Source organism: Macaca fascicularis, chromosome 6 (genome assembly GCF_037993035.2).
Source record: "Macaca fascicularis isolate 582-1 chromosome 6, T2T-MFA8v1.1".
Classification (NCBI taxonomy): Eukaryota; Metazoa; Chordata; class Mammalia; order Primates; family Cercopithecidae; genus Macaca; species Macaca fascicularis.
This window is the reverse complement of record NC_088380.1, coordinates 30,429,440-31,006,155: the sequence shown is the minus strand read 5'-3', so window position 1 is coordinate 31,006,155 and position 576,716 is coordinate 30,429,440. Positions and strand designations below refer to the sequence as shown.

Below are 576,716 nucleotides of genomic sequence, written 5' to 3'. Positions count from 1 at the left end.
GATACCTGTCTGCCTCTTTCCACAAGCTAAAACAACTACCACTAAGACATACCTGTTCAAAAGGCAAACTGAAGGGGTGGCCTGCCCCTCCACACCTGTGGGTGTTTCTCGTAAGGTGGAACGAGAGACTTGAGAAAAGAAATAAGACACAGAGACAAAGTATAGAGAAAGAAAAGCGGGGGCCCAGGGGACCGGCGCTCAGCTTACAGAGGACCCACGCCGGCCCCAGTCTCTGAGTTCCCTTAGTATTTATTGATAATTATCTTTACCATCTTAAAGACAGGGGAGTGGCAGGACAATATAAACAAAGAAAAAAGAGGAAATCGGCAGTAAGACATACGAACAAAAACCTCTGTGACATGAATAAGTTCAAAGGACAAAACTGTGCCTTGAGATGCATATGCAAACATCTCCATAAACCTTTTGGCAGCATAGTTTCAGTCTATCACATGGGGAGAAACCTTAGACAATACCTAGCTTTCCTAGGCAGAGGTCCCTGCGACCTTTGGCCGTGTACGTGTCTCTGGGTAGTTGAAATTAAGAGAATGGTGATAACTTTTAACCAGCAAGCTACCTTCAGGCATTTTGTTTAACAAAGACACATCCTGCATAGCCCAAAATCCATTAAACCTTGAGTCACCGCAACACATGTCTCTTGCAAAGGACAAGGTTGGGGGTAGGGTCACAGATTAACAGCATCACAAATACAGAACAAAATGGAGTCTCTTATGTCTACTTCTTTCTATATAGACACAGTAACAGGCTGATCTTTCTTTTCCCCACAGCAAACATTTTCCCCAAGAGTTTTACCTCTCATGGCACTTCAGTCTAATTTCTCTAGGGTTGGTTTGGGAAAGATGCCAACATTTTTTGCTAGATCAGCATAATGATAGAAACTGGTTGTTCTAAAATTTCTACATAAAGAGATTCATTGAAGTTTACTTTCAGTCAATTTTTATGACTATTTTATGTCATCTAAAACTATTTACTAGGTGTCATCCGAGTTTAAAGAGTGATATGTTTACTAGAACAATGCATTATATTATTCAAAAACTTTATTATCTCTGTTATCTGAACTCAAAGTAGTTAAGTTTTCCTACTGTAGACTTTACTGAGTCTCCCTTGCACTTCCTTGATTTTTGCTTTATATTTTCATATTTTGTTTTAATTTGGTAAAAAAAAAAATTATAGTGCTTGTATCCTTTGTGGCTTTATCTCTTTTGTTATCTTTTAAATGTCAATTTCTGAATTCATATTTGTCTAATATATTGTGATTCAAACTAAGTTATAAACTTAATAACTGTCTTGGTTTTTAAATTATTTCTGATATCTATGTTTTTGTGTGGTTAATTGTTTACTTGCTTTATCTGTGTTTAATTTCTTGCCTTTGTGTTCATTTGAATAAATTATACTATGATTTTCGTAGAGTGGGTTAGACTTATATTTTTAATTTACTTAAAATTTATTGTTTATCAACTTTAAAAGTGAAACAAGTGTTCTAGATTTTCTAGTACAATAGCATCAAATGAAATTATAATATATCAATATATCTTCCTAAAATTCAAAAATCAAATCAAGAGAAAATAAAACCACCTGTAGACCATGATTTTATGTTAGTAGGAGACAAGGACTTTCATTTTATTTATGTAACTTTTATTTACATATAAGTGGGAAAAACATATCTGAGACTTACAAAAATGTGTACAGAGCCTACGTTATGCCCCCATGAATGTTAAAGGCAATAGGGAAGAGAGCATAGTATATTAAGGTCCTCGAGGTGAAAATGAGTATCTCACCAATGCCGTTTTATTCCCAGAAGAAGACTTTTCCATGAATGGAAATACTACAAGCAGGTCTGAATTGTAATGAATCAAAGTGTTAGCTACTGGTGATTAGAAATTTGGAGAGTCTGTGAGACCACAAATGGCAGTCTTAGAAAGATGCCATTTCATGACGACAATCGCATTTTGGAGAGGAGAAATGTTTCCTTGTAGGCTTAGTGCTAAAATAGAAAAGCCAATGTTGAATGACCATAATAAAACAATATAGAATAAACGAAGCAGAAGGTGAGATGCAAAAAAGAAAAGCACTATACATTGAAGAAATGGTGCTTTGTTGTAGCAACAGAACTGTCTGCTCTTAAACTAAAAAAGCTTTCCTAAGCTCCCCTGCTACTGCTAGTTTAAAAATCTTAAAAATGAATATAAACACCACCAGAAAATTCATTAACAGCACAGTTGTTAAAAGAAAAATGATGCTACTGCTAGTTTAAAAATCTTAAAAATGAATATAAACACCACCAGAAAATTCATTGACAGCACAGTTGTTAAAAGAAAAATGAAAATAAGAATAAAAAAATCATTAGCAGAAAATACACAAGCATGCACATATGCACATACATACAATATAAACCCATGAAGCAAATTATAATATCAAAACAAGCAAATTTACGTATGAAAGCAAATGTAGATACAGGGTAATTTAAACCAAGCCAAGTAAATTTTAGGAAAGATACTTAAGAATAAGAAAAAGAAATCATTTCAGAAAATAAGAACAAATTGCGAAGTATGAATGCATATGCTGAGAATTCAATAAGAAAAACAAAGAATTGCATAAAAAGATTCAAGAAAATGACACAGGAAAAGAAGGATTTAAAAAATAGAAATAAAGTGATAGATGTTGAAGGCAGAAATGATTCAAAGTAAATATGATTGGACGTTCCGAAAAATAGAAATAATCACAATGTAAAAAGAACTAATTTTTATCTTTTTATTTTTATGAATACATAATAGATGTATATATTTATGGGGCACATGAGATATTTTGATACACACATGCAATATGTGATGTTCACAACAGGGTAAATGCAGTGTCCATCACCTCAAGCATTTATAATTCCTTTGTGTTATGAACATTCTGATTATATTCTTTTAGTTATTTTTAAAGGTACAATAAATTATTTTTGGCTATAGTCACCCTGTTATGCTATGAAATACTAGATCTTACTCATTCTAAGTATATTTTTGTACCCATTAACCCCCTCCACCCACTACCCTTCCCAGCCTCTGGTACCCATCATTCTACTCTTTATTTCCATGAATTCAATTATTTTAACTTTTAGCTCCCACAAATGAGTGACAACATGAAAATTTGTCTTTCAGTGCCTGGCTTATTTCACTTAACATAATGGTCTCTAGTTCCATCCTGGATATTGAAAATGACAGGATCTCCTTTTTATGGCTTTGTAGTACTCCATTGTGTATATGTACCATATTTTGTTTATTCATTCATCTGTTGATGGGCACTTAGATTGCTTCCACATATTGGCTACTGTGAATAGTGCTGCAATAAACATAGAAACGCAGAAATTTCTTCAATATACTGATTTACCTTCTTTGGGGTAGATACCTAGCAGTGGGATTGCTGGATCATATGGCAGCTCTAGTTTCAGATTTTGAGGGACCAGTCTACTGTTCTCGATAGTGGCATTATTAATTTACACTCCCACCAACAGCGTAAAAGGATTCCCTTTTCTGCACACTTTTGTCAGAATTCATTATTGCCTGCTTCTCGGATAAAAGTCATTTTTACTGGAGTAAGATGATATTTCATTGTAGTTTTGATTTGCATTTCTCTGATCATCAATGATGTTGAGCATCTTTTTTATAAACCTGTTTCCCATTAGTATGTTTTCATCTAAGATATGTCTGTTCAGATCTTTTGCCCATCTTTAAATCAGATTATTAATTTTTTCCTATTGAGTTATTTGAGTTGCTCACATGTTCCGGTTATTAATACGTTGTTAGATTAATAGTTTGCAAATATTTTCTTCCATTCTGTAGGTTGTTTCTTTACTTTGTTATTTTCTTCTTTATGCAGAAACTTTTTTTTTTTTAACATGGAGTCTCGCTCTGTCGCCCAGGCTAGAGTGCAGTGGCGCGATCTTGGCTCACTGCAAGCTCCGCCTCCCAGGTTCACACCATTCTCCTGCCTCAGCCAGCCTCCCGAGTAGCTGGGACTACAGGCGCCCGCCACCACGCTCGGCTAGTTTTTTTTGTATTTTCAATAGAGACAGGGTTTCACCATGTTAGCCAGGATGGTCTCGATCTCCTGACCTCGTGATCCGCCTGCCTCGGCCTCCCAAAGTGCTGGGATTACAGGCGTGAGCCATCGCACCCAGTCCAGAAACTTTTTAACTTGATGTGCTCCCATTTGTTGATGTTTGCTTTGGTTGCCCATGCTGTGGGGTATTACCCAATAAATTTTTGCCCAAACCAATGTCCTGGAGAGTTTCCTCAGTGTTTTCTTTCAATAGTCATAGGCTGAGATCTTAGATTTAAGCCTTTAATTCATTGTGATTTGATTTTTGTATATGGTGAATGATAAGGGCCTAGTTTTATTCTTCTGCATATGGATATCCAGTTTTCCAGAACCATTTACTGGAAAGATTGTCCTTTTCCCAATGTATGTTCTTGGCACCTTTGCCAAAAATGAGTTCACTACAGATGTATGAATTTATTTTTGGGTTCTCTACTCTGTTCCATTGGTCTATGTGTCTGATTTTATGCTGTGCTGTTTGCTTCCTATAGCTATATAGTATAACTGGAGTCAGGTAATGTGATTCCTCTAGTTTTGTTCTTTTTTTCTCAGGATGACTTTGGCTATTCTGAATCTTTTGTAGTTCCATATAAATATTCTATTTTTTCTTTTTTTTTTTGGCCGGACATAGTGGCTCATGTCTGTAATCCCAGCACTTTGGGAGGCCGAGGTGGGAGATCATCTGAGGTTGGAAGTTCGAGACCAGCCGGACCAACATGGAGAAATCTCATCTCTCCAGAAAATACAAAAAATTAGCCGAGCTTGGTGGTGCATTCCTATAATCCCAGCTACTTGGGAGGCTGAGGCAGGAGAATCACTTGAACCTGGGATGTGGAGGTTGCGGTGAGCTAAGATTATGCCATTGCACTCCAGTCTGGGCAACAAGAGAGAAACTCCATGTCAAAAAAAAAAAAAAGTAAAAGATTTTTTTTTTTTCTATTTCCATAAAGAATGTCATTTCAATTTTTTTTTTTTTTTTTTTTTTTTTTTTTTTGGTGTCCTCTTCAATTTCTTTCATTTGTGTTTTACAGTTGTCAGTATAGAGATCTTTCACTTCTTTGGTTATGTTAATTCCCACACATTTTATTTTATTTGTGGCCATTATAAATTTCATTACTTTTTAAGTTTCTTTTTCAGATTGCTCATTGTTGGCATACAGAAATGCTACACACTTTTGTATGTTGATTTTATATTCTGCAAATTTACTGAATTTGTTTATCGGTGCTAATAGTGTTTTTGGTGGAGTCTTTAGGATTTTCCAAATATGAAATTATATCATCTGCAAATAAGGATAATTTAACTTTATCCTTTCCAGTGTGGCTGTTCTTCATTTCATTTTTTTCTCTTGTTAATTTGCTCCAATTAAGACTTCCAGTACTATGTTGAGCAATGAAAGTGGGCATCCTTGTATCATTTCAGGGCTTAGAGGAAAGGCTTTCTGTTTTCCCCCAATCAGTATGATACTAGGTGTGTATGTGTTGTACCTGGCTTTTATTGTGTTAAGGTATGTACCTTCTGTACCCAGTTTTGTGAAGTTTTTTAATCATAAAGGAATGCTTAATTTTTATCAAATACTTCTATAGCATCAATTGAAATGATCACATGATTTTTGTCCTTCGTTCCATTGATATGATATATCATGTTGATGGATTTGTGTAAAACCATCCTTCCATTCCTGCGATAAATCCCACTTTGTCATGAGAAATCATCTTTTTAATGTGTTGTTGAATTCAGTTTGCTAGTATTTTCTTGAGGACTTTTGCATCAATTACATCAGGGATATTGGCCTGTAGTTTTCTTTTTTATAATGTGTCTTTGTCTGATTTTGGCATCAGGGTAATACTGGACTTGTAGAATGAATCTGGAAGTATTCCCTCTATTTTTTAGCGTAGTTTTAGTAGAATTGGTATCTTCTCTAAATGTTTGGTGGAATTCAGCACTGAAGCCGTCAAGTTTCTTTGTTGATTTTCCCTTTGGATGATATGTTCAGTGCTGAAAGTGGGGTGTGGAATCTCCAGCTAATAGTGTGGCTCTAATACTGTTTGCTTTTATGTCTGTTTCTATGTTATATGTGTATATATTTACAATTATTATATATTGCATATTACATTACAAATATTATATTCTCCTGCTGAATTGACTCCTTTATCATTACATAATGACCTTTTTTTCTCTGTTTATAGTTTTTGTCTTAAAATCTATTTTGTCTGATATAAGTATAGCTATTCCTGCTGTATTTTGGTTTCCATTTGCATGGAATACCTTTTTCCATCCCTTTATTTTCAGTGTATGTAAGTCTTTATAGTTGAAGTGTGTTTCTTGTAGGCAACAGACTGTTGGGTTTTGTGTTTGATTCATTCAGTCACTGTATGTCTTCTGACTGGAGAATTTAGTCCGTTTGCATTCAATATTATTATTAATAAGTGAGGACTTACTCCTGCCATTTTGTTATTTATTTTCTTGTTGTTTTGTGTTTTTCTCTTCCTCCATTCTTTCCTTCCTGTCTTCCTTATTTTTTATTTATTTATTTATTTATTTTTGATATGGAGTCTTGTTCTTTTGCCCAAGCTGGAGTGCAGTGGTGTCATCTCGGCTCACTGCAACCTCTGCCTCCCAGGTTCAAGCAATTCTCCTGCCTCAGCTTCCCAAGTAGCTGGGATTACTGGAGCATGTCAGCATGAATGGCTTATTTTTGTATTTTTAGTAGAGATGGGGTTTCACCATGTTGGCCAGGCTGGTCTTGAACTCCTGACCTCAAGTGATCCACCCACTTTGACACCCCAAGTGCTGGGGTTACAGGCATGAGTCACCACACCTGACCCTGTCTTCCTTTAAATGAAAGTAATTTTCTCTGGTGCTATGTTTTATTTTAATTAAATCTGCTTAGTGTCCTGTAACCTTCTTGTAGTTGAATATTGATATCTTTTTCTAGGTTTGGTACATTCTATTCTCTGTTATCATCCCTTTGAATAACTTTCTACCCTAATATCTCTTTTCCTCCTCTTTAAGGCAAATAACTCTTACATTTACCCTTTTGAGGTCAATTTTGCAGGCATTCTTTATTCTTTTTTATTCTTCTTTCTTTTGTCTTCTATAACTGTATTTTCAAATAGCCAAATTTCAAGTTTACTAATTCTTTCTTCTTCTTGACCAATTCTGCTGTTGAGACTCTGATGCATTCTTTAGTCAATTGAATTTTTCAGCTCCAGAATTTCTGCGTAATTTTAAAAAATTACTTCAATCTCTTTGTTAAGTTTATCTGATAGGATTCTAAATTCCTTCTCTGTGTTATCTTGAATTTTGTTAAGCTTCCTCAAAACAGCTATTTTGAATTATCAGCCTAAAAGATCACACATCTCTGTCACTCTGGGATTGGTCAGTGGTTTCTTATTTAGTTTGTTTGGTGAGATCATGTTTTCATGGATGCTTTTGATGCTTGTGGATATTTGTAGATGTCTGGACATTGAAGAGTTGGTATTTATTGCAGTGTTTGCAGTCTGGGCTTGTTTGTCCCTATCCTTCTTGGGAAGACTTTCCAAGTATTTAAAGGGTATTATGTGTTGTGATCTAAATCTTTGGTTACTGGAGCCATATCTGTATCAAGGAGCACCCCAAGCCCAGTAATGATATGGCTCTTGCAGGCTCATGGGGGTACCACTTTGGTGGTCTTGGGTAAGATCCAGAAGAATTACCAGAATTACCAGGCAGAGACTCTTGTTTTCTTCCCTTCCCTTAAACGGATTACTCTCTTTCCATGATGAGATACCTGGAGGTGGGTTAGGGATGATACAGGCACCCTTGGGGTCACCATCACTGAAAATGCAGTGGGTCAGACTCAAAGACAGCATAGCACTGGGTCTCATCCAAGGAACATGGTGACCACTGCCTGGTCACTGTCAGTGTTCATTCAAGACCCAAGGACTCTTCAGTCAGCAGATGGTAAAGCCAGCCAGGCTTGTGTCTTTCCCTTGGGAGTGGCGAGCTCCCCCTGGTCCAGGGCAGATCTAGAAATGCTGTCCAGGAGCCAAGACCCACAGTTGGAGATCTTAGGAATCTACTTGGTGCTCTATTCTATTCCAAGTGACTTTGTCACTCTTCCCTCTTCCTTCTTCAAGCAGAAGGAATCTCTCCCTGTGGCCACCACTGCCCCAGACCTGTAGTGAGCACTGTCTGGCTACCACCAGTGTTCTTCAATGTCCAAGGCTCCTCAGTCAGCTTTTGGTGAATGCTCTTAGGCCTGGGTTATCCCTTCAGGGAAGTTGGCTCCCTTCTGGCCCAGGGCAGATCTAGAAATGTCACCCAGGAGCCAAGCCCTGGAATTAGGGACCCCAGGAGCCTGCTTCATGCACTACCCTACTGTAGGCAAGCTGGTGCCCAAGTTGGAAGACAAAGTTCTCTTTTCTCTTCCTTCTTCTTTCCTCAACAAGGAATCTTTCCCTGTATGCACACACTGCTGGGAGTATGCTCTGTCACACCAAAAGCCAGCACAGCCTTGTATCTCACCCAAGGCCTGCACTGAGTGCTGCCTGGCTACTATTGCAGATTATTCATGGTCCTAGTGCTCTTTAGTCAGCAGGTGATGAATTCTGCCAGGACTGGATCCTTCCGTTCAGGCAGTGGGTTTCCTTGTAACCCAGGTTGTGTCTAGAAATGTCATCAAGAAGCTAGAGGCTGGAATGAGGGCCTCAACACCTTTCCTGGTGCCTTAAGTTTCAGTCACTGGGATGGATCATTCACCTCTGTCTAGGTCTGGTCTAAAGACTTTCTCTGTGGGCACAAGCTGAGTTCTTCCTCATATTACTTTTGGCTGTGAGAGGGCAGTACTGAGTTCCAATGCAGTCTCACAAGCTCTCTCTCCCAAAACACACATATTATCTCCCTGCTGTGGAAGGATGGTGAAGGATGGCATTGGGAATTCAAGACAGTCTTTCCCCTCCCTCTTCAGTTTCTCTTTCCTTGTAACGATGTTAAAACCAGGTACTGTGATTACTCACTTGATTTTTGGTTGTTATCAAGGTGCTTTCTTGTGTAGATGCTTGTTCAATTTTGTGTTCCTATGGTGGGGAGAGGAGATGTTTGGAGGGTTCTCTTTGTCCATCTTGCTCCACCTATCAATAGTACTAATATTTAATGTTAAATGAATTTCTAACTACGTTTCAGAAATAAAAAAAATAAGAAACTTCATTTTGAATGGAGCTAGTTATTCCTTTTTTTCTTTCTTTTATTTTATTATTATTTTTTTTGACAGTCTCACTGTGATGCCCAGGCTAGATACAGTGGCATGGCCTCAGCTTACTACAACCTCTGCCTCCTGGGTTCAAGAGATTCTCCTGCCTCAACCACTTGAGCAGCTGAGATTACATGTGTGCACCACCCATCTTGCTTATTTTTGTATTTTCAGTAAAGGCATGGTTTCACCATGTTAGCCAGGCTGGAATTAATGGAAGTAGTACTTAACTAGAAAATTTAGCTAGAAAGATCAATTCTGAAAAATAATTTTTCTATCGTTTAACTTTGACATGAGGAAAAACGTCCTTTTGGGTGTTCATGCAAAACATCCAAGAAAAGAAAAAATCAAAAGAAACAAAAAATAAAGCCAAACAGGTTTAGTATAAAATGTCTTAATGATATCCTTTATAATTTATAACTTTAGAGTAACTTTTTTTTTAAAATTCATGATGAACATTTTAAGAATCAAGAATATAGAAAACTAGTTTCAACATGCAATAATTTGGTGGATATTATACTTATGAACTGTTCAGGTAAAATTTATTGTAGATGATTTATTATAGAAGAGAATTTCTTTTAACCAAAGAATAACTGGGAAAATAATTCTAAAGGATTGGTGGTGAGAAATTCTTTTCACAGGCATACACATGTTAATTCTATGATTATAACAAAGATTGAAATGAAGGTGAAAGAGTAATCTGTAAAAATTCTATAATTTGAAAAAGTAAACATTACGATATGTTTTTAACTAGGGAAAGATGCTATTAAAAAGAGAAATTTAATGTTGTAATTTCACTAAAACAATCTGTCACAACTTTTATGTAATAAACTTTCGAGTTATTTTTTAGTTGCTATGAACCCCCAGGTTGAAGGTCACATGAACTGAGCATGTCCATATGAACCAAGCACATAACCACTTAGGTGAAACCCAAGTGCTCCAAACCAAGGAGTGGGGACTGAATTAAGAGCTGGATACTGCATGGCAGGTTCTAATATTCAATCAGATCAAGTCCTTTCTTGTATTGCCCTAGGGAATGATCCAGTTAGATTATGTCTCCTGGCATCACCTTATTGCAAGATCCAATCAGCTCACATCTCATAACCTTGCTTATATATCCCAATTCATCCTTCAACTTGGGAGACAGATTTGAGAGTTTCCTCTTGTCTACCTGCCAGTCAACTTGCAATGAAGCTTCTCTGTTCTCAAAATCTAGTGCCATGGTATTTGCTTCTATATGCAAATATTGATTGGTAACAATATTGCTTGGTAACAATATTAGCCTATTGATACTATTTAGATACTATCAATACAATATTAGCGTATTGATAATATTTGGATACTAAGTAGGAATACAATAAGAATAAATAGGAATAAAATATTAATTAATATGTCAAACCAAATATTATAAGTCTAAAAATTGAAAACAAAGCGACTAAAGACATGAAAGATCATATACAAACTGGTTATTAAAAGTGTGTATAGATTTAACTCAACTAAAGCTGAGACTCAGTAATTTATAAAGAAAAGAGGTTTAATTGGCTCACAGTTCTGCAGGATGTACAGGAGGCATGGCTGGGGAGGCCTCAGGGAAATTACAGTTATGGCAAACGGAAAGGGGAGGCTGCCACATGTTCAAATGGCAAAGCAAGAAAGAGAGAGAGCAAAAGGGGAAGTGCTACACAGTTTCAAACAACCAGATATCATGAGAACTCCATCATGAGACAGAACTAGGAGGATGTGCTAAACCATTAGAAACCATCTCATGATCCAGTCACTTCCTACCGGGCTACACCTCCAACACTCAGGATCAGGATCACAATTCAACATGAGATTTGAGTGGTGACACAAACCAAACCATATTCTGCTCCTGGCCCCTCTCAAATCTCATGTCCCTCTGACATTTCAAAACATGATCATGCCTTCCCAAGAGTCCCCCAGAGTATTAACTCATTCTAGAATTAACTCAAAAGTCCAAGTCCAAAGCCTCATCGGAGACAAAGCAAGTCCCTTTCATCTATGAGCCTGTTAAAAGAAAAAAAAAAAAAAAGGTACCTCCAAGATACAATGGGAGTACAGGCATGGGTAAATTCTTCCATTCCAAGAGGGAGAAATTGGCCACCCCCATGATCCAATCACCTTCCACCAGGCTCTACCTCCAACACTCAGAATCACAATTCAGTGTGAGATGTGAGTCAGGACACAGAGCCAAACCATATCAATGATCTTAGAGGAATATTTATATGTTATCAGAGAATTGTCAGCAATTATGGAAAGATGCACACAGGATTGTATTTTCAGATTTTAGAAAGGAAGATCAATTGCTTCTAAGTCTCTAAATGGGAAAGTGTTAGAGCAGTATGAGTAGGTTTTGAAAAAAATAATTCTGAATGCATAATTATGAATGACTCATTGAGGAAGAATTTTGGAATGTATTGAAATATAATCACCTTAAATGTTTTGTGGGGAAAAGCAAGGCATAAATCATAAATATGTAAAGAGGCTGATCTTATTTTACAAAAAAAAAAAAAAAAAAAAAAACAAAAAACCTCTGGGTTAAGCTCAGATGGAATTTTTTTGCATAAAACCTGAAAAAGATATTATCAAGAATCAGTCACATCCCAAATGATAAACTGACATTTATAGGAAAAGATGAAAACTAATCAAGAATTTAAAAAGGTGATTTTAGCAATACTAAGAGAAAGAAGAGCCAAAAAGCTGTCAGCCAACTCCTTGAGAAAATATTACTAATGACACTGAGGAAAGAAATATTATTTCACTAATGTTGTGCCCTCTCTTTTTGTTGTTAAAGAAAATATTTTACACTAGAATGGAAAATGTAGCACTGGCTATTAGTAAGAGGAATTCGAGTCAAAAATAAAGAAATTGTGAGAATGACAAAATTGTTTTTCATATTCTGCACTGGACGAATTAAATTTTGAGTCACTAAAAGATATGGCAATTAAAATGTGGAATTTTTACTACTAACACTTAGTCGAGTAGCATAGGAGAAATTAGACTGCCAAAGGCATTTGCAAGTTTTGAGCCCCAAAACAAGGCATATTCTGCAAACCAGAGATCTTGATGCCAGTTTGAATAATTTCCCAGAGTCTATTAATAAAAGAACAGTGTTAGAACACCTATAAAGGAGAGTGGTGATGATGAGGAACTAATATAAGCCATTAAACAAGTCACACTAAGCTAGTTCAATTGTCTTTTTTGATATGATTATGAGACTCTAAGCTCAGGGAAGTGCTGCAGAGAAAATGAAAATGGTGTTCAGAAAGCTGCTTGACAAACCTTCACATGATACACTGTTGAGTAATATGGAGAAATGTATACAGTATGGCAAATTGGGCAAATGAGTATAACCAAAGACTCATCAACAGGGTTCAAGTTCAACTCATTTTGACATGTTCTGTGATTTTCCCCTGACTCTCTTCTTTGCCATATCTCTATGAATTGGATGCAAACTTTGATAAGATCCTTACTAAACTTGTGCAGGCATGGAGTTGGAAATAATAATAGATATTATGGATAACAAATAAAGCATTCGGAAGGCTCTTAGCAAGCTACAAAGATAGGTCAAATGTAAAAGTTTGAAATAAAAAAATGGATAGTGATGGGTAGACAAAAGCAGCAGAGATAAAAGTAGAAGGAGGAGGAGGAAAGAAATGAGGATATTAAAGGCCAAGAAAAAAACAAATTTCAATAACATAATGTTGGAAAAATAAACATTTTAGTTAGGGGATAGATTAGCCTAAACTAAAACTATACTCTAGATATGCCAACTAAAGCAAAACTATTTTTTAAGTACATTTACCCAAAGATGGATACCCAATGAACCATAACTCCCAGTACTTATATAAATCTCTTCCATATGAATTTGGGCTGGCTCTATGACTCATTTGTAACTGATAAAATGTAGTCAATGTAACATTGGGATGACAACTGGGGCTAGTCAGAAAAAGTCTTGCAGGTTCTCATTGCTCTCTTGGAATGCTCACTCTGGAAGAAGCAAGCTGCCATAGAAGTCAGCCTGCCCTGGGACCACTATGCAGTGAGGGGTGTACACCAGCCACATTGAGAGAGAGATGAGTAGACAGGCCTGCCATGAGGCATGTAAATGGAGAAGCCTCCAGCTGACTCCAGCCTCAGCTGCCACCTGGTTACAACATATCTGATACCCCAAGCAATAACTGTTCAGTTGAGTCTGTCAATCTTTAGAACCAGAACACATCATAATAAATTGTTGTAAATTGTTGTATTTAGGCACTCAACATTGGAGTAGTTTCTACACAGAAAAAGATAATTGGAATGATCCAAAACTTGATTTGGACTTAGGCCACATTACTATAATTATGTTCTCATTTAGAGCAAAGATGGCAGGGAAGGGAGCTGTTTCCCATTCTTCTTACTTCAGGTGACACAACACTCAGTGTGTTGCTTCATTTTGATGATTCTGCTTTAACAAGTTTACTCACAAACTGGATTTCACCAGAAGAAAAGAAAAGGATGCTGAAATGAGCTATTTTGTATAAGAATTGCCAAGCCACTAAGAGTGTTTAGCTTGGAGAAAGAACAAACACAGATGAGGTAAAAACGAATCCCCCTCTTTACCTGGGTCTATTGCCTCAATTCCTCTTTTATTTATCATTGAATCAATTCTTCATTGCATTAAAATAAACCCTGATGAACTAATTTTTCTCATTTTGTACTTCTGGTTTCTATCATGGTCTCTTTTGGTAGTGTATGAGACCTCTGCATTAAACAGAATTCTCACTGTGGTTTAATTTGAACAATAATCAGAAATAACTTGAATCTTTTCTCAGCCTTTTCTACATATAACATAACCAACATCTTCCTTTCCAAAACATAGCATGTTACACTAACAAAACTAAATGCTTTTGGACACAGGTACCTAAGAAAAGCTAAGTCATTTGGACTCAGACTGTGATCAGAGAAATGCTAAATGTGCACTGATCCTGCCAGCAGTGAAGTTGAGGTCTGGGAGGTCAGTTATTAGGTTGCAGTCAGCAGTATCATTTGAAAACAAAATAAACTACAGGTTACAGCTACCCAAGATGTGCATGAGAAATAGAAGATGAGCAACCCTATTAAGTAATGAATATAGGGAGATAAATTTGAATGTCCTTGATTTTTTTTTCATAGATTGTATTGAACATTATGGTTTGATATGTGCAGCATCAAATGTTGTCATTACATATCATACTGTAAAGCATGACTTTCCACTTAGATCAAATGCCAGGTTTTCCAAATTACTCTTGCTCTGTTTTTATTCCAAATTGTCTTGCACATGTAAAAAGAAATGAAAATGAAATTAGTATGTTGACTCTGTTAGAAGAAGTTCATGAATTCTTCATTGACACCAGTGACATCAGATTCTTCAAAACTAATTCCAGTAATGGTTTGATTTTTTATCATCCAATTCATTGAATAGAGATTTTAGAGGTTAATTCTGTCAATGATAAAATATCCAATATTATTGTGAATTCTATTATAAATTTATTTAAGATATTAAGTATTGAAGCTACATTTTTTTCTGACAATAATAAAAATAGAAAATTTGGAGTACTATTATGATTGCAACTATGATCTTAGAATAAACAAACAAAGAAAACCAAGAAGACTAAAACCCCAAAACTTTGAGACAGACATGTATTTGAAGCTGGTTGAATGCTCACATATTTCTTATTGTATCCAGAAATTTCAATATTCTGGAAATAGAGACTCTGATTTCAGCTCTAACATATAAAGAGCTTAGCAATTGTTATCTCTATCCTTACAACAAGAAGATAGTTAAGCAAACTGAAAATCAGCTTCCTTTAAACTCATCAGATAACTGAGGTGACAGGACAAATTGTCCCACTGAACGCTGGAGAAACTGATGTTTTTGTCTATTTGAGCTAATGTAGCAAAATATCATAAGCAGGTGGCTTATAAGAAACAAAAATTATTTCTCACAGTTTTGGAGACAGGAAAGTCTAAGATCCAGACAAAGGAAGATTTGGTGTCCAGTGAGGGCCCACTTCCTGGTTCATAGAAGGCTGTCTTCTCTCTGTGTCCTCACACAGTATAAGCGAGAAGGGAGATCTCTTTTATTAGGACATGAATATCATTCATGAGAATTATACTCTCATGACCTAATCACCCCCCTAGGACCCCACCATCAAATAACATCATATTGGGAATTTAGTTTCAACATATGACTTTTGGATGAATACATTCAGTCTGTATAATCTGGCTAATAAAGTCAGAGTCAGAATCTACTTACCTGGAGTAGAAGATGCTGGAGCCATAAACTGGTAAGAACATATAATAAAAATGTTGAACAATTTTCTGGAGTAGCATGGACTAGCATGAGAAACCAATGAGGAATGTGTTCTTAGATGGTCTCCACACGTTTGTGAGTTTTACATTCAATAACCTAACAGGTCCTTATGCTGTGGAGTCAAGAAAAATCCTTCATGGCTCTACCAGAAGGATGGGAGAGTAACAATTTTAGCATAAGGTTAGAATATTCCAGACAAAACAAACCTACTCTAAAGGGGAAATATTTTGCCAGAATCTTATTCCACCTTCAGGAAGGGCAGATACAATACTTCTACACCCCTCTAGAATTCTTGTCTCACCTAAGGGAATGAGAATAAGAAACTCTTGTGAAGATCACAGTCCAGCAGGGACACAGACTAAAAGACTGAGACTAAATCAAACGATAATGGAGCACATTTTCTTCCAAACATCTCACAACCACATCAAGAGAACTACAATATAACAACACTGAATAATAGTAAAAACAGCTACAAGGTATAGTATCTATAGAAGAGGGATGCTTAGTGAAGCCGAAAGTCTAGAGGAGAGATACAAATACATTGGAGGTAGTTGAAGCCTTAGGCATTTATACTTACAGCAGACTTCAACAAAGCCCAACTCCTACTCATGTTAACATAAAATTCTAACTAAAGACCTATTTACCACAGTTTCTATTACTTGATAAAACATCCCTGGATATCAATAACAATTTACAAGGCTAGCTAAAAGACAAGACAAAACAGTCTGGAAAAAACAAAGCTAAGATTAGAACCAGATTCAGGTATGACTTACATTTTGGAATTATCAGGCAGGAATTTAATATAACTATAATTGATATGTTAAGAAGCCTAATGAAAAAAGTAAACAACAAGCAAAAGAGACTTGTGATATAAGCCAAAAGATGGAAACCCTAAGAAAACCAAAAAGAAATGCTAGACATAAAAACAACAGCAGAAATGAAGAATGCCTTTCATCAACTCACCATCAGATAGGATATGGCTATGGAAAGAGTTAATAAGCTTAAAGATATGTCCATGAAAACTTCCAAAACCAAAATAGAAAAGGAAAAAGAAAAGAATTAAGAGATAAACAGAAGAAAATATTGAAGAACCATGGGACAATCCCAAAAAGTGTAGCCTATGAACAATTGCAAAATTGAGATCCAAGAAAAAAAAATAGAAATGAACACAGCTAAAAATATATGTATATTTGAAGTGATAATGGCAGAGTAATTTTAAAAATTAAGGACACACAACAACATCAAGCAAGATAAATACCAAAAAATCTACACCAGAAATATTATTGACAACACAGAAAACCAAAGAGAAAGAAAACATGTTGAAAGGAACCAGGGTGAAGGAAAGATGCCTTATAGAGGAACAAGATAATAATTTTTGTCTAAAACTATGCAAGCAAGAAAAGAATGAAGTAAAATATTTACCATGTTAAAAAAGAAGCTCACCAAACTTGAATTCTATATCCAGCAGAAATAGCTTTTAAATGTGAAGTAGATTTTCTCAGAAAACAAACACTGAAAGAATTTGTTACCAGCAGACCTGCCCTATAAGATATTTCCAAATATGCTTCTCATAGAGGAGGCAAATGATATAGGTCAGATAGTCAAATCCCTATAGAGAAAGAAAAAGTGCTGGAGAAAAATAAATGAAGTCAAAATAAAATGTTTTATTATTCTTATTTTTAATTGACCTAAAAAAATCAACTGTTTAATAACAGTAATAATGTATTAACTGATTATAGCATATGAATTGGTTAGATGAATAAACTAAACTTATGAGGCACAGGAAGTAGGATTTGAACTACTCTCTCATAAGGTACTTCCACTGGATATGAAGCATCATGGTGTTATTGGAAGGTGGACTTAGATTAGTTATAAATGAATATTGCAAACTCTAGAGAAACCAGTGTTTTTTTTTTTTAAGTTAGGAGATAAAATGGAAATATGAAATGGTCAATTAAAACCACAAAACAGAAAAAAAGAGTGGGGGTATGGACAAAAACAAATTCAACAAATAGAAAACGTCCTAAACTTTATAAATATTATAATAGTTAATTTCGTATGTCAACTTGACTGGGTCATCGAGTTTCTAGATATTAAATTAAACATTCTCAGTGTTTCTGTGATGATGATTTTGGTAAAATGAACAAAATTGGCATTGAAATCAGTAGACTGAGTAAAGCTGATTGTCAGTCCTCTTATGGGTGGGCCCAATTCCTTCAGTTGAAGGCCTGAATAGATCCAAAAGTCTAACCCTCCCTTGAGTAAGAGGGAATTCTTTCGTGCCTTACTGCCTTTGAATTGAGATATCAACTTTTCCCCTGACTTTGTTCCAGAGCTGGAACTTCAGCTCCTTGTGGGTCTCAAGCCTGCCAGTCATCAGATGGAAGCTACAGAATCAGCTTTCCTAGGCCTCAGGCCTTTGGACTCTGACTAGAACTCCACAATCAGCTCTCCTGGGTCTTTGCCTTGCCAGTTCACTCTGTGGTTATTGATACTTGTCAGTCTTCATAATCACTTGAACCAAACCTTATAATAAATATTTTTGTGTATGTTTGTGTGTGTATGTGTGTGTATCTTATTGGTTCTATTCTCTGGTGATAGAAATGTAATGAAGTTATATCAGTAATCACTTTAAATTTGAATTATCTAAATGTGCCAATTAAAAGAGAGATTATCAGAATATATTAAAGAAAAAGCTATATTAATTTCAGACAAACTGGACTTTGGAACAGGAAGATTATCAGTGATAAAGATGGGCATTATCTAATGATAAAGGAATAAATTTTTTAAGGAGATATAACAATTCTCAGCGTAAATGTTTCTAACAAGAGATCCTCAAATGTGAGACAAAAACTGACAGAACTGAAAGGAGAAATAGACAAATCCAGTGTTACAGCTGGAAATGCCAAAACCTCTGATTTAGTAACTGATAGATCAAGCAGGCAGAAAATTTGTAAGGATATATATAGTTGACATGAACAGCAAAATCAATCAACTTGATTTAACTGACATTTATAGAATATTCCTCCAACCACAAAATACATATTCTTCTAAATATAATATGAAACATTCACCAAGAAAAACCAAAGTTTGGTTCATAAAAACACTTTAACAAATTTTAAAGAATAGATACCATAGAAAGTATATTCTCAGGTCACAATGGAATTAACCTAAAAATCAATAACGGAAACATAACTGGATATTATAAATATTTGATAACTTAAAATATAATTCTAATGAGCAAAATGATCAAAAAGAGTGCTCAAGAGAAGTTAAAAAATTTTATTCTAAATAAAAGTAAAATGCAACTTATCAAAACACGTGGTATGCAGTAAAAACAGTCAGTAGAGAGGGACATTTCTAGTGTTTAATTAACATATTAGAAAATATCTAAAATCAACACCTCAAGATTTTAGGTTTATGAACCTAGAGTAAGAAGAACAATGTAAGCCTAAATTGAGCATAAGGAAGAAATGACAATTAGAGGTGAAATCAATGAAATTGAAAACAGAAAATAGCACAGAAGTAAATGAAGCTAAATGCTGATTTTTTGAAAAGATTAGTAAAGCTGATAAACTTCAATCAAGAATAACCAAGACAAAAGACACAAAATGCCATACCAGGAATAAAAGAGGGGCTATCAAAACTGATTCCATAGACATTAAAAGGATGATAAAGGAAGACTTTGAATAACTCTGTGCCCCTAAATTTAATAATGTAGATGAAAGGGACCAATTCTTGGAAAGATACAAGCAACTCAAACTCATACAATGGGAAAAGGATAATTTTAATTGTCCTATATGTATTGACTAAATAAATTAAAAATTAATAATCTTCAAACAAAAACAAAAACAAATCCTCAGGCCCAATGGTGAATTCTAACAAACATTTAAGGAAGAAATGATACACATTTTCCACAATCTATTTCAGAACATAGGATGAGAGGGAACACTTCCTAAACTCATTATATAAGACCATCATTATCTAAATATCAAAATTAGGTATAAGAATTACAAGAAAGGAAAAGTTTGGGTCAATATTTCTTTTGAATATAGATGTGAAAAATCTCAACAAAATATTAGCAAATAAAATCCAACAATATATGGAAAGAATTATACACCATGACAAAGTACAATTTGTTCAGAATACACAAGGCTAATTTGATATTTGAAAATGAATTGGTATTTTGCACCAAACCAAAAAGCAAAAGAAGAAAATTTATCTATCATATCAATACAGAAGAAGTATTGAACAAAATCCAAAACACGTACATGTTAAAAATCTTAGCAAACTAGAAATAGAAATCTTTCTAAATTTGATAAAGAATATCTACAAAAAATCTTAAAGCTAACACCATACTTGATCCTGAGGAACTGGATGCCATGATCGAGAATAAGGCAGGATGTCTTATCTCACCACTCCTATTCAGTATCATATTGGAAGTCCTTACTAGTGCAACAAGACAACAAATAAATGATATATAAATAGATGAAGAAGAAAGAAGTAAAACTTTGTTCACAAATGATATGATTACTGAAGTAAAAAATTTCAAATAGGCATGTCTTATAAGCTTGTAGGATACAAGGTGATATAGAGAAGTCAATGCTTCTTTATATACAAGCAATGTGCAATTAAAATATAAAATTAAGATATTATATTATTTGCCATAGCATTCAATAGAATAAAATACCTAGGAAAAAAATTAACAAAATATGTAGAAAGCCCAGATGTAGAAAACTGTTGCGGGAAGCCAGGGCAGAAGAACATAAATTGTGAAGATTTCATGGACATTTATTAGTTCTCCAAATTAATACTTTTGTAATTTCTTGTGCCTGTCTTTACTGCAATCTCTGAACATAAATTGTGAAGATTTCATGGACACTTATCACTTCCCCAATCAATAGCCTTGTGATTTCCTATGCTTGTCTTTAATCTCTTAATCCCGTCATCTTCGTAAGCTGAGGAGGATGTATGTCAGCTCAGGATCCTGTGATGATTGTGTCAACTGCACACAATATTTGTTTGTAGAGTATGTGTGTTTGAACAACATGAAATCTGGGCACCTTGAAAAAAGAACAGGATAACAGCAATCTTCAGGGAAGAAGGGAGATAACCTTAAACTCTGACTTCCAGTGAGCCGGGTGGAACAGAGCCATATTTACCTTCTTTCAAAAGCAAATAGGAGAACTATCACTGAATTCTTTTTCTCAGCAAGGAACATCCCTGAGAAAGAGAATGTGCCACTGAGGGTAGGCCCCTCAAAGGGCTGCTTTAGGGGCAGCTGTCTTTTACGGTTGAAGACAAAGGGATGAAATAAGCCCTGGTCTCCTGTAGTGTTCCCAGGCTTATTAGGATGAGGAAATTCCTGCCTAATAAATTTTGGTCAGACCGGTTGTCTGCTCTCAAACCCTGTCTCCTGATAAGATGTTATTAATGACAATGTGTGCCTGAAACTTCATTAGCAATTTTAATTTCGCCCCGTCCTGTGGTCCTGTGATCTCACCCTGCCTCCATTTGCTTTGTGATATTTTATTACCTGTGAAGCATGTGATCTCTGTGACCCACACTCTGTTCATACACTCCCTCTCCTTTTGAAAATTGCCAATAAAAACTTGCTGGTTTTATGGCTCAGGGAGCATCATGGAACCTGCCGACATGCGATGTCTCCCCGGGACACCCAGCTTTAAAATTTCTCTCTTTCGTACTCTTTCCCTTTATTTCTCAGACCAGCCAATGCTTAGGGAAATAGAAAAGAACCCATGTTGAATATCAGGGGTGGGGTTTCCCCTGATAGAAAACTATGAAAACCTTGTCAAAGACATCAAAGGAGACTGAAATAAATGGACACCAAGAATTGGAAGACCCAATTTTGTAAAGATGTTAATTCTTACCAAGTTGAGCTATAGATTCAATGCAGTCTCAGTTAGAATCCCAGGATGCTATTTTGTAGATAGTGTCAAACTTATTATAAGGGTTATATGGAAAGACAAACAACCTAGAAAAGCCTAGACAATAGTAAAAAAAGAACCAAGTTGGAGGGCTCACATTACCTATCTATATTTACCATAAAGCTACAGTATTTATACTGTGTTTATACTTAATATAAAGCTACAGTAATCAAGATAGCAAGGCATTGACAAAATAACAGACATATCGATTAGAGTGACAGAATAGAGAGCACATAAATAGGTGACCATAATGGTAGGTAACTGATTTTTTGACAGAGGAGCAAAATCTTTTGAACAAATAGTGCTGGAAAAATTGAACACCTGTAGGTGGGAGTGTGGGAGGGAGGGGATAGGGAGGGATGTATCTTTCTATCTATCTATCTATCTATCTATCTATCTATCTATCTATCTATCTATCCTTTCTCAAAAATTAACTAAAAATGTATTATAGTTCTAAGTACAAAACCCAAAACTATAAAACTTCTTGAAGAAAGCATGTAAACACAAAACTAAGTGACCTTGAATTTAGCAGTGAGTTTCCTCCCCAGAAACACATAACTCCAGAGTAATCATAAGAAAAACATCAGACAAATCAAAACTGAGTAGCATTCTACAAAATACCTGACTAGCACTCAAAATCGTCAAAGTCATCAATCAAAAAAAGAAGGACGGTCTGAGAAAATGTCATAGGCAGAAGGAGCCTGAGGAAATATGACAACTAAATTCAATGTGGCATCCTGAATAAGATCCTGGAACAGAAAAAGAACAGCAGGATAAAACTGAGGAAATAGAAAAAAGTAGGGAATTTAGTTAATTATAATGTATCAATATTTGTTTATTATTTGTACCAAATGTACCATACTAATGTAAGATGATAGTAATAGGGGAAATTAGGTTAGGCCCACATGAGACCTCTCTGTATTTTGTTCCTCGCATTTCTTTAAATCTAAAACTGCTCTAAAAATATCACTTTTTAAAACTATAAAAATATAGAAGCTTTCATTGTGAACATATATAAATGACTACGTGAATATTAATAAGCTGCAACATTTGTCAAAATGCTGATGTAGAACACACAAAAAAAATTGTGACAGCAGTTTGTATGTTTTTTCCATTATTAATCAGAGCTTTACAATTTTGAAACCTATTTTCTGAATGAATCTGAGGATCCTACAAAGTATTAAACATCACTGTGAGCTCTTGAAATTTGGTTATAATTTCTTCAAAATCAGTTGAGAATTTTTAATTATGGAAGTCAAATACTATCATCCCAAAGATTTGTGTTTTGAAGCTTTTTGAGAATTACAATTGTTTTGAAAGCAAACCTTGAAATAAAAAAGACTTTCAAATATATCTCTACAAAACCAATAAAATAATTAAATAAATTAAAGAATGAAAACTGAAGGGCAACACAATTAATTCTGGATATGTGTAATCGAACTAGGAGGATACCATTTGATAAATAAAATTTATGCTTCATATTGCACTGGAATGAAATTGAGAAGATCTATAATTGTGCCCCATTTACTTTTGGTAAAATATTTAAAAGAATCATAAATAGATATAGTAATGTCTTTGATTAGTTTTGTCTTATGAAAGTATTTTTGAAATCATTATTTTACATATAGACAAAAGATGCCATCTGTGAAAAATATATGAATTATTCTGTGATTTAACTTATGTGTAATGAATGATTAATTGTACTATATGCTCCATGGGGGTCATAACAACCGACTTGAGATAAGTGAAATATTATGAAGTGTTTAGAATTAACTATTTGTGGCCAAAAGATGATTAATAATGTTTTTAAACAGTGACATATACATCAGGAAGATATACATTGCATTTGATGTCTTTCATAAAAATAATATTACAGCTATCACAAAATGGGTTGATGAACAAATACCTTTAATATCTTCTTTAAATCTAAGTTCTATAATTTTATGAAAACAATTATTGTGAAAAGATCAATACACTGTGGTTCCAAGTGGGTGTACATATTGGGTATGTGGAGGTAGAACTCAGACTTTTCTTATGAATAGATTTTATTTTTTATTACTGTCTCTGGATGTTTAACAGTTGGAATGATTTATGATGAGATTACTAAAATTCTCAATTCTAGCGGTGTTCACAGCAAGAAAGCTAGCCAGGATTATAGTTACATATGCTTACAAAATATACAGCCCACATAAATCTCCATAAGCAAGATTCTGATATCAATTGAGTGAGAAAAATAACAGTCTCTATTCTGAACAGTGGGGAAATTTTCTCTGGCAGTGTCCATATAAAGCCTACAAAATTACTACTGTACAATACAGTAACAGATCTATTTAGGCACAAATGTGACTTGACATTTGCTTGACTTTTAATAAGTTAAGTATTTCTCTAAATGAGTTAAAATGACAAATCCAATTAAATTATTCAAACACTATTTTTTTCTACATTCCTTAAGATCTGTTTCTCTTTGAGTGACCTTGTGAAGACAGGTTCTGTAAAAATTGGCTGCAACTTTTTTCACTAAGATGGTGGAATTTGATGACACATAAGATGAGTCTAACTGGAGTAGAAAAAGAGGGAAAATTCAATGGAGGACTTGTCTTTGTTACCACTAGTTTACTGAACCTAGTCTTATAGAAACAAACGAAATACAACAAATGTAAAAAGAGACAAAGATGACAAATAAAAAGGAAAGAATACAAAAAAATAGATGCAGTATTTCAAAGTAGAGAGATTGTTATATCATTGTGTTAATGGAAAACACTATTTTAAAAAAGAAATATAAGCTAACTGAATATTGAAAATTGTATAGAATTAAAAAACTGATTAGAATAAATTATTGAAGTAATGAATAGTTGGAAAAGAGTATGAGAGTAAAAAGTAGGATTTATGTGTAAATAATGGAAAACATTTAATATATAGAAACATTCTAGTAATTCCACATTAAGAAACAGAAGGAAAAATCAGTGTTCATTTGAGGGTAGGTCTTGAGGCAACCATAGCAGAGAAAATAAAAATGTAGGACCACACATATAACTGTTAGCTAATGAGGATCATCACCAAATAAGATTATAAAAAAATACTTCTGGGAATTTTTAAAAATGTTAATAAATAATATAAATTATTTAAAGAGAAATGGCATATCTTTCTAAAATTTGAATTCCCTTTATTACAATAAAACCATTTGGATACTTCATGCAGTGATAAACTTTTTCAGTGTTTGTTTAAAATTATGCATTAAAAATTTTGCTTTAATATTTTTTGTTTAAATAAAAACAATTAGGTGTTCACTTTCTACCAGGAAAAGTTAATTGATTTAGTGACAATAACTAAAAGTTAACAAAAGTGACAGTAACAAAAAATGCACAGATACATATAAAAATCATATAAATTGACTACATACAATGTTAAATTTGCTTTTACACACATCTCTTTTTAACCTCAAATGTGTAAGAAATATATCACAGAAATATCCTGTATATAAAAAACATATATTTACATTTTTCTTTCTCTTATGTTGCTTTTCTATTAATAAAAACATATATACACAATGGATATTACAGTGTTCACATTGTCATAATATAAATGGAGAATAGAAATTTCATTTAGTGACCAATTAAAAATATTATGAAATGCAGTTTTCAAATCCACAAGTCTCTTGCACAGAGTACCCACATAGAGGTCACTTGTGTACCAACTTTGTTGCCTAGTTTGTATCTTTCCAAACTCTGGCCACTGAATCCCTCATTACACATTATTGTTGAGCCTCGGACATTAGAGTTGATGTGACTGGCTATTCCCCAGGCTGACTCCCTGTTCTATCCTAGTTCTATCTTACTCAGAGCCTATCCAATTTTCTGTTGGTGTTCAAAGAATAATGCTGGCCTATTGCTCAGAAGTGTCCTGTCATGATTTTATATAAATAGTGGATGCACAGAAATGATTTAGACTATTATAAAATATTTTATAAATTACAGCTATTTATAGTGCCTTTAATTATAAAGGACAAATATAAACTATTGTTTTTAAATTTTTTCTGATCAGCAATGTTGAAGAGGTGTAACCCTGCTTATTTTGTCAAATCAAGTAAATTTGAATCAAGTAAATTCTATGATTGGTAAACTACTTTTTTCTCCATATCTGAATCCTATGCTTGTCTTTCTTGCATCCTCAGAAACTGGCAGTTTTGTGTTTTGTTTTACTTTCCTTTTTTTCTCTTATTCACCCAAAGCTTTGGTGATTGCCTCTAATTCAATCTTGGAACACCACACTGCAACTCTTTCAGAATGAGAATCTAATGCTAACCAGTCTACATTGGCTGTTTGAAAGCACACTGAAAATCAAGCCACCTGTAAATAGATCAGTGTAGAATAGACCTGTTGATCTGTGGAATGAATATATGAGTAAAGGAAAGACAAGGTGAGGAAAGTTAAAACGGTGTGGAAGCAGGAAGGATTTCTATGAATACAAAAGTGATAATGAATTTTCCCCCTTTCAAAACTAGGACTTAATTATTTAAGAGTGGGAAACCATAATCAAATAAAGTGATTTTTAAATTTTTCCTATATCATTTTTAAGCACAAACTTTTTTATCTTAGAAAAGTTTTAGATATAGGGAATTATTGCAAAGATAGCGCTGACAGATCCCATATACTCCACACTTGCTTTCTTATTCATAATTACATTAGTATGGTGCGTCTGACATCATGAATAAATAGATACTGATTCATTGGGATTAAAAGTTCACACTTCCTCAGATTTCCTCATTTTTTTCTTCCTAATGGCCTTTTTCTGTTCCAGAATCCAATCCAGGATGTCACACTACATTTAGTTGTCACTTCTGCTTAGGTTCCTCTTGGCTGTGACAATTTTTCAGTCATTCCTTTTTTTGGATGACATTGGCAGTTTTGAGGGGTGTTGGTCAGGTATTTTGTAAAACATTCCTCAACTGGCATTTATTTGGTGGTTTTGTTATACATAGGCTGGAAGAAAGACCACAGAGATAAAGCGTTATTCTCATTACATTATATCCTAAATATGATTTATCATAGTGGATACTAATCTTGATCACTTAGGTTGATGTTAGTCCCCTCAACTGAAAAGTTACTACTTTTCTTCTCCCTTTCCATACTCTACTCTTTGGAAGACCTCTACCAAAAATCCACAAGTCTACCAAAGAATAGAAGTCTTCCAAAGACTAGAGTATGGAAAGGGAGAAGAAGTAGTCATTGTGTGAAGCCCACATTTAAGGAGTGGGAATTTATACCCATCATTCTATGAGAGAAAAACTTACAGAAGTTAGAATTCTTCGGCACAGGGAAATTTTCTATTTCTTCCCCATTGATTTCTTTAGTCATCATTTATTTTTATTGGTATACAATCACAGTTATTTATTTTCTATTTTCTATTAAAATCCTATACAATGTCATTTATTTTGTTGCTCAACTTGTTACAGCTTTGGCCATTGGGTATGCTTTCAGTTGGCTCCTGTATGTCTTTAGCAAACCCTCATCATTGAAGGGATTTTTTTGATATTGTTGTTGGGGGAAGGGGGAGACTTTTCTAATTTTTGAAGCTAGATGTTGTTCCAGGCTCATTGTGTAAATTTCTTGCATCAGGCCTAGAATCACCTATTTCTCCAAAGAACCCTTGTTACTTTTACTGTGGAATGGTATTAGAAACCAAGATTTGTGTACTAGGTGTGCTTGAGACTTCTGGAGTGTGCTTGTTGTTATGCTCTCAAGGGGACATATGTGTGTAACCTAATCCATGTAGACATACGTTTCTATAAATATTTCTGTATATAACCATTTGTTTTTCGTACTTACCCTGCTTAATGTTCTCTCCACTTCTTGAATCTGTGGTTTGGAATTTGTCATGAATTTCTGAAAGCTTTCTGTCATTATTACTTCAAATATTTCTTCTGCTGTGTTCTCTTACATTTCCTTCTGGGATCCCAACTTTGTTTGTGCTATACTTTTTCAGATTGTCCTGCAGTTATTTGATGTTTTCTTCTACTTATTTTTTTCATTCTTTTTTTCTCTTTGTATTTCAGTTTGAGAAGTTTCTATTGACATATCTTTACCTACTCGTCAGTGATGTTCATTTTATTGGTGAGTTGATTGAAAGCATTCATCACTTCTGTTATAATAGTTTTGATTTCTAGCATTTCCTTTTGATTATTTCTTAGATTTTCCATCTCTTTGCTTATATTATCAATCTGTTGTCTCCTTTTTCCATTAAGGCCCTTAACATATTAGTCATATTTTAAATTCCTGCCTGATAATCCCAGAATGTGAGTCTTATGAGTCTAGTTCTAATACCTGCACTTTCTCTTCAGACTGTTTTATTTTGCCTTTTAGATTGCCTTGTAACTTGTTCTTGACATGCAGGCAAGGGGATCTAAGGTTAACAGACCTTTAGTTGAAAATGTACTTTCATATTGGTAGGAGCTTTGTTGAATGTTTGCTGTGGGTATATCTAGAGGCTTCAACCACCTCTAGTGACCTTGTATTTGTCTTTCTTTTTATCTGTGCCTTGCAACTCTTTCAGCTATTTTCCATGATTATTATACTGGAGCCTTGATAATATTGAGCTAGGTGTTGTGGAGGGTGAGTTTTACATATTTGTTTCAGTTGAATCTCAGTCTTTTATTTGTCTGTTGTGTGTTACTTTCACCAGTGTTTCTAGTTTGATGAGAAAGAAAGCTTAGGGACTAGTGGAGGGAGAGAATGCTCTTCCTTCATCTGACTGGGTCAAGTCTCTGGCAGCCTTTTTCTCTGGAGAGTAGGACTTTTAAATGCAAAAGGCTCTGGGTGCACTTCCCAAGGATTGCTCTTCCTTTCCTCCTACTCCAAGCACAAAGGACTATTTCCTGGATCTTCCTTACAAAAACCTGGTATATTTCCTGAAGGTAAAAACTCATAAAAGTGTGAGGACTCTGCTTCACCTGCACCTTTCAGGATTTTTCATTTATACACCAGTTCCTACTTAGCATCCAGAAATCTGGCCAATTCACCACTTATGTATTATTACCAGTCTATGTCTCCAACAGCTTCTCTTTCAGATAATCAGATTTTGAGTGTGACTTTTCTGGATTCACTTGTCTTTCCAGATTTCGTTGTGGTAATTTGCCCTGCAAACTCATTTCTCTGTGTCCAACAACAACAACAAAATCACTGGTTTTCAGTTTGCTTGCTTTTTTTCATGTCGTAAGAGTGAAAGCGAGAACTTCTAACCTTGTTACATGTTGGACTAAAATGGCAAGTTCCAACTAGCTTTAAAATTCTTTTTTGTTTTCTTCATTTTCTATGAGATTGCTCAGTTGATAGTGGCCTCTAGTGGAAATTACTATTTCCTCTTCCCTCTACTTATGCTTTATCTTCGTCTTCCTTTTGAAAGTTCTTACATGCTTACTTGAATTTTTAAAAATATTGCTTTAGTTTTATTTTATAGTTGGCATTTGTACTCCCTTCTTTCTCCTGTTTTGCTGTTGAAAATCTCTGAATTGCCTAATGGCAACTTCCCGATTCAAGTGTCCTTTCTTCCGCCTATAATATGGTAGCTGGGCACTGATTTAAAATAGAAAATTTTAACTCAGGTCTTTGAGTAAAATTAATTCTGTTGATTATTTCTAGGCTTTCTTTGAGTGAAGTTCTTGAAATATTCTAATTATGAGGTTTAGGTGTATTTACTTATTTATGCTTGTTTGCTTTCTTTTCATTCCTTATCACCATATTTCCATGTGTATAAATCACATGAATGGAAAAATTGCTAACACAAATCCTTTCTTGAAATCTTCTTTGATACTTCAGCTTAACATTTTTCAAAATTATGCTTATAAGAAAGCACAAAGTAATTTTTAAAAGACATAAAGTTCCGATATTTTGTTTCTTTGTGGTCACACTCATATATTTATATTCTATTCCATCAATTAAAAAAAACTATAGAAAAAGAGCCATTTGAAAATTTTTTATAAACTCTGATAAGATTTATGCATGTTTTTGAAAGGGATAATGGATATAAAAGTGAATTGTTGCAAAACTTTGAAAAAGAGCCACATTTCTATGGGGCTAAAATTCTTTAGATACTGAAAAAAGAGAAGATTCTAGGCTTGTCATGTCATATGTTGTATGGCATCTGCAGTATGCTTTGTTAGTTAGCTTGTGAGTAAAACATGTGTTTTTTTTAATCCTCTGGGTAGTACTTCATTACCGTAGTAATTATTACAATGAATCTGTGGTGGCCTGAAAGGGGAGGTACATAGTCTATATTATCTCTGAAAGCAACATATACAGAATATGTAAATTAATTTAGTTTGGTGGAGATTCTGGGTAAATTCCAAATGTGGATTAGTGAAACAATTAATTTATCTTAAAAAAATGTTTAAAAATATACAATACAAACGTATCATTTCAGGTTACTAGTACTTTAAAACTAAATGAAAATATTGCAATATAATGATATTTCAATAAAAAAGTCTATTTGCAAACTAATGTAGTAGAAAACATACATCCTTATTCTACTTTGTATATGACCTGTAAGAAGGTAAATCACAAAGTACAAGGGATTAATTATATTCAAATTACCTGATACATTGATCTAGGCAATTACTTTTAAAATCTTTGCAAGAAAGCCCTCAAAATGCAAATAATTTATATTCAGCTATGGTTTTTAAAAATGAGAACACTTAAAAAGTATATTTTAAGACTTGAGATATTTATATTCTGATATTTGACACATAATTATCTCTGTTGTTGGTAGATTTCACTAAATTTGGTATTGAAATGGAAAAATAAAGCAAATACAAAACTGTGCATAACACTAAGAAGAAATCAGGAAAAGAAAAATAATATTTTCCAAGTCCATATGTTTTAAATATATTATGTCTTATATAGCAAATATAATGTTAGTGTTTAAAACCTGAGATAAAATTTTCTTAGAGATGTAGTAATATTTTTATAACATACAGATATGAACATAAAATACCACATTCTAAAGAAAAACTCAAAGTTAAGAAGTTAAATTTTTTTTAAAATAAAAAATGCCAGAGAAGTGTAATATAGTTCTCAGTGAAACACATCAAATCTAGGATAGAAAAATCATTTTAAAATTTTTAAAACTTGGAAAATTAATTAAAATGAAATTTCTTTAAAAAGAAAAACTCAGATATTGACAATCAGGCTAGGTTTAGTTTCTAGATTAATATATTAAATGTTTATGGCAAGTATTATTTTCACTGGAAAATTTTCATTCAATTTTTTTCATATGTGTTTAGTGAATTATAAAAATAATGTAATTATCTATTCAAACTACAACTGGGCCAGCCAAAATCAATCATAGCAGTAGGAGAGAAAAATGACAATAAATAGGAATTAACTCACACTAAGACTTAATTGAGCTGACTCCAGGGGTTAGATATATATCTCTACATGTAATACATTAATTTTATATTGCAGTAGCATTGTCAGGGATGAAAGTCTTGGACCCAATATTGACTTTGAAAACAAAACCTTTTGTTTTCTAAATTATAATAGTAATAAGTGACAAAATATTTATAGTCAATTGGGGAAAATTTACAGTAATAAAATAAAGTTTTCTCATATTTTAAATACTGTTCCTTCTAGGAATGCTAGAATAATTTTAGCTCATTTCAACTGGGTTATTCTAAGATTTAGAAACGGGAAATATATAGGTCCTTTACAAAGAGCATGTAAATTAATCTTTTAGGTATTTCATGGAGTTATTTGTGTATGTACCAATCATCCAAGGCATGATTATGTGTGTGTGTGTGTGCACATGTGCATGTGCATGCATGCATGAGAGAGATATTATCCTAGCCTTGGAAAAAAATAATAAATTAGAATTCTAAGTGACACTCAATTTTCCTTGATTGTTTTTTCATTTAATTACCCAATCAAGGAAAATTGAGTAATACTTAGAATTTTATTTTATTTACTTATTGTTTTGAGACAAGGTCCCACTCTGTCACCCATGCTGGAGTGCAGTGGCCTGAACGTGGCTCACTGCATCCTTGACCTCCCAGGCTCAAGAGATTCTCCCGCCTCAGACTCCTGAGTAAACGGGACTTCAGGAGTGCATGATCACATCAGGTTAATTTTTTAGTTTTTGTAGAGGAGTCTTACCATGTTGCCCAGGCTGGTTTCGAACGCCTGAGCTCAAGCAATCTCCCGTCTCAACCTCCCGAAAGGCTGGGATGATAAGTGTGAGCCACTGCATCTGGCCCAATACTTAGAATTTTAGATTCATCATCTCACTTTGGCAAAGCCAGGGTGAGGCTGTTTTCAGCTGCTAATCCTGTTACTGCACTTTATTCTGAAGTTTCGCTAAAATAGAGAAGCATGCTTATACATTCTATAGCCAAGAATGCTACATCCATCATATACCTGCATTCCTTCTAATAGAGAACGCATAAAGACCTTTGAATCATTTTAACATTTTTCTGTCTTTTTTTCTGTTTCTTCCTTCAGATCTGAAAATCAAGGATGTTGTAAAGTTAGAATCCCATCTTACTGGGTGAAGTAACAAAACTTTTGGGATGATTAGCTGAAGAGATGGCCATAAACACCTTTGACCTCAGTGATGCATTTTTTTTTTTTTTTTTTTTTTTTTTACTGGAAAATATTTGTGCAAAGTCAGAAAATCTGAACCTACTGCGTTGAATGCCATACCTACAGAAACATACATTTTGGTAAGAAAAAAGTTATCCCTAAACAAAAAATGTTTTTTTTTTTTCTTCTAAAATACTGACTAGGTCACAACATCCATTGTAGACAATGTAAAGATATTTGGGACAATTCTTCGCTGATGATCATTTTTCTTAAATGACCTAAATATCTAAAACCTGTGCTATTAAGCTTTAATTTACAATAGACAGTTGTGACCAATGCAGAATAATTTGCAGAAAGTCAAGCTAGTACATATACAGAACTCAAGAATACACAAAGAAATAATTTGTGTACTGACCGATGCATTTACAGAATCTTGTGTTGGCTTTCTGAAATGTTCTAGCATAATCATATTTATCATTTGGAATGAAAATAGGAAATTATTGTATATAACATTCTACTCAATGTGAAATCCTCACATGAATACTATATATAACAGATTTTATTCTTTAAGTTTTATATGGCAAACAACTAAAAGATTCAAAATGGTATGATTGAAATAAAATGCTATAAGTAATCAATTGCATAAGTTTAATTAACATTGGCACATATTTACCATATATATAATCCACATCCTTCTAGCATAAACTCATTCATACTTTCAGATGTTATTCATGCCCCACCTTTTCTAGAGGTCATTCTTTTCTATCTCTATCTGATTTTAACTCCTTCTCTATCATCTCCAAATATGCATAGGCCCAACCTTATTTTAGCTATGCCTTTCTGATTTGCAATTCTTTTTTCTTTCACTCCTCAGATAATAGATCATCTTTATTTCTGCAACATTTTTTTAATCTATCACATTTTAATAACCTATAAATCTGGATTTAATTTTACATGTCACTCTTCACTTATTTGGTTCATTTCAAAATTTATAGAATTTCCTATTGTATTTGAAAATTATCACAACTTCTCTAATAATAGAAATTTTATACTCTTATTTTTATTACTCTGCACAATAGTTCCTCTTCTATTCATTGAACTAATTATTTTATTATGATTTACCCAAAGTCTTTATCCATGGTCCTATGACTCCTCAACCTCCACTATTAGACAAAATGCATACCTGTCTTCCCTGATATTCTCTAATCTCCACAGCTGAGTACTGTTCATCTTGTATACAGATCTAGTCCTCTTGATCTATTAGCTCAGTGCAGCTTGTGGTGAAGATGAATATGTGAAATTGACTTCATTCATTCATTTATTAATCTACTTATTTTTTCAATGAGTAAATATTTATTGGATGTTTTTTATGAGACAAATAGTTTGTGCTAGGAGGTTAGGTTTCAACAATGAACAAGACAAGCACATTTTCTATCCCTATAGATGTTTACACACTCTAGGAAAAGGGCCATTTTCCCTGAAAGGCAAATGTGAAACTTTACTCAAAAAGAAAAATTCAGAGTGAAGTACCCCAGGAGCCAAACTTACTAAGAAATCTGAGTTAGCTTAGGCTTCCATAAGAAGATAGCTTATACTGGGTTGTTAAAACAATGAAAATTTATTTTTGCACAGTTCTGAAGGCTATAAATTCCAAGATCAAGGTATCAATCCATTGGTTCCTGGTGAGGGCTCCCTTCATGGCTTGCAAACTGCTGCCTTCTCCTACATCCTCATGAGGACTTTTCACAGTGCGTGTGTGTAGGGGGTGACTAATTAAGGTCTCTATTGTCTCTTCTTAGACTAACACTAATCCTTAGTGACCTCACTGAACCTTAGTTACTTCCGAAGACTCTGTCTCCAAATACCATCACATTGGGGATTAGGGGTTGAATCTAAAAGTTCTGAGGGGACACAAGCCTTCATTTATAATGCTCCCTATCAACAAGCACATTCTTTATGATATTAGAAAGTAAATAAGTGAATAGAGGTGACAATGTGGAGGCAGAGGGAAATGCTTTCATGTAGGCTTTGAATCAGGACAAACACAGGACATTTGATTAACTAAAATAAGCTCAATCATGTCAAAGCCTGGTAGACAAGACCAAGGGGGTAGAACAACATAGAGATGCAAAAGAGGCAGAGTCAGATCATCAAGGGCATATTAAAGCCAGCTTTTTAACTTTAGGCTTAATGCTAAGGGCAAAAATAATAGTGATGGAGTTTAAGCTGGGGGAAACATAATCCTCTTTGCATTTTTCAAATAAATTAGTGTAAAGTAAGTCTGAAGGCCTATGAGGAGATTATTATAGGACATCTAAGAAATAATTGTGGTTTGTACTAGAACGATGGCAATAAAGATGAAGGCAAGTGAGTCCACTTGAGACATATTCAGGGCTGGGCAATCATTGGGCCTGTGGTCAGGTAGGGTGTGAAAATAAATGTTGCTCTTTGTGTAACATCCGTATTTCTGGGTTCAGCATCCCCTGGTGTGTTATTACCAAACAATAAGACAGGGAACATTTGGGAGGGCATGAAGACAAAGTCCATTTCTGAATATTTTCCTGGTTTTAGTAAGAATGTTTCTATCTTTATATTGGGCTATATCACTGGATAGTACTGGAAACTAGCTCCCCAGATTTTGTCAGGATTGAACTTCTGATTTGTCATTTTTGACCACTTTTGAAAGGAACTGCTAGAGTTCTGTCCCTGACTCCCAGTTCTGAAACTTATTCCTTGCTTTTGCCTATGTGGGAGTTCAGTCATTGATCCAGAAGGATAAAAATAGAGTAGGTTATTGAGTATAGATCACATTTTGTAGTTATTGCAGATTTACAATAAATCCACAAAAATATTTACAGAAAGATGTAAAGTTAAATTATTTTACCCAGCCCCCAGCCTTCAATATCAGATTATTGCCTTTTCATAACCTTTCTCTCCCTGGAACATTTTATACTCCCTGGGTTATTCCTGTCGTTACTTGATTTAGGCCTCCTAAATCACTGTCACACCCTCCGATACTCCTCTAGCATTAATTTTTTAAAATGTTGGTATTTAATACCTTCAGTGCTTTTTTCCTAATTTGTTCTTCTTCAGTGATCTTATCCCCAAACCCAGTTCAACCACTACCTACCAAACTCAAGTAACTACCATCACCATAATATAAAGTTTGTTATCAATAAATGCAACCCTGCCATAATCCCAAGTTCATGTGTGTGATGCTTAGTTTTTGGCATCAACTTGACTATGCTCTAGTGCCCAGTTATTTAATCAAACACTAATCTAGGTGTTGCCAAGAAGGTATTTTGTAAACGTAGTTAATATCTATCATCAGTTTACTCTATGTAAAGGATAGTACCTTGATAATATGGGTGGACTTCATCGAATCAGTTGAAAAGTCTTAGGAGAAATAATGAGGTATTTCTAAGGAAGAAAAAATTTTCCCTTAAATCTTCAGCATCAGTTCTTGCCTGAGAGCATTTCCATTCTGCAAGCCTGCCCTGAGAATTACAGATTCCAGGCTTGCCAGAGGCGGCAATCACATAAGCCAATTTCTTGTAGTAAATTTATCTCTCTCTCTCTCCCTCTCTCTCTGTATGTGTGTATGTATATGTGTATATTTGTGTGTGTGTATGTATATCCATATGTATGGATACTATAGCCATATGTTATGTATGTATGTATGTATACACACAGCCCTTTGAGTCATATGAGTCATATATACACACATATATACACACACACACATACACACACATATGTACATACATACATATGGCTATAGTATATATGTGAGTTTATATATATGTATACTGTTTCTTCTCAAATATCAACCACCTCCTTTTTCATCCTTTTTCATTTAATGACCTTGCTTCCTACTTCACAGAGAAAACTGAAATAATCAGATAATTCTGAAAGCATAGCAGTTGGCGCCACTTCCTGGACTGATGCTTCCAATCTCAAGCTGCTGAGCATTGGCTGCTAATTGTTTATCACTCATACACTTCCCCAGAGACTTATCTTTAGCCACAGAAATCATCTTTTCTGGAAGTGCTTGGGAAGTTATACTAACCCTCTCATACCACTGGCAAATGGTTGCTAGCCAATGTCTCACTGATACAAAAGAATGGATGCAAAGTTGCTTTTCTAACCTTCTGGTAGGTTTAGCTTCCGAGAACAACTGCTAGATTAGTCACTTGCATGGGAATCCCCATTTTAGGCTTGCTTCTAGGGAATTTGAGGTCAAGCACATAGATTACTACCACCATGTACCAACATCTGTACTCATATATTCTGGTTTTCATCTTGTTACTACAGAAAAACTAATCATATTCTTATCTGAAGATATTTCTAATAATTTTTGCAGTGAATTCCATTCTATTGCACAGACTTGGGTCACGTTTTCAATTCTCACCTGTTTCTCTTGCATTATCATGTTTGTCTCTGTATGTTACTTTCATTAACATTCTGCAGTTTCTCCTCTTTTAAAAATTCTTTCTCTTATCCCATTTCCCCAGCTGCTATTGCTGTTTATCTTCTTCCCTTTTCAGAGCCTCTCAGAACTGTTGTCTGCATCTGATGTCTCCAACATTTCTTTTCCAATTTTCTCTTAAATCCTGTCCAAACATGCGTTTGTCTCCACTCTTCCTCCACAACTGGACAAGCTCACCAGTGATCTTCAGGTTGCTAAATCCTGTGGTCAGTTGTCAATTCCACATGACCAATATGCAGCATTTGATATAGCTGAGGGTTTCCTTCTCTTTGACACTCATTTTTTATTAAACTTCCAGGTTACCATACTTTTTTTGGTTTCCTGTTTACCTGTTTGTTTGCAACATTTTAATTTCTGTTGCTGCTTCCTCTTTTTCTTTCAGATCTCTCTTTATGTATTTATTTATTAATTTATTTATTATACTTTAAATTCTAGGGTACATGTGGACAACATGCAGGTTTGTTACATATGTATACATGTGCCACGTTTGTGGTGCTGCACCCATTAACTCGTCATTTACATTAGGTATATCTCCTAATGCTATCCTTCCCCACTCCTCCCACCCCATGACAGGCCCCAGTGTATGATGTTCCCCTTCCTGTGTCCAAGTGTTCTCATTGTTCAATTCCCACCTATGAGTGAGAACATGTGGTGTTTGTTTTTTTGTTCTTGCAATAGTTTGCTGAGAATGATGGTTTCCAGCTTCATCCAGGTCCCTACAAAGGACATGAACTCATCCTTTTCTGTGGCTGCATAGTATTCCATGGTGTATACATGCCACATTTTCTTCATCCAGTCTGTCACTGATGGACATTTGGGTTGGTTCCAAGTCTTTACTATTGTGAATAGTGCTGCAATAAACATATGTGTACATGTGTCTTTATAGCAGCATGATTTATAATCCTTTGGGTATATACCCAATAATGGGATGGCTGGGTCAAATGGCATTTCTAGTTCTAGATCCTTGAGGAATTGCCACACTGTCTTCCACAATGATTGAAAGGATTCCCTATTTAATAAATGGTGCTGGGAATACTGGCTAGCCATATGTAGAAAGCTGAAACTGGATCCCTTCCTTACACCTTATACAAAAGTTAATTCAAGATGGATTAAAGACTTAAATGTTAGACCTAAAACCATAAAAACCCTAGAAGAAAACCGAGGCAATACCATTGAGGACATAGGCATGGGCAAGGACTTCATGTCTAAAACACCAAAAGCAACGGCAACAAAAGCCAAAATAGACATGGTATCTAATTACACTAAAGACCTTCTGCACAGCAAAAGATACTACCATCAGAGCGAACAGACAACTTACAGAATGGAATAAAATTTTTGCAATCTACCCATCTGACAAAGGACTAATATCCAGAATCTACAAAGAAATGAAACAAATTTACAAGAAAAAAACAACCCCATCAAAAAGTGGGTGAAGGATATGAACAGACACTTCTCAAAAGAAGACATTTATGCAGCCAACAGACACATGAAAAAATGCTCATCATCACTCGCCATCAGAGAAATGCAAATCAAAACCACAAGGAGATACCATCACACACCAGTTAGAATGGTGATCATTAAAAAGTCAGGAAAAGACAGATGCTGGAGAGGATGTGGAGAAATAGGAACACTTTTACACTGTTGGTGGGACTGTAAACTAGTTCTTTCAGATCTCTTAATTTTGCGGGTCCCAGACCTCCGTCTTCCGATTTCTTGTCTTGTTCTCTACACTTATTCCATTGGATAACACCATCTGTGTTACTGACCATCGAAGTTATATCTCCTACCTATATATCTCCCCTGAAATTCAGACTCATTTATTTTTTATCTCATCTCATTTATCTGTTTCTTCTACATTTAATTATTTTACCAGTTATCAAAAGGTAAGATATGCTGCAAGTGAAAACAACCCCAAAAGTAATTTGACTTATTTTCACTTATTCTACACATCGATTGTGTACCAGCTATGCCAATGCTTCACATGATCTTCACACCACATGGAAGCCAATGGAACGGCCTATATGTAGACTACCGCAGTTCTTGTGGCAGAGGAAACTATGCAAGAAGAAATGAGTGCTGCCTGTTTAATCTTCTGCTAACTAGCTTGAAAGCCTCTGCTTGCTCTTCATTGGGCACATTATGTCACCTGACCAATAAAAAAACAAAGACGAATTTATTAAAATATAGGGAAATAGATAAAACATTCTGTGAGAGATTTTTAACATAGCACTTATGTCCTATGACAGAGTACAAAAAGAACATGATGGATTTTTAACAATATAATTAACAAGACTAAATTTTACATGAGAAAGTGTTTAGACATAACAATCCAAACTTTTAACTAGAAATTGATTATAAAATTAATTGCAAATAACACTTTAATATATTGCAAAACATTTTATGTGCTACTTGTCACACTACTTAAACAAATACAATTGGAAAGAAATGATATAAGATTTTAAGATTTTATGGCTTAGTATTTAAGAAGTAATTCAGTAAATTTGGATTTTATCTAATAAGTTGAAAAAAGAAATACTGTATATAGCATGCATAAATGATATAATGTAATACAATAACAGAATATAAGAAATTTAGATAGTGATAAGAAAAAAATTTATTAAAATTATAGAGATTTGGCCAAACATGCTTAGAGGAATAATTATAATTGTTAGCATTGGTAATACTTTTTAAATGTTCATGAAAATGCCTGCCAAAAATAAAGATATAAAATAAGGAAACAAACCAAGTAAGTATCCAAAATAAGATTTTACAATAGGTGTCAGCTCTATGGATTTTATAAATGAAGAGTTTATAAACAATAACAAAAAATATGTTAGAAAATAGAACAAAAAGATACACCACAATCATCAAACAATACAAAGAACTGCTACTCATCTGCTTCTCTACACTTTCATAATCTGAATCATTGATGTTCTAGATTATTCTTTATTCTTTTTTTTTTTTTGCTTTTTTCAGTATCTTCAATAATTTGAAAACAATAACACAGAAAAAGAAATGCCAAGAACTCTAAAATCCATATTCCAGGCCCGATATGTATATATTTTTTCCAAGTCCTAGAGAGAAATGATTGAACACAAAATGTAAGGATAACATCTTCACCAGTCAGGAGTGTGTTTACCCATAAACAAGAGAAAACCCCTTCATGTAACAATTGCTCTGGCTGTGGATGCTGCTTCTGTGATCCAGACAGGAGGAAGAGATGCAGGGCGCAGGACTGCAGAGCCAGGCCACTCGAATATGACCATTTGTAAAAGACTTTTTCCAGAAGTCTCCATCAGTATTCTTAAATAAATATTATGGCCTAGAGTTGAGTTACTTGACCACTCTTGCTGCAAGAAAATCTAGGACGTTTATAATTTTTAACAATACTAAAAAGAACATATTTTGTTGTAACTTTAGTTACAGTGTTTGTTTGTTTGTTTGTTTTTTGCTTTTTTGAGACAGGGTCTCACTCTGTTGCCCAGGCTGGAGTACAGTGGCACAATCTCGGCTCACTGCAACCTCCGTCTCCCAGGTTCAAGCGATTCCCCTGCCTCAATCTCCCAAGTAGCTGGGATTACAGGTGTGCACCACCACACCTGGCTAATTTTTGTATTTTTAATAGAGACGGGGTTTCACCATGTTGGCCAGGCTGATTTTGAAATCCTGTTCTCAAGTGATCCACCCACCTCAGCCTCGCCAAGTGCTGGGATTACAGGCATGAGCCACCGCGCTCGGCCTAGTGTTAGTCTTTTATAAAGAAAAATAGAAAATGAATGTTAAGTGGCAACCAACAGTTTCATTATAATTACTTCAAGAATTTTATGTAATGATTTTGTAGTACCCTGTAAACCATAATTACTATAGGGTAAACCATTAAAATGAAATTATTATTTTGCGGAAAATAACAGCATAAAAAATTAACAATTTATTATAATTACTTAAGCTATTTATAAGCTTGTCAGACATGTAGTAATAAATTGTACATCAATAAAAGTTTTCAAATATTAGCACACCCTTGTAGGAATCCTAAAGATAATAGAAATTCTATTCTTAAAAATAAAAATAGAATAATTTAAGGATAAAACTATAACATAAAAAGAGCATTCTTAAATATCTAAAATCATGCTTGAGTACATTTATAATTTATTAATTTCTAGCTAAATACAAGTGAGATTAAAATTCAAATGCTCTGTTATTGTTGGGGGAAAGAAATAGAAAATACTTAAAAACAAAGTTGTTTTAAAAGAATCTGGGATAAAATATGAAACAATAGAAAATAACATGCCAAAAATATATGTAACAAGTACCAGCTCTTACAATGGATTATAAAATCAGAATAGACAAAGGAAATAAATCAAGTTAACATAATACATTTGGAGTGAATGGAAAGAAAAAAACTAATATTCATCAAGTAAATATTAGATTTGAATAAAAAATGTTTTATTTTTAACACGTTCTTTTAATAAAAGTGAAGGCTAAGGGTCTCCAATTAAAAAATGTATCTGTAGACTAGATAATTTACATAATTTACATAGAGTTTTTTTTTTTAAAACATCTATCTGTAAGTTTATTTTTTGGCCAAGGGCTGCCTTAATCCATAGCACCTGTAAATTGATGTAATCCCTATTATTGTAATGCCTAAATGGAACAATGGAGGTGGAAACTTCAGTATTTTTACAGAAGGAGAAAACTCTTGTAAGAAGTAATCTAAGAAGGGTTTGCATATAAACGTATATAAAATTGATTTCAAAAACACAATTGCCTATATTTAAATAAATGTAGGACAAAGTGGGGAAGGAGTGCTCAAGTCTTTCCTTCCCAACCTAACTCTAGATACTGTCACTACTAATTGAAACTAATTTACGTCTGATCCCAGGGACAGAATTTCTGAATTCCAGAAGAATTCAGAAGATTATTGACAACCCAACATGACCTTTCTTTCTACCTGTGTTATGGCTCTCTGCCGCCCTCAGCTGGTAACACTGGTGCTTCGTCTACAGCTGATGAGATTTATCCTTGGAGAAGAAACGAATACCATGCTTTTTGAACGTTTTCGTAACTGTCTCACATCAGCACATGCTAAAGTTTCAAAAATGACTTGAAAGAGTAGATTTATTTTTTACATTAGTCCTTTCAAAGAAAATATTTACAGGTAATGAACGTGACAAAGTGACACCAGAGCAGAGTTCTTGTCTTGTGAACAGTAACACTGAAACCATGACTACCAGCAGAGTGGCAGAAAACAATCTCAACTTAACGGTGTTTTCTCTTGTGATATGAAAAAGTGGAGACATTGCAGAGACATCAGCAACAGTTAGAATGAAGAACTTTCAGAATTCTGTGTTCAAATTCGTGGTTCAGATATTTCATATCACTTTGTCATGTCTCCTAAAACCACTTACTCCCTTTGAGAAAGTGAAAGCTCAGAGACTAAAATGTAGAAATATTTATAGCTACAGATCTCATAGACCTTACTATCTTAAATATCATTGAAATAAAGATCGGGAGACAACACATTATGCTATGTTTGGATTCTTAGTGGATACTCATGGTTATGTTTGAGGTGCAGTTTATCCTTAAAAATTGTCTTTTGGTTTATAATATCAAAAAGCAGCCAATTAGTTGTCATCAAGTTCTTTAATATTTTCATTTAAATACTTTACTAAGGGCTGAAAAAATTTTAGCCGTGCTCAACTTTAATATGTTATTTGCAGTAGCACTTGAGAATGTATTTATTTCTTCAGCTTTAGCTTTAATAATATCACATGGTTTCCATCAAAATATTTTGCATAGGATTAAAAAATTTTTAGAGTTTCTACAAAGCAATGAACTGTAACATGTATCTCATAATTTGTCCCAATCTCCTGAGAATGACCATTCTTCAGGTACTCACAAACAATAGAAAAAACAACCAAATCATAGTTGTCCTAATGAGGAATGCAAAGTGTTAAAGTAGGCCAGGTGCATTGGCCAATGTTATAATCCCTGCACTTTGGGAGGGTGAGGCAGGAGAGTAGCTTTAGACTGAGAGTTCAAGTCCAGCTGGGGCAACATAGTGAGACTCTGTCTCTAAGATTTTTTTTTAAAATTTTGCCAGGCATGGTGGCACATGCCTGTAGTCTCAGTTACCTGGGAGACTGAGGGAGGTGGATCCCTTGAGCCCGTGCTGTCAAGGCTGTAGTAAATCATGATTGCACCACTGCATCTAGCCTGGGTGGCAAAAGGAGACCCTGTCTCAAAAAATGAAAAACAGAAGTTCTAAGGTAAGAAGAATGGTGGCAATGGCAGCAAATTGAGAGAAGTATAGCAAAAATGTACCAAGGTTTTTAAGTGTGGGAGAGATGAAAGTCAGGGATATGAAAGCAGCAAAAATATCTGGATTGAAAGGTGGGCAGAGAAAAATAACCAGATGATGAAGTCCCTCTAATCCCAGAAAAGACTTATAATGAAGCTGCAGTATCCAGTAAAGGAAACTAGTGAGCCAAAGGCTGAGATTGAAAGCAGGAGACAGTATCTGAAATGAACTAGGAAGTAATACCAAGAAGACTCATGCAACTCAAGAGAAAGGCGAATCCCAGGGGCTGGGAACTGGAGGAGAATTCTGGAGAAGATTGCAGTAGCTCAAGCTAAACCTTTTCATATGGGCTGTTGACCAGGCACTATAAGATGAAAGGCAAAGTAAAGATGAGTTTGAAATTTCTGTCTCGGGTTGTTGCCAGTCCTAATCCCCCTGCTTTTAAAGCAGCCTCACCAAAGCTGACTAGGGAGCAACGTATGTTTTAATAACTTTTGGAGGGTTGCTGCAGACATCATATGGCCAGAAATGTCTAAAATATTTACTGTCTGAGGCTTACAAAAAATGTACTCTCCTCTAGTCTAGACGAGATGGTTTTCAAGAGTCTGTCTTAGGTCTTTCTGAGGTCTTAACAAAGGCTTTACAATCACCCCCATGATATGAGCTTTACCTTGAGGTTTTGTTTCCATGGTAGTATTCTGGATATTCACTTTACCATTATGTTATTTCCTACTTTGAAGAAACTTTTGCTAAATGGGATTGTAGTGAAAAACATTTTTATTTTCTAGCCCAGAAAATACTGGCTTCTTTATATTTTGGCTTAAAGTAAAATATTTCTGCTCAAAGTAAAATATTTCAAGTTTTACTCTATATTTCTCTCTCTCTATTCCCACCTATCATATACAGTTGAAATAAACCAGTTGACACTTTTGATATTCTGCTTAGAAATACCCCAAGTTAGAGTCCCAGATCTAAGATTGCTTTTTATTTTTCATGCTTTTGCAGGGCACAGTTTTGCTAAATAACTTTCTGTCACATATGTGATCTTTATTCCAGGTTCTTATAAATATTTTCTTAGTGCCTTTTGTTTTCCTACTAACAGTCTTTTTGATATCTTTCTAGCTTCTATTCATAGCCTAGTCAAAAAGCTATTGTCCTACCTATGAATCCATGGATTTAACTAGATCTGGTACTTGTTTGGGTAAGTTTTTTGTTTGTTTATTTTTAAAAAAATAAATCCTTCCTGTTTTTACATCAATATTTTTACGTATTTTGAGAGAATTTCAAGAATCCATGCTTATAAAAATGTACTGACTTCATCTAGGTTTTAAAATGTTGTGATATATCATTATGCATTCTTTTTCTGTGATTCTTATATTTTATAGTATAATAGAAAAAATTTCTTAAAATCTCATATAACAGTTATGTCAATTAACAATATAATCCTTTAGATTGATTTGTCAAATTTGGTGTATGAGTGAGTCAATTCAAATATTTTAGCTTTTAACTTTATTAATTTCCTTTTGCTATATATTATGGCTTATGTCATGTTTTGCCTGGTGCACTGATTTAAATGGTGAATTTACTTATTTTGATTTTTTTCTAAAATGTAACTGCTTAAATTTTATTCCACTGCTTAATTTGGCATTATGAAACAAGAGTTTTAAGTCATGCTGAAGAACTTTTTAAGAAAATTATTGCTTTGTTTTTCCAGAAAACTAAATATTAAGGTTTATGTCAATATATATCTCCTTGTACATTATGCATTTTGAGGCATTCCTGAAATCTGTATTTCATTATTTGATTGATGATGCTTAAGACAGATTCACTAGGCATGGTTTGGATAGTGCTTTGATTTTATTGACTGTCATGTTATCATTGATTGACTTAGCATTAAAACAATGCTATTTATTCCTGTTGAAATTAACATGGTTTCAAGTTGTTATAATTTTCTGTAATTTAAGATGGTTTCTAAATGTCAAAAATGAAAATTGTGTCTATTAGAATCTTAAAAATCAACATCTTTATTGTTCATTATGAGAGAACACATAGTTAACTTCTGCATTTGTAAACAAATTAAGTATAATTTTAAGAGGAATTTCAATTAACTGAAAATTTGTGATATTAATTACAAAATTAAAAATATAATGCAATGCAACTTAAAATGATATACTCATTTTACTCTGACCATGAGAACTCATATCACTATTTCTATGTTTTGAAAGATATGAACTTTCTGCATACATCAGAGTTGTTGGTATGATTTATATCTATGTGTACACATTATGATTTCCCACTAACATTAAGATGTTCAATAACACACACATCATTTATGTTAATCTTGGTTTTTCAAGCATAAACATTGTATTGGTCGGTCCACTTGATCAGTCAGGACTCTACTGATTCTACTGAACAGTCCATATGTGTGATAAGGATCCTTGAGAGAACAAAACTTCAACATTTTCCAGAATTGGTGTTTTCTACTCTAACCTCTTGTCTGAATTCTATTCCCATGAATGCGTAATGCCTACTTCCTATGTGACTGTCACTATTCTCAAACTTATGAGTAAAACATAGAATGGGGAAAAATACACAACAAGCAGATAAAATCCTTGTGTGTTATTATGAAAAGGGCCAACCAGCAACTGCATAAATCTCTAATATTTAGCCAAGGGCAAACCTATGAAGAAAATGGAAGCAGGAAGAGAGATCTGCTTCCGGCAATGGTAGAAAACATCTTTCTAACCAACCTTCCTACTGAGGTTAACAAGTAGAGCAGAGAAAATACTTTCAAAAAATCTTTGTGAAATAGCAAGGGAGCAAGGATTGTGATAAATCAATTCCAGAGAGAATAGAAGTCAAGTAATCCCAAAATTCAATATGACTTTTCTCATCAAGGCACTTGATGATTTAAAATCAGAGACTAGAAATCCAAAAGAGTGATTATAGCTTTTGGCTAATTCATGGTGATGGAAAACAAAAAATGGTGTTCACTATTAATTAAAGATGATGGGCCCTACTGAAGACCTCAGCAGACACCTCTTCAAAGAAAATATACAGATGGTAAACAAACATATGAAAAGATGCTCCACATCATACGTCATTAGGGGAATGCAAATTAAAACAACTGTGGGATCCCACTACAAATCTATTAGAATGGCCAAAATCCGGAACACTGACAACAACAAATGCTATTGAGAAGGTGGCACAATAAACAGTCTCACTCACTGCTAGTGGGACGCAAATTGACACAGCCACTTCAGAAGACAGTTTGGTGGTTTCTGACAAAACGTGGTCTTACCTTATGATTCAGCAATCAAATTCCTTGGTATCTAACCAAAAATATTAAAAATTTATGTCTACACTAAAACCCGGATGTGGATATTTATAGTAGCTTTATTCATAATGACCAAAACTTGGGTGTTACCAAGATGCCCCTCCACAGGTAAATGACCAAATAAACTATGATATATCCATACAATGGAATATTATTCAAAGCTAAAAAGAAATGAGCTATTCAGATATAGAAAGATATGGGATAACCTTATGGATACTACTAAGTGAAAGAAGTCAATCTAGGCCGGGCGCGGTGGCTCACGCCTGTAATCCCAGCACTTTGGGAGGCCGAGGCGGGCGGATCACAAGGTCAGGAGATCGAGACCACGGTGAAACCCCGTCTCTACTAAAAATACAAAAAAAATTAGCCGGGCGCGGTGGCGGGCGCCTGTAGTCCCAGCTACTCAGGAGGCTGAGGCAGGAGAATGGCGTAAACCCAGGAGGCGGAGCTTGCAGTGAGCCGAGATCGCGCCACTGCACTCCAGCCTGGGCGACAGAGCGAGACTCCGTCTCTAAAAGGGCTCCATACTGTCGGTTTCCAATTATATCACTTTCTGGAAAAGGCAAAAACTAAGCAGAGAGTGAGAAGATCAGGAATCTCCAGAGTTTGAGGTGCAGGAAAAGAGGGTGAATAGGCAGAGCACAGAGGATTTTTAAGGCCATCAAAATACTTTGTATGATAGCATAAAGGTGTATACCTGTCATTCATTATACATTTGCCCAATCCCATAGAATGTAAAATGTCAGTATGGAGCCCTAATGTGAACTAGGAACTTTAAATAATTATGATGTGTATTAGTCCATTCTCGCACTGCTATAAAGAACTACTTGAGACTGGGTAATTTATAAACAAAATAGGTTTGATTGGCTCATGGTTCGGCTGGCTTTATAGGCTTTTGCTGTTTGAGAGGCCTCAGGAAACTTATAATCACGATGGAAGGTGAAGGGGAAGCAAGCATGATCCTCACATGGTAGAACCAGAGAGAGAGAGAGAGAGAGAGAGTGGAAAGGGGTTACACACTCTCAAGCAACCAGACCTCATGAGAACTCACTGTCATGAGAACAGCAAGGGGGAAATCTGCCACCACAGTCTAGTCATCTCCCACTAGGTCCCTCCACCAACATTGGGAATTACAGTTCAAAATGAGATTTAGTTGGGGATACAGAGGCAAAGCATATCAATGTGTCAATGTGGGTTCATCAGGTATAACAAATGTATCACTCTGAGGGGGGATGCTGATAATGGGAGAGGCTATGCAAGTGTGGGGATAAGGAGTATTCAGGACATCTCTGTATCTTCCTCTCAATTTCCTCTGATTGTAAAATTAGTCTTTAAAAAAATATGATGGTCTTTGATAATCACTGCCAGGCTTTCAGGTGGTACCATAAAGTTCTAAAGGTGATTGAAGAATTGACCAGTCCCAAAAGACATTGAGAATAGGTTCCAATGATCTCAATCTTTATTTGGAATATAATTGGATATCCATATCCGATGCTTTATTGAAGAAAAAAATATGTTCTCTTTGAGTATCTTGGAATTCTTTTATCGATGCTATCTAAAGAAATAAACAAATTCCATAAGACAAGAATTGACCAAAAATCATGTTTGATAACTGACAAAACAAATCCATACTATATCTAGATAGGGCAGAACTTTAAAATAAATGTAATTAAATTTTCTAGTAAATAAATGACATTGTTAGATATTTTGGAAAATAATTCAAAAGTATTAAAAATGGCTAATGGAAAATTTAGAAATGAAGCAACACTAATTGACTATAAATCTTATTCAGATGATACAGTATTAGTGCATCAGAAGATATGTAAGTAGAAAATATGTTCACTGAAGTAAAGAAAGACAAAATGAGAGAAATATATAAGAGAGTGTAAGATAAATTTGGACCTAGGAGAAAAGTATTAGCATGTATACAATCAGAGTCCAGAAGGAGAAGAGAGTGAGGATGGGTTAAAAGCACATATTAAAAAAAATAGGTGAGAGTTTTTCTGAATTTTCTTGAGCAACTGTAAATAAATGCAAAAATCCTAAGCACATTACAGCAAGTGTGCTGAAAACCAAAGGCAAAAAATTCATGCAAGTAGTCAAGGAATAAAGACTTATTGTCTTCCAAGGAGAAAAACTAAGATAAACAACTAATTTATTAACAAAAACAAGGAATGATGTTGTAAAGTATTGAAAGCAAATTACTGCCAAATTAGATTCTTTGTTCATGAGAATATTTATTTTGGGGTAGGTAGAACATAATCTGATATCTCATATCAGAGTTATAAGAACAAATGACGAATGATGAGATGATACACATATGTGTAAATCTAAATACACACCACTTGCATAAAACAAAACAATAGCATTTATGACATTTTAAACATACAAAATTGAAATGTATGATAATAATTGTACAAAATGCAAAAAGAAATGAAATTATATAGTGCCCTAGGATCCATTATTACCTGAGTAGTTATTAAAATAGACTAATAAAATGAATAGCTAAAAAAATCAAATAGAGAAGAAAAAGAAAACACTTAATAAAGCTTAAATATATTAATAAAACCAATGAATCCAAAAGAAGAAGAAGAAGAAAAAAGAGCAAAGAATAAGTGTTAAATCAAACAAAGCCAAAGGTCAATTTCGACCTAACTACTAATTCATCAGTAATAAAGAATAAAGAAACAGTTAAAAGACCCAGTATGTAAAACTGGGGAATGTTAAATTACATACTACTTACAGTAGTCACACAACAAATATAAGAATATGTAAAGGGAGGCAATAAAGAATAAATAATAAAAAAGATTCCATGCAAACAGTAACAAAAAGAAAGAGTGAGTTATACTAAATATCATACAAAATGCAAAAAACATTATTTTAAATGGAGACATTGGAAATAACAAAAGTGTCAATTCACAAGGAAGATGTGATTTTCTACATATCTAATACCGTGTTACATGTATACAGCAGAAATCTATCGACTAAAAAAAATTAACAATTCTGAAATCAGTAAGATATTTTAAGCTCTCAGTAAAAAAGAGCAGAAGAAAAATCTGCAACAATGTAGAGGATTTGAAAGCATAATAAACTAAATTGTTTGAATGCCATATATAGAATAATTAAACTCAAAAATTGCAAAATACATATTGTTTTTAAGAATTCATGAAACACTGATGAAAATAACTTGTACTGAGATATAAAGCAGGTTTCAAACACATTTCAAACACATTTCAAAGCACTGACAACATACATTATGCTCTCTGACCATAGTTAAATTAAGGTAAAAACTAACACAGAAAAGTCAACCGAAAATCCTTATATATTTGGAAATTAACAGATACACTTTTAAAGTCTGTGGTAAAAAAAAAAAACACCTCACAATGGAAATGATTTAATATTTGTAATAAGTGGATAATAAAATGCTACTTATCAAAATTGGAAAAATGTCACTGAAACAGACCTTAAGCATAAATGTAGAGCTGAAATATACATTTTATAGATAAACAAAGGCTGAAATCAAAGTTCTAAGCAACCGTTTTAATGAGTTAGCAAAGCATCTGCAAATTATTCCTGTAAGGAGACGGGAGGAAATAATAAACATAACAATTACTAAAATAGAAAACAAATTAATAATAGAAACAGCTAACAAATAACAAATACTAAAGTTGATGTTTTGAAAAGATCAATGCAATTCTCAACCTGTAGAAAGAATGCTTCTAAAAAAAATGAGAAACAAACAAATACGGGTATCAGGAATCAATCAGGGACATTGTTACATCATAAAAGCCTGCCAATATTCTTCAAATATACTCTATTCTGGTTATATTAACTTCTATAATCCCAATTAACATTCCCCGTTGATTACAGTGTAAGTTAAAGTGTAAGGGCTTCAGATTTTTTGACACTTATTCCATTAAGCTGTAGGAATTTTGGTCCTTTCTCCTTGAATTTCACTGAGCTTGTGAAGACTTTGATCTATAGAGTAGGGTAGGACTGATGCCATGTTACTTCTAAGAGCAAGTCATAGAGAGCTCAGCAGCTTCCTATTGTTTACTGGGAATCGTTATGCCAGGAATTTGAACTCACCACGTAAGCAGTTTGCCTAGAAGCCAATCCCTGTGTGCAAAGGACATGTGCACGTTCAGTTGCTTTGGCCACAAGCCAGCCGTGCTCACCTTCAAGTCACCCTAGACCAGGTGTTGGTGCAAAAGCCTCCACATGACTTCAGCTCTGAGCTCAGGGAGTCACTCGCAGTTATTCTAGTCTTCTCAGCTGAGGCCCAGATATTCTAGAGCAAAGCTTTATTTCCTGCGTCTCTGTGTGAATTTAGGAGCTTAACAAAATGGTTGTTGTTTTATCCCTCTAAGTTTGGAGGCGTTTTGTGATGAAGCAATTGATAACTGAAAGATCTAGAATCAGAGCATAGCCACTTAAATCATCTCCTGCATCCATTCTGCCATTGCATCACTTATAAAATGGAAATCCGAATTAAATTTTTAAATGGCAAGTCTGATCGTATTTCACCCTTTTACAATCTTTAATTGGACTTTCAATGCTCTAAGCAAAATACAGACAAATCTTCACTGTGGCTTACAGAACTTTCTCTGGTTTCTACACTTGCTTACCCTGTATATACAGATCAGGTGAGGCTACTCTGCTATATGCTCTTACAAAATATATATTTTTACTCATTATTCATACTAATTATAATTTTACATGCATTTGTGAGAATACGTGACTAATTCTTATTCAGCTCTAAATCTTTGAGGGCAAGGACTATTTCAGGTTCTGGTCATGATTTTATTTCAGGCACCCAGCCCACTGCCTAGACTAAAGTACGTGGTCAATGAATACTGCTTAATGCAGATATTTCTGAAAAATAGTAACCCAGAGAAAATCTGAAGTGGCATTTAAAAGGACCTGTTTGAGCTCAAAAAAGGAAGGTTTAAGATGCTAGAAAGAGGAAAGAAAAAAGGAAATAGAGAAAAAATCTTAAAAGGGCTGTTTTAAGTAAATACTTCTTTAAGTAAATACTTGTTTGCAATTTTTTGTGAGAGTTTATGTGAGAAGATCGAGGCAGGGTTAGATAAATTGATCATTGAGCAAATATAATTCCGGGAATCCTAAATGAATAGTAGAGGAAAACACAATTTGCCAAAATTTGTGCAGGAGAGGAGTTAAGATGGAATTCATAATTTTTAGAGAAGGGAGATTTTGACAGTTGCTTCAAACTAACAAGACTCCCAAACAAGAACAATTTTGATACTGTCATTTATATGCCTATCACAATTACAACCATATAAAAAGATGCATATCTATGGCATAATAAAATACTTAAACTTGCCAAATGGAATGAGGCAGGAGTGTCAATCAAAGCACTCACTGTATTATGTAATTTTTTTCTTGTATTAACGACGCTTGATTTTGGATTTAAAAAAAGGAATGTATGTGACTAAACAGATTTTTAAAATTAAGCTGGGTGCACTTTTTCTGAAGTACTAATTCTAATAAGGAAATAGAAAAATTGGAGTTTTGAATATAGGGCACTTTGCAGTTAAGGTATACCACCTGATGCCACTGAGAACAACAATATAGGAATTTTAAAGATTCATAGACGTGACAATATAGTTAAGACAATTTAACGTGACTAGTTAAAGACAAACGTGTCCATAAAACATTGTATGTATCATATCAATTGGATGTTTCTTTGATGGAATCTATCTTGAAACAGTAACGAATTAAAAGTTAAAGAAAATATGAAATCAAGGTGAAGCGTGTCACAAATGTCTTTGTGATTATTTCCTGTCTACGCTTACATCACCTAACTTATTGAACGGTTTGTCAAGTAACTAAAAGTATGAAACTACTCTACCAGCTGGTTTATTTCTACTTATTTGGAAAAAAAGGAAAGACTCTTCTGTGGAATGAGCTGTGGTTGTGGGAATAGAAGGGAAATCCTGCCTAGACAGTGAGTGAAGGAAAAAGAAAATGAAAATAGTTGCCAGGAATACAGGAAAATAAATTAAATTAAATGATGGGTGCTCTAAATTGGAAAAGTGTGGTGTTGGAATGCTTTTATTTGTGGAAGAAAATAAGTATAATTTCTCCTTTCACCTCATCCTCATACTAGCACAATGACATTATTGTTATTGTTGGTATTATTCCCCTCGCAATAATGGTAATTATAGCAGCAGCAGTAGTACTAGCATTAATAACAATAATTGTAGTAGTAACAGCAGTAGTAGTTTTTATAACAACACAAGTAGTTTTCTAGTACTGGTGGTGGTGGTGGTAGAGGTGGTAATTTTTATTATTGTTATAGAGTTCAAATTCATAGCAGGGATCAAATGATACACTTAAAAAGCTTGATTGAAGACAGTTTGGTGAAGGATTATCCATAGTTTCATGGACTGAATAAATGGAACCAACAACAGACAACGAAGAGACTAGCAACATTAAAAGCGGTCTTAAGCCTTGTCCTCAGGAGGAATGTGAACTGAGTGAGAGTTAGCATCATAGATGAGCCACCTATAGGCCTGTGACTCAAGATAACTGATGTTAGCTACTTGATGGAGACAACTGAGGTGTAGGGGTGATAAATACCTCGAATACTCTCTCCTCCTGCTATCTGATGTCCTGGAATGCCTCCCAAGGGCAGCCAACAGAAAGCCAGGGACAAGGTTGCTTAAACATTACGTTCCAAGGACAGCAACCTCCCAGGGCATGAAATAGTACAGAGAAGAGTAGAAAAGGAATTTGGAGGAGCAATGGGACAATGAAGAACAACAATAGACTGCATTTAGTTTGCAGTTACTGCATATCACATGCTGTTCAAGGTCATTTACATGCATTATCTGACCCATAATCAACATTGTTATTAACCCTGATTTACAAATAGTAACAATCTCATAAAATGAGTTGACAATACCCCCATTTCATGTACAGGCCAGATGTAGATTACTTTGTTTAAAAGTTTCAACATTACCCTCTGTAAGAATTCAAGCCTCAAATTATGAAGTTCTTCATTTTCAAAGAATTGCTTCACTTTGTGTGAGTTAAAGATAATAAAAAAATGGAGATAGAATTGTCAAATATTTAGTTGGCTAAAGGAAGCTGCAAAATAAATTAGGGGGAGCAGTAGTACTAAATTGAAAGTGTTACTGGGCGTCCTTGCTCCCAGAGCTCCCAAGATGGTGGCGGGCCACTTCCAAGATGGTGGCAAGTCTCGTGTTCTATGACCTGGGGTTTTTTGCCTCACGGATTCCAAGGAATGGAATCTTGTGCCATGCAGTGAGTGTTAGAGCTCTATTAGAAGTGGTGGGTCACGGAAGAGAACCGTGGAACCCAGTGACTAGTGTTCAGCTTGATCAGGACGAACTCAGGCACTTAGCCGTGTAGGAACAATGGCAAGCTTTAGCCCAGTGGGGAGTGGTAATGGGCGCCTCCTTGGATCAGGAGCACAGCAGACACCCTGCTGGATCCGGAGGGATGGAAGTCAGTGGCGGGTCTGTGACAGTGGCAAACAGCAGTGGCAGACAGGGAGCAAAATCTCCGCTGGAGCTGTAACAAACACGGACCAGAAGAGTGCAGTTGCAAGATTTAGTAAAATGAAATAGAGTGGAAACAGAGCTCCCATACAAAGGGAGGGAGGGTACCCAAAGAGGGTAGCCATTGCCGGCTTGAATGCCTGGGTTTATATCCTGATCCTTGTCCCTCCCGCTGTGCTCTCAGGCAATAGATGATTGGCTATTTCTTTACCTCCTGTTTTTGCCTAATTAGCATTTTAGTGAGCTCTCTCATTGGTCAGGTGTGAGCTAAGTTGCAAGCCCCGTGTTTAAACGTGGATGCGGTGACCTTCCCAGCTAGTCTTAGGGATTCTTAGCCGAGGAAATCCAGCTAGTCCTGTCTCTCAAAAGGGGAAAGTAAAGCTTCATATACGCAAGTTCAGACACAGCTGATGAGTTTCTTAGAGATTCAAGGTTCTTTACTTTTCTATATAGAAGAGAAGAGCACACACACCACGTTGTTTCTCCATATAACACCAAAGTGCTCTAAAAGCTCAGTAATCTAAAAATAAAACAGAAGATCAGAACACAAAGTCATGATAGCAATATTAGATCCAGGCACACAATTTTAGAAGAAAAATAGTCATATCAGCAGCACAGACTGCTTATTTTTTTCTGGAGCTATATGCATTAATGGTGTCTATAGCCCTGAGAAACGCGTGGCCCTCTGCACTTTCCTTTGAACTCAAGGGTTTATTTTTTTTCTTCATTTTCTTTATCCTATTTCCCTTTGGTTTGAGGTGCTAGGGAAATGAACTCTAATGATCTGCGATGGTAACCTTAAGCGGTACTTGTCAAATATGATTTGGTAGGTGAGAAAGCAAGAACAAAAGCAGCAAAATTTAGTAGAAACCGCAGTGAACTGAAGAGCAGGTGACCCAGACACCAGATATAACCAGTAACTAGCTGTGGGATTTAAGAATTGTTTTTACTCTCACACTGCTGTAAGAATTGTACCTCCAGGCTGTCTCCATCCTCAGAATAACTTGTAGTCCAAAAGTTCATTTTGTCAGTGTGCTTTCAAGAGCACAAAACACATTTTCCCATAGCAACACTCTTCCTGGGGAAGCCCACAGTGTCTTACTGATGTATGCCTTTTCTTGTAGCCACCTGATTGTATTTTGTGTGTTTTCAGAAGTGTCTTTTATTGTGTTATGTATGGTAATGGCAAGCCCGTATTAAGCTAGCAAAAATGTAATCAACTTCAGCATGTATGAGCATACACACACATTCATACTCACACAGGATGCACTGTTTTTAACCAAATTTAGATAAAAAAGACTCAGAATTTCATGAGTGATTCAATGACACACTCTTGGGGACATTACCAAGTGCCTTTAGTTAGCATAATATAGAACCAACATAACGTTTCTATTGGAACTGCCTGAAGGGTTCCTGGTGCCTGCTGTGTAAAGAAAGACCATGGTATTGTAGTAGAGAAAGGGTTTAAAAGCCAGAAGGCTGGCCACACCACAGGGAAGGTAGAGTTCTTAGTCAAAACTTCTCTAAAGCTTCTAGGGTAGGGGTTTTTCAAAGGCCGTTTATGGGAAGGTGTGGGAAGGGCCAGGTAACAGGTGTCTGCTGCTGGATTGGTTAGGGTGGAGATGAAATTACAGGGGGTTGAAGCTGTCCTCCTGCAGGCTGAATCACTTCTGGGTGGGGTCACAAGAGTGGGGTTAGCAGTCCAGGTGGAACCATCTGCTCCAAGTGGAACTATGGGTATCAGATATGCAAAAAGCTTGGAAAGATATCTCAAAAGGTCAGTGTACAATAGTGGTGTTATTTGCAGGAGTAATTGGGGAAGTTGCATATCTTATAACTTCTGGAATAATAGCTGACAGTCCTTTATGTCTGCACCATAACAGGACTCAGGTGCCCCTCCTCCCCACCAGCCTGATGGCCTCCCATAGCTTTACAAGAGAGGTTGAGTTTTGGGCAAGGTCTGTCATCATTTAAATTAATGCCTAAATGTCTTCCAAAGTTAGCTTGGCCCAGTAGCCCAGGAATAATTAAAAGAAGGCAAGATGGGGGCAAGGGGGTGGGTTAGTTCATTTCACTGTTGTAATTTTTCTCACTGATATAATTTTTTGCAAAGGCAGTTTCACTATAACCAAAGTAATGTGAAATAATAAAGATTATGTCTTTTGAGGATAGCAAAGAGAGAAGCTTATGAAAGCATAAATGCTGGTTTTTATTTTTTTTCCAAGACCTAAATACAAAGAGAAATATCTGAAGTATTTTTGTACAGTGATGTCGATAGCCAGGTGATTTAGTACATTTTTATAGACACTCAGGAAGTCAGAAAATATAGAGCCAGCTTAGTATAAGCCATGAATCCTTTCTACTTCCTTTCCCATGAGATTCCCCATCTGTGTACTAGCTTTGATCTGGAGTCACAAACAAAGGCTATCTGTTTATTCAAGAGATCAAATGCTACTTTTGGTGTAGACCCTGGGGAAACTCAGAAGAAGGACATAAGCTTTGGGACTACATTGATTTTCAAAGTGTTGATCTGAATAATCCATGACATATTTAGTTTCTTTGGCTGATAGAAGATGTACACAGAGGTGATGAACTCAGAGGGCTTTGTTCTCTCAGCATAAATCCCTTCTTTTCGTTTTGCTGTAGTCTTCTTTATATTAACAGAAAATAATCTAAATGGAAAAGCTCCAGTTACACATCTTGCCAATAATATGGCAACCATACCTAGTGTTTCTCTGATTTCCCTGTTTTCGATGATTGTTTTAAAACTAGATACATATTCCTGAGGTGGTTGCTGATTCTAGTATGTCATACTTTGAACTAATTTTCTCCAAAAATTCTTAATAAAATGCACATATTTTAAAATAGATTTTTAGAGCAGTTTCTACTTTGTAAAAAAAATTAAGCAGAAAGTAAAATTCCCATAATCCATCTCTCCCCACAAACAAAATTTTCATGCTTATTAACATTTTGCATTGGTATGATATATTTATTACAATTGATGAACTGATATTGATACATTATTATTAACTAAGGTCCATAGTTTTTATTAGGGTTCACGCTGTGTTATACAGTTTTATGAGTTTTGTCAAATGTAAAATGGCATGTATTCAACATTACAATATCATATAGCATAGTTTTACAGTCCTAAAAATTATCTGCGTTTCACCTATCCATACTTCCCTTTCTCCACTCATACTCTTGGTAGCCAATGGTGTTTTTACTGTCTCTACAGTTTTGTCTTTTCCAGAATGGCATATGATTGGAATCATATAGTATGTAGCATTTTCAGACTGGCTTCTTTCGCATACTAATTTAAGGTAAAAAGTTGAGCATTTAAGATTACTCTATGTCTTTTTATAGCTTCATAGCTCATTTCTTTTAAGCTCTGAATAATATTCCATTGTCTAGAAGGACCACAGTTTACTCTTCTACTCACCTGTTGAAGGACATCTTGGTAACATCCAAGTGTTGGCAATCATACCTGTATGCAGATTTTTGTGTGGACATAAGTTTACAAGTAATTTGTGCAAATACCTAGGAGGACAGTTGCAAAATCAGGTGTTAAGATAATGGTTATCTTTGGAAAAAATTGCCAATCTGTTTTTCCAAATAGCTGTACCATTTTGTATCCCAAACAGCAAGGAGAGAGAGTTCATATAAATCCACATTTTTGCTGGCATTTGGGACAGTAATTGTTTTAGATTTCATCAAATATATATTTTCAGAACTTTTTCTGCCAGTCTGTGATTTGGGTTTTTATTTTCTTAATAATACCATTTTCAAGAAAGAGTAATTCATGTTAATAATGTCCAATTTACCTTTCTCCATGAATCATGCCTTTCTTATGTTTCTTAAAAATCACAACCAAATACAAGTTACCTAGATTTTTTTTTCTTATCTTTCAGGAGTTTCACAGTTTTGCATATGCATCAGGTATATGACTTATTTTAAGTTAAATTTAATGTAACAGCTGAGTCTAGGCTCATTATTTTGCATGAGGATATGCAGTTGTTTCAGCACTATTTGTTGAAAAGACTGTCTTTTCTGTATTGAATCGCCTTTATTCTATTGCCAAAAATCAGTTGACTATATTTGTGTGCTTCTGCTTTTGGCCTCCTTATTTTGTTCTATTCAACTATTTGCCTATTCTTTTACAAATAAAAAAGTATTGATAATTTTAGTTTTATAATAAGTTTTGAAGTTGGACAGCATCAGTCCTTCAAACTTGTTCTTCTCCAATATTCTTTTGGCTTTTCTGGATCTTTTGCCCCTTTACATAAACTTTTGAAATAGCTTGTCAATATCTACACAATAACTTGCTGGGATTTTGACTGGGATTTGGTTGACTCTGTGTCAACTTGTGAAAAATGACATCTTAATATTGAGTCTTTTTATTCATGAACATAGGATATCTCTTCATATATTAAGATCCTTGATTTCTTTAATGTGCATCTTGTTTTCCTGACATGCAACAGGCACATATTTTGTTAGATTTATGCCTAAGTAGTTCTTTTTTAAAAAAGTGCTAATGAAATACACATACATTTTATTAGCACTTTCATCTTTATAAGCTATACATAGATTTAGTCATAGTAGTCTAAAGATTTTTAAATGTTTTTCTTGTTTGCCTGTTTGTTTTCTTTACTCAAAATGAGTCTCTACTGGCTTATTTCCTTTCATATTTTGAACTCACATTGTTATCAGTCCTGCATCTATTGAAATCCTTGTATTTACAATAATCTCTGCATGAAAAGCCATATCTGCTTAAGTTTATACACAAAATCCACTACAACTCAGTTCTTGGGACAGTATAGGATATTAAAGATAAAATTTTTAATAAATTACTATCTCTTGGTGAAGTTGTAGACTTTTTTTTGAGACAGAGTCACCCGGGTTGGAGTGCAGTGGTGCGATCTCGGCTCATTGCAACCTCTGACACCCGGGTTCAAGCAATCCTCCAGCCTCAGCCTAATTTTTGTATTTTTAGTAGAGACGGGTTTTCACCATGTTGGCCAGGCTGGTCTCTAACTCCTGACCTCTGGTGATCTGCCTGTCTTGACCTCCCAAAGTGCTGGGATTATAGGCGTGAGCCACCGCGCCTGGACTGAAGTTGCAAACATTTTTATAAAAATTTACCCGAATTGTGATCTGTGCCATTATTTGAGATGAGAAATAATATGTTTATCAAAATGTCTATATTGATAGATTCATATATAAAACTAAATTATTATAGAGATAAAGAAAATCTTAAAAATGATTGGTATTTAGGTAACTACAACTGAAACCTAAAAATGTGAGGTAATTTTTGGACAATCACAAAGAAAGTTATTCTGAAGAATGTAGTGGAAATCCCTTCTCTTTGCAGCTAAATCAATTCTTTTTTCACTACACAATAGTACCCTCAAACCTTTCATGCTGTCTTGACTCTACGCTTTGGAAATAACTTAGTAGCATTCTATGCCACTGGCAAAAATGTCCCTGGAAAATAATCACCACATTTTTCTATCTAAATTTTGGTGTCCTTTTCCATCCCTCAGTGACCTTATCCCAGAGAGGTTTTGATTTACAGCTGAATATATTGTTTAAATATTCAAAGATATAAATTTGATCTAAAGGAAGTAGTAAGTAGACATTGTAATTATACACTCTTCATTTTAATATCTTTTGAGGTCAAAAATGGTTGCTCTTTTTTATATATCTGACAACAATTCATGAAAACACTGACATCTATTAAACTTGACTTGGAGGGCTTGTATTCGTTCTTACATTTGCTCAAACTAAATTAATTCATGGGAGCAATTGGTGAGATAAAAAGACTCAGAACACGTATTTAAATCAAAATAATGAAGTCTTAGAATCTTTCTCAGGGAATAAAGAAGTCCCTAACATTTTCATTCAAAAGAGGTCCTGGTTAATTCTAGAGAATCGACACATTGGAATATGCTGTGGATGTCTGTAATACTACTCCATTAGATCTATTGTTAGAAAATTGCACTTTACATATCTAACTCCACACACATTGCATAAATCGCCAGGTTTTGAGATGACCTCTATTTGTCTTTGTGGGGTTTCATAAAGCTGTGCTAATGTAATACGTTGCTTTGTCAACCCAGCTCTGTGTTTAAAGGTTTATTTGATCAGATTCTGGATGAAATGCCTTGTGTAACATCATTTGTGTGTTTCCTAAGTAAAGTGCTTGAATTTGTACTTGCATATTTCTTATCCATTTCCTTTTTGTATGACATTGGCATACTTCAGAGAAAAGACAGTTTATAGTGTATTTGATTACACAGTTAGACATAACAGTTTAGCACAATATGCTGTAATCAGGACTACTCAGAAAAGCAATTTAGTCCCGATCTTGTCAAATTAAGTGTGTATTGAATGTATAACTCACCCTCACCATAAAGAGCTATGTTGAGGCAGTAGTGAGCAAAAGAAAATTATTATTTGTTGTCATTATTTTCTTTTAAGGAGTAGATTGGTAGAATCAGTTGAACTGTCATGAGACTAATCTTTCAATAATTTTTTTTGTAAGACTGTGTGGGTATGGTGGGTGATATGGATAATAATATTAAAGATGAAATAAGCTTGGAATGAACACAAGAAGAAAAAAGAGATGATATATAAATAAATGGATGTTTGTGTGTGAAGCAGAAAGAAACACTAAAGGAATGTTAGAATAAAGAAAGGCAGAGGAGTCATAAAGAGTAATGCACTCTTATTCTTTGTCGACCAGGTGCATACTATTGACGACCATCCCAAAATCTGACCATACAATATCTGTGCTCTAAAAAGTTTAACTTGTCTCTTTTGAGTTTTATAATGATTGAACTAACAATATAACTCTGCAAACTCTGTCTCCCCGTATAATCATCTGGCTGTGATCACAGGTGGCTTTTGATATTTGTGGGATATGTTGTCTGTGTGGATTTCAGCTGGGTTCTAGAAATTATCTCTTCTTTTCTTCTACCACCTTTTCGGTGCATATCACTTATTAATAAACATAAAAGATTTTGAAAAGTGTTTATTTAGCAGTATGTTACTTTGATCATGCCAGAAATTTCTTAGGGAAGAATCAAATAATTATATACTCAACAAGGTTTCCTATTCCAACTATATTAATTTTTGTGATTATCAATATTATCAACGGTGTGGGAAGCAGGAATGCTTACATAATGGTAAAAGATGTGTAAAAGATGTCGAGTTTATTGCAGGCAGTTTGTTGATATCCACCCAAACTGGAAAAGGTACCTCTCCTTGATAAAACATGTAAAATTGAATTTACTTACAAAATATACTCATTAATATTTGCTAAGTATATGTGCAAGAATGCTCATTAATACTGCTTTAATATAAAACAAAACTAATTAATTGGTTTCAAGAAAACTATCAAGTGTGTATTGGTTAAGTAAAGTATAGCACATCTTTATTCTGCTTCTGTCAGAATAAATGAAGTAGATCTGTAACAGCTGTTAGGGAAAAATATCTAAGATATATTATTCAGTACGAAACACAGGCACAACTCAGTGTGAAGAGTTTAGCCATTTGTGTGTAATTATGTGGCACCACTTTAGGAATTCTTGATACTACCCAAATCTGAGTTTACATGTTTCAACTGTCTGTTGTAGCTTACCAGAAAGAAGTAAAATTTAACATGCTAGGTTTAATATCTGTTTTATATCCATAAATAAATGAACAAACAAAATAAATAAAATGTCATTAACATAACTGAGGAGGGAAATCCTAAGCTATGTAGAGTCTTCAAATTGTTTGACTTATCCTCCGTTAATACAGACATAGTTGTAGGAACTGGGAAGTATAATTAGTCTTGATCTATTTCAAGCCCTGTCATAAGGTACATGCCACATTCCAATTTAAGACATTTAATTTATCATAACCAGTGGTGAAATCTCCCACAAGACTTTTTTCCCTTATTTAACTAAAGAGCTTTCCTCATTATTAGAAACCAAAATAGTCTTTTTTTTTTTTTTTTTTTTTGGAATGAAATCTATGTTATTTTGAAGGAGCAGGCTAAAAGAGTGGGATAACCCACGTAAGCCCAACAGATACGCTCTACCTCTAGAGAACAATGTAACAATAACATTTATCATGTTGTTCTCAAATATATTTATAAGTGCTTTCTCTTCTCCTCTAGAGAGGAAGATTCTCTAGGGCAGAATGTGTCTCTCGGTCCTTTGAGGTTCTTACACAGAAGTGAACACGATTGACTTCCTATTTGGGAGAAAGATTTTGATTATTGAAAACAATGCCTTGTGCAATTAAAGGGCAAATAGACTTAGAATAATCTGCTGCAAATTTCTGTTTTAGAAATACCTCCCTGATAGAAGTATGCAAAAAATCCATTTTGTTCAACTATTTACAATTGTGTTTCTTATATGTTTAAAGATTCTCAACTTATTCTATATACTTTTTACCCTCATTACAGGGGCCTCTTCCCAAATTTTGAAGACTGTGCTGAATTTAAGAATTTTCCATTTTCTTCATTTTTCTGAAACCCTCTGTTGCCCCATGTCTAGTGGTATACAAGTCATTGTATAGCCTCGGGGAACCTCCATATGATTTCTGTCCCTAGTTCTATGCATACACCTGCACATCCTGTTTTCATGGAAGAGAGCCAAGTAAATGACAGTCTGCTTTCTTTGGCAGAGATGTATATTCACCTTTTGCTTTGAGATCTCCATGAATTCACTGATGAACCAAGCTGCCACCTAGAGCAGAAAACATACTCACTGGCAAATAATATTGTTCTATTAATTGTGCTATTTTTTTTTTCTCACAGACAGCCTCTCACTGAGAAATGATTGAGAGCAAGTTGAACCATATCAGAAGCTGTATAAACTATTTTAGGTGATAAAGGCACCATTTGGTGCACTGAAGTAATATTTTACTCGTGGCCTAAGAGATCTAATGAAGTTTTCAAAGGCATATGACAGCCTTGAAAGGATCACGTACCAAAAAATTATTTTAACATAAATGAAAACATCAACTAAAAAAGACATATGATCTGTTCTGAGGAAGCAATCTATAAAAAAAATTTAATGGGTAAGAAGAGATTTGGGAAGAAATGAAAACACAGAAAACAGATTTGGAAAGAAATGCAGAAATTTTTCTACATATATACATATATATACACATTATATACACATAAATTCATTGGCATATGTGAGGGAATGTGTGGCATAAATCGTTTACATTTAATATAAGGCTTTAATTAAATTTATATTACAAATTTCAGAAACCATCATGAAAACTGTCATTTTTTTTATACTGGATAGACAAGTTATAACTATGTAGTACAGAGCTAAATTATGGCATATAGAATTACATTTTGAACAAGATATTTTTCCTAAAGAAATTGATTCATTTAGTCAGTAGTCAAGTTAATATTATTTGAAAGTTGTCAAAATGCATTAAAAAGTGGCATGCTGTATAGAAACACTGTTTCCAATTTATTACAAAAATTATGCACTGTTTAAGTTTAAAGGGAGCGTTTTTCTAGGAATCAAGATTTCTCTCCAGCAGTGGGGAAATATGAAGGATTCTGCCCTTTGCCAATCTAGATCAGCTTCTTCATTCTTTTCCCTGGTCTGCTCATGAAAGCGGGATCTCCATGGATGAAATGCACAAGGTCTTTTCTTTGTTTGGCTAATGGAAGCACTACCCAGAAAACAGAGGAAAGGAAGCCAAGTCAAGGTATTTAATCTTGCTTCTCTCTCCCTGCATGGTTAGTTATTTGCATGAAGGTGACCCTCTCTAGATTTAGGGGACTTTTTCCATACTAGGGGACCTCTCCACTGAGGTCGCCCTCTCCACACAGGGTGCCTACTTCCCAAAAGGGTCTCTCTCCCCACAACCCCCTCTCTGCTTTGGTTCTGGTAAACACGTGGCCCCTTGCCTCACCTATTCAGAGCAAAAGCAGTAGCAACTTTCATCAGACCCAAGGCACAGCATTCTTTCTTGTGATATCTTATAATTTGCTTGTACTTTTAGAAATATTTTGTGTATTAATTTTTCCTTAAATAATACCAACCTTAATGTGCTTTACTTACTGCCACAGTGCTAATTCAAGTTATGTTTCTATTTAACCTCAGTGATGAGAGAATTTACAGTGGAGGTAATTGAGATCTGATAGAGCAAATAGCCAGAAAAAGCAAGAGTAATCAATGAAAGCCTTAATAGACTTCAGATTTGATTCACTAAGCATCACACTGAAAGGAATATCAGTGAATTCCCACTAAAGGTCTTCAATGAGAAACACTAGGTCTTACACTATTTTGCATTTACAGTCTTGATATGCAGACACTTACCTGTGGTCCCGTCTCATTTTATCACAGCTCCCACTGCATTTATCCCAGTATTTACCATTTTGTTTCTGTTCCTACAGAAAACCTAGGCAGACTTTTACTTGTTTGGATGGTTGGGTTTTAGCTTTCTGCATCTCTGAAAATAGTGAATCCTGCCTTTCTCTCTTCTACATTCATCGCTCCAATCCACCTGTAGTTGGAATGGTCTGCTTCTCTTAACAGTAGTCTCATCTCCCTTCTTCCTCACAGATACCAAAGGAGAAACATTCTAAGATATGCTCTTCCTTTATTATTTCTCAGCTTCTTTTTATATCCAATCGTAATGTAACAGTATTCCCCCCAAAACACATAAAGATAATACACATGTTGATTTTTAATACAATTTATGTAGATTCCAAAAAGTTATGTGAAATGAGTTTACAAATATTTACATTTTTCATAAGGACAACCTGAATTTTGGATGTGATGTGCTTAATAATAACTCTGAGAAAGGATTGGAATTAAAAATGAATATCTGATATTCATGAAATATTACTGATATTCCCATTAAAACTGTGAAACAATAAAGGCTGATTTTTATTAGCTGAAATTGTTCCAAAAGTTCATAAGTGCAATTACATAAGAATCAGAAATAAGAGATATAAATATGAGTCTTAGAATGTAAAACATATAAAAGATATCTACTGTTTTATCCAGTGTTGTCTTTTCTATTTTAATTCCTTTTTACTCTTCTACTACTTTCTTTTGGGTTAAATACACATTTTTAAAATCTCATTTTAAAATATATAGTGTTTGCAGTATAACTCTGCATTATTTCTTTAGGGATTGCTCTAAAGATTGCAATGTACAATTTAACCTCCACAATTTACATGCCATTACTATTAAACCAGTTCACAGAAAATTTAAGAACATTTCAACTAAAAGGTTCATTTATCCGCCTCTTTCCTTACTTTATGCTGTAGTTGTCATATGCATTACATTTACATACACAACTGCACAAAACTATGTTGCGAGTTGTTATTGTTATTCCTTTTGTATTAAACAGTTGTATGTACTTCAAAGAAACTATAAAGAAAATAGTCTATTTTTGTATTTATTCATAGATTTATCATATATGGTGCTCATTTTTACTTCTAAAGATTTGAGTTTTCATCTGGTGTCATTTCTTTTCAGTCTAAATAGTCTTTTTTGGTTGTTTCTTTTAGTGTATCTCTTATGGAAACACATTTTGTTAGTTTTATTTTATCAAAAAATATCTTCATTTGACTTTCATTATTGCTGGATGTTTTCGCTATACAGAGAATTCTCAGTGATACTGTTTCTCACTGTTTCTACAGATAAGACAAATGTAACTTGCATCCTGGACCTTCTGAATATGATATGCTGCTTTCTCTGTCTTTCAAGATTTTCTCTTTATTTTTGATTTCCATCAATTTGACTATGATTTTGCTAGATGACATTTTCTCTGTATTTATCGGCTTAGACTTTTATGATTTTCTGGAATCTTTAAAGTATTCCCCTAAGTTTAGAAGACTTATGTCCATCTGTCTTCAAATATTTTTTTAACCCCTTATCTTTTAGTTCTGGTACTTTACTCCAATTATGCTGTTATTAAACCTTTTGATGTTGACTTAAAAGTTATTGACGCTGTTAACTTTTTTCATTTTGTTTCTGTTCTACATACATAATGATGTTTGTTGATCGATTTTCAAATTTAATGACCTGTCTTCTGTTAGGTTCAATCTGTATATAAATCTATTGATTTACTTTACAGAAGATATTGTGTTCTATAATTTTCATTTGATTATTTTTATGTCTCTGCTGAGACTTCCTTTATAGTCATTAATTATGACAATGTGTATAATAGCCTCTTTAAAATAATTGTTTGCTAATTCTACATCTGAATCGTCTCATAATCAATTTACATTCAGAACATTTTTCTGTTAATAGGGACCAAATTCTCTTTTGTTTACATGTCTATTAAATTTGACTTGCATTCCCAATTTTGTAAATGATATTAAGCAGTGATCCTTGATTTTCCTTCATTCCTCTGAAAAGTATCTATTTATTTTCTTTTGTAGAAAGTTACCTTGACTGGACTTGAACTGTAAACTCTGTATCCCTCAGATGGGCAGGAGGTGGAATGTCTCTTCAATTATTTTATTCTCAGCTAGGCTGTTCATTGTCTGCTCAATGCATGCATAGCTTAGGGGTTAGCTATAATTTACACAGAATTTATATCCAGATGGTACACCTCTGTGGCAAAACAAAATAACCTATGTGTTTTAGTTGGTTAGTTAGTTAGTTAGTTAGTTTATAGGGGCTGCCAACATTCCTTCACTGTGGTTTCCTTTCTCCATCTTCAAAGCCAGTGCTGCTGCCCCTTCTAGATCCTCTCCTATACTTCTATAGTTACATCTGTCTCTGATCTTAGTTAGGAAAGGCATTTCACCTTTAAGAACACACGTGATTAGTTTGGGTTTACCTGGATAATTCAGGATAACCTCCCATCTTAAGGAACTTAGCCTTAATCACATCTGCAAAGTCCTTTTGCTATAGAACGTTACTTATTCACAGGTTCCAGGGCTCCAGGGATTGGCACATTTCATGGGGGTATATTTTTCTACCTACCACACACCACCACCCTACATATGCTTTTTACAAGGTGATGCAGAAACTCGCTCATCAACAGGCAGCGGTCTATATTCCCTCCCCTTAAATCTGGGCAGGCTTGTGACTCATGTGGAAGTGATGCTGTATAACTTTTGAAAGTAGGTGGTAAAAAGTAATACAGTGTCCATGTGCTATTTCTTAGAATGCTTCTTATTGGCACAAACCACATGCTCTGAGACTGTCTTCTGGAAAGCGGCCCCAGTTGAGATCTCAATCAACAGTTAACATCAAGTTCCATGAGTGACAGTCTTTGAGATGACATTAGCTCCAGCTACCAGTTAGTGGCAACCCCATGAGAGACCCTTAGTGAAAGTTGCCTAGTAATGCCCGGGCAACTCCCAGAACTGTGAAGGAAGAATTATGATTGTTGCTCTTTTTAAGCAAGTTTTGGCTTTATTTTTTATTTAACAATAGATAACGTTAATACCTCACTGGCTTCCTTCTTTCTGTGTTTTCCCTCTTACACTCCAGCCTCTCTGTTTACCCCAAATTCTGCCCTCTGGTTTCTCAAGCCACTAAAACTGTAGGTTTGTATTGTTCTCCATGGTGCCAGCTGTGGCCTGCTTTCAGGCCAAAGGCCAGGACTCATGAAGTGTCATTCCTTTCTTTCAAGTGCAGAATCTCCACTAGATTCTGTGCGTTGTTCATTTTCTAGTAGCTTCAGGTGATTGTTTGGGTTTCTCATTTTATTCAGAATTTATAGCTGTTGTCCATACAGAAGGTTTGGTCTCATAGAAGCATCTATGTCACTGTCAGAAGCGGAACAATTGATAGGAATAGATTGTGAAACATGCTCACTAATTTGTCAAGTTTCTATTTTAGAGTATTTCAAAAATAAAGAGATATACATATGTTCTAGTGTATCTTGTATGTGTATCACATGCATTTTATTTCATCAAGTCTTAATAGGGTTCTTAAGTCCAAATCATTTTGTTGTATTTGCCTTCTTTGACTATACTTGCATTTCTAACATAAATTTTATATGGTACATTTAGAAATATAGTGTTAGATTAAAGCTGTTAGCAATCTATTGGGGGAATTTTCATTAATATTTATAAGTGGGGAAAGCTTTTCATTTTACCTGAGTATGTGTGTAACTAATTGGAATGTTACAGAACAGATGGTAGATTCAAAACTGAATTAAATGATTTCCATTTTTTCTCTGAAAAAATATCTCTTTACAAAGGTTCAAATAAATATTAATTATTTTTTTCTGAAAGATTTAATAAACATGATTTCAAATCCTTGGCTAGATGTGACTTTTGTTGGTGCATTTAATTTCCACTTCAATATTTTTCTATCCATTTTTGTGTGCAACTTTTTGCTTGAAATGGGGATATCTTGTCTGAGAATTATTTTGCAACTGTTTTGTTTAGTTGGTAAGCATTATCAGATAATGATCTATTTATTTTTCCACTTTGGTCAGGGATTATCTCTACCAACTTTTAAAACTTTTTTTTTTTTTTAATGGCGTCTAGCATGTTGTTTAGCATGATGATTTTCCTATGTATCCTAGACAGATTGTATATTCTCTTAATTTAGGAGGAGTGGTCTATCCATAATGTGAAGCTGCTTGATAGTGTTTTTCAATTTTTGTACATCCATATTGATTTGTTGTGCAATTTCTATACCAATTAATGAGATAGGAATGTTGACATCTTCAACTACAAATGTAGATGTGCCCTTTTCTCCTTCCTTTTATTTCTCTGTATTTTTCCTTCTATATATTTAGAAGCTCAGTTACTGGAGGTACCCATATGTAAAATTATTATAGTTGCTGGTTGAATTGACGCTTTTATCAATATAAAATGCCTCTCTTTGTTCCTGATAACATTTCTTCTTGTGAAGTCTACTTTGAATTATATTACACAATCACTTCAGATTTTTTCTAATTAGTGTGTGTGTGTTATTTCGTTACTTATTTTTAACCTATCTTTAGTTTCATATTAAACATTGTTTTCTAATAAGCAGCATATAATTAGTTCTTTTTAATGCAATAAGGCAATGAATACTATTTAATGAGAATTTTCAGGCAATTTCTATTTAATACAATTAATAATACTTTGTTTGAAATCTACTCTTCCCATCATTTGTTTTCTATTTACCCTTTCTCCCTTTTCTGTTTCTTATTTTTCTACCTTATATTAGATTAAATATTTTGCATTATCTGAGTATGTTTTGATCAATGAGTATTTCAAATATTTTATCTCCACTAAAGGCTTTGTAGCTACAATATTTTAATCACAGTTGTTTTGTTTGTTTGTTTGTTTAGTGATTACTTGGAACTTTAAAATATACTTTTTAAACTTGTCAATATATTTCTTCAACTAACATTGTACCATTATATATCTAATTTGATAATTTTAATTATTATATTTCAATTTTTTCCTTCCTTTGTGCTATTTATTTAATATTTTAGTACTACATATGTCTTGTCTCCTATAATACATTATTTTTAAGTTTATTTACAATTTATTCTCTTTTACAAATGGAAAATTGGCGTAATTTTTTAATTTATTTGTCTACATATTTACCATTTTTGGCATTCTATTTCTTTGTGCACATTCATGTTTTCTTCTGTTATTCTTTTCTTTCTCTTGTACTTTAATTTTTTTTGTAGTAAAAGTCTCCAGTTAGAAAATTATATTTCAGCTTATTATTTGAAAAGTTTTTTTATTCCTTATTTTAACATATCCTTTCAATGGATAAAGCCCAAATTTTATGTCTATACAATAAAAAGATATAGTTACTTGACAATATTTTTTTCTTTCACAGTAAAGATAGTATTTTCATGTCTTCCTAAGTACATAGTTTCTCACCAGAAGCAGGTATTAAATTTTATCTTTGTCCTTTTTTTGCTTGGGGATTGATTTTCTTCCATGTAGGGTTTTTGAAGTTTTGATTATTCATCAAATTTAGAAAATGTTTGATCTTCCTACACTGTCCTTCTTGAACTTTAATTACACATCAAACTCATGCTATCATCTCTCAGATTACTAAAGTTTTCATTCTTTTTTTCTGTATTTTTTCTGTTTATGCTGAATTTTGAATAATTACCATTGTGTTGTCTTCAAGTTTACTAATAATTTATTATTCAAGGTCTGAAAATGCAATCAATCTATCCAGTGGATTTTAATTTTATATACTAAGGATTTTTAAAACATCTTTCATTTTTATGTTCACTAGCTTCATGTATTTTTTTGAAATCTTGATAAACTTTTAATATCTGTTTTACTGTATTTACTTATTCTACCATCTCTATTATTTCCAGGTTTCTTTCTATTCTTTCACTCTCTTGGTTGTTTTTCGTACTTTCCTAGTTCTTAGCATGTCTAATACTTTTTTATTATTGTTGTTGAATACACAGTTTTGTATACTTTAAAAAAGGGTTTTATTTTTTTCCTTTTTGGTAAACTGTTCATTTACTTTCAGTTCTATATTATCATTAGGAGGTTTATTTTAGTGTTTTATTAGGATTATCCAAAACAGCATTTACGCTCTGGGTAATTTATCATCATTACTTAGGCATTACCCTTCTGGGATTTCTAGTACATGTTGCATTTGATTACTGAGGACTCTCTGATCTGGTAGAAACAGAAATAATTCCCAGCCTTTTGTGAACCCTGGAAACCAATCAGCTCCTAGCTTGTCATTTTCATGACCTTGTGGAGCTTTATCCTATACACAATATCTTAGTATTCAATAAATTTCAAAGAAATGCAGATTTTGAGTCTTTTTCTTGACTATTTCCCTCTCTTCAGAACTCTATCCCACAACTTCCAGCTGTATACGTGAACTCTGATCTTTGTCTTCTCAGCTTAGTAAGACTGTCATAGTCTGTTGATCTTATTTTCCCCCTGTCCTGTGGTTCAGAATGTGCCTCGTGGCATGAAGCCTGGACAATCTTAGGATTCACTTCATACTTTTCCTTCTCTCAGGACTCACAGCCATGTGTCCTCTGTTGTTAAACACTTGAGCAAATAATTATTAAATATGTTTTGTCCTGTTTCCTAGATGTTTAAGACATGAAGTCAGATCGTATCCCTTTTAGTCCATTATTGCCAAGATAATAAAAAAAAGGTTAAATATGTTTTTAAAATAATTTTAATGAAATTGTGAAAAAAGGAGAAGTAAACAAACATTTTCAGTTTACTAACATAATTTGGAAATATGAATTTCTTTTTATAATTTCAAGAGGTAAAATCCATGCCTATAATCTGTGCTCATGATAAATTTCAGAAAATAAATTAATGCTGTGTTTTCTTGAGATCAATCACCCATTTTAAAATTAAGAGATTTCTGCATCTGGGTTTTTCATGTACTAGACACAAGCAAACATATCAATGCAAACATATACTTGTGGAAACCACGGCTTATTTTGTTTTCTAAATATGCAAGTCAACCTCAGGTTAGTTAGACAAAAATAAAACAAAACAAACAAACAAACAAAATTCCCTCAAATAATTTTAGAGAATTACATACATTAACTGATAATTTTTAAATATTGTGTAGACAATTCAATTAGAACAAAAATGAAGCAAAGGTAAACAAAATGTATTTCCTTAAAAGCTTTAATCGGGAATTCAACAACTCCAAAATTTCATCTGTCAAATAAGATACAGCATGTCATGCTCTTTAGGAAACTCATGTACCTATAAAATAATTAAGCATGAAGTTTAAAACAATATTGACCACATAAAGTTAATTTGCCAATTAATACACAAGTGCAATTACTTTTATCTCTGTCCTATGACAGCGCGTTTCTTACCCATCTAAATTGCACCGTGGCCACTGAATAATAAAGATAGGCTAATTTAGATAGGTTAATTTTTCTTCATTAATACTTAATTGTAACAATTAAACAGGAGAAAAAGCTAAAATCTTAAGAGTGAATGATCTTTGAATTACGTAAAATGAAGCTAAACTTTGTTAAAGAACTGCCAAATGTTTTGTGAGGACTTTTCTGATGTGAATTGAAGTTAACATATAATTCTGACATACATATGATCACTGAAAAAAACACACTTTTAGAACCTATTTTATTAAACCATATAATCATTTTTATTATTTCAGAAACAAACTATGAGCGTAGGACTTTTCCTCGTCCTTCCGTTTTCATTCCTCCGGACTTCTTCCGAGGAATCTATGATTCCCCGCACACCACTCATTCCTTTAACCATGTGGTACTGTTTCCTTGTGCACTGCCCCTTCTGCTAAGAAGTACACCCTATTGTTTAATCACATTTGAACCTTATTGTGGATATTTCAGTTATTTCAATTAGGAAACATTATCTTTTTTAATTTTTAATGTATTATTATTATTATTATTTTTGAGATGGAGTCTCGCTCTGCCGCCCAGGCTGGAGAGTGCAGTGGCGTGATCTCGGCTCATTGCAAGCTCCGCCTCCCGGATTCACGCCATTCTCCTGCCTCTGCCTCCCGAGTAGGTGGGACTACAAGCACCAGCCACCACGCCGGGCTAATTTTTTGTATTTTTAGTAGAGATGAGGTTTCACAGTGTTAGCCAGGATGGTCTCGATTTCCTGACCTCGTGATCCGCCCACCTCGGCCTCCCAAAGTACTGGGATTACAGGCATGAGCCACCGCACCCGGCCAGGAAGCATTCTTTTAAAAACAGTCAACTTCAACTCTGGTTTGAACAACACTTTTGTTTTTTGATTAGCATAGGCATCAGTGGTTCATAGGCAGGCAGATATTAGGGCTGATTGAGCAGAGCTTCTGCCTGCATCATCACTTGCTTACTTTTTCTCCAGATTGATGAAAGATGGCTACAGCATTTGCAGGTGTATGTAAACATACAATGTCTTTATCTTTCTTGAGAAGATGAAAACCTTTTCTAGAAGCACACAGGAAACACCTGTAATCTGTGTCAAGCCTTGGTTTACAAGTCCATGTTCACCTAATTTTTGTCAGCCGAATTTGATCCACTGGAGATAAAACATATAACGTGATCCAATAATTAGCGATGAAACAGATACTGTGTATTCAGTCACTGGAGGTGAAATGGCTACTGTGGAATCAATCATTGAAAGTGATTGGATATTGCGATGATTTCCATGGCTACCACTCCACTCATCATTATTAGGTGAAGGGGCATGGGAAATGAAAATGTGAAGGCCCAGAGGCTGGGAGGATTTAAATCATGCATGAAGAGACTACTGGGGGGCGGCAGGGAGAGAGAGAGAGAGAGAGAGAGAGAGAGAGACAGAGAGAGAGAGAGAGAGAGAGAGAAATTCCAATTGTAGTTTGGCTGACTTGACTGGAGTATTTTGGGAATTGCAAAGGGGAAGACTATTACTAGGCAGCATGGTGTAGAATACTCTAAGAAGTTTGGCTGTGGTTTGTATTTGGCTTGGTTTATAGTTGGAAAAAATATTTTTGGGTGCCCTAGAGAGACTTGAAAAATCATATTAAAATTTTGTTAAACAATTATTTTGTTGAGTTGAATCTCTGTAAAATATCCCTTTCATTTGATTGTCAGCAAAAGTTGTTTTTTACTTGTTTCAAAATACTAACAGTCAGTTAAGAAAATAAATACATAATTGGTAGGTAAGTTATCCCATATGCATAAGTTTTGTACTTCGAATTAAAGGCAAACCTTTGAAATATCTAATTTGCTGGAATTTATACTCCTGAGTTTGTGAATTAAAATGATATAGAATAAAGTCTAGAAAGAGTCTTGGGAAGTACAAAAATTCGCTAACGGTTGTGTCACCAATCTGTGACAAAGTTAGAAAATGAAATACTCAGAGTCTTAACCCAATGTCTTCAATTTAAAATGAAAGTAGTAAGCTAGGAGATTTCCGAAAGCTTTCCTAGAACACGGATATTTACTTCTACTTGTTCATTCATTCTATAAATACCTATTTAATACTGTCAACATGCAAATAACTATCACGAATTTTCTATATGGTTCTAAGAAGACATTTCTTAGATTGTTTCTCTTTCACAAATATAAAAACTACATATATAAACTAATGTTCACAGAATAGAGAATGAACAATTAACATCATGGAAAAGTTATACAATAATTTAAACTCCTACAAATTACATATGTTTCATTTAAATATTTCATTGAAGCATAAATGTGCAAAAAGCACACGAATTATAATATCACGAATGACAAAATATCACAAAGGAAATACAACAACTAATCAAACATAAACTAAGGAATATACTTTGTAAACACATATGCTCATTTTCTTTAACTATATATCTAGAAGCAGAATTCCTGGATCAGAGAGTAGGAATATGTTCAAGTTATTAGAAACTGACAAACAGTTTTTCAAAGTTGTCAAACAAATTTAATTTTTCATCAGCAATGTACGAGTTTCAGTTGTTCTGCATTCTCACCAACCCTTGATGCTACCAACTTTTAAACTTTTTGCCAGACTAGCTGACCCCTTGATTTTAGCTGCGTGAGACCCTAACAGAGAGCCAGACAAAAGAACTTGGCTGTCTGAGCTCCTGAAATATGAGATAATTAATGAGTGTTGTTTGAAGCTGCTAAGTTGGTGGCAATATTTTTATAGTAGCACAATTCAAAATGAATGCAACCTGAAGCAGAACTGCGTTACAGTGAATACTTAATGTAGGTCTTCAAGTTGGAATCATATCTGATGTGAACCTGAGTTTACAGAATTAAAGAGCTCTGGAAATGGGAAATATGTGGGAAATATAGAAAATTATTTTCTTAAGCTTTTAACTTTTTAAAATAATAAACTACCGTTTCAATAAAAATGATAAGTTGTGTGTGAGGATTATAAAGAATATAGATGACATAAATAAAGATAAGAATAAATATGACATAAGTAGCACTTAGGATGGAATGGGATATGTTATACTGTTGTAATAGGGTTCCATCTTGTTTTTTTTTTTTCTTCTTTGTTATATTTGCAGGATGGTATCCTTTTGTACATTTAATATTGATTTTTTTCTTTTCTGTTTATCTTTAATGATTGGCAGTTTTGTTATATTGTTCTTTGGTGTGGCTTTGTTTTTTTTTTACGGACCTTGGAGTTGGTAGAATTTATTAAAGTCAAAGATTGCTGTTTTTCATCATGTTTAGAAAACTGTTAGCCATTATCTTAATATATTACATGTCCTCATTTTCTTTCTCTTCCTTTTCTGAGATTACAATTGCATACAAATGTTACAAATAATCTCCTTTCCAATATTATTTGTGTATGAAATCTGCTTTGCTCTTCATTCTTTTTTCTCTTCATGTTTAAATCTGGATCTTTTCCTCTAGTCTATACTCCAGATTATTAAGTTCTTTCTTTTGTCAGTAGTGTTGATGCCAGTTATTAAATGTTTGATGTATGTTTTCAGCTTATGTATTTTATGTTTTTTTACTTTATATTTTCCAGGTTTTTACCTTTTCCTTCAATTTTCTAAGGGTGATTTTTTAATGTCTGTCCAAGTATTGCCATTATCTGGAGACCCAGAAAGTCATTCTTAAAAATGTTTTTATTCTATTGTCTTAATTTTTAGTGACATTGTTTGTATACTGATTTCTGTGTGTGTTTATCTTATTACCTGAAAATTTACCTAAAAGCTTGTGGCTTTGATGGTATTTTCCTCCAGAAAGGATTCACTTGTTTTCTTGCTGACAGCTTGGCTAGAGGTGCAAGCAGCCCTTTGTCACCATAAACTAATCAAATATTTACATAACTGGAAGTTGGGATTCAGTTGCTGACTTCAAGTTTTACCCAAACTCTTGGTACTTGCCAGGAACCTTCCTTGTTGTTGGGGCATGAACCTTAATATTTGTCCTAATGGTCTGGCGAGTGTCCTGTAAAGTTTGCTTATTTCTGCCTGTGAGTCATGCCATGGAATTTAGAAGATACCCATGGAGGAAACTGCCCCACATTCTCTACCTGGTTCTCTCCATCACTCTTACAGACTGTGGCAATTTTCTCATGCCCTTGAACACATATACTTTTTATACTTAATGCCAACTATTTTAGATATTCTCAGTGGAAGAGATGGCCTTAAGCCATCTAGTCCACCATTTTGAGAATGAACAATTGATTTTTACATATGCTAATATTCACTAAATATTACCATAGACAAATATTCACTCCTGAAGATGTGAGATCACACACATTAAATGTTTCTAGTAGTTTTGGGAACATCATAACACATTCTTAGAAAGAAAATAGAAATAGAACTTACTCTTAAAATGAACAATCTGACCTACAATATTGCAAAAATGTGACCTAAATTGGTAAACGGGTTTTGATCACTAATTTTCACATAATCAACCTACTGACATTACTTATGTTTTTATAATTCTCTTTATGGATGCATGGGTGACATTATATGTAGAATTAAATCATTTTTGGTAAATTTTATTTTTGTGAAAAGCAATAACCAATGTAAACCATCTTGATCTTTAACTAAGTTTTTCGGATTATATCAGTATATAAAAACTAATTTGCTATGAAATAAATATACCATGTAAAAATAGCTTGATACATTACCATACTTATAAGCCTGATTTCTACTTTATTGGAATATCATATTGTAAATCTTTGCCTTAGTATTTGTAGTGCTGGTTTCATAGCACATGCAAACATGCAAGTTCCAGAACAAGATAAGCCACTGGAAGACCCTTGTCGAAGAAGTTGAGAGCAATGAGGACCTTGTCTGTTCCAATAAGTGCTTTGTACCATGAACAATAGAATTAAGACAATTTGCAAAATGATTATATATACTTTCCTTTCACTGACAAGACAAAAGGAAAAAACTTGAGCATAAAGATATATGGAACTTCAGGCCTGGCGCAGTGGCCTGTAATCCCGGCACTTTGGGAGGCTGAGGAGGGTGGATCACGAGGTTAGGAGATGGAGACCGTCCTGGCTAACATGGTGAAACCTCATCTCTACTAAAAATACAAAAAGTTAGCTGAGCTTGGTGGTGGGCGCTTGCAGTCCCAGCTACTCAAGAGGCTGAGGCAGGAGAATTGCTTGAACCTGGGAGGCGGGTTGCAGTGAGTGGAGGTCGTGCCACTGAACTCTAGCCTGAGCGACAGAGAGAGACCCTGTCTCAAAAAAACAAAAACAAAAACAAAAAACAGATATATGGAACTTCAAATTTTATCTATAAAAATGTATAATAGGTTGTAGTTGATGTAGAACAAGCAATATTAAGAACAATTTAACATTTTCAATTCATAATGTGTTACTAAACACACGGTAACAACTTTTACAAGTATTCTGATTTTAAAATGAGCAAAGGACATGAATAGACACTTCTCAAAAGAAGACATAAAAATGACCAGCAAGTAAAAAAAAAAAAAAAAAAAAAAAAAAAACAGAAACATGACCAGCAAGTATATAAAAAGGATGTTCCACATTACCAGTCATCAGGGAAATGTAAATCAAAACCACAATGAGACATCATCTTACTCCATTTAGGATTGCTATTATCAAAGAGGCAAAACCTAACAAATGCTAGCAAGGATGCAGAGACAGGGAAATGCTCATACATTGCTAGTGGGAATATTAAGTAGTACAGCCATTATGTAAAACAGTATAGAAATTCCTCATAAAGCTAAATACAGAATTACTATATAATCCAACAATCCCACTGTTGGGTATATATACAAAAGGAAGAAACTCAACATATCAAAGAAATGTCTAAATGGCTATGTTTTTGGCAGCACTATTCACAATAGCCAAGTTATGGAATCAACCTAAGTGTCCATCAACAGATGAATGGATAAAGAAAATGTGTCATATGTAAACAATGAAATATTTTTCAGCCATAAAAAAAGAATGAAATCTTGTCATTTGCAGCAACACGAGTGGAACTGAAGGTCATAATCTTAAATGAAATAACCCAGGCACAGAAAGGCAAACTTCATATGTTCTCACTCATGTATGGGAGTTAAAAAAAGTGGGTCTCATGGAGGTAGAGAGTAGAATGGTGATTATTAGAGGCAGAGAAGGAAAGAGGGTGTGAGAGACAAAGGGAAGTAGGTTAATGAGTCATATGGTTTGGCTCTGTGTGCCCACACAGCTGTCATGAGTTGTGATTCTCAGTGTTTGTGGGGGGGCCTGCTGGACGGTGAGAGAATTATGGCGGCAGACATCCCCCTTGCTGTTCTTGTGATAGTGAGTGAGTTCTCATGAGATCTGGTTGTTTAAAAGTGTGTAGCACTTTCCCCTTCTCTTTCTCTTTCTGCAGGCCATCTGAAGATGTACTTGGTTCCCCTTTCTCCAAGATTGTAAGTTTCCCGAGGCCTCCCCAGCAGCAGAAGCCTGTATAGCCTTCAGAATTGTGGGCCAATTAAACCTGTTTTCTTTAAAAATTGCCCAGCCTCAGATATGTCTTTATAGCAGTGTGAGAACAGACTGATACAATGGGTATAAAAATATAGGTAGGTGGAAGTAATTAATTCTAACATTTAATAGTACAGTGAGGAAGTTGCAGTTAACAATTATTTATTGTATATTTCAAAATAGAAGATAATTGTAATGTTCACAATACAAAGACAAGACCAAAGTTTGAGATGATGGATATCCCAATTACCCTGACTTAATCATTACTTATTGTATGCATGCATGAAAATATCACTCGTACTACCCTACATATGTACACCTATGATAAACTAATAAAAAACTCAGAACATTTAAATAGATCTTTTCTTTTATGTCATAATATTGTTTTATTTTGAGAATCCAGTTTCTCATTTTCTTTTTCCTTCCTTCTTTTCTTCCTTCCTTCCTTCCTTCCTTCCTTCCTTCCTTCCTTCCTTCTCTCTCTCTCTCTTTCTCTCTCTCTCTCTCTGGGACTAAAGGTGCCCACTACCCCACCCAGATCATTTTTGTATTTTTTGTGGAGACAGGGTTTCACCATGTTGGCCAGGCTGGTCTCGAACTCCTGACCGCAGGTGATTGGCCCGCTTCAACCTCCCAAAGTGCTGGAATTACAGGCGTGCACCACTGCCTCCAGTCTAGTTTCTTATTTTCATATAGTTAAATATATCAATCTTCATTTGTGGCTTTATCCATTCCCTGTTGAAGATTACAAAAACACTAATCTGTATTTTAATGCTCTAATAATTATACAGTCAACATTATCATTTACGCACTAATAGATTAATTGTTTAGACAACTGTTAATGTGTATTGAAATGATTTTTAACTAAAATACATTCTACCACAAAGATGATAGTTCTAAGTCATACATCAGAAAAGCCAAAATACCTGTTTCCAACAATGTTCATTCACACTGTGGCAACAGTAAGCAGCAATGAAGTATAAGCACTTTTTTCATTTTCACGACATTCTTGTTGATTAAGTGCAGAATACTTCATGCCTTTTTCAGAAAGAATGTTTTTATTTAACAATATTTATGTGGATCATGTGAGAGTGGACACGCTCTGGTTATAAGGGAGAAATAAGTTATTTCGTGAATATGTGCCATTTGGTTAAAAAACCACCATAGTCATAAGGATGTAAATTATTCAAAATGTAATAATTTAATATCACACAGAAAAGGAAACAGTCTAGGGAATTTTTAATTCATATAACTGAAAACACATCTTGTAAAAAATGTTAATTGTAAGCTAGAGTAATATTGTTTGTATACAGTTAACATTTACAGTTAAAAATATCTATTGATGCCAGCTTCATCCTAGTGATTACTTCTTATGTAAGTACCCATTTGGTGTGTATTTACTGCAGCCTCTGGTTAGGGACCAGTGTTTGCAGATATCTGATGGTGAGAACAATGATAGCAAATCATTTCTGCACACTCAATGCAAGCAAGATGCCAAGAAAAGAACTCTTGCATATGCAGTTCTACTCGGATTCAAAGGATTTAAATCTATTTACTTTTTCAGCTGTGATCTAAATGATAAATTCCAAGCAAATTTCTCAACTGTGATTTAACTGAATGATGAAAACTTTTCTTGGGAGGAATCCATGATTTATAGAGCTTAGCACCAAATAAAATTTCTTCGAAGTGTGAATTAATCATTTTTGGTAGGATTTTTTGGTATGAAAATATAACCTCCTTTATTTTCATACTTCCCCAAGGCAACCTCTCATTGCTATCCATTACTCACCACTGTGTGCAGGTGCCTCTTGGCTTAAGCACCTTTCACAGCATTGGCCGTAGAAATGGCAAACATTCTATGACTTTTGACTGAGTGTGATTGTGAAAAAGCTGACTGGAGTTAATATTATAGGGGCGAAATATATTATATCTTCCTGATCACTGGTGTATATCATGTCATGCTACTTTCTATTCTGAGGGACAACTGTCTGTGGTGGAATAATCCTTTGAATTTTTTTTTTTTTTTTTTTTTAGTCCAAAGGGAAGGAATTATGTCCTAGAACACACAAGCATTCTGCCATTTCTAGCTAACGTAATGAATCAAATAACTAAAGCCATTAGATTTAATAGATTTTTCCTGTTATGAAGATTTGGTATTTTTCAATAGATGTCATCTTTAACATGGAATAACTCATGTATGCCTGTAAACTTTGGGTAACCAGCGGAGTAGGTGGCTCATTAAATACTTTGAATTGTGGATTGTCAGGAGAGCTCCATGGTCAAAATTCTTTACTGTCATACTTACTGTTAGGCTTAGCATATTAAAGGCAAACAATAAAACTTAATTATACATAGAAATCTTTTACCCCAGTGCTGTCATATTACAGATTAAGAAATTGTACATATTAGAGTGTTAGTAGCTAGCAGAATTTGAACTGAAGCCAAATTCCCCCAGTCCCTGTTAAGACCACTTTCTCTCAATTTTGACAACTTCTTAGATTTGTTTTGGACCACTCAGTTCATTTACTAGTACATTTTTTCCATTAATTGAATAATATTAGCTAGCATTTACATTCATAAACCCAACATCATTGAGAAATTTAGGGGATCATAATGGTACTACATTATAATTGATGTGCTATGATGAAATAGCCTAACAGGTAGTTTTTCGGAATACAACCACGTGAGAGCAAGTTTTTTTGGGAGATTAGTTTGATTCTGGAACGTGTGGTTAGTACTGAGTGTTGAGCAGTTTGGCTCGTTAGGTTCTGCCTCAAAGAGCCAGGCTGAGATAGTAGTCTATATTCAAAGGGAAAATGGGGTCCTCAGTTAGTACTTAGGAAAGAGAAAAACTCAAAGACAATGAAAGACTAAATGTAGCTCTGCAAATTGGAATCAACGTGGTTAGTGTTTTTAAACACTGTTCAGTGCAATGTTATTTTATGGAAATGTTTTTAAGAAAATGGAGTTATTCTTATAATAAAATAGAAACTCTTATAATAAAATGAGTTATGCAGCTGGAAACCATCATTTTCAGCAAACTGTCGCCAGAACAGAAAACCAAACACCACATGTTCTCACTCATAGGTGGAAATTGAACAACGAGATCACTTGGACACAGGAAGGGGAACATCACACACCGGGGCCTATTGTGGGGTTGGGGGAGGGAGGAGGGATAGTATTAGAAGATATACCTAATGTAAATGATGAGTTAATGGGTGCAGCACACCAACATGGCACATGTATACATATGTAACAAACCTGCACATTGTGCACATGTACCCTAGAACTTAAAGTATAATTTAAAAAATGAGTTAATGACAATGCCATTCAAGAAATACTTTGCTTTGTTATGAAATAAGTATGTTAGAGAAAACAAAATGTTACATATTTAAAGGAGTCAGAAAAAATGGAGTATGTCGCAGCTCTGTTATAATCTTACAGGATCATTTTTGTATATAATGTTAATTGTTGACCAAAATGCTGTTTGTGGTGTATTACTGTATTTGTATTTTTTTCCTGAGGACACAAGGGATACATCACAGTGCAAATAGGAACTCATGCTTATATCATACAAAGATTACACTAGCTGCAATTTGCAGACTGTATCAGAAGGGGGCCAATACAGGATGAGGAAAAGCTGTGTAGCTATCATTGAAACCAGATGTCGGCCTAACAAGATATGGCGGTAGGATGGAACTATGTGGTTGAATTTAAGACATATTAAAGTAGGGAAATGCACAGAGATCAGTGCCTGATTAGGAAGAGAGAATGAGGGAGACAGAGTGGAATTACAAATGACTCCCATGTCTTTCATATTTCTGGCTTGAATAGAGGAACAAGGAGCAGAGTTCAGCTGGGGATGAGATAATGTGTCCACTCTGGGATATGTTGGTTTGCAGCCATCATTGGGCCATCTATGTAGAGATGATACGAAAACATTGAATATGATTTGGAGCTCTGAGGACATATCTAGTTTTGTAGGCTTGTATTCATCAGGTTTTTTTGTTGTTGTTGTTGTAATTAAAGACACATGCATTGCATTTTTATGTGGAATAACAAATTAACAAAAGTTTGGCAGCTTAAGAGAACACTCATTTATTATCTCATAGTTCTACAGATCAGAAGTCTGTGCAGGGCCTAACTGAGTTTTCTATCAGGGTTTCACCAGGCTAACATTAAGGTGTTGGCCAGGATTACAATTTCCTTTGAGTCTCAGAGATCTCTTCCAATTTCACTTTTTGGTAGAATTTAGTTCATTGAGGTTTTGGAATTGAAATACCCACTATCTTGCTGGTTGTCAACTGGGCCTGTTCTCTGTTCCCAGAGATCATTCACCGTTTTGTAGTACATGACCCGCTCTACACCAGAAAAGTTTGTTTCTTCAAAGCCGGCAGTAGGGACTTTTTTTTATTTTGATAAACTCAAAGTCAACTAATGAGTAATCTTAAATATATCTTCAAAATCCCTTTGTCTACATAATATAATCATGTGAGAATGACATCTCATTATTTCAATGCTCTGGCCCACACTCAAGGGAAAGGGTACACCAGGAAACTGGAATCTTTGGGGTTATTTTAGATTCTGCCTCTATAGTATGGATGTAGGCTACTCCCCTAAAAGGCAGAAAGCATCATCAATAAAGGGCAGTGTTAAGGAAGAAATCTGAGAAGAATAACATTTAAGGAAGCTTGACAGGAAAGAGTCTGCAAAAGAATTGTCGACAGAGAAAGCAATATGGCAAAGTCAGATGTATGATTAGATCCACTGTCTCTACATTCTTAAGTCTATTCATCACTTACTATTACTGCCATGACTTCTTGCCTCCTTTTACAAGTTCGTTAAAATACCCCTGGTCTTGTCATTAAATCATGACTAATATATGGTTTTTCAAAATAATAATTAGACTGGTTATAAATTATAAGTTAACTTTTTAAACCCCAAAGATTATTGTTATACCAAACAATAACTTCAACCTCTTTAGACCTTGAAAAACCTGGGTATTTTGACAATTTGTGTAAAAGAAATTTTTTAAGGGGGAGATATTTGACTGCCTGTTGAAAATTTACTTAAGGAATTCAGCAATGCACTCAAACTACTAGGTATAAAAAACTATACTTATCTCTGTTTTTTTGTGTGTGTGTGCATCTGTTCTGATGGGTAACATATATTGTTCTCCTATGTCATGTGGCCTTTCATATTTTATATTTTTTAACATATTTAATCTCAACTATTAGACCAAAGTCCTAGAGGGCACATTTCATTTTTGATTCATTTTTTCCCATACCTGGCACAATGTTAAGAAACTATTAAATATTAAATACTTGTTTTTTTTTTTTTTTTTTATTTATTTATTTATTTATTTATTTATTATTATTATACTTTAAGTTGTAGGGTACATGTGCATAACGTGCAGGTTTGTTACATATGTATACTTGTGCCATGTTGCTGTGCTGCACCCATCAACTCGTCATTTACATCAGGTATAACTCCCAATGCAATCCCTCCCCCCTCCCCCCTCCCCATGATAGGCCCCGGTGTGTGATGTTCCCCTTCCTGAGTCCGAGTGATCTCATTGTTCAGTTCCCACCTATGAGTGAGAACATGCGGTGTTTGGTTTTCTGTTCTTGTGATAGTTTGCTAAGAATGATGGATTCCAGCTGCATCCAAGTCCCTACAAAGGACTCAAACTCATCCTTTTTTATGGCTGCATAGTATTCCATGGTGTATATGTGCCACATTTTCTTAATCCAATCTGTCACTGATGGACATTTGGGTTGATTCCAAGTCTTTGCTATTGTGAATAGTGCTGCAATAAACATACGTGTGTATGTGTCTTTATAGCAGCATAATTTATAATCCTTTGGGTATATACCCAGTAATGGGATGGCTGGGTCATATGGTACATCTAGTTCTAGATCCTTGAGGAATCGCCATACTGTTTTCCATAATGGTTGAACTAGTTTACAATCCCACCAACAGTGTAAAAGTGTTCCTATTTCTCCACATCCTCTCCAGCACCTGTTGTTTCCTGACTTTTTAATGATTGCCATTCTAACTGGTGTGAGATGGTATCTCATTGTGGTTTTGATTTGCATTTCTCTGATGGCCAGTGATGATGAGCATTTTTTCATGTGTCTGTTGGCTGTATGAATGTCTTCTTTTGAGAAATGTCTGTTCATGTCCTTTGCCCACTTTTTGATGGGGTTGTTTGTTTTTTTCTTGTAAATTTGTTTGAGTTCTTTGTAGGTTCTGGATATTAGCCCTTTGTCAGATGAGTAGATTGCAAAAATTTTCTCCCATTCTGTAGGTTGCCTGTTCACTCTGATGGTAGTGTCTTTTGCTGTGCAGAAGCTCTTTAGTTTAATGAGATCCCATTTGTCAATTTTGGCTTTTGCTGCCGTTGCTTTTGGTGTTTTAGACATGAAATCTTTGCCCATGCCTATGTCCTGAATGGTACTACCTAGGTTTTCCTCTAGGATTTTTATGGTATTAGGTCTAACATTTAAGTCTCTAATCCATCTTGAATTAATTTTCGTATAAGGAGTAAGGAAAGGATCCAGTTTCAGCTTTCTACTTATGGCTAGCCAATTTTCCCAGCACCATTTATTAAATAGGGAATCCTTTCCCCATTTCTTGTTTCTCTCAGGTTTGTCAAAGATCAAATGGCTGTAGATGTGTGGTATTATTTCTGAGGACTCTGTTCTGTTCCATTGGTCTATATCTCTGTTTTGGTACCAATACCATGCTGTTTTGGTTACTGTAGCCTTGTAGTAGAGTTTGAAGTCAGGTAGCGTGATGCCTCCAGCTTTGTTCTTTTGACTTAGGATTGTCTTGGAGATGCGGGCTCTTTTTTGGTTCCATATGAACTTTAAAGCAGTTTTTTCCAATTCTGTGAAGAAACTCATTGGTAGCTTGATGGGGATGGCATTGAATCTATAAATTACCTTGGGCAGTATGGCCATTTTCACAATATTGATTCTTCCTATCCATGAGCATGGTATGTTCTTCCATTTGTTTGTGTCCTCTTTGATTTCACTGAGCAGTGGTTTGTAGTTCTCCTTGAAGAGGTCCTTTTCATCCCTTGTAAGTTGGATTCCTAGGTATTTGATTCTCTTTGAAGCAATTGTGAATGGAAGTTCATTCCTGATTTGGCTCTCTGTTTGTCTGTTACTGGTGTATAAGAATGCTTGTGATTTTTGCACATTAATTTTGTATCCTGAGACTTTGCTGAAGTTGCTTATCAGCTTAAGGAGATTTTGGGCTGAGACGATGGGGTTTTCTAAATATACAATCATGTCATCTGCAAAGAGGGACAATTTGACTTCTTCTTTTCCTATCTGAATACCCTTGATTTCTTTCTCTTGCCTGATTGCCCTAGCCAGAACTTCCAACACTATGTTGTATAGGAGTGGTGAGAGAGGGCATCCCTGTCTTGTGCCAGTTTTCAAAGGGAATTTTTCCAGTTTTTGCCCATTCAGTATGATATTGGCTGTGGGTTTGTCATAAATAGCTCTTATTATTTTGAGGTACGTTCCATCAATACCGAATTTATTGAGCGTTTTTAGCATGAAGGGCTGTTGAATTTTGTCAAAAGCCTTTTCTGCATCAGTTGAGATAATCATGTGGTTCTTGTCTTTGGTTCTGTTTATATGCTGGATTATGTTTATTGATTTGCGAATGTTGAACCAGCCTTGCATCCCAGGGATGAAGCCCACTTGATCATGGTGGATAAGCTTTTTGATGTGTTGCTGAATCCGGTTTGCCAGTATTTTATTGAGGATTTTTGCATCGATGTTCATCAGGGATATTGGTCTAAAATTCTCTTTTTTTGTTGTGTCTCTGCCAGGCTTTGGTATCAGGATGATGTTGGCCTCATAAAATGAGTTAGGGAGGATTCCCTCTTTTTCTATTGATTGGAATAGTTTCAGAAGGAATGGTACCAACTCCTCTTTGTACCTCTGGTAGAATTCAGCTGTGAATCCATCTGGTCCTGGACTTTTTTTCGTTGGTAGGCTATTAATTGTTGCCTCAATTTCAGAGCCTGCTATTGGTCTATTCAGGGATTCAACTTCTTCCTGGTTTAGTCTTGGAAGAGTGTAAGTGTCCAGGAAATTATCCATTTCTTCTAGATTTTCCAGTTTATTTGCGTAGAGGTGTTTATAGTATTCTCTGATGGTAGTTTGTATTTCTGTGGGGTCGGTGGTGATATCCCCTTTATCATTTTTAATTGCGTCGATTTGATTCTTCTCTCTTTTCTTCTTTATTAGTCTGGCTAGTGGTCTGTCAATTTTGTTGATCTTTTCAAAAAACCAACTCCTGGATTCATTGATTTTTTGGAGGGTTTTTTGTGCCTCTATCTCCTTCAGTTCTGCTCTGATCTTAGTTATTTCTAGCCTTCTGCTAGCTTTCGAATGTGTTTGCTCTTGCTTCTCTAGTTCTTTTAATTGCGATGTTAGAGTGTCAATTTTACATCTTTCCTGCTTTCTCTTGTGGGCATTTAGTGCTATAAATTTCCCTCTACACACTGCTTTAAATGTGTCCCAGAGATTCTGGTATGTTGTATCTTTGTTCTCATTGGTTTCAAAGAACATCTTTATTTCTGCCTTCATTTCGTTATGTACCCAGTAGTCATTCAGGAGCAGGTTGTTCAGTTTCCATGTAGTTGAGCGGTTTTGAGTGAGTTTCTTAGTCCTGAGTTCTAGTTTGATTGCACTGTGGTCTGAGAGACAGTTTGTTATAATTTCTGTTCTTGTACATTTGCTGAGGAGTGCTTTACTTCCAATTACGTGGTCAATTTTGGAGTAAGTATGATGTGGTGCTGAGAAGAATGTATATTCTGTTGATTTGGGGTGGAGAGTTCTATAGATGTCTATTAGGTCTGCTTGCTGCAGAGATGAGTTTAATTCCTGGATATCCTTGTTAACTTTCTGTCTCGTTGATCTGTCTAATGTTGACAGTGGAGTGTTGAAGTCTCCCATTATTATTGTATGGGAGTCTAAGTCTCTTTGTAAGTCTCTAAGGACTTGCTTTATGAATCTGGGTGCTCCTGTATTGGGTGCATATATATTTAGGATAGTTAGCTCTTCCTGTTGAATTGATCCCTTTACCATTATGTAATGGCCTTCTTTGTCTCTTTTGATCTTTGATGGTTTAAAGTCTGTTTTATCAGAGACTAGTATTGCAACCCCCGCTTTTTTTTGTTCTCCATTTGCTTGGTAAATCTTCCTCCATCCCTTTATTTTGAGCCTATGTATGTCTCTGCGTGTGAGATGGGTCTCCTGAATACAGCAGACTGATGGGTCTTGACTCTTTATCCAGTTTGCCAGTCTGTGTCTTTTAATTGGAGCATTTAGTCCATTTACATTTAAGGTTAATATTGTTATGTGTGAACTTGATCCTGCCATTATGATATTAACTGGTTATTTTGCTCATTAGTTGATGCAGTTTCTTCCTAGCCTCAATGGTCTTTACATTTTGGCATGTTTTTGCAATGGCTGGTACCGGTTGTTCCTTTCCATGTTTAGTGCTTCCTTCAGGATCTCTTGTAAGGCAGGCCTAGTGGTGACAAAATCTCTAAGCATTTGCTTATCTGTAAAGGATTTTATTTCTCCTTCACTTATGAAACTTAGTTTGGCTGGATATGAAATTCTGGGATTAAAATTCTTTTCTTTAAGAATGTTGAATATTGGCCCCCACTCTCTTCTGGCTTGTAGAGTTTCTGCTGAGAGATCTGCTGTTAGTCTGATGGGCTTCCCTTTGTGGGTAACCCGACCTTTCTCTCTGGCTGCCCTTAAGATTTTTTCCTTCATTTCAACTTTGGTGAATCTGGCAATTATGTGTCTTGGAGTTGCTCTTCTCGAGGAGTATCTTTGTGGCGTTCTCTGTATTTCCTGGATTTGAATGTTGGCCTGCCCTACTAGGTTGGGGAAGTTCTCCTGGATGATATCCTGAAGAGTGTTTTCCAACTTGGTTCCATTTTCCCCCTCACTTTCAGGCACCCCAATCAGACGTAGATTTGGTCTTTTTACATAATCCCATACTTCTTGCAGGCTTTGTTCATTCCTTTTTCTTCTTTTTTCTTTTGGTTTCTCTTCTCGCTTCATTTCATTCATTTGATCCTCAATCGCTGATACTCTTTCTTCCAGTTGATCAAGTCGGTTACTGAAGCTTGTGCATTTGTCACGTATTTCTCGTGTCATGGTTTTCATCTCTTTCATTTCGTTTAGGACCTTCTCTGCATTAATTACTCTAGCCATCAATTCTTCCACTTTTTTTTCAAGATTTTTAGTTTCTTTGCGCTGGGTACGTAATTCCTCCTTTAGCTCTGAGAAATTTGATGGACTGAAGCCTTCTTCTCTCATCTCATCAAAGTCATTCTCTGTCCAGCTTTGATCCGTTGCTGGCGATGAGCTGCGCTCCTTTGCCGGGGGAGATGCGCTCTTATTTTTGGAATTTCCAGCTTTTCTGCCCTGCTTTTTCCCCATCTTTGTGGTTTTATCTGCCTCTGGTCTTTGATGATGGTGATGTACTGATGGGGTTTTGGTGTAGGTGTCCTTCCTGTTTGATAGTTTTCCTTCTAACAGTCAGGACCCTCAGCTGTAGGTCTGTTGGAGATTGCTTGAGGTCCACTCCAGACCCTGTTTGCCTGGGTATCAGCAGCAGAGGCTGCAGAAGATAGAATATTTCTGAACAGCGAGTGTACCTGTCTGATTCTTGCTTTGGAAGCTTCCTCTCAGGGGTGTACTCCACCCTGTGAGGTGTGGGGTGTCAGACTGCCCCTAGTGGGGGATGTCTCCCAGTTAGGCTACTCAGGGGTCAGGGACCCACTTGAGCAGGGAGTCTGTCCCTTCTCAGATCTCAACCTCCGTGTTGGGAGATCCCCTGCTCTCTTCAAAGCTGTCAGACAGAGTCGTTTGCGTCTGTGCAGAGGTGTCTGTGTGTCTTAGTTTACTGTGCCCTGTCCCCAGAGGTGGAGTCTACAGAGACAGGCAGGTTTCCTTGAGCTGCTGTGAGCTCCACCCAGTTCGAGCTTCCCAGCAGCTTTGTTTACCTACTTAAGCCTCAGCAATGGCGGGCGCCCCTCCCCCAGCCTCGCTGCTGCCTTGCCGGTAGATCACAGACTGCTGCGCTAGCAACGAGGGAGGCTCCGTGGGTGTGGGACCCTCCCGGCCAGGTGTGGGATATGATCTCCTGGTGTGCCTGTTTCCTAAAGCGCAGTATTGGGGTGGGAGTTACCCGATTTTCCAGGTGTTGTGTGTCTCAGTTCCCCTGGCTAGGAAAAGGGACTCCCTTCCCCCTTGCGCTTCCCAGGTGAGGCGATGCCTCGCCCTGCTTCAGCTCTCGCTGGTCGGGCTGCAGCAGCTGACCAGCTCCGATCGTCCGGCACTCCCCAGTGAGATGAACCCAGTACCTCAGTTGAAAATGCAGAAATCACCGGTCTTCTGTGTCGCTCGCGCTGGGAGTTGGAGACTGGAGCTGCTCCTATTCGGCCATCTTGCTCCGCCTCCAATACTTGTTGAATAAACAAATGAAGAGAAGAAATGGTTGTTTCAGTTGATAATATTACCTCTAATATATTACTTGTTTTATGTATTTTATTTGATAAATCAACTTCATATTTATTTAATTTTGGATAAAGGAACACAGTGATATAAAAGTGAACTATTTTCCTGGTAGAATACAGCCAATGGCAATATATTTCTTTAAGACATAAAATAAATTTTGAGGACATTTAATAGAGGGGTCCATGAGCAAAGACTGACATGAAAAAGTGTCGATATAATAAGCCAGTGTCTGCTTAGTGAAATTTTACCTGGAAAAGAAAAGGTGATTTCAAACTGACAGAAATGGAAGCAGTAACTCAAATTAGTAAAATAAGGCCAACTTCGAATCAGGATACAAAAAGTGTATAAATATATATTAATTTAATATATATGTATAAAAATATATATATATAACTAGGGTCTCTCTCTCTCTATATATATATACATATATATATATAGTGAATTTCAGAAGTGAGAATGAAGAACAAAGAGAAGTGTAACCAATAGAAGGCCGAATACAATTAGATGTACATCTAAAGCTTCACAAGAAGCCAGGAACAGAAATTTTATGATGTCTCTAGAAAATACAAAATATCAGACACAGTGCAAAGGAACTTAACTGGTAGATGTTTGTGCAAGATCTACAACTCAAATCAAAGAAACTAACATATCACATTTGTAATAAAATAATTTTTTGAAAAGGTTGTACAGGCCTGTGCAAAATATAATTAAAGTATATTTGCTATTTAAAGAGCACTTAGCAGATAACTGAAAGCACTAAAGCTTGATGCTGAAAACCATATTATTAATTATGATGTACAATTATTAATTATTCTAAAAGCATATTATTTTCTAAGAAAAATAATGATGAAACCAGCAAAAATGATGTTATACCTTCTGCTTCATATGTCCTTGCCCTACATGTATTTCAATATATAAAGAATTTCAGTATACTAAATACAACAGAGTTATGATTGAACTAGCACAATGAACTGCTTCTAAAATTTTGGGGCAAATTTATACTGGGTGAGATCTCTGATTGTTCTGAGTTTTACTTGACAGTTCTATCTTTTCCTATCTCGGTATCAGAGTCAATCAAATTAATGTTTACCACATCAGACTAGTGGCCTTTATTTTATTTAGTAATGCATTTATTTATTTTTATTTATTCTTATTACTACAATAATTTAGCACAAGTACCACGTCAAAATTCCTACTTCATCTCCATTGGTTCTCTCAGCTTTCTATTATACATACCGCTTAAAAGAACAATTGTTTTCCAATCTGTTCTCTAACACAGAAAAATATGTGGGCGGTGGGGGAGAGAAAAGAAAAAAAAGTGATTTGTAATTTCTCAGTGAAGTATTTCTTATTTCCGAAGAATGATATTTAAAATAAAAGTTACAAATTCTTGTATAGATAACTGAATCTTGAGGGGAAACATGTTTTCTTGGTTAAAAACAAATGTGATAATGTGCATTCATTTTTTTAGAAAAAAATTGTAGTTACTTATTTATCAGTGATTATCAATATACAGTTGAAGGAAGAAAGTTGTTCAACACTATGTACTAAATATAGCTATGTCTTATGCTCTATTAATGATAATAGAACACTTTACATAAAGTTTGGAGTGCTTTAATTTTCTTCAAGAATTGTGAAAAAGAATAACTGATTGCTTATGATTCGGGAAGTTTCTCACTTTCCCAGTAGTCAAGAAAATCTTTGACTTCAAAGATTAGTTCTAAGGTCAGGTCTTCACCTGAGTCAATCCTTGCAATGCTCCAGTAGATTTTACAATGCAACATAATCTATATAACCAATAGATTTGCATTTAATAATAGAAAAACATCTATGGTTCAATCCATATGGGTATATATTATGTCTACATATAATGTGCATATAAACATTAATTGGCTTTTCATAAGCAACATCTCTATTCTCCCTAAGATTCAGTCAATTCATAAAAGCAATTATGATTATGCCAGGGAATCAATATAAATTTTTCATTTTAAGGCTATGAACTATGTTGCTTTGTTATGTTCTACTATTTTATACTGACACATCCTGCATTATAATATAAGCTTTATGTATGTCTTTAAAGGAATAAAAATATTTTATTCAATTTTAAGTAATTTCAAAAAATTATGACATTTTATGTTTCTTCAAGTGTATTTTTATAAACATTTCCCTCTCCATAATATTTCAGAAATTCATGTGATTGCAAACCTATTTATAGTAATTAAAACAGTGATGATACTTTATATTTGAAGTTTACTTTTCTATAATCATATGTATCATAAATTTTATCTAGGAACACATTAGCATTTAGTTTTCCAGATTTTTCTCATACTTTATGCTCAATTTATTATAATAAATAGCACTGATTAATTAATACTACAGATAGATGACTTTTATTGTTTGTATCTTATAAAATATGATCTTAAACAGCTATCTCCAGGTTAAAAGGCTGCAATTTGATGAAAAACTTCTTTCAGATAAGAACTTTTGGATTATGTATTCTGACTACGTTGACATAGCTGTATGTTAATAAAACTTCATGAATAGTAGAAAAATAAACCTCTATAAATTCAATGTAAGAAATAATCATAACAATCATATAACATAAAATATATTTATACTAGAAGTTCAACCATTTTAGGTATAGTAATATTTAACCATATAAAATGTTACTATAGATATTACATTTTAAAAGAGAATTGCACATTAGAATTTAGATTCATTTGAACTTTCTGAAGTCAGGAGCTCTTCTATTGCATTTATCATGCAATGGAAAGAAATTTGCTGTTTTACAATTTTCACCTACAAGTTTTCTGTTAATACTATCATTCTATACTTTGTACGGACTGTAGTCTGTACAAATGTATTTACAAAGACTTTAAAGGTAAATTCCACAAGAAATTCAGATGTCTTATAACAGAATATTTATAATTACCCCTTTTCTGCCCATTGTGATTTTATTCAACTTTTACATGTACTGTAAACAATAAATATTATTACTATTATTTCTTTTAACAAAGTTCTTTTAGATCAATTTTTTAAAATAATGCAGTTCACATCCCCCACATAATATTCTTTCTTTATGTAGTACAGTATAATCTTTCAATGCTCTACCTGGTAATTCCATTTAAAAATTTACCATTCCCAGAAAACAGTCATGATTATAAAATGAGAATGTTGGATAATATTCTGTACCTTTTCACTTAAACTTTCCTTCAAAGTATTTGTCGTAAGCGAGCCAAAACCTTTCAGTATAGATACTCTATACTTGCAGAGCTCTTCACTGTGTCTTTAACTACTAGAGAGTAACAAGCGTGCTTTAATGATTGTCTCATCGTTTAATTTCTGTCTTACTGATTCTACAGTCTATAGTTAAGGTATTTTTCCTGCCCTATCACTATTTCTTAAGATAAAGGTTAGGAGTTGACTAATTCAATGCTCTCTGCTGATTCCAAACAATCATGATCAGCCCTTTTAATATTTCACCGCCTTTTTGTTTAAAGTTTACACCAACCACATCTATAGCAATGTTTAGAACTAGATTGATATTATCTACTCATCTCCTTCTATTGTTCAATTATTCCATTATTACTACCACCTGGATGAAAAGTTCCCTTTTCACTCTGCCAATATTTTAGGAATTTTAATTACTATCATTGATGTTATTTAAATATTTTAATTACTATGTTGATGATTTTCTCAATTCTTTAACCTCAGGCCTTTGTACACCTGAATTATAGCATCTTTAATCTTTATGGTGCTGGAAATATAATCCTTATAGTTAGACCTATCTTTAGATTTCAGCATTGTGTAAAATTACTCTAGCTTTAAGAATTATAACTCTGAAGTTATAACTACAATCTTCTAGCTTATAATTCTCCTCTCTCTCATCCACTCTTCCTTGTTTACCCTTATCACATTTCATAGATTCTCGGCATCTGTTTCATCTTAATTGTCTTTCAGAGGACTTTTATTTCTGTGGGGTTATTTGTTTTCGGTAAAATCCTACTGATGTATTTCATTTATGTCTTAGGTAACTAGACATTGAGGGGAGGAAAAGTAAAGCCTCCCAAGATTCAATAACAAGTGTATTTTGGCAATATTTGGACTCTTGTTACCTCTCAAAAAAACCTTTCTTAAACTCAGAATTATGGCTAGCATCCCCCAAAACAGTTGCTTCATAACTCTTGCACTGTCCTCAAATGTAAAAATCTACCTGCCTTTATAATTCTATGTAAAAAATAATTATTGCATCTTGCTTTCCAGAGAATAATGAGTCAATTTGGTGAAGTTCTCTCAAACACATACTTTTAGTACCTACCTTACCAATTCTAGAACTTCCAACTTTTGTCTGTCTCATTAGATTGCTCCTTGGAAAAATAGTGGTTAAATTGTCTTCCACATAAACCACAGCAATGATTTCCTATTACTATTCCCAACCAAATTGACATTTTACAATTATGCTTTTCCTTCCTTCTTTACTAGATTATCCATGTCATTCCCTTTAAGTGGGAAGTTCTTCCCTGTCTAATTATACAAATTGTATTCATCTTAATATTCCTTACTAATACCATTTCTTCCATGAAGCTTTCTATGATACTTCTAGTTGAAAGATACCTCTTTACTCTCTGAACATGGTTTGAATATTTTTGGTTTTCACTCATGATTTTTACATTTTAGGATTTATGTAATCTACATCTTATGATATTTGCTAGATTTTCAGTCTCCTCAAGCCTGACTCTATACCTGATTTTTATTATCTACCTTTCATTAGCTGATGCTACTGTACTTTCTCTTTAGCATGCTCAATACTGTTATTAAGAAAAATTTAAAGATTATTATTGTGGAATATTATTTCTAGGTTACTCTTTATATCTAAAAATAACTTAAGTATTTGCAGTTATGTAGACAAAATAATAGCTTGCAAGTGCCACATGCAGGAACTGTGGCTTCAAATCCTACATGTACAATACAATCACTCCAAGTAAAATGAAAAATATGAATATAAGTCGGACGGATAATTAGTCTTCCATTGAGCAATGTTTAATAACTTATTTTGTGAATGACATAAATCACCTACTGATTTGTTTTTCAACTTAGCAAAAAAGATCCATGACAGTAATTCCTTATCTTTAGTGAAATTGTGTTTGGAGTTAGTTGCAGAGATTTATACAAGAGCCAAAGATCAATGTTTCAGTTCAAAATATCGCTTGCTCACAATCCTTTAGTATGTAGGGAGGCACCTGAAATGCTGCTGGATTTTCTCTGTTCTGCCGTGAATGAGAATAGAAACCAACAGATGTGTTTGCCTATACCTTATTTGCCAAAAGTGAGGGCAATTTTACAGGTACAATTAAAGTAAATAGTTTTATGCCAAGGAGTGGGTGTGCCCTCTGCTTAGCTTATAATGTGGGATATGAGGAGAGTTAATCTAATTAAGTGTTAGTCTGGGTTTGAGATTTATGGTTGATATGGTTAAGCTAACTTCACCACAACCTTGAAGTTCTTTATTAACACTGTATTTAAGGTAGAGGCTGGTTTGTCAGATTGTTTATCTTTATTTATTTTTATTTTCCTTCAATTTCTCTTGTATCCTCTCAGTTTTAAGCTCCCCTTTGTGCTGTGCCTCTGAGAGTCTGCTTTTTTATTTTAGTTGCTATTCCATCAGTTGCTAGCCTGGCCTAGTGGTGGGTGATTGGACATGTTCTCTGGCCTAGGAGTAGGTGATGAAGAATGTTCCCTTCTCTTCTTTTTTTTTTTTTTTTTTTTTGAGACGGAGTCTCGCTCTGTCGCCCAGGCTGGAGTGCAGTGGCCGGATCTCAGCTCACTGCAAGCTCCGCCTCCCGGGTTCACGCCATTCTCCTGCCTCAGCCTCCCGAGTAGCTGGGACTACAGGCGCCCGCCACCTCGCCCGGCTAGTTTTTTGTATTTTTTAGTAGAGACGGGGTTTCACCGTGTTAGCCAGGATAGTCTCGATCTCCTGACCTCGTGATCCACCCGTCTCGGCCTCCCAAAGTGCTGGGATTACAGGCTTGAGCCACCGCGCCCGGCCCGCTTCTCTTCTGATTTATCCTTAGTCATGGATAACTGGTTATGGCCTTGTCTGAGGTGATGGGGGCTATTCAGTGCCCTTACCCTTCCTCTTGTATAGTTCAGGGTCAAGTACTTTTGCCTGCTCCATCCCCAGGAATAGAGTATTTTTCATTCCCCTTTTTGGGGGCAATTGGTTTTCATCAGTGCCTTAAGGATGACAGTGTTGTCACTCTTCCCTCAACAATTTAAGGCTATCAATTTGCCTATGTTTAATAAATTGTTAATGTAAGCTCCACAAGGAAAAATGGATGAGTAACCATGATCCTGCCACTCAGACAGTGATAAAACAGCTTCAAGTCATACGGATCAGAGGAATTTTCTATCCTGATGTGATTTATTTGTCATTTCTCATAACCAGCTTTTATGCTGAAAGGAATGCTTTACTTATGCTTTGCCTGACATCCTATTTTTACTCTTACACATTACTATAAGAAATGCCATCTCCTTAAATGCCTCTCTCTCTAATAGGGCATATCTTTATTCTAAATCCAGATATGCCATGAAAGTCAGCATTGAGCTGTCCACATATACCTGATCTTGATAAATTATCTTCACATTGTTACTAGCTCTTATCTGAGAAACCTTCCATGTTTAAAGGAAAGACCTGATAGGTTTTTCTTTCGAAATCTTTCTATCCTTACTTCAATCTTAAATGCATAATGGAAATAACACATTATCCTGAGATTTTTGTTCTTTGAATTTTAGGACAATGAAAATGCCTCTCAGGGGTACTGCAACCTACAGCAATGAATCCCATCATGCGTTGCTGCTAAGGTTTTATGCTGGAGGTGCTGTCATTGACACACCATGGGATAAGATGAATATCACCAGAAAATTAGTGTTGGCTTTTGAAACAGTAGAAGATTGGCAATAATGTCACACTGGTAATTGATTTTTCTCTTTCCATCAAGAAACAGAAGTAAAGGAAAGGACTTGCATTTTAATGTTGCATTAGCTCAACGTTGGGGCATCTTTTTAAACTCTCTACTTGGTTGAGGAATGTACTGTAGTTATACTTTAGTAAAAACTGGCATTAAAATGTACTGATATGTATTTAGTATGTTGCAGTATCGTGGTTCAAGCTTCTGGCTCAGGTGATGGTTCCCATAAAAGTGAGTAAGCTTCTGATACTGTTTGTTCAGTGGTTGTTGACCTAGGTAGTTCTTTATAACAATCAGTCACTTGGAAATTATGCCTAGGGAGGGGATAGAGACATTGGATAGAACTATCCACTATATCAAGTAGCTTACAATGTGACTGCTTGTCATATTACCCTTGACAACTGAGTTATTTGTAAAACATGTTGTCAGGTTTATCTTTTTCCTCATTTCATTCCTGCATAAATAATATTATAATTCTTATCATAACTTTCCTTTAATGTATGTTCCTAATAGTAGGAATGGGGTGAGGTCAAAAAGAAATTGGGATGAGGGCATAAATATTGATGTTAACATTTCGTTTATTTAAATACAATTTTCTTTTCAAATTGTCTTGTACATAGTGAAAAGCAGACATCTACCTTTGATATTCCTCATAGTTATTACTAGATTGAATTTCCATATTCATGTACATCACTCGTTATAAATTTGAAAAGCTTAAGAAGACTATTTTGAAAGAAGATGTTGGTCTCATATTTCTATAAATTAAATTTAAATGTTTGTCAACTCTTATTTATCTTTGGAATAAATTGGTTAAACAAGGTTATTCAATTTTCTCCATTTTATTATCTTTCCAATATCTTACAAGTTTTTCTTTTTTATCTAAGATTATTGTCACCTTAATGGTTCAGTAAGTGGTTGGCACCTTATTGGGAATTGCAATAAGGACAGTAAGGGAACACCTAGACTCACTTGAAACCATAACTACATTCATCTCAGAGTAATAGCCAATCCATCATAGAGGCTTGTCCTACCTGACCTGAAATATGTTTTGTTTTGGGAAATCCAGATTGGCCTTATAGTTAATCTGAGTCACCTGTCATTCTTAGGCAAAGGTATGAGAACTATTGAAGCTATTCTTAAATCAAGATTTACGTTACTTAAACTAATCTTTACATAATTTTGATGACCCTTCTTATGTTACAATTTAGAGTTGAATACTGTGACAAAGAATAGAAATATCTATCAGGGTTGAAAGAAAAAAGTGAAATAAAGTTCAAACAACTAAGTTGAACCTAAACTATATTTTGTTTCTAGGTTAGTTACCAGATCACTAAATTTAATCAAATTATAATTTTCTTCAAGTAGACTTACATGTGTAGCTAGCTTCAGTATGCAGCTTGAATAATTATCAAGGTTAAATACATAGAAAAGTGCTGTGACATAAAACAGTGTCAAGTGTCTAAATTATTTGGTGTGACCATATCTACTGACTACCAAGTTATCTTCTTTGCATAAATGGTTAGGCAGAATGCCATCAAAACTATACAGTGCTAAATGAAGCGAGCTTTTAGTTTCCTTTTTGGCAAATGCAATTTAAACCAGATGATTTAGTAGTGAACAAAGAAAAGCAAAAGACAAAGACATTAACAATAATAATGCTTCAGTGCTTAAGTCAGTGTTTGTGGTGGTTCCATTGATCATATTGTGGTTAAAACTATCTATCAGAATATCACTTCATTTTGTGTCTTGAGAATTGAGGCTAATTTCCTTTAAACAAAACAGCAATTAGAGCAGCATGCCATATCTAATCTCTGCTTCAGGATAACTGGAAGAGACTTAGAAGCAATAGGAAGAAACCCCACTAGATAATAAATAAAATGCAGTTTGAGTTCAACTTAGTTGTTTAAGTAATTTTTATTTGTTTTGTAAAGGGGGAAAATTCAAGCAATATATTCGATGTAGTGAAAAAAGTGAGTTCAGTCTTTTCATAAACTAAAAGCTGATAATGAATATGAAGGTGACATCATAAAATAGTACTGTAGATACACCACTTTTCTCTTTGTTCACTTATTCAAAAAGATTTGTTAAGCTTCCGAGCATTCAAGGCATTGGCCTGGTTACTACCAACACTTTAATGTGGCTACTCTTATCTAGTCCCTATGAACACTTTATGAAGTGGGTCTTTTTATTCTCCTACTTTGAAGATAAGGAATTTGCAGTGCACACAGATTAAATAATTTCCTTGATCTCATTATTTGGAATCCTGAACTTAATCACTTTTTCATGCAAAATGATTTAAAGCAATTGTCAATTAGAGAGTATGGCATACGACATTACTCCAATACAAAAACCAGACAAGAACACAGCAAAAGAAGAAACATACTAGGCAATATCTCTGACGAATATAGATGTAAAAATCTTCAACAAAATCCTAGCAAACCAAATCCAGCAGCACATCAAAAAGATAATACACCACAATCTAGTGGGATTTATACCACCATCAACTAAATGAAGAATAAAAATCATATGATCCTCCAAAAACACTCAGAGAAGGCATTTGATAGAATTCAATATCCTTTCACGATAAAAACTCAACAAATTAGAAATATAAGAAACATGCCTCAAAATAATAAAGGCCTTTTATGACAAACCCACAGCTAACGTTATACTAAATGGGGAAAAGCGGAAACTCTTTTTTTCTACGAAGTGGAACAACTCAAGGATACTCATTTTAACCACTGCTACTCAACACAATACTGGAATTCCTAGCCAGAGCAATCAGGCAAGAGAAAGAAGTAAAAGGCATTCAAATTGGAAAAGAGGAAGTGAAATTGTCTCACTTTACTGATGATATGATTTTATATCTAGAAAAAGCTAAGGACTCCACCAAAAATCTCTCCAATTTGATAAATGAATTAAGTTGTGGGATACAAAAGCAACGTAAAAAATTAGTAGTATTTCTATGTACCAATAATGATCTAGATGAGAAAGAAATCAAGAAGGCAATTGCATTTACAGTAGCTAAACATAAACAAAATAACAAGAAATACATTTAACCAAAGAGGTAAATAATCTTGGCCAGGCACTGTGGCTCATGCCTGTAATCCCAGCACTTTAAGAGGACCATGAGGGCAGATCACCTGAGGTCAGGAGTTTGAGACCAGCCTGGCCAACACAGTGAAACCCTGTCTCTACTAAAAACATAAAAAAAATTACAGTGAGGTGTGGTGGCTTCTGCCTGTAATCCCAGCTATTCAGGAGGCAGAGGCAGGAGAATCACTTGAACCCTGCAGGCTGAGGTTGCAGTGAGCTGAGATCTCATCTCTGCACTCCAGCCTGGATGATGGTGCAAGACTCCATCTCAAGAACAAACAACCAACAACAGCAACAAAAGATCTACAAGGAAGGCTACAAAACACTGACGAAATAAATTAAATATGACATGAACGAATAAAAAGAAATCCATGCTCATGTATCAGAACAATTAAAATTATTAAAATGATCATACTACCCAAAGGAATTCCAGATTCAATTGAATTCCATTAAAAATACCAACATCATGGCCAGGCACGGTGGCTCTGGCCTGTAATCTCAGCACTTTGGGAGGCCAAAGTGGGTGGATCATTTGAGTTCAGTAGTTCAATAACAGTCTGGCCAACATGGTGAGACCCCATCTCTATTAAAAATACAAAAAATAGCGCGTGCAATAGTGCATGCCTGTAATCCCAACTACTCAGGGGGCTGAGGCAGGAGAATCACTTGAACTTGGGAGGTGGAGTTGAAGTGAACCGAGATCACACCACTCTACTCCAGCCTGGGTGATAGAGCAAGACTCTTCTCAAAAACAAACAAACAAACACACAAAATAAACAAACAAAATACCAACATCATTCTTCACAGAACAAAGCTTGAGGCATCACATTACCTGACTTGTGGTCTTTACTAGAAGCCTACAGTGAACAAAACAGCATGGTATTGGTATGGTAAAAGACGAAAGGAATAGAATGGAGAACCAAAAAATAAACCCATCTATTTATAGTCAACTGGTTTTTTTGTCAAAACTGACCAGAACTTTAACTAGGGAGAGGACACCTTCAATAAATGATGTTAGGAAAATTGGATAGTCACATGTAGAAGAATATCTGGACCCTATCATTGACTATATACAATAGTCAACTCAAAATATATCAAAGACTTAAACAAAATGTCTGAAACACTAGAAATACAGGAAAAAAGTATTTAGTGTACTTTATAAATATATACACCAACTATGTGCTCACAAGAATTAAAAATAAAAAATTTTAAAAATCCATAAAAAAGCAAAAAAAAAAAAAAAAAAAAAAAAAAAACAACAAATGGCCAAGCACAGAAAAAATGCTCAAAATCACTAAGCATCAGAGAAATGCAAATTAAAACCACAATAAAATATCATCTTATCCCAGTCAGAATGGCTTAAAAAGACAATAAATAAATAAATAAATAAAAATAACAAATGTAGGGATGGATGCTGGGATTGGGAACTCTTAGGCACATTTGGTTGGAATGTAAACTAATACAGCCACTGTGGAAAATGGTATAGAGATTTCTCAAAATGTTAAAAATAGAATTGCCATTCAATCCAGCAATCCCACTCCTGAGTATTTACTCAAAGGAATATACAGCAATACATCGAAATGATACCTGCACTCACATGTTTATTGCAGCACTAATCACAATAGCAAAGATATGAAATTAACCAAAGTGCTCATCAATGAATGAATGGCCAAGGAAAATCTGGTATATATACATAATGCAATACTACTCAGCCATGAGAAAAAAATAGTATTATTTGCAGCAACATGAATGGAACTGGAGGTTATTACCTTAAGTGAAATAAGCCAGGGACAGAAAGACAAATATTGCATGTTCTCAATTTTATGTGGGAGCTAAAATATTTGATCACAAGAACATAGCAGAAGAATAAATAACAGGCTGGGAAGGATAATTGCAGGAGGGTGGTGGATGAAAGGAAGTGGGCTAAAGGTTACAAACATATAGTTAGAGGGAAGGAATAAAAGTTTGATAGCAGAGTAGAGTACTTATAGTTTAAAAATATATATTGCACTTAGGTGATGGACAGCCTAAATACTCTGACTTGATCACTACACATTATATTGATGTAACACAATTTTACACAAATTCCATAAATTTGTACACATTTTTTAAAAAAGAAAAGTGAATATTAAAAAAATAGCATAATGGAAAAATGGCATATGATTTATCTTAGGCATTTTGAATCTCTACAAATGTCGTAGTAGGTCATTTAGTGACTTTCAGGATCAACTATGTAGCGATTGGGGATTCTGAGGGGACCGTGTTAGGATGTCGTGTGGACTCTATTCAGAAGGAGTATGAGGGAACTATGTTTCTTCAGCTAGCAGAATCATTTAGGATTAAGTCTTTTAGGGTCTCCAGCAGGAGAGAGTCATCCCACTCTAGCACAGCAAAGCAAACACATTCAAATGTAAGTTCAGAGACTGAGGAATAGAAGCTGAGATACAATAATAAAAATTCTGGATAACTTACCAAGGTTCAATCATAAGTGTTAAAACCTTAAAAAATAATCAAATAAAAGTCCTGGTTGCCATCTCATGCAGAAGAGACTATATACGAAGAATGCAAAAATATTTTAACCAAACATATATAGGACACACTTAGTGTCTTCACAAACATAGGTAAGACTCTGTCTTAGAATGTAAATAAAAACACATTTGATTATCTGAAGTGATACTTCATAGTGGTCAGGAAGTTTGTAATTTCTGGAAATATTTTAGAAAGTTGTATAAATAATCAGTTTTAATACTGAGTTCAAGAAGATACTACAATTGCACGAAGTTTTTATGAATGCATACAAATAAATTTTAGTTAACAAATCCAAATTCGATCATCGAATGTTTTAATTGTGTTATCTTCAATGCATGATTTCACTAGAAATGCCATTGTGGATATAGCACATGTGTGTAACAATTTTATTTCAATATCATATTAACAGCTGCCAAACCATATGGAATATATTTTCTATCTGAATTTTTTATTTGAAAAGTTTTGGTTTCCTAAGTCAGAAGAGGTCAAAAATAACTATGTATGTAAGATTCAGCTGAATGTTATTTGCTCTTTCTTTATTCCCAAGGGTCACACTCATGACATAACAGTGAATTTGTGTTAAAATGTTGTTCTGAGAGGAATGTTGACATAAGATAATGTGATTTATGCTTCCCATCCATCATATTGATGGATTTTAGACAGATGTCGCTATTTGTCAAACATCGTACAAAACAAGGCAAAATCCCATGAAATCATAAAAACTATTTGCCTTTATCACCATCTCATTCATCTTTCATTCCTATAAAAATTTTAGTGTTAGAAATAATGATTGATTCAGTAGGAAATTTCAAAATATGTTTTTATTAAACAACTTTCCCCTAAAGACACTTAGCACTTGTCACTCAGTTGTCATTCCAATAAAATGTGGTATTTTAATTTCAGACAAATGTATAAAATGTATTACATATGAACAGTACTAACATGCTTTGAGTGATTTTGTTTTAAATAAGTAAAACAAAATAAATACCAGGGAAATAATGTCAGATGAGTCATTTTCCTTTCAGCAAAACTTAAAATGTGTGACAAAAAGCCCTTCCAATTTGTTAAAATTCTTTTCAATGTGTTCAGACTGTGTTTTGTGCACATGAGGTGAAACTTTCTGTTTGATATATACAGATGTGCATTAATGAATCACTAAATGCACAGTATCAAGCTTCTGAGGCAGGTAGAAGAACATTTGAAACCATCATCTAAGAATAGCAAATAGCTGGGTGCGGTGGCTCATGCCTGTAATCTCAGCACTTTCGGAGGCTGAGGTGGGCAGATCACCTGAGGTCAGGAGTTCAAGACCAGCCTGGCCAACATGGAGAAACCCTGTCTCTACTAAAAATAGAAAAATTAGCCAGGCATGGTGGTGTGTGCCTGTAATCCCAGCTACTTGGGAGGCTGAGGCAGGAGAATAGCTTGAACTCAGGAGGCAGTGGTTGCAGTGAGCCGAGGTCATACCACTGTACTCCAGCCTGGACGATAGAGCAAGACCCTGTCTCAAAACAAACAAACAAACAAAAATAGCAAATAACTGTATTATTTATTTTGCAAGATAACATCATCAAAGTCACCCACAGAATAATTATTAGAAGCCATCTGTTTTTCTACCTACACAATTCCAACCTACACAATTTTTGCTTTCTATTTGTCTGTTTTTACATACTTGATATTAACTTCACATCTGTAGAGTACATGCATAAACCCTTAAATATTATATGTATTGTTTGCTGCAGGTTTTAGACTAGGATATTCAACCTGGAGAAGTTGTATTATACCCACTGTGTGTTCAGAAATGTATCAGATAAGAATCTTGGGAAGAGAGCAGCTTCCCATTCTCTAGCCAGCTAGCAATTTTGAAAACATTTATCAAGTACAACTTTCATGTAATTCTTTGTATGAGTTGTATTTTACTGGTCTTTACAAATAATACAAAAACAGCTTGAAATTTTAGCCTAGCATTCCAGAAGCTTACATTTTAGTTTAAAAAATGTAAAAGATGTACTCATGCAAAGCTTTTAAATAACCAGTCAAGTTGGTGTATTATCAGATGCTTAATGTATAAAATTATCATATTAAGGTATTTCTTCCAAGTATGATCCATGCAGAGCTCCATCAGTTTTACCCAAGATGATTATTAAATTTGAGATTTCTTATAAACAGAACCAAATAACCCCGTGACTGTTTGAAAATCACTGATTAAGAGTTAAAGAAAGAAAAAAAAATAAAGCCTATTATGACTTAGTATTTTGTTTTCCGTGAATAGAAAATTAGAGGCATCAGATTCTGAGGTTTATCCTCAAAGGTTTTCTGTAGCTTACGGAAGTGTTACCCCAGCCACAAATCTTAATCTCTAAAACCATTCCAGGCGCCTTAGTGCAAAAGTGCCAGGACAAGACTGAAAAATATTGAAGTAAAACACAGAGAAATGTTCGACAGTAAATGGTATCTCAATAACTGCGAGAAGGCACAGAGAGCTATATTCTGAACACAGATATGTGGTTAATTACCTTAATTTATAGGAGCTAATGTGGGTGTGCTCCCATATGGAATGTGCTGGAAAACGTAATATGGAATATGCTGGGAAACATAGGAACCTGTCTAAAGATGCACAGCAAATTATCATGGATGTAGAATTTAGTTCATGGCAGACATGGCAGACATCAAGCAGATGGTGAGGTTGCCTTCTATTTTTCCAGAAGGATAAGCTTCTCTTTGTAAGTTCATCATTATGGAGCCCACCCAAATGATGTCTCTTCCACTGTTTTTTCTTCTATAGATAACGCCCTGTAACCCAAATCTTGCCTTGCTCATGGCTCCTAGGGGGCAAAATGTTGCTCCTCAGTTCTTATTTTCTTTTTTTAAAAAATATATTTATTATGGGATTTATTACAAAAATGTACAGCATATATTGAGTGCTTATTTTATACCAAACACATTTAACCTGTGTGATCTCAGTTACTTATCACAGCAACCTCATGAAACAGATATTCCCATCATTACCATTCTGTAACTAACAAAAAATAACTTGAGTAAGCGAACACACTAAAAATTAAAAATGTAGTATTGCTGAATGTATTAGTCAGGATTCTCTAGCAGGACAGAGCTAATAGGATAGATGTCTATATAAAGGGGAGTTTATTAAGTTTATTAAGGAATATTGACTCACATGATCACAAGGTGAGGTCACACAGTATACCATCTGCAAGCTGAGGGGCAAGGATATCAGTCCAAGTCCCAAAGCTGAAGAAAACTTGGAGTCCCATGTTCGAGGGCAGGAAGCATTCAGCTTGGGAGAAAGATGTAGGCAAGAAGAGTAAACCAGTTTAATCTTTTCACGTTCTTCTGGCAGCTTTTATTCTGGCCCTGCTGGCAGCTGATTAGATTGTGGCCGCCCAGATTGAGGGTAGATCTGCCTTTCCCAGTCCACTGACTCAAATTTTAATCTCCTTTGCCGACACCTTCACAGACTCACCCAGGAACAATATTTTGTATCCTTCAGACCAATCAAGTTGACACCACACTGAAGGTAAGTTGTTGATTTCAGTTTTGGTTCTTAACCTCAACCAGCTGTTTCCCACCAAAATATACATTTTAAAAATATATCTGGTATATGAAGGACAGAATCTGTTTGAACACTACTCAGAACACAGCTAGGTCTTAAATACATTAGGCTCATCAGAGTATTCTTGACTGGTGGCGACCTATAGACCACTATCTACAATCTATTCATTTGTCTCCTGGAGAGCAGGTTCACATGACACACAGCATGGTTTCCCATTTGTAAAACTCACCTTCATAAAGTTTTCGGTATAACACATTCATGGAAAATATCAGATGACACCTTCATTAGGCCTATAATAGTTTAGACATTAGAGAAAATTCTATCACTTATAACTCAATCAAACAGATAATTACCATGTATATTTTAGCTACTTTATTCTAATATTTTCACATGTATATCATTGATTTTATATTACATAGTTGAAACTTTAGTGTGCATTCAAACATTTTATTTTAATCATCTAGAAAACATAATTTTAATGACAGAATAATACTCTAATAATGAAAGCCTTATAGAAGCACGATGTTATATATTTATACAGTGTATGAGCATAATTTTTATATTAAATGAATCATAATATTTGTCATTGTAAAAATATTGAATATAATTTTACTTGAGCATAACTTAATACAAATAAAGCTGAATAACAATTTTGGTAAATATCCAGGGATGGTTTTATTTAAAAGTTTCTCAACAATATTGAAATAATATGTAAAGTATTTAAAATATGATTAAAATATTATAGCAACAGTGAAACCAAGGGGAAAATATTTTTTGCTTCAGAAACCAAAAACAAATATACATATATATCTTAGCCTTGTTGAGAGGGCTTCAACCTGATTCAGACTTTCATACAACACATTCTTCCATGTTCAGAAGTTTTAATTTTGTATTGCTACATCTATATGTTCTTTTCATTATGATTTATGTCTTGGGGGCCTATTTTAAAAATCATTCTCCATAACCCAAGTTTCTAAGTATATTCTCAAATTTTTTTTCTAATAATTTTAAAGTTTTGTTTTCACATTTGGGTCTTTAATCCTTTCAAAATATTATCTGTACATGGTATCATTTTTAGCATGTTTTTGTTTCTTTAATGTCAGAAAGGTTTTTAAATATATTTGAAGGTTTTTTTCATTTTTATGTTTATTAGTAACCCAGTGTTGTCTGCAATGAGTCTTGTATGCTTCTCTTCTATATTTATCTGTTATTCTTATACTTTCTGTTTATTCTGTATGTATTTTCATTAGGCCTAATTAGCACTTATTTAACTGTATTTTCATATCATTTATTTTACTTATTAATTTTAAGTATTCAATTATCTCTATGTTTATAACTTTTACTTCCTTTTCCATTTATTCCTTCAGCTTATTTTTTCATCATCTTGGCCTGATAGCATTTTCCTCTCTATTTTGAAACTTCTCATTTCTTCTTGTACATGTATCTTTGGCATTGCATAATTAAGAGTTTATGTTATTTGAAATGTATTTCAAGATATTAATAGCTGATTACAAAAGTCATATTTTTCTTAAACTGCTTTTTGATTTTTATTTTTTGGTTCCTTTTCTATTTAAGCTTCTTTTTATATTTTGTCTGTTATTCCGATTAGGACCACTGTGGGATTCTTTCTAATCTTCCTTTGAAAATGACTTTTCACATTATTTTCTAAATAATTATAGCACGTGTGTGTGTGTGTGTGTGTGTGTGTGTGTGTGTGTCTGTGTGTGTGTGTTCCTGTCTGGTGAGGGAATACAGGGTTCAGAGTCTGGGCTATGTCAACCTGCCTCCCGACTTGGATTTTCCCCCAGCTTTCACATTCATGTCTATATGGCTCACAGCACAACTTTCTGTCTCCTTTTCCTCTGTCTCTTTAATGGCCGAGTTACTCCTGTGCTGGTAAGTTAGGTTATAGGGACCTGTGTTTCTTCAGTTGTGGCCCTGAACCAGCCGTATCTTCATTAACTAGAAACTTCTTAAAAATGCACATTTGTGAATCGCACCTTGCACCTACTAAATCAGCAATGTTGTGTTTGGGGCTCAGAAATCTGTGTTTCTATAGATTCTACAGGTATGAGCATAATTTGATGCATGTTCAAATTTGAGAACCACAGATAATAAATATTAGAATTGTGCTGTGTGTCTCTGTTTCCCTCCTCTCTAATTCTACCTCTGCTCTAGAGTGTCTAACTTGTCTCCTCCTCTTAAACTAATTCTCCTTCATGTGCCTAATTAGTGCTTCTAAATTGTATTATTTTATTCAAAGATTGATGGTTATGTCTTTCTCAGTAAAACTTACTTTGGAGGAAATATATAGCATGCTCCACGTTTAAAGTGGAATGTGTTTAGCCTTCAAATAGCATTCTTACCAAGGTCCAGATTCTCTTACAGGGTTTGAAAACTGTAACATTTCTATTGTTTCATGTATGATGAAAGGTTTCTTTTGTTTGTTTTATTTGGTTTCCTTCTCTATTTCTTATTTCCCTTCAACTCTCACATTGGTTATTCTAAAAACCATTGGAGAAAATATACAATGAAAACCAACAAAATAAAAACATAAACTTTAATGTTTTGCCATTTATTCAAAGGTACAAATAAACGAAAAGTGCCAAGAAATATTTCATAATTTTTGCTCACAAATTTTAAATATATGAAACTATATTTTAATCTTAATGTAAACATTAGAAAGAGGCATTCATAAATTTTTATAGGTATACAATACATGCAACAGTTTAACTTGTTTGTAAGATATACATTTAATTGCCAAGAATAATAATTTTAAGCATGTTTAAAATTAAACATATCTATAATATGTAAGTATCCATCCTATGAGGTAGTGTGTCACAATAGTTAAAGCTAATAGTTCTTCTCACATGAATCCATAATGTCATAGAATGATCTTTGCTTCAGGACAAATGAAATTTCAATGGGTAACTTCTTCATGCCTAAAAACAATGATCATCAAACAGGTGTCGTTCCCGGAATAAAATTTTCTAAGCAAAGACAAGAGATAAGTTTTATATTGACTAATACAGTCAATGAATATTGGCAAATGGAAAGCCTAGGAGTTGTCTTGAATATTTGTGGAATTTGCATATATATATATATTAACTAGAAGGTTAATAGTTTTTAAAAATTGACCAAAGACTTGATATTTATGGTAATGAAGTAAATTTGATGTTAAAATGCTTTGCTTAAAAGCAACCTTTCACAATATTATAAGTACTCTTTAATAAATAATAGTCATCATAAACTTCTTAACAGTTTATCCTTTAAAGCTAATGTTTTCTGGTAACAGAAATCTTCATAGTCCCATAGCAGTTGATTAATTTCAATAATGAGTAGCGACTTTGATAGTTAATCCTCAAAGCATGCATTTCTGATTCTTTTAAGCAGAAAATTAACAAATTTTGTAATCCAAGGGGAAACTAAATTTATAATTATTTGGCAAACAAAATGTCTTTCCAGTAAAATAGCCATAAATTTATCTCAAAATAACCACAGATTTATCTCTAAGCCAAGATCTTTTGTTGGCCATTTATCATTACTGGCTAATCACTGGCTTACTAACTTTTATTTTGGTCTCCATGTTCTCTTTCTCTCTATATATGTCTCTCTCCTTCTCTCCTTCTCCCTCATCCCCAATTTTCTTCTTGTATTTATGCTAATTAATACTGTTTAGCCAGTTAGTTTTATATGGGACCCTGCTCAAATTTTGGAAAACATAAGCTATATTTATGTAGGCAAAGGACATTTCTTCATTATTGCCCATCTCAAAAATAAAAAAAAAACCTCTTTCTATATCCTTCATAATGATGGACTACCTTTCACTGATTGTGTATTATGTATTAACCTCTGTACTAAAGACTTATTATCTCATTGAGTTTTACAACTTTTTAAGCAATACATTATTTCTTTTATCCATTTTACCGTGAGAAAATTTATAGTAATTACATCATATAGCAATATCTTAGAGGTAGTAAATGTCATATAGGGAATTTGAATGGTGTTGTATCTCAAGAGCCATCACAAAAATAAAGATAATTAGTTTTCATAAAGTCTTTTATTTTTTCTAATGATAGAAACAGTTCCAAGTCAGCTACTTTTCCCATTTCTGACACGAATATTTGTTTTGCCTTTCAGGCAGTTCCCTTTTTAAAAGTTTTATTTTTATAGATTTTGGGGTACAAGAGCAGCTGTGTTACATGGATATATTATAGTGTTGATGTCTGGACTTTTAGTGTACCCAACATCCAAATAGAGTGCATTGCACCCAACAGGTAGTATTTCATCCTTTACCCCCCTCCAATCTTCTCACCTTTTGGAGTCTCCCATGTCTATTATTCTACTCTGTGTATACCCATTGTTTAGCTCCCACTTATAAGTGATAACACATATTTTTTGACTTTGTCATTTCTGAGTCATTTCATTTAAGATGATGGCCTCCATTTCTATCCATGTTGCTGCAAAAGATGTTTCTTTCTTATGGCTGAGTAGTATTCCATGGTCTATATATACCACATTTTTTAGAACCAATCATCCATCGACGGACACTTAAGTTGATTTCATGACTTTCCTATTGTGAATAGTGCTGTGAAGAACATATGAGTACAGACGTCTTTTTGAAAAAATGTTTGTTTTTTTCTTGTATACATACCCAGTAGTGGAATTGCTGAATCGCAAGGCAATTCTATTTAGTTGTTTGAGAAATATCTGTACATTTTTCCATAGAAGTCATATTAATTTACATTCCTGCCAACAGTGTTTAAACATTCTCCTCTATCCTCATCCTCATTGACATCTTTTTTTTTTTGGCTTTTTAATAATTGCCATTCTGACTGATGTGAGATAGTATCTCTGTGTGTTTTTAATTTGCATTTGTCTGATGATTAGTGATGCTGAGCCTTCTTTCCATGTATCAGTTGGCCATTTGTACATCTTCTTTTGGGAAATATTTATTCATGTATTTTGCCACTTTTAGTGGAATTATTTGTTTTGTTTTGTTTTCTGATTAGTTGTTTTAGTTCCTTGCATATTCTGGATATTGATTCCCTCTTGGATGAATAGTTTGAAAATATTTTCTCTTATTCCATAGGTTTTCTATTTACTCTGTTGATTCTTTGGCTGCATATAATCTTTTTCATTTAATTGTCTCATTTGTTTATTTTTGTTTTTGTTGCATTTCCTTTTGAGGACTTAGTCAATTTAATCATAAACTTAGTCATAATATTTTTGGCTAGGCCAACATCTAGGAGAGCTTTTCCTACATTTACTTGTAGGTTTTTCCTACATTTACTTGTAGTTTCAGCTCCCACATTTAAGTCTTTAATCCATCTTGAGTTAATCTGCATGTATGGTGAGAGATAGGGATCTGATTTCATTCTTCAGCACATGGCTCTCCAATCTTCCCAACACCATTTATTGAATAGGATGTCCATTCCCAGTGTGTATTTTTGTCAACTTTGTCAAAGATGTATTTGATTTAGGTATATAGCTTTATTTCTGAGTTCTTCATTTTGTTCCATTGTTCTATGTGGTTTTTTTAAAGCCGGTACCATTCTATTTTGGTTATTGCAGCTTTGTAGTATAATTTGAAGTCAGGTAATGTGATACCACCAGCTTTGTTCATTTTGCTCAGGATCGCTTTGGGTATTTGGGCTCTTTTTTATTCCATACGAATTTTAGAATGGTTTCTTCGGTTTTTGTAAAAAAATAGCATTGGTATTTTGATAGGAATTGCATTGAATTTGTGATTGCTTTGGGATGTATGGTCATTTTAACAATAGTAATTCTGATCCATGAGCATTGGGTGTTTTTTTCATTTGTTTGTTTCATCTATGATTTCTTTAATCATTGTTTTGCAGTTCTCCTTGTAGAGATATTGCAGTTTCTGGGTTAAATGTACTTTTAGGTATTTAAAATAAAATTTTTGCCAGACACAGTGGCTCACGCCTGTAATCCCAGCACTTTGGGAGGCCAAGGTGGGCAGATTGTCTGAGGTCAGGAGTTCAAGACCAGTCTGGCCAACATGGTGAAATCCCATCTCTCCTGAAAATACAAAATTTAACCAGGCATGGTGGCATGTGCCTGTAATCCCAGATACTCAGGAGGCAGAGGCAGGGGAATTGCTTGAACCCGGGAGATGGAGGTTGCAGTGAGCTGAGATCACGCCACTGCACTCCAGAGGGGTGACTGAGTGAGACTTCTTCTTGAAAAAAAAAAAAAAGAAAAATGTTTTTTTTTGTTTTGTTTTGTTTTTGAGATGGAGTCTCCCAGGCTGGAGTGCAGTGAGGCAATCTCGGCTCACTGTAAGCTCCGCCTCCTGGGTTCCAGCCATTCTCCTGCCTCAGCTTCCCGAGTAGCTGGGACTACAGGCGCCTGCCACCACGCCCGGCTAATCTTTTGTATTTTTGGTAGAGACAGGGGTTTCACCATGTTAGCCAGGATGGTCTCGATCTCCTGACCTCGTGATCTGCCCGCCTCGGCCTCCCAAAGTGCTGGGATTACAGGTATGAGCCTCCGCACCCGGCCAAAGATTTGTTGACCTTTGCAAATGGGTTTGCATTCTTGATTTGATTTTTTCCGCTTGATTGTTATTGCTTTATAGAAATACTACTGATTGTTGTATGTTGATTTTGTATCTTGAAAGTTTACTGAAGTCATTTAGCAAATCTGAAAATCTTTTGGAGGAGTCTTGCGGTTTTCTAGATATAAGATTATATCATCAGTGAACAGAGATACTTTAACTTCCTCTTTTTCAATTTGAATGTGAGGCAATTTCTTGATGTATCCTATGCTGTCTGAAAGAAAGCAAATTCTTGTTTAAAGCTCTCTGGCTTTCATTATATTCCTAATCAGGGATCTGAACTGTGAGACAATTTTGATAAGAATATATTGCTTTGTATTAGAAAAGCTGAATTAAATTAAAACTGTCTTACACTACTCTAGGAATTCTTGCATGTTTCCTAACAATAAAAATTTTTAAATAACAAAGGATACTTCAGATTAAAAACATTAAACTGTTATTCATTCAAAAATGTGTAGAGCTCTCTTGGATTGAAATGAGACTTAATTGAATTTCAGCTAAAATAAGTCTGTTATGTCTTTTTCTACTTTACTAGTTAAAAATTAAATTCAGTAATAAAAAAGCCAAAGTAGCTACAACTTCATTTACACTGGACAAATAATTATCTCTCTTCTGTGAATAGTGCAAAATCTACATCTTTCGTGATATACTATTATTGCTATTTTCCATTCCACTTACTTCCATTCACTGGAACAAAGTATATTTTTAGCCCTTCTTGTGGCTAGGCTATATGTGTTAACAGTGGTTCACAATTTGAATAATTAAGGAAACATTAACCAAGTGAGTGGAAGTAGAGAGGACAAGAAAATGAAATAGAAAAGGAAGATGTCGATATAATGTAATGGAGGTGCAGGAGGGTGAATGCACAGACCAGTTTGGAAGAGATACACAATATGTTGATGACAAGCCATGTTCCCTCAATATTGGCTGACCTTGTTGTGGAAAGCTCTGACTTGGTTTGGTTTTAAATTGGGGGCAAAGATCTTTCTCATCTTCAGAAGATTCAAGGGGTAAAACAATCTATTCTTCCCATCAGTTGTCTATATTAACTTCCTCTATGCTCTACTTGTCAGTTCGATGCAGCGTATTATTCACTAGATCAACTTCTGATTAGACAGGGACTTTGCTATTAACCTTACATGCTCTGCAGGTGATAGATAGATAGATAGATAGATAGATAGATAGATAGATAGATGGAAATAAGAATAAGTGTTTATTACTAATTCCTTTCTTAATATTAAAAAAATTAAAGAAGATCCAATCATATCTAACAAAATAAGGCGTCTATAAATTAGATGAAAAGCAGTTTTAATGCAAATACTAAATCATGTTTTTCCTGATATAAGAAGATATTTTTGATACATATCTGCCTCAGAATCCCCCACAATAAGGTTTTATTCAACTTGCTTTACTATCCAATTGTGCATAGTTGCATTTAAGAAGATACTTGGAGCTGACCATCAGATATTTTAGACAGAATTTTTGTTGGAAATTTCAGACTATTTGCAATAAAAAATGAACTGAGGCCCCCAAATATTTGGTTAAGTTTTAGGGACTGTAGTTGTTGCTAATATTTCACATCATTAACACTTTTGCAAAAATGATGTGACCAATAAGTCTTAGAAATCCACAAGGAGCTACTCTTATTGTTCAGTTCAATGCGAATGTAGAAATGACTGTAATTGAGGAAGGATTTCCAGTGGTTCTGCAGGGGTTTCTAATTGAAACCAACATTCTTTCATTCATTTCAGATTCCTCAAAGGAGATTTAGTATAAGAAAGCGTTCATAGTCATTTATATTTCCACCTGTATTACCCAATGGGTAACAATATTAAATTATACATTATTACAATTATTATACTTCAGAGTTTATTTCAGAATACACTGCATTCTTGATATTCATGTATAAAAGAAATATGGAATCTAAATAAATGGACCTAGTGAGGGGGCATTTAATTAAAAAAAATGTGGGGCCTCTGAATAAAAATCATTCGTAACTAGAAGTCTGGGCAGAAAAGAAAACATTGCTTAGAAGGCATGACTAAAGACAGTGAAAGATCATGTTTAGTTTATAAAGATTAAGCCTAATTGAAGAATGACTGAACATCAGCAGTGATCAGGGCACTGTGAAAAATGATCTCTTAGGCGACAGAAACCGAAACACCAATGAAGATTGTTAGCATTGACTGAATGTTTATTATGTGTCATATTGCCAGTGCTATTTATTTTAATAATATTTGTAATCCTTTGTAATAGGTATATTTTCTTCATTTAATAGGTAAAAAATAGAAGCTTAGGAAAGTCCAGTAACTTGCTTAGTTTATTAAGCTTGTTGCTAGGAAATGACAGCATTACTGTTCCAATTGCTATGGGGCCTGCCTTCCTCTCAGTCACTATGAGGCCTCCTTTAAAAATATAAAAATTATATCCAGAAAGAGACTTGGGAGGAAGACAGTACATTGGTGGGAGATAAAGTCCATGGTAATTCTTATTGAGTATATTATTACCAATGATGTGGTTCATGCTTCTGAGCAGTTTACATAACACACATTGTTGTTTTTAAAAAGTTATGCTAATACTACTTCTTACATTTAATGTTATCACAGACACATTATTTTATTGAACATGGGATCCAAGAAGTCAAATATATTAGCGATTACTATTGGCAGAAAAACAACTCTTCCACTTGATGTGATGTAATAGAATGACCCCATTGATCACTGGTTTTCCACAGGAAAGAGCTAAAGAATCAAAGTGGAAGGATAAAAAAAATTGTGGCAAAAATATGGTAGCTCTGTTTGTATCCACTCCACTCCTCAGGGACAAAGAGATATGGCATTATTTACTAACACTGATAAAATGTGTATTATTCAAAATGTGCTTGGAATCTGAATGACCATTTGACTTTCAAGCAAATTTTACATTCCCTTTTCCTCTGTTTGGAAATTGAAACATTTATGTTATTACATTATTCAATTATGATGTATTTGTTGCCTGACTGAAAAAAAAAGAATATTCTTGCTCAACTGAAAACAAATCTACCCAACTTATAATTTCTTTAATTTGAAATAATTTTACTATACAAAGTGTGAAGTCATTTATTATGATTGATTCATCATATCAATTTTTCCTTAAATTGTTTCAGATATAATTTGCATTGCAAGAATAACTTTTGCTGTATGTGTCAAGTTTTCAAGAAAATAGACAACAACACATGCACATTATTTAGCTGTGAGCAAACATCTGAAATCATTTAAGCAGAGGGAATTTCTATATTCATACATGAAAAAATAAAGTAGAATATTAGTAGGAAAATGAAACAGAAGAAATATGAATCAATTAGGGATATGGTAGATAGAGAATTCGGAAATTCTCCTAATTACCCTCTTTCTAGTTAATTCTAAATTCCTTTCAAATGCTGGAAGGAAAGTAAGTCACACTTAGAATGACTAATTTGCTTTGACTAGTCTTCTTAGACTGGACATAGTTGTGGCCCAGGAGAAAATTACTGAGGTGGAGAATTATAAAGCTTTCCTTATCTCAGGAAATACACATTGTCTAATTCTGAATGGAGCATATGAACAGAAAAACTGAAATGTTTCTCTAGAGACTACTTATATTTAAAATGCATTTAGCTAGATTCAATTAATATTTTAATAAATATGTGATTTTATGACATGAGCTAAGTAACAGAATACAACTATATTAACAAATACTGAATAATCTTGTTTAATTTACATCATTAAATTAGAGAAAAAAAGAATATATAAGTGCAATCTTCCTGGACCTTCTATAAATTATTTCCCTGTTATCCTAGGAGGATTAGCACTGTATCACACTAAGAGAATGGTGTCTACATTGCAGCCACACTGTCTTTCTTCTAATTCTTTCTTCTAACCAACTGCACCGTCTCTGAGGAGTTCTTGATTTCTCTTGTATAAAATGGACATAATAATGGTTCAATTTTTTAGGGCTTTGGAGAGGAAGGAAAATGAGTTTTAGAAAACATCTTATACAAATTAAGCATCCAAGAGGTATTAGATATCATCAGTAATTTTGCCTGTTGCTGTAGATTGAATGTTTGTTCTTGTCTTAAATTCATGTGTTGAAATCCTATTCCCCAATGTGAAGGCACTAGGAAATGGGGCCTTTGGGATTGGCTTAGGTCATGAGGGTGGAGAAGGAGAGTCAGTGCCCTTGTAAAAGACACCGGAGAGCTGACTACTCCCTTCTGCCATGTGAAGTTACAGTGAGAAGTTGGCAGTCTGAGACCCCAAAAAGTTCTTGCCAGAAACTGACCACTCTGAAACTCTGATCTCATATTTCGAGAATCCAGAACTGTGAGAAATAACTTTTTGTTGGTTATAAGCTATCCAGTTTATGATTTTTTTATGGAAGCCCAAATTGATTAAAACACCTATATTTTGTGAAAAATGAAAAATTGGAACATTTCAATCTCTAAACACAGTAAAATAAATTGCATTTTTCAAAACCGATTGTAACATAGTTTAGCTTAATTACTGAAACTCTTTCTAATATTATGTATTTATCTAAATTGTATGGAGTGTTGTTACTAGGTAGAGATCCAGACTTAGGTTGAATCTCTGAGAGTTTCTATACAGAGTTTAGACAATGAGCTTTCCCCATCTTACACCTGAAAAATCTCCAAGATATCTTACTACCTATACAAGCACATGATTCTATGATTCTAAGCAGAGTTATCACGGCATTAAAATGTATAATGGTTTTGATGTCAATGCAAGTGGGCTACTACTGTCTAAATATGGAGAAGATAAATCCTTCTAACTAAGCTTCTTTTGTTCTAAAAAGGAGAAGTAAAAATGAGACAAACCTTAGAACAACAGCTAACCTTAAGGAATATATACAGGAGAGGAAAATGTAAAGAATGAATATACTATTGAACATATTTTTTAAATTTCCTAGGATATTTTATATTTGATTTAAACTAAAAATGAATCAGTGGGACAAGTGCACTCTTCTTTGATTATAAAAGAATGGAAATTTTCAAGAATTGAGACAACTACAGTATATAACTAAAGGAATATATTTTAGAAAAATTAAGTAGAAGATATATTGAGATCCTGAGCAGGGTAAGATGTGACAGGCCCCAATACAGAGGCCCATTCATGTAAGTCAGTCTTGACATTTTTTCAAAGAGTAAAATTTCTTTTTTGAGTTAAAAATTTGTTGTGAAAGAACAATGAAAGATTTTCTTCAACTATGTAATTGATTGAAATGCAAAATAAGTTTTAAATAGTCTTCAATAGAGAACTATATAATTATATTATTTTCAGCTTTAAAAATATTAGTCAGTTTTTGGTTTTGTGAAATTATCAGTATGATCTCTTTCTGACAGAAAAATTAACATTCATTAATTTTTGCTTAGGAATTCACTCAGAGACATGCATGCCGATGAATAAATACTATAAAGCATCTTCTTTTACACAGAGATAGAAAGCTAAATGTTTAAAAAAATTCCTTTATATTGTTGTACTGTTTTCATTTGATTAAATAAAAAAGAATTATTTTGTACAGGGTCTCCAAAAGTCTGAAGGGTGACTAATTTTCCTACCCTCTTCAAACTTTTGTTTTACCCAACACAGAAAAGAAAACTGTAGGAATTAAAAAATGAATTAGTGCTGTATTTTATCAAGTAAGAGATAGTAAGAGATAGTCATACACTTTTTTGTTCTGTTATTTTGTTTTCTATTTCGATTACTAGTGAATATCTAATTTATTTGTACACAAAACAAACTACTTTTTTTCCTCTGAGTATTTGCAATTGAATTAATATTTTTTATTGAATGCTGTGTCCATTTTTGCCTACTTTTTAATGTTATACCGTTCATATGTAACTCAGTTGTTATTTATTCAGGAACCAGTTTCTGCATTATTTCACAATTCCCTACTTGAGGCAGAATCTAATCCTGTGGGCGACTTGAGTTTGGTATGCGCACATATCCATAAGTTCAACTCTCCTCCTCATTCTTATTCATCACATCCTCTGTTTGGGCTCGTCTCATCATTTTTTTTTTTTTAATTTAGAAGAAAAAAAATCTTATGTAACTCTGTTTAAAGGCCCTCAGATTTTGAAGTTTTTTGCACTGCTTTTATCATAGTAGCCATTTAAAAATATTTTTAAGATCTGGAAATAGTAACTGCCCATTGATTTAAGCACTTATGATCTGTAACAAAATTTTATATTTTATCCATACATGTCTTACACATGCAAATAAATTCATTTCAATATAGTCAACATTTTGATATCCAAATGAGATAGTTCTATTTAATTTTAAGTTATCTATTGTAGATGCATGGAAATACTCTATTATTTAAATTAATTTTATTCCTAGATGCCTTACTGAACTTATATGGTATAGTTCTTAAAGGAAAAGACTAGGCAAATACACTATTTGTGTCCAAACTCCGGATTTCTCACTTTCTAGCTAAATGATGTTGGACAAACTGTGCCTCTATTTATTCATCTATAAAATTGAGCTAAAAAGCATAACTGCTTTATAATATTACTTTTTTAACCAAATGATAATTCATATAAACCATCTGACACATAAATATTATTAATTTTAGATAAATTTAGACCTTTACATTTCTAGAGTGAGAGCATAAATGAATAAAAATAATCTGTCTCTTTCACATAATAAATATTGTTCATTCTTTCTTACATTATTACATAGGTTTTTTGGAAGGGTGTAAGAAGTGAATGTATCCTTCCTTCCTTCCTTCCTTCCTTTCCTTCCCTCCTTCCTTCCTTCCATCCCTCCCTGCCTCCTTCCTCCCTCCCTCCCTTCCCTCCCTCCCTCCCTCCCTCCCTCCCTCCCTTCCTTCCTTCCTTCCTTCCTTCCTTCCTTCCTTCCTTCCTTCCTTCCTTCTTTCCTTCCTCCCTCCCTCCATCCCTGCCTCCTTCCCTTCTTCCTTCCTTCCTTCTTTCCTTCCTTGCGGTAAGAACATTAAGCATATTATATACCCTCTTAATCACCTCTTAATCAAGTTTTAAGTGCACAGTATTGTTAACCAGAGGAAAACTGTTGTGCAACAGATCTCTATAACTTATTTATTTTGCATAACTGAAACTTAATACCTATTAAACAGCAACTCCCCATTGCCCACTCCTCACATCCCCTGGCAAACACCATTCTAGTCTGGTTTTATAAATTTGATTACTTTTGATACCCAATATAAATGGAAAAACACAGCATTTGTCTTTCGGTGACTGGCTTATTTCCTTAGCATAACGTTCTACAGGTTCATCCATGTTGTCATATTTGACAGTATTTTCCTCTTTCTTAAGACTGAATAATATTCCATTGTATGTGTGTACCACATGTTCTTTATTCATTTATTTGTCAGTGGGCATCTAGGTTGTTTCCACGTTTGCTATTGTGAATAATGCTGCAAAGCACATATGTGTGCAGATACGTTTTCCAGTTCCTGGTTACAATTTTATGAAACTACAAAATATCCTGAATAAACAAAGCAATCTTGAGAAAGAAGAACAAAGCTGGACACATCACACTTCCTAACTTCAAAACGTACTGTAAATCTACACTAATTGAAATAGCATGATACTGGCATTCATAGAGACATATGGACCAATGAAACAGAATACAGCACCCAGCACCTACATATGTATCATCAATTGATATTTATGTGCAAGCATTCATTACAACATACACAAAAATGAATTCAAAATGGATTAAAAACTTAAAGATACAAAATACTGGAAACTGTAAAACTCCTAGAAGAAAACATAAAGGAAAAGTTTTATGACATTGGTCTTGGCAATGATTTCTTGAATATGGACTGAAAGCACAAGCAACAAGAGCAAAAATAGGCAAGTGGGACTACATAAAACTAAAATCTTTTGCATAGCAAAGGAAACAATGAACAGAGTGAAAAGGTTACTTACAAAATGAGAGAAAATATTTGCAAATTATATATGTGATAATGAGTTCATAAACAAAATATATAAGTAGCTCCAACAATTCAAGAGTAAAAAACAAAAGCAAACAACATAAAGCAAAACACACATAATAAACTGATTAAAAATGGGTGAAGTGTTTGAACCAACATTTCTATAGAAAAGACATACAAATGACCAACAGGAATATGAAAAAATGTCTCACATTGCTTATCATCTGGGAAATACAAATCCCAAAAGCCACAATGAGATAGCATCTCACATCTGTTAGGATGACTATTATTTAAAAAAAAAGAGGATAGCTAATGTTGGTAAGGATGTGAAGAAATTGGAATGCTTGTACACTTTTAGTGGGAATGCAAAGTGGTGCAACCTCTGTGGAAGTCAATGTTGAGTTTCCTCCAATTACTAACAATGGAAGCATCATATGATCTAGCTATCCCACTTATGAGCATTTATATATTTTTAAAAAGTATGTATCCTACATACCCCAAACTCCAATTTCTATCAAAATACCAACATCATTTTTCACAGAATTAGGAAAGCAATCCTGGCCAGGCACTGTGGCTCACACCTGTAATCCTAGCAATTTGGGAGGCAGAAGTGAGAGGATTTCTTGTTCGTAGGTGTTCAAGACTAGCTTGGCCAACGTGGCAAATCCCAGTCCCTATAAAATATTCCAGAATTTGCCAGGTGTCATGGCACGCACTTGTAGTCTCAACTACAAAGTAGACTGAGGTGGGAGGATCACTTGAGCCTAGAAGGTCCAGGATACAGTGAGTTGAGATTGCACTGCTGCACTCCAGCCTGGGGCAGCAGTGAACAGAGTGAGACACTGTCTAAAAAAAAAAAAAAAAAAAAAAAGACTGATATAAATGAAAGTAGACACGAACAAATCGAACAGCCGAGAGAACCCAGAAATATAGCTAAATACATAAAACCAACTGATTTTCAACAAAGTATTCAAAAACATAAATTGGGGAAGGACATCCTACTTCATAAATGATCCTGGGAAAACTGGCTAAACACAGGTAGGTCACCTTAAACAAAAATCAACTCAAGATTGATCAAACATTTAGGTCTAAGGCCTGAAACCATGAAAATTTTAGATGATAACCTAGGAATTACTGTTCTGAACGTTGATTTGGCCTTGGCAAAGAATTCATGACGAAGACCTCGAAAGCAAATGCAACTAAAACATTTGGGACAAAAAATAAATGCGACCTAGTTAAATGAAAAAGCTTCTGCTCAGCAAAAGAATCATCAGAGTAAACAGACCACAGACTGGGAGAAAATGTTTGCAAACTATGTGTCTGACAAAGGACCAATATCAAGAATCTACAAGAAACTCAAATCAGAAAGAAAAAAACTAAATAGGCTCATCAAGAAGTGGGCAAACAACACAAGTAGACATTTCTCAAGAGAAGATACATAAATGGCCAACCAATATCATTGAAAAATGCTCAGGATCCCTAATGATCAGGGAAATGCAAATTAAAACCAAAATGAAATACCACCCTACCACTGCAAGAATGGCTGTTATTAAAAAGAAGAAGAAAAAAAGCAGATGTTGGCATGGATGTGGTTAAAAGGGAGTGCTTATACATTGCTGGTGTGGATGTAAATAGGTACAACCTCTGTGGATAACAGTATGCCAGTTTCTTAAAGAACTAAAAGTAGTTCTACCATTTGACCCAGTAGTCACGCTACTGGGTATCTATCTAAAAGAAAAGAAGTCATTATATCAAACAGTATCTGCATGTCTTTTGCCTAAAGTGGGAATCAACTAGGTCATGCCCCTTAGCTTCATTTTCCAGTCTTGGATATGCAGAAGAAACATGCTGTATGTGAATACACAAATATACAAATAATTGTATATTATAATCAACCATAAATTTTTAGAAATCCACAGTTAGTTTTGCTTCTATAGTTCATTGTCTCTAAAAGGCACACAGATTTTGCTTTCTAGCAATTTGGAGATTAAAATGTATCTAACCAATAGCATCTTGGATTGAAAAACTACACTATATATCTTAGAATTTTCACCTTTCAGAAATTTTAATAAAAACTCCAATAATGTAACTTTATTCTACTTGCTTTTACCCAAAGAAGATCACAAGGGATAAAGTGGACTTTGTAACCGATATAACCAGGCCTGATATTTAAATCTTTTTCAGTTTGATTTTAGGAACCTTTACCCCTTTTTCTCTTGGGGTTCTTAAATGGGAGCAGATTATCTGTTTTTTCCAGAGGTCACAGAACAGCTATTATAATTCCCTTATTTTTGATATACTGGTTCTCATGCTTTGCTGCAGCACAACCTGATAATTCCAGAATGGATATATGACAAGCTATGTTTAACTGAACTAAGATAATTGTCTACTCTGGCAAGCATGTTTAAGTCTTTTAATTTGCTGCCCACCTAGGTTTAGATTTCTAGCATCTTGCTATGCAAATTTTATTTGTCTTTCAGAATGTCTTTTTGGATATTTAATTTTTAGAAGAAAATCAGATGCTGATTTATAGTGTTAATGAAAACCACACTCAATTACAATAAGTAAACTGCTGGATATTCACACATGTTAAATAGTTCACATAGGAAGGTTCTGTGGAGGGTCATCTGGCAGGATATATCTGTTTTTTCCTCTTAGGTCTATGATGTTATTGGTGTCATCAAATTTTGTGTGATTTTTCCTGACGTGCATTGTATTATACACAGAGAGCTGTCAATTATCGTCATAGATACCTGTACATTTTTATATACAATGAGTGGTCAGTGAGACTGCATTTTCTTTCTATCAATGAGCCTGAGGACCTTAAGACTCTATGAGCTGATTATGTTGGCTGAAAATATTAGAGTAATGCAATAATGACATGATCCTAGTTGTTATTGATATATATTCACTGGAAAGTTGAAGCCTTAGGTTAGGTGAGTTTTTCTAACTTTCCATATATGGAGCAGGGTCTTTTAATACTTCTATAAAGAAATAACCCAGAGAAGACAACTGCTTACCCTAGTGGTGATCTATAGAAACCAGGTAAGTTATGTATTCAACATAGTCCTTATTTTTTAGGTCTCATCAGACATCTTGGTTAAGCAGCTTGTTATTAAAGGTTTATTCGAATTTTGGGACATGCTTTGAACAACAAAGACAAGATTATCATAATTACAGCAGCTGTAGAGATACCACTGTTTGGTGGAGCTGTGATTGAGTTGATCAAAGGGTATTTAGCTCCTTGACTCCCTCTTTGGTAAAGACCTTTTTTTTAATATACATGTGCATTGTTGGTGGTTGTGGGGTGCCTAGTTGTCCATTCAATTGGCAAGCAAGGCTTAAGTTTCCTCCATACAATTAGGACATGTCTAGACCAAACTTAGGCTCTGTAATATCACAGGCATTATATAATGATATACCTGGTCTAGGTAATCTTGGACCAGATTTTAACCAAAATGGTGCTTCTTTTGCTCATCGTTTCTAAGACAACTAAAGATCATTTCCAGGTGGACTAGACTTATATTATTATCAGTTTGGACAGTGGCATTTAAGTGTGAACTGCTTATGATTCTCACATCAATAGTATAATGACACCAACGAACTTGACAGAAGATGAATTGAAACTCTTCGTGTACTTGCTTACTTCGCAACCTGCCCCACCGGTCAACTGGTGATTTCAAGTAAAGCGCATGTCAACCAAACTCTTTTCTTGTTACGAGGTAGACAAAAGACACAAACGTAATACTCCCATGTTTGACAACTGTTGTCAGTGGACCATGGAGTACAGAAGGCATTGTTGATTGTGTTAGATTCTTTTATTCTTTTGTTTTTGTTTTCCCAACATATCTGATTATTGAAACTGTGACCTTTCTTAATCGTCAAAAATTGGGCTATTGCCTTACAGAGTGAAGCTATGCACACAAGGTTTGAATATTCATTCTCAGCATTCTTTGCACAATAATGAACAAGTTTTCCAGCAACCAGTCAGCACTTTGGTATCAGTTAGATAACTAGAGAAGAAATACATATTGAATTTTAGCCTATGCTCCTTTACTAATATATAACATATAATATCTGTTTTTTCAAACCCTTGCTAGATTTTTATTTTATTTTTTAAATCTTTGGCTTCCAGATGGTTAATCTGAGGTTGTATTAATATCCTTCATGTGAACAAGGGAGTTCTTGAGCTAAATAAATACAATTTAATACAATGTATGCTGATTATTTTATAACCATAGTTCAATTTTACCTAATACAGTATATGCCCATAGTGGATTTTCAAAAATACATATTGAATTAATCACAGTATTACTAACAAAGGGCGTCCAATAATTTGGATGGAAGAATTATATAGATCGTTACTCTTTTAAAATCCTGTGCTTCATTTTTATCTTTTCCAATCTATATTTTTTTTTCTCAGTGAGTCTTAATTGTTTATCTCACCTTTGAACTTGAGTTTTTAGAAAAATGAGCGTTTTAATTCTCTCTAGTTAGCATTTCATTGAGGTTGTTTATCATAGGAACGCTCCCAAATGCTTTAGGGTTTAGAAAACCTATTGATTAGACATAATTTCTGTTTCTTTTATTCACAACTCATTCCTGTCCAATCATAGATTGGCTATGGAAGAGGGACTTACCATGAAGAAGGTATTTCAGCTACCATGGTAAAGTTTCTGCTTTTGTAAAGACTTGAATAGTGTCTGAAAAGAATCATTTTAGTGTTCATTATTCCAAGGAATTAGGTTTAGTCAAAGATCAGATTTTTTATTTCTTACTCCTTAGTGGGCACATTTAGTGGCATCCTTTTCTGTTATGTGGGTCCCTTGATCAGATGTCACTGAGTCAACCATCGTGTGTTTATGACCTAATTATTGTTTTAAAAGCCTGGTGAAGAATTCTAGAAACTACAGCTTGACTCAGGCAGCATTTTCAGCATTATATCATGAGTGAAGGTAGATATATACATAAATATAAATAAATAAGTGGATTCTAACCTCAGAAAGGACAAATAACCAATTATTCTGAGATCTCACTGTAATATTGGCAAACTTTTAGAAATATAGAGGGGCCACAGAAATTCCTTCTATTTCTTGTATACAATTTATGTCCATAGATATAGAAAATGTTTTTCTTCCAATATTATTTACTATTCGTAAACATATTTAGATGTATCCCTTTTCCATCTCAAGTAAAGAGACAGTCACAAAGGCAATTTAAAGAATACTTCTATAAATGACTCAACCACCTATGTGATGAACTGGTTCCACTATGGATATGAGAGCCCCTGTCCATCCCTTATTCATATTTGATGGCTGAGTAAAGGTCACAAATGGATACAAAATTCAGTCATGTAGCGTGGAGGAACTACTCTGTAGGAGTTCACAGGTCAAAGAGAAGTGGCCAGATGAGATGCCCTCAGGCACAGAGTGCCTTCTGTTGTCCTTGCTGACTCTGGAATCTAGCTCAGTCAAGAAAATAATTTGCCAGATGTAGGACCTCAGGACAGAGCACAGATCTAATTATCAGCACTATCAAAGATAATGCTAATGTCACTCAAGCGGGAACAGTTCCAACACTCATTTTTACTAAAGGGTGAATTTGTTTACTGGCCCATTTTGAGAAAAAAATTCTAGATTTTTCAACTTTTTTTTTTCAATAATGCTTTTAGTATTCAATAGCACTTTTTCAACTATTTGGCATCTATTTTAGTTATGTGTCAGTAGTGACTGATATAATCCAATAGAGTATAAAGAGCTGATGCTAATAGTGTGAAATAGTAGAACAGGGATGTATGAGGTGCTTAATAAATATAGAGCCCTGTAAAATCTGAATATTTTTCTCTTAGTCTTTTTTTTTATAGAAGTAGTTGTGTTAGAGATGAAAAGTGAAGCAAACACCAAAATGTCCAGGTAGAAATTGCAAAACTGCAGTTTGATCAAAATGTGAACAAAAAGGGGGAACATTCTAGGACACAAACCTATGTATTAGGGGCTAAGGTAAAATTAGAAGCCAGTGTCTCCTATTGGCCCTGATACTTTTGTAATATGTTATTATTCTTTGTGAAGTGTCTAATATTCTAGGTATTGTAAAGACCGAAACTTGTACAAATTTGGAGATCTTCTTTAAGAAAATAATATAGAACTATAAAACAAAGGTTAGTCTGTTAATAAAAACTAATAATTTTATTTATTTATTTATTTATTGAGACGGAGTTTTACTCTTGTTGCCCAGGGTGGAGTGCAATGGCGTGATCTTGGCTCACTGAAACCTCTGCTTCCCAGGTTCAAGTGATTCTCCTGCCTCCGCCTCCTGAGTAGCTGGGATTACAGGAAGCCGCCACCATACCCAGCTAATTTTTATATTTTTAATAGAAATGGGGTTTCACCATGTTGGCTAGGCTGGTCTCAAAGTCCTGATTTTAAGTGATCCACCCACCTTGGCCTTCCAAAGTGCTGGGATTACAGGCATGACCCACCGTGCCCAGCCAAATTAATAACTTTAAATGCAGCCATATAACATTAACATTAAAATACATAGAAAAATTACATAATATTTATTTTCTTTTTTTAAAAAATACACCTCTATAATATTTATTTTCCTCTCACATCTCTGGATAGTTACTCTGCTTGCTTCTGCAAAGAACAATGATTTTGATTTTATTTTATTATTTTTTATCAAAATAATATAGAGATAATTACATCTCTACCACTGGCTGAAAGACAATTGCATTTTATTTAATATTTGGAATTTGTAAAACATGTTGCTTTACACATATACTTTCTGTAGTTAATAAATTCAATTTGGGGGCACTTTCTATCAAATATAAAAAAATAATATATAAAGCAAATTATATGAAGTGGCATTTTTCATTTATCAGGTACTTTTTTTAACAAGAGAAAACGTCCATTGTGACCAAGTATTGATAAGAACTGAACCTCCCACTAGTTATTTTCCACAGACAAGCTGCTGGCTCTGTGAATTCAAGCTCCTTGACTCTACACACCAGCACCCTTGTGTTGTGTTGCTGTTAGAGTAAGTAGACAGGCAGATCTGAGAAGGGCAAGATAGGGCCTCAAAGAATGTCTGGTGACGGTCAGGTGAGTATTAAGCAAATGTAAGGATGTTGGTGATGGGAAGGGGGAAATTTCCTAACAATAGGAGACATCTTGAGCTTGTGGACAAAAATTTCCTGATAAGAACTTAAAATGGCAGAGTTTGACCACCGTCTGAGGACATATCCAGGCATGTGAAGTAAGGGGCAAAATGGCAGAATTTGACTTTCCTCTGGGCTCTTGTCCAGGCAGGCACAGTAAGGGACAAAATGGTGGAGTTTGACTCATATGTGACCTTCCTCTGGGGTGCTACACCAGTAAGGGGAAATTGCCCTAATAGGGCGTGTGTATAACTTCAGCAACCAAACGGCACATGTGACCTCTCCCAGATACTGGCAAGTCAAGGCTCATGCAGAGATTAGCCAAGAGTCCATTTGAGGGAAAGGACAGGGGAAAGGAACCAGGAATAATTAGGAAATAGTAACTGTATAAGAGCCTGAGCCAATGATCAGGTGGGATTCAATCTTTTGAGTTGGCTGCTTGATTCTTTCCAAGTGTGCTTTTCTTCTCTTCAATAAACTCTTGTTTCTGTCTTAAATCTACTTCTGTCTCTTGGCTGAATTCTTTCTCCTAAGAAGACAAGAATTGAGGACTGTGGAGCCTGCCCAGACTCACCTTCAGTAAAAGAGGTATGTAATTGGGCACAGTGATGCTATAAAGAGTTCTGAAAGAAACTCTGGTGACAAGACAGTTAGCAGTTAATGATATATGAAAGTGACTGTGTACTCTAATCCCAAACTAAATATACCTCTAACCAACATCCCTTTAAGCCTGATCCCTGAAGTATCCTAAAGCCGCTCAAACACAAACTAAGGCAAAGCGTGAAAAGTTGGGAGGTCAAAGCAGAAAGAAATAGTAGTCTTAATCTACAGCACTTTTTAAATGAGAATAATGTATATTTGAAAATTTTGCAAAAGCAGAGGGACATGTGAACACATTGCAAAGTCTTATTCAACACCTTATGAAGGATTTGTAAAAGTAATGGTTGCTGAAGCTTATATCTTATCAGTTTCGTGGTAAATGTACCTTTAAGTTACACTGTATTAACAAGACTGAATTATGGAAGAATTGTAAAATATTGCGATGAAAACAGGCTTTCTTTTCTTTTTCCCTCTCATCTTTTATAACATAAATTTGTCAGAATATCTTTTTATAGCAAGGCAGGAGGTGGTCTATGTTCTAGATTTCAGGATGCTAACAACACCATCTTGATAATATAAAAAATACTCTTAATTTTCTATGACCCATACTGGTTGTTGACCTATAGGAAACTGATCTTTAACTCCATCTGTGATCTCCTTGAGGATCTAGATGATATAATCTCATTTCCAAATTATTATTCTATGACTTTGCTTACTATAGTTTCATTGAAGTGATGAAGACCATTCAGAGATATACAATATCAAATTTTAATTAACACAGGCCTTCCACTTGGGGCATGAGGGGGCCCACAATTGACAGAGATTTTTAGTAAAAGCAAAAGTTTCACTTTTAAAAAGGAATGGCTGACCCTACATTGCTATATTCTAGTTATTGGTGAAACATTTTATTATACTTTTAAAAGATTATGCATCAGAATGATATATTTTAAGCTTATTGCAGGAAATGGCTCACCCTCATATTTAAGGTAAGAGAAGGTGAACATATGGAAACTGAATTCTTTTGAGCTTAAATTTTCTAATTAAACTCTAAAATCGAGACTTCTGTGAGTATCACGAAATAAATTATTTTCTTATTCTACAATAGGATCCCACATTGACAAAAATAAGTCAAACTTTTCAAATCTCTAATCAGACATTGTAATGTATTACTAGTACCTGCTATACATATAAGTTTCAGATTCTGGGAACCTTACTGCTATAATAATAAAATTTTTAAAAAACTGATTTGAAAAGAAAAAGGATAACAACAAAAAAAACTAATTTGGAGAAGTTGTTTTAGACATATGTTACCTAAAAAAATATCATTGATGTCCCATGAATGATGTTGGGTTATTTTACTTATTTTCCCCATTAAACCATTGCTTCTAACCAGCAAGTTCTTTTTTTCAGTCATCTGTCAGAAGAGCTGCTCCATTTCACCTTGCCTAGAGACTTTGAATTGATTTTCTGTCAATGCTTATCCATGGGATATTCAATGCATATGATCTGCTTGACACGATTTTTCTCCAGTTTTACCACCATTCCCATATGTGTATTACATACTTTTTAATCTTGCTGAGGTCCAGGGGAAAACACTAATAATGAAAAAAAATTAAAGAAAACCTAGTCTAGGACTCTAGTAGTGCTATATATGAAAACCTGAAAGGACTGGGAATGTCAAAATATCTTCAGTTTGGTTTAAGTGCATCTTGGATTGAATAAAAGTGAAATAAGAGAGCAAGATGAAAAGAAAAAAAAAACCCTGGAGAAGTCGGTAAATTCGTATTTTTGAACAAAAACAAACAAATAAACATGGAAGCCAACTGGTTCTATATAATTTGACTCCTGCTTACCTCTAAACTCTGTATTAGTTTCCTGGGGCTCTCATTTAAAAAGTGCGACAGGCTGGGTTAAAACAGCAGAAGCTACATATTATTTATAGTTCTAGAGTGTAGAAGTTTGAAATCATCGTGTTGGCAGGACCAACCATTTCAACTATTAATTGAAATTCTATCTTTAGACTTCAAGCTCTAAAATGGCAGGAAATACTTTACTCATTACTTTGTCTCCAGAACCCTGTTTGCACTTAGTAAATGTGCAATAAATTCATCAAATCGTTACAGTAGAGTGTGTGGATGCTCTGATAAGGGCATTAAGAACAAACATACAAGCAACAAATAGAAGCGGTCAGGGCACAATGGCAAGGGAGAAAATGTCAGAGGCAGCAGCATTATAGCAGTGTCTTACAAGATAAATAGGAGTTTTCTCCATGTAAGAAAAAAGAATGTATTTTATTGACAAGTAAGTGTAAAAAAAAGCATTAGGGATACATTATTTGGGGAAAAAATAAAAGATGGTAGAGAGATATTCAATTTATAAGCACCATTATGGAGAACTGGTCACAAGTGTGGGTTATGAAGAAGTTTTACTAAGTTGCAAAACAAGTTCCTTTACTTGATAGTTCTGTGGCTTTGGTTAAAAAAAGTTCCCTGTTTTTTCATCCACAAAGTAGAAATCAAATTAAAGCTAACTTCTGAGCTCTTCTTAGGATTACGTTTGTTAATATGTGTAAAATAATGAGAATGGAGGCTTTATATTCACTCGAAACTTGTAATCTACTATTATTTTAGCCAGGTAGAAGATACTCTCAGTGTTGAGTTCTGCTTTTTATAATAGCAGAGTAACATTTATCACATTAATCCTGCTGCAAACAACTGTTGTAAACTCCAGACAAATTACAATGAATAACAGATTGAAAGCCTTTCAGAGACTTTTTATTAGAATGAATAGCAGATTAAAAGCAGAAAAAAATGAAATTGGATCCTTGACAGAAAGGAATCACACCAGGTGAGATTTATGTTTATAAAGTTTTTGCTCTGGGAGAACTTTACAACTTTTGTAGCACAAAGTAGAAAGTAGTTAGAAATCAAGGAGAAATTTGGTCTTTTTGGCATAAGAAGTCAAAAGATGGAGTTTGGGAGTGCTAATTTAGAGACAAATTGTGGACAGATAATCCTGAAATGAGGGAACCAGAAAATGAGAATCCCTATCAGACATATGTAAATCTCCCTGAAATGTATGGCAGATCCCAGAATTGTGCATGCATGAGCAATTCTTCAAGGAGTCAAGGGGAAAGGGACTACTATAAGGTTTAAGTAATTTCCCAGAAATTTTATTCCTGCCCATTGCTGGAATTGTATTTTTCAAGTGCTGCAGAATTTAGGAAAATGTGACAGTCCCTTATTCAACGTGTTTACCATGTGTTGGGTCGTAAAACAGATTTAATACATTTGAAAAAAATGTACAGTATATCTTTTCTGTAAACAGTGGAATTAAAATAGAAATAGAGGCCAGGCACGGTGGCTCAAGCCTGTAACTCCAGCACTTTGGGAGGCCAAGGTGAGTGGATCACTTGAGGTTGGGAGTTCGAGACCAGCCTGGCTAACATGGTAAAACCCCATCTCTACTAAACACACACACACACACACACACACACACACACACACACACACACACACACACAGAGAGACACACACAAAATTATCTGGGCATGGTGGCTCATGTCTGTAATCCCACCTACTCAGGAGACAGACACAGGAGAATCACTTGAACCTAGGAGGTGGAGGTTTCAGCGAGCCAAGATCATACCACTGCACTACAGCCTGGGTAACAGAGCGAGAATCTGTCTAAAAAATAATAATAATAAAAGACATTTCAAAATAATTAAGTATTAGAAAATTAAGACAAACATCTCTAAATAAACCATGAGTATAAAAAGAAACCACAAAGATAAAAAGAAAATATTTTAACTGCATATAAATGAACACATAACATCTAAATTTGTGGAATGTCACTAAAGCAGTTCTTAGAGACCATGTCTTCAAATACTTTATTAGGACAGACAGATGTTTAAAAATTAGTTTTCTCAGAGTATACTGAAGGAAGTTAGTGTTACCAGAGACTGAGGTAGTTAAGAGGAATGGTGGGTTGGGCGGAGATGGGGAGAAGTTGGTTAAAAGATCCATAAATATAGTTAGATAGGTGGAATAAATTCTAGACATTTATTGTACAGCAGGATGACTATAGTTAATGATGATATATTGTATTCTTAAAACATGAGAGGAGCCAACAAATGTAACTGTGTGAAGTAATGCATTTGTTAATTAGCTAAACATTTCACAGCATATGTTGTTAAATCAGGTTTAACGTAAAGCTTCCTTTTTAAATATTTTAAGTTTGACCTAAAGGTTTCTTTGTAGATTATGAAATATAACAAGTGGAGACATAGATTGTAGCCCACATCTGTGCCAATCACTGAGTTTTGGCCATTGAATGTAGCTGACTGAACCATGTTCAAATAAAGCAAACACTGAACTGTAACCAATCCAGCTGTTTCTGTACCTCACTTTCATTTTCTGTACATCACTTTCTTTTTTCTGTCCATAAATCTTCTTCCACCACATGGCTATGCGGGAGTCTCTGAGTTTATTCTGGCTCAGGAAACTGCCCAATTCTCGAATCCTTCATTCCTCAATTATGCTCCTTTACATTTAATTTAGCTGAAGTTTTTCTTTTATCATTGTGTATCTTAAAATATCAGGTTGTTCATGAGAGATACTTACCATATTATCTTCAACTTAAAAATAAATAAGTATAAAGATTAGAAAATAAAAGAAAGTAAACCCAACAAATATGGAAAAAATACTGTTTAAAAAAGAACAGAAGTCAGTTAAGTTGAAAAACACAAATCGTATTTTGGATAAACAAAGAAGTAAAAATATAGGTCTCTGAAAAGATAAGGTAAAAAAAGTAAAAATATAGGCCTTTAAAAATCAAGAAAACAGAAAATCTTTAATTTTGCTAACCAATCAAAAAAGATAATATAAGTGATCAATATTAGGGATTATACAGGGACATCAATTTGCAACTTGAGGTCATTGGCATCATAATCAGGGAATATTATGTAAAACTTAATGACAATGAATTCAATAACTTAGATAATATAACCTAATTCCTTAAAAGATACAACTTTAAAAAGCTAGGGCTAATTTAATTAGGATATTTAAATAGCCATATAATTACTAAAGAAATTGGATGTATTATCAAGAACCTTCTGCCTACAGTGGAATTAAAATAGAAAGGATATCTCAAAATAATAAAGTATTAGGAAATTAAGCAAAAATACTCAAAGCAAAGTTTATTTCATTGGTTAATTCAACCAAACATTTAATTTAAAAATGCCAATTTAGCAGGAACTCTTTTAGAATATTTTTAAAAAGACAATTTTCAGATTATTTTATGAAGCAAACATAAAACTAATATCAAAATCTCACAAAGATGTTACAAGAAAAGGACATTAAAGACTAATATTCGACATTAACCTTGATGCAAAAATCTCCGTAAAATAGTAGCAGTTTAAATGCAGAAATGTCCACTCATGATTTGTAGTGAACATTGCACTAGAGACCCTAGTCAATGACTATTTCTAGAAAACAAGTCATAATAATTGTAAAGGAGGAAGTAAAACCGTTTATTTATGAAAGATATTAACATACTATATTAATCCAATGCAAAAAAAAAAAAAAAACTTTTTAAAAGCTACTAAAAGAAACAAGTGAATTATGAACCACAACAATCTGAAACAAATAGTAATATTGGGAATTTATGTTAATCTGATTTTAAAGCTTACTCTAAAGCTATAGTAACCAAAGCCATGTGGAGATTGCATTTATAGAGGGATCAAAGTAACTCAATGGGTAAATGACAGCTTTTTAAAGCATATTATGCTGAAACATTGGAAATCCATATCAAAAGTGAAGAAATCATGAACTCTTCCACATACCACAGAGAAAAAATAATTTGTAATAGAGCCTAAGACCTGCATGTAATAGTTAAAGTTGTAAAACAATTTAGAAGAACAAAAAATGAGTTAATCTTTGAGACTTTAGGGTAGGCAAAGAAAGAACAAACAAAATACCTTAAAAAGATAGGCAACAAAATAAATATAAAAAAGATAAGCCACAGAGCCACAGATTGAGAGAAAATATCATAATATATCTAACCAAAAAGACCAAAACCCTTTTTTCCAGAATTATAAAAAAATTCACCTTAATAATAATACTGTATTAATCTGTTCACACATTGCTATAAAGAAATATCTGAGACTGGGTAATTTATAAAGAAAAAAGGTATAATTGGCTCTCAGTTCTGCAGGCTGTACAGGAAACATGATTCTGGCATCTGCCCTGCTTCTGGGGAAGCCTCAGGAAACTTTCAATCGTGATGGAAGGGGATGCCTTCCATCACGAAGCCAAGGGGATGCAGGCATGTCTTATGTGATTGGAGCAGAACCAAGTGGGGAAGGTGCCACATGCTTTCAAACAAACATATTTCTTGTGAAGAAACAACACCAAAGGGGAAAGTTGCTGCCATGATGGGATCCAATCACCTCCCACCAGGCTTCACCTCCAACATTGGGGATTATAATTTGACATGAGGTTTAGGTATGGACACAGATTTAAACTATATCATGCCACCCTTGGCCTTCCCAAATCTCATGTTCTTCTCACAGTGCAAAATAAAATTATGACTTCCCAACAGTCTTCCAAAGTCTTAACTCATTCCAGCATTAACTCAGAAGTCCAAAGTCCAACGTCACATCGGACACAAGACTAGTCTTAGTCTCTTCTCCCTGTGAGCCTGTAAAATGAAAAACAAGTTAGTTACTCCCAGGGAAAAATGGAGTTATAGGCATTGGGCAAAGTTCCCCTTACAAAAGGGAGAAATCAGCCAAAAGAAAGGGACTACAGGCCCTATGCAATTCCAGAACCCAGCTGGGCAATCATTAAATCTTAAAGTTCTAAAATAATCTCCTTTGACTCCACGTCTGACATTAAGGGCACTGATGCAAGGGGTGGGCTCCCAAAGCATCGGGTAGCTCCACCCCTGTGATTTTGCAGGGTTCAGCCCCTCAGCTTCTCTCATGGGCTGGCATTGAGTGCCCGTGGCTTTTCCAGGCACAGGGTGCAAGCTACTGGTAGATCTACCCATTCCAGTGTCTGGAGGATGGCAGCCCTCTTCTCACAGCTCCACTAGACAGTTTCGCAGTGGGAACTCTTGTGTGAGGGCTCCAACCTCACATTTCCCCTCCACACCATCCTACTAGAACTTCTCCATGAGGGCTACTCCTCTGTAGCAGGCTTCTGCCTGGAGATTCAGGTTTTTCCACACATCCTCTGAAATATAGGTGGAGGCTCCCAAACCTCAATTCCTGCATTCTGTGCCCCTGTAAGCTTAATATCTCATGGAAACTGTCAAGGCTTATGGCTAACACCCTCTGAAGAAGCACCCCAAGCTATGTCTGGCCCCCTTTAAGCCGTGGCTGGAACTGGAGTGCTGGGATATAAAGAGCAGTGTCCTGAGGCTCTTCAGGGCAGTGGGGCCCTGGTCCCAGCCCATGAAACCATTCTTCCCTTGTAGGCCTCCTGGTCTCTGAAGGGAGGGACTGCTATGGAGGTTTCTGGAATGACTTTGAGGCCTTTTCCCTCTAGTCTTTGCTACCAGCATTTGCCTTCCTTTAACTTATGCAATTTCTGCAGCTGGCTTGAATTACTCCCCTGCAAATGGAATTTTCTTTTCTACCACATGGCCAGGCTGCAAATTTTCATACATATTAGCATAGGTTGTTAGAAGGAGTCAGGTCACTTCTTGAGTGCTTTGTTACTTACAAATTTCTTCTACCAGGTACCCTAAATCATCTCTCTCAAGTTCAAAGTTCCACAGATCACTAGGGCAGGGGCACAATCCCACCAAGCTCTTTGCTAAAGCATAACAAAAGTGACCTTTGCTCCAGTTCTCAATAAGTTCCTCATCCCCATCGAAGACCTCCTCAGCCTGGACTTCACTCTCCATATTATCACCAGAATTTGGTTACAACCATTTCATCAATCTCTAGGAAGTTCTAAACTTTCTCTCATCTTCCTGTCTTCTTCTAAGCCCTTTAAACTCCTCTACCCTCTGTCTGTTATCCAGCTCCAAAGTTGCTTCCACATTTTTCAGGTCTCTTTATAACAATGCCCTACTACTCAGCACAAATTTTCTGTATTAGTCTGCTCTTGCATTGCTGTAAAGAAATAACTGATATGGGGAAATTTACAAAGAACAGAGGTTTAATTCATTCACAGTTCCACAGGCTATACTGGAAACATGATGCTGGAATCTACTCAGCTTCTAGGGAAGCCTCAGGGTACTTTCAGTTATGGGTGCAAAGGGAAGGAAAAACAGGTACATCTTACATGGCCAAAGCAGGACCAAGAGCTGGGGGGAGTGGGAGGTGCCACACACTTTAAGTCAACCAGATCTTGTGAGAATTCTTTCATGAGAACAACACAAAAGGGAGAAATTCACCTCCATGATTCAATCACCTCCCATTAGTCCCACCTCCAACATTAGGGATTATAATTTGATATGAGACTTAGGCAGGGACACAGATCCAAACCATATCAAATACCAAAAAATAAAATCTTCACAAAAGCAGAGTTCAAATGGATCGTAAGCACATAAAATGATGCTTAATGTCATTAAGTTCGTGGGAGTTCTAAGTGATACAATTGCTTTGGGAAACAATTTGGAAGCTTTTAATAAAATCACATACACTTACCATTTGATCCAGAAATTCTCCTCCTACATGTTTACCCAAGTAGAAGAAAAATATGTCTACACAAAGGCTTCTGTATTAATTTCAGAGCAGCTATTGTTGTAATAGCCAAAATTGGGGAGAAAAAAAATGTTCAATGTGTGAATGAGTGGAAAATTGTGGTATTCCATTAAGCAATGAAACAGAATCAACTAACGCTATGTGCAAAGTATAACTTAATCTCAAGTCATTATGTTGAGCAAAAGAAATCAGACACAATGAAGTACACACTCTTTAGGATCACAGTAATATGAAGTTCTATGACAAATAAAAATTATTTATTTGTGTTGGTAGCAATCAGAATAGTGACTACCTGTGTTGAGGTGTGGCCGACACAAAAACAAGAGTATGAGAGAAATTGTCAGGGTAAAGGCAAAATAATAGTTTTTACTGGGGTCCTGGATGCATTGATTTATATATATATGTCAAATCTCATCAAACTACATATTAACAATCTGCACACTCTACTGTATTTGAATTTGTATTTAAACATTTTAAAAAGAATTGTTATTTCCATCTTACCAGAAAAGGATGGAAATTCATGCAAAGAGAAGCATTAGACCAGCCTGGCCAACATGGTCAAACCTCGTCTCTACTAAAATATCAAAAATAGCTGGACATGGTGGCAAGCACCTGTAACCCCAGCTACTCGGGAGGCTAAAGCAGGAGAATTGCTTGAACCCAGGAGGAGGAGATTGCATTGAGCCGAGACCGTGCCACTGCACTCCAACCTGGGTGACAGAGCAAGACTCCATCTGGCGAGGGGGGAGAAACGTGGAGCATGGATGATTATAGAGGAAGTTCAAGTCTACGTGTTTACATGAAGAAGAAATAACTATTATAAATGGTAATATTATTGTGAAATATGTGGCATTAATTATACTTTATCAGAAAAACATTTCAGAGAAGTAAAGACCAGTGTTCGTGTTGGTTTTAAAAAACTTGGATTTATAGTTTTTTTTCCCAAACCAAGAATAATTGTTGATGTTACCAGATGATCCTTAGTTATATCTGTGTTTTGAAATTTACTCATATTTGTGATATGATAATGTATTTTTTGAATATTAATTTACCAATTTTTGTAAGAGTTTGATATTATTTTTGAATTATTTGTTAGGTGGTTAGCATATTTTTTAAAGTTTGCCTAAGCTTTTGAATATGGAATGTTCTGGAGAAAAAAAGAATTTTGTCCAACAGCTGCATTATTAAAAGGAAAGTAATCAATTTGTGCCATAAGTTAACCATTCCTTCTTCAAAATAGAATCAACTTTCCACAAAATACAATCTATGAATCTTTGTGAAGTTTCAGTGAAAACATTTGGAAAGGTACCCAACAGTACGCCTATAAAAATGTATGAAAGACATATTTGATTGGAAGAATGACTGTTTGAACTTGGAATCCAAAAGTCAATAAACATTACAAGTATTCTTCTTTTCTTCACAGAATTTCATGGCCAGCACAGTGTCCTGGGTGACTGAGAAAGCTGTGAGAAATTAAGACCAAACAATAGCTTTGGAGATTGAATCCTATCATATATCTTTCCCATCTCTTACTCTCACAGAGGTGAATACGAGTCCCAGAAGTACTTATTCCTGTTCACCAGGTGGAAATCACAAGCCTTAATAGCCCACAGTCTAGCATGTATTCTCAACTGCAGAAATGAGCTCTCGGACAATAACTACCAAATCATTGAGGTGTGTGCTAGACCATCTGAGGCAATAAATTATTAGGCTCAAGGAAAAATGAATATTTAAAATAAATTCAATGGATTTGTTCAGAGATTAGGGTGTTACACTTACAAAGAAAATAATTGGCAATTAAAAGAAGAATTTAATGGAGAGTTGGGAAATAAAATATATAATTACTAAAAATTAAAAAAAGTATATGGATTGGGTAGTAGAATGCATACAACTGAACAAATATTAATTAAATTAGAGAGATAAATTTTCCTAACATACAAGACATCAGAATAAAATTGAAAGTAAATAAAAAAAAAGAGGAGAGGAATAGAGAGGCACTAACCTTTCTCTGGCAGTGTTTCAGCAGTACAGAATAAAGAATAAGATAGTGATACAATTACTGAAGACATGAAAGCTGAGAATTTTCCTAATGAAAGGAAGATACAATACTCAGATTAAAGGACTTCAATAAGCACCAATCAAGCCGAAGATAAAACCCTACAAATTATAAAATATTATGATTTTTTTTTCAAGAGAAAAGGAAAATCCTAAAGTTGATAGAGTCGAGACACAAAATACCTACACAGCAATAAAATTCATACAATTCATACTGACTTCAGAATTACTGTCATCAGTACTTGGATCAAGAAAACAATGAGCATCTTCTACAAAGAAATAAAGAAAAAGAAACTTGCATTTAATACATTTATCTTCGGACAATTTGCTTTGCATCCCACAATGTGAATAATGAATAAAATGGTCAAGAAGGTATTTAGTAAATTTATCTTTAACAGACTATCCCTGAAGGACTCTGGATAATGTCCTCGATGGAAGATGAATGGATGAATTCAGAAGAAAGAAAATAGATAGCAAAAACAATGGTAAGCAAATAGAATAATGAGCTTCGTTCTCTACAGATAAGAATGTAAAATAATACATTTTTTTGTATTAATCTAAAAGGAAAATTAAAAAAAATAGAACACGTAGAAAGAAGTGAGTTTGTGATGAGGTTCCTATCTTGTGAGGTTAAAGTTTGTATGTTCTCAGAAGTGTGTCACAATGATTAGATTTGATTGTGGATGATCAAATCAAAATGCCAATGGTTTAAATAAGGAAGATATTTATTTATCTCACATGATAAGTCCACAGTACTGTTGTGATGTGTCTTATACAGGGTCCTCCAGAGAAACAGAACCTAAACAGAGAAATAGGATATATAAATAGATATGTAAAAAGATTAATTAAAAGAAAATGGCCCACTTAATTATGGAAGCTGAGAAGTCCCATGAGCTGCTGTCTGCAAGCTGGATGCCGAGGGTGCAGCTCCAATCCAAAGCTATAGGCCTAAGAACCAGGCATGCCAATGATGTAAATCCCAGTCCAAGTCTGAGCCCTGAGAAGCAGGGACACGAACGTTTGACAGTAGGAGAAGATAAATATCTCATCAACAGCAAAGAAAGAAAAATCTCTGATTTTTGTTTCTGTTTAGGCCTTCAATGGATTGGATGATGCCCACCGGCATTGGTGACGGTAATTATTAATATCATTACTCAGTCTATCACTTCAAATACTAATCTTTCCAAAGCATCCTCACAGCCACACTCAGGAATAAAATTTTGGCAGCTATCTGGGCATCCCTTAGCTCAGTCAAGTTAACATATAAGATTAACCATCACACGATGATTCTTCTCTCTTACTTCTCTAGAGATTTAATCTTCTTCTCTTTTGTCCTATCCCATGTCTAGCATTGTAAATTCCTCTCCTGACTTAAAGCATTGACTTTAGTTCCAAATATATACCTATAGTGCACCCATTAGGAACCAGGAAAGAAAAAAATAGACTAGAGGAGCATAGGCCACTAGCCATTTGTCTTATAATAAATTGGACACAGGATACTTTGGCTTAAATCTACCTCTCAAGATTTTAGTCACATGGCTCAGGAACATTGACTTACACTGTGGTATAGGTGACTATTTATCAATCTAAAAATTAGAGGGTATATCACTATACCCTCCAAGAGAAAAAGAACGGTTATTGGAGAACTAACACCTCTCCCCACCACAGCATAAATGCCAAAAAAGATAAGGAATCAATAGAATAGAGAAAATATTTAATCCAGTGAGAGACTGGAAGTCAGGGATGGGGACAAAGAGAAGGCATGATAAGTAAAAAACAAAGGACAGTGCAAATTACCTCTATGGACATGACTTATGCTTTAATATTAGTTGTTTCTCCTGCAGCATTTAGCACTGCTTATTTTCCATTATTTATTTCCCATGAATACTGGGATTATATTTTTAATTCACCCATTAAACTATAGTCGGCTTGAAATCGGCATTACAATTTTATTCTTGTCATATCATTAACTTAGAATGCACTAAATAAATGTTTGTTTAATAACTGTTAGAACAGGCAAGTGTCCAAGACTTTGGGCTTAAGAAGGACAGCTCTTGCTGATTTCGTAGAAATCAGCAGAGTCAAAATCATTCCATTCAAGCCTCTTCAGCATCAATAGTGCTCATTCTTCAAAGAATGAATTAAAATGGTTTTGTAGCCTGGTGGCTAAACAGATTATTTGATTTAGGTTTTAAAGTAGGTTCTGGATAGCAGATAAAGACAAAGTCTGTTGTGTTTTTTGTTTTCAGGAATATAGATAGGTCATTTATTTTTTTCTAATACACCCAAATCCTGCAGGCAACTTTCCTCATTAGGTACTGCAGAAAAGATTTAATCTTTTTTGGAGGGGAGTAAACATTTTTACAAAGAAAATCAAGTGTGATTTTTTTTGAAAAAATGTGATTTCTAGTGGATGAAATAAAAATAATGAATGATGAAATGGCTTCATATATTTTTACAATATATCTTAATAATATACATCTGTGTGTGTGAGTGTTAGTGTGCACATTCCCACACACATATAATCTCTTCTCCAGAGAAATAATATATCCCAGAATTTTGTGAAGGCTTACCAATCCTAAATTCTGGAGGTTAGAAATCAAATAGTTATAATAAACATATACTATGTTCTTAGGCAAGATTGTTGAAGGCAATCCAACTGCTGGTTCCAATTAGGAAAGATACTGAGGAAGGGTTTCAAAGAAGCCTTATATTATCAGGGGTAGATAGAAACCCTGAAAGTCCAAAATAGAGTGGGTTCTAGGCAAAGTTGTAGTAATAGAAATTTGGAGTAGTTATTGCATACAGGAAACCGAAGGAAAAGGAAAGGCACAGAGTTTGCAGTGGAGATTCTGAGTTTGTCATGATTATTGGTCTTTGGAGAATAACCATAGCAAATGTTAAATGAGATGCGACCTACAGAGAGTAGAGTTGATTCACTGCTGAATAGGATTTTCAATAATTGTGGCAGTGATTTCAAGGATGAATATATCTGTCAAACCCAATGAATTGAACAATTTAAATGAGTGCAGTTTATTGTCCTTTAATTATTCCTCAATAAAATTTATAAGGTGGTAATAATTGGGTGAGGTCAGGGTACTGCTGCTGATGGTGGTAGCAGGAGGAATCCAGCACTTCACTTGCATAGTCGTGGAGGGATTTCAATCTGGCATTAGCCAGGCCACTTTTTCTATTTTCTACAGCAAGAATAGTAAATATTCTACTTATACATGTTGCTGTCATCTCAATGAAGTTCATTTCTTTTAAAAAATATAAACGTTCAAGCATTTGTTCCCTCTATTTCTTCTCTTCTTTCTGTTTCTTTCCTATTCTTCCTCTTATATGTCCTACATTTTGCTTTCATTATAGTCAAGAAGGTGGAGGCAGCCTGCTTACACTCAAAGTTGCAAGAAGCTTGGGGTTTGAAGAAGCAAAACGGAAGTATAGGATAAAGGAAAAAAAGATGTTGGGAGATTGGTTGTATGCAACAAACAAGAACATTGAGCAAATAAGTAAATATTTTGGAGGCAACAGGGGTATTGATACAAACTCACTTTTTATAGCATACATTAACAGATTTAGAAATAATGATTGCATGTGTGAAAATGTGTAACATACATATATTTCATGGTTATGTCGGCTAAGAAGGCCTAGATACAAAGAGTATACTGAATATCCAAAACTTAGTTGCTACTCACCATCCTTCATTAAAATCAACAATGAATTATTGCAGAAATGTCTAATTCCAGGACTGGAATAGGGGATGAATCAGGAATATCTTATTATGCCAGAAAATAAGGAAGTGTTCAAAGAACAATCAAGACTTGTGAAATCACCAGAGAAGCCTCTTTAAAAAGTGTCTCCGTGGCTAAATCTGGTATGATTTAAACATCAGTGTAAATAATTACAGTAATGGATAAAATTCCATGAATAAAATAAGAATCTATGATTCCAGACTGAAATAAATAGCCCTAGCTAGGGCTGCTATAATAAAGTACCACAAACTGTGTGACTTCAACAACAGAAATTTATTTTCTCAGCACTCTGGAGCCTAGAAGTTCAAATCGAGGTGTCAGCCACTTGGTTCTTCCTGAGGCCTCTCATCTTGGCTTCCAGATGGAAGTCTTTCTCGTGTCTTCACATTGTCTGTTCTCTGTGTAATAATTGTGCACTAATTTCCTCTTCTAATAAAACCATAAATCATACTAGACAAGGGTCTACCATAATGACTTCATGTTAAATCAATTACCTCTTTAAAAATCTTATTTTCAAATGTAGTCACCTTCAGAGGTACTAAGGGTTTAGATTTCAACGTATGCATTTTTGAAAAACACAATTTGGCCTGTAACAAATCAGAAGAGAGGCCCTTTAATATCACTGGGTGCCAATTTATAGTGTAGAAACAACGATAGAAATACAATGCCTCTGTTTGTCAGTTATCATAGTAATTGATTTAGATGGTAGTCATGAGTGGAGGCTGCTGGCTGATGTCAATGGGTACAGGTTTGATGAGAAAAGGAGGAGCAGAATATTGGTTTAATTGTAAAATATCTCCAAAATAATTATATTCAATTTCAAAAGGAGAAATGGTGATCTTTTTTGTGAAAAAACCTGTAGGACACCAACATGTCCAGGTGACCAAGTTTAATACCACCTCTGATGTAACAGGTCAGTGCCCACAGATGAGATACGCTGAGAAGAACATAGCATCACTTTGGTGGTACATTGTACAGAAAGCATGGCTTGGCCAGGACTCTGGTCATGAGGAAACACTGAATAGAGTTAGGTTGATAGAATTAATATATCATGTAAAACTGTAAAACAATGAAAAACAGGAAAATGGGGGAAAACTGAGGAGCATGAAATAAGACAACTAAATGCGAACTGTGCTTGTGGATGAAGTCTTGAATCGGAAGAAAAAGTGCCTTGTTGGCAGCAGTGAAAAGTAACCAATGAGGGGATCTGAGGATTGGCTGGTAATATGTATCATTATTTATTTCCTCAATTGGAAGATTATATGAAGGTTATATAGGAGAAGGTCTTTTGTCTTGAGGAAAAACACGGAAGTATTAGCAACTTGCTCTCAAATATTTCCGAAAAGGCTAATCTTTGATAGAGTGGGTGTTCAAGCATGTGTACATGTGTGTATGTGAAATGTCATGAAATATAAAAGTTGGGGAATATCAGTGAATAAGAAATTCACAGAGAAATTCTCTGTATTTCAATTGCACCTGGATTGTATATATTTTACAGCCTTAAAAATAAAACTTGATCTGTGTTCTTTTCTTACTGCCTTTGTTACCGTAATTAATCAGAGGAAAATTTGTTTTAATCTATTTTTCTTAGATTAATTAGGGCAATTTAGTAATTTCAAAATTACGTCCAGCTATTCTTAGACTAATTGTACCAACGAAGTTAAAAAATTTCATAAATTCTTAATTAAAATGTGGTAATAATTACATAATCTCCCAAACTGATAAATTATTGTTTATAGAGCTTGGCTTAGAAATGAAGTAAAAAAAATCATGATTTTAAATAAGTGAAACAAATTTATTAGAAAAAGTACCAGAAATCCTGACTGTGGTTATAATGGGATCACGTCCATTCTTGGAAATTAACAAGAGTTGTTTAGTTCCAGCTACTGAACTAATTATGCTGTATACATTTAGTTAATTCATATCCACCAAGGGTTTATTTTGACAAGTTAAGACAAATATTTTTGACATCTTGCTTATGAACACTTAAAATTATTAAATAGAGGACTGTAGTTCTTTGGGAGAAATTTCTTTGTAGTTTTATTGTTATATTGACCAGTACTGTAAAGCCCTAGTATTTTATCTTCCTCATGTGTGTTCAGAGGATAGACTTTAACAGCTTACAGTGAGAAATACAAATTTCACCTAATGCTCAAATCAAGATTTTAAGCCAGTCTGATACTGTAAAAATATTAGGTTAATGCCTATTTATAAAAGTAATGTAGAGGACTACGTGCTCACAAACAGGGTGTTGCCCGTAAGTCCTGCTCTCGCAAACGAAGCAGGCCGTTCCCGACAAGTCCTGCTCTTGCAAACGAAGCAGGGCGTTCCCAATAAGTCCTGCTCTTGCAAACGAAGCAGGGCGTTGGGGGCCTGTTTATATGTAAACATCTTGAAAATCCAGAAAGTCAGGGAAAGGTCAGAAAAACAACGATGTGTCTTGTGACTTGGCAACATTCCACGAACGACTGTATAAAATAAAGCGGAGCGCGCCATTCGCGGCAGCCACCATGTTTGTCTTGTCTTGTGTTGTCTTGTGTGTTCATTCCTTTGTTTAGGAAACATGCGGACCCCAACATCTGGCGCAGCGAGCAGGGTCCGTGGCTCCACGAGAGCAAGGAACCGGAGGGGGAACACCCCGGGCAGGTAAATAAAGAAAGGGGGACCCACGGGAAAATTATGGGGAATTCCACCTCTCTGGCCTCTGAATATTTGTGGTTACTGCAGGGACTGTTGATGTCTATAGGAGTAGAAGTTAGTTAAGGAACATAAGACTTTGAAGTGATTGTTTGCCCATGTTGAACAACATTGTTATTGGTTTCAATATCAAACCAAAGTGCAGTTAAATTGAAAGGAATGGTTACAAGTGGTTAAAGTCCTGCGTCGAGCTCATCAGCGGGGGCAAACGATGCCTCTGACTTTGTGGACTTTGTGTGTAGTTCCATTACTCAGGCATTAGAGTTACTTGAAACTGACTCGGAGCATGGCGATACTGCCACAGGAGGTGAGGCATCTGAAGGTTTAGAGAGGAATGATCTTAGAGAGGAACATGTTTATGCCCCGGTTGTTGAGGACAAAGAATTGGAAAAAGAGCTAATGCCTCCTTCATCTGAAGGAAATTCTGATTTGCAGCACATTTTAGAGATGTTACAACAGTTGTTAAAATTGCAAGATACCGCTGCTCCTGTTTCTCCTATCTCTCCGCCATGAGCCTTCCCTGTTACCTTCCTTTATGCTAAAAGGATTTCCCTTTGCCTCCACCTCCAACCTCTTTGTCTATGTCAGGTCAGGTTTTCTCTGTGCCTCTTCCTCCTGTAGGAGAAAAGAAGGAATAGAAGGAAAAGGGTGATTTCGAGGAATTAGATTTATTCCCAATAACACGGGCTGCTTTCGACCCCAATGCTCAGTTCCCAAACGGTGGCCAGAATGTGACTTCTACAGCCCTACAATTTAAATTTTTGAAAGAAATGAAAGCTGCAATTTCTAATTATGAACCTCAATCACCGTTTGTCCTTGGCCTTCTCGATTCCTTCTCTTCAGAACATATGATGATTCGTATTGACTGGGAAACGTTGGGACAGGCTGTCCTTGATCGTTCACAATGGCTTCAATTAAAAAGTTGGTGGTGGGAGGAAGCAAGAGTACAAGCTAGAAAAAATGCTACGCGAAATCCCCCAGGACCTACTGAAGAGCAGCTTACGGGTTCAGGACAATACGCCACTCTTAATGCTCAGGCAGGCCTAGATGATATTGCTCTCACTCAGATTAAAGCCTTGTTTTTAAAAGCGTGGACTAAGGTTGAAATAGCGGGTAAAACTTCTTTATCTTTTGTAAAGATCCTACAAGGATCCACAGAGCCATATCCAGATTTTGTAGCCCGTCTTCAAGATGCTGTATTAAAGACTGTAGGTTCAGGCCTTGCTGCTAAAATTCTTTTGGATACTCTGGCTTTTGAGAGTGCTAATCCTGAGTGCCAAAAATTACTGCGTCCTCTAAAAGCTAGCGGAGCTGATTTAGCTGAATACATTCGGGCTTGTGCAGGTGTTGGAGGAGCTATTTACAATGCTCAATTGTTTGCTGGGGCACTTTCTAAGGCTTTAAAAGGCAATTCTAAACAAGTTATATGTTATCAATGTGGGAAACCTGGTCATTTTAAAAAGGAATGCTGGAAAAAATTAGGCTTTTCTGCTCTAAAAGAAAAAAGGTTACCATCTAATATGTGTAAACGATGTGGCAAGGGTTGACATTGGACCAATGAATGCTGTTCAAAAACTGATAAAAGTGGGAATGTACTGTCACCCCTCTTGGGAAACGGAAGCCGGGGCCCGCAGGCTTGGGGCCCCAACAACTACAATGCAGGCCTACCCTAGTACCCAGTGAGCAGTGGCTTACAACATCAAGGAATGACCTCGAGTCCTCCTTAAAGAGATCTTACCCTACCCCAGTTTCTCAGCTTTATGCTGCCACTAAGCAGAGTGACACTGCTGATCTAGCTATTGTCCAACCTTATACTTTATCTCCTAATAGAGGAATATATAAGCTGGCTACCGGAGTGTGTGGTCCTTTGCCAAAGGGACATGTAGGACTTTTACTAGGTTAAAGCAGCAATGCTATGCGGGGGTTAATGGTGGTCCCAGGAATTATTGATCCTGATTTTACTGATGAAATCCTTATTATGGTACAAGTCTCACAACTTATGCGCCTAGAGGCAGGGGAATGTATTGCATAATTGCTTTTATTGCCTTTTTTTCCTTTCTTATCTAGAGATGTGTCTCGTCAAGGAGGTTTCGGTAGTACTGGGAAAACTGTTTTCTAGGAAACTTTAGTTTCTGATCAAAAATCTTTATGTTCATTGCAAATTAATGGGATACTTTTTGAGGGCTTAGTCGACACAGGAGCGGATGTATATAATAATGTTTGGCTCAATGGCCTGATCATTGGAAAAAGAAACAAGTATCGGTTACTCTATCCGGTCCAGGTACTGCTTCTATAGTCTACCAAACTGTCAAGCCCCTGAGCTGTGTAGGACCTGAAGGACAACAAGGAAAAGTGTTCTTTATATTGTATTTGGGGCCGCGATCTTTTACAATTTGGTGCCTTTTTAAGCATTCCTCATATTTCTTCAGCTGCCAAAAATATAATGTTCAAAATGGGCTACAATCCTTTAAACTCTTAGCCACTGTCCACAAGCCTCAAGCTTTACAATTGAAGTGGAAAATTACAACTCCTGTTCGGGTGGAACAGTGGCCATTATCTAAAGAAAGACTTAAGGCTTTAAAGAATTTAGTTAAGGAACAATTGGCCAAGGGGCATATTGAACCAAGTACTTCTGCATGGAATTCCCCTGTGTTTGTCTTGTCAAAAAAAAAAAAAAAAAAAAAAAAAAAAAAAAAAAAAAAGGAAAATGGCACTTATTAACTGATCTTAGAGCTGTAAATACTTGTATTCAACCTATGGGGACTTTATCCCCAGTAGCAGAAGAAGAATTGTCATTTGTAGAAAATAGAATTAATGAAGCTCACCTTGATTATATTGTACCCAATCTTCCACTTTCGTTGTGTCTTTTTCATACTCTCCATTCGCCAAGGGCCGTTTTACACCAAGATGATAATATTCTGGAGTGGCTGTTTTTGGCTAATAAAGCCATTAAGAAAATTCACCCATATATTGATAAATTGGCTGAATTAATTATTAAAGGACGACATCGAGCTCGTCAGTTGCTTGGTGCTGACCTGTAAAAATTATTACCCGATTATCTAATCAATACATTGAATCTCTGCTGGAAACTCATGAGGGTTGGCAAGTGGCTTGCGCTGAGTATACTGGTTCTTTTTCTCAGCATTATCCTAGTAATAAATTGTTTGCTTTTCTGCAACAATATTCGTTACTGCCATATAATCCTATCTCTTACACTCCAGTTAAAGGTCCCACCTTTTTTACTGATGCTTCAAGCAATGGAAAGGCTGGATACTGGACTTCAGACAATTCAAAAATTTCTCACTATCCATTTGAATCAGTACAACAAGGAGAACTTTTTGCCATTCTTATGGTTCTACAAGACTGGCCTCAAACCCCTTGTAATATAGTTAGTGATTCCCAATATGCTGTATATGTAACTAAATATATTTCTCAGACTTCTTTACCATTATTTCCTCAAACTCTTTTACAAAAATTATTTTCTTTATTATTTGTAACTCTTACTTCCCGCACTGCCCCCCTTTTTATCACTCATATTCGTTCTCATTCAGCTTTGCCAGGACCTTTATCTTTTGGCAGTAGTCAGATTGATTCTTTACTTATTGGCAGTGTCCAACGGGCTCAGGATGAGCACCAACTACATCATACTAATAGTTTAGGATTACAACGGCGATTTTCTATAACACGCCGTCAAGCCGAGCTATTGTCAGAGCCTGCCCATCTTGTGCTCCTATTATTGCACCTTTTTAAAGTCCAGGTATTAATCCTCGAGGCATTCAACAAAATCACATTTGGCAAATGGATGTAACTTATGTTCCTTCCTTTGGTCATTTAAAATATGTTCATCATACTATTGATACGTGGTCACATTTCCAGTGGGCTACGCCATTACCCTCTGAAAAGGCTGACTCTGTTATTACTCATTTACTTACTTGCTTTGCAGTTATGGGAGTCCCTGCTGAATTAAAAACTGATAATGCCCCTGCTTATTGCTCTCGCACATTGGCTGCCTTCCTCTCTTTATACCATATTCATCATTCCACTAGTATTCCATTTAACAGTCAAGGTCAAGCAATTATTGAAAGAGCCAATGCTACCTTAAAATTACAACTTTTAAAGCAAAAAGGGGGAGATGGGCGAGATTCCCCAAAACATCAAATTCTGAAAGCCTTTTTTACTTTAAATTTTCTCAACCATTGGCGCCAATTACAGCAGTCTGCAGCGGTGAAACATTTTCAACAGCCTTTAGAAAAGCCACAAAACAGTAATCTGTGCGTGTATTATCCTTCATTACAAGGGAAATATTTAAAAGGAAATGTTTTACAATGGGCCCGAGGCTATGCTCTTGTCCGTACAGGTGCCGGAAACGAGTGGTTTCCATCTCGACGGTTGAAACAGTGCCATGGCGAAGAGGAGCCAATCCAAACAGTTCCTGAAGGAATTCCAGGAGCTAAATCTGAGTGCTCAGAGAACATTCACCTTTGGAACTTGTGCGGAGCCCCCAACATGGGGACAACTGAAACAGTTAAGAAGCTAAAGGGGTTGTTCAACAAGCTAGGCAGCCCAAAACCCCACTGACTTTATTCCTGGCTATGCTGGCCGTAGTAAATTGTCAGGTAACAGCTGGAGAATTTACATACTGGGCTTATATTCCTTTTGCACCCTTATATCAAGGTGTGGCCTGGGGAGACAGAGAAATCCCAGTATTTACTAATGATACTGCTTGGATGCCATCACCTTTTTAAAACCAGGATCCTGAATTAGACACTGGCACAGTAAATAGTTCATATCAATTTGGGGTTGAAGGGTTACCTATATGTCTTGGGGGTAGTCCGCATTGTCTGCATCTTTCTCATGAGGCTTGGGCTGTTCGCTATAACCATAGTCATATCTCTGCCTTTACTATGACTGTTGTGGCTCAAAGTTTCAAGTATAATCATACTGCAGTACTTGATGAAACTCTGCCAAGTACATTGTCTTTATGCCCTATCCCTGATGTGTCCGGAGGTGTTTCCCAACTAGAGTGGACTAGATGTAGAAGTAGTGGGCCACGATTGTTGTTAGAAGTAAAAGGGAAGAGTCGTAAATACTTTGTTACAGATTGGAGTGTACATGATTTTCAGACTAAATTCAACCATGTCAACCTGCATTGACATATAGGTAATCACAACATCGCTGCAGATGGCAATGAAACTATTATTTGGCATGATGGTGGTCTATCACCCCCTTGCCACATTTGGCTAATACCTCACAAATACAAGGTCATATTTGGAAGTTGCTAGCTGCTGGTAAACCAATGTTCACTTTCACGGGAAACATGTCCTTAAATCTTACTAATATTGCTAACCCTTTCCATATATCTTTGCATCGAAATAGTTCTAGATATGTTATTGCATGTGTAAGAAAGCCTTACTTGTTGTTGACGGGAATTTTTAAATGGGATAATAATACAGGGGTAGTTAACTGTACAAACAATTGTACATTCTTAAGTTGTATAAATATTACTTGGTGGAATAATAATTGGAATGAGTCTCATTCTGATTTATATATACTAAGAGCCAGAAAGAAACCTGGCTACCTGTAAACTTAACACGTACTTGGAGTGAATCTACTGGGGTTACTCAAATTTATAAGGTTATGCAAGATCTTGTCCACCGCAGTCGGAGAATGGTTGGAATCGTCGTGACCGTGGTGATAGGACTTGTAGCAATTGCTTCCACTGCCGCTGTTGCTGGATTAGCTCTACACCAGAATATACAAAATGCAGAATTTGTGCGACAATGGCATGAACAATCACATTTATTGTGGCAGCAGCAACGAGACATAGATGCTCATTTGACTGAACGAGTAGATAATCTGGAACAAGTGGTTTCTTGGTTGGGAGATCAGCTAACAGTGTTGAATACCCGAGCTTTGTTGAAATGTGATTGGAACACTACCCAATTTTGTATTACTCCTGTTCCTTTTGACAGAACTGTACATAATTGGACTGAGATAAAGAGACTTTTAATTGGTCATAATAATCTTTCCCTAGAAATACAAGAATTAACACAGAACATTTCTGAAACATTTTGCAATCAGTTACCGTTGCTGACTGGTGCAGATTTGATGACTGGTATTGCACAAAGTTTGACGTCTTTGAACCCTATGAGTCCTGTAAAAAGTTTGCTGACCTCTGTTTCTAGTAATGTATTGATTGTTGTTCTTGCCTTTGTCATTTTTCACAGTCTGCTGGAGACGGTGCCAAAGGGCAAACACCGAATCCCAGCGAGTCCAACATGTAATGATGGTTTTAAAAGAAATTCAAACTTGTAAATAAGGAAAGGGGAAATGTAGAGGACTACGTGCTCACAAACAGGGTGTTCCCCGTAAGTCCTGCTCTCGCAAACGAAACAGGGTGTTCCCGACAAGTCCTGCTCTTGCAAACGAAGCAGGGCGTTCCCAATAAGTCCTGCTCTTGCAAACGAAGCAGGGCGTTGGGGGCCTGTTTATATGTAAACATCTTGAAAATCCAGAAAGTCAGGGAAAGGTCAGAAAAACAACGATGTGTCTTGTGACTTGGCAACATTCCACGAACGACTGTATAAAATAAAGTGGAGCGCGCCATTCGCGGCGGCCGCCATGTTTGTCTTGTCTTGTGTTGTCTTGTGTGTTCATTCCTTTGTTTAGGAAACACGCGGACCCCAACAAAGTAAAGTCATGATTATTAAAATTGCATCTTATGTATTTGTTGATGGTGTTATTTCATTAACAGAAAGAAAAGACTTTCAGAAATTAAAAAGAATTAGAATTGTATAAAAATAAGACCAAAAATCAGTGATAGTTACTTTGGTTTTTCTGCATCCACATTGTCTTCATGTCCTCAAATTCTGTGAGATGAAACCAATCAAGCTACTGCTTGAGAGAAATTTTGATTTGAGATATCTCTTTATAGACTGTTCCTTATAAAATTAACATAGTTATACTCACAGTACTAACATTTGGATGGAGAATTCACAACTAAAAATAAATGCTCCAATTATTTCTCATCTATTTGACACACACAGTGAGGGTGGCTGTCTGCTGTGCTTTGTTTTTGTTTTTTAATGGATTATTTTATTGAGTTGCCACAATGACAGAATGAGATATTTATTACTATTTTTGCTAGTTTTAAAAATGAAGAAACAGGTTGAGATAGATTATACAATATTCTGAAAGTCACACAGCTAGAAAGTGAAGAAGCCATGATAAACTTTACAGAACAACATATTAGTTTAACAACTTTAATTAATTCTATCACTTTTTTAATGTTTAATAGCCTTTACTAATTGAACGGATAAACATTTTATTGATTAATTTGATTAGTTTACTCAAAATTCTTCATATATCTTTAAAAGTAGAACTAGAGAAATCTTTGACAGTCATCCATTTTCATTTTGGGAAATAATCTTATTAATATTGAACATGTTCTAAATACTCAAAGTTAAATACTTTTAGATCATTTATTCCCTATCATTAATGTTCAGTTTCAGAATAAATAAGGGAAAAATAGCATATGAGAATTATCATAAAATGTGGCACATATGGATTTTCTGTGAGAATTAATTGACTCTTCTTCAAATGATATTGATTAATCCATATTTACTGAAGCATTAATTATTTTTCTTTTTTGGAAGTATAGCATATAGGAAGAAACACAGATCATGAGAATACAAATTATGAGTGAGAACTAAAAGCCTCTTCTTAATTCTCTAAATCTAAATCACTATTTGTCTCTTTCTCTCCAAAGTTAGTTATCACACTTGAACTTTTTAGTATCTTACTTAGTTTTGCCTGTTTTTGAAATATATGTAAATGTAATGATACATTTTATAGTCTACTTAGCCTGGTTTATTTCACTTAGAATAATTTTTAGGAGATTTTTCAGTTTTAAATGTCAATCAATGCAATTCAACACATTAATAACATAAAGGGGAAATAGATGATTCTCTCAACAAATTCAACAAAGATTTGTTCAAGCCTCTGGTGGCTGTAGGCATTCTTTGGCTTGTGGCTGCCTGTCTCCAGTCTCTGACACTAACTTCCCACATTCTTCTCCTGTTTTGTCTGTTAGAAACTGTGTGTTCTCTTGTAAGAACGCTTGTCATTGAATTTAGGGCTCAATGTGTAATCCAGATGATCTCTCCATCTGAAGATCTTTAACTTAAACATCCTTTTTTCCAAATAATTTAACATTCACAGGTTCCAGGAATTAGATTGCAAAGATCCTTTTTCCAAGCGATTTAACATTCACAGGTTCCAGGAATTAGATTGTCAACATATCTATTTTGGGGACAGTGTTCAGCCCATCAAGGAAGTAAAGAAGAAGAGGATAATCTTGTTCAGTTATAGAGTTTCCTATGGGAAGCTAGTGATTTCAGATTGAATAACTTTTGAAACATGACTGCTCTTTCTGAAAATCCTAATGGCTTGTTTCTTCGGGGTAGAAATTTGATAGAGATTGCTGTGCATTCTCTTCCCTTATGGTGACTGGACCAAGAGCATTTCCAAATAGTTGTCAGAAAGTCAGTAGTAAGTGCCCCTATTTAGGAAACTTGCAGAAAGAGTCAAGACTGAGTATTGAAATAATCAATACTCAGTCTTATAGCTCTAACTTATACCCCCAATTTGGAATTATTCCCTGGTTGGAGTCACCAATCACAGGTTGGCAAAACACAACTTACAGCCCAAATCCAATGTGCCACCTGTTTTTTGTGCATACAACACATGAACAAAGGGTATTTTCACATTTTTAAATGGTTAAAAATAATCAAAAGAAGCCTTCCTTCCTTCCTTCCTTCCTTCCTTCCTTTTTCTTTCTTTCTCTTCTCTTTCTTTCTTTCTTTCTTTCTTTCTTTCTTTCTTTCTTTCTTTCTTTATCTCTCTCTCTCTTTTTTTTTTTTTTTTTTTCAGGACATAGTCTCACTCCATTGTTCAGGCTAGAGTTCTGTGGCGTGATCACAGCTCACTGTGGCCTCAAAGTCCTGGGCTCAGGTGATCCTCCCACCTAGCCTCCCCGGTAGCTGGGACTGCTACAGGGTTGTACTCCTGTTACCCAGGCTGGAGTGCAGTAGCGCAATCTCGGCTCACTGCAACCTCCGCTTCCCGGGCTCAAGTGAGTGATCCTCCCACTTCAGCCTCTCAGATTCTCATCACGTTACTCAGACTTTTGGTGCAAGAGACCCCCTGAGGCGGAGAGCTCATGTGATATCGGATCAGTGTCCTTCTTGCCCAAGGCCCCTGGACTGTTTTCCTGGGAGAACAGTATGAGGACTTCAAATGCAGCAGAGACCTAAGCTGTACAATTTGAATTTCTTGCTGCCCTCTCTGCAAGGGATTCTTCCTACTGGTGTGGTCTCCAGACAACAGCATCAGCATCACGTGAGAGCTTGTTGGAAATGCAGAAGCTCAGGCCTCACCTCGGACCTACTGCATCAGACTCACTTTAACAAGATCCCAGGTACTATGGAAATTTTCCTGGGTCTGAACTTCCTTAAAAGGATGAAAACGAGTACGATTTCTGATGTGATGAAGTCTGTTACAACGGAAAGCAACACTCTGATCCACTAGATTCCAAACGGTTTAAACAGTAAAAATTGACTGAGTAAATGCAAATATTTTTTTTCACTTGAACACTCAAAAAAAAAAAAAAAAATCAAAAGAAGAAAATCCAAATATCATGGCCATAAAGAAAGTTTTATTCAAATACTCCCAAACATTCTTTCTTGTATTTTCTATGTGGCTATTTCAAGTGTTAATAGAAGGGCTAAATAGTGGCAATGAGGTATTTTCTAAAAATTTATTCTATATTTCAGTATAGACAGGGTTTTGCTGTGTTGCCCAGGCTTTCAAACTCTTGGACTCAAGCAGTCCTTCTACCTGGGCTTCCTGAGTAGCTGGGACTACAGGCATGTGCCACAATACTCATCTCAGAGATCTGTACATCTTCAGCTTTGCCACTTGGGCTGGAAAGCCTAAAGCATTTAGTATCTGGCCATTTGTTTGCTAAAAAGATTGGCTGATTTGTGTCCTAGATACTGAATTATTAACATTATTCTGTGGCAGAATGTAAAGTTTTAAAATTCGTTTTAATACGTTCATGTGCATTTCATTATAATTAATAAAATAGAATCATCTTTTCTAAAATATCAAGATATTATAGATAGTGAGGTTACAACTTTTGACTTAATATAAAAGTTCTGACACTTCCTTTGGAAAAATTCTGGCTATCTTGCGACAGATTTTAAAAATGCTGTCACACCAACCGTCCAGAATTTAAAAACAAACTACATTTTTATTTCAACATTTATGCCAGGTATTCATTTCTAAATTTGAAATGCCAATGACTGGGGTATTAATTTCAGGAATTCAAAATTACTTCAATAAAGATTATGACTCTGTGTGTGTGTATGTGTGTGTGTGTGTGTATGTGTGTGTGTCTGTGTGTGTGTTTCAGTTTCTTTGAGCCTCAATCTCGTTCTGAACATTTTTTTGGTTTCTTTCTTTTTGTGGGCAGTGGTTTTCTGACTATATTTTAAGTGGCCTGAGCCTATATACTTAAATATTTTTTCTTAAGCTCAAGTGAAAATCAAGATAATGTAAAAAGTAAAGTTTCTTACATTGATAATATATTTAGACATATAAAAGACAAATGCTGTGTTTTAAATGTAATATCTTAATTTATAATATTTAGTATGCTTTTCTATCGAAGTTTAATTTTAATAATTGCATACATACAGTTAACAACTATACACATTTCATCTACTGTATACATTTCGAAGACAAGCAAACAAAATAATATGAAAATTGTTCTTTGATACATTTTGTAAGTAAAATTAAGTAGTAAAATCATATTAAAATTGTACCTTTTCTGAATAACAATGAGACTACTAGAAAAAGTTAAAGAATGGGTTTTTAATTAATATGTACAAACTAAATATATGTATATATATTCTCTATATAAAATATGCATAAAAGTATATACATTCTACATATATAAGTGTATATATATTTTTTCCATATATCTACACGCATTTTTAAATTTAAAGACTAGTGCAAGTCAGAAAAAGCAAGCCAAAGGTGAAAGAAGCACTGTGGACCTATTAGAATTTGAGATGTGACTTACTTTTTCAGGTAAGACACCACATATGATCGAAAAACTCATTTGGACATCATCTGGCCAAAAAATAAATTGTTGAGTGCTCCTACTCTACGGTTTTCATAATACTTTTTATTTTTAGTTCACATGTAAAACGTAAATTGTATGTGTCTGTATACAAACAAAGCTAATAAAGGTATTTGTTACTGTCTTGTTTTAAAAAGCAAAGCTTTTGAAAAACAAAAACTGTCCATCAATAGAGAAATGAATAATAACTGATGATACATTCATACAATAAAAATAATAATTAAAGTAGCATGAAATAAAGCCAGTATTGACAATTTTTGGGGGGCGGGAAGTGAGGAGTAAATGATTAGGTAAAAAAATATTTTATGTTTTGTGATCCAAGCCACAAAATCAAGTATGTTATTCAGATCCTTATTTAAAACAGATAACACAAATTTCTACAATTTTTATGAACACAATTCAAAATGGACTAATAATAATAATTCTATGCAATTCTGTAATACTGCTGTGCTGGAGTGGGTAGGAAGCAGAGGGCAGGCAGCAGAGATATGGCCGGTAGAATCTTGAAACAGAGACGACTCTTTGGGAGATGAGACAAAGCAAAGAGAAGAAAACAGAGAGCAGCTTCAACGAGGACTCCATTTCCTAGGGAATTTTCATTCTAGAATATTTTGAGTTAATAGGTGTGGAGTAAGGCGAGTCTAGTAAAGAATTAAAACATTTGCATTAAGAGGTTGAGTTTAAGGCACATGAAAATATGCTCCATCCTCTTCTACAACTATTCAACTCTGCCATTAGAGCATGAAAGTAGCCACAGACAATACATAAATAAATGAGTCTGGCTGGTTTCAATAAAACTTAACTATGGATATTGACATTTGAACTTCATGTAATTTTCATGTGTTATAAGATGACATTCTTTTTTTTTTTTTTTTAGTTTTCAACAATTTAAAAGTGTGAAAATCAGGTTGTACAAAAACTTGCGAAGATCAGATTGGTGTGTGGGCTTTAGTTTGCCAACCCCTGAACTAAAGCTAAACTAAGGGCGTAAACATAGATGCACTCTAAAAACATTATCTTAAGGGAAAAAAAATCAAGTTTAGAAATCTCTCCTACTAAACGAATTTGTATATTTATCAATTTTACTCTTATTTACAAATTAAAAAAATTATATCATGTTAAAAAAAGAAATAATCTTACTGATCCATTGTTAAGACCTCTTTAATGCTGTGTAGGTTAGCTTAAAACTTACCAAAATTAAGTTTTCTAAATAGAAAGGTCTCCGATAGCTTTATCTTAACCTCTATTCCAAGATTGGTTTACAATTTCTAATAGTTGACATAAAAAATTAATAGGAATTATTGTTGTGATTAGTATAGGATATTTCACCACTTTTAATTTGTATTCTGTCTCCGTACAATTCTATACACCATGCCATTTCTCTTAACTGGACATAAAGAGAGCAGGAGAGCGAGGGTGGACTTTTTCAAATTACCTTGAAATGTATGTAAATAAAATAGCAATGTCCTTCATATGCTGAGGATGCATTTCTTTTCTAATAGACAATTTAAAATTAATGATAAAAACTTGAAGGTTATTATCAGCGATACTCTCCACTGAATATTTAAAATATGCAGTGCATTTTGCCATCATTTTTCAATGCAGTGTATTCTCCAAAGTTCCTTGAAAAAACTGATTATGTTTTTCAAGATCTTGGAAGATTACTCATTCTGTAACTTTGTCTGGAAATGGCAATTTGTGGCACTCTCTTCCCCCAACAGCATCTTGAAAAGAGGATGTTTATGTGAATGGGGTTGGGGGAGAAACGTAGCACCATCATACAGGGCCAGGTTTCTTTCAATTTCATATCAACCATTATACTTCCAAATCTTAAAGCTTTTGTAATGATTTCAAAACTAGTGGGTAATAAAAGACTTTCTTTTATCTGCTATCAACAGGAATATATGATCCTCTACCCTGAATTCACCATTCAGGGAAAATATCATATTTCTCTTTAGAAGAAGTGGCCTTTTAGGAAAATCCCATCCATATGCTCACATCATGACCTGTGGAAGCCTGGACTCCAGTCCCACTTCCCAACATTTCACTCATGCCTACCATTCTATACTGTTGACGAAAAGAGTCAAACTCTGTAAAATGTTTGAAGAGATTTATTTTGACCAGATATGACTGACCATGTCCTGTGACACAGCCCTCAGAAGATTCTGAGAACATGTGCCCAAGGTGGTGGGGATACAACTTGGTTTTATATATTTTAGGAGGGCATGAAACAAAAATCAAATACGTTAAAGAAATACATTAGTTTGGTTCAGAAAGGTGGAACAACTTAAAGTGGGGGCTTCCAGACTATAGGTAAATTTAAATATTTTCTGGTTGACGGTTGCACTTATCTGAAGATGCAGGATTAATGTAAAGAAATATTTAGATTAGGATAAAAGTTTGTGGAGACAAAGTTTTATCATGCAGAGGAAGCTCTCAGATAGCAGACTTCAGAGAGAGCAGGTTGCAAAATGTTTCTTATTGGACCTAAAAGGGTGCCTGGCTCTTAGTTGATTATCTTCTGGATCTAGAAAGGAAGGAAGAAAAACAAAGGCCAAAGGGCATTCTCTATAGAATGTGGATTTTTCCCACAAGAGACTTTGCAGGGCAAATTCAAGGTATGGCAAGGAAATGTATATCGGGGTTAAATAGTTTGATTTTTTTCTGATAATATCATGCCAGAGTGAGATTGGAAAGTAAACCACGATATGTAGGGTCAAATAAAATCCAACTGATGAGAACCTATGGTTTGTAGAGCATGACTCCCTAGATCTAAGGGTCTACTCTTAGATAGGAATTTGAGCAAGATAAAAAATTCAGAGCTTAGTGCTCAATACCTTATGCTAGTCGGAAGCAATTCCATATTAGCCTATGTGCAGCTTGGGTTTTAGTCTTTGCATTTGCTCAGATTCTCTTTTTCATCATTGTGCACGACTTAGCATAGGAATTGGCATATTAAAATCACGCTGTAAGTATTGAGAAATAAATGTATGGATAACTCTGCCTAAATTTCCTACTCTCTTCCCAAACTCAGTGATGAGAAAAATATTCAGTTCATGATTACAAACCTTTCGTTTCCCTATAACAAAGCCTTATTTGAAAACTGAAACTTATGGAATGATTCGGATATCATGTAATCTTAAGATTGTTACTGGTTTCTGAATCACTTTATAAATAAATCATCTTAAGATTTGGAGAGCTTAAATTATTTTAAAAGCATCAATCAATAAACCCAACAAAATGTTTAAAAGAACTGTCTTCTGAAACAATATTTAGAAAAAATGGTAAAATTTTTGAAAGTCATCATTTCTAGTTTTCTAGTTTTCAACTTTTTAGGAATGCCCCCAGATAATGCAAAGTGCTCTTCATAACATTCCAGATAATTCCCACCTCTTACACAAGTGTAGCACCAATCAATGGAAATATTTTAGTTTACTTTTCAAGTTCTTAAGAGAAAACTAAGACATAATTACCCACGAAAATTATAGACTAAAGGTGAAAATTTGCCCTGCATCTAAAAACATTAACTTCCCGAGATCTGGAGAAAATTAGTTTTAAAAAAAACAATGTTTCTAAAGCCATCAAAAGACTAGATTCTCAAGTAAGAACTTCAGCAAGAAAGGCAACTAAGAGACTGATCACATTTACATAGAAGTTATATCTCATATTTTGATATTTTAAAAATGATTTAAAATTTGAATTTGGCCTAGTTCTAAGCCATCATTGTGCAACAAATTGAAGTTAAACTATAAACATATATTAAAAGTAATAAGTGAATTTACCAGTGTCTCTGGATGCCAGAGCAATATAACAAATCACTTAAACTTCCAGACAGTATAAATATGTACAATAAAATTAGATTTATAACACATTTTAAGTGGTATTTAAACTTCATATATCTAGAAAAATGTAGAAAAGATGTGTAAAATTTTTACACTAAAATTTTGAAAATGTTACTAAAAAAATTAATGATTTCCTAAATAAGGAAGATATATTCATATTTATGTTTAGGTTAATTCATTTTTAAGATGACAGTATCTCCAAGTTGATTATTATATTCAATACAATACAGATTAAATTCCAGAAGTTTGTTTGCATGTGAAAAATTGGCAAGCTGATTGTAAAAGTTATCTAGAATGATTTAAAAAGACTCATAAAAACAAAGGAAGTCTTTAAAAAGTACAACACTGGGAAATTTACATTACTAGATTTTAAGACTTAGCATAAAGCTACACACAACATGCACAAGGCAAGGTACTTTTGGAGCAAAACAAAAAACAATACAGAAGTAATTTAAAGAAAAAAATCCGGCTGGGTGCGGTTGCTCAAGCCTGTAATCCCAGACTTTGGGAGGCCGAGACGGGTGGATCACGAGGTCAGGAGATCGAGACCATCCTGGCTAACACGGTGAAACCCCGTCTCTACTAAAAAAAATACAAAAAACTAGCCAGGGGAGGTGGCGGGCGCCTGTAGCCCCAGCTACTCGGGAGGCTGAGGCAGGAGAATGGCGTAAACCCGGGAGGCGGAGCTTGCAGTGAGCTGAGATCCAGCCACTGCACTCCAGCCTGGGCGACAGAGAGAGACTCCATCTCAAAAAAAAAAAAAAGAAAGAAAAAAATCCTAATCCTGGTATATAGCACAGATAAGTCACTTGCCTTATGACAAAGGCTTGTGTTTTTAATAAATTTTTCTGGGAAAATTGGAGATCTATGTAGAAAAAATAAAAATATTTTAAAAAGAAAAAAACAGAGAATAGTGAGTTGAGAAAGCAATGATCTATAGCAATAATGATAACCAAAAATTACAACTACTCTTGGTGGTACGGCAATAAATGCTGTCTGTTTTTAGACAATAGAAAAAAAATTCTTGACTCTCTCGAGTGCGATGCCAGAATTATAGAGAACCTTGGAGAAACTATTAAGTGAAATCAGGGCTGAGTGTGGTGGCTCAAGCCTGTAAACCCAGCCCTTTGGGAGGCTGAAGTGGGTGGATCACCTGAGGCCAGGAGTTCAAGACCAACCTGACCAATATGGCAAAACTCCATCTCTAATAAAAATACAAAAGTTAGCTGGGCATGGTGGCATGTGCCTGAAGTCCTACCTACTCAGGGAGGCTGAAACAGTAGAATTGCTTGAGCCCGGGGGGTGGAGGTTGCAGTGAGCTGAGAATGTGCCACTGCAATCCAGCCTGGGAGTCAGAGCATGACTCCATCTCAAAAAAAAAAAAAAAAAAAAAAAAAAAAGAGAGAGAGAAATAAAAAAAGAAAACCTTTACATGTGTAAGTGAAAAAATTTGTCCATCAGTAAAAATAATTAATGTTACTGGATCAATACCATGCAAAGGAAATCTTAGCAAATTGTCTAATTTAATTCTTAAAAAATCTTGTGAGATAGGTACCAATATTATAGTTACTAGTCCTCTTTCAGAATAATCCATGATTATCAAAGAATAATTTTCTGTGAGGTCATACTACAAATTTTTATTACTTCTCAATCCAGTCAGAGTCCCATAGTAGACCACTATTTATTCACTTTAGAGGTCAGAGGTATCTCTTCAAAAACCACTATTACAACCCTGTTTGTCAGGATGTTTTTCCCCAACTTCCCACTTCAGGTTTTATCTTTTGTAATTCTTCATTTGATTTTTTTTTATTTTTAGTTCCAAAATTGTGTGCTAGGATTCTCTTTTTCTTTCTAGGGCCTTCAATTCAAATATTTGGGGTTCCGTGGCCTAGTGTTTAATGTTATCTCTACGTAGACACAATCTCTATAATCAATCACAACCACCGTCACCACAATGTGTCAAAGTCCAAACTCAACCTTAATGCAGATTGCGACAATCCCCTTTTTTCCTAAGGATTTGTAAAAGGGATTAAGCATTGTACACTCTGGTAATTGGCCTCCTGTTTACAAGACACGTTAATAAAATAACATAGTTCTGTTTTCCTGCAAAATGACACAATAACATTTCAATTTTGAAAAGCATAATCTGATCATCAAAGCAGAGGAAATATTAAACCTTGGAAAATTTGCTTATACAATTTAAAGACAAAATTGTGAAAAACAAAGCAAATAGTTCTAACATTAACTTTTTAAAAATAAATTTTATTTTGAGACAACTTTGGATTCACATATAGTTGTAGAGGTAATACAGGTCCTGCAGATAGTTTTCCCCAAAGATAACACCTTGCAAAACTATAGTACACTATCACAGGCAGGCAATTGGCAGGTAAAAGCCTAAGTTCTTCAGAAAGCCTTTATTGACACTCTCTGAGTCCTTATTACTGTTAGGCAGAGGTAGCAATTCTGGATCCCCAGTATGCCTTCACCAATAACTCCTAGGCAGGGTAGGGTAGGAGTGCACTATTTCTGCTCCCCATGGGACACACATGGAGAGGGGCACTTCTCATTAACAGTGAGTATTGGTTAAAACCTTAGTCTTCAGCTGCCTCTGAAACTATCCTTCTAATAAGGGTCGGGTGTCTCTTTACTGCAAGGTGGAGGGGGAGTCCAGTTCCCCATGCAATCTCTCCTGGCATACTGTGTCAAGGTAACTTTGTTATGCCACTTAGGGATAAAAAGCTTCACTTCCTGACTGGCCTTCTCTGACATGATCAGGGAAGAGGTTGAGGTTGGAGGGTTGGAGCATCTCTTTAGAGCTGGCCAGGACAGTAGTCAAGACTCCCCACTCAGAGTTTGCTGCAGTGGCTGTGGGTGCAAACACAGGTTTTCTGTGGTATTTGAAGTAGTCAGTGCCAAATGTTCTCTGTCTTGCTTTGTGAGCATTTTCTGGTTCTTTATCTAAATAGTAAATGCTTTTCGTGGATCTTTTATTATCTACATTGATTGGCATGTCCAGATTGTTGGCCTCTTCAGCTCCAAGTCTGGGATGTATGAGACAAAAGATAAAAACCTCAACTAACCATGTCTTTCTCTGTGCCCTGAGGTTCCTAGCCAGTCTGCCTTCTTACCTGGCATTCCAAGGCAATTTGATGTTGGATTTATATCTAATAGTCATGGTTTTTACTTGTACCCAGCAGGAGGGTTAGGCCAAAGAACATCTATTTCATCTTCCCTGAATGGAAGTTCCTAATTATTGAGTTTTTCTGTTGTGTATGAAAGATTTTTTCAAACATAAAGACATTTTAATTTAATTAAAATTTAAGATTTGTTTTTCTACTTAATTTGGCATAGAATTCAAATATTATTTTGACATTTTATCAATGTGCTTCTCTTCTTGACAATTGAAATTAATCTGCAGTTTACGTATTGTGTTAAGAAATGCCTTTGTTTCCAAGATGGCAGACTAAAGACTTTTCCAGGGCTTCTAATTAACTTACAAGCAAATTAGAGCTGTAGACAATCACACTTTAAATACTTACCAAAGAAAAAGAAAAGACAAAGAAGTCCAAAAGAAATAAATGAAAAGGAAATTCAGAATCTGAAGCAAAAACGTGGGCTGCCCACGTATCCAGAACTGACTGAAAACTGCTTGTGAATCTGCAATATGAATGAGAAAAGTTGAATGAGTGTCACTCTGACATTCACTCCTCACCAGAGAAGTGTGCAATCCAAGGCATGAAAGAGTACCTTAACCCTCCCACGGCATGACTCTAACTTGGAGATAGGCCAGGAGAGAGTGAAAAGGAACTGCTAGAGGAAGTGTCCCATGCACTCCCCCATAACTAGGTGCCTAAAGTAGAATTCTATTCATAATCAAAGCTCTTGTTAAGGTGTATGGAGTCCTGGCAGCTAGCAGCAGCAATAGTTTTGGGTGCTAGAGAGACTGGGGTCAGGGTGTGAAAAACTGGGACTCAAGTAAGGGTGGGATTCCTGTAGCCAGAATTGAGATATGAGTGTAATGTGGGTTCCAGCTGCTGACACTTGAATCAGGCACTTTCCCCCCACCTCAGGGACTGGAGCAGGAGAAGAATTGGCAGGGAGGTGCGGCATTGACCATTTCAGATTAGAGGCAAATTGCACTGAATAACTGAATAACCTTCACTACCTTTCATAATTAGGATGAGAGAGTGAGCTCTGCTGGACCTGGGTTATGCACACAAGGGAGTTTTCACTTATTCTGGCCAAGGCATGGTGCTCAGACCATCCCTTTCTTCTTGCTCTGAGACCTCAGTGCAGAAGCAGTCACCCTTCTTCTGTGCAGCTTGCTTAGACGTCTGAGGACTTCCCTGTCCCCTTTATGAGAATTGGTTCTTGAACTCACCATTGGGAGGACTGAATGCAGGCTTCCTTGGTCTTCCTCTGCCAGCTTCACCTGCCTTCAATGATGGAAGCAGAACCCAGGCCTGCGGGATTTCATGGCCCAATCCACCACCAGGGACACTGGATAACTCCTCTTGATTAACAGATGTTGGACATTAAACTTACTGCTACCACTACAGCTGGCTTTTACCTGTAAGCACAACCTACTGGCCTAGAATTTTGCCTGCAAAGTCTGTTACAACAATTAATGACACAAAAGCATACTGCTTGGGAACAAAAGCTTCTCACAACTACGGCTAACACCATTGGCCTCACCACCCCAGCTACTCAACATATCATGAGCCTGCTCACCTGCCTCATACATTGATACTATAACTAACATTAGAGAGAGATCACACCAAGGGTATTTATAGCCAAAGAAATCATGCAGAATCTTTCCCACTGCACACACAGAACAGAAAAGCTATATGACTATACCCAACACATATCATATTCACGTCTTCAAGAAAAAATTTCCCACATGAAAAAGTAATTCAAAAGTAAGAAGTGGGCTGGGCGCGGTGGCTCAAGCCTGTAATCCCAGCACTTTGGGAGGCGGAGGCGGGCGGATCACAAGGTCAGGAGATTGAGACCACAGTGAAACCCCGTCTCTACTAAAAATACAAAAAATTAGCCGGGCGCGGTAGCGGGCGCCTGTAGTCCCAGCTACTCAGGAGGCTGAGGCAGGAGAATGGCGTGAACCCAGGAGGCGGAGCTTGCAGTGAGCCGAGATCACGCCACTGCACTCCAGCCTGGGCAACAGCATGAGACTCCGTCTCAAAAAAAAAAAAAAAAAAAAAGTAAGAAGTGACTGTTACTTCAGATGCACAGAAATCAGTGTGAAGATACAGAAAGCATTAAAAACAAGTTATTATGACATCTTCAAAAGATCATAATCATTATCCAGCAATAGATCCTAATAAAAACTAAATCTTCAAAATCCCAGATAAAGTATTCAAAATATTGATTTTAAAGAAGCTTAATGAGATGCAAGAGAAATCTGAAAACAAATACAAAGAAATCAGGAAGTCAATTTAAGATATGAATGAGAGATTTATTAAGCAAATAGATAACTTAAAAACAAAAAACAAAGCAAGCAGAAATCCTGGAACTGACAAATTCATTGAAGGAATGACAAATTACATTTGAAAACTTCAGCAATAGACTATACCAAGTAAAAGAAAAAAAAAAAATCTCAGAACGTGAAGACAGGTATTTTGAAGCAATATAGTCAGGAAAAAAAAAATAAAGAAAAAACAACATATAAGAATAAGAAAGGCCTTAAAGATGTATGGGACTACATAGAGCAATCAATCTTATAAATTATAAATATAGATGACTGGGAAGAAAATTCAAAAATTTAGAAAATTTAGAAAACCTCTTTAAGGAAATAACTGATGAAAGTATTCCTCTAGTCATGTCTAACAACCGATTTAGACATCCAGCACAGGAGGCTCATTGATCTCCAGAAAAAAAATGCATTGAAAACAGAGATTCACCATAATGTATTGTCATCAGACTATTTGAAGTCAAAGTTAAGGAGAGAATTTTAAAATCAAAAAGAGAAAAGCATCTAGTCATCTATAAAGGAAGCCCCATCAAACTAATGTGGACCTCTTAGTAGAAACCTTACATGCAAGAAAAAAATGGGATGAGATTTTCAAAATGCTGAAATTAAAAACAAAAAACAAAAAACAAAAAACTTTCAACCACAAATTTTACTTTCAGCTATATTTTATTCTTTCTTAAATGAAAGAGAAATAAAATCTTTCTTAGATAAGGAAACACTGAGGGAATTCATCACCTCTTGACCAAAGCTATAAGAAATGCTTAAAGGACTTCTAAACATGGAAATGAAAAGTTGAGATTTACCAAAATAGGCCACGCGCTGTGGCTCAAGCCTGTAATCCCAGCACTTTGGGAGGCCGAGACGGGCGGATCACAAGGTCAGGAGATCGAGACCATCCTGGCTAACACGGTGAAACCCCGTCTCTACTAAAAAAATACAAAAACCTAGCCGGGCGAGGTGGCGGGCGTCTGTAGTCCCAGCTACTCGGGAGGCTGAGGCAGGAGAATGGCGTGAACCCGGGAGGCGGAGCTTGCAGTGAGCTGAGATGCGGCCACTGCACTCCAGTCTGGGCGATAAAGCGAGACTCTGTCTCAACAAAAAAAAAAAAAAAAAAAGAGATTTACCAAAATAAAAATACATGAAAGTATAAAACTCTCAAGTCTTAAAAAAAAATCACACAATTGCAGAAGGAAAAGGAATCAAAATGCAACAAGACAGAATTCTACCAAATTTCAAATATAAACAGAAAGAGAAAAAAAATAAAGAATTGATAAAACAACTAGAAAGTATTTTTCATTATGACAGGATAAAACCTCAAACATCAACATTAACCTTGAATACAAGTCGATGAAATCCTCTATTTAAAAGACAGACTAGCAGAATGAATAAAAATAATAACCCAAGTAGGAGAAGCTGTACATTTATCAGATAAAGTAGGCTGTAAATAAAAAAAAAAACCTAAAAAAGGAAGATTATTCTATATATGATATTATATATATAATACGAATTGATAAAGAGATCAATGAAACCAGAGAATATAACAATTGTAAATTCAACATTGAAGCACCCAGATTCATAATACAAATATTACTGTACCTAAAGAAAGAGATAGCAGTACAAAAATAGTAAGGGATTTCAACATCCCACTCACAGCACTAGACAGATGATCAAGACATAGAATCAATAAACAAACATTGGACTTAAATTGTATTTAGACCAAATACATCTAACAAATCTTCACAGAATGTTCTTCCCAACAACTGCAAAATATACATTCTTCTCATCAGCACATGAAACATTCTTCAAGATAGACAATATATTAGGCCACAAAACAGGTATAAATACATTTAAAAAAAAATCAAAATCATATCCAGTATCTTCATAGGCCACCATGGATAAAAACTAGAAATCAATACGAAGGCAAACTATTTGTACAGTTCTGAAACTTATAAATTATAAATATTGCTGAGCAGGAAGAAAACTCAAAAAGCTTAGAAAACCTCTTTAAAGAACTCATGAAAGTATCAGTACAGTTCTGAAACTGTACAAATACATGGAAATTAAATAATGCTCCTTGACAATCTTTGCATCAACAAAGGAATTAAAATAAAAATTTCCAAAACTTTTAAAATGAATTAATATTGAAACACCATTCCAAAACTTTTTGGGATACAGGAAAAGTAATGCTAAGAAGTAATTTATATCATTAGATATCTATATCAAAAAAGTAGAAAGATCATAAATCAACAACTTAACTTCACACTTCAAGGAACTAAAAAAACAAGAACAAACCAAACCCAAAGTTATCAGAAAAAAAAAAAAAAGATCAAGACAGAATTAAATATAAGAAATGTAGGAGACCAAGATAAACAATGCAAAGGTTCAATAAAACTATAAATTGATTCTTCAAAAAGACAAACAAAATTGATTAGACACTAGCTAGACTAACCAAGAACAAAAGAGAAAAGATTCAAATAAACAAAATCAGAACTGAAAAAAGAAACATTGAAATTGATGCCACAGAAATACAAAAGATCATCAGAGACTATTATGAGTAACTCTATGCTTACACAGTGGAAAGCCTGGAAGAAATTGGTGAATTCCCGGAAACATAAAATCTCCCAAGCCTGAACCAGGAAGAAACAGAAAACCTGCACAGGCCAATAATGAGTACTGAGATGGAATCAGTAATAATAAATCTCCCACTATAAAAAAGCCCAGGACCAGATGGATCCACAGATGAATTCCACTTTGTGCTAACTCTTTTAGTACAAAAAAGAAAAAAAAAAAAAAAAAAGAAAAACTAATAACTAACACCAATCCTCCTGAAACTCTTCCAAAAATTCAAGGAAGATGGATATTCCCTAATTGATTCTACGTGTCTAGTATCACCGGGGTACCAAAACTAGTCAAGGACACAACAAAAAAGAGAACTACAGGCCAATATCCCTGATGAACATAACAAACTGAATCCAACAGCACATCAAAGAGATAATATACCACGATCAAGTGGGCTTTATACCAGTGATGTGAGGATAGTTCAACATATGCGTATTAATAAATATAATACATCACATAATGAGAATAAAAGACCAAAACCACATGATTATCTCAATAGATGCAGAGAAAGCATTTGATAAAATTCAACATCCCTTCATAATTAAAACTCACAAATTTGGTGTAAAAGGAAGGTAAATATTGCAAGCCCACAGCCAACGTTATACTGAACAGGGAAAAATTGAAATCTTTCTCTCTAAGAACTGGAACAAGATAAGGATGCCCATGTTCCCAACTGCTACCTAACATAGTACAGAAAGTCCTACATAAAAAAAAAAAAAAAAAAAAAAAAAAAAAAAAAAAAAAAAAATTGGAATGTGTTCACATTCCAAGAGTTTCAATTGTAAGTTTTCAGCTAAAAACAATAGATAATCTTCTCACAAACTTAAAATTTTATAAACTTGGGGTTTATCATGTTTCTGAAGATTTCTGGATACTTATTAGGAAAAGCATAGGTAGATATAGATAGATAGATAGATAGATAGATAGATAGATAGATAGATAGACAGACAGACAGATAGATGAGAGAGAGAGAGCAGAATCATTTTTGAATCACAGAAGCAATATCAAGGAGCACATGACTGTCCAATATCTTCTGGTTTTATGGATATAAAAATTTTTGGTGCAAGTTGTGCTGTGAAACATAAATTTGCCTAGAGTTTTAGGAATAAAAAATTAATACCATGCCAAAAATGTTCTTTAGAATATATTCCCAATTAATTGTGTTTTTCATAAAATTGTTCATTATAAAAATAAAATATGTAATGTACATTTAAGATTACCAAATATTTCTTGGAAGTTAATTCAATAACCAAAATAATAAAATTGTAAAAGTAATTTTTAATGAGATAGAGGAATGCATGTATGCATAATCCAATGATAAGTTTATAAATCGAATATACATTTCTCATTAATGACTAGAAAATAATGGATAGCAAAATGCCTCCAATTACTGTTGTATGCTACACTGATTATCAAAGTTTTCATAATTGCTGTTGTGTACATGACTGTGTCTCCATTACGTCAGTTGGCTTTTTGCAAAATAGGGCTTTCACTAATCAGCCATTTTTTTCATTATTTACTAGTGAATTTGAGTATGTAATTACCATAATTACCACTCATTTGGCCATCATGCTCTTCTATTTTGTCTTGCTTTGTTTTGTTTTGTTTTTGTAGAGATGGGGTTTCACCGTGTCACCCAAGCTGGTCTCTAACTCCTGGGCTGCAGCCATTCATCCACCTCAGAGTCCCAAAGTGCTAGGATTACAGAGGTAAACCATTGCTTTCCACCTACACTATCATTTTTTAAATATCAGTAATAAAAATAAAATAAACATCTAAGTGGTTTACTTTTGTTTCCACTGAGAAGTTCTGACCTTTGATGGTATCTCTTGGGGAACATAGGTGCTGTGAACTACATAATGAACTGTAACTTATCCAAAAACAACATCATTCTGCTTTGAAGAATGTATTTTTTATTTTTGTACATTTCCTAAATGCATTCTGCCTTGATAAATAGATGCATAACAGGCAACATGATCCATATGTAATATAGAGTAATTATTTTTAGAAAACAAAAATGAACATAACACTTATTTCAAGATGAGTATGTCGAAAGACTGTATTGGGAAACATGAAGTTTCTAAAACAATGAATTGGAGAAAGTACATTAAGTTTATTTACAAATTAATGACAAAGTTTAGATTAAAACACTGCATATTTTCATATACAAAGGAGCTTGCAGAAACTTAGATAAAAAATAAGATTCAACATAATGTTAAATATGACAGCTTATCACCTTGACTAAAGACAACCTGATCAAGAGTAATTCTACAGTATAGTTAGTTACCTCATCATATCGGATTTTAATTAAAATTCACAAATTATTGTATAGGGGACTTTAGGATCAAGGACCATAGGAATACATAGAATTTCAAAATACTTCATAAACCTGTAATAAAACAGAGAAATAATTATGCTACAATTATATAAACAAATATTTTTTTCCATAAAAGTTAACAACATGCTACCTACTATTAGCATATCACAAATTTTAGCTATAGTTGTGAATATTTAAAAGTGAATATTTGAATGTAACACATGACATTACTGTTGAATCTTGTATAAAACCATTCACTGTTAAGTTCGCCTCATTACAAATAAATTCTGTCTATATTTTCGAAGAAAAACAATGCATAGAAAAATATAGTCCTGGTCGGGCGCGGTGGCTCAAGCCTGTAATCCCAACACTTTCGGAGGCCGAGACGGGTGGATCACGAGGTCAGGAGATGGAGACCATCCTGGCGAACACGGTGAAACCCCGTCTCTACTAAAAAATACAAAAAACCAGCCAGGCGAGGTGGCGGGCGCCTGTAGTCCCAGCTACTAGGGAGGCTGAGGCAGGAGAATGGCGTGAACCCGGGAGGCGGAGCTTGCAGTGAGCTGAGATCCGGCCACTGCACTCCAGCCTGGGTGACAGAGGGAGACTCCGTCTGGGAAAAAAAAAAAAAAAAAAGAAAAAGAAAAAAGAAGAAGAAAAACATAGACCTGAATTTCAATGAAAGGACTTTTTACTGAGTAGAAAAACGTCCTTCCAAAATTCATGTTCATTTGGAACCTCAAAATGAACGTAGCTGGATATAGGGTCTTGGCAGATATACTTAGTTAAAATGAGGTCAGACTGCATTAGTGTGTGACTGGTGTCCTTAGAAGAAGGCCATGTGAAGACATGGAGAAATACACAAGGAGAACATATGTAAGCAGAATCAGAATTGGAGTGATGCATCTACAAGCCAGGAGATGACAAGATTTGCCAAAACAACAACAACAACAATAAAACCAAACCACCAAAAGCTAGAAAGACGCAAAAAGAAACCTTCCCTAGAGTCTTCAGAGAAAGCATGGACATGCTAATACCTTGATTTCAGACTTCTAAATTTCTGTTGTAATCCATGCAGTTTATAGTAATTTGTTATAGGAGCCCTAGAAAAATAATCTACTCTTTAACTAATATTAAGAAACTATAAATGGTCTCTTAAATAAATTGTATTAAAATGGTAATTAAATGATATCAGCTTCACAACTTTGAAAAATATAGCAATATAACGTAATTACGGTATTGATTCAACTTAGAAATTCATTATTTAACAACATAACATGTGATACTGGTTTCAAAAATGATTCACTGAAATATTTTGGATATCTGTGTGCATTTTAATGGACTAAGGATGCTTTCCTTCTATTTTAAGGTTGCTAATTTTTATGATAAACTATTTTTTTAAATTTTGTCTTTTTTTCTGATTTTGTTGAGATTATAAATCAAACCTTGGAAATTAAACAATATGATCCTGAATTACAAGTGGTCAATGAAGAAATTAAGAAGAAAATTGGAAAATGCCTTGAAACAAATGGTAATAGAAACACAATACACCAGAACATATGGGATACAACAAATGCAATATTCAGAGAGAAGTTTATAGCTATCAGTGCCTACATCATAAAAAGAGGAAAAACTTCAAATTAGCAATCTAGCAATGCACTTTTAGGAACTAGAAAAGTTAGCTTAAACCAAACCAAAATTAGTAGAATGAAAGAAATAATAAAGATCAGAGCAGAAAGGAATGAAATTGAAATAAGGAAAACAATACAAAAGATCAATAAAACATTAAGTTGTTTTTTTGAAAAGAAACAAAATTGACAAACCTTTATCCAGACTATGCAAAAAAATGATCCAAATAAATAAAATTAAAAATGAAAAAACAAGACTTTATAACAGATACTGCAAAAATTCAAAGAATCATTAGTGGTCACTATGAGCAACAATATGCCAATGAATTGGAAAATCTAGGAGAAAGAAACAAATCCCAAGATAAACAAAACCTGCCAAGATTAAATCAGAAAAAAAAAAAAATCCCAAACCTGAAAAAAAAAATAATAAGTAATGAAATTGAAGCTGTAATTAAAGTCTTTCAGTAAAGAAAAGCCTGGAACACAATGGCTTCACTGCTGAATTCTACCAAACATTTAAAGAACTAATACAAATCTTACTCAAACTATTACGAAAAATAGAGAAGAAGGGAATACTACCAAACTCATTCTATGAGACCAATATTACTCTGATACCAAAACCAGACAAAGACACACTAAAAAAAAGAAAACAACAGGTCATTATAGCTGAAGAATATTGATGCAAAAATCCTCAACAAAATATTAGCAAACCAAATTCAACAATACACTATAAAGATTATTCATCATGATCAAGTGGGATTTATCTCTGGGATGCAAGGATGGTTCAACATACACAAATCAATCAACATGATATATAATATCATCAGAATGACAAATGAAAACCATATGATCACATGAATTGATGCTGAAAAAGTGTTTGATAAAACTTAATGGCACTTTATTATGAAAATCCTTAAAAACTGGATATAGACAGAACAGATCCCAACATAATAAAAATCATATTTGACAGATTCACAGCTAATGTATTTATTGGGGAAAAAAAAGCCTTTTACCTAATATTGGGAACACAAAAAGGATGCCCACTGTCAACACTGTTATTCAACGTAGTATTGGAAGTCTTAGCTTTTTCAATAAGATGAGAGAAAGATACAAAGGGTATCCAAATTGGAAAGGAAGAAGTCAAATTACCTTATTTGCTGATGATATGATCTTATGATTCAAAAAACCTAAAGACTTCAGAAGAAAACTATTAATACTGATACACAAATTCAGTAAAGTTGAATTTGGATAAAATTCAACATACAAAATAAACATACAAAAATCAGTAACTTTTCTATATGCCAACAGTGCAGAGTGTGAACAGGAAATAAAAAGTAATCCCATTTACAACAACCACACATAAAATGAAAGACCTAAAAATTAACTGAAGAAGTGAAAGATCTCCATAATAAAAACTATAAAACACTGATGCAGGAAATTGAAGAAGACATCAAAAAATGGAACAATATTCTATGTTCAAGGTTTGAAAGAATCAATGTTGTTAAAATGTCCATCCTCCCCAAAGCAATCTACAGATTCACTTGAACCTGGGAGGCAGAGGATGCACTGACCCAAGATATCACGCCACTGCACTCCAGCCTGCGTGACAGAATGAGATCCTGCCAAAAAAAAAAAAAAAAAGGCTTCAATGAGATATTATCTCGCCACAGTTAAAAAGGCTTGTATCGAATACACAAGCAATAATAAATGTTGGCAAGGATGTAGAGAGAAGGAAGTTTTTACACTGTTGGCAGGAATGTAAATTAGTACAACCACTGTGGAGAACAGTTTGGAGGTTCCTCAAAATCCTAAAAATTAAGCTATGGTATGATCCAGCAATCCTACTGCTGGGTAGATATGCAAAAGAAAGGAAGTCAGTATATCAAAGTGATATCTGCACTCCCATGTTTGGTGCAGCACTGTTTACAGTAGCCATGATAGGGAGCAACCTAAGTGTCCATCCACAGATGCCTGAATAAAGAAAATGTGGTACATATACACAATGGAGTACTATTCAGCCATACAAAATAATGAGACCCAATCATTTGCAACAACAAGGATGGAACTGAAGATCACTATCTTAATTGAAATAATCCAGGCACAGAAAGGCAAATATTGCATATGTGCACTTATTTGTGTGATCTAAAAATCAAATCAATTGAACTCATGGATTTAGAGAGTTGAAGGGTGGTTACTAGAGTCTGGAAGAGTAGTGGGGGGCTAAGGGGTAGGTGGGGATCGTTAATGGGCACACACACACACAAAAAAAAACAATGCAAATAAGACCTACCGTTTGATAGCACAATAGGGTGACTATAGGCAATAAGAAATTGTATACTTCAAAATAATTTGAAGACTGTAATTGGATTATTTGTATCTCAAAGAATAAATGCTTAAGGGGATGGATACCCCATTCTCCATGATGTGCTTATTTCACATTGCATGCCTGTATCAAAACATTTCGTGTATTCAGTAAATATATACACATTCCATGTACCTTCAAAAATTTAAAAAACTAGGAAAAAAAAAAGACCGACAAGTATTTGTCAAGTGTTGATATATATTTACCTTATTTAAGGAAGCTTTACTAGATATATTGGGTTTGAATGAAGAGACATTTTTACTTCTCAATTGGTACACTGTATGTTCCTTCTACCAGAAAACCAACATAGCACACCAGAGTGCTTGGGGTTCACAGGCCTGGATTATTAAACTACATTCTTATGTGGGTATCTGAACCCGAGATTCTGCAACTGTGAAGTGCTCTACCAGAATGTTGGATATGCAGACTATGTTATACAGAACTGCCTGGAAGATAAACTATGTCGACAGGATGTTGAACACTTGAATTAGGAATCTATGACCATTTCTGTGGAGGGAATGTTATCTCTGTTGAAGAAGCAAAAGAAACCCCAAATGGCCAACACTGAGTTGTCAGAATTTTTGAGGAAATAATAATTTGAAAAGTGTTTCAAAATACATTTAATTGGTAGGTGTCATGTTTGTCTAAGCAGTAGTTAGAAAATTCCAACCAGTAATTAGTTCCATGGTTTTGGAATGATCTATTATTTCTGAATTTTCCCTTTCTTCTATGAATTACATGAAGCACGAGATAAATAAATGCTTTATATCATTCTTTATTCTATAGGAAAAATGTAACTCTAAATAATTTCAAACTATAATATCTGTAACCAATTCATATTTAACATGCTTGAAAAACGTATTTTTCTCAACTTTATTCAATTTAATTCAACAGTAATTTAGAGGAAAAAGGGCAGACTGAAAAACAGAGTCAAAATCCACTGACATTTACATAATTATGCTGATAACAACAACAACAACAAAAGCTTAGTTCTCTAAACCTGTATCAGAAAGAGTAGTAAAATATGTTCATTTCTAAATGTTTTATTTTTCTGAAAGCAGGGAGGATGCACTTGCATTGAATAGGAAGATAAATAATTTTCTGCTAGAGAAGGTCAGGTATACCACTGCTAACAGTTGTATTTGACATATGTCTCTTCTTTAGAATTAGAAGTACTTATGCAACACTTCCCATGTGCCAGGAACTCCAAGGTGTGATGAAGAGAACAAAAATATTTTTCTTCAATATTTCTATTTTTATGGACTCATCAACTACAAGTTGAATTGTAAAAAAAAAACCCTATTTTGAAGGTCAACAATAATCAAATATGAGCAATTCCACTGGTTCACAGATACATATTTATTATTCAAACATACGAATGCACACATACATATGCAGAACTCCAGTGAGGCATTAGTTAATTCCCAATTAATTCTTGGACAACAAAGTGTAATTTCAGGACCAAAATTATGTACTAAAAATTGTAACTCCTTCTTTTTTTTTTCATTATAATTTAAGTTCTGGGGTACATGTGCAGAACGTGCAGGTTTTTTACATAGGTAGACACGTGCCATGGTGGTTTGCTGCACCCATCAACCCGTCATCTACATTAGGTATTTCTCCTAATGCTATCCCTCCTCTACCCACATCCCCACCTACAGGCCCCAGTGTGTGACGGGTGTTCCTCTCCCTGTGTCCATATGTTCTCATTGTTCAGCTCCCACTTATGAGTGAGAACATGCGGTGTTTGGTTTTCTGTTCTTGTGGCTCTATACCTCTGAATAACATATGTCTTTTGGCTCATTTCAGGTGACAGTGTGCTGAGAATTAGGGAGGACTGAGAAGACACATTCATCAGATTATTAGGTTGATGCCAAAGTAACTGTGGTTTTTGCCATTACTTTAGCACCAACCTAATACCATCACCTGATGGTCTTTCAACAGTGGCCAGGTAAGAATTCTAGCCAAGCAAAGAGACACTGGACAGCCTCTAGACATCTGTGATATTTGATTCTTGCAAAATTATACTTTCTGAATGTCTTTAGTTTGTGTAAATTGCTTACTCAACATCTTATTTTGATAAATAACCTAAAGCCCCTGTACCCCACAGCTTTCAGCTTTCATTGCCTCCTTCATCATGTTAGAATTCCTGTCATCATTTGCCACAGACATACTACTGACTACCCTCTCTTCATAGAAACAATCTCTATCCCAGAAAGTTATAGGAATTAGGCAAACATACTTCATTCATTGGTGTGGAGAGCCACACATTTTTTACCTAGAAGGCAGGGCAGGGAGGTGATAGAAGAAGGAAAGTTTAAACTTTCATGTAAACTGATGTAAAAACATCAGATTTTGATGTATTAAAAATTTTAGGTCTATAATTTATATACCACTTTCTGTTTATAATGTCTAAAGTCCACACCTTCTTTCTTAACTCAGAGCCAGTTGTTTCAGTAGCAGGCCCTGGGATTTTACTATTCCCTTTTGTAAGTCATACTTTCTTCAGTATTGATTTTCTGAAAGCAATATTACCTACATCAACCTTTTAATATATAAAGAAGATCCTACTGTTACAACAGTATAACATATGGGTCTATGGATATAAATACTAAAAAATTTAGATCTTCATGTTCTACTTCCTTTTTGTATCCCATGGAATATTAGCCATCTACTCTCTAATGAAGGAGAGTCATTTAGAATCTTTGGGTCTACTTTATAATTTCTATAAACCATAAAACTGCCAGTCAAACTATCAACCATTTATTTATGGATCAATACAGTTGTGCAGTGCAATAATTTTAAAGTTGCTGGCAAATGAGGAAATGGTGATGAGCTTAGTATTGATTGACTCATGTCACAAGCTGTCATAGAAGAAAAGTATGCTAAAATTATGTGAAAATAGAAGAGTCCCAAGGAAAAGAAATCATAATCTTATTTTTTTCTGAGCTATTTTCCAATAACACTCTGAGAAATAATCAATGTCCTGGCTACAAGGACAAACTTACTCAGGTGAAGGCAGGATGGTGATGAGAGTGTGGATAAGTATTTGTAAAACACTGTAAACTGTAAATAGAGTGTTATACATGGACATGCAAGGAAGAAATAGGAAATATATAGAACAAACTATAGCAGTTCTTAAACTCTACTTAACTAATGATTAAAAATAACAAATGTAAAAAGAAAGTTTCCTATTTATTTCCATCAAGTCACAAGACTTATTTAAAAATTTGTCTTGTTTAAGCTGAGGAAATATCGACATTAGTAGCTGGTCATTGAGTTTCCATGATGTAATCTGGCTTCAAGGAGACACTGCAGGAAGGACTTGATAGATTTATAATCCATCTTGGTTAGTTTCATAGATCCAGAAAACCTCAATATTACTTTCTTGGTAATGTTTAACCCTCCTTTTTCTCCTAGAATGTCTAGATAAATTATAAAGTGATGTGTCTATTTCCCCCAGAATCACCTCATTACTGATCCCTCCTATTCCGAGTGAACCTGCATGAAGATAAAACACTATGGACCTATAAAAAAAATCATGCTACCTGTAATTAAAAACAGAAAAACAAAATTGGCTCTCACTACTGTTCCATGCTCATTAGTAAGTATTGCTTTTCCATATAGAGATGGCTAATTTTGTTTTTTCCACCTTTATAATGATTCACTTATACCAATACAACCTCTAACTCTTAATTAAAGGTAAAATTTCCCTATGGCTCAGTCAAGGTGGTGGATCTTAAAGTTCCTGGAAGACAATTTTCTGGATTTGCTCTCTGCCGCAGTAATGTGCAGAGCATAGATACCGCATTTCTAGCATACAAACGGTGATTTCACTAATTTTTTAAATCTAACCTCCAGCTGGCATACACGAGAATGCTCTGGAGATTCTCCTCTGAGTTATTATTTCCAAATCATGCCAGATAAAATTTGAAATGTCTCCATCCATTCGAATTCAAATAAAAGATACCACTTTCTTTCCATGATAAGTATATTTTTATCACATTAGTATTTAAATGTGGATTTGGTCTCTTAGCAAGATGAAATGTGGGATAAAATAGAGAGAAAAGCAAGTTCTAGGAAGGATTTTTAGTTCCCTGAAGGAAACAATTTCAAGCTCGTAGCTGGAAGCAGAGAAAAGAAGTGCAAATGGACTATGAGTACTTCCGAACTGCTGAAATGTCTAAATGGCAATTTTAAGAACATTTTTAATAGATATATACTAGAAACTATTTTGAAGCTTTCAATATTCTTTTTTTTTTTTTTTTTTTTTTTTTTTTGAGACGGAGTCTTGCTCTGTAGCCCAGGCTGGAGTGCAGTGGCCGGATCTCAGCTCACTGCAAGCTCTGCCTCCCGGGTTTACGCCATTCTCCTGCCTCAGCCTCCCGAGTAGCTGGGCGCCCGCCACCGCGCCCGGCTAGTTTTTTGTATTTTTTAGTAGAGACGGGGTTCCACCATGTTAGCCAGGATGGTCTAGATCTCCTGACCTCGTGATCCTCCCGTCTCGGCCTCCCAAAGTGCTGGGATTACAGGCTTGAGCCACCGCGCCCGGCCGAAGCTTTCAATATTCTGATAAAAATCTTTCAACATCAGACTTTTTGTTTAATGCTCATTTGACAAATTCAAAAAGATTGTATTTACTGTATGCTAATTTTAACTGTTTCTTATAAATATGTTTAGTTACACTTGTATTTATTGCATGCAGGTGGTAATGTTGCTCTTTCTTGAGTTTAAGGATGTAACTGTACATAGAGGGGTCAAAAATAAATATTCTGGCAACTTGCTGCTATATGGAAAACACAGGAGTTTTCAGAACAGATACATAATTTTATTCTCAGTGAATGTGGGTGGTGTTTGTGTGTGTATACATTCATTGTTTCAAAGTAACTCAATTCATTCATTAGCACATATACATCAATGGCGTGGTATTAAGTTCCTACATGTTTGCCTAATCCTATACTTTTTGGAAGCCCATATAACCTCTAGTAATAATGTCAAAGATTAACATCAGGAGATATAATAGTACATCTATTTTTGTTGTTGTTGTTGTATTGGATACATTTTGTTCTCTGACCCAGCATTCACCTTCCTGATTTGCCTAATTTCTCCCTCATTTTTCCCATATTCTGACAACTGCTCTCTTTCAAGCTCTAACCATATGAGTCCTGGACATCTTCTCTCTCTTACATAATCCCGATACAGGCTATGACAGATTAGATCATTGTTTTCTTGATATTTTGCTATATAGCAGACAAAAGTTTTAAAATATAAACTATTGAACTTGGAAACCTTATCACTCCGTGAAGAGAAAGCTTCTCTGTTGGCTGATAGAATATTACATGTGTATTCTGAGGTCATGATGGTATCTAAGGCCCAATGTTTAGTTAATGTTGAGGCCCAGCAGCAACACCACCCTCCCTGCAGTTGTTTTTGACTCCTATGTCAATTCTAATGCAGTATTGTTACTTGGGGAACAATTGGTCTGAATTGGATTTTAATCACTTACAAACCACCATGCTTTTTCAGGTGCTAGATGCTAAATAAAATGTGTTCAGCACACGAGGACCAGTATTCTGTCTGCAGCAAAGAGTGAGCATTTTATTTTTTTGTCTTTGGACCTTATAAGAACAACAACAAAAAATTATTTAGAAAAGTCAAGCTACTCTAGAGAATTACTCAAGTAGTTTAATTTTAGTTAATATAAACTGAAAAAAAAAGCAACAAAAATATGACTTCAGTGACATCATTTTCTCCTGGACTTCGTTTTATCACACTTTCTCAATTTCCTTGCTCATTTTCTCTTTTCTCATTTTCTCCTGGAATTCTTTCACATCACACTTTCTCAATTTCCTTGCTGCCTCCTCTTTTCCTACTTCTCCCTTAAAAAATAATTTCCTCAATGTCCTAATTTCTCTTCCCTTCCATCTTCCAGCAGGGAATCTTGCTATCCAAAGCATGGTCTGTGGACTATTTAACAGGTGCTGCCCAAGAAAGCAGGGCTGCTCTTTAGAAGACCTGCTCTTTAGAATTTCAGTGACCAAATGTGTGTTCTGACCTCCAAATGAATTCCTGGATACCAGATCTGTCTACCAGGCTCCTCTGGATTGTCTGCTTAGAGAAGTCCACAGTCTGACTCCTCTTTTCCCAAATATGCTCCTCCTCCTTTGGGCAACTAACAAAAGATGGGCCCTCTTCAGAACCTTTTACTGTAGAGCTGTTATTTAACCATATACTCCTGAGTTAAAAATGGTTGCTTTGGGGCAAGTCAGGGCTAATAATCAGCTGGTGGACACTGATCTCACTGACCCATTGTTCCAGTGCCCCCTCCTTGGAGTTCTCAGTGCTATCAGCCTCTCGTTATATCTTTTGAATATTATCCATCAAGTCTCTCTCTCTTTTGTTTGTTTGTTTGTTTTTTGAGATGGGTCTCTCTCTGTCAGCAGGCTGGAGTGCAGTGGCGCCACCTCGGCTCACTGCAACATCTGCCTCCTGGGTTCAAGCGATCCTCCTGCCTCAGCCTCCCGAGTAGTTGGGACTACAGGCGGGCATCACCACACCCAGCTAATTTTTTTGTATTTTTACTAGAGATGAGATTTCATCACGTTGGTCAGGATGGTCTTGATTTCTTGACCTCATGGTCTGCCGGCCCCAGCCTCCCAAACTGCTGGGATTACAGGCTTGAGTCAGTGCTCCCGACCCAAGTCACTTGTGTTGAGTACCTCTTCTAACTTTTTCTCCTCCATACTAAGTTTAAAAATGTACAAACAAATCATTGTATTTGTTAATAACACATTACAAATACAAATGGCTAATAGATATTTGTAAAAATCTGTCAGAGTAAAATGTTGGTAAAATAGAAAAACAGGGTTAATTCAGCTAGAAGGTGTGCCCCCTTTGCTAAGAGATAACATTTAAAATAGAACCTGTCCCTGTCTCCACTGGGATAATTGAGTAGTAAGACAGAACTAGCCACCATCTCAATCCTGTATTGCTTACTCATAACATTTTAAAAGCCCATTTTTATTTCTTAACATATGCATTTATTTGCTTTTTGTTTTGTTTTGATTCTATGATGTCACAATTAATCCTAGCAAGTGTTCAGGAAAGCTGTCTGTGAGGAGAAACAATTTAAGCTAAGACCCAAACATGAAGAAGGAACCACCCTTATGAAGAATTATGCTGTTTTTGTTTTACACATCAAGTATTTACTATATGGAAGAGGGACTATCGGGAGATGGAATTACAGAGGGAGGTGAAGGCAAAGCAGGTCAAAGTTAGACATTTGGATTTTATTCTTCCTCAGCCAGGTGGCTTATGAACAACCAAAATTAATTTCTCACAATTTTAGTGGCTGGGAAGTCCAATATCGAGGTACTGGCAGATTCAGTATCTATTAAGGGCCTGTTTTCTCATAGATGACCCCTTCTTGTTGTGTTCCTAGATGGTGGCAAAGCTAATGAGCTCCCTTGGGTCTTGTTTTTTGTTTGTTTGTTTGTTTGTTTGAGATGGGGTCTCACTGCGACTTCCAGGCTGGAGTCCAATGGTGCGATCTTGGCTCACTGCAACGTCTGCTTCCCAGGTTCAAACCATTCTCCTGTCTCGGACTCATGAGTAGCTGCGACTACAGGGGTGCACCACCATGCCCAGCTAATTTTTATATTTTTAGTAGATACGGGATTTCATCATATTGGCCAGGCTGGTCTCGAACTCCTGACCTCCAGTGATCTGCCCTCGTTAGCCTCCCAAAGTGCTGGGAGTACAGGCGTGAACCACTGTGCCTGGCCCCCTTGGGTCTTTTTTTTTTTTTCCTGGAAAATTACACTCTCCCAAGACTAAACCAGGAAGAAGTTGAATCCCTAAATAGATCAATAGCAGGCTCTGAAATTGAGGCAATAATTAATAGCCTACCAACCAAAAAAAGTCCAGGATCAGACAGATTCACAGCTGAATTCTACCAGAGGTACAAGGAGGAGCTGGTACCATTCCTTCTGAAACTATTCCAATCAATAGAAAAAGAGGGAATCCTCCCTAACTCATTTTATGAGGCCAACATCATCCTGATATCAAAGCCTGGCAGAGACACAACAAAAAACTAGAATTTTAGACCAATATCCCTGATGAACATTGATGCAAAAATCTTCAATAAAATACTGGCAAACCGAATCCAGCAGCACATCAAAAACCTTATCCACCACGATCAAGTGGGCTTCATCCCTGGGATGCAAGGCTGGTTCAACATATGCAAATCGATAAACGTAATCCAGCATATAAACAGAACCAAAGACAAAAACCACATGATTATCTCAATATATGTAGAAAAGTCCTTTGACAAAATTCAATAGCCCTTCATGCTAAAAATTCTCAATAAATTTGGTATTGATGGAACGTATCTCAAAATAATAAGAACTATTTATGACAAACCCATAGCCAATATCATACTGAATGGGCAAAAACTAGAAGCATTCCCTTTGAAAACTGGCACAAGACAGGGTTGCCCTCTCTCACCACTCCTATTCAACATAGTGTTGGAAGTTCTGGCTAGGGCAATCAGGCAAGAGAAAGAAATCAAGGGTATTCAGTTAGGAAAAGAAGAAGTCAAATTGTCCCTGTTTGCAGATGACATGATTGTGTATTGAGAAAACCCCATTGTCTCAGCCCCAAATCTCCTTAAGCTGATAAGCAACTTCAGCAAAGTCTCAGGATACAAAATAAATGTGCAAAAATTACAAGCATTCTTATACACAAGTAACAGACAAACAGAGAGCCAAGTCATGAATGAACTTCCATTCACAATTGCTTCAAAGAGAATAAAATACCTAGGAATCCAACTTACAAGGGATGTAAAGGACCTCTTCAGGGAGAACTACAAAAGTCAGGAAACAACCATTGCTCAGTGAAATAAAAGAGGACACAAACAAATGGAAGAACATACCATGCTCATGGATAGGAAGAATCAATATCGTGAAAATGGCCATACTGCCCAAGGTAATTTATAGATGCCATCCCCATCAAGCTACCAATGAGTTTCTTCACAGAATTGGAAAAAACTGCTTTAAAGTTCATATGGAACCAAAAAAGACCCCACATTGCCAAGACAACCCTAAGTCAAAAGAACAAAGCTGGAGGGATCACGCTACCTGACTTCAAACTATACTACAAGACTACAGTAACCAAAACAGCATGGTACTGGTACCAAAACAGACATATAGACCAATGGAACAGAACAGAGTCCTCAGAAATAATACCACACATCTACAGCCCTCTGATCTTTGACAAACCTGAGAAAAACAAGAAATGAGGAAAGGATTCCCTATTTAATAAATGGTGCTGGGAAAATTGGCTAGCCATAAGTAGAAAGCTGAAACTGGATCCTTTCCTTATTCCTTATATGAAAATTAATTCAAGATGGATTAAAGACTGAAATGTTAGACCTAATACCATAAAAACCCTAGAAGAAAACCTAGGTAATACCATTCAGGACATAGGCATGGGCAAGGACTTCATGTCTAAAACAACAAAAGCAACGGCAACAAAAGCCAAAATTGACAAATGAGATCTAATTAAACTAAAGAGCTTCTGCACAGCAAAAGAAACTACCATCAGAGTGAACAGACAACCCACGGAATGGGAGAACATTTTTGCAATCTACTCATCTGACAAAGGGCTAATATACAGAACCTACAAAGAACTCAAACAAATTTACAAGAAAAAAACAAACAACCCCATCAAAAAGTGGGCAAAGGATATGAACAGACATTTCTCAAAAGAAGACATTCATACAGCCAACAGACACATGAAAAAATGCTCATCATCACTGGCAATCAGAGAAATGCAAATCAAAACCACAATGAGATACCATCTCACACCAGTTAGAATGGCAATCATTAAAAAGTCAGGAAACAACAGGTGCTGGGGAGGATGTGGAGAAATAGGAACACTTTTACACTGTTGGTGGGACTCTAAACTAGTTCAACCATTGTGGAAAAGAGTATGGCGATTCCTCAAAGATCTAGAACTAGAAATACCATTTGACCCAGCCATCCCATTACTGGGTATATACCCAAAGAATTATAAATCATGCTGCTATAAGGACACATGCACACATATGTTTATTGCAGCACTATTCACAAAGCAAAGACTTGGAATCAACCCAAATGTCCATCAGTGACAGACTGGATTAAGAAAATGTGGCACATATACACCATGGAATACTATGCAGCCATAAAAAAGGATGAGTTTGTGTCCTTTGTAGGGACATGGATGCAGCTGGAAACCATCATTCTTAGCAAACTATCACAAGAACAGAAAACCAAACACTGCATGTTCTCACTCATAGGTAGGAATTGAACAATGAGATCACTTGGACTCGGGAAATGGAGCATCACACACTGGGGCCTACTATGGGGAGGGGGAAGGGGGAGGGGGGAGGGATGGCATTGGGAGTTATACCTGATGTAAATGATGAGTTGATGGGTGCTGACTAGTTGGTGGGTGCAGCACACCAACATGGCAGAAGTATACATATGTAACAAACCTGCGCGTTGTGCACATGTACCCTAGACCTTAAAGTATAATAATTAAAAAAAAAAGAAAAAACAAATAAGGACTCTAATCCCATTCATAACAGCTCCACTCTTGATATAATCACTTCCCCAAAGCTGCACCTCTTTTTACTATCACACTGGGGACTAGGTTTCAACATATGGATTTTAGGGAGTACAAACATTCAGACCATAGTACCAGTATGCCATTTATGATGGACATTGATAGACTTTAAGCAGAAGAACAACATGACATGATACATCCTTACTAAAACTCACTAAAATTTCTATGTGGAGATATGATTGAGGTGAATGATTAAGAATGAAAGCTGGAAAAGATATTATGAAATAATCGCAACAGATGAAATAGAGTGTGAAAGTAGAATGAAGTAAAAATGATTGCTGACACATTTGGATTTAGAATTTATAGCTTTGTGGATAGACTGGACGTACATCGAGTTTCCAAGAGAGGTGGTGTGTTTATCTCCACAAAAGCTTCTTTATATTTATGCTTTAAGTTGCTGAAAGTTCTCAAGCTCCTTTTGTATTAGATGCCTTATTTCTCAGCTATGTAGACTTCATGCATTATGTTTTTATTTTATTCTTTTCTTTAATTGTAATTGCACAAATCTTCACAATGTTCTTAACTTTTCACAATTGCTCAACAAATACATTACATTTTAACATTAAATTAATGAAAGAACAGATGAAGTTTTAATGTGATTTGCATTTTATAAATATAACTTGAATCTCTTTATAGAAGAAGCATTTGATGATCCCGAAATCAGAGCTTACGTTTAGGTTGCTAACAGGACCATTTATAAAGTTGGAAAAAGCAAATCATGTGAAGGTAAGTGCTTTAGCGTGACAAGAATGTGAACATGTTCTATAGTATTCTCTGTAAATGCCTGCGAATCCTATCTCTGTTTAAGCTGAGAGAGGTGATATAGTCCTCTTTATTTTTTAATTTTTATTTTATTTTATTTTTTTTGAAATTGAGTCTTGCTCTGTCGCCAGGCTGGAGTGCAGTGGTGCAATCTCTGCTCACTGCAACTTCTGCCTCCTGGGTTCAAGCGATTCCCCTGCCTCAGCCTCCTGAGTAGTTGGGATTACAGGCACTGGCCACCACGCCCGACTAATTTCTTTTTTTTGTGTATATATATATATATATATATTTTGTTCTTGTTGTTAGTAGAGACAGGGTTTCACCATGTTGGCCAGGATGGTCTTGAACTCCTGACCTCGTGATCCGCCTGCCTCAGTCTCCCAAAGTGCCAGGATTCCAGGCCTGAGCCACCGCACCTGGCCGATACAGTCCTCCTTATTACCGGATAGATACCTCCATTGAAAAAAACAGGGCTTGAACCACTAGCCTGCAGAAGAAAAAAGAAAACCAGAGCCAAGGAAGAAACTAGACCCAGAGGCCAGTGTGAAAAAGAGAAGTCCGAAAGGTGAGGACTCACCAACCATCTCGTGACGTGAAACCAGCTGAGAGTTGGAAAAATTAGATTCAAATAATATCTTCAAATGTCACTATAAGTGAACATTAGGCTTGTAGGGAAATGTATATAATTGGATTTTCTAAAATTAGCAAACACCTGGAAGCAGGAGGACAAAATGCAGACGGTCTAAACAATCTTAAAAACAATCAAAGCTTATTATTTTATGTTTAATCCGTTAATAGTTTAATAAACACTATGACAATTGATACGACATCAGTCAATTAAAACTACATTATGACATTATTAATAAGCAATGTAGAATTATAGTATAAAAGTATGCACTAATTGTGCACAAGACTCTTCTCTTCTATGTATTTATTCCATATGCCACGGGTCTCTGAAATTTTGTGGTCTTCAAAGGGTAGAACTGCATGAAAAGGAAGATTATTTTCTATCAGAGAAGATTCAGAGCAGGGAGCAACTACCGTGAGAGACACTGCAGTTTTTCAAGAGGGCAGGCTGACTTTTCTACAAAGAGCATCATTAGAGCATGCTAACAAAGTGTATAGCACTGTGGCTCTTTACTGAGGCCAACAAAGCCAACTTGGACCAAAGCCGACCTCTGCCGTTTGCTAAGAGTGTGTCATTGGAAAATTGTATCAAATTACATGATCACAATTTTCTCATTTGTAAAATAAGTATAGTAATAAAACTTAATTAGTAGTAATATTGTAAAGAGATACTAACTATACAGTATAAGCACAGTAAATACTAACTTCTATTATTATTATATCATCTCTTATTGAACACACTTTCTTGAATAAGCATTAGGAGACTGAATATAAGTGATAACATAAAACTCCAAGTGACCCAGACCTAAAAGAACTGCATATATTTTGTAATGAGGGAATTAGTGGAGATCAGAAATAATTCTTTGTTTTCAACTTCTTCTGAAATACAATGAGAAACACACAAAAAAATCAAAAAGAGTACTACAATTTCATCTGTACTACAAACAAAATAACAAAAACAAACATGAGTGCAAAGCATAGCTTAAAAGTGTATAAATCATGCTGTATAGACAAGAATAAAAAGAATAAAACCAAGAGAATATTTTTATAAGAGTAAAATATCACACACACAATTTTTGGAGCGATAAGCACAAGACCAAAGATAAATTCAATTTTTTAAAAAAATGTACAGTTTAAAAGAAGACAAAGTTAGTTATAACACGTTGCTCAATTGACCAATCCAAATCACATTGCAGTTTCTTCATTCTGTTTAAGTGTGTACATGTGTGTACATGTAGAAACTGAATATAATTTAATGCATAAGAGAAAATATAAAATGCATTTTTTATAATTAAAATATAGGAATAAAGAAAAGTATAGTGGTTCCATTATATATCACCAGCTTTTCATTTTCACAGTACTAGTAATACTCTAATGAAATGACTAAATTATATTTTAAAGAAGATAATTAGAATAAGAGTAGTATATTTAATAATTAATTTTCTTCAATAGACAAAATGTTTCATCCATAGAAAGTATCATTAGCCACAAATAATGGAATATTTTTGTAATTTCTACTGCTGAATGACTTTATTAATTTAGCATTTTATAGATTCCATTATTGGTGCCAGGTATAAAGAACAGTCTCTGAGATGTTTACTGTATTTTGAGGAAATAACACTCTTCAAGTAAGTTGTGGAATTTTATTTTAATTTTAGCTGCCATATTCCCAGGTCTTGCTCAGCTGTCACAAAACTGATGTTAAATGAATCCCAAATCAGTGGGCACCTGCAGGCCCATGGCATAGAAAGGATTGTGAGATATGTCTAATTAATCATATGAGTCTAATTCTGCTCTAGGTGTTACAGGGCAGGTGTGTGTCATCAGAGTAAAATCATTCAGTGGACAAGATGAATATTAAAATTAATATGTATTTTGTTAGTATTTTTCTTTGGAATTGAATGCCATATTGCAATTTATTGAATGCATACTTGAATTCTTATCAACTAGTAACATTTCTTACATTTAAATTGAAGCACTTTTTACTTTTTCTTCAAATATGATAAAGAAAATAATGATCACTCCAAATTGCTAAGCCCTGGGACCCTCTGTTTTCTAAAATTGTATGGATTTCCAAAACCAGCAATAGTGGGGTAGCTCCATTTTAAAAATAATTCTGCAGATCAATGTACATCGGGGAAATGATAATTGTTTTCACATGATAATAGTAATTTCTTAGTCCATTTGGACTCCTGTTGCAAAATATTTTAGACTGGATAATTTATAAGGAATATAAATTTATTGCTCAGGGTTCTGCTGGCTGGGGCATCAAATTCAGGGGACCAGCGTCTGCTGAGGGCCCACTCTCTGCTTCAAAGATGGTGCCTTTTCTCTAGGCCTTCACATGGTGGAAGGGACAAACAAGCCCCCTCAGGCCTCTTTTGTAAGAGCACTAATCTCATTCATGAGGGCAGAGCCCTGATAGCCTAATCACCTGTCCAAGTACCCATCTCTTAATACTATTACATTGTAGATTAAGTTCCAACATGTAAATTTTGGAAAGACACAAACATTCAGATCATAGGAAGTAAAAACTTATATATGAGGTCGGTTTTAAAATTTAAAAGGACTTTTACATAAAGTTTCTCATCTGTTCCTCAAAAAGTACTGCCAGACAGAGCACACAATGTTATTTTTATCATTTATAGAGAAAGAAACTGGCACTTATATTATTTACAAGATATGCCAGGGAATATGGTTAGCCATTGGTTGAGCCGGAACTCAAGATTGCATCTTCTTTTCAGACTGTAGCCCAAGGCAGAGCATTTTAAAATATAACAGCTTGGACCCTAAAGTCACAGAGTTCTGTATTTGAATCCTAGACTCTACAGCATACATCATCACCTCTTCTAATCTCCGTTTTCTTGTCTGTAATAAGGAATTTATAATACCAAAATTTTTAAACTTAGGGTGGGGATTACATGATATAAAGTAACAGTAGCAGTTCCTTGCTAAAAATTGTGTGTACCTTTTGTTTATATGTTTTAACTTCAACATCCTCCCCACACTACACTGATCTTCTCTGATGGTTTTATTAAAATTTCATCAAAGCAAGAATTTGCTAGATGAATATCCATGAAATGAGAAAGCAAGCCCAAATTTGCATACTAAGTACTGATTTAGCTTTCTAGAATACGTAGTAGTGCAAAAAGCAAAAGAACTGCTGGAAGACTTTGAGTTTAGCCTCCTTTCTGGTTTCAGCATATGTTGGTTAATTTTATGTGTCAACTTGGTTAAGCCATGGGACTCAGTATCTGTTCAAATGCCAGTCTAGATGTTTCTGCGAAGGTATTTTTGAGATATGATTAACATTTTAATCAGTAGAATTTGAGTAAAGCAGATTGTCCTCCATAATGTGGGTAGACCTCATCCAATCAATAGAGGGACTTAAGAGAAAAGACTGAGGTTCCTCAGGGAAAAAGGAATTCTGCCTTCAGACTGCCTTCAGACATGAGACTACAACATTAACTCTTTCCTGGGTCTACAGACTGCTGGCCTGCCTTGCAGATTTCAAGCTTGCAATCCCCCATAATAGCATAAACCAATTACTTAAAATAAATCTCTCTTCCTCCATACACACACACACACACACACACACACACACACACACACACACACACACACACACACGCGTACCCTTCCTATTGGTTCTATTTCTCTAAAGAAACCCTAGTAATTTTACTACCATTTTTTCCCCAGAGTTTCAAGTCAAATCAAATAGTATGTTTGGAGAGGCATACTGAAAAATACATATATAATTCACTTCTATACTAGACTTTCTTCCCTAAAAAATAATTACGTTATTCCTCATTATGTTAATTTTTCAAAATCTCCTCCATTCTCTTTAATTTCAGCTGATGAATTTATTTCCAACTCCAAGGGGAAAAACACAAAGAAACAAACAAATAAAGAAGCATTCAGGAAAGAAATTCCACAAGTTCCCCACACCATATTGAAGCAAACCGTGTACATCTTTACCTACATCTGTCTTCCCTCCTGTAACCAAGCATGTACGCCCCAGTCCTGTATTTCGATCCAGTCCTCTACTTTTGACAACTTGGAACTCTAAACTACAGTAATCCTCCCCTCCATATTCTACATCGTTAGTATTTCCAGCTCTATGGATTATTTTTATCAAAACAAACATTTGTTAACATATTTTCCCTGTGAAAAATAATAAAAACACTTCCTTCACACCACATGCCACTCTATCTACTGCTTCATTCCTCCTTTCGCTTTACAGCAAAATTATTTTAAAAAATTGTTTAAATCAGCTGTTTCCACTTACTCTCCTTCCATTTCCCATTGAACTCATTCCAATATTGATTTCTTGCCTCCGAGTCCCCAGTCTGTTCTCCCCATAACAGCCAGAAAGACCCTTTCAGAAAGTCGCTCAGGTTGCATCACTGCCCTGTTGGAGATTATCCACCGTTAAACTATATGCATGGTCTGCTCGGTTGGCCCTGTGTGATCTGGCTGTTTTTTCTTCTTCTCTATTTCACTCTCCGGTCACTCTCACTTCACTCCAAATACTTCAGCCGTGCTCTGATCATAAGTCATTTACACTTGTTGTTCCGCTACCTTGAATCCTTCTCAGCTAGATATCTTCATGCCTAACTCCTGTCTGATCTCTGCTCAAAGTTTACATAATCAAAAGGGTTGTTCCTTATCACTTACCATAATATAGCAGTCTTCACCCATACCTCACATTCCCTATCTCTTTTATCCTATTCACTTTCTCCACAGCACCCAAAACCATTGGACTACTTATGTATTTATTATTTATATGTTTATTGTGTTCACCTGCAAGTTTGTCGAGTTCCATTAGGGCAATTGCTTTAACTCTTTTTTTTTTTTTTTTTTTTTTTTGAGACAGAATCTCACTGTGACATCCATCATGGAGTGCAGAGGCACCATCTTGACTCACTGCAGTCTCAGGATGCGGAGGCACCATCTTGACTCACTGCAGTCTCAGCCTCCTGACTCAAGCAATTCTCCTGTCTCCAACAATTCTCCTGCCTCAGCCTCTCGAGTAGCTGAGACTACAGGTACCTGCCACCATGCCTGGCTAATTTTTGTATATTTGGTAGAGATGAGTTTTCATTATGTTGGCCAGGCTGGTCTCAAACTCCTGGCCTCAAGCAATCTGCCCGCCTCAGCCTCCCAAAGCGCTGGGATTACAGGCATAAGCCACTGTGCCTGGCTGACTCTTTTTATTAATACTCTAATCTTAGCACCTAGAACAAGTAGGAAGATCCAATAAACATTTCTTGAGTAAAAAAGTGAATGTTTTACTCTGATAGCTTGCACCATGATCTTTGTTACTCAATAGGATCTAATCTTGATATTCTCATACAAACTACACTATACAAACTATGGATGCTGTCTCCTGCTTCAGGTAGACTATATATGCTGCATCCTCCACCCAGTTGAATGACCTCTTTCTTCTCCATGAGCTCCCTTTGCAGTGAGACTCTGCAAATAACCATCAATGAGAGCTTTTCTTCAATGCTCTAAGAGAGTAAGTCTACCACTGCTTTTTATTATTTTTATACTCCTTGCAATTATTTTACTTCTTTGTAAATCACAATTTCAATGATTGATTCATCATTTTCATGATGCCAAATGCCATGCCTTGCTTGAGCAATTTTTGGTTTCATTGAGTTTTCTCTACTTTTTGTTATGTTTTCAATTTTAAAATATTTGCTCTTATCTTCATTAATTGATTTTCTTTCTGCTTGATTTAGATTGAGTTTATTCTTCTTTTCCTAGTTCTTATGGTGAAATCCTAGATTACTTATTTGAGAACTTTATTTCTAATGCAGGAATTTACTGGTAAGCCTTTTTTTTTTTTTTTTTTTTTTGACTAAGCGCCCTTTAAATCTTCATCGCACAAATTTTAAATACTTTGTTTTCATGTTCTTTTAGTTCAGTACATTTTCTAATAGTCTTGAAGTTTACTCTTTTACCCATAAATTATTTAGTGGTACATTTTTAAATTTACAAATATTTCAGGTTTTCCAGTAATCTTTGTGTTAATTGACTTTTAGATTATTTCTGTTATTGTCAGATGGTGTGCTTTCTTTTCAATTCCTTTAAAAGGTCTGTTTTATGCTCTAAACTTTGCTGCCACTGTTGGTGGGCATGCTTGAGGGGTGGTCTGCAGTGCAGCTTAGTTCTCAGTGCCTTTGATGTGTTGCTAGTGATCTGTTACATTCATGTTGAGCTCAGAGGTGAGCCTGAGACTTGGGTCAGGTCATGTGCAGCTTCAGGGTATACTTTTTTCTAGCTTCTTGCTCCTTCCTCCCCACACTCTCCTGATCCCAAGGGCTTCTCTTCCTGATGTCTTTCATCAGGAAAAATTGATTTGTCTCAGGATTCTAGCCCCTTGCTCTGTTTGCATATTTATGTAATTGGTCAGAAGGAAGCAGCCAGAAAAAAAGGAAAATAAAATAAAATCAGAAACTTCACCTAATAATCCTTGGACCAGAAAAGACCTTCCCCCCCACCTTCCCTAAATTCTCTTGCCATTCAATAGGGATTTAGATGCTGGCATGGCTGCATTGCCAATGTCCCTGCCACAGTAGCGTGGGACTTTGATGCTGAGATTTCTTGGGCTGGGAGAGAGATTGAGGGAAACAAGATATTTTTCCTTAACTTAGTCTTGTGTCTTACAGAGGCCTTTTACTTTAAAGTGTTGAACAGAAAGATATTTTTTATCCTAGAGAATTTATCGTCCAAGAACACAAGCATTTGTGGAATTCAGCTACCTTCAAACCAAAGCTGGAATATATAAGGGGACAAAGGTCATATGGTTCTTGTCACTCTTCAAGGTTTTACTTTCCTCAATCTGGTCATTGTTATATACTTTTAAGAGTCATTAGATAATTTTAAAAATGTATTTACTTGAGTTTTTTTTTTTTTTTTGAGACAGAGTCTTGTTCTGTCACCCAGACTGGAGTGCAGTGGCGCGATCTCGACTCACTGCAAGCTCCGCCTCCCAGGTTCACATCATTCTCCTGCCTCGGCCTTCTGAGTAGCTGGGACTACAGGCGCCTGCCACCACATCCAGCTAATATTTTGTATTTTTAGTAGAGATGGGTTTTCACCATGTTTGCCAGGATGGTCTGGATCTCCTTACCTTGTGATCCGCCTGCCTCAGTCTCCCAAAGTGCTGGGATTACAGGCATAAGCCACCGCGCCCAGCCCTAGAATTTTTAGTTGTTATCAGTGGGAGAAAAAGTGAATAATGGGATAACTCTATCTCCACTTCAATCTGAACCCAGTGAAGAAATTTGAGACTCTATTCATTAAAATGTTATTTAGACCCACTACTAATCCCTTAATTCTAATATAAACAAGATGCTTCATTCTCACAATTCTGTGAGTAAAGTCTATGCTAAAAGTTGAACTTAACAAATACCTATCCAAAGTTAAAAAAAAAATCTTTATAGGACTGTACAATAATTTTAATAGAATACATTTGAGTTTTCAGTGCTACTGGCTGCCATTACACATAATAAAACCCTTCCACTATTCCATTATAAATTTGCAGTGCTCCTACTTGCTTCCTTTACACTCATTCTTTAGCTTTTCTACTTAGATCATTTCTTAAGGGAGCCTTCAAGCTTAATAAAACAATGAGTACCACACCAGTAATTGGGAAATACAACCACTTCAGAAAATAAATGTATGAATAATTATAAAAATAACTATGACCAAGGGTCTTCTATGTTCAGGAGCAAAGTGAGGAACTTAATATGGATCATCTTATTTAATCTTTACAACAGTGATGTAAACAAAATGTTTCATTTTACAGATGAGGATTCCAAGACCCAGTAAACTGAAATAGTTTGCCTGGAGTTACTTAACTAGTAAATGCAAAACGGATTTTAATCCAGTTCTGCCAGGCTTCAACCGTTTCTCTTTTCAAAAAATTACTGTAATAACAATCCAAATCTTATCAAGCGAGTCCAACAAAAATGTATACAAACAATGGAATTTTATTAAGTCAAGATCATGAGTTAGAATTAAGATAAATTAAGCAGATTTTGTAATTATAAAGGATAGTAGAGTTATACCTAGGGATTGTGGAAGAGAGTTTTAAATGAGATTCAAATGAGATTCAGAGGCTGTGTAATGAGAATGATCAAATGAAAGAGACAGAGTAAGGGGGACAGCAATATTATTTTGATGATGAATTTGTTTTTGCAAAATATAAAATAAAAGAAAGTAATAAATATTTCCTAGATATGTGTGATTGACACCAAATTCTATGGGTAAAAATTTTTTGTTTTTTTTTTTGAGATGGAGTCTCGCATTATTGCCCAGGCTGGAGTGCAGTGGCACGATCTTGGCTCACTGCAGCCTCTGCCTCCTGGATTCAAGTAATTCTTCTGCCTCAGCCTCCCAAGTAGCTGGGACTACAGGCAAGCACCACGATGCCCAAGCTAATTTTTGTATTTTTAGTAGAGATGGGGTTTCACCATATTGGCCAGGCTGATCTTGAACTCCTGACCTTGTGATCTGCCCGCTTCGGCCTCCCAAAGTGCTAGGATTACAAGCGTGAGCCACTGCACCCGACCCACATATTACAATATACTTCTAAGCGTGTTGTCGTATTTCCTTGGGTGCACATTTAGACAATTGCATTCAGGTTCACAAACAATTGTGGTATAATACAGCATAGACACTAAAACTATAGAAAAGTAAATAGGATCATTGAGATCTAAAATAAAAGTTTCACTCACCCAAGGAGTCTAACAAAATTCACATTGGTAAATTCAGAAATTCCTACTCCATATTTTCTTCAATCTCAGGACTAAACTTTTGTATATATAGACAGGTATCTGAGATACATGTTTATGTGTAACTTTTGTGTATATATATCCCAGATGTATATGTTTATGTGTCTATATGTACAAACATTTAGTACATAATTTCAATGAATTATTACATTTAGAAACATTTCTTTTTTTTTTTTTTTTTGAGACAGAGTCTTGCTCTGTCGCCCAGGCTGGAGTGCAGTGGCCGGATCTCAGCTCACTGCACGCTCCGCCTCGCAGGTTTACGCCATTCTCCTACCTCAGCCTCCCGAGTAGCTGGGACTACAGGCGCCGCCAACCCGCCCGGCTAGTTTTTTTTTTGCATTTTTTTTTTTTTTAGTAGAGACGGGGTTTCACCGTGTTAGCCAGGATGGTCTCAATCTCCTGACCTTGTGATCCGCCCGTCTCGGCCTCCCGAAGTGCTGGGATTACAGGCTTGAGCCACCGCGCCCGGCCTAGAAACATTTCTTATTGATTTTAAATTATTTTGTATCTTTATAAAAATGTAGCACCCCTGTAGGTTAGTATTAGTAGCATTAACATTTATTTTGTACAAAACAAACACTTTCCAATATGTTGACAAATATCATCAAAATCATCGATAAAATGTATATCTCATAAAAATATGTAATAGAAAGTCACTTTTTACCTGTTGAACATAAGTTTAGAGTTAATTTTAGGGACTTTGTTTTTGTTTTTGCTTGTTTGTTTTTGAGATGGAGTCTCACTCTTGTTGTCCAGGTTGGAGTGCAGTGGCGCAATCTTAGCTCACTGCAACCTCCACCTCCTGGGTTCAAGTTATTCTCCTGCCTCAGCCTCCTGAGTAGCTGGGATTACAGACACACAACACCACACCTGGCTAATGTTTGTATTTTGAGTAGAGACGAGGTTTTGCCATGTTGGCCAGGCTGGTCTCAAACTCTTGACCTCAGGTGATCCATTAATTTCAGTTTTTTTAAACACTGATATCAAGGATAGAGATAAGCCTCATACATAATGTAATCACTATTTTAACTCTATTTTTATTAATGTTTATTTTGTTTTCATTGGGACTGCTAGTCATAATCATCATTTTCATTATAGTCATCACCATATTTAGTTGACTTTGTAAGTGCACTTTTTCCAGGTTCTTTGTTAGACATATATTTCTCATTTAAGAATGGCAATAGTATTATGAAGTAGGTTTCCCATTTCGTAAGTCAAGAAGTTGAAACTTAGAAGGTATACACTTACTTTCCAAGTTCACACAGCTCACACGTGACTTTCTTGGAATACAACTAAGCTCTATCAGACCCATTCTAAACTTCTAACCATTAGGCTATCATCTTACCAGCTCTGTGTCTACTACACCATTTTTTGGACTGTCAAAGTGAAACACTGGTATAAATATGGAATGGCTTTTAAGTAGAATATATGTTCTGATCACATGTGAAATTATTAGTTTAGCTAAAATGACACTTAGGATTTTAAAACACTTAAACTTATTGATTTTGTCTTAGTTATTTCAATTTTTAAAAAGTATAGCATGTTTGTATCTTTTCCTTATTACTGCCATTGTCTATATAGCTCCTAAGTCACTTGTTCCAGCACACATTTAATAGAGGTTAAAAGGGAATATCGAGTAATTATGATGAGTGATTGTTTTTTCCCTTGAACAATAACAAATTGAAACCTTCCTACCATAGTGTTTTTTTAAACATCCCTTCTAGCCTGATAAATAAATAAAATATTCTGTAAACAGTAACCTGCATGATAAATACTGTTATCTAACGATGTGCAAAACACATTGTCAAATGAAATAATTAAATTAGTGACTTCACCTATGGGAAATATGTACAGCGATACTTCTTTAGGCTAGTTCCATTTCATTAAATGTAGAAAGGAGAATTAAATTATTGTCTATGCATTGATATATAAAGACAATACAGAGATTTTTATTAAGTGAATAAAGCAAGACACGTAAGGTCTGTAGTTGCTAGTTTTGTGCAAGAAAGATCAACATACAAACTATGTAACATAAATGTTGCTTCTATTTATGAAAATAAAACTCAAAGTATTTATAAGAAAATAATAAAAGTGGGTGCCCACTAGGTGTGAGAAAGATCAAAGTTGCAACATATCTTTGCAATGTGTTCTCCTAATGAAGCAGTTTCATCATGTAAGTAGTTTTAGGTCTAGATCTTTTATACACTGCAAAACTGCAATTATTTTATCCCTGGATTTACTTACCTAATAAAGAAGAGAAAATTCTAGGAATAATTATGTTGGATTAATAATAATTCTCTTAAACACAGCATCGTGAAAAGTCACACTCCCCAAAATGAGACAATAGAGTTATATGTAGTTAAGCAACAAAAAAGGTAAAAACTATTAAACAATGCTTGCTTAATTTTTGAAATGTTATAGTTATGACATAGAATATTAAAACAACTCCTATACAATAATTAAATTCAATAAATGATGCCACATAATGGATGTGTATTTTAGGGCCATATTGTACGGAGTATCCAATATTCAAGAACCGACTATACACGAAACCAAGACCAAGGTCTTCAAGTTCCTAACTGGTTTATGAAAGATGCCAGAGGTCATCAAGACTAGATAAATTAGGATGATAGAGAGTATTTTTTAAAAACTAAGTCCTTATGATTTGAGAAATGGCCATTATACTGAACTTGCTATTTTTATATGTACTTTATGGCATATGATGATAAGTGAATCATCTGATTTAGTTGTTAACATACTAACCTGAAAAGTAAGAGCAACTTTCTGTGATTCTCTGGTTACTCATTTTTCTAAATGGCCCACAAATTCCCAAAGTCTATGCATCATCATCCCACAGAAATTAAAAAACACAAAACTATGACAACCAGAAACTGTATTCATAATGTTACACATGTAATTTATGTTTAAGTAGATCTGATTTTAACTCAAGGCCCTATCTAAAATGTATATTATTCTCTTGAAATAAAAGTAACTTAAAGTATGCTTCACATTTTTACATCAAGGCCAAAAGCAAAAGCAGCAAAAAAAAAAAAAAAAAAAAAAAAAAAAAATTGGATAAGAGAGTCTCAAAGTTGCAAGTTTAAACATATGAAGGAAAAATCATTTTCTTTTATGAGTTATTTAGAGAAAAACTCCTCTTTGTTAAGACAATTAGAGAAATACTGCATTTAAAACATAAATTTTGAAACATTAAATAAATTAAATAACTGAATTTTTTGTTTAAATAATTTTTCTTTTCATCACAGAATTGTAGAGAAGTTAAGCGATTGCTGAAAGCATTAAAAGTAACAATAATAAAGTAAGCTTAAATAGACCAGCGCAGATTTTACTCCTCTTTTCCATCTAAAGATTGAAATTCATCCTGCTAGGTAAGAGTTCTGACTTATTAACAGATAAGCATTTCATTTAGTTCACTGTTTATTATTACCTTCTTTTCCTGTCTGTTACAAAATATGCCACAATTGAGTCTGCTTTAATGTAAGAGCTCATACAATGGTCTATGAATTGAATTTGAGAGGGAAGAGGTCTTCTGGAGTTTGATGTCAGAGGAACAGTGACCCTGCCAGCCGCCTTGCCCTCCTCTAGAGCAAAGCCACTGCATTTAGTCATTAGCTTGTCTCAGGCTGCTCAACTGGGATGTGAGCATATTGACAGAGCGTACCTTGGAATTTCCCTGTCTGGACAAGAGGGCAGGTTATTCAAGCTGCTGCAGGTAACCCAAACGTTTCAGGTCCTACAGTTAACTTTATTACCTCACTTTGTATAAACATATAAATTTTATTAATATAGCTTCATCGAATTCAGATGTTTGGGTTTATAATGTCACCTTTTAAGAAACAAGCTTTTTCAATGAATGAAAGTGTGTTTAAATATATCTTCTTTGTAAGTGAAAGTCAGGACTCTTTTACTTAGATAAATATCCATTAGACATCCTTTGAAAATTACCTTACTAATCATTCCCTGATGACGTGAAACAAATTCTATGTGGATTTCTAAAGCTGTATTTTACTAGATTAATTTATGAGTTCTCTTAGTCCATTCAAGCTGCTATAAAAATACTATAAACTAGGTAGCTAATTAATAATATTTTTTTTCCACAAATTCTAGAAACTGAGAAGTCTGAGATCAAGGCTCGAGCAGATTTGCTGTTTGGCAAGCTCCCACTTTCTGATTCAAAGATGGTGAGATAGTACTTTCTTGCTTTGTTCTCACCTGGAGGAAAGGGCAAGGGAGCTTTCTCAGGTCTCTTATAAAGCATTAACATCATCCATAAGGGCTCTACCCTCATGACCTAATCCTCTCCCCAATACCTCACCTCCTAATATCATCACTTTGGGGTTTAGATTTCAACATGGAAATTTTGGTAGCACACAAGTATTCAAACCACAGCAACAGTACACACACACACACACACATACACACATACATATCATATAGCTAACCCTTGAACAACTTGGATTTGAACTGTGTGGGTCCACTTGTAAATAGATTTTCTTCCATCTGTGTCTCCCCTGAGACAACCAGATCTCTCTTCTTCCTCCTCTTCCTCAGGCCACTCAAGTTGAAGACAAGGATAAAGACTTTTATAATGAACCACTGTTAATTAATGAGTAGTGATATGGTTTGGCTGTGTCCCCACTGAAATCTCATCTTGAATTGTAGCTGCCATAATCTCCATGTGTCATGGGAGGGACCCAGCGGGAGGTACTTGAATCATGAGGGAAGGTTTTTCTGTGCTGTTCTTGTGATAGTGAAAAAGGCTCAGGAGCTCTGATGGTTTTATAAAGGGCAGTTCTCTCCACATGCTTTCTTGCCTGACACCATGTAAGACATGTCTTTGTTCCTCCTTTGCCTCTGCAATGATTGTGAAGCCTCCCCAGCCATTTGGGACTGTAAGTCAATTAAACCTCTTTTCCTTATAAATTACCCAGTCTTGAATATGTCTTTAATGGAAGTGTGAGAATAGACTAATACAGTAAATTGATACCACGTAGTGGAGCTCTGCTGTAAAGATACCCAAAAATGTGCAAGCAACTTTAGAACTGGGTAACAGGCAGAGGTTGGAACAGTTTGGAGGGCCCAGAAGAAGGAAGGAAAATGTGGGAAAGTTTGGAACTTCCTAGAGCTTTGTTGAATGGCTTGGACCAAAATGCTGATAGTGATATGGACAATAAAGTTCAGGTTGAGGTGATCTCAGATTGAGATGAGAAACTTGTTGGGAATTGGAGCAAAGGTGACCCTTGTTATGCTTTAGCAAAGAGACTGGTGGCGTTTTGCCCCTGACCTAGGGATCTGTGAAACTTTGAACCTGAGAGATGATTGAGCATATCTATCAGAAGAAATTTCTAAGCATCAATGCATTCAAGAGGTGATTTGGGTGCTCTTAAAAGTATTCAGTTGTATTTATTCACAAATGTATGGTTTGAAATGGGAACTTATGTTTAAAAGGGAAGCAGAGCATAGAAGTTCAGAAATTTTGCAACCTATTTGATAGAAAAGGAGAACCCATTTTTGAGGATAAATTAAAGCCCACTGCAGAAATTTGCATAAATAATAAGGAGCTAAATCTTAAACATCAGGACAATGGGGAAAATGTCTCCAGGGCATGTGAGAGGTCTTCACAGCAACCCCTCCCATCACAGGCCCAGAAGCCTGGGAAGGAAAAATGGCTTCCTGGGCTGGGTCCAGGGCCGTGCTGCTTTGCAGAGTCTCAGGACTTGGTGCCCCACACTCAGCCATGGCTAAAAGAGGCTAACATACAGCTCAGGCCATTCTTCAAATGGTACAAACCCTGAGCCCTGGTGGCTTACACATGCTGTTGGGCCTGCAGGTACACAGGTGATAAGAATTGAGGTTTGGGAACCTCCACCTAGATTTCAGAGGTTGTATGGAAATGCCTGGATGTACAGGCAGAGGTATACTGCAGGAGTGCAGCCCTCATGGAGAACTTCTGCTAGGTCAGGGCAGAAGAAAAATGTGGGGTATGAGGCTTCACACAGAGTCCCCATTGGGGCACTGACCAGTGGAGCTGTGAGAAGAGAGCCACAGTCTTCTAGACCCCAGAATGGTAGATTCAATGGCAGCTTGCACCATGCGCCTGGAAAACCACAGACACCTAACACCAGCCCATGAAAGTAGCCAGGAGCGAGACTGTACCCTGCAAAGTCATGGGGTGGAGCTGCTGAAGACCATGGGAACTCACCTCTTCCATCAGTGTGACCTGAATGGGAGACATGGAGTCAAAAGAGATCCTTTTGGAGCTTTAATATTTGACTGCCCTGCTAGATTTCTGACTTACATGGGCCTGTAGCCCCCTTGTTTTGACCAAATTCTCACATTTGGAATGGGAGTATTTACCCAATGCCTGTAACCTCATTGTATCTAGAAGTAACTAACTTGTTTTTGATTTTACAGGCTCCTAGGCAAAAGAAACTTGCCTTGTCTCAGATGAGACTTTAGACTGTTGATTTTTGAGTTAGTGCTGAAATGAGTTAAGACTTTGAGGAACTGTTGGGAAGGCATGATTGGTTTTGGAATGTGAGAATATGAGATTCAGGAGGGTCCAGCGGTGACATGACATGGTCCCTGTGTCATGGGAGGGAGGCAGTGAGAGGTAATTGAATCATGCAGGCAGGTTATCCTACGCTGTTCTTGTGATAGTGAACCAATCTCATGAGATCTGGTGGTTTTATAAAGGGCAGTTCCCTACACATGCTTTCTTGCCTGCTACCATGTTAGACATGTCCTTGTTCCTCCTTAAACTTATGCCAAGATTGTGAGGCCTCCCTAGCCATGTGGAACTGTAAGTAAATTGAACTTATTTTCATTATAAATTACTCAGTCTTGGTTATGTCCTTATTAGCAGTGAGATAACGGACTAATAGAGTAAATTGATACTGTGTAGTGAGGCACTTCTGTAAAGATACCCAAAAATGTTCTAGCAAATTTGGAACTCAGTAACAGGCAGAGTTTGGAGCAGTTTGGAAGGCTCAGAAAAAGAAATAAAAATGTGGAAAGTTTGGAACTTCCTAGAGACTTGTTGAATGGCTTTGACCAAAGTCCTGATAGTAATATGGACAATAAAGTTCAGGTTGAGCTGATCTCAGACTGAGGTTGGGAATCTCCACCTAGATTTCAGAGGTTGTATGGAAATGCCTGGATGTACAGGCAGAGGTATACTGCAGGGATGGAGGCCTCATGGAGAACCTCTGTTAGGCTAGGGCAGAAGAAAAATGTGGGGTATGACTTTTGAGTTAATGCTATAATGAGTTAAGACATTGAGGAACTGTTGGGAATGCATGATTGGTTTTGAAATGTGGGACCATGAGATTTGGGAGGGCCCAGGGTTAACATTACATGGTTTGGCTGTGTCTCCATGCAAACATATCTTGAGTTATATCTCCCATAATGCCCAAGTGTCATGGGAGGGACCTGGTGGGAGGTAATTAAAACATGGAGTGGGTTTTTCCCATTCTGTTCTCATGATAGTGAACAAGTCTCATTAGGTCTGATAGTTTTATAAAGGGCAATTTCCCTTCACATGCTTTCTTGATTGCCACAATGTAAGACATGCCTCACTCCTCCTTTGTCTTCCACCGTGATTGTGAGGTCTCCCCAGCCATGTGGAACTGTGAGTAAATTAAACCTGTTTCCTTTATAAATTACCCAGTCTCAGGTATGTCTTTATTAGCAGCATGAGAACAGACTAACACAAATAGTAAATATATTTTCTCTTTCTTATGATTTTTTAATAGCATTTTCTTTTCTCAAGTTTATGTTATTATAATAATATAGTATATAATAGATACAACATAAAAATATGTGTTAACTATATATGTTATTAGTAAGGCTTCTGATGAACAGTAGGTTATTACTAAAGTTTGGGAAAGTGAAAAGTTATATGTGGATCATTTCAAATGGAGTCCAAATAAAAGAATCCTTTCAGCTCTGTTTGGTGTAACTAGCTTACTAATTCTGGAGCTATAATGCCAACAAAATTTTTGAGTCTGGAGAATGTATATCAGATAAAGATAATAAAAAGCAGTATGAAACAAAACAAAACAATTTACAAAATGTTTCCTTAGCCAGAATTATTCCTTTCGCCTTATCATATCTAATCAGTGTAATTTTTTGATGTGACTAGGCATGTAAAACAATTTATTTTTAAAATTTTGATTCTTGGAAATACACAGCCACCTCAGATTGAATCAGGAATAAAGTAAAACCCTTAACACACAAATGATGAGCTCCAAAATTGAGTCAGCAATAGAACAGCTACCAACCAAAATCCTTAAATCAGATGGATTCACAGCCAAATCTTACCAGACATATAAAGAAGAGCTGGTACCAATCCTACTGATACTATTCCAAAAAAAATGAAAAGGAGAGACTTCTTCCTCCCTCATTCTATGACACCAGCATTACTGGTATCAAAATTTGGCAAAAACGTAATGAAAGAAGAAAACTATGGGCAAATAGTCCTGATGAACATAGACACAAAAATTCTCAACAAATTACCAGCAAACCAAATCCAGCACAAAGCACATCAAAAAGTTAATTTACCACACTCTAGAGGGTGCCTGTAATCCCAGCTACTTGGGAGGCTGAGGTAGGAGAATTGCTTGAGCCCAGGAGGCAGAGGTTTCAGTGAGCTGAGATCATTCCATTGCACTCCAGCCTGGCAGCCTGGGCAACAAGAGTGAGACTCCATCTAAAAAAAAAAAAAAAAAAAAAAAATTAATTCACTACAATCAAGTAGGCTTTACTCCTGGGATGCAAGGTTGGTTCAAAAAATGTGATTTACCACATAAACATAATTAAAAATCAATACTACATGATCTTCTCAATAAATGCAGTAAAAGCTTTTAATAAAAAGCAACATCCCTTCGTGATAAAACCCTCAACAAACTAGGCATTAAAAGAACATACCTCAAAATAATAAGAGCCATTTGTGAAAAACCCATCACCAACATCATACTGAATGAGCAAAATCTGGAAGCATTCCCCTTGAGAACCGGAAGAGAGTAAGTATGCCTCCTCTCACTATTCCTATTCAACATAGTATGAGAAGTCCTAACCAGAACAATACCACAAGAGAAAGAAATAAAAGGGATTCAAAAAGGAAAAAAAGAAGTTTAACTATCTATCTTTATTAATGATATAGTTCCATGCCTAGAAATCCCTGAAGACTACCAAAAGTCTCCCCTGTAACAGATAAACAACTTTAATAAAGTTTCACGTACAACATCAATGTAAAACTTCAGTATCATTTCTATACACCGACAACATTCCAGCTGAGAGCCAAATCTAGAACACAAAACCATTTACAATAGACAAAAAATACCTAGGAATACATCTAACCAAGAAAGTGAAGGTCTCTACAAAAAGAATTGCAAAACACTGCTGAAATAAACAATAGATGACACAAACACTTGCAAAAATACTCCATGGATTAGAAAAATGTTTCATGGATTGGAAAAAGAAACATCATTAAAATGGCCATACTGCCTAGAGCAATCCAGAGATTCAATGCCATTCCTATCAAACTACCAATGTCATTTTTCACAGAATTAGAAAAAATTTTTGTAAAATTCATATGGAATCAAAACACAGCCCAAAGAGCCAAAGCAATCCTAAGCAAAAAACCAACATGAAGGCATCACATTACCAGGTTATATTATACCAATATAACCACATTATATTACAAGGTTACTGTAATGAAATAGCATGGTACTGGTACAAAAACTGACACATAGAACAATAGAATAAAATAGAGAACCCAGAAATAGAGCTGCACATCTACAGTCATCTTGTCTTCAACAAAGTTGTCAAAAACAAACAATGGGGAAAGAGTCCCTATTCAATTAAATGGTGCTCAGATAACTGGCTCGCTATATGCAGAGGAATGCTACTGGGCCCCTACGTTTCTCCAAAAACAATTAACTCAAGATGAATTAAATACTTAAAGGTAAGACCTCAAACTATAAGAAACCTGGAAGAAAACCTAGTAAGTACCCTTCTCAATGTTGGTGTTGGCAAAAAATTTATAGCTAAGTTCTCAAAAGCAATTGCAACAAAAACAAAAATTGACAACTCAAAACTAATTAAACTGAAGCACTTCTATAGCGCAGAAGAAACTATTGACAAAGTACACAGACAACTTACAGAATGGGAGAAAATATTCACAAACGGTGTGACAAAGGTCTAATGTCCAGAATCTGTAAGGAACTTAAACAAATCAACAACTACAAAATAAATAACGCTTTAAAAAGTGGCCAAGAACATAAACAGATATTTCTCAAAAGAACATATACAAGCAGCCAATAAACATATAAAAAATGTTCATCATCACTAATCATCAGGGAAAAGCAAATCCAAACCACAATAAAACACCATCTCATACCAAGCAGAATAACTATGATTAAAAAGACAAAAAATGAAATATATTGGTGAGGGCTCAAAGAAAAGGGAATACTTATACACTGATGTTGGGAAGGTAAGTTAATTCAGTCACTGTGGAAAGCAGTTTGGACATTTCTCAAATAACTAAAAATGGAACTACCATTTGACCCAGCAATTTCATTACTGGGTATATACCCAAAGGAAATTAAATCATTCTACCAAAGACATTCATGCACTCGTATGTTCGTTGCAACACTATTCACAATATTGAAAATATAGAACAAACCTAGGTGTCCATAAATGGTATATTGGATATAGAAAATGTGGTACCTATATGCCATGGAATACTATGTAGCCATAAAAAAGAACACAATTATGTCCTTTGCAGCAACATGAATAAAACTGGACACGATTATCCTAAGCAAACTAATGCAGAAAGAGAAAATGAAATACCACATCTTCTTACTTATAAGTAGGAGCCAAATATTGGGTACACTAAGACAAACATGGGAACAACAGAATGGGGACTACAAGAGGAAAGAGAGTAGGATGGGAGCAAAGGTTCAAAAACCACCTATTGGGTCTATGATCACTACCGGAGTGATGGGTTCAGTCACACTCCAAACCTCAGCATCATGCAGTATACCCTTGTAACAAGCCTGCACATGTCCCGTTGAATCTAAAATAAAAGCTTAAAAAGCAGAAAAAAAAAATCCAAAACAAAAACAAAACAAATTTCAAAACTTTTGCAATATTTGCTAGATTTATAGAGAGGTTCTCCACTTTGTTTCATAAAATATTGCTATCCATAATTTTCAAAAACATGGTCCATGACATAAGCTTTACAAGTTATCAACAAAATTGATTTGAAGGAATACTGAGGAAAAGGTTAATAAAATATTTGATTTCTTTTGTTATTCTTTATTTTTTCACTCTCTTTTCTTAGCAGCACATTCCTGTTCTCCCCCAGCTTTTTTTTTTTTAACATTCTGTTTTTTATCTTTTATATCCAGTTGTGTTTTTATTATTATTATTATTATTTTTATTATTATACTTTAATTTCTAGGGTACATGTACATAACGTGAAGGTTTGTTACATATGTGTACTTGTGCCATGTCGGTGTGCTGTACCCATCAACTCGTCAGCACCCATTGACTCGTCATTTACATCAGGTATAACTCCCAATGCAATCCCTCCCCCCTCCCTCCTCCCCCCTCCCCGTAATAGGCCCCGGTGTGTGATGTTCCCCTTCCTGAGTTCAAGTGATCTCATTGTTCAGTTCCCACCTATGAGTGAGAACATGCAGTGTTTGGTTTTCTGTTCTTGTGATAGTTTGCTCAGAATGATGGTTTCCAGCTGCATCCATGTCCCTACAAAGGACACAAACTCATCCTTTTTTATGGCTGCATAGTATTCCATGGTGTATATGTGCCACATTTTCTTAATCCAGTCTGTCACTGATGGACATTTGGGTTGATTCCAAGTCTTTACTATTGTGAATAGTGTCACAATGAACACATGTGTGCATGTGTCTTTATAGCAGCATGATTTATAATCCTTTGGGTATATACACAGTAATGGGATGGCTGGGTCATATGGTATTTCTAATTCTAGATCCTTGAGAAATCGCCATACTGTTTTCCATAATGGTTGAACTAGTTTACAATCCCACCAACAATGTAAAAGTGTTCCTATTTCTCCACATCTTCTCCAGCACCTGTTGTTTCCTGACTTTTTAATGATCGCCATTCTAAGTGGTGTGAGATGGTATCTCATTGTGGTTTTGATTTGCATTTCTCTGATGGCCAGTGATGATGAGCATTTTTTCATCTGTCTGTTGGCTGTATGCATATCTTCCTTTGAGAAATGTCTGTTCATATCCCTTGCCCACTTTTTGATGGGGTTGTTTGTTTTTTTCTTATAAATCTGTTTGAGTTATTTGTAGGTTCTGGATATTAGCCCTTTGTCAGATGAGTAGATTGCAAAAATTTTCTCCCATTCCGTAGGTTGCCTGTTCACTCTGATGGTAGTTTCTTTTGCTGTGCAGAAGCTCTTTAGTTTAATGAGATCCCATTTGTCAATTTTGGCTTTTGCTGCCGTTGCTTTTGGTGTTTTAGACATGAAATCCTTGCCCATGCCTGTGTCCTGAATGGTATTACCTAAGTTTTCTTTTAGGGTTTTTATGGTATTAGGTCTAACATTTAAGTCTCTAATCCATCTTGAATTAATTTTCGTACAAGGAGTAAGGAAAGATCCAGTTTCAGCTTTCTACTTATGGCTAGCCAATTTTCCCGGCACCATTTATTAAATAGGGAATCTTTTCCCCATTTCTTGTTTTCCTCAGGTTTGTCAATGATCAAATGGCTGTAGATGTGTGGTATTATTTCTGAGGACTCTGTTCTGTTCCATGGGTCTATATCTCTGTTTTGGTACCAGTACCATGCTGTTTTGGTTACTGTAGCCTTGTAATATAGTTTGAAGTCAGGTAGCATGATGCCTCTAGCTTTGTTCTTTTGACTTAGAATTGTCTTGGCAATGTGGGGTCTTTTTTGGTTCCATATGAACTTTAAAGCAGTTTTTTCCAATTCTGTGAAGAAATTCATTGGTAGCCCAGTTGTGTGTTCATCTATGCTAAGATCCAGTGGATATTTTTCCTGGTAGTTTGAAAGCTGCTCCAAGGTTATTATTCACAGTTCACAGATGGACAATCCACCACTAGAAGTTAGTTGTTAATGCTAGTTTGGAAAGAACTTATGACTCATGAAGTTCCATTGGGAGCAAATTCTTCCTTATCTCCTTCTATTTTTTGAGTAGCCTACAACCTAAGGTCCATGGTTTACTATTACTTTTGCTCCACTGTTATGAATTAAGTACACTTTTCTCAAGTAGGGGCCAAGCGTCCTTTGATCATGAAGAAAGTGATGTTTTGTCCTGTGTTTTGTTCTATTAGTCTTCAAGAGAGTCTTAATAACACATGGTGAAAGTTCCCTTTGTTGTAAGAAAGAAAACGGTTTCATACAATTGATTTGATACAAAGGTTTGTCAGGTTGATGAAGTTCCTTCTTCTGAAGAGATATCACATGCTTATGTGCACAGTTCTATTAGTTTATTTTTTATTGTACAAGTTCTATTCCTGGACAACTTCTCATTCTTTATGGAACGAAAAATTTTTTGGAAATTATTGATTTGCTTTTAAAAAGAACTGTTGACAAAGATTCACCAGAAATACACTGAACCTTTGGCAAAATACAGTCCACACAGCTGGACAACTACTAAAATAATTCCAGGACGGAGATTTATTCAACAGAACAAAGTCTCTTAGGTGCTGTCATTGATAAGAAAACTCACTTCTTCTTCCTTTCCTAAATATGCAGTGTCATGATTAAGAGTATTTTATCACTTCTGTTCTTTCCTAATTATATAAAAATTAAAATAAAAACTTAAAAACAAATATGTCTTCTCTTTAAATGGTTCTTACAGATACAATTGTAATATTTTTATTCAATAGTGGTGTGGTTTAAGAGATTGTTTCCATTCATTAAACAATATCCCACCCAAAGAAAACTGGTAGACTATAGGCTTATAATGCACATAAAGATTTCAGGAATGTAACAACTGACAATTTCCAAATGCAAAGCAGATAAACTGTTTAGAAAGGACATGCAAATATCTCTACTAAGCAAATGCCACAAAACGAAAATATTTTATAGTTTTACTGGAGGTACTGATGGGACTTCAGATGTCTCCAAAGTCAACTTTAGTTTCACTGATAACACAAACATGAAGCTGGGGTATATCCAACACTTTCTAGAGTCATGTTCACCAGCAAGCTTGCAATCTTGACTATCTCTGACCAAGGAAAGCAAGCTTTGCATTGTTTCACCAGTGTTAATTATATCTTAATAATCATGATATTCTTTCCAGTTAAATTTGAGAGATTATCTCAACCAATTACTTTTACACTCCCCCTTTGACTGGTGATTACAGTAGCTCTTCAGTCTGATAAAATCTATAGTATAGGAATGGAACTATAACTATATCCAATCATTGCTTTGATGTAATCCAGCAGATGAGTAAATAATTTATAGCCCCCTTGAGCACACAGAGGTCTACAATGTCATGGTCTCCCATCTCCTACATCACATATTGAGTATCACATATTTGGCCCTGTCCTTAATTAGTCCATGAATAATAAACACCTTTTCAAACCCTCCATGTAATAATCAGCTATAAAAAAATAAATATAGGTCATAATCTGGTTTGTCATCACTAATCATGGTGTCGGAGCTATGATGACCAGAAAGGAACTGGCGAGCATGTGGCATCAGGGGAAGCTGGCCATGCTGAGTAAAGCAGGAGGTGGAGGCACAGTAGAAGGAAGCTCTGCTTAGGAAAGGCCAAAGGCTTTTCAGGCTGTTCCCTTTGTGGTATTATTGAATGAATTAAAAAGTCCTAGATTTGAATACATTTCAAAGGGATCATTGGGTATCTATTATATATCTATATCTAAAACCTATTTTATAAATAATATCCTAGAAAAGAAAATTCTCAAAGTGTGGAAAATAGTTGAAAAACTATCAGAGTCAAGTAATTTTTTCCCACAATGTAAGTTTGTGAAATATTTTTGAATGTTTATATACAAATGTTGTTTTGGTATATTTTGTGCTACTATTACAAATGACCACAGTAATTTATAATGAACAGACATTTATTTCTCACAGTTCCAAAGGCTAAGAAGTCCAAGATCAGTGTGCTGGCATCTGGGCAGGGAATTCTAGCTGCGCCATTACATGGTGGATGGCATCACAAGGCAGAAAGGCAGAGTCATTAGGGGCAGGGAAAAAGAGAGAGAGAAAAAATACAGAGAGAAAGAGAATAGGGCCAAACTTACTCTTTTGTAATGAACCCACTTCTGCAATAATGGAATTAATCCATTCATGAGGGCATAGATTTTATTACCTAATCACTTCTTAAAGGCTCAACCCCTTCTTTCATTTTATTTTATTTTATTTTATTTTATTTTATTTTATTTTACTTTATTTTTTTTTGAGCCAGAGTCTCACTCTGTTGCCAGGCTGGAGGGCAGTGGCGCGATCTCGGTTCACTGCAACCTGTGCCTCCTGGGTTCAAGCAATTCTCCTGCCTTAGCCTCCTGAGTAGCTGGGACTGCAGGCGCATGCCACCATGCCCAGATTATTTTTGTATTTTTAGTAGAGGTGATGTTTCTCCATGTTGGCCAGAATGGTCACCATCTCTTGACCTTGTGATCTGCCTGCCTCGACCTCCAAAAGTGCTGGAATTACAGACCTGAGCCACCGCGCCTGGCCCCCTTCTTAATACTATTACAATGACAATTACATTTCAACATAAGTTTTGGGGAGAGCAAACATTCAAACCATAGCAAATATCGTATATTTAATTGAATTACTCGGTTGTTTGTTTCTTCAACAAATATTTGTGCCTTTATTATGTGTCAGGTCCTTATGCATGTGCTATGATGCAAAAGTTAAATTTTTTTGTTTTTTATTCTCAATGTACTTCACTCTTTTGGGGGCTAACATAAATAGATACACATCTATATGTAGCATATATTGCTCATACATATCACTCATTATTTTATTGAAGAAAGATGTAGTAACCATATATTGTGTGCCAATCACTCTATTGGTTACTGTTAAAAAAAATGTTTAAATTAAATTAAAAAAACAGATCTAGAAGAAAGTCATTGTATGCTACAAAATACAGTTGTACTCAGACAAGGATCAATGAACTCCTCTCTGTTACCCTTTTCACCAATTAAAAATATGTATACCTGGCAGAAAAAAAAATAAGGAATATAGTGTCAAATGTGAAATGCTAGGAAGTGTGCTAACCTGAGGACAAGAAACTGATGTATTATTTCTGTCTTTTATGCTAGCTGTGCAAATCTAAGGATACCTTATATCCTTAGAATGGCTTCACTAGCTTCTGCTATTAAATACCTAATCTTAATGCTACACAGGGACACTCAAAATATGATTAATGTTAGGTTTGTGTTGGAACAATCTTGTAGGAATTCACTACAAGAATACTACAACAGTTTGAAATATAAAAGCCTGATTAAGATGAACTCCTATTAGCTTGTATGGCAGATGAAACTGGTTGACATTCTTCCTGCTTTGGGACCAAGAACAAACTCAGCCACTACTAATGCTAATGGGTCAAAGAAGAGGAGAATCAAGTTGAAAGAGTCTGGTTAATATGTTGTTCATGTAGTGTACATTAACTTTGGAATTATGACATAGAATTTTACCAGGAATCTGCATAAAGGCTGTATATCCAAAATAGTAAAGAAAAATTAAGTAGAATTAATTTTAAAGTGAGTGAAGGCAACTTTTAACCACTGTGCTAAATAATTTTAAAATAGTTTGTGAGGTTTCATAGAGTTCTGGTAACAAAACCGTGAGATGCTCTTTCACTATTTTCAAGACTTTTTCATAAAAGTAGACTTAAATTAGTACTGAAACATTTGATTAAGAAAAAAAACACATTTCATTATTTATACATGTATGAAAATACAATTACATGATTATGTTTAGCAACTAGTTATTTGTTACACCTTTTTCAAGGGTTTGACTTTTAATATATGTAGACAAGTAATGTTAGTATATTTATTATGGGATATAAACCAAAGGTGGCTTAAATGCTTGATCAATTCAGTTGGCCAAAGGGGATCCTAACAACAAACTCTATTCACAATCGGACTTCATTCTGATGTCAACAGAGCTCTAGTCGGCCAAGTCTAATTGGATTTTCTACATAAATCAATTGATCAGAGCTTGTTAAGACTGTCAATAACAGTTCTCCCAGTTACTCTCTTTATCCTGCTCTTACATTTATGGCTGTTAAGCTTGTGCTCAAGCAGGGCTGATTGACAGATTCTGATTATACAGGAGAGATTCACCAAACCTACAAAAAAGCAGGTATGTTCTACTATCCAAAATCAAAATAGTTTATGTTTTCCCTTTTTTTTTCCCAAAAGAAATGTTCTGGCATAGTCTTTAGTTATGACAACAAACAAACAAGAAAAACTCAAGTGTAGTGCTTTCCAGTGAGTTGTGATGGACATGAGTTTTGAAGCCCTTGAGCTCTACCACTAACAAGTGGTTCTCTTGGTTTCTCACTGCATCTTTGGTTTGCCATCTGTAAAATCAGGATTCTATGTGCCTACATTTCAAGATGTTGTGTTATGTGAATTAAAAATATAAAATTCTCAACACTATGTTTTATAAATGTTCCAAAAATACTAGTTTTATTTGTATTTCTATTCAAAGTCCCTAACCCTCTCTGAACAAATGTAAATTCTCTCCCTTTTTTCAGTGGGCCAATGATGTAATGTCATTGGCAGTTAGAACAAAGAGGTAAACTATTCTCATAACACAGGCACTGTGATTTAACCAATTAACACTTTCGAGAAAATTTACAAGTTTCTCCATGTTTTGGGATCCGTGTTTTGCTCTAATTTCTAAGCACACTAATGAAAAATGCACCTTTTACTCGAATTAATATTGATAGGTAAGGAAATAACAAGGAGGCAATACATTTCTTTTCCTGCTTAAACCTTTACTATTTTGTAAATAAGTTAAAATGATTAAATATTTGGAAAAAAGAAAGATGTTTATTATATATGGAATATGTCAGATCTTTATAAATCTAAGCTTCAATTCTCTCCTTTCCATCTAAAACAAGACACTAAAAAAGAATCATAAGACCCCAACTCTAAAATTTGTGGTTTAATAGATAGATTGTGAAGGAAAAGCAATGAGAAGTTAACATAACACTAGAACAAAAATAATATCACTAATAAAAACATTTTCATATAAAAAATGCATTTATTTTGCCACTCTAGTTTAACTCCTTGCCACAAAACCAAAAAAAAAAAAAAAAGAAGAAGAAAGATATAACTTACAAGAAAAGTAAAGAATAGTAAGATTGCCATGTCAAACCCAAAATCATGTCAAGTGCTGAATGAAAACTTGTAAAACAAAGACTTTTCACAGAGAATTTTTGACTTCAAAATTACCATGAGCAGTAATAAAATTATCCAATCAGTAGCAAGACAATAGACACTCTCTTATTTGTATGGTTCATTATCATTTTCAGTTTTGGTAAATACTATTGTAGTAGATATGAAGGTACTATTAAACCAACAGGGAGAGGAGAGAAGTTTATTCTGAAAATGTATGCTGGTGTGTTACATTGTTTCCCTTATGTTTCTGGGACTTGACTTCTCTTTCTTGAAAATGTATTACTATACCTACTAAAGCATTATACTTCAAATCATCATGCTTATTTGGATATTGTGTAGTTATTAGCCTCCAGCACTGCAAAATTCACACCTGATCCAGATTAAAAGACCCAAATCCCTAAATATTCTAGAATTTTGAAGGGAAGGCTGATGACATAATCTGTTACCTAAATAACTTGAAGATAATAATTATTCCTTCTAAACCTCTGGCACTTAATCTGTAAAATGATGGTGTGACCTTACTTATAGTGTGCTATGAAAATTAAATGTGCAAATGATCACAAACTGTTTAGAATGATGATGACTGGCAGTTAGTATTAGCTAAATAAATTATATATGCAGTACTCACATGACCCAAATTGAGATATTATTGTATGTAGGATCACCTCCATGTCTTCTTTTTAACTTATGTATTAATTCCTCCTCTTCCTTCTTTACTTATTCCTTTAATTTAAGTGAAACTTTTGCAACTATTATAAATCTGTTGCACTTCTTCACAGTTTCTGAAGTTTTTTGTGTTTCAGATATGTTATGAGAGAATCCCACTCCTCAGATTTGGGATTCCTTAATTTTATCCTGAGCTGTTTCAGTTATGGCCTTTGACTAGTATTTGGTTTAATTTTGTTTCTCTATTATCTTTTTCCCTACAACATTAACATTTTGTTAACAATTTATGCTTTTTAGAGAATAAAATGGATATGTTAACATTTAATTTTTTGATACAGATTATATTTACCTTAATTGTCAAATGTTTCATCTGTAATACACTTAGGAAGTTTTTGTTGTTGTTATTGTTGTTTTTTGAGATGGAGTCTCTGGCTTTGTTGCCAGGCTGGAGTGCAGTGGCACAATCTTGGCTCATTGCAACCTCTGCCTCCTTGGTTCAAGCGATTGTCCTGTCTCAGCCTCCTAAGTAGCTGGGATTATAGGTGCGTGCCACTACACCTGGCTAAGTTTTGTATTTTTAGTAAAGATGGGGTTTCACCATGTTGGTCAGGCTGGTCTCGAACTCCTGACCTCGTGATCTGCCCGCCTCAGCCTCCCAAAGTGCTGGGATTACAGGTGTGAGCCACCGTGCCCGGCCAGGAAGCATTTTTATGCCACTTTTCTTTTTTTTTTTTTTGAGACGGAGTCTCGCTCTGTCACCCAGGCTGGAATGCAGTGATCGAATCTCGGCTCAATGCAAACTCCGCCTCCCAGGTTTATGCCATTCTCCTGCCTCAGCCTCCCGAGTAGCTGGGACTACAGGCGCCCGCCACCACGCCCGGCTAGTTTTTTTGTATTTTTTTTTAATAGAGACGGGGTTTCACCGTGTTAGCCAGGATGGTCTCGATCTCTTGACCTCATGATCTGCTCGTCTCGGCCTCCTAAAGTGCTGGGATTACAGGCTTGAGCCACTGCGCTCGGCCTTATGCCACTCTTAAAGGCTTTTTAAAATAAAAATCTTAAATAACTTCCTTTAAATGTTTGGTGAGAATTTATTGTTTATATTCTAAATTAGCTTCCTATTTGAAATTAATTTTAAGCAAAATTGATAAGGAAAATATTAGTCCTTAATCCAAAAAGAGTATATTTGTGGTAAATGCAATTCTGATCATAAGAACTAAGCTACTGATGATTGTGTCTTCAAAACGTGGTTGTCTACTGCCCCAACCTGGCCTGCAGTCACTGCTTTTCGGCCCTGGTCTCAGGTCCGCCCTACTCAGATAGCTGCAAGCTAGAGAAGTCTATGACTCTGTTGTCCATGGATTAAGTTAATGCACAAGTAAAAGTCTCTTTCTTCTTGCCTTCACTGCCTCTGCTTCTAATTTTAGAATTATTTGTGAATTCTAATGGAAAAACACCTTCTGATGATATTGTCATCTCTGTATGTGTTTGTGGGCTCCTCAGCTGTGGTATTGTCAACAACTTTTTCCACCTCTGCTGTCAAGTTCCTTGTATTCATGTATTCCTGTATGTAATTCCTCAAGGTCTAACTGATGTAGCAAGGTACAGTTTATTCCCATAAGTAAAAAACACAAGTTTATATGATCACATACATACGTGAAATCCAGAGAATGGTGTCGAAAAATTTTGTGCTTGCTTTTTCGTTTTTAATATCTTCCCTCAGGCACCTGTGAATCCCCATCAGTCTACACTGTTATCTGTCTGAGACATTAGGGGGTTCCTTCTTACTGTAATCCTTTTTTCTTTCTTTAACTCACAATAGTCTTCTTAGACTTTTACCCCCTTAGAGTCTCATTTCTTCCTCTCAAACTTGACTCAAGCTCTCTCTTTTCTCTTTAAAGAAGCAGAAGAGGAAATAGCTTCAGATCCTTCAGGCTTCTCATTAGGGGTCTGAGGAATGAGGGAAGAATGAACAGAAACTGTCCAGTCAAACTTGAATCAATATATAAAACACATGAAATATTGATATTGTTCATATCAACTGTTACTCCTCTTGTTAATTTTTTTTTTGGTTGTTGTTTTTTGTTTTTGTTTTTTTAGCTAAGGCTGACACAATTACTGTTGTATTTCTTTTTTTTTTTTTATCTTAACAAAGACCTTCTTTTATTTTCCTAGCTTCATGTGAATCTGGGCCTTAGAAGGTGTTAAAACGCCTTGGTGCATGAATTGGGTGAGAAGGTTAGCAAATTCCATACTAATGTACATCATTTCAGTGAGATTCTTAGAAGCAGGGAAACTAAACTGTTATTTCCATTTATCAAGTTAATTTTTAAAAATATAATATTTTTCCCTAAAGTTGTAAAAGTGAAAGATAAATAAAATGAAAATCATATGTTTTTGAAATAAAAAAATATATTAACTAGGTACAATAAATCTATTGTGAAGCCTGCCATAAATACTAGAACATGTTTTGAAGGGAATTTAAAAACAACATATATAGTATGTCATAATGCCAAAATTAACTGCCAGCCAAACTATTTGAGGTACTCTTTGGGGATATCTCATAACGAATTCTAAATTTATTCAGCAAAATATAAAATTAAGAAGTTTTAAAGCCAAAGAATAAACTTTGAAAATTATTTTTTTTTCTCTTTGAAATGGAGTTTCATGTTGTTGCCTGGGCTGGAGTGCAATGGCGAGAGCTCAGCTCACTCTGACCTCCACCTCCCGGGTTTAAGAGAGCCTCCTCCCTCAGCCTCCTCAGGAGGCTCCTCTCTCAGCCTCCTGAGTAGCTGGGATTACAGGCGCTCACCACCACACTAGTTTTTTGTGTTTTTAATAGAGATGGGTTTCACTGTGTTGGCCAGACTGGTCTTGAACTCCAGACTTCGTGATCCGCCCCCGCCTCGGCCTCCCAAAGTGCTGGGATTGCAGGCGTGAGCCACCACGACTGGGCCTGAAAATTACTTTTATAGATGGTTGTTGATTAACCCAAGAAGTCAATGAAAACCGGTCTTCAGTTTCTTATATTTTTATATCCTTTCTGATTTGTTTTCTTTCTTCAAATAAATAGCCTATTCTGCTTGAATTCAGGGACATAACTGAGGGTGTTGTCAAGTTTAGCCTAAAGCTGCCTCCTTACCTACTTTAATTTTGTTGTTAGAAGGTGTAAAAACCTTAGAAGATTTCTCTGTGCATTGTGAAATATAACCTAAAGGGAGTTGTAAACAGACTGTAGCCTATTGTGCCAATCACTGAGTTTTGGCTAATCAAAGGTGGCCAACTGTTCAAACTGTGTTCAAGTAAGGCAGACATAAAGCTGTAACCAATTTGGCTGTCTGTACTTCACTTCCATTTTCTGTAAGTCACTCTCCTTTTTCTGTTCATAAAGAGTTTCTGAACTTACGCTGGCTCGGGAGACTGCCCTATTCATGAATCATTCTTAGCTCAATTAAACTCTGTTAAATTTAATTCAGCTATAGTTTTCTTTTAACAGATGACATTAGAAGTGGGATCTAAAGTTGAGCTTCCAGCAAGTGCCAGGAGCGCGGAGTGACTAAGTGAGGTACCAGCAGGGCCCATTATATTCATTGCTCTCTCACAGCACCTGGGGAATGGGGTAAGTTCTCTCTCTGATTCCAAAGCTCCACAGATTTGTGTTTTGAGCTCTCAGTTTCTTTGAGCACATTTCTGATCCAAACTGGGTTTAGAAGTCATGACAGAAAATGGGCTAGGTCCAGAATCAGACTGGATCTGATACTTAACTGGCTTGGATCCAGTTAGAGTCCTCTTATGTCTGACCGGGTCAGAAAGAAACTAATAATAAATGGCAATATTACAAGGAGTGTAAAATTTGGTTTTTGAAAATTTGCAGGGAATTTTGTGTTCCATTCCCTTTGTTTCTTCTTTCTTGCATATTTAGGTAGGGAAAAAAACATTGGTTAAGTTGATCAAGTGGATCTTCAAAATGACTCAGGATTTTTCTCGGCCACTTTGCCAACCAGGGCAATCTCCACAGCCAGCAATGCCCTGGCCCTGCTGTGGGAGGCACCCTGCCCATTCAGCCTCGCTGTGTTACAGCCTGTACCTGTATTTGGCAGGTAAGCTCTTGTCCTGCTTCCAAAAAGAATGGAGATACGCTGACAATTTGAAGGGTGAGGATGGCAGAGAAGAATTTTATGGAGCGATGGAACAGCTCTCAGTGGAGAGGGGAATTTAAAAACAACATATATAGTATGTCATAATGCCAAAATTAACTGCCAGCCAAACTATTTGAGGTACTCTTTGAGGATATCTCAATGGAGAGGGGACATGAGGGTGGTCCCCCACCCACGCAGTCAGGTGGTTTCTCCCAATGTGGCTGAATCTGGGGCTTTTAATGGGCTCAGAATAGGGGAGTGCATGCTGATTGGTTTGGGAGTATGCAAAAAGGTTAAAACAAAAGCACCACTCAAAGGTGGGCATGACAGTGTAAAAAACCAATGAGGGAAGGGTAGGTATATGTAAAATAGGTGAAGGGTAGAGATCAATCAAAGGAAAGCCTGGCAAACAGGAAGACAGGTCCTCAATCAGGTCAAAGAATTTACCTGGGACTGTCTTCAGCTTGAAGGTGAGGTTTTACTGGGGACCCATTCCTGTCTGCCTATTTGTTCGCCTCCTGCTGCTCTCATTTCTCCCATTTGAAGAGGTACATCTAAATGCTGTTAGGATACAGATGATGAGCAATCTTAACTGCTTCCTGCTGACAGGGGTGTTGTTTTGGGAAGGCAGCACTCAGATCTCCCTCAGAGGTCTATCTAAGGGTCCCTGGTAAAAGAGAGCCATCATCCGAGGCTCCAGTTGCATGACCGTTTGAAGTTTGATGGCCTGAAGGTGAGAAGAGACAAACTAGGTTATTAGAAGACATGGATCAAAATGAAACAAAGGGGTAAAGTTAGCTTAAAAATCCTGAGGCTGCCAGCATGCCGAGATAACTGGTGGGCTATAGTTGTGCCAGCTAAGATGTTGGTGTATAGGGCTTAGCTTTGGTTAGGTTCCTTGGCTTTATTTTCCCAAACAAAGAAACCTTTGGTTTATGGAAACCCATTTACCTCTATCATCTAGCAGGATTTACAGGATAATTGCCCAGAACTAGAATATTGATTCCGATTTTTACATTACCTATCCCTTTGGTTTCTTCTGAGCTGCAGCCAGAGATCACTGATTGGTTCACAGGAATGAGCAGGGTTAGTCTAAAATGTAGGTAAAAACTTAAAAACAGCTAATAGAACTAGAACTTAATGTTGTGTATGTTTTTAAACATAATTTTTCTCTCTCCAGTTCTCATTTTTGTTAAAAGCAAATCATGATAGGACTGAGTTGTTTGCAAAATAAACTTTAGTTTTACATTTGGCCTAATTATTTGCATAAAAGTGTCGCAAGAATAATTTTTTTTTCACATAGGTTCTTTAAATTGGCTTTGATGAAACTCAATTCTACAAAGAATCTCAGATATAACCTTTTAAAGTTGAGTCCAGTCATAGGTTTGTTCCCTCAAATACGAGTGGGGGAAATTCCTCTCTCTTGAGGTCCAAAGATAGGTCGGGGCTCTTGGGCCTATTAGAAAGTGACATTGTTTACTCACCACAGGTTAGGAACCTCAAACAGGTAGTGTATAGATACAGAATCAGGTCAGTTTTCTCAAGAGGCTTTTATTGGCTCTGTAAGTCTAGCTTAATACCCTGAAGGAAAGCTTGCCATTTCAGTCAAAGCCTTCATAGAACAACCAGTTTCTGCAATTGCATCCTGTTGCAAAAGAAAATGGATTGTTATTGCACTGATGCAAATAACTATATCTCCATAAGTTAAGAATACTCACAGTTTCCAAATTCTGGAGGTTCCAGGCAGAGAGGAACAAATATGCTCCAAATTTTGTTCACAGGATTATAACTTATTCAATTGTTAAAAGCTATAGATTGCTCAAAAGAAAAAGTTTCCTTGACTCTGACAAACAAAACAAAGATCAGCAATGTTTTAAGCAAAAAGTTAAAAAAGATTGTTTTAGTTTTCTGCTGGTTCAGTCTATTCAGTGAACTCTTGTTCTGCCTGATATTCATGAGCATTTCAGCTCTTTATGAGTCTTGTATGTTTTTCTTTTATTCCAATGTCACAGTCTCCAAAGTCATCACATACATGCATTTGAGAGCAGCTATAATATTCAAAGCCCTATAGCTGATTATAAACCATCTTTTGATCAAATCGAGATAACAATTGTCTGTGAATGACAACATGTCCAGGCAGTGAGAGTCAAAAACACAATTGACAAGGAAATTGGTTATTTCTGTGGTTTACAATAACTTAACACAATAAGCTTAATTATGATTACTAGCATATACTCAGATGTTAGAATTTTAGAAATCCCATACAATTTTGGAATATATGTTAATATTATTCACTAAAATATAACCTGAATAAAATTAAACCTTATTTTCATTTTAGAAATCCCATGTAACTAAACATGTCAAATAATCCTGTTTACCTCTCTTTTGGATGCTCCAGGGGGCCTCTGTGGTATTCAAAAGTTAGGGGTTAGAAAAGACAATTTTTGAAGATGAAATTTGATTTTGTGAAGCCCGCTAGGTATGCTAGAGATTTAAAACACTTGATATTATGAAATAGAATTCCAGATTACTATGTTATTTATTTAGCCAAAATGAAGACTCAAAAAATTTTTAAGAAGGCAAAAACATTTACTCGTTGTATTAATTAGGGTTCTTTAAAGGAACAGAACTAATAGAATATATGTCTATATGAAGGGGAGTTTATTGGGAGAATTGACTCACACCATAACAAGGCGAAGTCTCATGACAGACATCTGCAAGTTGAGGAACAAGGAAGCCATTGGTGGATCAGTCTGAGTCCCAAAACTTTAAAAGTCAGGAAGGCAACAGTGTAGCCTTCAGTCTGTGGCTGAAGGTCTGAGAGCCCCTGGAAAATTACTGGTGTAAGTCCAGGAGTCCTACTGCTGAAGAATTTGGAGCCTGATGTTCGAGGGCAGGAAGCATTAACACGGGAGAAAGATGGAGGCTGGAAGACTCAGCAAGTCTTCTCCTGCCTACTTTTCCTTTCATCTTCTCCTGCCTACTTCATTCTAGCTGCACTGGCAGATGATGACATTGTGCTTACGCTCATTGAGGGTGGGTCTGCCTCTCACAGTCCATTCACTCAAATGTTAATTTCAATTTCCTTGGGCAACACCCTCACAGACATACCCAGGAACAATACTTTGCATCCTTTAATCCAATCAGGTTGACACTAAATATTAACCATTGCATTCATTATGAGGGAAGACTTAGCTTTCCAATCAATCTGTCTCCTGTCTTCTTCTTTCCTTTTTTTGGTAGTTTATTTACAAACAAACATCTCTCATTATCCTTTAATACTATGTGAAAATCTTGTTCAAGAGAAAGAAAGTCAAATTTCACCCTGGCATTAGTCCACTATTAATGTCAACCCCAATTTTTTTAATAAAAATTTTTCGTTACATGATTTCTAAAAACAAAAATCTGTACTTTTTGATAAAGGAGACTCAGCTTTCCAAAAAGTCGAAAGACCTGACACAGCGTGAGACGGGATCTGTCTCTTCTTTTCTTTCTCTTTTCTTTTCCTTTCACAGTTTACTCAAAAGGTGAATAAAAATATTTTACTGTGTCTTATAAATACTACACAAAAATTTTGTTCAAAATAGAAAACCAAATTTTACTTTTATATTAGTGTGTTATCAATACTAAAACTAATTTTAATAAAACCTCATACATTTATCAAATCTGCCATCTTTTAACCATACTATATTTCGATACATCTTTTGTTTTACTTTTTCCCTCTACTTTCTATATTCATCTTGTTTTATCTCTTGTTTTTACTTCTTCAGTTTTAAACCTTTAAGTAACTTCAAACCAGACAAGATTTTCAACACACACATATTATTCTGCTTTTATGACTTTTCTCATCAAGCAGATATCTTTCTTTTGTTTATATATTCCGTATACAGAATTGTTTCTCTCATATCTAGTTTTTAAATCTTAGTAACCCTGATTTCTAGTGGAAAGTTGAGTCTCCGTTATCGAAGAGTACAGGTTGTTGTTATTGGAAATCTTTTAATTATCACTTTGGCTAAATGAATGACTATTGTTTCATGGTGGCCTGTGATCCTATTTTGGTCAAGTGTTTTAAACCTTTGACATATTTGACAGGGCTTCTAAACCCAAATTTCAGCTTCAAAGTTGTCTTTCTTGACCTCTAATTTCGGGATGCTACAGAGGGCTCCTGAAGCATCCAAAAGTAAGATCAACAGGATTATTCAAAATGATAAGTTAAAGTGAGCAGACTCTTTTTGACCTATTTGTTTTTAGTTGGTTCGGCTTATGGGGACCCTGGCTAAAGAGCACACTCCAAATTCTTGGTATTATTCTTCTGATAGTCATAATAGTGTTCTCCCTGGGGAACTTTATTATCCCTAAAGTTTTAAATATTTGCATGCAGCCATCTCTAGAATATCTAATGGCCTCCCTTCAACTAGGACGACAAGAGCAGAGATAAATATGTGACCATGAGGGCACTATAACCTTTGAATGACCTGCGGAGGCTGGAATCCCAAAATGATGGTAACTGAGAGTGATATTACGGCCCTAAGTTTTGGTCACACTCTCACCTAAATGAGAACCTGACCAAAAGGAGAAAATTTTTAAACAAAATTTTGGGGCGCCATGCACTAGGCCCCAACAGACCAGACCAAACCAAAATAGAATCACTTATGCTAAATCTGACATAGCCAAACTAAGACTTTAAGGAAGCACATAGATCCTAAAACAGATCAGGTTTTGTTTTTCCCCTGTAAACAGAACATTCCAGCTAATATGGGTTGGCCATGTCCCCACCCAAATCTCATCTTGAATTGTATCTCCCATAATCTCTACGTGTTGTCAGAGGGACCTGGTGGGAGGTAATGGAATCATGGAGCAGGTCTTTCCTGTGCTGTTCTTGTAATAGTGAGTAAATCTCAGAAGATCTGATGGTTTTATAAAGGGGAGTTCCCTTACACAAGCTCTCTCTTGCCTGCCACCATGTAAAAAGTGACTTTGCTCCTCCTCTGCCTTCCGCCATGATTGTGAGGTGTCCTCAGTCATGTGGAACATGAGTCCCTTAAATCTCTTTTTCTTTACAAATTACTCAGTCTTGGGTATGTTTTTATTAGCAGCTTGAGAACAGACTAATACACCTTCATAAGGGCACCCTCTACTCTTGCTGTTACAAAACCAACCAACCAACCAACCAACCAACCAACCAAACAAACAAACTGTGAAGTTCTTGTTCCCTTAAATTCAGCCTAAAGATTTCTGTATGTTGTGAACTATAACCTACAGGTAGTTGTAAACAGACTGTAGCCTACTCTTGTTCTGAAGGTGGCCAACTGTCCAAACTGTGTTCAAATAAGGCAGATGCCACGTTGTAACCAATTTGACTGTTTCTGTATCCAATTTCCATTTTCTATGCATTGCTTTCCTTTTGTCTGTCAATAAGTCTTCCATCAAGTTGCTTCCCTGGAGTTCCTGAACCTACTCTGACTCAGGAGCCTGCCCAATTTTGAATCGTTTTTCGCTCAAACTCTGTTAAATTGAATTCTGCTAAGGGTTTTCTTTTAGCAAGGGGCAAAACCATCAGAAAACATCTTACTGACATAGGTTTTCCAACTGAAAAAATGTAAATATTTTCCCATTTCATTGATATAATTTCCTGTTTAATGCTTAGTAATAGATTTCTCAGTAGGAATAACTCAGAACAATTTTAGTCCCCATATAATCTTCTAATAAACGAACATCCTGTCATATCATGACATAATCATCAAGGTTCTCAGTTTAATTGTGTGGCAGTGTTGGAGGACTTTCACCACAGTGTACAGTAACAGAGAGGTAAAAAATCAAAGTGAGTGTTTACCTACATGAAATGTTTTATGAATTTAAAAAGTTACCAGTGTAAACAATTTGGTTTATTACTGAGTCATTTTCTATCTGCTCTGTAATTCCTAAAAATATTGCAGTGATTTACTATGTTGTTGGCATTTGCAGACAACTATTTAGTATGTTTTCTTTCTATGTGCTGCTTTTCAAATAAGGAAATCATGTTTTACTCACATTTACCACAACTTAACTACCATCCCTCTGAATTTTATAAGTCTACTGCTTATTTTGAAACACTCATTATTGGTTGAAAATATGTAAGTGGCATACTAAGTAGTTCAATATCCAATCTTTTAATTTTATAATTAGAATGCATTCAAGCTGTGCTTCTGCATTTTCCTAATGCCCTAAACACTAAAATGAAGTGTACTCTGAAATCATACATTAAACAGAAAATCTTTGAATTAGTAACTTAAAGTTTAGCTTTATACACCAAGGAGTTTTAGTCATTAGCAGGTAATTTAAATTCTTCCTTCTCCCCACCCCTTTTGCTCCAGGGAATGTTAAACTTGTTTTTTCAAACCTTCCTTCTGAAATATGAGGGGCAAAAATAGTACAAAATCAGAATTCCAGGACACACAAAAATCCTTCAGCAACCTTGATTCCTTTATTTTAGCTGTTTGCATCTTTCTTCCGTGTAAGGATAACTGGGTGGTCATCAGCAAGGCAGAAACAGAGTCTAAGAAACTGGATCTAGAAAGAGTGAACTGGCATATTAGGGGTTATTTTCCTTTTACCTCCTAATATGGTAGCCAAATCTCATCTACTCCCTACGTGTCAGGGGAGGGTCCTAGTAGGCAGTGATTGGATCATGGGGGTGGATTTTCCTATCCTGTTTTCATGATAGTGAGCTCTCACAAGATCTGAGGCTTTAAAAATTTGATACTTGCCCCTTTACCTCTGTCTCTCTCCTGTCACCATGAAAGATGTGCCTTGCTTTCCCTTCGCCTTCTGCCACTGTGAATGTAAGTTTCCTGAGGCCCCCCCAGCCATGCAGAGCTGAGTCAATTAAACTCTTATCTTTATAAATTTTCCAGTCTCAGGTGTTCTTTATAACAGTGTGAATGTAATAATACATCTCCTGTACTGGTGTGATGGGTCTGCTATAACAAAGTATGATGAACTTTGTCTTCAACAATAGAAATTTACTTTCCCACAAATCTGGAGACCAGAAGTCCAGGATCAGGGTGTGTGAAGGGCTGGTTTCACCCTTGGATCTCTCGCTTTGGCTTGCAGATAGCCTTATTCTTCTGTCTTCACATAATCATCCTTCTGTGTGTGTTTATATCCTAATTTCCTCTTCTTAAGAGGACATGTGTCACATTGGATTAGGAGGTACACTAATGACTGCATTTTAACTGAATTATCCTTTCACATATGATATCTTCAAACACAGTCACATTCTGAGATACCAGGGGTTAGGACTTCAACATATAAATTTGGGGGAGATACAGTTTAGCCCATAACACCTCCAAACAGCTGTCTCATCATGACAAAATAATTGTAACACAACCTTACTCCATGTTGGCTGTGATGGGGCATGAGGCCTAAGGTTCCCCTGGTGCTCTGGTTCTTAAAGACAATAGTAGGACTCACATTCCTTTAGAAACTGGGGATCATTATAACAAAAACTCTAATCATAGAAAAGTTTGCCCAGTTGAGTGGATGAACCCCTGATCTTAATAGCCACATATAGCCTTGAGATTTCATAATCTTTCCTGTCAAAATAAATGCATGATTCAGAAATGGTAATATTTTCTATGAATTCAGTGTGGATGGGGCCTGACATAGATGATATAGAAAAATGAAGATTAAATGTGCCTTGTGAAGTATTCATAGGCTTTACTATCAAGCACAAAAATACATGACTAAGTGCTTTTTCAAGTTTTTGCTAAGCCTGATATTTGAAGAATGTTCAAAGATGTTTTCCTGATATGTGAATGTTATGAGTTTTGCTGATGGAATAACATATTTCGCACAACTTAAGGTCTTGCACACAAATATATAATTTATAATCACTCCATTTTTTCCCCACCTAGTAAATTTTCCTACCTGATAAATAACTGCATACACTTTTTGTTCTAATTTATAAATGTTGGCTGTAAATACTGAATTGCTGAGATCAGCATTATGCCAAAATTTAAATGTAGAAGCTGGAAAATAAACAGTTACAAAATTTAAAAAATGTTTTAAATAGAATAACCTAGGCTACTAGATCTTCTACATTGAAAACCACTCCTGTAAAAAATATGTGATGTGGGGGAAGTTTTTTTGGATAATCTCAAGTAAACATCCTCCTGTGATTCCCAGGGCTGCCATCAGTGATATGCCTCTATGGGCTCTGTCCTCTCACACTGGTGTTTTTGACTTCGTAATTTGTCACCCAGCCTTTATCTTAAGACAGTCCCCAAAATGCAATGATGACACAAGCAACAACAAATATTTCTCCCTAAATATCAAAGGGCTGAAGCGAGGCAGTGGGGATAAAATCCTTGCCATTTTAAAAGTATTACTCTTCCACCTTTATGAAAAAAAAATATATATATATTTTTATATATATATATATATACACACACACACACACATATACACTCTAGCCTTGTGAAATCCTGTGATATGGTTTGGCTCTGTCCCCAGCCAAATATCATATAGAATTCCCACATGTTGTGTGGGAGGGCCTTGTGGTAGGTGATTAAATCATGGGGGTGGTGGGTCTTTTCCATGCTGTTGTCATGATAGTGACTAAGTCGCACAAAATCCAGTGGTTTTAAAAACGGGAGTTTCCCTCCACAAGTTCTCTCTCTTTGCCTGCTTCTATCCACTTAAGATGTGACTTGCTCCTCCTTGCCTTCTGCCATGATTGTGAGGCCTCACCAGCCATGTGGAGCTGTAAGTCCATTAAACCTTTCTTTTGTAAATTGCCCAGTCTGGGGTATGTCTTTATCAGCAGCATGAAAACGAACTAATACATCCTGCTACATCATCCTCCATCCTACCAGAAAACTGGATTTCACTGGAGCCTTGCACAACTGGATTTTTAACCAAGTCATGTTGTATTCCTAAAAAATTATAGCCTCAGTTTAAAAAATATTGAAACTATGTAGCTCCAATGTCTACTACATCCCTAACTTTAAAACCGTTACAACTCTGTGGCAGAACTCACTTACAGCTAAAGTGAAAATGGAAAATTTCACTGAAAATTGTCCTAACCTAAAACTGTTCTTTAGTAGTGCTACCCTTTTTACTAACTGGCTAATAAGTCCACCTGCATTTCTTATATTTCTTATACAGTAAAATTCCCATCACTTCAGATAATTTTGCTTATAGTTTTTTCTTCACCAAGAAGTCCTGCATGCAGTTTCTACCTTGGGCCAATCTCAAAGCTTCCCTCCATCACATCTCCCTCCTTAGTTCCTGTTGTCAGCCTCTATCACTGGAGAAAATATTACTTAGCAATCCTTTTGCATCTCTTTCTAACAGCTTTCTTCTTTCCCTGAGAAGTTATTCTAGACTTTCTACTGTTTCACAGGGTATCTGTCTTATTCCTTTACACCTTGGATCCCTCAGAGAAGGAAAACTTGTTTTACGTTTCACAGAGAAATGAAGATTATTGGGTGGGAATCTCATATAGTTTGGATCTGTGTCCCCACCCAATCTCATGTCAAATTACAATGTCCAGTGTTGGAGGTGAGGCCTAGTGAGAGGTGACTGGGTCACGGAGGCAGAGTTCTCATGAATGGCTTAGCACCATCGCCTGTTGCTATCCTTGTGATAGTGAGTGAGTGGATTCTCATGAGATCTGGTTGTTTAAAAGTGTGTGGCACTTCACCCTCTCTCATCTGTTCCTGCTCCAGCCATGTAAGATGTTCCTGCTTCTCCTTTGCTTTTTGCCATGCCTGAAAGTTTCCTGAGGCCTCCCCATAAGTCAAGCAGATGCCAGCCTCATGCTTCTTGTACAGCCTGTGGAACTATGAACCCACTAAATGTGTTTTCTTTATACATTACCCAGTCTTAGGTATCTTTTTGTAGTAATGTGAGAATTAACTAATACATAATCCAAATTTCTTACCCTTAACCTAAAAACCGATTGATATCTGGCCTATACCTTCCTTCAAGTCTCTAATATATCTTGTTCCTCCTATCAGTGGCTGGTCTGCATGTATGGTAAATCCCAAGCTTACTCTTTTGTTTTCTTTCTTTTCTTTCTTTCTTTCTTTCTTTCTTTCTTTCTTTCTTTCTTTCTTTCTTTCTTTCTTTCTTTCTTTCTCTTTCTTTGTTTCTTTCTTTCTTCCTTTCTTTCTTTCCTTCTTTTTCTTTCTTTTCTTTCTTTTTCTTTCTTTCTTTTTCTTTCTTTCTTCCTTCTCCTTCCTTCCTTCTTTCCTTCCCTTTTCCTTCCTTCCTTCTTTCCTTCTCTTTCTTCCTTCTCTTTCTTCTTTCTTTCTTTCTTTCCTTTCTTTCTTTCCTTCTTTTCTTTCTTTTTCTTTCTTTCTTTTTCTTTCCTTCCTTCCTTCTCTTTCTTCCTTCTCCTTCCTTCTTTCTTTCTTTCTTTCTTTCTTTCTTTCTTTCTTTCTTTTTCTTTTCTTTCTTTTTCTTTCTTTCTCTTTCTTTCTTTTTCTTTCCTTCCTTCCTTCTTTCCTTCCTCCCTCCCTCCCTCCCTTCCTTCCTTCCTTCCCTCCCTCCCTCCCTCCCTCCCTCCTTCCTTCCTTCCTTCCTTCCTTCCTTCCTTCCTTCCTTCCTTCCTTCCTTCCTTCCTTCCTTCCTTCCTTCCCTCCTTCCTTCTTCCTTCTCCTCTCTCTCTTTTTCTCTTTTTTTGGAGTTAACTCTCTCATTGCCCAGGCTGGAGTGCAATGGCACAATCTCAGCTCACCGCAACCTCCTCCTCCTGGGTTCAAGCAATTCTCCTGCCTCAGCCTCCCAGGTAGCTGGGAATACAGGCATGTACCACCTCACCTGGCTAATTTTGTATTTTCAGTAGAGATAGGATTTCCCCATGTTGGTCAGGCTGGTCTAGAACTCCTGAAATCAAGTGACTCACCCACCTTGGCCTCCCAAAGTGCTGGGATTACAGTTGTGAGCCACTGCACCTGGCCCAAGCTTACTTTTTCTTTAGGAATTTTTCTCATCAAATATCTCCCCCTCCTCTGTATGTGTAATCTCTCCTTTTCTCTAGTGTTTCCCCTCACTCTCAAAACAAACCTAACTCTTCCTCATCTTTTAAACAAAACCGTTCTTTAACTCCATTTTGCACTGTAATCTTATTTCTCCCTCCTTCTCATTCACATATTTTTAATGGAGTAACTACCACTTTTTCACCTTCTCAAAACTCATCAGCAAGAGCAATCTGTCCATCTAACTTCTTCCAAACCGCTCTTTCTTAGATTGTCAGTGCCAATGGAAGTGCCACATCCAAAGGTCACCTGTAAAGACTTATTTTTATTGGCTCCTGTGTGGCATTATTAATGCTAAACAGTTTTTTTGTGCATAACACTATTTGCATGCTTGGTAACCTCATTCTGGGTTTTCTTCTATTTATACCTTCACTTTTCTCCCAGTCTTAGTTCCTTGCTCCTCTTCTACCAGTGACTGAAATGCCATTCTTTCTGTTTTGTCTTTTAATTTCTTGTGTACATCTACATCTTTGAAATTACCTGTTGTCCTCTCATGCTTCCTCTACTGCCTGCTTCCTGGTAGTTCTCAAATCATAATAACCAGCTCTAATTCTTGTAGAAATCTGCATTGTGTTAGGCAAATGTGATAGCCACTACACAATGGAAAACTATGCTATCTCACCCAAATCTCCTTCTCTCTTTCCTTCTTTCTCTCTCTATCTCTCTCGCTGTAATCTACATTTCATAAACAGTATCACTAGGTGCATATTAGGTAAAGGGAGTTTTAAGAGCCCGGTTGGTGGAGTAAGACAGCCCAGATTCAAATTTCTGTATAGAAGATGAGCTACTTAACCACTCTTAGTCTTAGCTTCTATGTGTGAAAAATGCATAATAACATAGCCAACTTAGCTTGTTGATTCTAAGGATTAGATGTAATAATTTAGGAAAGTGCTTAGCACAGAGCCTGGCACATAATTAGTTGTCAAGAAAATTTGTTTACCCCCTATTGTAATAAGAATAAATACTAAATGCAGTAAAAATAATTTAAGGAGTCATCCAAGTCGGAAACTTGGGGCACATCCCAGACTTCATCTTCCCTCTGAGTCCCAGGCCCCATTAGCCACTTAGGCTTACCCACTTTTACCTTCATCATACTGACTGTCATTATTTATTAACACTCCTCCATTTGCTCTGCCAGCATCACAAGGCAGTATCTTACACTTTGCTTGGACTGTTGCTATAGCATCAAATTGATTTTGGCATTTCTAACATATCACACCTCTCTCCCTTCTAATGTATATTGGTGCCAAGTAATCTTTATAAAAGGAGCACATTTTATTATATTACTATACCATGTAAAAACCCATTATATTCAAGAGGAAATACAAAATTCTTAACATGGCATAAGTATATTAGCACACTATGATCTCTTCTTTCTTTTTTGTTTGGTCTATTTCTTGCCATGCTTTGATGGCAATTTTCACTTTCTTTATTCCAAATTACTTCTTGAAATTTGAACATACTCCAGATTTTCCATGTTTCATTATTCCTTTGGTTTGCTTTTCCTCTTTTTCTTTCTTTTCTTTTTGCCCCTTTTTGTTAGTTATTCTTCTTGGGCCTACATTTCCTTTTCTCCAATATTCACTTGCACAGTTTATGTAAAACTCAATCATTGGCAGATCTTTGGAAATTTTTCTCTTCTATTCACACTATGTTTATTTAATATCTTCTTTAAATTTCCTCACTCTTTTTAAACTTAAGCACATTCTTTAAAAAAAAAACTTTATGTCAATGCTATCCATTTTAAAGTATTACATTAGCAATAAATAGAAGGTCGTTATTAATGGTACAATGAAAACAAAATAATTTTATTACATTCTCCCTAGATCCCATGGCCTAGTCAAAAGACAGTAGATAGTGCTATTACATTCATTTTACAAATGAAGAAAAATGCTGTATGTTAGTAATACAACTAATTTTTATGAGATGTAAATGAAGTCTGATTACAGACCTTTCTAGATGCTGAAGACAGCATTTAGCATTTCCTCTTATTTCCTTATTTCAACAAGTAAATTTTTCTTAATATTGCTGCTTGCTTCTTTTGTAATGCAGCATTTTTCCTTAATACTTCTCATATCATTCCTTATCTATTTTAATATATTTATTAATAGACGCTCTGTAGATCAATTTACATGAGGCTGTCCAGATTTATATCTGTTGTCTCGGTGGAATTGTTAATAGTGTCTGCTTCCACTTCTAGAATATGCTAATATGAATGATGGATCATATGGTTGCCCTTATTATATATGTCTGCTTCTGATGGGGAAGCATCAGAAGTATTATATATATTTTTTGAAGTAATCATGCTCCTCAAATATGTTGTTATTTAGGCGCACAAGTTCATAATCTCCTAATGTTGTCAGCTACTTGCCAGTCAACTCATAAGAAAAGAAACCGGATCACCATCTGATCACGTCTGAATTTAGTATTAGGGTTGACTGGCCCGAGTATTAAAAGCCCTGAGTGCCACAATGCACATTTAGCTATTACTCATTGGAATGCCTCAACTCTGGGTTTTATCCTTTGCTCCCGGTAAAAAAGTGGTTTTAGAAAGGACTGCACCTGAGCTTTTAATTCTCCAGCTCTAAGAGTTTAGAGGACAGCAGCATGCAACTTTACCCAGAGTTAACTCCACATGGTTTTGCCAGCTATTTAAGGCACAGAGGCTCAATGGTGTCCTGATTTTACTCATGAGGACACATGAAGCTGAGCGTTACGTCACTATCCAGGTGGATCATGGCTGGCACTGTTTATCCAAAGCAAAAGGTGAGGTAGGGCTGAGTTGACACAGACTGAACAGGTGCGTCGTTGGTGAATGTGTGTGGGCCAAGGTAGAGGTGGAAATGGTAAACCAATGAGCGAGACCCCATTATTTACTACCTTACATTATTTTGCCAGAGGGGTGCCTTGCAGTCTTCTGCTCCAATCTAAAACCACCACCCCACACATGTCAGGTCAATGCAAACCTCAGTCACATTGGAAATTTCCTACTGTTTTTCTCTTTTTCTAATTTCCCTTCTGTATTCCTTCCAAGGATTGCTCTTTGAGGAGAAAGCTAAGAGTAGTAGCTCAGCATCTTCATTGGAAACAGAATCATAAGAATCTAATCAGGACCTGTTTTAGTTTCTCGCATGTCTTGAAATAGATAAGTTAAAGTACAGATGGTGACTAGTAAAACTGTGTCATCAGTGGGCACTTGCTACTATGTCCGCTGAGATTTTCCACCATTTCCCTCAGGGTACTTCTCTGACCAGCCCTTTCTGAATATTTTGAAGTTCTACTCAGATTTCAACAGTGGCAGAAGCCCCCCCAAATGAGGAGTGTTGTGCTTATTTTCTACTGTTGATTCACAAATTACCACTCATTTAGCGGCTTTTATGATCTCATAGTTCCATTAAGTTGGAATCCTGATACTCAGTGACTGGATCCTCACAGTTGGAAATCAAAGTTTCAGCCAGTTCGGAAAAGTGATCTTATCTGAGGTTAAGGATTTTCTCTAAGTGCATGAGTTCCTGGTAGAATGTATTTCTTTGTTTTCATAGAGCTGAGGTCACCACTATCTTGCTGGCTGTCAACATGGGATATTCTTAGTTCCTACAAGCTTCCAACCATACCCTGACATCTGGCCCTCTCCAAAACATGGCATCTTGCTTCTTTAAGGCTATCATGAGTATCTCTCTGTACATCTGTCGGACTACTTTTAAGGACATTCCTTACTCATAATAATATCTCTTTTAATTAACTCTATGTCAACTGATTAGATACCTTAATATTATCAGGAAAATTCCTTCTATCCCATGACATAAGCACCAGCATGATATCTCATCATAGTCACAAATCCCACTCGCATTTAAGACCAGGAGATTACATAGTGCAAAACACCAGAGGGCCATATTAGAATATTAGAATGCTGCACAGAGAAAAATAAATTTAAACGTATGTTATAATATTTATAGATGGTTTTAATTATATTTTAATTATAAGAGTAATTACAATAACTTATAATAAGCTCATGTGCAACTATCCTTAATTTTTTAAGCACTGTTTCATGACACTGTGAAATTTGGTAACTTTTAGAGATGGTCAGATTGAACTAGGCTGAATAAAGAAAAGAAATGGAAAAAAAAACTGTATTTACTTTAACATGAAAAGTAAAACATTCACTAAGAAGGGAGCCTTTTTTACCAAAATGCAAATGTAAAAATGTAGCTCTGAAAACTGTAAGGTAATGCACATTGCATTCTTTCGCAAACATAAATGCTTCAATAGGAATTTTATCCATTCTGAAGTTCTGTTAAATGAATAATACTGGCATTAAATTGGAGAATAGAAATCCTGATGAAGTTAAGCTTTCGAAAATGTTTATTTTGCATATGTCTTAAAACGCAAATAACAAATGTATGAATTATAACTAGATGGATAATTAAGATACATAGCAAACATGAACTGCTATAAGTGTTAAGACAGTTAAAATAAATGAGAAATAAATATATTATGACTCAAAAGTTTTAGTACAGGGCAATAAAACATTTTCAACTTAAATACAATAAAAATACTATGTGCTCCAAACACATAAAAATATGGAAGTAATGCTCAAAGAGTTTTGCTGATAGGAACAGTGGAAAACTAGCAGTAGCCAGGTGTATTTTATATTAAATATATAATGGGCAGACAAATCCCTTAATATCTTAAAATAACAGTAATTCAAGCTAGTGACTTACTTAAGAATTTTTAAAATAAAACTGAGGTATGATTAAGATCTATAGATAAGATTTACAATATATTTGCTACTTTGGTCAATTACTTATAAACTTTTATCACTTTTAAATGCAGAACATAAAATGTTTCCTTTTATTTAAGTAACTTCCTTCCTTCTTCTTTCCTTTCTTCTTGTTTTCTTTCCTTTCTTTCTTCTTTCACTTTCCCCCTTCTTCTTTTTATTCATTCTTTTATTTTATCATTTCGTTTTCACCCAAATGTAGATCTGGCAACATAGCACTTGAATTATATTTCAAGCATTGGATTACTTCCCAGATGCATTATTCTTATGAAAATAGATAGATGAAAAATCAGAGGGTAAGTAATGGTTAATAGTGGTCTTATACTACATGAAAAACTACATACATTTGAAAATAATTAATGTAATCATCCACTTTACATTAGGATTCTTTGTGCAGATCAAGTTTATTTACTTGAAAATAGAGGCATTGCTAACAAATAAATTGCCATAGGCTATATGTGCTGAGTGCTGTCTAATGTAAGTAACTCCTTCATGAGATTTCTGTCTCTGCTTGAAAAAAGACCACAAGTATCAGTGAACATTTTGTTTGGGGACTGACATACTATGTTAATCAGGATTCAATTTACACTGTTGTTGGGAATAGAGCAGAATAAGAAAGACAGAAGTGGGGATCAGAGACATGGGTTCAAAAATTTTCTTTTCTACTTTGTCTGTCTGGTGACGATTGCCTAAAATGTAAGAACTTGATTCCAATTCTTTTCAATTGAACTAATAAAAGACATTGCTCACATGATGATGTCATTGTTAGCGGATCGAATGAAATATGCAAACTCCTTTAGGCAGGATATGGCATATTATAATCAATAATTGTAGTACTTGTAATTGTTTAAAACTGTTCCCATAACCCAGTGAATTTGGACAATATTCTATATTTTATCTACCTTTGACAATTCATAATGCATAATGGTTAGTAAAACGCTCAGAGGGAACTTGTGGTCTCATTTATTTATTTTATTTAAGCTTAACATTATGTCAGTTATTTATTAGGGAGCATGTGTGTGTGTGTGTGTATAATACTTATTGTTTTATTTTACTTTAATTTTGAAATAAACTGCCTTATTGAATTCTTTTCACTTTTTTCTTTACATCAACATAAATGAGAATTTTCAGCTATATGAAGCCCAAAATGATACAATTTAAATTGGCAAAGTTAAAATTGTTCATGGAAACATTTTCTGCTGATTAACAGCAGTTCTTGAAATTCCACAGGAAAAAAAAATTTGATTTTATTTTACTTTTTGTCATAGTGGAAATGATGATTTTAAAAAATTAGTTGAGAAGACATGTATGTTTGGCAAAAAAAAAAAAGCTAGTGAGGGAGAGAAAGAAATTAAAGTCCTAGAGATTTCGTTACCAACTTCTTCTAAAAGTATTTTGTTTTATTGCTATAAACTAGCGTTCTTTTAAATCTTCCCATTTGATAATTTAAACTTCCGTAGACATTACTCATGCATATACCAAATACTGAAGTTTTAATTTTGTGATTTGCTTAGTACTTTCTTCAGTTGTTTAACACAGGTCAGCTAATTATATAATGTTAATAGAAAACGCTGAGAATTCAGCAAAATGATTCCAGTTTTAATATTGAACACTCTTTAATGTGTGCAATTTTCCAATCAAATGTTAAACATTATACACTTTGGGATAATTTCAAATTTAGGAGAGAAATGCAGGCATTTTTAAAGGTTTCTTTTTTTAGGGGGTTGTTACTAACCAGGGATTGGAGAAGATAGAAGGAAAAGTATAAGAATAGATGTATATTTGTTGCTGAATGTCAATGATTGAATCAGATCGGAAACTCTCTTTCCAGATGTTACTATTGTAACATATTTGTAGCAGGTGTGCACATTTTCTGATATTACACAAGCAGCAGAAATGTCCTTTTAGCTTGCCTTTTTTCCCAGAGACAACATTGGCAGGTAGAAATGGCTCTCCGAGCACAATTGAAAGCACAGCTTTTAAAGAGAAAAATATAAAAGGGGAAAGCAAAATGTAGCATTATGGCTTCGTAGCACTTTTTAGGAAATCAAAATGAGGAATTAAGTATGTTTACTTTCCTCTAAGTATTATTGTTTTTATTCCCTTTTTATATTTCTAAAATATGGAAGTCTATCTAAAACGATGTTTTTATTTCTGTTGTTATTGCTTCTCTAAAGATCCTAATGACATATCAGCACAAGACTTAGAATCGATTGTCACCTAGGAGTAACAGTGATGCAGGACAAGATCATCTTTCTTATCTTGCATGGTCCCTGCTCTCCTTCCCTTTCCCCTGCCCCGGTTTTCTTCCTCCTTTATGTACCATGTGGCATATAATCTTTATTCCCTCAACAAATCTGCTCACAAAAAGATTTTATTTTATTTTCATGAATTTACAACCAAATGCTATCTCTCAAGTTTATTTGCATTTTAAACCTTATCTCAGACTGTGGAAGCAAAAACTTTAACACCCTGTTAAGGGGATTTTAAGCATCACTCGGCAGGCAGGAGTATGTGTTCTATGAGCAAATCCTTTTTCTGCATCTCAGAAATTGTATTCTCTGTAGTAGCTTCTCCAGGTGGGAAGGTGAAATAGTTTAGAAATAAACTTGCTAGATTTAGGGACAGGCAGACATAAATTTGGATCCCTGCTTCTGCCATTTACTTCTTGAATGATCTAGGGAAAGCCACTTAACCTTTCATTTTCCATTTCAGATAAGTGAGTTAAGTAATCAAAGCTACCTCATAAAGGCGTTGTGAGAATCAAATAGCTTATTGGGAAAAGTATCTAATTAATAAATGGTAACAATTATTATTGTATTAGTCTGGTTTTGGCTGAAGAGTTAGAGTACCCAATTTAACTTCATTTTTTTTTAATAGATAGTGTTTTATCTATTCTATTATGAAATGTTAACAAACCTTAAAATATCCATCGTTTCAGATGGGTTGCCAGTGTCCAGTCTAACATCTTTGGAATTCTCCTCAGTATTTCTGCTTGAGTGCCTGCCTGTCACATCGTATTCAGCATTTTCTCTGTTCCTCTTTGCACTAGAATCAATACTCACCTGTATCTGCTCGGCCTCCTTCTGACAACAAATAATGCCTGTGAACAGGAAAGCCTCATGCTCAGCAAGAATAAAGTATATTAGAGAGCAAGGTGAATCAACTATAAACTCACAGATTAAGCTAGCATCACCAGCACAGGTATTCAAATTGCATACTTTCTTACCCCTCAGGGGTGAGATCCCAGTTCCATATGCTAAGCCCTGCCTTAGCTGGCTTTCTGGAAATAATAGACTGGTGGTATCCATTGAGAGTCTCAAAATTTTCATTTCTGAAGATAATAATGTCTGGCTATCTGATAACACCTCAATATTAATTCTTTCCCTTGGCTTTTATTCATTGAACAATTCACATTCAGTCAGCAACCATTTCCTGGATGTTGACATTATGCCCATTATGAATCAAGACCATAAGGAATGTAGTCACCCAGAATATGAGTTTTTTTAATATCTTGTCTAACATGATCAGAGATAAATATTTTATTATCACCCCCCCAATTCTCCTCTACTTTTTATGTTTGATTCTACCCTTGTTCTCTAATCATACAATAACAAAATTGACCAGCTATAAATTCTAATTCTTCCTTAATTATGGTTCCAATATCTCCCACACCAATTTTTAATTCTGAAAGCTATTATATTATATGAGTTATAGTATTATAAGCTAAAACATTTTAGTTGATTCACTTTGTTTCAACCTAAAAATATTTATTTAACCTGAGTGAAGAATATTTTTAGTTCATTTTCTTTCCTGCCATTCATATTACAGATAAATATAAGCAAAAAAATAAAAAAAAAACTTGCTTAAATACCTTTCCCTATCCCATATTAAATATTGTCAAAAGACAAAATTACAACAAGTTCAGTAAAGATCTAATTAATTGGCTTTTTTTTTGTCATTCAGGAATTATGGTAGCTTCGATCCTACAAAATAGGATGAGAGCTCCCACTGGGCAATGGCAGAACCTTTTGAAAGGAGGAAACATGGAAACAGAACAATGGAAAGAAAAAGAACTCGTTGGTTGACATGAGGTTACTTTATTTGTAATGGTTAAAGCACAAATGACTTCCTTATTACAATGACTCAGGTAGACTAGAGTCTCCTGATTTCTGGAATAACTGATCTATTTGGGAACCTATCTGTTTCCTTAAACTTTGGTTTGGCCTGGTCTCTTGGGGCCTAGTGCAGGAGCTCAGTCCAACACAATTGCCTCCTATAATTTTTGTTTATCCACACAAACATTAATTCCTGGTGGAGTAAAGATCCAAATGTGAAGGAGATACTTCTAAAAGTCTTACTGAAGAATATCTTCATAATATCTGGTTAGAAAAATAATTCTCAAACCTAATATAAAGTAAAAAATTATGAAGGAAAACCTTAACAACATTAATGTAAAAACTTTCTGTTCACCAAGTAACATCATAAAGCGGAACAAGTAGAGACTGAGGGGACATTGCTTTATAATACAAATGCAATGCCTATAGATGTAGGAATATCTTAGAAAACACATAGAAAAAACATAGGGAAATTTCTACTTTAATCAAGAGAATAAAATTCTTTTTCACACCATCATACTGGTAAACATTTAGAACATCTAAAATAGCTATTGCTACATTATAGAAACTCTCGTATACTGCTAGTGAGGGTATATTAATTAATAGGAGTATTTTAAATAGGATCTATGTTCTGTAACACAAACACAGCAGAAGCAAATAGAATTTTATTTATCTCCTATGGGAAAGTATCTCTGTAACTTGGAAGTTTTCAAGAACCCAGCCTCTGTTTTATTGTTCCATCATAGTAGTGGGCCCAAGATGGCCCACATTCATTGGTTAATAGAAGACAATGAAGAAAATCTTTTGAAAAATCAAGATAAAATGTAGAACAAAGAGATGTTCATCACTGAGAGAGAAAGGATTTAAGAGAAAGTTTTTCCATTCAATAATGCATTCATTATTCATTAAGCAACTATACAACAGGCATTGAGTTAGAACCTTTATCTACATGTTACTCTAAGAGCTGATCAACGACTAATTTTTAAAAGCACCAGTTCATATCTTTCACATGCCAGTAAATCAAGCTACATATTTATGAAATATAATGTCAATTTGTATTCTAAAATATATGTTTTTTCTTTCTGAAAACTTGGAGCAAGGAATTATTTATTGCTTTAAAAATAAAAAAGCACTATCTAGGCTCCATGTGGTTGTTCATGCTTATAATCCCAATATAATCCTAACACTTTAGGAGGCTGAAGTGGGAGAATCCCTTGAGGCCAAGAGCTTCAGACCAATCCGGGCAACATACCAAGATCCCATCTCCAAAATAATTTTTTAATTAAGATTAGCTGGGCATCTGTAGTCCCAGCTACTTGGGAGGCTAAGGGGGGAGGATTGCTTAAGCCCAGGATTTCTATGCTGCAGTGAACTACGTTCCTGACACTACACTCCAGCCTGATCAAAAGAGCAAGATTTTGTCTCAAAATACATTAATTAATTAACTAAATTATATCGAATATGGTCCCTTAAGCAAATAAATAACCAAATTAATTAAATACATATTAATTATGTTACATAAATTAATTTTTTAGTTCTTTCTTTAATTCACACGTTTTGAACCTCAACTTGTATCAGGTACCATACAAAATTCTAAATAAAATAAGAATAACTTAAAAATATTTATTCTTGGCTGGGTGCGGTGTCTCATGCCTGTAATCCCAGCACTTTGGGAGGCCGAGATGGGTAGATCACCTGAGGTTGGGAGTCTGAGACCAGCCTGGCTAACATGGTGAAACCTGTCTCTACTAAAAATACACAAATTAGCTGGGCATGGTGGTGGGCACCTGTAATCTTAGCTACTTGGGAGTCTGAGGCAGGGGAATCACTTGAACCTGGGAGGCGGAGGTTGCAGTGAGTCTAGATCATGCCACTGTACTCTAGCCTGGGTGACAGAGTGAGACTATGTCTCAAAAAAATATTTATTCTTAAAAGGTGTCTATGCTTTTGTGGGAAAAGATGTATAAACAAGTAGTTATTTAAAAATGAGTTAAATATAATGCTGAAAATAATTCCACAAAGTTATTGGATCATAAAAGAGGACTTCGTATCTGATGAGGTTAAGAAGCTAGGCAAATTTTCTAGAAGGAATTATTTTGAACTGAAAGACAGATGAAATTGATCATATAAAAGTAAGAAGGGGATGATAGAACATTTTAGGCAGATAGTAAAGTACAGGAAAGACTCTAGATGAGAAAGGAGATTGACTATAATCAAACAAGAATAGACAGCACAGAATATTCTCATATCAATACATCTTTCTATGCATACTTTTGGAGAAGAGCCATTATCAAACACTTTCACTTTTGGCTTTATGTTATAATCTATTATAGGGGTTCTATTATATATAGGGCTTATATTCTAATATAGTTTATAAAAGAAATTAGAAAAGGTGAAAAAGGAAAAGTAAAGTGAGGAGGATAGTGTGGGAGAGAGGAGGTTGGAGAGAGGTAAGAGGAGAAATAGAAGGAGAAGTAAAAGATTAAATCTTAAAAGAAAATGTGTGAAATCCAAATTCATTTTTGGAACTGTAAGTACGTCATCATTATCTATTTACAGTAATTATACTGCGGGAGACTTCATAACCTATCAACTTACTAATTACTCTTTATTTTCTTAATCTCTCACATACATTTGATTATAATATTAAAAATAAAAGAGAAGCAGATACTAGCCATTAGTTCAAATGTCTGGTAGTACAAAATATTGCACACTGTAAATTAAGTAAAAATATAAAAAATTAGAAAAATTAGTCCAGATTCATGTTTTCTTCTATTCCAAGAAAGCTTTCATGGTGATCTGACATGAGTACTCCACAATGGCCAATAATTACTCAATTAAAGTATAATTAATGGCACTATATCTATCTGTGATGTCTTTATAAAACCAGCTTTTAGATAACAGAATTTTAATCAACAACCTAGGCAAACGATTACTCCAGGTGAAATACTGTATTTTATCACAAAATCAAAGCTATGAGTTTATCAGAAAAAATTCCATTCTATGTAGTGAGTTAAGTTTATAAAAATTAATTCAGTTAATAATATGTTATTTTTAACTATAATAAAAGCACAACGCAGGCTATTTTTTAAACTGACAACCTTTTTCACTCAGGTATTTTTCTCTGTATTCTTCACTTTCACCGACAAAAATTTAGAGACTTCCTGACTTTTTCTTAGCCCTAAACAAACAAATAAGCAGCAAACCATCATGGTGCATGTATAGCTGTGTAACAAGCCTGCACATTCTGTACATGTATCCCAAAACTTAAAGTATTTAAAAAAAAAAAAAAAAAGAAAGAAAGAAAAAAAAAAGAAAAGAATGAAAAGAAAAAGAAATTGTAGGTTGGGAGCGAGGAACTATCCGTGGTGCTGAAAACAGAAATTTTACTTGTGTTCCTCGATTTAAACTTGGAATCGTAGATGAAAGAACGAAGGAAAGAAAGATGGAAGGAAGGAAGGAAGGAAGGAAGGAAGGGAGGGAGGGAGGGAGGGAGGATTTCCATTTATCTTATACCTATATACGTCTGGTCCAAGGTTTTATCAATTATACAAATTTTGCACTTCACCGAACCTTTAATCCTTCACAAGAATGTGTCTTCTCCATGTGCTGCTGTTGGATCACAGTCCTTGTGTTTATGTTCTTGATACAATTAACATAAGCAAACTGCAAATCTCTTAGTGTCCATGGAGAATGGTTGCCTTCTCTAACTTCTCACCTAATATAAAAGGATATTTATTGGCTCTAGTTGTTGTGATTCTGGCCAACATCATATTTATGGGAAGTACATGTTATCCCTTCATCTAAATATTGAACCTAATAATTTAAAGATTAAAGTATTTTTATTGACTTACTTTAGCATACTTAGGGAAAATGCTATGTATAGTTATTAACAGCTTATTTTTAACTTAGAAACTCTGGAAATAAAAAGCATCTAACATTTATATAAGTGCATGTTTTTCATATTTGTATTTATGGAGCTAAAGAAGTGAACTAATTTCCTCACCTAGTATTATTTTGTAAGTGTTTCTAATGTGTCTATGCTTCTAGTGTTTTATTTTAATTTTTAAAATTTGGGTAGAAAAACAGAGTAAAAGGTGAGAAGGTATTGACAGATTGGTTGTTAAGATCATTTTATTCTCCAACAAATGCTTGCACTATAGTAGTAACTAAAATGAAAGATAAACTGTTTTGTTATTAGTTTTTTATCTGCTAGCTTGGGATTCATTTCTCAATTGCATAGGCTAACACATTAAAATTAACATATTATTCTTTATTTAATCGGAAAAAATATTTAAAAGGGTACAATATTAATATATTGCCTTTGATTCTTCTGACAGTAAATCTCATTAAATGCCTAAATTTATTCACCTAAGTGATGGATTTTAAAACATATATTTTATCCCATAAGAATTATTTAATTTTTATTACATTTTTAAACGTTTTAGCATCAATCAATTTTTATTTTTATTTTTTACATTATGAGTGACATCCACAAAGGTGGGGGGCTATCGGCTTCTATGGTCATGGAGGAGTCTGTCTTTTGCTTGTCCCAGGACTCTGTCTGAGAGTCAGGAACAGGGCGGAGGCAGGGAGGAAAGTTGCTGCTAAAGAGCAGACCACGTGACCGCTCCACTCCAAGACTCAGATATTACTGGTCTAGACTTAGCAGGTGAAGATAAGAGCTTCAAAATGAATGTGAGACTGAGGTTTCATAAAATTCTATGTAATAAAAGTGACTGCTTAATAAAAAGTGACTAAGAGTTCTGAAAGTAAACTGGCATATTATTAAGGAAGCACGCTTTTCCAGTGGAAAGATGGGAGTTGAACACATCATTCTCAGGGGTAGTTACTGCTAAAATAAAACCTTTTCAGTATTTTCTTAGATAAATGACCCCTTCAAGAAGAGGTACATATACATACCAAATGAAATACATATACTCACTTTCAGCATGGTGTTCTACAAGTGTTATACTGTCCTTGTGTGGAGCTAAACTCTTCTTATTCCTGTCATTTTCAGAGACAGTGTATTTTTCAGTATGATTCCAAATTCCACTATTTTAATCTTAACCCAGTAAGAAGTATTATTCAAAAAAATTTTCATATAATTTATTATCAGTAGTTATATTTTACAAAATATTTCATATGACTTTCATAATCCATATGACAAGATCTTTCTCCCTTTTAAATATTTTATGCTTTCCTTAACTGTGAAATATACACAGCTAAAACTCCATCAGCCTTTGTCCTCCCAGACCTACACATTTTACATGCCCTTTCTCTCTCTTATAAGCAATTTTAGCTTAGAGCCCTGTTTTGTATCCAGCAGGTCACAACTAGGTGACCAGACAAAAATGCTGACTTCAAAATCAGTTCATTGGAAATAAACGAAGTCCAAGCTAATTAGAAAAAGTAAAGACTATTTATTCAAATCTTGCTGTAGCAAGGGAGTCAGCCACTGTTATTTGCATTTTAACAGAGACTTCAGAGAAGGTGGAGGAGTGGGGAAGTTTTACAGTGGACAAACGGGAAGGCTTCAGGTGTGCCCTGATCAGTGGCTGTTAGCATGGGAAACTGTAGGTGGTCTAATTAGAAGCAGTCATCTTATGCGATTGATTAAGGTTTCATATTTGGCTTTCGTTGGTTCCTAAGTTGGAATCAGGGACAAAAATTAGAAAAGCTGTCAGTTATTGATCAAGCCCTAGCCATTTTAGGCTACTTGTTATAGGGGTTAATGTTTGGCTTCATGGACTGCCGTAGGGATGGCAGACTGACTTCCTACTACTACCCCCTTACAGCAGTTTGGCTCTCCTGAGCTGGTTATGTAAATAATGAGCTGATTTCCTGGTCAGGTTGTTGCTGACTTTGTTTCAGATGTCCATTTTTGTATGCGGTCTAGTCAATATTTGTGTATTCAGTCTCTCACCTTCTACTCTTCCTGTTAATCTGGTCATGTTTGTTATAACCCATTTACCTTAAACTTACACTACACATTTATGTATACACTTATTCACATATGTTGTTTATTTAGATATAATACTTACATATATATGGGTGTGTGTATATATATATATATATATATGTATATATATATATATATATACACACACCCACATATATGTGTATATAAAATATATAACTTTATAGGTGATGTAGTTGCAGGTTGAAAGTAAATGATAAGTAAATAAAATAAAATACTTGTCCATAAAAAATCTTACAATCTGGTAAAAGTTAAATTAAACAACTATGTAATGAATACTTGTTTTATGCCTAGCTCTATGAAAGGCACAGCGGACATTTTGGGAATTGAGATGGATATAACCTCTAATTTCTCTGAAATTGCTGTCAAGAAGGATGATGGATGATTAATTAAGCATGCAATTGAAATATAGTGCAAAATGTTAAATGAAGGAAATACAGGAGCACATAAGAGGGGTACATTAGTCAATTAATGAAACCATATTGCTATATAACAAATCCTTTCACAACTCCATAAACAACACTCACACATTCTCATAAATGTGTGGGTGACTAGGGCAATTCTGCTTTGACTCTGGTATCTAGTGACAGCTATTCAATGTTGTAGATCTCCAAGGAGGATGTGTCTCATCCTCCTTGGGCCATCCTCCATGAGCCATCAGACTGACCTTGGCATATTCTATTTACAGTGATGTCCAGAAGACAGGAGGAAAAGAAGGCTGAAGCTTGAAACAGGCACGCTATCATTTCTCCCTTATATTTCATTGGCCAAAAAAAAGTCATATGGCCAAGCACTCACCCACCAAAAAACAAAAGGGATGGGAAAAAATGACCAACCTTTTTGTGGAAGAACTGCAGAATAATAACAAATGGTGGCAGGGCATGGTGGCTTATGCCTGTAATCCCAGCACTTTGGGAGGCTGAGGCCGTCAGATCACAAGGTCAGGAGATTGAGACCATCCTGGCTGACATGGTGAAACCCCGTCTCTACTAAAAAAAATACAAAAAAATTGCCGGGCATGGTGGTAGGCGCCTGTAGTCCCAGTTACTTGGGAAGCTGAGGCAGGAGAATGGCATGAACCCAGGAGGCAGAGCTTGCAGTGAGCCGAGATTGTGCCACTGCACTCCAGCCTGGGTGACAGAGCGAGACTCTGTCTCTAAATAAACAAATAAATAAATAAATAAATAAATAAATAAATAAAGGTAAACACATGGTGTATTAGTCCATTATCATATTGCTATGAAGTAATACCCTAGACTGGGTAATTTATAATGAAAAAGAGGTTTAATGGACTCACAGTTCCACATGGCTGAGGAGGTCTCACAATCATGGCAGAAGGTGAAGGAGGAAAGGCACATTTTACATAGTGGCAAGCAAGAGAGCGTGTGCAAGGGAACTGCCCTTTATAAAACCATAAGATCTGTGAGACTTATTGACTGTCATGAGAACAGCATGGGGAAAACCTGCCCCCATGATTCAACTACCTCCCACATGGTCTCTCCCACAACACGTGGGAATTATGGCAGCTACAATGCAAGATGAGATCTTGGTGGGAACACAGCCAAACCATATCATCTCATGCCTGCCCCCCTCAAATCTCATGTTCTTACATTTCAAAACCAATTATGCCTTACCTACAGTCCTCCAAAGTCACAACTCATTTCAGCATTAACTCAAAAGTCCACAGTCCAAAGTCTCATCTGAGACAAGGCAAGTCCCTTCTGCCTATGATCTTGTAAAATCAAAAGCAAGTTAATTACTTCCTAGATACAATGGGGTTACAGGCATTGGGTAAATACACCCATTCCAAATGAGAGAAATTGACCAAAACAAAGGGGCTATAGGTTCCATGCAAGTCCAAAATCCAGTGGGGCAGTCAAATCTTAAAGCTCTAAAATGATCTCCTTTGACTATATGTCTCGCATCCTGGTCATACTGATGCAAGAAGTGGGTTCCCATGGCCTTGGACAGTTCCAACCCTGTGGCTTTGCAGGGTACAGCCCCCCTCTGGCTTCTGTCATGGGCTGGCATTCAGTATCTGCAGCTGTTCCAGTCACCTAGAGCAAGTTTTTGCTGGATCTACCCTTCTGGGATCTGGAGGACGGTGGTCCACTTCTCAAGACTTCAGGCAGTTCCCCAGTAAAGATTCTGCATGGGTGTTCCCACTCCATACTTTGCTTCCACACTGCTGTAGCAGAGGTTCTCTATGAGGGCTCAGCATCTGCAGCACAATCTCTGCCTGGACATCCATACATTTCCATACATCCTCTGAAATCTAGGAAGAGGTTCTCAAACCTCAGTTCTTGACTTCTGTGCACCCACAGGCCAAACACCATGTGTGAACCACCAAGGCTTGGGACTTGCACTCCTTGAAGCCGCAGCCCTGAGTTGTCCTTTGTCCCTTTTATCCATGGTTGGGATGCAAAGCACCATGTCCCAACACTACACAGGGCAGCAAGGCCTTAGGCCTGACCCATGAAACCATTTTTTCCTCCTGGCTTGTGATAATAGAGGTTGCCATTAAGACCTATGATATGCCCTGGAGACGTTTTCCCCATCGTCTTGGTGATTAACATTTGGCTCCTTGTTTCTTATGCAAATTTCTGTAGCCAGCTTAAATTGCTCCTCAGAAAATGGGTTTTTCTTTTCTATTACAAATTTTCCAAACTTTTATGCTCTGCTTTACTTTTAAACATAAGTTCCAATTTCAAAATGCATCTTTATGAATGAATAAAACTGAATGCTTTTAAGAGCACCCAAGTCATTTCTTGAATGCTTTGCTGCTTAGAAATTCCATCTCTCTCAAGTTTAAAATTACAAAGATCTCTAGGGCAGGGGCAAAATGCCTGCAATCTCTTTGCTAAAGCATAACAAGAATACCTTTGCTCCAGTTCCCATATGTTCCTCATCTCCATCTGATGTCACCTCAGCCTGCAATTTTTGATCAAAAACTTTCAACAAGTTTCTAGGAAGCTCCAAACTTTCCCACATGTTCCTGCCTTCTTCTGAGTCCTCCAAATTGTTTCAACCTCCACCTGTTATCCAGTTCTAAAGTTGCTTCTATATTTTTGTGTATCTTAATTGCACTGCTCCCCTCCCAGTACCGACTTACAGTATTCATGCATTTACATACTGGTATGAAGAAATACCTGAGACTGGGTAATTTATAAGGAAAAAGAGGTTTAATGAATTCACAGTTCAACATGGCTAAGGAGGCTTCACAATCATGGTGAAAGACAAAAGTCTAGCAAAGGTACATCTTACATGGCAGCAGGCAAGAGAGCATGTGCAGGGGAACTGACCTTTGTAAAACCATGAGATCATGTGAGATTTATTGACTATCAGGGGAACAGCATGGGAAAAGCCTACTCCCATGATTTAATTATTTCCCACTGGGTGCCGTCTATGACACATGGGGATTATGGGAGCTACAATTAAATATTTGAGTGGGAACACAGCCAAACCATATCACATGCAACAGTGTGGTAAATCAGTCTACTGCAAATGGCAAATGGCATGGTAGGAGTAAGCTACTCAAAGACCTACCATGGTAATGGACAAAATGAGACTAAAGTTTTTTTCACTCTCATACAGTTTTCAGACTAAACCTTCACTTAATGAATACATGTGCCAAACTGGAAAATACTTCTTACAGGTAGAAAATAATATCAGCTGGGGATGGTGGCTCATGCCTATAATCCCAGCACTTTGGGAGGCCAAGGTGGGTGGATCATTTGAGGTCAGAAGTTCAAGACCAGCCTGGTGAACATAGTAAAACCCCATCTCCACTAAAAAAAAAAAAAAAAAAATAGCTGAGCAGTAGTGATGCATGCCTGTAGTCCCAACTACTCGAGAGGCTGAGGCAGGAGAATTGTTTGAGCCTGGGAGGTGGAGGCTGTGGTGAGCAGAGATTGTGCCACTGCACTTCAGTCTGGGTGACAGAGTGACACCCTGTCTCACAAAAGAAAAGAGAAGAAGAGAAGAGAGAAGAGACAAGAGAGAAGAGAAGAGAAGAGAAAAAGTAAGAAAAGAAAAGAAAGACAAGATGGGAAGAAAAGGGAAGGGAGGAGGGGAGGGGAGCAGGGAAAGGAAGGGAAGGGAAGGGAAGGGAAGGGAAGGGAAGGGAAGGGAAAAGGCTATTTCTCAGTCTCCAGACATTTAGAGAACAGAACTAAAAACAGAAAACAAAAAGAACAAAGCCCACAATGTGAGAAAGCTGACATAGGAGGCAAGGTGAATATAGGTGACTAGTCAGGATTTTGGGAAGACTTCCTTTTGTCAAATTAGAAAGAGTAGAGACTATCACTGAGGAATGCATGCAGGGAGGTAATAATCAAGAGTGTCTTGTGAGGTGATCACTCTGTTATGGTGGTGAAGAATACCACAAGAGGCACAAAACATCCAGAAAGTGAATCAAGAGTGATCCAATTACATAATTTGCATTTTAGCATCCTTTCTCCCTTTCTAGTCATCCAATTAGAACCTTGCACAAGTTTACTAAGAAACTATTATTTAAGGAAATGATATGAGTGTCACATAATTATCAAACTCAGAGGACAATAGAAACATCTTAAATAGGAACAAACAATTAAATATTTTCTGCCATGTCAGGTTTCTTGAAATTTTCATTTTCTTTTTTCTCTTCCTTCTTCTTGCCTATTCTGCATATACCCTATTTTTTTAAAAATATGCCTTTATTGTGTATATCTTCTCTCAGAAATCCAGAGGGGCATCACTTTTCTGCAAGACAAAGGGACAAGATCATCATTGCTTCATGCCCTTAAATAAATGCATTAGTCAAAATGACAATGTCATTGGCAATCAATAAAGACATAGAAAAAATTGGCTAAAGCAAGTGGTAAGTTCAGAAAAGCAGTCTAGTTAAACAATTACCCACCTAACTGAACAAGATTAATAGTGATTGATTCCAAATACACCTCATAGAGCATATTTGTCTAACCATTCATGCATTTCTATCTCTTTTCCACCTGTCCCCTTTTTCTCAGTGTCAGTTTTACCAATGACCTACAGATTTACTTAGAGAGCTAATTACAGTCTCACTTTGTCCATATGAACTGAGTTCTAAATATATTAATTTCACTAATTTATCTGTATTGATGAGTTTTGTACTTTATAAGAAAAATAATATTTAATGCTTGCCTGAGTTGGGAATATTATAATTCTATACATTCTCCATGTGTGCCTAATTGAAATTTCTAGATGAAAACAAGCAAGGTCCTTTCTCACCATCTCTTCATACCCCATTCCAACTCACTTGTATGCATACCTAAAAAGCCAACTTTTCTAATGTTTTTTCTGGTCTTTACCATCCTGTCCTTTTCATTTCTGTACTTTCATTTATTTCTTATGTTTTTGTTGTAGTTTTTATTTATGTAATTTTTACTGTATTGAACATGTGCCAGATATTAAACATTGCCAAATACCTAGGTATTGCCTCAAGCCTGGGAATGAAAAGACAATGATTTTGTGGTTCCTGTCCTAAGATATTTAAAATCTAATGAAAAATCTCAAAAGCTGTGATGACGGTAAAATAATAGAGTAGTATGTGATTGATAGAAATAAATAAAGTAAGCGTTGCAGAGGGACAATGAATGGCCCAAATTAATGAGAAAGTAAGAGCTTTATCTTGGAGGGTTAGGGCTAGTGACTTGTAAATTTATTGCGTAAGCCTACTTAACCCACTCAATAATGAAAGAGGCTGTCCAAGGCGGATAAAATTACACAGAAGGTAAATCACAGAATTCAAGAAGAAAGAAACACATTGAAAATGGTCAGAGAGTTAGGTATAGTCTAAAACACAAAACAACAAAGCTTGCATTTGGTAATAAAAGTTGTCGTGTCCCATTATAATTTTTTTTTTACAAAAATCTGCTATGGTACTTAATAAGATAAACCAGTTTGCTTGTAAAAGAAGGAAGATAGATATGTGTGCATGGGTATATGTACCTGTATTTATGGCTTCATGAGGAGTTTCTTATAATCAGTTGACAGAGGAAGAGAAGACTTGGTCTTATTATACAGATGGTTTTAAATGATGTGCAGATACACATGAAAGTGAATAGCTGCAGCATTACAGCCCTTTTCTGGGATATTCCTGAAGGCCAATGGTGAAATAGAATTTTCCCAGTGGGCAGAACTGAGGTTTAGCCAATGTTTGGTTGTATGATCAGGAAGTTGAAAGGAGCATGATTCAAAAATTAGTGATAGGAAAGTCCGGAGAAGAGGTATGTCCTCTTTGAATGGCAAAAATTGCTAAGAAAATTTTTGTCTTATGTGAATATTGATCAAAGGGTCACCTTAGCAGAGGCAAATTTTGATAGTCAAGTGGATAGGATGACCCATTCTGTGGATACTAGCCAATCTCCTTCCTTAACCACCTCAGTCATTGCCCTATGGACTCATGAACAAAGTGGCCATGATGGCAGGGATGCAGGTTATGCATGGCCTTAGCAACACGGACTTCTACTTACAGAGATTGACCTGGTAACAACACCTGTTAATACTCCAATTTGCCTATAGCACAGACCAATAATGAGACCCCAATTTGGCAACATTCCCTGGGTATGATGCCAGCTATCAGCCAGCTACCTTGTGTCAACTATCCTGAAAACAACCAAAAATACACTTTTTCCCAGAAGAGGATGAAAAGTCCTTGGGTGGTGTTTACTTTTCTCTTTGGTATCTCATTATTCAATACTAAACAATATTGAACAATGTAAACAATACATGAAAACATGTAAACAATACATGAACACTATGTCAGTACATCCTATATTACATGGCAAAGGAATAAGAGAAAGAAGGAAACATATTTGTTTACATACAAATATATATTTATAACAAAATAAGGGAGAAATACTTATGACAATTATAATCCTAATTTCTATAACTGGTCACGTGGTCATAGCTGGTATTTATAACTACTTTCTTCCATTACTCATTGGTTATTCCCTTAGCCTTCAGCAAGTACCTCAACTGGTGATGATTCTTTAGCAGTTAGGTAATTAAAGCCAGATGGGGGAACCATTAGAAGTTCTGCCTGATTTGGGCTGTAGTTCTCCATTGGCTTTAATTGCAGGGCATGGTAACACTAAGAGATACCATAAGGGATCTCCTGTATGCCACAAGTACTCTTCCTTACCTCCATTGTGGAGTATCCATCCATGTTCTTCTTGGTAGTCAAGATCAATTACCCCAGCCAAAACAGTAACTCTCTTCAAAGACATGAGGAGACCAAAGGAGCAGGAGTTTTAACATGAGTTATGTGGAATCATTGTTGTGTTCCCTAGTGAAAGCATTCCTTCCTTTGGAACCAAGACCTGTAGGACAGTGGATAATAAGCTCTTGGAAACAGAAAGCAAAAATTTTGACAGTGGGTCAGTAGGGACAATAGTGAATGATCTCACTCTGATTTCTACTCCTTTATTCCTAGACTCGTGAATCCTGGCTATGGAAGAAAAAGAACCATATATTGGCAGCTGATTCAGAGCATGTAAAGCCTCCTGGTGGACATTGCTCCAGTCCTTAAATTTATTGTTACTTAGTTGGTGTTGTAACTGAATCTTCAAAAGGCCATTCTGTCATTTTATTAAGCCAGCTGCTTCTGAATGGTGTGATAAGACCAGTGAAGTCCATGAATATGGCTTTGCCATACTTCATTTACTTTGACATAAGTTTCTTGATCAGCAGTAATGCTGTGTGGATACCATGACAGTGTATAAGCAATTTAATAAATCCACAGATGGTAGATTTGACAGAAGCATTGTATGCAGAAAAGGCAACTCTAATAGAGAGTGTCTATTCCAGTAAGCAGTTACAAATACTAGCTATGATCATGTGACCAGTTACAGAAACTAGAATTGTAATTGTCATGAGCATTTCTTCTTTATTTTGTTATAAATATATATTTGTGTTTACAACAAATATATTTTCTTTCTTCTTTTATTTTTCCATCATGTAATATAGGATGCATTGACCAAATAGCATAATGTTCATGTGTTGCTAACTTTACATCATAGTATTGAACAATGAGATACCAAATAGAGAAACAAACACCACCCAGGGACTTTGCACCCTCTTCTGGGGAAAAGTTAGTGTATTTTTGGTTGTTTGCAGGATAGTTGTATTATGGTAGGCAGAATTATGACCTTATTTATTTAAATATTAAGTATGTTTTAATTGGATATATATAAAGATGATATAGGTAGGTAGGTAGATATATAAATAGATAGATAGATAGATGAATACCAAGTTGACAAGGAGTGGACCTGTGATAGTTAATTTTGTGTGTCAGCTTGGCCAGGCAATGGTACCCAGATATTTGGCCAAACATTTTCTATATGTTCCTGAGAAGACATTTTTGGATGAAATTAACATTTAAACCAATAGATCTTGAATAAAGCAGATTACTCTCCAGAGTGTGGATGGGCCTCAACTATTAATGAAAGCCTTAATAGAAAACTACTGACCTCTGTGGAAGAAGAGGAAATTCTGCCAGAAGACATTTCTTGAATTCAAACTGCAACTCTTCCCTGATTCCTCACTCTGCCAGTCTACTCTTTAGATTTTTGTCCTGTCAGCCTCCACAGTTGAGTAAACTAGCTTCTTAAGATAAATTTCTCTCAGATGGATAAATACATAGATTGATAGACATATCTATCTATCTATCTGTCTGTTTCTCTGGAGCACATCAACTAACAAAGTAATACAAAGGCTCTGAGTCACTAAGTTTGAGGGTGGAAATATTTTAAACATGGTAAGTGCTTCAAAGGCTCAGCAGCCAAATGTTTCACTAGTCAGTGTAGACAAGATTATGCTGCAGTAATAAACAACCCTGATATCTCTGTTACTTTAGACAACATAGGCACAGTTCTTACTCTTATAAAGTATACTTCCCAGATAGCCAGGAGCTCTGCTAGGTTCCATCATTATCTTCCTTATTCTAGGGGCCTGGTAGACAAAGCAACAATACAAGCATTTTGTGGGATGTTACCTATGACAGTGTGTCCAGAGTTTGTTCCTTCCAGTGGGTTCGTGATCTCACTGACTTCACAAATGGAGCCGTGGACCTTCATGGTGAGTGTTACAGCTCCTAAAGATGGTACAGACCTAAAGAGTGAGCAGCAGCAAGATTTATTGTGAAGAGTGAAAGAACAAAGCTTCCACAGCAGGCAAGGGGACCCAAGCGGGTTGTTGCTGCTGACTGGGGTGGCCAGCTTTTATTCGCTTATTTGTCCGCACCCACATCCTGCTGATTGGTCCATTTTACAGAGTGCTGATTGGTCCATTTTACAAACCTCTAGGTAGCCACAGAGCACTGATTGGTTCATTTTACAATCCTAGATACATAGTGCTGGTTGGTGCATTTTATAATCCTCTTGTAAGACAGAAAAGTTCTCCAAGTCCCTGCTCAACCCAGGAAGTCCAGCTGGCTTCACTTCTCAATCCCCCTCTACAGAGGACACCCCAATTGCTTTTGGGAATTGGGTGATGACCACTCTAGTTACTTCCTGTTGGATAGAGGTGAAGAAGCGGCCCTGCAGTGGTAGTGTCCTCCAGAAGGGAACTCTCTAGGCCAGCCAGAGGGTCAGTAGGTTGGTCCAGGGGTCCTTGGTAGAAGTTGTTAGTTGAGTTCATTTGGGGTTCCGCTTGTAAGACCATCTGTAGCTTGATGGCATCAATCCTGGAGGAAACAAATTTGACAAGGAGGTTAAAAACACAGGGCCCGAAGGTGAGTAACAGCAAGATGGCTGTCACGGGACCTAGAAAGTGGGGGAAGCCATGTTGCCTGATCCAGAGGTTGGCATAAGAGTTTTAAAGGTGTTATGTGATTTCAGAAGCCTTTTCCTGTAAACCTCGGGTGGCCTCTCATATTATCCATGACTGGGTAGTGTAAAAGCAACACTCTTCCTCTAAGAAGGTTCAAAGTCCTCCTTTCTCAGCAGTGAGGAGGTCTAGGCCTCAGCAGTTTTGTAGAGTCACTGCTGCCCAAAGAGTTTATTTGGGATTGTAGAGTAGGATAGATTTTGTTATTTCTTATAAACTGTCTGAGAAATCCTTTTAGAGTGTGTGGTAGTGGTATAATGAAGTAGATAAACCTGTTATTCCCGTTCCTGTAGCAGTGGCCATTCCTAACCCTATAAGTAGGGGTATTAGTTGTATGCCCTTGCACTGATGGACTTGAACTTTGAGGGGCACTGATAGGGTCTGATTTCCACAAGATTAGACATTAGGATAATACACGTTACCCTGTTAACTTTTAGCAAACTTTACTTTTGTTGAAAACTTTGCAAGTTTGACATTTCAATTATTCATTGCTATTAACAAGACCTTGTTCAGTCCATATTAACTTAGAATTAGTATAGATGGCCCCTTTCTGATTCTGTAAGTACTTTAAGGTTTGGCTGAGTGCAAACAGCTCGCACGTTTGAGCAGACCAATTATTAAGCAACCTTCCTAACTGCTTCTACAAGAGTTCCCTTATCACTTACTGAATATCCATTGTGTCTTTTTCCCTTAATGGCCTGGGAGGAACCATCTATCCTCCTGTCCTGAAGGGAGTTCCTCCTAGATCTGGTCGGACCTTTGTATGGTAATTAGTTAAGATTTAGATCCCCTGTTAGGAAACCTGCTGGGTTAAGGATTTTTGATAGGAAGGCTGTGGGTTGTCAGTGGCCTCAGTGCTTTTGGGCTATGCTGTTTTTTACACTGTCAATGAGGTGGTATTCGAGTGTTATAGGTTTACAGAGAAGACTTTCAGTTATAAAATTATAGGTTTTAAATTCACTCTGGCTTTTAAAGGAATAGGGTACACTGTTTTATCTTTACTATTTACATCTCTCTTTCTCTCTCTTTGACTCCTTTATCTCTGTCTCTTCCTCTCTCCCTTTCTTTGACTTTCTGTCTCTTTCTTTCTTTTCTTTCTCTCTGACTCTGTTTCTTCCTCTCTCTCTCTTTGACTCTGTCTCTTTGACTTTCTGTCTTTCCCCTCCCTCTCCTATCTGCTGGTCTTTCACTGCCTCTGCCAGCTCTTTACGCTGCTGTTCTCCCCTCTCCTTCCCCATGACTTTGGCAGTGTAAGACTGCTGCTTCCTCGAGTTTTTGCACTGAGTGCAATAACTCCTTGATTTCCTTGTGGTATTTTATAGGGTTTCCTCCAGAGCTTAGGAGCTCCCTTTCTTTCCATACTGCAGCATGGGCATGCAGGATTAGATAAGCATACTTGCTATTTGTATACACATTTATTATTTTTCTCTTTCTCAGTTCTAAGGCTCGGATAAGTGCCACTAGTTCTGCTAAATGGGTGCTGGTCCCTGGGGGAAGAGGCTTACTTTCAAGGACTATTACATCACTAACTATGGCATAATGTGCCCTTCATATCCCATTCTCCACAAGTGAAGTTCCATCAGTATACAGGATATGGTCAGGGTTAGTTAAGGGGAATTCTAAGAGATCTTTTTGGGTGGCTATAATTTGTTGGCAGTCATGCTCGATTGGTTCTCCATCCTCTGGGAGAAAAGTGGCAGTGTTGAGGGCCACACACACATGCATATTTGAAACATCAGACCCTCAAGGAGTAGTGCCCGGTATCTGAGTAGGCAGTTGTCTAATAGTCATAAACTTCCTTTGGCACCTAGTATGCCATTTACATCATGAGTAGTCCAGATAGTGAGATCCTTTCCTTGTATTATTCTGATAGCCTCTGACAGGAAGACAACCACTACTGCAATTACCTGTAAACAGTCAGACCAGTCTTTCGCTACTATATCAATTTCCTTACTTAGGTATGCTACTGGCTGTGGGGTTGTCCACAAATCTAAGTAAGGACTCCAAGAGCTATTCCTGCTCTCTCTGTGATGTATAAAGAGAAGTTTTGTCCTGTGGGAAGGGTTAAAGCTGGAGCTTGTACAAGGGCCTGATTTAAGGTTTTGAAGACTGTTTCTGCCTCTGGTTCCCATTCTACTAGATGACTATTTGCCTTCTGGGCCTCCTTGATTAGAGTATAGAGTGACCTGGCCTTCTCACTGTATCCGGGGATCCAGAGTTGGCAAAGTCGGTGATTCCAAGGAAGTCCAGCAATTGTTTTAATGTCTTAGGGTGAGGATAAGCCAGTCTAGGCTGTATTCCTTCCTTTCTGAGGGCCCTGGTTCCTCTGGATAAGATTAGACCTAGATATTTGACTTGTTGTAGGCAGAGTTGGGCTTTTGATTTAGATGCCTTATATCCTTGATTAGCTAGAAAGCCCTCAAGAGATCTAGAGTAGTCTGCTGGCATGAGGCTTCTGAACTGGTAGCCAAAAGTAAATCATCCACATACTGAACAACTAGAGTACCTGGACTTAAGAAGTGGCCTAGATCTTGGGCCAGTGCCTGATCAAGCAGATGAGGGCTATCCCTAAACCCCTGGGGCAAGACCCACATAAATTAGGATATGTGGTTTGTGGGATCCTAAAAGACAAAGAGAAACTGGGAGTCAGAGTGCAGGGGAATACAGAAGAAGGCATCCTTGAGGTCCAGAACAGTGAACCATTCTGCTTCCACTGGTATTTGAGATAGTAGGGTGTAGCAGTTGGGTGCAACTGGGTATAGAGGAATTACTGCCTCATTGATGAGTCGAAGATCTTGCACTAGTCTCCACTGACCATTCAGGTTTTCTACTCCTACATTTGGGGTGTTGCAGGAACTGCTGCATTTTCTTACTAAGCCTTGAGCTTTTAAATGTCTAACAATATACTGTAATCCTTTATGAGCTTCAGGTCTTAAGGGATATTGCCTTTGATAAGGAAAAGTGATGGGGTTTTTTAGCCTGATTTGGACTGGGTGGGCATTTTTTGCCCTTCCGAATTGTCCTTCCAATGCCCAGATTTCAGGGTTAATTCCCTCCTCAAGCAGGGGACAACAAATGGGTAACTTGTTCCCCATATTCGTATAGATAATAGCTCCAGCTTTGGCTAATATGTCCTTCCTAATAAGGGTATGGGACTTTTGGGCATAACAAGAAAGGCATGTGAAAAGAGTAAAGTCTCCCAGTTACAACTGAGGTGGTGAGAGAAATACCGGGTTACAGGCTCTCCCAGGATTCCTCAGATGGTAATGGACCTTGAGGACAGCTGTCCAGGACAGGAGATTAACACTGAGGAAGCCACACCAGTGTCCAGGAGGAAGTCAATTTCCTGGCCCTCTGGTTAAACGTACCTAGGTCTCAGTGAGGGTGATGACATGAGCTGGCACTTGCCCCAGGCATCCTCAGTCTTGTTGTTGGATCATCTGGTTGGGGGCTTCTGGCCCAGATAACCTTTGTCCTCTGGGGCAGTGCGCCTTCAAATGATTTCCATGGCATAGTGGACATGGGCGAGGGGGCAGCTTGTTTCTCATTGGACAATCTTTTATAAAGTGTCCTTGCAAGCCACACCGATAACAAGCCCTACCGGGTGATTGGCCTGCTCCATTTTCTGTCCTCTCCGAACCACCAAGGTTTGTTCATTTGAGGGTCATGACTCAGGCTGCGGCCTTTCTCTGATCTCCCTTTCCCTTTTCAGCCTGCTCCTCTTGGTCCTTACTATAAAACACTGAGGTTGCCAGGTTTAATAATGCCTCCAGATTTTGTTCAGGGCTGAGGGCTCGCTTTTGGAGCTTTCTCCTGATATCTGCAGCTGATTGGGTAATAAACTTATGTTTTAGGATCAATTGGCCCTTGAGAGAGTTGGGTGACAGGGGAGTATAGTTTCTAAGGTCTCCCACAGCCATGTTGAGGAAGGCAGAAGGGTTTTCTTTCTTTCCCTGAGTTATGGTGGACATCATTGAATAATTCATGGGCTTTTTCCTAATTCTCCTTAGTCCTTCTAGAACACAGGTCAGCAGATGTTTGCAACTCCAGTCCCCATGATCTGAGTCGGGGTCCCAGTGGGGATCCATACTGGAGATGGCTTGCTGACTGGTAGGGAATTTGTCCCTTTCTTTGGCTGTCATTCTGTCATTTACTTGATTAAGATACCAAGTATCTCCAAACTCATGGGCTGCCACTAAAGCTGCATTCTTTTCATTAAAGGCCACACTTCGATCTAACAATAGCATGACATGTCTCCTAGTGAGGTCAAAGGACCTATACCCTGTAGGCCCTATACCCTGTATAGGACCTATACCCTGTAAGACATCTGAAAACTTCCCCAGGTCTACCTTGATCTGCTTTAAATCAGAGAGGGAGAAGGGGACACTTTACCCGGGTTGGGCCAAATTGCCCTCTCCCTACAACTTGAAGGGGACAAAACTGATAGCCTGGGGGTTTTTGTGGTCCTTTGGAGGTTTCTTTGCTTGTTTCCTTCTGGGTGGGGAAGATTAGAGGATACTTATCATTAATAGGAAGGGGAGCTATAGGAAGGCTAGGATATGGAGGTAAGCTGACAGGTCCTCCTGTAGGATGCCAATTGCAAGCTTTGCATAGTTGTGGATTATCCTTAAATGAAAAGAAAGATTGGACATAGAGTATTTCACTCCATTTGCCTTCTCTCTTACAGAAAAGGTCAAGCTGCAGGATAGTATTATAATTTATGCTTTCCTCAGGTGGCCATTTTTCCCCATCAGAGAGAGAATACTGGGACCAGGTAGCAGGGCAGAAAAAAATGAGCCGCCTCTTTGTCAGGGTTCATGGGTCAAATCGGTCCCAATGGCTTAGGATGCATTTCAAGGGTGAGCCTGTTGAGGCCTGAGTGTTTCCCATGTGAAAGAAAAAACTGTCCGCCGTTTTGGTTTGTTAGTTTCCCACCCCCTGCCCAAGAACCCTCAACAGTCCCTGGACCCTGCTGATTGGAATAGTTGCGCTCACCAGCGCAGCAGCAGAAACACTAGTTTTCCTCCTAGACCACAAGGAGGACCTAGGAAGGTCAGATTTAGGGGCCCTTACTGACGCACACTTGCCTTTCCTTTTAGACCACAAAGAGGACCGAGAAAAATCGGATTTAGTGGCCCTTATTGATGCATTCCTGTAAACCCGTTAGAGTCCTAAGCATTTTCTCCTGTTAATATTGGGACCTTACCCCTGTCCTATAAAGATGTTATGCCTCAAATTTGGAAGGCCATACCCTGAGGGAGGGAAGGGATCTCCAATTTGGAAGAGTGATGCCTTTTGTTCTCACTTCTCGAGATATGGACAGGAAAGATATAATTTCTAAGGCTCCCCATATCCTAGCTTTAGGAATAGTCTTTGTTAGGCCTGCTAGTCTGAGGAGAGATCCTAAAATTCCAGATAATAACCCCCACACCCCACCCCTGTCTTTCTGATTGGTGAGCATGGGTGCCTAAGGAAGGGAACAGAGTCATGAAATTTATACCAGAAATCATTCCTATAGGACAAACTAGAAAAACACCAGAGACAGGGAGTGGTTTTTAGAAGAAGGACTAGCCTCGGGAAGAGATGTGGGAGGGTTTGTCTGACAGGCATTAGGACCCAGGAGACAAGGGTGAGGATAGATAGGATAGATGGGCAAGTCTCACTTTGGGCGACATGACTTTGAGAGTTCTGCTCATGGATACGGGGACAACCAACTTTTTGTCAGGATCCTGGAGCTGAATGGCTTTTCTCTCTGTTGACCCTTGGCTCAGCCCAGAAGTACAGGAAAAGCAGAAGCTGGTTCCAGACAAACCAATGCTCCCAACTCCAAAGAGTTGTGACTTGTTAGAGAGACCTTTCCCAGAAAGCCCGACACCCGTGTCTTTATTCCGGTGGTCATGCTAGTTGTTTTTAACTGGCTGACAGGTGCCTGGTGTTTAGTTCCTGAATTCTGGGGAATAATAGGACAGAATAGCAAGTGAAAGGGGTCCAGTGATACTCACTGCTTGGCGATAGTCCCTTCATAGTCACCAAGATGTGTCCAGAGTTTGTTCCTTCTGGTGGGTTCATGGTCTGGCTGACTTAACGAATGGAGCTGCAGACCTTCGCCGTGAGTGTTACAGCTCTTAAAGATGGCACAGACCCAAAGAGTGAGCAGCAGCAAGATTTATTGTGAAGAGCGAAAGAACAAAGCTTCCACAGTGTGAAAGGGGATCCAAGTGGGTTGCTGCTGCTGGTTGGGGTGGCCAGCTTTTATTCCCTTATTTGTCTCCACCCACATCCTGCTGATTGGTCCATTTTACAGAGTGCTGATTGGTCCATTTTACAAACCTCTAGTTAGCCACAGAGCACTGATTGGGTCGTTTTGCAATCCTAGCTACAGAGTGTTGATTGGTGCATTTTACAATCCTCTTGTAAGACAGAAAAGTTCTACAAGTCTCCACACAAACCAGGATGTCCAGCTGGCTTCACCCCTCAACAGTAGCAGAGGTAAGAGAGACTGTAGTAAATATGTTTTGTCTCTCAAACAATCCTCCCTACCAGATTCCTTTACAAATGTCATTCGCTAAAGCAAATCATACAATCAAATCAGAATTTACAGAGCTTGGAAACTATAATTTTTCTTCAGGAAGAGAAAATATTGTGAAACAGCAATTCCATCTATACCAAACATACATGTTTTAATGCATTCATATTATGGAAATGTTATTCCTATAGCAGGGGGAATATAATTATATAAAGCCAGTCATAACTAGTGAGAGGGCACCAGTTTAGAAAGCTACTGCAGTAATTTAGACAAGAAATGTTTACCGAAAAATTAAGTAATGGTAGTAATAGTAGAAAAAATGAGAAAATAAGGGAAAAAATAAACAAAGCTTTTTGACCAATTGGTTATGGGTTACATATGAGAGGAAGGGTTCAATGATAACACCCAGGTCTTCAGTTTGGGTAACTGAACAGAGTTAACTAATCTGAATAACGTTTGAAGGCTTTTTGTTGTTGTTGTTTTGTTTTTGCATAGCCTAATCTAGTGAAGGTTGGCTAATATGAATGTGACTGGCCCCATTCACTCAGATAAATCACATAGAAAAGGGAAAATATTTTGCTTGACATATATTAAGTTAAATCATGGCCATTTTGAGTTTGAGAAATTATAAAGTGCCCAAGAATTATTATACAGCCCAATTTTCATGGAGCTATAGTTTTAGGAGTATCAAAAGATCCTTGATAGTTTTGTTTGTTAACATTGTCCTGAGAAGGAAGAGAAGGGAAAAGAAAGATCCTGATACTTAAAGTTCAGTAATCAGAAGAGAAGCATATAGGGGGAAAAGCAAAACAGAAAAACAAGACAACGACAAAATGAGAATTGTTAGACAAGAGGTAGAAAGAAAACTGTGATACAAGGAATTGAAGATTAAGCCAAGGAAAGAGAAAACGTATTTCAAGAAGTGAGAGAGGAAAGTTGTAGTTATTAAGGAGAAAAAGATCTGAAAAGTTAAAGTTAATTTTAATTACCAATTACTGTCTTCTGATAATTCGTCCTCTATACATATAGCATAGCCCTGGCTTTGACCAGGGTTTCATAGTAAGCTTGAGTGTTGTTGAGTTGTATCTACTACTTGGCTATAGACCAGATTCTTAAACTAGAAACTTCACTGCTATTATAAAACTATTGTGTCTTTGACATATAGGACTAGACCCTCTGGGTATGTGTTGACATGTCATACAGAAGAAACCATCTGCCCTTGAGAAAGACAAGAGTGATAAATTGATGAATACGTATATATATATATATACACACACACACACACACACATATATTTTCTATAGATATATTTTGCAGCACTCACAGAGGAGAACTTTACAGAGTTATGTATCTAGTTGGATGAATATAGCAAGAAGATACTTTTTGACATGTTCTGGGTCAAAACCATGTGAGAAGGGGTAAAAATGTATGTGTATATCATTCGCTAGAGACGGAAAGATGTTATCAGCTTCTATTTAAAAACTATAGCTTCATCCTCCTTTATGAAGTGAGCTCATATTCAACAGAACAAACTGGTCCCCATGGCACCCATAAATATAACATTATGTGAAACTGTCATTTACTTCAAGTTAAAATGGTTTCACGAGTGTGTATTTGTATCCAAATTCATTGAGTTGTATACATTAAAAGGAGATAGGAGATAAAGATGTTTGGGATGATAAAGGGGGATGTGGGAATTCTCTAAATTTAGCTCATTTTTCCTATAACTCTAAAACTACTCAAAAATAAAGTCTTAATTAAAAATATAAAATAAAATGAAGACACACACACACACACCAATTACAGGTTCTGTAAAAAACTAAGGGCTATCTGAGTATTATATGCACCATATATGCCACTTTATATCCTTATTTTTGCTACATGTTTTCTAATTTATAAATCTCAGAATACTTACCATTTATACATATGCTGTAGTAGTTTTGTGTAATATAACAACAATATTATTTTTGTGTTAGTTTACTGACTTCTCTGTAGTTTATATATTACAACATGATTTTCTATAAGCAGAGGACAAATAGGATTTAGTTCAGAGAGGGGTTTCAATTTACGTATGTTCACTTTCCAGCACACTAATGTAGAAAACTCCCTGTACTCTAGCTGGTATCTGCTGTCTTAGTGACATGAGGGAACAAATAAATTTCTGCAGTCACAAGAAAAAAAGAAATAAAGAATTAAATATATTCACATGGAAAAAAAGTAAAACAAAACAAAAACTGAAACTTGCTTTCCCTGATCTTGCATCGGTACCGAATTGTAAGAGTGAACTTGCTGCATATGTGGAGAATATTTATCTTTCAATGCTTCTTGCTGTATTAGATAAAACATAAGAGAAGAAATAAGAATAAGGGAAACTACATAATAACGCTAATGGCTTCTTCTGTGACCTTGGGCAAGTCACTTAACCTCCTGGTGACTCAGCTTTTCCATCTGTAAAACTGAATTGTAATTACCTCATTTATTCTGCACTCAATAGGTTCTCATTTGTGTAAGCTTTGTTCAGCATCAAGGACATTTCTTCAAGGCTTCCTTCTTTTCATAACTTGATGTCTATTTTTCACATTTAAATAATGATTAATGTGATTGCTCTAACAAAACGAGAAAGAAAAAGCATAAGTCATCTACCTCTGCTGTACTACAGGTGATAGTTAAGCCATAGTAATATATACCTTATGTATTTCATATTTTCCTTTGTATAAAAGATAATAAATGAAAGGCAAGAGCCTAAAAACCAGAACAGATTACATTTACTCAGATGTCACCCATTAGTTACATTCTTCGTGTTTTGTTTGAATTCAGCTACTAAAATATTTTCTCTCTCTGAAATCAGAATCAAAGTCATCAATGAAGATGACACCATCTGTTGTGCATACCTATTTTTACTGAATCGTTTCTCAGTGTTGACTCATGAGGTCAACTACTTACCTCACTCATATCTTTTGGAAAAATGCAAACAGATGTTCCACTTCTCTCTTGCCTATCATCAGATCTAACTAATGACGGTAAAGTTCAAGTTGGCAAATCTTCCCTGGCCTGCATTATATCTTCCAAATAACTTTGAGTCTCGCTAGCTCCTTGACACCACGTTTATCATTCAGTAAACACATTGATTACTTGACAAAGAAGATTTCAGCTAAATTGAACATTTTTAAGATCGATTTAGGCACCGTCTCACTATTGGAAGAGCTAATACAATTTTAAGCACATTTCTTTTTCTCACATCCACTATACTGACCTACAAATATAATTTAAAGCCAGTGCATAAAAATCTTCAAAGATTCTTACAACCCTGAATCTACAATTATATTACAATTAATAGTCATGTTTGCAACTCTAGAAATGTGTAAAAGCAGGAGAGGAAAGTATTGTTTAGATTTAATGCACAATTACAATCTTTGATAATTGTGGTTACTGATGTGAATAAGTGATATCATGAAGTGTTTTCACTAGAATATAATTTAAATGAAGAAATGAAATATTAATACGAAGAAATGGGAATATTTCAAGTCACATGGAGATTAGCACTGCCCAACTCCATAGGAAGTCAAAAACTTTCTTGTTGGATTAATGAAATACCATCATGATACACATTCCCATTGTTTTTAAATTCACATGCGTGCATATATTTTTTATTATTAAACACGTATCATAAAATCTTACAAATAGAATAATTCTATCGCTTTTAGTGTGTCTTGTATTGTGTCAAAACACAAACACAAGCTGTTCAAAGCCTTCTAACCCCAAGCTTGAGTATACTGCTACATTTTTCTACATTTCCACAGGTGACAGTGCTGACAAACCTTTGGCCATGTAACAAAAGTTCCCTCTTTTCCAGGCCCTCATAATATTTTGCTTATTATCCTTAAGGCCCTTATCAGGTATTCTTGAGGTTTTATTAGCTTTTACTGTCAGTTTCCTGAAGGCCCATGCAGCTTCTGCCATCTTCTTCATTCCCCAATGTATGTCATATGTTCAAGGTATTACAGAAGAACGTCATTTCAAATACTGGATTCTGTTCTGGTTTTCTATTTCTACACAGCAAACTACATAACCTGGATTTAAATAACAACTTTTTAAATTATTTCTTATTATTTTATAGGGCATCTATTTGGGTAGATCTTGGCTGGTTAATTCTGCACCATGTAACATCACATGAGAAAACTCTGTGGTTTCCATCTAGCTGATGGGCTCAGTCGCGAGATACGTGATTCCTTCACTAACATGTCTAGAGGCTTGGAGAGGTTGGATGGAAGACTGGACTCACCTGTCATTGTCAGAGGCACCTCCATGAGGTCAGCATGCACAGAATGGTTGGATTTCTTAAGTGGGAGCTCAGGAATCAAAGGAAACGGTTGTAAATGGCCTGTGGCTATTCCCTGCGACTATAATAATAGATGTAGTCAATTCTGTAATGGTAAACAGGTATTTAGCTAAGCCATGGGGAAGTGAGGCAATCAAATTGAATTATGTGGAACTGGAGTCAGTTGTAAAGAGAAAAGTGAAAGAAAAATAAATAAATAAATGAATCCCTGTCACACTGGAAGCAGAGGTAGAATGATTCCAAAGAGATGAGTGTTACTCCAAGGACAGCAATAATTACCAACAAATAGTTTCTCATATCAAATATGATGGTACCATAGAAATACCTTTTAAAAGCAGTTAGTTCTACCTTAATGTCAGGAGAAGCCAACTTTTCGTTAATAGTTTATTGCTCAGTCTTCCATTGGGGGGCAGTGGGAGTAACACAGCTTCATTAGGACAATTCAAAGAGGGTTTAATAAGAGGATTATTCACAAACAGGTGTTTGAGGTGCCCGGAAATCAGAAGAGGTAAAAAAGTAATCTAGGAATAATGAGTGAAGCTGGGACTGCTTTTAGTATCAGAAGAAACAAGGAGAGAGTGACTTCAAGAACCTGAGAACTGTAGAGACACTTTCCGCGGTTTTGTGCCCTGTATTTGCGGCATACGGCCGGCTCAAATTCCTTACATTACAGAGAACCATGGAAAAATAAAACGTAATTCTCATTTGATTCCCTGCTAGGATCCTCCATTGGCCAAATCAACTGGAAGCCAGCAAATAAAGATGTAACCTATTTGGTCTAAACATGAGAAAAACTTCAGACAAATCCCAATTAAGGGACATTCTATGAAACAACTGACCACTACTCTTCAAAACCAGTAAGGCTGTCAAAACCAACGAAAATGAGGAACTTATCACAGCCAAGAAGGGCCTAAGGAAACATCGTGACTAAATATAATGTGATATTCTGGATTCAGTCTCGGAATAGGAAAAGGATATGAGGTAAAAACTGAGGAAATGTGTTTAAAGTTTGGGTGTTAGTTGATTACAATATATCAATGTAATTTTGCTGATTATAAAATATGCGCCATAGTAATGAAAGATGTTACTAAGCGGGAAAACTACGTGGCTACACAGGAACTTCAAGTATTATCTTTGCCATTTTCTATAAATCTAAAATTGTTCTGAAATAAAAGTTTATTAAAAACATTATTAAAAGTTTTGATTTTAGTGTTTTTGATGGTAACATGACCCAGCTTTGAATGAAATGCACCTCTCATTCCATTTGTAAGTACCAAACCACTTTGAAGGATAACTGTACCTCAAAATTTAAATGATTCTCGGGAAAATCAGATGATTGAGGTAGTTTTTGTTCTTTTCCCAACACCTAACACAGCGCCTGGTACATTGTTGGAAATCAAATTTAAAAATCCTTTAAGTATGGAAATATCAAGAATACATTTGTAGTTTGAAATAAGTCATTTTGAAAAGAGACATAACTTTCCTGATATTCAAGATTAAAGTTTCTAATGTAAGACAATTTGCCTACTAATTCAATAGCAATTATAAAAAATATTTATGGCTGGGCGTGGTGGCTCGCACCTATAATTCCAGCACCTTGGGAGGCCAAGGCAGGTGGATCACCTGAGGTCAGGAGTTCGAGGTCAGCCTGGCCAACGTGGTGAAACCCTGGCTCTACTAAAAATGTTAGCTGAGCGTGGTGGCAGGTGCCTGTAATTCCAGCTACTCGGGAGGCTGAGGCATGAGAATCACATGAAGCTGGGAGACAGAGGTTGCAGTGAGCTGAAATTGTCCGCCTGCACTCCAGCCTGGGCGACAGAACAAGAATCCATATAAAAAATGGATATATCTACAGAAATGACTTTACATAAAAACTAAAAAACAAATACATAAAATATAACTTATGAATAAAATCAACAGTGGAATCTGTTTTATCAGTATATTCAAGTGTTAATATGTGGAATGCAATATAGAAAACTCTTGATATTAATTCACATTGGCACATGTATCATTGTGTGTTTATAGTTTTGAAAATGTAACAACTAACTGCGCTTTGCTGATTAGTCCTTCTGAAAGTTGATAGACATCAGATAAATTCAACTACACTAAAAAGCTTTAATAAATAAACACTTTACTGCATTAAAAATATCACGACTGTAATGATTATTCCAATAATACTATGTAACATCGGTTGTCATCTATGAATCTTAAACTAACTGTAAGAGCTATGCAAAGTAACCATTTCCAAAATTTTATAAAGAAAGATAATATATTTTAAGACATTACATCTCAAAACAATCTGTTACCTCTGTATTTTATTGTGACACTCATTGTTTGAGTTCTCTTGCTTGTATTGCAACATTAGAATTGTTTAACAAGTATCTGGGGAATTAGAGGGTATTCCTCAGCAGTGACACAGTCTTCTCTGCTGCATACATAGTAGTGCTTCAACATCTCCTAGACTGACCTAGCATTAACTAAATTGGATGTCAAGTATGTCAGCGTGCTCTAACTGCCAGTGACATTGTCACTTGGGCTCCTGAGATGAAAGACAAAACACCCTGAAAAGAACAGAATACAGTATTTTAAGAAGCAGGTGAAATGCAAATGATTTGTCTTTTATTTCTGGATTTAATATATTCTGATACTTCAGGGCTTTAGCGTATTGAAACGACTGTCATAAGCTTTCTATCAAACATGTAATTAGAGGCCATCATTTATTCATATACGAACAAAAGTCCAAAGACCAGTACAATTAAAACTGTGGCTGGAAACTTGTGGTCCTCAGTTCCTTTTAGACCCTGTTTCATACCTGCTCCTTGCTAGCAACAAAGTAAATTTTGGGTATCATCATAGAAATTATTTTCTTTTATTTGCAATTTCTTTAATAGTGGTAAAACTTATAAAACATGGTAACAGGTAAATTATTACCTGTTTATTTTTTAGTTAAAACATATATTCAAGTTTGCCTATGGAGTGAAATTTAGTGTAGACATGTTATAACCGTAAAATTAAAAAAAGGATTTTTTAAAAGTTTAATTCTTTCCATAATATGAATACTATTTCCTCACACACTGGTCTCATTTTCCTCATTTTCCTCACAAAATGGTCTCATTTAGATTAGACTTCACTTTCTTGTTCCTGAACTATTGTTTAATAATACTGAATGAAGAAATTCATTGGCTTTAATCCATTCTTCCATACTTAGCTGAATATATATCTACTTCAGTAAGCTTGTCTGGATTTCTTCAGATTGCAACAGCATTGCACTTATACATTTGTTAAGGTTTCTGGATGATATCGTAAAATTAGCATTGCTCATTTAATTCTTTCATTAAATTGTGTGCTCTTTTGAAGATTAAAAAAAAAATAAAGAGAAATAAATTAATGGATAAATGTGGCAATCAGTATTGATGACTTTTCAATATCTATTGTCCACTTTCCTTAGTCATAGAAGTCCAAACTTTTAACCTAGCACACTTTTACCTAGATATTTAAAAATTCTACATTGTCCAGCATCTTTTACAGGTCAGTATGATTATGCATTAATATTTCAATGATGAAATATCAGAAAAAGTGATGTAAGGGCCTTCAGGCAATCTATATAAGAGAAAATTAATCTTCCTTTCCTCTGCCTAAGAATTCTGTAGTAATTGTTGCAGTTTTAGCAGTCATTTTGAATAAGGAAGTATACTTTAGAATCCCAGAGCAGCAAGATAGAGTTAGAATCCCTGAATATATTAGCGAGATTCTATAATGTCCACGGTATTTAACTCCAAATTAATTTTTTGATATAAGCTTATATCTTGTTTTAGCCACACTTGTGTGTGTGTGTGTGTGTCCTCATATGTAATCAGACCTAATCCTATTAGAGAAAAATGAAGAAACGACAGGATTTATTTAGCATTTGAGCCTAACAAATTGAGCAACCACTCAGTATGCTCTTGTGTACAATTTTTATTATTATATGTGTTAAAATTTATATTTGTAAACTACAGTGAGACGTTTAGCTACAAGTACGCTTCTAAAAGAAAAATATTAACCTACATGAGGAGTCATACAGATTTATTTTAATTAGTTGTACCAAGTATCACATGTAGTTTGCTTCTCATTATACCATTTCTTGAGTATGAAAATAAAGTTAGCATGCATAGAATTTTCCCTCTTATTTTCCTGTGAGCATTTAGTATTACCCGGATTTCTTTGTTCAGTGGATAGTGCATATGGGCACCATGTAGATATCACTGGTTGTTCATATCATATGAAAGAGACTCATTACTTAAATTTCTTCTTTTCACGTTTAGATTATACTGCCCAAATGAAAACATTTTTATTATAATATAATGACCAAATACTTTAAGGTATGAAATATGCAGCAAAGAAATATTTTCATTTTATCTATATCTGTATATCTTATATCTGTATCTAGATCTAGATATACACAGACAGAAATAGGTATGCCTGCTTGAAGAAGTAACTTGGGTAAGTTTGTTCTGCCCAAAAGAGCTTTAAGAAATGAGATAACACTTCTAAAAGAAAAGTTGTTAAACATTGTATAACGTATAGTACAGAATTATGATCACTGAGAATAGGAGAACATTATGTGAGTCCTATATTCACCCACAGATTTCTACATGGAGGCGCTATGACAATGTGGAAGAATTAGCAGATGAATACTTTAATGTATGTATTATAAATAGGTTTAAGAATTTAAAGGAAAAGATATATGTAAGGCAAAAGTAAATGTAATATAACGTATAGAACCATAGAGAAATTCTAGAGCAAAAAATATAATTAAAAAAATTTATAATGGGATATAAAACAAATTAGACTCTGCTGAAGGAAAGAAATTATTTATCTCTCCCACTAAATTACCATTTCTGAAAAAAATCTTATATATGTATATTAGGTCTATTTGTAGACACTCTATTTTGTTCCATTGATCTATATGTCTATACTTATGCTAATACTACACTGCTTTAATTGCTGTAGCTTTATTGTGTATTTTGAAGTAAGGTACTGTAAGTTCTCCTATTTCATTCAAAATTAGTTTAGGTCTTCTTGCACATTTTTACAATCAGCTTGAGAATACCCAAAATATCATGCTAGAATATCAATGGAAATTATATTAAATCTATATCTTGGAGAAAATGAACACTAATACTGAGTCTTCTAAAACATACATAACTTTAGGTATTAATCACTATCATCAATGTTTTTATCGTCAATGTTTCACTGTACCAGTCTTGCACATATTTTGTTCAATTTATTCTTAAGTAATCTTTTCTGATGATATTGTAAATGACATGTAATATTTTATTTTTTATGTACTCATTGGAAATACATAGATGTATAACTGATGCTTGCATACAGACCATGCTAAATTCACTTATTAGTTCTCATGGTATATTAGCCCATTCTCTTGCTGCTAATAAAGATATAACTGAGACTTGGTAACTTATAAAAAAAGCAAGTTTAATGTACTCACAGTTCCACACTACTGGGGAGGACTCACAGTCATTGCAGAAGGTGGAGGAAGAGCAAAGCATGTTTTTTTACACGGTGACAGGCAAGAGATTGTGTGCAGGGGAACTCCCCTTTTTAAAACCGTGAGATCTCTTGAGACGTATTCACTGTCACGAGAACAGCACAGGAAAGACCCATCCCCATGATTCAATTACTTTCCACCGTGTCCTCCCACGACATGTGGGAATTATGTGATCTACAATTCAAGATGAGGTTTGTGTGGTGACACAGTCCAACCATATCAGATGATATGTATATTTATTCAGATTTCCTATATACACAATCATACCATCTGCAAATAAAGGCTGTGTTGTTTTTTCTTTCCATATTTGTTTCCATATTGAACTAGCTAAAATCTCTAGTTTAAAATTGAAAATAAGTAAGAAAAAAAATTCTTGTTTTTTTTCTTCCTCTTACAGTAAAAGCATTCAAACTTTCACCATTAGTGTGATGTTAACTGTAGGTTTCCAACAGGTAACCTTTATAAAATTGAGAAGATCCCCTTGTATTATTCATTTGTTGCATTTGTCTATTTCTCTTCTCAGTTTTGTGAAATTTTGCTTCATTTATTTAAATGATTCCCATTCTTAAGCACGATGTCCTCTTAATAAATTGATCTTTATCATTATAAAGTATCCCTCTTAAACTTTGATGATTTTCCTCGCTTACAAGTCTACTTTGATAAGTGTCCTAATCATAAGTATATGCCGAACTTATAAGAAAATGCCAAACTGCTTTCTAACGTGGGTGGACAAATTAGCATTTCCATAAGCAATGTATGAGTGTGTCTTCAGTTTCTCAACATTCAACTACCACTTAGTTTTATATACCTTTTTTATTTTAACCACAATCATAGTAGTAAAGCAAATTAACTTATCTACCTCTCACATAGTTACTTTTTGGTATGTGACAAGAGCAACTGAAATCTCATTTAACAAAAATCTCTAATTAACTTTTATTGACTAGAGAACTCATATTGAACATTCTATCTCTAGACTTGTTCATCTCACATATCTCCTACTTTGTATCCTTTGACCTACATTTCCCCATTTTCTCCCTCCCCACCGCAGTGTATTTTAAAAGTATATTCTTATGAACATTTATGTTACCATTTATGCAGTTTAATTAACGTTCATTAATGTTTCTGTTTTCTTCTAAGTCTATATGGCTGTTTGAATAAATAAATAATCAAATAATTGAATAACAAGTTTGCAATCAGAACAAATATCACCAGAGGGTGGGAGAGAAATCACAAAATACATCCCTCTATACTTACAGATGATGATGTTGCTTTCTTGCTGCCTATGAATACTAAGTTGTAGTCACACATCCCAGGTGAGGGCCTTAAGGTGAAGCAATCAATAAGCAAGCAGAGTTTCAAAACCTCCTGTTCACCTGTAATTGAAAGACAAAGCACCTGGAATAAATGTCACAGACTGAGTCAACTTCTTCTTTAATTAACTGTCTCCATTAGGTAAAACAAAATGTTCCACCTACCTGCTATCCCCACTCCTCTTAATTTCAAACTCAGTTTATTACCAATGAGACTGGGGTATTTATTCTACTGGGCTATTTTTATTTGGCTGAATTTTCTAGATAACTGATTTCCTTGTAAACAAACTGCAATTAGAAGTGTAAACTATTGTAGTAATATTATTCTCTGGCATATTTTACATGAATAGGTAGGTGGTTAAAAATTGCCTCTAATCTAAATGAGCTTCATTTGTTTTTGTGCATGTGTGTGTTTTGTGTAAAGGATATAATCATTAGCAATTAGCATTCACCTTTCCGTATAAAGAATTATTTTCCTTATGAAAGAAATGAAGGGATTTGGGCTATGTGTGTGTGTGTGTGTGTGTGTGTGTGTGTGTGTGTGTGTGTTTTCCCAACATAATTGTTAGATTTAGGAGACGAAAGCCCCCTAGTGAGGTTTTGTTGTTGTTATTTTTAAAACTTTTTCGAGCACTTTTAGGTTCATAACACAACTGAGGAAAAGGTACAGAAGTTTTCTATATAACCTCTGCTCCCACACATGCATAGACTCCCCTATAATCAACATTTCTCACCATAGAAGACACCTGTCACAACTGATGAGCCTACATTGATACATACTAATCACTCATAGTTCACATAAAGGTTCCCTCTTGGTATTGTACATTCTATGGGTTTGGGCTAATGTATAATGACATATATGCATCACATTGTATCATACACACTAGTTTTACTGTCCTAAAAAGCTGGTGAGCTTTTTAGTCTTATACATTAAGTTCTAAAACTGGTAAACTAGATGATATTTTGATTATCATTTTTTACAAGATTGGGGGAGGAGAGCTGTCTTAGTCCATTTTGTGTTGCTATAAAAAAGTACCTAAGACTGGATAATTTGTAAAGTAAAGAGGTTTATTTGGCTCATGGTTATGCAGGTTGAGAAGTTCAAGGGCATGTCTGGCTTCTAATTAGGGCTTCTGTGCTGCCTGAGAACACGGCAGAGAGGGTGAAAGAGGGAGCAGACATGTGTAAAGGCTAAGAAACATGAAGGGTGTCCTGGCTTTATAAGAACCCACCCTTTTGGTAACTGTCCATTCCTGCAAGAACTAATCCAGTCTCTATAGAATGAGAGCTCACTCACTGCTTCCAGAACAGCACCAAGCCATACATGAGGGATCTTTCCCCATAACCCAAACACCTCCCACTAATCTCCTCCTCCACTGCCTTCCCAGCATGGTCACAAGAGGGGATCAGATTTCAGTATGAGTGTTAGTAGGGACAAACAGATCATATACAAACCATATCAAGAGCTAAACAGTTTGTGTACAGACACATGCATTTCATGAGTCTACACTTTATGTTGGAAGAAAGTTGTGGCATATTGAAGAGGTCAAATTGCAAGCATAATAAACAGGGAAAGCCACAAATGGAAGTCTAATTTGAAGTAAATACATGATTGATAGTATAATCAATGTGGAAATGATCAAGGAGAAACTTGAGAAGTAGAAGAGCATCAGGAAAATAGAGGATATCAAATAAGAGTGGAGTAGAGGGTTAGTAAGTGTCAGAATGGTAGATATTCACATAGGAGAAACAAGGAATTAGAATGCATAATTTGAATGAGAGTCATAAATTATCCCCTGTGTATATGTTTGCAATGTGCATCCAGAATTGAAAATGAAGATCATAGAAAGCTTTCATTTAACATATTTTATTTTTACATATGTACAAAATAATGAGACCCTTAAAAGTCAGATATTTCACTATTGAAAATAATCCAGCAATTTAAAGTACATGCCAGGTAGTTAACACTATTGACAACTACAATTCATCTTTGATGTGGTAGGATATTAGCACATAAAATAACCAAATCTCCAAAGAATAGGTTCAAAAGTTGAATTTGACTTACAAACATAGATAGATTTTTCTCTAGTTTGGTCCAGCCACCAATGTAACCAAATCCACAGTAGTTATCTATTAGGCATAAATCTATTTAAAAACAACTTCCAAGCATCAAATTTAGTGTAACTAGAAAATCTTCTGAAGAGAAACACAAACATAAAAATGTTCTTTAGTATCTTGACATATAATTTGCATAATAATGGCATCTGAAGTAAGTCAACACGTTTAGTAATAATGGAGTAAATTATGCATCCAGTACCCATATGTGTAACAGTAAAAATCAATGGATTATCAAGCTAATAGAATCTATATAGATACATTTTCTCATCTCTCTTCGTATAAGCCATTTTTATCGTGGTTTGTTAATGGGAGGTATAAATGCCTGCCTTTAATAGCCCTAAGTAATCTGCTTGTGATTTATGTTTGCTCTTCTGCCATCTAGTTTAATGCAATGTTTCTGATGCTAATTGCAGCTTTATGGCACCATTTGGTGACAAAAAGTTTTCGTTTTCATAGAAATGCAAACTGATTCCTCTATAGATAGTCCAGCCAATTTAGTCTATTTAATCTTTATCTCAGAGGTCAGAGGAAGTTCAAATAGTTGTGTGGCTGGGATGAATATTAGTCTGGTATCAAAGAGATTTGCATTGCACTGAAAAGCCAGAGCTTTACTTCATTGGAGAAAATGGAAAAAAAAAATGCATTTATTGTGAGAACACTGTGTGCCAGGTACATTATATATATTCCATTCCTTATCCATCAAACCCTCTTTGAGAGTGGGATTGTTCTCATTTTATAGATGAGGACACTGAGGCCTCTGATTAATGAACTGTGCACCACATCCATGAACAGAGTGGAAACACTGTTGCCTCACTCTTAGCTGTGTCATGAAGATAAATAAGATACTACTTGCAAAATTCTTTAAAAAGTGATGTTTTAAAAAGTGACTTTTTAAAAGAAATTTAGGCTGGGTGTGGTGGCTCAGACCTGTAATCCCAGTATTGTGGGAGGCCGAGGCAGGTGGATCACGAGGTGAGGACATCAAGACCATACTGGCCGACGTGGTGAAGCCCCGTGTTTACTAAAATTACAAAAAATAGCTGGGTGTGGTGGCGGGCGCCTGTAGTCCCAGCTACCTGGGAGGCTAAGGCAGGAGAATGGCTTGAACCAGGGAGGTGGAGATTGATGTGAGCCCAGATCGCACCATTGCACTCCAGCCTGGCGACAGAGTGAGACTCCGTCTCACCAAAAAAAAAAAAAAAAAAAAAAAATTAAACAAATTGTGTCTCATGTGGGAGATCGTGCTATTTGCCTTTTATCAGGCATCATGAAAGATTACATATAGGTCATTTGAAATACTGGATTCCTCGTATAACTTATTTTCTATGGCATTGTGTAATAGGGCTAGCCTATCTGAAGAATTTGAGTTAAAAAAAAAAAAGAGATTTTGAGTTTGAGATTCTTGTTATCTTCCTCCATTCAACAATGACCTCACTGTGTTCCTCCTGGCTATTTGTCCCTTTCTCATTTTCCACAGAGTGAGACCACAAGGTATTGTGGAAGCCACATTGTGTACTCACCATTGAGAACAATGGCTCAGAAACTATTGCTGGACATTCAGACAAATTACATGGATTTTTAACTTTTTATCAACCGTGAGATGAACATAAAATGTAATGCACAAGGTTGTGAAGAAAATTCCTTGAGAAAAACAGCCTAATACGTCTTTCAGTGTAACTGGAACACAGTGACTTTTCACTTTATCTTAACACTCTTTCTGTTCCTTCCCCAAGCAAGGTAAACTAATCACTTTTATATTTAATTTTTAAAAATATTCTTTTTGTAAACTTGTACATGTATGTACATCATCTGTGATGAAATCTTCACCACTAAACACTGCTATAGCAAACATCACTATTTTAGGATGTCAGCTCTTTCACTTCTGTGTAGACCACTTATGTATAGCACCAGAGATCCATATGGTGGAAAACTACCAATGTCATTTCTTTCTAGTAAACTCAGAAGTTGCTGTGATTAATTTAAGACAATAAAGACCAAAGGAGAACATTTTTATCATAAAACACTTAAAGTCTCAATTTTTCCTTGTTAATTAATTGGCATCTGCAGTACGGATTTGTTAACATATGCGATGAATAGCCCAATATTAAATTAATCCTGTCTCTATTATTCTCTGAAGCATTTCCATCATATCCTATAGCATTATTATGTTTCCGCTTTGTATTACAACTATTGATGGCAAGAGAAAGCAGAATACTAAATATTTTAGTTTGTTATAGTTAATACTTTTAAAACGTTCTTATTCGGAATTGCAGATTACTTTCTCTAGATGCTTAAAAATAAAAGTAGGTTTTATAACTAATAGTTCATACATCTCACTCAGTATTTTGGAAGTAACAAACTGACAACTTTCGATTATAAATTATCCTCTGTTAAAAGTTGTTGTTGTTTGATAATATATTTTCTTTTCCCTGTGAAAACAGCTATTTAATAGCCATTAGGTTTGTTGTGTTTGTTTTCAGTGTAATTACAAGTGGCTAACTTTAGGCATTGTAAAGTCTACACTGTGCTCAGCTTTCTGAATTACTGAGTCTCAATTAACTTTCCCCAAAATGTTTGGGTTGACACTAATTTGCATATGAACTTGAGAGTTAAATATTTCCCCATCCTTTAACCAAAGGGACATGCGTGGATCCATGAGATGCCCCCAAGAGAAGCACTTAGTGTATCTTTAAAAATGCAGGCTGATTTTGTAATGTTCAATTACCTTATTTATCATTTGCTCCATGACTTTTGAAAACTCATTAAAAGATTAATCTACAGCTAAATTCTGTAGACAAGGAATTGTATCTGCACCGTGGTACACCTTGGAACAAGTTTGTCTTTTCTAAATCTCACCACATATAAGAATTTACTTGGGAATTTATTGGCAGTGTGTCATCAAAATAAAGGCAAATTATACACTACTTGACAAGAAATAGTAGCTTTGTTTTTCAGTATTTTGCTTGTTTGCTTGGCTTTGATTTCCTAGGAGATTTTATGTTATGATTTTATGTTTTCTTTGAAATATGTGTTCCAGGTTTTAGAGAGAAATCTCTTTATAAACCCATAGTTCTTATAATTTGTTAACAGATTAGATGATGTTTTCTTCCCAGTGTTTTATTTTGGATATGGAAATTACACAATATATTTACCTTGGCTACATTTCTTCAAGTGTGATCTTAATGTAATTGTGTAATATATTCTGACATGTATATATAACACTAAATTTTTCCAAAAAATAATTTATTGGCATATATAAGATGTCAGGCTCTGTTCCAAACACTGAGAGGTAATTGTGAACAAGAAAGACAAGCTTCCTTTTCTTCCTTTGGAGATTATTCCATAGATGTAGACAAAATATTAAAGTGAATCAATAAATATAATAATTTTAATGCAAAATGGCATCAAAATTAAACAAATAATATGATAAAGAGAAACTGGTAGTGGGTAGTTCTTTAGACTCATCAAGGAAATTCTTTGAAAAGAAACATTGAGATTTGAATGGTGAAAGAGATTGATGCTGAGGGTTAAGTAGAGAGGTCTTAAGTAGCGGAGATAGCCAGTGCAACATTCTTAAGTTAGGACAAGTTTGGTATGTTTAAGCTTAAAATGTACATATAGGAGGTAAAATACTTTATATATATGATATAGATGTAATATTTATATGTGATATGTGATATATATTCATGATATATACACCTACATGTGATATATATATATATTCATGATATACATATTTATATGTGATATGTAAAGAGCAGTGTATCATAATTCTCAGATATGATATACACTGATACATATATCATTTTTTCTGGAGAATATGAGGGAGGCACTGATGGAGAAGACAGAGTCTTATTACAGAGTATCCGGAGGTCTACTGAAAGCTTAATGAGAAGATATTGAGTGGAGTCATAGCAGGGTAGTGATAATGTAATTCAATTCTTCTTCTTTTTTTTTAGTTACTCTTGCTATTTAGTGGAAAAGACATTTGGGGTAATAGGAGTAAGCAAGGAGAATGCTGCAGTTGTTCAGGTGAAAGATGGTTAAGGGTATTGAAAACTGAATGCAAGTGAGGAGAGGAAGACAAATCTCTGCAAACAAATTTTCAGAGAAATGGTATAGAGAAGGGTAACAGACACTGCAAGGAAAATTGGAGTTAAGCAAAATATCATTTTTTAAATAATGACACACAATAGAACAGGCTATATTTGTATGCTGATCTAAATGTTCCAAATGGTAGAGATAAATTAATGATATCAGCAAGAGTAGTGAAGGTCTTAAAAACACGCAGTCACAAGTTGACGCATCCTTGTCTTGAGCAAGCAGGGACATCCCTTTTTTTTAAAAACAAGAGCAAAACCAGATTGTGGGTGTGGATGAGTTAATATATTCTGGGGTAATTATTGTTCATGGCGTATGGAAGGCTTGGCGTTTGGAGAAGACAGCCTCCTGATACAATGTTGTGCATCTTCATGGAAGGGAGAAGCTGTCTCAACAAGTCACCTGCCAGTCTTCATCCTTCTTCCAGGGATGTGTTCACTGTAAAAAAACAATTCAAAGTTCCCATAGTCAGTCATGTGGAGACAGGCTGCTGCCGACACACCAGGCTATCTTGTTTTCAAAGGCTATTTTATCAACTCATTGTTGGTAGTATCTGAGTGACCTGGGCTGTCTCACTCCGTCTTCTCAGCCGGTCAGTATCCCATGATTAGTGTTCACCCACCTAGGTAGGTATGGTAATTCACCAAATCCAAGCATGGCAAATGAGCAGTATGACATTAAGTGTCTATTCTGACATATATTTATAAGTATCAGGGAAAGGTAATAGAAAGGATAAATGCCTTTTCTTCATGAATTTCTTCAATGAAGAAGTCAATGAGAGCCAGGACAAATTCAACTGAGACACCATTAGCAGGAGGTATGTATGGGTAGTCAGTCGTAGGCGTCAGGTTTTCTTAACTACTCTTGCTACTGTCTGTTATTCTTATCCCAGTTTCCTAAACTGCATAGTTATTATGGGGTACCAAAACTTCAGATTCTTTGGTTTGCCAAGGTGCATGATTATCTGATTTTCACTGTGTACACAGCTACTGGCAGAAAAAGCAACTGAGTTGTGTACCTGATCTAAAGCCACTTCTGAGCTTTCTGATTGCCTAGTTTACTAAAATGATTGTCTCTCTTTTATGATCTTACTATAGGCCCTGATAAGTAAATAATCGGCTATATTCTATATCTGTAAATTTCTAACCCTAACCCCTATCATATCTGACACAGATGGCAAAAGGACTGAAGTAGGCACAAGTTCTGGAAGTAGCTTTTACTTTATTTATTTATTTTTGTTTTGAGTGACTTGTCAAACTAATAGATGGGAACTGTATCAGATGAAGAAAGTGAAGCTGAGAAGTTATAAGCAAGTGATCATTAATTGCCAGTTTACCTGGGATAGTCCTGGTCCCTGCCACTGTCCTGTGATAATTATATTGCCTGGTTTTACACTCAGAAGTACTTATATTTTTTAGGATAAGATACATGGTCCAAGTATCTTGTCCAACCAATGTCTATAGCTAATATTTAGATGGCAAATCAAGTTTCAGACTCAGATCTAACTTAAAATGTTGTTTACTCTTCTACAAAAAAAAAAAGCAACCTCCGCTCATTAATTAATCTGTCTAGCCAACTCTGTAACTACACGATAAAAGGGTTAAAATATGTTAGTTTCAATGTTAATAGTTCTTTTAGACCTTTGTCATTTCCACATACCATATTAGTCGCATTAGCAAAGTATAAACTAAACTCACTTCAGTAGTTTTTTATTTATTGAGAAAGTTTTTTCCAATGGGAACTTATCTCTGGGAGTTAATTTTTAGATGAAGATCTCTCAGTGAATACGTTTTTTTTACATTTAACTTTGAATTAAGTCAATTCTGTAAATCTCAATATGCTACATTTTTCAGTTCAGATTTCATAGGGAAATAATAAACAATTATTTAACATAATTTTATTAAATGCCTATTAAAGGCAAAGCTGGTGGTATAATTTTGAGTGTTTATTATTTCTGCTTTGTCTTTTTAAACTACAGTTCCTCTCTAAGGTAAATCTTAGGATGAAGATTTATTTCTGGGAGTTCACAGGTCTCTTTTTTTCTTGTTAGCCTATCTAGTTTATGAGCAGTGGTGGAAATCCGAAGTCTAATGTATAAAAATATAATTTTTTAATTTTACACTTCTCCTAAAAAAATACCAAAAACCAAACAAAAAAATTCCATGTATGGAAGTAGCTAGAACTTTTGCAATAAAAAACGACTGGGTTGAAGCTAGTACCAGATCTCTTAAACACATAATTAAAGTGTGATATTTCATCTGACACAATTAACTGCCTGCATGTCAGTTTATCCTAATTAGCTTGGTCGAGTTTGACAGGTATCAGCATCTATTGTCTTTGTGCCCTTATTATATTCTGGCACATTAAATTTAGTCTTAAAACATACAAAAAAATATGCCGCAATGTCTCTGGTAAACCAGAGCCTCTTTGGAGCACGGAAATGACAGTTGCAATCTCCTTCATTAAGAAGATACTGAGAGGATAATGGTATGAAAATTTATCCAGTTTCTATTAAATATGTTTGCATGACCAACCTCTTCAGTAACTTTGAGGAAAACAGTTTTCTTATAATTTCAATATAATGCTAACATAGTTTGATTAGTTGAAGTCGAAAAAAGGAAGAAACAAGCACCATGATGACACCCAATTCTATGCATTCTTTGTATAGACAGAGTATCAATATAATAAGTTACAATTCTAAATTATTTTAATTGTAAATATATTTTAATATTTATATAAAATATGAGTAATTAATATTTTTCAAATTTTAAATACGTTTTTATATTTAATAAGCACAGTTTGGCAAAGAAAACATTAAGTAAAATGCTCCCGAAATCGTATAGCATAAAGCTCAAGTAGAATAATGGATGAAACAAATTGAAGAACTTTGTTAAGTGTGTTTCCCCGATATGGTGCTCTATTTATATTTATATTTCTCTTTTTTTGTGCATATGCAATCAAAATTTAAACATTAGCTCTATGGAATCATCCCATTTTTTTAGGACCTTTTGCAGTGTCAGATTCCTGAATTCCTTGAATGACCTTGAGAAAGTAGCTTGTCAACTTTTAATTACTAAAGTTAACTCTGAGTGCTACAATGCATTTATAAAATATCTGCTAAATAAGTAAAATTTTCATCTACAACTGAGTCCATCACTGATGAGATTAAGATGATAAAACTTTACAAAAATTGGAATTAGACAAAGGCTTTCAGAGAAGTTGTGTTCTGCTTATTACTGATATTAAAATAAAAGGTATTGATTGGGGTATTTTTACTTTTCTTAAATTTTAGAGTTTTTATATTTCTTGAAGTTTAAAACTTGTGATAATTTTGTTTATAACCTAAATCCTATATTATAATTAAACTGTATACTTCTTGCTCCAAGTATTAATAGTGCTTAAGAAATGTATTTGCTTCTTTTCAATTTAATTCCATTTAAATTGCTTATTGAAATTTAGTTCAGACAAAAGTTGGGTACTCAATCTATTTTTCATCTAAAAAATTAATAATTTTGTGTTTTATGCAGATATCTAGTGGCCAAAATTAGAATAGTTAATTGCTGATAGCTATGGAGATATCTGCTGAAGACGTACACTGGTATACTATAACGCAAAATTTGTCAATTCATGAAACTATAAAATACCTTGAAGTGACAATACCTGTGAATTCATCCTTTTTTTTTTTTTGAGGTGGAGTCTAGCTGTCATCTAGGCTGGAGTGCAGTGGCGCAATCTCGGCTCAAAGCAATTTCCGCCTCCCAGGTTCAAGCGATTCTCCTGCCTCAGCCTCCTGAGTAGCTAGGATTATAGGCACTCACCACCACGCCTGGCCAATTTTAGCACATTTAGTAGAGACAGGGTTTCACTGCGTTGGCCAGGCTGGTCTCGGACTCCTGACCTCGTGATCCACCCACCTCGACCTCCCAAAGTGCTGGAATTATAGGCGTGAGCCACCGCACCCGGTCTATGAATTCATTCTGAAGAGAACTAGACTTTACTTGTGAGAACACAAGACACATTCCCTTCTAGACATTATTTTTTATGCTCAACTAAATGACCTCACTTAAACGATCAATTTGCTCTTGCTACCTTTTATTTTGTAAAGAGCATTTCCTGCACACCTACTAGAATAGCAAAATTAAAATAAAATGGCAATTATAAATGCTGGCACAGAACAAAAACCAACTGGTACTCCTATATATTTCTGGTGACACAGCCAGTTTGGAAAACAGATTGGCAGTTTCTTATAAAGCTAAACAGGTTTCCCCTAGTCCTTTGTACTATCCAGCTATCTCATTTATAGGTATTTACCCAAACGACTTGAAAGCTACGTTCATGCAGAAACCCATATATGAATGTTTATAACAGCTTTATTCCTAGTCACCAAAAACTAGAAGAATTCAAACATCCTTCATCTGATAAATGAATAAACAAACTGCCTTATAATCCTACGATTGGATTCGGTAGTCCTCCTTTGTCCTTGGGGGAGTATGTTTCAAGACCTCCAGTAGATGCCTGAAACCTCAGATAGTACCAACCCCTATATATACTGTGTATTCTTTTCCCTTTACATACAGAACTATAATAAAGTCTAACTTATAAATTAGATATAGCAAGAGGTTAATAACAATAATAATAAAATAGAACAATTGTAACAATATACTGTAATAAAACTTACATGAATGTAGCTTCCCTTTCTTTCAAAATATTTTACTGTACTCATGAGAGAGTAGCTTCTTCATGAGCAGACACAGCCTCTCCAGTAATTTTCATATTTAGCAGTCCAATCCTATTCCTGAATCTGTGTAACCATCTCTTATTTGCAGTAAACACCTCGGTGTGACATTTACCAGGGGATCCCTTGCTGAAATCTTTGTGTAGGCTTAGTGGTTTGTGGTGCAACATGTTGCTGCCAATCAGTACACATTTCAGTTCATGCCTTCCACCCCAAATTTTAATGCCTTTTCCATTATAGCTAAGCACTTATCACACATTATAGTGACAACTTTTGCAGTTTGATGCCACAGCAATACTAGCATGAGTTTTTCCTTCTCCACAGTTTTATGGGTAGATTTTTTCTGGACAGCAGCAGATTTTGTTTTCTTTCCTTAAGTTGAGGACTTTCACCTTTTCCCTTACAGGTAACACTTTACGGCTTCTCTTTGGCATATCTGAATGACTGGCATCACTACTCTTTTGTTTTGGAGCCATTATAAGATGAAATAAGGGTTCCTTGTTGCACAAGTACTTAGATACCACAACAGTCGGTCTAAAAACCTAGACAACCATTAAGTGATTGATGAGCCAAAGGGTCCACAGTGTGATCTGCTGGACAAAGTGAGGAGTCACATCTCAGGTGAGACAGTGAGATGAAACAAGATTGCATCATGCTACTCAGAAAGGCATGTGTGTAATTAAAAACCTACGAATTGTTTAATTCTGAAATTCTCCATTTAATAATTTTGGAGTGCAATTGACCTTGGGCAACTGAAAATGTGCAGATCAAAACTGGCAAGAAGACAGAAGCACTATACTCCTCAACAGTTAAAAGGAATAACCACTGCCACGTGCAATAACATGAATGAATATCAAATGAAAGAAGCCTGAGTCAAAAAGTTTTACTCTATATAATTTCATTCACATGACATTTTAGAAAAGTATACATATAGGAAACTCAGTGATGTCGTGAAGCTGTAGGGCGTGAGATGGAATGACTGTAAAATGATAGCGTCAGGGAATGTTTTGGGGTGATGGAACCTTTCTATATTTTGATTGTGATGGTTACTATATGGGCTCAAATGATGCAAAGCATAAAACTGCACAATCAAAAAGTGATTTTTACACAAGCTCCACATAGCTAAACAACACCTAATACAAATACATAATTTAATCATCAATTATCCTTTTTAACTCATATTATTTGCTTTATTTGTTGGAGTGGTTTCTATTGCTTTAATCCAGGTAACAAATAACTAGTTATTTTGCAAGCATTCTTGGTAATTAGATCAAAACATAATGCCATTTAAAGACTATTTCAATTATGCTCAAAGTTAATGTTTGAATGATTGAAAGTAAAATGTTAGAAATAAGGGTTGTATTTTACCACATTATACTAATAAAAAAGCAAGTTTTCTCTTCAGAACTTTCTTGTGTGGAAACAAAAGTCTGCAATTTACTAACAGTGCCAGTTGCCATTGTAAAGGTTTGTTTTCTTTTTAGATTTTTCTTTTTAAAGCATAAAGACATTTTCCTAAAAGGAAGGCAAAAAATGGAAATTATGCTCACACTACTCAATGCCATTCATTTTATTGGACTTTGTTTTGCAGTCATTAAAATCACTGACTTTTCCTGGGCATGAGGATATTAGATATGGGGGCTTTCTTTGCCTCTTTTTAAAGTAGTTTTGTTTGAAGTGATTTCATTCCTGTGAAAGAAGCAGAAAGCAGAGATAATTACAGCAGTGTGCTTTACAAGCTCATGGGGTTTCAACTTTTCCATAGTTGCTTCTTGAATTAGTTCTATTACAAAAATAAAACCTTTCACAACTCATTGTCACTGGTGTTATTGCCTAAATGAATCACTTCTCATCTTTTCTTCTTAATATTTGACAAGGCACAACTGTTTTCACAAAAAAGTTCAGCTCAAACTTTAAATATCCTCTTTTCTAAAAAAAACATTCTCAGCAGAAGAAAGGTAAAAGACAATTGTCCTGCAAACTGGGCACAAGAAACTTAATGAAATTATTAGATTCTCAAGAAAAGTTTGGATGATTAATCAATTTATTTTGTATGTGTCAGATTGTCCTTCTTAATAATTTCAAAGCAGAACCATTCCTAATTGAAAAATCTATTACCTCTTGAGAATTTATAAATTGTAAATTAATAACTGCATATTTATTTTTAACATGGAACTTATCAGCATACATAAAGTGTGAGAAATGTTTCCAGAATAGAAACTTCAGTAAATATAATGCATTTATCATTTTATTACTAGATTATTGGCTAAATATCACATTGTATTTAACGAAGAATTGATTGTTTTGTCTGGCTAATCGTCGCTAGATCTTTTCTCTCTACTCCTTCAGAACTTGAGACCTACTTCCAATCGTTATGCACATGTACCCTAGAACTTAAAGTATAATAATAATAATAAATAAATAAATAAATAAAAACAAAAAAAAACCCCCAAAACCAAAACAACAACAACAACAAAAAAAAACACACACAAAAAACAAAAGGAAGCATCGTCAATAATTGCAGGTTTCCTTGGGTCTCAGGACTACAGCAGAAGTTGTGATTTCCTACCAGTATGCCTATTGCTTATGTTCCCCTTATATAATAGACTGAATTATATTCCTCTTAAGAAAGTTAAGTCCAAATCTGCAGTTCTTCCAAGTGTGACTTTCTTTGGAAATAGGGACATTGCAAATGCCACAAGTTAAGATTAGTTCATGTTGCACTCGGATGTGCCCCTAATCCAATATGCGTGATGGCCATGTGAAGATAATCATGTGAAGACAGACACACAGGGAGAACTCCATGAGAAGATGGAGGCAGAGATTGAAATGATTCATCTACAAAGCATGGAATGCCGATGATTGATGGCTATCACCAGAAGTTAGGAACAGGAGAGGAAGGATTCTTCCCTACATGTTTCAGAGGAAGTACAGCCCGATGGATACCCTGATGTTGAACTGTTTAGCCTCCAGGACTGTGAAACAACAGACGTCTGTTGTTTAAAGCCACCCCGTTTGTGGTACTTTGTTATAGCAGACCTAGGAAATGAATACACTTTGAAAATAAAACTCTCTTCTTCTTTTGGACCTGAAGTTGGTATCAGTCAGAAAATGCATATCCCAGGTTTTCTTGAAAGTCAGGTCTCCTTTGCATCCTGAAAAATGTAATTGTTCGCCTGAAACTCTATGTTTGTCTCTTCCATTGTGGGGTCATAAAATTCTGTTAAAAACAACCTCTGATAATGAGATTAAAAAAACTAATATGGTGATTAAAGAGGATGTGATTATAGAGGTTACATATTTCTTACTCTTATTTAAACCTTCTTCAAACTACTGTTGAAAGTCATCACTAAAAGTCTTTCAGTAGATTGAGTATGCAGAGCCTAAGTGTAGATGAATATTTTCTCTGTGACAATGAATTAACACCACAAATGTACACACACACACACACACAAATACTTGACACATAATTAAATCTATGGATTAAGTGCAGCAAACGTTATCATAACCTGTTACTAGGTTGTTTTTTTTTTTTTTCCTACTCTGTCCATGTCCACGTGGGTCAACTAATTTAGTTGTTTATAAAATTGAGTATTTATTAAAATAAGAAATATTAAATCAGATGGGGAAGAAGAACAGGAAAAAAATTTTATTTCGTTATTTGTGTTAGGCTCAGGCAGAAGATAGGCTTGCCTACTATCCTACTCAGAGATAAAACTTTATTAGATTATGCCATGTACATGGTTGTTTCTTACAGACTAGTAAAATTTTACTTCTTGATTCTTTACTCAGATTTACTATGTAAATTTTAACATCTAGCAGTGGCATTATTCTTTTTTTTAAATTATACTTTAAGTATAGGTGTTACATGTGCAGAATGTGCAGTTTTGTTACATAGTTATACATGTGCCATCGTGGTTTTGCTACACCTATCAACCCATCACCTACATTAGGTATTTCTCCTAATGTTATCCCTCCCCTAGCCCCTGCCCCCTGAAGGCCTGGTGTGTGATATTCCCCTCCCTGTGTCCATGTGTTCTCATTGTTCAACTCCCACTTATAAGTGAGAACAGGCAGCGTTTGGTTTTCTGTTCCTGTGTTAGTTTGCTGAAAATGATGGCTTCCAGCTTCATTTATGTGCCTGTTAAGGACATGCACTAATACTTTTTTTATGGCTGCATAGTATTCCATAGTATATATGTGCCACATTTTCTTAATCCAGTCTATTATTGATGGACATTTGGGTTGGTTCCAATAGTCTTTGCTATTGTGAATGGTGCCTCAATAAACAAATGTGTGCATATGTCTTTATAGTAGAATGATTTATAATCCTTTGGGTATATGCCCTGTAATGCGATTGCTGGGTCAAATAGTATTTCTAGGTCTAGATCCTTGATGAATCACCACACTGTCTTCCACAATGGTTGAACTAATTTGCACTCCCACAACAGTGTAAAAGCATCATTCTTATTATTTAAGGAAATGATCAAAATCCCAAGAGGAAAATTTCTATTCACAGGCTTAAATCAACTTTTTAATTCTAATCTAAAAAATCTAATCATCAAAAGTAGACTCTAGGAAATATATAGAATGCTTTTGAAAATAGTACAAATATTAGCACTGACAGAACTGACGAGTTCAAAATTCAGTCAATAACTGTAGGCTTAGACAAATTATTAAATTTTCTATACTCTCAGAATCTTCATTTCTAAAATGGAAAAATAATACCTACAAAACAGGTTATATAAAAAGTGAAATTAAATATGGATTATAACATACCTAGCATATGGTTGTTGCTTCATGGATGTTAATTTCTCAGCATATTAATGTTAATATCATGTTTATGTTATGATTCCTCTTCACAACACAGCATTTCAAGTCACATAAGAAGAATCTCCGCTTATATAATCATTTATAAATCCCCACATTTCCCCACAACTTCTGCTGACTTAATATTGGGATTATCATCATTATTCATTGACTGTTCTATCAATGAATTTGTTATCTTTTCTCCCAGTTATTCATAATTATGAAATATGATGTTAAAAGAGCTCAGTTACTAGGAATGTTACAGAATTAAAGTGAAATTTCTTTTACAATTCTGTCCACCAAACTTATTTTAATTCTTTGCAGCAACTACAATCAGTGATCTTGTCCAGATCATCCAGGGTTCCCTTAATGGTTCTAAATTGTACCACATGCCCAGATGTTCAGATGGTCCAAGAACCAAATGTGCTAGAATTTCAACACACCAACCCCAACAATTGACTCGTGTAGGATTATGAAGGTGTAGCACTCTCATATCAATGAAGAACAAACTCTGCAGTCATTTTTGTGAACCTGAGCCTTGCTGAATAAGGCTGAGGCTAGTATTCACCTGGTTGACTTCTTTCTCCTTTTCCAACAGGCTTCCCCTAGTCCCTTACCAGATTCTCCTGGGATCATTTTCTTAATAAATCACTTCCACAAGAAACCTTGTCTCTGATTCTGCTTGAGGGAAACCATCAGACGCTCCTTATACTGTTAAAATACTGTGATTGAACCCAACATATTTAAAGAGAAATGTTCTCTGTAAATGATAAACCATGACTAATCCATTCTAACATATACTTTTCTTCTGTAAAAATCTTAATGATTCAACCAAATAATACGAGCAGAATGTTTATAAAAATTACTCATAATTACACACTTAGTAAGATGTTGTGATTTTATTTCACAGGGCATTTATTACTATTAGCTTACTGTAAGGGTAACATACATTTTAACCACATCACGATTATGCATTTATACAACTAATTTAACCTGACTTAAGTTTCTGAAGGAATGATTTATATTTATGTACTGCTTTCACAAATTATCTCCACTTATTTTTTATGTTTTAATTATTTTGTTAACCTTTTTTACCCCTGTGTTGTAAATATTTTCTATATATATATGTATATGACCGACAAGAGCACTGGTATAGGATTTGTGTACATAGATTCATGAATAAATATGAAATAAACATTTCCAATAAAAGTGCTTTCAAAAGTTTATCCATGCACATGTCACATTATTTTTCTCCATTTTCTCTTATTCACCAACTAATCTTCTTTAATGAAACAGAAGATATATTAGATGTTCAAAAATATGACTTTGATTTCTATATATTCTACTATTTATAGGTTTTGTTCTTCAGTAGACACAATTACAATTCCAAAAAAAAAAAATAATAACAGCTAAAATGCAAACATATCTGAACAAATATCTGAGTGTATGTGTGTGTGTGTGTGTGTGTGTGTGTGTATATATTTGTTTTTTTAGACGGAGTTTTACCCTTGCTGCCCAGGCTGGAGTGCAATGGCGCCATATCGGCTCACTGCAACCTCCACCTCCCAGGTTCAAGTGATTCTCCTGCCTCAGTGTCTTGAGTATCTGGAATTACAGGCATCCACCACCACAACCAGCAAATTTTTGTATTTTTAGTAGTAATTTTGCATTTTCACCACGTTGGCCAGGCTGGTCTTGAACCCCTGACCTCAGGTGATCCATCCACCTCAGCCTCCCAAAGTGCTGGGATTATAGGAATCAGCCACTGCTCCTGGCCATATCTGAGTATATCTTATACAGCACATTAATAAACCTGTTGCTTAAAGCTCAGAATTCTATGGGTACTTTGTTAACATTTTCAATTTTATTCTTTTTGCTTAGTCTTGCTTTGGTTGTAAAGGCTCTTTTTTGTTCTATATGAATTGTAGGCTTGTTTTTTCTAGTTCTGTGAAGAATGATGGTAGTATTTTGATGGGAATTGCACTGAATTTGTAGACTGCTTTTGGCACTGTGGTCATTTTAACAGTATGAATTCTACCCAACCATGAGCATGAGATATGTTTTCATTTGTTCGTGTCACGGTTTCTTTCAGTAGTGTTTTGTAGTTTTATTTGTAGAGGCCTTTCATGTCCTTGGTTAGATATATTCCTAAGTATTTTAATTTTTTTGCAGCTATTGTAAAAGGGGTTGAATTCTTGATTTGATCATTAGGCTGGTCACCGTTGGTGTATAGCAGAGTTACTGATCGTGTACATTAATTTTGTATCCTGAAGCTTTGTTGAATTCATGTATCAGTTCTAGGAGCTTTTTGGAGGAGTCTTTAGTATGTTCTAGGTATAAGATTACATACATAGTGAAAAGCCACAGTTTGACTTCTTCTTTACTGATATGGATGCCCTTTAATTCTTTCTGTTTGATTGCACTGGCTAGGATGTCCAGTACTACGTTGAACAGAAGTGGTGAGAGTGGCCATTCTTGTCTTTTTCCACATCTCAGGGGAAATGCTTTCAACTTTTCCCCATACAGTATTATGTTGGCTGTGGGTGGGTGTGTCATAGATGACTTTTATTACCTGAAGGTATCTCCCTTCTATGCCGATTTTGCAGAAGGTTTTAAACATAGAGGATGCTGGATTTTGTCAAATGCTTTTCCTGCATCTACTGAGATGATCTTATAATTTTTGTTTTTAATTCTGTTTATGTGGTATATCACATTTATTGACTTGCATATGTTAAACCATCCATGTATCATTTGTATTAAACTCACTTGAACATGGTGGATTGTATCTTTGATATGCTGTTGGATTCAGTTAGCTAGTATTTTATTAAGGATTTTTGCATCTATATTCATCAGAGATACCGGTCTGTAGTTTTCTTTCCTTGCTATGTCCTTTCCTGATTTTGCTACTAGGGTGATATGGGCTTCATAGAAAGATTGAGGGAGAATTCCCTCTTTCTCTATCTTGTGGAATAGTGTCAATAAGATTGGTACCAATTCTTCCTTGATTGTCCGATAGAATTCAGCTGTGGATCCATCTGATCCTGGACATTTTTTGTTGTGGGCAATTTTTAAATTACCATTTCAATTTTACTGATTGTTACTGGTCAGTTCAGAGTTTCTATTTCATCCTGGTTTAATCTAAGAGGGTTGTATATTTCCAAGGATTTCTCCATCTCCTCTAGGTTTTCTAGTGTATGCATGCAAAGATGTTCATAGTAGCCTTGAATGGAAGCATCACATTACCCAACTTTATACTACAAGGCCATAGTCACCAAAGCAGTATGGTTCTGGTATAAAAATAAGGACATAGAACAATGAAACAGAGTAGAGAACCCAGAAATAAACGCAAATACTTACAGTCAACGGATCCTTGACAAAGTAAACAAAAACATAAGGTGGGGGAAATACACCCTATTCAACAAGTGGTCCTGGGATAATTCACGAGCCACATGTAGCAGAATGAAACTGAATCCTCATCTCTCACTTTCTACAAAAATCAACTCAAGATGAATCAAGGACTTAAAAAACCCTTCTAGACATTGGTTTAGACAAAGACTTCATGACCAAGAACTCAAAAGGAAATGGAACAAAAGCGAAGATAAGTAAATGGGACCTAATTAAACTAAAAAGCTTCTGCACAGCCAAAAAAAAAAAAAACCAAACAAACAAACAAACAAAAACAATCAGCAGAGTAAACAGACACCCCACAGAGTGGGAGAAAATCTTCACAATCTATACATCCTACAAAGGACTAATATCCAGAACCTGCAAGGAACTGAAACATATGAGCAAGAAAACAAAAAGTCTCATCAATAAAATGGGCTAAGAACATGAATAGACAATTTTCAAAAGAAGATATACAAATAGCCAATGAGCATATGGAAAAAAGGCTGAACATCAGTAATTATCAGGGAAATGCAAATCTAAACCACAATGCGATAGCACCTTACTCCTGCAATAATGGCCATAATCAAAAAATAAAAAATAGTAGATGTTGTCATGGATGCAGTGAAAAGGGAGAGCTTTCACACTATTGATGGGAATGTAAACTAGTACAACCACTATGGAAAAGAGTGTGGAGATTTTTTTAAAAAACTAAAAGTAGATCTACCATTTGATTTAGCAATCCTACTGCTAGGTCTCTACCCAGAGGAAAAGAAGTCATTATATAATAAAAAAGGAATGTTTTGCACACACATATTTATGGCAGCACAATATACAATTGCAAAAATAGGGAACCAGCCCAAATGTCCATCAATCAATTAGTGGATAAAGAAAATGTAATATATATATCACAACTATATATATATGGTATATATACACACCATGAAATACTACTCAGCCGTATAAAAGAACAAAATAATGGCCTTTGCAGCAACTCTGAATGGATTTGGAGATGATTATCCTGAGGTAAGTAACTCAGGAATGAAAAACTAACACTGTATGTTCTCACTCATATGTGGGAGTTAAACTATGAGGATGTAAAGGCATAAGAATAATACAATGGACTTTGGGGACCAGGAGAAAGGGTGAGTAGAGGGTGAGGGATAAAAGACTACACATTTGGTACAATTTACACTGCTTGGGTGATGGGTGCACCAAAATCTCAGAAATCACCACTAAATAACTTATTTATGTAACCAAACACCACCTGTTCCCCAAAACCTATAGAAATAAAAAATAAATTCTATTTTAACAAAAAATTGAATATTTCATCAAGGGCTCCTTGAATGCACAGATCTTGTTTTTATTCCAGATTAAAAAATACTGATATTATTTATTTATTTATTTATTTATTTATTTATTTTTTTGAGACGGAGTCTCGCTCTGTCGCCCAGGCTGGAGCGCAGTGGCCGGATCTCAGCTCACTGCAAGCTCTGCCTCCTGGGTTCACGCCATTCTCCTGCCTCAGCCTCCCGAGTAGCTGGGACTACAGGCGCCCGCCACCTCCCCCGGCTAGTTTTTTGTATTTTTTTTAGTAGAGACGGGGTTTCACCGTGTTAGCCAGGATGGTCTCGATCTTCTGACCTTGTGATCCGCCCGTCTCGGCCTCCCAAAGTGCTGGGATTACAGGCTTGAGCCACCGCGCCCGGCCTGATATTATTTAAATTAAGTAAACTTAATGACTTCAGCCACTTGTAAATATAATTGATGAGATTAAACATTTTTTTGGTGAATTCTGGTATGAAATTTTAGGTTTGCATTACTCATTCTATTTCACAGAGTAAAAACCTAAAGCTTCATATGATTAGGTTATTTACCCAGATCAGACAAGTGGCAAATCACGAAAGTGTGACTGGAATGTAGGCAGAGCCATATGACTCCAAAGGCTATGCTTCCTTTCTCTAATGTTGTTTCCTCATAATGCATGAATATAGTATTGTAATGTTAACATGTTACTATGTAACCAAAAGGTTAATGCAATTTTAAAAGTATACTAAAATTGTAAAACAATCACACAGATTTTCAAAATAAGTAAATGAGATCTCACATAATAGAAAGGAAACACAGCATTAACTTTTACTTTAATTGATTAATTAAATTTCAAAAGTCAATATTATAAATGTATACAATCTTTTTTCAAAGGATATATTATGTTTTATATGAAAATCTGTATACTCATTCAATAATTATTTCTAAATTTAGATATATCTATCCTCTATGTACAAAGATATATTAACAGGATCATTAACATATGCATAAAATATAAAGTTTGAAATGATATAAATGTTCAACCAGAAAAGACTGGATAAATTATTATAACTATATTATAGAACAAATAAATTAGAGATACAAATTGAAATAGGAAGATATATCTGTGATACATTATTAGATGGAATAAAGAAGATTTCTGAACAGTTTGCATAGTGTGATTTCAAGTAGGTAGAAAGTAAGCTAAATTACTATATCTATTTATGTACATATGGATTCTAAAATTCATTTTTAAAACTCTGGAAAGATATACCACAACTTGCTTGGTGTTGTTAGCTCTGAAGTGAGAATTGGGACAATGCCATAAGGTGGCATTGTGGTGGTGATCAGCAGAGTTTTTCACTTCTTATTCTCAATTATTTTCAGTGATTAAACTTTTTCTTCACTGCATGTACTGAGGTATTGTTTAGCTATTAAAGTATTAATAGATATAGCTAGATGAATAAGTTCATTTTCTGTATCATTTCTCTGATGTTTCTCAGAAAGCGAAGAACCAGCTGCCTCACTTATCAGCACCACACCACTGCCACTATCACAGAAGTACGTAATACCACTGTCAGTCTGTACCACCTCTCTGCAATCAGGCTAGATACTGTCTGGAAACTTTGGGCAGTTTGGGCACTATAATACCTGGTACAATAAATTGTAGAAATACTTGAGATTAGTCTCTTCTCATCTATCATTCTTATAAACCTTGATGGCCCCCAAAAGACAAGCATTTCTCTATCTCTATTTGCAACATTATAATATATTGTCACCTAAACTCTCATTTCTTATTGGCATGCTCCTTATTATCACCTAAATTATGTAACTAATCTTTCTCCTTTATTTCTCAATACATTTTTGCTTTCCTCTCTGAAACTGCACTGACATTATTTATAATACATTGAGGATCTGCTCCATACCCTTCAGCTTTATGCAAATCCTGCCAAAATCAAATGTAAATTTCAAAAATTTATTAAGATAAAATAAGCTTTCCAATAATTTACCTTGAAAATCCCTCGACTTTATCAACTGCAGAAAGGAAAGAAAAAAATCAATGATAAATGTTGAGAAAGAACTGACTGTCTACAGTGATCATCTAAATAGGAACTCCAAGGTAACCAATCAAATAACTATAAAGAAGATAATTCAGTAGGGGGACTAGAATGACTATTATGGCCTGAAATAAATAGTTTTCTGGAAATGATTTTTTGAATATCACACCAAAAGCACAGACTATGAAAGGAAAAAAAAAAAAAAAGGGAGTTGGATCTCACCAAAACTAAACATTTTTAGATAAAAGCACATTATATTAACAGAGTAAAAAAGCCAGCCACATGATAAGAGAAACTTTTGCAAATCATATATCTGATGAGGAGTTGATATCTAGAATATATAAAAACCTTGTATGGCTTAACAACTAAAAAACAAATCATCCATTTGTATTAGTCTGCTCTCATACCGCTGTAAATAATTACTGGAGACTGGGTAATTTACGAATAAAACAAGTTTAATCAACTCACAGTTCCACAGGCTTAATACGAAGCATGAATGCGAGGCCTCAGGAAACTTACAATCATTGTAGAAGGTGAAGGGGAAGCAAGCACGTCTTACCATGGTGGAGCAGGAGGGAAACAGTGAGTGAAGTGGACAGTGCCACATGTTTTTAAACAACCGCATCTTGTGAGAACTCACTTGCTATCACGAGAACAGCAAGGGGAAAGTACACCCCTATGATACAATCACCTCCCACCAGGCCCCTACCCCAACACTTGAGGATTATAATTCGAGATGTGGGGGAGCGGGAGGGGGACACAAAGCCAAACCATATCACTATTCAGAAATGGACAAAGATCAAAATAAACATTTTTTTCCAAGAAGATATACAATGGCAAATAAGCACATAAACAGATGCCTGACATCACTAATCATTAGGAAAGCGTAAATCAAAACCACAATATGATACCACTCCATACCCATTAGGATGACTGTTATCAAACCTGTATTTATCCATAACCAATCAGAACTGCCCTTGCTTTTGACAACACAAAATCCAGAACAAACTGACATTTTCTTAAATTGTCCTCCAAATCCCCTGGTACAAATCCAAACCATGTATTAAGCCTCTTTTAACACACCTTTCCTGAGATGCCCTGTAGTTCTCTCCAGCACATTAATAAAAAAACTGACAAACCCAACTGATAAACTACTGGTGAATTCCTGGTGGTCACTGGCTGCAGGATATCAAAAGTCATAAAATCATAAAGAATTTCTCCCATGGGCATTTAAGGTGAAGGTAAAAATCCTTCCTTACTGTTTCTACAGCATCAAATATTGCCAACAATTTAATCATGATAATATGAACAGGAGGTAGAGAAATACTGAGTAGAAAAGGGCAGTTCCCTGGCAAGGGCCCCAATCTCAAGCCTGGAAAACACGGCCATAAATAAGAACAGTTATCCCTGTTTTTCTGCTCAAATGTTACTTTTTTGGCCTACCCTGCCCACCCCCCCACCCCCCACCATCCTGTGCCCATATAAAACCCAGGTTTCAGCTGGCAGAGAGATAAGCAGTTGAATGTTGAGAGGATAAGAAGCAACCGAATATCCCAGACTAACTTGAGATGGTACAACTTCAGAGAGAAGCCCCATTGGACCCTGCTGGGCTTCAGGGAAAGATCACCTTCTTCTGGCACCATGCCCTTTCCAGCTCCTCTTCCTAATAATGTAGTGAGTACTTACAATATTTTGGACACCCTTTAAGCACATTACATATTTACATTTTTTGAATCTTCTACCCAACAGCTGTAAGAGGTAAATTCTATTATTTTTTTAATTTTCAGATTTAGAAACTAAGCCACGGAGAGTTTATATACCTTGCCCAAAGTCACACAGTCAATAGGTAAATGAACAGAATTTTAATTTCAAATGGTTAATAAGAGAATTCAGCATCTTAACTGATATGCGCTGGCTGTGTTCCCACCCAAATCTCATCTTGAATTCCCACGTGTTGTGAGAGAAAGCTGCTGGGAGGTAATTGAATCATGGGGGCAGGTCTTTCCCGCCGTGCAGTTCTCGTGATAGTGAATAAGTCTCAGGAGATTTGACGGTATGGTAATAGGGAGTTTCCCTGCCCAATCGCTCTCTTTGCCTGCCGCCATCCACTAATAAGACATGACTTGCTTCTCCTTGTCTTCAGTCATGATGGTGAGGTTTCCCTAGCCATGTGGAACTGTAAGTCCAATTAAACCTCTCTTTTGTAAATTGCGCAGTGTCAGGTATGTCTTTTCAGGTGCGTGAAAATGGACTAATACATTAACCGTTAGGTCACACTACATCTTACTGCATACATTAATGAAATAATATATCATGTTATCCTTTAAATAGGGAGGATGTTGCATCTGGTCAGGACTCACAGGAACAATGATATTCTTTTTTTGTGATGTGCATTTTCTAAACTCTCCATATACGTATGCTTTTTTTTTTTTTATAAGACAGAGTCTCGCTCTGTTGCCAGGCTGGAGTGCAGTGGCGCAATCTTGGCTCACTGCAACATCTGCCTCCCGGGTTCCAGCTATTCTCCTGCCTCAGCCTCCCAAATAGCTGGGACTACAAGCACATGCCATCACGCCCAACTAATTTTTGTATTTTTAGTAGAGACGGGGTTTCACCATATTGGCCAGGATGGTCTTAACAATTTTTGTATAAATGACTACATTACCATGTTACACTGAAGAGTCATTCCTGAGATTCTAACTGGTTCCCTTGCCTTTGCTTTATTTTTGACCTGAACAGGAGCTTAAAAATATCCCCTTTTCATACAATAGTAGTGATCTTACACTAAGGCCATTACATTTTCTCCCATTAGTGCAGTTTACAAGATCTGGGTCTTTCTGGAATCTTGTCTCAGTGTGCATCAGTAGGACGAACACTGCATTTCAGAGAACTTTGTAGTTGAGGAATATTTCGTTGTAATTCTAAATAATATCCAGATATTATCCACATTACTTCTGTTAATGGAAGGAAGGTCTTGAGGGTGAGTTGTCCAGGTTTTTGGCATGTTGAACAAAGAATTGTATAAAATGCACAAAAAAAGGAACAAAAAGCAGTGAAAGCAGGGATTTATTGAAGCCAGAGTACACTCCATAGGGTGGGAGTGGCTAGAGCAAGTGGCTCAAGAGCCCCAGTTGCAAAGTTTTCTGGGGTTTAAGTACTCTTTAGAGGTTTCCTATTGGTTACCCCCAGGTGAATAAAGGATTTGGCCTGTGGCCAATTAGAGCATGAAGTGAATTGGCCCCAATCAGCTGGAGGCCGTGATGAGTTGTCACCCTATGCAAATGAAGGAGTGGCCCACAGCCAATCAGAGGCCTAAGCAAAGGAGTGGCCCACCCACTCAGAAGCCAGAGTGAATTGATGCCTTATGCAATTGAAGGAGTGGCCTATGGCCAGTCATAGGCACTTTACATTTTTGTTGGCAGTGAAGTGGGGGTTTGTAGGGGAAGTGGCTTCTGGTCTTTTGTTACTTGGACATGGAGAGGTGGGGTTTTCCCTCTGATCCAGTTCTAGGGACTCTGCACAAACTGGCCTTAGGTATTCTGTCTCCAGACCCTATTCTCCTACCTCACTTTCTACTCTATCTAAGGGTAGCAAGTTTTTTCACCTGTTTAGTATTTTTCAGTCAACTAACTAGGGCGAGTTCACTAGGCATTCAGTATCTGCTGAACAAACACTGAGTGCCTTTCAGCAAATGGCCACATATTCTAATAGGCTTTATTAGTTTTCCCAGACAAATAAAATTTGCCTTATTTGGCTAAGCAGAGACAACCTATCTATGGAGTCACACTAATAAACCACAAACAAAGTGACTTCCCAACCAGAGGAATTTTAACCTTTGGTTCTCTAAAAATATGCATTCTTCCTTTAGTAAAGACCTGTGAACCACCTTCTAGAGAGTGTGATGTGACCTTAGCACAATTTTCTTCAGAAAATTGGCAATAATATGTTGTCCCATCTGTTCCACAGTGTAGGAAAAATTATTGTATGTTAGTATCAGATGTCTCAAGCAGCATTTGGGGAATTTTCCTAAGATTCTACCATAATAATGTTACTTAACAGTAAAGTCCCACTTTGATTCACCAGCAAAGAGTGTGCTGACCTCTATGTTTGAAATTACAGCCTTTATCAACGCTTTCCATATTGTCCTGTTGTGATTCACTCTTTTCTGGTGTTATTGTAAATTGAAAAACTTTATGTAGTTTTGATTGTTTTAGTCTCACACCTCTATGTAGAAATAAATGTGCTGTCTCCTCAGATTGGACTTCTATTCTCATATCTATATATGCAATCAACATTTGGTTATCATTCACTCATCAGCCTAAATGTTATCCCTTTAAAGAGGCCTTTCTTTACAACTCATCATCTCCAATTTTGGTTTCTTCATTAGAATTTAAGTTTTGTGAGAGCAGGAATATTTTCATATTCATGTGGTACCTTCAGTACCTGAGTGGAATGATGTTTGGGACAAAATATCTGCTCAAAATTGATTTGGTAAATGAATGAATAATCTGAATGACATGTGTAGAACTGAAATCTGAATTTCAAAAACAGTTTATAAAATAACAACATTGATCAGATATTTTTTCTTAACTACTGATCAAGTAAATGAACAATTACATATGTATTCATTGTATAAGATTGGGAAAGACTTTTATAACTATGTGTGATGATGTTGGAGTGTCAGGATTTTAAAAACAACCTAAAATAAAAAGAAAAACACTGTTGTGCTGTGTTATACCTCTATTAACTCTCTTCAAATAACTCTATTATACAAAGAGTTATTTTTTTTTCAATTTTAAGACTTAATTAAAATATGCATTATCGTCAGCTAAAAGATTCAAGTGCGAATTTTGTACAGCACAAAATACAAGATCTGACGTTAACATGTGTAAATAATAAAAAAAGATTAAGTTGTCTTTCACTAATTAAAATGTTATAGAATTAAAATGAACATAAATGAGCATTTCTATTTTCAATTGTTAAGATTTCTAATTTAAAATATAATCCCCTTTTCTATACACAACTGGATAAAGTAATATGCTTATGACTTAGTTTAGTGAAATAGAGAAGGTGTGATTATGATTTGGCAATGAGATTTTCTTCCACCCAGCCTATTTGTATTACATGCTTGGCAAATTCCTATAGGTATTTAGGTTTTTGAATCCAAAAATTAAAACTCTTACTAAGAAGGGAATTATCTTCTCTTCTATATTTTGCAAAGTTTCTGTATCTTCCATGTGGTCAATAAATAAATCATTATTTAATCATGCACAAAAGTACTTATCATTCTCCTTTTCAGCTTGACAGTATTGAAAAGTTAAAAATGACAAAACAAAAACCTACACACGCTTTTTGACTAACCCTTTAGTTCCACACATAGCACCATTGACATGATGATTATAGCAAGAGCTTGATTTTGTTCTAAGGCTGGGTCTTTTAAGAAAACAAAACGTGCTTTATTTGGTTTTTATAATAAGAAATGAAGCTGGTGACTTTGTTCTTCTAATCACTTATATAACATAATGTGCATCACCAGATCCACCAGAACATAGGTAGGCTCTGAATCTGCATATGATAAAGCACAATTTATTTACTCACGTGAATTTTTTTCTTCTCTTTCCTTTTCTTTTCTTTTCTTTTCTTTTCTTGCTCTTTCTTCCTTTCTTCCTCCCTTCCTTCCCTTCCTTCCCTCCCTTCCCTCCCTCCCTCCCTCCCTCCCTCCCTCCCTCCCTCCCTCCCTTCCTTCCTTCCTTCCTTCCTTCCTTCCTTCCTTCCTTCCTTCCTTCCTTCCTTCCTTCCTTCCTTCTTTCCCTTTCTTTTTTTCTTTCTTTTTGCTAAAAGAAAGACTTGGTCCTGGATTTTCAAAAGATCTTATTCAACTTGACAACCTCCAGGAAACCCTTCCCATACCCCTGATTTCAGCCTGGTTTCAAGGAGCACAATTTTGCTTTATGGTTTTCTCCACCAATCACTGATCAGTATTCTTAATCTTATTCAATTTGAGCAAATCAGGAACAAAATTATTTACGGCAGTGTGGTGGCGGTTTTTATGTAAAGAGTGATCAAGAATACTGATTTGCAGGATTCTGGAATGAATCCTGGGCATCTTCAAGTTTTTTAAGCTGAAGTTATTAATTATAATTAGGGAGATTCTCAGTCCATAAAATATGGCGTCCCCACTGGCACCCTGCCACCACTCTCCATTTCTGAATAACACAGTGTGTCTCTGCTTTCACCTTCCTGTCTTGGATCCTACCCCTTACCATGTCATGGGCAGATGCCTCTCACCTCAAAATGGAACATTTACCTTTATCCCCACTTGTAGGCTCTGGCCTACTCTATAATGTGCTTATGTTTCCATTATGTTTGATGACACAAGTTAACATACCCTAGGCACCATTACTAGATCAGATGCCATTTTATATTGTCATTGACATATATCAAGGCCCAGTTTACTATATTCCTTGGGATTGGAAAAAATGAAAATTTTCTTTGAGAGGCCAATGCTTACTCATAATGGTATTTCTGGCGTTAGTTGTGCCTAAATGTCCCAATGGGTCACGTTGTCCAATAGTTCGGTTGATGATCTTCTGGTAGTTAGAACAGATTTTTAAAAATTATAGATATTTTGAATTCCAGGATAAGAAAATTATGCTTTCCTTGAAAGGCAATATGAAGCCATTCATTGTACGATTTTGAAGAGGGCAGGAAAATGATTATAGTTGCTCTTGAAGAAACTGGTTGAACGGTCTAACTTTGGAGAAGAAGGGGAAAATGAAGCAAAACTTTTCTTTGCTATGTTCCTTCTGAGTGCAATTGCTGAAAAGAAAGATTGACTGCTATAGAGGGCTCATTACTTTACATTACTTTATAGAACATTTGAAAATTTATACAAATACTTCCAAAAATAGATTTTTATAAGACCAGAGTCATTTTTGTTTATTTTTATATGTTATTTACAAAAGTGCTGTATGCAAAAGTAAGAACACATGTGTAGTATGTTTGTGTTTGCTTCATGTGTGTATATAATCCATATTAAAGCTAACTTATTAATTTAGTTTGGAACAGTATCTGAAACAATTTATTAAATGGTCTCATTACAAAAGGTAGTCTGGAGTCACTGAGATGCAAAATTTCCACCAGTTTAACACCATTTGTCTCATTAACTATTCAGATCTCATGCAGGGAAAAGGAGAATTAACACTTAAAGGAGATTTGTGTAAAATATTTGGACAAGCTATATACAATGACTGCATTTTCCTTCTTAGTTGAGTTAAAGCAAACTTAAAAGATTTCACACATTACAAAAATTGTTAAGAAAATAATTGTGAATGTAATATCAGTGGAAAATATTTATATTTAGAATGAGGGGAAACTACAATTTACTGTTCATTTTTAGGTAAGACCCAGAACTAGAGAACACTGACAAAATATTGAAATGTTGAACATACAAATGTTATCCTGTATATGAGAATTAGCTACTCTCTTATCATATTCCATGTAGTGTCTATATTTCAATCCGTGTTGATATGTCCCAGTACCTAGTCTAGTCCTTCCAAGCTGATCCACACTTACAGTGAGAGAGAGAGAACATTTGTTTTCATGACTTAGCTTCAGCTGTCTGCTTCTGACGATAGATATGAATTACCCTCATTCAAGTGATTAACCAAATGAAAACTTCCTTCCATGTCATTAGTAGATCTTTGGCACTAAAATGAAAGTAAAATTAATCTTTTTTGATTAAATAATTGGATGCTTAAGTAATCTAAATAGTAGCTGTGAAGACATGGTCATTGCTACTGTAACTTAATCCTACTTTCTCTTAGTACACACATAAATTTTTTGTGAGTAGCAAGATACATCAGTGACTATCATCACAAATGGGAAAATATGCAGGAATTTTATAATGGACTGAGAAATAAATGAAAAGAAATGTTACTATTACAACCTGAAAAAAAAAATCACTGGTAGTGCATAAAGTGCTTCTAAAGGGAGAACGCTAGGTTTTCTAAAATGTATTAATATATTACCTTCTAGATACTTAACAATGTCTTACTGATAGACAGTTGTGTGTGTGTGTGTGCATGTGTGTGTGTGTGTGTGAACGAAAGACATTCATCTGGAACTCCTTCTGATCAGACTTTGATTTCCAGATGTGTTCATAATTTTGGAGTTTGGTTCTGCTCACAGCATCCTAATGTGAGATTCTGCCTGAAGTCTTTTTCAAAGTGACCACTTCGCAGGTTGTTAAGCACTAGGTAAGCCATTGTTTGCCAGCATTTGACCAAAGACAAGAATAAGTCACTTCGCTTTGAATTCAAGCTTTGGCATGCCTTTCCAAGATCATGTGAGTGAGTGTGTAAACTCTGTGTATGTATATTCATAGATGTGTGTGCATAATTGGTTAACAGCTTGCCCAGTCCATTTCCTCAAACAACGCTACTTATGAATCCTCTGCTGATAACATTAGCATCTATAACAGCAGCACGATAATGACGGACGTCACAGAGCTCTGTGTGTCCAGTACAGTGCAAAATATAGCCTATCTTCCCGTATTTTTAAAATGTCTTTCTGAGAAGGGGATTATTGTTTGAAATGTTGTAATTAGTCATACCTCGATTAAGTATTTATTGAGTGCTCACTATGTGCCAAGCTCCAAGGTAGGCAGTGGGGTACAAAAGTGAACAAAACACGCAAACTGGCCTAGTTTTGTGTTGTTCATATTCTGGTATGAGGAAGTATGCAGCAAGCAAAATTAAAGCTACTAATTTACATAGGATGTTAGAAGATGATTAGGGCTATGAAACGTAAAGCAGGTAAGTGGGGCATATGAGTGAAGAAAAGGGGATTGCACTGTTATCCATTGTAGTTAATTAGGTTTGAGTTCATAAAGAAAGTGGCTATTGATAAAAAGTTTAATGAAGAGAGACAAAAGTTATCTCAGGTAGAGGAATAACCAGCAGAAAAGCCATGACGTAGAGCTTACCTGATATTTGAAGACCATCATGGAAGCTGTTATGTCTGGAATGGAGTGAACAAGGGGGATGGTAAAAGCAGGCAAGGTCAGAAACAGAAGGAGTGGGGAAATTGTAGTCTCACATACACCTTTGAGCATGGGGCTAATGAAAGCTCATCTGTGAGTTTTAAAAAAATAGTCTCTGTTACTCTCTAGGGAATATGCTATAGAAAGGCAAATGTGGAGATTAAGATATCAGTGAAGCGGCTAGTGCAATAAATCAGAAAAAAAAAGAAAGAAGATAATGTGTTGGTTTAGATAGAAGATTTAAAAACTGTCCAGTCACATACTAAGTAAATTTGAATCCAAGTGTGCCTTAGTTCGGGTTTATACCTGTACATCCTGTGTGTGTGATCTGGCATGGCGATGACTGTTAGCCTTTGTACAGTGAGTGCAAGTTTTTTCCCTAGAGTTCTGAAAGACATCAGGAAGAGGACCTTGAGACCAAGTGTTATGGTTAGAAGCACTGGCTTTGGTTTTGACAAAACTGTGACACTGGTAAAAGCCCTAGCTGTACTATAATTTTAAATAAATATTTCATTACATTGGACTCTCCAGTGCCTGGGTAGCCCACCTATTGCAAGGGGAATGATCATTTCCATAACAATGACATAAGGAAAGCAAGGAACAAATAATGCCATGCTACTGAGCGAAAGAAATCAACAGAGTCGCCAATAATTTTTTTCTTTTTCAGGCTGTGAGAGTAGTTCTTTCAGAAAGGGCACACTGCTGTGAATTCTCCTTACTGTTCTGTGGAGCATGAAGACATGGCAGTTATTTTATTTCTTGAGAGAGTAAGTAACATTTCTGCTCTCAAAAGTTTCAAATCCTATCCTAAATCGATACGCTTGAAGTGAGTATCTAGATGATTCTGGCGATAATTTGAAAGATGCTCTAAATACTGGGGAAGTAATGAAAAGATGCATCCTAATGTGGTGGAGTAAAATTAGATAAATAGAATAAAATATATTGATACATTTTGTTTTCATTGTTTCCAGAGGAGAAAATAAAATACAAATGTCATGTAGATCAAAATCTGTCCATGTAAAATTCAAGGATATGTGAATCACCATTCTGTTTTCAAAAAAGAATGCTGAATAATAAGTTTAATAATATGTTTAATTTATTTTATATGTCTTTAGAATTATCAGGATTATATTCTAGAAAATCATAGTAATTGGGTATTTACCAAGACAGCACGGATTTGAAATGCAAAGGAAAAGAATGCCTGCAGGTTTGCCTGATTCAGATGATGTTTAAGCCTTATATTTCCTGTTTTTAGACAGTAAAAGTAGCACTTTTTATGCTTGCATTATGTGGCTAAGTACAAAATTAGTACTCAGCACACTGAAGCAGGGGCACTGGTGTATAGTTCCCAATATTCAAAAGGCAGAGTTTATAACTATACTAAGGATACCCACCCCCCCACGCACACAGTGTATACTAGAAAACATTATTAGAGAACATCAATAAATATATATTATGCAGTTTTCAAAATTTAACTATTATGATTAAATAGGAATTTCTCTTCGTTAACATTGTTAAGAATTTTAAATTCGTTCTAAAAGAATTGACTGTGGCTTTAACAAACTGTGATTTTAAAGACAGATTTAAGAAATGCATATTTAATATCAGCTAGTTAGTGCTAAATAGTATCTTATTTCCGACTCTTATATGTTATAATTTTTAATGCAAACTTATAAACATAAATTAGTATTTTTGTTATCCCTTACTAAATGTCAAGGATCCCATTTTACTCGTCATTTATCCACACCCAAAAGTTTTTTCAGCCTTGATCCTCTTCTACTTATTATGTTAACTCATCCTTCCTTTCACAGACAAATTACTATTCTAGTACATTTGTCTGTTGCCTTTTCCTCATTATTTTTCACTACTCAATCTGGCTTCATCTTTGCAATCTAGCTTATTTTTATCAAAGTCTCCACAAGAACTGTGTCACTAATTCTGAAATTTTCCTAGCTTCAAAACCAATGCAAACTTCAGTGTTGATTTTCCTTAATTTTTGGGCAACATCTCTCTCCACTGAATAATCCCTACTTTCAAAAAAGCCTTCCCAATGAATTCCTTGGGACTTCATGAACACTGAATTGGGTTTCCTATTCTTCTCATAATTAATTCCAAGACTTTTAATTTTATTATCTTCTCTTCTTACATCTCCCATTTAAATGTTGTCCCCTAGTTCTCTATTAAGAACCTTCTTCTCTGTCAATGTGCATGTCTGTTCCATGGACCCATACTCATTTACCTTCTTTCACTTATTACCAAACTCAGGCAAATCCAAATATGCATAAACAGCCTAATACCTGGTCTTCTAATCTGAGAGCCACCACATTGAACCTCTGCTTCACAAGTGCTTGTGGATTGTCTCATTACTCCAATCACAACTTTTCTAATAAATTTATTTGTCCTCTGTGAATGATCTTCTTTTCAGCAATCTTTAGTATATTGAAATGAAGCTCCTTCAGTGAACATTCCAAATAACCAAACCAGAAACATCCTTCTCATTGACCCTGAGTGATATCTAGGGGTGTGGTTTGTCCTCCCAAAACTCAGGCCCAAATTTGATTCTTAATGACAGAGTTTGGAGGTGAGGTCTAGTGCGAGATGTTTGGCTCATGCAGGGGGATCCTTCATGAATAGATTAATGCCCTCTCACAGGGGTGAGTGGGTTCTTGCGCTTGCAGGAGTGAATTATTTGGTAAGTGCAAAAGTAATCGCAGTTGGAGCCATTATTTTTAAATGGCAAAAATCACAATTACTTTTGCACCAACTTAGTAATTCTTGAGAAAGAAGATTGCTGTAAAAACCTGGCATCCTTGGTTTTACTCTTCTACTTTCTTTCTCACCATGTAATCTCTTTGAATATGCCCACACCAAGTATTGATTTTCTGCCAAGTATTGAAACAATTTGAGGCCCTCACCAGATGCAGCTACCCAATCTTGACCTTTCTAGCCATCAGAATTGTGAGCCAATTCTCTTTTCTTTGTAAATCCCTAGTCCCAGGTATTCTGTTATAGCAACACTAAGTGGATTAAGGCAGAAAATTGGTACTGAAGAGTGGGGTGTTGCTATACAGATACCTGAAAATGTGAAAGCAACTTTGAAACTGGGTAATGAGTAGTGGCTGGAAGAAATGGAAGAAGCAGTCTAAACAGTCTGTATTGCCATAAATGGAGCATTAAGGTTAATTCTGCTGAGAGTTCAGAAAAACTCAAAAACACAAGGGAAAGTAAGGAACTTCTTAGCCATTGGTTATATGGTTATCACCAAAATGCTGATAGAAATATGGAGAGTAAAGGCCATTTTGATGAAATCTTGGGTGGAAATGAGGAACCACATCATATTGGGTACCGCAGAAAAGATCATCTTTGTTACATTGCACTGTTAGGGCATAAACACAATGCAGCCAAGTTCTTTGCTGTGGGCCCTCCAATCACAGGCCCACAGCAAAGAACTTGGATGCCTTGTTTTCATGTTCCAAGAGTTTACAGAAGGCAGAATCTAAGAGTTATGAACTAGCATACCTAATAGAAGAAATTTCTAAGCAGCAAAGCAATCAAGAAGCTGTGGGGCTACTTTTAACAGCTTACATTGAGTTACAACAACAAAGGGATAAACTGAAGGCAGCATTTACAGTTAAAAGGGAAGAAGAGTGTAAACATTTGTGAAATTCACAGCTTGGGCATTTGGTAGAGAATGGAAGAGCATTTTCAAAAGAGGGAGGCAAGGGTGCATGACTAGGACTCTTTGCTAAAGGAATTAGCACAGATAAAAAGAATCCAAGTGCTAATAGTCAAAACTGTAGGAAAAAAGCCCTAAAGATATTTCAAAAATATTCTAGATCACCCCTCGCATCACAGGACCAGAAGACTAAGAGAGCATAATGTTTACAGGGTACTGCCTCAGGGCACCACTGCCTTGAGATGTCTTAGGACACCGCTCTCTGCAACCTGGCCACTCCAGATGGAGCAGCTATGGCTCATGTTGCCTCAGGTGAGGCTCATGTCACTACTTGCAAGGGCACAAGTAGGAAGCTTTGGAGTCTAGATAGTCTTAATTCTGCAGGCACATGAAATGCCGGAACTATGAAGAGATGGCTTCCTCCATTGAGATTTCAAAAAATGTACAGAGAAACCTGCAGGCACAGGTAGACACTTGTCACAGGGACTGAGCCAGTCCAGAAAATCTCTGTTAGGGCAATACTGAGAGGAAATTTAGGGAAGGAGACACTGCTGAGAGTCCCCACCAGAGCAGTGCCCAGGGTAGGGATGCTGCTGGAACCCTAGAATTGTAGTAACTGGAAGCATCCGACCTCAGCCTGGAAAAGCTGTAGGCGTGTACGTGGAACCCATGAAAACAGCCAAATGGATTCCTCTGAGCAAAGTCAAGAGATGAGACTGCCAGAGGCCCTGGGAGACTACCCCTTGTACCAGTGTGACCAGGATGTGGTACATGAAGTCAAAGGATATTATTCTGGCACTTTCATATTTAATATTTACACTGCTGAGTTTCAGACTTGCTTGCATTAGGGATCTATTACTTCTATCTCCTTTCAGTTTCTTTCTCTCCTCTTGAATAGGAATGTCTACCCTATGTCTATTCCACCATTGTATCTTGAAAGTAAATAGCTTATTTTTGATTTTATAAGGTCAGAGCTCAACTTCGAGGCTTTTAAGTTGGTGCTAGAACAAGTTAAGACTTCTGGTACTATTGAGAAGATATGACTGATTGCATTTTGCATGTGAGAAGGACATGAGTTTTGGTGACCCAAGGGCTGAATTATATGGTTCGGATATGAATTTTCTCTTCCAAAATGAGTGTTGAAATTTGATCCTCTATATGGGAGTATTGGGAGATAGAGCCTCATGGTAAGTGTTTGAGTCATACAGACAAATTTTTCATGTATAGATTAATGCCCTCATTCCCACGGAGGGGAGCAAGTTCTTGCTCTCACAAGAATGATGTAGTATTTCTTGAGAGAGCAGGTTGTTAAAAAGAGTCTGCTTCCTCAGCTTTCCTCTCATTTCCTTTCTTACCATATGATCTCTTCACACACAACTGCTTCCCTTCTGCTTTCTGCCATGAGTTGAAGCAGCTTGAGGCCCTCACTAAATGCAGCTGCCCAATCTTGGACATTCCGGACACCTGAATTTTGAGCCAAATAAGCTCCTTTTCTTTATGCATTACCCAGTCTCAAGTATTATTGGCAGCAATAGTCTTAAACAGACGAAGACATTTAGCCAAGTCACAGAGTTCTATAGATTTTAAGTATGTGACAGCTACTCAAATTCCACACTTACAATACCCTTGTCAATGTTTTCTTCCACCTATCATCCTTTCTCTGAAAGCGCTTAATAGACTCACTCTTTTGAATCTGGATTTTCACTGACTATCTATATTATATTCAATAGCTAGAATAGTTTTGCTTTCAGAAATAGGTTTTTTTTTTTCCTGTAGCACAGTAATTTCATTTCCAAGAGACCTTGGCTTATCAACAACCATTATATGAATAACTTTTACATCCTAGAAAAATGTGCCAGGACGTTTCTAACTAGCATCCCCCACTCCTGATAAATACACATATGAATTTGAATGTTAGGGATTTTTAATGTCTATGTAATATATGGAGAAGTTCTTCAAATTTTAGTAGCAAATGTGAACCCTGCGGAGACATATATTTTGCTGGAATGAATAAATTTATGAGCTCCTTAGGATCAGTTCTTCGGGGGCATAAGGTGCCTAGATAGCTTACTTTAGTAAATGTTCATTGTTCTACTAATATCCAAGTTCCTGTTTGCTCAGCTACTTATTCCCATGTCACTGGGAATAAAAACTGGGTTGTTAAGGAGAATACAGAAAAAAATTTCACAGCTCCTTAAGTGAAGAAAAAAGGGAAAGATAAATTATATAGCAGGGGAAGTAAACTTTGGTGATAGCATAGAGATTTTTAACTGGAAATGTCATAAAATTTTTCCTGATTGATGTACATCTGAATTTCCCCTGAATGATTCCTTTTTCTTTCCTCCAAACAAATTACTGTTGTCATAACACAACACTCAGTCTCTTATTGTTTGATCTTATCATTTCCAATTAGTGGTAGGGGATTTTAAAGTATAGTGGAAATATCTGTGCCTTATAAATGCATTCAACATGGCAACATAAAACCTGGCTTTCTCCATTCTCAATCTATGCTTTGTAGTTCTCTATATTAATTATTCTTATCTGATGTGTGCACTTCTCTCATTTTTCCATTGCATTGTAAGATTCTTAGAAGAAAGAAGTCATATCTTTAACCTGTATCATACTTTCCACAACCTCCCCACTTGTTTCATCTCTCCAAAATGTAAAATATTGATTTAAATATTTTATATATTATAAATAGTACGGCAACAATTTTTAAACATAATTTTCAAAAGATGAAAAAAACCCACAAACATCTTGGCTTTTCAATTCAACTCTCTATTCACGCTCTCTACTTGCACTTTCTCTCTACGTGAACTATTATTATTACTCCTTCTTTATGAAATAAGCCAGAAAATAAGCAGAATATTACAATCTGTTGGAATTATCTTGTGGTTAAAATCAATCTACTAACCACAGAAAAACCTCAAATACACATTTCATCTGTATAAAAAAATGAAGCAGTCTGATTTCTACTGCTGTTCACTTAGTTTTTATTTATAGCTACCAAAGTCGCAAATATTTCATCCCAGGAAATTTGTTTGAAGGTAGAATTCCAGTATTCCCATATAAGGGCTGCAAACCAAATAACACAATCACTGCCACAGATTATTGCTTTATAAATAGTCTCAACAAAGTGCATCTTGTGATTATTATTTTATCAGAAAATAATGTGTTATTGGGTAGCAATATGAATTATCTATTTTCTTATTTTATAAAGGGAAGTCTATGTTGTACAGAATTGCATTTTAAATATAATGATTCTGCTTTCCTACTTCCGTTACAATTATTGTCATATGTTAAGGCTTGTTCTAATACCAGACCAATATATGGACAGTTCATAAAATAAGTAGTTTTTGTTTTTACAGAAGAAACAAAATATCTTGAAGTGCTACAGAGCAATTGTTATGTTTCTTCATCTCTTGGAAGGGCTTTTTCTGTTGCTGCAAGTCCTAGTGAGTTATAGTTCTTTTATAACATGAAAAAAGATAATGGCTATAATACCACTATGTGAATTTCAACTTTCAACCCTCTCTCTAAAGTTAAAAGTTAGCTTTCAAAGCTTTTAGAAGGCTGCTGCCCTTTCAAACTACATTTCTAGTGCATCAGTCTTATTGATTTATTCATAGTAAATGTTATCTGCTCCTTCCTTGTGTGTGAAACTAAAGAAGGGCTACATAAGTGCCTCCTAAACCCTGGCAACCTTCTCAAATGCACTTGGCTAAATACTGAAAACTTATTCTTTCTGGTCAAGACAGTGGTCACGCTGGAGAGGAAAAACGGGCTCCCAGTGCCAACAAGGATAAGTCATAAATTCTAGTTTACCACCAATATCAAATGGGAATTGTTTCACCATTCCAGGAACTATTATTTCCAGAAAGTGATAGAGCCTCTCCAGTAATAAAAGCATTGATCCTCAACTGAACTCTATCTGATGTAAATTGGAGGAGTCTTTTTGAAGAAATGCATTTCTGTAGTCTCAAAGTCCTTCAGTTTAATATGGGTGAATGCATATTAAAGAAATGAGTGAGGCAGCTTAATTCTACCATTTAAAATACAGAACTAAAAAGAGAGAAGAAAAGTGACTTCTTTCGATTATAGTACAGTCTCTTATTTCTTTTTATTTATGTATTAATCATACACATTATTTATACTCTGTTAACTTCCCTTTTGCATTGTATGATTTATTCCATGTGCCAATTTATATGCAACTAAATTATTTATTATCATGTAAAGGTTTATAAGGTAGAGAAAGCCTACAAAAGCTTTACTTTTGTCCCATAATGAAGAAAATATACAATATGCAAGTTCTTTTCATTGACTTTATTTTTGTCCATTGAAAATAATAGAATACATTCTCTAGTATTGGAAAAGGTCCACAACGCCTGGACTTTCCTAATTCCATATAAAATAAGATAAAATAAGATAATTCCACTTAAAAGAAGATAAATACCAAGATGGTTTGATCCAAATGGTTTGATACCTAGCACTCATTCCCCTTTTCAATACTTACATAGATAATAGCAAAGCATATTATGATGGAATCAATGGTGAAGTTATTATTCTTTGAAAAGTAACTACAGTGAAAGAATTCTCCAATGGTACTGATTGGTCCTGACCCGTTCAGATATGGCAGTGGGCCTGATGTGTGATTAACAGAGATTCTAAGCAGAATTATAGTGCTTCATTCTTCAATATAAATTGCCCAGGAGCACCTGGCTTTTGAGATAACCATTTAATATAAAAAGATAACAAAGCCCAAAGCCTATTTGATAAAATGGAAACATAAAATACTTGAAAGTCTTATCGTAACTTCAAACCGAAAAACATACAATGAATGCACACACAAAAATTTAAAAGCAAGAAACTAAATCATCTTATTATAGAAAATTACCTTCACTAAAGAAAGACAGGAATGAAAAACAAAAAAGAAGATACTAGAAAACAACCAGAAAACAAATAACAAAATGGCAGGATTAAGTCCTTACTTACCAATAATAACATTGAATTTAAGTGGACTAAACTTTCTAATCTAATAGTAAGTAGTTAAATGAATTATTTTAATATGTAGTTGAATGGATTAAAAAACAAGACATATTGGTCTGTTGCCTACAACAAACATATTTCCCATATAAAGACAGAAGTAGACTGAAAATACAGAGATAGAAAAAGATTCCATGTCAGTGGAAACCACAAAAAAAAAAAAAAAAAAAAGCAGGAGTAACTCTACTTAAATCAGACATAATATATTTCAAGACAAAAATATAAGAAATGACAAAGGTGATCATTATGCAATGATAAAGGGGTCCATTCAGCAAGACAATATAACAGTTTTAAATATGCTTGCACCCAACACTGGAGTACCCAGATGTATAAAGAAATTATTACTGGATCTAAAGACAGAGAGAGAGAGAGGCCCTATTACAATAATAGATGGAGACTTCAAGATCCTACTTTCAGCTTTGGACAAATCTTCCAGACAGAAAATCAACAAGGAAACATCAGACTTAATTTGCACTATTGACCAAATGGATCTAATAGATATTTACAGAATATTTAGAACATTTCATCCAACTACTAAAGAGTGAACATTCTTTTCCTCAGCACATGGATCATTCTCAACAGTAGGCCATATGTTAGGTCACAAAACAAGTTTTAAAACATTCAAAAAATTGATGTAGTATCAAGTATCTTCTCTGACCACAAATGAATAAAACTAGAAATCAATAACAAGCGGAATTATGGAAACTATACAAATAAACAAAAATTAAACAGTATGTTCTGAATGACCAATGGGTTTATGAAGAAATTAAGAAAGAAGTTGAAAAAGGTCTTGAAACGAATGATAATGGAAGCACAATATGCCAGAACATTTTGGATATAGCAGAAACACTACTAAAAGGAGAACTCACAGTTATAAGTGCTTACATTTAAAAAAAAAGAGGAAAAACACCTGATAAAGAATCTAATGATGCATCTCAAAGAACTAGAAAAGCAAGAGCAAACCAAACCCAAAATTAGTAGAAGGAAAAGATCAGAGGAAAAATAAATGAAATTGAAATGAAGAAAAGAATACAAAAGATCAATGAAACAAAAAGTTGGTTTTTTGAAAAGTTAAACAAAATGACATTTAGCTGAACTAAGAATAAAGGAAGATTCAAATAAATAAAATCAGAAGGGAAAAAGAGACATTACAACTGATACTTCAGTTATTTAAATGATCATTAGCGTCTACTATCAGCAACTATAGGCCAATAAATTGGAAAATCTAGAGGATATGAACAATTTCCTAAACATTTACAAACTATAAAGAAAAACCAGGAAGAAATCCAAAACCTGAACAAACCAATAACAAGTAACAAGATTAAAGCCATTATAAAATGTCTCCCAGTAAAGAAAGTCCAGAAACTGCTGGGTTTCCTGCTGAATTTTACCAAGCACCTAAGGAATGCATACAAATCTTACTCAAACAATTCCAAAAAATAGAGGAGGAGGGAATACTTCCAAACTCATTTTCCAAGGCCAGTATTACCCTGATACCAAAACCGGACAAAAATACATCAAAAAAAGAAAACCACAGGCCAATATCTGTGGTGAATATTAACACAAATATCCTCAACAAGATACTAGCAAACTGAATTCAGCAAACATTAGAAATATCTTTCATTATGACAAAGGGGGATTTATCCCTGGGATGCAAGTATGGTTCAACACATGCAAATCACTCGATGTGATACATTATAAAACCAGAATGAAGGATAAAACCATAGGATAATTTCAATTTATGATGAAAAAGTAGTTGATAAAATTTGACATCTCTGCATGATAAAACCTTAAAAAACTAAGGGTAGAGGGAACATACCTTAGCATAATAAGAGCAATACACAAAACACGTTCAGCTAGTATCAGACTAAATAGGGAAAAACTGAAGGCTTTTCCTCTGAGATCTGGAACATGACAAGGATACCTACTTTCACCAGTGCTATTTAACATGGTACTGGAAATCCTAGCTAAAGCAATTAGACTAGAGAAAGAAATGTAGGGCATCCAAATTGGAATGGAAGAAGTCAAACTATCCCTAATTCAAGATGATATAACCCTACATTTAGAAAATTTTAGAGACTGCATAAGAAAATTATTAGAATTGATAAATTCAGCAAAGTTGCAGAATACAAGCTCAACATATAAAAATTAATAGCATTTCTATGTGCCAAGAGTGAGGAATTTGGAAAAATATTTTTTAAAAAGGTAATCCCATTTACCATAGCCACACATAAAATCAAATGCCTAGGGCCGGGCGGGGTGGCTCATGCCTGTAATCCCAGCACTTTGGGAGGCCAAGGTGGGGGATCATCAGGTCAGGAGTTCGAGACCAACCTGACCACCATGATGAAACCCTGTCTCTACTAAAAATACAAAAAATTAGCCAGGCATTGTAGCATGTGCTTGTAATCCCAGCTACTCAGGAGGCTGAGGCAGGAGAGTCGCTTGAACCCAAGAGGCAGAGGTTGTGGTGAGCCAAGATTATGCCACTGTATTTCAGCCTGGGCAGCAGAGAGAGACACTGTCTCAAAGAAAAAAAAAAAAAATAAATGCCTGGGAATTAACTAACAAAGGGAAAGAACTCTATAATGAAAACTGTAAAACACCGATAAAAAAATTGAAGAGGACACCAATAAAAAAGGAAAAATATTCCATGTTCATAGATTAGAAGAATTTGTATTGTTAAAATGTCTGATATGGTTGGGTTGTGCACCCACCCAAATTTCATTTTGAATTGCATGTAGTTCCCATAATCCCCACGTGCTGTGGGAGAGACCCAGTGTGAGGTAATTGAATCTTGTGGGATGTTACCTCCATGCTGTTCTCATGACAGTGAGTGAGTCCTCACTAATCTGATTGTTTTATAAGAAGCTTTTCCCCCACTTCACTCTACACTTCTTGCTGCCACCATATGAAGAAGGACATGTTTTCTTCCCCTTCTGCCGTGATTGTAAGTTTTCTAAGGCCTCTTGAGCCATGCTGAAATGTGAGTCAATTAAACTTATTTCCTTTATAAATTACCCACTCTTGGGTATGTATTTATTAGCAGTGTGAGAACACACCAATACAATAAATTGGTACTGAGGGAGTGGGGTGCTGCTGTAAAGATACCCCAAAATGTGGAGGTGACTTTGGAACTATGTAACAGGCAGAGGCTGGAACAGTTTGAAGGGCTTGGAAGAAGATAGAAAAATGTAGGAAAGTTTTGAACTTTCTAGAGACTTTTAGAGCTCAGAAAACAGGAAGATGTGGGAAAGTTTAGAACTTCCTAGAGACTTGTTGAGTAGCTTTGAGCAAAATCCTGATAGTAATATAGACAATAAAGTCCACGCTGAGGTGGTCTCAGATGGAGATGAGGGCCTTTTTAAGAACTAGAGTAAAGTTACTCTTGCTATGCAGAGAAACTGGTGGCATTTTGCCTCTGCCCTAGAGATCTGTGGAACGTTGAAGCTGAGAGAGATGATTTAGGGTAGCTGGCAGAAGAAATTTCTAAGGGGCAAAGCATTCAAGAAAAAGTAGAAAATTAAAGTTTGGAATATTTGCAGCCTGATTATGTGAAAGTAAAGAAAAACCCCTTTTCTGGGGAGAAATTCAAGCCTGCTCCAGAAATTTGCCTAAGTAACAAGGAACCAAATGTTAATTACAAAGACAATGGAGAAAATGTCTCTAGGCATACCAGACCTTCCCGTCACAGGTCTGGAGGTCTAGGAGGGAAAAATGGTTTCATGAGATAGGCCAGGGATCCTGTGCTCTATGCATCTTTGATACATAGTATCCTGAATCCCAGCTGCTTCACCTCTAACTGTGGCTAAAAGGGGGCAATGTACAGCTCAGGTTATTGCTTTGGAGGATGCAAGCCCCAAGCCTTGGTAGATTCCATGTGGTGCTGGGTCTGCAGGTGCACAGAAGTCAGGAATTGAAGTTTGGGAACCTCCACCTAGATTTCAGAGGATGTATGGAAATGCCTGGATGTCCAGGCAGAAGTTTGCTGCAGGTGCAGAGAACCTCTTGGAGAACCTCTGCTAGGACAGTGTGGAAGAGAAATGTGGGGTCAGAGCCCCACAAAGAGTTCCCACTTAGGTGCTGCCTAGTGGAGCTGTGACAAGAGGGCCACCATCCTCCAGACCCCGGAAAGGTAGATACACCAACAGATTGCACCATGCTCCTGGAGAAGCAGCAGACACTCAACACCAGCCTGTGAAAGCAGCCAGGAGGTGGGCTGTATCCTGCAAAGCCACAGGGGTGGAACTGCTGAGGGCCATGGGAGCTTACTTCTTGCATCAGCATAATTTGGATGTGAGACATGAAGTCAAAGGAGATTATTTTGTAACTTTAAGATTCACTTATTCCCTTGTCAGATTTTGGACTTTCATGTGGCCTGTAGCCCCTTTGTTTTCATTAATTTCTTCATTTTGGAATGGGTATATTTACCCAATCCCTGTACCCCCATCGTATCTAGGAAGTAACTAACTTGCTTTAGATTTTACAGGCTCATAGGTGGAAGGGACTTTTCTAGTCTCAGATGAGACGTTGGACTTGGACTTTTGAGTTAATGCTGAAATGAGCTAAGATTCTGGGGGACCGTTGGAAAGGCATGCTTATGTTTTGAAACGTGAAGACATGAGATCTGGGAGGGGCCAGAGGCAGAATGATGTAATTTGGTTTTGTACCCACCCAAATCTCATCTTGAATTGTATTTCCCATAATCCGCACATGTCTTGGGAAGGAACAAGTGTGAGGTAATTGAATTGTGAGTTCAGTCAGTTCCATCCTGTTCTCATGATAGTAAGTTCTCACAAGATCTGATGGTTTTATAACTGTTTTTTCCCCTGCTTTGCTCTGCACTTTTCCTTGCTGCTTCTTTGTGAAGAAGGAAATGTTTGCTTTTTTTCCTGCCATGATTATAAGTTTCCTGAGCCCTCCCCAGACATGCTGAACTGTGAGTCAGTTAAACCTTTTTTCCTTTACAATTACCGAGGCTCGGATATGTCTTTATTAGCATTGTGAGAACAGACTAATACAATGTCTACAGATTCAATGCAATCACTATGAAAATACCAATGACATTTGTCACATAAATAGAAAAAAAAAAATCTTAGGAACCACAAAGGACCCAGAATAGCCAAAGCTATCCTAAACAAAAAGAACAAAACTAGAGGAATTACATTACCTGACTCCAAATTATACTACAAGGTGATACCAACCAAAACAGCATGGAACTGGCATAAAACAGACACATAGACCAATGAAACAGAACAGAGAATCCAGAAACAAATCTACACAGTGGATTCATTTTCAACAGAGGTGCCAAGAACATACCCTGGGGAGACAGTCTCTTCAATAAATGAAGCTGGGAAAAGCAGATATTCATACGCAGAAATATGACACTAGACCCCTGTCTGCCACCATATACAAAATCAAATTAAAATGGATTAAAGACTTAAATCTGAGACCTCAAGCTATGAAACTACTACAAAAAAAAAATTGGAGAAAGTCTCAAGACATTGGTTTGACCAAAAATTTAATGCACAATACCCTATAAGCATGTACAACCAAAGCAAAAATGGACAAATGTGATCACAAGTTAAAAACTTTTGCACAGCAAAAGAAACAATCTACAGAGTGAAAAGGCAGCCCTCACAGTGATAGAAAATATTTGCAAACTATCCATCTAACAAAGGATTGGTATCCAGAACACATAAGGAGTTCAAACAACTGTATAACAAAAAGAATCTCATAATTTGGTCAAAAGTGGGCAAATAAGCAATTTTCAAAAGAATATATACAAATGGCAAACAGGCATATGAAAAGGAGTTTGGCAACACGGATCATAGAGAAAAAACTAAAATGTGATATCATCTTACTCCAGTTAAAATGGATTTTATCCAAATGACAGGCAATAAAAAATACTGTGAAGGATGTGGAGAAAAGAATACCATCATACACTGTTGGTGGGAATGTAAGTTAGTACATTTACTATTGATAACAGTTCCTAGGTTTCTCAAAATCTGAAAATTGAGCCACCATATGATTCAACATACCATTGCTGGGTATATACCCCCAAAATATACATCAATATATCAAAAAGATATCTGCACTCTAATAGCTAAGAGTTAGAAGCAACCTAAGTTTCCTTTAACAGATGAATGGATAAAGATAATATGGTACATATACACAATGGAGCACTCTTTAGCCATAAAAAAGAATGAGATCCTGTCATTTGAAACAACATGGAGGGAATTGGAACTCATTATGCTAAGTGAAATAAGGCAGGTATAGAGAGACAAACAGTGCCTGTTCTCATTTACTTGTGAGATCTAAAAATCAAATCCATTGAACTCATGGAGACAGAGAGCAGAAGGATGGTTACCAAAGGTTGAGAACTGTAGTGTGAGGTTGTTGGAGAGAGGGGGATGGTTAATGGTTACAACAGACAATATTTAGAAAGAATGAAGAAGATCTTCTATTTGATAGCAAAACAGGCTGACTATGGTAGCTAATAACTTAATGATACATTTTAAAATAACTTAAATTGTGTGTTGGATGGTGTGTAACACAAAGGGTACATTCTTGAGAAGATGGATTCCCCATTCTCCACGATGTGATTATTTCACATTGCGTGCCTGTACCAAAAAATCTCATGCACTCCATAAATATATACACCTACTATGCGGTCACAAAAATTAAGAATAGATTTTTAAAAAGAAACATATATCCTGAAGGTGGACAAATGTAAATTAAATATATATAAATAGATATGCAAAGTATATCTATATGGATATATCTCAATTTTGATATGCAAAGGATGGAAGGAAGAAAGGAGGAAGAAAACAAAGGTAGGAGGAAAGAAAGAATGATAAAAATAATGAAAATTCAGAAAACAAAGAATATGCTCTTAAAAAACATGAAAACATAATGCTTGTGATAGCAGACTTTTTTTTCTTAGAAATAGAAAATGTGGCAGAAAATAACATGTAGAAAAAGTGATAAAAAGCAAATTAGAAAAGATAGAAATCTCATATTTTCTTTTTCATATTATGACAGCAATATATAATGCAAGTCCAGATTTGCACAATTAAAATAACTCAGTGTTCTCAGTTAACAATGCCAATAATTAAAGGGAATGATGTCAACATTAACATTATCTGAGTTCTTTCTTTATTTTGACTCTAAAGATTTTTACTAACATCGTATTTAAAAATTCAATCACTTGGTCTTTGTTCTAAAAAAATATGTAGGGTAATTCCACCCATTTATGGCTGTCTATGTTTACTTATGTGTCCTGTTACCACTCAAAGAGTCTTACTTTTTGCCGGGTGTAGTGATCCCAGCTGAGGCAGGTGGATCACGAGTTCAAGAGTTCGAAACCATCCTGAACAACATGGTGAAACCCCATGTCAACTAAAAATACAAAAATTAGCCGGGCGCGGTGGTGGGCGCCTGTAGTCCCAGCTACTCGGGAGGCTGAGGCAGGAGAATCACTTGAACCTGGGAGGCGGAGGTTGCAGTGAGCTGAGACCATGCCACTGCACTCCAGCCTGGTGACAGAGCAAGACTCCATCTAAAAAAAAAAAAAAAAAGTCTTATTTTTAAAATAAAACAGAAATACTTAATATTCAGCTTTACACACTCAAAGGAAAAGAGTTTCTATACATCTAAACTGATAGCAACTCTAAGAAATCTTCATGTGGTGACATACAGAGGACAGTAATGGTGACTGTTATCACCGCTAACACTTTTACTTGAAAGCAAACTTTTTTAACACCTTTACTTGAAAAAATGCTACAGGATTTGGCTGTATAAAATATTTTACAACATTTTAATTGTACAAGTCTAGGTTGTTGGTATAGGGTCTTTAACTTATATACATAGTTCATCATCACTGGAATGCATAATATGATATATCAGTATTCTCTTTCCGTGGATGTGAGATTTTAAAGGAATGCTTTAGAAGAATGGTGATTTTTTTCAAACTTTGCTTACCTTATATACTGTATACATATTTAGATCTTAATAATAATCTAACAATGATAAAGCTTGTTATAATAATGGTCAGAAAAATAAAAATGTAGAGAAATTATAGAAAATATATTTTATAGGAACTATTCTTAGGTGAAATGGTTTGAAAAATTACTTATAATGAGTGATGATATTGATGAGCTTGTGTAAGCATTTTTTAAAAGTCATTAGTATGAAGTTGGAGGAAGAAAAAGGATGAAAATTGACTCTCCTCTAGGATATGGATAGTTCATTATCTGGCATATTTTGTTCTTATACAGAATGTTTATTCATGAATATCATAGGCTGTATCAACATTTTGAGCTCTTACTAATAGAAGATACTGTACTAATATCGATTAGGTCCTAAAAGATTTACATTAATATTAGGCTATACTACCACAGTATCTGTTCCAAAACTTTTCCACTTTTCTCAGTTTTATATTCACTTACCTCAATGCAACAGATAAATCTAAAATATTTATTGAGAAATCAAATCTATTGGAGTGATATCTGTCCTCATTTTTAATTTTCCTACTTCCTCTTTCTACCCTCCAGCCTCAGGCCAAAGGCATTTCTACTACTGCTGAAAACCAATTCTGCAATATTCAGTTACCTTCTGCCCTGATTCCTGTGTGCTATGGTTCTCATTCTTCCTGTTCTGATTTGTCAAAAAAAGCACAGAGTGGGGCCAAGCACAGTGGCTCAAGACCATAATTCTAGCACTTTGGGAGGCTGAGATGGGTGAATCACCTGAGGTCAGGAGTTCGAGACCAGAATGGCCAATATGACGAAACCCCGTCTCTACTAAAAATACAAAAATTAGCCGGGCGTGGTGGTGGGTGCCCATAAACCCAGATACTCAGGAGCCTGAGGCAAGAGAATCACTTGAACCCAGGAGGCCGAGGTTGCAGTGAGTCGAGATCTCACCACGGCACTCCAGCCTGGGTGAGAGAGCAAAACTCCCTCTTGAAAAAAAAAAAAAAGAAAGCACAGGTGTACCACTTAATGATACTACTTCTGTTTTAACTCCAAACTATATTCCGCCTTTTAAAAGACTTGTATCTAAGAATTAACATTTTATAGTTACTGTCTTTCCTTTCTATGCTTAACTTCCCCTCATTCCCTAAATTCCTTACTCTCAACTATCAAATCACAAAACTAATAGTTGTTTCTGAGACTGCATTTACCTCAACTTCCTTGAAGCAGGTTCTTTTCCTTCTCTCACTCGTTAAATATCAGAGTTACATTTTATTTCTCAGTCTCTCAGTCTCTAATTTCTTTACTGATGAATGAATGCAATGTGTATATTTCCACTTATCTTCTGGATACTTGCATATACTTGACTTTTATTCTTTTAACACAATACATCTGTATCTAAAATCGTAATCAAAAACTGGATTTCCTGTTTCTACCAATCATATACCTAAATAACAAGATCAAACTCTTAATAACTTTTAATCATTACATTACCTTTTCTTTTTCTCTGATGTAAGTTTAGGTCTCTGAATAATATCATTCCTTGGATTTTCCTGTTTATTCCAAAATGTAATGTAGCTGTTCAGAAATTTACATTGCACACACTTAAAATATCTGCCTATTTTTTGATAATAGGAAAAGTGCAACATGTGGGGTTCCCCTGGGGCTTTGAATTGTGAGGCTACAACTAGAAAGGTGGCATTCTATATCTTAATCTATATCTTTATATATATATATCTTAATATATATATTTATATATAGTATATATTATATTATAATATATAATATAGCATATATTATATAATATATAGTCTTTATATAGTATATATAAATATATAGTATATATGGTATATATAAATATATAGTATATATAATTATATAATTAATAATATATATTAATTAATGTATATTATATATCTATATCTTAATCTATATCTTTATCTGAGAGGTGCTTACCACTCAGGGGTGCGTTTATCTTTTTGTACAATTAGGATCTGTGAATTCTACCAAAAATATCTGTCAATGACTATGGAGAGTTTAAGATTTTATCCTATTTGTAAGCAAAGAAGATAGCCTGACACATTGTCTTTGAGGTAGGCAGAAATCTAGTGACTCCTAGGTCAGAAGCATAGTGCTTTATTATTCAAAACACAGCAGTGTGATCCTCACACTCTCATAGGTTCCCAATGCTTCCCAAATGTTATGGTGGAGACACAAAAGACCCAGGTGAATTCTATGCCTCCAGTGAATTGGGGTCTTAGCTAAATCCCCAAAACTTATTAAATACAAATTCCTGCCTTGCATGAAGACGTTTATTGGACGTTAAAGGCAACATATGTTTCTGCTTCAGAGAGACACATTATCTTTATCTTCCAGCACTGTTGTTTATACAATCCACCTTGAGAAGACAGTCTGGATAAAAGATAACCAGTTCTGTTGCTTGAAAAACATGCAGAAATACTAAAGACCCATGAAGAATTACTCCTCAACATGCAGAAATATCAGAGGCCCATAGAAAATTATTCTGCAACATTGTGTTATCATTGAATACGATTGTGTAAATAAGAAGAGAGGCTTTGACTTTAGACTTACATAGTTTTAATCCCGGCTCTAGCATTAAGTGTGATATGATTTACACCTTAGTTTGTTCAAGTCTCAATTTCTTCATCTGTTAAATAAGGATCATAATACCTCATGCATGAAGTTGTCTCAAATGTAGATAAAATTGAATCAATGCACAATGAGAATTAAATACATTGCTATTATTAAGTTATTAAAATAAATTAGTTTATTTTTTCTCACCTTCCATTTTTTTCTTCATTCAAAAGCCTTTAATGATTCCCTTTATTTCTAGAGTAAAGATATCTGCTTAGGCATTAGTGCATCAAACAAGCCCTCTAATCGGGAGAGTCTTTGCACTGGCTTACATATACCCCAGAAAATTAAAATGTTCCCAGATATACATTGATACTAGTAATTTCAAGATAATTAATGTTGAGATTATTCTTTTTCATAGGTAATCATTTATAATTTTGTTTTGCTGAGGACTCCCACATTTGAGAAGGTGTGATCGTTCCTACAACCCCATTACAACAATAGAAAGACTTACCTCTCACCTATTCTCTGTTTACAATATGTAGTCTTCCATGCAAAATTAATTGCAGAATGCCAAAAAAGAAGACAATTTGAAATATTAGTGTCAAATACTCTTCTGTTCTGTAGGTGCCAAAATCTAGCAGTAAGGCTTTCTCTTGTACCCCGTCTTATACTTAAAATTCCTTGCTCTAAGAAGAGGGTAATTAGGCTTATATTAAGGTGATTTTAACTGAGACACACTAAAAAGTAGAGAGGTTACCAGATTAATGAGAGTCTTTATTTCATAGCCTTAGCTCTTTCTTCTTTTAGTTTTAGTCAAAGAATACATCTCTTCTACATAGCACATTGAAGAGCCACGCAGAGAGAGCACAGTGACTTAAAATACTCTCTCTTTCATCTGAAAATTACAATACAGTATTCAACCTATGTAAAAATCAATACGAAATGGGAAGTAGAGGCCGGGCGCGGTGGCTCAAGCCTGTAATCCCAGCACTTTGGGAGGCCGAGACGGGCGGATCACGAGGTCAGGAGATCGAGACCATCCTGGCTAACACGGTGAAGCCCCGTCTCTACTAAAAAATACAAAAAACTAGCCGGCCGAGGTGGCGGACGCCTGTAGTCCCAGCTACTCGGGAGGCGGAGGCAGGAGAATGGCGTGAACCTGGGAGGCGGAGCTTGCAGTGAGCTGAGATCCGGCCACTGCACTCCAGCCTGGGTGACAGCGTGAGACTCCGTCTCAAAAAAAAAAAAAAAAAAAAAAAATGGGAAGTAGAAACCTACTATAAAATATGTTCTAATTTTTATCATTCTCAGTAAGATGGATAAGTTATTTTCATGTATCTTTCTTTTAATCTGCATTTGTGATGGTTAATACTGAATGCCAACTTGATTGGATTGAAGGATGGAAAAGTATTGTTCCTGATTGTGTCTGTGAGGGTTTTGCCAAAGGAGATTAACATTTGAGTCAGTGGACTGGGAAAGGCAGACCCACACTTAATCTGTGTGGGGACAATCTAATCAACTGCCATTGCAGCCAGAATAAAAGCAGGCAAAAGAACGTGAAAGACTAGACTGGCTTAGCCTCCCAGCCTACATCTTTCTTTTGTACCAGATGCTTCCTGCCTTCAAACATCACACTCCAGGTTTTCAACCTTGGGACTTAGACTGACTTCCTTGCTCCTCAGCTTGCAGATGGCCTACTGTGGAACCTTGTGATCATGTGAGTTAATACTTCTTAAAACACTCCCCTTTATATATACATCTCTCCTATTACTTCTGTCCCTCTAGGGAACCCTGATTAATACATTATTATTTGTCTTGGTTTTAAAGAGAAAGAGTTAAAAAGTTTACATTTACTTTAGAGATTAAAGTTATATACATTGTAAAAGGAACATATTTTGGATTTAAATCACAGCCTGCAGTTTAAAAGATAAAACTATTAAAAGCAACTATAGCAATAATAATATGTTAAGGAATAAAAATTATTTTTAAACTATAAATTGTGACATCAAATTGTGACATAAAATGTGTGTGTAAGGTGAAGTGTAAGATTTTTGTATGTGATGAATATTACATTGTTATCTGCTTAATATAGCCTGTTAAAATTGTAAGATGTTTTATATAAGCCTCATGGTTGTCACAAAGCGAAAACCTATAGCAGATACACAAAAGATAAAACCTTTGGAGTCAAAGCATACCACTACAGAAATATAACAAACTACAAAGGAAGATGGAAAGACAGGAAAAAGGGAACAAAATATTTATTTTGTAAAAACAAAACCAGAAAGTAATTAATAAAACACAACGTGGCAGTAGTAAGTCCTTACTTATCAATTATTTTGAAAGTAGAGTGGTTGAAAGAGAAAAACAAGACAACTATAGACTGACTACAAGAAACTCACGGACTCACTTCATCTTTAAGGATCCACATAAATTGCAAGTAAAAGGATGGAAAAAAGATATTTCACACAAATGGAAATTCAGAAAGCAGGAGTTACTACAGTTCGAGCAGACAGCGTAGCCTTTAGTCAAAACTGTAAAAATAAGACAAACATGTTATTATGTAACAATAAAGGGATCAATTTATCAATAGGTGTGATGTAGTTTGGTTCTATGTCACCACCAAATCTCATGTCAAATTGTTATCCCCATGTGTGAGGGGAGGGAACTGGAGGGAGGTAATTGGATCACAGGGGTGGATATTTCCCATGCTGTTCGTCTGATAGTGAGTTCTCACGAGATCTGCTGGCTTAAAAATGTGGCTCTTCACCCCTTGCTCTCTCTCTCTCCTGCCACCATATAAGAAATACCTTGACTCCCCTTCATTTTCTGCCATGATTTTAAGTTTCCTGAGGCCTCCCAGCCATGCAGAACTGTGAGTCAATTAAGCTCTTTTCTTTATAAATTTCCCAGTTTCAGGAAGTTCTTTATAACAGTGTGATAATGGACTAATAAAAGGTGATAACAATTGTGAACATGTATGCACCCAACATGGGAGCACCTAAACATACAAAGTAAATACATTCATCTATCACTTAATGATGGGGATACATTCTGAAAAATGTACCGTTAGGTGATTTCATGGTTGTGGGAACATCAGAGTTTACGTACACAAATTTACCACAAACTGAGGTATTGCCTACCACACACTGAGACTATATAGTATAGCCTATTGCTCCTAGGCTACAAACTGTACAGTATGTTACTGTACTGAATACTGTAGGCAACTATAACACCATTGTATGTATTTGTATATCTAAACATATTTAATTGAAAAGGTACAATAAATGAATGGTATTATAATCTTATGGGGCCACCATCATATATGCAGTCTATTGTTGACTAAACACTGTTTTTTAGCATAGGACTGTATCAATAGATATAAAAGAGGAGATATGCTCTAAAACAATAATACAAGGGGACTTTAATACCTCACTTTCAACAATGGACAGATCATCTAGGCAGAAAATCAATGAAGAAAAATAACTTGAACTACATTTTAGACCAAAAAATAAAAAAAATAAAAAAAGAAACATATATATAGACCATCCCATTCAACATCACCAGAGGATACCTTCTTCTCAAGTGCATATAAAATATTCTCCAGAATAAACCATGTTAGGCCAAAAATAAATAGGTAAATAAATAATAAATCTTAGGAAATTTGAGAAGATTGAAATTATACCAAGAATCTTTTCTTAACACAATGGTGTGAAGCTAGAAATCAATAACAGGGAGAATTTGGAAAATTCAAATGCTCATGTTGAAATAGAACAAGCACCTGAACAACCAATAAGTCAAAGTAGAAATGAAAAGGGAAATTTTAAAAATTACTTGCTACAAGTGCAAATGGAAACACAACATACCGAAACTTATGAGATGCAGCAAAAGGAATCCTCGGGTGAAAGTTTAGAGTACTAAGTTCCTACATACATTTAAAAAAAGTTATCAAATAAATAACCCAATATTAAACCTCAAAGAACTAGGAAAAGAATAAAGTAAGCCCAGAATTACCAGAAAAAAAAGGAAATAAAAAGATCACTGGAGAAATAAATGATATATAACCAGATTAAAATAAAAAAAATATAATTTGAATTTTTGAAAGATAAACAAAATTGACAAACTGTTAACTAGGCTAACAATAAGACAGAAGACTCAACTAACTAAAATCAGAAATGAAAGAGGAGACATTACAGTTGATACCATAGAAATATCAAAGATCAGTAATGAATATTATAAACAACTATATGCCCAAAAATTGGATAATCTTGAAGGAATGTTTACATTCCTAGAAACATATAACATAACATACTAAGACTGAATCATGAAGAAATGGGATATTTGAACAGACTGACAGTAACTAAGAAGAATTGATCAGTAATAGAATGTCTCTTATCAAATAAAACCCCAGGACTTTATGTCTTCAACAGTGAATTCAACCAAACATTTAACAAAAAACTATCACCAATCTTTCGCAAAATCTTTCAAAAAACTGAGGAGGATAGAATTCTTGAAAGCTTTGCCTCTAAGGTCAGAAAGAAGACAAGTGTTCCCATTGTTACTCCTTCTACTCAACTTAATACTGGAAGTTCTGACCAGAGCAGCTAGACATGAAAAAGAATTAAAAGGATTAAAGGATGGTTTGAAGGATGCAAAGTATCCTTCTAAATAAGAAAGGAAGTGAAGTTGTCTGTGTTTGTTGATATTATGATTCTAAATATGAAAAAACCTTAAGGATTTCACCAAAAACCTATTAGAGCTTATAAAGAACTCAGTCAAGTTGCAGGAAACAAAATCAACATACAAAAATCAGAAGCATTTCTATACACTAACAACAAGGTAACTAAAAGCATGTTACTGGTACCAAAACATATATATAGACCACTAGAACAGAACAGAGGCCTCAGAAATAATGCCACACATCTACAACCATCTGATCTTTGACAAACCTGACAAAAACAAGCAATGGGGAAAGGATTCCCTATTTAATAAATGGTGTTGGGAAAACTGGCTAGCCATATTCAGAAAACTGAAACTGGAACCTTCCTTACACCTTATACAAAAGTTACCTCAAGATGATTAAAAACTTAAACATAAGACATAGAACCATAAAAACCCCAGAAGAAAACCTAGGCAGTTCCATTCAGGACATAGGGATGGGCAAAGACTTCATGACTAAAACACCAAACACAGTGGCAAAAAAAGCCAAAATTGACAAATGAGATCTAACTAAATTAAAGGCCTTCTGCACAGCGAAAGAAACTATCATCATAGTGAACAGGAAACCCACAGAATGGGAGAAAAAATTTGCAATCTATCCACCTGAGAAAGGGCTAATATCCAGAATCTATGAAGAACTTAAACAAATCTATAAGAAAAAAGCAACCCCATCAAAAAGCGGGTGAAGTATATGAACAGACACTTCTCAAAAGAAGACATTTATGAGGCCAGAAAAAAATCATCACTCGTCGTTAGAGAAACACATATCAAAACCACAATGAGATACCATTTCACACCAGTTAGAATGGCGAGCATTAAAAAGGCAGGAAACAACAGATGCTGGAGAGGATGTGGAGAAATAGGAGCACTTTTATACTGTTGGTGGGAGTGTAAGTGAGTTCAGCCGTTGTGGAAGACAATGTGGTGATTCCTCAAGGATCTAGAAACAGAAATACTATTTGACTCAGCAATCCCATTACTGGGTATATACCCAAAGGATTATAAGACAAATGCACACGTATGTGTATTGCAGCGCTATTCACAATAGCAAAGACTTGGAAACAACCCAAATGCCAATCATCAATAGACTGGATAAAGAAAATGTGGCTCATATGCATCATGGAATACTATGCAGCCATAAAAAAGGATGAGTTCATATCCTTTGGAGGGACCTGGATGAAGCTGGAAACCATCATTCTCAGCAAATAACACAGGAACAGAAAACCAAGCACTGCATGTTCTCACTTATAAGTGGGAGTTGAACAATTAGAATGGACAGAGAGAGGGGAACATCACACACCAGGGCCGCTTGGAGGTGGGAGACTAGGGGAAGGATAGCATTAGGAGAAATACTTAATGTAGATGGTTGGTTGATGGGTGCAAAAACCACCATGGCACATGTATACCTGTGTAACAAATCTGCAAGTTCTGCACTTGTATCCCAGAACTTAAAGTATAGTAATAATAAAAAAAGAAATTATGAAAACAATATCTTTTTAAATAACATCAAAAATTAAAACATTTAGGAAGAAATTTAACTGAGTGGGTGAACAATCTGTTTACTGTGAACTATAAACTGTTATTAAAAGGAATTGAGAAACACACAAAAAAGTAGAATGTTTTCATAGATTAGAAGAAGTAATTATGGTAAGATTTCCACGCTACTCAAAGTTGTCTACAGATTCAATATAATTCTGACATCATTTTTTATATTAATAGAAAAAAAATCCTAAAATGCATGTGAAACTACAAGAGACATTAAATAGTTACAACAATCTTGAGGAAAAAGTGCAAGCTGGAGGCATCACACTCCCTGATTTCAAGATATAATACCAAGCTATAATAATCAAAACAGCATGATATTGGAACAGTTGCATCAACCAATGGAACAAGATAAGGAGCCCACATATACACCTATCTATTCACAGTCAGTTGACTTTTGAAAAAGGTTCCAAGACAACACAACGGGGAAAGGACTGCCTCTTCAATAAATGGTGTTTGGAGAGCATATGTCCAAATGCAGAAGAATGAAAGTGGACCTTTATCTCACAACATATGCTAAAATCAACTCAAACATGGATTAAACATTTAAATGTAAGACCTAAAATTGTAAAACTAGTAGAAGAAAACATGGGGGAAAACTCTACTAAACTTGTTTTAACAACAATTTATTGTATATGAACCAAAAAGCACAGGTGACAAAAGCAGAAATAGACAAATGAGATTGCATCAAACTAAAAAGTTTCTACGTAGCAAAAGAAATAATTAACAAAGTGAAGAGATTACCCACAGATTGGGAGAAAACATATGCAAATCATACAACTCGTAAGAGGTTAATATCTAACATATGTAAGAAACTTTAGCAAGTCAATAGCAAGAAAACAAATAACCCAAACTGTAAACCAAACTAATAAAAACAGGATCTGAAGAGACTTTTTTTTTTTTTAAAAAAAGAGATACAAATGGCCAAGCATATAAAAAATACTCAACATCACTAATAGAGAAATGCAGATTAAAATTCTAGAGACATATCGTCTCATACCTATTGAAATGGTTCTTACAAAAAAAGAGTAACAAATGCAAGAATGTGTACAAAAGGAAACCCTTGTACAGTGTTGGTGAGAATAAAAATTAGTACAGCTATTATGCAAAATAGCATACAGCTTCCTCAAAAAATTAAACATAGAGCCACCATGTGAACTTGGAATCTTGTGTCTAAGTACATACCCAAAGGAATTTAAGTAAGTAAGTATGTTAAAGAAATATGTGAGACATCATGATTCATTGCAGCATTATTCACAATAGCCAATATGTGGATCTAACCTAAGTATCCATCATGGTATGAATATATGAAGAAAATATGATATGTATTACAATGGAATACTATTTAACCTTTTTAAAAAGGAAGTCCTGTTATTTGTGACAACATGGATGAACCCAAAGGACATTATGCTATTAATAAATTAAATAAGCCGGGCACAGAAAGACAAATGCCACATGATGTTCACTTACATATCAAATCTAAAAATGTCAAACTCATAAGAGTAGAAAGTAGAATGTTGGTTACCAGTGGCTGGGGGTGGACAGAAGGGTGGAGAAATATTGGTTAAAGGGAAAATACAATGTCTTGACTATTTACTCAGAATCATGGGTAGTGCTCTCATTAGTTTTATCCTAAAGATTACTGGATGCTATAAATTCATACTCACTTTTAATATTTGTGATTCAAATCTCCTCACCATTACTTGTATACCCATTCTTTGTTGTAGCTACTCCTATTGTGTAATCATTATATTTTGATAAACTCAATAGGTTTTGAATTCTAATTTAAATAATACCCTTAACAAAATTATTATCACCTACTTATAAGTTCTGTGTTTATAATAATTCAGCACATTTCTCTTTTTTGGCTACGACTTTTTACAAATTAGGTTAAATTGTATGTGTATTTTTGTAAGGTATATTGAAGTATAATTTATGTAAAATAAAATGCAACTTTTTAACATGTTGAATTCTTTGAATTTTGAAGCCATATACAGTTATGTAACCATCATGACAAAAACATATGGAATACCTCTGTTACAACAAAAATTACCTTTATGCTATCTTGGTATTTATTTATGTGCCAACATGGGATCTTACTCAGAACAATATCTGAGGAGCAGTGAATTCAATAGACTCTGGTGATCACACAATGCAACAGACATCACAGATATTGGCATTCTAAGCAGAGTGAAGATATGTGACAGAACACCCGGGGCAGTAATGTGACAGAAAATTCCAGCTAAAAGTAGTCCTAATCAAACGTAAGAATAAAGCTTTGTTAAACCCAATATTTTAAAAAACAAAAACTACCCAACAGCATACTGACTGCAAAGACCATAGAAATGTCTAACATAGAATTAAATACTACAGGACACACAGAAAAAAAAAAGATATTGTGGCCTCTAACCATGAAGAAGAAAATAATTAAATGAATCTGAGATGACCCAGATGCTGAAGATGACAATGACAACAAAATGTTTCAAAGCATCTATTACAAACATGTTGAAGTGCTTAAAGAAGAGCATGGTCAGAATGAATACAAAAATGTAAATATGAGCAGAAAATGAACACTGTATTAAAAATATAAATTCTAGAGCTAAAAAGTACGACATGCTAAAGAACAATTTGCTAAATTATGCTAGTCTGGATAGAAAATGAAAGAAATGATCTAACATGAAAATCAGAGAAAAAAGTAAAAATGAAAACTGGAAAGACCGAGAGAGAGAGAGAACATTTTGATTCAGTAAAGAACCAAAAGAAAGGGACAGTAATGTAAATGAAAAAAGTCAATAATTCAGAGAACAGTAGAAGCTTACAGATCAAAGAAGCTCAGTGAACTGCGAAAAGTTAAGTCAAAAGATATCTGCATAGTGAAGGTAGAAAAAAACAGAGTAAAAGAAGAGCTTAAAAAACACCACAGAAAGAGTACATGTAGAGGAACAATGATATGAAGCTCAGACTTCACATTAAAAAGGGAGAAAAAGTCTAAGATGGAAATCAGAACACATCTTTTAAAAATAAAAATGAACGTGAGACACATTCAAATATATAAAAGTTGAGAAGCTTCAAGTTTTAACAGAAAACTACATAACTAAGATGATGCGCTATTGGTATAAAAATAGAAAAAAATGAAACAAAACAAAAAAAGGCAGATGAAGAGACGTACCCAGAATTAGACAGACACTTACAAGATCATTCCATTTTTGGTAGATGGCAAAGCATTTCAATGAGGGAAGGAAATCTTTTTAAACAAATAGTTGTGAGACAAGTGGATAAACAAACATATGGCATAAAATAAATTTTAATGTCACCTAATAACATATGCACATCTTAGTTTGAGATGGAGCTCAAATATAAAGGTTAAATGTAAAAGCTAAAACTAAAAGTTTGCCACCCACCCCCCCCCAGAAAAAAATAGTGGTTTCTCCTGCAACATGAGGTAGGCAAATCTTCTTAGAAAGAAAAGATTTTTACAGAAGATTTTTATTAAAAAGAATAAAAGAGAAAACATGATAAACTTCATCAAGATAACACTTCATCAAAATAGGAAAGTTAGTAAAATGTCACAAGCAAAATCTGTAACCTTCAAAAGACCTGTATTAAAAAAAAAATGTATTCTTGCCGGGCGCAGTGGCTCATGCCTGCAATCCCAGGACTTTGGGAGGCCGAGGCTGGAGGATCAGGAAGTCAGGAGTTTAAGACCAGCTTAGCCAGCATGGTGAAACCTTGTCTCTACTAAAAATACAAAAATTGGCTGGGCGTGGTGGTGGGTCCCTGTAATCCTAGCTACTCAGGAGGCTGAGGCAGGAGACTCGCTTGAACCCGGAAGGTGGAGGTTGCAGTTAGGCGAGATCATAGCCATGGCACTCTGGCCTGGGCAACAAGTGTGAAACTCCGTCAAAAAAAAAAAAAAAAAAAATATATATATATATATATACACACACACACACACAAAAAAAAAAAAAAAAAAATTCAACAGTAAAACAATTGATTCTTGGAAGAACAACATTGGGCAAAAAACTGGTATGCTTTAGAAAGAATCATATACAAGTGTCCAATAAACATGAGAAAAGTATTCAACATAATTATCAGGAAACTGCATATTAAAATCAAATGTATATATGCTCACCAGAATTAATACAATTTAAAAACTTGTAAATAGCAAATGTTGGCATGGATGCAGAGCAACTAAATCTCTCACACAGGCTGGTGAAAATGTAAATATTCCACTCTTTTTGAAAAAATGTTTGGGAGCCTATTATAAAGGCATACATCTGTCTCTGAAATTCTACCCTAGGTATATATTCAAGATCCATAAAAATCTCATGTCTGCAAATAATTTTGGCCAAGAATGTCCACAACTGCACTATACACAAGAATCGGAAACTGTATGTAGTCTAGGTGTCTATTAACAGAAAGATGGGTAAATATTTTGTGGTAAAATCATATAACAAAAAATACTACCTAGCAATAAAAATAAACAAACTACTAGATGCACCTCAGACATTATGTTGAAAAATGAACTGGATTAAAAAATTGTAGACAGAATGATTTGATTTATTATATATTCTAGAACAGGCAAAACTAATTCATGGGAAAAAAAAATACAGCAATGTTTACCTCGTGGGGGTGAAGGGATTTATTGAAAACAACATAGTAACTTTTTAAGGTATTGAAAATGTTTTGTCTTAACAGCATACGCTCCTGTCAAAACTCATTAAATTTTACATGTAAGCTTTGTTTATTTCACTCTAATTACATTTTATCTCAAAGAAACAAAAAAGAAATGGTAAACAAATTTTATTATAGCTTTGCTTCTTTTTCCTTAGTGGTTTAGGTTACTAATTTTGAAACTATCTTTTGTGTTCACTCATTTTGAGCAAACATGTAAATATTTTGAGTGTAATGAAGACTAGATTTCTCACTGTTTTGGAAGAGTGTGTTTATGTGTGTATATATGTGTGTGTGTATACATATACATATGTGCCTGGAATACATTCTGAAGTTTGGGATAAAATTGAGGTATCAGTATGAACTCAGCATCATTTTAAGGAATGAATATAGAGATACATATTTTCTGAGTTCTGCTTATTGAGAAGGCATAGAAGCTACGAATATCCTTGATGCTCAGTCTTTTTCTAAAATCATTGTCCATTTAAAAGGTACAGCAAATATAACTGAGAGTAAAACTACACCAGCAAAAAGATAATGCAAACCTGAGTCACCTTCTAGTCTCAGACATTAAAGAGGCATTTTGAGAATCCCAGAGATATGTCAGAAGGACAAAAGAAGCAGCCACATATATACAGAGAGAGCAAGGAAGACAGAATGCTAAAGCAAAAGAAAAAAAAAATGTATGCATTTGGTGAATGTGAGTAAAGTGGAGAGTATGCAGGAATTTTTTACACTATTTTTGCAACTTTTCTGTAAATATGAAATTAAAAGAAAATGAAATGCACAAAAATATTTTAATAAATATATTAAAATCATTGAAAACCATTGGACTAGTCTATCCATTATATTTAAACTCATTCTATAAAATTTCACCTCTATCTTTTAGGGTTCTTTTGACAAGTCTTTCATAATAAAATGCCTATTCTTGTCTCCCTATCACTACCTGTCCCTCACAATGCACACAAAGGGTTTCCTCTCCATGAGGCTTCCCTTGTCCTGCTGAACCTACAGAGCATTCCCTAACCACCACCTTTACAATTGAGCAGATGGCCTGCTTACAGGTAATGTATATAATGCTTACTTATATTCACTTACTTTTTGATATGTCTTTTTGTTTTAAAACTTTTGAAGCTTTAAAAGATAGCAATATTATTTCTACTGTTGCCAATCCTAACATCTAACTGCATTGCATGTAATTCAGTGCTTAATATTTTCAGTTCAATAGTTTTTGGTTTAAAAAGTATATCCCAGTGAAAATCTGGATTTAAAAGATATTTAATTCAGTATTTAGCCAACTATTTTAAAATGTATTTGTATAAGTAAAACATACTAGAAATTTCAGTTTTTTCAGGTTTTGTAATCGATGCTTATTCTTTTGAAATCCAAATTCATTTCTTAAGGGCTAATATGTTTTAACTTGTAAATTACTTTAAAAAGTATGTTATGCCCTTCTTGCATTGCCATAAAGAAATACCTGAGACCGAGTAATTTATAAAGAAAAGAAGTTTAATTGACTCACAGTTCTGCATGCTTTATAGACAAGCTGGTGGTATTTGCTTCTGGGGTGGCCTCAGGAAGCTTCTAATCATGGCAGAAGGTGAAGCAGGGTTAGGTGTCTGACTTGGCAAGAGCAGGGGCAAGAGAGAGAGAGAGAGAGGGTGAGGGAGAGGGAAGCTGTCACACATTTTTAAATGACCAGATCTTGAGAACTCACTCACTGTCCCAAAGACAGCACCAAACCCTGAGAGACCTGCTCCCATGACCCAGAGATCTCCCACTAGGCTCCACCTCCAGCACTGGGGATTACATTTCAAGATGAGATTTGTGCAGGGACAAATATCCAACCTGTACCAATAAATAAGTTCAAACATCAGTCAATTCATAAACTTACACTTGCTACTGTCTCCTGGATGCAGTAGTGTCTATTGCAGAGTCAAAGTGTTTTTACAACATGACAGTATTATATCACATTTATCAAAGCTATCTCGCTTCCTTGTTCTTGCCAGCTGTAACCTAGTCCTAGTAGGCAGAGAGCATTATTATGTAAAAGCCTTTATCATTTGTGGATTCTGGACCGAGAAAAGGAGAGAAAGCAAACAGATGTTTTCAAACTCCAGTGGCCATCTGCTGAGCCCTAAGCAATGCTCCCAACAGAGGAACGATCTGCAGTGCATTTACTCACAAAATACCCATTTTGTGAATGAAATGATTTCAGTGGTCTCCAAGGCTATCTCTTTGTCATCCTCTGTCAGTACTAAAGTTAATATGGAAATAAAAATAAACAAAGCATCTTTACTTACTGTGTTTTCAAAAATGTGTCAACTTGTTTAAACATCTAACTCTAGTGGAAACAAACATGGTTTTATTGTAATTGCGTTTATATCTGGATAGAAAACAGCAACCCCTTATTAAGTAGTTTTTCCTCTTTAGGATTATGCATATTGGCTTTCAATTGAGCCCTATTTTACTTTTCAGGTGGAAGACCAAGGACTTTGTTTTATAGAGGCAATTTTCTCCTCTAGATGCACTAACCTACACATAATAATATCTGCATATACTAACAGTGCATACTCAGATTTACACTCATTTGCTGGGGCTACCGTAACTAAATACTGCAGACTATTTGTCCTAAACAAGAGAAATTTATTTCTCACAATTTTGGAGGATACCAGTGCAAGACCGAGGTGTCTACAGATGGGTTTCCTTTGAGAGCCATCAGGAAAGGATAGGTTTTAGGCCTCTCTCCCCGGCCTGTGGTTAACCACCTTCTCACGGTCCCTTCACATAATTGTCCATCTGTGCATACATGTGTTCTCCTTCCAAACTCTTTCACGGCCTCTGTCTTATTTGATTTTACTTCCTAAATCTAGACTTCACTTTGCTTCCATCACTGCTTACACACAGTGTAGATAGTATAGTATAGCAAAATTAAGTATATCTCATTTTTTTTCTGTTTCACTCATCAAATATTTAACCACTGAATGAACTCATCTATTCTTGACACAGTGTTAATATCTGAACAGATAACTGCTATGGTTTGAAAATTTTTTTCCCCTCCAAATGAATGTTGAAACTTAACTGCCAAAGCGACAGTATTGGAAGGTATGGCCTTTGAGTGGTGACTGTGTTTTGAGGGCTTTACCCTCATAAATGAGATTAGGTGCTTTTTAAAAAGGGTTTGTTGAATGGAGTTTGTTTTCTTGCCCTTTTGTCTTTTACCAGGTGGACACACAGAGTTCCTACCCTTTAGAGGATGTGGATCTTACCAAACCACTGAACCTGTCAGTACCTTTATCTTGGACTCCAGAACCAAGAGAACATAAATTAATGTTCTTTATAAATTACCCACTCTCAGGTATTTTGTTACAGCAGCACAAACCAGACTAAAATAATAAAACATAATTTCACACTCAAAATGTATAGTTGAGATAGGTCATGTCATTGCGTTTGCACATACATAGCCATACAATATTTACATTGTACAATGAGTTCTCACTAAACATCGTGAAGAGTTTCCTGGAAACTGCAATTTTAAGAGAGACGAAATGTCACCAATCCAATTTTACCATAGGCTAATTGATATGAACAAGAGTTACATTTCCACAGAATATTTCTGGTCACAAAACCATCACCGAACATCTAAATAAAGACCGAAAACACTTCTAGAAATAAATATGAGCTATACATACATTTAAGAAAGATCAATAAAATGTTACATAATTATTCACCCAATTTTTGGTGAATCAGTATGTGACAGTGACCATAGAAGTGCGGAATTAAGTCAAGGAATAAACGTTTGCAAGGCAAAAACTGTACGGAGCATCTCCCACCACTACAGAGTCCACAAACAAAGAAGTGACAAACATGATGGGCATGTTGACTACTATGGTATGGCATTGCTTATTGTTGTGGGTCTGTAGATTATTGTAGACTTCACACATTTTTATTTCACTGTCACTGGTATTCACTTGTTCATACATGAAATTTTCAATATGCTTATTCCAGTTTAGGGTCTCAGTTGGCCAGAGCCTTTCCTAGCAACTCAAAGCACAAAGTGTAAACCTACCCTAGATAGGATACTATCCCCTGGCAGAGTACACTCACAGCCACATCTACTCAGACTGGGACCATGTAGACAACCCCGTTCGCTTCATGTGCGCAGGTTTAGGATGTCAAAAACTCCAAGAATTCAGAGAAAAATCCATGCAGATATGGGGAAAATTAGCAAACTCCATACAAACAGTAGCTGGCTGGGAATCATTTTTTTCCCCCAGCATTACAAGGAAATAACATTAAGTGAAATGATGTTATTTAAGGACCTGCTATACAGTGGTTTAAATCAGAGCTAGATGAGTGTTTAAGAAAACTTTAACTTCAGGTGTGTTTAATTTGAGGCGACTGGAGTTGCCCTACAGGAGTTGTACAGAAAGAGAAAAACTGGCAATAACTGGCAATGTTACATAGGAATTCATCAGCTTACAAATAGTGATTGAAGTAACTTCAATTTTAAACATTTATCCAAAAGAAGCTCTGAGGAGGGAGATGAGAAAAGGAATAAGGATGGGGTCTGGCACGGTGGCTCACGCCTGTAATCCCAGCACTTTGGGAGACTGAGGCAGGTGGATCACCTGAGGTCAGGAGCTGGAGGCCAGCCTGACCAACATGAAGAAACCCTGTCTCTACTAAAAATACAGAATTAGTCAGGAGTCATGGTGGATGCCTGTAATCCCAGCTACTCTGGAGGCTGAGGCAGGAGAATCGCTTCAACCTGGAAGGTGGAGGTTGTGGTGAGCCAAGATCACGCCATTGCACTCCAGCCTGGGCAACCAGAGTGAAATTTGGTCAAAAAAAAAAAAAAAAAGGAATAAAGATGAAATCCAGGGGGTCATGCTTTGCTCAAAAATGCAGGAGAGGCTATTCCTCAACTTCAAGAATTATAACATTTTTAGGTTTTATGAAATTTCCAAATAAAAATTTAAAGTGTTTGGCCAAATTGTAATGGCTTGGAACCTATTTCCCTCTTCTAAAGATCAAACCTATACAGGGGGGAGTTGGTCTAGAATAAGTATATTCTAATACCCTGGTATCAAATATATACCCCAAACTTTTGTCACTTTACCTTTTATCTTTATCCTTCTCAAGATTTTCTTGTAACTTCTGAGTTAAATGATCTCCATAAACATTCCTTCTATACTCGAATGTAGGATCTTTTATGCCAGCTGCTTATTTTTCACCCCAGAAGTCTTAGCCACTGCCACATTTGCCTGGGGAAATCTCTTCTTTACAAACTAAACTCAAGACCACAATGAATCCCCATCATAAGCACCCAGACAGTTTTCTTATTATGGGTCTTAAGGTAAATCACTACTGGGGAAGGGAAGATATAAGTAATTGTCAAATGGGCAATAGCAAAGCTTAAAAAGGTCTTAAATCACTAATATTTGAACTGAAGTCTGTGCTTTCCATTTGAGATAGTAAAATGAAATTCAGGCTTCACATTTAGTTTATCATTTTGGAGAGTGGGATTCCCACATTTCCCCCAACACTTGATCTGCTACTTTCACCTAAGCATAGCAACGCAGTCTTGACAAATTTAGCCACTATATACACTCTGTCTGAAAAGAAAATTGAAATTAACTCTGATAATGCAAAGAAGACAGAATGAGATCTCTCTCTCTGTCTCTCTCTGTTAGATGAGTACAGTTTTTCAGACAGTGTAGTTAGTTATTTCAACTAGTCAAAACATGATCGCAATAAGATAGGTACTGTATATTCTTTACCATATTATAAAACCTCTAGTCTCAAGCCAGTTAATTCCAAACTCTTTATGCCTATTTATGGACTATCACTAAACCCAAGAAAACTAGATGAAGATATGACAGGATTATTACCAGAGTATCATTTCCAATTCAGGTAAAATAACCTTGTGAACAAAACCAATGACTCTCAAACATTTATTTACTAGGTCAGTAGTAATATAGCTTCATATGATGATTATCTTATTCTAAGATAAATTTTTACCTAAGTTTATATCAAAATTAGTTTATTGTAAAGTTTTTAAAAGGGTAGTTATGGCTAAATTTTATTTTAATTCCTAATATCTGAGTGCATTTAAAGCATTGTCCACCTATTTTTCAACAACCAAAACAAAAAACAACAACAACAAAAAAAAACAAAAACAAAACTACAAAATTAGCTTAGGTATAAATTATTTCAACTACAGGTAAATGTTAATTGAGGAGTAATTTCTCTCAATGATTGCATTTGTCTCCTTCTTCAGCTTTATACATGCCTCATTTTATCTTGAATGAGATTCTAAAATCTGTCATTGAGGAGAGTATAAAAGCTATTGAATTAAGTTCTCTAGGGCAGCCTGCTCACTTTATCCCAAGGGAAATAAAGAAGGCATGTGACTATTAAAGAACTATGTTCTTCCTTTTTAGTTATTTTTTTTTCCCCAAAGTAAATGCATTTTCTGGTGTACAGGGGAAAACATATCTTTTTAGAAGTTGCCTGAACAAATTGAATCAGAATTTTTTTCTTACTGCGACTTGATTTTCCCAGTCCTTCTCAACTTTCTCTTAATGAATGTCTATCTTTGAGCCATAATTCATCTGCTACCAACCATGAAAGTTCAAGTAAGGGTAGTAATTTCCTAAGGGGACTTAACTCTCAGGGAATTCCAACAAAAAACTAATTTTAAACTTATTGTTTGTTATAAATCACACCTAAGAAGCCAAGAGGAGTTTTCCTTTTCAAAGCTATTGAAGCCAAAAGGAACCAAAAAAAAAAAAAAAAAAAGGTGGGGGGGGAATTGAAAGGTTGATAAGCAGAAAAGAAACTCAGATTAAAATATTTTATTTGTGTCTATTTGGTTCTGCTCTGTGGTTGTGTTAGTTCATTCTCACACTGCTTGTAAAGACATACCTGAGACTTGGTAATTTATAAAGAAAAGAGGTTTAATTGACTCAGAGTTACACATGGCTAGGGAGGCCTCAGCATCATGGCAGAAGGTAAATGAGTAGCAAAGTCACGTCTTACATAGCAGCAGGTAAGAGAGCTTGTGCAGGGGAACACCCATTCGTAAAACCATCAGATCTTGGGAGACATACTCGCTACCATAACAATATGGGAGAACTGCCCTCATGATTCAGTTATGTTCACCTGCCCCACCCTTGACACATGGGGATTATTACAATTCAAGGTGAAACTTGAATGGGGACACAGGCAAACCGTATCAGTGATCATCGATAAAATCTGCAGTTTTCACCCCCTTAATGCATAAGTTATCAATAGTTTTATAAACTGCTCCTCTTCTGTAAGGTATTAAGAAAATGTAGGCTAATACTTGAAATAGTCTAAGAAAAAAATTCTGAGCCCTTTTATTTATCTCTAGGATGAAGTAAAGAGCAGCAGGAATTTTTAATGAGCAAGCTTAACTGTTTCCATAACATGAAATTGAAAATCTCAATCATCAGTGGAACCAAAGAGAAGACAGGATACTCCTTTGGAAACATATATGTAATTATATTGCTTAGGATCTTCACCGTCTCCTTTTGTCTATTACAGACATTCTCCTTTTTGATCTTTCATTGAAATACCTTACTACTTGTAAATAATGAAGGTGAACACATGAGCACACAAATACTTAGTTGTTCATAATTTGTCTATTCTGGAAAATTTTTTCTTCAAGGAGATCAGCTGAAAGGGAGGATATCAACTTAGGAAGCACCCTGGAATCTGAATCCTGCAGAACATTAAAATCATCATGTAGTATGAAACCTCCAGAACTTAAGCACAGCTAATGTATATTTCATTTTCACATTATAAACAGCATTTACTGACGTGGTATTTTCACATATTCAGACACAAATCAGATGGTTCTAGCCATTAGAAAAAATTGATATCTATTGCAATGAATGACTGCTAGTTTGAAATACTTTACACATGTTATTTATTTCAGAACTATTAGTTATTCATTTCTGTACTTAAATATGTATGCTTATATACATTTGGAAAGCTGTAACCATAGATAAAGAAACTGTTTTTGAGGGTCAAGAAACTCAAGTTTCCATTTATTTGTTATGCCTTTGAAAATGTTGCTTAGTCTCTGTGAAGCTTGTTTCCTAATATACAAAGTGTAGGCAATTCTAATGGACATTTTATATAATTGTCCTGAAGTTTACATAAGAAAATTGTGTATAAATGACGATAGGCCTATAGAAAATACTAGGTAACAGATTACTTTTACAGCTACTACCAAACTTGAACAATTTCCAATGTGAGAAAAGATAACTGAAGAGAATCTTCACTGAAACTTCTAAAATTGTATGCTATTGATAATTTTATTTTTCTACTGTTATCTGCCAAAAATCATATTTTCTGTTCATCTTATGCATTAACATCAACACCATCTTAAAAAGGTTTTCATACTTTGGTACAATTGCACCCCTCAGTGCAATGCTCATTTGTAAATCCTAATTAGTTTAAACACATAATGGGAATATGACTACCTTTTCAGTGAATGGTAAAAACATATCTGCAAGAGTACAAATCTTGCCGTGACATCAGAGAGAAACTCCTCTGGGAAATTCTAGGAAAGGTTTTCTCATTCTCAAAAAAGATACCTGTAATTTCTTCCTGCTTCAAACATTTTCATATTTAAATGTGACATCTGGAAGTGGCAAAGTCATCTTAGGAACATGAGATGAGCTAGCTTGAGAAAAATAAGGACATGATCTTTAAAACAAAATGAAAAGATTAAAATAATCTGGGTCTTAGATAATGTCATGAAGCCTGGATTTAACCTGCTCTACTTTTATACATTTTATTATGTGAGATGTTTTTGTTCTTAAATTTTAATTATTTTGAGTGGAATTTACCTTGCTTTAAGTGGAAAGTAATTTTACTTACCCATCAGTTCGTTGCAGACCCTGTGCAATTAGCTGAGGAGAAAGAGTAAAGCTTAGTACCAAGAGAACCTCACCATTTGGGATTTAGAAGTTGAGGATTCCATTAATATTTTCATATGTGTAAAACATTTTTTAAACAATCATTGAATATGCTTATGTGTTTTTTCACATGTGTAAAATGTTTTCGTTTTCCTTTTTTTTTTTTTTTAATTTTTTGAGATGGAGTTTTGCTCTTGTTGCACAGGCTGGAGTGCAATGGGGTGATCTCGGCTCACTGCAACTTCCGCCACCCAGGTTCAAGTAATTATCCTGCCTCAGCCTCCCAAGTAGCTGGGATTACAGACATGCACCACAACGCCCGGCTAATTTTTTTGTATTTTTAGTAGAGATGGGGTTTCTCTATCTTGGTCAGGTGGGTCTTGAACTCCCGACATCAGATGATCCACCCACCTTGGCCTCCCAAAGTGCTGGGATTACAGGTGTGGGCCATTGTGTCCAGCCTCACATGTATAAAATATTTTTTAAACAATCATTGAATGTGCTTATGTATTTTTTCATATATGTAAAATGTTTTTCAAATAATCCTTGAATATGTTTATGTGTTTGGCCAGCATTAATCAACAAATACTGATATTATGGAAAGTGGAGAGTCAAATTCAAGAAGTTAGCATTGTTGGCTGCCTGCCAAGCACATACATACTTTTTGTATAAATAAGCATTTGTACTTCTGTCTAAAAATTTTCTCTATCTTAGTAAATAAAATATTTTTGTATGTCATTTAATTTTCATTACCTTGATGAAACTAGTTTTACTATCATATGATGCCCTGACAATTTTATGACAAATCAGGCTGTATAATTTTTCTTTACTTAAAAACTTATCTATAGACTTCTGTTGGTATCAATTTGGTAAATTAAGTACCCATCATCATGCTGAAAACATCTAAAGAATGTTGGATAAAATACTTGTAAATAATTGATGACTTGGAAAGGAAATATAGAATATTGAGAAGTTAAATGAGAAGGTGAACTAAATGAGAGAGGCATCTGAGGTCAGAGGAGCATGGAACTTTTGCCTTGATGACATTTGATAAATTTTATTAATTTTCAGCTTATTTTTACAAAATGCCTGGAGTCTACTGAAATGTGCAAAAGCTCACAAGAAACCCTCTGCCCCAGTAAACTGGGATCCAAGAAGACTTAATCTTTACTGTAATGGTTAATTAGAGCTATAATTACCCAGCCTTATCTCCAATCACATAGTTCAAGATTGTAAGAAAAATTGTCTGTCTAAACTTGGCTCTAAGGAAAGGAACTATTGCTTTCTTAAGATGTCATAACTGCAAGTCAACCACACAACAGTTTTGCATACCAATTCACACTATGTGGATGTCACGCAATCTTTGGTGTATGTTTTATTTAAAGTGGAATTGCTCCCATATGACTGTTAGAAACAGGAGCAATTTCTCTCTACAGTATCCTACCTTCAACCCTGGCCTCAAAGTTTCCTCCAATAAGGGTCCAAAATAATAAGCTCATGTTATAAATAAATCATAAAATACTCAAGGAAATAATATGCCCACGTAAGCACCACCTGGATATACATTGTCAGTGGATACTAGTGACTACTTTTGCCTTTCTAAGATCTTTGCCAGAAGAGAATAAAAGCAAATCTAGTAGATGATAGAGCTTAGATAACAGAGTACTTCCTTTGGAAGTGGTGTCTCCTGAGAATTTGTCATTTTAATATCTAATTGGCTGAGATCAAAAGCTGCAACATCCTGCCTCTTCCCAGAGATGTCATCCTGAGTCTTCCTCATTAGCGTTTCAGGTAGGTGAGATAATTGGCTAAAATTTGTAGTAATTGCTACATTTTTGGATATTCTAAAAGCCATTGATAGCATCACTGACCTTTGACATCCCAGCCCTTCCAAGGTATCATAAGCATTTACTCTGTTAGTTAAACACTATCCTACTCAAGGCATCCATGATAACATCTATTTTCCTGCTAAAACTCTAAATAAAACACAAGGCAAGGGGAAGATCACAAAGTCACCACAGATAGACAAAAATATTACAAACATGAAAGAGGATATGAAATATGGAGAACAGAGTAAGAAGATTCTCTGTATATTTAAGAGTTTCAGAGTAAAAAGGAAAAAGGGTGAATAATGGAATAATGAATGATAATATTTCTGAAATTGCAAAATCTACAGATTTAAAAAGTAACATTCAAACTATATTCGTATTTCCTTCCCTGAGAAACACACAAATACACAGGAAATCATATTTAGACTCATACAGATTCAAACATTCAAATGTGTAATACCAAAGATATAGAGAAGACTTATTGAACACTGAGAAAGAAAAGATGGCTCACCCAAAAGGAAAATTAGAGTACTAGAAACCAGAGGAAGTTGGTTAAATAATTTTTAATGAGTTGAGAAAAATTACATAGCAACTTACCTATCCCTTATGGAGTGTGTGTGTGTGTGTGTGTGTGTGTGTGTGTGTATAAAACAGCAATTGACAATGCCATGAAGGGAAATACAAATATATTCTATTATTGTGAATTTGTCAAATATAGCTCTATCAGTAATTGATACATCAAGCAGACAAAAGTTCAAAAATGATACAGAATGTGTAAATAACAAATAACAAGATTGACATGATAATACATTAAAACAACACAGCACAGTGAGGAATATGTATCAATTTCAAGCACACTTTGACCAGTTAAGAATACTGACCTCATAAATGTTTCGTGAATGAAGTTTAAGCAAAATGCAAAATGTTAACAACATGCCCCAAATACAACACAATTAAATTAGAAATCAATAATAAAGAGATCCCTGGAAAAATACAGATATTTGATCATGAAACCTAAACCTTGTAGACCAAAGAGGAAAATATAATGGAGATTTAAACATAATTAGAAACATAAGAAATAAATAATTGTAATCCTACTCAAACTATTCCGGGGCCTTCAATTTATTTTAGAATACAAGCACAACCTTAACATAAAGCCTATAAAGACATTACCAAACAGAAAATTACATGTTAATCTCATGCATGGTGATGAAGGTAAAACTCTTATATTAATACTTACAGCATGAATCATGAACCTGGAAATAAAACTGGATTAATTGCAGGAATGTAAGGCTGATTTAATGTATAAAATTAAATAATATAATTTAATTACATTAAAAGAAAAATAATTCATGTTTACCTAATAAACACAGAAAAATATAATATTTTCATAAAATTTCAAACCATCTGTAACAAAAATTTTAATGTACTAATCAAAGGACATTTCCATAGCCTGCTAATCTTGTAGAAAAATTAAATTGTGTAACAGATTTAAAATAATGTTTATTTTTCACTCATTTAACGGCTCAGCATGGATTCACATTGTTGAGCAGCTCTCCTTTAGAGACCTCAGTGGTGAGTTGCTTTACCTTCCCATCATGTGGCTTTTAAAAAGAATGACCATATAATGCATTATTCAAAATGAGACATCTCTAAGAGTGACAGGGAAAACTATTAGTAATGTTTCTAGGATGCCAGGTGTAAGTCATTATTGTCCCAGACAATCTAGGTTGTATGGTCACCCCTGAAACAGTGTTTAGGATGGGACAAAGAGTGTGGAAGAGCTTACTTTTCTCAAGAAATTTTAATAGACAATCCTGAAATTATACACATCGCATTTAATCAGCTTAATTTGCTGGGATTTGTTACACAGCTTTATTAACTCAAGATTGTAGAAAAATGGTCAAACTTCATTCCCATACAGCAGGGAAAGATAAGTTTTCATCAGCAGCTAGGGATATTTTCCAACAATATATGTATCCACAAAAATCTGGAGCAAATATCATACTTCATCATGAGATATTAAAAGAATGATCATTCAAGATCAAGAGCAAAGCAAAGATTTCTAATTGTATTTAATATTGCTTTAGAAATGCTACCCAAAGGTGAATGAGATACATAATACAAAGATTGGAAAAGTATGAAAAAATGTTATTATTTACAAGTAATATGATTATTTTCATAAAACTCATAAAATACTATACATAAATTATTAGAACTGGAGAGTTCAGCAGAGATTCTGGCTGTAGAATTAACATAAAGAATAACTGCATTTCTGTAAACCAAAATAATTAAACATTATTAAAAAACACACATGCTATTTGCTGTAACAGCAATGAAAATATAAATTAATCTAACAAAAGTGTACCAGACCATTATGGAAAATATTACAGAAGTTGATTAAAATATATTAAATAAGACTTAAAGAAATTGAGTTGTATAACATATTATGGATTAGAATACCCTTTATATGAAAATATTGATTATTTAGAAAATTCCAAATATAATACAGATTAATTAAATTCATGTCAAATAAAATCAAACAAACATTTGCAAATAATTTCCCTAGTCAATCTGAATCATATGTGCACACAGAAACACACATGCAGACACACACACAAACAAACACACGGAAAAGCACAGAGGCAAGAATAATGAAGGTACTGTTTACTTTTGGTAGAGTGTTGCAAAGGTAATTTTTTCCATACATTTCTTATGTGTACATAATAGTTAATTTTGTGTGTCTATTTGGCTAGACTAAGGGATGCTCCAATAACTGGTAAAATGTTATTTCTGGGTGTGTCCATTAGGGTGTTTTCAGGAGAGACTGGCATTTGAATCAGCAGACTGAGTAAAAAAGATCCCACTTCAATGATGTGGGTGGGTATCATCTAGTCAATTGAGTGCTCAGAAAGAACAAAAAGCTGAAGAAACAGCAAATTCTCTCTCTCTTCTTATGCTTGAACATACCCATTTTCTCCTGCCCTCTGACATCAAAGCTCTTCATTCTTAGGCCTTCAAGCTCCAGAACAATTGGATCTCCTGGTTCTTAGGATTTTAAACACAGGATGAATTACATCACTGGCTTTACTGGTTCAGTAGCTTACAGATGGTACACTGTAGGACGTCTTGATCTCCATAAACATGTGAGTCAATTCCCAAAACAAAGCTTCTATGTATCTGTCTATGTATCTATCTATGTATCTATGTATGTATGTATGTATGTATGTATGTATCTATCTATCTACCTATCTTCTATCTCTCTATCTCCTATTGCTTCTGTTTCCCTAAAGAACCTTGAGTAATATAGGAAATATTAGTTATAATTTATTACACTGTATATGTATTTTTATTCTTGATAGTTTACAGAAAACACCTCCACAGAGAAGACCTGTGGACACTAAAATTAGCTCAAAATTGAATACATTATGCCTACTTCTCCAACTCTCATTACACAAGATCTAATTCAACAAATTGTCGATATAGACACTTGGATATTACCCTGGAATCCTTTCCTTCTAGAATTTCTCCCACATTATAAATAATTTGTTGCTGGAAAATAGATTCTATAATAAAATATTTCATCATTCTATTCACTGTTTCTAAATCCCCACTCACTGGGTCAGGCTACTAAAATTTCATGATGATTACTGAGACTGCAATTTTTCTGCAGTGTCATAACCCTTTAATCCACACTTCCCACTGTGGCTAGTTTCTAATTTGTAAAACTGATGAGGTTACTCCCCCCGTAAATTTTCTAAAACTCCTAAAGGTATTTTTAAAAACGTCTTTAGAAAATTGAATAATTATATAGATATATAGGGGTAGAGTAGGATATAGTATCAAATAAACACCCCAAAGCTCCAGTGACTCAATAACAGAAGAGGTTATTTTTATGTTGTTTATAGATCAGCCACATGGATATTACTGATTCTTTAGACAGTTCCCTTCTATACACTAATTCAAGGACCCACATTCCTTCTCTCTTTTGGTTCTGGCATGTACTCCATCGCCTTCATAACCTGATTCTAGCCATTGGAAATGAAGGAAGGGAGGAAGGAAAGAAAGAAAAGAAAGAAGGGAAGAAAGAAAAAGGAAGGAAGGAAGGAAGGAAGGAAGGAAGGAAGGAAGGAAGGAAGATAAATGAGGTACCACCATTTTTTAAAAGCTTAGAAATAATACTTATGCATTTTACTCATATTCTGTTGGCTGGAAGTCAATTCCACAACAACATCTCACAAAGAGCCTGAGAGAGAAAGTCTGACTGTGTGGCAGGAAAAAGAGAAGAATATGGATTGTAGTAACCACCTGTCTTTAAAAACTTTATAATCAGGTCCAGCTTGCCTTAAACCATCACTTGCATTTCCTGGCTGTCTCCAAATCTACTCTCTAGCCATAATAAATTTTATGCAATCATCTATATTCTCTTTCCTCCAGACCTTTTTACGCACTGCATTTTCTGATTGAATTAAAGTTTCTACCCTAAGCTCATTATGAATTGAACTGTGTACCCTACGAACTTCATATGTGAAGATCTTAATCCTCAATTTCTCAGAATGTGACCACATTTTGGGATAAGGTCTTTAAAAAGGTGACTAAGTTAAAATAAGTCCACTAGAGAGATACTTTTTCATCTAATGACTGATGTTCCTACAAAAGAAAGAGATGCCAGGGATGCACTCAAAGAGAAAGGATCTCATTAGCACATAGCAAGAAGGTGGCCAACTGCAAGCGAAGGAGAGGAGCCTCAAAAGACACAAAACTTGCCAACACCTTCATCTTGGTTTTTTAACCTCAGAATTATGAGAAAATAATTTTTTATTGTATAAGCTACCCAGTTTGTAATATTTTGTTACAGCAGCCCTAACAAACTAATACACTCATCCTTTTTTCTTGGATAACTACAACTCAGTCTTTTTTTATTGCTTGAAAATAATTATTTTTAGAGACCGGGTCTTGCTCTGTCACCCACTCTGGAGTGCAGTGGTGTGACCATAGCTCACTGTACTCCTGAAGTCTGTGGCTCAGGTGACCCTCCTACTTCAGTCTCCCAAGTATCTGGGACAATACGCATGCACCACCACACTCAGCTAATTTTTTATTTTTGTAATTTTTATAGAGACAAGTCTCACTGTGTTGCCCAAGGTGGTCTCACACTCTTGGCTTCAAGTGATCTTTGGCCTCAGCCTCCCAAGGTGTTGGGATTATCAGCCTCCCAAGGTACGAGTCGCTGTGCCTCGCTCTCATTCTTCTTTACTTATGTAATAAGCTGCATAGACAAACCTTTCCTTACTTTATTATGACTGGATTTGATCAAATTCCATGGCTACTTAACACACTGAATCCTAATTACTTTTATTCGTTTGATCTTCTCAGGGAGATCATAGACTTCTTGGTGTTAAGCTTGTTCACTAATGAAGTTACAGCACTTAGTACTTAATAAATGTTAATCATTATTGTTTCAAAAAATCTGTAATAGCAGTAGAGTTGAGGACAGATGGGTTCAGATATGTCATTGTGAAAAACTAACTTTTTAGAGCCAGTCTATTTGGAAAACACGAATCAAAGTCATTGGAGTAGACGTGTGAAGCCGAGTTCAGAGTAAGTGTGAAGCAAAGCCTGTGGTGACTAAGCAGGATATTTCCCTGACCCCTTTGCAGGCGGGAACTGGAGTGCATGGGTGCTGGAACAAGCCAGCGAATTCCACTCACCTGAACCCGCTGCGCTCCACCCCTCGTGGGAGGGGGAGCACAGGTGAGCAGGTGCAGGAGGAGCTGGGTCAAGCACTTTTGGCACCTGCAGGAGTGAATTAGGTACTGGCCCCACAGCAACATCTCGGGGGTGCCCACGACCCCCGAAGCCCAAGAGGAAGTGTCACAGTACTCTTTTAGCTCTGCCCTCTGTGGATGTCTTAAGTGCTAACAGCTCAGTGGACTCTCTGTTTTTTAGCATAAGGCGGCTGCCTTCTGCCAGCGAGGGCAAACGGTCAGTGTGGCAGCCTTTTGCATCCGCACTCATCGCACCTGAGCTGTTGTCAGGCATCCAGGAGAAACGACGTCGCACAAACGAATTGGAGGATGGTAAATGTGCCGCATTTTACTGCTGATGGATGTGGCTCTCAGAGGAAGAGGAGCTAAAAAGCAGACAGAGAGGGAAGGCAATCTTCCCCCAAAGTCCAGCTGTCTCTGGGGATTCTTCTTCAAATTTACAGCTGTCCCTCTGAAGTAAGGCATTCTCTCTGATGTCCAGCTGTTTCTCCTCCCTTTGCCAGCTGAGCCTGCAGTTTTTACGGGCACAAGACGGGGGCATGGAGTGGGCCATGGGTGGTTCTGGAAAAGGAGACATTTGAGTGGGAAAACTGGCAAGTTAAGTTCTCACTTCGGGGCTCTGTTTCAGACTTTTCAGCTTGAGGATGGGGCCCTCACCAGGGACTTGCCCTCTTCTGCCCAGAATTTCCCTGCCTCCCGTGGGTATCATTGACCAAATGGGAAAGTAGGAGAAGCTCTGAGGAATGACTTTAAAAATCAGCTAAAATGTGTGACTTTCTTTGTGGCTGACAGAGAGGTGATATAATGAGTGGATGGACCAGCCTAATCCAGTGAGGGCTGAATCAAGAACAACGGAAAGCAAGCAAGAAAACACAATGTGAGGCTCAGACTTTTAAATCACTAGGAACCGATTTCAAGATGGCCAGAAAGGACTCTGTTTCAAGATAGCCAGATCATATTATGACCTGATGGATAAGCACTGAAGAATAAAAGCCAATTACTTCTATAAACTTTAAAGATGTAAATGGTTAGCTAAATTCATTAGCAATTATCCAATACTGATCCATAGTTTTTGCAAACTACAATTGCGGACACAATAAGACCCTGAGAGCTCCAAATTTTGCCTTGAAATGATATGCTTGTGTTTTACCTGAGAAGGCATAAATTTCTAGAAAAGTACAGATTTACTAGGACTAGTAATTTAGATGTTGCATTCATTAATGTTATTTAAGAGGCTTAGTGAATAACAGCTGAAACATTTGCCCCTCTTGTCACCAGAGTTCCCTTAATCTGCTGAGTAAACAGGATCTCTGAAATTTTGGTTGTGAATATTTCTATAGTCTATGGCTTAGAACACAGATAATTTTTTCCCTGCCTGCTCTTTTAAGCAGATAAATGCGCAATCTCAAAAGTTATTAGCATATCAGTGTCTAATTGACTGTAATAAAAAATGAAAAATCCTAATAACATTCCTATATGTCATTCTCATAGACTTCAATTATTCAGAAGTTTCATAATGCTGCCGCTGCCTAGTAGAGTATAAGCCATTAAATATGCAACTGGACTAAAATATAAAAGTTTTGCAAATGCTCATAGGATGAAATCATTGTGGTGTTTTAAAATTTAATGTTGCTTAACCTGCAACACAGTGAATTCCTCTGCCCAGATATAAAGTTTATGATGTGAAAGTAAAAATTAATCCATAATGTTTTGTAGAACAGGTCACGCCAAAATTTTTTTCTTTCTTTCTTTGTTCAACTTTCAATTTCTATTTTAAGTATGCAGTTTGCCTCTAATAAAGTTTTCAAATTTGAGAAAAATAACTGCTATGTGACAAATTACTGTGGATGTTATTACCCTAAATTGCAGATAAATAATAATAAGAAAAATAAAACATGGAGAAATTAACAAAGTTGTTAAATTTATAAAACTCTAAAAATATGTACAATCTATATATGACATATATATAAATACATACGTGGAAGATAAAAAGTCCAAATAACCAAAGCCCTTTCTTTTCTTTTCTTTTTTCATTTCTTTTTCCTGAGATAGAGTCTTGTTCTTTCACCCAGGCTAGAGTGCAATGGCATAATCTCAGCACACTGCAACCTCTGTCTCCTGGGTTCAGGCAATTCTTCTGCCTCAGTCTCCTGAGTAGCTGGGATTACTGGCGTGCACCACCATGCCCTGCTAAGACACATTTTAGAAAAGAAAAAAAAATCTAAAGTGCTTCAAAGTTAGTATTTTCATATGTTTTCTGAAAAATAAATATACTGATTATTATGTTAGCTAAAATTTAGCAAATGTATTATCTAACAAATATGTTATACGTTTTTATCATTTAAAATATGTCATATTTTTAATCTTCCTAGTATTTTATAAAAATAACTAAAATATAGGCTATGTGTTTGACAATAAACTTATACTTATGTGCAAGAAATAGCCTATATTTTAGTTATTTTTAAATAACCAGATGGTCATTGTTAAATGTGCCCATAGGACTTTAAAACTATAGATAATTTGTTACCTCAGTATTATTTCTTGAAGAGTGACATTACTACAATGAACTTAAACCAATAGTAATATTAGTCATATTCAAAATCTGCTCTTTAAAAAACACTCACATAATTTTCAAAATTTATAGCATATTTCATACATCTATTTTCTGTCCTTAACCTCCTTATAGATATGGACACTTTAGAAAGCGTTCTGAGGACAGTTATCAAGATGATGAATTGCAGTGAACACCAAGACACAAAAGGTTAGAATTTTCTTCTTTTTCTTTTTTTTCTTTTTTAAAATGCAGCCCAGAAGCCTAGACAAAGGAGTGAGAGACTAAGAGAAAGATAACACAGCTCAGGATTTAGGAGAGATTTTCTAACTTGCAGAAATGTCTAAAGATACATTTGCTTCTTTGGAAGGTAATGCATTTTAAAATCACGGAGAATATTTTTAAATAGGCAGGGACAACAATTGTTAATGGATTGTGCTGAGAGAATTAAGTCATGAGATGATTCAGCTTTGATTTTAAAGATATCAATCCTCATTTACTAACTTCTTGAAAAGTTATGTTGGGAAATGAGAAAAACAATGCTAGTCTCCTGTCTTCAATATCCACAGTGTTCAAGTAAGCAGCTTATGTGTCCTTCTCAATAAAATAGTACTGCTTAGTATTTTAAAATATATCTTATTTATATGATCAAATGGAAACAAATTAAAAGTCACTCAAATGTCTCAAATAAATACACACATGCATGCGTAGAGCACGTGGAAGATAGCTACTTGGCTCTATCCTCGGAGAAGCAGTCATATTTTTATATGACTTCTTTCTTATTTGATGAGTTGCTACATTTCAAAACTATGAGTAATTCATAGAATCTGCTGGCAAAAATATATGTTCTGCCAAAATACACACTCACACACTTTTACTATGCTGAAAGGAATTATTTGAAATAAAGGCATATTACTTTAATAGTCATACACTCATTGAATCTGTTTAGGGTTAAAAATAATTTAAAATCTTAATGTACAAAGCAAGGAAATTTTCGGGTTAAAAATGTTTTTATAGAAGAGGACAAATCTTCCAGTTCTTTTTCATAAGAACATATATTTTAAACGCTACATTGTAAGTTGATTTTTCAACAATCATAGCAACTGACCAAAATTATACTTGTAAGTGTAATGCTACTATTTAATTTTTTTTTTAAACTCTCCCCCTTATAATCCAAATTAATGAGTATCCTCCACATCCCCCAAAATAACGTCAGTTATATTTGTGGCAGAAATTGTACTCCTTTGAAAAAAAATTGAAAGAAATATACAAAGACATTCAAATTTTTGATGAAATAAACATTTTAAAGTTTTAATATAACTTTAGTTTACGATTTACAGAGAAGTTGTGACGTGTAGTACAGATAATTTGCATATTCCTCACATTCTGTTTTTCCTACTCTTAGTACTTTATATTAGTATGGCATACTTGTGACAACTAATGAGCCAATACTGATATATAAAGATGAATTATAATGCCTCGTTTATTCAATTTCCTTAATTTTACCTAATGTACTTTTTCTGTCCCAGAATCCCATCCAGTATTCCACATTCCATGTAGTCATCATGTCTGCTTAATCTTCTCTTGTCTGTGACAGTTTTTCAAATGTTCCCTGGTTTTGATGACTTAGGCAGTTTTAAAGAGTACTGCTAGATATTTTTTTCTCAATTGGAATATTTGTGAAATTTTATCATGAGATCATTAGTGGATGTTGTATTTTGCTACATGTTTTCTTCAATGGATATGATAATATGATTTTTCTTCTTAAACGTGTTGACATGGCAGTTTACATTGATATAGTGTGAATACTAAAACAGCCTTAAACATCTGGAATAAATTCCACTTGGTCTTGTTATATAATTCATTTCATACGTTGTGGGATGTGTTGATAATTTTTGCCTGTATTTTCTGTGAGATACCAATTGGTAGTTTTCTTTCTCCTAATAACTTTATCTGGGTAATGTTGGCCCATAGAATGAGTAAGGATTGATCCCTTTGCTTTTATTTTTTGAGAAGATTACAAAAAATTAGCATGTTTTCTTGTTAAATGTTTTAAAGAATTCATCAGTGAAATCTGAGATTGGTGCTCTCTTTTTGGAAGATATTTGATTATTAATAATTTTCTGTAGTTAAGAGCTACCGATAATATCTATTTCTCCTTATGTGAATTTTGGTAGGTGTGTCACTCAAAGTATTTACCCATCATATCTGTATTTTTAACTTTGTGTGCATAGAGTTACCTATACTCTTCCCTTGTTAGCCTTTTAAAGTAGAAGTATGAATAGAGAAGTCTTTTTTAATTTTTGATATTTGTAAATCTCCTCAACGTTTAATATTTGTAAATCTCCTCAACTTTTTGATATTTGTAAATCTCCTCAAATTTTGTCTTGATTGGTCTGGCTAGAGTTTTATACATTTTATCAATGTTTTAAAAAGTAGCTTTTGCTTCTATTTATTTTCTCTATTTTTTCTAAGTTTTGTTGAGTTGCATTCTAATTTTTAATATTTCTTCTTGTTTTAGGCTTAATTTGCTCTTCTCAAGATTTCTAATGCTGAGCTGAGCTAATTGATTTGTATTCCTTCCCTTCTAATGCATATATTTATGTAAGTTACACAGCACTACATAAGTACAAAACATGTATGTCCAGGTATCCGTGCCTTTTTTATTGCATCCTAAGTGCAGAATTAAACACTTGGTTTATATTGAATCTGCTACCTATGAAAACAAAAAACCTGCTTTCTAAACCAGTGATTTTAGGTATTAAGGTGTAGTTAAACATGGCTCCCCCAAATATCCACATCTTAATGTGTTACCTTATATGGCAAAAGCAATTGTGTAGATGAGATTAAGTTGATGATATTGAGTTTGGGTGATAATTTTGGGTTATCCAGGTGTGTATGATGCAATCACAGAAGTACTTAAAGAAGCAGGTGATCAGCGAGGGGCTGGAGAGGAAGAAGCAATATGACGACAGAAGCAGAGATTGGAGTTTTGTGCTTTAAAGGTAGAGAAAGTGTCCATAAGCCAAAGGATACAGGCAGCCACCACAAGCTGGAAAGCCAAGGAGATGGAGTCTCCCCTACAGTCTCCTAAAGAAACCAGCCCTGCTGACACCTCGGCTTTGACACAGTGAAACAGATTTCACACTTCTGGCCTCCAGAAGTAGAAATAAATATTGTGGCCCCTAGATATATAACAGAACAGAAACTGAATAAATTTATGCTGTTTTAAGAACTATGTTTGCCGTAATTTGTTACAACTGCAACAGGAAACAAACACATAAGTAAAAAACACATTGTGATTAAGGAGCTCTACAAGATTTCCTGAGTCCCAGAGAAATGTTCCTGTAACAAAACTCCAAGAGTTCAGTGATTGGGAGGTTTGAGGGCTTGAGTTCACACACTTAGGAAACAAATATGTGCTTTTAGAGAAATTTTTCAAACAGGACCCAGAGTGAACTCTAGTATAATCTTCTAAAGAATGTTGCAGCGTGTTGCTTGTGCTATTAAATTCACATGCATATTCTCTCTCTTATCTCTCCCATCCTTTCTTCCAATACTATTTCTCTGTGTCTCTCTCACTCTGTCTCTATCTCTCTGTCACACACACACACACACACACACACACACACACACACACACACCTCTGTCTCTGTGTCTCTTTTGCTCTGTCTCTCTCTCTCTGTCTCTCTCTTTCTCTCACACGCACACACACACACAAACACACACACGCACAATCATAAACTACTTTTCTTCTGAATCCTCTCTGTAAAGGGGCTAAGCATATGACTCAAGCACTGTGACACCTTCTTTACAGAGATGAAGTAGGATGATGCAAATGCTTTGTCAGCTGCTCCCACCAACTGATTTATCTTGGGAAAGATAAAAATGTAACCTGAACAGAAATAGATATATTGGTGATGAGGGTGGAGGTCAAATATTTATATCTACTTGAAAAACAAAAATCAATGTCAAGAGTAACAGTAGTTCTTTTCTTGTACTCTAGCCTGCATTTCCTTAAATATTGTGGCCCCTAGATATATTGATAGTTAAGAAAATGCTCTTTTCTTGCTCTGCTTTCCTCAAGAAAAGTTTTTTAAACCCGCTTTCTTAGCATCTAATCGATCATATCTTGTGTAAATAATCAAAAGCCTTGGAAGTTATGTGTACATGTCATGGCTTTCATGAAGCAACAGCAGATGTGTGAGATGTCTGCAAGACCTGCAGATGGCAGTTGCGTGACCCCCCTTTATTGGCAGCATTCATAATATAAACACGATTATAAAGTAAAGCACTCTGTTTACATTATTCTTGAATACAATATTCCCCACAAAAATATCTGCAAAAGTCAACACATTAAACCCAGTGCAGTGCATTTTTTATTACAAGAAGGCATTCTTTAAGGATGACTAATGTCTCTGAGGAATAAAATGGAGATTAGGCAAGAGTGTGATTAAAATGAAGACCCGAGAAAGGTTACATTCTCTATGCATTCATTCTCCGCAGGGTGCACAACTGCCTAAGAGTAAAACAAATAATTTCTCCAGCAGAAAGACTTCTATTTGAAATGAAATGCTTAAAATAACAAATTGTCTTTGTTTTTACCATCATATTTCCTTGACATATAGAAAAGTCATATTTCCTCATCATATTTCTTTTGTTAATAAGCTTCTTTTGACAGAGATTATACTTTGTCACTATGAGAGATGTTTGAGGAGACATAATAAACACAAAAACATACTAAAACTAAAATCTATTGAAAAAAATTTAAAAAGATTGTAAAATGAATGTATTTTGACATAAGAGTTGATTCTCCAAATTAAGTAGATCTTTAAATATTAGTATTATTAATACTATTATTGCTTTTTTGTTGTTGAACATTGTAGACTGTTATAATGATTCTCAAATATATAGGGATTGCTATTTTACTATTCTTATTGTTAGTACTGAACCACATGCTATATCTTTCCTTTGTCAAATTTTAAAAGTTTCTTAATCATCTAACCACTCTTTTCCTCACCAAAACCTATATTTCCTCCTATATACACTGTCAGCATTATTATTTCATTTATGTGAACAGAAATTCTATAATTAAAAGTATATGTTTAGTTTAGTTTCATTCTTTTTCTGTTTCTTAGCAAAGACTTGGAACCAACCCAAACGTCCATCAATGATAGACTGAATAAAGAAAATGTGGCACATATACACCATGGAATACTTTGCAGCCATAAAAAAGGATGAGTTTATGTTTTTTGCAGGGACATTAATGAAGCTGGAAACAATCATTCTCAGCAAACTAACATAAGAACAGAAAACTAAACACCGCATGTTCTCATTCATAAGTGGGAGTTGAACAACGAGAACACATGGACACAGGGAGGGGAACATCACACACCGGGGCCTGTGGGGTGGGTGCAGACTAGGGGAGGGAGATCATTAGGAGAAATATGTAATATAGATGACGGATTGATGGGTGCAGCAAACCACCATGGCACGTATGTACCTATGTAACAAACCTGCACGTTCTGCACATGTATCCCAAAACTTAAAATATAATAAAAATTTTTTTAAAATGTATTCAATTTGCCCACATTATTATTAATTTTAATATTTACTTTTTAAGTTGTTTCATGTGCTTTTCCTTGTGGTTTACTTCTTCTGTTAGCTGAAGTACATTTGTTTTTATTTCTTTTATTGACAGGTTATATATATATTAAACCTTTAGTTTTTGTATATCTTCAAGTCTCTTTATTTTGCCTCTCTTTATGAAATGTAAATTAGTGAGGAATAAAATTCTGGACTAATCATTATGTATTTTTCTGCACTTTGGAATTATCACTGTAGTGATCTTCTGGTCCAGCTGCTTTGGAAAGCAGGTGAAGCTATCATTTATTTGTAGGTACTCTATAGTCTATGTATTTTTGCTTTACTGGAATCTCCTTAGAATTTCTATAGGCAAGTATTGATTTTCATTTCTCCTGTTCACCAATTACAGTTTTAAATTTGAAGACTTTTGCTTTTCTAAAATTCTGAAAGCTTTAATTCCTTTAGTCTCCCATTTACTACATCTAATATAAAATTAATCCCATTTGTTTATTTTTAAATTATGTTTTTAAATGAGTTCCTGTTTTTAAGAAATCACATATTTTACTTCTATCATGAGAATTCTTGTTCTATATGTATTGAATTATTTTAAAATAGAGGTTTTGCACTTATTTTACTTTCTAAATCCTGCAATTATACTTACTTTGAAGTAGTCTTCAAAATATCCACACAAATGTTTCATTTGCAATGAGGTCCTGTTCTCACTGCTTGATTCCATACTTATTCTTTTCTTATTATATTTCTCCAAATATTTTCCAATTTTGATGACTGGTTCCTTTTAACTGAGAGGACTCATGGTTTTATTTTTGCTCTCTTTTCTCTCTGTGCATGCCCTGTTTTGTCTGCAGGCTTTTATACTGAATCCAGCCGATCCTTTGCAACCCCCCTTCTGAATCAAATTTTATAGTAGCGATTCAGTATATGTTGCTTGTTGCTAATATTGAACTTATCACGGATTGTCAAAGAGACAGCTAATAGCTTTTCCGGTTCTATTTGTGTCATCCAACATATCTTGCTATAAGCTCTTCACATATTTTTGTATAATCTAAATTTTAGTATGTTTCACAGACCTTTTTCAATCATGCTTGGCCCATACTTAACTCTGTCTTTGCTTTTGCAGTTTTCCTCATCTAAATTTCACTTATCTCCTCATGCTTACATCTTACCTCTACTTTAGTGTTGTCATAAATATTACCGTCTCTAGGAGCTTTACCTAATCACTCAAACGAGGCATAACATATTTTCTTTGACAGCCATAGAATTTAAAACACCATATAACTTTTGCCTCATAATTATTTAAATCTTTGTTTTACTTTATGTGCTAGATTATAAATAAATATAAATCTATGTTAAATCACTATACTTCTTTAAAGTACTAAGAACCATGCCTTATGACCCCCAAAATAATGCCTTATGTTAAATTTAATATATTCATTAGAAACTAGGATATTAAACCCATTTAATTTAGCTGGTGCTATGTATGACTATTTTTGGTTATTTAAAGTATCTCTTTAATGGCCTGTGACTTCCTTGCAGTCTTCCAATTTTCAATATTTTCTTTATATACATTTGTCAATTCATTGACTATAAGAAAAATTTATGTTTAATAAACTTTTAAAAACCTTCTAAAAATGCAAAATTTCTACAGAATGCAGACTTCTAATTTGTTCATCTTTCAGATTCCTATTAAAGTAACAAAAAATACATAAATACATAAACATGTCAGAGGCATTCGTCTTGTTAAATTGAAGGGGTACCATTTACATAGTTAAATACTAGGAAAGTTTTCAGTGTTTTCTGAAGATAAGACGTGACGGAACGAAGACAAAGATACCTGTCAGTAATTTCTCCAAAGAAAGCACATGACAACTCTGAATTTAGAAAGGGAGATGCTGGCAAAAACTATAGCACCTTAGTGGATGGGAGATACTTACTGGCTACATGAACTTCCAAGAACACATTACATATTTTACAAGCAACTCAACAAAGTTTGAAAGCAGCAGCCCTTAGAGTTCTCATTTTTCCAGCTTTGACCTTGACTAGCAAAAAGCTAAACATGCAGTATCGCTGCTTCCTGACTAAGCTTGCGGGGCTCTACAAAGCTAGTCAGGGAAATTTACATAGCATGGACACATGGGTGGACAGAAATAAAATGCCCAATCTGATCTCAGATTAGCAGCTGCAACAAGCACACACAAGAAATAATTTTATTATTAGAATTTGTTCCTTATTGATCATGGACCAGACATTTTATAAATAATTTTCCCAGAGAGGCATTCACTAACTACCCTATAAACATTGAACTTCAACTTTGTTATCTCTGCGTAGATAATGCCATATCCAATCAAACAAATAAAAACAATAACAAATAGAAGATCATGGCCCCTGACTGGGATGCATACTTATAAGTCAAAATGAAACTACAATTTCACCTGTCTTATTATTTCTATTTGATTCTAAAAAATAGGTGGCTATTTGTTTAGTAGACTGTTTTAGTGAAACTCGAGAGGTGAAAAAATGAGCCTTCAGCATATGTGTGGATGTTAGAAAGAGTATAGAAATTAGATTTTTCTGTCTGAAAAAATAAAAAAATAAAGTTTAAAGGTGAGGTTAAAAATAAAGTTGTAAAATAAAAAGTGATGTTCTTACAGAGAACTTTGAAGTTAGAGAACACAATGAGGGAAAGGAGTTTCTGAGAAGAGACAGAGAGGCTAGAGAGGAAATTCTAATTAGTAGAAAATTGTCCATAGGTTTTAGAGCAAAGATGTTGAATTTTAGTTGGAAATTAACCACTATATTGTATAACATTGAAATAAACTTCATTTGTTTAAAACAATGTCTTTTCCGCGTATGTAGTCTGGACACATTGTGGGGAACAACACACGCTGGGGCCTGTCGGGGAGAAGGAGGGAGAGCATCAGGAAGAGCAGCTAATGGGTGTTGGGCTTAATACCTGGGTGACGGGTTGATCTATGCAGCAAACCACCATGGCACACGTTTACCTACGTAACAAACATGCACATCCTACACATGTACCCTGGAACTTAAAATATACATTGATAAATAAATAAATAAATAAGTAAAAACAGTTTTATTTTCTTATGAATAATCTTTTGATTATTTCCTGTGAATGATGTATTGATCATTCAAAAGTCATCTTTAAAAAAGCTTTAAAAATAATGTTTCAAATAAATATCTCTAAACATATGATTCTCAGTTGTGGCCCTATTACTCAGTTATTTTTCCTTAATCAGGCCGTTTTTCTAAGAAAGACTTTAAAACTCTGCTTTTCACATAAGCAAACACCTTTCACAGTTCCATAATTATACAGAGTCTGAGATAAACATGAAGAGCAAAGCAGCCTTCCGAGAGCAGTAGGTACATGAGCACAGGCTTTTAATTTACAGATAAATGTGATGGCAGAAAAGAAATAGATTCTTTAAGTGTAAAATTGGAAGGATTTACTTTCTTATTAGGGACATTTTAAAATTCTCCTTATCTCCTGTTGTGATCTGTTATAAATTTTGAGAATTTTAGACTGTCCAGATATTCTTCTGGCTTATAACTAGGACTTTAGATTATTTTCAAGTATGTTCAAAGCTGTATTTATTGAATGATAAGTATGCATATTAACCAGCTCAGGTTGCCGTAAGAAAATACCATAGCCTGAATGGTTAACCCAACAGAAATATTTCTCACAGTTCTGGAGGCTGGAAGATTGAGATCAGGTGCCAAAATGGTTCTAGTGAAGGCCCCTTTCCTATTTTGAAGATGACTGCCTTCTCAGTGTATCCTCACATGGACAAAAGAGAGAGATCTGGTCTCTCGTCTTCTTACAAGGACACTGACGCCATCACAGAAGCCTCACTCTCATGAGTTCTTCCAAAACGAATTACCTACCAAGACTCCTACCTCCAAATATTGTAACAGTTTATTGAGGGTAATGGCTTCAACATATGAATTTTAGAGGAACACAACATTTAGTCCGTAACAGCATTATTGTGTTATTTTTTTAAATATTTATTTGTTTGCCAAGCACTGATCTAAACATGCATTAACTCATTTAATAGTAACAGTTGAATAAGGTGAAATTAAAAACTCACCTAAGTTCACACAGTTAGTAAGTCCTCAAACAGATATTGAAATCCAGACTGCTTGCCTCTAAAGCTGTTAATGTTTGCCATTGTGCTATCTTATGTCAAAGGTTGCATTTTTGGACCTGATAGGCTTATTTTATGTTCAGGTGTTGTTAATATAAAGCATGTGGGAGGGTAGAAAGAGCACTACATTTGGTGTCAGAATATTTGGTATAAAGGCCCATTTCTTAACCCAGTCCTTAATGTATGAATCACCTGAGGAGCTTTAAATAAATCATCACTAAGTCTTACCCCAAGATTTTCTTATTTAATTAGTCTGGGCTAGAGTTTATGCACTGTTATATACACAGAGCACTTTAGCTAATTTGAATTGTTGATAGGATTTGGAGAATAGTGAAGAAGTGGAGAGAACAATAGGAAAAAATGCTTATGGTTGGATCTACTAACTAACAAATTTTAAATCTTAGGATCGCAACCCTGCAAAGCATGAGGTTCCTAATCTGTGAAATGGAGAAGATCAAAAGTTATCTTACTATCTCACATAATTTTGGTAATAAATAAATAATGTATATATAAAGTGCTTTACCAATTATGATGCACATGTAAATAAATTATTGTTCTAACATTGCTTCTTGCTTTCTTTATCACAAAATATCACTGTTGCTTTGAATTATCTAATTCGAAAACCACAAGCATCAATACTCAAAACATTGTCAAAAAAGACCAATATCATACTAAAACACGGTGAATTTCACCTATGTTATGCATCTCTTCCTATACCTTCAGTATAAATATTGCAATAACCCCTATTGTGGTCATACTTTTGAAAAGTTTTGGTTCGTTTGGCAAGTATGAAAGGGTCCATAGGTAAAAATATAATATATGGAAGAAATGAGCAGATAATCATATAACCAACACAGTTATTCACAAAGTTAGTTTCTGTGATTATGTGTGAAAAATTTTTAATGTGACTCTGAAAATGTCAATGCTATAGTGATTGCCACATTCATACGCCCCCTTTTTTTTTTTGTCAATGATTGACAAGTAGGGCACATTGCAGAAAATTATGAAGGAATACCACTTCATCTGTTTAATGAATCTTTCCGTGGTATTACTATTAAAGAGTGGATGTTTCTTTTATAATATAACCAATTCACTGTTATATTTTTGGCATTTATGTCCCTTTTTCTAATTTAGCATTAAGATAATTGATAAACAAGATTTTAATATGAATAAAATCAGCATTATATTCTTTCCTGTTCTTTGGTCCCCTGAACAAACCATCACTAATTTTTGAGCAAAAAACAAAGACCTTATACTCATGAGGTAATAAGAAACCTTCAATTGCATGTATATGTATAATTTACTATATACTTGTGTATATATATATATTGTACACATATTTTATATATGAATTTACTTGAAAAGATTATAAATACCTACATGTCTATGTTCACTTAAGACAGGTAGTCATTTTATTTTCTTCTAAATTTCAAGTTAGGTAATGTATAACTTTAAATGTTTAGAAAACCGTAACAGATTATGGAACTGGTTTTATTTGAACAGAAAATTTACAGACTAACAGTTATCCACATCATGGCTTTGGAAGGAAAAGGATATGTCATATGTAAATGATAATTCAAATATATCAAATTACTTACCAACTTATCTCTACCTATGTTTGGCTCCTCATATTCTAGCGAGAACAGTTGACTCTTTCTGCATCACTTATCCAAATGGTATCACCTGCAACACAAGAGCTATCAACCACATAACCTCTATTTCTTTTGTCAATTGATGTATCTGCTACTTAATGGCAAAGCTTGCCACTTTTACCATCTCATTCTCAGTTGATGTGCAGAAAGCTGGCCTTTGGTTTTATAGTATAACAATTGACAATGTCAAAAGACCTTTCCCCTTTTGTTATAAATGCATTTTCTTGAACTGTAGCCATGTGCCTTTCTTGAGGTTAACTCAAGAAAACGCTTAGCAATCTGATAGCTTATTGAGCTCAATAGAAAAGGCTTTCATTGAATGTGTGAAGTACATTATTTTATCGGTCTATGAGAAATGAAGACTCCTGATTTGCTTTCACGAGCATTTCATTGAAGAGTGTTGCTAGGGTTGTTTTGTGTTGCTTTGTAAAATGTGCTGATAATAACATTTAACATAAAAGCATGAATCATGTTTGACTAAATTGCTGAAAAGCAAAAGGAGACAGCAACAAACACATGGATATTTTGTGAACAAGATGCTTTCTGTGCTAAGCTGTTTTCTATGTAAATTATTCTTACTTGGCAATTTGATTCTCCTCAGTTTTCAACTATTATGTACTTTATAGTTTGCAGGGGCCTTTGAAAACATTATTTTTAATAATAAGGCAACCAAAAGTGAAGAAAAAATATATAATTTACATAAAAAAACACTGCTAATAACAGACTCAGGATTAGCACTCAGGTCTTCTCATATTCTCTTTAGTTTCTTTTTTATTATTATTCTTTAAGTTCTAGGGTACATGTGCATAACATGCAGGTTTGTTACATATGTATATATGTGCCATGTTGGTGTGCTGCACCCATTAACTCGTAAGTCTCTAATCCATCTTCTCTTTAGTTTTCTTCTTAAGCTTTTAACTATCCATGCAGACACTCTATTTTAGATACATATACATATTATATATATTAGCACCTATTTTACAATGACTGAACTTTCACATTTAATTCATTTGCTTACTGCTGTTACAAAGCATACATTCAAAAATTAAATAAAAATTAGACAAGAATATTTTTCTAGTAAATACAAATATTTGGTTCAGAGCAAATATTTATTATTTTTTTCTGTCTAAATAATTCATTGTCTGTTATACTTTGTATAAATCACATGTTTTAACATGTCAATAAAGTTTTATTTAACTTACGTGTTGTAACTGTCCACTAATGCAAATCCTGTTAGTGTGATGATATAGAAACCTTTCTCTTAAATCTTGTTAAAAATACCTCTGGGAATTCATATTTATATTCATTTAGGACAGTGGATGAACAGAATCTACCTAACGTAATTGAAGAAAAAAATCAATAATTTATCTGATCAACTGTCCTCATTGTTTTCTGGTTTATTGTTAGATTAGTAAGTATAAACGGAGAACTATTTCTGATCTTTAATTTGTTATATTTGTTTTCAAAATTGCATTTTAGTTAGCATACTAAAATTCTATTTCAGTAAATAAAAGGCAAACTCTAAAAAGTATTTTCTAAAAAGTATTTTAGAGATAAGATGGTAAAAATAACCTCTTTGTAGGATACTAGAGTTTAGAGAGTGGTCATTGCTCAAGGCTACCTAGTTAAGGAGCAGGACAAAACTTTAACCTAGGAATGTGACATCTCAAGGCACTCTTTCTACTCTACCATGCTGCCATTAATGACATGAATATCTTGAATACAGGCTAATCTTTGATCCACTATTCAAGTGGAAAATATTTGTTGATTAAAAATAGATGACTTTTAAAAATTAGAATATTTTTAAAGACATGTACATTCTGGTGATACCAAATGGACTCCTTGCTACTTAAAATTCAATGAATATTATGGACAAAGCTGCAGGTAAAATGAGTCAATTTCTCTCTCACTGTGAAATAATTTATATAAGCATCTAGAGACTCCGTCAAAAAATACTTATGTGAATGATCAAAGAGCTTTTCTCAGAAACTGAGGTGCTTTAACACTACAGGCCAGAAAGAGAGCACAAGTGTTTAGGCCAAAAGAGCAGGAAAGATATCAATTATTTGAATTGAAAACCTAAATGAATACTATCCATAGATGCAAATAAAGAAAGGTATATTTTATGTACACCAAATTAAAACTCTTGAAATATTCAGAATTTTATTTTTCTGCATTGATAATCCCTAGTAAATTATGAGATGTAGGATCCATTGGAATTTAGTCATACAGTTGCATTGAAAAACACTAAACCAAATTAAAAAACAATTTTAGGTATTAAGATAGAATTTATAAATCAGTTTTAGAAGCCTCCAGATTACTCTATGTCTCCCTGAAGCCAAAATAGTGACTACATTTACTAAATGCAGCCTCAAATTCTATGAAGCAGTTTTAGGAATGTAACATAGAACCACTTTTGGGATTAAAAAAATGTTTAATGTTGTGAGCGTTGCTCAATTGTAATCTTTTGATTAGAGTGCTACTCAAAGACGTAAAACATAATCTTTTGAGTGTAAACCTGCAAGGTAATATCTCATGGTATAATTTTTCATAGCTTTACTTACTTAATACATTATACATTATTCTCAAGTGAATACATGCAATTTCCAATTATTTTTATAATATCTTTGGGAAAACAGGGTCAAACATTTGATTCTTTAAAGGGGCACATTATTTCTACAGATAAAATGGAAACCGATTAACTGATTCATGACAGGAAATCTACTTTTAAAGTTGTACTTCGAATTGGAATTCCCTAAGTTCATTTTTCACAAATTTTTAAGAAAGCTTTAAATATTTTTAAATTATTATTATTCTGTTGATGAGAAGGATAAAATGCAGTTAAGTGATTGTACACTGTGGAGGCACAAAATTTGGTACTGTCAATTAATCAGTATTCTCAGTCATCTGTTCTGTCTATAACTCCAAAAATGTAAATGCATTTCTGTAGTACTGATTTCTCTGTTTATCTGAAGGTTATATTCAAATTCTTTGCTTTCCAAAAATCAATAACACATCAAAAACTCAGAGAAATATCCCATTCATCACTGCAGATTTTATCTTCAATGAAAGCATGCATTTTTCCTTATGAGATATTCATGGGAACTGCTAATGTATTTACTGAGTTCTAGATTACATCAACATATAGCAGTAGAATTGAGTCATACAGATGACTGCATCCAGGAGTGAATGATTTGAAATTAAATATGTTATACTATTCAATGGCTCGCTTTTTAAATAGAAGAATGCCAAATCTATAATTTAATTTCATGAGCTTTTATGTAATGGTGAATACTGCTGTTTACAGTTCAAGCAATTTAGCCACACGATTTTCATTTGATGGGGGTTGGAACACCATCCCACTTCTGACTGCTTTAAGTTTAACAACATGTGGACTCCTCATGAGGAATAAAAACAATGAGCGCAAAGGAAATGCTACCTGAGGAAGGAATGTGTCAAAATGATCTCAAGTAAATTAAATTAATAAGATGTGAGATTTTTGTTTTATTTTGTTTTGTAAGTGCTGTTTTTGTTAATGTTTTCAAATATCATCTCATTATTTTGCAAATAATGAAAAAAGAATTTCAGCACTTTGAAAATCTGATAGCTGTCCTAAAAACTTTCCTGTTTAGAACTCCCTGTCTATATAATGCACATAATGAATGGCCCCCCTTGATGTGATAAATTATGTATTAGAATAATGGACAGATCAATCAGTGGAGCTATGTAAGTAAAACACACAGCTTTTGGCAAAGAAGGGTCTGCATGTTTACATTTATCACCCAAATGCCTTGACTTTAATGTAGACCTTTGAGAGGCATTTATTAATCATGATTTCATTAAAATTTTTGGCAAACTAATGACTTTTTATTTGTCAGAAATATTGCTGATGATATACAACTGATGTCCAAAAACACCAATCTTCTTTTTGCCACTTAACCCTCTGTGCAATTGTCAAGCAATAACTAGCATGAGACATCATACTTTAGCTTACCAGAAAGGTCCTGGTGTGGGAACTAATCAGGCTGCATATCTGCCAAAGGAGGATGGTGTGTCTTTGTCAAGTACAATCCAGTTGGAGTTCGCTTACCATATCTCATCTGCTGAAGAGTTCTACTCTAGGAAGAAATGAATGCTTTTACTGGAAGTAGTGCCTGGAATGATAATGGTGCAAATTATTAATGTTTTAATATATTCAATAATGACAAAAATTTAGAATTTGAGTGAACTACTCAATAACTAAGTGTATTTTTCTCTATGACCTACTTATATTCTATAAACATCTACTGTGATAATAGCTCTAAGCAAGTCACATGGTGGGGAAAGAAAATTGAATTTTGGGGGGTTCCATCACCTCAAGGAATTTACAATCAGCTTGACTAGACAAAAATTGTCTTTACCGAAAGTGAGAGACTAATAAAATGTACTATGCATAAGTGAAATAACTTAAAATAATGTAACAAACAAAAACGTGAAAATACACAATACAAAACAGTATTGTCATTTTGAAAAAGAAAATAACTTTGTGTTTACAATTTTTTAAATAAGTCATATTTGGTAGATGCAATTTATAATGAGGTTAATAAGTTAAGGTTACCAGGCAGGATCTATTTCCTAGTGTTTATAAAATAATTATTAAAGTATAATCTTGAATCAGTTTCTGTGTAGGATATTAACTTGGTAAGTTCATTTTATTTTTGTATTTTTATGAAAAGCTATTTTTTCAAAAAATTTAAAATGTTTTATTGTTAATTTTGAGTACACAATAGGTATAATGGGGTGTGTGTGTGTGTGTATACATACATATATATATATATATATATATATATATATATATATATTTTTTTTTTTTAGGGTAAATGTGATTTTTAAAATCTAATTTAATTTTAAGTTCCAGAATACACGTGCAAGACATGTAGGCTTGTTATATAGGTGAATGTGTGGCATGGTGGTTTGCTGCACCTATCAACCCATCACCTAATTATTAAGCCCTGCTTGCATTAGTTATTTAGCCTAATGCTCTCCCTACCCGCTCTCCAACAGGCCGCAATGGGTGTGGTTCCCCTCTCTGTGTCCATGTGTTCTTATTGTTCAGTTCCCGCTTTTAAGTAAGAACATGTGGTGTTTGGTATTCTGTTCCTGTGTTAGTTTGCTGAGGATAATGGCTTCCAGCTCTATCCATTTCCCTGCAAAGGACATGATCTCATTCCTTTTTATAGCTTCATAGTATTCCATGGTGTATATGTACCACATTTTCTTCATCCAGTCTATCATTGATGGACATTTGGGTTGATTCCATGTTTTTGCAATTGTGAATAGTGATACAGTGAATATATGCATGCATGTATCTTTACAATAGAATGATTTATGTTCCTTTGGGTATATACCTAGTAATGGGATTGCTGGGTCAAGTGGTATTTCTGGTTCATGGTCTTTGAAGAAATGCCACACTCTCTTCCACAATGGTTGAAATAATTTACATACCCACTGACAGTGTAAAAGCATTCCTGTTTCTCCACAAGCTTACCAGCATCTGTTGTTTCTTGACTTTTTAATAATTGCCATTCTAACTGGCATGAGATGATATCTCACTGTGGTTTTGATTTGCATTTCTCTAATGATCAGTGATGTTGAGCTTTATTCATATGTTGTTGGCTGCATAAATATCTTCTTTAGAGAAGTGTATGTTCATGCCTTTTTCCCACTTTAATGGGGTTGTTTGTTTCTTTCTTGCAAATTTTCTAAGTTCCATGTAGAATCTGGATATTAAATCTTTGTCAGATGGATAGATTGCAAAAATTTCCTCCCATTCTGTAGGTTGTCTGATCACTCTGATGAGAGTTTCTTATGCTGTGCCAAAGCTATTTGATTTAGTTAGATCTTATTTGTGAATTTTTGCTATTGCTGCAATTGGGAAACCTACATTAATATTTACACAAAATGACTTGGGGGATGATTTGGTTCATTTTCTAGGTAAAAATTAAGTGTATTTTGTTGTATTATTTACTAGTTAAAATTACTCAGGTAATCAACATTCTTAGCCTCCATTTTGTCAGTCTGAGTCCTAAATCTGATGTTGGGAATTATTTATGCTTTTATGACTAAATAGAAATGAACTTGACACAGTTCATAGACCATATCTTTCATCCAAGAAAGTCAAGCTAAATAGCCACTAAAACTCACAGAATTCATCACCTAGAAAGAAGAGGAAATCTTAGTAAGAGACAAGGTCTCTTACTTAACATGGTCTACATTTCTCATTTATTCTCTGAGTCAATTTTTGTAAAACGGAATATTACCTTACCTATTTTTTTTTGATATTATACATGGATTTAAACCAAAGGAAACTGTTACAAAGTTGAAGCTGGTTACCTCTGAAAATAAGTCTTTGCTTTCTTTATTAAAATTATTTCAATATACTTTTATTTAGGAAGTAGATACATATAAACCTTTTTGATTTGAAAAGACAAATATATCATCGTGAGCTGGGTGCAGTGGTTCACGCTTATAATCCCAGCACTTTGGGAGTCTGAGGCAGATGGATCACAAGGTCAAAGATCAAGACCATCCTGGCCAACATGGTGAAACCCTGACTTTACTAAAAATACAAAAATTAGCTGGGCGTGGTGGAGCGTGCCTGTAGTCCCAACTACTCAGCAGGTTGAGGCAGGAAAATTGCTTGAACCTGGGAGGCAGAGATTGCAGTGGACTGAGATCATGCTATTGTACCCCAGCCGAGGCTACAGAGTGAGACTCTGTCTCTAAATAAATAAATAAATAAATAAATAAATAATTATTCTGAAAAAAAGTCATTCTGAAAAGGCAAGGGAAGAGTATTATATTGAGAAAAGCCAAAAAAAAAAAAAAAAAAATAGCTTATCCAGTTCCCAGGTGTTGGGGAAGGGTAGGGAAAGGAAGGAGATTTCTAGAGCGTAATAAATGAGAAAGAAGAGACCACTATTTTTAAAAGAAAGGATTAAAGAATAGGAAACCATGGGAAGATGACTTCAAGGTTGTTCTCCTAAACTAATTATTATCTGGAAATGGTTGATTACTCCCATGTTCCATCCACACTCAACATGTATCTGTCCTAATTGATTCCAAATGTCATTAAGGGAAACGACTTGTGTGTTTCACTTATATCTAAGTCTTTATTCCCCCTAGCAAAAGACCTAAAGCTTAGTCAATCCATAAAAATATTGTTTTATTTTTCTTACTTGGGGATCAAATACGGCCTATAAATGTAGTTGCAAATCATAATCTTATTATGTAAACAAGGCAAGTAATAAGACAAACATCATTTGGTAATGCTGAAATAATAATTTATGATTCTAGTCTTCTAATATGATATTATTAATGTAAAAGAAAAAAATGAAGCCAAAATATTCCTAATAAGCCCAATAAAATTTGGGAGGATTCAAGAAATTTTTGAAAGCTCTTCAAGAGATAAATGTAGTATCGGGATATTGTTTATACAACAGACTCAAAAATCTTTAAAAATCTATTTAGATATTATTAAATGAGAATCAGAGAAACGTGTGCTTTCCACTTAGATGAACTGCACATCATCTTGACCAAAATTCTAGTTTCTGTAATTGAATCTAAAATGATTGAGGCTGGGAGTATCAAACCATCAAGATTTTTTTTAATTGGCTTATTGTAATACATATAAGGAAAAAATAAGAAGTGTTTAAACATGGAAAATATTTAATTTCAAAGTTTGTACACTGTTTCTTTCATCAACCTACGTATAAACATCAACCAAATCAAGAGGATGAACTTCAAAAATAGTGGTTTTGACCGGGCGCGTTGGCTCAGGCCTGTAATTCCAGCACTTTGAGAGGTCCAGGTTGGAGTATCACAAGGTCAAGAGATCCAGACCATCCTGGACAACATGGTGAAACCCCATCTCCACTGAAAATACAAAAATTAGCTGGGTGTGGTGGCGGGTGCCTGTAGTCCCAGCTACTCGGGAGGCGGGAGCAGGAGAATCGCTTTAACCTGGGAGGTGGAGGTTGCAGTGAGTCGAGATTATGCCACTGGAGCCTGGTGACAGAGCAAGACTCCGTCTAAAAAAAAAAAAAAGAGTGGTTTTATTCTTAACATAACATCCATACTTGAAGTATGCATGATGCAGTAAAATAAATCATTTTAGTATGATATACATCTAAATAACTATCAAGTGTCATTTAGATTAATGGTAAAATAAATATAAAATTCAGTTTTTATCAGGATAGTTTATGTAAACTCTCTTCATGGTATAAAAAAAGTTAATGTGTACCCGAACTATGAATCAACAATCCGTGTTATTTGAAATAATGTGCTTCTTTTCCTAAGGCAAAAAATGCATTTTATCTTATCTTCAAGAAGCCGGCATAATATTAGTTTTGGGCCTATATCCCTGAAGTGCCCTGTTTAACTGATGTTCGGTTTACTTGGTTTGAGTAAGTTGAAGGAAGTTTCCCTTATCTATACAAGTGCTATTTTAAAACTCCTCTCAGGATTTAGGGAGATAGAAAATCATCAGCCTGATTTCCTCTCCATGGCTTCTGTGGAAGAGAGATGAGCCTATTAAATAATCTTACCATTGGCCGGGCGCGGTGGCTCACACCTGTAATGCCAGCACTTTGGGAGACCGAGGTGGGCGGATCACCTGAGGTCAGGAGTTCCAGACCAGCCTGCCAACATGGTGAAATCCCATCTCTACTAAAAATACAACAATTAGTTAGGATATCCATGATACACTATGGGTTTCAATATTTCTTTCTAATTTTTTCCTATCACATTTAAAAACCTCTGTTCTTTCCATTATCTTTGTTTTGAATTTCACTTCCTCTATCACTGATCCTATTGTGTCAAATCCAGGCTTCTCGTGTCCACACCATCATGCTCTTGGCTGACTATACCCTTCAGTTAGGATCCATGTTACTATGTACGGAGAATTCTAAGTCTCTAAATATTCAAAATGTATAATAATTACATATAAGCCGTACTTTTTCAGCAATGAGCTATTTGGTTCTAAACACCATTTTAAAAGTGCTATCATCAGTATTTTGTGTGGGTGAGTTAATGGGGAGAATTTATGGTAATTGCTCTAATAAAATCCCCACAAGTTCAGTGCCTTAAATTAATTTCTTGCCAGCATCATAGTGTAATGCTGATCAGCTGATACTCCTGGGCACGTTTTCCAGTTTAGTTACCAAACATGGCATTTCATACTCTTCCCATACATAGAACATCTTCACTCTTGCCCCCAGAGTGACAACAGGGAGTTCCATCATCCAGTCTCCACACAGGATAAGTGCAGAATCTCTAGTTTATCCACAGTTTTCTCCATCATGTCTAACTTTTCAGAAAGGGGTCCTACCAACAGTTATAGATAAGTTAGTGCATGTGTGTGTGTGCGCGTGCACACACACACACAACCCAAATATACAATAGGAAAACTATAACTAGAATACAGTCTCCTTCCTGGAAAGGAGAAGAAATAAAGGCACATAAAATAACTAACTGGTCCATCTAGTTCTTGAAACCCACATAATTCAGGTTACGAAACAGTTATTAGGCTTCTTCCATTGTACGGCATTATCAAATCATAATTCTTTGAATTCATTTATGAAGACTGAGTCCAATAAAAAATGCAGGACATTTCAAAGAACATTTTTAAATGTTGTATTTCTTTGATCAAAACAAAGCCACGATTCGAAGCATGAGATATCCAGAAATAGTCTTCTCGTGTGACTAGAGGAAAAGTTAATTGGTTTTAGGGAAATAAAATTACATATTCTCAACTTCTCCTAGGACTCTGCAATTTTGCTTTGTGTTTTTCTGATCTGAACTTAACATATTGTTCACTCTATATTCTGTTTTCATTAAAATGAGAGTGATACATTTAATATAACTATTTATTGCTGCAGTAATAACTTCATGATCGAATCTGAGTTCCAAATTAATCCTGCCTTGGATAGTAACATGGAAATAATGATAAATTTTGTGTAATATCATCGATATCTTTTCTGCTTACAGTGGCGCGGGGGATTCCCTGTTTTGGCGTTTACCTGTCATTATATAGAAAACAGCAGAACTGGCTGGACACAGAGTTGTTAATTGAGTGCCACTGACAAAAATTCAAGTTATGTCAAATCATAGCTAAATATGAAGTTATTTTGGTTATTTTTGTTCAGATAAATGTATTATTTCTACTCCATATGAGTTTTTTCTCTAGTCTTACATGGATTTGTTACAAAAAGCCAGAGCTGTGATTTTGTATGAACTGATTCCTCCTTTGTAAAATCTATTTGTAGGTATCTAGGCATAATATTTATTAAATTGAGGTAGGTTGTTATGGTTATTAAGTGTGTACATATTGATCATGTATCTGTGTACATTTCCCGAGAAAACTAAATAATTATGATACCACATAAAAAAAGTCTTCTGTGTCAATGTGTAAAATATGAATTAGTATAACCTACTTAATTAACAATAATTTGTCCCGAAACAGCCCAGGAATCATCATTTGGTGCTTTCAATTACATGCATTGTCTAACATTGGCTCTTCTGAACTGAACGAGTGTCCCATCTTTGAAGTGGGGAGTATATGTCAGTGTGATTACACACTTATAAAGCAAAAATCAAAAGTAAGTCATTTTATACATAATTTTATGTTATAATCTTGGAGGATGCAATATTGAAGTTTTGCTCTGATATTCTGAGCACGGAACCACAACGGGTCTTAATGCTATACTAATATTCTCCACAGTGCATTGAACCACAATGGGTCATAATGCTATGCTAAAATTCTCCACAGTGTACTGAATTGAAACACTTTTGTACTTTCAAAAGCACTGAACTAAAAATAAACTTATACATGATATATTACTGAGATAGGTAAATGATATCAAAGATAATAAGAAAAACTAAACCTGCATTTTTATTTATATTCAGTTCATCTGAACACAGTTAAAAATTCTCATCTAATGTCCAACAGACAAGCTAAACCAATTCTGAATGCATTTTACTCTAAACAAATATAAACTCTGGCAATTGCATGAGAAAAATTGATTGTCGTAGCCTACTATTTGGATAGTATGGCTTTGAAATTACCATAATTCAAAAGTAGATAGACTGAAATACCTATAGGCGTTCTACTCAGATGTATTTGTAGTTTTAGCAGAAATAAATGAATTTAATAATTAGCCTTACTGATTCTCTCACAGATTTAATCCATTTAGTCCTTAGAAATTTCAGTATTATAAAACCTGTTATTTGAAAACCTTTAAAGACATAGAATTACATGTTAGGCAATGAAGGAATGTCCGTCTATAAGGAAAATTCAAGGGTATGAGATCCAAGGAAAAAGACACACTTTATTTTACACACACATATGCAAACACATATACATACACATACACACAGACTTTCCTTCTTCTCCTCTCTCTGGATCCATGAAAGAACCTTTTCTACTTCAGAGAACACATGATATGCAAAAGGCAACTGAAGCCCTAGCTAGGGTTTAAATTACATTTATGCAATTCCAGCTAACTAAAATAGTTAATGAAGAAATTTAATAAGATGGAGGTTTCTAATAACATTCATAGTAAAAAATATAAAATAAAAGTAAAGAAAAAAATGACCTTAGTTTTCCACAGAGAGTTTGAAGCTCATTGTCAAAAACATATCTAATTTTAGTCCTCAATCCTCTTTCCTCATAATTCAAGTGTTAGTTCAAATGGCTGTACAGATTTATTAAAATAGTACATACATACGGAATCTTACATATAGGCATATATACTATACAAGTGTTAATTTTACTAGTTCTATTAGAGAAGGGCTTTGAAGGAATTTTCCTACATTAACAAATAGAAAGTTTAGTAGGAATTAAAATTAAATAACAGAAGTGGATTAAGTCTATTCTGGGAAATTTTTAGAGCAGTTTATGTATATTATTGAAAAGTGTCACATCATAGCTCAACAGATTGTTTTGTGTTAATCTACTATACTATTTCCACAAGGGTACTGGTTTCAAAAAATGCTGCCCTATTTAAATGCTAATGTAGATACTGCTATGGAGGTCTCGTAAAGATTACGAGTTCTGAATACTTCAGTTATAAAGCATTTGGCTTTAACAGATAAGGTTTCTTCAGTGAAAAAGCTGTATCTATAAAAGGAAAATGACTTTGTCACTCGGTTGGTTCTTAATATTATTAAATATTTATTAAGATTCAACAGTACACTAAGCATTTATAGAGTAAAAGTAGAATAATGTTTACTTTAGTTAAACTAGTATGTGAAGACTCTTAAGGAAGATAGGTGTATGGTACACATGCTTTTGCTTACATATTGCTTTTCTGGGTATAGATAGGATTCAGACTCACAATAGCTCAGATCTCTTACCATTTGTTTACTTTTATAGAATTAGAGAAAAGTGCCCCCAATTTTTCCAAGCGATTATGCTCAGTTACTTAAAGTGAAGACAGACATAGCTTTGAAATTGCCTTAACTGCTTGTGTGGTTTTGTTTTTTTGACATCTTGTATTTATTCTACTAAATAACGTTGGTATTCAGAATAACAAAAATACAGATATTTGTGGCTAATATTAGGATGTTGTGATTTTCTTGTAATATATTGAATCACCAACTGTTAGAGCCTCATAAGCCTCTGAGATACATTCATTCACTTTGCCAGTAAAGAGCTTCAAGACCCAAGAAGTTAAGGAAATTTCTCAAGTGCACAGAGCTAGTTAAACACAATGAACACAACTGAATCCCAGGACTCTTGTTTCATAACTTATTGCTTTTATCGATGTATCAATCATGGGGACAGACAAAAATTAAAAGCAATTAAATTAGAAAGCTCACCATCTAGCCAGATAATTGCACATTGTGAACTTCAAAGAAAATCCACTATCTTTAATAGTTACAAATAAATATGAATCCCGCTTGTAGAACTGGTTTCATGGTACTTCTTGTTAATGATTGTATTCATCTTCTTTAAAGCGTTTGATAGAAATGATAGTTCTAAGGTAATTTCCCTTAGAGTAAGCAAAGCCTCACTAAAATGGGGTCTTTCATGATAAGGAGAAAGGTCCAGATATTTATATGCTTCCCCTCTTAAGAAGCAGGGCAGGGAAAGGAAACTTATCTTTCTATACAAGGGATCTTCCTCCTGTTATTGAAATCTTTCTTATACTTAGTGGTAAATATTCTCTTACTTTAAGTGAGCAATTTTCATTGAATTTTCAATATTAAATGCTACTATTTTAATGTTAATAATACTCAAATGTATATAAAGACTAGGCATAAACTAATACGCTTGATATTTTTAATCAACTAACGACGAAGAAGGAGTGGCTCTTCAATACTATTATGTGCCAAGTAATGACACAACTCTCTCGTAACAGTCTTCTCTTTTAATGAGTATGAAATGTACATTGGTGCAATGGAGCATGCATGATGCTGCCAGATGACATGAAGGCATTATTTGCCTCTGTTTGTTTGTTTGTTTTCTTATAAGGCTGTGATATATCCAGTAGAACTGTGAGGTAGTCAAAGGTAAATGCAGAGAAGCAAAATCACATATTGTATTCAATGATAGTGATGATGGTGATGGTGGTGGTGGTGGAAATGATGATCATTAGTAACATAATTATGGACATGGTCAATAACTCTAATCTTGATCTGGGAACTTCTAGGTATTGCTCTTACCACTTTACATGTATTATCTCATTTATTCATCACAATAATCCTATGAAGCAGATAATATCATCATTCCCTTTTTTAGATAAGACAACTCATGTAGAGAAAGTTGGGAGAACATAGATTTAAGCCCTACAGCCAGACCGTTACATTCTGGCTCAATCCATTTATTAATATTCACATTATTATTTATGGGAATATAATATGTGATACATACATAATAAACATTGTATGTTATATACACAGTGTATTATTCATACATGTATACGATATCCATATCAATGTATATGTGCAATAAATATACAAATTACATATATTCTATATTTCATATATATTTAATATATTTTACAAAAGTTCTTGAATTCTTGTTTTACATATTCATTTTTGTGTGATAAAAATGGGTTAAAATAGTATATAGAGTATTTATATACAATTTTAAATAAACCATTCTAGAATAGTATTTAGATGGTTCTTATGAATTGTCTTTAAGGGGTATAGGTGAAAACATTCTGCTTAATATGAAATAACATGATATGCAAAGTAAGAAACAAGGACTGTGCTACAATTTCCAGTAATTTACACTTTCAGTCATTTTAAAATATCAAAACCCCTATCTGCTATCTGCTTTTCAAATTGTTTTGGCATGATCACTGACTCAATTATCACTTTCATAATGATGTCAAAAATCAGTGGTCCAAAGTAATATAAAAATATATATTGATATAAGCTGACAGGAAGAGTCAGACCAGATGAAATTAATGGTTATTTGGAAACTTCCTAATATTTGTATAATTATTGTGAGTTGCACTTAATCTTCAAATTGACCTGAAATGAGCATTTGATATATAGGAAATAATATTTCATCAGATTAGATTAGTTCTTTTAGATATTTCTTGTTTTTTTTTTCCTTCTATTTTAAGTTCAGGGTAATTTTGAAAGTTTGTTATGTAGATAAGCTTGTGTTATGGGGTTTGACATACAGATTATTTCATCACCTAGGTATTAATCCTAGTATCCATTAGTTATTTTTTCTAACCCTCTCTCTCTTCCCACCTTCCACCCTTTGCTAGGCCCCAGTGTCTGTTGTTTGTGTCCATGTGTTCTCACCATTTATCTCCCACTTATAGGTGAGAACACGCGTTATTTGGTTTTTTGATCCTACATTAGTTTGCTAAGGATAATGGCCTCTAGCTCCATCCATGTTCCTGCAAAGGACATGCTCTCATTCTTTTTTATGGCTACATAGTATTCTATGCTGTATATGTGTCAGATTTTCTTTATCTAGTCTATCATTAATGGACACTTAGATTGATTTTGTATCTTCACTGTTGTGAATAATGCTGCAATGAACAAATGCATGCATGTGCCTTTATAATAGAATGATGTATGTATCCATACATCATAGCTGGGTCAAATGGTATTTTTGGGATTGCTAGGTAATGGGATTGCTGGGTCAAATGGTATTTTTGTGTTTTACACCACACTGTTTTACAAAATGGATAAACTAATTTACATGCCCAAGAGTGTATAAGCATCCCTTTTTCTCTGCTGTCTTGATGACACTTATTATTTTTTGACGTTTCAATAGCCATTCTGACTGGTGTTAGATGACGTGGTTTTGATTTGCATATCTCTAGTGATCAGTATCGTTGAGTTTTACTTCATATGCTTACTAGCTGCATGTGTGTCTTCTTTTGAAAATATCTGTTTATGTTTTTTGACGACTTTTTAATGCAGTTGTGGGTTTGTTTGTTTTGTAAATTTGTTTAAGTTCCTTACAGATGCTGGATATTAGGCCTTTGTCACATGCAGAGCTGGCAAAAATTTTCTTCCATTCTGTAGATTGCCTATATACTCTGTTGATAGTTCCTTTTGCTATGTGGAAGCTGTCTAGCTTAATTGGCCAATTTTTGCTTTTATTATAACTGCTTTTGGCATCTTCATCATGAAATATTTTCCTGGTCCTATGTCCAGGATGGTATTGCCCAGGTTGTCTTCCAGGGTTTTTATAGTTCTGGGATTTACATTTAAATCTTTAATCCATCTCAAGTTGATTTTTTATATGGTAGAAGGAAGGGGTCCAGTTTCAATCTTCTGCATATGGCTAGCCAGTTATCCTAGTGCCATTTATTGAATAGGTAGTCCTTTCTCCATTGCTTGTTTTCGTCAGGTTTGTCGAAGATCAGATCCTTGTAGTTGTATGGCCTTATTTCTGGGGTCTCTATTCTCTCCCCTTGTTCTATATGTCTGTGTTTGTACTAGTACTATGCTATTTTGTTTACTGTAACCCTGTCATATAAAATTGGGTAGCATGATGCCTCTAGCTTTTTTCTATTCCTTAGAATTGCCTTTGATTATTTGGGCTATTTTTGGTTCTATATGAATTTTAAAATAGTTTTTTTTCTTATTCTTTGAAGAATGTCATTGGTAGTTTGATATAAATAGCATTGAACTTGTAAATTGCTTTGACCAGTATGGCTATTTTAATGATATTGATTCTACTTATCTGTATTAGTTTGTTTTTACACTGCTATAAAGAACTACCTGGCACTGGGTGACATATAAAGAAAAGAAGTTTAATTGACTCACAGTCCTGCATGGCTGGGGAGGCCTTAGAAAACTTACAATTATGGTGAAAGGAGAAGGAGAAACAGGCACCTGCCTCACAAGACAGCAGAGGAAAGAGAGATTTGGGGAGGGGAAATTGTCAAACTCCCCCTCCCTTCCCTTCCCTTCCCCTCCCCTCCCCTCCCCTCCCCTCCCCTCCCCTCCCCTCCCCTCCCCTCCCCTCCCCTCCTCTCCCCTTCTCTTCTCTTCTTTTATTTTGAGATGGAGTCTCACTCTGTAGCCCAGGCTGGAGTGCAGTGGCGCGATCTGGACTAACTGCAAACTCTGCCTCCCGGGTTCCCGCCATTCTCCTGCTTCTGCCTCCCAAGTAGCTGGGACTACAGGCGCCTGCCACCACGTCAGGCTAATTTTTTTGTATTTTTAGTAGAGACAGGGTTTCACCATGTTAGCCAGGATCGTTTCAATCTCCTGACCTTGTGATCCGCCCGCCTTGGCCTCCCAAAGTGCTGAGATTACAGGAGTGAGCCAAATACTTTTAAGACGTCAGATCTCATGAGAAATCACTCACTATCAAGAGAATAGCATGGGGGAAATTTCCACTATGAACTGACCTCCCTCCAGGCACCTCCCTCAATACATGCGGATTACAATTTGAGATGAGATTTGGGTGGGGGCAGAGAGCCAAACCATATCACTATCAACGAGCATGGACAATGTTTTCCATTTGTTTATGTCATCTCTGATTTCCGTGAGCAGTGTTTTGTCGTTCTCATTGTAGAGCTCTTTCACCTCCTTGGTTAGCTGTATTCCTAGGTGTTTTATTCTTTTGGGGATAATTGTGAATGGGATTGTGTTCCTAGTCTGGCTTTCAGCTTGACTGTCTTTGGGTATATAGGAATAATAGTAGTATAATTTTTGTACATTGATTTTGTATCCTGAGATTTGCTCAAGTTGTTTGTCAGCTTAAGAAGTTTTTGAGCTGAGATTATTGGGTTTTCTAGATATAGGATCACATTGTCTGCAAACAGAGATAGTTTGGCTTCCTCTCTTCCTATCTGGAAGCTCTTTACTTCTTTCTGTTATCTGATTGCTCTGGCCAGGATTTCCAATACCATATTGAATAGCAGTGGTAAGAAAGGGCGTCTTTATCTTGTGTTGGTTTTCAAGGAGAATGCTTCCAGATTTTGCCCATTCAGTATGATGTTGGCTGTGAGTTTGTCATAGATGGCCCTTATCATTTTGACATATATTCCCTCAATACCTAGAGTTTTTAACATGAATGGGTGTTGAATTTTATTGAAAGCCTTTTCTGAATCTATCATGGCAAACGTGTGTACTTTATCTTTAGTTCTGTTTATGTAATGAATCACATTTATTGATTTGAATGTGTTGAACCAACCTTGCATTCAAGAGATAAAGCCTGCTAGATCACGGTGGATAAGTTTTTTTGACATGTTGCTGGATTTAGTTTGCCAGTATTTTGTTCAAGACTTTTGCATTGAGGTTCATCAACGATATTGGCCTGAAGATTTGTGTGTGTGTGTGTGTGTGTCTGCCAGGTTTTGGCATTGGGGTGATGCTGGCCTCATAGAACGAGTTAGGGAGGAGTCCCTCCTCCTCCTCTTTTTTTTTGTGAGGTGTGGGGAATTATTTCAGCAGGAACCATGACAGCTTTTTTTGTATATCTGGTAGAACTCAGCTGGGAATTCATCTTGTCCAAAGGTTTTTTTGGCTGGTAAGCTATTTATTACTGATTCAGTTTTGGAGCTCATTATTGGCCTGTTCAGGGATTCAATTTATTCCTGGCTCAGTCTTGGGAGGGTTTATGTGTCCAGAAATTTATCCATTTCATCTAGATGTTCTAGTTTCTTTGCATAGAGGTGTTCATAATATTTCTGATGGTTATTTGTATTTTTGTGTGGTCAGTGGTAATATCCTCTTCATTTTTTTCTAATTATGTTTATTTGGATATTTTCTCTTTTCTTTATTAGTCTAGCTAGCTGTCTATCTATTTTATTTTTTTAAAATACAACTCCTACATTAGTTGATCTTTTGAATGGTTATTCATGTCTCAATCTCCTTCAGTTCAGCTCTGATTTTGGTTATTTCTCATCCTTTGCCAGCTTTGGGGCTGGTTTTTTTCTTAGTTCTCTAGTTATTTTAGGTGTGATGTTAGGTTGTTAAATTCAGATCTTTCTAACTTTTGATATGGACAATTAGTGTATGAATTTTGCTCTTAACGTTGCCTTAGCTTAGATTCTGGTTTGCTCTCATTAGTTTCATAGAACTTCTTGATTTCTGCCTTAATTTTATTATTTACCTTAAAGTTATTCAGGTGTTAGTTATTCAATTTCTGTGTAGTTGCTTGGTTTTGAGTGAATTTCTTAGTCTTTATTTCTCATTTGATTGTGATGTGGTGCAAGAGATTGTTTGTTATGACTCTGGTTCTTTTGCATTTGCTGAGGAGTGTTTTATTTCTGATTATCTGATCCATTTCTAGAGTATGTGCAATGTGGTGATGAAAAAAATGTATATTCTGCTGTTTTGGGATGGAGAGTTCTGTAGATACCTACCAGGTCCATTTTATCCAGTGCTGAGTTCAGGTTCTGAATATCTTTGTTAATTTTTTTTTTAATTTTATTTGCCTCAATGATCTGTCTAACATTGTCAGTGGAATGTTGAAGTCTTCCACTATTATTTAGTGGAAGTATAAGTCTCTTTGAAGATCTCTAAGAACTTGCTTTATGAATCTGAGTGCTCCTATGTTGGGTGCATATATATTTAGGATAGTTATGCCTAGTTTTTGAGTTGAACTCTTTACCATTATGTAATGCCATTTTTATCTTTTTTGAACTTTGTTGGTTTAAAATGTGATTTGTGTGAAGTTAGAATTGAAACTCCCATTTTTTGTTTTACGTTTGCTTGGTAGATTTTTCTTCAACCTTTTATTTTTAGGCTATGAGTGTCATGGCATGTGAGATGGGTCTCTTGAAGACAGAATACAAATGTGTCTTGTCACTCTGCCTTTTAATTGGGGCATTTAGCCATTTACATTCATAGTTAATGTTGATATGCATGGATTTGTTCCTGTCATCATGATATTAGCTGGTCATTTTGCAGAGGTGTTTGTGTGGCTGCTTTAAAGTATCACTCATCTGTGTAATTATCTGTGTTTTTGTAGTGGCTGGTAATGGTTTTTCCTTTCCATGTTAATGCTTCCTCCTGGTGCTCTTGTAAGGCAGGTCTTGTGGTAGTGAATTCCCTCAGCATTTGCTTCTCTGAAAAGGATCTTATTTCTCCTTTGTTTATGAAACTTAGTTTGGCTGGATATGAAATTCTGGGTTGGAATATTTTTTTCTTTAAGAGTGTTGACTACTAACCCCTCAATCTTGTAGGCTTATAGGGTATCTGCTGAGAGGTCCACTGTTAGTTTGATGGGCTCCCTTTTGTAGTTGACCTGACCTTTCTCTCTAGCTGCCTTTAGCATTTTTTCTTTCTTTCGATCTGGGAAAATCTGATGATTTTGTGTCTGGGGGACTTCTTTTGAAGTATATTACTATAGTTCTCTGCATTTCTAAATTTGAAGGTTGACCTCTCAAAGTAGGTTGGGGAAGCTCTCATGGATGATGTGGAATGTGTTTTCCAAGTTGCTTGCACTCTTTCCATCACTTGCAAGGACACCAATAAGTAATAGGTTTGGTCTCTTTACACAATTCTTTATTTCTTAGAGGTTTTATTCATTCCTTTTCATTTTATTTCCTTTATTCGTGTCTATTTTATTTCAGAAAGTTAATCTTCGAGCTCTGAGATTCTTTCATCAGCTCAGTCTATTCTGCTTTAATACTTGTGATTGCATTATGAAATTTTTATAGTGTGTTTTTCAGATCTATCAGGTGCATTACATCTTTCACTGGCTATTTTGTCTGTTAGCTCCTGTATAGTTTCATGGTGATTCTTAGCTTCCTTGGGTGCATTTCACCATACTCATGCATCTCAATGATCTTTGTTCCTGTCTTTATTCTGAATTCTATTTCTGTAATTTCAGCTATCTCAGTCCAGTTCAAAATCCTTGCTGGAGAGGTAGTGTGGTCTTTTGGAGGACAGAAGGCACTCTGGCCTTTGGAGTTGCCAGGGTTCACACATTGGTTCTTTCTCATCTTTATAGACTAATGTTTCTTTGATCTTTGAAGTTGTGGACCTCTGGTTGAGTTTTTCTTTCTCTTTTATCCTATTTAATGACTTTGTGTGTTTGATTGTCATATAAAGTGGATTCAGCTGACTGGCTTCATTTCTGAAATATTTTAGGGGACCAACGCTCACCTCCCAAATGCCTGGACTGGGTGCTATATATCTGGAAGACTTGTATGGGATCCCAGTGTTATTTTCTGTCTCCTTGAGGTTAGAAATTCACAGCACTGGGAGGGCCAAGGTGCTCCCGGATCGCTGCTCACTACACTCTGATGAGTAGTCAGGTAAAGTGTTGCTTACTGCAGTAGCAGTGGGATCCTTCTTCATTTGCACATGTCAGCAGCAGTGGCAGTGTGGTGGAGTGCATGCTTGCCTGCTGCAGAGTGCTAGCAGGTGCTGGGGTGGCTGTGGTGTGGGGATTCACCACAGTGGCAGAGGTAGCACGGTTCAGTGGGGCAGGGCGCCTGCTGGCAACTGTGCAGGCAGTCACACTGGTGGTGGTGACAGCATGATGATGTGGCACTGCCGGGTGCAGGTGCAGGTGTGTGTGCACTCTTTGTGCTTTACAGGCAATGGTGATCACTCAGAGCAAGGAAGTGTTCGTTCTCTGTGGCTAGTTTCACTCCCGCAGCAGTGTTGGCCCAAGGGTGGGGCACTGGGGGAGGCGGACCAGACTGGCTGGATCTGTGCCTGTTAAGGCTCCAACTGCAATACTGTTGGGGGATCTGGGGTGTGGGAGTATGGGCAGAGTGCCCTCTCACTGGCAGCAGTGGCAGGGCAGGATGCATGCACACACCCAAAACCTGCCAATGCACATGCTCATGGGCAAGACAATGTTGGGTGGTGAGGGGTTGCCATAGGCCTGGGGGAAGCTGAAACGTGGGAAGGAAATGGGCAGGCTGGTGCCTGGCAGTGAGACCACTGCGTTGGAGCTCTCCAATGGTTAAACACAGTCCGCAAGCACAGGAGTTACAATGCGGGCACCCAGGTCACCAGAGGCTGCCCTGCAAGCAGGCACAGCCAGGTCGGGGTTCCAGGAGAGGTCAGCAGAACGAGAGGTGCTCAGGTCATACTGACTTTGTTTGATGGGCAAGCCTGCCCTGCAGAATTCAGGTCCAGTAGTTCCCTTAGAGCTAAAGTCTCCTATGGGAGGACATTGAGGCTAGGGAGATGGGTTTCACTGGCCATGTTCCATTACAGAAGTTCCTGCATTCTGGGCTCTGCCTCAGCTGGTGTGCTTGCCCTACCACTTCTCTAAGCAGCTTTCCCTGCCAATTCCAGTGTCCATGGTGGTCGAGGGGCCTCCTCCTGCCACGATTTCAGAGGTTCATGGTGAGAGCTGGTTGTTCCTTGTCAATTCAACTCATCCATTAGCTACCGATTATCCACTTGTCTTTAGGGGCCAGGAAGGAGTCCCAGTGCATGGGAGTTCCATGCAGGTTCCCAGCTTCCTCCTACTTAAACCCCAGCTTCTGTCTTTTTTAGATATTTTATAAATACTTAGATATTTTGAGCTATCCAAAGAGACAAGCTTAATAGTTCAAACCAATCATCCTTGTCTGCCTTCTCCCCAGCAGATGTGTGTGCTGCTTCTACAGAACAATCACATGCTTCCTGTTATGGACTGAATGTTTGCTTCCTCCCAAACTAATATTCTGAAGCAGTAACCCCCAGTGTGGTTGTGTTTGGAGATGAGGGTTTTAAGTAAGCAACTATGTTTAAATGAGGTCTTAGCTGCAGGACTGTGTTGTCGTGAGATTCGTGTCCTTGCAGAAGAGACAGCACTTGTCTTGCTCTACATACATACAAAGAAGAGGTCATATGAGCGAGCACTCAGGGAGATGGCAACTGCCCACAAGTCAGAAACAAAAAGGCCTTGCCAGAAACCAACGATGCAGGCACCATGATCTCAGACTTTTAACCACTAGAACTATGAGAAATAAATTTCTGTTGTTTTAACCACACAGTCTGTGAAATTTTGTTATGGCAGACTGAACTAAGATAATTTCCAAATATGATCTTCTTCTGTTTCTTTTCATATCACTATGCAGCAATTTTTTTTTGTACTGAAAATTATTGAGGCAGTGTGATGCCTTGGGTTATATTTTGATGTTGAAATTGGGCATTTTGGTTTAGCTCCCAGTGTTGTTACATTTGACCTCTGCATAGTATTCGAGGGATATTGGCATTGACTCCAGGCTATGAGAGTTATTCCTAGGGAGTTACATCTTACTTTCTAGGTACTTGACTTACTTTTTAAAGACTTGATCAAATCTTCTCTAAGTCAAATGTGAAAGGTCAATAAATTAACACCCAATTGACCCCCAAACTCTTGCAGTTGTAATGAGGAACTTTTATTTTCAGATTTAGAACAGTGTTAGGGAGGCTCAAAATTATTTACCTTTTTAACAGATGATAGATGAAATGTAAATCTCTTACTGAAAAACAATAAACAAAACAAAAACATTATTCTGGAAGCAATTTAGTTATTATGATACTCTTTAGATATTTTATACGTTCACCTCTTCAGCTCCAGTTCAATTTTTACTATTGGGTATAGTCAAAAAAGGATTTAAAAAAGACCCAGTCTACAAAGCTGGTATGAACCTTGTTTATTATTACTTGGGAAACTGAATATTTCGAAATTTCAATTAGATGGTAGTTTGATATTGTTACATCTTGAGAAACAGCTTCTAAATACATTTTCTAATTCTGAAATATTTAAATAATGAGGAAGCAGGGCATTGCTTTTACTAAAACATTGGCATATATTAAGAAACCTAAATATTTTTGATAATCTGCATGAATAATCTTAATTAAGAATACTTATTCAGAGATATTAAATTATTGGAAAGTTCTTAAAGAGGTTGTTAAATTTTTAGTTTATACTAAACTCAAAGGTGAAATCATATTTCACTATATTGCTTGGAGAATTATAGGACATAAATGCTGTGGGATTATATGAAACCTTACTATTTTTGTTCAGATTTATACTATAATTACTATGGCTTTGCCTTTGGAAGAGTAAGAGTTAATTACTCAGGCTATAAGTATGCTTTGTAAATCAACAATCATTTATTTATGGGTATAGTTAATGCGATATTGATTTCCTAGCTCACCGTGGACCCAATGTCAAAATCATGACATTAGTCTGGTGAAAAAACTTTTTCCCAAGGATGTAGTCAAATTCAGTGAATGGCTTTACATTTTCTTATTTTTGTACAAAAATATTTTTACAAAAAGTGAAGGACACTAATTTAGATTATGCTATTTTAATGGATTCTGGAGGTGGGATTGTTTTTCATGTATGGTTGAGGTTCTCTCTGAAAGTATCTGCCTCTGGAGAAATTAGATTTCATTAACTGATTCATTTAACCTGCAATTCTCGGGAAACAAACAGTACTGCCCATCCATCACCAGAGGCTTTATATTTGAGAAAGAGATTATTTTGGCCCTATAAACCTGTGGAATTTTCCACATGTCCCATTTGCTTAGTTAATGGTATCTAACCAGTTACTCCATGCCACAGAGGAACCGTAAAAAAAAGTTTTCACTTTTTGGAACTCATCCAAACTAAAGAAATACAGATTTATAGAAGGACAACTTACTGTGTTTAGTTCCTGGCCTTCATTAACTCTATGTTTTTTAAACTGCACACTATTTTCTCTATGCCTTTATTTCCTGAAATACCTATTTCTTTCATGCATATTATTATTGAGTGGTCATTTACTTCATCTGCCTGCCAAAATCCACAGGGAAAGAGAATGTATTAGAGTTAAAACTTGCACAAGCAACTTTTAAGATTTTGCACCTACAGTGGTCCACTTATTTCTATTTCTATCTTCTTTCCTACTTATTCCCATGAACAAAGCATTAAAATTGCATGCTTCATCCAACCTCAAAAAACAACCTAAATTTGGGTTGGAAAAAAAAATAGATCCTCTATGAATATTAACAATTTGAGTGCATATTTACTCATTTTCTTTGGTGAAGTCATTCTAAAAGTCTAGAGAACATCCCGTATTCTTAGAACCACATGTTCGCGCATGTTGAAAAATGTTCCCAATCCTTTCCTTCATACTTTCTGCTTTCCTCTCCAAGTTAAATGAGAAGAATGCTAACAAGCTTTTAATAACTTGTTATTGAAAAACAATTGTCTACATAAAATAGCTAATGGAATTGATCTAAATGGACTTACACATTCATTTCTATTCAGCGAATTTTCACTAAAATTATATTTTAAAATGCATTATATACATAAATTCTGAAAATAACTGACTTGGTCGTTTGTAGTTTTTCTCATTATTTGTGTCCTCCATACATACACTGAATAATATGGCAAGATATCCAAGAGATAGTGAAGAGATACATTACACCGAGAGGAAAAGCATTTTACAATAAAAATCATTACTTTAAGGTGTTTTCATAAATTTGTTTCTAAGATTTTTAAAAATTACTGCAAAATACAAAATGAAGAGAGGGCTAAAATGTGAGAACTATGAAGCCAGGATTACGATCCAAGATTCTTCTCATTAGTTTTATACATAGATCTATACACGGGTCTGTCATTATAAGGGTAGAATGTAAAAGCTCTATGGCGTGTGTTATGAAGTGAATATTTGTGTCCCCTCAAAATGTATATGTTGAAATTCTAACCCCAATGTGGTGGTAGTGGGAATTGAGACCTCTGAGAGGTAAGTAGGTCATAAGGGTGGCACCCCCATGAATAGGATTAGTGCTTTCATAAGAAGAGAGAGGAGAGTTGGTCCTGTCTTTCTTTGCTCTCTGCCATGTGAGAAGATAGCGAGAAGGCAAAATTCTGTAAACAAGACAGAGGTTCTTCACCAAACCATCCATACTGGCACCCTGATCTTGGGCTTTCTCGCCTCCAGAACTTAGAAAACTACATGTTTATTGGTTTAGCCACCCAGTCTATGCTAACCTGTGACAGCAGCCTGAGCTGACCAAGACATAATGCAAGGTATTGCCTCTCGCAGGATCTTTCTACATAAAAATTCCTAAGATCCTGGAGAAGGCTGATCCCTCATACTAAAATCACCAGTGGATATTAATGACTTGACTTGGTAGTTAATTGTGGAAGTTCCAACAACTTACATAAAACATTTCATCCAAGAAATGTATCTCCTCTGTCAACCATAGAGTGTTTTGATCATGCAATAATGAGATGGAAAAGAGTTTGTTTCATAAACTAAACAAATCAGATTTGGGGGCTGATTTTAGCTTATACTTTCTTGATTACTGTTTTGTCAACACTGGCCAAATCTTTAATCTCTATGGATTTCAGTTTTGTAGTCCATACAATTGAAATTAAAATAGACATTATTATTCTGTTTCACAGACATATTGTAAATAACTAATTTTTTAAGTGTGTGTGTGTAAATTAAAATATTTTGAAAAATGTAAACATCTAAGAGTTAAGAGGAATAAAACATAGTCCAAAAGGAATATTTGCTCATTTTCCTTGTGTAAGAGGGTTATTTCAATTGTAACCCTTAAATCTTTTCATTTTATACAGAGTTATGCATTCATTCTTTAGGCCCAAGTCAGGCAAATTGGAACTTGGTTGTACTGATTGTGTATAGTATATGGAGTACTAGACCAGGCTGGCCCTTTGTAAAATGTAATTTCTGCATATACTCTGAAGTTATGCTTCTTATTTTGATGAAAATGTGATTATGTTTTTGAAACCATGACATGGTATTTGACCACATGAGGCATCTTCCTTCTTTTCAATCACATCGCCATTTGTTTTACAAATGTGTTTATTTCTCACATCGCGCTGCTCTAGACACCACCTGCCCTGTCACTTTAGTGCATTACTATTTTGAGTCCAGAGGGGGCCTTTACACATCCATCCATGGAAGGTATGTTTACTATTCTTTCAATTCTTCTATATAAGCTCAGGAAACATACATTATAAATCTTTGGGAATTTGAAAGCATGAGAATATGCTCCATCATTCCCCTCCCACAATCTCACTAAGTTTAGAATCCTGTGGGATTTTCTGTAGCAGTAACATTTTGGAGACCTACAACAGGTGCCCACGACTGTCTTGACCTTTCAGTTCTATATTTTAAACAGAAATATTTTTTCATCTTGAAAAGCTGGGTAACAGGTGCGGTAATTATAAATATGCTGCTTTTAATATATTTTCCAATATTATGCTTTAAATCATAATATTAAAACACTGTGTTCTATCCTGAAAGTGAAAAATTATTACCTTATATTAGCATTTAATCTTAGAAATCTGTAGAAATAATTATTGCCTCATGTAGATAAGATCCAGAAATTGATGTAAATTCTGATACATTAATATATTGAAATCAACCTCACAAAAAGGAAGTTGTTCATAAAATATGCTAGTATATTTAGTAAATGATTACCATGTGTTCAATACTCTTTAAGTGTTTTATACATGGTGTATCGTATAATCTTAAGTGTTATATAAAATAGGTGATATTTTATACAAACTATTAACTTTCAATTTTTAAATGAGGGACTTTGAAGTATTAAGTGATTGGTTTAAGGTTCCATAGCCAAAAAAATAATCATGTAAACTCAGGATTCAAAGTGAGGAAAAAAAATGTTGCTCTTACCAACTAATGCGTAGATTTCTTCACACCTGAAGACTATATACCATTTCCTTATACTTCTTCCTGGTGGAACAGACTTCTGATGATAAATAAACCAAACGAATTGTCTTTTCAGATTTTAGCTTTGCTCAGATTTTTAAATATATGTGTATGTAATGTATATGGCAGTAATGCATATGGAAGGATCAAGGTCTGTGTCATTAGGATTGCATCTTAAGTGAATGACAGTATGCAAGTGCTCAGCCCACTTCACTTGTCTCTCCACCCAGAATTGCACTTGACAGGCTGGTTAGACATATTTCATCAGTCTATCTGATTGCTATTTGTCAGCTTCTCTGTCTAGCAATCTACTTTAGTATGCATATAATATGTCTACATGTATCATTGTTCAACTTCAGAATGCCTGCTTTGTCTTCTATTTTTCAATTCCTTTCTCATCTAAAAGATTTACTGATTTCTATAATAAAAGCAATGGATGCAATTCATAATCTAACAAGCTTGTCGGGCACAATTAAAGTTAGAGTAGTATATATTTTTCCCTTTCCTCTCATTATTTAATTTTGCTTGTAACATTGTTAATGTAGACATGATACTGAAGTCAGGGGTAACTGAATTAATTATTTACTTACTGTAAATTGTATATATTTATTGTAAACAGATATCTACAATTCTATAGGCTTATTAACTTCACACAACATGTCATGTAACAAAGGTCCCATATGTAACTGGTCTTTTATATCCAATTCACTCAGTTAAATTACAATGTTTTAGAGAGCACAACTTTTAACCAGTGATTTACTATAAAATTCTAAGATGCTGATGTGAGCAAATTGAGTTGAAGGAAGAATGTACTTTTGCAATGGCTAGCTGAGCAATAGACACAAATGTGTGTAATTCTGCCCCAATAGTGACATATCATATAAACTTGGACATTCAAAGTAGTTGAAATTAGCATCAAATAATGTAAAAGTGCTATTGTAAATATTTTAAAGACAGTAAGGAAAAATGAACATAATAAAAGAAATTACTGATAATTTTGGTAGGAAAATTAAAAATATAAAAATTAATCAAATAAAATTCTACAACTGGAAAAAAGATCTGAAATGAAAAATTCACTAAATGGCCTTAATAGTAGTTTAGATACTGAGTATCAGTAAACTTGAACACAAATCAAGTTAAATCATCCAAATTAAAGAAGAAAAACAAACAAACAAAAAATGCTAAAATTCCACCCAACATTATCAGTGACATTAAGCAATCTGGCAACTACATATTTGGAGTCACAGAGTCTATGTGTTAGGAGATGGAGATTCAGTCAGAAAAAGGTATGGGGAATAATAAAACTCCACGGATTTCTCTTCTGAAACAATTTATGCTGCAGAAAATAAAATGAAATGTTAATGCACTATAAGAGAAATTACAAATTTAACTAATAATTCTATATTCATTGAAAATGTCTTTCAAAAATGGGAAATAAAGAAATATTTGAGATTAAATCAATGCTGAGAAAATTTATCACCAGAAGTTCTGTATCATAAGACATCCTTAAAGTCAACTATGAAAGTTAAGGGAAATTTAAAGAAAATTTAAACATTGTTGTAATGTTTACCAAATAGAGCAGACATGGTAATTATAAGTAACTATAAAAAGATTTTAAAAAGTGTTTTTATTGAAAATAATGAATGATTAAAGAAATACAATAACAAAGAATCTGAAGATTTATAACACAAGTAGAAACAACATTTAAACTAAGGAAAATTGGATGGGAAAAGTTTAAAAATGAGGTAAGATGTTGTGAAATTCACATTATACCTGAAGTGTTATGATATTACTTGATGGTGTATTGAAAAAAGAGTAAGAAGCATATTGTAATCCTTACTGCACATTTTTTTTTAAAGCATGCTGAAAAACCAGTAGGGATATTAAAAATGGAACAATAAAATTACTTAATCCAATGAAAACAAGAAAGGAGAAGAAGACAAAAATGAAACAAATACAAAACAAATAGCAAGAGAGTAGATGAAAATTGTATCATTAATTACAAGTATTATTAATGGAGTAATTATTACAGTTAAAAGATTCAGGTGGGCTAATGAAATAAAGCAAGAATCAAATGCACACAAATAAGAAGAAACATTTTTTAATAATAAAGACAGTTTAAAATGAATACAAATTATATAATACTAATTAGAAGTTAAGTTGAATGTCTATATTAATATCAGAAAATAGACTGTAGGACAAAACATTTCTAGATAAAAGAAGGATGTTTTATAATAATAAAAGGGTCAATTTAAAAAAAAACAATAATTTTAAATATGTATAAACCTAGCAATGGAGTTAAAAATATAAGAGGGAAATATCTGACAATGAGAACATCTCAGCTTATGATTTTAGTTAAAGATTTAACCAATTTGTTTTTACCATTAAATACAACTAGTGCACTTAAAACTTAAAGCACACACTTATTAAAATGGATAAAGTCCAAAAAAAGGACAACCAATTGCTGGTGAGACTGCAGAAAAATGAGACATTTCATCCATGTCTGGTGTGAATGCAGAGTGGTACAGATGATTTGGAAAATAAATTGACAATTTTTCATAAGCATAGTCTATCATGTAATCAGTCAATAACAATCATGCACCTATGTGTTTGTTCACAAGGTGTGAAAACTTAATTACATCCCATTTTTCAATTTTTGCTTCCGTTATAATTGCTTTTGGTGTCTTCATCACGAAATCCTTGCCCATGCCTATGTCATGAATGTAATTTCCTAGGTTGTCTTCCAGGGTTTTTACAGTTTTGGGTTTCACATTAACATCTTTAATCCATCTGAGTTAGTTTTTGTATATGGTGTATAGAATGGGTCCAGTTTCAGTCTTCTACATATGACTAGCCAGTTATTCTAGCACCATTTATTGAATAGGAAATTCTTCCCCGATTGCTTGTTTTTGTCAGTTTTGGAGATCAGATAGCTGCAGGTGGGAAGTCTTATTTCTGGGTTCTCATTCCATTCCATTGGTCTATGTGCCTATTTTTGTACAAGTGACATCCTGTTTTGTTTATGTAACCATGTAGTGTAGTTTGAAGTCAGGTAGCCTGATGCCTCCAGGTTTATTTATTTATCTATTTATTTATTTATTTTGCCTAGTATTGCCTTGGTTATTTGATCACTTTTTTGGTTCTATATGAATTTTAAAATAAAAGAGCTTCTGTATAGCAAAAGAAATTAAAAGAGTAAGCAGACAAGTTACAGAATGGAAGAAAATTTTTGTGAACTATGCATCTGACGAAGGTCTAATATCCAGCATCTATAAGGAACTTTAAAACAATTTACAAAAAAAAAAAGCAAACCCAAGTAGACAAAGGACATGAAGAGTCACTTCTCAGAAAAACAACATACATGTGGCCAAGAATCATATGAAAAAAGCTCAACATCACTGACCATTAGAGAAATGCAAATCAAAACCACAATGAGATACCATCTAACACCAGTCAGAAAGGCTATTAAAAAGTCAAAAAATAATAACAATAACAGATGCTGACAAGGTTGTGGAGAAAAAGGAATGCTTATACACTGTTGGTGAGAATGTAAAATAAGTCTAACCATCGTGGAAGACAGTGTGGCAATTCCTCCAATACCTAAAGACAGAAATACCGTTTGACCTACCAATCCCATTACTAGGCATATATCCAGATGAATATAAATCATCCTATTATAAAGACACATGCATGCATATGTTTGTCACAGCGCTATTCCCATTAGCAGAGACATAGAATCAACCTAAATGCCCATCAATAATGGACTAGAGTTTTAAAATGTTGTACATATGCTATGGAATACTATGCGGCCACCCTCCTAGCAGAGGGTAAAGGGTGGGAAGAGGGAGAAGATCACTAATCTTAATACCTGGGTGATGAAATATTCTGTACAACAAACCCCTATGACACAAGTTTACCTATGTAACAAACCTGCACTGGTACCTCTGAACATGAAATAAAACTTTAAAAAAATTTTGGAAACTTATATTCTCATGAAAACACTATATATCAATATTTATAGGACAGTTACAATCTCCCAAACTGCAGGGAATCAAGATGCTGTTCAAAAGAAGAATGAATAAGCAAATTTTGATTATACACACAATGGAATATTATTCATTGATCAAAATAAATGAACCATCAAGTCACAAAAATATATGACTTAAATTCATATTACCAAGTGAAACAAACCAGTCCAGAAAAGCTGCATAAGTGATTCAAATTTTTTGCCTTTTGCAAAAGGCAAACTACTGTGACAGTAAAAATATTAGTGGTGTCCTAGGTTAAAGGAAAAAATAAACTGAACATATAACTATCCTCTAATTGGTAACATTACTTCCCATAAGAGTGTAGGTTAACAGCAGAGATACTTTATTAATGTATACTGGACTAAAAACTGTAATTGATGGCAAATTGTGAGAGGTAAGTTTCTCACTATTGGAGTGTAAATTTAAAGGTAAATAAGGGGAAGAAGCTAAAATAAACCATGAGATAATAGACTGTACCTAGAGACATCAAAATGAATTTATTTATGTTTTTAATGCTTACCTTTGTATAGATAAAAATAATTACATATAGTAGTATTTACAGATAAACTGAATCTTCTTAGCAAAATGGCTGACCTAGGACTAAGGCCCATAATAAATTTACAAAATATAAAAGATGATTCTGGAGCAAGTTGCAAATATACATTTGTATTTAATGGAATGTATGGCTGTATATAATGGAAATATGGCATATGTACTTCCATATATTTGGAAATACGGCAAAGGAACACTTGGCTCAACTGGAAGAGCCCCCAACATTTGGGGATTAAAAATAACTGAATAAAAAAACAAGTAAAAATAATGTTCATGATTTCATAGTTATGTAAACATTGTTTAAATAAATTGGAAAGAATATAAAAATGTCATGTACAGAAAAATTTCAAATAATATGTGTGAATACTCTACCTTTTAGGATTTTACACATAACTTATCACTTTAAGTTTGAAATGTGTGTAATATTGTCCTTCCAAAGAATAGAGCCCAAGAAGGGGTAAAAATCAGTAACTTTACAGTGGAGAAACTTCAAAAACAAACACTACCTCAACCACATGATCAAGGTAAAATTGAACAGTGATGTCGCATGTTATAGTATGTACCCTTTTTATGATGTGGTGAAAATGACACTTTACCTTTGTTGCCCTCCTTTCCAAAATGCAGAGCCCTAGTTTAATTCTGAGAAAAAAATCTGAAAAATCTCAATACTTGAGCAGTCCTCTAGAAAACTGTCCCTATCATCAAAAACAAAAATAGTGTGAGAAACTGCCAGAGCTAGGAGGAGCCTACAGAGACATCAACTAAATATAATCTGGTATCTTGGATGGGATCATTGAACAGAAAACACATAAGCTAATAACTAAAATTTGGAATAAATGGTATATTTTAATTAATAACAATATATCAACATTGACTTCTTAATTGTAACAAACGGATCATACAATGTAAGATGTTAATGATGGGAGAAACTGGGTGGTGGGTACATGGGAACTTTCTGTATTATCTTTGCAAATTTTTTATAAACCTAACACCAGTCCAAAATAAAAGTTTACTTTTAAAAAGTCAGTAAGGATGCAGAATGCTTGTACAATATTATCAACCAACTCAGTCTAATTTACTGGATACGATATTGTATCCAAACCCTGCAGCATATGTATCCTTTTGGAGTGCACATAAAGCATTCACCGTGCTAGAATGTTTTGCTGGTTCTTGATACTTGCTTAAGTTATTTTAAAATGATAGATATTGTAAACATGTTTTCTAACCTCAGAGAAATTATATTATTAATAAAAACCCAGAAAGCTATCTTCTTTTAAAAGATTTACTTTTCTTTTTTGTGAGTACATAGTTGGTGTATATATTTTTTTTTCTGATTTTTTAAAATTATACTTTAAGTTCTAGGGTACAAGTGCACAACGTGCATGTTTGTTACATATGTATAGTTGTGCCATGTTGGTGTGCTGCACCCATCAACTCGTCAGCACCCATCAACTCGTCATTTACATCAGGTATAACTCACAGTGCCATCCCTCCCCTCTCCCCCCTCCCCATATTAGGCCCCGGTGTGTGATGTTCCCCTTCCAGAGTCCAAGTGATCTCATTGTTCAATTCCCACCTATGAGTGAGAACATGCGGTGTTTGGTTTTCTGTTCTTGCGATAGTTTGCTGAGAATGATGGGTTCCAGCTGCATCCATGCCCCTACAAAGGACATGAACTCATCCTTTTTTATGGCTGCATAGTATTCCATGGTGTATATGTGCCACGTTTTCTTAATCCAGTCTGTCACTGATGGACATTTGGGTTGATTCCAAGTCTTTGCTATTGTGAATAGTGCCGCAATATTTTTATGGGGTATGTATGTCTGGAGGTGGTGGCTCATGCCTGTAATCCCAGCATTTTGGAAGCTGAGGCAGGAGGATTGCTTGAGCTCAGGAGTTTGAGACCAACATGGACAACACAGTGAGACCATCTCTAAAAAATAAACAATTCAAAAAAATTAGCCAGGCATGGTGATGTGCACCTGTAGTCCAAGTCCCCTGGGAGGCTAAAGTGGGAGAGTTGCTTGAGTCCAGGAGGTTGGGGCTGCAGCAATGTATCCTGAGCAAGAAGAACATGACTCTGATTCAAAAATATAGATAAATATAAAATATTAATGGGTATATGAATTGTTTTAATTTCTTCTAAAAAAACGGGATACGTGTGCAGAACCTGCAGGTGTGTTACATAGGTATACATGTGCCATGGTGCTTTGCTGCACCTATTACCTTCCTCTAAGTTCCCTTCTCTTACTCTCCACCCCCCAACAAGCTCTGGTGTGTGTTACTCCCCTCTCTGTGTCCATGTGTTCTCAATGTTCAACTACAACTTATGAATGAGAACATAAGGTGTTTGGTTTTTCTGTTCCTGTGTTAGTTTGCTAAGGATGATGGCTTCCAGCTTCATTCATGTGCCTGCAAAGGACATGATCTCATTTCTTTTTATGGATGCATAGTATTCCATGGTGAATATGTGCTACATTTTCTTTATCCAGTGTGTCATTAATAGGCATTTGGGTTGGTTCCCTGTCTTTGCTATTGTAAATAGTGTTGCAATAAAGATACATGTGCATGTGTCTTTACAGTAGAATGATTTATATTTCTTTGGGTATATATCCAATAATGGGATTGCTAGGTCAAAAGGTGTTTCTGGTTCTAGTTCCTTGAGGAATCGCCATACTGACTTCCACAATGGTTGAACTACTTTACATTTCCACCAACAGTGTAAAAGTGTTCCTATTTCTCTACAGACTCACAGCACCTATTGTTTCCTGACTTTTTGATAATCGCTTTTCTGGCTGATGTGAAATGGTATCTCATTGTGGTTTTGATATGAATTTCACTGATGATCAGTGATGTTGAGCTTTTTTTCATGTTTGTCGGCTGCGTAAATGTCTTCTTTTGAGAAGTGTCTGTTCATATCCTTTGCCACCGTTTTGATGGGGCTGTCTTTTTTGTGTAAATATGTTTAAGTTCCTTGCAAGTTCTGGATATCAGCCCCTTTTCAGATGGGTAGATTGCAAAAATTTTATCCCATTCCATAGGTTGCCTGTTTACTCTGATCACAGTTTCTTTTGTTGTCTGTTGTCCAGAAGCTCTTTAGTTTAAATAGACCCATTTGTCAATTTTGGCTTTTGTTTCCATTATTTTGGCATTTTTGTCATGAAGCCTTTGCCCATGCCTATATCCTGAATGGTACTGCCAGGTTTTCTTCTAAGGTTTTATGGTTTTGGGTTTTACATTTAAGTCTTTAATCCATCTTGAGGTATATATGAAATATTTTGATATGGGCATACAATGCATAATAATCACATCAGGGTTAATCTCCTCAAGTATTTATTCTTTCTTTGTGTTACAAGAAATTTAATTACATTCTTTTAATTATTTTTAAATGTACAACTTATTGTTGACTAAAGTCACCCTGTTGAGCTATCAAAGACTAGATCTTATTCATTCTACCTAATTATATTTTTGTACTCATTGACCATCCCTCTATCCACCTCTCCCACCACTATCTTTGCCAGCCCGTGGTAATGGTCATTCTGCTCTGTCTCCATGAATTAAATTGTTTTAATTTTTAGCCCCCACAAATAAGTGAGAACATGTAAAGTCTGCCTTTCTGTGCAAAACTACAATGAGATATTATCTCACCCCAGCTAAAATGACTTTTATCCGAGAGATTGGCAATAAGAAATGCTGGTGAGGATATGGAGAAAAGGGAAATTTCTTAAGCTGTTGGGGGGAATGTAAATTAGTACCTCCACTAAGGAGAAGAGTTTGGAGGTTTCTCAGATAGAACTAGGATATGAGTCTGCAATCCTGCTGTTAACGTGTATACGCAAAAGAAATCACTACATCAAAGAGATATCTGCACTGCGATGATTTATTGTAGCCCTATTCACAACAGCCAAGAGTTGGAAGCAACCTAGGTGTTCCTCAAGAGATGAATAAATACAGAAAAAGTGATATCTATATACAATGAGGTACAATTCAGCCATAAAAAAGAATGAGGACCTGTTATTTGCAACAACATGGATGGAAGTGGAGGTCGTGATATTAAGTGAAAATAAGCCAGAACGATACCTTCGTAACTTTTAAATATTTGTGAAATAAGCCAGAAAGACGTCTTTAAAACTTTTAAATATTTGTAAACTAACAAACCATTCCAAAGTATGCATGTATCAAATACGAAATAACAAAGACAGTAGAACTCATTTGGACCTAAATGAAGATTAAAATGCAACTTATCTAAATTTGAGGATATAAAGTGTCTTGGGGAAAAAATACCACAAACTCATCTACTACAGAAAAGAAATATTAAAATATGTGATATGAGAAAGATAAGTGCAGACATTGATAAACTAGTGAAATGACAGAGAAAATCAATGAAATCAAAATTGGATTATTAGAAAGGTGAATAAAATTTAAAATCTTCATTTAGATGAATCAAATAGTGAGGAAATACATATATATATATATGCCCCAATATATTCTTAAGATATTCCACTATAGCAAATAGTGCAATATATAATCTACTTTTTCCTAAATATGCAACTTAATTTATATTTGAAGATGAATGCAGTTGACAGCATTTACAGATAAAAATAGAAACATTATATAATCTTCTCGATATATACTAAAAAGCCTTTGACAAAATGTAATACCTATTCATGTGAACAAATTTCTATAAAAGCTCAAAGGAAATAAACTTTCTCAGTACATTAAATAACATCTTTAAAAAACCTACAGCTATCATTCTAATTGGTATAACTGAAAAATGAACTGAACATATTCTTCCTAAGAAGAGAAACAAGAAAGATGGTTCTGTCTTATTATTTTAAATAAACATTATACTGGAAATGCTACCCAATGCAATAAAGAGAAAACTTTTAAAAGAAGAAGGCAGATATCCTAAGTAATCTATAAATGACTGTATATCTAAAAACTATTTTTAACAAAATTGCAGATACAAAGTTAACATACAAAATTTAATTGCGCTTCTATTCTTTTTTCTTTCTTTCTTTCTTTCTTTTTTTTTTTTTGATCCCTCTGTCACCCAGACTGGAGTGCAGTGATGTGATCTTGGCTCACTGCAATCTCTGCCTTTCAGGTTCAAGCAATTCTTCTGCCTCAACCTCCTGAGTAGCTGGGACTACAGGCGTGTACCACCATGCCTGGCTAATTTTTGTATTTTTAGTAGAGATGAGGTTTTACCATATTATCCAGGCTGATCTCGAACTCCTGACCTCAGGTAATCAGCCAGCCTTGGCCTCCCAAAGTGATGGGATTACAGGCATGAGCCACTGCACCTGGCCCTACACTTCTTAAAAATGGGAAATACAATATAAAAAATAGTATTTACAAAGTACAAAATATGGGAAATCCTTGTGATCCATTTATTGTTTGTTTCAATGAAGAAACAAATACTATAAAAATTGCTGAAATAAAGAAAACCCTAATTATAGACAATAAATAATAAACGTAATAAGCCTTAATTAGTGAATACGATGTTCATTATTTGATGACAATTTTGCTAAGATATCTGTACTCTCTTTATGATATATAATTTCAAAACAATCCAAATAAAAATGATATGTATTTTTTGTTATACTTGACAAGCTGATTCTAAAATTTTTATGGAAACATAATGAACCTACAATAGTGAAAATCTACTTGAAAATAAAAGTGTTTTAGGGCACCTGATTAATTACTTGATGTAAGCTGACCTGATAGTGTGGCCTATGTGATGGAAATAGATTAATGGGACAAAATAGAGAATGAAGAATGAGATGACTTCACATTTGTGTTTAATTACTTTGTGAAATTATTTAATGGAAGAAAAATATTTCCAACAAGCCATCCTGAAAATACAGAATATTTATAAAGAAAAGAAAAACAAAATTTACCTTTTACCATTAAAAAAAAAGAAAGAACTAAATTCTACATGAAAAGGAAGGTCAACATCCACATTTCAGTTAAAGGAGAAGACAGGATGCCTATATGTATTAAGCAATTAGTAGTCAAAATAAAAATTCCATCTTGAAATAACTGGAAATCTGTGTTTCTTGGTACCACAAAGTCTGAATTTGCACTACCATCTGATCACATCCACATGACATTGGTAATGCAAGGCAAGACCCACAAAGTTGAGCACTGTCAACCCATATGATCATAAGAGAAAATAATTTGTTTTTAAACCATTAACTCTTGACGTAACTTGTTATTCAATGAAACAACTGAAACAAAAGAATCCTACTGAAGGGGGGAAAAACAACAACAGCAACAACGTAAACAGCTGCAAAGAACATCCACACAAAAAATTCACATGGCGGAAAAAATCCAAAATATGAGAAATTCAGATGGCACAGAGAATTAATGATCTCAGGAACCAATGACAATATATAATCTGAAAGAAAACGTATTACATAATAGGCCTGTGCTAGATGCAATAAAATCAGAAATTCTCTCTTTACTTGAGAGATAGCATAGTATACTAATCAGAGCTAATGCTCATGCAAATTATAAACAGTGATGGATATACTTTATAAAAATGCAAAGTAGATGATTTGCAGTAAAATTATACTTAATGAAACCTAGTATGATTTTTATTTAAAAGCCAAGTGAGTAACCAAAAATTCTGTTTATATCTAATTAACTGGTTTTCCTTAATTACTAGTACTTGACTCTGCTAAGGACTTTTACTAGTAGTTTGTTTTATTTTATAGCAATTTACTCAGCAATCATCACAGCTATTATATACTTAACCATATTGTCATTAACTTGCATTGTGTTGGATAAATTATAAATTGAATAAAGAGAACAGAGTAATTTGAGAATATAAGCGCTATTTATTACATTGTTTCTTGAGAAATGATATTCTGAATTGTAGAAAACTAGGTGATAAAAAGATAATTAAATGTGAGAATTAATTTTGTTCCATGAGAACTAATTGCCTTATGTGAACTACATAAATCATTAAACCTTTGTTGTTAAAAATGTGTATTCAAAAACTTCATGACAATCCTCTATAAATAATAAGTAGATGCATTTTTAGTCAAATTATCTATTATCTAGAAGAATGCTAAAATTGTTTATCTTTACAATGGACTTTCAGTTCCAGGTCAAGTTGTAGGCTAGCATCTGCTGTGGCCATATGTCATCTTAGTGGAATACCATCAGGTGAAATTTGTAACGTAACACATTCAAAGTCTCAAAATGATCACAGGAGTTGCCATAATACATAAGGCTTTCCCCTGCTTAGCCTCTCAGTCCCAATAGGGGAGATAGTTCCATACTTTAGTAAATATTTTTGTTGCAGCCATGAAGTTGGAAAATATTTTTTGCTGGATGGAATATTTCCCTGGCACCTGTGTAGTGAGCATAAGATTAAAAGTCGATTTACTCATCATAAGAAAATATTTTTTGTACACTCAAGAAAAAAGTGTAAAATTCAACACTGTATTTTCCTTTTTTTATTTCTCATGTTAGTCTGACCCTAAGTTTCTTTCTCACTCAAAGAGACCCCCAAACAGTGATTAGATTTTTCTGCTACTGAGCCACGATAGTAGATCTAGCTACATTCTATGAAGCAGCAGTCCCCAGCATTTTTGGCAGCAGAGACGGGTTTCGCCAAAGACAATTTTTACGCTAGGGGAATGGTTTTGGGATGAAACTGTTTTACCTTAGATCATCAGGCATTAGATTCTCATAAGGAGTGTGCAACCTAGATCTCTGGCATGCACAATTCACAATAGGGTTCAAGCTATTATGAGAATCTAATGCCACCACTGATCTGCCAGGAGGTGGAGCTCAGATGGTAATGCTCGCTCGCCTGATCCTCATCTCCTGCTGTGTGGCCCAGCTCCTAACAGACCACTGGCATGTTATGGTCCATGGCCCAAGGGTTGGGAACCCCTGCTATAAAGCACAAGCAGCTTTGGTTCAGTAAAATATTCCCAATTCCTTAAATTCTTAGAAGTTTTAATCAGACTTAAGCTGTTGTCTTCATCTTTTATTAATTTAGATCGATTATTTGCTTTTTAAATTAAATGAAGTCTTGAACTTTCAATAAATTAAATAATGTCAACTTAGTATATATAAAAAAAACTCAGAATTAAAATACCACAAATAAATATAAAAATAAACACATCGCATATTGTTTATATTCAAGTTCTCAAATGACAGTTTGACATAGAATAAGAATGCTAAAATTCAACTGTGAAACATCTTCACAGCAAAAAACGATACTACGTTCCAAATAAACAAAATAGACTTTAGTATTTTACATTTGAAAATATACATAATAATCAATAATGGATATTAAAACTTCTTCCATCACATTACTGAATTTTAAGACTAAAATCGTTTTAGTCTAGGCACTTGGAAGAAGGATGGTTTATAATGTTTGCATCAAATTTGGAAAATGATGTGTGGTAGACAGAATTCTAAGATGCCTCAAGTATTCTGATGCTGGGTACATATTCTCCATGCCACCCTTCCTCTTCTGTGTAGGGAAACATGTGGGTATAATGGAATATCATTCCCATGATCAACTTACTTGTAGTGAATCAAAATGGAGATTATTTTGTGTACTGATTTACTGAGCTGAGCCATTTTTTAAAAAGTGAAGCATCACATGATAGACACTCATTTATTGGCTTTGACGAAGCAGACTATTATGTTACCAAAAGGGCCACAAGATCAAAAACAATGGGGTTGACTCTTGGAGCTGAAAACTGCAGTCCTATAGCTAGGAGTAAATGAATTATTCAAGAAACCATTTGGAAAAAACACTCCAAACCTAAAATGGAATTGTGGTCCCTTGATTTCAGCCCAGGGATACCCTGAGCAAAAGACCTAGCAAATCCATATCCTGGTTCCAAACTCACGGAAACAGTAAAATAATAAATTGTGTTTTACACTGCTCAGTTTATTGTAACTTGTTATACTGCCGTAGAAAACTATTAAATGGCCATCTTGACCTCATCCTCTCTCCAAAGTATTGAGCTGAGTAAGAATGACAGCAGGCATACACATCCAGGCCCAATGAGATAAAGAACATTTTAACTGACTGACTCTCATTATTTCCAAGCTGTACAAAAAACTTACATTGTTTACATTTAGAAGGCATTGAGGTTTGTAATTTTGAGGCCAAAAATGTAGAAGTTGAATGAATAATGAAACATACCATAGCTCACCCTAGGAAGAACAGAATGATGACAATCTAAAACATGCAAAGTTTGATAAATTATACAATAACATGAGAAAGAAATTATTATTTTTTCTTAATTCTCATGATAACTGATCAAATTTCAACAATATAAGCTTTTGGACATCTTACATTTAAGAGGGAAAATATTTACATTTAAGAGGGAAAAGACTTGTATGTTACCCATGTTAGAAGACAGCAGGGAACCATTTAATAGTTGAAGTTATGAAGCCAGGATGCATGGGTTAGAAAGGCTATCTCTATCTTTCATAACATAGGTATTTCTAAGTTAGTTATTTTACCTCTCAGCCCTTCAGGTTTTACACCTATAAAGTGAGAATGATAATAGGGCTTCCTTGTGTTAATTATCTGAAGGTTACATTAATTAAACTATATAAAATCTTAGCTTCTCATGTATAGTGAATGCTTGTGATTAGTTTTACTTTATGTCATGAGCAGAGAAAGCCTAAAGTCCTGCTTAAGTAAGATTGCTGTGTTATTTTTGTTATTTCTAGCAAAATATTACTTAAATTAAAATTTAATTTTGCAAACAATGAAAACAAAAGAATGGAGTGTTGTGTTTCATGCTTGGCATGCTTAATTGAGTTACTGTTACTTAGGTACATGATTTGTCAAGGTCTTTAAAGAAGATAATGGTTTTTAAATCTAAAATTAACAACTGATTTGTTTGCTCTATTCGACATTGGATTTAACCTTCTATTTTTCCCTTCAAGTTAGCGTATCTGTATGTCTTTAAACCATCCTGTTTAGTTTTACCATGTGGCCATATTCTCAGTTTGCTTGGCTGTTTATAAAATTTCCAAACTGAGTTCATCAAAGAAATAATCAATGCTACATATGACACTCATTATTTTGATTTTTAATAAATAGAGTGAATTTGCATCTACATTTTGTTACTCATTTCACTTTGAAATGAAAGCATTTTTCCAATAATTATTCTATCTTTTATTGACAATGACCAGTCTTGGCATGAATATCAAGTAATGGTTCTATTATATATTTATAAGTGTAATTTTCCTCAAATGGAGACACTTAGTGATTAAATTATGATCTTTTTGTGAAAGTTAGCATGGAACAATACAAGCTAAACAACACGGAAGGCAAATATGTTCTCTGTGAGAGGCAGAATAAGACGCCCTCTGGCCCCAGAGATATCAATGTCCTAATCCCAGGAACCTATAAATACATTATATTCTATGAAAAAGGCTATTGAGGTTGCAGGTGGGATTAAGTTTGATAAACAGCTGACCTTGACATAAAAAGATTATCCTACATTATCTCAGTGAGGGGAGGGGCAATGTTATCATTTAATAGCAGACGAGAAATGCAGAAGAGGAAGTCAGAGTGATGCAGTGTAAGGAGGGTTCAAATCTCCCTTCTGAAGATGGAAGAAGAGGCCATGAGCCACAAGACTTGACGGTAGCCTCAAGAAGGTGGAAATGACAAGGTCAGGAATCCTCCCCTAAAGTTTTCAGAAATGATCACAGTTCCACCTGTCCCTTGATTTTAGCCCAGTGAGAGCTGTGTCAGACTCTGACCAACAGTGCTATACGATATTACATTTTTCTTTAAAGCACTAAGTTTGTGGTAATGTGTTGCAACAGAAAATAATACAACCCCCAACTTCTGAGGAGTACTCAGTTCAAGCAGACTGGGTGCAAATTGAACAGCTATGATGACTACGGACACTCTCAATTTTCATACAGTGTATTCGAGAGAAGAGGAAGAATTCAAGAGTTACCACTAGAGAAATGTTACAAGTGTGCCGACAAGTCTATCAATCAGACTACACACATCGAGTCATGCCAGATTCACAAAACACCAAGCGACACTTTTACAGAGAAAAAGTGACCTTAACACAACATTTAAATCTATTTTCTATACATTAGTAGTTTTCCTAGTAATTTTAAATTTTATTCCAATGTTGATAAGCATCATAAGTTCCCATTTCTTTCTTAGTAGCCTAGAGATAGAACCCCAGCTCCATTTTTCATGTTGCTTATTCAGGTTGAAATATCTGTATCCTCTATCTATATCTATATCTATATAGTCAACTGAAAAAGAATCAAAGTCAGCAAATTAAATAAGTTTATTTCTAGGTGGGTTACATCCTGCAAGAGGGAAGCAAGCCTCTGGCAGAGACCATAAAGCATGCTTCTGATATGGTTTAGCTGTGTCTACACCAAACTCTCACCTTGAATTTCCACGTGTTGTGGGAGGAAGCTGGTGGGAGTTAATTGAATCATGGGAGCAGCTCTTTCCTGTGCTGTTCTGGTGATAGCGAATAAATCTCGCGAGATCTGATGGTTTTAGAAATGGGAGTTTCCCTGCACAAGCTCTGTCTTTTTGCTAGCTGCCATTCATGTAAGAAATGACTTGCTCCTCCTTGCCTTCCGCCATGATTGTGAGGCTTCTCCATCCATGCGGAACTGTAAGTCCAATTAACCTCTTTCTTTTGTAAATTGCCCAGTCTTGAGTATGCCTTTATCAGCAGTGTGAGCAAAGTAATACAGCTTCAAAGGTGACAAAATAGAGGTGCGTATTTCTGCTGTATGGGAAAGCAGGACACACGTATTCTATAGGGTACAGGAGAAGGTTATGAATATTCATGGACATAAGCTGTGCATGTGCATTAGGTTTATATATATGAAACATACAGCAACATATGATCCATATTCACATTGGGGTGGAGATTTAACATTTAAATGCATTATCATTAAGTCCCATAGGTTAAAAGGTGAAGTGTGTGGCCAAGTCCAGGGAACTGCATAATCTCAGGAGATCCATCTCAACTGGTCTGTAGCCAGCAGTCATCTTTCAGGAGGCTCTTTGAAGCCTAGGATGGCTGTGATGTCAGAACCACAAAATCAGGAGGAGGGCACTGGGTGGTTGAATGAGGTAAGCAAAGAAGTCCTCTGGTCTTTTGTTCTTCTCAAGTCAACCTTTGATAAAATCTAGTAATGATTAGTAAGGGAAAGGTAGGTAGCAGCAAATGGGACATGGTCAGCCTCTGTCCTGTCATGACCAGGAATTAAAACTTTGGAGACTTTTACCCAAAAGAGGGTCCATTAGTCTGTTGAAGAAGTATAGGACTTTTATTTTAGGTCCTCCCTTCCCTCTGCATATGTGTGTGTGTGTGTGTGTATATATATATTTACATGTACATATTCTTTAGCTTTTTCCTTGCTTCTAAGGAGGTGAAGCTTTGGTTTGGTTTTGGAAATATATGGTCACGCTTACTTCTGAATTGGCCATAATGAATTGAAATTTGTTTTTTTCCTTCCATCCTTTTATAAGAACATTTTTGTTTTGCTTGCTAGCATTTGAAGAGGAATGAAGGTATATAGCTCATAAGGCATGAAAGAGTAGGACATTCCTTCCTAAAGTTGTCATGTTATGTTCCTGGCCACCTGGTCTGCATTCTGACACAAGAGAGAGCAGTTTAGTTTATTATTTAAAGCTGAACACATCAGTTCTTCAAGAGAAGTATACGAATCGAAAGGAAGTACTTCGCTGCAGACAAAAAATTACTGTGACCCTGAGACACATTTCATTAATAGTGAACTAAGCTCATTTGAAATGCCTTTTCATATTAAGACAGCAGGTCATGTTGAAAGTAAAACCACAGGGAGAAATTGTGACATGTTTAAAGACAGATACTTTTGTAAAACATGACTATTGAGGATTATTTGGTTTGTTTCCAAAATGACAATGCCCTACATGTTAGAAACAGCCACCTAAAATGTCGGAAAAATAACTTTAAAAGTTTTACTTAAATGTTCTTTTTAAAGGGTAAGTTATTCATTTGTGCAATAAAACACTGATCTATGATGAGCAATGGTTTATTTTTTTCTCCTTCCTTCCCTCTCCTCTCCTTTAAAAAAATACAGCAGATCATTTCTATTTAAACAGAAGCCACTTCCATCAATGGGACTGTTTGCTTCCTGGTGCGTTACAATGTAGCATATAATATGGAATTAATAAATGAAAAATGCTTACAAAATAGAGAGGATACAAACAAGAGCCAACACTTACATAGTGTTTAGTATGTGCAAGGCACTATTCTAAGCATTTTACAAGTATTAACTCATGTAGTTGGTACAACAGGTAGGAATATTGTTACTTGGATTTATACAAAACAAGTTAAACAGCTTGCTTAGAGGCACACAGTAGATCTGGTAGGAGTAATCCTGCTAATAGTGAAATTTCACTTTTATGTGTTTATCCAAAGCTTAGATTAAAATTAGTTGGGGCCCTGTGTTTGCAAATAACAAAATAAATTCAAGAAACAAAAGATGAAATACTAAATAAAAAGTACCACAAAGTCAGTAAGCACTCAAGAAGGGATTGAACCTATGCCATAAAAGCACTTAGAAGTTCATTTCCATTTTCATGTTTCTTTCTCTCCTTTGTTTAAATCTTTGTTCTCTGTGGACTGGTCTTCTCTGTTCCGCTATTCTCATAGTTGATAGAAGCTAGCCACCACTTAGTGATAGATGCTGGCCACCTATTCTCATAGTTGATAGATGCTGGCCACCGCATCATACTTGATAGATGCTAGCCACCTATTTTCATAGTTGATAGATGCTGGCCACCACATAGTTGATAGGTGCTGGACACCACTAGTCTTCCCTGTTCCCCTATTCTCATAGTTGATAGATGCTAGCTCCTGTGGGCCAATATCTTTCATAACCAATCCATATGAACTGTCCTCATTTTACATTTTTATGCTAGACAATTAGACCGGTTAAACTTAGGTTACGTATCCACCTCTGTCAAAACAGTTCTAATGTTAATAATCTGACTTTCAAATATCTTTGAATAAAAGTAGAACCAAGGGACTGTAAAATGTCATGATTTCGTTAAGTAGAATCTTCCAGTATAAACTGATGTATTTGTAATATATTATTAATTCAAACTCATGTGACAATATCAGTAAAAGGTTGATTATCTCCTGCTATGCAAATATATGGTGATATAACGGAATATAAAACTAAACTAAGAAGGTATTACTCGATTTCCAAACCTCCTTCCTGCCAAAAAATATTACATGAGCACAGAAAAACTCAATAATATGAGGAAATATTTATATGATTATTTTAAAGTCATGTGTATAATTTATTTGATTGACATAAAGTTTTGTAAGGCATTTTGAAATAGTTGTCAATGTGTGAACAACAAGCTATTCATTAAAATTCTGTTTTTATATTCGTTGTTCTTTGTTCATATGCAAACTCTTAGTTGCTTGAAAAATAAATTTCAATATTACATATATCTGACAAAAAAAACAATTAGGTGGAATTTGAACAGACCAACTATGGTACCTGCATCTAGCACATATCTAGATGAGATACTTTCAGAGCTTAGTCTCAAGCTCAAGTGACTTTCCCACCTCAGCCTCCTGAGATGTTGGGATTACAAACATGAGCCACTGTGTCCAGTCCTTCAGTCACTCTTTTGTGCTTTGTAACTTATACACGTCATATATGTAATATATATTAAATATCTCAAAATAGGAACATAAAACTAAAACAAATGCATTGGTTATAGATCCTAATATAAAATAAAATACTGTTTTATAAACTAACCTACAGTACAAAGGTACCCCAATGTCTAAATCCTTGTCTCTCAGGGAGCCATATATATGTTCCTAAAGTTTCTGAAAGTGTCCTCTTCTTTCTTCTTCTTTTACCTCCCCTTCCTTCTCTCTCCTTTTCTTCTTCCTCTTTATTCTCCTTCTTAGTTATTGTCCTGAAAATATTTAAGTATATATATCTACTTCAATTACAAGTTTAAACAATTAATACTAGTGTTTTCTGCATCCTTCCAATGACTAACTTAGGACTACAGAGTCAATTTTAACTATAATGGCTACATGATAGTATGAGTTTAGTAAATGGAATTACCTTTATGTTTATGATTCATTGAATTAACAAATCATTTTACTCTTTTATGTTTTCAAGTTAAGGTGGAAAAAACGGAGGTCAACAAATAATTAAGTAATGTATTGTTGCTAGCCCAAGACTGTGGAACCCCGCTGCACACTGTATAAATTCAGTTGTTTGAATAGTAAAATTAAAGCTGATGAAAGAATGCAAGCATCACATACCACACACTAAAGAAAGTATGCTAAATTCAATACATTTTTGTTTGTTTGCTTGTAGCAACATTTTTGTTTGTTTCTTTTGTTTTGTTTTGTTTTTGAGACGGAGTTTCGCTCTTGTTGCCTAGGCTGGAGTGCAATGGTGTCATATCAGCTCACTGCAACCTCTGCCTCCTGGGTCCAGGCGGTTTTTCTGCCTCAGCCTCCCCAGTAGCTGGGATTACAGGCACCCGCCACCATGCAGGCTTTTTTTGAATTTTTGGTAGACATGGGGTTTCACCATGTTGGCCAGGCTGATCTCGAATTCCTGACCTCAGGTGATCCACCCACCTCCGCCTCCCAAAGTGCTGGGATTACAGGAGTGAGCCACTGCACCTGGCCTGTTTTTGTGTTTTAAGTGGGGATTTAGTTTCAGCAAATCATCAAACCTTTATATTAATATGATATTATGTTAATTTATCACCTAATTAATCAATATTTTAATGTTTATACTTAATTAGTAACTTTTTGATATTGCATTTGTATAAATAATGTATTAGGGAATTGATTACTAGTTTCATGTTTTTGTGTAATTATAATTAAGTGATTTGTCATCACTGAAAGCGAAATATTTTTTCTCTTAAATGCTATGACTAATTGAATGTCTTTGAGATCACCAAATTGTGCTATGAAAAGCACAGATAATTTTTAAAGTGATTTATTTATGTTGACTTGAATTCTCATTTGAAATTCGGAGAAAATCATTAATAGAACAAAAATTTACATCTCAAATCATAGCTAGGACTTACTATAAGCAATTTAAACCAACATTAAGTAGCAGATCAGAAGGCAAAGATGATTATGCTCCTGCATTTTACAATGCTACTTTTAAACTTATCTAATAAGGCTTGGAGGATACCAAATGAACTTTTCCTTAGAAAGGTTGTATCACGATTTCTGTGAAATCTGACTAATGTTTGTTATTCTTGCACAGCGTGTTAGCTCACTGCACACAGGTGGGTGTCATGGGATAGGTAGAGTGCTGCTTCGCCAGCTGGAAGCTTCTGTGGCTGGGGGCGCATTTGCCTCAGTTTTGCTTAGGCACACTGGGCTCATTCCACCCATTCATCCTGGCAGGATATGCTTGGCTTATGATACTGGCCGTGATCCCACACCTGCCAAGGGCAAGCCAGGCACAAAGCGGTGAGAGGTGAGTGAGCGAGTGTGGGGTCCAGCTGCTGCTCACAGCCAGACACTCTGGCTGCCGCAGATGGACAGCTCCAGGTGCCAGCATGGGAGGCAGCTCCCTCCGAGGCTGCGGCTGGACCAGGCGTACCACAAGCAGCTTCCACTGCTGGCACTGGGGAATGCAGTGGTGCCCAGAAGCTAGAAGATGCCAGGAACCACATTGCCCCAAAGGGGGTGTCACAGCCCTGGCTCAAGGAGCTCCTATGTCTGGGCTCCCAAAAGGGCTGCAGCTCTTCTCTTTTTCTCTCTTCTCTCCTTCTCTTTGCCCACAACGTGGTGAGGAAGGGGTGTGTCTCAGCTTTGTTTGTGTTATAGTTCTTTCAGTCACACCATTCAGCCGGTTCTGAATTCTTGTCCATGTCCAGGAAGAATTAAGTATGCAAATAACTGGAGAGTGAGCTAGGCAAAGAGGTACTTTATTAAGAGATAGTACAGCTCTCAGGAGACCTGAAGTGGGTAGCGCCGTTTGCAGGCAGGTCATATCATTATCTGCCTGTGGCTGGGTCCAGGGTTTCTACAGGTTTCAGAGGGGAGAAAGCACGCGCTGCTTAGACCGTGGGTGACCATGGGAGGGCCTGGGAAAAATACGGTAAGTTCTCACTCCAGTCCACAGAACTGGCAGCCCAGTTTCCATGCTTCAGGCCCTCCCTGGCTGGAAGGTGGGGCTTTACTGGGGACCAGCCCCTTTTTGCACTGGAGACTGTCTGTCTCCTACCACCATAAACCTGCTATCCAGAGTGCCAATGGTCCCCAGGCTATTTGTGCTGACGGATAACTGCATGTTCACATCTAGCTGCCCTCAGCCACCCCTCAGCCTTGCTCCCATGCTCATTGGTGCCCAAAACTCAGAGGGCGCCCAGGCGACAGGGTGATGGTGTGTCAGTGCTGTCTTGAGCACAGGCACACCTGGCCGGGTGGTGACAGCACCGTCACTCAACCTCAATTTTGCTTTGAAATTGAAGTGGCACTGGCAGTAGGATGAGGCCATGCAGTGGAAGCAGGCACTTCTGAATCTGTGGGGGCAGGGACTTCCCACGACCCCTAGAGTGCAGGGATACGTGGGTCCACAGCCGCGGCTGGGTGGCTGCAGCTGTGCCCAGGAGGGCGGTGCTCCTGCCTCACCAACTCAGAAGCAGGTGGGGCTTCTGCCTGTTTCCGGCTCCACCAGCTCCGTGGAGTGAGCAGCCCTGGCCAGGCCTCCCCTGCCAAAGACAGCGTCTTCACAGTGGCTGCTCCAGATGGGGCCCCACTGCCGTCATTGGTACATACAAGATATTTATGTTTATTTTATGAGTGAATAAATGAATGAACAAGTCCTGCAGGAAACTATTTTATATTAAGCAGAATTGCTCTCTTCCAATAGAAGTCCTATTCCAGGAGTCTAAGTGTCAGAAACAGATTGTCTCTTCTGGCCTGTGCCTGATTCTTTTATGCTTCACTTAATCTCCTGGCATGTTCTTGCTCAAATGCTTCTCGTAAGTTCATCTAGATATAGTTAAGTATGCAAGACGCCTTATGAAGCCAGTGTTATTTCACTATTATATGATTAAAATTTTGTAACAGTTTGTTAATTTTATAATAATAGCTTACTAATTTTGAGATTTCATAAATGACTCCAATGTGTAGTTGATATAAATGCATTTCTGCTATAGTACGTCTACATCTATAAATGTATATTTATTATACATCTAAACAGCATAGTAAATATAAAATTCCAGGGCAAATCACCATGTGTGGAATCTGCAAAGTAAATATAAGATAATAATAAAATTGGTATCAGGGTTGGGATTCATTCACCTCAAGTATGAAAGAAAGGCAAGAGAAAGAAAAAGGAGAGAAGTCTTTTTTTAGAGACGATATTGGGAAGAAGATATCTTTAGATAAGAATATGATGTGATATTCATTTCCTCTCCTACAGAGAGGAGGGCTTGATCCCTGGACTCAAACATTCTTCTGGGGTGTGGACTCTCACCGAGATCTATGAAGAATTTAATATACAATTCTTTCATCTAGGAGGTAGAACGAACTAAGTCTGACTCTCACCTCGGAATCCTTGCACGAGAAAGAAGGACTTAATATAACTCTTTAGAGGAGGTCACCGATTTGGGATGAGCCTACACTCTCTGTATGTGTTTTAACAATGAATGCTTTTATGGTTCTCTCTTAGTGGGCTTGAACTGTGCAAAGAGCAAGCCATCTTGACTTTTGTCCAATAGCGCCACCTGGAGTCATGGAGGGAATTCAGCAGCAAAAAGCTAAAGATGCATCCCCAGAGCTCATGAAAGAGTGGTCAAGATCAGTTAGAATAGAGGTTAATTTGCCATGGTCAAGAGAATGCAAAAGAGAAAGGACTAGCAGGAAACCTTAGAAGATTTCACAGAAGAAACTCTCCCCCAGTGTATGTCATGCCCCTAGTACTCAACGATAGTTAAAACAAGAAATGCCATTAATTTGAAAATAGCATCTATAAAAGAAGGCAGGAGAGGGAATTTTTTTAATAAGATAACTTTAAAAATAAAAAAAATTCATTATACCAATTTTTAATCCTGAAGGCTTACAGCTTAAAACAGGCTGGCTAGAGTGGATTAGAAATATGCTATTAAATTCAAATTCAGAGTTGAAATTAATATCTTGAATTGAACATTCTAATTACTAAATTGTGTCTGTGATAATAATAAAAGTACCTCTAGAAAAAATTTTATTTACAAGTGAGAAGAAACACCCTGACAGTTACTTCACTAAGTATATTTTAAAGAGGCAGTGAGGGACAAAAACAAATTTGGATATATTAAAAGGAATTGTTCAACATACAGGTTATGTACGAACATGTAACACTTTTCTTACATAATTTATTTCTCTACTCTGCACCCTCAAGACAAGTGACTTTTTTCTTTGACATGGTTAAGTGTGGTTTTATTTCTATTTCCTCTAAATTTGTTGTCTAAATTCTGTGGCCTAGCCAAAGCTGATAGGGCAAAAACCACTATCACAAAGATTCTGTTAATAAGGATCAACATATGTTTCATAAACATTCTTATGAAACTGTGCATGGATTTCAATATTTTTTGCACCAAAATAAACTCATACTCACTTGTTACTATGTCCAAAAGGGACCTAATTTTAGACATTAAGAAGGATAAAAATAGTTTGAGAACAGCCCCTATTAGAGCATCATGCTTTCTGCTAAAATTGAGACAAAAATAAACATCAAATTTATGGTGAAACCTGGGTTGAAGAATGGGAAAATCACTGATGCTTTTTGAAAAGTTTATGGAGACAAAGAAATCAGCAGTTTACAGATAGATAACTTTTCTTCAGAAGGATTAAGATGATTTTAAGACAAATCCCGCAGTGGCAGGCCATCATGATAATTTTTCCTTTCCTCCCTTCCTTCCTTTCTTCCTTCCTTCCTTCCTTCCTTCCTTCCTTCCTTCCTTCCTTCCTTCCTTCCTTCCTTCCTTCCTTCCTCCCTCCCTCCCTCCCTCCCTCCCTCCCTCCCTCTCTCCCTCCCTCCCTCCCTTCTTCCTTCCTTCCTTCTTTCCTTTCTTCCTTTTTTCTTTCCTACCTTCCATTCTGTTTTTTTCCCCTATCTTTCTCTCTTTTTCTTTTTGCCGAGACAGGATATCACTCTGTTGCACAAACTGGGGTGCAGGGGTGCAATCACAGCTCACTGTAGTGTTGACCTCCCAGACTCAAGCATTTCTCCCACCTCAGCCTGCTAAGTAGCTGGGAATACAGGTGCATACCACCTTGCCCAACTATTTTTATTTACAATTCTGAAGGGATAAGGTCTCACTATGTTGCACAGGCTGGTCTTGAACTGCTAGGCTCAAGCAGTCCTCCCATCTCAACCTCCCAAAATTCCGAGATTACAGGAGTGAAGAAAAAAAAATAATTTCATTTGTACCATAATTGAAAAAAAACAACAATTAGCAGCATGAATAATAGCCAACACCGTAGACATCTCAATTAGTTCAACGTATGCAATTGTAATTGAAAACATAATCTTTAGCAAATCTTTCACTCAATGGGTGAAATTGTTGCACCAAAATCAACTGCACATAAGAACAGAGCTTTCAACTGAAATTTTAAACAAATGGGATCAATATCCTGTAGCATTTCTTCAAAGAATTGTAACAAAAGATTAAACATGGCTTTACTGGCATGATCCTGAAAACAAGGCACCGTCAGAGCAATGGTCACCAAGAGGTAAAAATGGTTCAGTCAAAGCAAAAAGGGACCAACAGAGAGCAAAAGTCATCACAACAGGTTTTACTTGTTTATTTATTTGGTCTGATCATGGCATTTCTTTTGTTTATTCTTTGGAGGGCCAAAGAACAGTAATATCTGCTTATGATGAGAGTATTCTGTAAAAGTTAGTCAAAAGTTTAGCAGAAAATCACTCCTCATTTTTTCAAATAAACTATACTAATTATATGTTTTCTGAAATCTTCCAGAAACCAAGATAAAGCAAAAATTATTCCTTCATGATATGGACATGTATTTTGAATATCAGGACATTTCCTCAAAAATAACATAGGATATTCTGGTCCCTTCATCTGGCTTACAATAATTAATAAAATCCATTGATTCCTGCTTTTGTCTATATACTCTTTGATACCACACTTCCCTAGTTCTTCATTTTAGGTAATGTTTTGTATGCTATTTCATATTATATTTATCAGATATTCTTTTTTAAAAAATAAATTTTCATGTTTATATTTCAGGTTTACAACATGATTTTATGGGATACACATAGATAGTAAAATGGTTACTAATGTAAAGCAGATTAACATGTTTATAATCTCATACATTTTTATGACAAGAGCAGCTAAAATCTAGTTAACAAAAATTTCTAATACAATACAATTTTGTTAACATTATTAGTTCTCACTCATGTTGTACATTAGCTCTCTAAACTTGCTCATGCTACATATCTGCTAGTTTGTATTTTTTTTTTTTTTTTTTTTGCCTACTTCATTACATTTCCTCATCACCCTCCTCCCTTCCTATGGAAACCACTGCTTTTTTCCCCTCAATCTGTGTATTTGAGTTTTTTAAAAATATTTCAAATATAAGTAGGATCATGCATGCAATGTTTTCTGTGTCTGACTTATTTTACTTATCATTATGTCCTTCAGTTTCATCCATGTTGTGGTAAATGGCAGGGTTTCCTTATTTTTGAAGGCTGAATAATATTCCATTTCATATATACTACATATCTGTAACTAAATGTCTATTGATGGACATTTAGTTTGTTTCCATATTTTGGCTATTATGAAAAATGCTGCAATGAACACAGGAGTCTAGATATCTTTAGGAGTGACTATTTCATCTCCTTTGCATACATACCAAGAAAAAGAAAGGGGAGGGGGGTGCTGGATCATCAAATACTTCAATTTTTAATTGCTTAAGAAACCTACACACTGTTTTCTATAATGGCTACACTTATCTGCATTCACACTAACAATGTATTAGGGTTTCCTATTATCTATATCCTTGTCAACATGTGTTATCTCTTCTTTTTTAGATCATAGCCATTCTTTTGGGTGTTATGTGAAATTTAACAGTGATTTTTATTTTCATTCCCTGTTGATTAGTGACATTAAGCACCTTTTCATATACCTGTAGGTTATTTTTATATATTCTTTTTAATTTTGAAAATGATCTGTTCAGGTTTTTTGCTCATTTTAATTCAGTTTTTGTATTTTTATTAATGAATTGTATAATTGGAGTTATTTATACATTTTGGATAGTAATTTCCCCCAGTATGTGTTTTGCCTCTTTATTTTGTTGATTGTTTCCTTTGGCATGCAGGAGTTTTTCATTTGATGTAGTCTCATTCGCTTATTTTTGTTTTTGTAGCCTGACCTTTTGGTGTGACAGCCAAAACATTGATCACCAAGAACTTAAAGATTATCAAGGAGATTTTTTTCCCTATGTTCTCTTGTAGGAGTTTTATGACTTCAAGTCCTACATTTAGATCTAATTATCTCCTTATTCAATTATTGCACCCTTGACACGTGGGGATTATTTCAATTCAAGATGAGATTTGGGTGAGGACACAGCCAAACCACGTCAGGCCACCTCTGACCCCTCCCACATCTCATGTGCTCACATTTTAAAACATAATCATGCCTTCCCAACAGTTCCCCAAAGTCTTAACTCATTCCAGCATTAACCCAAAAGTCCAAGTCCAAAGTCTTATCTGACACAAGACAAACCCTTTCCACCTATGAGCCTGTAAAATCAAAAGCAAGTTAGTTGCTTCCTAGATAAAATGTGGGTAAAGGCATTGGGTAAATACATCCATTACAAATGGGAAATATTGGCCAAAACTAGGGGACTACAGGCCCCATGCAAGTCCAAAATCCAACAATAAATTATTAAATCTTATAGTTCCAAAATGATCTACTGTGACTCCATATCTCACATCCAGGTCATGCTGATGCAAGAGATGGGCCCCAAAACCTTGGACATCTTCACCCCTGTGGCTTTGCAGGGTACAGCCTCCCTCCTGGCTTCTTTCACTGCTTGCATTGAGTGCCTGTGGCTTTTTCAGGTGCATGGTCCAAGCTGTCAGTGGATCTACCATTCTGAGGTCTGGAGGATGGTGGCTCCACAAGGCAGTGCCCCAGTGGGAACCTTGTTTGGGGACTCCAACCCCACATTTCTCTTCCACACTGCCCTAGCAGAGATTCTCCATGAGGGTTTCACCCATGCAGCAAACTTCTGCCTGGACATCCAGGTGTTTTCATTCATCCTCTGAAATCTAGGCAGAGGTTCCCAAACATCAATTCTTGACTTCTGTGCATCTGAAGGCCCAACACCACACATAAGCCACCAGGGCTTGAGGTTTACACCCTTGAAGCAAAGGCCTGAGCTGTACCTTGACCCCTGTTAGCGACACCTACAGTGGCTAAGATGCAGGCCACCAAGTCCTGAGGCTCCACACAAAACACAATCATGACTTCCCAAAGTCTTAACTCAGTCCAGCATTAACCCAAAAGTCCAAATCCAAAGCCTTGTCTGCCACAAGGCAAATCCTTTCTACCTATGGACCCAGCCCAGGACATCAATTTTCCATCCTAGCCCTCTGGTCCTCTGATGGAAGGGGCTGCTGTGATCATCTCTGACATACTCTGGAGACATTTTTCCCATTGTCTTGGTGATTAGCATTTTGTTCCTCATTACTTATGCAAATTTTTGCAATAGGCTTAAATTTCTTTCCAGAAAATTGTTTTTTCTTTTTCTACTGCATTGTCAGGCAGCAAATATTCCACAATTTTATGCTCTGTCACCTCTTGAATGCTTATCTGCTTAGAAATTTCTTCCACCAGATACCCTAAGTCATCTCTCTTAAGTTCAAAGTTTCACAGATCTCTAGGGCAGGGGCAAAAAGCTGCCAGTTTATTTGCTAAAGCATAGAAAGAGTGACATTTACTCTCGTTTCCGACGATTTCCTCATCTCCATCTGAGACCACCTCAGCCTGGACTTTATTGCCTATATCACTATCAGAATTTTGGTCAAAGTCATTCAACAAGTGTCTAGGAAGTTTCAAACCTTCTCATATTTTTTCTGTCTTCTGAGTCCTCAATGTTTCTACGAAGTTTCAAACTTTCCCACATTTTCCTATCTTTTCTTGAGCCTTCCAAACTGTTACAACCTATGACTGATAGCCAGTTTCAAAGTCACTTTTTCACATTTTAGGGTATCCTTATAGCAGCACCCCACTCTCTGTGGTAGCAATTTACTGTATTAGTCTGTTCTCACAGTGCTATGAAGAAATACCCAAGAATGAGTAATTTATTAAATAAAGAGGTTTAATTGATTAACAGTTATGTATGGCTGGGGAGGCCCCAGGAAACTTACAATAATGCAGAAGGCTCCTCTTCACAGGGTGGCAGGAGAGAGAATGAGTGCCAAGCCAAGGGGGGAATCCCTTATAAAACCATCAGATCTCATGAGAACTCCCTCACTGTCACAAAAACAGTATGGGAGAAACTGCCCCCATGATCCAATTATCTCTATCAGGTCCTGCCCTTATACATGGGCATTATTACAGCTAAACTGTGTCAGTTCTCTATTCTGTTCCACTGGTATAAGTTTCTGTAAATATGCAGGTATCATGTTCTTTTGATAACTATAGCTTTGCAATATAATTTTAAATAAGGAAGTGCTACATCTCTAACTTCATTTTTTCTTAGTATTGCTTTGGGCTATTCTATTTTTGTGTGTGTATGTGATTTCATATTAATTTTAGAATTGCTTTTTTCTACTTCCATAAAAATGACATATTATTTTGATAGGAATTGCATTAAATCTTTACATTGCTTTGGGTAGTATGAACATTTTTACAATATTAATTTTTTTCCATTTGTAGGTATTAGATATCTTTTCATTTATTTGTTTCTTCTTCAATTTTTTCACCAATGCTCTGTAGTTTTCAGTGTACCAGTATTTCACATCCTTGGTTGAATTTATTCCTCACTACTATTTTTATACTATCGTAAATGGGATAGTGTTCTTGATTCTTTTCAGATAGTTTATTATGTGAGTATAGAAATCCAACTAAGCTTTGTACGTTGATTTTACATCCTGTAAATTTACTGAATTCATTTACTTGTTCTAGCTGTTTTTTTCTGGAATTCATATTCTGGATAGGAATATACCATCTGTAAATAGACATCATTTTACTTTTCTTATTTCTGATTTTCATGGCTTTTACTTCTTTTTCTTTTATTTCTTTCTACCTGTCTTTGATAGGACTTCTAGTCCTGTTTGAATAAAAGGGGTAAGAGTGAGCATCCCCATCTTGTACCACATCGTAATGGGAAAGCTTTCGGTTGTTTTCTGTTAGCTGTGGATTCTTCAAAACCAGGCTTTATTGTGTTGAGGAATTTTTCTTCTATAACTAAACTGTTAAGAGTTTGTATCAAAAAAAGATTGTTAAACTTTGTCAAAATCTTTTTCTGTGTCAATTGAGAAGATTATGTTGTTTTTATCTCCCATTCTGTTAATGTGATATATCATATTGATTAATTTGCAACTGTTAAGTCCAGGCTTGCATGCCAAAGGCAGATCCCATTTGGTCTTCATCTATAACCTTCTTGATGTGTTGTTGAATCCAGTTTGCTAATATTATGTTGAGCATTTTGCATGATGCTAATTAGAGACATTGGCCTATAGTTTTCTTTTTTGTGGGGTCTTTGGCTTAGGTATCATCGAGGTGATACTGGCTTCATAATATGTGTTTGGAAGTATTTATATTTCTTCTAATGTTTGCAAGGATTTAGCCATGAAGCCATCTGGTCCAAGACTTTTCTTTGTTGGAAGGTTTTTGATTACTTCTTTAATGTTTTTAATCATTCTTGGTCTGTTCAAACTTTCTATTTCTTCCTCATTCAATCCCCCTTGCCGAAAGATGTCACTTGGTACATAGTAGCATCTAATAAATACTGTAAAGATGTGTCTAGGTAAATAGTAATTAAATAGATAATTTCTACATATATTTTTATTGTGAGAAGTAAGTAAGATAATCCATGTGCTTAAAGTATTTAAAATATGTCTACTGCACAGGAATTCATAGACAAAGATTTGGTGTCGTTGCTATAATTTAAGAGCATAGGAATTACTAGGTAACAATGTTTTGATCTAAGAAAAAGGAACAAACATATTGATACAGAATGAGTGGAGGTATATAATTGCATACCACATTGTGCTTGAGATACATTTTCCAATGTACAATAAGCTATGGTGCTTAAATAAAATTCTCTCTTCCTTTTAACGTGGGAAAGTTCATATCTGAATTATAATCTTGTCTTTCAGCAGCATATGTAGGTTTTTTTTGTCACAACAGGGATTTAAGTCCAGATAGAAGTGTTGTTAGCACATAGAATTTTAAACAAACTGGCATACATCACTTGCATTTATAACCTTTTTTTGAATTTTCTAATACCGAAAGATAAAAATCAATGGGTATTGTTAATATGGCGGTAATAGTTAATTCTACAAAGTTCTAGAGTAGAATTCTACAAAGTTCTAGAGTAGAACTCAGGAGGCAAGATGAAAGTTGAAAAGAAAGGCAAATTAAAGAAACTGTGAAGATTATTTAGAAAACAGTACATTCTGCTTTTACTCAAGCCATTTAAACATATTCTTACAAATTGAGATATGTTATTAACTCATCTAAATAGTTGCTTCTATTTTTGGCTTAATTTTTAATAGAGACATCTTTGATAGAACATAATTAAATTGTCAGAAAAGGCAGAATAAGGGTGGACATTACACACATTTCCAGGTAGGTAAGACAAAAATTTCATTCTAAGTTTAGAGATTAATAAATATGCATTAAAGATTTTCTTTAAAAAAAGATATGGGAAAAATAACTAAATAATTCAAGATGTTGTGTTGAAGTTGAAAGACCGTAAAGAAACCCCCTAAAAAGATAAAATCATTACAAAATATTTACTACATTTTCAAAAATTGTAGTAATATTAATTTTCTTGTCTTTGAAAAACAAAGACAGTGAAGATACGACTCTGGCATCAAGTTGATTCCAATGTGTTGGGAAGCAAATGAGATAAGGAGCTGAATAATTTCAACATTGACAAGTATTACATTAAAGGGATATATACATGACTAACATAACATTGATAATGGAGGAGTCAGGTGGAAATATGAGTTAATAAACAGATGAGGAGAGGGAAAGAAACATTTAAATTTAGTTTTGAAGATATGTTTTAGTTTCTTATGATCATTAAGAAGACATTTGTTATAAGCAGAGAGATTGTAGAAAAAATATTTGGAAGTCTGCAGTAATATTTGGATAATCATAATAATCGTATATGAACAGAAAGTACACTTTATGGGAGGAATAGCCAGAGACTGATAGGAAAGAAAAATATAAATTACATACCTGGCTTAATAGTTCTTACAAAGAGTATATTAGTATGCTAGTGCCCCAATACTTTAAACGTTTTTCCTAGAACAATGTTTTCCTACTTTCTGATGAAAAAGACTCCCATAAAAGCTCTTTGATAACCACCATCCCCTCCTCCAATATTGCTGCTCAACTGAAATCCCACTAATAAAACAACTTGTGTCATTCTTTAAGGACAAGACTCAAAAGGCTAGTACTTGGAAGTTATATTTATTGCCTTCAATTCACTTGGAAGTATAAAGGACTGATAGATACCTTTTTTTTTTTTAACCAAAGTACATTTAACAGGCAAAGATATATATATATATAAAAGGTAGAGATAAAAACATTCCCAGCAAGGGGATGAAACAAATACCTTGAGTAGGGGAAGTAAGCCTCCCTTATTTTATTTGGTCTCTGAGGCTTATGCTGTTACTAAAGAGGAGGAAAGAACCTGTCTTTTATTTATTTATTTCACCTCATTCACACAAACAATATTTTTCTGGATAATATAAGCTAAGCCTCATTTATAAAGTTCAATATCATCTGAAGTCATAGCATAAAGATTTACCAGAAAAGAAATCAGAACACAACAGTCGGAGTCACAATAAATGGTGTTCCTTTTTTCAGATTCATGTAAAGCCCTTGGATTCAGGAAAAAAACTAAACCTGCTATCACATGACATTATTACAACTATAACAAACGCTAACTATTCATCATTGCTGTGAATTTTTTGTGGAGGAGAATGAGAAGAGGATGAAAGGAGTATTGTGTTATTTTTTGTGGTTAACTCCCACCTTTTATGTTATTTGTTCATCAAATGTTTAAGACGCTATTGTGCCTCCGACCCATTTGTGTAGTACTTAGTGTCTAGTATCTACAATGGAAGTTACCAGCATTATTTTCTCTGAGTAATGTTCTCATCTGTCAGTGTTGATCTAATTGTCAGCAGCAACAATTACAGCAGAAGTCACTATGATCCTTGGAAAACCTTATAAAGACAGATGATTCTGACATTCTAAAGAAAAGGGTTGAGGACTCTCTATTCAATTACCTTTTACCTAGACACATTTTTCACAGTATTTATTAGGTGCTACTATGTACCAGGTGACATCTTTGGCAAGGGGGATACAAACCTGAATGAGTCAGTCGCTGTTGCAAAAACACATACCAAAGCCTCAGCAGCTTTCCCAGAGCAAATGTGAGAATACATTCAAGGTAGCTAAGGCTGCTGTTCTTGACTCCTCTCCCTTGTTATTGTTGTCAGCAATTAGTCGGAACAACTTCCTTTACCTTCATTTCAGAGTAAATGGAATGAAGGAACATTGTTTATGAAAGTGAAGAAGAGAATAGTGGGTTATTAAAAACAAAGATACTTCTTACAATTCATCTTTTGGTGAGTCAGATGTTTACCTTTGTTGTGGCACATACACTTATTTATATTGGCAATATCTTAGTCCATTTGGTCTACTCTAACGAGGTACCATAAACTGGGTGACTTATAAACAACAGAATCTTTTTTTGTTTGTGTTTTATTTTCTCACAGTTCAGGAGGAAGGAAGTCTGAGATCAGGGTGCCAGCATAGTTGGGTTGTGATGAGGTTTCTCTTGTGGGTTGCAAACTGCTGACTTCTCTCCCCATTCTCACATGGCAGAAGAGACAAAGGAATTCTCTTGGACCTTTTATAAGCACTAATTCCATCCATGAGGACTCCACCCTCGTGATTTTAATCATCTCCCAAATGTCCGATCTCCTTATATCATCACCTTTAGTGTTAGGATTTAAACACATGAATTTTGGGGGGACACAAACAGTAAGATCATAACAACCAAGAATCTAAAATTCAGTGTAGGACATGGGTAGAGTTCTAATGGCTTTAAAGCTGGCAAAGTTAGAAAATATCTAAAATCAATAAATTTTATTTTCTTGAAGATAATCAGTCTCTACATAGACTGTCTTAAAATCAAACCTACATATATACATGTTTTATTTCATATACTATTTATTATAAAAGCATCTCTTTTTATTTTATGGCTTAAATGAGTATGCCAGATATAGAAATATACTGTTAAACATCTGTGTATGTGCAATTTTGAATAAATGTTCTTTAAAAAATTCTAGAAATGTAAATTGATATAGTCTTTAAATATATCTGATATTTTAAAAATATCTATTTAACTTATTAAAATCAAGTATGCAAACCAAGACGTAAGCATTTATCAATGTTTCAATAAAACTGCATTACATAAAGCACAGAAAATGTTGTCACACAGGTAGAAATAGGAACCTGAAAGCTATTGAGCACTGTATATTTCTCAAAGTATTACAATTGTAGAAACACCTGTGTTAAATAACTCTGAGTTGATCCACTCTAAAAATATAGAGTGCTTAATAGCCCGGGGAAGCAGATACATTGCCAACAGCCACAGGTGTTCACCACAGGAGGCCACAAAAAGTGTGATGATGAAGGATGTGATGACATTTCCCAACCCATAATATATATATACCAAAATGAACGTATGCATGTGTAATTGAGTTGGTTTTTAAAAAATTGTTAATGTGGCATTTAAGCTATTTAAGAAAAAACAATAAAATTTGAAATGTGCATAATGTATTAGTTTTAAAAGTTGATTGCAAAGGGATACAATCAAGTTAGAATCAGAAATTTTATTTCAAAAACTTTTATATGTAATACTATATGAATAGTTTGTGTCCTACATTGAATCTGAAGTTATCAATAAGTCATTATATGAATGCATTTCATTATAATTAAATGCAACTTTTGAATTTTAGTAATGCAAATGAAAGCCTTCAGCTAGACTATTTACTGTGATAGAATATAATAACGATGTTTCACCTAAGATTTTATTTTTTATTATTCATATAAAAATTTACAAGGAGCCATAATCAAATTGTTCCATATTTCTTTAACACGTACATGTAATCTTTTCATTTAATTCAACATAAAAATGATACTTGGTGAGGCATTTTATAAGCTTTATTAATGCCTCCTAGACATTCATATTTGTTAACAGATGTCAACACTTGATTATCCATGCTGATGGAAGGTTACAGAAGCATGGATAATGAAAATAGTAGGTAATTCAGAAAACTGCAGTACAGTCAAATGCACACACACAGAAAAAAGCTCACACATGTTTATTCAAATATACCACCTTTATCAGTCCTATAAGTAAATGACTCCAAAGTATTTTGTAAAAGAAGAGTTGCTGCCAAAGTACACGTAGATAAGAAAATACAGGTATTACTACCTGACCAAACAGAGAAAGAAGAATGTCTGTCTCTACCTCTAGAACCTAATAAATGATTTTACGTTTTCATGTAGGTAATTCCAACCTTTCCCTCTAGGTTATCTCTACCTGAGGTGTTCCAGTTATAGTACCAGGCTATTCGCAGTCTAGGGGAGAAAGTATGGCTTTAAGGTTATACACCATTTTAACTGGTAGTTCTGATCAATAAACAATGGTTATAGACCAGGAATAAAAAGTTAAACACCACATGTTGTCATTCATATGGAGAAGCCAGAAAAAGCTGTCTCATAAAAGTAAAAAGTGGGCCTGGCACAGTGGCTCATGCCTGTAATCCCAGCACTTTGGGAGGCTGAAGCAGGTGGATCACCTGAGGTCGCGAGTTCAAGACCAGCCTGACCAACATGGAGAAACCCCATCTCTACCGAAAATACAAAATTAGCCAGGCGTGGTGGCAGATGCCTCTAATCCCAGTTACTTGAGAGGTTGAGGCAGGAGAATCACTTGAACCTGGGAGGCGGAGGTTGTGGTGAGCTGAGATCATGACACTGCACTCCAGCATGGGCAACAAGAGTAAGACTTAGTCTCAAAAAAAAAAAAAAAAAAAAAAGTAAAAAGTGGAACAAAGAATGCTACAGATTGGAAAGGGTAGGGAGAATGGGGGCATAGGAATAGATTTGTTAAAGGACACAAAATTACGCCTAAGTAGGAGGAATAAGTTCTAGTGTTCTATACCACTGTTGGATCATTATATTAACAAAATATACAGTATCAAATAGTTAGAATGAGAATGTTGCATGTTTCCAAAACACACAAAAAAAGATAAATGTTTTGGATGGGTATGCTAATTACCCTAATATGATCAGTAAACGTTGTATGCATTAAAACATCACTATATACTCGACAGATATGTACAATTATAATATGTTAATTTAATACATAAAATAAATATATATTAAAGTTTTTTAAAAGTACAGTGGGCTATTAAGCAGAAATAAAAATAACCCCAAATACTGACATTTGTGAAATAAGACTTATGCCACTAAGGATATTTGTTTAGCTACTTCAAAAGAAACCAACTGCCACTGGCATAAATAAGATACAAATTTATTTCTCTGTTGTGTAAAGCATGACCTGCTAAGAGTGGCAAGATGATCAATTTCTTGACTCCATAAGGACACATAGTCATCTAGGTTCATTGCGTTTTGTTGTATTCTCATAATATGACTGAAGACAATTCACCACATGCCCACTTCCCAGTCCACAGGAAGGGGAAGAGGAAATGGAAGACAAATAGTTTTTATTCAGTGAGGGTGATCTGAAGAAGGTAGCATTGTATTTCTCAGAACTTAAGTACATGTTCAAGAGTGTCTGTAATGGAGGCTGTGAAATATAATCTTCAACTTAGATTTATCTGCTCAACTGAAATTTGAAACTTCAATGAATAAAATAAATAAGACAAAAATATGTTTTTGAAGATTATTATAATCTTTTCCAGAGAGAAAACAAGAAGAAAAGACTGTATTAAATTATAATGAAGAGCAAGGACTCCTCGCTTTTCTGAACGGAAATGGTTGAATTCAGGTCAAATTCTGAGGAAAGAAAATGAACTTAGGTCTATAGATTCCAAGAAGTTCTCCATAGATTCTAGAAATGTTTAAAGTCTCCATGTTTCCTATTAAGACATTGACCATCATTATTTATTGTGATTGAGGCACTATATTCTTTTTTAAAAAATTCACAATTATAATCACTTTATTTATTTATTTATTTATTTATTCATAAGTTATTGGGGTACAAGTGGTATTTGGTTATATGAGTAAGTTCTTTAGTGGTGATTTATGAAATTTTGGTGGATCCATCACCCAAGCAGTATACAGTACACCCTATTTGTAGTATTTTATCCATCAACCCCCTCCCACTCTTCCCCCCAAGTCCCTAAGGTCTATTGTACCATTCTTACACCTTTGTGTCCTCACAGCTTAGCTCCCACATGTCAGTGAGAACAGACAATGTTTGGTTTTCCATTCCTGAGTTACTTCACTTAGAATAACAGTCTCCAATGTCATCCAGGTAACTGCAAATGCTGTTAATTTATTCCTTTTTATGACTGAGTATCATTCCATCATATATATGAAATACTACTAAGTATTATATTTCAATAATGACTTATTTTCCCTTGGGTAAATACCCAGTAGCGGGATTGCTGGATCAAATAGTAGTTCTACTTTTAGTTCTTTAAGGAATCTCAACACTGTTTTCCATAGCAGCTATATGAGTTCACTTTTTGACTAGCTGTGTAGAAGTGTTCCCTGTTCACCATATCCACACAAACGTCTACTGTTTTTTGATTGTTTGATTACGGCCATTCTTGAAGGTGTAAGGTGGTATCGCATTGTGGTTTGGATTTGCATTTCCCCGTTGTTGGCCGTTTGAATATCTTCTTTTGAGGATTGTCTATTCATGTCCTTAGCCCACTTTTGATGGGATTGTTTGCTTTTCCTTTACTGATATGTTTGAGTTTATTGTAGATTCTGAATATTTTGTCAGATGTATAGATTGTGAAGATTTTCTCCCACTCTGTGTGTTGTCTATGTACTCCGATGACTGTGCCATTTACTGTGCAAAAGCTCTTTAGTTTAATTAGGTCCCAAGTATTTATATTTGTTTTTATTACATTGACTTTTGTGTGTATGGTCATGAAATCCTTGCCTAACCCAATGTCTAGAAGGGTTTTTCCAATGGTATCTTCTGGAATTTTTATAGTTTCAGGTCTTAGGTTTAAGTCCTTAATTCATCTTGAGTTGATTTTGTATAAGGTGAGAGACGAAGATCGAGTTTCATTCTCCTGCGTGTGACTAGCCAGTTATTCCAGCACCATTTGTTGAAAAGGGTGTCCTTTCCCCACTTGATGTTTTTGTTTGGTTTGTCAAAGATCAGTTGGCTTTAAGTATTTGGGTTTATTTCTGGGTTCTCTCTTCTGTTCCATTGGTTTATCTCTTGTACCACACTCTTTTGGTGACTATGGCCATGTAGTATAGTTTGAAATCAGATAATGCGATGCCTCCAGATTTGTTCTTTTTGCTTAGTCCTTCTTTGGGTATGTGGGCTCTTTTTGATTCCATATAAATTTTATAATTGTTTTTTCTAATTCTGTGAAAAATGATGATGGTATATTGATGGGGATTGCATTGAATTTTTAGATTGCTTTGGCAATATGGACATCTTCACAATATTGATTCTATCCGTCCATGAGCATGGGGTGTGTTTCCATTTGTTTGTTTCATCTATGATTTATTTCAGTAGTGTTTTGTAGTTTTCCTTATAGAGGTCTTTCAACTTCTTTGTTAGGTATATTCCTAAGTATTTTATTTTACTTTTTTGCAGCTATTGTAAACGGGGTTGAGTTCTTGATTTCATTCTCCACTTGGTTGCTGTTATTGTACAGAAGAGCTACTGATTTGTGTACATTAATCTTGTTTCCGGAAACTTTGCTGGGCTCTTTTATCAGTTCTAGGAGCTATCTGGATGAGCCCTTAGTGTTTTCAAGGTAAATTAATACATCATCAGCCAACAGTGACAGTTTGGCTTGCTCTTTACGATTTTGATGCCCTTTATTTCTTTCTCTTGTTTGATTGTTTGAACTTCAAAATTAATTTAAGAAAAGATTCATGAGATAGGAGATTGAATGAATATGTAATTGTAGAATAGGATATATGATAAAGTTGATTGGAAAAAGGATAGCTATCAATACATAATAATATTTATTTTAATCTATATGCTCAGTAACCCTTGAAAACAAATGGGATACTTAGTCTACAGCCTGAAGAATTTATATTTATAAAAGATAAGTAAATAGTAGACATGGAAGCTAGTAAGAAGTTTCACTCCCACAACTCTTTTTCTGAAAAACTAGGATTTGTCACATTTATCCAGGATAATATTGAGTTCTGAAAGTCTGTGGTTCTTGGATGGTTAGACAGATGATGAATAGTGATATTGCTAACATAGTGATAAACCAAAATATTTATCATTTAAAAAAATCTCCCATTTAAACTGTGTCTTCAGTAGATTATGATATTCCTCAGAAAAAATAAAAACTATGTAATAGTCATCTTCCATTGGCTAGTAGTCAAAAACAAGTACTTTACACTGCCCGTGTTCAAATTCCCGATTCCTTTTCATACTAGCTGTTACCTTAGCATAGTCAATTAGTCTCTCTGTACCTCATTTTTAGCATCTTTATAATAAATTCTGCCTTATGAGTTGTTATAACAATTAAGTAAATTAATTTTTAAATTTTCAAGAAGATTGCCTGACAGTTACTTTATTTGAGCCCCATAAATGAAATGTCTCTATAAATATATACAAATTAGACATTCAGTTGATATTTATTATATAAACTAAAATGATAATATAAAAGAAGCAAGGTTATTGTCTGGAACTATGTTGTAAACATTTTAGTGCTGCTTATTTACTAAAAAATGTTCCTAAGTAATAATAATATTGAAACTCAGAAAGTTTTCTCAGTGAAAGTATAGATGAGAGCTAGATAAGCACTTGGAATGTATATTAACTCTTTTAAACCATTATAGTACCATTTATTGCACTAAAGCTTGAAAAAACACTAGGAGGAAGAAGGTCAAGGAGCTGAATCTTGAATTAGTCACTCACTGCCAAATATACTCGAGGAAAAAAAATGGCAGTGCAAGAAAACATATTATCTGTTGATATCTAGGTTGTTGTCCCCCAGATCTAATCTGTTGTACACTGAGCAATGGGATTGAAATGCAAACTTGTAGACTTAAATTGTACCCTTTAACATGAAAAACTTAGATAAAAAAAGAGTCTGATCAGACTCTTTCATACATTCTTTTAACCTAGTACTTCAAAGAACAAGGTAGTCTCCAAAGATAAAGAAATTTTCCTACCTGATTTTATCATAAAAAATGAAATTCAAGAAGAAAAGTGACCCAAAAGATCCAAAACAAGAGAAAACATTACATATTTCCACTTAGTGATATCTAAAGTTTATTTTCTTTTCTCTTAAAAATTCAATTGCCAACTCATATGCTTGTTTTGTACCCGGTTTGTGCTAGACTTATTTGATTAAAAAATATAATGGAAATTATATTTTCATTAATGGAAATCCTGTCGACAGAAACAGAAGTCAGGCAGTCCAGAAAACTAAGCCTCTTAAAAAATGGTTCAAATGAGTGATTTACTCATATCACAGTAATCCTTCAAGAATATTCTGGAAATATTTTCAACTGGTGGGCAAGCAGGCAGGAGGCAGGTAGCCAGAGTCCCCAAGGGTGTTATAAGAAATAAAAGTGGTATAAACTTCTTGCTATCACATGAGAATGGTAAAGTTTACCCTTTGAAAAATATAGGACTATTATTTAGAGCTGGGTGCTTTCTTGGAATATCAGTACTAATGAAGTTTGTCCTTAGCTGGCAGTAGTTTTAGAGAACATTTTACCTCTATCTACACTCAAAAATTAGCTTGCTTTTACCTGCATTAAAGGAACTCATATCCAGACCTTTTCTCTGTTGCTGTCTTTCTGTTAATTATATCTTCGTAATTGGTTTTGTTAAGCCACATATCTTCTATTATAAAGGGAATAAAAAAACACAAATTCCTCAAAATTGATTTTTGGACTCTTTAATTCTAAGTGCATTATTTGAAAATTATTTGCATCCTGAGATTTAAAAGCAAGCATGCCCTTATAAGGAGCACCTTGTTGCTAACAGTTGCCTTCATATACATCTCAGAATCCAAATTTCTGGAGTCAGTGGACCCAACCCTTCAGGTGTCATATGAATATGAGATTTTTGCTATTGTATCTCATCTTGTCCCATGTGCCCAGTATATTTATTTACATAGAACTAAGGCACACATTGACACTTTTTTGCTTCTACAAGGTCAGGCTCATTATTTCCTTCAAAGTTTCAGCAATTATCATGGAATACATACAAAAGGAGCGTGGAATTTCTTTGATTCTACGTCACCTATGCTATTTATTACATATATTGGAAAAATTTCAGGTTTGCTTTAAAGATATTTTTCCAACAAAAGTTAGTAAATGTAATGAAAAAGAGCAAGGTAGGTTATTATATTTACAAAGTAACTGACTTACTAAATGCAATTTGTTTTTATTTATTAAAAAAGTCAACAATATAATCTAATAAGAAGTAACCTTTAACCAAGAACAAATCAGTTCATAATACTGTATCTTGCCCCTCTCATTTGCTATGAACTAATAATTTTTCATATATGTTTGGGATATGTACTTTTATAATGTGAGAAATACAAATTTAGTTTTTATATCTTTTTCTTTCTTTCTTTTTCTTTCTTTCTTTCTCTTTCTTTCTTTCTTTCTTTCTTTCTTTTCTCTTTCTTTCTTTCTTTCTTTCTTTCTTTCTTTCTTTCTTTCTTTCTTTCTTTCTTTCTTTCTTTCTTTCTTTCTTTCTTTCTTTCTTTCTTTCTTTCTTTCTTTCTTTCTTTCTTTCTTTCTTTCTTTCTTTCTTTCTTTCTTTCCTGTCTTTCTCTTTTCTTTCTCTTTCTTTTTTTTCCTAAAAATGTCTATATACATTGTGTCTAAGTCCCAGTTCCTATTAAAACAGAAATGTGAGAGCTCTGGGTTTCTTAATTTATCAGTTGGTTTATACAGAAGTATATAGGAAGGCTCAGGTTATCTATATCTATATCACATCTATGACTCATTCAGCCCTGAATTTGGGTTCTGCTCTTTCTATTTCAGATTTTCCAACTCAAATATAATGCAATATACAGTGTTAATTCTAACAGAAGAAAATATAAATTATTTGTTGAGTTTCATAAACACAACAATTCTAGAGAATGGGATAAAACACAAACATATTACCATCAGGATTTTTTTTAATTATCAGGAATTGAAGCAGATTTTATGACTATGTCAAATAAAAATGGTATTACAATATTTTTCAGATCTTTAGATTATTTTTAGGTTAAAATAAAAGGTGCAATGAAACAGCAATACAAAATGAAATGGTAAACATTTGAGACAGAAAATTGGCAGTAGTTTCAAGAGAAATAAAAAAATGTATACTCTTATAATTAAATAATTATATATCAGGAAATTTAATTTAGCATAACCCCCAAACTAAAAAACCAAATAGTTGGGTACAGACATATATACTGCATTTTGATAAAGTTAGTATGACAAGTGTATATTTTAATTCTCTGGAGCTTCAAATAATATGTGGCAATAGTGTAAATATTAAGATATAATAAAATTCATAACCATGCTCAATGGATTATAAATTTCTCTGTAGTCCAAAAGTGAAAGACAAACCAACTGAAACTACCCTTCCAATATCACATAGGAATAATCTTGTGAGTTTCATAATTTTCAGCAAAAACTTTGGAGGAGTTCTATTCCAGAATGTTAACCAGGGTCAAATCCCCCCTCCATTAGGTCACTGAGGGCCCAGCGAGGCTCATAATTTCATATCAGGGTCTAAGGCTATTATTTTTATCCCCTCAAAATGTGGAGACAGATTTTCACAGATTCCTGGAGCTGTCACTTTTGTAAAACTGTCACGGATACGGAAGAAGGAGAGGGAGGAAGCTACAAAATAGGACTTGTGCTAAGGTTTTCAGTGGTTTAGGAAAAGCACTTCGACATTAATTATTATATGCGACCTGAGACCAGAAAATTTCACTCGCATTAATGAATGTACAAAACTTGGCATGAGGTTGTAGTTGGCCATAGATAAAACGTTAACACAGAAAATGAGAGCAAGCAAAAGAGAAAAGGAACTCTAACATTCAAGATGAATATACAACTAAATTGTGCTTGAAGAAGATGACTAAGAGTTAGCTATTACTTGCTTCAAAACATATGTAAATGATAGAGAACTCAAGAATAAATTAAAATAAGTATGTTTGGTTTCCTTAAAATGATAATGAAAAGATAGCATAAATAAAATTGATAAAATGTGAAATAAAAATAGTAGACATAAATCAAAAACATATTTATAAAAAAGAAACAATTAGAAAGGATCAAAGTAAACATTATAATTAGTGAATGTTAAAAATGATATCACAATCTTTGCGATAAATTCTAGAAATGACTCAGTCAGAAAAAAAAATTTTAATGGTAGATAGTATTGATTATTTTTTCCAGAGTACTGCACAAATAACTAAAGAGACAAAATAATAGATAGTTTGTTGCCAATAAAATCATTTCAGAAGTCAAGATTGAAGGGCATTTTGGAGCAAAGTTTGAGGGGACAATAACTAAGACTTTCCCAGAACTGGAGACTCAATGAGGGTCCTTTAGAATAAATCAAAATAAAGACAAACACTGTAATTTTATAGGGAAACAGCTGAATACTGAAAACAGAAAAAACGTTAAAAATTCTGTAAAAGGAGACCCTAACTAGATGTTATAGAATAACATGCAACTGTGAGAAGCCTTCACTTTGGTTAGTAATTGTGAGATGATTGTCAAACTAGAATTCTATATCCAATTAAAGGAACAGACAAGATTTAGGGTAATACTATATTTTCAGACAATCAAAAGTGAAGACAATTTACAGCACACATACCCATGCTAAGTCAACTACTAAAAATAGTTTTTCAGTAAAATAAAATTAAACCAAAATGGAAGGAGTGGTTTGCAGAAAACAATGTTTATGAAAAAGCAGTAGGTTGTAACTAGGCAGGGCTGGTGAGTTGCGTAGTTAAAATGTGCCGAGTTTTTCATTGAAAGGAGTAAAGAGTTGTAAGTAACTATAGAGTTTGTGAGTAAATATATTTTTGTATGTTAAAAATGTATGGGTAATTACAAAGACACAATGTTCAGTATACAGTTAGCAAACAAGCAGAGGACAACAGATAGGAATGATGAAAATCTTATTACTACAATAGAAATGAAGGTGTAGGGTAAACAAACATGCAAACCAGAACTTTTAAACAGAACACTCAAACTATGCTAATAGAAATCAGTAAGCTATGTAAGTAATTGCAATACAATGTAAAGGATTGTATTCACTTCAAATCGGCACTTTTCAATTCAAATTTTGCTGTTTACTTATATTAAAATAAAGCAATACTTAAAACTACTCAATAGCTAAGGCAAACAAAAGCTAATGAAAAGTGAACCCATGTATTACTATAGGATAATAGATCAGTTTCTTATTGTTGCTATAGCACATTAACCCCAAACTAGGTCAAACTGATATAAATACATTATCTTACAGTTCTGGAGGTCAGAAGAATAAAATCACTCCAGAAAGACATGTTCCTTCTGTAGCCTCTGAGGGGAGAATCTGTTTCCTTATCTTTATCTCTTTAAGTAGCCACCGGTATTCCTTGATTTGTGGCTGCTTCTTCCATCTTTAATCTACAATCTCTGCTCTTTGTCACAGTATCTTTTTCTCCTGCATCCTCTTACGAGGGTCATTGTGCCTGGATAACCCAAGATAATATCCCCTTCAATATCAGACTTAATCATATCAGTAAAGTCTCTTTTGCCACATAAGGTCACATTCACTGGCTCCAGGGATTGGAATACGGGTGTATTTGGGGGCCATTATTCAGCTTGCCACAGACAGAAAATGAGACTTATTATTTGGAGACAGATATTACTTCTACAAATAAATTTGTTAATTCTATTATATTTTAGTCAAAATCTGATGAGGATTTTCTAATACACTTGAAAATTTACCTGGAAGAATAAATTCTGAAAGAGAATGAAGATAATGAAGACTTTTATCGCTCGTTATACTGAATTATACAATTATAGTAATTAAGAAGCAAGCAAAAAACTAATAAAGTACTCCCTAATGGGCATGAAAAAAGTATTGCTTTTATGTAAAAATACGAATTAGATATTCACCTTATGCCATGAAAATAACCTGCAGATAAATAGGACGTCACAACAAGGAAAGGAAAATTTGAAAACACCAGTAGAAAATATAGCAGAGAAAATTATAACCTCAATATTGTGATTTTTTTAAGACATAGTCTCTCCGTTTCCAGGCTGGAGTGCAGTGGCACAATCTCAGTTCACTGCAATCTCTGCCTCCTGGGTTCAAGGGACTCTCCCAACTCAGCTTCCCTAGTAGCTGGGATTACAGGTGGCACGCACCACCATGCTGGCCAATACTGTGAAAAAAATTTGAGTTAGCAAAAAAAAAAAAAAAAAAAAAAAAAGTCTTAAAGGGAAGAAGGACACATTTGACCATGCAAAACTATACAATTCTCTCTAAGACTGATTAAGCAGTATAAAAATATATACTACTGGCCGGGCGCGGTGGCTCAAGCCTGTAATCCCAGCACTTTGGGAGGCCGAGGCGGGCGGATCACAAGGTCAGGAGATCGAGACCACAGTGAAACCCCGTCTCTACTAAAAATACAAAAAATTAGCCGGGCGCGGTGGCGGGCGCCTGTAGTCCTAGCTACTCAGGAGGCTGAGGCAGGAGAATGGCGTGAACCCAGGAGGCGGAGCTTGCAGTGAGCCGAGATCGCACCACTGCACTCCAGCCTGGGCAACAGCGTGAGACTCCGTCTCAAAAAAAAAAAAAAAAAAAAAAAAAAAAAAAAATATATATATATATATATATATATATATATATATATATACTACTATATGAGATAAGATATTTGTCACATATAAAACAACTAGAAAAAAACACATTATAAGTCATATATATCAAGTATTAAAGAATAGCCTCACAATTCAACTAAAATGCAAATAAGGTATGAAAGCATTAACTTGCATAAGGTTCTGAAGAAAGTCAGGCACTCACCCACAACTGGTGGTGATAGAAATTACTGTATAGTAAATATTTTCAAATATATATTTACTTTTCTCTCTCTCTCTCTCTCTCTCTCTCTCTCTCTCTGTCTCACATATATATGAAGAGGAAGTTTGGACAGACTCAACTACAGAGTGGTTGTGCTTGTGTTTAAATCTACTCTCTCTGAAACTGAGCTCATAATCTTAATTTCTGTATAATATTTTCTGTAATGCAAACAAGATTACAAAACCACGATGCGTAAGAAAATATCTGAAAAGCAATATATCAAATTGTTAATAGTAATTGTTTCCACATTGTAGGCCTGTAGATGATTACTTTTTTCCCTTTATCTCAAAATATATGAAGACATAAAATTATTTTTAAGGATGAAATATTAGCTTTATGCAGTTATGAAGATGTCATTCCTGCACAATCAGACATCTCCTTTATAGCACATGTGAACTGGGGAAAAATTATATTAATTAAGGGTATGCATTTTAAGCATTTAAAAAATTAGAAAAAACTGATTTTACAATAACTGCTATTAAGACTTATTAAAATATGTCAATTGTTAAGGAGTTCTGAAGAGACTCATTTGTTACCAAGATATATACCTAATACTATACCTAATATATATATTTATGAAATAGTTAAATTTTACTTCCTACTTCATCTCCTAATTTAATCAAATGTCTGAAACTGTTAGACAAATATGGTACATATAGGGAGAATAGAATTTCAATTTTAATTGTATTTATATTTTAATTTTAATTATATTTTTGTCCTTGGTGGTACCCTGTTCTTTAATTTTTCTAGAACTTTTATATACTCTGTCAACATAATACACTATTTTTAAAAACATCAATAAATTTTGATTACAATTGAAATATTTTTGTGTTTCAATATTAACTTACATGGAATATATCACTTGCAGAATAAATGATTTTGCAAACCATTACTTTTGATTAAGAAGGTAGTAATGTCAGGAAGTACATTTTAGTTGACTCATTTATCGTTTTGTCTCACTTGCCAAATAAAATACTATCGCATCCATAAGAATTACTTTAATCAAGTCCACTGGTGAGCTAGCTGGATTCATAATCTTAGTTACTGAAATTGATATAGTCATACTCTTACTCTTTGAATATAGAAGAAAGCTGGTTATTACTCCCCTAGTCTATTTGCATGAAAAATGTTTTAGTTGTTTTGGTAATCTCCCAAGAAGCGATCTTCACAGTGAGTAGACAGGAGAAAGCAGTTCATACCAGGTGTTTAAATGGGTTAAAATGAAGAATAATACTGAAATGAAAATTATTAATTCAAAGTCCTGTGCCAATTAAACTTTTAAATAGATCAATATATTCTTCATTAATAAAGAAAGAGCTTATAAACCTGTCGCTCCACTGGCAAATATGCATTGATATTTAAAAAGAAAAAAAGAAAAGAATGCCCTTTGTTTTGAACCATTCGGATATGGGAAAATCATCCATGAGGAATTAATTGTAATTGGCAATAAAGATGATGAATATTTGGTGACAAGAGAGGCCCCTCATTTACTTTACAAATAAGCTTTGTGGCATCGTGGGCAAATGCTTCATTTGAAGTTAACATAGTTCATCCAAGGCATATGCTTTGTAGCTCCTCCTTCTTTAATAAAAGAAATTATCAGTTCTGGTGAATTTTCTCAAATGAAAGAAAACACACACACAAAACTTTGTTGTCCTAATCTTTCAAGATGCATCTATTATTTTATTTCTCTCTCTCTCTCTCTCTCTCTCTCTGTTTTCCTTGAGTAAATACAGAAACATTTTCTAAAATCATCATACTTTAGTTCATAGTTACAAATCATTTTATACATTTGGTAACACTGGTAAAACAGTTAGTAGACTTCTTTTTTTCAGTATGTCAGTATGTGATGGCTATTCTAAACCTTTTGCTCTTCTGTGTAAATTTTAAGATCAGTTGTTCAATATTTACAAAATGGTTTTCTGGGAGTTTTCTCTTTTTTTTCTTTTCTTTTCTTTTTTTGTTTTGTTTTGTTTTGTTTTGTTTTTTGAGACGGAGTCTCACTCTTATTTCCCAGGATGGAATGCAGTGGCACAATCACAAGTAGCTGGGATTACAGGCATGCACAACCACGCCCGGCTAATTTTTTTTTTTTCCTTTAAATTGTGTGGAATATGTTGATAAAATTGGGAAGAATTAACATCTTAGCAAGCCTCAAGATTTAATGTTTGCCCTGTTGGGTTTTGATCTTACTTGGGACCAGTTGTCCCTTTATTCTTGCCAAATAAAATACTATTGTATTTATAAGAATCAATTTAATGAAGTCCATTGATGAGGTACCTGGATTCATAACCTTAGTAACTGAAATTGGTATAATCCTATTCTTATTCGTCAAACATAGAAGAGAACTGGTTATTTCTCACTCAATTGATTTTCAGGAAAAAAAAATGCTTTTGTTATTTTATAATCTATCCTATTTCTGCCCCATCATTGTATTTTGGAAGTAGATAAATTGTTTTGATTTCACAGACTCATAGCTGGAGGGAAATTTGCTTCAGAAAGCCTCCCACCTTGAATCTCACCCATGTCTAGTTCAGATGAGACTTTGGACTTTGGAATTTTGGGTTGACACTGGAATTAGTTAAGACTTTGAAACTATTGGGATGAAATGAATATTTTGCATGTGAGAAGGATGTGAATCCTGGGGACAAGGGAGATATGCTATAATTTGAATGTGTACCCCAAAAAGCATGTGTAGAAAATCGAATCGCTATTGTAACATTATTAATCATTTTAAAATGTGATGAGACCTCATGAATGGATTAATGCCATTATTGTGGGAGCAGATTCTTTATAAAAGAATGAGTTCAGCTCTTCTCTTGTTCTCGTTTTCACCCTAACCTTGCTCTTCCACAGTGGCATAATAATTCAATGAGGGCTTTGCCAGGTGTTGTCCCTTCAATCTTGGACTTCCCAGTCTCTAAAAGCATGAGTCAATAAATTTCTGTTCATCATAAACTTTTAAAAATGTATCTTAAGGTCTTCTCTTTGACCTGTAGATTGTTCAGCATTGCACTGTTTATTTTTCAAATGTTTCTCAGGAAATTTCAACTGTCTTAATTTACAAATTGATTTCTAGTTTAAATCTACGTAGTTTGAGAATATACTAAGCATAACTTTCATTCTTGTAAATGTTTATTTAAGGAGTGCTCTAAGAATCATCATAATTGAGCCCATCTTGATGAGCAATTCATGTCAGTCTGAAAAAATTTATATATTCACTGTAATTACATGAAGTAGTAGATAAATAACAATTATGTAAAATTGATTAACAGTACATCTATATAATCCACATCCTTACTGATGTTCTATTTCATCAATAAATTACTGATAGTGTTGTTGATGTCTGCTTCTCTAATAGATTTGTCTAATATCAGTTTTTTCAGTTTGTTTTCATGAATTTTGACAATTTTTTAGGTGTATAAATCTTTATATTCTTATTTTTTAGAAATCTAAATAATCCATTATATAACAATATTTTTATTGTTGACAATGTTTCTTGTTATGAAATCTTCAAGTCTTAAATAAAAATAGTTGCTTCATTTTTCCTATTATTAGTGTTAGTATTGCTTATCTTTCTGGATTCTCTTACTTTTAACTCGAGTCTTTATATTCAAAGTGATTCACTTGTAGAAAGCATATTTTTGGTTCTTGTTTTTGTTTTTCTTTTTACCCAGTCTGACAATCTGTCTCTTTTGGTGTACTTAGGATATGCACATTTAAAGTGATTATTAATATAGTTGGTCTATTACCTACCTTGTTCTAAGCTACGTCTTATTAGTTGTGTTTGTCTTTTGTTTCTTTTTCTTTCCCTCTTTTACTACCTTCTCTAGATTTAAATGTACATTATATATGATTATGTTTCCTCTCTTTGATGTCATCAATAATACTTCTGTAATAAATGAGTGGTTGCCTTAGAGTTTATGATATACATTTTAAAAAATCTTAGTACACATTAAAAAACACAATAATAATGTGCATGAATTACAAGAACCTTTAGTAGAATATTCTCTTCCATATATTCCCCTGTGATATTTCTGTCAGTTATGTCACTTATCTTTATGCCATAATCACATAATATATTATTAACATTATTGCTTTAACTAAACATATATCCTTTAGATCAATTAAGAATAAGAAGAGATGTTATTTAACTTTTGTCAATTTTTATCAGCCCTCTTCCTTTATATAGATTTGAGTTTCTGACTATATTATTTTTCTCCTGCCTGAATAATTTCTTTGTTTATTTTCCTTTTTAGGACACATATACTGGCAATCAAACATTTTTTTCCTCAGAAAATTGATTTGTCCTTCCCTTTTGAAGGGTAATTTCTTTGCCTGGAATGGTATTTTGTAAAATTGTTTATTTTGACACTAAGAATAGTTCACTATGCTCTGTTCTTATGTACACACTTTATGGCAATAAGCCAGCGTGATTCTTATCCTACTTCCTCGGTCGATGGATGATTGCGTACCCTCTGAATATTTTCAAGATTTCCGTTTTATCTTTGGTTTTCTGCATTGCAGATAGGATCTTTTTTTCATACTTATCCTACTTGCTCTTCTCTGAGTTTTCTGGATCTGTGGTTTGGTTTCTGAAATTAATTTAAAAAATTCTTGGTCATTTTCACTTCAGATGTTTCTTCTGCTTTGTTATTTCTTTCTTCTTCTTCCTCCCTTCCCTTCTCATTATGTATATAATACATTTTTGATACTGTGTAATGATTCTTGAATCTCCTGGGTTTTTAAATTTTTATTTATTTTCTCCTTTACACTCATTTTGGGAATTTTTTATTGACCTATTATATCTTCAAGCTCTCTGATTCTTTCTTTCTTTTTCTTTTTTTCTTTTTGTGATGGAGTCTCGCTCTGTCACCCAGGCTGGAGTGCAGTGGCATGATCTCAGATCATTGCAACCTCCGCCTCCCAGGTTCAAGCAATTTTCCCATCTCAGCCTCCTGAGTAGCTAGGATTACAGGTACATGCCACCATGTCTGGCTTTTTTTTTTTTTTTTTTTTTTTTGTATTTTAGTAGAGACGGGATTTCACCATGTTTCCCAGGCTGGTCTTAAACTCCTGAGCTCAGGCAATCCACCCACTTCGGCCTCCCAAAGTGCTGGGATTACAGGCATGAGCCACGGCACCCAACTGATTCTTGAGCTTTGTCGAGTCTACTGATGAGCCTATTGAAGGCATTCTTCATCTCTATTTAGAGTTTTTCACTTTCATCACTTTCTTTTTATTCTTCCTTAGACTTCCCATCTCTCTGCTTAAGTCATCCATCTGTTATTGCATGTTGCCTATTTTTCTAATACAGCCCCTAACATTAATCAGTTATTTTAAATCTTTTGTCTCATGGTTTCAACAACTGTGTCTTATCTAAGTCTTGTTTTTATGATGGTGTTATCTTCTCAAATTGTTTTTATCTTTTGTTTTTCTTTATGCCTTAGATGTTATTGTTGAAATCCATACATGCTGTATGAGACAATAGGAAGTGAAGTAATTTGACACATAATGTGATGGTGTATGTAAATTTAGCTAGAAATTTTGCTCTGTTTAATGCTTGTTAAAGATATAGGTAAGGATTTAAAATCTGTCTAGTGTTCACATTTTTTTTTCTCTTGGGTTTTCATATGTACTCTTCTTGTAGAGTTTGTTTCTTTAACCTTTTAAAATATGTAATTCACTGTTATACTGAAGCCCTGTTGGTTTGGTGGTGAGATGTATGGTAGGGGAAATAGTCTATATTCTTGTAAGTCCCAGTCTTTTAGAGACCTTTATTTTGGTTCCCTTAACTTCACAAGTATTCCATCAGTGCTCTACCTTTCCCCTCCCCTGTATCATACTATTTTTTCTAGTAAGAATGTTCTATTTCTGTTTTCTTGAAGTCTAGAACCTTATTGTCTATAATTTTGTTTAACTTTTCCCCCTTAAGTAAGATAGAATAGCAGGGGAAGCTTTGTGTGAAGAGGAGATTCATTCTGCCAGCTGGGATAAAATTTCGGAATTGCTCTCTGATAAAGCCCTTTTCCCTGGAGATTACTCATGTGTTCTGGAGAAGGTACTAGGCATTGTTCACAATAGTCACTCTTCTTCCTATGCCAAAGACAAGAAGTGATCTTTCTTGGATCCCATCAAAACCTATGACTTCCTGGAGGGGAAGCCTATGAAACTACGAAGATCCAAATAAGAATCTAGGCATTTTTCATTCATGCCAGTTCATAACAAGTCTCCAGAATTAATTTAAATTACCATTTACATGCACGCAGCAGTTTATAGATATAGGAACTTTGGCCCTAGATAAGCAGATCTCAGTTGCTCCATCTCTTTAAGTAAGACTCTCTCTCTAGATTTCAGAGTGGTAGTCTGCTGTATGATCTTTGTTCTATGATGAATCCAGGAAAAGAAGTAACCACTTTTTAATTTGTCTAGCTTTTCTTTTTTTGTATTAAGGACAGGAGTGATGACTTTCAAATGTTTTATCTGAGACCTAAAATCGTAATGCTGAATTTAGCACCACCTGTACTTATAGTGAGCATGCTAAGTACTCCAAATTCCAGAGTCTTTCTGGTTTCTCTTGTTCAAAATAGTTTTTATCTTGATTTCTTCCACCTAGCACATCGTTTTCACTCTTTAACTTTCTAGTTTGGTTTCTACTCATCAACCTACTTTGCTTTTTCAAAAATTGTTGATATTCTTGTTATCTGATATTTCTTAGCACATGAGGATTCATGCTTTTTATTCTTCTCTCAGTATCATTTTAGTGACATTTCAATAGTAAACAGTCAAAATGTGTCTTTTCTTCCATATTTTGTGAATGTACTCCATTCCCATGTTTTAATTTGTTCCACGTATATTTATGAAGTACATACTATATGTAAAGTACCGTGTTATGTTGAGACATATGTGTTAATAAAATTTATTTCTGGCCTTATAGTCTTAATAGTCATTTGAGGGCAAATGGATGAGGAAATTTGTAAATATTATATTGAATAAAATGGATTATAATATTTAAAACATGTTCTTTTTATTTTGAGTACCCTAAGTGGGCTACTTCTTTTCTTAGCCCCATATAGATTATTAATCTGGTTACACAGATTTTTCAATCATGCAATTCTTTTCATAGCTATCATAGATTTCAGGTATGTTGCCAATTCTGTTTTCATCAATAAGAACGATATGCTTCCTATAGTTGGCCCTAGATTTTTAACTCTCATCAATTAAGAGACACCACAAACAGGGCTGGGCATAGTGGTTCACACCTGTAATCCCATGACTTTGGGAGTCCGAGGCACTTGGATCACTAGAGATCAGGAGTTTGAGACTAGCCTGGTCAACATAGTGAATGCTTATCTCTACTAAATAAAGTACAAAAAAATTAGCCTGGCGTGGTTGTGCACGCTTGTAATCTCAGTTACTCAGGAGGCTGAGGCAGGAGACTGGCTTGAACCTGGGAGGTGGAGGTTGCAGTGAGCCTAGATTTTGCCACTGCACTCCAGCCCGGGCAACAAAGCAAGACTCCATCTGAAACAAACAAAGGAACAAACAAAAACAAATTCACAAACTAAATAGAAAATTATTATGTCTTTTTAAAAATTAATTAAAAACTACTATGAGCCATTAGGGTCTGTGTCAGTTGCAGGAAGCTGCCTCACCAAAGGTCCCACTCTTCCGGGACAGCTTTTATCTAATTACTGAGTGACACAGGAATATCGAGGTTCTGCCATTTTGTACAGGTGTAGGATACTCCTGATGAGAAATAGTCACCAGAGCTCCCTGTAAGCTGGCCAAGACTTTGTTGAGTCTGAAACGCAGTTTAATTTCTCTTCACCCAATCATGCCTCTTCTGCTTCATTTCAAAGGTGTTGTTTCCTAATAGCTATCTTATACCTAAAACTCAGCATCTCAGCATCTGCTGAGAAATCAACATGTGACAATAATGAAAGTCAACCAAAAATGAAAAGTCTAAATATTTATTTACATAACGTTCTCTTCTTAGCACAATTTGCTTTTGTAAAACGGTTCCCTTCTCTTCTATTGTTACAGAATCTCCTTTACCATGAAGGCACAGATTAACTCTGGCTAATGGCAAGATTATTTATGCAACAGGAAAAATGTCAGTTCTGTCAAACTTATGTTATTTCACTTGTGTTTGCATTATAAATATTGTCATCAAATCACAGTTCCTTAGCTAAAATTATGTAAGACATTTTTAATTTTGTGTTGGTTTAATAGCTAAGTTTGAGCAAAAATGATCCAAGGTTTGATTTAATTGGGCACACATACATTTGAGCATTCAAAAGAATAACCACACCAAAGTTAATTGTCCATGCGGATTTCTACTGGCTCCAGGTAATAGAGCCGGGAACATGAGAAGTGTCACTTGGACTAGGGCTTACATGAGGACACTGCTCTCAGTATGTACCCTCAATTTCCTCCTTTTAAATATAAAACATTTGCAAATAAAAGTTGTAAAATTTCTTTCCACACCATATTTAAATGTTTTACATATCCCATGGAATGTATTTATTTCCAGTTGAATGCTACTAACTTGATAAAAAGTTCATCCAGAAGAAAATGTGCCTTATTTGCTATTTTTAGTTCCTTGCATAGTACCTAATACAAAATGATAGTATGTGAGGCAAATGATGGTATCTGATGCAAAATGTATAGATACATAATGTATACATATATGTGTATATACATACATGGGCATACATATGTATATACATTATATACACATTAATACTATTGAAAAATAATGAAGGAAGAAATTGCAAAAATAATTGTGATTTGTAGGTCATGAAAGGATTCATCAAACAATTTTTAAATGTATAATTTATTCTGAGGAAAAATGGAAATTAATATCAACTTTCTATAAGTTTTTTCTTAAAGTTTTCAGCTCCTAAGAACCATCCCCCCCTTGCTCTCTATTCATTCATATTAATAAGCCTCTTAGACTTGATGTCATCCATGCTTTATATGATTATCACCCACACTTCTATGAAGACTTTGTAAGCCAAACCATTTAATTAACTTTCATAACCTTAGTGCCTAGCAAAGAGCCTGGAATGTAATAACAACTCATAATGATGTTGATGACTAGAATTTAATCTACTGTAAAACATTTGGAGGTAAATTATATCATATATGCTATGTATGTTGTAGTAACTGTGTAACTTTTTTTCCCAAGCAAGAAAACACAAAAGAATATTAATGCCTTTTGCTATATTTGTGCAATATTATATTTTTCCTATACCACTGAATAATTTGTGACAATGAAAATCTATCATAAGATTTTTGTTAAGTAGCGTTATTTCTCTGGGTTTTTTTTTTTAAACTGTTAGCATGATGCTTCCCTTTGCTTCATTATACTTCCAAAATCAAACTAAGATTTGGAAAAGAAAGTTAAATTGAAAATAGATAAATAAGTGAAATTCACTTATTTTTAAGATTCATTGGAAAAATAACATCTTGGAAGCATTAACTGTTTTAAGCTTACTATACTAGCAAACTACATTTTTGCCCTTCTCTTACCTTTCATCTCTTCCTTCAGGATCAGTTATTTACTTGATCATATTCTATAGTGTGTGTTTATTGTTTACATATGCATAAGTACCTTTGTTATTTTCTTTCTCCCTTTTTGATGGCCACTGTCCTTGGGTGATCTAAATATAGATATTTGAAAATGAGCTCTATTTTCTCACTAGCTGATAAGGTCTTTGTGAATAATTGAGACCCTGAAACTACCTCAGATGTGAGGAGGCTATAATTTACTAAGGACACTCTCATACTGCTCATGTGTAAATTGAAACACATTGAATGTGGAAGCAATCATCATCATAATATGATTGTTATAAAAAATCATTACCTTTCATGCTGGAAATGTCATTTAAATGTCAGTTGGGAAAATATAGAAATCCAACATGGTCTCTAAATACATGCTGCTTAATTCACTTATTTTAGATGAATTGACATTCTACTAACCAGCCGTCATCTTGTCACTAAATATTTTCTTGATTGAATAAAATGAGTGGAATAGGCACAATTTATCAACTAAACTATTTCAGTTATTCATTTTTTCCCTGAATTTGAAAGACCAGCTGTGAAAACTGCAACAATAACAACAATGAAAGTAGAATCTGAATACAAAAAAGTGTGTTTTCAGGAGTCATCTAATCAAGTTATGCATAGTAATAAGATTTAGCTGTTTTTGAACTTTGCTTACATAAAATTCATATTTATAACTTTTTTTTTTGCCTAGTAAAGTGTAGGAGAAAAAGTCCCCCAAGCTGTTACATGAACCAATGTCAAGAGAAAATGAAGAATCCTTATTATTGAAATTCTTTTGTTAACTCTCTAGGAATATTTTTATTTCTAAAGGCAAGTTGAATCTAGTGACTCATTAAATAAGGAAGCATGCAAATAATTTCACAGCAATGAGGTAAGAAGTTATTGTCCCCTTCCTAATAGATAGTCCCTTAAATATTGTATAAGGCTTTCAAAGGTTATATCTTCATAGCCCTTCCTGCAGGAAATAAACATATCTCCCAAAGAAGTCCAGTCTGGTACAGTATTTAATGAAGTAAATAAGACTCTATTGCTTGCAATTTCAGTGGAGACACATTAATGGCTCTGGAGTGGAGAGATAACACCGCACCATAGCAAGTATTGTCTTGAGTTCTTACAGCTACAAGCAATGTAACTAAAGGAAATCACATGCTTTACGACTAGTCTGTCTCACAACTAGAATCTAAATCCCATGTGACCTCACCACGCATACAAATTAGTCCATCTCATGAAACAGAAGGTTACAAAAGTTGTCACAATTTTTTTAAGATACCAAGATTTAGAGAGCTGTGAAGAGAGGGCATCATCATTAGTGTTATATATCAAATTGTGTGTATTTTTTTGGCATATTTCCCCAAGATAAAGCCCCCACGTTTTGCTCTTACCCAAAGCCACTAAAAAATCCTGTAACTGTGAAGAACTATGCTAGTTTAAAGTCAGAGTAGGACATTAAGGGTCTCTTAAAAATAATTTTTAATGTCCAGTCAGCAGATTGATTCATCCCACATTAGAGGGAGTGGATATTGAATAATTTCACCACTTTTCTCAAAATGTTTACATCTTGTTTATCCCTGGCCTCATCTTCAAATTCACAGATGTCATTGAGGCTGGTAAGCATGATTTCTGTGAGCTTATGATATCTGTCACTCTATCCCGATGGGAGTCTCTATAGTCTCACAAACTTTATCCTTCCTTTTTCCTAAATCCAGGGTTCTCCAACATTATTGTGCAACAATATTCTAGCTGGAGACAATTTTAAAAAATAGAATGTTAGCCCACAACCCCAGAGTTTCTTATTCAGTAAGCCTGAGGAGGAGCTAGAAATTTTTCATTTCCAGAAGTTCCTAAGGAGGTGCTGATGCTACTGTTTGGAGAACATTTTGGGAACCACGGGTCTAAGAAAAAGAGATGACTTTCTTCCTACCCAAGTTTAGTATCACTAATTGCTCTATATGGCAACACATTTTTACCTTAGTTTGTTTCCTCTTATTTTTATTCAATTTATTCTTCACAATATAATCATATTCAAATCACTGTCATTTTGAAGACCGTTCACAGCCCTGTTTATTGAGCTAGGGGTTATCTTTTCTCAAGTCACAAATAAGCTTATTTAAATTAGAAGTTTTTGTTTAATATTTGCACTTTAGTGCCTGATTCTCACATCTCAGTGAAGCTCATTCTTGCCTCTTCTTTATAGATTCAGCAATGACTTCTGTAGGGAAGTAAAAGTAACAGATTCTCCTCACTCTTCACAAGATTCATGGCCGACACCTCCAAAACAAAAGACAGATTAACAAAAGAGGACATTCAAATTTATTTAACATAAGCTTTGCATCTTCAGAAATGAAGGCTGAAAGAAACAGGAAACTCTGTATATTTTTATGTTAAGTCTGATGAAGTGTGAGCAGTTGTACAGAAGTACGATTGTGTGAAAGGGCTGTAATCTAATGGTAATAAATGAGAAGAATTTAGCAAAACCTGTTTATTCAGATTCTTCTCTGTGTTTTCAGAGACAATATTCCTTTTTCTCTGGTTATAGGTTGGCACCTCTCACATGATGATTTTATAACCTACTTCAGAGGAAGGTCAGAGAAGTGTTTTAGGGCCTGCTTCAGGAGAGAAGGAGGGGAGAAGATCAGAGAGACCTTGTTTCTTCTGCTATTTTCTCAAGTGCCAGGGTGCCATAGTTTGGAGTAGCATGTACTGAATATCATCATTTCCAGATTATTGTTTTTAAAAACAAAATCACGAACACAATGACATTCAACAATATTCTGACTTCTCCCTCTTCTTGAATCTTCCTTTATCTTGGCTTCTATGCCAGTACTCATGACTCACTCTCTCTGCTTGTTTTTCCATCTCTTTTCGCAATCCACCCTCTTTCTGCCTTTCTGGTCATGTTCTCCATGGGTCTCTCATTATCATTTTTACCATCACTTTACACCAACTGGTTGGATTAGTTCATTCATGTCCACACGTTTGGTGGTCTTCTTAATCTGAATTATGCCTCTGCAGTCTAGAGCCCTCTCCTGAGGTTCAGATCAGGACAACCCAATTGCTACTTGACATAATCACCCAGATGTTTCACGGGAATCTCAAAGCTTATGATGATGTAAGAAGATAAGTAATTTTGGCTCTATATACCAATCATTTAATATTTTAAAACATTTATTATAAGCATCTCCACCTAACCAGCTATGCAAACAGAAATTTAGGACTTGGTCTCTTCTCTAGAACATGTAATCAGTCAACAAACCTTCCCATTGCTGACTCAATTCTTGCAATAGTTTGGTTCCTAACTTCAACTTCCTCCAGATCACACTGCTCTATCGCCACCAGCACAATTCCTCTGAAAACAAAACTCTATTTTTTTTACTCTCATGTATAAAATATTTTCTAAGAGCCCTGCTTCAAAATAAGATTTAAAAGATTCATGTCTAAACTTAATACCTGTCTGCTCTTCACTTAGAGTATATATCCCTACCTTCCAATGTAATTGCAGTTCACTAAACAGAATGTGCTACTTTTTTCATACTGGAACTCTACTGGAACTCTACTGGAACTCATACACTACTGGAATCTCTCACATTATTTGGTAAACTACCTTGACATTTCCTTTGTGAAAAGTTTTTTCCCCTATAACATTCTTTAAATATTCTTTTGGAAATAGCATACCATTTGGTAAATTTTTTAAAGTTGGATTGTTCTCCTGAATTTATTTCCCTATGTCAAGAATTTGGACTTAGTATTTTGTATACTTACAGATTCTACTAGAGTGCATGGTACCTAATAGTTGCTAAATAGATATTTATAAAAGTGAAATTAATTTAAATAACAGAATTTGGACCATTTGAAAATAAAAGAGACACAAAAACTACTTCCTGTGGGTTCCAAGAGAAATACACTGTCGATATAAAGACTTAATGGAAATGTTCATAGAAGTTTTATTCATAGTAACAAAAAAAAAGAAACAAAGTACTCATCAACTTGTAAATAATTAAAAACAGATGATGCAACATTACTAAGCATTACAGAATAAACTATTATTGATAAACATACATGGATGCAACTTATAAAATGATGATTTAAAAACTAGAAATAAAATAATACTTACTCTTTGATATCATTTACATTAAATCCCAGAACAGGAATAACTGATTTACAGAGACAGATAACAGAGGATTGTTGACTTGGGTCCAGGACTGTGATTGTCAATAAGCGAAACTTTTCATAGCGATATAAATACTTTGTATCTTGATTGTGGTTATAATTATTTGGATGTATTCATCTGTCAAACCCATTACACTGCACATAAAACTGACTCATTTCACTGCATGTAAATAAAAATAACATTTATTTAAAATAACTAGCCTTTTTTGTAGTTCATACGTAAACCTAGTTTTAGATTACGTATGTCAAGCTCAAATTCCATTAAAGATAAGTCAAGAAATATACGTACATGGAGATCCAACTGAAATCTAATATGAAGTGATAGGAATTGTGTTAAATTGGATATTGCATGCTGCACCAAAAAAGTCCAAATTTAAACATTATTAAATATTGGTCTAGCCAATAAAAGCCTATCTCCTTGGCAGAGTCAGTCCACAAACACTGGTTAGCAACTCTTGCATTAGAGAACATAATAGTTTTTCCAAGATCAAGCTGAAAAAAAAAAAGTGAGGTAGAGAATTAATTTAATTTATCACAATGAATATGAAAGGTAAATTTTACCTTTTGGCAACTCTTCCAGTAAAATATTTCTGCTATAAATTGACCTGATGAGATTAATGGTGAGTCCAAACATATAAACCATTCTCTGGAAAGATATTGCTAGACAATGTGAGGTGAATTAATTATTTCAGTGTATAAAATAAACTTTAGAAGATCTTCAAGTGTGTGTGTGTGTCGAAGGGGAGGGAGAGGTGGGTGAAGAGAGAGAGAAAGGAAGGGAAAGAGAGGAGGTACACATATACTTTTACACTAAGGACACAAAAATATGTAAATGAACTTTTGCAAAAAATCAAGAGACTGGAGATTAGTGTTAGTGTTAACCTTCTATTCTCCATTCCTTCTGCAATTATTTCAGTATTATCCTCATTACTTCTCACCAGGGATATTGTTTAGTCACCTAATTGGTGCCCCTGTCTCCATTCTCTTACTTTTCTAATTCATCCTACACATTCTTGTCAAGTTAATTTCCTTAAATAATAATTCTATTCTAGGCACAGTTCTGTTCAAAATCTTTGCCTGTTAATCAAAATACAAAAGTTATTCAAAGCCTCTAATACCAAGTCTAAATCCACATTTTCAGTTTAACATCTTTCTGCTCATATTCATGTAATCTTCCCAATCAAGTTAACTGCCTCCAAAACAGCCTCGTGGTTTTTTGAATCTGCGCTCTAAAGAAATACTGTTATTGTTTCTTGAATATCTGTTTCTTCACCAATGTAACTACCTTTCCAAGGGAAGCAGTGTCTTCAGCCTTACTACACTGTTCTTTTCTTGTTTGGTTGGTTTGTCTCTCATAAAGGTAATTTCTCAAAACAAGAAATGAATATTCTCTTTGTGTCCCATCTCTCGCTGATACCATGTCAAGAGCTAGAATAAAATTCTAGCATGCCTTTGTAGTCAAATACAGTCTAGAAATAAAAATTTACAAACAGAAGACATTCATACCAAAAAAAGCTTCAATATAGTCACACAAATGTAGGGAATCAGAGAATATGTGAGCAATACCAACCACCACCAACAAAAATCCAGAGAAATATATTTTAAAGTGGTGCTAATGTGTTAATATAGTTTCATAAAAGAGCATGTCTACATTTGGAATGCTTACTCGAAAACTGAATATTATGTTCACATTTAGTTTAGTTGTTTCATGAAAACTGGGACTAATTATTGACCCTACTTAAAGTAAGTTGAGGTCCCAGACAATCTCTGACAAAATGCCAAAATGCAGGGAAAATAATCTAATGAATTAGGAAAGTAAGGAATTCATTATGTTACACTGTATATTCACCCTCAAAGACTATCTCTTTAAAGTACTCCGAAGTATCTTTCAACAAATATTTTACCCATAGATTTGTGACAAAAGCCTCAGCATTTTGAAATGCTCTTTATCGATTGATCTCTCTTGGATGAAGTCCTCTGGAGAACTCAATTTATGCTCACTTTATAAAGGATTTCTGGTCTTAGTAGAATTTTTTTAAAAATACAGAGGCTTTGAGGGTAGCAGAAGGATTAATATTGTGACAAATTGTACCTCTGGGATAAGTCAGCCTTCTATTTCTAAATTTCAGTTTAGTGATTAGGAATCTAAATACCTTACTGTTTTACAGAATGCCGCACTTTATGAAGGAACCATGCCTATTTTTATTGGGAAGAGAAAAGTAACAAGTAATCTAAACACAATGTTAATCCACATATACACCAGAGAACAAGAGACAATTCTATGAATAGCGTAGACTCCATTATTTCCATGAAGTTTTGGGATGCAAGATGCTATGTTAGTGTAAAGCCAGTACCAAGTTATTCTCGTCTTAATAAAGGACAAGTTGATTCACCTTGTTACCCCACCAATAAAATAACTGAATAACACTTGATATGCTCTTTTGAGTCAACTTGGTTCCCTATGAAGACTGAGTGATAAGGAAATGACCTAACCTATTTAGAAATCCCTGTGCTCTATGCCTGCATCGACGGTAAGTAGGCTGCTGTTGACCTCACAAAGGTAATCATGGTTGTCTTAGACAAAAAAATGAAGCAAACAGTAATGTACTAGGATTTAAGCACTTGAGGGAGTATGAAAAAGGTAATTCATTTCTCCTCAATGTTGGTATTTCTGTTTCAAGCAACAGAAATTCAATTGCATTTTATTCTGTATGTGTACACGATTATCTGTTTGTTTCTGCAATATTAAATTCTTATCCAAGGTGACCAGATTCTCGTGGGGAAAGACACCGAGCTATTGTATAAATGAAGGTTTTTACTTTGCTTTATGTACCTTTCGGTACTGTTTGAATTTCTAATCATGTATAGTCATTTCTTTATGTTAACAGCAGTTATATGAATGGTGATTTGTAAGACATTTGAAATTTATTTTTTTAATAATTCTCTGGACTAAAACCACTGAAAACTATTAAAAACAAAAATAATAGAACATCATAGAATTGTGGAGGTAAAATGGAGGAGAGGTGAAGAGGATGTAGGAGTTATGGGTACTACATGAAATGAATCAAGAAAGACACCTATATTATAGAAGCTTTAAAATGTAAGACTATTATTAAAAATAATAACATAATAAAAATAGAAAGGATGTAATGGAAAGTGGGAGGAGATGTGTCTGAATTGAGGTAAAAGTATATGTTCCTCTTATTTTAAAAACATCATTTTATCATCTTAAAAAAATGAAGCACAAATCACATAAAATATTTAGGCTTAGAGCAAAGATTGTCAACTGGGGAACAAATTTTGCCCTCAAGGGACACTGGCAATGTCTGGGGAGATTTTTGAATATCATGTGTTGAAGGAAAGGATTGATTTTAATGGCATCTATTGGTTATGTGCCAGTGTTATGTGCCCTGTTTGTAAAATTAAATATTCCACTACACTTAACAAGCATTTCATTTATGACTCCAAAAATAGAACTCAAGAATATGATTTTAATAATTGAAATAAGTTAGTGTTCATAGTTACTGCAATAAGTATTATACTTACAATATGAAATAATTTTAAAATGTAAAATTATATTAGAAATAATGTGAAATAATCTTTTTTTTCTTTTTTGAGATGGGGTCTTGCTTTGCCACCCAAGCTGGAGTGCAGTGGCACAATCTCGGCTCCCCTGAGCCTCTGCCTCCCAGGTTCAAGCAATTCTCCTACCTCTACCTCCCAAGTAGCTGGGAAGACAGGCCTCCCGCCACCACGCCTCATTCATTTTTATATTTTTTTTAGTAGAGGCAGGGTTTCACTATTTTGGCCAGACTTGTCTCAAACTCCTGGCCTCAAGTGAACCTCCTGGCTCGGCTTCCCAAAGTGCTGGGATTACAGACATGAGCCACTGCTCCCAGTCAATAATCTTTTATTTTTTAAACTGAATTAAATATCATTGAGATTTGATGTATGGGAATGAGAGACTAAATCTCTTGAAGAAATACCACAAATATGGCTACATCTGTATTACAGGTTTTATATATATCTTATATATATGTATATATAGGTATATGTATTTGTATATACATATGTATATATGTATATAATATATAATATATATTTATATGCATAATATATAAATACACATTTATTATGTATTGTAGTTATTATATAAAATTATTGAAAAGCAAAAGGCAGTGTGGAAATGTATGTAATAAGTGACAAAATGTGTGTAATAAGTGACAAAATGTGTCTTTCCCTGTCAGTTCACAATTTCTTTCACACCTCTAAAAGTTGAAGACAGTGAGTGAACGCACTCTGTTCATTCTAAAGAGAGGTGACAGCCACTGCTACTGTGTTTATTTAAAGATGACAAAATTGTACCAGTCAATCCCATTTTGCGCTTCTAGGAGATTCCTTAGTAGACACACCATGGCCTTGGAGGAGAGTACAGGGGAGCAGACAGACCCGTGACTTTATGCTTCTGTTGTTGAGATCCTTCTTCTGCTCTGTGGCCCCTGGAAGCAGGTGTCAAGGATGTTACTTACACATATGGGGACGTCTGGCCTCTTCCCTAGTGGACACTTGCTGAGCTGGAGGATATCATAAGCTCACCAAATGCTCCTACCAGGAGTCAAAATAATTTGGAGGAAATATGATATTTGTTCCAGAGGTTTTCTGGGGTCGGACTGCAAAGACAGACGTGCGTGGTGGTGGGCACCTATAGTCCCAGCTACTTGGGTGGCTGAGGCAGGAGAATGGCGCCAACCCCAGAGGCAGAGCTTGCAGTGAAGCCGAGATCGCGTCACTGCACTCCAGCCTGGGCAACAGAGCGAGACTTCGTCAAGAAAAAAAAAAAAAAAAAAAAAAAAAAGTGGGTGCTTCGTGTCAAGAGAAACCTGAGTGTTGGATGCCATCTGAAACAGCCCACAATAGTAGGGGCAGGACAGAAGCGTGGTAGTAGGAGCAGCCAGCCTTTATAGACTATAGCTTGGCAGTGATATCTGAGTTGTCTCTTGGGCTGAGAAGACAAGCTTTGACATAGCTGGGCGAAGACATCACCTAACAAGATGGGGAGACCCTGGAAGAGAACTGATGGGATAAAGAGACCAAAAGTCCTTGCCACAAAAAAAAGTGTATGGGATGAGTTGTAGGAATGGTGAGACTCTAAATCTCCTGAAAACAGTAATATATGTAGCATGTGGGTACCTGTCATTACAGTGCATGCTCATAGCCAAACAAGAGTTGCAGATAGCAACAGCTGAATACAGTCATGCTACTACTGTATTTACTTCCCGTCAAATATGACTTCAGAAGAGCCAGATGTCAGAAAAAGAGATAAAATAGGTAAGACTGAACCACTCCCTATTCTGCCACTGAAAATCCTCAGACTATGGAGCCTGCTTGAGTGAGAGGAAGGAGAGAATGTTTACATGAAATACATTAAGTTAAAGGTAGAGTACAAACCAGAGCAAATAATTTAAATCCAGAACAAAATAAAAAGATTATTCGAAAACTGAAAACGTCTAAAAAATATTAGGACACTAGGATAAAACCAAAGTTCGACTGTAAATCAGGTGTTTTGTTGGTTTGGCTTTTGCTGCCTGGGTGAGTGTGGGTATGTACTGGGGAGGGTATGCATAGGTATGCACATGCAATCGTAATGAAGTTAAAATTTCAACTAACACCTCAGGTAGAAAAATAAAGGCCAAAATGAGGTTTCAGACAAAGATTTATCACTTAAACAGCAATGCTGAGAAGTCATATCATGATGCAGAAAACCACTTTTCTATGAAGACTCATCAATTAGAAGCCTGTGCTCACCAACAATATGGCATAAGCCAGGAGCAATTGCGTTTTATTCCTGGGAGTTGTCAGAAGGTCTCAGTGGGACGTCCTCTAAATAACACTATGAAAGCACTCATAGGAGAATGGGTTAGCTGTAAACTCATATCAGCCCTAGATAGTGCAATGCTATCTTGCAAAAGGTCTGCTCAGATAAGAAATTTCAGCTCTCATTCTTCCTAGTGTATCTTTATGTACCATCCTCATAGAGATAGGAAAATACATCCTGCCACAAGGGAGAGAGGTTCTCCATTTAGAAAGAGGTTACTCGTCCTCCTGCTTCCTAAAGTTTCTCATCTGTTCAGCCAAGATTCAATTACTAAATTAAATTGGTTTTCAAAATGGGCAAAGGAATAACTTCCACATAAGAGCTGGATGGAAATAATAGCATACCCAGATTACATAGTATGAATTCTGATGTTTCCAAATACTAACCATGTGTCTGTGTGTCTGTGTGTGTGTTTGTGTGTGTGTGTGTGTATGTGTGTGTGTATGTATGTATGTGTGAGAGAGAGAGACAGAGAGGGAGAGAAAGAGAGAGAGCATGTGTGTATGAAGGGAGAGAGGGAGAGACAGATTAAAATTAGAGTCCCTGCTTCCATAAAGTTTAATGTCTATTAAGGAAGAAAGATGTGGGAGAAAATATTTATTGAGATAATTGATGATTAGTTCTCTAAGCTATAGTACATGGAAATCTATATGGCTCACTGATCAAATCTAGCACAACATTTGTTTTTGTAAATAAAGATTTGTTGTAACACAACCGTGCTCATTCATTTATGCATTGTCTGTGGCTGCTTTCAAAGCCCAAAGGCAGACATGAGGAGTTGTGAGAGAGTCTCATTTCTGGCAAAGGCTAAATTATTTACTCTCTGTCCATTTATAGGGAAATTACTGATTCACCTTCTCCAAGAGATTAAAATAAAGAAGAGATTCCAGGTTTAAACTGTGAGTTGAATATGTGCATATAATCTCAGTCCCTCTAAAACTTTACTAAATGATTAAGGAAAACATAATTAAAAAGAAAGAGAAGCATAAAGTTAAGGAGGCCAGCAGGACAGAGGAACATATAACAAATCAACGAAATATTGGGAGCTGGAAAACAGATATTCAAGTGGTAACAGAATTAACAGAACGAAGAATGCTGAATTCTACGCAGGAAATGAGGAAAGTTGAGAAACTGATAAATGTTTTATACTGCAGAATTCTCAAAAGACTCAGAAAATGGTAGCAACAGGAACGAGCGGAGATGACCATGATAATGATTGGACAGAATGACAAGATAATAAAGATATGTGATCCTAATATGAAAAGATCCCTGTATTAAAAAAAAGTCTATCCTGATAATGGGAATTCTTGTATCTTTGAAAGCTACACAAAAAATTAGTATTGAGGCTGCATTTGGGGAGAAAAACTAAGTCTATGAGGGAAAATGGTGTATTTTTACTGATTTGATGCTTTGTTCTTCTGCTTTTTTTCCATGAGCATTTGTATATTGTGAATCAAAAACAAAAGATATAAAAAACACATTCCCAAAGGATTGTATTCTTTAAATATGGAATACTTCCACTACTGTGCTCTAAGATACAAACACAATCCTGATATTGTTTTGTCTGGGTTCCTTGATGAAGAGAAACAATAGATTTTATTTTGCACAGTTGAAATCACAAGGCATAAGGTTCCCGGAAGTCCACAATTGTCTCCCTTTCCCCTCGTCTCCAAACACACATGCTTCACTGCCAAACTCTGTTCTAAAATGACTCAGTGAGAGAAGTAAGCAAGTTTGGCTCAGGGAGATGAGATAATGACACTTAACTGGCAAGATGGATGATGAATTTCTTTCCTATGACCAGAAAAGGTAAATGAGTTTCAAATTTTCCCGTATGTAAGGACCAATGCATCTATGTCTGGCACTGCTCTCCATGGTGGATAACTACAGAGACAGGTGGAAGATAGACAGTTACTTAATGCCAAGGCCTTGAGCACACCAGGAAAGCTGTTCATTTCTGTCCCAGTCTCTGGTCAGAAGTGGCTGTCAGTGAATGATGCTTTTGAGCTCATCTGGAAGTTCAGTATCTCATCCAAACAGTATACTTTCTTAGAAGTATTCTCTAAAAGCATCAGTAGGCAATAGAAGCATTGTATTTTTTTACTCTAGAAAAATAATTTTCCATTTCTTACATTTGAATGTTATGAGGCAAAGCTAACAATAAATTAAGCATACATATGTATATATGAACATACTATATATATATAATTAATGCAATACAGAGAAATTATTATAATGTAGCAATATACTTTAAGAGGAAAAATACTGTACTCTGATAGAGTCTGAAAAGTTACAGAAGGTTTTCCTGAATCATGACCTTAGAATCGATATTTTAAGAACGAGTTGGAATTATGTATGAATGGAGAATTAAAACAGGCAGAATTATTTGTTCTATAGAAAACATGTGTAAATTCCTTAAGTCAGAAGACAACATGAAAATTTTGGAGATCTCAAAGAATATCCATATACCTGAAGGAGGCAGAACAAAGAGGGAAATGCTGACTTTTGCTTGGGCAGAAACCCAGTAGCTATACTCAACACCTATGGGTAACATGAAGGATTTTTCTCTTTATCACGAAAGCAGTAGAAGTCATGAAAGCCATTGAAGGTTTTAAACAATAGAGTTACATGATTTAAATAATATTTTTAAGGTACCTCCTGAGAAAATTGAGAATGGATTACAACAGGAAAGGTGTGAAGAGTGTATATCATTTGCAGAGTACTGTCATAGATCAAGTAAGAGATTGTGATAATGCAGCTTAAGGTGGTGAGAGGGCTGTGAAGGAGTGGAGATATTGGTCCAAGCATGGTGGCTCACCCCTATAATCCTAGCAATTTAGGAGACCCAGGTGGGTGGATCACTTGAGTCCAGGAGTTCAAGATCAGCCTGGGCAACTCAGACAGACCCAGTCTCTATAAAACAAAAAAGAAAAAAAAAATTAAAACCAGAAAAATTACCCAGGCCTGGTGGTGCATGCCTATAGCCTCCTACTCTGGAGGCTGAGGTGGGAGGATTGCTTGAGACCTGGAGGAAACAGTTGCAGTTAGCTGAGATCTTGCAATTCCATTCCAGCCTGTGCAACAGAGCAAGACCTTGTCTCAAAAGAAAAATGTGGAAGACATATTAAAGAGGCAAAAACTATATATAAATGTATACACACACATATGCACACATATGTACATACACATATATTTATATACACACATATGTGTGTGTGTGTGTTTTACTTAAGGGAGAAGGAGTTTAACAAAGTCGATTTCTAGGATTCAGACTTGGAAAAGGAAAAGATGATGATGAAATTCCCAAAATGGGGACTATCTGAGAACATTTATTGAGCAAATACATTATGAGTGCTGGGGAATGCTGGGTAGATTAACAAGTCACAGACCCTACCTCTACAGTATTACAAACAAAATATAAAATGAGAAACAATTGTGTTATAGGTTTTATTACAGTACAGGTACTGAGACACCATATTTCAAGGAGGTGGGAAAGCCTTGTCTACAAAGTAATGTTACATAGAGGCCTGAAAGAAGCAATTCTGTGAAAAGTTCAGGAAACTGCTACAGAAAGAGAGAAAGGACAGCATGCACACAGTCCTGAATAGAAATGACAACATACAACTGAAATAAATATATAATCTAAGCTCGGTATCAGAGAAAGAGAAGAAAAGCCATGAGAGAGAAATACAGAAATGCTGTAAAATGTAAACTAATATCTTAGTCTCAAAGACACTACAAAAGTGCTAAAAGTAAGTCATATTTGGAAAAAATATATATGCATTTATAATAAGAAGTCTAAATATAAGACCTTACAGCTGGTCGATGTATATTATGAATACAACTGGACAGATTGAATACTGCACAACCATAAAATATATTATTGTGTATGCATAATAAAAATATGTTTTTACATAAATACAAATATAGGAATATTAAAATTAACAAGTCTTTATGTGTGATTATTCTTTTCATTATACTTTTATAATGTGTATATATATATTTTATTCATTTTCTCTTTTATATTTTTGAGACGGAGTTTCACTCTTGTTGTCTAGGCTGTAGTGCAATGGTGCGATCTCGGCTCACTACAACTTTTACCTCCCAGGTTCAAGTGACTTTCCTGCCTCAGCCACCTGAGTACCTGGGATTACAGGCACCTGCCACCATACTGGCTAATTTTTGCATTTTTTAATACAGATGGGTTTCACCGTCTTGACCAGGTTGGTCTTGAACTCCTGACCTCAGGTGATCCTCCTGCCTCAGCCTCCCAAAGTGTTGTGACTACAGGCATGAGCCACTGTGCCCAGCCTTTTTATAATATATTTTTAAATTTCTATGTTAAATCGATGTTATTTTTAATAGTCATCAAAACAAATATCAAAAAAGAGGTTGAAAGTTTCCAATAGGATTCAGAACACTTTATAATATGATAACTGAAATAAAAGTATATTTTTTTGTTTAAGGAAAAGCTTCAGTTGCTGTTAGGAATTGGGTGTGCTGTGTCCTCCAGAAAGATATGTGGAAGGCCTTACCCTCAAAACCTGAGAATATGATCCTTTTTAGAAATGGAGTTGCTGCAAATGTAATTACTTAAGATGAGGCCACACAGGAGTGTGGTAAGCACTAAATCCCATATGACTGGTGTCCTTGAAAAAGAAAGAGAGACGGCTGGGCACGGTGGCTCATGCCTGTAATCCCAGCACTTTGGGAGGCAGAGGTGGCAGAGGTGGGCAGATCACCTGAGGTCAGGAATTCGAGATCAGCCTGGCCAACATGATGAAAACCCATCTCTACTAAAAGTACAAAAAATTGGCTGGGTGTGGTGGCGTACACCTGTAATCCCATCTACTCGGGAGGCTGCGACACGAGAATCACTTGAACTTGGGAGGCGGTGGTTGTGGTGAGCCTAGATCACGTCACTGCACTCCAGCCTGAGCAACAAGAGCAAAACTCAGTCTCAAAAAAAAAAAAAAAAAAAAAAAAAGGAAAGGAAAGAAAAATAAGAGAGACAACATACATGCGCAGAAGGAAGACAACATGAATAGTCACATGAGGGAAGAATGCTCTGTGATAACAGAAGTTGAATTTCGAGTGATGAAGCTACAAGCTCTCTAATGAACACATTAGATTATTGACTACCACCAAAAACTAGGGAAAAGCAAGAATAATTCTATTCTTTCTCTATTCTATTCACTTCTAGCAGTGTATCTGAGGCCATGACTCTCCTGACAGTTTGGTTTTGGACTTCCAGTATCCAAAACTTGAAGATAATAAATTCCATTTTTTTTCAAGCCATCCTTGTGTGTGGTACTATGTTGAAATAATCTTAGGAAACCTACACTGTAACCAGGGAAATTAGCTTAGATGACCTAGTTTGTTAATCAACAAAAATCACCTACTGAAGAGTCACCCTTGCGTAGGTAGCCTATTTAATTTGTGTCCAGATTTTGATTAAATCAGAAAGAACATTATTCTCCCATATGTGTGTATTTCAGTCTACCTGTTCCGTATGTTTGTAGATTTGTGTGAGTGTCTGTGAAGAAATGGAACAGAGGTAATGATCAGAAACAGGGAAGCATGTGTCTCTTTCTATTTTCTGTTGAGGCTTCATGAAAGTTTTTTATGTCTTCTATTTATGTGGAAAGGTAGACTAGAATATTTCAGATATTTTTAAATCACTCTGGCAATGATGGTATGAGAACCATACTCTACATATCTGATTTATAGTCACCAAAAGCTCAGTTTTACAGGCCTTTGAAACATGGACTGGTTTCAAGATTTACTGATCAAAACATAAAGAAATGCAGTCATATTCGAGATGAGAACTGTCTCTGTGACAAATCAAAGAGCCCCTATTTTACAGTCATTCAAAGACTTCCGACCAAACTCTTAGATTATTTCCCACACAAATTTGAAGATAATTTAAGCAAGGAAAATGAATGCTTTTAAGCTTCAGTGCTTTACTACAATTAAATTTTTGCTGACAGTAGTGTGTGATCACTTTCTTACCTCTTTAATAAACACCACGTGGAGCAAACAGAATTACTTCCCTAAACCTCTTTGGTAAAGTGATGATAATGGATCCAATCCCTTAATCAGGGTACTGTATGTAATAAAACAAAACTACTATTTTTTCTCTTGCTCCATATACTCCTTTGCTCTCCCTCCCTCTTCCTTTCTCCAGTCTCTCTGTCCCTCTCTCTCCGACTTTATTTCTTGTCTCTTTTTCTCCTCTCCTCTCTCTCCTAGTTCTCCTATTGTCACTTTAACTTTTCTATTTTTTTAGTAACATTTTAACTTATGTGACACTATTTTGGTTCTCAAAATATTGTACCAGTTCTGTATAATTAAGTGTGTAAAGGCTGCCACACATTTTTCTATTAGCTTATAAAAATATTTGGCAACACAATGTCAGCTAAATTATAGATGCACATAGTGATTTGGTGTTTCAAGACTTCTTACAATGATGGTTTTGTGGCTTTAAAATGTAAATATTATATATTAACGATGCAATCAGAAAGCTCTAGTCCTATGTTTTTGCTGCTTCCTAACAATGAATTTTGAGTCTCACATTAACACTGACAATGCACTGAGACACACAATCATCATTTTAAACAACTAGATGAAATAAATTTACAGTCTAATACAATCATTTCCAGTTGGTAAAAATATTTCTATTCTAATGTCATGTTTAGAAGGATCTATTGAATTTTCTTATGTTTATCAGCAATAAGAATGCTTTTTAGCCTCATAAAGTTTAGTGATTAAAGCAGATAACTGAACAAAATAGTGCAATAATTGATGCAAACAATTGCAAAAATTGAAACAAAAATACCAAATTCCTCAGAATTCATCTGATATTGCGTCAACAATTATACAAAAGTTCTAGAAAAGTAAGGGTTTTTGGTGATGAGGGAGTCTTTCAAGCAGTGTAATTTCTAAGAAAGAGAAAAACACACATTTCCTTTTGGAGTTTAATGAACCCTAGAATCCGAAAGGCACACCTAAAACTGCTGGGACATAGAAGAAGAGACACAGAAAGATGACAGAGGGCACAGCAAGTACGGAGAAGACAGATACCAAGATGGCCCATCACCCCCACCAACCTTGCACTACTGAAATTATAAAGTTCCCACAGTGAAATGAAGGGAGGCTTCATGGAACCCTAGGTTTTCTCTCAGGTTACAGAGGAGGGCACAGGCATGGCCATGCTAGCCACCCCAAAAAAGTTTCTAGCAGAACAAAGTCCCACATTCCGGAGATCTGGAGACTGCTTTTTAACCCACGCTCACCTATGTATTAATACCAGTGTTCCACAGTTGAACTGAATACTGGCAGCTGGTCTCAGCACGTAGTACAGCTTGAGCTGACTGGTGTCACTGGCAGTGGAAAACAGCAACGAAGACACTACCTTATCTTGTTTCCACAGACTCCTCTCCCTGCAGTCAGTTGCTGCTAAATACTTTGAAGTTGTTGCAAAATTTACAGAGGATGCAGGAGGAAAAAAGTGTTTTAAAGAAGGGCGTCCTCGTGAATGATGTTTTGAATGTCTGCCATGACTTTGAAGTTAGGTATGGCCCTGTGACTCTTCTGGCTGATAAAATGTGAGTGGAAATCATCTGTGTAACTTTAAAGCTGAACCATGACATTTCTAGTGCTTGGTTTCCAAGCTGTTTCTTGACCTACCATGGTGATGGAAGAGCCTTTGATTTCCAGATGATGCAGTTACATGATCCCATCGTGGAGTTTCATGAGTCCTGATATGAAGAGCTGATACTTGCGAGCTTGCTTTAAATATATAGCATGACGTGATGTGTGTATGTGTGCACGCACGCGCACGATGTTTGGTCTTAGCGTAACATAATTAATAAACCAAGTTCTGAAACAAATGGATATTATGGGAATTAAATGTGAGGAGGAGGTCAAAAGATTAAATTTATTGCTGATAATGACTAAATTGTAAGCAAAAAAGTGATAATAAGACTTTTAACTCAACTCCCAAACTAGGTAGATTAGCTCGCAGTCACGGGCAATGGTGTCCTAAGCGGACCTCCCCGTGAGATGAGCACCCCTGGGGAAAGGCAGCCACAGAATCCTGAGGGTGTTTTTCTGTTACCAACTATTGCTCTGTTAGGCTCTTGTGTGATCTGTAATGGGAAATAGAGCCCTCAGAAGGCTCTGAAGTATCTTGGAAAATACATTAATTATAACTCCAAAGGTATCGTATGACTCACTAATGCTGAAAATGTACTTTTTTAAAGAGGCGGGGTCTCTCTGTGTTGCTGGAGTGCAGTGTCTATACGATTCACAGATGTGATTGGAGCACACTGCAGCTTCAGACTCCTGGGCTCAAGAGATTCCCCCACCTCAGCCTTTTGCATAGCTGGGATCACAGGTTCGTGCCGCCATACTTGGCTGAGAATTTGCTCAACTTCCCTTCTGTAATTATGTCCAAAATAGCATACCAGTAGCGTGAAAGTAAGTTAACTGACATTATGATTTTTCAATGAATAGAACCTCCAATAATAATATAACACTGCCAACATTTTAAATATTAATCACTTTTCCCTTTCAAATTCTCATGCTAATTGAAATTTAAGGACTAAATACCTTTGTGAATGTATGTTCAGATAAACATCCAAAGGAATATAAAATATTAATTTTTCCCCTGTGACTGTATTTATATGTATCCAGTGACCAAAATTTCTTAGGTTGAAAATCAGAAGCCATGATTCCCTCTCTCTGCTTGCTTCATTTTCTTAGCTGTTCATTCTCAACCTAAAAGCTTTTCAAAATCTTGGAGGAGTAGAAGCTATATCAGAAGATGCAACCTAGTTCATAAATCAATAGTGGCAATTCACTTCAGGGCATGAGAAATTATATTAATTCACCAAGTGTCTGAAACCCTCCTTTTTTTGCTTTTGTTATTAATTTTAAGTGATACATAATAATCATACATATTTATGGAATCAGTGTGATATTTTGAAACATATATACAATGTGTAATTATCTCATCAAGCCAATTAGTATATTCATTACCTCAAACACTTATCCTTTATTTATGTGGTCGGCCTTTATAAACTGTCCTTCTGGCTACTTGAAAATATACAGTAAATTGTTGTTAATTACAGTCATGCTATAATGCTACACAACATTAGAACTTATTCCTCTTATCTAGCTGTACTTTTTTATCTCTTAATCAACATTTGGCTAACCCTCCAGACTCCCCCTAACCACCCTCTTTACCTGTAGTAACCACTATCCTACCCTCTATTTCTCTGAGATTAGATTTTTTTGCTTTCACACTTGAAAGATAGCATGTGGTATTTATTTTTCTGTATCTGGCTCATTTTCCTTAGCATAATGTCCTCCAAGCTCATCCATGTCGTTATGGATGATAAAATTTGGTTCTTTTTATTGGCCGAATAGTATTCTCTTGTGTGTATATACCACATTTTCTTTATCCATTCATCTGTTGATGGGCACTTAGGTTGATTTTATATCTTGGCTATTGCAAATAGTATTGTAATAAACATGGGAGTGCAGATATCTCTTCAACATGCTGATTTCCTTTCCTCTGGATATATACTCAGTTGTGGGATTACTGGATCCTATGGTTCTATTAATATATTTTAGTTTTTATTAAAAAACTAAAAACTAAGGTTTTTTTAGTTCTTTTTTCTTTTAGTTTTTTTTGAGGCATCTCCATACTGTTTTCACTCCCACCAACGGTGTATAAGAGTTACCCTTTTTCTGCATGTTCACCAGCATTTTTAAATTTTTGTCTTTTTGATAATAGTCATTTTAACTACGATGAGATGATATCCCTTTGTGACTTTAATTTGTAATTTTCTGATTATTACTGATGTCGAACATTTTTTATATACCTATTGGCCATTTGTATGTATTTTTAAAGAGATGTCTAGTCTCCTCATTTACTCATTTTTATATCAGGTTATTTGCTTGTGTGTTTTCTTTGCTGTTGCGTTGTTTGAGTTCCTTCTATATTCTGGATATTAATCCCTTGTCAGATGAATAGTTTGCAAACACTTTCTTTCTTTTTGCAGATGTCTTGGCACTCTGATGATTGTTCCCTTTGCTGTGTGTGCAGAAACTTTTTAGAGTGATATAACCCATTTCGTTTGTTTTGCTTTTGTGCCAGGAGACATTGCAATTGATATCACAGATATGCAAAGGATTGTTAAAAATTATTGCAGAGACCTGTACACCAACAAATTATTAAACATAGTTGTAACTGATATATTTCTACACATATGCAACCTTCTCAGAAGAAATAGAAAACCTAAGCAGATCAATTACAAGTAACAAGATTCAATTTTTAGTAAAAATTCTCCCTTCAAAGAAAAGCCTAGTACCTGATGGCTTTGCTGCAGATTTCTACCAAACATTTGAAGAAGAAATAATATGAATTCTTCTCAAAATCTTCCAGAAGATTGAAAAAGGAGGAATTATTTTAAACTCCTTCTACAAGGTCAGCATCACCCTGATACATAAAAATGGGAAACTACAGGCCAATATTCTTGATTAACATAAATACAAAAATATTCAATGAAATACTATCAAATGTAATCCATCAGCACGTTAAATACATCATTCACTATGATCAAGTGAGATTTACCCCTGGGTTGAAGGCTGGTTCAACATACGGAAATCAATAAACATATCAACAGAATTAAGGCAAAAAACCATATGATCATCTCAATAAATACACAAAAAAGCATTATATATAGCTCAACATCCTTTCATGATAAAAACTCTCAGCTAGTTAGGTATAGAAAAAAATGTGCCTCAGTCCAGTAAAGGCCATATATAACAAATCCACAGCCCACATCATATTGAATGGGGAGAAGCTGAAATCTTAAAGGAGATCTGGAGCAAAACAAGGATGCCCAATTTCACCACTTTTATTCAACATGGTACTAGAAGTCCCCACCAGAACCATTAGGTAAGAGAAAGAAATGAAAATCTGTTTAAAAAGTCAGAGAAATAATAAAATATTTTTATTAGTTACTTTTGCTGCGTAACAGACCACCCCTAAACATAGAAGTTTAAATGATGATCATTTACTTAGCTTATAATTTGATGGTTTGGCAATCTGTTCAGGAATCAGCTTCATGGTTCTTCTGAGCCAGCTCAACTGAATCTGGCTAGTTTACTTATGAGCAGTCAGATGTTGTGTCAGCTGGAACTGAATAAATTGTGATGGTCTCATGTGAGACAGCTAAAATACCTGGGTTCTTACTCCACATGGTCCCTGATTCTCACCAGACTGGCACAGAGGGGTTCACATGTTGGTTGAATGCAGAACAGTTCCCTGGGTGGCCCTGGAGCAACCCAGTTCTTCTCACTTTCTCATTTGTAGTTTTCAAGGTTAACTGTAAAATGGGCTGGGAATGAAATGTCTTAACACAACGGGGACCTGGCTGAAACAGCCTGACTCTGTTCCAAAGCTCCCGTAGAAACAGGATATTCTTCAATGCTTTAGCTCAGCAGGCACATTGCCCTGGGATAAGAAACACAGGGTAGACTGCTTTCTGGGGTTCCTCAGCTGTGGTACAGGTGGGACACAGAGAGCTAAGCCTCATCTGCTCCAGGCGGCTTTTCTGAGGCTTGGGAGATTGGCTCACAATACATTCTAGGGTTCTGTTGTTTCTTGCTACCTATCTGTAAGTTAATATATCCACTTCATGTAACTTGTGTATGTGGGTATTCCTCATTCTAGACTCAAACAAGTTGGTAACCAGTGCATGGTGAAACTGATTCACAGCTGACGACTTCCAAGACTGGTAAAGGGACAGACACCATTGCACAAGTTCTTTTTAAGCTTTATAGTATGCTTAGTAACATCTCATGGGACAAGGCAAGTCACATGCTTAAAACCAGAGTCAACAAGGGAAAGAAAACAAATTTACCACATGATGTGAGTTGTGGCAAAGTTTTATTGCCATTTTTAAAGTATACTACAATACAGAAGATTATCAAGGCACAACAAACTTAGAAAACATGCTAATTTCTACTCTGTCCACTGATTTCTCCATCAATATTTTGTTCCCAAAATGGGGAGTTAGAGTTGCCAAAAAGTATATAAACAACTCATTTGGGCCTTTGATAAAATAGCCTTTAAGAGCCATTATGCTTTTAACCTTATCACAGTGCTAGTTAGTCTACCCCTTCATAATCAAATATGGTAGCCACTAGCCATATGTGACTATTTGCATTTGCTTTTAAATTATATACATTAAATTAAATTAAATTAAATTAAAATTTTAGTTCCTTGGTCACACTAGCCACATTTCAAGAACTCAATAGCCACACAGACTAGTTGCTATCATATTAGACAATGCAGGATAGTACAATTTTATCATTACAGACAATTCTATTAACAAAATTTGTACGGAAACTGGTCTGTCAGCATCAGATCAAATAGTAGAGATTCCTACCAATTGAGCAATGCTTTTCAATTCAAGGGATTTTCTCAGTGTCACACTATTAATTGCATTTTTTCCTCTGAGAAATTTCAATTGACTAAGAGATTGTAAAGATGAGTGTATCAGAAATTAAGATTTTCTTCTTTTTTTCTGGAAGTGACTCTTTTGACATCTGTCCACAATTATTAGCTTGAATTAGTCACATTTATCTCATTATATCTTATACAGGTTTGCACTTGTTTTGTTAAATTTGTCCCTATTTTAAATTTTTAGCTGCTGTTATTGTAGTATTTTATTTTATTACATATTTAATTGGTTATATTTGGGTAGACTGTTTTCTGTATGCTAATTTTATATCTTGCTATTGTTTTCAGGACTTTTCCCATTGTTTTTTTAAGTTCTCTATCTCTGCAAATAGAAATATCTTTAGCTTCCTTCCCAATTCTTACCTCTAATTGCATTCTCTTGCTAGTTACTCCTACTGACGTCATTACGATCATATCAGGGGTGTCTGTGTGATAAAGCAGCAATGTGAAATGTTCCCAGTGAGCAAAACATCCAGCAGTACCGTTTCCCATACTGCCTACAATGAAATGTAACCAGAGTTTTGGATCTACTCTAAATTATACGCATTAACCAACAACTTTACTGGATGACCGAGACTAGAACTTCTATGACAAAAACCTCTGGAGAAAAAAATGTAGATGGACCTCTCAGAATGTCAAAAGATGGTAATTATTTACTCCTTTTATGAATCCTCATCCAAAGGCATCCACTGCAGAGGAGTATCAAACGGACAATATGATTTTTCCTGGATGTCTATCAGCTTCCTTCCCCAGCCACCCTGTGTTTTCTCGAGGGAACCATATAATAAATAGAGATAGAGTAGGAATGGAAGCTGTGCTTAAAATCACAAATATGGATTATACCTATGACTGGTCTGGTCATTAACAATGTCAAAAGGCTCCCTTCCAACAGCATAAACCAATGGCGACAACCTTATATTATTCTTTTGGGAGAAGCAGCTATCCATCTGGTGTCAGGTTGATTACATTGGAATCCTACCATTATAGAGAGACAACAATTTATTTCTACTGGAATAGACAAGTATTCAAACAATGGATTTGATTTTTCTGTCCAAAGTGTTGCTGGCAGCTTCACCATCTGTGAACTTACCGAATGTCTATGTACTCACTATCCAACACAAAATTGCTTTAAAAAATGAATGCAATTTATACCAAAAGAAGGCCAGCATTGGACTTCTCCTTGGGTACTCATCTTTCCTGATGAAACAATGTAATGGCTTACCGAAAATTTAGTTGAAGAATATAGAGAGGATAGAAAAATCCTAGAGTCATATCTTATAGGAACTAATATATAATTTGAGCCTGCAATCAATAGATGTTGCTCTTTTCCTTATAGCTAGAATATGTAGGTCTGGAAACCAAGGTCTGGAAGTAAGAGTGACTCCTTTTGCATTATGCTTATTTTTATCAACTTTACTTCATTATAATTCCTTTACAATAAACAGTATTTTTATGCTACATTATTTGATTATTTTTAAAAAAATGTATATTCACTGCCACAGTCAACACAAAAGATTTCCATGAAATTTAAAAAGTTCTTTATGAGCATTTTCAGGCATGTCTCAATCTATTACTGTCCTGCAAAAAACACTTATTTGTTTCTCTTACTATGACAGAATTTGTAATTTCTAAATTTTATTTGAGTGAAAAAATACAGCATGCACTCTTCTTTCATTCAGCATAACTTTTAGTTTAGTAGATGTTACTGTATTTATCCATAGCTCTTTCCTTTTAATTTATTTTTAATATTCCATTTATTACAGACAAATTACAATGTGTTATTAATTCCCCTATTGGTGACCACCTGGTTTATATAAACTTTGAGGGCTATCTTGAATAAAGCTACTATGAACACCCATGTACAATCCTTTGTGTACACACATGCTTTCATTTCCTTTGCATGCACTGTGTGTATGTGTGTATATATATATATATGTAAATGTAAGGTAAATGCATGCTTACATTTGTGAGCAACTCTCTGGAGAAAAAAATGTAGATGGACCTCTCAGAATGTCAAAAGATGGTAATTATTTACTCCTTTTATGAATCCTCATCCAAAGGCATCCACTGCAGAGGAGTATCAAACGGACAATATGATTTTTCCTGGATGTCTATCAGCTTCCTTCCCCAGCCACCCTGTGTTTTCTCGAGGGAACCATATAATAAATAGAGATAGAGTAGGAATGGAAGCTGTGCTTAAAATCACAAATATGGATTATACCTATGACTGGTCTGGTCATAGAGACTGTGTATGAGAGTTACAGTTGTTCGATATTCTCCTAACACTTTATATTGTCCATATTTTATTTGAATCAATTTTAATGAATAAACATTTATATATCAATTGGGTTTTGAATTGCTTTTTCTTGATGACCAAAAATGCTTAATTTGTCATATGATTATTGTCATGTGATTATTGGCTTTTGAATATATAATTTTTTGAACTATTTGTTTATATCTTTTAACAATTTTTAATCTTATTATTGAGTTGTAATTATTCTTTTTATATTATCAACGTAAGTCCTTTATCAGTCATGTATATTACAAACACTTTCTCCTATTCTGTTACAACAATCACGTATTTGAGGAAAAACTCTATTTTTTAATCAAGTATAATTTATATTGCTTTCTCTTATTTATTTTTTGCATGTTATAACTAAGATTTATTTCTCTTCTTGTTTATCTACTTATTTAATAAACTCTTATTTTAGGTTCAGGGGCACATGTGCAGTTTTGTTATATATGTAAACTCATTTCATGGGGTTTTTATTTACAGATTATGTCATCACCCAAGTACTAAGCCTAGAACTCAATAGTTAGTTTTTCGAATCTTCTCCCTCCTCCTGCCCTCCACTCTCTTGTAGTCCCCAATGTCTGCTGTTCCCCTCTTTGTGTCCATGTGTTCTCATCATTTAGCTCCTGCTTATAAGTGAAAATATGCAGTATTTGGTTTTCTGTACCTGCATTAGTTCACTTAGGATAGTGGACTCTAGCTCCATCCATGTTCCTACAAAGTACGTGATCTTGTTCTTTTCTATGGCTGCACAGAATTCCATGGTGCATATGTACAACATGTGCTGTATCTAGTCTTCCACTGATGGGCATTTAGATTGATTCCATGTTATTGCTATTGTGAATAACGCTGCAATGACTATATATGTGCATGTGGCTTTATGATAGAATGATGTGTATTCCTTTTAGTATATACTATACTAATCCCAAGTAATGGGATTGCGGGCTGAAATGGTAGTTCTATTTTCAGCTCTTTGAGGAATCATCACACTGCTTTCCACAATAGTATTTTTCACTCCCCAAAACAGTGTATAAGCATTCCCTTTTCTCTGCAACCTTGCCAATATCTGTTGTTTTTTTTTACTTTTTATTGCAGTCATTCTGACTGGTGTGAGATGGTGCCTCATTGTAATTTTGATTTGTATTTCTGTAATAATCAGTGATACTAAGCCTTTTTTCGTATGCTCATTGGCCACACGTATGTCTTCTTTTAAAAAGTGTCTGTTCATATCTTCTGCTGGCTTTTTAATGGGATTTTATTTCTCTTGTAAATTTGTTCCTTGTAAATTAATTTTCTCTTGTAAATTAAGTTCCTTATAGATGCTAGATATTAGACTTTTGTCAGACGCATAGTTTGCAAAAATTTTCTCCCTTGCTATAAGTTGTCTGCATACTTTGTTGACAGTTACTTTTCCTGCACTGAAGCTCTTTATTTTAATTGGATTCCATACATCACTTTTTATTTTTCTTGCAATTGCCTTTGGCATCTTTGTCATAAAATTTTTGCCAGTTCTTACATCCAAAATGGTATCAGCTAGGTTGTCTTCCAGGGTTTCTACAGTTTGGGGTTTTACATTTAAGTCTTTAATCTATTTTGAGTTTAAGTCTTTAATTTATTTAGAGTTTATTTTTGTCTATGGTCTAAGGAAGGAGTCCAGTTTCAATCTTATGCGTATGATTAGCCAGGTATCTCAGCACCATTTATTAGACAGAGAGTCCTCTCCCCATTACTCGTTTTTGTCAGCTTTGTCAAAGATCAGATGGTTGTAGATGTGTGACCTTATTCCAGGCTCTCTATCTTTTCCATTCATCTATATATCTGCTTTTGTACCAGTATCATGCTTTTTTGGTTACTGTAGCCCTATAGTATAGTTTGAAGCCAGATAGTGTGATACCTCCAGCTTTGTTCTTTTTGCTTAGGATTGTCTTGGCAATTTGGGTTTTTTTTTGGCTCCATATGAATTTTAAAATAGTTTTTTCTAGTTCTGTGAAGAATGTCTTGGTAGTTTGACGGTAACAACATTGAATCTATAAATTGCTTTGACCACTGTGGTCATTTTAATGATATTAATTCTTCCTCTCCAGAAGCATAGAATGTTTTTCCATTAGTTTGTGTCATCTCTGATTTCTCTGAGAAGCATTTTGTAATTCTCATTGGAGAGATTTTTCAGCTTCCTGGTTAACTGTATACCTGGGAATTTTATTCCTTTTGTGGCAATTGTGACTAGGATTGTGTTTTTTATTTGGCTCTTGGGTTCACTCTTGTTGGTGTATAGGAACACTACTGATTTTTGTGCATTGGTTTTGTATTCTGAGACTTTGTTAAAGTTGTTTATCAGCTTAAGGATCTTTTGAACCAAGACTCTGGGGTTTTCTAGATATAGAATTATGTCATCTGCACACAAGGATAGTTTGACTTTGTCTCTTTTTATGTCAATGCTCTTCGTTTCTTTCTCTTGCCTTATTGCTCTGGCCAAAACTTCCAGTATTATTTTAAATAGATGTAGTGATAGAAGGCATCCTTTCTTGTGTTGGATTTCAGGGAGAATGCTTCCAGCTTTATGTCATTCAGTATGATTTTCATTGTGGGTTTGTTGTAGATGACTCATTATTGTGAGGCAAATTCCTTCAATATCTAGTTTATTGAGAGATTTTAACATAAAGAGGTGTTGAATTTTATCTAAAGCCGTTTCTGTATGTATGGAGATAACCATGTGGTTTTTGTCTTTAGTTCTGTTTATATGACAAATCACATTTGTTAATTTGTGAATGTTGAAGCAAACTTGCATCTCAGCAATAAAGCCAACTCCATCATGGTAGGTTAGCTTTGTGTTGTGCTGCTGAATTCCATTTGTTAGTATTTTGCTGAGGATTTCAGTATCAATGTTCATCAAGAATATTGACCTGAAATTTTCTTTTTTGTGTGTGTCTCTGCCAGGTTTTGGGATTAGGATAATAATGGCCTCATAGAATAAATTGTGGAGGAGTCCCTCCTGCTTAACTTTTTCGAAATAGTTTAGTAGGAATGGTATCAGCTCTTCTTTTTACAACTGGTAGACTTTGGTCGTACAATCCATCTGTGAATCCATCTGGTCCTGGGCTTTTTTTCTTTTTTTTTGCTTTTCAGGGATTCAATTTCTTCCTGGTTCAGTCTTGGAAAGGTGTATTTGTCCAGGAATTTACCCATTTGTTCTAGATTTTCTAGTTTCTGTGCATGCAGGTGTTCATAATAGTCTCTGATGGTTACTGTATTTTTGTGGAGTTAGTGGTAATATCCCTTTTGTCATTTCTGATTATGTTTATTTGGATCTTCTATCTTTTCCTTTTTATTAGTCTAGCTAGTGGTCTATTGTGCTATAAAGTTTCCTCTTAACACTCTCTTGTCTGTGCCCCAGAGTTTCTGGTTTATTGTATCTTTGTTCTCATTAGCTTCAAAGAACTTCCTTAAGGATTTCTTCCTTAATTTGATTATTTTCCCCAAATCACTCAAAAACAGATTGTTTAATTTCTTTGTAAATTGAGAGTTTTGAGAGATTTTTTTTTTTGTATTAAATTCTGCTTTAATTGCATTGTGGTCCCTGAGTGATGATGGTATAATTTCAGTATTTTTTTGTATATACTGAGGATTGTTCTGTGTCCAATTGTGTGGTTGATTTTAGTATATGTGCCATGTGCAGATGTGTATTCTGTTGTTTTGGAGTGGAGAGTTCTGTAGATGTCTATCAGATCCATTTGGTCAAGTGTTAAATTTAGATTATGAATATCCATTTTAATTTTATGCCTTAATGAGCTGTCTAATACAGTCATTGGAATATTGAAGTCTCCCACTACTATTGTGTTGTAGTTTAAGCCTCTTTCGAGGTCTTTAAGAATTTGCTTTATGAGTCTGGGTGCTCCTGTTTTGGGTGCTTATATATTTACGATAGTTATGTCTTCCTGTTGAATTGAACCTTTTACAATTATTCAATGCCCTTCTTTGTCTGTTTGATTTTTGTTGGTTTAAAGTATGTTTTGTCTGAAATTCAGATTGCAACCTCTGTTTTTTTATATTTGATTGGTAGATTTTCCTCTATCCCTCTATTTCTAGCCTGTGGTTGTCATACTGAAACAGGCAAAATATTTTTCTATATCAACATTGCAAGTTTTTTTATATCCTCTTTTAAAATTTTTAAGATTTTATTTTTATATTTTGATCTATTATCCATTTTTATTTAATGTATGAATTTGTTGTGAGATGAAAACCATAGTTAATTGCTTCTTACATACAAATATCCAGTTACTTTTATACTTTTTTTTGAAACAGTTTACACATTTAAGTGCTTTAATACTTTCATTGAAATTCAATGGACTATATATATGTGAGTCTCATTTTAAGTTACATTTAAATTTATTTGATTTCTTTTTGTACAGTACATACTCTTTGGATTTAAGTGATCACTATAACTTAGTGGAACATATAATATTTGTTTAATGTATTCTTTTATTGTTTGCTGATATTTAATTGAAAACTTTATGGAATATACAAAAATAGAATTGGCCTGATACATACTTTGTCCTATTATGTAACATTAATTGTATTTTATACCAATGTTATTGGTATTTCACAAAAAATAATTTGAATACTTCCCCCCTGTTTTCTACCCTGGAAAGTTAAATGAGTTAATGGAGTCTTGAAGTTTGTTATCTGATGTTAGAATGTTTAGAAAATTTTTATGCAGATGTGAGAATATCCGGAGCCATTCTTTTTATTTATAAGAAAGCAACGATATTTTCACATGCTTCTCTGTGGAAATAGATTTATTTAGAATTTTCTTTTTTTTAATCAGTTTGGGTAAGCTATATTTTTTTATAGAACTATCCATGGTATTTATTTTTAGTAATTGTATTTTAAAGTAATTTTAAATGTTTACAAAACTAGCTCTTCACATATATTTTTTTAATTTTCATTGTTTCAATGCTTACAGTTCATCATTTATCATATTTTTTTGTGCATTTTATATAAAAGCACTATACTTTAATTTTTCCCCTGCCTCTGAACATTATGTTGTTTCTATTTATATATTATTGTACTGTTTATATCTTGAAAACATGTTGTAGTTATTACTTTTAATTGGTTCATTGTTTAGTCTAATTAAGATAAGAGTAGCTGACACATCACAGTTACAGTGTTATACTACTCTGAGTTTTTCTGTGTGCTTACTAGTGCCAGTGACTTTTGTACCTTCAATTATTTCTTATTGCTCATTACCATCCTTTTCTTTCTGTTTGTAGTACTCTCTTTATTATTTCTTATAGGGCAGGTCTAGTGTTGATGAAATCCCTCAGCTTTGTTTGTCTGGGGTAGTCTTTATTTCTCCTATATGTCTGAAGGACATTTTTTCCATACATACTGATAGTGGAGGAGACAGGCACATGCCTAGGCAGATACAGGTGGGTCCCTAGTGGAACCCTTACCTCCAAGCCGAAGACAGTTTGAAGCCTGAAAGCCAAGCTACCAGTCAAATCCATGGAACGGATTGAGAATCTGTCTTCCTGTTTGGCCCACTTTTCTCTAATTCATCCCCACTCTTCACCTATTTTACATATACCTACCCTTTTCTAATTGGCTTTCTACACTGTTGTGCCCTCCTCTGAATAGTGTATTTGCTTTAACCTTTTGTGCATACTTAGAAACCAATTAGCATGCACTCCCCTATTCTGTGCCCATAAAAGCCCCAGACCCAGCCACGCTGAGAGAAAAACCACCTGACTGAAGGGATGGCATACCATCCCTGCATTCTCAGTTCACTGATAGTTGATCTGTCACTCAATAAAATTCTTCCCTGCCCTCCTCATTATTCAAATTGTCAGTGTATCCTCATTCTTCTTCGTCACAGGACAAGAGTTCAGTAACCACTGAATATGGGTAAAAGGTGTAATACAATCAGGCCGAGTTGGCAGGGCGCCTAGAGTGGCAGGCCCAGGCACAAATGAGGCCTAGGTGGCGAGGGAGAATCACCAGCTATGGAGGTCCCCAGTTGGTAAAGTGGCTGAGATGAAATTCCTCAGCTTTGTTTATCTGGGATAGTGTTGGGTTTTTTTTGTTTGTTTGTTTGTTTGTTATCTTTTTTTTTCCCCCTCTTGTCCGAAGGAAATTTTTGCCAGATATACTACTCTAGGGTAAATTTTTTTTTTTTTTTTTTTTTTTTTGAGTACTTTACCCCTTCTGGCCCATAAGGGTTCCACTGAAAAGTTGGCTGCCAGATATATTGGAGATCCACTGAATGCTATTTGTTTCTTTTTTCTTGCTTCTTCTAAGATCCTTTCTTTGTACTTGACTTTCGGGAGTTTCATTATCAAACGCTTTGATGTAGTCTTCTTTGGGTTAAATCTCCTTGGTGTTCTATAACTTTCCTGTATTTCAATATTGACATATTTCTCTAGATTTGTGAAGTTCTCTGTTATTACCCTTTGATTAAATTTTCTACTCCTGTCTCCTCTACCTCCTCCTTAAGGCCAATTACTCTTAAATTTGCCCTTTTGAGACCCTTTTCTGGATCCTGTAGGCATGCTTCTTTTTTTTTTATTCTTTCTTCCTTTATCTCCTTTGACTGTATTCTCAAATAGCTGTCTTCAAGCTCACTAATTCTTTCTTGTGCTTGATTAATTCTGCTATGAAAACAATCTGATGCATTCTTCAGCGTGTCAATTACATGTTTAAACTCTAGAATTTCTGCTTGATTCTTTCTAATTATTTTCATTTCTTTGTTAAGTTTATCTGATAGATCTCTGAATTACTTCTCTATATTATCTTGAATTTCTTCGAGTTTCCTCAAGATAACTATTTTGAATTATCTGCCTGAAAGGTCACATATCTCTGTTTCTCCAGGTTTGGTCCATGGTGCCTTATTTAGTTCATTTGGTGATGTCATGTTTTCCTGGAGGATATTGATGTTTGTGAATATTATCTGTGTCTGGACATTGAAGAGTTAGGTACTTACTGTCGTCTTCTCAGTTCATTCTTATTTTTAACAATCTTTCTTGAGAAGGTTTTCTAGGTATTCAGAAAACAAAAACAAAAACAAAAACAAAAAAAAACCTTGTATGTTGTGATGTAAGCCGTATCTGCATTGGGAGGCACTCCAAGTCCAATAACCCTGTGTTTTTACAGACTTGTAAACCTCCTTGATTGCCTAGGATAACATCCAGAAGAGTTCTCTGTATTACCATGCAGAGACTATTGTTCCTTTCTTTTGCTTTACTCCACAGGAAGTCCCTTTCTCTCTGTTCTAAATGGCCTGTGGTGACACAAGCCCCTCTTTGGTCACCACCACTAGAAATGTTCTAGGTCATACCCAAGGCCAGCAAAGCACAAGTTCTTGCCTAACACCCTCTGGGCTCTACAATCATCAGGTGGCAAATCCAGTTGGGCTTGTGTCCTTCCCTTTAGGGCAGCAAGATTCCTCAGACTCCAAGCCGGTCCAGAGCTTCCATTTGGGAGCCAGGGACTAGGATCAAAAATCTTGGAAGTCTGCATGATGTTCTATTGTACTCCACTTGAACTGGCACTATGAGACAGTCCTTCTCACTCTTCCCTCCCCTTTCCACAGGCAGAGGAGCCTCACCCTACGGTCACCAGAAGTACAGGCTTAGGAGGAGTACTTCCAGTCTACTGCCAATGACCCTTCAAAGCTCAAAGGCTCTTCAGTCAACTTGTGGTGAATACTTCCCTGTGTGGGACTTAACCCTCAGGGTAGTGGGTTCCCCTCTGGCCCAGGGCAGGTCCAGAAGTCCTTTCTAGGAGCCAAGGCCTAGAATTGGGAACCCAAGAGCCTGCTTGGTGCTCTACCCACCTGAGCTGAGCCGGTACCTAAGGTGCAATACAAAACCCCCTTTAGTTTTCCCTCCAATTTTCTGAAGCCCAAGGAGTCTCTCCCCATAGGCATCACAGATGGGAACATGCTGAGTCTCACCTAAATCAGCTAGTCTCAGAGTCTCACCCAAGGCCTACAGTGTACCACCTGGGCATCACTACTGGTTTTTCAGATACCGCAGGCTCATTAGTCAGCAGCTGATGGATCGTGCTGAGACTGGGTCTTTCCCTGTAAGGCAGTGCCTACCCTTCTGACCCAGTGTGTGTCTAGAAATGTTGTCTAGGAGCTAGAGTCATCACTCTGATTGGTGCCCTATCCTACTGTGGCTGAGCTGGTATCCAAGATGCAAGATAAAGGCCTCCCTCCTCTCCTCAAGCAAAAGGAAAGGGCCCCCTTTGCAGCTGTAAGCTGTGCAGCCTGGGTCTGGAGGAGGGCTGGCACAAGCTCTCCTTTTGCTTTCCCAGATGTTGCCTCAATAGTTCACGTGTCCTCCCAGTTCACTGGCTCTGAGTCTAGTTCAGCACTAGGACTAATCTAGTGTTGCAGTCATTGTGGTCTACATTGGACTTTCAAGTTTATTTAGAGCTCCAGAGTACTTTAGCACATGGTGGCGAGGTTTGCCAAAACTAAAGTTCCAACTGCTGGGAAGGGTGATTCTTCTCTGGCTAGGGGTGGTTTAAACTTCTTCTGTGAGAGGGCAGCTGAGTTCAACCTGGTTTTGCTTTCTGCTATGACAGGCAGCACCGAGTTCAATGCAGTGTCTTGTAATTGCTACCTTGTCACTCTGCCAAGTTGACAAATTCTCTCTTTGTGCCATGATACCAGTGCTGGGGTGGTGAAAAGGTAACATTGGTGATTCTAGACTGTTTTCTACCCTCCTCAGTGCTTCTTTCAGTGATATAAGGTAGGAACCAGGTATTGTGAATGTTCACATGATTTGGGGGTTTTATTAAGGTGCTTTGGTGGGTGTGTGTAGATAATAAACTGGTGTTCTCATTGGGATGATCACTGGAGCCTTCTATTCAACCATCTTGCTCCACCTTTCCATCTTCCCTTTAAATTGCACTACTTTATTGTTTTTTGTAAAGAACTAGCTTTTATTTAATTCCAGTATATTTTCTGTCATAATTTACTAGTTTCTGTTTATATGCATGTTATTTTCTGCATTCTTTTCATTTTTCATTTACTTTTTCTATAGTGAATTTTACTTTAATATATAATTTGTGTTTTCCATTAATATATGTATTTGATATAATAAAGTTATCTGTAAGTACTGCTTTAGTTGAACCCGACGGGTATTGATAATAATTGCATGTATTAATTACTTATATTTAATTATTTTCTACTCTTATTTTGATAGATTTGGCAAATTTTTGTATCTGGAAAGGAGGTTGTTTTGCTATTACTGATTTTCATCAATATTATTATTATTGATAAAAGAAGTTTATTAACTACCTCTATTGGCCATTTGAGGGATAACGGTGAGATTGGTTTTCAGTTATTTTATTTCTATGCCTGCGGGAGATAACATGGGTTTCTTTAGGAGCATGTTTAGATGCATTCATATCATCACTATAGAGCTTAAACTAGAACTTGGAAGACCTGAGCAGTTATTTCCTATCTTCACTTTTCCAGAGCAGTTTTCAGCAACCAACCACACCTATTGTCCTCCTTAATTAGACTCAATATGTGAGTCTAATTATCTAGATTATCTAGATATCAACTAAATATCTAGATATCTAATTATCTAGATATCAACTAAATAGTCAAAAAACTTCAATGTCTACAGGCATTTAATTAGGAATAAACATTGGTGACATTTTACATATCTCTGTTATTAGATCATGCCATGCATGATCTACCTGTGCTGTCTTTACCACCAGAAATAAACTCATTAAGGCCTAGAAATTTAACTAGATCAGAGAACCAATTTCAGGAAACTCATAAATAATTTGGAAAGCACATACTTAAAATTCTGTTCTTTCAAAACCACCTTCAGTACAAAAGTCTAAATCTGTTAGCTTTCTACCAGAGAAACATAACCAATTGGAGATATAGTCTAAGAGATTTAATGCAAGGAGCTGATTTATATGATAATGTGGGATGGTTCAGTATGTCCAAAAGTGTGTGACAGGCTGCTGGGAGGGCAAACTAAAATTCTCATGCTCAAGTTAAAGCTGCCATTCACAGACAGAATATTTTCTTCAAGAAGGCCTCAAATTTGCTCTTAAGGTCCTTCAATGGATTAAATTAAGACACACAGAATATGTAAGATAGTCTCTCTTATTTAAAGTCAACTGATTATGGACTTTAATCACCTTAATAAAATACTTTCACAGCAATACCTATACCTATACTAACATTTGATTGAATAGGAACTGTAGCCTGGTCAATTTGACATAAACAAAAATATACTATCCACGAGATAGACTTTTTCATTGTATTGTTTATGCTTTCTATATTTTTATTGAATTTTTGCCTTGATATATCTTTGGTTAAGAAAGATATTTTATTAGTTATCTATTGCTGTGTAACAGATTACCACAATTCTGCTGGCTTAAAATAGCATAAATTCACTTCTCGCAGTTTCTGTGAGTTGGGAATTCAGTGGCAGCTCAGCTGGGACCTCCAATTTAGTGTCTTTCATGAGGCTGCAATCAAGGTGTCATCAAGAGATGGGGTCTCATCTGAAGGTTCCACAGGCGAGAACTTACTTCCAAGGTCATTTACATAGTTTGGGTTCTTTTTGAGTACTTGGACAGAGGACATCAGTTTCAAACTGACTGAAGGCCTGACACCACCCTCAGTCTCTTGTCATATGGACTTCCTCAAATGGCAACATTTTCATGAAAGCCAGAAAGGGAAAATGTATGCTAGCGAGCAAAAGTCAGTCTCTTATAATCTAACGTCGAAGTGACATTTTACTAAACATTGAGCTATTCTGTTTGATAGAAGAAAGCTATTCAAGGAGAAAGAATATTATTAGGCTATAAATACCAGGCTGTGAACATTAGTAGGGGGAATCTTAGACATATCTATCACAGGTATATTGATTCTTGTTATTCATTTCTGTTCATCTAATTCTTCCTACGTTGCCTGTAGTTTCCTTTTTGTGAATCCTTTCATATAAGTACTTTTATAATATTTTTCTATGTATGTACAACACCAGTCCCTCTCTTCTTATATCTTAGAATCTTGAAAAGAGTCATATCAGTGATAAATAATTATGAAAACATGTAGGTTAACTTCAAAAATCTAGGTATTCAGGAAATTAAAATAATGTGATATTGTGAAAATTTTGAAGGCACACTTAACTAAAACATTTATACTTGGGACATTGTATGCTCCACCATATGATACTCATTTGTCTTTTAAGAAGAAATAGACAGTTTTTTGTGCATTTCCTAATGATGCTTCACTTCTCCATTAAACAATTTTTACTGTTTTGCTCAGTAGTCTCTTGTACATCTGAACTTTATACTATATACATCACTAAAATATTATTAGATTTCACAAATCACAAAGTGTAGAATCAATAATGCCCCAAGGAGGGGGTGCTTATTAAAAACACAAATTTTCAAACATTAATTTGTAAGCAGATTTCTTCATTACATTAAGAATAAAAAGACATAACTTTATTAGTATCATCATGACCCCCTCCTGCATTTAAAGTCTTAGTTATCTCTTTATTTTCTATCTTTTATAGTCCCTGTTTTTCTGAACACTTCTATAGAAGGAGTTGGTGTAGTAATATTATAACATATTCTGTCTACAAGACTAATCCATCCCACTTTTAAAACTGATACCACTACTTATCGTAGCAAGTTGCTAGCTGCCAACTGCCAATCTCCTGGAAACTCTCAGTGGTTGTGGGGCGTTGCATAATAACCAACAATACCACCCTATTTATGTCTTCCTTAGACAGTTTGGTGCAGAGTTCTAATGCCTTCATCCTTCATTGGTTTCAATTTACTTCATCCCTTCTATGGAAATATATGATTGCCACTTGAGAGTGTGTCTTTTTTTTTTTTTTTCCATTACCAAACTCAGAGGTTTGTGCCATGGGCTATTGCATCACCCAGAATTATTATGGTGAAGATTTAATTTCTGATGTGACTGTATTTAGAGATAGGGCTTTTAAGAGGTAAAGTTAAATGAGCTCACAAAGGTAGACGTTCTAATCTAATACAGTGAGAGGCCAAATAAGAAGAGATAAAGAGAGATCCCTCTCTGTTTGCACACACACATGAAGGAAAGCTACGTGAGGAAATAGGAGAAGGCAACCGTCTACAAGCCAGGAAGAGAGCTGCTCACTGGGAACTAAACTGGCTGGTACCTGGATCTTGGACTTTCCGGACTCCAGAACTGTAGGAAAAAAATTTCTGTTGTGAATGGCATGTATTCTGTGGAGTTTCTTGTGGCAGCCCTAGCAGAATAAGACAACTTACATTCTGGAACAAGTGTGATATGTCTGCCATTCTGGAAACTTTCCATTTCTAACATTTATGGCCACTCACCATGATCCTTAGGTCCTGAGAAGATTGCATTGATTCTACTTTAGTCACAAAGGTACATGGTATACCAAGTATGATTGTGATGTATATAAAGACAACAGAAAATAAGACAAAGAATACAGCTCAGCACAAAGAGAAGTACGCAAAACAAGAAATGCAACACATTTCTCAGTAGGAGACTCCATATCAAATGTCCAGTCTTTCAGTGTACTCCCCACGGAGTTAGCCACCTTCCAATCATGCCATCTGCCTAGAAAGGTGCTTTCATCGGCAGTTTGCTAAGCTGGCTTAGCTTTTCCCTATAGCATTTGGACTCTTGCAGCACTTTTGGAAACCCTAGGTATGTACTTATCTCCCCAGCAGGCACAAGTAACTGGTCACAATCTCAGCAAATTCCTGTGCACTTGGTAATAGATTGTTGCTATTACAAAAATATCTCTCTTTTTCAGGTACTTATCAAGCCTACAGTCTATCCTTTGAGGAAATTACATGTATCCTCATTTTAAAATGAATAACATGAATATGCCTACATTTAAGAGTCATTAATATGAAGAATCCAAAATATATGTGGCTTAATCTGACTCTCTTCATCGTGTTTCAGAGATATTTTAAATCACAGTACATTTTTAGTGAGTCACTGAAAGACGTAAAAGATTTTATGGTTCACTTTTTTCTATTAAAATCTTTTTTAAAAAAGTATAGATTATTTGGGATCATTTTCTATTTTCCTTTCCCCAAAATTCTTAAAACATCACTAAAAATGCACAATTTGTCATCAATTTCAAATAAAACATCTAAAAGTATTAATTGTTTTTAAGAAATCCCAACTGGGATATATCTGAAACACTGAGCCAGTCTTCTTCCTGTGTCCTTATTGGTTCCATTCACTCATGGAGTCATTTATATTTAATTTGATGCTAAAAAGTGTAGCTAATATAGATGAACTGCTGTAATATGTTATAATGTTTAGATAACGTGCTTAGAGGAGCTTCATATTTTAAGCTCATTCCATTATGATGAGATAATAAATGAAAATTACTCATCAACTATTCATAAAAATTTGTACAATTGCATATCCATTGAACATTCAAGAAAAGAGCAGAAAAAATAGAGTGTATAATATATCCAATAAGTATTCCAATAAAATGGAAAATTTTGAGACTTGCTGTTGTTTTAACATGGTAGCAATGATTTTTTGGCATGTAAGTGTATAACATTTAGTATTTTATAAATTGTTTCTGCTTAATATTCAGAAGATATGTCATTTTTCCAAACCAAATTTCATTGTTTTACCAGATTAAAAAATACAAGCAGCTAAACTGGAAAAAAAAATACTAAAAAGCAAATAACTTGAAAATTCTCTTTTATCCCACCAACTTTGATTTTTGAGTTCTTTCCAGAGGAAATTATTTTCAATGTTTTAATCACAGTCTATTATTTATCTATTTAGTTATATTTATTTAATTATATACTACTATTGTTTGGTGTTTGGAGGCGAAGGTTGTGATGAGCTGAGATTGTGCCACTGCACTCTGACCTGGGCAATAAGAACGAAACTCTGCCTCAAAAAAAAAAAAAAAAAAATTGTGAAAACAGGCCTGGCGCAGTGGCTCATGCCTGTAATCCCAGCACTTTGGGAGGCCAAGGCAGGCAGATCACCTGACGCCAGGAGTTTGAGACCAGCCTGGTCAGCATGGCGAAACCCCATCTGTTGATTTATTTTATGGTAATTAAAAATTTTGCTCTTAAATGCCAACTTTCTCACAACAATGCCACAATTTCACAATATTTCAGATTACCTCATTATAATTATTTACATTGTTATAACTATGTTAATATTTTTAATGGTTGTGAATAAACAGATTCTAATTGGTGGGTCATTATACGGGAGTGGCTCTGCCACTTTAAAGTTCTACAGAAACAAACCAGTGCCCAATGTAAACAGTAAATTGAAAGTCAAAATTTAAACAGTCAGAAACCACCAACTTCCTTGTAGGAATTTTTCATTCTAACCAAACAAATTTGTTTTCTTTGTCTTAGTTCTGCAATCACTTTTTGAAAGTTTCCTTTTTAACCCTCTCAGCTGAGTGCTGACCCCTTGTGGTTTGGTGCTGCCCCATTGATGGATTGCTGAATGATCAAATAAACTCTAACATTTAAATGTGCTTAAGTTTTCCTTTGACTACTTCTGAGTCAGGTAGTATTTCCTTTCTCATAAAATTTCAAATTTTTACTACAGTTAAAAGTTAATTCATTACTCAGTTTCTTCTCTCTCTCTCTCCCCCCCATCTTCTGTTTGTATTTTTCATATATTTTATTATTATTATTATTTTGGCATCTGTCTTTACTAATGGAGACTTTTATTAAGTGTGTGACTATCCATGTTTCTTCATTTATATTATAGAATTAGACACTGAGAACCAAATACAAAACTTAGTATATATGTGTGTAAACAGGTATGAGATTAGGAGAAGTGAGACCACTGAATGAGAGTTACACAATAGACTATTTTTAGATCTCCTTTGCCTATCTTCTTTTTCAACATATTCTTCCTGATTCTTTTACTTCTCTGATTGTTTCATTTAATTGTTCTGCATTTTTTTTTAACCAAATTGTTATCTCCACTAAATTTCTAGTTGGATATATGTCCTCCTTGGTGTCGAAAATAACAATTGATGTGAAGATCAAGGGATACCAGGACCATATTATTCAGAGGCTCTAGGCTATTTTTAGATATTTGACTTTTATTATGAGTGCAGTGGGGGTAATTGCAGGGTTTTAAGTAGAGGAATGATATTATCTACGTAATGTTTTAGAAGAAAATCACAAAATTACTGTGAATAAATTTGAAGTAGGAATGATGGAAGAGGAAAGAAGAAGGGAGAGAAGTTAGTGGCTATTAAAACAAACCCAGTGAGGATCCATTGTGTTAGTTGAAGATGTAGTAAGAACTGACTGGATTCTAGATTTCGGCTTCACAGCTATATGTGCAGGTGTATATCTTGTTTTTTGTTGGTAATTTTTTAAAAGATGGTATTTAGAGTATCAAGACAAATTAAGACCACTTGAAAGTTTTTCATGGTTCTTTCTTAATAACTATCCAAAATAAAGTTACAACAACTTTAATTTCAATTTTTGAAAACAATCTTTTAGGTATACCTGAAACTTCTTTAGATAGCATTTTGTCTGACTGGATAGTGCTTAGAGATACTATCTTTGCTATTTCTGAGGTTTTAGAGGATTTTAGAGTCATACCCTCAGCTGCACCTTCAGATCATGCTTTAGAGTGAGTATCCTGAATGTAATTTCTGATTGGAAACCATTTCTTAATTTTAACGTTGTTTGCCATTTGGAAAGACTGCAAATCTTTAATACAAGTGAGACTTAGCTACTTTTAGCTTAGCAGTTATGCTTTTAACTTATTACTGTCCTGTTATATTTTACTATAAGTGGCAAGAAGGAAAAAAGACAGACTTTCAACATTATTGTTGGAAATTTCCTTAGCTAAATCACCTAGTCCTTTAGGTACATTTTCTACCTTTCACATTAATACAGGCAACAGGGCTGTTGAATGTTCTGCCACTTATTAACATGGATCTCTCTTTTTTTTTTTTATAGTTCCCTATAAGAATGTTTGCCTTCTATTAAAGATTTACCAGTACCTCTCCAAAGTCCCAAATTCTATGAATGATGTATTCAAGTCTCAAGCTTGTATCACATATTTCCTTGGAATCCAGTTTTGTTTAGGTCCTGGGAACTGCCATTTCTAAAGTCACTCCTATGGTGTGGCTATAGGGGCATTCCACTTCTATTAGGAAAAAAAATCTGCATTCACTACATATGAGTTATGTACCAGTTATTGCTACATAGTAAATTATTCCTGAATTTAGAGACTTGAAGCTATAAATATCTATTATCTCACAGTTCCTGTGGGTCAAGAATATGGGAGCAGCTAGGCTCTGGCTCAGGGACTCCCATGATGTTGCATTCAAATGGTCAGTTAGACCTTGAATAGCTGCTTCCAAGCATTCATACGGTTGTTGGCAGGACTTAGCTTCTCACTGGCTTTCGGCTGCAGACCCCAGTTTTTGCCACATGAGCCTCTACATAGGATCTCTGAATATCCTCATAGTATGTATGCTGGTTTCCAACAGGGTGACTGATGGCAGAAAAGACAGAGAGAGAGAGAGAGTGAGAGTGCATGCGTGCAAGCGAGAGAACAGAAAAAGAAAGTCCCAAACAAAAGCTTCAGTCTTTATGATCTAAGCTCTGACATGACGTATCATGACTTCTTGCTTATGCTGTTAGTCACATGGCCTGTCTTAGTCCATTTGGTGCTACTATCACAAAATATTACAGTCGGGGCAATTTCTAATGAACAGAAATTTATGTCCTCACAATTCTGGAGGCTAGGAAATCCAAGATTAAGGAGCTGGTATCTTTGGAGGGTACATGCAAGAAGGTATAAAGGAGAGAGAGAGAGAGAGAGACAAGGGGGGGCAACCTGCCCTTTTATAATGAACCCACTTTTCCAATAACAGCATTAATCCATTCAGAAGTGTAGAGCATTATGGTCTATTCATTTCTGAGAGGTCCCAACTCTTAATACTGTAATTACAATGGCGATTGAATGTCAGCATGAGTTTAGGAAAGAACAAAAAATTCAAACTACAGAAAGATTCAACAATCTAGTTACAACAAAAAAAAGGTGATAACACTGGGACAAGATCATCAGGGGCCAGCTTGTAGGCTACTTACCACACTGAGTAAAACTGGGATCCTTTTATACCTTGAGCAGCAAGCCCAGGTGTTTTCCTGGTGAAGAAGTGACTCCTTCAAAGCAGGAAGCCTTATGACAATCACATTTATCTTGTGGTGGAAATATCTAGGCCTAAAGACATCCAATGAACTGCAATGACATTTTAGAAGTTGGATTTAATGTGTAGAGTTTGTTTTTAATTAATGATAGCTTATTTTCAAAGTAGTGTTTTTTTTTTTAAGAATAAAACACATACCAGCTATCAAAAAGGTGAGGAATTTTTAGAATTAAAATTTCTGCATCAGTTTTCACAAGAGTCAATGGTAATGTGAACTGGCATCCAATATAAATATTAAATACAGGCTGATCTTCCTCCTGGCCATATGCATTTAGATGGTCCCAGGGGAATTACTTTGGACATCGTGAAGCATGGCTTTTAAAAAGCAGCTGCTGTTTTTATGAGAACTGATTTGGTTTCTCAACAAAGTAAGCACTTTGAAAGAAAATTGATATAAACTATGAGATGCATACAGGTCTGAATATAAACTAAAATTTTGATTACCGAAACACTGAAGATTTGCATATCATATTTTAAATAAAAGGTATATACTTCATAATTTCTAAGATGACTAGCAAAATTTAAAAGTAAAATAGCATTCTATTTACGTGCTTCCCAGAATTTGAGTTACGTCATGGTCCAAGCTTCCTTTCTGACTAGGATTCCAGGTCCCTCATTAAAAAAAAAAAAAAAAAAAAAAAAAAAAAAAAAAAAAAAAAAAGAACTACTAATATACTCAAGAATCTGGTTTGATGAACCCCTAGGTTATTAGGCTGAATGAGAAAAAAACAAAATCCTTAAAAGTTTGCATACCAAATGATTCCCTTTACATAACATTCTCAAAATGACCAAACTATAGTGATCAAGAATAGATTAATGATTGCAGGGAATTATGGAGGTGGGAGGCTGCGTAGATACAATTTGAAAAGGATAGTACTAGGAAATTTCTTGGTAGTGATAACACAGTTTTGTATCTTGATTGTGGTTGTGATTATATTAATCTTTAAATGTGGTAAATATTAATAGAACTACATGCACACAGAGACACACATGCACACACACATACATAAATGAGAGTATAGATTATTCCAATTGACGACTGTCAACTTCTTGGTTTTGATACTATACTGTAGTTATGTGTGGAATTATCATTGGGGGAAATTGGGAGAAGAGGATGCCAGACGGCTCTGGAGTCTTTTTCACTTTCCTATGAACCTATATATGGGAAAGTTCTCCAGGTGGCTTGGAATGACCCCGTTTTCCCCAATCTACCTGCATGCAGCTCTCAGAATAACCATAGAATGTGTGAGGAACGCAGTACCTTGAGATAGGAAGGAACTGCATGAAACAGTCAAGGCCTTGTTCCAGTCTCGTTTAGGAAATGTAACATCATGAATCAGAGAGGAGCTGCCTGGGACAGCCTGGGCTTTACTTCTCTCTCCCGTGAAAGCAAGATGTGCTTCAAAGCTTTGTCCAGTGAGTCACGTTGCCCCTGAGGTATCTAACCTGGGGCAGGCTGCCCTTCATGCAAAGGGGGTCATGCTCAGTCAAGACTCCATCCACCCTGAACAGCTTTTTCCAGCCTGAGGGGACTGACTGACAATGGAGTCTAGGATTTTTTTTTTTTTTTTTTGTCCTTTGCTGCCTATCTGTAAGAAATAAACCTACTTCATATAACTTGCTGCATGTAAGTGTGTTCTGTCACATTGGACTCAGGCAATTGTTGAAACCGCAGCCCAAGATGCCGTGGGCAGAAGTGTTACGACTGCTATTCCTGGTGGATGACATTTGCTCTCCTCTATGCATCGGAAGTCCTCCTTTGAGACTGGTAGTTAGCAAACCTGATTCTCCCTACAATTATTTCAATATAAATGGTTTAAAAATAATACAAAATGAATGAATAAATGATTTAATAAATTGTAATCTTGAGAGCTTGTTTGGAGGTTCCAGCAGGGGAGCGCAGCTACTCCTACCCCCTTGAAAGAAGATTAGTCCTCCTCTATCGGGGATGGTTGTCCTCTTCAACTGAGTGTGCAGGTTCATGAAGGACACACACGGAGCAGTGAGGGAGGAAGGGGACACCCGTCTAGCCAGCCGGATCAGCTGAATCAACCCTGGCAATCAATGGGGTGACAGATGTTGCAGCCAGATCACCCTCACATCCAATCTGAGAGGACACTTTTAATATCACTTTTTACATCACATTCTTTCATAAGAATACATAGAGCAAACACATAGCTATCAGGAATTCAAGGAGAATTAAACTAACTCTATGGAGACAATAGATTATAAATGAGACACTGCATTGTAAGTATTAACTTATTATGACACATTTATATTATTTTATAAAATTATGAAAACCAGTCTTTAAACTCTAAATTAAATTATATATGAAAGTTTGAAACAAATGAAGTAAAAGATTTATTGTATAAGGTTATACAACTAAGTATTTCTGTAATTTTTCTGCTCTTATTATCATCAAAACCAAAGGTGTGCAAACTCTGTGTTCAATAATTTATTTAATAGACAACACCATGTTACAGAAGCATAAATGTAGTTATTTAAAACATGAAAACATGGGCATGGTGATTCGAATCGTGTATACATTTTTCTCTGTCATTTTTGTTTGCTTATTTTTTAAAGTAGCATGACTACAGTATTCTTGGGAATCTTCTCAACATGTGAAGTTAAAAAATATCTCTCAGTAATTAATTGGTATTGCATTTAAAAATGGAAAAAAATATTATAGTGCATCATCAATTTATCTACTGACAGACTTTTTGATTATTTAAAATGAAATGTATATTTAAATACTAATCATAAAATATTAGAGAACTATTAGGGTAGTAAAAAGTTAGAGATATTATCTATTGAATTGTGATACATTTTATTTTACCCTATTACTGATAAAAGTAAAATGAAAAATTTTGAGTTTTTGAGTGATTTTAAACGGACCGTTTATCTCTGTAATTTAAAGTATGCTCTTTACACATTTTCTTGCTTTTGCATTAAATATAGTAATTATTAATTTCTGAAAAATGCAATAAGACATCAAACAGATATGTAACCATTGAAAAAGAAGGTATAGAATGTTCTATCTAGCAAAAGGAAGAGAATTAACTGAAAAGCTATTGAAATTCATGAACATTTGTTATATAGTTCACTAATTTTAGGCAGTCAAAACAAATGCAGATCACAAGAAAAAATACATTATTATCAATGATCACTCATTCATTGATTTGCTCAACAAACATTTTGAAAGATTACTATGTGTCAGAACATGTTCTATAGGACGCACAAAATAGAATTCCTTTTATCATGGAGATTATGTAGCAATAGTGTGACACATAACATAAAATACCTAAGAATAAATTGAATACATGACATATGAGAAAAAAAAATGCCTCAGCTTGTGAATGGATAAACAAAGAGTGGTGTTTCTCTACAATGTAATATTCAGTGATAAATTGTAATGCTGAAAGTAAATGTGTAATGGTAAGTACAGGAAGCAAGACACAAAAGGTAAGGTGTTATATGATTCCATTTGCTATATTCTGGAATAGGCAACACGGGGAGGACAAAAATCAGAGAGTTGATGGATTTACTGCAAGGAAGAGTAGAATATTTGTGTGTGCGTGTGATTAGAATGTTCCATGTTTTGATTGCGGTGGTGTTACATGACTGTATATTTTCCAAAACTCACCGATCCATATATTTTAAAAATATAAAATTTATTAGATATATGAATAAGTAACTCAAGTTGCCTTTCTTAAAAGGAAATATAAGGTTGATTACAAGAAAGATAACAATTAAAATAGGTACAGTAAATAGAGCTATTGTATAAAATTACAATCCCAGTAAAAATACATTGTATTGGAGAACTTGTAAAAATATATAAGTTCAAACAAAATCTTAAAAAAAACTGTATCTTCATGAAAAAGAAAACAGGAGAAATAGGAATAAAAATATTTTAAGGAGACTTTCCCTGAGATGTATGAAAATATCATGGGACTACAACTTTTTTTTTTTTTTTTTTTGAGACAGAATTTTGCTCTTGTTGCCCAGGCTGGAGTACAGTGACGTGATCTTGACTCACTGCAACTTCCGCCTCCTGGGTTCAAGCGATTCTCCTGCCTCAGCCTCCTGAGCACCTGGAATTATAGGGGCCTGCCACCACACCCAGCTAATTTTGTGTGTGTGTGTATTTTTAGTAGAGACAGGGTTTCACCATGTTGGCCAGGCTGGTCTCGAACTCCTGACCTCAGGTGATCCACTCACCTCTGCCTCCCAAAGTTCTGGGATTACAAGTGGGAGCCACTGTGCCTGGCCACTCCAACAATTTTAATGATGTATTATGTTTGTATCAACAGACTGCAGATGTAACAATGGATCTGAATAAATGGCTCACAAAGATATACGAATGGACAATTTTAAAAACAACTTAAAGTATCAAACTGACAGCATAACAAATAACTTTGAGGGAATTGTTTATTAAATAAATGCTATGTAGAAATTCAATTATTTTTAAAAATGGAAGTATCAAAGTAGAGCATATAGCTTAACATTCATTCAGGAATTCACAAATAGAATAAATATTTTTTTAAATTAATAAAAGTATGTTGGCATATTTAATCCTAGCGAGAGTTGCTAGGTTATATTTTGCAAATGGAATATTTGAAAAATGCAACAGAAACAATAGCCACATGTTGCAATTCTGGTGGTGTCTTGATTCAGCAGACATGAAATTTTTCAGGGGCTTCTGAGTGATTGCCTGAAACTCTCCCACGGTATGTTGAGAATTGTAACCATCTCAGCTGTCTCTTGGGCTTTTTTTTATGCTATTTCTGATGTTAGCAGAGGTTTTTCCTCATTTTCATCTCTTCAGCTCTCCCAACAGTTTTACATGTATCTGAACTTTTGTATTTAAACTTCCTTTTTTCATCTATCCAGATTGGTTTCTATTTTCCTAACTAAAAATGTCCAATACAAGATTACTGTTTGTATGTCAGGTTTAAATTGAGGTAGGGGAGTGTATTCAACAGTTTGAAATGAAGTGTCATTTCCAAGGATATTGTAAAAATTTATATTTGTTCAACCTAAGACCTAAATAATTATTTTATAAAACATGATTTATTCACCCAATTTTTACCAATTTCTGGCATAAGTCCATTTGCTCTGTGGTCTCTAATTTAAATTTGGATATTAGATACCTGAAAGTGTTCAGCTGTACAACTGTCTGAACAAATAATTATGAGCAGAAGCAATTTCAAATGTGCATTGACTATATCTCACTATATAAAAACTTGGATTACCCTGTCAAAATTGCCCTACCAAATTTAATGTTCTCTTCAAACCTTAATATGACTCACTTACAAAACATAAATCCGATGATAAAACAGGGGGAAGTAAAATAGCCCTAGTATTTTTCTTCTTAAAATATATTACCCAATGACTGAAGAAATTCTTTTTTTATAAATGAATGCTTCTTTTCAGAGGTTCTGTGAATTTTGTAGAGAAGTTGGATTTTAGCTGTCAATTTTTTTAATTTCAGAAATTTTTTTCCATATTTTGTTATAATATGAATCTTTATTAATTATCATTTCATGGCTGTTTTGAAATGATTGCACTGGATAACACTGCTTTACAATAACCATAACTAAAGACCTTAGTTATTGTGATTTAGAGGATATAAGTTCATCAAGTTTACCAAACCCATGAAATGTTAAGCCAAATTTTCATTGGCTTGAGCTATATCAGAGATGGCTGGTTTTCTATTATTCATGTCGAGAAGCTTTACAAGTGTAAAATAGCCAAGTAGGCCAACCTGAGGATGTAATTCTCTGGAACCAAAGGCAATGAGTCTTCAAACTTAAGATCTTCATAAAGATAAATTTGACACAAAGCACTTGCTTCTCCTGAAATTTGGAAGAGTTGATTCATTTTGCCCACTCCTATGTGGGCAAGATCTAAGGAAGATATTCTAGCGTAGAAATGAACTAAGCAGAGCCTTAAATCTTTCATAATTTCCCCAAAGCACTGCCATTGTAAGAAAGCTAGAAATATCCTCGAAAAACACTCAGTGAATTGTGCATAATTAAAACCCCTATCATTTTTTCAACATTTTTTTTAGAGGAAATGTACAGTGACTGTAAACGTGAATTTTCAATGCACATGATGTAGTGGTGGGGAATATATTGCTATCAACCATCAAAAAATGGTGCTTCTTTATTTGTATATTTGATGACAAAGTAAAAGTAAAAACAAGTACAATTTGGCAACTAAAAAGTATTAGACTCTTAGATATATTAGTTGACTTTGTTTCTCATAACATTCCCATGAGGAATTAATATGACAAGTTTACACATGAGAAAAAGTAGTCATAGTAGGGAGGCAGAAACTGGTAACAGCTCATTCACATTCAAATTTTTTTTTCTCTGTTTATTTGCTTTGTTTAGTTGGCTTTCTAACTACTGTTTCCAGATTCCCATACAACTAATTGTGTCCAAATGACTAAACTGGATCAACAGAGTATATATTTTAATATATGTGTAGAGGGGATGTGTGTCACCTCCAGTGCCAGTTAACATGCGTTGCATACGCCTTTTTCTATGTTTTTCCCTTCTGGTTTAAACAGAGAGACCTTCCAAGGAAACCTAGGAAGCTGTATTTTAAAACTGATAGAGCTTTGGCTGCACCTGGTTTCCACCTGGCTACCTAAATAACCAAATGGAGAAAGACGACCCCGTTCATGTTCACCCACTCATTACAATTTCACAAGCAATAGGCAAAGTTCTACTGTGCTTGAGTCATTATACAATTTTTGTTTTTGTATTTAAAGTTAGCCTCCCCGATGAACTAAGTTAGTTAAGCAAATTCTCAAACTTGGTAAATGGAAGAATTATTGAATCCAAATCACAGGATTCAAAATTCCAATGTCTCTGCACCACGTGGTAGAATACACGTGTGCGTGTGTGCGTGTGTGTGTGTGTAGATAAATAAACACGTACACAGAAACATTCTTCTGTGATTACTTACCTGGTAAGTGGATGTTTAAAGACACTGATTAATACGTAGTAGGCTTTTGTAAAGTACACACATATTTTAAAAGCCGTTCTTCCATTTATAATTAACAACTACTATGTGATACTTTTTGTAATTCTTTTTGACCTATTTGGCTTTGTAGAAAAATAAAAGATATTCTCCTGTGTTCATGAATATTGCAGGCCAAGAGTACTTATCCATTATCCTCTCTCTGGCTTTGGAGATTCTCCATGACACCGTTTTGTTTTATTTAATTCACTGGGAGTCAATCTTCTGCAGGTATGAGTTTGGCTGGTGCAGGTTATCCAGCAAGAATAATTTACTTGTCTAGACAGTTATTTACACCAAAAGTATTTACAATAAAAGTTATTTGTAACATAAACACTATGTAGTATCTATAAACCTTCACAAGTTACATCATATTTAATATTTTCTTTTGTTTCTGTTAAGTAGAAGATGATTTTTTTTTTTTTTTTTTGGTGTTGTAAGAAGTAAGTAGAGAATTTTCCTAAGCGGGGAAAATGGTTAGGTTTTGTTGTTGTTGCTGTTGTTTTGTCTACAACTGATACGGTTTGACTGTATCCCCATCCAAAATTTCATCTTGAATTGTAATCCCCATGCATCAAGGATGGGACCAGGTGGAGGTAATCGTATTGCGAGGGTTGTTTCCCCTAAGCTGTTCTCATGATAATGAGTGAGTTTCACTGAGATCTGATGGTTTTGTAGGCATCTGGCATTTCCCCTGCTCACACTCACTCCATCCTGCCGCCCTGTGCAGAAGGTTCCTGCTTTTCTTTTGCCTTCCACCATGATTGTAAGTTTCCTGAGGCCTCAGCAATACAGAATTGTGAGTCAATTAAACCTTTTTTCTTTATAAATTACCCAGTCTTGGTTACTTCTTCACAGAAGCCATGAAAATGAACTAATACAGTAAATAACACAAAAATAAAAATAAAGTAATATTCCGTAGGCCCCTATTCCTCAATAATTCCAGCCATTGGGGTGATTTCTTCACACTCACAGATTAGTAGCACATCCATGCTTCTTCAAAACTGTCATTTTTCTGCAATGCAGGTTTCTTCTATCCATTCTCTACCCCTCAGAAAGAGTGATCTTTCTTAAATGCAAGTCCGATAAAGTGTTCAATAACTTCTCTTAAAAAGGCCCCTAATTGCTTTCAGTCACCCTCTGGATAAAGTCTAACCCTCTATAGTCATGACCATTATATTCTATGCTTCGAGAAGAGCAATTCCTGATCCATCGTATGTTCTTCATCGTTAAGTTTTGAATAAATTTTGAGTTTATTCAATTTTTAAATAATTTAATTTTTAATAAAAACTGAAATAACTTAGAATGATGGGGACCTGGGAAGGTTGGGTGCTGGGGAAGGTTATGAGCCATATGTCAAAGTCTTTTATGAGTGGAGAGCAGTGGCAAAACATGACTCTAAATCCTTGAAGAAAATAGCAGAGAATTGTTCTTGAGGTGAGAATGAGGAGGAAAGATTATGATGTCACTATTAGACTTCAAAGAGTCATTTCAATGCAGGTCAGGGAGTTGAGAAAACATTCAATTACAAGATAGAGATACACTGAAAGGTTTCTGTTGTTGTTCTTAAAGCTGCATGCCCATCAAGTTCTACAGTCTACTTCGTATGTCTCCCTGGATATCTGATAAGCTTCAAAATGACTTAGATGTGACCCAACACTTCCTCTCCCTGTGTTCCTCATTTCCATTAATGTCATTACTTAGCATCTCTACTATTTAGGCCAGTAACCAGACTCATTCCAGAATCCTGACCTTTCTACTAGGATTTTAAGTCCTTAACATTTCTCAGTTTTGTTATTCTATTTCCATCCATAGTAGCTATGCCTATATTCAAGTTGTTATTATTTCTCTCAATTATTACCATAATTTCCCACTTAATTCCTGGCTTCATGGAGAAACTCTGACAGAGAGTTTAGAGCAAAAGCTATTTGTGAAAGCAGAAGAAACATAGAAATGAGTTTTGTTTGTACTAATAACCTTAGGCAAGTTAATTTTATACAGTCTCTTATTTGTAAATGAAGTTAATAATGACAGAAAAAGGAGAGATTTTGTGCTATGTTTGTAAATGGTAGCTAATATTTTCTCATCATCTCATTTTGCCTGTGTTAAAAATGCTTTCAATAATTGCAATGATAATTACAAAATACAAAGTTGCCTAAGTCCATCTTTTATTGAAGTATTATCAATTATTCTATATATTTTTATAGAATTACACAATTCAATATATGCTTCCCATGGTAAATCCCTCCAGCCCTTCAATATCATATTATTTTTCTCCCCTTTGTAAATACGTACTCTAATAACACAGAACATTTGGGAGTTCCTCACAGTGATGTCCCTCTTCTGAGTCTTTTTCTTATTGACACTCTAACCAACACTTCCTTCTCACCTTATACGCCTGAGTAAATTTTATGTATCCTTCAAGCCCGAGTCCATAAGTACTTCTTAAGACCTTTTTCAGACTGCGAGGATGGCCTGTTATTCTTTTGCATAGCATTCACGTATTATTTAAGTAATAAACTTATTTTAAATTTTATTTATGATTTTTTTCCCTTCTATGCTGTCAACACCTCAATATCAGAAGTCGTGACTTACCTTTATAATTACTAACACAAGTGTGGAAGTGGTACATGATAGGCATTCAGTATGTTTTTAAAACGATTTTAATTTCACATTTTAGTCCCCAAATAAACTCAGATTTCTCTGTATTTCTTCTAATAGCTACAGGTTCATCTTTTGTACTCTTGATTCCAAGTTACATATTATTCCTGATTATACATTCTAGAATCCACTTCTTCCCTCCTCCACGCTCCCTTAATCACATCTATGAGTATGAAACTAAATTAATTTAGTTTAATTTATTGGTGAGAGAATGACTATTATTTTTAAAATGCCAATTTGGTTCTATTTTTTTGAGAAATATATTCTACAATGATAATTTAAAGGTATATTTCATAATGATAGTGCAATTCAATACTGTTCATAAGGATGAAAAACATTGTGTACAGTATGAAAGAAACATTTTGTACAATGGCATGGCAGAAGGCTTCACATGTTGTTGTACACTTAGAGAAAATCTGATTGGCTCACTGATATATTTAGGTGTACTTCTGTCTGTCCAGATAAATTATACTTTTCTAGAAGAACATGAGTATGCCATGGCTGTCTGCTTTTTCAGCATCCAGCAATACATATATGTAATTGACCCTTCAACTATACAGAGTTGAATTGCACAAATCCCCTTATACTCAAAATTTTTAAATAAAAGATAAATTGAATGATCCTGCTTCTCCTGCCTCTCCTGCCTACCCCTTCTATGTCTGCCATGCTTAGAGACAATAAGACCAACCCTTATTGTTTTATTGATGAAAGAGGCTGAGGAGAAGGAAGACCTTTATGATGATCCACTTCCACCTAATGAATAGTAAATATATCTTCTCTTCCTTATGATTTTCTTAATAACATGTTTTTACTTTATTATAAGAATACGGTATCTAATACATATAACTATACAAAATATGTGTTAATTAATTGTTTGTATTATGGGTAAGGCTTCTGGTCAAGAGCAGGTTATTAGCTGTTAAGATTTGGGAGGAGTCACAAGTTATACACATATGTTTTTACCATATGGGAGATCGGCCTTTCTAACTCCCACATTGTTCAAGGATCAGCTGTAGTAGTTTATACGCTGTAGCTAATTTTAGTGATGACAGGTTCTATAGCCCAGTAAATCATAGATGGGGAAATACCCTCAGGCAAGGTAGTCAGAACTATAAAAGAAAGGATGGAAAAACCACAGAATTAAAACTCAGAATTAATCAACTATTCATTATTCATGACTTGGACAACTTTCAATTTTTCGGTTTCTTCAGTTGTACAGCATTGTGCCAAGTCCCTAATATATGCTTACTCTGTTCATTCCCTGTTTCTACTCTATCTGCTGTCCCCATATAGATGGAGTGAAGATAGATATAAATATATTTTTCTCACAGAGGCCTTGTGTGGCTCAGAATTTGAATAACTTAAAAGTGTTTTATAAAGTCTAAGCTGTTATAGAAATTTAACTTATATATTTATATACTTAATTATATAATTATCAAATATTTTTGTTTCTAACAATTTTTACAAGTTTAATGGACAATAATCAGTCAACTAAGAAATGTGGCTGTATATATTATTATATATATACTAGTATCCATTCACAAAATATTGCTAAATTGAAGATTGTATTAAGGAAAACAGAAAAACATTAGAATCTTAAAACATATTTTGGCTTTAATTATGAGATGATCCAAATGAGATATGAAGCATTATCAAATAAAGATGAAACATTTATTATAATTTGGGAATGCAAATATCTTATTTTGGACATTATTGAAGTAAGAAGAAGGCAAAGCTCACTAGGAAGTGCGTAAGGTTAATTAAATGGTTACATATATTTAAATTTACATATACTCAAGGGTACCACTTCTGAAAAATCTTACTAAATGTCAACCTTAATTATAAAACTAAAAAAATTATTAATTATTAATCAATATAATTTTAGAGGCTTTTGAGATTTTAAGAATCTCTCAAATCTAACTTAAAGCAATTTCAATTTCATTCCAATTGTTAATGCAGCCAGCTGTTTGGAATTCGAGCAAAAATCCTCACTATTAGCATTTTCAATATTCTTTGTAAATTCAACAAATAGCTCAAAAAGTGTGTCAGAAAGAAGGACTATACTACCCTATAAAAGAGAAGTGGTTCTAGTCTCAAAATCTTATGATTAAACATTTTACAGAGACCTTTAAAAAAATTGTTAACATCATGTAGTTCAATGATGCATGCATAAAAATATTCCAGTAAATTGCATGTATTAGTTATCTCTTCCTCTCTAACAATTTACCACAAACTTAGTGGATTATACCAAAAGCAGTCAGTATTTCATAGTTTCTGTAGTCTGGTTGTCTGGTCATGACTTAGCAAGGCTCTGATCAAGATGTTGGTCAGGGCAGGGATCTCATCTGAAGATCTGAATGGGTAAGGGTCAGCTTCTTTCTCACTCAGGATGTTGGCAAAATTTGTTTTATTGCTGCTGGAGGACTGAGGCCCAACTTCGTTGTCACTGTAGCCTAGAGATAACCGTCAACTCCTATAGGCTGTCTTCCATTTCTAGAGGCTACTTGCAGCTTCTTGCCATGTGGACTTCCCATCATGGCCTTTGACATCATCAAACCAACAAGGAGAATCTCTAGTCAACACCTGATAGCAAGATACACTTTCATCTAATATAACATAATCATGTGACTGATATTCCCTCACCTATGAATTTATTAATTGAAAGCAAATCACAGATCCTGCTCATACCCATGAGGACAGGATTACACAAAGTTTTTAATCAGGAGGGAGTTGGGAAACAACATGGAATCTTTTCCCCAGACTATAGAAATAATACAAATCTAAAATTGGAAGTCAAATTTCAGGGAAGTAACAAGAAGGCGTGAGGTGCTCTAGACCTTTGAATCTTTGAGCTACTTATATTTTCATCTTAATATTTTCATAGTGAGAGTTTCGGAATATCATAGTTTATCCAAAAGCAGTTATTTAAGGAATAAATAAAGGAAGGATGGTATGTTTAGGTTAGTCTTACACATCCACTAAAATCAATTATCTGTCTCTATCAGCAAATCAAATAAAGGTAATGAGTAAAGGACAATATAAACATAATAGCTTTTCTTTTGTATGTGTGTGTGACAAAGTTGGCACTCTTTTTAAAAAATAATTAGCCCTAAATGCACTTTCTGAGAATGTGCACCAGATATACTTTTTATTTTCTGATATGTTCCCCAGAGCTCTAACTCTATGTCACCAAGATTTTTTTTAATTTTCTTAATACAATAAATCCAAATGGTTTATTGATAAAAGGCAGAGACATTTATAAAATTAGCAAGCCCATTTTAATTAAATAATTACAATAACAGAATCAATAACCCATATATTGGTAGTCAGAACAGTATTTTACATATTAAAATATAAAATGTAATTACTAGCCAAAGGATAAAATGCTATAGTGTAGATATAATGAATAAAACATTTTTATCTTTCAACAGTATCTGATTTCTACCTTAAAATGTGTTAGATTTATCCACACCAGCTGTATTAGTCCATTCTTGCATTGCTATAAAGAACTACCTGAGGCTGGGTAATTTATAAAGAAAAGAATGTAATTGGCTCACACTTCCATTGGCTGTCCAGGAAGCATGGCTGGGAAGGCTTCAGGAAACTTGCAATCATGGGAGAAAGTGAAGGGGCATGCACTTTACAAATCCTGACAAAATTGCTTCCATTTAGGAGGTAAACAAAAGATACCTGTCACCAGTACCTGAAGTCATTATGAAGGTCTTTGTTTCCCTCTCTGACACTCTACTGTGGTAGTCCCAGAGTTGCTACAAACTTCTTGTGGTTCTGGGGACTACCTGATTCTCACACCATTCTTTGTTCAATTAGAAAGACCACCCAATGAACAAAATGGGTCTCCAAAATACACCTTCATTGCCTAGCTGAGGTGAGACAGATAATTAAAGTAAGACAGGTAATTAAACGATTAATAGTCTGAAATGGGGAAATAAATGAAAATAAAACTATTGAGATTATAAAAAGGCAGAGCAAAATATTTTTTCTAAACCAAAATTTTTTTTCAACTGACACAGATGTTGAAATGCTAACATCCAGGAAATTAGCTAAGCAGCATTCTAGCCGAGATCAGATCTGAAATAAGTTAAAATCCTTTAAATGTTCAAGCTGCCCCCTGCAAAATTTACAAAGAATAAAAAATAAATAAAAATGAAGGGGAAAAAAAGGCACTTCACCCTGTAATCTAGTGACTAGGATTTGGCAATATCATAGCCATGACCTGGGTTCAACTTCTGGTCAGGGAACTAGTTCCTTCCGGTTTGATATTTGTGTGACATTTGACATTGTGAGATACTGCTTTTGGAAAAGTATACATCAAAAACCCAGAAATGTCAGTGTTTGTTCCAACTAAACTGCGATAATAAGATATTTGAAAGGATTTTTTTTTAAAGTACTCTATAACCAAAAGTCAGCTTAATTAAAAACTGATATTCAAGATACAAGACACATTGTGTGTGTGTGTGTGTGTATACACATCTTGAACACATATATGTACAAACTGGTTTTCAAGCTATATCTATACATCTATATATCTATTTATATAGATAGATATATCTTGAACTATACATATATAAGATATCCATATATCTTGAATATATGTGTGTGTGTATACATGTATACATTTGAAGGTCTATCTGGTTTTCTTTTTCTCTTTGGATCCTGTTTTTGAATTTTTTTTCTTTTCCCAGTGGACTGAAATCCTTTTTTAATTATGTATTTGATCCCTCTATTCACTTTCTTTCTCAAGAATTGTTCTCAGGGCCAGGTGCAGTGGCTCTCGCCTATAATCCTAGCATTTTGGGAGGCCGAGGCTGGCAGATCACTTGAGGTCAGGAGTTCGAGACCAGCCTGGCCAACATGACGAAACCCTTTCTCTACTAAAAATATAAAAAATTAGCCAGGCATGGTGGCATATGCGTGTAATCCCAGCTACTCGGAGGCTGAGGTAGGAGAATCGCTTGAACCCGGGAGGCAGAGGTTGCAGAGAGCCGAGATTGCACCACTGCACTCCAGCCTGGGCAATAGGGTGAGACTCTGTCTCAAAAAACAACAAAAAAGAATTGTTCTCTAATTTCTCTAATTGTTCTCTTGCCATGGAAAGTGGCTCATGCCTGTAATCACAACACTTTGGAAGGCTGAGGCAGGAGGATTGCTTGAGCCGAGGAGTTCAAAACCAGCTTGGGCAAACTGGCAAATCCGCCTCTCTACAAAAACACATATAGAAAGTTTGCCAGGCATGGTGGTGCATGATACATATAGTCCCAGTTACTCAGGAGGCTGAGGTGGTAGGATCACCTGAGCCTGGGAGTTCAAAGCTTCAGTGAACTATGATTGCACCACTACTCCAGCTTGGGAGACACTCTGTCCAAAAAAAAAAAAAAAGGTAAATGTTGGTTCTCTCATTTACTTCTACTCCTCCCTACTCTTTCTTCCTCTTCGCCATATTTGGTACTATATTAAAGATACTAGGATGGACATCTAATAATGCAGACTCCTTATGAAACACAAAAAAATGCACCAACTACTCCTTTTTGAGATCTGTCCGTGGAGTCTGAAGAGTCATGGACACATTACTCTCAAGTCTAAAGCTAAACTCTCCTTTGGATTGCTTTACTCTATCTTTTTGGCTTTTGAGGTTACCAGAGATTACTTTGTACTGAGAAATAGAAATTGACCTTGGTGTGTGTGAGGGCTGGTGAGTCACTGGTGAGAACTGCACTTTTCGAGGTGGCTGAGGGCCATTGTTTATAGTAAATAGTTATCAGCACAGAGGGCTACTCATTTATTTGTACATTTAGATGAGAAATGTATGATTTAAACCCTTAGAGAAATGACCTTATAGTAAAGTGTACTGCGAATGTATTATGCAGCCCAGGTCCATGGCTTTTCCCTGTTTGGGGGGACAAGGGATTTTGTGTAAAAATGGAATCTTTGATTTTTAAAAATTTAAATACTCTGCCTTCCAGCTGTACCTGTTTTTCACATATTTAAACTATTAGACCCAAAAAGCTACAAATGATTTGTTGGATCTGTTCTTTAATGAAGCGCTACCTTGAGCTCAGTGGTCAGCTTGCAAAACAGATGCTGAATTAAAAGCTACCTGTGTTGTTAAACTGGTCTCCTTATAATGTCCTACGGTAAATTTATATGATTTTGTGTTATCTTGACATCTATTTTTAATTCTCCTCTGATACACCCAAATGCCTTCCTGAAAAATCTTAAATTTTCTCTCTCTCTCTTCTTGGAGATGTGAATTTGCTACCCTGTTTCTCTAAAACTCAGTAAAGTTTTCAGCCATTTTTTTTTTCACAGGCACAGTTGGAATCCAGCTGTCCTTTTAAACTAGTGAGTTTTACCTGACTTGTGGCTAAAATTTTTAAAACTAAAACTATAAGCCCTTTACTTATATCTGTCTTTATTTTTGTGTATACACGTGCACGCATGTTTGTTTTTATATTGTCTAGGGCACCAAATTGGCTTATAATTAAAGGACTACTAATAAATTAAATAACTAGCCAAATGATTTTCATGATTATGTGACACTAGTCATCCTTGGCAAATAAAGATCATTTTTAAATTGTTGGTAAAATAAATAAAACAACTTCATGGCCAGGAGCGGTGGCTCATGCCTGTAATCCCAGCACTTTGGGAGGCCAAGGCTGGCGGATCATCTGAGGTCGGGAGTTCGAGACCAGCCTGACCAACATGGAGAAACCCCGTCTCTACTAAAAATACAAAATTAGCTGGACATGGTGGCTCATGTCTGTAATTCCAGCTATTCAGGAAGGCTGAGGCAGGAGAATAGCTTGAACCCAGGAAGTGGAGGTTGAGGTGAGTCGAGATGGCTCTAGCCTGGTCAACAAGAGTGAAACTCAGTCTCAAAAAAAAAAAAAAAGAAAAGAAAAAGACAACAACTTCATAATTAAATTTAGACATTTTTGCCTGTGTCTATTGGTTAAGCAAGTTTATACTGTCTCTTCTAGATGTTTTAAGGTGACACAACTGTAACATTTATATAATTTTTAAAATATTTGCTTAATTTGTCTGTGAGCTTATAACATAAGATTTGAGCCTATAGATTCTGGAATCTGGACAGGTAAACATGGTAAGGCCTAGGGAAAAATGCTTAGCACCTCACTGGCTAAAAGCAAAAATCAAGTCCAATATAACCCATTTCTCCCTGGCCCATCTTTGCCTCCTGGTCATGCTAGAAGGAGCCTGATCCTATAGACATTCTCTTTACAATGCTGTTCTCTGTCCTGGGCTCTAAACTTGGTGGATAAATTCAGGACTCAGATGGGCTTTGCTCTTTATAGCTATCCTACGGTGCCCCATAGAAAATTGGGACACCAGGCAACTGGAGAAGACATTAGAGAGAGGACCTGTATAATAGTTTCAAAATTCTTTTTCAATAATTTAAAAAGTTAAGGTCATGTTATGTTAAATTAAGTAATATATAATTATGAAATGTCTGAGTCATTTTTAAGTATATTAAAATACTGAAACTTTAATTGTTTAACATACGTTTAAGTTTCTATACTTTGACAATATCTTTTTATATGGTATAAAAAAGCTAAATATGTTTACATTTATTAATAAGAAAATGTTTTTCTAAAAAGATTATGAAATAGTTCTCATTGACAAATGCTAGTTAAAAACCATTCAAAATTAAACAATTCCTTCATTTTTCTCTGGAAATTAGGGTTACTATGAGTTAAATTTGTAATTAATATATGTGATTAAAACTACTGGATATAAGAAAAATACATTTACGGGCAAGGAGCTGTGACTCACGCCTGCAAACCCAGCACTTTGGGAGGTCAAGATCACGAGTTCAAGACCAGCTTGGCCAACATGATGAAAACTTGTCTCTACTAAAAATACAAAATTAGCCAGGCATGGCGATGCACTCTTGTAATATCAGCTACTCAGGAGGCTGAGGCAGGAAAATCACTTGAACACAGGAGGCAGAAGTTGTAGTGAGCTGAGATCTGCCACTATACTCCAGCCTGGGAAACAAAGCGAGGCTCCGTCTCAAGAAAAAACAAAAAACAAAAGCAAAGCAAACACATTTATATGCGGAATGTATAAAGTAAGATGTAAAGAAATGTGAAAATAGAGAGTAATTTTTCTTTTACGTGGCAAATTTTGTGTAGTTAAGATAAGGAGGAAAGTAAAGTAAATTTTTGTCCTAAGGTAAATGATAGTATAAAACTGATGGTTTGAGCAAGTTGTAGGTTTGTGGAAGATTGATCTTGTGAAATGAAATTTGTGTACGATAAAGTTGGCCAAAATTTAAAGGGGTTTATTTAATTTTTAAAAAATTAAATGTTGATTTCAAACACATTGGTGCAGGGGCAAAGTCTGGGCCCTTGTGTTAGGTAACAGGGGTTTCTTGGAGCATTGTTCTTCTCTGTAATAGAAAAGTTTAAGAGGTTATAAAAGGTTTATGGAAATCTTATCTTGTGTGGTCAAAGCAGGTTGTGATTACATGGATTTGTTTTTAAGGTTTTATTGATATTAAAGTTAGCATTAACATTAATAATATACTGAAACAAAGTGAATATTAGGGTTTTTCTTTTAAACAAAATTTTCATATATTACTCAGGATAGTGAAAGATTTTTGTTCACCTTTTGCACAAACTGTGTTACTAATATGTGTTGAGATTAAATTTGTTAATGAGAGTCATAAAATTCTTATATGTTTTAGTATATGTTATCAGTAATAATTATGTTAAATTATTATGTTAATAATTATTATGTTAAATAGTTTTATGTCACAGGAAAATTTTTTTTTCAATTGTGTCTTTCCTTATAGCTGTTCGAAGGCTTTTGTCATCCACAGTTATTGTTTTACTTTTATTTTTCTCAAAAAGGGTTTATAATCAGCCACAGTCCAAAATTGGTTTCTTCTTCAAGGAAATTAATGGACAGGATTCTGATAAGTACTCCTGAATACAGGTTTCTGATAGCTTGGGAAACCATACCATTGGACTAGGTAAAAACTTCCAAGACTTTAATTAAAAAGCAGGTGTGTTCATGAGAATTGCTAACCCAGCATCAAACAGAACAATAATTAATTATATGAAACTAACAAAGGATTGAAATAATTTTTATGTCTTTTTTGTTTGAAACATTGAAGATTCTTTTTGTTTTGTTTTCCAAAATCAAGAAAACTTATTTTTCCTTTTTAGCCATTAATAGTTCATAGCAATTGTGCAATGTATGCACCTTGATACTTACATTTTGATCATCAATGCGTAAAAAGGGAAAATGAGAAAGGAAAATTACTTTTATCTAAGGAATGCAAGTCTTTTTAACTATCAGGCCCAAAGAGACATTAAAATGAGATTGTAATCACACCTTACTCTCTGTTTTGAACTATTTATTCATGTCCTCAAACTGCTTACTATTGCCACGAGTAGCTGTAAATTAACCTAATATTGCCACATCAGACATTATAACTCACACCTTACGACTTACTAATGTATAAATGTATAGCCAATCATGAATCAATGTTATTTTCATAAGCCAATGAGAATTCCTGGCAACTAGTATCAGTCCATTCTCTGCCCCCTCCCCCAGTTTTGTCTTTAAATGTTCACTTGTAACTGCTGTTAATTGGAGTGTATATTCAGGAAAAAAGGAATCTATGCTCCCAGGTTGCAATCTCAAGCTTGTCCCAAATAAACTCTCTCCTTACAGTAATTTGGTCCAATTTTTTTGCTTTTAGGTTGACAGCAGAATACCAACTAAAGTATTTGAATGGAATTTGGGAGTTTAGTTTTATAAAACCAAAATATCTTTATACAATATAACTTCATTCCTATGGGTAAGATAGCAGTGAAAACTGAAAACTGAGAGAAAAGACAGTCATGTGTCCTATCTCAAGAGATCTCACAGTTATTCATTCATTTCATGGAATATAAGTGATATATCTTATTGCCCCCAATATATTCAAACTATTTTAAATTCAATATGTAATTAATATCTAAACAAGTATTAAGATATTTAAATTCATTTTTATACAAAATATTTGAACTCCAGTAAGTGTTTTATACTTACAGCTCATTCACTGAGGATTAGGCACATTTCAAGCACTCAGTAGCCATGCATGGATAGTGGATACTATTCCAAACCGCACAGGCCTAGTTTGGTAGAAGACAGCTGCATCCAATGCGTTGTGGATATCATAAGCCATATGGCCTTGTGAACTCTCCTCTACACTCTTGAGAAAAATGAGAAGGAAAAAGGCAAACAATAAGTTATAATTATATTATAGAAACAGTTCAATCTCATAGACTTCCTGAATTGACTCAGATAAGCCTACGGGACCCTGGAACACTCTTGGAGAAACAATACTGTACTGAAAAGATAAATCCATGCCTACCTTATGAATTTTGAAAGTGTAGTAAGTCTTTCTTTCCAACTTTCTTTCCCTTACTCAATAGTGACAGAAATATACTGAGCTCTCATCTACCTTTCTCGGCCTCAGGAGACTCACAGAAGAGGTCAGGATTGGGAGTGAGAGAGGTTGTGCAGCTCTGTACTAGACATGTCAAGCTTCCATCTAAACGTGGAATTTCAGAAAATCTTTTCTGTCATGCTGCTGCCTCCTTTAGGTTTACCTTGGATATGGTTATGTCCTCTTAACTACAATCCTTCAGAACTTGCCCGCATTTTGTATTATCATTAGTCATTCTTAAGGCAGACTCATCCCCAACCCATTTCTATTCATTTGCCTGACATCTGGATGAAGAAGACAATGGGTCGTTTTCTGAAGAGTGAACATTGTACCCTTCAATTTAGTGTTCAAAGACTGTTGTTTTAATCTCTCTCTTATCTTCCACCAACCCCAGTCCAGGTAAATATTAAGGAATTTTTGAGAGAAAAGGTATTTGATGCTTTCTATACAGTGTTCTCTTTACAAGCTTGCAAATTTTGGATAAACTTTAGATTCAGAGGTACTTCCGCCTCTGGCTTTTAAATTCTTCTAAGTCAAAAGCAGTTTTGTCTTTACTGCTTCTAACTAAACATGCATTTGGTCCTAAAGTTTCTGATGTCCCTATTGTCCTTTCTGTTTGTGTATCTATTTTATCAGGCCTGAACTCAGATCATTGAACATAGAAGTGCCCTGTTTAAGAAAAGTTTAAACCGAAAAAATAAAATGGATGATAGAAAGAAGTTTTTGACAAAATTTACACTAACCACAATAAAAGCCTAAATTAATATCTCAAGATTTTATTCCTCCATAGAAGTAAATTTATTTGCAAGTGGTTTCTCTTATATCCTTTCAAGAAATTTAAGGATCAAACAAGTGTCGGAAGAAATAGCTCCCAATAAAAATAAAGAAGTGCTATTTTAAAGAAGATGTATTTGTATAGATGCCAAATACCATTTTGGAAAGGAAAATAAAAATTTAAAATAGGAGTCTTAATTCTCTCTATTAAAAATAAGGAAAGAGATGTCTGCTCTCCCTTTTTCTTAGATTGTTTACTTTAGAAAACTTGCAGTTTTAAGTACTTTCTCTACTTTTTGAAATGTATATAAATCCTTTTGTAAACTAGATAAGCCTTTGCCAGTTTTCTCAAGTATCTAGGAGTCTTTTCTTTGAAATGTAAGCATAAAGGGAGATAGCACCCCATCTTCAGTTTCTGTGCTAATGGCAAAATAACTTCTTAGATGGGAGCCTGGCTCTAAGCCACAAAACTATGTCCTGTCATAAAGATATGAGAAGTTTGTTTCTTCCTATATAAACCCAGGTAATTACCATGAATGGTTACTGCAATAACCAGACAAACCTAGGATGAACGGTGTGTGACACACAGTACTGTTATGGCCTCTAATTTGAGGACTAGCTATTGTGGAATTTGAAAACATATATGTAATGTATTGTACCAACTTGGCTACACAGCACAGTGAGATTTCTTTCTGTCTTTGCAGTCTCTTAGTGGGTACCTGTGATGCACATTGCATTCTGGTTTAAGCCTTATTCAATAATAAAAGTGTTTTCTTTTTCTACTATCTTTTTGGAGAAGATTTCTGGGTCGGAACAGATTTTGTTTTGAATTATATTTCCCCATCACTTTGTCTTAGAAAATACTGAGATATGGAGAGGTGAAAGCTACACAAAGACCAACACTGTTATAAATTATAGGTTAATAAAAATATGATATTCAGTACTATGTGTGGATACACATGGCCTGGCCTGAAGGCAGTACTGATAGAAATTTGAAGTAAGGCCAATCGCCCTGCTGTGTTGTGCTCAATTCACAGAGGTGGCTACAATGATGGTCTGTATAAAGGGAGAAAAAGGTCCCAGCTCTGGATGAAGGCATAGAGAGAGAGTGAGAATACCAGGACCATTATATCTTAATGTGGTAATTATAAAACTGAACTGATTCCCAGAAAAATGGGAAAATAGAAAAATCTCAAGTGAAATCCAACCACATATAGCTTCCCCAGTTGAAGCCAGCACCACGTATACCGTTCCTAATAGAAGAAAGTTAGCACATCTTTGTGAGAGGAAGCAGTTGTAACATTTGAGAATTTGTGGCAAGGTAGATAGTAGGAGAGTAAATTTACATCTCTATTAATATTATGAGTAATCATCCTGAACAATCCTCCTCTCACGAACCACATGTTTTGTCCCCCCAAATTCATATGTTGAGTCCCTTACCCCAAAGGTGATGGTATTCAGAGGTGGGGCTTTGGGAGGTAATTTGGTCATAAGGGTGGAGCCCTCATGATGGAATTACAGCCCTTATGAGAGTCCTGAGAAAGCTTACTTCCCCTCTCTCTCTGCTCTCCACCATGGGATGACACAGTGAGAAGGTGAAAATAGTACCATCTGCAAACCTGAAAGATGGTCCTTACCTGAACCTGACTATTCTGGCATGCTGATCTTAGACTTTCGGCCTTCAGATATGTGAAAAATACATTTTTTATTTTTAAGTCACTTGGTCTATAGTAGTTTGTGATAGCAACCCAAACTAAGACATCTTCCAGTTGAAACTGGAAATTGCCATATTGTCATATATATAACTACACACACACACACATACACACACACACACACACACACTACTTTAATAGCCTAAAATAAATCAAGAATAAATCATAAATATAAAAAATTTGATGATCACATTTAAACTGAAAGCAAGAACCATGGAGTTCTCACAGAATAGCTAACTTCCAGCCTGTTTTCTTATTTTTAAAATTATTTATTAATTTATTTATTTTTTGAGATGGAGTTTTGCCCTTGTTACCCAGGCTGGAGTGCAGTGGCACGATCTGGGTTCACTGCAATCTCCACCTCCCAGGTTCAAACGATTCTTCACACCTCAACCTCCTGAGTAGCTGGGATTACAGGTGCATGCCACCACACCTGGCTAATTTTTCTATTTTTAGTAGTGAAGAGGTTTCACCGTGTTGGCCAGGCTTGTCTCGAACTCTTGACCTCAAGTGATTCTCCCAACTTAGCCTCCCAAAATGCTGGGATTACAGGAGTGAGCCACCACACCCGACCCCATCCTGTTTTCTAACTGAACCCTAGAGACCAGAAACTACCATCCAATGATAGCACAGGCTTGTAGGATAGGAGATAAACTCAGTAGCAAAGGAGATGAGAAATTTAGTAAGAAGTCTTTGCATAAAGCTGAGGGCATGAAGGACTACATCCTATATATAGAGGGGGATAAAAAATCTTTGCTATATAAAAGGGTATGGTAAGATTTGTTTGTTTTGAATTGTTAAAAAAAAAAGATGGAGGAAATAATCTGCCCAGATAATTTGGAATAAGTGGGCCCTTATGTGGGTCGGCAGTCCTAATTCACACTCTCTCAGATAACTTGTTTTAGCTAACAAAGTGTTAGCTGATGTGATGTAAACAGAAGCTTTAAAAATGTATGCGAAGTTTGAATTTACCACTTGTGCACAAGAGAAAAGTATATCAATAACCAAAATAAATATAGTTTACTTTTTATAGTCAAATGCATATTTTTTCCTTGTAAAGGGAAAATAAGTTTCTGAAAGTCTCTAAAGCAAAACCAATCAACCAGCAAAAAACCAGAGCCAGTGCGCTTATATTCATAGTAGTCAAAATATACCTTAATGTTATACATTAATGCGAGAACTATGAGAGATAATTTGGATCATATCAGAATAATCTAAACATGTGAAGGGACTCCTAAACATATCCCTAAAAGCAAACCTCAGAATAACAATAATAGATTTTGGCTGGAGTAGATTGAAAATCTTGTGAACCTACTGTTAGTATTTTGTATAAAATTTTAATATAATTTTTAAATTTGAGAAGTCATGCAGATAAAACATAATAAAGGTAAGTGTATTAATAACACAATTAGCAAACATTATTTAATGGAACCTGTATTAGCCTTTTATCATGCTGCTGATAATGACATACCTGAAACTGGGTAATTTATAAAGAAAAAGAGGTTTACTGGGCTCATAGTTCCACATGTCTGGGAAGCCCTCATAATCATGGCAGAAGATGAAAGGCACATCTCACATGATGGCAGACAAGAGAGTGAGAGCCAAGCAAAAGGGGAAACTCCTTATAAAATCATCAAATCTGGTGAGACTTATCCATTACCAGGAGAACAGTATAGGGGAAACTACCCCCATCATTCAATTCTCTTCCACTAGGCCCCTCCCACAACATCTGAGAATTATGGGAGCTACAATTCAAGGTGAGATGTGGATGGGTACACAGCCAAACTGTATCAGAACCATATGAAACATTGCATTAAATAACTAGTAAATCACATTTATTTGAAAACACACGAATTACTTATGAAAACTAACTTTGAGTCTGACCAAAATACATCCTCAAAAAATTTACATTACTCTTATGGGCATGGTGTGTTGGCTCACGTCTGTAATCCCAGCACTCTGGGATGCCGAGGCGAGTGGATCACTTGAGGTCAGGAGTTTGTGACCAACCTGGCCAACATAGTGAAATCCTGTCTCTACTAAAAATACAAATAAAAGCTGGGTGTGGTGATTAGTGCCTGCATTCCCAGGTACTCAGGAGGCCGAGGCAAAAGAATTGCTTGAACCAAAGAGTCAGAGGTTACAGTGAAAGAATCTCTTGAACCCGGAAGCAGAGGTTGCAGTGAGCCCACATCACCACTGCACTCCAGCCTGGGCAACTGAGCTAGACTTTGTCTAAAAATAAAAATAAAAAAAAAAGAAAGAAAGAAAGTTAATGGGACTTGTGCCATTCAATTCTCCCATTTCAATATAACCAATTTAGAAATCAGTAACAAAATATGCTGGAAAGCACACTTATTTGGTAACAAAAATATACTCCCAAATAAATGACAGGTCCAGAAGAAGTTATCATATGTGTTAGAAAATATTTAAACTGAATAATAATCAAAGGCCTACCTCACTTTGGGGAGACTATATTAACTGACTACTAGGAGAAATTTAGCATTTTATGTATGCTTAGAAAAATATACAGTGAAAATTCAATGAGGCAAATCTCTGACAAAAGAGATTCGATAAAGAGAAGTAGAATATATTTAAGAAATTAGAAAGAAGAAAATTACAGAGATAAAGATGAAAATTAATAAAAAATAAAAACAAAATAAAAAAGGAAACCTTCAATATAAAAATCCCAAACACCAAAAATTGTTTATTTGACAGAACTAACAAATAAAATACAATGTTAGTAAGAGAAACCAAGAAAAGAGAAACAAAAGCAAAAATAGCCAATAACAAGAATGAAGAGTCTTACAATTACAGATGTTAAAAAAATAAAAATAAAAATTACGTAATTTTATGTCAATGTATTTATTCAAGAAAAGTTAATTAAAATATTCTCAAAAAGAGAAACAGAGAGAATGATTTCCAAGTAACTAATCTAACACACTTAGATATACAAATTAAATAAGGCTCAAAAAAACTAAATGAAAACTACCCTTCTATCTTACTTAGAGCTGGACTTAGATGGGAACTTGATTTTTAAAATGAAGAAAATATATTTAGATGAATATGAGATCTAAGACTAAATAAGCTGTCAGTAATTTAGAATGTAGCATAATAGAACAGAAGCCATATTTTGAGAATGGGTGTCAGGCATTTTTTTTAGAACAAAAGGTATCTAATAGCAATAGCTATTAAAATAGCAGAAATACTGATTATAGGAAATTCTCTGAAAGTATATAAACAAGCGTTCTCAACCTGGCTACACTGGTTGAGTCATCCTTCTGGAAGGTTTCATGGTGTCATAGCAGAATTATAAAACACATGTATGAATAACTATAGAAAAGTTAAGCACTCCCCTTACTGAGAGTCACCACAACATGTGCATTCATTCATTCATCCATTCATTCATTTATTCACATATTCATTGAAAATAAATGTAACATTAATCTACAATTTTAACAAATTATTAAGTGCACACATACTGTTATTAAATACAAGCATACTGTTGTTTCATGAGGTAGATCTCTAGAACATACTATTTGTTTTACTTTATTTTTTTTTAACTTTTGTTGTAAGTTCAGGGTTACATATGCAGGTTTGTTACATAGATAAACTTGTGTTATGAGGCGTTGTGGTACAGATTATTTCATCACCCAAGTATTAAGCCTAAAATCCAATTTTTTATGATCCTCTCCCTCCTCCCACCCTTCACCCTCCAAAAGGCTCAGTGTATGTTGTTCTCCTGTGTGTCAATGTGCTCTCATTATTAAGCTCCCACTTATAAGTGAGAATATGTAGTATCTGGTTTTCTGTTCATGCATTAGTTTGATAAGGATAACAGCCTCTGGCTCCAACTATGTCCCTGCAAGAAAATATGATTTCATTTTTTTTTTTATGGCTGCATAGAGTTCCATCAGTCTATCATTTATGGGAATTGGGTTGATTCCATGTTTTTGTTACTGTGAATAGTGCTGAAATAAACCTACATGTCTATGTGTTTTTATAGTAAAACAATTCATATTCCTTTGGGTATATGCCCAGTAATGGGATTGCCGAGTCAAATGGTATTTCTGTCTTTAGAACTTTAAGAAATCAACCCATTGTCTTCCACAATGGTTCAACTAATTTTCACTGCCACTAGCAGTGGATAAACATTCCTTTTTCTCCACAATCTCACTAGTGTGTGATATTTTTGACATGTTAATAATAGGTATTCTGACTGGTGTGATATGATATCTCATTGTGGTTTTTTATTTGCATTTCTCTAATGATCAGTAATGTTCAGTTTTTCTCATATTATTTTTTACCATCTCTATGTCTTCTTTTGAAAAGTGTCATTTCATGTCATTTGCCCACTTTTTAATGTTTTTTTCTTGTAAATTTAACTTTTTTACACATAGTAGATATTAGACCATTGTCTGATGCATACTTTACAAAAATTTTCTCCTATTCCGTGGGTTGTCAGTTTACTCTGTTGATAGTTTCTTTTGCTGTGCAGAAGCTCTTTAGTCTAATTGGATCCCATTTGTCAATCTGTTTTCGTTGCAGTTGCTTTTGGCATCGTCATCTTGAACTTTTTGTGCACGTCGATGTCCTGAATAGAATTGCCTAAGACGTCTTATGTTTCTGGGAAAACAATCTGAGACAGCTATAGGGTGTCCTAACCTTTCCAGTCTCCCTTATCTGGGGCCACCTCCAACCACACCACCAGCTCTTCCACCTCCACTATCTTTAAAATCTCCCACTCCCCCACCTTCACTCTTACCACTAAAGGAAATTCCCAATGGAGTTGATTCCACTAAAGTTCAAGTTCCCTTCTCATTGCAAGAACTTCGGCAAGTGAAGGGAGAATTAGGCCAATATTCTGATGATCCTAGTAGGCATATAGAAGCCTTCCAAAATTTAACTCAGGTATTTGACCTCTCGTGGAGGGATGTTATGCTGCTTCTAAGCCAAACCCTAATTGCAGCTTAGAAGCAGGCAGCTCTGCAGGCAGCAGGGAATTTCAGAGATGAGCAATGTGTCTTTTGTGGTAGGCATAAAAGGAAAAGAGAAAACAGGGGAGGCAAATAGATAATGGAAACTTTCCCAGTAGGAAGGGAGGCAGTTCCTCTTGGCAACCCTAACTGTAATCCCAATGATGCTACAGATGAATGGAAAAGGAACCATTTTTAATGTACATATTGGAGGGCCTATGAAGAACGAGGGCCAAACCTCTTAATTAGTCTAAAATGTCCATGATAGAACAAAAGCTAGATGAGATTCCCACAGCCTTAATGGAAAAGCAGATAGGCACTCATAAAGCACACCTCCCTATCCCCTGAATCAGTGGAGGGACAGCTTGTTTTAAATAACAAGTTTATTACACAGGCAGCTCCTGATATTAGAAGAAAACTACAGAAGCAGATTATAGGACCCGATGGAACCTTACAGAACCTCCTGAAGGTGGCCTCCTTGGTCTTTTATAATGGGGACCAGGAGGAGGACCTGGAGAAAGAGAGGAAGCAGAAGGGAAGAACAGAGATTCTAGTGCCTGCTTTGCAAGCTTGCAGAGTTCAGGATCTCCAAGGTCCATTTGCTAGTTGCTATCAGTGTGGCAGGTCAGTACACTTCAAGTAGGAGCGCCCAGGCATCAAGAAGAAATCACCATGACCCCGTCCTGCATGTGGTGGGAACCACTGGAAATCAGATTGCCCAGAGATTAAAATCACTGAGTTCTAAACCAGCCTCACAGAGTGTCCATAAGAACTCATGGGTCCCAGGCTACAAACCCCCGACTCCAGCAGCTCAAACTGCCATTACAGCACAGGAGCCCCAGGTAATTCTGGAAATTGAAGGAAGAAAAGTAGATATCATTCTGGACACAGGAGTCTGCTTCTCTCTTCTCCTCTCTAATCCAGACCTCTCCTCTTCCCATGGCATGCACATGATGCGTATGTCAGGAAAAACTCTAATTTGATATTTTTCATAACCCCTTAGTTGCAGATGGGGAAACCTACTATTTACACATGTCTTTTTTATTCGTTTTGAGATGAATTTTGCTCGTTCCCCAGGCTGGAGGCAATGGTGCTATCTCGGATCACTGCAATATCCGCCTCCCGGGTTCAGGTGATTCTCCTGCCTCAGCCTCCTGAATAGCTAGGATTGCAGGCATGCGCCACCATGCCCAGCTAATTTTGTATTTTTAGTAGAGATAGGGTTTCTCCATGTTGGTCAGGCTGGTCTCGAACTCCCAATCTCAGGTGATCTGCCCACCTTGGCCTCCCAAAGTGCTGGGATTACAGGTGTGAGCCACCGTGCCTGGCCCACACATGCCTTTTTAATTATGTCAGAAGGCCCCACTCCTTTATTAGGTAGAGAAATTGTAGCTCACATGAGGGCTAGTATTCTTATAACCCCAGGACAAACTGTTTGCCTCCCACTGGTGGAATGTAATATGAATCCAGAAGTGTGGGCAACTCAAGGAAGACTAGGTTGAGCAGTAACCACTAGGCCAGTCCAGATCCATCTTGAGCATCCCACTTTTTTTCTTAACCAGGAACAATATCCCCTACAGCCAGAGGCTAGGAAAGCGCTCGAAGCTGTTATTAATAACCTGAAGATTCAGGGCCTCCTCAAACCCTGTAAAAACCCCTGCAACACCCCAATATTAGGAGTGCAAAACCCAGTGGGAAATGGAGACTAGTTCAGGACCTCTGTGTCAGTAGTAAGGCCAAGTCCCAATCCATCTGGTTGTACCTAATCCCTGTACCTTGCTGACCCAAATATCTGAGGGAACTAAATGGTTTGCAGTCCTCAATTTAAAGAATGCCTTCTTCTCTATACCGTTACATCCTGACTCTCAACATCTGCTTGCCTTCGAAAATCCCTCTGGCCAAACTGCCCAGTTATCATGGACGGTGCTGCCTCAGGATTTCAAGATAGCCCTCATTTGTTTGGACAGGCATTGTCAAAAGGCCTCTCTGAGATTTTCCATTTTCGGGTCAAGGTTTCACAATTGGTGGATGGTATACTACTCTGTTCCCCACCTGAAGAAGCTTCTCAGGAAGTCATTGAAGCTCTTCTTAATTCCTTAGCCAACAGAGAATATAAGATTTTGAAATCTAAGGCCCAGTTTTGCAAAACTTCAGTAAAGTGCCTGTTTCTTCCCATGGCTTTACTGCAGGTAAGAAACACCCCTTCAAAATTAGGTCTAAGCCCTTTTGAGAACCTGTACAGACAGCTATTTCTCATCAATGAATTCTTATTAGGCCAAAATACCTCTGAATCGATTAAGCATGTAACCTCTCTGGCTCACTTTAAACAGGAATTAACTCAACTAGCAGAAGCCAATCCCAAGAAGTAAGACCACCTTCCCAGTCCTAAGAAGTAGGACCATCTTTATTTAACCCAGGAAATTTGGTATTGGTACAATCTCTCTCCTCTCTCTCCTTCCCTAAGCCCAAGCTGGGAAGTGACTTACATCATTTCTCTTTTCAACCCCCTTGGCAGTAAAAGTTACAGACATTTACTCCTGGATACAGCACACTTGAGTCAAAGCCTGAAAAGCTGAGAAAGCAACCCCTGACAGCTCAGAGGAATATCTTGGATACCAATGTGAACAAATAGGAGACCTTAAGCTGAAAATCATAAGAGATAAGTAAATGAGCAAAGGCAACTCATCTTATTGAGTTCCACCTCTTCCATTCAGTCATTTCTACTTTTTCTCTAAAGATTTGCCATTAAATATTGGAGCTTCTTTTTGACACATAATTGCAGGGATAATAGTTACCAAAAAGAAGGGAACATAAAAGTTTTACTATCGCTGAGTCTGCTAGGACTTTTTATTGGGTTTAGTTATACATCACACCCTTTAGCTCATACAATAACAGCCATGGCCCCTTTGTACATCAAGACTAATTGCTGGGTCTGTCCTGAGCAGTTTGCTCAGTTCAATAACACTGAGGAAGCTCTCAATAACCTGGAACTTACTGTCTTAGGATTCCCTTTGTTAGCTTTAGCTTTAACCTTTAAAGACTTATCAGGCATAAATGGGACATGGTATGAGAACACTTTCAATTAGTTAACTAACTCTTTTCAGGAAAATACTCTGCCCCCAATGCCAAAGAACACTCTCCCTAAAGATAAGCTTCACACCCTCAGGCTGAGAAAAGTTGACCAAGTAATGGTAAATGCCTCCCTCTGCTTTAAAGCAGCAGGGAAAGACCAGTATTTAGAATATTTGGGAGATTGCAAATATTGTAACATTGCACTTATAATTGCTGATAGTTCAAGGTTTTGGGGAGGAAAGCACAGTAAGGGTGATCTAAAAGGATCAGAAGCCCTACAAGGGGGGCTTTTAGAATCTAGCCTTTCCTTCCAGTTGGAAATCCCAATGGGAGTGGCATGCTCTAAGTAACTCCCTTGACTATAATGTAAAAAATAACTTATGGGTTTTTCCAAACATTCCCCCTCACAGAATTCCAGACCCTTGTATGATGTTTACTAACAGTAGTGGTCTACAAGTCTGTGGGCAAGCTGGAGACATCTGGATTGACAGTCCTTGCCACAAAGATTATCTGTGATATTGGCCAGGGCATATTATATCCCTAATTTCTCAAAACTCCATTTGTCAGTTGAACCCTTCTCATTTAGCACATAAGATTCCAAATGGCATTGTGAATGACTATCCGGAGTATGAATATCCGTATTCCAAATATGCTTCTATTATATGTAAGTGGAGAAAGCTTCTAACATATGAGAAAGGTCTGTCTGTGTTCCTCACAAGTCATAACTTAGAACTATCTCTTCAGGGGACAGGATAATATTTTCTTTGTGGCTCCTAGCTACACTTAATCCTCCCTAGGCACTAGTGAGAAACTTGCATTATAGTAGCAGTGGTCCTCAACCTATTGTTTTTAAATTCCACTGACATATCTGCATCATCTGGGGATATCCCTAATCTAGGTTCTTTTTTATAAAGTGCACTGTCTCAGATACACCAAACAAAGACATCTATCATTTCCATGCCCTCATAATAGAGATTTAACTTAAAGAGAAGATGGCGAGGGCATGAGCATGACAATCCCATCTTAGAAAGACCATGGATGGGAACTTCTATAATCAGAGACCACTCTGGTTTGCTAGTATTCCTCCCCTTGAAAGTCAGTACTTAATATTTCCATTATGATGCAATGAGGGTGGAAGGCAACAGTAAGAGCCATAGAAGCACAACAACAATCCATAGACTCTGTAACCTCAGTAGTAGCACAGAGTAGATGGGTCCTAGATGTCTTTACAGCTGAGGTAGGTGATACCTGTACAATCTTAAATGAAACATGCTGCTTCTGGATCAATACCTCAAGTCATGTAGAAGAAAACCAACAAGTGATTGAAGATAAAGTTAAAATAATTGACAGGTTAAGAGAAAATACAGACTTCAGCCTTGAATGGCCACAATTCCTTTTTAATGAATCACAGTCTTCTTTGTGGAACTGATTAGCTCCATTATTAAGTCCCCCTTTGCTCATATGTTTTATATTTATGTTTAGACCTTGTCTACTAAATACGATAACCTGAAATGTTTTCTCTCACCTGGAAGCTATCAAACTACAAATGGTGCTGTAGTTCAGAAAATACATTGACATACCTTTCTTCTGAGGATCCTTACATTGACCCCAGGAGGAGTCCTAGCTGTTGTCCCCAAATCGACGCCCATTTTCAGCAAGAAGTAGCCAGAAATAGCTGTTGCCAAACACCCAGTAAAAACAGTTAGGATTACCAGTCCTGAGTGGGGGATGATATAGGCGTTGAGAAGAAATCACTTAGGCAGATAGTAAAGATATGGGAGTCCTCAGTAAGGTTTATATTTTTTAATGAGAAGTAGCTCATAATCATTTTCTAACGAAGGCCAGCAACTTGCAAAATCGAGGTGAAGACATAGACAAGCAAGCTGGGAGTTTGCACAGGTGAATGCCAGCAGGAACTAGGGAGTAGATATGTTCAAGTTGGTGGATCCATCTTCCCTTCTCTGCCAACCACATGTACAGTAAAAAAACAAGATGGCACCAGCCAAGGGGAGAATTCATTTGCATAGTAAGATTAGGCTAAGGTGACCAGCCTTACCCATTCTTTATGTAAACATTACACCTGATCTAACCAATCTGTGAGCCTTATGTAAATCACACACCACCTCCTCAAGCTGGACTATAAAATCTGGTGCATCCATCACCAACTGGTTGTTTCTGCTCAGAAGACCCCTCTCTCTCAACAGAGACCGCTATTTTTCTTTCTCTTTTCTTCTGCCTATTAAACCTTCACTTCTAAATTCCTAGTGTGTGTCTGTGTCTTAACATTTCCTGGTGTGAGATGACAAACCCCAGATATATGCCCCAGGCAATGTAGCCACTTAGCCGCTTTAGTTGTATGTGTGTGGTCTTATTTCTGGGTTCTCTATTCTTTTGAACTGTTCTATATGTGTTTTTGTACCAATACCATGATTTTTTGGTTACTGTAGCCCTGTAATATAGTTTGAAGTTGGGTAACATCATGCCTCCTTCTTTGTTCTTTTTGCTTAGGATTACCTTGGCTATTTGGGCTTTTTTTGTTTCTTTCTTTCACATGAATTTTAGAATAGTCTTTTCTAGTTCTCTGTAGAATCCCAGTGGTAGTTTAACAGAAATAGTATTGAATGCATAAATTGCTGTGGGCAGTATGACCATTTTAACAATATTGATTCTTCTTATCCCTGAGCATGGAACGTCCATTTGTTTGTGTCATGTATGATTTCTTTATGTAGTGTTTTGTAGTTCTCTTTGTAGAGATTTTTCACCTACCTAGTTTGCTGTATTCCTAGGTGTTTTATTCTTTTTGTGGTAATTGTTAATGAGAGTAAGTTCCTGATTTGACTCTTGGCTTGATTGTGGTTAGTGTGTAGAAATGTTAGTAATTTTTGTGCATAAAATTTGTATCCTGAGGCTTTGCTGAAGTTCTTTATCAGCTTAAGGGCGTTTGGGCTGAGACTCTCAGATTTTCTAGGTATAGGATTATGTTGTCTGCAAACAAGAATAGTCTGAATTCCTCTTTTCCTGTTTTGATGACTTTTATTTATTTCTCTTGACTAATTCTTCTGGCCAGGATTTTCAATACTTTGTTGAATAGGAGTTCTGACAGAAGGCATCCTTGTCTTGTGCTGCTTTTCAAGGAGAAAAGCTTCCAGGTTTTGCTCATTCCGTATGATATTGGCTGTGGGTTTGTCATAGATGGCTTTTATTATTTTGAGGTATGTTCCTCCAATACCTAGTGTGCTGAGAGTTTTTAAACTGAATGTTATCAAAAGCTTTTTCTCCATCAGTTGAGATGATCATGTAGTTTTTGTCTTTAGCTCTGTTTATGTGATGAATCACATTTAATAATTTACATATGTTGAATCCACCTTGCATCTCGGGGATAAAGATCACTTCATCATTGTGGATGAGCTTTTTGATATGATCCTGGATTTGGCTTGCCAGTATTTTGTTGGCAAGTTTTGCAACAATATTCTTCAAAGGTATTAGCCTAATGTTTTCTTTTCTGTTGTTGCATCTATGGCATGTTTTGGTATCAGGTTAATCTTAACCTCATAAAAGGAGTTATAGAGAAGTCCCTCCTCCTCAATATTTTGAAATAGTTTCAGTAATAATGGCACCAGCTCTTCTTTCTACATCGTGTAGAATTCAGCTGCAAATCTTTCTGGTCCTGTACTTTTTAAATTTGTAGGCTATTTATTACTGCTCATATCAGAACTTATTAATGGTCTGTTCAGGGATTTGATTTTTTCCTGTTTAAGCCTTGGGAGGGCATATGTGTCCAGTAATTTCTCTATTACTTTTATATTTTTTAGTTTATGTGCATAGAGGTGCCCAACATATTCTCTGATGCTTATTTGTATTTCTGTGGAGTCACTGGTAATATCCCCCTTGTCATTTCTCATTGAGTTTATTTCAATCTTATCTTTTCTTATTTGTTAATCCAGCTAGTAGTGTATCTATTTTATTATTATTATTATTTCTTTTTTAAAAAAAGCTCCTGAATTTGTTGATCTTTTGAATGTTTTTTTAAATCTCAATCTCCTTCAGTTCAGCTCTGATTTTCATTATTTCTTGTCTTCTGCTAGCTTCGGAATTTGTTTGGTCTTGGTTCTGTAGCTCTTTTACTTGGGATGTTAGATTGTTAAACTGTGATCTTTCTAACTTTTTGATGTGGGCATTTAGTGTTATAATTTTCACTCTTAACATTGCCTTAGGTATGTCCCAGAGATTCTGGTAGGTTGTATCTTTGCTGTCATTAGTTTCAAAAAATTTCTTAATTTTGTCTGAACTTGCCTAAAAGTTATTTAGGAGCAGGTATTCAGTTTTCAGGTGACTGTAAGACATTGTGAAGTTCTTAGTCTTGATTTCTAATTTGATTGTGTCATGGTCCAATAGACTGTTATGATTTCAGTTCTTTTGCTTTTGCTGAAGAGTATTCTACTTCTATTAATGGGATCAATTGTTGGAGTATCTGCCTTGTAAAAATGTATATTTTATTGTTCATAGGTGTACAGTTCTGTTGATATCTATTGGTCCAGATCTGTCTAGTATTGTCAGTTGGCTGTTGAAGTCTCCCACGATTATTGTTTGTGAGTCTCAGTCTCTTAAAGGTCTCTAAGAACTTGCTTTATAAATCTGGGTGTTCCAATGTTGGGTGCATATATATTTAGGATAGTTATATTTTCTTGCTGAATTGAACCCTTTATCATGTAATGTTCTGCTTTGTCTTTTAAAATCTTTGTTGGTTTAAAGTCTGTTTTGTCTTAAAATGCAATTGCAACCCCTGCTTTTTCCTGTTTTCCATTTCCTTGGTAGGTTTTTTCCATCACTTTATCTTCAGCCTGTATGTGTGATTGCTTGAGATGGGTCTCTTGAAAACAGCATACTAATGAGTCTTGATTATTTATCCAGCTTGCCACTCTGTGTCTTTTAATTGGAGCATCTAGCCCATTTACATTTAAGGTTAGTATTGATGTGTGTAGATTTGATTCCATTATCATGATGTTAACTGGTTGTTTTGCAGACTTGTTTATGTGGTTGCTTTATAGTGTCACTGGTCTGTGTACTTCAGTGTGTTTTTGTAGTGGCTGGTAATGGTCTTTCTTTTCCATATTTAGTGCTTCCACTAGGAAGAGATCCTGAAAAATGTGTTAACAAATTTCTTCAGCATTTGCTTGTCTGTTAAGGATTTTATTTCTCCTCCACAAATGAAGTTTAGTTTGGCCAAATATAAAATTCTGGGTTGGAATTTCTTTTCTTTAAGAATGTTGAATATTGGCCCTCAAACTTTCCTGGCTTGTAGAGTTTCAGCTGAGAGGTCTGCTGTTAGTTTGATGGTCTTCCCTTTGTAGTTGACCTGACCTTTCTCTTTAGCTGCATTTAATGTTTTTTCCTTCATTTTGAAATTGGAGAATTGTGTGTTGGGGATAATTCCCCAAGTAAATAAGTATCTTACTGGTATTCTCTGCATTTCTTGTATTTGAGTGTTGGCCTCTCTAGCTGGGTTGGGGAAGTCCTCATGGATGTTATTGTGAAATATGTTTTTCAGGTTGGTTCTATTTTCCTCATCTCTTGCAGAGTTCACCTATCAGTCATAGATTCCTTCTCTTTACATTATCCCATATTTCTTTGAAGTTTTGTTTATTCATTTTCTTCCTTTTTTCTCTATTTTTTTCTGCCTGTCCTATTTCAGAAAGCCAGCATTCAAACTCTGGGACTTTTTCTCACCTTGGTCTGTTCTGTTATTAAACATTGTGATTGCATTTTGAAATTCCTATAGTGTGTTTTTCAGGTCTTTCTGGTTGATTACATTCTTCTCCATACTGGCTATTTTGTCTGTCAGCTACTACAGTGCTTTATCATGATTTTTACCTTCCTTGCATTAAGTTATATCATACTTCTGTAGCTCAATGAACTTAATTCCTGTCCATATTCTGAATTATATTTCTGTCATTTCAGCCATCTCAGCTTCAGTCCAGTTCCAAACCCTTGCTGGAGAGGTAATATGGTCATTTGGAGGCAAGAATGCACTTGGATTTTTTAAGTTTTTAATGTTCTTGCACTGATTCTTTCTCATCTTTTGGAACTTATTTACCTTCAATCTTTGAGGTTGCTAAGGCTACATTTTCTTTGCTTTTATTCTATTTTATGACCTTGAGGATTTGATTGTGATATGAGGTGGATTCAGCAGACTGGCCTAATTTGTGGGAGATTTTAGCAGCTCCCAACTCCTGGACTGTGTGCTCTAAATCTGAAAGACCTGTACTGGGTTCCATGGTTTTTTCTTTTTTGAGATGGAGTCTCACTCTGTCACCCAGGCTGGAGTGCAGTGGTGCAATCTCAGCTCACTGCAAGCTCTGCCTCCCAGGTTCCCACAATTCTCCTGCCTCAGCCTCCTGAGTAGCTGGCAATACAGACACCTGCCATCATGCCCAGCTATTTTTTTTTTTTTTTTGTATTTTTAGTAGAGATGGGGATTTACTGTGTTAGCCAAGATGGTCTCAATCTCCTGATCTCGTGATCCACCCACCTCAGCCTCCCAAAGTGCTGGGATTACAGATGTGAGCCACTGCACCCAGCCCTGGGTTCTTATTTTGTTCTCTGGCTCCTTAAGGTTTGGAGTCCACTGTGCTGGGGGTCAGAGGGATGAGGTGCAGTACCTCAGCAGAGTGCTAGAAAATGCAGGGGTGTATGCCTTGATGCAGGCATTCATCACAATGGCAGAAGCAAGGCATCTAGGGGAGAACAGGGGCTCCTGCTAAAGTCTGTGTGTGCTGTTGCACTGGAGTTGGTGTTGGCTTGGGGCAAACTGCTGGCCAGCACAAGTCTAGATGCTTTCTCTATGCCCCACAAACAGGAGTGATTGCTAAGTGTGTGAGAGGATCCTCTGTCCTATGTGCAGCCTCAGCTTAAGGGTAGGGTGCTGGTGGGGGCAAGGCTTGCTGGCACTTTGCCTGCCAAGTTTCCATCTGCAATGGAGGTCAATGGGGTTGGAGGGCATGCTGCACTCTTGCATGCTGGTGGGACAAGTAAAGCAAAACATGCCCATGCAGACATGTGCCTGCAAAGTGACTTGGGAAGTTACCATGGGCTTGGGGAAGCTATCGTACAGGGAGAGAATGTGTGGGCTGGTGCGTGGTCATAGGAACTACCTTGCTGGAGCTCTCCACCAGTCAGACACAGTCCCCTCATGCAGAAGCTATAGTGTGGGCTCCCAGGGCACCCAAGACTGTCCTGTAAGTAGGTGTGGCAAGGCTGGGACACCAGGGGAGGAAAGCAGACCAAAGAGTGCTCAAGTTGGACCATCCCTGTCTGATGGTGCAAGGCCACCCCTCAGAGATTAGGTCCGACAGTTCCCCTAGGACTAAAGTCTCTTATGATAGCAAGACAAGCCTAGGGGGATGGCCATTCCTCACAGTGCACCACTATAGATGCTCCTGCACCAAGCCCTGTGGGCTCTACATCAGCTAATTTGCTACCCCACCACTTCTCTAAACATTTCTCCCTGACACCTCAATGGTCCATGGTGGTTGAGGGGCCCTCTCCTGCCATGGTGCCAGATGCCCCTGGTGAGAGAAGGTTTTCCTTGCCAGTTTAAATCATATGTTCCCCTGACACTGTTGCAGTTCAAAAATAAGTCCCAGTGTGCAGTAGACTGTATAGGGTTCCTAGCTTTCTCCTCCATCAGTCCAGCTTCTGAGTCTTCCTTCTGTGCCTTCTTGGCACCTTCTCTCTGAAGATCTGTTAAAAGCATTCCAGTTATCATAGCTTCACAGGAGATATTCCACTTGTGTGTGTCTAGTTGACCATCTTGTCTTCCTTCACAACTTATCTTAATCTCACATAAATATAACTTTATACAATTGAATAGCAACTCCACATATTTCTTCCCCCAGCTCCTGGCAATCTCTGTTGTACTTTCTACTATGAGGTTGACTACTTTAGATACCCCATGTCAGTAGAATCATGCCTTAAATGCCCTTCTCTGGTTGACTTTTTCACTTATCATAATAGAAAACAGTATGTAGATTCATCAAAAATAAAAATTAAATAAATACATTTGGTTTAGCAATCAGACTTCTGGATATGTTCCTAAAATAATTGAAATCAGGATCTCAAAGAAATACTTGCACTCTGATGCTCATTGCATCATTGTCCACAATAACCAAGATGTGAAAACAAGTTTGATGTCCATTGACAAAGGAATAGATAAAGAAAATGTGGTTTAAATACAAAACATGTTATTTTTATTTCCTTACACCCAGCTTGGTTCCCATGTTTATTACGTTCTTTGCACAGGTAGTCAACAAACTGTGTAACCTTCGTTTTTTCTTTCTCATCTTTCTGTTAACCAAACCAAGTATTTTGGTGTATGTGGGTGACCACATTTCTCTCCACACTCATGTTACCATGTATAAATATGTATATAATATAAATGCATAGATATTGTTTTCACAGTTGTAAAAGCCTAGGATAATGTTATTGTAGTACTCTGAATCTTGTCCTGTATTAATAAACATGATGGAAATGACTTCAAATTTTTAAATATTTGGCTGTAGTTCTATGTATTATTTCATAGAATAGATGTTACACATTTGTTTTTCAAACATGTCCCTACTAACAGACTACTAATTTGTTTTCAATTTGAAGACTTGCTCCTTTTTTCACTTCTTATTTTCACATCTTTATTTTCTTCAGGAATTTCTCTTTTGAAAACTTATTGAGACTTTTGACCCTATTGGATTTGACCCTCTCTGGTTTCTAAACTTTTTGTCATATTGTTATGTGCTCTATGTCCTCTGCAGTAGCTCTTCAATTATTTAGCACTTTATTGAAAACTTTTTAAAGTAACACTCTTCATTTATTTCTTCCGTACCAGAACAATTGATGCGTATGATAATTTTAATATCAATTAATATGATTGGAAATGTGCCAATTTCTCAATAATTTGCATTTTCTTCCCGGCTTTAATTTTAGGTTCAGGTGTGCATATGCATATTTTTTACGTGGGTAAATTGCATATTGCAGGGGTTTGACATAGAGATTATTTTATCACCCAGGTAATGAGCATGTACCTGATATGTCATTTGTCAATCCTCACCCTCCTCCCACCCTCCGCCCTCAAGTAGGCCCCGATATCTATTGTTATCTTATTTATTTCCATGTGTACTCAAATTTTAGCCCGTACGTATAAACAAAAATGTGGTATTTAGCTATCTGTTTCCGCATTAATTCATTTAGGATAATGGCCTCCAGCTCCATTTATGTTGTTACAAAGGACATTATTTCATTATTTTTATGACTGCATAGTATTCCATGGTGTATATATAACACATTTTGCTTATCCAGTCCACCGTTTATGAGTGTCTAGTTTGATTCAATGCTTTTGCCATTGTGAATCACGCTGTGAAGAACATATACATGTATGTGTTTTATAGTAGATTGATTTTTATTCCTTTAGGTATATATTCAATAATGGAATTGCTAGGTCAAATGGTAGTTCTCTGAGATGTATTCAAACTGGTTTCCACAGTGGTTGAACTAATTTACATTTCCACTAATAGTGTATAAGTGTTCCCATTTTTCTGCAATCTTGACAGCATCTTTCATTTTTAAATTTTTTAATAACAGACATTCTGAATGGTGTGAGATAATATCTTATTGTGGCTTTGATTTACATTTCTCTAATGATTAGTGATGTTAAACATTTTTTCATATGGTTGTTGGATTTGTGTGTGTCTCCATTTGGGATGTGTCTGTTCATGTCCTTTGCCCATTTGATAATAGGGTTACTTGTTTATTGCTTCCTAATTTGTTTGTTTCTTATAGACTTGCTGGGTGAATAATTTGGAAATATTTTCTCCCATTCTTATAGATTTGTTGGATGCATAATTTGCAAATATTTTCTCTCATTCTATAGGTTAACTGTGTGCTCTGTTAATGGGTTATTACTGCTCAGCAAAATTTGCTGTGCAAAACCCTTTTAGTTTTATTAGGTCTCATCAGTTTGTTTTTTGGTGGTTGTTATTTCAATTGCTTTTAGATTACTCATCATGAAATGTTTGTCCATTCTTATGTCTAGAATTGTATTTCCTGGGTTTTCTTCTAGGTTTTTTAGGGTTTTAGGGTTTACATTTAAGTCTTTAATTGATCTTGAGTTAATTTTTGTATATGGTGAGAGGAAGGGGTGCAGTTTCAGTCTTTTGCATATGCCAGTTATACCAGCAATATTTATTGACTGGGAGTTGATATGGTTTGGATCTGCATCCCCATCAAAATCTCATCTTGTAGCTCCCATAATTCCCTTGTGTTCTGGGAGGGACCCAGTTTGGAAGGCTCAGAAGAAGGTGGGAAAATGTGACAAAGTTTGGACTCCCTAGTGACTTATTGAATGGCTTTGACCAAAATGCTGATAATGATATGGACAATGACATTGAGGCTGATGTGGTCACAGATAGAGATGAGGAACTTATTGGGAACTGAAGCAAAGGTTACTCTTGTGCTTTAGCAAAGAGAGTGGCAGCATTATTCCCCTGCCCGAGAGATTTGGACTTTAGAGAGATGATTTAGGGTATCTGGTGGAAAAAATTTCTAAGCAACAAAGCATTCAAGAGGTGACTCGGGTGCTGTTAAAGGCATCCAGTTTTAACAGGGAAACAGAGCATAAAAGTTTGGAAAAATTGTAGCCTAACAATATGATAGAAAAGAAAATTCCACTCTCTGAGGAGAAATTCAAGCTGGCTGCAGAAATTTGCATCTGTAATGAGGAGCCAAATGTTAATCCCCAAGACCATGGAAAAAATGTCTCCAGAGCATGTCAGAGAATTTTGCTGCATAACAGACCCAGAGATTTAGGAGGAAAAGATGGTTTCCTGGGCCAGGCCCAGGGTGCCTGTGCTGTGTGCAGCCTAGGTACCAGGCACCCTGCGTCCCAGCACTCCAGTCAGGGCTAAAAGGGGTCAAAGTACAACTCAGGCTATTGCTTCAGAGGGTGGAAGTCCTAAGCCTTGGCAGTTTCCATGTGATGCTAAGCCTGCAGGTGCACAGAAGTCAAGAATTGAGGTTTGGGAACCTCTATCTAGAGTTCAGAGAATGTATGGAAACACCTGGATGCCCAGGCAGATGTTTGCTACAGGGGTGGGCTCTTATAAAGAACCTCTGCTAGGGTGATATGGAAGAGAAATGTGGGGTCGGAGCCCCCTCACAGAATCCCTACTGGAACACTGCCTAGTGGAGCTGTGAGAAGAGGGCCACTGTCTTCTAGACCCCAGAAAGGTAGATCCACTGACAGTTTGCACCATGTGCCTGGACAAGCCACAGACACTCAATTTCCACTCTTGAAAGCAGCCAGGAAGGGGGCTATACCTTGCAAAGCCACTGGGGTGGAGCTGCCCAAGACTGTTGTAGCCCACCTCTTGAATCAGCGTGACCTGGATGTGAGACTTGGAGTCAAAGTAGATCATTTTGGAGCTTTAAGATTTGACTTCCCTGCTGCATTCTGGTCTTGCATGGGACCTGTAGAACCATTTGTTTTTGCCAGTTTCTCCCATTTGGAACATCTGTATTTACCCAATGCCTGTAACCTGACTGTATATAGGAAATAACTAACTTACTTTTTATTTTACAGACTCGTACACAGAAGGGACTTGCCTTGTCTCAGATGATACTTTGGACTGGGAACTTTTGAATTAAGGCAGAAATGTGTTGAGACTTTGGGGGACTGTTGGGAAGTCATGATTGGTTTTGAAATGTGAAGATATGAGATTTGGGAGGGGCCAGAGATGTAATGGTATAGTTTGGCTCTGTATCCCCACCCAAATCTCATCTTGTAGCTCCCATAATTTCCACGTGTTGAGGAAGGGACCCGATGAAATGTAACTGAATCATAGAGGTGGGTCTTTCCCATGTTATTCTCAAGATAGTGATGAGTCTCACAAAATATGATGGTTTTAAAAAGAGGAGATTCCCTGCCCAAGCTCTCTCTTTGCTTGCTGCCATTCATGTAAGATGTAACTTGCTCCTCCTTGCCTTCTGCCATAATTGTTAGACCTCCCTAGTCATATAGAACTGTAAGTTCATTAAACCCCTTTTTCCATATAAATTACCCAGTCTGAGAGGTGTCTTTATCAGAAGCATGAAAACAGACTAATACAGGAGTTATTTTCCCATTTCTTGATTTTGTTGACTTAGCCAAAGATCAGATGGCTGTAGACATGCACCTTTATTTCTGGGTTCTCTAACCTGTTCCATTGGTCTATGTGTCTGTTTTTGTAGCATTTCCATGCTGTTTTGATTACTGTAGCCTTGTAGTATAGTTTGAAGTCAGGTAATGTGATGCCTCCAGCTTTGTTCTTTTTATTTCTAAGAATCTACTTCTTTACATTGAGGAATTCCTTTATAGAAGTAACCTCATTATATTTGCAGATATTAACTAGGTTATTTAAAAATACTAATGCTAATTTACTTGCTACGTGCTGAGGACAGAATGATGATAAAAGTCACATAGCAAGGACCAGTCTTTAAATATTATAAAATAAATTATGTTTTAATTACCTTCTATTCATCTTATTATTGAAAGAAGACTTTCTAGCCAAGGATTTTAAGGATGGTTGAGTAAAATCCTACACTGGACAGATAAGATCCACAGTATTTTTCCAGTCACCTATACTCGCAGATTGAGAGGCTAGAGCACACCATGCAGGGTCACATGGCAGTTGCAATTGGGAAGAAAAGGAATAACCAGAAACTTTATAAGGCATTCTCTGTAGCAAAAAGAGGATGAGGTGATCCCTGGCATCCATAGAAGAATGTAACTGACTTGTTTGAACAATTCCACTGTCTGCCAGGAACTGAAACATACTACTTATGTATAAGTAGGAACTAGCCTGGTTCCCTCAAAAAGGAGTGTTGTTTGACTAATGAATGTTATCTAACTGAAGGAGCAGAGTGGGAGATGAATTGTGATGGTCCATTCCAGACCCTTTCACATTTCATCAGATGTCAAGGCAGCACCCAATAGTGTATCTTAATGTTAGAATTACATGTAAATGTCCAATAAAACATACTAAACAAAATGAAAATTCACAAAAAAGACAAAGTTCTGTCTGATACTATCAGATAATATTTTTTAAAAGGAGAGGGTAAGAAGATTTGTTAAGGTTTAATGTGATTAATTTTAGTGTTGAAAATAAATAAAGCCCTGGTAAAGGCAAATAAACCTTATATGACTTGAAAATAAAAACAGTTAGAAAACATTACAGTGACATGAAAATCAATGTGCATGAATGTATTGCTTCTGTAAAATAAGATATTAATGTTGCTTAATAATAGTTTTAATTTACTTTACTGTATTAATGAATTTGGAAATGTATATCAATAGAATTAGATTCAGAGATATAAAAAACCTGAACTTTTCTATGTATTTTCCTAGGGAGCATGTCCATATTTACATTTTAAAATTAAAGATTATATAATAGTTTATACAAAATTTAGGCAATGCAGATCACACACACACACACAAACACACACATTTGTTCACTGACTACTTTCACACAATCATTCAGTATTTATTGGATAATGCGGCACTACACTTTGTCCCTGTCCAACAAGGATAAAGACATATTCACAATGTGTTTAAGATCGAGAGAGGAGAAAGACATGTATGTGTGGAAATTTAATTGAAATTTTGCTGAGGTTCCACATAAGCCGAGTGCTATGGATTTAAGTATGAAAGATGAAAGCCATCATATTTAAAGTTTATAGTACATATCACAGGGAAGTATTCAATTGATATTAAAAACAGTCTACTAGCTACTCAGTGACTCCTATAGCTATTGCTGCATATTATTAGTAATGTTTTATATTCACACTTGGATATTCTATTTTTTATATATATATATTTATTTTATATATATATAACATATATCAATTAATTTTCGGAAGTCTATTCAAAGTAATTCAATTATGCATATCCTCACTAATATTTTCCTAAATAGCATCTAAATATTTAAAAAATTGAGTCCAGCTTTATAGATGTTCTTTACTTTTATGAAATGTCTCTTTTTCTTAACTTTTAATTTTTTGGCAGGATGTGTCTTCATCCTTCCTTTTTTAGATGTTGTTGTTGAGAGTTTTGTGTCATTGTCCTTTAATACTAGTGAAGAAATAATTTAATTTGATAGTAACACAATGTATTTTACAATGCATATTCTGTAGTCACTTTGCCCCATACCAATTACTTCCTGAAATAGAAAGCTATCTGCAGAAAGATATAAATTAATGATGCTTATAAAATGTCAGTAACATATTAAAATAATTTAATGTATGAGCTGGAATTTACCTTACTTGTAGATTTGAAAATCAGATTCCAGCTGCTTACAAGTGTCTGATCCATTCAAATCCACTGTTTTCCCACTTATAAGATTTCAGACAAGAGGTGATACAGCTTCATGATAAACATTTTGAGGTTGGTTGATGAACAAAAAAGAGGCAATAATCCCTAAACTTTATAATTTTCCATGCTGCCCAAAACAGATCCCATGGGAGGGCATCTTCTGATTTAGTTCTTAAAGTAAATCCCCAGGCCCTTAAGCTCAGCAAGAATATTATATTCCACACAATCTTACAAACTCAATACATTAAGAGCTGCGTGGTTTTGTTCATTTCCACTAAGAGAGGGCACCTTGTAATAGTAGTAAGAAGAGGAAGGCATTTGTCAAGTATCTGGGCCCCTGGTTTTATTTACTTGAGCAGAGTCACTATCACTAAACCAAATAAAAGGACGTGTGTTTCTTCATGGGGCAGCACAACCCCACAAGCAAATATAACACAAGGTTCACGTTCACAGATAAAACAGGAAGGTCCTCCAAACAGTGACTTTGCAATGATTCTGAGCCTTGGCCATATCTTAAAATCACCTGCAAAACTATTTCAAAACATTGATTTTCAGGTCTCAATCTGACCATGTGAATCAGAATTTCTAGCAGTAGGTCCCAGGTATTGCTCTCTTGTAGGGTTATCTGGATGATTCTAGTGCACAGATGGGTTGGGAATCCCTATCAGTTTGTGAATAAAGAACAAGTTGCTAGGCTTGGGAAACTCTTAAAATATATATCAAATAATTATGGCTTTTCTTGATGCAAAAAATTGAATGAATTTCTCTTTGGAAAAATGTGGCCTTTATTACTGTGTGAGTGTGTGTGTCTATGTGTCTGTGTGTGTGTGTGCTCCTCTTCTTCGTGCAAAACGACAGATTTTTGCAATTTTCTCATACACTAGGATTCTCAGCTCATATCAAAAAGATTGTCAATATATAATTTTTGAAGACAAGTTTTCTAGTTTTGTTCTGGCTGCAAATGCTTGGGACAGATTCTCTTTCTTCAAGACCTTTTCATCTGTAGCAGGGAAAAGGTAAGGAGCAGACTAGCTTGACTCATCTCAATAATAATATGGTAACTATAATTAATGCCATAATTAATCAAAATAACAACAATTATTTACAAAAATGAATGCCATGGAGTCTGCTTACATGCATTTGCTTATCTGCGGATGTGGCTTTCTTTTCTTAGGCTTGTATATTGTATAAAACTGGCCAACTTATGTTCTTTACTCAGTTACAAAACTTTTTGAATTGCAGATAACATTCTGTCCTCTAGTATATTTTCATTCCATTTTATCAATGTCTATATTTACATTTTTTTATAATTTTAATACAATTTTAGAAATGAGACATAAAGCACATATATTTTTGCTACCTTGAAAACCTTAATTCTATTAAATGGATTTTAAAATATCTATTTATATTTTATTAAATTTATATTAATGCAATGCAAATGGTATGGAATTTTATTTCACACTAAGATTTCAGTTGTTTCCATTTCATTTCTCAGTTATTTTCTAAAACTTCTAATGCAATACCATGACAGAAGTATTTACAGATCTGCAGCAAAAACACTTTATAATGAAACATTCAAACCATTCCTATTAACAAATGAACTAAATAAATAAGGGTGGCCACTATCACCAGTTCCTCTTTATTTCAGAAATCGGGATCTCACTTTGCTGCCCAGGCTGTCATAGCTCACTGCAGCCTCAAAATCCTGGACTCAAGGGATCCTCTCATGTCAGCCTCTCGAATAGCTAGGAGTACAGTTATGGGACCCTGTGCCTGGGTAATTTTTGTTTATTTATTTATTTATTTTGTAGACAGGGTCTTGCCATGTTGCCCAGGCTAATGTCAGATCCTTGAGCTCAAGCAATCCTCCTGTCTCAGCCTCCCAAGGTCCTGAGATCACAGGGTTGAGTCACTATACCCAGTCAACCAATATTTTAAATACTGTAGTGGTGGTTCTAGTAATTTAATTAAGACAGAAAAATTATTTACATGTATAATTATAATTTAAAACTCAAGAAAATAGAAATAAAATAATAGTAAGAAAACCTTACAAGTGTAAATTTTGTATATATACAAAGTATCAATTCCATTTCTATATTTTAGCAACAGTTTGAAAATGAAAACACAAAACATACTTAAATTAACCTTGATAGTACAAAGTATCTAGGAATAAATCAAAATAAAAGATTGCTAATGCATTTATGAAATATTTAAATTCAAGAAAATAGAAATAAAATAATAAATTAGTAAGAAACTATTACAAGTGTAAATTTTGTATACATACAAAATATCAATTCCATTTCTATACTTTAGCAACAGTTTGAAAATGGAAACACAAAACATACTTAGACTAATCTAATCTTGATAATATAAAGTATCTAGGAATAAATCTAAATAAAAGATTGTTAATGTATGTATGAAAATAGTTATACAATTCTATTTATTTATTTATTTTATTTATTATTATTATTATTTTTTGAGATGGAGTCTCGCTCTGTCACCTAGGCTGGACTGCAATGGCATGAACTCGGCTCATTACAACCTCCACCTCCCGAGTTCAAGCAATTCTCTTGCCTCAGCCTCCTGAGTAGCTGGGATTACAGGCACCTGCCACCATGCCTGGCTAATTTTTATATTTTTAGTAGAGATCGGGTTTCACCATATGGGTCAGGTTGGTCTCGAACTCCTGACATCGTGATCTGCCTGCCTTGGCCTCCTAATGTGCTGGGATTACAGGTGTGAGCCACCACTCCAGGCCACAATTCTATTTAGAAACCTCAATATGATTAAAAATGAAGATAAATCAAAATTCTGAAACTCTATCTGTAAATTTATATATATAGCATTAACATGAAATCTTTATACAAATTTCAATTGTTTTGAGAGTCTTGATAATCTGACAATTTATTTACAAGAATATTTATTCCTAGAGTAGAAGTATAAGAATGTCTAAAAATCTAGTAAGAGTTCAATATTAATACTGAAGAAGTAATTCAATATGACATTGAAAGAGGGATTAGAGGCTTGAACATAGTACAGAATCAACGGTCCAGAGACAAACTGAGAAAATACTGTGCAGTATATTTACATTTGACTAGAGTCTGTTTCAGTTATGTATTGCTGTGTTCAAACCCACTCCAACATTTGGCAGTTTCAACCAATATCTATAACAGATTGACCTTGTTCTGGCTCACATGATACAGATGAATGTCCATGAAAGTCTGGAAACTCTAAGATATCCTCATTCACGTGGCTTGGAGTTAATACTCTCTGGTTACTGGTATCTCAGCTGAGACAGTCAGCAAAGCAGGTGGTTTATTAATGGCAAAAACCACAATTACTTTAGCAGCAACCTAATATTCCCATGTGGGTCTTACTACATAGTTGCTCAGGCTTTCTTAATCAAGTATGAATTTGTGTCCCAAGAAGGGATATTGCCAAATGAAGGAAGAAACTGTAGATCTCTTAAGGTCTAACTTCAGACATTGAGCCGTATATTATTCCACCACCTTTTGTTACAGAAATAGCTCACAGGGCCAACTAAGCCCCAGGAGGGAGGAGAAATAGACTATTTCTCAATGAGAAAGTGTCAAGGTCACATTATGGGAGAGAATGTGGAATGGAAGATACACTGTAGCCGGTTAGAAAAGATATTTGATTCATTACTCATGATATGCTGTTGCATATCACTGGGGAAATCATAATTTTTCAATAAACTGTGGTGAGACAATTGATTATTTCTTTGGAGAAGAAAGGTTAAACAATTCAACGATATTAAACTCTAGAACTTTGGTTCTAAATCCAGAATTGGGCACCATAATAAGTGTTGAAAAGGAATATGTAATAGAATATAGAAGTTATTTTAACCCATATGATCTGACAATACACAAGTAACCTGAACGTAAACAAAAATGTTATACATCATTAAGAAACAAGAAAAAGATTAAAGATACTGACATAAATTTCACCAAAAAATGAAAAAAAAGGTCCATTAATTTACAAATGAATGGTCACCTTTACTGGCAACCATGGAAATGAAAATCAAAACTATACTGGCATTCATTTTTATAGTCACAGAATTGAAAAAAGGTCAGAAATTACCATATGTTTATCAAGATGTGAAATAAAAAGGGGCAGGCTCATGCTAATTTGTTATTATTTTTTATTTTGGAAAAAAATGATTTATTAGGCACCATTTGATTTTGGCCAGAGGTCTTAACAAGGGTTAAAATTATACACTGGATTTAATTTTTATTTCAAAGCTGAGTTCTAATGACATTTATTGTTCAAAGGCTTTTCTGTCCTGTATTTTTCCTTAGTTGCTTATTCCGAACATGAATGTCCTCGAATCATTGCACTTTCTTTATTCTCTTTCATGTCTTCACGAAAACTGAACCATATTTTTTTCTGCATTCACCCTTTTCTTATAAAATTTGGCCAAATGTAGCTAATTAAAACCAAGACATACCATACTGCTAACAGGCTTATTTTCAAACTCTGTTACTTATGCTAGATGTTTGGATGTATATTATCTGTTTTCCAGATTATTTTCACCAAACAATTTACCACTGCATTACAAGGATGTTCATCTTTTCAGTTTTTAATAACACCTCCCTCATTGCCCATTTATGTTATTCTACACACACATATATACACTCATGTACATGTATGCTGTGTGGTAACCACACATAAAGAAAACATTACAAAGCAAAAGAGGAGGATAATAAATAAAAAAAGAGAGAGTGATTAATTTTATAGAGAAAGGAATGGTGATGCTAATAAGAAAAACATTGTGCTTCTAGAGCATATGAGAAATTCTTTTCTTCACCTGGTTGTTAAGTATATACATTTACAATTTTATTCTGTACTTTAAATTTAACAGACGATTTCAAACACATATTTGTATATGTGCTCTAATACTTTTCCAGTTAAAAAATATTAGGTGTACTGATTAGATAGACCAGACAACTAACATTGTTCAGAGGGGTTTACTTAAACGTTATTGATGTTTGGGTGTGTTACATGTAAGGTAACTATTCAGGAATTATTGCTGTTAGAGAAGAATGAAAAAATTGAACTCTATTTGTAGAATACCAAAGCAAAATAAAGAGTCATTGGCTACAATCAGAAGATTAGTGGATATTGGTGTCTGAATGTTAACTGACAGAGAAACTTGGAAATAGAAAACTCGTTTTACTAGAAAAATATAAATTTACTTCAGAATTCTAACTTGTAGTTTTATTGAAATTAATATTAATGGCTAAAAAAATTGTGGGCTGAGTACAATATAACACAAAATAATATGACTATTTTATATTACATTTTATCATTAAATATATATGAACAGACACACACCGATTCCCCTACCCATGTGTTTATCAAGCAACTGCAGAAGTCAGTGACAGGTTTTTTTTTTTTTTTTTTTTTTTTTTTGAGACGGAGTCTCGCTGTGTCGCCCAGGCTGGAGTGCAGTGGCCGGATCTCAGCTCACTGCAAGCTCTGCCTCCCGGGTTTTTACGCCATTCTCCTGCCTCAGCCTCCCGAGTAGCCGGGACTACAGGCGCCCGCCACCTCGCCCGGCTAGTTTTTTGTATTTTTTAGTAGAGACGGGGTTTCACCGTGTTAGCCAGGATGGTCTCGAACTCCTGACCTCGTGATCCGCCCGTCTCGGCCTCCCAAAGTGCTGGGATTACAGGCTTGAGCCACCGCGCCCGGCCGACAGGTTTTATATGTTATTGTATTTTTCTTTTTCACAGTGTTATCATCAAACTTGCAATGCAAAGACACATGAAACAGACACAGCTTAGATTAATTATTATTTATTACTATATTTTGTTTCTGTGAGTGTTAGTTGGGTTCTGATAAATGCAGTAAATGTCTACTGATGTAAATGACTCAATTGTCCATCAAATATACATCTAATATTCAAGTAAACCAGTTACAATGTTGTCAGTGCATGCTTCTTTCAAAAACACTATTACGATCCAGATAAGAGAGGGAAGAAAGCTGGGAATACAAACATAACTCTAAAAATATTCCAAGAACAGGTAAGTCACGAACTCTAAATCTATAATTCCTCATATTAAAAAAATCCTCTCAAAGCTATGAATAAAAATTTGTTCTGTCAAAATCAGTTCTTCTTTATTCAAAGTACAAGAGCTGTATTAAGTGATGTCAAATATATAATATTTTCTTTATTTCTTTTACATGAATATTTTAAAGATTTAGAAATATTATTTGTTTTGATAGAAAAAAGAGACAAATGGTCATTTAGGCATAATAAAAAAAGAGAATTACTTACTTCTCCTTTCTCCATGTGATCTTAGTCATATAAGAAAATTGACATATTTTGATTGGTCCTGATTAATATTAGTGAAAATATCAGCAGTAAGATAGCACTAAAAAAAGCAAAATTTAAAAGATAGACTATAACAAATATTGGGGAGGATTTGGATCAACTGGAATCACCAAACGTTGCTGGCATTGCTGGTAGAAGTATAAACTGGAACGATTGCTTTGAAAAAATGCTTTTTCTTTATCTTTTAAAGCTGAAAACACACATTTTCTAGGTATAGCTAGAAACATCTCTCCTAGGTATATACTTAACATAATGCATGTATGGGCACACTCATTTGCACACACATCCACATGTACGATAATGTTCATAAAGCATTATTATAGTCTGAAACTGGAAACAACTCACTGTCTATTGTCAGTGAAGTAGAACAATTAATAATAACAGGATCATAAAATGAAAAGTGACACTGAATAAAAGTAAATAATATGGCCTGATAAAAAAGCATAGATAACTTCCTAAAACAATGCCGATCAACAGAATAGAAACCAAGTGTACTAGTCAGGGTTCTCCAGAGGGACAGAAATAATAGGATATATGTATATGTGAAAGGGAGTTTATTAAGGAGAATTGACTCACAAGAAAACAAGGTAAAGTCCTATGATAGGCCGTCTGCAAGCTGAGTTGGAAGGAAGCCAGCAGTGGCTCCATCAGAGTCCAAAGGCTTCAAAAGTAGGGAAGCAACAGTGCAGCCTTCAATCCATGGCCAAAGGTCCAAGAGCCTGCAGCAAACCGCGGGTTTAAGTCCAAGAGCCCAAAGGTCAAAGAACCTGGAGTCTGATGTCCAAGAGCAGGAAGCATCCAGCCTGGGAGAAAGGTGAAAACCAGAAGCCAGCTTATCCCACCCTCTGCCTGCCTTGTTCTAGCAGAGCTGGCAGCCAATTGGACGGTGCCCACCCACATCGGGGTTGGGTCTTCCTCTCCCAGTCCACTGACCTAAATGTTAATATCTTCTGGCAACACCCTCACAGACACACCCAGAAATAGCACTTCACCAACTATCTAGGCATCCTTCAATCCAATCAAGCTGACACCTAATATTAACCATCGCACCAGGTAATGAAAACACAATGGTACATAATTGTGTATAATGTTACTTCAAAAAAATAAAAGTAAACTGTTCTAATTTGCTTTAAGTCAGGGTAGTGGTTAACGTCAAGAAAGAGAGACCAGGAGCTGAGAGGCAAAAGAGGTAGTCTTCTATTTCTTGACTTAGTTATTAAACACATGGGTCAGTCACTTTGTGATATTTCATAGAACTGAAAACTTACTGTTTATATATGTATTATTCTTCAGTAAACAATTATTTTTTTGTGTGTTTTTTGTTATTGTCAGCATTAGATAATTTATCATTAGTGTCTTTTTCTGATCATTTGAATTAATACTTCAACCCTGTAAAACTTTCTTTCCTATATAACTTATTAATGCCACTTGATATCCAGAAGTGTTTTTATTTTTGCTGTTGTTGTTGTTTTCTTAACATCATGTAAAAAGAATATATATGAGTTTTAAGAAACAGGATGATAGGTGGGATTGGTCTTCAATACTATACAGTCATTTATTTAAATATTCTGTAGCTTCTTTCTTGAATATTCTATAGCTCTTTTTTTTTTTTTTGAATATTTGGTACTCTGTTACCTTGGGTGGAAGTGATGTACTTATTAAAGTATGAATACATTGGTTAATTAATTTAACCACTTCCATATAACTGATTGCTTTGGATAAAAATAATGTAAAGATGAGTACAGCACAGACCACACCCTGAAGAAATGTATGTAACTCACAATTTACAAAGAAAACTTAAAGATACCATTATAATATAAAATGGTAAAATGTGCAGTGTAGTCTGGAGAAAGGAATACATTTTGTAAGATAATAGAGAAAGTCTTGGAGGATGTAAGGATGATATGTCAACAAAGATAAAGTGCATTTTAGTTCTAGAAAACTCCTTTAAATGGAATCAAGGAAAGAGAACTTAGCAGTTCAGAATTACTGAAGTTAAAGAAGGGGCAGTAAGCATCAAGCAATATTCCTTTGCAACAAATCTTCACATGCATCCCCAATTCTAAAATAAAAGTTGAAGAAAGAGAAAGAAATAAAGAATATGTCAATAAACAAATGAAGGACTGTTAAATGATGTGTGCTAAGGTAATGAAAAATATGTATTGATGTCTTAGTCTGCTCCAGCAGCCATAACAAAATACTGCAGACTGGATGGCTTAAAAAACAGGAATGTATTTCTCACAATTCTGGAGCCTGGGGAGTCCCAGATTAAGGTGCAGGCAAAGTAGGTTTCATTGTAAGGCGTCTTCTCCTAGCATGCAAGGTGGCTGCCTTCTCTCTGGGTGCTCATGTGATCTCTTTGTGTGTATGTGTATGGGGAAAGACAAGAAACAGAGAGTGAATAACAGCTCATTGGAGCCTCTTATTGAATAAGGCACCATCCTTATGGCCTCATTTAAAGGCCCTGATTGTCTTCTTAAAGGCCCTATCTTTAAATACAGCCACATTGAAAGTAAGGGCTTCAGTACAACAGGTTTGGGGAGAGACAATTTTGTCCACAGCAATGTAAAATTTCAATAGATTTATCTTTTGTGAAGCTTGTATAAAATGTACATAACCTGTACAATGAAAGCCATACATATTTTCTGGTATCTATCTATAATTCTATCAATCTATCATTTAACTTTCTAGGTACTAAGAAAGAGAGAAAGATGCCATGTTGCTGAAAGAAGATTTAATAGCTTCAACATGTCATTTCTTCCTAAATTGATCTATAAATTATATATACTTTCAATAAAAATGCTAAAGAAAAATTTTAAGACAGTGCATTTAAAAAATACTCAATGACAGCCAATAAAATTTGAAACATGGAGTAATGAAGGAGCTTATTCTTCCGGATATCAAAATGTACCATAAAATTGTAATAATTAAAATAGCAATACTCATAAAGCAGTAGAAATAAGCCCATATGTATATATATAACATTTATATACATATATATGATAATGCAAGGTTCAAATTTCACAACATACAGAAGTCAATTTAAAATGAATTAAATAACTAAGTATATTCTGTATATCTTATTTCATACATACACACACATACGTATATTAGGGGTGTGTGTATGTGTTCATATATAACTTAGAAATATCTTAAAGTGAAGAAGACCTTCTTAAATAATAATTTTAAAGGCTGGTGGTGGTGGCTCACTCCTGTAATCCCAGCACTTTGGGAGGCCGAGGTCAAGAGTTTGAGACCAGCCTGGCCAACATGGCCAAACCCCGTCTCTACTAAAAACACAAAAATTCGTTGGGCATGGTGGCGAGTGCCTGTAATCCCAGCTACTCGGGAGGCTGAGGCAGGAGAATCGCTTCAGCCCAGGAGGCAGAGGTTGCAGTGAGCCAAGATCACATCACTACACTCTAGCCTGTGCAACAAGAGTGAAACTCCATCCCTTCCCCCACAAAAAAAGAAAAATTAAAATGAGATAATTTTAAAAATTCAATTTAAAATCATAACTATATAAGTGGAAAAGAAATAGAAACAAAACTTTGCAAGCCAAAAATAAGTGTAAAATATCTTGTCATAAAAAGTAACAAAGATAAAGACAGTAAGATATAACTCTTGCAACAGATATAACTCCTCTAAAAATATTATGCAATGAGTGGCTTGAACAGCTAACATTTCTCACAGTTCTGTAGGTTAGGAAGATGAGGGCATAGACAGATCCAGTATTTTGTGAAGTCCCTCTTCCTGGTTTGCAGACAGGGATCCTACTGTATTCTTACATACAAAGAGCAGAGAGATGGGAAGCTCTAGTATCTCTTTCAATAAAGGCACTAATCCCATTCCTGAGGGCTCCACCTTCATGATCTAATTGTCTCCCAAAGGCTTTACCTCCTAATAACATCATCTTTCCAGTTAGGATTTGAATATATGATTTTTTTTGAAATGCAAACATTCAGTTCATAACAACATATGTCCCAAGGTATTCAAACATATACAAGCAATCATACAAATTGATAATAAAAACAATAAATCAAGAAAAAATGGTCATTTCACAAAACAATTTTAAAAAACTATAAAAACATTTCAACAAGTTTTCAATCAGGAATATGCATATTAGTGCTAGTAATATTATATTGGATCCATTACAATGTGCATTGTGGATACAAATGTGCCATCATCCAGTGTTAACATCATCCAGTGTTAACATCATCCAGAGTATAAACTGGTGAAACCTGGATGAGACTATTTTGATCATTTTTGTTATCACTTAAGAGAAATCAAACTGCATAATACTTTTAGGCTGACATGCAACACTGTTTTTATTATTATTATTATTATTATTATTTTATTCTTCTTTTTTTTTTTTTTACTAGTATTTCAAGTACTTCGCTCTATGTAAAGAACAAAAAATGCAAGTTACTTACAGCCCTCAAAACAAGAGGTTTTGCTGATACACTAAGGAAATATTAAACATTTCTTTAGAAAGAGAAGGTATACAAATATATACCATCTAAGTGCTACTGCATTAAAATTTTTCTAAATATGCAAAGAGAAATTACATCAAGGTAGCATCCAAACTAAAGAAGTACAGTAAAAATAAGGGGACAGATTTGACAGCATTTGGGTATTAAAAATAGCAGAACTTAGTGCTTGTTTGAATATAATGGCATGAGAATGAAGAATGCGTCAAGGATAATTTTTAGGAGTTGAATAACTGGAATGACTGGCTGCCTATGAACATAATTCAGGAGGGAGGTAAATGACAGCTAGTAGCTGGCATTTATTCTGGTCCTACCATGCACGACGTCACTGCTGTTTGCATTATCTCATTTAAACCTCATGAAATGAGCAGCTGAAATAAGTGTGGTTAGTCTTCATTTCAGAGTTATAAAATGAGAAACAGAGATGTTAAGAAACACAAAATGGTAGAGCCAGTAAGCAACCCACTCGTCTAAGTCTAGGACTTGTTTGATAACTGTTAGCATAAACTGTGATGACTTCAGGTTTGTTCATATTGAGTTACAGTTGCTCACATAATCTGAAGATGGATGAGGAAGTGAGAAGGGGAGAAGGATAAATGTGGCACTTCATGTTGAGCCAAGATGACAATTTTGAGAGTGAAGGGTGGACAAATACTTAGAATGAATAAAACAAGCAAGGAATTTACTGGACACTGTAAGTGTTTACAGTGGATCCAAGAATAAGAAATACAGCCAACTTTAAAAAGAAAAATCTTGAATATGAATCTTTTTGAGACCATGAAACGACGACCCTTGTCTTCATTTATTTCTTTGAATAACTTTATTTATATCTTTGTGAGCCAGGTTTCTGTCATCATTTGTATGTTGAAAATTGATATACCTGGGTAATAAACCTCTCTTCCTTTTGTTAAAACAAGAAAATAGAATGGGATGGGCAGACACTTCCAAATCTTTCTACCAAATTTCATTCTTTGTCTAGAAAATATTTTTCTCTTGATTAAAATTGAAATTTGCCTCTTCCTAACATGATCCAGCAGTTACAGTTTCAAGTATAAATGAACTTATTCAATCTCAGTGGAAGATAATGTACTGCCACAACACATAATGCATCACAGTTGCAAAGTGGCATTATTTCCAGCTGTCGTTTTTCCTCCTCTGGTCCTTGAGACAGATCAGGTGCTTCTCATTATGCTGCAAGCTTTGAGCTAAATACAAAAATAATCATCCCCAATGCAACAGATATACAATTTGAACAAAGACACAATACAATTATGTGGTGATGAAAAGCTGTCAATAAAATAATTTCTGGAATCAGATCACCTGCTTTTTATTCCCCACGTTACTAGTAGAATACTTGTGTGCATGATATTTCATACTCCTGTGCTTTCTTTCCTCATTTGTGAAAGCCAACTTTTTCTGTATGTGCTCACAATGTAGCTGTGGCTCTTCAGAAAACCATACATGTGTTCACTCTTTTCATCTTTACAAACAGCTCATGAGCATAGTGCTATTGGCACCCTTATTTTAAAGTTGCTGAATATCAGTCACAAATTTTCTCAAAATTGTAAAACTAGAAATTGATAGGGCTAAGGAGAGATCTCTGAAGTCAGCGACAAGTCTTGGCACCAGTTCAGAGAAAACTCTGCATCCTGCAATGGAAGGTAATCTTGATTAGAAAATTTATTGTCTCATGGGTCATTTAGCAGGACTGCTCTCCTGGTCTCTGGTGCTTCCGAATTCCTCTAAAACAGAGGAATTCTGGAGAGGGTACTGGAGAGGGCTGTACAATTGTGAATACCCACATCATTAAAATTGTCTTCAGGGTTTTGTTTGCCTAAGGAGCTGAGAGGCTCTGCTTTGCCTGGTTCAATGAAAATATGTGCCCATGGGTGCTAAACCTCTGTGTTTGTGTGTGTGTGTGTGTTTGTGTGTGTGTGCACGCACGCACGTCTACAGGCGCTCACGTGCATATGCTGTGTTTTGTCTTAACCTCCCTTCTTGGGCAGGACTCTCTACCATTTCCAGTGCTTTTTTTTTTTTTTTTTTTTTTTTTTGCAATTAGATCTGTCTATGAGTCACAGTCTAGCTTGGAGATGGCAAGTAACTGTTTTAGGATAACTAAAAAGAAAAGCTTCATCAATTAGCAACCAAGTGCCCCCTGCACCATGCCTCTTTTTTGTCTGAGGGAGCCAGTGTTATATAGTGTTCCTTAAGAATGGGATGCAGAGACTTTTTCTACTGTTCTGTGTTTTAGCTTGTTTCCCAGGATCCCCTGGGGCTTAGCAGCACTAATTAAGCTTTACAAAGGGATATATCTACAGGAAGCTTCTAGACAGGATGCACTAGAAGAATCCAGGTAGTTGTGTTTCTACCTCTATCATATGCCCTTATTTAACCTGCCAGAATGATCCTACTTGCCAATAGAATGTATATAGTTGTCACTTTATCCTTTTAGAGTAACAACAATACCTTGTAAATATTTATCAGTAGCCCTTTAAATATGGGTCAAGAATAATACATCACCTAGTTTAGAATGAGAAATGATTGATTTCTGGCTCAGTATCACATCAAACCACAGTGTCTTTTTTCCAGCAAAGTGTGAGGTCCACATTTTTATATTTGTATTAGCTTAGAAACCTGAGACTAGATTTTTCCCCTAATAAATTAGGCTGTTGTCTTTCCTTCCCCTAAAACATTAACTTAATGTAACACAAGGTCTAGAGTCCTGAACATTTCAGAAGGCAGGTTAATCAGTTGATTTGTACTCTGTTAGTTGGTGGTGATAGATTTATGTCTTAGGATCAGGGAAACTTCACGCTGCTCCACGTTTTCTCACTTTCAAGTGTTTGATACTCGCAAGTAAGTTCTCTCTTTCTCTCTCTCTTATAGTGGTGGTTTTCTTCAAAAGACAATGGCTACTAAAACTATCTGAAAAAAATCATGAGGAATTAATAGGCTTGATTTGGCCATATAGAGTCAATGACTATATAGAACCTAACCCTACTAAATGACATGACCCGAGATGTGACAATTCAAGAGCTAGGGTTACTCTCTGTCTCTTACGCAGCATGGACTCATGCCTCCGTCTCTTATGTACGAATTATTTACATGACAGAAACAACTTTCTTGAAGCTACTACATTGCAACAACTAGGTCAGGTGTTTATCTCTTATCAAATCATATGTAGCTAGGAGGTAAAGCCATTTATAATTAGTTAAAGGTCATGTTCACCTTTCATCAGGGACTTCAGGTGACAGACAATACTCAGAGAAGGTAGCAGGAGCTGGATGGATGTCCTAAAATTCACCATTCAGCCTAAATGTGAATGATAATGTCATAAGAATATGGGGAACACATGTAAAGCATTACTGTAATCACAAAACTAAGAACAAGGACTCACCAAATTGAAAATCACAAAGAAGGAACAGCCCATTCAGAGACAGAGAAGTAGTCTGAGATGCTGGGTCAATATGATGCAGTGGTTTAAAAATATAGAGTGTTTGGGATCAGGTTGCAGATTTACGCTGGAATCCCAATTCTGCCAATAACCCGTTGTTTGAGCAAATTATTTAACTTATTTGAGCCTCAGTTTCTTCCTTTATAAAATATAGACATAGGTTTTAGAATAAAGACACATTTTCTTAATTACATTTTGTTAGATTAAATTACAAGAATGTATACAGCCTGAAACAAGTTATCCAGTCCATAATAAGTGATCAGAAAAGGTTAGCTAAGTAAACGCAACAAAACAACAGTTTATTCTTATAAAATAAAGTAGTAGAGGTAAGCAGCAGTACTAAGCAGTAGAGATGTTGAAGAAAATAGAGTAAAAGATGCCCTTTGTACTTGCTGATCAGAACCTTTTTTTGAGGAAAGTTATCGATTAGGGTGGCTGAGGAAAGAGACAATGGTAAGGGAAGATGCAAACAGAGAACATTGCAGCTATATTGGGTCACATTGCTGATAATTAGGGAGAGAGAGCATGCAAAAAAGAAAAGTCAGCGTATGTGGAGATCCTCTAGCTGGTATTTATGGGATTAAGGAGGTAACATGTATGGTGTTTGGCCTCAAGAAACAATATTTTCCAACTATTCTTTCAAGTGTTCAGATATAGATTCTAAGACACGTAGAGGCATAAGTTGAGGATTCCGACTAATAAGAATCCTGACAACAACCTGACAACTGTTAAGAGCAATATCTGTATAGGCTTGCTGCCTCGCATAGTACCTGATACATAATTCATGCTTAAAAAGGATGAATTATTTCACATTTTTCTTATATTTATTCAACAAGTATTCAGTTAGCATTGACTGAGTGTCTGCAGATATGTTAGGTGAAAAGTACGAAAAGATAAGTAGGATGCAGATTTTCCCCTTAACATAAATCACACCAGTGACTGCTGTAAGGATGCTTGAAACACCGTGAGCTGATGCTCACAAGGACTAAGGGAATGATTAGCTTTGTCTGGAACAATCAAGAAATACTTGCTGGGAGAAATGACATTTAAAATGAGTCTTAGTGCTTGATTGGAAATTCATGAAAGAGAAAGACAAGGAAGATTATGCCGGTAAGAGAAAACAGCAAAAATAAGTAGAAACAGGAAAAATCAGTTTATCATTTTTTGCACAATGCTTTTTGTGATTATTTGCAAGCAAGATGTTTTTAGATATTCTTGTGTGTGATATTGAGAATATCTTAACATTTGAATATCATTTTACACATTTATATTATTCAGTTGTGATGGAACGTGGAATCAATGTGCTGTAGACACACCAGTAGTGTAGCCGCACCTACTATATACTATAAGACAATGAAAAATTAAGCTTTCAGGAAAATAAGCACTGTAAATTGCATAAAATATATCTGAGACCATATGTATAAACACTTAATATAATCCATTCTTGTCTGAACTTATTAAGGTTTATATATTATTAGGTACCTAGCCTTAATAATAAAATGGAAATGTTGTTTGTGATTTGCAAATGAAAAAGAAATTTTACTAAAGATTTATAGAAAACTACTAAAATATTAACCATCTTATTGTATAACAAAAACAAAATTGGAATACAGATGAGGAACCGTGGTTGTTACTCAGATCAAAAACTTTAATTTATATTATATAATTTATATTATAACTTTTAGCCTTGTTTGTGAATCAAGAAGATACAAACCTTTTTTTTTTTTTTTTTTTTTTGAGAGCAGTGATCTCATGAGAATCAAATGAAAGCTAGAGACATTGTGTTTGAGCATTTGATAGCTAAAGTTACTAAGTCAGTGGTTTTCAGATCACAGAAAGGCCTGCCCCAAACAAATGATTTGACTCTGAACATGTTACTTTTGATTTTCATGGATTACTGTGCAGTAGGGGGAGTGGTGTGGAAATGTGCACTGGGAAATGGAAACTGATTCTGTAGTCCCCTAGGATTTACAGAGTTTTTACCATTTTCAGGAAGCAATAATTTGAAATAAATCTTATTGTTTATACCTCTATTCAGCCAGGGAATTTTAGCAAATGTGTATTGGAAAACTTTAATGCACCACAGACTTCTTCCTGTGCTGGGGATAAGATGGTGATGACATGTAGCCAGGTAAAGAGCTTCTATGTCACGATAGAAGATGTAAGAATGAGTGTAGACATGGTCAAACCTATGAATACAACAGGTATCAGCTTTCTCTCCCACCTACCATAACTCCACATTTTCTTCGAAATATCTCAAAATATTTGGACACATTAATGTAAGGAAAACTGTCCCAGGGCTGCACTAAAATTATGATATCAGTGTCAACTCTTCTCCTTACCAAATATGTGACTTGGCTAGAACACTTTGCCTCTGATTCTCAGATTGTTCATAGGGAAAAGCGGATGTCTAATATTTTTTGTCATGGTTTTTTTTTTTGAGGATCAAATAAAATAATGAAAGCATCTTGAAATCTGCAAGAATCTAAAGAAATATAAGATTTTACTATGCTTGCTAGAATTGTTTTGCAGATGACATTATCATTTTTAAATGACCATCTGATTAAGCATAACCCTATCATTTAATCCTAGATATTTCAATGTAATGTTGATAGACATGCTTTTATTTATACATTATATGCAGAGCCTTAGGGCTGTATAAATTTATCCAGTGATACCTCTCACAAATGGATATTTTTGTGATTAGCAGGTTTTTTCTAAGACAGACCAAAGAGAGGTTATTCTTTGTGTGACTGTTGACTGGTGATGTTTTCAAATTCTATAGTCAAACTTGACTTCTGAAATCATTTTCATGTTGTGCCCCTTAGTTTGCCTGAACTATTCTGGGAAAATCCCTTCTGACAATCCAACATCAAAAGAAACAATGTTGTTTCCCTAAGCAAAAAGGACATAGCTGTGTCTGGCCAGCCTTTACAAGTGCCAACAGCATTTCTTTCTGAAGCACTTGCTGTTACACATCAACCTCAGCCAGCAGAGGACACAGACGACAGCAATTTTTTTTATTAGTATTATTCCTTTTGAGTGTGTGAAAGCAGGGCAATGAATTCTATACAGATAGCGTTAATTTATGGCATGCAGACAGGCACTTGCTGTCTCAACCTCCAGACTCATGAATCGCAAATATTACTGTGGAAGGTAAAGGAACAAGTAGCTACTATAGAAAGTAATTGACGGGTAAAACCAAAGAAAGGCCTCTGTTTGGAAGGCATTCACTCTCACAGGGTACTGGATGTGAAGCAGAAAATGAGAAATGCACACACACACACACAAAACCAAACACTAGTTACAACAGACTTGCTCATCATTTCATCAGACTCTTTTATGGATTTTTTTTTTCTGTACTTTCTCTACTCTCATTTGATTTATGAGGATAAAATCTAATTTTAAAATATTCCATACTCTTCTTATATATACAAACCTGGATCAAATGAGTAGGTTTTATACACACCCTTCTATAAAATGTATAAAATTAAATATTTGCTTGGTTCTTATTTTGAAGTTCTGGTCATCATCTATGAAGATCCTGCAATTATATTCTCAGAAACTTGGTGGTTTTTAACATCAGTTTTAGTCACGGGACCAACTCATCTTCCACATATGACAGTTTATGCAAATAATATTGATTTTATCTCACAAACTTTCTGAGTGAAATTGTCCCACAAATCAAAATGCTAAACATTCCCCAGGTCTCAAATCTTTTATTGATCTGTCCCTGCCTTTATCACTACTCTCTTTGGGGGAGCCCAGACCTCCTGTTCCCAAAATGAATTAGAGGTCTCCTCATCAAAGCTCTGCTTACTTACTGGGTTCTTTTTATTATTTTCTAATTATTCTGTCAGTCATTTTCCTCCTAGGGTAACCTTATTGTCTTGGAATTCTCAAGTCCTTCCTTTTCTTTCTTTTCTGTCTCTCTTATTTCAAGATCTTCTCTTTTAGTTCTCTTTCTAGTTGCTATAAACAACAAGATGTTAGAAAAATTTAAAAATTCCTTTTCTTCCAGTGAAAGAAATAATAAATAATTTTTCCTCCTATGAAAACAGGGAATGTGATTTTTATTTCTTTTATTTTTATTTGAAAGTTGGAGCAGTCATAAATTCCTCTGGCAAAAACTTCTACATTGTTTGTAATATGATGACTGTCATTATTGATAAACCTAGACTTGTCAGCCTGTATAAAAATAGATGCTTTCCCCCCTTGCAATGGCAGAAGAGAAACATGAGAACGTCCATGTTCCTCTTAGTTTAAACAAGTCTAGTGTCTGGGGAAGTTCTGCCTATGTGTGAAGGGCTGAAAGAAAACGCTTCTGGCCTGTTTTTGATGTTCCATGTTCTTCTTGAGATGACACTTGATCCCTTTATTGTTACTCTGATGGGTACTTTATACTCCCTTTGACATTTCTGTGAAATAGGAAGTCAAGTAAATACATATGAGTTTTGAATATACCAGTCTGCTTAAGAATGGCTCAAGGCTTTCCTTTTGTTTGATACACTGCCCATTTCACTGCTACAGCCATTGGCAGAATGTTTATCTCCAGGTTTTACAGATGTCACACCTCTTCTCCTCAAACTTATTTGCAGAAACCTTAAACTACAATGTTTCTTTCTTATAACTAAAGTAGCACAAGCCTTCCTCCATAAACCCATACTTCTGGAACAAGAAACAATTTGTTTTTCTTCTATCTCCTGATTGGGGCAAATACATTTAGAATGAATGCTGAGGACTTCAAAGATAAAGAGGTCCAAATTATTGAGTATGTGGACAAAGTAATAAAAATGGAAATGATATCAGTATCCAAAGCTTCTTCCCTTCCTTCTCTTCCCCCAACCTCCTTATACCCAGCTTCTCCCCTAGTAATGACCGGTTGTATTCTCCTTACCCTGATCACAGGATATGGACAGAGGCCCAGAATTACCCTGGGAAAGAATGTGGCTTAGAGAGGCTGCAGGGTTACTCCATCTCCCTAGACCTTGACTTTGGCTCAGTTGTGCAAATTTCTAGCTTTTCTTTCTCATCAAGAGGTAGAGAAGTGTGGTGGGTTTCAGGTTACCCATGCAGAGTGGATGCAATATCCTCAATGTCAACTTTGCTCTTCAGCTAACACTAGTATTTGTTCATCAGAATGAAACTGAATTTCCACTGGTCCTTCTCCTCCAAGCAAGCAGGAGACTTATCTCTCTAATTGCCTAATGACAGGATATTAGTTCAATTTCTTACAGCAACTTTTACAACTCATTTTTTATCTGTCTCTCTGAATTTATAATCCATTTTCATCCACCTATTATTCATCCTACTGGGCAAAGTGCAAGCTCGTTAGTGCAATGAGAAAGGTCCATTTTAATTTGGCACTGACTGGCTTTTTTGTACAGTGCCTACTAAAACCCCAATCTTCTATAGTTGATTTACAAACTCCACCTTTGTTGCATCTTTAACTTTTGTTTCTATGTTTCCCTAAGAGTGTAATCCTTCAATTTGTCCTACAATTCTTCCTTTCCTTGAACTCTTGCATATTTTCACAATTCACATTAAGTATTAATTGTTCTGCAAATCCTTTCCAAAATTCTGTGTTCTAGGTGGAGTTAGGTGATCCTCTGACTCCACACAAATGTTAAACACAATATAATTATATTATGGCATTTATCACATTCTGTTGTGTTTGTCTACCATAGCAATATCCATTTTATTACGAACAATAAAAAATAATGTCTTTAAAACATCTGTATAGCCACAGAGTTTAATGCAATTGCTGAAACACTGGGGCTACTCAGTAAGTATTATTTTTATTCCTGGAGGATGGAGTATCAGTTTCACCAATAAATGGTGCTGTTTCATAACACTCCATTTTGCCATGGTAGCTTAAAGCACAGAAAACTTCGTAGCTTGCAACAGCAGACATTTACTTTTCATTTACACATAGTATTTTGGTGGCTACAAGTCATCTTTGGCTGCTGCAGTTCTCTTCAGCTCTATCAGCCTTTGAACACTCTGTTTTATGTGTTTTCTATTCCAGTACCCAACTTAAATGAACAGCTTCTACTTGAAACATGCTGGTTTCATGACAGAGCAAGATTAATAACAGAAAAACAGGTTGCATTCTAAAGTTTCAGCTCATATCTGGCTGATTGTTACTTTAGCTCACATTTCATTACCTTAATTCATTTCACCAATCTTGATAGCAACAAACTATAACTCCTTTCACAGAAGGAACAGCAAGTAACATGACAGTAGGTTTATATAAAATATATATTAATATACAATAAATATATAATAATTTATATATTACATACGCATATATGTATATGAATGTGTGTAAGACCTTACAAGAAGCAAGCATAAATAATGAGAAATAATAATGGAAAGTAATATGAATTTGTATTACTGGTCAAAAATGTTTACTTATTTGCTTTTTGTAAATGAAACACATTACCATTTTTTCCAAGGAGTACTCAGTATTTCCATCTGGCCTGGCACGATGGCTCACCCCCGTAATCCCAGCACTTTGGGAGGCTAAAGTGAGTGGATTGCTTGAGGTCAAGCGTTTGAGACCAGCCTGGCCATCATGGTGAAACACTATCTCTACTAAAAATCCAAAAAAATTTGCCAGGCATGGTGGTGAACGCCTGTAATCCTGGCTACTTGACTGAGGCATGAGAATCACTTGAGCTCAGGAAGCGGAAGTTGCAGTGAGCTGACATCGTGCCACTGCACTCCAGCCTGGGTGAGAGAGCAAGATCTTGTCTCAAAAAAACAAATATAAGAACAATGACAACAAAAATTTCAGTCTATTGTGGCATCAACTCAAGATCCAGAATTTCTTGATATTTCTACTTTAGGTCTGTATATAATGTCTTTTGATTCAGAGACTTGTATGCTAAAACAATGAGTATCCCACCATGATACCCACCACACACAAAGCCATAGAGAACACATAAAACTGGAAGAGAATAAGCCCCAGTAACAGTTTGGATTGCAAAGGGGGAAGAATGGGAAGTGCCCAGCAGTCACAGGTCCATAGCAATTCTGAAATCCTACTGGCCAAACATCACGTTTTCCTTATACTGAAAGTTGTCCCTTAGTGTGCCTCCCTTGCATAGCTTCCTGGCCTACTGATTTTAGAATTTTTTTATTAGTGCTATTATGACCTTTCCTTCTCCCATTTTTCTTGGCCCCGTCAAGGCATATACTGGAGAGAGTATCACCTTCACGGCAGAGCGGCTTTCTTAACATGATATTTTTGAAACTAAACTGAAAAAAATATTCTCAGGCTTTTTTAGCAGTTAATTGATCTTTTGAATATTTTGTAATAGCGACATCCAATGTTTGGTACTAAATTCTGTATTTAAGTCAGAATTTATATAATAATAAACAATAAAAAAGACTGCAGCAGTAACATCATGATTAAACATAATGAAGTAACATTTTTAAGAGCAAAAAATCAGGGGCTTATAGAACATTTGTTACTTTTTAAAAAAACTTATGTGTGATTGACAAAAGGCAGTGCATATTAAATGTACACAACCTGATGGGTTTGGAGATACGTCTACATCTATGAAATCATCATTACAATCTATGTCATAAATATATCCATCACTTCCTGAAGTTTCCTCTTGCCTTCCTTATTATTATTATTTATAATAAGAACACTTAATATAAGATATGCCTTCTAGAAAATTGTTCAGTACACAATACAGTATTGTTAGCCATAGGCACTATGCTGTACTATAGATCTCCAAGACTTATTCATCTTGCTTGACTGAAATTTTGTACCTTTTGTCTAATATCTCCCTGTTTCCTCCTACCCCCAGCCCCTGGCAGCTATCATTCTACAATCCACTTTTATGAGTTTGACCTATTTTAGATTCTTTATATAAGTGGTATTATGTATTTGTTCTGACATATTTTAGTTAGCATAGTATCCTCCAGATTCATTCACATTATTGCAAATGAAAGAATTTTCTCTTTTATTTCACTGTAAATACAGCAGTTGGATATTCTATTGTATTTATATACCAATTTCTTTATCCATTGGTCTGTTGATGGAGCTTTAGTTTGTTTTATATTTTTACTATCGTAAATAATACCGAAATCAGCATGGAGTACAGATATTTATTGAGATGGTAATTTTAATTTTTTTTTATTATACTTTAAGTTCTAGGGTACATGTGCATAACGTGCAGGTTTGTTACATATGTATACTTGTGCCATGTTGCTGTGCTGCACCCATCAACTCGTCAGCACCCATCAACTCGTCATTTACATCAGGTATAACTCCCAATGCAATCCCTTCCCCCTCCCCCCTCCACATGATAGGCCCCGGTGTGTGATGTTCCCCTTCCCAAGTCCACGTGATCTCATTGTTCAGTTCCCACCTATGAGTGAGAACATGTGGTGTTTGGTTTTCTGTTCTTGTGATAGCTTGCTAAGAATGATGGTTTCCAGCTGCATCCATGTCCCTACAAAGGACACAAACTCATCCTTTTTTATGGCTGCATAGTATTCCATGGTGTATATGTGCCACATTTTCTTAATCCAATCTGTCACTGATGGACATTTGGGTTGATTCCAAGTCTTTGCTATTGTGAATAGTGCTGCAATAAACATACGTGTGCATGTGTCTTTATAACAGCATGATTTATAATCCTTTGGGTACATACCCAGTAATGGGATGGCTGGGTCATATGGTACATCTAGTTCTAGATCCTTGAGGAATCGCCATACTGTTTTCCATAATGGTTGAACTAGTTTACAATCCCACCAACAGTGTAAAAGTGTTCCTATTTCTCCACATCCTCTCCAGCATCTGTCTTTTCCTGACTTTTGAATGATTGCCATTCTAAGTGGTGTGAGATGGTATCTCATTGTGGATTTGATTTGCATTTCTCTGATGGCCAGTGATGATGAGCACTTTTTCATGTGTCTGTTGGCTGTATGAATGTCATCTTTTGAGAAATGTCTGTTCATATCCTTTGCCCACTTTTTGATGGGGTTGTTTGTTTTTTTCTTGTAAATTTGTTTGAGTTCTTTGTAGGTTCTGGATATTAGCCCTTTGTCAGATGAGTAGATTGCAAAAATTTTCTCCCATTCGGTAGGTTGCCTGTTCACTCTGATGGTAGTTTCTTTTGCTGTGCAGAAGCTCTTTAGTTTAATGAGATCCCATTTGTCAATTTTGGCTTTTGCTGCCGTTGCTTTTGGTGTTTTAGACATGAAGTCTTTGCCCATGCCTATGTCCTGAATGGTACTACCTAGGTTTTCCTCTAGAGTTTTTATGGTTTTAGGTCTAATATTTAAATCTCTAATCCATCTTGAATTAATTTTCGTATAAGGAGTAAGGAAAGGATCCAGTTTCAGCTTTCTACTTATGGCTAGCCAATTTTCCCAGCACCATTTATTAAATAGGGAATCCTTTCCCCATTTCTTGTTTCTCTCAGGTTTGTCAAAGATCAGATGGCTGTAGATGTGTGGTATTATTTCTGAGGACTCTGTTCTGTTCCATTGGTCTATATCTCTGTTTTGGTACCAGTACCATGCTGTTTTGGTTACTGTAGCCTTGTAGTATAGTTTGAAGTCAGGTAGCGTGATGCCTCCAGCTTTGTTCTTTTGACTTAGGATTGTCTTGGAGATGCGGGCTCTTTTTTGGTTCCAGATGAACTTTAAAGCAGTTTTTTCCAATTCTGTGAAGAAAGTCGTTGGTAGCTTGATGGGGATGGCATTGAATCTATAAATTACCTTGGGCAGTATGGCCATTTTCACGATATTGATTCTTCCTATCCATGAGCATGGTATGTTCTTCCATTTGTTTGTGTCCTCTTTTATTTCACTGAGCAGTGGTTTGTAGTTCTCCTTGAAGAGGTCCTTTACATCCCTTGTCAGTTGGATTCCTAGGTATTTGATTCTCTTTGAAGCAATTGTGAATGGAAGTTCATTCATGATTTGGCTCTCTGTTTGTCTGTTACTGGTGTATAAGAATGCTTGTGATTTTTGCGCATTAATTTTGTATCCTGAGACTTTGCTGAAGTTGCTTATCAGCTTAAGGAGATTTTGGGCTGAGACAATGGGATTTTCTAAATATACAATCATGTCATCTGCAAAGAGGGACAATTTGACTTCTTCTTTTCCTAACCGAATACCCTTGATTTCTTTCTCTTGACTGATTGCCCTAGCCAGAACTTCCAACACTATGTTGAATAGGAGTGGTGAGAGAGGGCATCCCTGTCTTGTGAACGTACCTCAAAATAATAAGAGCTATTTATGACAAACCCACAGCCAATATCATACTGAATAGGCAAAAACTGGAAAAATTCCCTTTGGTAATTTTAATTTTTAAAAACATGTACCCTAAAGTAGAATTTTTGGATCATATGGTAGTTCTAGTTTAATTTTTAAAGGAAATTACACACATTTTCTACAGTGGCTATACCATTTTATATTCCCATTAATAGTGTACAAAGTTTCCTTTTTCTCCACACCCTTACCAATACTTTTTATCTGCTTTTTATGTAAAAGCCATTCTAACAGGTGTGAGGTGATATCTTATTGTGGTTTGATTTGAATTTCCTTGATGACTAGTGATGCAGAACATCTTTTTATATATCTATTTCCAATTCGTATGTCTTCTTTGTAGAAATAGCTTTCCAGTTCCTTTGCCCATTTTTTTAAAGTCAGGTCACATTTTTAATTGTGTTATTATTTATTTATTTAGCTGTTGAGTTTTAGGATTTCATGCATATTTTAGATATCGATGTTCTATCAAATATGTGGCTTGCAAATATTTTATTCCATTCCACAAGTTGCATTTTCATTATTTTCCTTGTTGTGCAAAAGTTTTTAGTTTGATGCAGTTCCACTCATATATTTTTGGTTTTGTTTCCTGTTATTTTAAATAACCAAAACAATTATAAATAATAAGAACAATGCTGTTTAGGAATTTGTCCACTTATTATAGGCTTTTCAATTGTTGGTTTACATTTGTTTATAATAATCTCTAATAAGCCATTGTATTTCTGTGGTGTCAGTTGTAATGTCTCATTTTTATTTCTTATTTTGTTTATTTTAGTTGTCTCTCCTTTTTTTTTCCTTAGTCTAGATAAGGGGTTGTTGATTTTATCTTTTTAATATGCCTAGTGTTCCATTATTGGAACGCTAAGCATGTGGGAGTTATTTATATCCTACTGCTCAAGGTCATCGCCAAGGTCTGATTTTTCACACTTGTCTGCCTCCTGGGGGTACGTATTATCACGAGGCACACAGAGTCACTGCTGAAGATACTGGCATGCTGGGAGCTTGTCAAGAAGTGATGTGAGTTTTTGGAAACATTTTTGAAGCAACATCAAAAGACAGGTACGTATAGCTTTACTGCACTACATCCTATACTAGTAATTGTGCTGTAAAAAGAAAATACCGAAATTATTATTGTTGCATTAGTTATGGGTTTCACATTTTGTATGTTCCATTTTTGGAACACTCGGCAAAAACACTACCAATAGAACTAATCACTTTTTTGAGTTTTAGTCCCAAGATGTCTAAAACTCTAAGTTTACATGAATAACCTTTAAAGACACATGACAGCATAGAAGCAAGTGCTATACTGATATATCCACTAGAAATGATACAGTACCTGTTTCTGATGAGGACTCAGGAGACGAAGAAGGTGGAACACTAAATAATCTGCCAGGTTCTTTGTTGCGCGCAACTGCAAATCTTATAAAAGTGACTCTGATGCTGAGTCTGACTCAGATGATCTCTCATACGCACTTAAGTCTGACTCTCCTGACGAAGATCTATCTACGTCTACCGCGCAGCAACTTCCACCATCAAGGAGGAGGAAAGCGACAAAAATTGTTTGTAAATGGAAAAAAAGTGGACCTAACTGCACAACTTGTAGCATGTAGAGTTACAGAACCACCAAAAGATTTCTTCACCAAAATGAGAACTTCCACAGAAATTCTTGAACTTTTTCATGATAACGAAGTCGTTGAACTCTTTGTCAAGTACTCCAACTTACACGCTCGAAGTAAGGGTATACATCTTGGCTTGACTAGCTCCAAATTCAGATATTTTCTGGGAATTATTTTTCTGAGTGGTTACATCTCAGTTCCTAGAAGCTGTAGGTTTTGAGAACAACAACAACAACAACAAAAACAGATGCACATAATGTACTGGTTATTGCTGCCATGAGACCTGACCGCTTTGAAACTAAATTTTCTAATTTGCATGTTGCTGACAATGCAAATTTGGATCCAAGGGACAAATTTTCCAAGTTGCAACTTCTCATAAGCAAACGTAATGAGAGATGTATGAAATTTGTTCCAAATTAGACATATTTCAGCTTTAATGAACCCATGGTTCCTTATTTTGGTCGTCATGGGTGCAAACAAACAATTTATTCGGGGAAAGCCCATTCGGTTTGGCTGTAAGTTTTGTTGTGGTGCCACATGTCTGTACTACATTTGCTGCTTTCTCTCAAATCAGGGTAAAAACCCAAATACTAAATATGAAGAATACGGTGTTGGTGCATCACTTATTCATAAGTTTAGTGAGGGACTTACGCAAACCCTAGACAATATCATTTTGTATTCGATAACTTTTTCACCAGTATTGCACTTCTTGATATGTTCAGTTCAATGGGATATCAGGCAACAGGTACAATGAGAAAGAATCGCATTGACAAAGCCCCATTGGAATCAGATGTATCTGTAAATAAAAAAGAAATCATATACAATTATTGAATTGATGGCAAAGGCAATGTTGTCTGCAGATTGATATTTTCTTTATATATTTAAGTGCTCCAATGTTGGGTGCATATATATTTATGAGTGTTATATCCTCTTGCTGTATTGACTTCTTTATCATTATGTAATGACTTTTGTCTCTTGTTACAGTGTTTGGCTTAAAATCTATTTTATCTTATGTAAATATAGCGACTCTTACTCTTTCTTGGTTTCCATTTACATGGAATATTATCTTTCATCCCTATAGTTTTAGTCTATGTGTGCCTTTATGAGTGAAGTGTTTCTTGTTGTGTATTATTTTTCATCCATTAAGCTACTCTATTTCTCTGAATTGGAAAATTTAATCCAGTTACATTAAAGGTAGTTATTGACAGGTAATGACTTACTTCTGCCATGTTGTTGTTTGCTTTCTAGTTGCTTTGTAAGTTGTTTCTTCTTTTCTTCAACTCTTACTGTCTTCCTTTGTGGTTAAATGGCTTTGTCAAGTAGTATGTTTTGAATCCTCATTTTTTTTTTTAATTTTTAGTGTATTATTATAGGTTTTTGCTTTATGTTATCATGAAGCTTACAAAATATCTTATGACAAGTAATTGTAAGTGTATAAAAACTAAACTTTGATCATAAATGAAAGAAAAAGAATGTAAAGAAAAAAATCCTACACTTTATTGCCTCATACATATTTTGAAGTTTTTATTTATTTTTAAGTTTGTATATCTCATCCCTTAACACATAAATAAAATGTAATTTCGTAAATGCACCATGGAAAATAGTATTTAGGTTCCCCAAATATTAAAAATATGACTACCATATGATCCAGCAATTCCACTACTTGGTATATATCTAAATAAATAAAATCAGCATACCGAAGAAATATCTGCACACCTACATTTATTATATGGCACTATTTGCAGTAGTCAAAATATGGAATCAACCTAATTGTCCATCAAAAAATGAATGGATAAAGAAAATGCAGTATATTTGTACTATGAAATACTATTCTGCAATGAAAAATGACTAAAATTTTATCATTTGTGGCAACTTGGATGAGCCCGAAGGACATTATGTTAATGGAAATAAACCACACACACAAAGACAAATACCACATGATCTTACTCAGATGTAAAATTTTAAAAAGTTGATCTCATCAAAGTGGAAAGTAGCATAGTCATTTTACTGGAAGCTTTGAAGGATTGAGGGTAGGGTGGATGGGGAAATGTTGATCAAAATGTACAAACTTGCAGTAATATAGGAGGAATGAATTCTAGTGTTCTGTTGCATAACAATGTGACTATAGTTAACAATTATATATTTCAAAGTAACTAGAAGAGAAGATATTGAATGCTGTCAGCACAAAGAAATGATTAGTGTTTGAGGTTATGGATATGCTAATTACCTTAGTTTGATCATTACACATTGTATACGTGTATTGAAACATCACACTGTTCCCTCAAAATATGTACAATTGTTATATCTAAATTAAATACAAAATGAAAGAAAACAAGAGAAAACCTGGAGAAATCACACATCTGGATTTTAAAATATATTTCATCGCTACAGTAATCAAAATCATATAGTACTGGCATAAAAACAACATACAGACCAATGGAAGAGAGCGGAGGTCTCAGAAATAATACCATGCTTGTACATTCAACTGATCTTTGACATAGGTGCAAATAACATGCAATGAAGAAAATGTCTGGTTAATAGGTAGTGCTGGAAAATTGAAATATCCGCTTGTAAAATAATGAAATTGGACCCTGATCTTACCTTACATAGAATAATTAACTCACTGAGTTGTAGATATAAACATAAAGGGAAAGCTTCTTGACATTGATCTTGGCGATGATTTCTTGGGTATAATATGTACTGTTCTTATATGTACATCTTGTCCCCTATTGGCTTCAGGTACGAAATCTCTGCTCAGCTCTGCTTTACCATCTTCTTATTCCTGAATAAATTCCAGAGAAGCAGCCATTATTTGAGCTATTTGGTCTCATGATAGAGAAAAAACAGCAAGAGAGATGGTAAAAGCAGGTGATGTATTTTATGGCTTTTTCAAGGAAATGGCACAATGTCACTTCTGCTAACATACCACTAGGCAAAAGAAACTACACGATCAACACCAGTGTCAGTTGGGCAGGAAGCACGTGCTTCACAGGAGTCACTGCAAGACACATCTTGCAGTGATCAAGATTGAGTAATACTCTTATAGGGAAGGAAAGAATAGTTAGAGGCAATAAGACAACTACTCTAGCACTCTGTAGACTCTAAGATATGGAGACATAACCCAAGGGTTAATTACCCTGAAAGTACTATAACAGAATAATTTTTAAAAGCAGCAACAATTGAGCATTTATTTCTCAATTTTCTAGTTATTCAATAAATGTTTATTGCATAGCTCTTAATGACAGGCATTTAGTTATACAAACTTTCACAGATATTAATCCTGAACTAATGAAATTATCACATAGTATGCAAATGGTAAGTAAGTAATAAGAACTTATTATGCATTGTGATACTGGTATGGAAGGCTAAGTACGTGGTATTCTTAATAGGAGCATGTGAAGGAAACTGCCTTGACTCGGGTGTAGCAAAAAACTGATCTTCACTTGAGAGGGTCATGAAACAGACCTGGAGTAAATCAGGAACTAGAAAACTTGAAAGTCAAAAGAACAATAAGAGACATTTAGGAAAATCAATTATAGGACTGCCTACACTAGATTTTTAATATAGTCTCTGAGGCTATGTACTATGTTTTAATGTAGGCCATTTTGTAATTTCCTTCAGTTCAGATTTTACTGTAAATATATTCTTCATTTATGATGTGGAAATAATAGAAAGTTTTCTATAAAAACCATTAACTTGGGAAATCAAGGTCCTGAAGCATGCTTAATAATGATAACAATTTAAATTTAATACTAAGAAAATGTGAGAAAATGTCAAAAATTAATGGATATGAAAAACTTTAGAAGGACTGCATGGTGCCCATTCATTGTTCATTTCATTGCTTATTTGAGAATAAAAAATATTTACTTTTTTAGTAACAATATATTTTCTATGAGTATTCTACATTAAATATGTTTAAAATATATATAAATTAATATATGAGTTTATATCAATAATTTTGTATTTGAATTGATAAAAACAATTAGTGTATTTACTTAATACCTTGAAATAAAAAGATAAGCAGTAAAAAGTGTTAAAATATAAACCTAAGCCCACGTTAAACTTTTTTTATCTAATATATTTGTGTGGATATAGAATATACCATGCATACTAATGGTATATTCATATATTTAATATACATGTACATTAACTATGTGAATTACAATATATAATGACTGCTCTGAAGTTACCCATAGAATACTAAAAAGACCTCTGACATAAGAACCCTGGAAAGAGGACTCCAACTAATTAGAGTTATAAAAGCATATGAGTAACAAAGCTGTCTGAGCATGAATTTTTTTTTAATGGAAAACTTTTAGAATACAATAATCTCTAAAGTTCTTTTAATATTTAACACTCTTTTATACAAAAAAAAAAATGAAAAATGGAAGCACAGAGTTGATTTAGTTTTTCAGTTAGCAATGGACCAGATAGAAACACTGAAACTACTTTTTGTCGATTTATTCCAAGGAAGACCTTTATTTTTGTATTTTAAGCACTCTGGTTTTATCCACTGTCCTTGAATTGTTAGGAAGGGTACAAAAGTAAAATTTCTGTGTATCTATTTTATTCACTTCTTGACTTAATATGCCTGTATTTTACCACCTTTTCCCTTTCATTTCTTTGGAGCAATTCAGTCTAGTCTTTTTAATCTCCCCCTCATTCGGAGCACCTTCCTGTAGTATTACCCATGATTACAATCCTTTTCATTGTCCTTCATTGGACCTTTTCTATTTATGTCAGGTTTATTTGGAAATGAGGTGATCACAAATGAAAATTTTATTAAAACTTTATTAAAGGTGAAACTCAAAGCACTATGATGAGTGTTGTAGGTGAATACCATTTTAGAGTAAGAAATATCTATATTCTTAATAATTTTATATGTTAGCAAAGCAGTTAGGCACCTTCACAAATTTATCTGAAATACTGTAACAAAATACAGTCATAAAGTACTGTGGAGGAGAAATAATTTCTTTTGGAGGAGAGAGAATGTTGATATAATCAGGAACATACATTCAATGCAGGAGAAACTTTCACTGTTATACTGCCACAGGCCATATCAATTCAGTAGTAAAACTTGAAACCTTTAGATATAAATATTAACATCCACCAGCCTTCATCATATTGAGAGGTGACAGTGCTAGCAGCCGTCACTCTCAGTGCCTCCTCGGCCTCTGCGTCCACTCTGGCGGCGCTTGAGGAGCCCTGCAGCCTGCCACGGAACCGTGGAAGCCCCTCTCTGGCCTGGCTGAGGCAGGAGCCACCTCCCTCTGCTTGGGGGAAGGTGTGGAGGGAGAGGCATGGGCGGGAATCAGGGCTGCGCGTGGCGCTCGCGGGCCAGTGTGAGTTCCCCCGCTGGGGGCGTGGGGCGGTGGGCGCTGGGCGGCCACAGTGGCAGGCCCTGGGCAGTGAGGGGCTTAGCACCGAGGCCAGCAGCTGAGGAAGTTCCGCAGGGTCCCCCGGCACTGCCCGCCCACATGCACCACGCTTGAATTCTCACCTGGCCTCAGCCGCCTCCCAGTAGAGCAGGGCTCAGGACATGCAGGCCGCCATGTCTGAGCCTCCCTCTCCCTACTCCCCGGTGGGCTCCTGCAGTCCAAGCCTCCCCGAGGGGTGCCGCCGCCTGCTCCGTGGCGCCCAGTCCCATCAACTGCCGAAGGGTTGAGGAGTGCAGGCACCGCTTGGGACTGGCAGGCAGCTCTGCCTGCAGCTCCAGGTGCAAGATCCACTAGGTGAAGCCAGTTGTGCTCCTGAGCCTAGTGGGGACTTGGAGAACATTTATGTATAGCTAATCAGCACTCTGTGTCTAGCTCAGGGTTTGTAAATACACCAATCAGTACTCTGTGTCTAGCTCCAGGTTTGTGAATACACCAATTCGTACTCTGTATCTAGCTAACCTAGTGGGGACTTGGAGAACTTTTCTGTCTAGCACTCTGTGTCTAGCTCAAGGATTGTAAATGCACCAATCAGCACTCTGTCAAAACGGACCAATGAGCCCTCTGTAAAATAGACCAATCAGCTGTCTGTAAAATGGACCAATCAGCAGGATGTGGGTGGGGTCAGATAAGGGAATAAAGGCAGGCAGGCTGCCCCAGCCGGCAGTGGCAACCCCCCGGGCCCGTTCCACACAGTAGGGGCTTTGTTTTTTCACTCTTTGCAATAAATCTTGCTGCTGCTTACTCTTTGGGTCCATGCTGCCTTTATGAGCTGTAACACTCAACGCGAAGGTCTGCAGCTTCACTCCGGGAGCCCGGGAGACCACGAACCCACTGGGAAGAAGGGACAACTCCAGAGGCACCACCTTTAAGAGCTGTAACACTCACCGCGAAGGTCTGCAGGTTCACTCCTGAAGCCAGCGAGACCACGACCCCACCAGAAGGAAGAAATTCTGGACACACCATCTTGAAGAACTGTAACACTTGCCGTGATGGTCGACGGCTTCATTCTTGAGGTTAGTGAGACCAAGAACCCACCAATTCTGGATATAATATAAGCATCAAATAAAGAAACAATACTTATAAAATGTAGGTTCTTATTTCTGTAGCTGATAATACTCCCCAAGTTGATGTTAATACCCTTCCTTTTTATACAACCATTCTGAGTCTCCTTATCCATTGTTATTTGATTGGCTGAAACAATTATATAAATTTGATTCCCACGGGATTCATGTCTTGGTGGTCCCATAGGTTTTGGTTTGTCATACCTGGCTACTGCCAATACAGTACATAGAATACATGGCTGTCCTCTCCATGATAGTAAGAATCGATGTAATCAACCTTCCACCAAGATGTTGACCACTAATGGAAGACCATGGTGTCTTGGGTTATAGTTTTGGATTATAGTTTTGGGCTTTGGTGTTGGAAGGTTGGACAATAGATAGCATTGGAGGATCTGCTTTGGTGAAGGAAAGTCGGTCCCATAAAACTATGCATAGTCCATCCTTCCATCACAGAAGTTTTGTACATAGACCCATTGAGCAATCAGTGTGACTTGGAAGAGAGGTTTACTGAAATTCAAAAGACCAGTTTTCTTATACATGGATTGATAGTATTCTCGGCCATGAATATCTTGTCAAGGTCATTAATTCATGCTACGGACATCAAATTCTGTGCCCTTCCTGATAGGCTCATTCACATATCTCTCTGACAGACTGTCTTGCTTCAACCTTCTAATCACAAACTCCCAAAATTTCTGATAGTTTGACCAATGCATTACCCACTACCCATGAATTAACTTACAATTCAGGTTATGTCAACATTTACACAAAACAGAGAATCCTAAGCATTACCCAGGTTATTCCAGTTAGGAAGATTTCTCTTCACCACTGTATTTTAGGTTTGTCTATGAGAGAGGCTTTAGTGAAGTGATGATCTGTTAACAGCTGCGGCCAGCATCCCACACAGAATCATCTGCGTCACACTTGCACTTTTTCCTCCTTTAATCTGGTGATGTATAACTTCCATGGTATGAAAATTGTGAGTTGACAGAAAGGTGGTGAGGCAGGATAAATATGTATCATGGGAATATGAGCCAATTTTATGGTAATAGATGTGTACCTTCCACACGAGCTTAAGCCTAAACTAATACATATCGTATTCATTTAAGAAGGGTATGCTGTGGCTGGGCGCAGTGGCTCACGCCTGTAATCCCAGCACTCTGGGAGGCCAAGGCGGGTGGATCATGAGGTCAGAAGATCGAGACCACCCTAGCTAACACGGTGAAACCCCATCTCTACTAAAATACAAAAAATTAGCCGGGCGTCGTGGTGGGCGCCTGTAATCCCAACTACTCGGGAGGTTGACAGGAGAATGGCATGAACCCAGGAGGCGGAGCTTGCAGTGAGCCGAGATCGCGCCAATGCACTCCAGCCTGGATGACAGAGCCAGACTCTGTTTCAAAACAAAACAAAACAAAACAAAAAAGAAGGGTATACTGCTATATATGTGGAAATGTATAATTTGTTGTACCACATAACACTCAAAAGGAAATTTGTATTACATGGTCACTTGGTATCTCCTGATCAGATATTAATTCTCTATCAGGAGTCATTGAAGGTCAAAGTTACTTTTCAAATAATGTCAGAATTGTTCTCTATTAGCCTTACTAATAGAGACTCAATGCAGTATACCTATCTTCCAAAACTATTTCAGAAATAATAGGGTCAATTGTGCCATAGGTTTAAATGACAGAGAAGCTTGAATGTCAGCCCTTTGCTGCTGAGACACCTTCTTTGGTCTCAACCACATCAAAACTAGCAATACTTTGAGTTATTCATTAATAGGTTGATCAGCACACTCAGATATGACATATGTTGCTTCCAAAATCATATATGTTGCCCACAAGCATTGTGCAAGGAGAAGTAAATTGTTTATGTATTTAAGTGGGATATTTAATGCACATCAGACCAAAGGATCCAAAAGTAGAATTGCTAGGTACCTCAATATTTTTGGGGTTTAGCTCCCATCCTCAGACCTAAATGCATTTTACTGATCCATCTATATTGTTTGCTATTTTATATCTTCCATATCTAACTGGCATGATTTTGTCAATGTGATGGGCTATTGTGATGCTCTATGTGAAATTAAGACAATCAAATTCCTCTAGACCATGATATACTGGAGAACAAATTTATAGTGCTCTCCCTGCTCTTGATTATCTTAACTCATCAGGATTGAAAAAAGTTGGAAGTAAATTGCTGTATACCACCTTATAGTGATTGGCTTTATTTGCTCAAGTAAGATATCACATATACAACCAGCAGCTGCCATCAGCAGCAATACCCCATATTGACATCAATCTAGTTACTCTACAACTTGATGAACCTGGTGTTTGCCACCAGAAATGTGAATTAAAGGGAATATGATATAATTTCAACTCCTGTATTTTTAAAAGCACTAATGATACTATTTGTATTCACCATCTCCTTGGATTTGATATTGTTTTGGTTTCATTCTGGCCAGTGAGTGGTGGAGTATTTCCACTGGCTTCCACTTGCCTTGTCTTACTGTAAGAATGCCTGGTTTTCTGGTTAGTAAAACAATGTGGGAACCAATGACTGGAAGCAAGCACTGGAATTGTGTGTTAATTACTGCTATACATTCTAGTACCAGGGAAATATATACAGAAATAGTTTGGGGTTTATGGCATTCAATTAAAGTTTCAAAGATATGCAGAAGCTGAGAATCAGTAATCAAAAACTCTCAGATGATCTGTGAATCTCCTTTTCCTCAGTGCATAGTACTGGAAAAATGGCCATAGAGTTTTTCTGGAAAAGGCTTGAAGGAAGCTTTTGAGTATACTTTTAGCCAAACTACAGGGTCATTTCTCAGAAGGAAGTGGTCTCAATCATGGAAATAATAGGTTTAAAAATTGGCTTATGTCTAAAAACTGAGTAAAAGACTATGAATCTCCATGGTGCGTTTCATCAGATTCCCCTCACAATCATTTTTCTGCATATAAAGGTCTGGAAGCCACCTGGTACAAGGGCTGTGATCAGTTAGACATTTCCCTAGAGTCCTGTGAACTGGAACACATTATCCCTCCATTTCTGTAGTTCATAAGAGAAATAGTGTTCACTTTTGCTCAGGGGAAGACAATGACCTTATGATGTATAACACTTAGTTCTCTCTTTAAGACAATCTGCAACAGCATAGGAAAGGTGACTTTGTGTTTTTATCTGTCACATTTTGCATTCATTGAGACATTCACACTGAGGCCACACTTCCTCCAGAATACTCCAAGCTAGTGAATGACTCAGCTTTGCAGGAGTAATAAAGCCAGGTCACTGCTGCCCAAGACATTCACCTCAGTATTTGTTACTGTTTGTCTTTTTTATAATGTTCATAATTACAGGTGTGAGGTGATATCTCACTGTGGTTTTGATTTACAATAATTTGATGGTTAGTAATTTTGAGCATTTTTACATAAAAATTTTGGCCACTTGTATATCTTCTTTTGATAAATGTCTATTTAGTGGTTTTCCTAATTTAAAAAATGAAAGTATTCTTTTTTTTTTTTTTTTTTTGCTATGGCGTTTCTATAAATCATAGATATTAATCTTTTGGCAGATACATTAATAATCTGTGATTTTTTTTTCTGCCATTCTGAAGGTTGTCTCTTCACTCTGGTAATTATTTTCTTTGATATGTGGAAGGGTTATAGTTTGACATAATACCATTTGTCTATCATTGTTCTTGTTGCCTGGGCTTTTGAGGTCCTATCCCCAAAAATATTTACCCAGAGCCATGTCATCAAGTGTTTCACCCAAGTTTTCTTCTAGTAGCTTTATCATTTCAGGTCTTATGTTTAAGTCTTTAGTTCATTTTGAGTTGATTTGTATACGGTGATAGTCCAGTTTCATCCTTCTATGTGTCAATATCCAGTTTTCCCAGTCCAGTTATTTAAAAGGTTGTTCTTTACCTGATGTGCATTCTTAGATTCTTTATTTAAAATCAGTTGATTATAAATGTGTGGTTTTATTTCTGGGTTCTTTATTTCTGTTGCATTGCTCTATGTTTCCATTTTTATACCGGTCCTATATTGTTTTGATTACTATACCTTTGTGGTATATTTTAAAGTCAGGTATTGTGATGCCTCCAGCTTTGTTCTTTCTGTTTCAGATTGCTTTGGATATTATAATAATTATAATTTTACTCTTTTAGGAGATTTATGTTACTTCAATGAATATACTTGCATTAGGGCTTTGGTAATTTAGCATTTAGTAAGAATTCCGTGTGTGTATTCCTAGACAAAGAATTGTTGGATTGTGGAATAGATGCATTTTAAGTTTTCCAGGTGTTTTAAATTTTCACACAACCTTGATGTATTATTTGCTCCAGAAGTGTGGGTGTTCCTTCTACTTTTTCACTAGGTAGTTGAACCCAGTATTTTTCAACTTTAATTTTAAGGCCAATCTGAAGGGAAAAAAAAAAGCAAAATACTATTTATTTATTTTTATTTTATTTTACTGATTAACAGGTGATGTTTTCTGTCCCATTTCCATATATAAAACTGGCTGTTTCTCTTTATTTGTAAATTACCTATTTATATGATTTGCCCATTCATGATAGAGCATTTTTTTATATTGAGTAAGATTTTGTTTCTTCTAATAACAGTGTAAAATGCTTCATAAAGATAACCAGAAGATATCAGCAATATTTCAAACCCTTCTAACATTACTTTACTATATTATCTCTTAATTTGTATTTGTAGATATACATTAATACATGTCATGCAATCTTGATTTTTGGTATCATAAAATCTGTTTTTCCCTTTATATCCCAAATAAAAACTATTTGAGGAAAAAAATGTATTTCTTGAATATAATGTCATTGTGTCATATATATAGTCAAATATATAATGTCAATGTTATGTCACTATACATTTTCTAAAATGTCTTGTTTTTTGTACATATTAGAATTCATTTAAAACTACTTAGTGTCATAAAAAGTAAATATACATGACAAGAGAAATTTCTCTCTCAAAAAATTACTTTTTAACAATGTTTCATCTCCATACTTTAAACCAGCTGCTTTTTGAAATCTATATCTAAACAGACTTTGCAGCTAGTAACACAGTTACATTTTTTGTATCAGGCAATAAAAGTGTTGTTTTAATGAAAATGTTCTTTTAATACATATTATATAAAATGTTAAGTGCTGAGTTTTTTACCACTTATTTTAAAGTTCAGTGTTTACCTAGTTTTGGCCTCCAAAACCAAGTAAACCTGAAATCAACAAGTGAATTGAAATAATGTGCCAGCAAATAATTAAATACATTTTTATTTATTTACTGAGAATATTTTTTTAAAGCACAGATATATTATGACACAGAATACTGTGGTTTTAAGACTGAAGCACAAATGAAAAATATCTTCTCTGACCTGACTGTGACTTCATCTATTTCCTACGTGTCTAGTTTGTCTCCAGGTGGCAAACTAAATATGAAAGTCAGTTTTTGACCATGTTAAGAAGAGGAGAGGTGTGTGCGGGGGAGGTTGTAGGATGGGGTTTCCTTAATATCTTCACTTTACTTCACATGTAATCTTTGGAATGTTCCTCTAATAATCCTGGTGTTTTTCATACTTATTGTTTCCGTTTGAACTTATTATAGAAAGAACATAGTGCCCTTTAGAGTTTCTTTCAAAATCTATTTTTTTCTTTTCATTAATATCCTAAAATATAAATGTCCCATTTCAGCCTGTCTTCCTAAGAGATGCTATCATCAGTGCCCTCACAGGACTCTTGCACTGATGTTTCAAAAAATAACTCCCAAATGACTCATAAGTCAATTATTATGGTAGGAATGACCAATATTATTTTTTGATGTTCTATATAGATAAAATATCGGGAACAGTATGATATATGGTATGGTATTTTACCAAACTAATATTAAACAAAGCAAAATAAGCCATTCCTTTCTCTAATGAGTATTTCATTGACCATAAGTGCTAATATTTTGATATGCTGACAAATATTGGGCAAAGTTATATGTAGGATTTTGACTTACTGATTATAGGAATGATTGGTATGAATTTTTTTTCCTGGACTATTTCTGGCAAAAAAACATGTGTACAGTTACAGATAGACCAAAAGAGTTTTAATTAATATAACACAACCACAACATTTCCATCTCCAAAGAATTTAGTCCATTTTAAGTAATCCTCTCCTTAAAGATCTGAATGAATTATCCTGTCTTTACTGTGTGATTGCTGTTTTTCTATTATAGTATCTACCCATTTCTACCTGCTATTTCTATTTTGTTTGGAGTTTCTTTCTTGATATAATATATTTATACTTACTGGTATTACCCTGTGTCTATATGATATCTACATCTTTATTTTTCTTATTAATAGATTTTAAATTTTTTAAGTAAAGAATTCGAACATACACACATTTTATGGTTACGATGATCTTGTTTTATAATCTAGAATTAACTGCTTTTATATTTTCCTTCTGCTTATATTTTTAGTTATTGATATATTTATTCAATAAATATATTCTTCAAAAATGTATACGCTCAAAACTGAAAATAAATGTTTAATTTTTTAGTTAACTGGATTTTACTGTTCATTTCAATTAATTCTTACAAACTATATTTTTACTGTTTAAAATATGTAACTGTGTAGTTCCCTATAGATGCTGTAACAAAACTTGGTGGATTAAAGCAGTTGAAATTTATTCTCTTAAATTCTGATAAGCAGAAATATGAAATTATTCTTAGCCAGAAGCTCTAGCAAACAATTCATTCCTTGCCTTTTCCAGTTTCTGGTGTTTCCCCGCGTATTTAATTTATTTTTATTTTTTCATTTCAGATTTTATCTTAGATTCAGGGGGTACACATGCAAGTTTGTTACCTGGGTATATTGTGTGATGCTGAGGTTTGGAGTACAAATAATCCCATCACCCACCTACTAAGAAGAGTAATCACATTATTTTTTTCCACAATTTCCTCTTTCCTTCCCTCCCTATTCTGTTTGTACCTAGTGTTTATTGTTGCCATCTTTATATTCATGAGTACCCGATGTTTAATTCACACTTCTAGGTGACAACATGTGGTATTTAATTTTCTTTATCTGCATTGATTCACTTAGCATACTGACCTACAGGTGCATCCATGTTGCTGTAAAGAACATGATTTTGTTCTTTTTTATGGTTACACAGTATTTCATGCTGTATATGTACCACATTTTCTAATTCAATCGTCCATTGATGGGCATCGAGGTTGATTCCATGTCTTCACTATTATGAATAGTGCTATGATGAATATACACATGCATGTGTCTTTTGGTACAATTTATTTTCTTTTGGATATATACCCAGTACTGGGATTGCTGGACTGAATGGTAGTTAGTTCTATTTTAGGTTCTTTGAGAAATCACCTAACTTCTTTCCACAGTAGCTGGGCCAACTTACATTTTCACCAAAAGTGTATAAGCATTCCCTGTTCTCTGTAGCCTTGCCAACATCCGTTGTTTTTATTTATTTATTCATTTATTTATTTATTTATTTGACTTTTTAATAATAACCATGCTGACTGGTATGAGGTGGTATGTCATTGTGGTTTTGATTTGCATTTATCTGATGATTACTGATGCTGAACATTTTTCATATTTTTTTGGCCACTTTTATGTCTCCTTTAAATTATGTCTCCTTTTATGTCTCCTTTATATTGTTTGACTACTCTTTAATGGAATTGTTTGCTTTTTTCTTGTAATTTTTTAAAGTTCCTTATACATGATGAATATTAGACTTTTGTCAGATGTAAAATTTACAACTATTTTCTCCAATTCTGTAAGTTGTCTGTTTGCTCTGTTGATAGTTTCTTTTGATTTGCCAAGCTCTTAAGTTAGATTAGATCCCACATGTCAAGTTTTGTTTTTGATGCAAATTAATTTTGGCCTCATCACTCTAATCTTCAAGGCCAGCAGTTTCAAATGTCTCTCTTCATCTTTACGTGGTCTTCTTCCTGTGTGTTACATCTCCCTTTCCCTTTCTTGTACTAGTACCTCTCATGTCATTTAGTATTCATCTAGATAATTCAGAATAAGACTCATCTCAATGTCTTTAGGTTAATCACATCTGTAAACATCCACCTGTAAACAAAAACAAGGGAACATTCGCAGGTTCCAAAGATCAAGACATGACTATTTTCTGGAGTACTTTTTTTAAGCCTACTATAGTTACAATAATTTATATTTATTTATTAATTTATTGGTTTATGATCTACATTTTTATTATGTTTACTTTGCTGAAATGTAATGCAAATGAAATGCAGATAGTAATCATTTGACTCACCTATTTGTTTTTGTCCTCATTATTTATTCTTCATATTTTATTTTTCATTTGAGGCAAATTTCCTGTATTCTTTTTAAAATTGTTTATTGATACATTATAATTGTACATATTTATAGAGTACATGTGACATTTCGATACATGCATACGGTATATAATGATTAAGTCAGGGTATTTAGGATATCTATCAACTCAAACATTTATTTATTTGTGTTAGAAATATTTCAATTTCTCTCATTTAATTATTTTGAAGTATACAGTGAATTACTATTAACTATAGTCACTTTACTGTGGTACTGAACACTAGAACTTATTTCTTCTATCTAACTGTATGTTTGTACCCATTAAACAACCACTTTTATTCTCTTCTCCCCACCCCATTCCCACCATTCCCAGCCTCTGATAATCATAATTCTGCTCTCTATTTCCATAAGATTAAATTTTTCACTTCCTACACATAAGTGAGAACAAGTGATACTTACCCAATAGTATGTGCCTAGCTTATTTCAGTAAACGTAATGACTTCCAGTTATATCCATGCCACTGCAAATTACTGCATTTAATTTTTTTTTTTATGGTGGAATGTTTTCCCATTACACATGTGTAGCACATTTTATTTACTTGTTCACTTATTGATGGGCAGAGGTTGATTCCATATCTTGTCTACTGTGAATAATGCTGCAATTAACATTAGGTGTAGGTATCCCTTTGATATATTGGTTTCCTTTTCTTTGGAAAAATACCCAATAGTGGTATAGCTAGATGGTATGATAGTCCTATATTTAGTTTTTTGAGAAACTTCTAAACTGCTTTTCAAAATGACTGTATTCATTTACATTCTCACCACAATGTATAGTTCTCTTTCTTCTCAGTCT

The 576,716-nt window shown here is 35.4% G+C and overlaps 2 long non-coding RNA genes across 2 annotated transcripts; both read left to right on the top strand.

Moving 5' to 3' along the window:
• The first annotated feature begins 144,998 nt into the window (after positions 1-144,998).
• On the top strand, positions 144,999-152,152 carry LOC135971249 (uncharacterized). The gene is made up of 2 exons (XR_010587322.1): positions 144,999-145,375; positions 149,784-152,152. It is a non-coding gene; the product is annotated as an uncharacterized lncRNA (long non-coding RNA).
• A 39,732-nt stretch (positions 152,153-191,884) lies between these two features.
• On the top strand, positions 191,885-192,774 carry LOC135971097 (uncharacterized). Its single transcript, XR_010587179.1, has 3 exons — positions 191,885-191,987; positions 192,338-192,460; positions 192,687-192,774. It is a non-coding gene; the product is annotated as an uncharacterized lncRNA (long non-coding RNA).
• Positions 192,775-576,716: the final 383,942 nt, after the last annotated feature.